Source organism: Castor canadensis, chromosome 4 (genome assembly GCF_047511655.1).
Source record: "Castor canadensis chromosome 4, mCasCan1.hap1v2, whole genome shotgun sequence".
Taxonomy (NCBI): Eukaryota; Metazoa; Chordata; class Mammalia; order Rodentia; family Castoridae; genus Castor; species Castor canadensis.
This window is the reverse complement of record NC_133389.1, coordinates 30,716,481-31,293,196: the sequence shown is the minus strand read 5'-3', so window position 1 is coordinate 31,293,196 and position 576,716 is coordinate 30,716,481. Positions and strand designations below refer to the sequence as shown.

Genomic DNA, 576,716 nt, shown 5'->3' with positions numbered 1-576,716 from the left:
GAAATGAGAGTTATCAGTTAAAATAAAGTAAATGATGCCAGGAAAATACTATTCCAAGAAAAATTATGACTTTCAGTTGCTACAAAATTTCTGACACACAAGAGTTCCAAGTTTCATTTCTATCCAAGAGTTGGGGGCAAGTATTTTCATCTTTTGGCAATCATTAAACAGTTTCACTAGCATTCAAGCCCCATTTTTCCCCATTTGCTCTCTCAAACAAGGCAATCAGATAAGAGAGTAATTATCCCAGTTTTGTCTGGTAATTGTGTGTATGATAATCTGATGCATATTGTTCTTGAAAAGGTTTTAGTTTCTGGTTTTTTGTTTTATTTTTACAGGGGAGAAGGAAGAGGTAGTAGATTATTTTATTCCAAATAAAATCATATTTACAATTATATTGACCAAATGCCTAACAAAATGCTCCCCATCCACACATGGTCATAACAGACCCTTGAGCAGCAAGGTAAATCTAGGGCAGAAGTGCTTTGATCACCACAAGGAAACAATGGCTACGGAACGTACCAAAATGCAGAATTCCAAGGCATGATCTCATAGTTGAGTATGATGGACAGGCAACATAAAACTTTGTCAGAATTAAGAAAGGGCAAATATATATTTCTTTTTCTTTCAATGGCATTGATTTATCATACTTTGAGTTTGGATGTATTTAGGTTCAGGCATTTTCTTTATTGAGTCCAGTCTGGCCATGATCCAGACTGGCAAAAGCTGCAGAGCCAGGGGACTGTGGAAAGCCAGCCCAGAGATCAGAGCTGGAGAACAAAGAAGAATAAGGTCTTCTTTGAAGACCTTTAGAAGAGAAATAAACTTTTGTATTCCTCTCTAGTCCAACTCTTTCATTTAGGGTAATCCAGCCTCCAGAGTTCCTGGGAACTGGTCAAACCTCAAGTTCCTTCCCTTGCCACAAGTTGAGCTAGCTGTGGCTGAATTGCCCTGTTGCTTTGAGCCAAAGTTTTTTGGTTTTTTTATTCTTGTTTAGCATTTTACCTTTGAAATCAACCCTGTACAAAACAATGTACCCAATTACAGTCTATCCACAAAATGATCACTCTAAACTCTGCCAGGCAATAAAAGAGTTTTCCCTTACAGTTATCCCAGCATATTGTCCTTATAAACAAAAGATTGACTGTAGCCTAATTGATGTAGGAGATGCCTAAGTATGTCTATCAGTGAGTGTTGGGTGCATTATATATGTGTAGGCTGTATGTGTGTTTTCCTTCAGAAAAATTCACCAAATTCATTTAATACAATATTACTATAAGAAAGATGCCAATAAATATTTTCTTGTATGTACTATATGTTTATTTTATTTCATCTATATACACATAGTGTTATAAAGTTAGTTTCCATTTGTTAAAAATGTTATATCACTAGAAAATAATCACTGTGTCTTAGCATGTTGATGGAAAACAGCTTGGAGTATATATATATTTAATGATAAAACAATGAGTTGTGGTAACATGGGTTAAAATATTTGTTAGAAGAGTTATTTTTAGGGGGGAGAAATGACCCAAACATTGCATGCATATATGAATAAAAAAAAGTTATTTTTTAACATGCATCATGTTAGAACATTAAGGGTAATCTATGCCGCCATTTCCCCCAAATCTGTAACTGTACTTTCCAAGGCCCCTTTACCTCCTTGAGGTGAATTCTATGCTAACTCTGATTGGGTCTTAGGAGATCTTCAGTGGGAGCTCTGTCGAGTGCCTTCCAGAAGAGAAACAGGCATAGCATTTGCCACAGAATCTTTACAACAAGAGAGAAAAGACCTGTGATCTTGCATGTAATTTCCAGAGACACAGCGGACAAAAAGAACACAGGGAAAATACGGTAAATCAATGAGAGGCCAAAACTGCAAATAAAAACAAGAAATAGAGTAATAGAAAGGCAAACATGAAAGGACATGTGTGGGATAGAACTCTTATAGACCTTTGAAACAGGGGAGACAAGAGAAGTCAGAAACCTAAGGGAGAACTGTAGTAGCTTCTTTCTTAATCCTCTCTCCTCATCCTCCACCACACGGGGTAGCATGACTCTTGATCTCTCCCTACATATTATTAGAGTGCATTACCTTTTCTGAACTAGGTAGAGAAGTGGAGGAGGGATATTCAGCCAATGGAAAGGAAAGGGTTAAATAGATTTTGAACTACATTTAAGCCATGAGACAGAATTGATGCATCTCCTTTGATTGTTCAAAAGACAATACAACTCCCTGATCCATTCCATTCCATTTATTTCTGTCGGGCTGAGCTAAAGGATGGAGAGAAGACCTTTCTTACTCTAATAAGTGAATTGCCCTGCCTCCCTCATTGCCGCTGTATCTTTGCTGATCTATATTTCTTGCATATGGATGGATCACCACTAGTGCGTTTGACAGATGCTGTAATATCATTATGCAAATACAGGTTCACTGCCACTCGGGAATCCTATGGACTGATCACTTCATTATCAGCCTTATCAGAAAATACAAGAGAATTGTGTCCCATACTCGGTGAGATGGGAACATAATTTAAATGAAGTAGTTTACTGTCCGACTACTCTATTGACTAGGTTGGCAGATAAGGAGACCTGGTTACAAAGGCTGAATATCAACAGGCATTGCACTGTAAACTGACTGTCACAGGTGGCTTCCTGTGCTCTGCCTTCTTTCCTCCAAACAAGGACCTTTGCAAAAATACTGTGCAGATTTTAATTTATTCATCTTCTGTCATACGCCCTTCAAAAGTGTCTGCCTTAGAATAGACACAGTTTCGCCCTAGGCCTAGAAAGGCAGATTGTTTAGTAAAAATCTCTCAAACCTTAGGATCAAAAGATCTGGTTTCACACTTTGGGTTAACGGTGTGACCTTGAGCATTTTTGCATGTTTTTTTATTTTCGTTTTTAAGTCATTTGACCTGTTTAGAGATCTTATCAAGTCAGGGAATCAGTGAAGATTGTCTTTAAAGCTCTCTTTAAGCAATAATATTATTTTGTTATTTGAAACTTTAATCTGATACCATTTTCAGGCTTTACTCTATAAATACAAAATATGGCTATATTCCAATTTCAATCAGTAATTATCATAGGTTCCTATTAAAATGGTGCATGTAGAAACTGCAGTTCTTTTGTGTTGTATATTATGAAATATAATGTAGCAATATTACTGCTAAGAAGACTAAAGGACTGAGGACTATGAACCTGTGTTCAACTCACAACATTTGCCAATGTGTACTGGGGTCACCTAGCCCAGGTACTCAGTTCCTGCCTTTACATCTGATGCAGAATGAATCCTAGATCGCTTCTTGCCAGGAAGTTCCTACTTGTACAAGACTTAGCATTCAGCTGTCACCTTTTCTGTCAAATCTGCCTTTGTATCATTATAACCTTCTGTTCAGACTTTATTGCATCACCTCTTTTATTGTAGTATGAGAAATAATTGCATTTTTCTCTATTTCTGATGGTCAGCTTCTTGAAGAAATTACTTCTACCTTTTTTATCTTTACATCTACCATACTCAGGATGGAGTACCATATCTGGCACATAGGGCTCAGCAAATGTTGAGTCATCACAGATCACAATGGACCAGGCTCAGGAGTGGCTGAGGAAAAAGTGTTGTGTGAAAGTGGCATGAAGGAGAAGGCTCAGATCCAGAGGTTGAGACCCTAAAGTAGAAGCCCTGAAAGATAGAGTTTAGTGTCTATTGAAAAGAAATTGACTCCTTAATCTCAGGGAGATACAGAGAAACCTTCTTATATCACCCAGCTGCATTATCTCTGGAATGACTTCAAGCATGAGGGTCTTCCACCAGAAAGTAAAATAACTTTAGATAATGGCACAAAATCTAGGGTTTATACTTAGCTTTTCATCTTGTGAAAGTCTACCTATGGAACAATTTCAATGGCCAAATCCCTAGAAAAGATGAAGCGTGTACATTGCTTCAGACAACAGAAATTTCACCCACTTGAATGATAGATTAGTGCTAAATTTACAATTGAAATGCTTAAAACTCACCAGCCCCTCCCAGCTTTTTTCAAAAAAACCAGCGTTCTAAAATAAGACATTGTAGGTACAAAATATTGTTGTAAAATAAATGAGTAAACAAATGAATGAATAAGTAATACAATTTAACTCCCTCTTTACTTAGTTGAGTACCTTATAAAATGTTTGAAGTTGAAGGAACATCATCATTTGACAAAGAAAACTGAGAATGAGAAATGCCGTAAATCTTTTCCTGGATTCCCTAATTAATCAGTGACCACATTTCTTTCTGCTTCACATCTATCATTATTACTCCAAAACCACCAACTCTGGGATCTGCTATTTTGTATTAACCCCTGGCTTCAGCCATTGATGGCAAAGATCTTGGAGTTGGTTGAGATCCTTTTAAAGTCTGGTCGCACTCGTCTAGGAAATCACTTACAAGGGTTCAGGGAATTCCTTTAATCCATAAATATTTATTGGAATCCAATTACCTGCCAGAGATTGTGACCAAATTGTGGTGGCATTCAAAGATGGAGCATGTTATGTTTCCTATCTCATAGTTACTTAAAATTTTATATAACACTATGAAAAATTAACCAATATCCCTCTTTCCTCACCCTCTAACATTTTGTAATAGTTGGCTATATCCCGAAATAATCAGAAGGCACAGAGATCATTATTATAGGACATTATGATTAAAAGAGAGAGAGAGAGAGAGAGATTTAATTCTCAACAGTTAACTCACAGGGGAATATTTTTAGAGAGGCACTAATTCTTAATGTGCTTCAAAATTCCAAGGAAATATAAATTGGTTGGGTAGCATTTGAAACTTGAGGTGGTAAGTTTTGGAAAATATGAGGAACCAATTTCCTCTATTTCCATGGAAGTGGAAGCCTGCTGAGCACGTATCTTGAAGCCAGGTGTATAGGATATCATAGGAACCAGCACTCCTTGTCCTCAGGAGGTTTCTGTGAGTGTAAGGCTCGTAAGAGCACCTTGTGTCAGTGAAATATAAGGAACTGTGGTACAGTGTGCTAGGATGAAGGAGACAGAGAAAGTGGGATGTCCTCATAATATTCTTCTCCAGGTCTCAGAGAGTTTTGAAAAAGACCAACCTGGTTCTTATGTCTCCAGAGGAAATGGACATAGAAGTCGGCTCAAGCAGAGGAGATAAAGGAATCATTGATCTTATATAGACACAAAGAAGATGGACTGTTTTTACCTCCTTTGTAGGGAGTCGGAAAAAATTGAATAATGCCTAAATAAACAACAACAAATACAGGGTTTTTTTGCTACCAAAGACCACTTGTGGCTGAAAAAAAAAAAAAGGCCCTGTGATATGGGAATGAGAGGAGAGGAGAGACAAGGATAAAGGAAAGATGGATAGAGGAAGAATTGATTTTGAAATTATACATCTATTATTACTAAAGGAATTGGATTGCAAATCACTGAATTAATTGACTTCACAAGAACAGAATGAGCTATTTAATATAAATAAACTGAGACTTCAGAGCCAGAAGAAGAACTCCAGTTGTGATAATGAAACAAGAATCTTGTCTGCACCTGACTGACTGGTGACTGTTTATGCCTCTTACAAGGAAAATGGAGATTCTGCTTGAAATGTAAGCAGATCAAGAGTGGAAGGAAGTTTGAGAAAAGCTCCCTTGTTACAGAAGTCATGTTTGAACTAATCCTTGAAGACAGAATAGGCATTCACCTGCTATGACAGAGTTTCCATAAAAAGGACAGTATATTTTGGGACATATGTGCACTCTTTATGGCTACAGAAAATGAAGCCAGAAAGTCATGTAAGAATTTGAAGTGTACTATAGCAGGCTGAGGAGCTTAGATGCTCATCCTCAGGAATGGGGAGGCATTGAATGTCTGTTCCAACCATGTATCCAAAGGCTTATCACATGCATCCCAAACCCAGGCTCCTCCCACAGAAAACAGTGAATAGATGTTCCTGACATAGTAATAGCAGCATTTCCTAAGTGCTTGCCAAGAGTCCAATAATGCCAAGCAGTTTATATATAAAATTTCACCATCTACTGAGGAATCTAATGCTACTATCTCCATTTGCAGATGGAGAAAATGAAGTAAAGAAAGAACTAGAAAATTTAAATTCAGCATTTATAGGGAACAGAGTCTAGATTGGAACTTAGGCTAGATGACTTGAGAGACCACATTTTGAAATATTAGTAACACTCAAACAGCTAAATGGATGGATGAGTTTGTGACAGGATAGGTGGATGGGTGAGTGAACGGATGGATGGGTATATGAATGGACAGATAACTATGTAGGTGCTTTAGTATTCTTTCTTCTTTCTGTTCTTTGCTGTCTCTGTTTTTTACTTCTCATTCTGTTTCTGCATTTATTTAGTATCTGACCTTTGCTATTTAACCAGATCTTACACTAGATGTTGGGTGATTTTTCTCAAACTTTGACTCTTAACTCATATGATCTAAAGTCTGGTCAGTAGTTTTGGACCAGCAATATAGAAGTGAAGGAAGAAAAATTTTTAAGTTAAGAGAGAGCCTCTTGGTACTCCTCAAATTGCCCTTTCACACAGGTTTGGAAAGCTATTTCTAAGCTCATTTCCCTAGAAGTATTTAGTGAAATGTGATGCTTTTAGTAGTCAACAAGAAAATTCCTCAAACTGAAGGCTGGATGGGTATATTTCCAGTTATTTCCATTCTGGGTCAAAGTTGCAGTGAATTCTCTCCTACTGATTCCCCCCTCTAAGAATGGCCCAAGACCAACACTTCTCAAAGTGTGGCTCTTGAGGGACTTTTTGTTTTTATTTACTTACTTATTTTTAAGATTTCTTTCTCTTTTTTCTTTCTTTTTTTTTTTACTTTTTTTATTGTGCTAGGTGGGGGTACATTGTTGCATTTACAAATGTTCTTACAATATATCAAATTTATCATATTTGAATCCACCCCCTCCACCATTCTCTTTTATCCCCCCTCCCAGCATTCCTGAGATAGTTTCAACAGATATCATTTTCCATTTACACACATTTGTACACAGTATTTGCACTATATTCACCCTCCCATGCCCTTTCTGCACCTCTCCCCTCTCTCACTGGTACCAACTCCCCCAAACAGGACCCGTTCTGCCCTCCTATTTTGAGGAACTTTCTAAAAATGCAAATTCCTGGGACTCATCCTACAATTCATGAGTCATAAAGGTGGGGCTCACTCAAAAATTTTTAATAATCTCTTCCCCCACCAAAATCTTATGCACATACAAATCTAATTATGACATCTATGTAACATGTTCTTATATGTATGATCATAAAGTATCTTTAACTGAAACCAGAATTTCATAAAGTGGTATTTACCTCACTATATACAATGTACATGTGCTGTTTCTAGTCTACTACTTTTTTTTATATTTTAAGTCACAACTTTAAAAACACTGATCTAGAAGATAATACTATGCAAGTCACTTGGCAGTTCTGTCACTTGGCACTCACGGTTCTGTGCCATCCCTCTCATATGTCTCTGTGGGCTTATCTTCAGCCATGCTCTTTTTTCCAGATCATTCCATCTCCTCTTTTCAATTAAAGCTTACTTTCTCTTCTATTCCCCAGCTTCAGGCTCACAACGTGATCACAAGGTGATCCTAAAGCTATGCCAAATTTGCAGGATCAAATAATAGAAGCTAGTGTATGATCATGCTATGAATATTTGTATTTAATTCCAGAGGAATATTGACTTATTAATCTAGAAGTACTAATAACTCTACTCATTAGGAAGGACTTTATACTCCAATTCTTCTCCCCACCTCCCATAATACCTCTTGTGCCTTAGAGTAGATGCAGCTCTGTCTGACCTTCCACCATGCCCCACACTATAGCTTCAAGTACTCAGTCTCTCTCCCTGTCTCTCTCTGTCTGTCTGTCTCTCTCTCTCTGATTTTTTTGAGTTAGGCTTGCACTATTTAGCCCAGGCTGGCCTTGAATTCATGATCCTCCTGCCTCAGCCTCCTAAGGTCTGGAATTATAAGTATGCACCTTTACACTCAGTGATGGGAATTTTAATGAGCTGATCAAACCTCTCCAGCTGATGCATCACCTTGTGATCCTCATCACATAATAGGAAGATAATAAAACTCTGACAGTGCTGTTGTGAAGATTCAATGAAATAAAGTGCAGGTAAATGTGGCTGACACAGTGGTGAATATAGAGAATTTTCTGTGTAGTAAAGTGACTTTTCTTTTTTATTCCTCTCCCTTCTTTTCCAGTGTCTTCTCACCAACTCTTACTTTTCAGTCTATCTTCTCTACTCCTTCTCCCCTCCAGCACACACAGACCTCTTACCCGGCATGCCACTCTCAGTGTCCATCCTACTAGTGTCTTGTGATGTCCCCAGGATCTGGGCACTCCATTCATATTTTTCATAAATGGGAAAGACATTGCTCCATACTTTCATTTTCAAGGATTACTTATGTGATATCCAGATATTATGGAAAAAATATCTGGCAATACAATCAAGGGCAAATGTGAGTGACATGGCTTACTAAATCCCACTCCCCCACCCCCAAGGCAGTTGCTTTCACTTAAGGAACTACTTACCCAGGGAGATAACAGACTGCTCCTTTAGCAGCAGAATAGGCAGAAGCTTACTAGTGGGGGAACTTTAGAGGAAAAGAGAAGCAGAGGGCTATCAACGAGTTTCCCTCAGCCAGTCAGCTCAGGCCTGGACCTGTACTCAGCTCCTTTGTGGTTTCTTATATAATAAGCCAACCTCATGGGGGTCAGCTTAGAGGGAAGGATGACAAATTGCTGTCTTCTTCTGATTTCATTTGTTGTCAAGAGTCCTTTGATCCGTGACTGCTTAGCAGAAATTGCATTGCATCAAACACAATTAGAGCCAGACAGCTCTGGGAACATTGCTGAAGAGCATATCAGGCCAGGCAGCCACTTGCCTTTCAAGCTGTTGGGTATGGGTAGCAGCACCCCTTCCCCTAAAATATCTCCATCTTCCACACCCATAGACACAGATTCTGAATGCAGCCCACAATCTATGGGATAAAGGTGGCAGGAGCACACAGTAGGTGACAGAGTTAGGTTTTGAGACTCACTCATTTCATCCATTTTCAAATATTCACTCATCAGCTACTGTGTTGATGTCACCAGAAGAAAGGAAGAGAAAAGACAAAACACTAGCCAAAAAGGAAGTAAGACATTTTAGTATTAGAAATGTAAACAGGGAAACAAAATTCATTTGAGTGGACCAGCCTTATAATCCCAGAGCAAGAAGACTTACTGCAGATGCAATTTCTGCCAGCTTTACTACAAACATCTCTGTTCTGTGTATATTCAGAATGTGAAGTAAAGACTCTAGCTAAGAATAAATGAGTGCTAGCCACTGTTTTAGTCCAGGCAGACTTCTTTCCAAATAGGCAGTAAATTATCTGTTTTCCATGCTCAAGATTTGAGATTATTCATTGGCTCATAGTAGGCAGTTCTGAAATTTTCTATCAAGGTAATGGAAGTCACTGTTGTTGCCATTCCTCTCAATGGTGACTTCAGCCACTTGCTTCCCTAGAGACTCCCAGATAGATCCATCCAAATTGATACAGATGCATACTGTTTGATGACTAGATGAGGGAAAAGTGATAGAGCCATGTGCAGACAGAGAAAGAGATTGGACTAACACAACCATAAGCCAAGGAACTGGAGCCACCAGATGCTGGAAGAGGCAAGGACAGATTCTTTCTAGAGTCTACAGAAGGAAAACCACCCTATCAGCTTGATTTTGAACTTCTGTACTCTAGAACTATGTAAGGAAAAGTATATGAGAAACAGCTGGTATATTTTGTCAGAAACATCTTTGGAAAATTGGTTTCCACTATGGCTTAGCACGGTACTATTACTGGTCCCTCCAGTAAGAATCCCTCCAGTTATAGTAATGTTACTGGTCCCTCCAGTAGCAGTAATGTTTTTCTAGATGTGAAAAAATCAGTCATTTTATACTTGTAATATCTGGCCAATAGTTTTAATACTAGATTTCTGGATCATGGCTCATTTTATGGAGATAGAAACAATCAAACAACAACAAAAATAAACCCCAACATTGACAAAACTTGAGCTTCATTTAAAAAAAAAATTCTTGCAAAAGAGGACCTTTTTTAGACTCCAAAGCAGATAGTTAGTATCTAGCACCCTTGCCCCTGTTAGTGGGGCTTGGTAAAAATGCTGGCTCACTGGAGACAGGAAAGAAGGATGCCTCAGACAGAGTTGCTAGGAGACCAAAGCTGATCCAGTTTGTTCCAGGGGAATTTGTTGACTTTTTCTTTTTTTCCTGGGACAAATTCAGTGCAACAATTGACTCATTCTTTGCCAAGGTTTACTTTTTTGAGGATCCTGTCCTTCTTGGTGCAGGAATACAGTATATTTGTCAACAGTGTCTCTCTTAATCCTCCATCTTGGTAGGGTGCATTGGTCCTTCTGTGAGGCCTAAACCTTTGTATCTCTGTGTTCCTGCTGTCCCAGATTGCTCCTTCTGTCTTCCAGGTAGATGTAGTGTCCCTGGAAAATGGCCACCTCTCCTCTTCACACAGATTGGGCCTGGTGATCTAAGTCCTCAGAAGAAAGCTATCTGAGTCCAGGGCTCTTCAGCATTGCAAACAAGAGTCCATCCCACAGGGACAGTCTGGAGATAATCTCTCTGAGACAGTGTTCGATAGAAAAGGAAACTAGTCAGACAGAACCTGCACAAAGCAGGTACATGTAGCAATGAAAAGAATTTCCTAACCTTGACTCTGCTTTATCCTAAAAGAAATATAGTCTGAGACCCAGTTTTCACTCCCTCCATTGAGGCAAGCTGCAGAATGTCATTGTTCATGAATAATATGACTTTCTACCTTGATTTCATGGAACACTGTTTTCCATTCCTATTATCATTTTAAAGAAGACAAAAACATTTTCCATTTTTTCCTAAGAAAATAAAAAAAAGAAGGGCTTTCTGTTTGTAATCTTCCAAAGATCTTCCAGTCACTAATCCTCTGCTGAGAACAGGTACAGAATCTCTACCCTTAGCTGCCCATAAACTCCATTAAAGAGAATTCTACTCCCTAAGGCTATAGCTCAGTTTTCAGCACCTGATCAGAAGCTTTCAGACTGGCTCTAAGAATCATTTGTAGGACAAGATTGGCCCTGAGACAATGAACAGTAAAGACAAATGATGGCTATTCTTGAGTGACTTTGTTCCTTAAATATATCCTATACTTACATGATAATCCTGTCCAAGGACAGAGAATCAGTGTTTGGGACTTTAGCCTGGAGACCTCACCACACCCCCACCCTCACCAATGTGCATTTTGGATAGATGGCCTCTGTTCTGCTCTCTCTTCTCGCTGGAAGGAAAATGTTGTAGTCTTTCCCAGCAGGGCCCATCTCAGATGTCTGCTTGAGTAAATAAAATTGATTTAGGAGAGTGGGAAGAAGAATAGGGAAAACACAGGTCCATCTATATGGGGGGAGGGGCTGGATCTAGGGTTTCCTTTCTTTATTTCTGCACATTTCTTTCAACCAGTGGATTCATCTCAAGATGGTACAGTAAAATAAGAGCCCCAGAGGACACAAAAGAATGGAATAGACAAACTAGCCCAGGAAGGTGAGCTTGAGTTCATCCATGGGCCCTGTGACTGTTGAGGAAACAGAGCTGTTTTCATCTTCTGTAGAACATGGCTGCTGCAACAGCAATCATGAGCACTAGGCTCTGGCCTAGAGATTCCAGTATGCCACAAAGAGCCATGGAAGAGTCACAAATGGCTCTCAAGGGTAGGGGGACACAAAGTAGAATGTGAACCCCTCATCCCTCCTTCACCATACAGATTCCATAGCACACCCTGGGCTGCTAGATCCATCCACTCTTAGGGCCTTGCTATTTTCTAAGTTCAATATATAAGTAATATAATATTCTATATTATAAATATAAATTTTCTCCAACTCTATTCCTTGGCTTTTTTCAATATTAATGCCATCAATTCCCCAACCCTGAAAGTTTGAAGTTTTCTTAGGTACTTTGCTAATTCTCAGGACTTTACACTTTCAGGATTTCCTGTCTTTGGCACCAGCTTCCCCTCATAATCTGATCTCATATCAACCCAGAAATAGAACCCAGTGTCTCATTTCAAGCTTGTGCAATCTAATGCACTTTCAGAAAAAATAAAAGTCAATCATGCAGCCCTACTAAACCTACTGGAAAAGAGTGACAAAGTAGAAAAGAGGTGATAACACAATCTGCAGAAATTAATGCAATAATTTAACATCAATAGTTTAATATTTCAAATTTAGCAATTTTTGTCTACCAGGGTCTCTTTGGGGATACTCTATAGAAGAAATCATAAGCGAATTAATAGAATGTAACTAGGTATGGAAAGGAGAAGATGGATGTTTTAGATCCTATTTTTCTATTTTTATTCTCTTAAACTAGGTAAAACTAACTATATTAGTTTTAACTTTTACTGAAAACATAATAAGACAGGATTACTGGGCAATGCAATTATGCAGCTGTCACTTGTATTTTTAAATGCTTTAGAAGAAGATAGGTATTCTGCAGAAAAAAAAATTAAATGTCAGCATTCTATGTAATCAGTCATAGACCCTGAGACAAAGGTCAAGTGGTTTACTTGGAAGGTGATCCCAGCAGCACAGGAGATGACATGGCAAGTGAGAAAGAGAAGGAGAGACAGACTGTAAGGTACACATTACCATGCCAATTCACTGAATTTGTCACTGCTAAGACTAAACCAGGAGTCGATGTAGCACATATGTCTCTGAGTCATCCCACCAGAAGGATTATCAGTTGAGCGTTAATCCCAAGAAACATTAATTCTCTGGCACTTCAACCTTCCAGTGACCTGGCGAGAGCAGGCTCTAGATGCCAGGCAGAGCCTTCATACAGTTGAGATTCAGGCCACTTGAGCACTACAGTTGTAAATGCTTGAGGGAACCCAGCAAGGAAGTCTCAGATTTACTATAGTACCTTGACATTTACTCTACTAAAAGTGGGGATGAGCTTCCTCATCACTTTCTCTTGTTTTAAGATTCAAGGGACTCTTTCTTATCAATTTCCTTTATGCTGACTCTTCCAGTTCTAGAGCTCTGTACTGAAGTGGGTTTGGTTTTCCAGACAAGTTTGACTGGAAGTAGAATACACTAAGAATGGCTAGAAAGAAGATGGATTTCAGGTATGATTGGGTGGTTCCCTGTTTAATTTGCTTACATAGAAAATGTTACTCTTTAGGAAACTCCCTCAATTTGTATTTGGGAAGACTCTTTCCCTCAAGATACACTTCAATTCACATAAATCAGAATAGTCACTTGTAGTGCAAATCTAAGTACTGAAAAAACTCAACTGGAAGTCAGTCATGTGTCACAGGCCTGTAATCTCAGCTAATTGAGAGGTGGAGGCAATAGGATTGTGAGTTCAACATCATCCCAGGCAAAGTTAAGGAGATTCTATCTCAAAAACAAAAGGGCTGGATGTAGGTCAAGTGGTAGAGCACTTGACTTGCAAGCATAATGCCCTGAATTCAATTCCTAGTACTGCAGGAAAGAAAAAAATAAACAGGAGTAAAGATTAGCAAAATTAAATGAAAAAGGACAAGATAATAATTAGTTTAGGCTTTGTGGGCCAAGATGCATATAAGAATATTATGTAGGCAGTATATAATTAGAGAAAAACACAAATATCCACATATTTTTAAAAATTCAAATATAATGTCTTTTTTTTCATTTTTCTTTTATTATTCATATGTGCATACAAGGCTTGGTTTATTTCTCCCCCCTGCCCCCACCCCCTCCCTTACCACCCACTCCACCCCCTCCCGATCCCCCCCTCAATACCCAGCAGAAACTATTTTGCCCTTATCTCTAATTTTGTTGTAGAGAGAGTATAAGCAATAATAGGAAGGAACAAGGGGTTTTGCTGGTTGAGATAAGGATAGCTATACAGGGCATTGACTCACATTTATTTCCTGTGCGTGGGTGTTACCTTCTAGGTTAATTCTTTTTGATCTAACCTTTTCTCTAGTTCCTGGTCCCCTTTTCCTATTGGCCTCAGTTGCTTTAAGGTATCTGCTTTAGTTTCTCTGCATTAAGGGCAACAAATGCTAGCTAGTTTTTTAGGTGTCTTACCTATCCTCACCCCTCCCTTGTGTGCTCTCGCTTTTATCATGTGCTCATAGTCCAATCCCCTTGTTGTGTTTGCCCTTGATCTAATGTCCACATATGAGGGAGAACATACGATTTTTGGTGTTTTGAGCCAGGCTAACCTCACTCAGAATGATGTTCTCCAATTCCATCCATTTACCAGCGAATGATAACATTTCGTTCTTCTTCATGGCTGCATAAAATTCCATTGTGTATAGATACCACATTTTCTTAATCCATTCGTCAGTGCTGGGGCATCTTGGCTGTTTCCATAACTTGGCTATTGTGAATAGTGCTACAATAAACATGGGTGTGCAGGTGCCTCTGGAGTAACAGTCTTGTGGGTATATCCCCAAGAGTGGTATTGCTGGATCAAATGGTAGATCGATGTCCAGCTTTTTAAGTAGCCTCCAAATTTGTTTCCAGAGTGGTTGTACTAGTCTACATTCCCACCAACAGTGTAAGAGGGTTCCTTTTTCCCCGCATCCTCGCCAACACCTGTTGGTGGTGGTGTTGCTGATGATGGCTATTCTAACAGGGGTGAGGTGGAATCTTAGCGGGGTTTTAATTTGCATTTCCTTTATTGCTAGAGATGGTGAGCATTTTTTCATGTGTTTTCTGGCCATTTGAATTTCTTCTTTTGAGAAAGTTCTGTTTAGTTCACTTGCCCATTTCTTTATTGGTTCATTAGTTTTGGGAGAATTTAGTTTTTTAAGTTCCCTGTATATTCTGGTTATCAGTCCTTTGTCTGATGTATAATTGGCAAATATTTTCTCCCACTCTGTGGGTGTTCTCTTCAGTTTAGAGACCATTTCTTTTGATGAACAGAAGCTTTTTAGTTTTATGAGGTCCCATTTATCTATGCTATCTCTTAGTTGCTGTGCTGCTGGGGTTTCATTGAGAAAGTTCTTACCTATACCTACTAACTCCAGAGTATTTCCTACTCTTTCTTGTATCAACTTAAGAGTTTGGGGTCTGATATTAAGATCCTTGATCCATTTTGAGTTAATCTTGGTATAGGGTGATATACATGGATCTAGTTTCAGTTTTTTGCAGACTGCTAACCAGTTTTCCCAGCAGTTTTTGTTGAAGAGGCTGCTATTTCTCCATCGTATATTTTTAGCTCCTTTGTCAAAGATAAGTTGCTCATAGTTGTGTGGCTTCATATCTGGATCCTCTATTCTGTTCCACTGGTCTTCATGTCTGTTTTTGTGCCAGTACCATGCTGTTTTTATTGTTATTGCTTTGTAATATAGTTTGAAGTCAGGTATTGTGATACCTCCTGCATTGTTCTTTTGACTGAGTATTGCTTTTGTTAGGTTTACACCTAGGTATTTGATTTTTTTTGAGGCTATTGTAAATGGAATTGTTTTCATACATTCTTTTTCCGTTTGCTCATTGTTAGTGTATAGAAATGCTAATGATTTTTCTATGTTGATTTTATATCCTGCTACCTTGCTATAGCTATTGATCATGTCTAGAAGCTTCTGAGTAGAGTTTTTTGGGTCTTTAAGGTATAGGATCATGTCGCCTGCAAATAGGGATATTTTGACAGTTTCTTTACCTATTTGTATTCCTTTTATTCCTTCTTCTTGCCTAATTGCTCTGGCTAGGAATTCCAGTACTATGTTGAATAGGAGTGGAGATAGTGGGCATCCTTGTCTGGTTCCTGATTTTAGAGGGAATGGTTTTAATTTTTCCCCGTTAACTATAATGCTGGCTGTAGGTTTGTCATATATAGCTTTTATAATGTTGAGGAACTTTCCTTCTATTCCTAGTTTTCTTAGAGCTTTTATCATGAAATGATGTTGGATCTTATCAAAGGCTTTTTCTGCATCTATTGAGATGATCAAGTGGTTTTTGTCTTTGCTTCTGTTAATGTGGTTTATTACGTTTATTGATTTTCGTATGTTGAACCACCCCTGCATCCCTGGGATGAAGCCTACTTGGTCGTGGTGAATAATCTTTTTGATGTGTTGCTGAATTCGGTTTGCCATTATTTTGTTGAGGATTTTTGCATCAATGTTCATTAAGGAGATTGGCCTATAGTTCTCCTTTTTGGAGGTGTCTTTGCCTGGTTTTGGGATAAGTGTAATACTGGCTTCATAAAATGTGTTTGGCAGTTTTCCTTCCCTTTCTATTTCATGGAACAGTTTAAGGAGGGTTGGTATCAGTTCTTCTTTAAAGGTCTGATAGAATTCAGCAGAGAATCCATCAGGTCCTGGACTTTTCTTTTTGGGGAGACTCTTGATTGCTGCTTCAATTTCATTTTGTGTTATAGGTCTATTCAGGTGATTAATTTCCTCTTGGTTCAGTTTTGGATGATCATATGTATCTAGAAATCTGTCCATTTCTTTTAGATTTTCAAATTTATTTGAATACAGGTTCTCAAAGTAGTCTCTGATGATTTCCTGGACTTCCATGGTGTTTGTTGTTATCTCCCCTTTTGCATTCCTGATTCTTCTAATTTGGGTTTTTTCTCTCCTCATTTTAGTCAGGTTTGCCAGGGGTCTATCGATCTTGTTTATTTTTTCAAAGAACCAACTTTTTGTTTCATTAATTCTTTGTATGGTTTTTTTGGTTTCTATTTCGTTGATTTCAGCTCTTATTTTTATTATTTCTCTCCTTCTATTTGTTTTGGGATTTGCTTGTTCTTGTTTTTCTAGGAGTTTGAGATGTATCATTAGGTCATTGATTTGGGATCTTTCAATCTTTTTAATATATGCACTCATGGCTATAAACTTTCCTCTCAAGACTGCCTTAGCTGTGTCCCATAGGTTCCGGTAGGTTGTGTTTTCATTTTCATTGACTTCTAGGAACTTTTTAATTTCCTCTTTTATTGCATCGATGATCCATTCTTCATTAAGTAATGAGTTATTTAGTTTCCAGCTGTTTGCATGTTTTTTGTCTTTACTTTTGTTGTTGAGTTCTACTTTTACTGCATTGTGGTCAGATAGTATGCATGGTATTATTTCTATTTTCTTATATTTGCTGAGGCTTGCTTTGTGCCCTAGGATATGATCTATTTTGGAGAAGGTTCCATGGGCTGCTGAGAAGAATGTATATTGTGTAGAGGTTGGATGAAATGTTCTGTAGACATCTACTAGGTCCACTTGATCTATTGCATATTTTAGATCTTGGATTTCTTTATTGAGTTTTTGTTTGGATGACCTATCTATTGATGATAATGGAGTGTTAAAGTCTCCCACAACCACTGTGTTGGCGTTTATATATGCTTTTAGGTCTTTCAGGGTATGTTTGATGAAATTGGGTGCGTTGACATTGGGTGCGTACCGATTGATGATTATTATTTCCTTTTGGTCTATTTCCCCTTTTATTAGTATGGAATGTCCTTCTTTATCTCGTTTGATCAATGTAGGTTTGAAGTCTACTTTGTCAGAGATAAGTATTGCTACTCCTGCTTGTTTTCGGGGGCCATTGGCTTGGTAAATCTTCTTCCAGCCTTTCATCCTAAGCATATGCTTATTTCTGTCAGTGAGATGAGTCTCCTGTAAGCAACAAATTGCTGGATCTTCTTTTTTAATCCATTTTGTCAAACGGTGTCTTTTGATCGGTGAATTAAGTCCATTAACATTAAGTGTTAGTACTGATAGGTATGTGGTGATTCCTGCCATTTAGTTATCTTAGTTGTTTGAAGGTTTGATTGTGTGTACCTAACTTGATGTTACTCTCTACTGTCTTGCTTTTTCTTATCCTGTGGTTTGGTGCTGCCTGCCTTTTCATGGTTAAGTTGGGTGTCACTTTCTGTGTGCAGGATCCCTTGCAGAATCTTTTGTAATGGTGGCTTTGTGGTCACATATTGTTTTAGTTTCTGCTTATCATGGAAGACTTTTATTTCTCCATCTATTTTGAATGATAGCTTTGCTGGGTAGAGTATCCTTGGGTTGAAGTTATTTTCATTCAATGCCTGGAAGATCTCACCCCATGCTCTTCTTGCTTTTAATGTTTCTGTTGAGAAGTCTGCTGTGATTTTGATGGGTTTACCTTTGTATGTTACTTGTTTTTTCTCTCTTGCAGCCTTCAATATTCTTTCCTTAGTTTCTGAACTTGTTGTTTTAATGATGATATGTCGTGGAGTAGTTCTATTTTGATCTGGTCTGTTTGGTGTCCTGGAGGCCTCTTGCATTTGTATGGGAATATCTTTCTCTAGATTTGGGAAATTTTCCGTTATTATTTTGTTGAATATATTACGCATTCCCTTCGCTTGCACCTCTTCTCCTTCTTCGATGCCCATGATTCTCAAGTTTGGTCTTTTGATGGAGTCAGTGAGTTCTTGCATTTTCTTTTCACAGGTCTTGAGTTGTTTAATTAATAGTTCTTCAGTTTTTCCTTTAATTACCATTTCATCTTCAAGTTCTGAGATTCTGTCTTCTGTTTGTTCTATTCTGCTGGATTGGCCTTCCGTTTTGTTTTGCAGTTCTGTTTCGTTCTTTTTTCTGAGGTTTTCCATATCCTGGCTGTTTTCTTCTTTATTGTTGTCTATTTTTGTCCTGAGTTCATTTATCCATTTATTCATTGTGTTCTCTCTTTCACTTTGGTGTTTATACAGTGCTTCTATGGTTTCCTTTATTTCTTCTTTTGCTTTTTCAAATTCTCTATTTTTATTGTCTTGGAATTTCTTGAGTGTCTCCTGTACATTTTGGTTGACCCTATCCAGTATCATCTCTATAAAATTCTCATTGAGTACTTGTAGTATGTCTTCTTTTAAATTATTCTTGTAGGCTTCATTGGGTCCTTTGGCATAGTTTATCTTCATTTTGTTGGAGTCTGGATCTGAGTTTCTGTTCTCTTCATTCCCCTCTGGTTCCTGTACTAATTTTTTGCTGTGGGGAAACTGGTTTCCTTGTTTTTTCTGTCTTCCTGTCATTGTCCTTGGTGTTGTTACTGTCCCTGTACTGTGTGTAATTAAGTATTTTCTAGCTTGTAATAATAACAATGGTAATATTGAGAATGGAAGAGTGAGCTGAGATGGAAAGCAAGAAGTTAAAGAAAAGGGGAAAACAAATATACAGACAAGAGGGAGAAAGCAGAACAAGGTATCAGACAAGAGAGTTTCAAAGGTATAAACAGGGAGTGTTAGTGTACTAATCGACAGTAAGCTGAACAGACAATAGAGTGACAGAGAGAGGATTGAAAATCAAAGATAAAAAATAAAAAATAAGTATATGAAAGTAATATCTATTTATAAAAATTAATTAAAATAAAATGGAAAATAGAAAATTAAAAAAAAAAAAAAACCAAAAAACTTCCAAGTTTATATGCAATGCAATTTCAGTCTTAATAATTTGGATGTCCGTCTCAATCTCCAGTCCTGGAGTTGGTGCCTCAGATGTTGTTCTGTAGTTGTCTCATCAAAGGGGATGCATAAAGTAGAACAAAACTACACTCACACACACACAGAAGATAAAAAAAAAAAAAGTCCCACCAAGTGTCCCCTGTTCAAATGCAATACAGTTTCAGTAAGTTTTTCGGCTTGCAGGTGTAATTCAGTTGTTCTCTCATCAAAGGTAGGGAGAAAAAGAAAAAAAAGCGTCTGGAGGCAGTTCTGAGAGTGGTATCTGCAACTGTGGCCTGCCTGCCTGCTGCTCTCAGCCTGTAGCTGGCGGCGTTATTTATGCAGATCTCTGGGGTGAGCTAGCACTCACCTGGTCCCACAGGCTTTGTTTGCTCAGAGTTCTCCTGTGCGGGGGAGGGGGGCCTCTGCTACAGGCTTTCCCCTTTCCAAGCACTGGGAAAGGTGCCACTGCCCCACGTTGTCAGGCCTGCGTGTTTATTTACAGCTCACGTGGGAAGTGGGTCTTCCCTCCTCTCACAAGCGTCCCCGCTCCTGGTTGCTGGGCGCGCGCCCTGCTCCTGCCAGAGCCTCTCCAGCCCGCCCGGCTCGTTTATTTACAGTCCCGGGAAGGATTCCCTTCCCCCAATCTTCAGCGCTCAGGGCGCCCCACCCTCTTTCCAGCGTGTCTTAACTGTTCTTATTGCTTAGTACTCAGTTTCTCTTTTTTTCCCGGGTGGAGGTCAGTCTGTCCAGGGGGCTATGCTGCTCTGGCCCAGGCTTGTCTGTGGGGCTACCGCGGTACCGCGAAGCTCACCTGGTCCGCGTCTTCCCAAGCCGTATGGGCGCCAGCCACTGGCGGCCCCGGGGGCCTCCTCGGTTCTCCGTTTAACGTGAAGTGGAGATTCTCTGCACCGGCTGCAGATGTGGAGGAGTCAAAGTTATGCCTTTTCTCAGTGATTATGCCTGCAAAGTGTGTCTCCAGCGTCTCTCCAAGATTTCAGTATAGGAGGGTCACTTTCTGCTTCCTACCTCTAGCCGCCATCTTGGAATTCTCCGTCTTTTTTTTAAACAATACCAGTCTTCTAATAAGAACAGAATATTTGAAGGAGATGACACTGCATTTAAATGGATTTCAAAGTTACTACTCGCTATAATCAAAATCAATTCCTAACGTTCATATGTTAATGTGATCTGTAATAAGATTTTAAATATTTCAACTTTGAAATGTCTTTTCATACAGATAGGTACTGCCAAATACATTTATCAATCCATGATCATACAACTTTAATTAAGAATGTTCACCATTTAGAAGAAAGTTATGGAATTATATTAGGTTCTTTTCTTGATATTTGGTTTTTAGTATGTCATTACATTGCAAACTAATCACTTCCAATTGGTGGTTAGGTAGAAGCTTTTCAACTGTACATTAAATGGATTTTGAAATATGGGAATTTTATTTGTACTTACACTGAGATCTGATACAGGCAACTAGAACTGCGGTTTGAGTTTAAAAATATATCTTCTGCAAATTTGGGTGGAGTAGTCATTAACTTTTAACCAGAAAGGAAGTATATAAATCAGCTCAGCATTACTTGTGACTCAAACAGCAATATTTGTCAAAATTACCATAGAATATATTTCATATATATGTAATCTTTTGCATTGTGGTTTTAGAGTTCATTTTTTTTAAATTATGGAATCTTGTGAAGAACTAATCTCCAAAGTGACACAGAATCTGATAAAAATAATTAATGATGGTTCTCTTCACTCTGAAAAATTTAAATCTCAGCCCTGTACTCAAATAATTATAATAAAACGTTACCACTGATATGCCACAGAACTGTGTGATAGGGAAAGTAAATATATCCACTTTGTATGTCTAACAAAAATTCACAAAACTAAAGCCCATGTGAAGTCAATGAAGTTCATCATTGAGACTACCAAGAGCTTCAACACATATATGAGATTTAAATGCTTCCTGCAAATGTAAATCAAAACCACACTAAGATTCCACCTCACCCCTGTTAGAATACCCTTCATTAGCAACACCAGTAACAACAGGTGTTGGCGAGGAGGTGGGGAAAAAGGAATCCTAATCCACTGCTGGTGGGAACGCAAGCTAGTGCAACCACTCCGGAAAAACATTTGGAGGCTTCTTAAAAATCTAAACATAGACCTGCCATATGATCCAGCAATCCCACTCCTGGGGATATACCCAAAGGAATGCAACAACAGGTTACTCCAGAGGCACCTGCACACCCATGTTTATTGCAGCACTATTCACAATACCCAAGTTATGGAAACAGCCAAGATGCCCCACTACTGATGAATGGATTAAGAAAATGTGATATTTATACACAATGGAATTCTACTCAGCCATGAAGAAGAATGAAATCTTATCATTCACAAGTAAATGGATGGAACTGGAGAATATCATTCTTAGCGAGGTTAGCCAGGCTCAGAAGACCAAAAATTGTATGTTCTCCCTCATATGTGGACTTTAGAACTAAGGCAAATATAGCAATGTGATTGGACTTGGGTCACATGATAAGGTGAGAGCATATACCGGAGGTATGGGGATGGGTAAGAAACCCAAAAAACATGATAGTATTTGAGGTCCTCAAATACTAATACAGAAACTTTAAAGCGATAGAGGTCAATGTGAGAAGGGGATCAAGAACTAGAAAAAAGGTCAATTAGAGATGAATCAACTTAGAATGTAACACATTTATACATGGAAGCAATGTGAGGAATCTCCCTGTACAGCTATCCATACCTCAACTAACAAAAATCCTTTGTCTTTCTTATTATTGTTTATACTCTCTCTTCAACAAAATTAGAGATAAGGGCAGAACAGATTCTGCCTGAAAGCAAGGGGGGTGTAGGGGGGAGAGGGAGGGGTGGGGGGTAGGGTGAAATGGCCCAAACAATGTATGCACATATGAATAAATGAGAAAAAAATGGTTCCTGCAAAACACCTGTTGGTGAGTAATACACTAAATAGGCTTTAACACCTTATATTTTCATAAGTTTTGTATACTTTTCCAGCTATATACATTTTTTCTGCTATCAGATGTAACACATCTTGGCAGATTGCACTTCAGGTTTTATTGAATTGCTGTTTTCTCAAATTCTTTAGAAATAGTCTTGCTTGTAAATGTTCCATGTAGATGAGCCATAGAAGCCACTTCCAGTCACTTCAACCTTGTCATGGACTTCTTAAGAACCAACAAATACCACTCAAATATTTAATTGCTTTTTAATTATGTTGATTCAAATGCCTTCAATTCTTTGAGAAACTATTCTCACCAAAGTGCTAACATCTTAAACAAATTTATTTTCTCTAGATACATTTCTTTGTCTGTTGCAATCAAACTCAACTTAATGAACTCAGCAATAGTAAAGACTCTTTTTCTGTTAATCTAACAAGTGAAACACTTTAAAATTTACTTTGATTTAACTTTTTACTGTTTTGAAGAAACTGTTCAGGGGTGAGATATTTGTTTTAAGATTTTCTTGTTTTTCTAGCCATTGCTTACCTATAAGTGGTAAGTACTATGAAAAGTGCTTAGGCTGGCAATATCTATATATCATATTCTTTTACACTGCTATAGTGTTTTTGCATAGCAAATACAATATTACAGCATCTAATTTTCTTTAAAAGCTAGATAAGTTCAACTACATGTGTACATCCTTAGGACGATGGCCTATCCCATTTCTGATGCTGTTTTCTCATATTTGCAAGAACAAGGCCTAGGTGTAGACATATCTGTTCCCCTGCAGATAGTAAGTTGAAAATTTGACTCCATTCAAAGGTTGCTACAAATTCCAGTCACAGAATTGCCTTTCTGAATTAGTCAAGATCCATGTATAGACAACAGAGGCCAGTTTAACTCATTTAGGCATGAAGAAATTTACTACAGGGTACCACACAATACAAAATTGTGAGAAGGGTGGAAGAAATAGGTCACTAGCTGAGTATACAGAAAAAACTGAGAACTTCATTGCAGAACAAGCCTACCTTGTTTGTTCCTACCTCAGTTATAAAGCTAGGGGATTGGGAAACTGAGGGGACAGATAACAAATTATCAGAGAACCACCTAATAGGAAAGCCACTTACCAAATCATGAAGTAGTCTGCACTACCCACTGGCTCTGAGCCATGCTTCACACCATGTTTTTCTTCCCAAGTGGCTCAGTTCCAAAGTCTCAACTGACTGCATCTGACTGATAGAAACTAAATCACATCTAGAATTCTGACAGAGTTATCACAGAGTCTGGCAAATGTCGTGGTTTATCTTTCTTGCTCCAGCTTATTAGAAAAGGGTTAGATTGCATACTGAGAGCCATTCCACAATTTCCACATCACTTTCTCCTTCATGTCTTTCAAAACTTGTCTGTTCTCTCATAACTCATACAGTGAACTAAATCACACAACATTGTACATGAGTGAGAAGTACATATTGATCACTAACTTTGTCTTGCAAGTATACTTAAAAGGAATGTCTGCAAAAATGGCCTCTGGAAATAAAAAACAAGAATCAATCTTTCACTTTCATTTAGGGAGATACCTTAGTGGAGTAGTAAACTTTGGAAATCTGAAGAAAAGTTTTTTTTATCTCATCTAAATCAAATAATTTTAGACAAATTATTACTTTTCCCTTTAGGCTGTTACCAGTCATTTGAAATAATTTTCTTCTTCCTGAGAAAACATAGTGACTGTGAGGCAGAGAAAGGGAAAATGCTAGGAAAAATTTTCTTCCCAATGATTTTCGCTATCACTACTTTTTCACTTGATTCCCTAGAATTCTTCACATGGAAATTCAATACAAGGATTTATATATACGAAATGGTTAATATGTAAGCTATATACTAATGATATTTTATATGATAGCATGTATTATGTTTCAATAAATATTATAAATGTATATGATTAATATTATAATAAATACTGTTTTAAAATTATCATAAACTGTTATTTTTGGTAAGCATTGGTATTTAAGATGAGTAAAGTAAGGAAATTGGAATAATCATCTTCAATACACACAGTAAGGTACATGCAGTCACTATTTTTAAATTAATTTTAATTTTTATGAAAGCAATAAATACATTTTATATTAATAATGCTAAAAGATATAATGAAAGAATTCATGCCTGCCATACCCCATTTTCTAGTCTTACTCCACAGAGGCAGTTTTTTTTACTCTTTAAGCTCTTCCTTGGTATGTTTTTACCTTCATCTACTGAAATAATGTGCCTAAATTGCTATTTCCTGATTTATCAATGTTAAATCTTATTCCATAACCTCTTGTCTAGAAAGAAGCAATTTTAATGACTTGTCCTCATTCATCTTCACAATATACTCATATCACAATTTTTGAACTAATATTTATCATCACAATGGAGTCAAGTAATATACTATGATGGCATATCTGTTCTTGCCAACATTTTGTTTTATCTAGAGTGTTTGCCTAAATTTTTATGTGTTTTGTTTTCTATGTAACTATCACTGCTTTTCCTAAATATTAAGGTATCTTGAAAAAGTAAAAAAAAAAAAAAATGGTCTGCAATAAATTCCAAGTCTTCCAAGACAATAAAAATCTATCAGTTGTTTATTCCTTTGAAGGTCCTCTGTCAGCTCCCAATATACTTGTTCTGTTATCCTTGAGTATTTATGGCTGTCTTCTTGGAATTTCCCTATTCATTATGTGTTGAATCCTTAACTTACTGAATCAAATATATTTCTCACGTGGTTAAACCTTCATTGTGCTGAAAAGCAACCTCTATTAATTTCCCAAGAACACAAAAGGAGAAAAGGGAATAAAATAAAATGGAGAAAAATATGCTAAGTGTAAAGAAGCTACAAGGCAAGTTACAGAATTTAAGCAGATAAATAAAACTTTATTAAAACTATGATTCTAGACAAATAGGTAAAGAAACTGTCAAAATATCCCTATTTGCAGATGATATGATTATATACCTTAAAGACCCAAAAAACTCTACCCAAAAACTCCTAGACACCATCAGCATCTATAGCAAGGCAGCAGGATATACAATCAATGAGAAAAATAATTAGCTTTTCTATACACTAATAATGAAAAAAATGAGAAGAATATATGAAAACAATTCCATTTACAATAGCCTCAAAAAATCAAATATCTAGGAGTAAACTTAACAAAGGATGTGAATGACCTCTACAAAGAAAACTATAAACCCCTGAAGAAAGAGATTGAGGAAGACTACAGAAGGTGGAGAGATCTCCCATGTTCATGGATAGGTAGAATCAACATAGTAAAAATGGCTGTACTACCAAAAGCAATCTACATGTTTAATGCAATTCCAATCAAAATCCCAATGACATTCATCAAAGAGATTGAAAAATCTACCCTGAAATTCATTTGGAAACACAAGGGACCACGAATAGCCTACTCAGCAAAAAGAACAATGTTGGAGGTATCACAATACCTGACTTGAAACTATATTACAAAGCAATAGCAATAAAAACAGCATGGTACTGGCACAAAAACAGACATGAAGACCAGTGGAACAGAATAAAAGACCTGGATAAGAATCCACACAACTATACCCAACTTATATTTGACAAAGACGCTAAAAATATATGATGGAGAAAAGATAGCCTCTTCAACAAAAACTGTTGGGAAAACTGGTTAGCAGTCTGCAAAAAACTGAAACTAGATCTATGTTTATCATCCTGTAGTAGTATTAACTCAAAATGGATCAAGGATCTTAATATCAGGACCCCAAACTGTAAAGTTGGTACAGGAAAGAGTAGGAAATACTTTGGGAGTAATAGGTATAGGCAAAGACTTCCTCAATGGGACCCCACCAGCTCAGCAACTAAGAGAAAGAATAGACAAATGGGACCTCATAAAACTAAAAAGCTTCTGTTCAACAAAAGAAATGGTCTCTAAACAGAAGAGACCACCCACAGAGTGGGAGAAAATATTTGCCAGCTACACATCAGACAAAGGACTGATAACCAGAATATATAGGGAACTCAAAAAACTAAACTCTCCCAAAATTAATGAACAAATAAAGAAATGGGCAAGTGAACTAAACAGAACTTTCTCAAAAGAAGAAATTCAAATGGCCAAAAAACACATGAAAAAATGCTCACCATCTCTAGCCATAAAGGAAATGCAAATCAAAACCACACTAAGATTCCACCTCACCCCTGTTATAATAGCCATCATTAGAAACACCACCAACAACAGGTGTTGGAGAGGATGCAGAGAAAAAAGGAAACCTTATACACTGCTGGTGGGAATCCAAACTAGTACAACCACTCTACAAAAAGATTTGGAGGCTTCTTAAAAATCTAAACATAGACTTGCCATATATCCAGCAATACCACTCTTGGGGATATACCCAAAGGAATGTAACACAGGTTACTCCAGAGGCACCTGCACACCCATATGTATTGTGGCACTATTCACAATAGCCAAGTTATGGAAACAGCCAAGATGCCCCACTACTGACGAATGGATTAAGAAAATGTGGTATTTATACACAATGGAAATTTTACGCAGCCATGAAGGAGAATGAAATGTTATCATTCGCAAGTAAATGGATGGAACTGGAGAACATCATCTTGAGCAAGGTTAGCCAGGCCCAGAAGACCAAAAATTGTATGTTCTCCCTCATATGCGGACATTAGATCAAGGGCAAACACAGCAAGGGGATTGGACTTTGAGCACATGATAAGGCTAGTGCACACAAGGGAGGTATGAGGATAGGTAGGTAACCCAAAAAAACAAGATAGCATTTGATGTCCTCAATGCAAAGGACAAAGGACCTAATGCAGAAACTTTAAAGCAATAGAGGCCAATAGGAGAAGGAGACTAGGGACTAGAGAAAAGGTCAGTTCGAGAAGAATCTATTTAGAATGTAACACATATGTACATGGAAGCAATGTTAGGAATCTCCCTGTATAGCTATCCTTATCTCAACTAGCAAAACCCCGTGGTCCTCCTTATTAATGTTTATACTCTCTCTTCAATAAAATTAGAGATAAGGGCAAAACAGTTTCTACTCAGAAGTGAGGGGTGGGGGCGAGAGGGTGGAGGTGGGGGGAAATGGAGGGGGTAGGGGAAGGAAGGAGAAATGACCAAAACATTGTATGCGCATACGAATAAAATAAATAAATAAATAAAAATATGATTCTAGAACTTAAAGCACAGTAAGAGAAATGAAGAATTCAGTGGATGGGTTTTTGAAAACAATCCAGGCTCACAAGAAAATTAGCAATCTAGAAAGTGAACTAAATGAATACATGAAGAATGAAGTTTAAGAAACCATAAGGACAGAAAATTCAGAAAAGAACGGAAGAGACAAAATTGAGAATGGGAGGGTCTAATAAATGAGTGGTTTAAGATTCCAAAGAAAATGAGAAAAGGAATGGAGCATACACAATATGTGAAGTGCTATTCAGGAGGTACTATAAACTCCAAGAAGAATGAAGACCAAAGAATCCACATAGAATTCATTACAGAAAATTTGCTGAAACACAAAAGCCAAAGTAAAATTTGAAAACAGCCTGAGTACCTTGAAAGGATCAGCAATAAAAATTTACAAATCACTTTAAAACAAAAATAATGGAGTCAGAATGATAACTGAGTTACATTTTCCTTTTCTTTTTTTTTTTTTTTGTGGTACTGGGAATTGAACTCAGGATCTACACCTTGAGCCACTCTACCAGTCCTACTTTGTGATGGGTTTTTTAAAGATCGCCACCAGCATCCAGCTCTGGAGTTGCATTCTTAAATTTCAGAGGAAAATGACTATCAAACCAATTGTATTCAATAATTTTATTGAATAACTATATTCAATAAAAGTATTCTTAAACATGAAGAAGGACAAAGTCATTTTCAAACCAAAATACATGTCAGCAGTAGATGTGAAATAAAGAGAATGTGAACAGGTATCCACAGGTAAGATGATGATCTCATATGTAAACTCAAATTTCTTAATCCAAATGAAGTTTATATTAGTGTGCTTACTTTGTGATAATACATTGATAGGCAGTTTAAAAATGTATACCTCTCTATGTATAGTATACAAATACAAATTAAATAAGTAATTAAATAAATGGGTCTGTCTCTGCACTTTCTTTTCTGTTCCATTAGAATGTTCATATGTTCTTACATTTGCATTTTTTTTTAGTTCTGCCACATAAAATCTGAAAAAAATATATCAAATTCCTCAAAATATCAAATGTGTGATTCTGTTAGAATTGAATTGGATTTGTAGAATAATTGAAGGAATACTTAGACCTTCATAATATGTTATGGCTTTTTAAGAGTATGGATTGTTTTTCCATTTTCTTGATAAATATATGTTTTGGCACAGCTTTTAAGATTTTTACTGAAGTTTCAGATGACCTTGTCTTAAGTTTTTAAAACTTTTATTGCTTGGTGAATGGTTTTAAATTTTCATTATGTTTTTATTGACTATTGCTCTTGAATAAAAATGCTACTGATTTTATTGTGCCTCTTTCAGTATATTGATTTAATATGTGTCTACACATATGTGTGCACAATCATGTCATCTACAAATATTGAGAGAAGCCAAGAGAAAACAAAGGAAAAGACATGAAATCAACAAAATGAAAAAGTTTTCCTCCTCCTTCCAATCTGTGCACCTTCAATTTCTTTGTGTTCTTCTACATGTTATTTGAGATAGCTTCTTAATGTGAAATAATAAATTGATAGCAGGCATCTTATTATTTTTGATGTCTATAAACTTTAAATTTTCAACAATACAAATTTATCAAATTCAGAAAGCATTCAATCTCGGAAACTATTGGGATAAAGCTAAAGGCACAAAGAAAGAAAGAATGAAATCAACAGCCTAAGTCAACATAATAAAAACCAAAAATAAGTCTAATCAACAAAACCCAAAGTTGATTAGTAGAAAATATAAGATTTTTTTACTTAGTTATAAAGAAGCAAAAATCCTAAATAAAATGTAACCAATTTAAAACTGTCATATATAAAAGATAAACATGAAAAAGTAAGGCTTTTTTCAGTATTTAAGAAAATTATAATGCAGAAAATACATGAATACTATCCAGCATGTTAGCACATAAAAGCCTTGTGATCATCTAAACAGACTGAGAAAATGTCTTTTACTAAAATTTAATACCTGCTTTTTTTGTCAAAACTAAGGTTACAGTTATTTTTAAAATTGATTCTGATCCTTATTTTGCATTTTTGTTAATCATTCACATGTTTACTCAAACCCAGTCATTATCCATTATTTTTCTCTTCACTGTTACACTTCTGTCTCATTGCTTCACTCTTTCTTTCCTTCCTCTTTCTGTTGTAAGATGCATATGGAAATTTTCACTCTGTTTTCTTCCCTGCCTCTTAAAATTTTTAACAGTTTTTAGTCAGTTCTATATAACTTACCAATATTCCCTCCAGCTATGCCATTCTATTAGGTATTTCTTCAAATTTTTATTTTAATAAATGATATTAATTCTCAGTGGTTCTCATTATTTCATTTACATATATTCCTGTTTTCTTAGTAAATTCTTCCCTTGTTTGCAAAGTTAATGATCCTTTGTGCATGTTCAGACCTTCCTGTCCTTCATTTTTTATGTGTATATTTAAGTGGGGTTTCCCATAGTCACACATGTGTATGTCATACTGTAATCAGATTAACCCCCTCTATTACTTATTCTTTCTCTATCTCCTTGCACCTCTATTATTCAACAGCTTTCAGTGCATTTTATTATGCGATCTTCATACATTGATGCAATGTATTTTGTTATTTTTCATTCTCTTATCATTCTATTTTCTTCTCCTGCCACTTCCCTCTAGTCCTCTCCAACCCTTCAACAGACCCACTAATACAATCATGTTCTCTCTCTCTCTCTCTCTCTCTATATATATATATATATATATATATATATGAGATATACAAAGATATACATATAAATACAGATATGTTCCTTCTATTCCTAGTTTCTTTAGAACTCTTATGATGAACAGATGTTGAATTTTGTTCAACAAAAGGCTTTTTCTCCTTCTATTGAGATGATGATGTGTTTTTTTATCTTTGATTCTGTTCATGTGTTACATTACATTTATTGATTTGGATATGTTATACCATCTTTGCATCCCTAGAATAAAAGCCTATTTGATAATGGTTATGATCTTTAAAAGTGTTGATGGATCCAGTTTAAAAGCTATTTTGTTGGGGGACTAGGGTTTGATCTCAGGGTTTGTAATTATTTTATTGAGGACTTTTGTATTTATGTTCATCAGGGATATCTGTCTATAACTTTCTTTTTTGATGCATCTTTACCTGGTTTTGTTATTAGGGTAATATTGGCTTTGTAGAATCTGTTTGGTAGTATTACTTTCCCTTGTATTTTTAAAAATAGTTTGGGGGCATTAGTAGTAAATTTTCTTTAATGGTCTCATAGAATTCAGGAAATGAATCCATCCAGGGCTCAGCTTTTCTTCGTTGGGAGTTTTTTTTTTTTTTTAATAACTCTCAATCTCATTACTCATTATAGATCTATTTAAGTTGTTTATTTCCTCTTGGTTCAATTTTTGTAGGTCATATGTGTCAAGAAATTTATCTATTTCTTTTTGATTTTTCAGTTTACTGGAGTATAGGTTTTCAAAATATTCCTGTATGATCTTGTGAATTTCATTGGTGTGCATCGCAATATCTTTTCAATTTTATTAATTTAGGTCTTCTCTTTTTTTCTTTCTGTTAGCTAAAGGTTTGTCAATCTTGTTTATCTTTTCAAAGAATAAACTTTTTGTTTCATTGATTCATTGTATCCTTCTTTTGGTCTCTATTTCATTAATTTCTGCCTTTATTGTTATAATTTCTTTCTGTCCCCTACTTGGAGGATTGACTTGTTCTTGTTTTTCTAGGAGTTTGAGGTACATTTTAAGACTATTTATTTCAGATCTCCAATTCTCTTATGTGGTTACTCATGGCTATAAACTTCCCTCTTAAGACTGTCTTTGCTGTGTCCACTGGTTTGGGTAGGTTGTAGACTCATTTTCATTTGAATCCAGGAATTTCTTCATTTCTTTCCTAATTTCTCCAATGACCCATTGGTTTTCCAGTTGTGTGCTGCTCAGTCCCCATGAGTTTGAATGGTTTTTATAGTTTTCCTTGCCACCGATTTCTAGTTTTATTCCATTATGGTCTATTAGGATACAGGAGATTTTTTTTTCAAATTTTTGTATTTATCAAGATTTGTTTATGACCTAAGATATTATCTATTTTGAGGGAAGTTCTGTGGGCTGTATTTTTTTTTAATCCCCCAGGTTGCTCAGTCTACAATGCTCACCTGCTTGCAGGCTACAGGATGTCACTGTCCCATCAAATCTCTGATCCAGGGTTAAGTTTCACAAGTGGTGTGTTTTTTGTCCCACAGCTAGGTCCGTCAGTCTGTTGCAGAGGCTGCCTTGCTTACCTTGGGGTGAAGGCTTCAGGTTCCTCTCCACAGATGGAGCTGAGCTGGAGCTGCAAACTGTTTCTTAATTTGCTCTTTTGCCTTTCTATTTCACACTATTTTTCAGCTGTCCTGTCCCTGTTTTATGTCTCTCAGTGATTTTCTGTCTTTTACTTCTCTATATGTAGTCTCTTCTTTGTTATCTAAACTCTTACTTATGGAGTCCGATGGAGAAAGCTTCTACTCGTCTGCAATCAAGAAAACCTTCCCTTATCAACTGTTTTGCTATTAATATTTGGGTTCCCAAAGTTCCTACATTAACATCCTAATTCTGAATGCTTTAGTATTTGGAATTGGAGCCTTTGGAAAGTAGTGGTATATGAGATCATGAGAGTAATGGCTCCATGATGGAATTGTGCTTTCATTTTTTTAATTTAATTTTTATTGTTTTATTATTCATATGTGCATACAATGCTTAGGTCATTTCTCCCCCCTGTCCCCACCCCCTCCCTTACCACCCACTCCGCCCCTATTTTGCCCTTATCTCTAATTTTGTTGAAGAGAGAGTATACGCAATAATAGGAAGGAACAAGGGTTTTTGCTGGTTGAGATAAGGATAGCTATACAGGGAGTTGACTCACATTAATTTCTTGTGCATGTGTGTTACCTTCTAGGTTAATTCTTTTTGATCTCATCTTTTCTCTAGTTCCTGGTCCCCTTCTCCTATTGGCCTCAATTGCTTTTAAGGTATCTGCTTTAGTTTCTCTACGTTGAGGGCAACAAATGTTAGCTAATTTTTTAGGTGTCTTACCTATCCTCACCCCTTCCTTGTGTGCTCTCGCTTTTATCATGTGCTCAAAGTCCAATCCCCTTGTTGTGTTTGCCCTTGATCTAATGTCCACATATGAGAGAGAACATACGATTTTTGGTCTTCTGGGCCAAGCTAAGCTCACTCAGAATGATGTTCTCCAATTCCATCCATTTACCAGCCAATGATAACATTTCGTTCTTCTTCATGGCTGCAAAAAATTCCATTGTGTATAGATACCACATTTTCTTAATCCATTCGTCAGTAGTGGGGCATCTTGGCTGTTTCCATAACTTGGCTATTGTGAATAGTGCTGTAATAAACATGGGTGTGCAAGTGCCTCTGGAGTAACCTGTGTCACAGTCTTTTGGGTATATCCCCAAGAGTGGTATTGCTGGATCAAATGGTAGATCAATGTTTAGCTTTTTAAGTAGCCTCCAAATTTTTTTCCAGAGTGGTTGTACTAGTTTACATTCCCACCAACAGTGTAAGAGGGTTCCTTTTTCCCCGCATCCTCGCCAACACCTGTTGTTGGTGGTGTTACTAATCATAACATAAGAACAGATACAGACAATGGGCTCTCTCTCTCACTCTCTCTCTCTCTCTCTCTCTCTCTCTCTCTCTCTCTCACACACACACACACACACACATACACACAAAGAGGTTACGTGTACACAGAATCAGGTGGTCATTGGCAACCTTAGAGAAGAATCCTCACCAGAAACCAACCATACTGGCACCCTGATCTCAGACTTCCATCCTGTAGGCTAAGAAAATATATTTCTGTAGTTCATTCTATCTGATCTAGGTATTTTGATTTTGTTATAATGGCCTAACAAAACTAATGCATCAACTAAATATGAATAACTCTTTCTCTGAGTAGCATGGATAAATAACAAATTCTTTTAGTTGCTTTCTTATCCTCTCCCACCTTCTCCCTCCTCTTTTCTTTTTTTCTCCTTTGAAAAGCATTACAGTAAAAATCACTACCAGTAGTGATAATGTATGCTTTTTTCATTCGAAATCTCTCTCTGATACCTATCTCACACTTATCACTAAATTTAATCAATTATAGGTAGTTTTTGCATGTACCTCTATATGCTCGTATCTGTCCATGGCACATGATGAAAGTTTTTGCATCCTAACTTCTTATTCCTATTGACGTGCTCACCCTAAACTCTGGGTGCATTTTCGCTTTGGGTGCAAAAAGATATTCCAGACTTAATTTATACTTTCCCAATTTTGGATCTAGTAACAGATATTTTCCCAAAGATCCATGACCTTTTCTTTTTAATGAAGAAACCAAGATCTGATTCTTATGTGTTTAAATTGCTAATTCTTTGTTGGAGTATGTTATCTGAGCACCCTTGGCTCTGCTTTCTCAGCCATGACAAAAGGAAATGTCTCCAGACACTGACAAATATTCCCCAGGTGTCATTTTTAATTCTATTAAAAAATCCCCAGTTGAGAACCTGTTGCGTCATGAGTGAAGGCATTGCATAAATACTCTCCTGAGCCTTGATTTGTTCTCTTAATAATATGTACTATAGATGACTTCAAAGAAGAGCACAAAGATTGTCCTCATTATGTTCTAAGTCTCACTGATACCTTACTGTCCAGCAGAATCTGAAAGTTCACTTAAACACCTCTTACTTTTGGACAGAATAAATTTGTGCCTATGTTCTTTTAGGTGCATTGAGGTATATATTCAGGATAGATTCCTAAAACTGGGATTTCTGGTTAGATGGAAAAGTATTTGTGTAATTTTGTTTTATATTGTAAGATTCTTCTCCACATGTTGGCACCATTTTTCATTTCCTCCAGCAATGCGTGAGAGTGCCTGCTTCATAACAGTTTTGCCAATACAGTTGATCTTATTGCAGGGGCAGAGGATAGGGAAGAGGGCTTGTAACAGTAGTTATACTCATTTAATTTGTGAGAAGTGGTATTTCAAGTAGCTTTTTTGCATTTCCCCTCTTATTTAGGTGAAATAAAGGCAATATATTTTTATATGTTTCAGGCCACTCTTTTTTTCCTGTGAACTCCATGTTCAAATTTTTTGCACGTTTCTTTTATTCTCCTAAAAAATTTTGAGTTTTTTCAGAGTATGTTAAAACATTTTATATTTTAGGGATATTTATTTATTTAACATTACTTGAAATTATACTCTGATTTATAATTTGTTTTGACTTTGTCCACGCTACTATTTTCCAAATATGTTCTTATTACCTTTTTGCATTAAAAATTATTCTCTTATTGTTTTTGAGTTTTGAGTCAAGGTAAGAAAAGGTTTTCTACACTTATAAGTTATGAAAGAATTCACTTTCTATATTGCATTTTATTAGATTTCTGAATTTTATCTGGAACCTATTGGAATTTATTGGGGGATGAGTAGAAACTATTAAAGTTTTAGAGCTGACCATTATTTAAAAAGTCTAGTCTTTCCCTAGTGATACCAAATCACTAAAAAGTAGCATTTTAATTCCAAATTAAAAATTAAATAAAAAAATTAATTGTACATGAATTCATGTTCTTAAATCATTTTTCATGAGACCAACCAATGGATTTAGCCTTTTCTGTCCTGCAGTTACTTAAATTGAAATAACTATTTATTATATATTTGAATGTATAAGGAATCTTAACATCATCATTGTACCTATTCAAGATATTATTTGTTGAAGCCTGATTTTTCCATTTTCAAAATATTTATATAAACATTTCTTCATACATAGAGCATATATTTCTTATTAAATATGACTGGATATTTTATATTTTCATTCTATTAGAAACAGGATGTTGAGTGACTTGATAAATTAGACTTCATTCAAATTACTAATTTTGATGTGCATTTATGATCACTTCAGAAAGATCAATATTTAGATTTTAACAAAAACCTCATGGTTTTTGTGATATGTAAATGTCCAGCCAAATTAAGATCATGACTAAACTTCTGGCTGAAAGTTAGGTTAGATGAAGAGAACTGATATGTTTATTATACCAATATAACACTATAATACACATTGATAATATTTTTACTTCTATGAGACCAGATGGATCTGAGTATTGATAAACCAACAAATTCTCACAATGATAATACTATTCTGTTGGACTTATGTAGTATAATAATTTGAAATTATAGATTTTTCAAATAGATAGTGACCTTGTTTCTTAAAATGCATAGACATTGAAAAATTTACATTAAATGAGCAGGCTTAACAATAAGAAACTAATAGCTCTGGATTTTTAAAAGGCATTCTTTAGAAAATGAAAAGACATGCCACAGATTATGAAAGAATATTTACAAAATACACATTAAAGGACTGATATCCAGAATATATAAAAAATTTTCAAAATTTAATTTTAAGACAACAAAGAACCCAATTTAGAAAGCAAAAAAATAAAATGAAAAAGAACAGACAAAATATTTGAGCAGACACTTTACCAAAGAAGATATAAGATATATGGATAAGAAACAAAAAATTCTTTTTTTAAAATTTCCTTTATTCATATGTGCATTCAATGATTGGGTCATAACTCCCCCCTTCCCCCTGCCCCCTCTCTTTCCCCTACCCCCTCACTTCCAGGCAGATACTTTTTTGCCCTTATCTCTAATTTTGTTGAAGAGAGAGTATAAACATTAATAAGGAGGACCAGGGGATTTTGCTAGTTGAGGTAAGGATAGCTATCTAGGGAGATTCCTAATTTTGCTTCCATGTACATATGTGTTACTTTCTAAATTGGTTCTTCTCGAACTAACCAACAAAAAATTCTTGATGTGATTGTTCTGTAGGGAAACACAAATTAAAATAATAGTGTTATATACCTGACAAAAAGTCCAAACTCAAAGAAAGTCAAAGGGCCTTACTTATACCCAAAAGAGCAGCAAATTACCACCCTACTAAGTGCTCAGAAGGACTACTAGAATTATTTGACAATGACTATTACAGATGCCCTTCAGAACTCCGTGTGGTCACCCCTGAAACTAGCATTCAAACCTAATTGTAGAACTGATCTCCAGTCTTCTTTGCTTTTATTCTGCTCTTCATACTTTCCATATTACCTTCCACTACTGGACTTTTATACATGCAGGCTTCCTTGCTTTGAATCTTCTCTCTCTTTGCCTAGTCTAGTTCCTCCCATCTGAAGACATACTTGACTTAATGCTCAGATTGACTTCTCTACTCCTATAAATGCCTTTCACAACTGGAATTTAATTTCACAAATGGAACTGATTAAAAATTTTTTGTGATTAATATCTCTTTATTCAGATCTTCCCATGAAGATCTGAAGAAGTGGAGACCACACCTGACTTTACTCTCCCTTGTATCTTTAACACCTAGCACAGTTCTGGCCCAATTTAGGCACTCATTCAACATCTAAATCAATCTATGAATGAATGAATTAATGAATAAATTAAAATACATGGTATAGAAGTTAATAATATACAAGTGAATACAGGGTGGGAAAAAAACATGAAATCCAGAACATTGAAGACAAACTATTTAAGGACGTTTAGCTGGAAAGCCTGGGATGCACAGTGAAAATAACCGCAACTTTTACAACTAAAGCAAGACAATGTCAAATTATTGATAAAATCTAAGAATTAATTAAAAGATATTTAAAATATACTGAGACATCATATAATTCATCATTAACCACGTGTTGTCTCTAAATACAATTGTCTCTAGAGGTATGGAATTGGGGAATATTAGAATGTACAGAGGCTTAGAGATTTTATTTTAAGCCCAAGTGACTTATTTTATAGAAAAGGAAGCTGAGCTGGTTTTCCATTTTCAGATGACATTGATAAACGGTGATTCTGATTTCTAGTCTAGTTATGCTGTTCTTCTCTCCTTTTCATATTAACTTACCAGTTCTATTTTTATCCTCTTAAAATAATTTTATCTTTTTTTTAGTAGGCACTACTTAGAAGCCTATGCTAACCAAAAATGACCTGATGATACTTTATATACTTTACAGTAAAAACCAAGATAATTATTCTCTTGCTGGGTCACTTTTTAAATCCTTAAAAATTGATGTGATAAATATTTTTATATACTCTTTAGATTGTTGGCAAATTTGTGAACTGGTAGATTAATTTCCTCACATTCCTGAAGAATTATGATTCCAACATGGCTGGTTTTCTTATCAGTTTCTCAGATATATCACCTTCAATACTCTGAATTATAAATGGAGCAGAATTTAGGTAGTCCCCAGGGATTCATTTTTTTAAAAGAAAATCCTAAGAAATTAAAAAAAAAACCAGCTAGGTTAGGAAAACACTGTTTTAGAGGATTATCAAATTTTGATAGATTTTGAAATTAATTTTAAGGAATATACACAGCCTAATCTAAAATAATGCTGCTGATATTGATAGTAGTGATAATAATACTTGATGGTGATATAGTATAATAAAATAAGTGGATTACCTACATCTGTAAGGCCTTTCTATTGAAGTGCCCAATTATTTTCATGTGCAAAATTTAGTACAAACTGGATTGGTTGAACCAATAAAATAATCTAGATTGTGAAGTGCTTAAGTCCTATATTATTCAGATTTAGAGTGCACCCTTCCTGACATTTCTTTCTGCTGCTTCACAAATGCCATCATCTTTACGACTGTAGCCTTTTTACTCTTCCTTACTGCTACTGCCTTCCTGCAGACTTTACAGCAGCTTTGACAGTCCCCCTCTTGATTCATTTAATCCCCCCCCCTTCTTTTCTCTGCTGTCTCTTTCCTCCATCTATTTTAAGTTACAGGGAAAGACAAGAAAATCACAGCCTAAAGGCTTTTAGAATTTAACATTTTCACTCTATGGAATATATGAATCACTCACTTGTGCATTCTGGGACTCAGTTATTTGTTTCTTTTTCCAAAAGAAATTGTTTTTACACATTGCAAAAACATGGATTTTGATATTGATTCTTTTTTGACACTCTCTCCCCATCTGAAATTTCCCTGGCATTTGTTCACACTAAAACATGTTCACAATTAGCAAACTATAACACAACATGACTAATATGGTACAAATTCTTCAGTAGACAGCATTTTTAAACTACTGCAGTTTTATGAATCTGGTCTTAGTTAATAGCACTAGTACAATCCACCCACTAGCAGAAGCTCCAGACCTTACCCTAGGCTCAGTTCTAGGAAAGAGAAATGTTGGCAACAACACTTTTCCTTATAAATGCCAGGCAGGCCCTGGAGCTTATGACATCAGGAAGGTTAAACACTCTTGCCTTGTCAGGTCTTGTGTCCTCTACAGAAGCAGCCTTCTTGTCATTTTGGGGAAAACTTTTTCTCAAAAAGATATTGTGAGTTGACATGAAATTGGCCTTGGATGCCTTCCTATAGAGAGGGGTCCTGGCATTCTCAGTTCTTAAACTTACCAGGAAGTGGCCTGAGGAAGAAAGGGTAGACAATGCATATCTAACACAGCTGTATCTACTTCAAGAAGAAACATTTTCATGCCTACAAGGTTTCTTCTGGATTGTGTTTGCTTCTTCTGTGTTAGAATGTTAAATCATCAAGGTCAAGAGGAGGGGACTAGAGTGGCTTGCTGCTGAGACCTTGCCACTAAGGCTTTGTTGCTGAGGCCTTGTTGTTGAGGCCTCTGACACAGACCAGCCCAGATCATAAGGTCAGGGACCAAAGCTGCATATTAATAAGCCAGGAGTTTATTCCTAAATTCCCTTCAATAGCATCTCCCTTAAACTTGAAAGATCATGGTGGGTGACTAGACAATGTTTGGTGCTAGAAAACTGGGATCTTGGGTCATGGCTTTCATTCTATGTTTTCTCTCCTTGAAAATGAAGTGAAGAATAATCTGCATGAGAGAGAAAAGAATGAGTGCCAATGGCCAGTGACATATATATCATAAATCTAAGGAAGAACAAGGTTCAGAATTGGAAATCAACAGAGTCAATGATTAAAGGAAAAAAACATGTATATCAAACAATGCATACAGTTTTGAGATAGTGGGAAATCCAGATATACAATAGATAGCATGAAGCAAGGATTCAGGAGCTAGCAAGGTAATTTGAGAGCGAAGGAGAGAGAGAGAGAGAAAGACAAAGAGATAGAGAGACAGAGAGAGAGAGAATGATAGACATGCCAGGTCCAAGGAGAAATTCTGAAATAGTTCTTTGCATGAAAGTCTCAGATTTCGGAAGCTCTAGACATTTCAAAGTCACAGGTAGTATTAAATTCCAGATCAGTGTAGTCTACATTTAGAAAGACTTTAGTGCATTTCAATTTGTTATGACTTTCATAGATATAGTAACACATAGATAAATTATTAGTTTTTTGGCAAAGGAAAGAATCTGACAATATGGAAAACATTCCAGATCTTTTTCAGTAGGTAGGATCACATACCTAAATGGAATTTGAAGCATAAATATCCATCTTCAGAAAATAAGCTAGACTTAAAGCAGAGATAGAGATAGAATACAGGCTATGCATAGGTCATCCACTTCTTTGCATTGTTCTGTCCTGTCTCCTGTTACTATTACTGGTTGCACCACTATTGCTACTATGAGTTTCACTAAAATAAGCCAGATGCTGCAAATAGGAGCCATCTTCACCACCGATATTCTCTGGCGCTTCAGCTAGAGTCTTCATTGACCCGCCCAAACTCCATTTTGTTGTATGTTGATATAGGGCATCATTGTGTTTGTTATTTTTCTCACATCACCCATAAAATGGTCTTCTCCAAGGACCAGAATTTTGATTGATCATAATTTAAATCAGTCTGAGAACAAGCTTTTCAATTAAAGTCCTCTAAAAAGATATCTTAGCTGCAAAAAACTTAATAGAAAGCAGCTAAGGTCTATCCTTCTGTTTTATGAATCTTGAAGACTTGGTGTGTGGATCAAATTTTATAGTGTATATAAAAGTACTTTTGGGTCTCCACTATGTAGATGTAAAGTAAAATGTGAAACTCAGAATATCTAAATTATAAACTCAAATTATCTAAATTATCTTTATTAACTTAATTTCTCCTTATTCTTTTCTCCCTGTTCTTATGCTAAGGAATCCATCAGAGTTTGATCTACAATCCAAAGCAAAGGAGATATGATTTAGCTTTGTGCTAGCCAAAAGCATATCTAAAGAATTGAGTCAAGGTCTTAGTGTGTTATTTCAAAGTGAATTGCTACTGCTAGCACCCAGAAGGTGGAAAAACATAATTGTTCAGTCCAAATAAGAAAAAGGTTTTTTGATTACTTAAGTGATTTACATGAGAAATCATTCCATGCGGGAGAAGGTAATGGTTAACAAGAACCGGACAGTGTATAGTGTCTGACTGGATTATCTTGGTCCCTTTTCTCTTTCCTTTGCACTCTAATTCAATGTATATGTGTGTATGGACTTGTGTATGAAGGACAGTAGATAAATCTCCCACTTCAGTATCCAGGATTGTGGTTTCAAGACTAAGAGACCTGAGGAGTGTGTATCTGTGCCTTTGAAGCAGTATCTATCAGTTCACATTAAGCATCATGACCTAGTTATATGTGGACCCCACCAGGTGTATTCTCAGACTTCTTTGGTGTTCTACTTCCCTTCTATCTCCCCAATATGCCAGATGTTTCTTAAATTGCTCTCTTGCTTAGTAGATTTGAAATCAGTGGGGCTTGGTGGTTAAAGGAGGGCTGTTGTTTCTTAATTTTGTTTCCTTCTTTGAAGCCTCCTGTCACATCTGTACCCTGACAAAATTATCTCAGTCTCTCCCTCTGTGACAAATTTTGAGTTTAATTTCTAAGGTTTCATTAGCCCAAGAAGTGTCTCCTGGAAGCTATTTCATCCTTCACAACACATAACCCCAGGCAGAAACTAGCATTCTCAAAAAAGGGAAATGAGAGAGACTTATTGTTGTTTCATAAGTGTCTCTTTGATGTCCCAATGCAGGTGCATTCACAAAGCTGGTAAGTGTCAAGAAATCTCTATGCTCAATTCCTGTCAGTGGTTCTCTATAAGCTGCCCCTTCCTTTTTCTGGAAGCTTAGGAACTTCAAGGGTGACTAGCACTGAGCAGACTTGGCAGTTCACAGAAGCCTTCAGAGTGAGGAAAATACCATGGGTTATTTGGTGAAGTATCATTTTGGCCAGTTCTACGTAGAAAGTATATAACATAGTAGAAACAGCATTTCAGGAAAACTGGCTCTGATTGTAAGCCCTTCTCTAATCAGCTAGATGACACTGTGAACCAGTTTCTTCATTTTTTAAAAAAAAAATTGAGTGATGCTCTCTATGTTTTCTTCCAAGTATTTTACTGTATATTTCTACTTCTTTTATGAATCTAGTGAACATTTATTGCCTGTTCCTTTATAGCAGACTTCATGCTGAACTCAAGATGTAGAGACACACAAAGTACAGTATTCACTTTCAAAGCACATAGTCCAATTGGTGTAAAAACCACATGACCAATAAGTAATTATAAAACATGATGATAATTGTTAAAATCAAGATTCTTGGTAAGCAATGGTACCAAGAATAATTCTTAATGTAATTTTTGGAAGAAAGGAAGAAGTGAATATTGGATCTTACTTTCCCATGTCTCAGTTGTTCAAGGAAGAATAAATGTCAAATAAATGGCAGTTATAGCTATATCTATATCATCTGTACCTATCTATGCATATACACACAAACTTGTATAGTTGTTTTTCTTAGTGTTGTTAGATAGGAAATGAGAACTTAATGTGTGCTCATGGTAAATTTTATACTTAGCAGTTATCATGTGTTATCACTTTTAAACTTAAAGTAACTACTTGTGTTTGGTGTATAACTAACTGCTGAAACAAACCAACCCCAGAGTCCAGTGTCATACTGTAATAAGTGCTTACAGCACTCTTCAGGCTTAGTGGCTTTCTGTTATAGATTTCTGCCAACTGATGACTCAAGATTCAGGCTTTTTTATCTTGTAATGCTGCATCTTAAATACATCACCACTAATATTTTTCAGAGAAGAGAGATATAATCAAGTCTCGTCTCTCACAATTCTTAGTCCCCACTTTCTATTCCAAAAATATTGAAGTACTTTGTGAATAGTCATACTAGTTCATTTATCTTTCTCTTTATATGTGCTATAACTTTAATATGAAACCAATTTTCCAATTAGAAAATTCCCATTCTATATTCATAGGCAATATTCTTGCAATTTTTTTAATGTCACATACATTCTCCAAGACTGGGAGGGAATTTTGCCTTCCTTGTGTGAAGATAAATGATAAGAGCTACAGTTACACTCAGGCAGACAAACACATAACATCCTCTACCTAAATGTACTTTGTTCTCATTCAATTAAATATGTCAGCAAGCAAACTCATTTTTCACTTCACTTTTCATTTTGTGACCCTTACTGTTTGTTGATAGCATGATTCTTCTTTTCACTGATCCATGGATTGACTCCCTCTGCCTTGAAACTGACTTCCTAATGGTCCTGACAGTGTTCTATATGCAACAAGGTTCATGTACACACTCCCCTCAGTCACATAGCCACAGTCATAGGCACAATTCAGGTAACTATCACTTCTTTCCTGGATCACTGCAATAGCTTCATAAGCTCTAGCCACTTTCTTTTTTCCATATATTTTACTTCTTCCCTGAGTACTTGTGTTTGGCAGTACTAGGATTTGAACTCTGAACTGTGAGTTTGATAGGCAGGTGCTCTACTGCTTGAGCCATACCTCTAGCCCTTTTGCACTTTTTATTTTTGAGATAGGGTCTTGCATTTTGATCAGGCTGGCCTGGACTTCAATCCTGCTATTTTATGCTTCCCACTATAGCTAGGATGATGGACAAGTGCAACTGCACTGAGATATTCATTGAGATGGGGTCTGGTGAACTATTTGCCTGGTCAGGCCTCAAACCATAATCCTCCCAATCTCAGCCTTCCAAGTAGCTAGGATAATAAGCATAAACCAGCAGTACCTGGTTCTCAGTTGTGCTTCTATCATTTTATCTCCATGATACCTTGCATAGTGACTTAAAAGAAAGGGAGGCTGCTTAATAAATTACTTTGCTCTTGACAAACATAGTGATAAAGATTTATTAAATCATCCAAATACGTGTAGTTATAAAGCCTGTACATTATAGGGGAATCAATGAATGCATTAGCACTCATTATATATATATATTATTTTTTAACGTCTAATGATTTTAGAAGTAACATTGAGAAAACATATGTAATTTTGAGTGTGTGTATATACATTATGTATATATGTGCCTATACCAGCACCCACACATAAACACATACACATACATAGATCAACAATTCATCCTGTAATAATAAAATTATCTGTGTCTTGCCCTTTTCTTATAAAATTTCTTAGGGAACTTATTTTCATAAGTCTCCTACAAACATGTCTTAGTATGATAAATGCAAAGGAAATATATAATAAGAAGGGTCCATATCAGAAGGTAGAAAAGAAAAGGCTCTATTCATCTGCCTAAACCATATGTGTAATTTTACTGATGATGCTGTTCTTAATTATAAACATAAGTCCAGAACTGTACAGGACATTTTAGGGTATGCAAGAAAGTAGATTATACAGCACTTGTCTTCAAAAATTAATATTCACAAAACATGAGCACGGTGACATACATCTGTCATCCCAGCTACAATGGGAAGTATAATATAGGAGGATTGTGGTCCAGATTAGCCTGGGCAAAAAAGACTCTCTCCAAAATGACCACAGCAAAAAGGACTGGAGGTGTGGCTCGAGAGGTAGAGTATCTACTAAGCAAGCTCAAAGCCCCAAGCTCAAATCCCAGTACCACCAAAATAATAATAATAATTATCACCATCAGGTGAAAAGAACTTTCAAATCATTATGTAAAAGTCGGAAATTCAACCAAATAAAATTAAAACTTCACTATATACAAAAAAACAATATAAGTACTGAACAAATAACAAAAAGGAAAGTAATACTAATGACATAAATAAAAAGGGCTAATGTCATTAACATACAAACAGTTGTCATAAATCAGTAAGAATACTCCAGTAGAAAAATGAACCAAGGATATAAATGGACAAGTCATAGAAAAGTAATTTCAAATGACTTGCAAATGCATGAAAAAATGTTCAACCTCTCTTGGAATGAAAGGAAAACAAATTAAAGCAAGATACTATTTTTCACCTGTCACCTTGGCAAAGATCTAAAAGACTAGTGCTCAGTTCTGGCAAGGATTGGAGTAAACAGTTTCTCTCATACACAGCTGATAGAATTTGTTTTACTTTTCCATATGCAACATCTCATTACATCTTAAAAGTATTAAGAATGTGAGAAGTTAGTTTTCTAACTAACTACTAAATTATATTCTAGAGAAATAATTTTATAAATTTGAAAATATATATGTATAAAGATTTCCATTGTGCCATTATTGACAATAGTGAAAGCATGAAAATAACCTTAATGTCTAAGAGTGGGAACTTGATTAATCTATTATATGACTTTTAAAATGACTTTGAGCTACAGCTTTTGACATAGGAAGACAGTCATGATGTACTGATGAGATGGAAGAGCAGACTGGAGAATAATATGTGGAGAATTAACCCATTCTGTAAGATATTTCTTTATAAATAAAATTCTTGAAGATTCACATAAAGTATAAGTCATTAAATAAATCATTAAATTTAAGCCTTAATGATTTATTTATGAGTGATTATTTTCTTTCTTCTTATTAGTATTTTAACATTACCATAAGTGTTATGTATTATTTTATGTATATGTAATTTATGCTATAGTCTTAACACAATAGAATTTTAAATTTAGAAGGAATTATTAAAATCTAGTCCAACCTGAAGACTAGTTTAAGAATTCCCTATACATGTGTACCTAATAGATAACAACTGTGCTTGTCCTATATATTGTAAATGAGGAGGAAGATACTATTCTTTGTTTTCCTTTGGAATCTTTATCTCCAATATTTTCTATTATCTTTACATCTGTGTTTTAGGGCAATAGATTGGGAAACCTAATTCTTTATTTACATGACCACTCATGGATTCTTAGTATGAAATGTTTGTGCTCTCTCTTGCTCTTTTCTTTACAAAGATATCACCCTCCAAGGCTTAGTCTGGGCTACCATGGCTTCAAGATCCTCTCATCGTAAACACTCCTCCGGGTTCCTCTAATTTGTGGCTTGACACACACCATTAGAAACTAGGGATCAAGTCAGACTAGGGAACATAATAAATGAGAAATGACTTCAGAAAAGCAATAATGACAAACCTGGGTTTTGTGGAAAATATAAGCCTTGCTGGAGATCTCATAGAACAAGTGAATTTTTGATGACTGAAGAAGAGGAATGGAAACTTAGGCTCCATCAAGTTAGAGAAAGTTCCTTTTAATAATCAAATTTTCAATTCAAGAGAGGAGTAGAGAGAAATTAAAATTTGTCTTTCTTCTCATTCTTTCCTACATATTCTCCATCTATTTTTCCCTTCCTGCATTCTCTGATGTTTCAGGAATTGCTAAAAAATAATAAAGCATTATTTTGTTGACATTATTCAAAGTTTTTACAATGCCTCTTTTTTCAAAGTCTACTTATTATTATTCCAATAACTTCCTACTGTATATACTTTTCAAATTTTCAGACTGGAAGCAGAATAAAACCAAGAATCATCTTAAATTTCTTTATCATCTCTCCTCATGCTCTTTACAACATAAGAACACATTCATATAGAATATTGCTTTGTCTTACTAAATAAATGGTTTTTTTAGATGAATTGGTGACAAGTCTCTTTCTGAGAGAGCATGACAGTTCACACACACACACACACACACACACACACACACCACCCCAATACATGAAAGTTCGACATCCTGTCCTGTGGTCATACAAGCAGGAAGAATAAAATCACAAATGTTGCCTTTGTCAAAGCTTCTTCATAATACCAACAGTGGCTTTTGTGAAATCTCAATGAGATTATCAGTCTCTTCCAGTGTATATTTGAAGTCTTAAGGCAAAAGCTAGGGAAGCTACTGAGCATCCACACTAAGAGTTACTACCAGTCTGACACACACATCTTCTATCTCTTGTTGTCCTGTAGATCTTTTCCTTTTTCTTAACACCATTTGAGATTCTACGAAAATGACTCATTTCAAATTGTGAACTTTTGATTTTTCAAACTTTGAGATTTACTCTCATCCAAGGACTCAACTGTGCTTGTCCTAAACATTGTAAATGAAGAGGAGGATACTACCTTATTATTTTATTTGGAATCTTTAATTTCCCTACTCCTTATTTTCTTTTTCTTTTTTCACAATCATTCTAGCTGAACAGAATGGCAGGGCAACCATTGTCAACTAATGTAACTCCTTTACATAAGGCATGACAAAAAGGGCAAAGCTGTTGGTGTCTCTGTAGGCAAGGGGAATTGGTTTTCCTTTGCTCACTGTAGTCAGGAGTGATTGAGAACTGACTTGATGTACACAATCAGTTAGTTCACTCACAGAACCTCAGAATCCAGCATGTGATTTGACTATCACATACTATCACAGACCTTGCTATGATATGTCAAAGGGAAAGAATTTGGGGGGAATATGTAGAAAGCAAAAATTATACACTATATACACCTCATTTTTATAGTCAGTTTCTTCTAGTCATTTCCCTTACTACCCAACTATGTATCTAGTCCTGTTCCTATCTGTGGCCCAAAAGAGATGCCAATTTATTTTTTAAAATTAGCATATTCAATAATAAATTGTTTTCATCATAAATCATGGCTATGATTGCAAAATAGGTAGGCTGTCATGTGACAAAATAAGTAGGAAACCTTCTAAGCTCCCCCACATAAAGTTTTCTTATTCAAGAAAACAGTGAATGATATCACAAAGTAAAAATATCTATGGCCTAAGTCCATTACTGGTTCATACCTCCCTTCTAATTCATTTAGCACACACTAAAGTTAGGTTGAAATTCTCTTTGATAAAATATTTAAGAGGAAATTTGTCACAATGAATACAGTGCTAAGGAAAAATTCATGACCATTGTTGCTACTCAGACAACAACTTCCACTCAATGCTACTGACCATGGGACAAGTGGCCAACACCACTTTCCTCCTCTGCAACCATCAGATAGTAGCAGATCCTAGAGGCATAAATTTGATAATAAAAGGATAATGCTGAATTTAGAAAGAAGCTGGCCAGATCCCAAGTCTTCAGCAAAGATGACGGCAGTCATATGGAGAGCTTTTTTTTAAAGGTAGGATGTGAGGTCAGAAATAGTGAATGGTCAGAGTGCCCAAAAACTCTAGACTATAAACACATGATTATCTGTATATTCTCCTAGAGCCAATTTAAACCCTCGATTAGTGTATTCTCAAGCATATCACATCACAATTCATCAGTGGATTACCATGGAGGTTGCATAATAAGATATTTCAGGAAATGGTGATATAATATTGGGTTTTTCTTGCTCCCCTTTTACTAATGATTACCTTCCTATTGTATCACTTGGATATATAACATCTTGGGTATAGAAACTGTCAATGAACCTGATTCTCAAACAGAACTACAATGTATGCTCTATGTGAGATATAATGCACACAAATTCACTTCAACCTCCTTCTCATGAATGCCACATCCTCCCCAAAACCAAGCCCATGACTGACAAGCCAATGGAGAAGGAGTAGAAAACAGGAAAACATGCATTACACATTGCCCTGCATTCGTCAGACCGCCCTTCAGAAAGGGGAAATAACAAAGAGTGAATGGTGGGAAGTCATTTTATCTGCTAGAAAAATATGCCTTGTTCCCTACTCAAAAAACAAGTGGTTGTGAAACAACCACATTATTTAAAGCTGCAAGGCAAACAGGAAGACGCAAACCAAACACACAGGCCCTGAGAACTTCCCAGAAGCACTCCCCTCAGCTGAACTGGTTTGCAGGCATGATGGGCATGCTGACAGGCTCTAATAGATGCTGTGGACTCCGAACACTCTTGATGAGAAAGGAAAGAGGAAAGAAAAGTGCCATTTCCTCTTTAGCAAGTAATTTGGGAGTCAGTTGCTAACTCAAAGGAATAGTAATGATTTCTAGAACCAACCACCACAGTTTAAGCGTGACAATCTGAGAAAGAAGCCCAATGCAAAAATATAAACTTGAAGCTGTAAAAAATTGCTCAAGAAAGAAAATAGATGAAGGCTGTCCACAAAAAATTGGAAAGTAGTGGTACTTGAAATTAGTTGTTAGTACTAGTGACTATAGTAGTATTAGAACTATCATCATTGGAACTTTACAGGTTGGGCCAAGAGATTCCCCAGTTTTAAAATATGTGATATGAGTGGGAAAACATTCCAGGCAATATGGGATGACACTTGACCTCAAGTTTCATTTTAGCCATACTTTGTAACAGATAGAACCATATCTATGATCAGCTCTGAGCTGTCATTATTTTGTTGCTTCACAAATAGCATCAGGTCTCTGACAAGAAGGAGATGACTATGATGACCACAAAGTCATTTAAGCATTGTTCTTAGTCATTATTACAGTCTAATGAGGTAAATGTCAATGTCATCATTTTACAAGAAAGGGTTCTGAGGTTGGAGTAACTGGCCCATCATCAGAGAGTCACTTGGGGTCAGGTTTATTTGATGTCCTATCCCTTCCTTTTTCCTCTCCCACAGGATAAGATATATTTAGGGGATGGTGTACAGATGATATTCCATGGCAAGGTGATTTCTTATTACAGAGAAAGAGAATTTATTTGAAGCCAGAGTAAGCAGTCACATGGGGAAGTCTTTTCCCTTGGATACAACAGGACGTTTGAGTCCACAGCTCTCTTTAAACTGAGATATCCTCCTGCAGGTGGACAGCCAAAGGCCCTCACCATCCAGACATGGATTACATAGAAAAATGCACCAGTTGTCTGACAGTGATATTAATGTATGTTTTCCCATTCCTCTCACTCCTCTGACAAGATGTAGTGTCACAGAGAACCAAATTAACACACCGGGAGGCTTTGTCATTAAAGAAATACAAGTGCGCTTTGATTATTGCTGGCAAGAGAACAGAGTGTGTGGTGCAAACAGCAATTCTATTCTCAGAACTAATATTCTTGCAGACAGCACAGTTCTGTCTCAGTGTATCTTGAATTGGGAGATGGGGTGTAATTTTTCAAATCTAGAGGGACAAAATGATTTCCAAGCTAGGTACTTAAAGGTATAGCCAGTCATAGATTGCAATGAACACAGCTGTCAATGTTGCCATAATCATAAAAAAAAGTGAGAAAGAGACAGAGAAAGAGACTGAAACATGAGACGAGGAAGAAAAATCACAAGAAATGTTTCTAGGCTCTATTTATATGAACAGAATATGCTATTTGTGAGACTAAGCCAGAAAGGCACTTAAGTAGAAGGGTAAAAATAAGATTTATTTATCTGAAAGAAGTTATCAAACACAATCAGACCATTTACTGAAAGAGTTTCAAGAATCTTCATTTTATTGTTGTAGTTATTGTTGTTTGCTTTTACATTCAAATTAAGATGTTATCATCTCAGGGCTTAAACATTTCTTACATTTGTTGTTTTGCTCTTTGACTGAAATTTGTTGATAAAAGAAAAACAGGTCCAAACCAGAAATCAGAGATCTAAACTCCAATGAGTTCCCTCACTCATTTGTTTCCATTTGATAAATTATTTCATTTCTTGGAGCCTCAATTTTCTTAATTGATAATAAAAGGAATAATAATATCTATAATGACAACCCCTCCTAAGACTGTGCGTGCTGAATGGGAAAATTAATTGGGAAGCACAGTAAGAAATGTCAGGTCAGGTTCTTAATAGCTTGGTAAACATCAAGTCACATTGATACCTGGCAGGGAAGTAATGTATAGGAGAATTGAGGGGGGTGTAAAGAAAGCTATACACTCTAGAAATGGATGGTAAGTTTGTTCTGCCCCTGAAATAGCTGTCATTGAATTAATCTGAAATGTGATTTACTGCTTACATCCCAACCTGAGGACACCTGAGCTGCATGTATTTACATAAAACACAAAACAAAGATACATAATTCACATGATTATCTCAATTAATTGTCCCACAAACCAATGTGGCATTTAGTCCTTAAGGGAAAAGGTAATTATACTCATCACAAAATAGTTTGGATCTGAAAAATAATACAATCAAAAACATATAACCAAAAAATATAGCCATAAGCTGTGATTTAGAGGACTTCATATGTTTCCAAAGTAAAAGTTTCGTTCCTGTGAGGGAAAAATGACCAAAAAGTGTATGGAACAAGTACTAGATAAAATTCTGGAGATAATAATGGTGATAAAAGTTAAAAACTGTTGAATCTTTGTCAACCAGCACAAGGAGGTTTGTAGGGGTAGAACTCAATCCTAAAAGACTCAAATGTTGAAACCAGAATCAGGCAAGCAGAATATATAGGGAAATACCAACCACAATGAAAATACAATAAACAACTTATATCTATGAAGTAACTGAAATTTTACAAATGAACTTGACAGTGATATTATATCTTTCCGTCTCATAACCCTGTGAATATATGGACATGGGGGGAAAATAATCTTGTTCTACAAATAAAGGAAGTTTTGAAAGTTTAAGAAGGTAACAGGGATAGGACAGAGAAAATTTTCTTTAAAATTGTTATGACTATAGTCTTCAGTTGAGCTCCATGGGGAAAGTTTAAATTTGGATTATTACATTGCTGCAAAAATGAATACTTAAAAAGAATCTGTGAAACTGATGCTATAGCAATGGATTGGTTATGGATTGTCACATGGAAGTGTTAGCCAGCAAAAGGATTTCCAGGGTCATTTTAACACATACCCATTACAGGTAAATGATAGAATTAGGACTCATCTCCTACCTATCAAGAAGGAACAAGTATTTAGGAAACTGACCACATACATTCAGAATATTGAAAAAGGAAACAGAGTAGTAAATGTTTATTCTCCAGAAGTGTAGTACATCTCCTGAGTCCCAAAGCAGTATTCCTTGAACAATAATTCCTTAAATATGTGTATTTCTCAGATTCTCTCAACTCATTTTATGAGTAATTAAAAAGTCAAGTGTGTAAAACTACATGTTATTTTCCATCATAACAAATTAAGCTAAATCTCAATTCTTATTTCCAATAATGATAAAAAGCTGAGTAGTGGGTCAAACCAATCTTAGTTTATTCATAATCTCAGAGGAATCAACTTTCTCCCTTTATATTCTCTCTGAAATGAAGCAAAATTCCTTGTGAGTGATGTTTCTAATTTTTATCAAGTACAATTTATCAAATTTTCCTTTTATGTTTTGTGTTGTTGGTGTCATTGCTAAAATGTCTGTCTACCTCAAGATCATGAAGATACCATCCTATCTGTTATTTTTAATAGTATAGTTTTCATGTCTGGATCTAGGATTCATCTTGAATTCATTTTTGCTGTGGTGTGAGATAGGAATCAGTGCTCATCTTTTTGCTGTAAGTTTATTCAATTGTCCTGACACCATTTGTTGTAAGGACTTCTTAAAGTCCCTATGAAATTGTATGGGCACCCTTATCAAAATTCAATTGACTGTGTACATGTGGGTCTATATCTAGATCCTCTATGCTGTTTTTGTTCTATATGTCTGTTCTGATACAAATGCAACATTTTTAATTATAGTAGTTTTAGTAAAATATGTAACCAAGTACTTTAAATCGTCCAACTATGAGAATTTTGCTGAATCCATATGCAACTAGAGGAAATTTCTACAATATTGACTCTTCCGATCCATGAACATAGCATGTCTCACCACTAACTTAATTTTTAATGCATCTAAGGCATGTCCTATAAGATTCAATATAGATCTCTTGCATTTCTTTTATCAGATGTAATTGTGATCATGCATTTATTTATTTATAAATATTTAATGAGTGTTTATATATCTATGTGATAGTTGCCTAATTTTTTTAGAGTAATTTACTGATGTAATGCCTGTTTACTAAGAATTATTTTATTCAGGGCACATTTTGTAAAGTACAAATATTTGTTGCACTATTATCAAATCATGAAATTTAAAAATAATGTTATTCAGAATTTACCAATTTTTTAAATTGTGTCCTTATGGTAAAATAAAGTTTTAGATCAAGTGTTCTCTACAGTTATTATTTCCCATTAGTCTCTTTTAATCTATAACAAGACTATCTAATAAAATTAACCATGATGCTGAAAATGTTGCATATCTGCATTGTGCAATACGATAGTTTCTATAGATACATGGCTGTTGAACAATTATGTGGATAAGGTCTGAGAAATTGATTTCTATTTCATTTAATTTTATTTAACTTAATTTAAAATTTTGATAGTCACATGTGACTGGTGGCTACTGTATGTAACACAATATTTCTAAAACAATTCTTCAGTCTTTCCTGTTAACATGTCCATGACATTTTGATAAGTAAAACTAGAAACTTAATAGAATAGAAAAACCCTAGTTTGTCAGATGGTTTTGCATGATTAGGATCAGATTATGAATTTGGGACAGTAAAATTTCAGCAGTGATATTGTGTTCTTCACAGTACAGCATATCAGAAAAACATTTAGCAGCTCAAAATGTTGATTTGTTTCATTACTTGTGATATGCGTTGGGATTCTTAGTTAATAAAGCTTCTGGTGGGTTTCTCCACTGTTAAATAAACAGATTTCCCTTTGTAATTAAAAAATATATTGGGAGATACTTTGAAATTATGTAAATATCATTTGACTCACCAAATTTTCATACCCTTTTTTCTTTTTTAATCATATTATTTTTGTACTGGGGATACATTGTGACATTTACAAAAGTTCTTACACTATGTCAGAGATGAATTCACTCCCTCCATCATTCTCCTTTATCCCTCTTCCCCCCGTTCCTGGAATAGTTTCAGCAGGTCTCATTTTTCCATTTTCATGTATGATTACAAAATATTTCCACTATATTCACCCTCCTTCACTCTTTCCTTTTATCCTCCCCTTTCTCATTGGTACCAATCCCTAAACAGGACCTGTTATACCTTCCTGTTCTCTGCTTTTGGCAAAAGGCATTTTTGTTTGTCTAAGATGGTTCTACAGGGAGTTTCCTTGTGACATTTCCATGTATGTATGTATTATAACTCAAATTGGTTCATGTCCTCTATTTTTCTCCTTTCTATCTTAGTCCCTTTCTTATGGTGATTTCACCAGTTTTAAAATCCTATATTCATTCTTGTATAGGAAGTACTTCAACCATATTCACCTTCTTAACTTCTTTTTTTGACCCTCCTTCTCTAGTTAGTGATCTCTCCTTTGTGTAACCTGTTTTTCTTAAAATTGCTTATATTTGTATTTTGTCCACCTCCCACATATAAGAGATGCAGCCTTTTTCTTTCTGAGCATGGCTTACTTCATTTAACATGATGTCCTCTGATTGCATCTATTTACCTTCAAACCACATGGTTTCATTCTTCCTTATGGCTGAGTAAAACTCCATTGTATTTGTGTATATATATTTTCTTAATCTATTCATCAGTTGTAGGGCTATGGGTTGTTTCTATAGCTTGGCTATTGTGAACAGTGCTTCATTAAACATCAGTATGCAAGTATCCTTACTGTATCTTGACTTATATTCTTTTCTGGTATATCACTAGGAGTAGTATTGCTGGATCATATGGCAGTTCTATTGTTAGTTTTTTGAGGAACCTCCATACTGCTTTCCATAGCGGTTATACTAATTTTCATTTTTGCCAGCAGTGTAGGAGGGTTCCTTTTTACCCACATCCTCACCAACATTTGTAGTTGTTTGTGTTCTTGATGGTAGCCATTCTAACAGGGGTGAGGTGGAATCTTAACGTCGTTTTGATTTGCATTTTCTGTATAGCCAAAGAAGTTGAACGTTTGATTTTTTGAGAGTTCAGTTTTTTGAGCTCCCTGTATATTCTGGTTATTAATCCCTCCTCAGATGTATAGCTGGCAAAGATTTTCTCCCATTTTGTGGGCTGCTTCTTCAATATGGTGATCATTTCTTTTGTTGTACAAAGGGTTTTTAGTTGCCTGTAATCCTGTTTGTCAATCCTTTCTCTTAGTTGCTGAGCCATTTGTGGTCTATTTAGGAACTCATTGCCTACCTTTTAGTTCCATTGTATTCCCTACTCTTTGGTGCACTAGCTTAAAAGTTTCAGGTCTTTTATTAAGGTCTTTAATCCACTTTGAGTTGGTACTGGTACAGAGTGACAAACATGGATCTAGTTTCAGTTTTCTGCATGAGATATCCAGTTTTCCTAGCAACATTTGTAAAAGAGGTTGTTCATTCTCCATTGTATGTTTTGGGCACCTTTGTAAAAAACCAGGTGGGCGTAGCTGTGTGGATTCATATTTGGATCTTCTATTCTGTTCCACTGGTTTTCAGATCTGTTTTTGTGACAGTACCATGCTGTTTTTATTGCTATGGCTCTGTAGTATAATTTGAAGTCAGGTATCATGGTACCTCCTGCATTGCTCTTTTTTACTCATTATTCCCTTTGCTGTTCACAGTCTTTTGTGCTTCCAAATGAACTTAGGGTTGATTTTTCAATCTTTGTGATGAATATCATTGGAATTTTGATAGGGATTGCATTGAATTTGTATATTACTTTTGGTAGTATAGTCATTTTCACAATATTGATTCTGCCAATACATGAGAATAGAAGATCTTTCTGTCTGTAGTCTTCTTTGATTTCTTCCTTCAGTGGTTTATAGTTTTCATTGTAGAGGTCTTTCACTTCCTTTGTTAAATTTATTTCCAGGTATTTTAGTTTTTGAGGCTATTGCAAATGGAATTCTTTTCCTATATTTTCCTCGGTCTGTTCATTGTTGTTATGTAGAAAGACTACTGATCTTTGTAAGTTGATTGGGTATCCTGCTACCTTGCTGAAGCTGTTTATGATGTCTAGGAGTTTTTTGGTAGCGTTCTCTGGGTCTTTTAGGTATAAGATCATGTCATCTGCAAATAAGGATAGCTCATACATTATTTTAATCTTCTTTTGATGATTCTTGTCATTTCTGATGACAAAGATTTTGATTTATTGATGATTCTTGTCAAAGTTATTACCATGATCTTTACAATTACTTGTCCCAAGTTTACCAGTTATTATCTAGTAAAGAATTACTCCAATATAAGCTATTCCACCACTAGCAGAAACAAAACTCTTGATTACCATCTTAAACAGAATTTCTATAGTCAAAAATAATTCATGGAGAAGAACATCAACTAGAACCACTTAAGTGTGAATATATACATTGAAATATATGGATGAAATACATAACAGAAATCAAGTAAAGTAGTGTCATTAAAATGCAAAGAATTATCTTCTTTTACTAAATGTGCTTTTATCATTATTATTTGTACGTACTTGCCATTTTGGCATATGGTTCTAATATTCATGATTATGTTATTGAATTCTTACAATAACACAATAAAATAAATGTTAGAACAATGTGACAAATGAGGCATCCAAAGATTAGAAAATAATCAATGCCTTGGGTAGTATGAGTAGTGGTAGCATCAGTATGTGGAATCAAATCCTCTATGACTGAGTATAAGATTGTGAATGCAACTCATAAGTGATTTTATTTGCACTTTTCCACTTTCTTCTGAAGCTTAAGACTAGGAGAACTCATGTTTTATTATTGAGGCATCCAGTTATTTGGTTTCCAGGTCACCAACTAATTATCTTCATTAGTAATCCATCTATGTAGACGGTATGTTCAAACATAAGAATTGAGTAAAAAAATGGTCAAAGCCACTGACCAGAAAAGTGAAGCATTTAATTTACATGTATAAATCAAAATTTTTCAGACTCCTTTCTTGAAGAATGAATTTATCAGAGTAAAATGAAATCTCTTGCTTCTGTATTGAACCAGGTCATGCATACCAAAAAATAAAAGACTACTTTCTGCCCCTGTCATTCCTTAGTTATTTATTTCTATAATGATTTCAAAACATGGATACTGACTTGAATTATTAATATAATTGAAGAGGGGAAATACATTTGTCCTATATTTCTTTAGGACTTAGCCTACCCTTAACTTTACTGAAGGACCAATTATCTAATTATAAGGCTAGAAATATGATATGTTATAGACATTATCACTAATAGGCTAATGATTACTAAAGGTCCAATGATGATGATACAGAAATGTGAAATGCTCCTTGAAATTAAATAGTCTAGGTTGATAAGATAACTTACTGCCAGCTGGCAGTATACAGTAAGTTAAAGGTACTACACAAGAAAAGAGAGTTAGAAAAGAGAATGAGAAAGATACAATGTCTCCTGTGTAAAAATTCACAATAGAAATGCCACTGCAGAATTAAACAGTTTGTTGTTATCAGGCATCATTATGTATAAATCAAGTATAAGGTGTAACCCACAAGTAATCCAGAAAGGTGGCTATCATTCATCCCTTTCATTTCAAGTAAAGATAATAGAAATGAATCAAAAGAAAATATGACAGTTTTTTATAGACGTAACCTTGAAATGCTTTACCATATTAAAAAAGGAGAATCATACATATATTAATATTTTAACTTTTTTAGTGACAATTGACTTGTGATACACCTCCTATTTCCTCCATGTTTCTCAACATTATGATTGAGAACAACTGTCCTCATGATCTCTAACAATTCTTCCACATTGAATATTATCTGAATTCTTATCAGATGCTGATTAGTAAAGGAGTGTATGAATGTGCCAGGTGAAGTAGTTATATAGATAGTAATTATGACCATATTATTGCCTTTTCGGAAATGAGCATTGATTACCTCACAAATCCATTTGGAAATAGAATATTTCTTAGTAGGTAAATGAAAGCTAGAAATCAGTATCAAGAAAGGAAATAAGAAGATATCATTAGAAACCTTTCCATTGGTGGAAAGACCCTCTTAAGGCAGAGTTATGGAACGACATAACTTGGGCAGATACTAGGCCAAGAATCATCCTGTATCAGACATAGTAATTCTAAAAAGAGGATTATAATATGCTCTTAGATAAAGGAGTTATCTGTGGTGTTAACCATAAACATGATAGTGACAGTAAGAGCTACGTGGGCGATAGTTAGTGAGGGGATTCCTCACAATGTATAAAATCTCAAAAACGTTATTATCTGCTCAAACTTCAACTGCAGAGTTCTGAAACCATAACTATTGTTAAATTCTTCACAACAAAACTAACCAATATATCAAGGAAACAAGATTTAAGGAGTGTAACCAGAAATCAACTTATTTTTTCTCTTGTATCCTCACACCCTTAACACTGCTACTCTCTCTAAATATCTAAAAGTTTACCCTCAAGTTATCTACTCCCAAAGTTTTTGTAATCTTTGTATGTGTGGGAGAATTAGGAGTTATGTATAGAATTGGTTTTTATTTGCTGATTTATTTTAAAACCACAAATCTATGTCACCTACTTAATATCTATTGAACATTATTTGTGCTGTACGTGCACTATATTTGTTAGCCCAAAGAATATAACAGACATGAGGCAGAGTTCTTATCTCCTTTGGGATGAGTGTCAGAAAAGTGAAACAAAAAATTCACAGGAGAAGAAAAAAAGGGAAGTTTTCAAAGAGCACATGCTATACTTAGAGGATGAATTTTCAAGTAGAAAAAAGGGATAAAATGCCTTAAAACTACTGAACAGAATATAAGTATTATCAGCTGATTAAATTATAAAAGAGCCATATGTTTTAGATAAAAAAAATTAATATGTGCTTGAGCTGTACTATCTGGAATGCATTTAATTTAGCACATTTTACTATATGCTTGTGACATTCAAATGATCCATAAATTGTAAGAAAATAGCAAAAGAAGTGGGGATTGGTCCTTTTGAGCTACCCAGTATTGGAACTCTCTCCCTTGGAGAAGGACAGATATGTTTTTCCTAGCTCCTGGCAGGTGGACCACAGGCACTTCATTGAAACTCAATCAGTTGCATATTTTCCCTGGGACTTTAATTAGGAGCCAATAAAGCAAAGACACAGGGAACAAATTGGAATGCCTCTAGCAATGGTGATGGCATGCATCTCCTGGCAACCATGGCAGTGGCGACTTAGAACAATCAGGCCTCGTATTGTGGGTCAGATTCTTCCTGTGACATCTTCTTGGATATAATTCTGGCACATTTCACTTGCCTGCTCCAGCTTCTGCTCATTTTCTGAGATTGGTTCTTGAAACTTTCCAATTAATCTCGGAGCTATTCAGTATCCTTCCAATAAATTCCTTTTCTGATTAATTTACTCAAGCTTTGTCTCTGTTGTTTGCAATCAAGGACCCTGACTAATGAATGTGTCTTTAGTTCTTGTTCTCTCTTGTTGACATAATAAGCACTCAGTTGTTGAACAGGATTGAATTGAAAGGTCTGTTGCCAAATTCTGAAAGGCTTTAAGTTTTAAGTGGACTATTTTATATATATTTTTTTCATGCAAAGGGCCATTGTGAAAAACATTTTTTGTTGTTGTTGATGTTGTTCTCAATCTTCAATCTTTGTTAAAATCTCACCTATTTCTTTGACTTTAGAAAACATCTCCACACAAATAATGCTATGTTCTTTATCTTTACTTTAGTTTTCCCTCATATGTTTTCAGTTCATGTTTTCAACTGCTTCATGGGTATTTTCATCTGAGTATGCTAACAGCACTCCAGGTATATCATTTAAAAATTAAAGATTTCAATTCAAATCTCAACTAAGCATTTTTCTTGACTTTCATATTTTTCTTAACTTTATAACAAAGTCTAAAGCTTTAGAGTCACCTTTGTCCCATTTTTCTCTTCCTGACCCTTCACCAACTCCAGCTACATTATAGTTCAGGAACTTGTTTCTAAGCTCCTGGGTCACACCACTAGTCTCTTTACAGTTCTTATTATAAGATACTGGCACTTTATCTGGAATACCCTGGGAGATTCCCAGAAGTGAATAATTAGAAGGAGAAATATGTAGAATGAAGGACAAAGCTACTATTGCAGATCTAAAAAGGACTTGATCTAAACATGAGAATGGATGGCTTAAATTTCACACGTGCTAATCAGACTTTTTATCAATGCGACAAATTACCTGACATAAACAATATAAGGAAATAAGAATTCACTTGGGTTCATGGTTTCAGAGGTTTCAGTCCATCAAGGCAGAGAGAATATGACAGAGAAGAGCAGTTCACATTATGGCAGCCAGGAAACAGAGAGCAGAGCAAGATAGAGAGACCTGGGACAAGATACAGTCCCCAAGGACACACCCCCAGGGACCTCTCCCTCCAGCTATGCTCCACCTCTTAAAGTTTCCAGAACCTCTCAAAACAGTATCACCAGCTAGGGACCAACCATTCAACACATGAGCCTGTGGAGGAAATTTCATATTCAACCCATAATAGCAGATGACCTTGAGAAAGAGATTTCAGTGTATTAGTAGTATATTACTGCTAAGGGGTGTAAGAATGTGAAATGAAAGTTGGAGCTGGAAATGCAGTCAGTTTCTCAAAAATATAAAAAGAAGGCCAATGACAGGAAAGGGCAATAAGAATGAAGAAAAGTTGTACATTTGTAGTGATGTTAAAAATATGAAAATGGGAGCTAGACTGCCTAGATTTATATCCCAGCACAATTATTTCCCAGAATTTCCCTGACCATATGCACAACTTACCTCTCTGTACTGGAATTTATTCACCTCCAAAATGGAACTAGTAAAATCTATCTCAATCAAGGTTAATGAGTTTGTACATATAAGGTACTTTTGAGTGGTTCAATAAGATAGGAAGACATTAGGAAATTGTTCTAAAAGTAAATTTCTTTCTTCTTTTCCCAATTATGGAAGACAAAAGCATATTTTAAAAAGACATAAATAAAAAGAAAAGTTTAAAAATAATAAAAGAGAAAAAGTTAGCAGAACCAGATCTGTAAGGCAAGGAAAGGATGATGATACAACTCAGGCTTATAAGATTGGCCTCCCATATAGAATTTCTATGTAAAACTTGGAGGAATAGAAAAGCAGCTCAGCGAATATATTCCTAATTCTAGGGTGAAGAGGATGATGTGAGAAACAGGTAGCATGGTACAATCCATATGCTGTTCTACACTGGCAGGGAGGGGATATTTAGGAGCTGAACTTTAACTAAAAGGATCTTTGCAAATTTCACTGGAGTAGTCAATAATCTCTTTGGCCTTAGTCAAGTAAGAGAGACTTTAGCTATTCATCTCACTCTTAGATTGCCCACCTTTTCAACATTTAGGTCCTCCACCATCCATAAAGCAATAGGCATGCCAATTCACCAGGATCAAAGAGTTTGCTGCTATGATTTGATACTTACCCTTTTTGTCAAATGTTAGCTAGACAGTGTGTTAACAGAGAAAAAAAGAGTAAGGAATAAGGCCTAGACATATATTTACAGGGCTTTATTTTCTAGAAGTTTCATATTTTTTTTGTTTTGTTTTAAACCCATGGCCTTTTCCTCAGAGTGGTTTGGAAACATTTATGCATCTCAGATAGGTATGTAAATTGGAGAATTACATCACATTACACACAGATGTACACTTTGTCTGCTCTGGGGCTGTCTGATTTTACCCTTCCCACCAGGGAACTGAGCCAAGGAACTTCTGAGAAGCAGACAGGCTCTGGGCCTTAAAAGGGGGAGTATTTTCCCTCTCTTTCATTCCTATCCCACAAATTAGACTCAAGCCAGATGTAGGTCCTGGGATCAATTCAGTACCAAATGTCAGTGCTTCACAAGCCAACAGCCACCACCCAGTCCTCTGTAGAAACTGGCTACTGAAATAGTGGTTACACTGGGTGGAAATCAGAAAATACTAAAAACAATGCTTTGTGGGTGAGAAAACTGATAACCTCTCAGAGAGCTCTGGCATCTATCTATCTCATTTCCTTCTAATAATAATCCAGCTGGTCTAGAGAGATAGGGTTCATAAACCCTATTTTATAAATAACTGAGACTCAGAAACACTTAACAATGTCTTCCCATGATTTCCATTATGCTTTAGGTCTGCTTTCATGAACTGAGCTTAGGTTCTACTCCTACAAAGAAAAACAAAGCAGGAAAATTCACGGCCTACTAACAGATCTTCATAACTATGCAGGCAGGGATTGAAATCTAATAATCTTTGTATTCTTGGCATTTACCCCAATAGCTGACATGGGATACTCAACTGGATAGCAAATAGAATGTCAAATATCTAAATATATCAAAACTAAAGTGAATGGTGTACTTTATTATCTGCTTCTTTGTGGTATTCATATTATTCTCACCTTCACCGAAATGAACAGACTCAATTTCACTGTTCACTCAAGGGCTACCAAGAGAAATATTCACCTAACAATAATAATGGGCAACTTTATTTCAAAAATGTATTCATTCCTTGACTAAGTCTATAACTACTATTTCTCTAAGCATGGGTAAGGTATAGCAAATAGCTTCCCCTTTACGAATTTCCCCAAGAACTGGAATCATGTCATCCATTTCCTTCTGCATCTCAACATATTGCAGAAATTTCTGCAAATAAATGCAGAAATGCAAATAAATAGCAAAAAAAAAAAAGAAGAAGTTCTGGGTGACTGGATTTGGAATCCTGAACGTCACTTGTTTAATGGCTTAAAACGCAACCAAATCATAAAGCATAAATAATTTCTGGACAAAGACAATATATATGATTTTGTGCTAGAAGCTGCAGAAGATACAAGAGTTTTAGACAAAATATTTTCTCTCTGCATGCTTACTTGTCAAATAAATAATGTTAACAAATATACAATATGAAAAGAGTAAGCCCAGTATGGCTTATAAAGATTATAGGAGTTCAGGAAAGAAGCACACATGGTAGAGTGGGCAGATCTTTATGGGAATGGTGGTGTTCACTAAAGAGGATGCCATGTCACATAATCTGACCTCTAGCTATATTCTTTATCAATCATCTTCACACACTTGATAATATGTAATCTTACTGAGACAATAAGCCTGGCCTTTTTTTTATTACAAGTGGAATACTTTTGCAGACATAGCTCCATAGCCAGGTTTCTTCTTTGGCGATACATATTTGATTCTGTTACAATTTTGATTTTGTAGAAGTCTTTCAAAAACACCGCCTGAGTCTAATTATCAAGATATGAAAGATAGGAAATAGTTGTGCACACCTATAATCCCAGTTATTCAAGGGGCAGAGATCAAGAGGACCATAGCTTGAGACCAGCTCAGGAAAACATTAATGACATGAATCTCAAATAATAAACTGGATATGGTGACATGTGCCTATGATCCCAGCTCCACAGGAGACATATATAGGAGGATTGTGGTCCAGGGCAAAAATATGAGACATCATTTGAAATATAGGACTGGAGTTATGGTTCAAGTGCAGAGCACTTGCCTTGCAAATCCTGAGGTCAAGCCCCAGTACAAAAGATATGAAAGGAAAGAGGAAAAAAATTAGGTAAGTTTAAGTCTTAACACCACAAAAGCCGGTAACAGTGGTCACAGAAAGTGATTAGACAGCCCATAGGGACACAATATCCAAGCAAACCTTTCACACCACTCACACAGAAATCCTGCCCACCCACACAATCAAATGTCCATCCTCAGACCAATACATGCATAGAAATAATAGGCCAAAGTCAACTGAGTCTTCCCTTATGGAGGATGGAAAACAATAACCTCTCGAAAAAGCTAATGCTTCTTTTTAGAAATTCTCTTCTCACTTCAGCATCATTTTGGTAACCTTTCTTCAAAGTCACTGCAGTTTCAGTTCAGTCATTTCCCAGATCGCTCTTGGCATCAATGATTTTTCTTATTCTTCCTCCATCTTCCTATTGGCAGTACATTAAGTTAAAAAAGGAATATTAGGTACCACATTTCAATTATTTGTGAAAAATCCAGTGACACTATAGATATTGACAATTCACCCATAACTATCACATTAGTTAGTTGCAAATTCCATACCAACAAAAGTAACAATTAGGGGCACTTGATTGTTCTGTGACCTAAAGTACTTACGGGAAACGGACACACATGCATGCTATTGGTGCCCTATTCTTTCTCAGTTCTCTCTGTCCTTAAAGGTTAAAATGTTTTTCTAAGTCCTCCACCCGACCCTGGAGCTGAGAAACAGAGGGGAATCCACTATTTGGAGCATCCTTCACTTCCACCCTCCCCCACCCGGGTTCAGTTTCCAAAGGCCAATACAAAAGGCATATTATATGTCGTCAACTCCATGGCCTGAAGGTACCTGACTGGAACTGGGAGCTTGTCCAGTTCAGACAGAAGGAAAATATTACCCTTCCATTTAACGAGGCAGTGCAGAAGGATTAATCATTAAGTAAATAGCATCAAGCCAGGAGGTTTGCAGGAGAGACAGAGCCCCACCCCATGTTCTCAGTTTTTCTGGGATTCAGGACGGAAATTATTACAGGAATAGTTTGGAAGGGGCTTCACCAACAACCACCTTTCAGGGCAAGATGGAACAATGTATGAAACCTCAAAAATGACCCAGCCAAGAGGAAAGTTCATTCTCAAAGCCCTCCAGAGAACATTGGTTCCTTTTGTCTCATAGCAAATATCCATGCATAGTATTGATAAAACCTGGAGAATGTTCACAGCCTGGTCATGTATTGCTGTGAGACAATAAGCAAGTCACTTAGACTTTCTGAGCCTTGACTTTCTCATTTAAAAATGAATATGTTATCCTTAATGTGAGGTGTGTGGTAACCAGTCACACATAGAAAATAAAAATCCTACCACTCAGAATATTTGTCTCTTCATGTCTCCCTACACTGAGAATAGATCCAAATAAGCACTGCTTCTTTTAAGAAAAAAAAACTTTTATAATCTAAGCCAGGAGACCTGAGGCATTTGTCTGAACAAAATAGAACATATGCCTTCTCTTAGAAACTAGATCAGGCATTGCTTCATGAATGGCATCACCTTGGGATTGCAACATGCATGGTCTAGTCCATACGACTAGCTGGTATTGAAAAGATCTATATCTTTTCAATACATTTCAGGAAATATGTTACCTCAAAAGTGATTTCTTATTTAAAAGAGAAAAACAACTTGAAGAAGAGTCTTAATCTGCAATTGGATTTAATCTGTCTCCTGTTTCAATTTTACCTATCATTTGTTCTGACAAAAAATATTTTTCAGAAATCTAAAGTATGTTGGGCTCAGTCCTCCATGCTATGTAGAATATAAGAGAAATATGAGATGTAGTCTCTAAATTCATCTCAATTTACAATACACTCATGGTACAGTTAAGGAGAGAAAAGATAGCACAAATTAAATATGTGTACCAAAATATAAGAGAGAGTTTGAAAAGGACTTTAAAGCTACATATCCACAGCACCTGGGGCAGAATTGTGATGCTGCTTTCCTGAGTCCAGGGTAACCTGGGAGACATAATGATACCCTCTACAGTGCTCATTTATGATACCATCCTGGGGTCAAGATGCCAGACAGCACCACTCAGAATGCTGATGTAGGTGGTGAGGTGTTTTGGACATGCACAGGATCTATTTCCTCAAGAACCCATTGTAAGGTCAAGTGGGCCCAGCCTGAGACTATAACCTAATCTACAGTCCTAGGCCTTAATCCTGTATGCCACATCAGAGGGAGCAGATATTAAGAGAGGTATCTCAAGGTGTCTTTGCTATGAAGGTATCCACAAAGAATGAGGGTACTCTTCAGTTTGGAAATTTGCACAATGCCACTTATTCAATGTGTGATTGAATTATCATGCCAGGGAGAAGGACTTTGACAGTGTTTGGTACCGCACAGTTGATGATGACCCTATCCCTAAAAGTATCAGAAAAGGGAGGGAGAAAAAATTCAGGCACCAGGAAATTCTATCTCAGATTTATCAAAAGGATACTACAACATTCCCAAGGTCTGTGTACTCTACATGGCTGCAGGAATAGTGAATAACAACTCTCCAGAAGTGAAGAAAAAAGAAAAGATTGTGAGGAAAGGTCTAATTTCAAAAGATAGACTAATAAGAATCTAGTTTCATTGCCTCCTCCCCACTTTCCTTACCTCTATGCTTTGTAGTAGAGAAAACTAATTTTTCCCATTCTGGTGGCCTTTGGGGGGTCTCCATCCAATCCCTGTTTTAACTATGCCAGTTGTGAGAGCGAAGTACCATGTTGAATAGGAAAGAATCCAAAATATTATTGGTTTGGGATCTTCTCAATGATTAACATAAAACAAACAAATAAAACTGAAAAAAATTAAAGGAAATACACACACAAAGAGAAAGAAAAATCACCTCAACTATATTATATATGCACATGCACATATATATATGCACATGCATATATATATATATATATATACCTATATTTGAATGAAAGAATATAATTAAATGTTAAATGAGTAGATTAAATAATGCATGCCCCAAGGTATACCCAAAATGCAATGTTGGCATGGTCTGGAATCAATAGATTCCATAGAAGAAAAGAGAAACTAAAATGCAATTTTGAAGAATGGAAAAATAGTAGAATAAGCCAAGAGAATATATGAGGTCATTCCCAGTAAAGAGAACAGTTTCCTAATTTGAGAAAAATTGTAAAGATGGAATGAATTTCATATTTGTGAGAGGTGAGTAGTAGCCCAAATGAAAGTCTAGGCCTTCAAGTACAATCTGTGATTTTTGCAAGGCAGCCTTCCAAATTCCTCCCTTCTTATCTTGCTCCTTTTCATTCCCATATCCATGTCACTTTGTCATACATTTAAGTCAGGATGGCCCTTTTATAATTCTGACATGAGTCATCATATATCCTTCCAGCACTTGCTTATCATCTGTACTAAATCTGCGATGTCCACAAATACATACCATAAGCAATGTCTACCACAAATTAGGTTCTAAACTAATTAAGTGGGTGAGGAGATGATTATCAGATTCTTAAGACTGAGATCCAGCTACCAGGAGCAACATCACTAATATAAAGATGAAAAAAACATATTTTAAGTCTTCAAGAACTCAGAATTAAGTAGTGGCAGTAGAAGACATGCCTAAGATGAATTACAAGGTAATGTTATGCAGCATTTAATAGACACGCATAGTGCTATTAGAAGTGTGAAAGGAGGCATCGGCACTGCTGGGAGGGTCGTGGTAGTCTGCACAAAGGAGGTGAGCTCTTCACTGGAACTTAAAGGAGAGGGGGAACACTCACTCTTTAGGTAGCAGAGAGTAAAGCAGAGAATTTGAAGTATGAGTAGTGTAGTGAGCAGTAGATTAAATTGGAACTCAGAGACTCTTTGAATTTCAGCCTTTGTTTTACCTACAGAGGCACAGTCAGAGCATATTGTCACAAGTTGAAGTCTAAATTGCTTCAGATCACAAGTTCCCAAAGGGTAAGAACCACGTCTTTGGTGTGTTCTCTCAGAACTTCATGCCTCCTACACTGTGTGTTCAATAAATACTTAATAATAATGAGTTGATTAATTGAGAGCATTCATGTTTCATATGCATGGATAGCGCTCTCTTTTCACTTTAATTATTATTGCTTTAATCATCATTAAATAGCGTTTCTTAGATAGCAATTGGGTTCCTTTGAAATGTTCTGGCTGCCTGAGTTTTTAGCCCTAAGGTAAATAGCAGTATCAGAGAATAACACCGTTCTTACTTTGACTGAATGATTTTGTGTTCCTGCCTATATATAGCTGAAGCAGTAGAATGCTGGAAGAACACTTTTTGAGAGATAGTACCTGAATGCACATTGGAGAGGACTCTTGATACTAAGAAATGTAGGGAATACCCTGGCAAGAATCAAGAAACCAGGGAGCAGTTATCACATGGCTGAAAAAAAACCAGAAAGAGCTCTTACAAACAATGTGGCAAGGAATGGATTGGTTCTTGCCTTGATGAGAACATCCAGGGAAAGAACAATGACTAGCCATAGCAACAGGTGTGTTTATTCCAGGCCAGATGAACCCAACACTGCAGAATTGAAAAATGGAAACACACCTGTATGCCTGATCATCTTTACCCACTAGATCATCAATCACCAGATTATTCCAGGTGGTAAAAAGCCAATATCACCTCATCTGAACAAAGCCATAACTCTTGGACAGGATAATCATGGAGAGCAAGGAGCTTCAATGTAGAAGAGGTAGCATCATACTTTGTTGCAAATTTCAGGGAGATAATGGAGCAAAAGTAAAGAGAAGGTAAAAAAGTTAGGAAGGAAAAGGAAGCAGAAATGAGAACATATACAGGTTTTTCATGACGCAAAGTGGAGAAAATATTTATGAAAGCAAGAAGACCAATTTACTGCTTCTGATACCACCCACAACCCAGAATGGAATAGGCAACCACTACAGATCAAGTATAAGACTTTTAGATAGTCATCCTAGATGATCTTAATGCATACGAATAGGTATTAAATATTGTTTTCTCTTCTTCTTTCTTGACACAACAGAGTCTGTTATACATAAAACATCCAGAGTGATATTTTAAAAATACAATTCAAATTGTGTCACCCTCATATGTAAATCTCCCCAGTGGCTTCCCACAGTATAGTTCAGTAATTATTACAGTGCAGAGGTCTCAAACTCAAGAGCCTAAAGGAACCAAATCATGAGCATTAAGCATGTGTTATGAGATTGTAGGAACCTCTCAGATCAAGACTGTGTGTAATCCATTTAAAGAGCACTGATGCTACTTGTCTCCAACCATGTATTGCCATGTGAAAATATGAACCCAAAGTTACTCCTGTTTCTACACAAACTGGATATCTAAATTTTTATGTGGACTCTAATTTGGGAATATCAGGTCAGATTTATAAACTCCAGCTCATGCCAAGCAAACTGTATCTGCTTGACTATTCTCTTAGGATAAGGTTTAGGTTGTTCTTCAATTAGTATCAGCCAAGGTTATCTCATGGTTGCTGATATAGGAGTTAAAATTGTAGGAAATGTAATCAGTATTTCAAAAAGCAAATGGCCAGGTCAAAGGGCTTAGCTTATATTTATTAATCTAGAGAGTGGCTTCTAGAGTTGAGAATAAGAATCTGAGGCGAGAGCTCACTTGAACAAGCAATATGTCACAGTAGCAAAGATGATCCATGGAATTATAAATATTTTAGTAACTTTTCTTTCCTTGGTGTGCTAAGGTTTGAACTCAGGGCTTTACACTTGCTAAGTAGGCACTCTACCACTTGAGCCACTCTGCCAGCCCTTCAGTAATTTTTTGAAGCAATAAGCCAATGAGATAGCTTTGCCTGGCCCTCACTGCAGAACTTAATATTTCAAGTCTCTGACTAAACAGTTCTATCTTTTTTTTATTAATTTATTCATATGTGCATACATTGTTTGGGCCATTTCTCCCCACTGTCCCCCCACCCCCCGCCGCCTTTTGCCCCTTCCCCCCTCCCTCACTTCCAGGCAGAACCTGTTCTGTCCTTTTCTCCAATTTTGTTGAACAGAGGACATAAGCAATAATAAGAAAGACAAAGCATTTTTGCTAGTTGACATAAGGATAACTACACAGAGAGATTCCTAGCATTGCTTCCATGTACAAATGTGTTACAACCCAAATTGATTCATTTCTACCTGACCTTTTCACTAGTTCCTAATCACCTTCCCATATTGACCTCTGTCACTTTAAGGTTTCTGTTATTAGCTCCTCTGCAGTGGGGATCTTCTACATTCATATATGAGGAACAATAGACTTCAAAGGCATAAGACAATACTATAACCAAATGCTTAGAACCATACCCGTCTCTACAGAGGGTTAAATAAATTTATGGGTCTTAGACATGCCCTTACTGAGTGTGGTGCGAAAGTACACTTCTTGATAACAGTTCCCAAAATCAACCTTTAGAATTGGGGAGAGAAGACATGAGAACTTAACACATTTAGAGACAATATCAAAAAGTAATTGAAGTGAATCCCAAATGAGAGACACATTCAATCAGCAATGGAAAAGTTGAGGAGCTCAGGGGAGGGAAGCAAGTGGCTATGATCAGGAAAGCTTTCGGAAAGGAGGTAGGACGTGGGATAAAGAATAGATTGATGTAATCTTCATTCATTTATTAATTCAACACAGGTTGGTGGAATGCTCGGCTTGGGTCTAAACAATGGGGATACAACAGAGAAAAAAGCAGTGCTTTTGTAGAGTTTATATTCCAGTGTAAAAAACAAATAAACTGATAAGTAAACAATTTCAAGTAGTTACTAGTACTTCAAAGCACTAATAAAAGGACTGGTATGGTTGGAAGTTGGGCAGCTCTTACCAGGGGCCTCCTGATCTAAGACCTCAGAGATGGAAAGGAACCAGACAAGTAAAGGTCTCAGGGCAAAGCATCTCAGAAAGAAAGAACAAGAAATACAAATTCGTGAGTAGCCTGTTGTGCTCAAGGAAGGAAGTTAGAGGTAGCAGTGATCTGAGATGACATCACATGGTAGTTGGGAAAAGTCTTAAAGACCCTAGAGGCAAGATTTGGTTTTGTTTATTTTTAATGGGCAGTCATTTGAGTGTTTGTAGAGAAGAGTGCTATGATATGAAAAATGTCTTTCCAAGATCACATTGAACATTATGTTTAAAATTGACTTTCAGGAAAAAGAATAAAAAGTGTAGACCTCCTGGAAGATGAATGCTTTGACCAGGCAAAAGATTGCAATGTCTGTGTTTAGCAGTGATGAGTTGCTGTACAAACACTGAAGCAGATAAATAAGACAATGATCATGAAATAAAGATTTTTGAAAGTCAGGGTCAAGTTTTGTGAATGAATGCAACTTGTGAGGAGAGCACTGAGGGTCACGACCATAGGATTAACATGACAATAGAGAAATAATTTCTTTGCTTAATTGTTTATTGTCTATTTTCCTCCAGGGAACATCACAAAGAGCTTGGTCTTTTTCCCAGGATCCCATTACCACCACCACCATCACAAAATGAATAAGCATCCTGAGGTAGGCACCATGTTAATTTGGCTGAACACACAGTTATTAGTATATAGTAAGCTCTCAATAAGTGATTAACAAATTAAATGAATAAATAAATGGAAGAACAATGTATTAGATAAAAGAAACTGGATTCAATGGAAAGATATTAGATGAGTAACAGGCAACGAGGTTGCTACAATAATAGAGATTCGAAGAGTTAAAGGACAAATCTAGAAAGAAGAAAAGGAGAGGAGAAGAATCCAACCTATGTTTTGAAGTTGACCAACAGAATGTGTTGATAGAGTTGGCCCACTGATCATAAAAGCTAAAATTGAGAAAGAAATAAAAGACCCTGATAGATGTGGTAGATTGAGAAATCACACTCATTCTACTCCCCACCTACATGCCCTGTCCGTTGTGCTGCCCAGAGTTCAGAAAACTGAAAATCACATTTTCTAGGGACCTTTGCACTGGGATTCTGAAGGGATAGAGATTTGGCCAAGTGGATGCACTTGCATGATATTTGAAAGCAGAGTTGAAGTAGAGGTTGCATTGCCTGCCTTGGTTATCTTGCTGGTGAGCACAGCCCTGGAGACACTGGGTTTATAATAGCAGCATTTAGCAGAGGTCTCAGGGTTTAGTCAAGAGTTTCATGTATGTCAAGAGACAGGGATCGGGTTTCCATTTTGCTGAAGCAGATTATAGTAGGTTCAGTTGTGGTCCTATGTCTGACAACAGTAATGGCTCCTTAATTATAGCAGTTTGCCATGGTGACCACTGCCAGGTCATGTCAACTTCAGGACTATGGCAGCACTGGTTACCATGGAAAATCAGCAGTTTTTTGGTGGACAAAAATATAGTATGGTGGCTAAGGGAGCTGATGCTGAAAACTTAATATATATTTTGTTTCTTTAGCCCTGTGGGTAATTCTGTGGCTCATTTAATACTCTCATACGAAGCCCCTTATTGCTTAAATTATGTAGACTGTCTACTGTTCTTTATGACTGAACCATGAGAGGTATGATAACTCTATCTGGATCTGAATCTAAGGGACTGGGAGAGCACAGAAAACACAACAAGAAAGGTAAAACTGGAAAGATGAGAAGGGAATAAAGATCTAAAGATAAAATGAAGACATTTTCTTGCCCTACGGGAATTAAAATAAGCAGTTTGGTGAGGGAAGCAAAGCCAATACAGGGTAGAAAATTGGTAAGCAAGTATAAATAAATCATCCTCCTGGAAGTTGAATACAGAGCCTTGAGTAGCTTACATGAGTAAGAGGAGCTCTGGAAACAAGCAGCACACTACTATGAGATGTTTACTCCCAATAGCACCCCAAAAGTAGAAAGATTCATTGGAAAGAATTCCCATAGCGGTTTAGATTAATTCAAATAACCTGTGCACAATTCTTTGAACATTGTAACCAAGAGGAAACATGAGATTGAGTCAGGGGATACAGTGGCTTCCTTGATTGTGAGCCAGGTCATAGGAACTGGAGCCTGTGTAATACACCAGAAATACACAGAAACACTTAGGCACCAACAAGACACAAGGCATTCTGGGGGGTGCTTTTAGACCATAGTGGGGCAAAAATGCCTTCCCAACAGAATTTGAATGGAATAAGAAAATCTCAAAAAGTAAGGTATTGAAAATTGTTTTCCAAATGGAATATCAATGATTTACAAATCTATGGAACTATCTTGGATTTAGCAATGTCCTGGGTTTCCCAACTGTTCTTGCCAACTTCACATCAAGGATTGCACAAGAAGAGTATGATGGATGTGGAACAGAAGGAAGGAGAAAAGAACATGACTATGAGTCTGTGGGTGGGTTTTTCAAGTGTTTATAATTTTTCATTTATTTCTTTGCTCATGGATTTGTTTGCTTTTCTGCTTTATTTTTACATTAACCCATTTCATAAAACACTTAAGAAAAAATTATGTATAATGTATTCAACACTTTTTGTCATTTTTTTTTGAAACAACAAAAAAAAATACTATATACTGTATAGTATCTCCCTATACAGTCCTTGCTGACCTCAAACTCAAGTTCCTCTTGCTTTTGCCTCCTGGGTGCTGAGATTGCAGGCATGCACCACCATTATCTTCATAATGTACATAATCTGTTTCCCTGCATTCCTATCTATGCTCTGTTTCTCTTGAATTTGTAAACAATTTTTGATAAAATAAACTATGCTACCATCAACATACTTAACACTCACAGGCATTATTCTCAAATGGAATATTGTGTAAATTACCCATTCAAACTTGCTCCTTTTGGCAATCACACCAGTTCCATAACCATTTTGGAAAACAGAACACATGCCTCCTCAGTTGATATTCCTGCCTGCAATGACTCATAGGCAACAGCTACAGGCTGCAATTTGCTGTCAGGCTGTCAGGTCCTGAAGTGATTAGATGGGTTGATTTCACTTGTCCTTTCCAAAGTTGCAATCCCTGACATCTTGGTGTTACCAAGACTGCTAAATAGAGACTTCTATGATGCTCTGAAAAGGAAGGGGGAGGAGAGATAACACAACTTTCCAATGCATATTAGCATAAAAACACAACCGTTCTCTTTGGGGAATTAGAAAAGTCAGCCTAATCATGACCCATAATCTTCACCTGAATGCTTTCACAGTGTGTAGCACAGGTTCTTCAACATGTGGGAGCTCTTTCCCTAATTATCATAGAAGTTTGGAGCTTAAAGTGACAAAAAAAGTTTGATAAGGTTCTAATTATCAAGGCCTTCATAACTTCTACTCATGTAGCTCGCCTCAGCAATTTTATGAAGCTTTCACCTTTCAAAATAATTCAGTGATGACAAAGGAGAGCACACTGTGATGTCATAATGTAGAAGTTTGTGAATGCAGAGGCAATGTCAAAGCCCGAGAGTGGGGATCGAAGATCTCTATAAATGTACTTCATGCAAAGATTATGATAATGATAGTGGCAGTATTATGGACTGAAAGGTGTTGCCCCCCCAAGCTTATATTTTGAAATTTTAACCACCAATACCTCAAGCTGTGATATTATTTGAAAATAGGATCATTGCAGGTATAATTACTTAAGATGAGGGTTTAATGGAGTAGGGTGGACCTCTAATAAAATATGATGCCATGTCAGAAGGGAAATGTGGACATAGACATGCATACAGTGAGAGTGCCAGAGAAGATGACTACAAAGATCTATAAGCCAAGGATTCCCAACAAAACAGCAAAAGCTCAGAGACAGGGATGGAACTAATACTCCCTCACAGCCTTCAGAAGAAACCCACTCTACTGGCACCTTGACCTGGGATTTCTACATTGCAGAACTGTGAGACAAGTTCGTGTTGTTTAAGTCATTCAGTTGGCAGTACTTTGCTATGTCAGGCCTGGGAAACTAATTCAGGCAAAGATACTAATCATAAACAGAAACTGCTGATACATTAACATACCTTATATAACTCTTTTAAGGTTCTTTCCCCAAGTTAAGAAAAAGAAGGAAAGCAAAGAGTTTTGTTTCAAATAAGCTGATGGAAGTGACAGGACTTACTTCCAGTGTACATCAAAAAGCGATGAAAATGCTAAGACTAGAGTTTCAGGATTGAATGCCTGGAGATTCCATGACCATTGATCCCTGGCCTGTGTCAGGAAGGGAGGGAAGGAATACCACTCCAGTGTGCTGTTCCCCCCGGTCTGTGTTTCAGGACCAGCGTGACAGTGAAGGAGATGGACGCTATCAATTCAGAGCAGAGTGTGAATGTGGGGAGTAGAAATACTAATGACAGTACAACAGCATCTTGGACTCTGGAAAGTTTTCTACTTCTCTATCTCACGGAATGTTATCCTGCAAATATATGAGATAGTAACAATGCTTATTATTATCCCTTTTTGTTGATAAGGAAGCTGAGACATAAAGAAGTGAAGTGACTCCAATCAGCTCAGGCTAGAGCTAAGTCAACGTGTATTCTAGGAAACTGCGGCTGAAGAAAATACTTTCCGTGAAGAATCTTATGTAAGAATATAACCACAAAAATAAACAAGGAGACATTAGAGTCATTGGATTGCTGAGAATTCTGAATCCCTTTAGCATAACCAACAGAAGCACATATATGAATGTGGCCAAGGAGGGGACTGTGGAGTGAGCAACCTGAGACCACAAAACAATCCAGGGACTTGCTGCATAGTTTGAGAAGCTCTGGAATAAAGGTTTCCCAGTGACTCCCCTGGTTCTAGCATCATATAAATAACCGGGGGACAAGGGGCATCAGGCCCTCTGGCATTAGTCTCCCCAGGGATCCTAGGGTTCTATTGCCATGGCCTCTGCACACTGGGCTCTGTCCTAGCTTCTGATAGCAGCAGCCCAGGATAAAGGTTATTGCAACCTTAAAAGCTCACAACACTACAGCTGCTCCAGGTTTCCTTAGAAATCCTTTGTTTTTTCACCTGGACATTTATCTTACCTTTCAAAAGCAAACATTTTAAGTTTTCCTTGCATATCCACTCTGGGAATAATGAGATGAGTTTACTTCCACTTCTGATTTAGTCTACACTTGCATCACTCTGTGCCAACATCTCAAAGCCATTCCCCTTCTTCACAATTTCCACGTTTGATGAACAAGTCCACTTCTCTGTCCCCTGTGTGTTTGTGACTTATGTCCACTTTCTACTCAGCTTTCTTCTGCTCACCCAACCATTCAAAGTGGGGGATGGTGTGGAGCAGTTATAATCCCAGCATTTAGGAGGCTGTGGCAGGAGGATGACAAGTTTGAGACCAACCTGGGCTATATAGCAAGAAACTATGTCTCAAAAAAAAAAAAAAAGGCCACCATATAATCCCATAATTACATAGTTTCTTTTTATTATGGGTTCATTAATTTACCAATCAAGCTTTAATCACTCTTCTTATGCAAGTCACTGGTCAAGCACTGGTGATACAATGATAACACACTGTCTATGTCCTTAAGTAGTTCAATCTCCAGGGACAGAATTACAGTCCAGTGGGAGGGTAAGGATACACAACCTGGCTCATCAGATTGTAATGTGTGTACAAGTAGAACATATGAATTTTGCTCCAAGGAGGACTCTGTGTCAACCAGAGTTCTTTGCAAACAGCAGAAGTGATTTCTGGCTTAGGTAAGCACAAAGAAGGAGGAGGTGAACTATTTGAATGGCTTTAAAGAAGCCTCATGATACCAAAACTGGCCTTGAAAAACTAAGAGTAAAGCCTTTTCCTGGGATTTGGGGTATAGAAATGGTTATCAGAATAACCTACACCAGTCACTCCTGATTCCATGTATTGCTCTATTTTAAGCAATACACTAAACAAAGTGTAGTTTGCTTAACCTCAGTCCTACACCTACTTCTTTCCCAGGGAGACCAGCTTACCTTATAGATCTTTTGTTCAGGCTGCTTCACTGGGGAGTAGGGAATTCTTCAAAAGTAAAAAATGGAGGTGATGACACTAACCAAAAAGCAGCTGCCAGGTGGAGAATATAACAGATGTCCCTAAGAGGAACTAGAATTGGCTAGGAGGATGAGAAAGACTCCTGGGAGGAAATGAGCATGAGCAAAAATGCTAAAGAAATGAAAGCTTTGGTGTGGTGGGTGCATGAAAAGGAGGGAAAAGGAGGTTCTCTGGGCTTTTGGTGAGGAACAAGTGCAGGAAGCAAGTACTAAAGACAATAAGTAGGGATTCTTACGGAAATGGCAACAAAGCGGGGAGGGGCAGTCAGGCTAGATTGAGGAAGGATCCCTTTGCCTTCCACGAATGCCAAGACCAGACCAAGGGAAAAATGATGAATGGAAACTACAGGACAATTGGATACAACATTCTGGCGGCAGGGTAAGCAAGGCAGGGTGGAGAAGAGTAAAATACTACCATGATTAGCATTCACTCTGTTATCATTACAGTAATAGAATAGAGCTAATAGCACCTTTTTCCTGGGCTTGTCTGAAAACTCAGTAAAATGAGGAATGTGAATTGAAGGCCATATGTTGCACATGTTTCCTGTTTGTTCCCTACCACTATCCCTGTTCTTGCAGTAATCTAAATAAAAATGATTGCAAATAGCACTGACCTGAGCACCTACCTGTGATGCGCTGACCACAGAAAGAAGAGAAAAGAAAAGAGATACTAAGAATACATACCAGATATGAAGGGAGAAAGGAGTCAAGACCTGCCACAGGTTTTTGATGCAGGAGACTGGGTAAATATTAATAATATTTACCAAGGGCGCAAAGGGGGCTTGAGGGAAAGTCTGTGTGCTTGTTTTCTGAATTTCTAAAATAAATTTTGTATTAGGGTGTATTCATTATATGGGGGGATTCGAAGTGACAATTCCAATCAGACTTATATTGTACATTATTTACATTTCCCCCAGTCTCTCCCCCTCAGCCCCCTCCCCACCCTACCCAAAGCAATTTCAAGAGGTTTTTTAGTTCTGTTTCATAAGGTATATGAAGTCCATCACTTTAATCTCCTTCCTTCAAAACCCTCTCCCCCTCCCACAAGTACCCCTGAATGTTGAAGGTAAACATCTCAAGGATGGCTTCATGTTGGCTTTGTATGGCAGAGGACATCCACATATGGTGGAGCTGCATGATGCTGGCCTTTCCATACCTTGCCAGTGTCTGTGTGACCTGAACAACCAGAGCAGGGACTGTAATACAGAGGCCCTGAGCTTTGGTATGACAAAAGGAGTACTAAGTCATCCTACCTGCTCAGAAATCTATCATGCTTACCTTATCCTCACACCTTTATGTCTCCTCTTCAGTTAAACCCCCATTTGCTACTTAATGATGTCCCTACCAAACAACCTTTCCAAAAGGAAAAAGAGAAGAAAAAATTTTAAGAAAAACAAAAACCTTGGGGAACTTTTGATGCCTGAAAAGCATTTCCTCCTGAACACCTGGGCTTTCTGGAATATAAATAGTTTCTAAGTCCCTTAAAACAAGTCAAGGGGAGCTTTGAAAAAAAAAAAAAAACTAGTCAGGGGGACCTGAATCCTTTTATAGCCTACAGAGTCAAGCCTAATCTCTGTACTATACCACACAGTGATGAATCATAAAGAATGGAGGAAGCCTAAGATTGGAACTGTGTCTAAGCTTAAGGAGTAAATTTTTTTCTTAGTCATGATGTGTGTCAGATCTCACAACATCTGCATTTTAAATTTCAGCTGAGACCTTTTTTTGATTAAATATTTCCTGATTTCCTATACTAGTAACTAATGTTTCCCTATACAATCTAAATTTTTTCATGACTGAATTTTTATCTCCTTAACTTCTTGATAACCTTGTTGCACATACATTACCTTCTTCATTTGAAACCAAGCACCACATAGGCTGGATGATTTCCCCAAGATTACCCCATGGTTGCACAGGTCCAAAGAAACCAAGTCCTAGGGCCCTTGACTTCTACTGCAATGCTCTGTCCAGTGTGCCTTTTCCGTGTTTCCTTGGACCTCTCCCTTCTCTAAAAGCAGACACTTAACAGAGCATAGACCATGCTAACAGATGGTGCAATTGGTGAGGAGGCTCTTAACATCCACCTGCTCACTCATCCAGAGAATATACAAGCAGCTCAAGCAGCACTGATTACAAAGGTCAGTAGCCAATATGAGGCAGAAAGCTTCACTGAGCAATGGTCGGGTGCAGGCTCTTTTCTTCCTCTTTGAGCTTTTCTATTTGACAGAGTAACATGCTTAACTGTGTGAGTTGTCCTCTTGGAGTACTGTGGCTTTGTATTCATGATACTCATCTTTTTAAAATTTCCTTGCCAAGATATATCAAGTGATAAAATTAGAGAGATTTTGCATTATTCTATAGGCAACAACATGAGGAAATCTGGAGGACATCATGCTAAGCGAAATCAGCCAGTCACATGTGTTAGTTACATTCTGTCATTGTGTTAAAAATACCTGATAGAAACAGTTTAAATGAGAAAAGACATATTTTGGCTCATGACTTCAGCGGTTTCAATCCACAGTCAGCTAGCTCTATTATTATGGACTTGAGGTAATGAGGCAGAACATCATGGCAGCAAGGAGAGAGACAGGATGGGACCAGGCACAAGATACACCCTTCAAAGTCTCACCCCAACTTCCTCCAAACAGGCCCCACCTCCTAGCTTCCATCACCTCCCAATAATGCCATCAAATTTTAATTCCATCAGTGGATTATCAATTGATTAGATCAAAACTCTCATGATCTAGTCTTCTTTAACAATGCCACTAGCTGGGGACCAAGCCTTCAACAGGTACCTTTGGGAGACATCAAAGACAAGTATGGCATGATTCCAATTCCAAGCAATATCTAAAATAGTCAAACTCGTAGAATCATAGAAGAGAATGATGATTGCCAGAGACAGATTGTAGGAGAAATTAGGAGCTGCTGTCCAATAGGTATAGTGTTTCTGTTACACAGAATGAATAAGTTCTACTGTATCACATTATCCGTATAGTTACCAATACTGTGCATGTACTTAAAATTTTGTTGAAAAAGTAGAGCTCTTGTTAACAGTTCTTATTGCAATAAAAAAGGAGGTACCACAGAGAGGAAGAGTAGTGCCAATCAATTCTATTTGTAAACAGACAGGCCTAGGAAAATGAAGTCACACAAGCCACAGAATTAACTGGTGACAGGTTAGGCGGTGGAACATAAGCCACTGGAGTCACAAGCCCTTGGTCTTTCCGGGCACCGTATAGCACATGGCTGCAAAAGACACACTAACGTAACTGCATTCATTTCCTATTAATCAAGTCAGAAAGAAAATTTAGGCTTAACAAAAACAAATTGGAAACAGCCCTCAAGGCACCACTCCAAAGTTGGCCTGAGAGTTTAGGAGCTCATGATCCCGAATTCTGAGTCAGAGCAGTTCAATGACTCATACTTCAATACTGGCTTTGTTGGGCTTCTCACCATTCTAACTGGAGCATTTCCAAATAAACAGGCGGACAGGTTCAGTAAAGACCACAAACCAGAAAGCCTGCTCCTGACTCTTTGCCTGGGGTGGCTGGATATAATTTCTTGACATGATTAACTAATGTGTATAAATACATCCCTTCTACTCACTATACCTGAGTAGGCAATTGCCTATCAGGGAGTGATTCAAGGAGCAACTATCTTGCTCCAAAACATCCACACTAGTGTTAAAAATGTCTGGAATTTCAATTGAAAATTATTCCTTTGATTTTTAAAAGCTTTTTATATTTAAGAGCTACCTGATAATATAGCCAGAAAAGCAGCAACTACTGGAAAAGGATGGATAGCCATGTAAAGAGACGTACAGAAGTAGCAGAAACCAAATTCGTATGCTTTATCTGTTATTAACTTTTATTGAACAATTAATATATACTAGGCACTAAGCTAAGTGCTGGGGGAACAAAAATGAAGAAGGAGCAGTGTCTGCTGTCAAGTTCAAGAGTATCATAGCCAAACAAGGAAAGGAGATGTGGACAATGAAAATACTATGAATAAAGTAACTTCATGGTGCTATGTTCCTATTGCTACTCTGAGAAAGAAGATAGAGGCCATCTAAAAATGCCCAAAGAATAGATAGGACTTGCTAAGGAAGTGATACTCAGGCTGCGTTTTTACAAATTAGGAGAAGCTCACCACAAAACAAAGAGGACATTTGAAGCTGAGGGGGAAACACACACGAAGGCACAGAGGCAAAATAGACACTTTTTCTTTAGGAATTGTAAGCAATTCAGAATCAACGTAAAGGTGACATCACAGATAGCCATCTTTAGGGACTCCCTGAGACCTGGGGCTAGTTCTGAGACTGAGAAAGTCCCAGGTAAGCCAAAATGGAAAGTAATCAAATGGGCTCAATAATTGATTGGTTGACTAGTGTTCCAGGACCTTATCCAGGCAAACTTTTTTATAAGAATATTAGGAATCCAGAGCAAAATGTGAGCATCTAAACTCAATTTTATGTTCTCATCTACATCCACAGTGAGGAAATCAGCCTTGTAATCCTTGGAAAAGTTCTAGAAAATAATCAGTTCCATTCCCAACCCCAGTGATTACACTCAGCTTCACAACTTGTAGCCTCTGCCAGGAAACGATGCAAGCGTTCCTTCTCAAAGCAGGTGCAGCAGCCTAACAATAATCCAATAAAAAACCTATTAGCTGGGTCTCCATGACACTCCTGGTATCCATGGGACTCACAATATCTTTAATGTAGATAATAAATCCAGACCATTTCCTTCCACAATTGCTCCCTATATGGCTCCACTCCTAGGACTATTCTACTAACCTTTTGTTGCTACATTTTCTCATGAATGCTGAATCACTCTCTAATCTTTGCCATGAAACATGTTCAGTCCCACTCAGTGAAACAGATCAATCTGCTTGTGCTAGCCAATTGCAATTGCCTACTGAGCCATATCTGTAGATTGCAAACAGAAGGCCCAAAACTGACCAAGTTGTAAATTATCAGTCATGGGTGGTGGTTAAGTAATGATGGGTAAAGAGGGAACACAAGAGGAGGTTGGTGACCACTGGAGTCATTCTGAACATCTCTGAGTAATTTTGCTCATGTAAGCTACAGAACAGGTCAGTATGCTAAATAAAACCTCAAAGAAAAAATGTTCTAGTTTATCCTACATGTCGCTTTTCCTTCAATATTCCTGTCATCCTATCTCACCTAAATTCATAAATCTTTTATACCAGGCTATTGTAAAACAACAAACCTCACTTTCACTTGGGGTTCAAGACTTTCATTAGGCACCCTGATATACATCCATACCCAACCTTATTGTTCCCATGTGAATACTCTACTTAATAAAGCAGAACAGTTCATGGTTAAGGGTACATGATGCTTGCTGTCTCATCACTTCATTTGCTAGACTATATTCTTCATAAAGGCAGGAGCTAAAGTTTGTCTTGCTCAGTCTCATATCTCTATACCTAGTAAAATTCCAGGCATCTGATACATTCATAGTAAATATTTATTGAAACAATAAATTAATTCATTTGTGTTCTTTGCTCTAAAATTAGTGTTGCTTTCCTTTCCTATGTTCCCTAATCCCTAAGGCTATGCTAAAACCTTAACTCTTCTTGACAGATTTTCTTAGGCTATACTTGACTATATTGACCTCTGTCCATCAAAGCCCAATCACATTATAAGAGTTGCAGAAAGAGTATTTAAAGTTCCTATTGACCAACATTCAATTTTTTTATTAGTGAGAAATTTGAAGCTAAAGAAAACACAGTTGGCTTTTGGTTTCTATGTGGAATTGGCCCAATAATCTTCACCCCCAGGATACCAAAATCCACAACCCCAGAGTCTCGCTATAAATGGCATAGTATTTGCACATATCCTATGGACACCCTCCCGTATACCTTAAATCATCTCTGCATTGCTTCTAGTACCTAATACAATGTAAATGCTATGTAAATAGTTGTTATACTGAATTGTTTAGGGAATAATTACATGGAAAAATGTCTGTACATGTTCAGTCAGACACATTTGTTTTCCAAATATTTTCCATCTGTGGTTGGTTGAATCAGAGTGGAGCCTGATTCAGATGTAGAGCCTCCAGATACAAAGGCCCAACTACACATTGCTTGTCTGTGTTTACAGAGTCCGTCATAACCAAGACTAGAACCAAGAATGGGTATTTGCACACTGTCTCTAACATAACTTGCTAGGTACCATATTCTCCATAAGAACAGTGCAGATTCCATCCTAATGTTTCATAAATATTGTTCACTGGCATATTTGCTCTCTGACTTAAAAGTTTGAGCTCTAAACAACAAAACTGTAAAATCAATGCTGGATAATTTTTAAAGTTGTTATATTTTCTCTTTGTTTCATGTTTAGTGAAAAAATAAAGTCACTTCAGATCTGTGGTAATTTGTCTTAAACTAACAAAAACATCTGGGTAGCTATTAAATGTCTTGCAAGCTGTAACAAATCAACAGCCACTCAGAATCAATAGTCCTCCTGGGAGCCTGCTTCCATTCACCAGTTCCTCTGAAAAATGTGACTAAAGATTATAATAAGGACCTGAAAACACAGAAACACATGGGAAAAGAAAAAGGGGTGCCATTTAACCAAAAGAGAAGAAAGCCTCCCAAAACTCCTACTGACAATTTCATGAAATGACCTGCTCCCTGACAGAAGGTGTCATAAGAAAGCAGGCCTTGTCCTTATCAGCACATATTGTCTTGGGGAAAAAAGTGTTAAACAATAAAGAGTTGCCAAGACTACATGACAAACTGGTTAGTCTGAGCATTAGTGTATATTATGTTTCTGATGACTACAGAAAATTTGGTAGCTGTGCTTATTGTCAATTCACCAGTATCCATTTCCTCTCCTTCCTTGAGTAGCAGTTGTCATTGGCTGAGATCTAACCTAATGAGATGGAAATAATCTGTGCCACCCTGGCACCTTGTCACTAACACTGCCTACATGGTCTTTTTCTGAGCTCTTCCACCTTCCACACAATGGAACTGTCTGAGTAGCCAGTTGAAGATGGCAGAGTTGTCACAAACCTGTGTCCCTGAACAACTGTGTAGAAAAGACTCATCCTGTCAACCTCAACAAAGCTCTAAAGAGTTGTTATTATTTAATTCAATAAAATTTAGGGGACTAAATGTTTCCATAGCTTAATATACTCTAGTCATATTATAGAAATGTGACATAAAGGGGGAGAAAATTCATCAAAATTGCTCATAAATAGTTACATTTTTTAAGAGATACAAAAAGTGAGAACCAAATGTTTTATATTTACATAACTATGAAACAACTCTTTGCCCTTGTAAATAGGAATAATTTTTTTTAATCTAAAAGTTTTTAGGTAATACATATAAAATCCCCTCAGTCTCTTTATTTTGTTTTGCTGACTACGACACTTTAGAAATAAGTCAGATGTGAAACAAGACTTATGTAAACACTATCTCCAGGTTTGATTTTGTTTGGCCAGTGTAAATCCTTCCAAAAGAAGCAGAACTCAAAAGTCTATGAAGCAATAGGTACACACAGAAGTTTCCTGGAATTTTAAGCATTCTTTGTGCCTCTAGACTTTAACAATGGAGGAAGAATTTCTTCTCAGTTCCTCAGCACAGAATAATACAGAAACAAGTTTCCAACAATACATTTTTAGTGTATCCCTTATTTGGAACTGGATGCTACATGCCAAATTCAGGTCCTTCCTGACGTTATCTGTAGATAATCATAATTTAGTAGGCAACATAATGATAACTAACACCTTAATGGTAATTCATAGTCTAAAGAACTCTAAAATTTTTCCATTTTTATTCAGTGGCATTACAATCAGGTTTTCATGATTTAATTTTAATTTTGACATAGTAACCAGTTGTTTCTGGCTTCATGCTTCTCTGAGTTTCATAATTTTTATCTTCTATCTTCAAAATCCAACACTCTAGATAAACTCTTTAAAGCCCATGTCTAGATTTCTGAAGAATATTCCCAGATAATCCTAGCTTTTTCTTGAATTCACCTACCAAAGAGGGTGCCCTATTATATTGGCAGATCATATAAAACAATAAAAATACTTATGTTTTATTAAACACTAAGTGCTCTACTCCATGCTAAATACTCTACATTTACTTTCTTATTTTATTCCTGTAGTCACTCCATGAGTAGATGTTATTTTCTTCCCCATAAAATGTATAAAGAAAGTAAGATGACTTAGAGAGGTTGAGTAATTTGTGTTTAACTGCAGTCTTTAGTGGTAGGAACAATACTGGCACTCTTATCTATGTGAATTCAAAGTTTAAATTTTTGGTCATTATGTTATAGTGCCTTTAGAACAACAATAAAAATAAAATGTCCCTTAAGTAATTTGTTAGTATTTAAATAAAAACTCCTCTCTCAATTCTACCCTTTTCTAACTCCAAAAAATTCAACTTAATTATATGTTGAAACAGACTCACAAATGCCAATGAAATTCAAACCTGCCCTCAATATTCCTCATAGCTATATTTGATCATCACATAAACTATGGAAAGAGCCATTTCAACCCAACTGTTCTTCATGTGTGTTTGTTTGTGTATGGTATATACATGTATATATATACATACAAACATAGATATGTGTATGTGTATATATGTATTTTTTCTTAAATCCTTTCAACAAGTTTGATCACCTTATGATTGTCTTGATCAACCTCCCTTCCTCCTCTATCCTCACAAATTTTTTCCTTTAGCTATGGGCAAATCAACAGAGTTCCTATCCTTAAAGACTCCTATCCTTAAAGATTCTAGCTGAGACTGTCAACTAAGTACAAACCAGTAAATAAGAGAAATTTGAAAAATGAAAAAGTGGTATGAATATGATAAAGAGAATAAGCTGATAGAGACTGACCAGATTATTCTAGTCTTAGCAGGAAAGGGCTGTGTAAAGCTGTAGCCTTTGGGGTAAGACCTTAATAATGATAGAGCCAGTCATGTGCAGTTGCAGGAAATGGATTTCAGGGAAGATCTGTGCCCTAGGCCAAGAATGAGTTCCTTATGGTCACCCTAGAGAATGCAGGTGAGTGTGGCTGTTATCCAGGAGGCTGGATAACAGGAAGGGGATAAGTTTGGAGGGGTGGGTTGGAGCTACATGACTTGGAGAATGTAGTCAAGGCAAGGAGCTGGTGCACTGTAGGTGTCTTGGAAAATAGCAGGAAGTGCTGAGCTAGGTTTTCTGTTTTTGAAGAAGCTACTCTGGCTATTATGTGGAAAATGGACTATAGATTCAACAAGCATGAAAGAGACAAGTTAGGTCCATGCAGTGGTCCAGGAGAGAGATTTCTGTTATGTGGAGCAGAATTTTTTTTATGAAAATGGTTAAGAACTGGGTGAACTAGACCATGTATTTTTCACTCTGCTTTCTTTACATCTAAGTTAGCTTTCCTTTTCCACTTTGAATTTGTACATATTACAAACTCTGTAAGTCTGGATCTTTCTTCAAGTCTCCATCCTCTTTTCTCATACTCTAAGATCACTTTACTATATGAATGTCCAATGAAGTAAATGTTCATGTACATAAGTTAATATAGTAAGCACTCAACATCTGATTTATAAGTGACAGCATGAATTCTGCTAAATTATATAGTTCTTTTATTTCCCGCTGAATTTATCTTAGGCTTGCAATCCTAGAATTGTAATCCTCTCAAAGGATAGAACTCTCTCTCTCTCTCTCTCTTTCTTTCTCTCTCTCTCCCTCTCTCTCTCTCTGTCTCTCTCTCTCTCTCTGGTGCCTAATACATGTATTTCATTTTTATTTGAAAATTTTCAAATGAATTAAGAGGGAAAAATGACACTAAAATGTCAAAAAAACTGCTTCAACAAATAGTCATTGAATGTCTATTATAGATTCTTCCCCAGGCAAAAAGCCAAGTGTGGTACGTTGAATTTTTTTTAACATACCAGAATAGCAGTATATTTAATGCAAAATAAGAAGATTCAGGCTTGTTAAAGGTGAAGTTTTGGGCCAAGCGTGGTGTTCATGCCTGTAATCCCAGCTATAAGGGAGGCAAAGATAAGGAAAATTATTGTTCAAGACCAGCCAGGGCAAAAAGTTAGCCAGACCCTGTCACAACAACAGCCAAGCAGTGGCTCAAGTCCCTTGTTTCAACTATGAAGGAGGTGAACGTAGAAGGATCATGGTCCAAGGCTGGCCCCGGGCAAAAAGCACAACACCCGACCTGAAAAATAAACTAAAGCAAAAGGGGTGGGAGCATGTCTCAAGTGATAGCAAGCCTTCAGTTCAAACCCCAGCCCAGCCTCAGTCCCAGTACTACAAAAAAGGGGGTCTTAAATGCTAATTATGAAAGACAAGACTGTAAAATAGGTACAGTATGTATACACAGGTACTTACGGGAGGGGGAAGGTGAATGAAGGAGACTAAGGTGAGGGAATATGGTTGATGGACTTCATAGACTTATATGAAATAGAACCAAAAAAACCTGTTGTAATTGCTTTAAGTGGGGTGGGGAGGGGGTTGAGGGGGAGAGTCAGTGGGAATAACCTAACTAATGTACAATATAAGCCTAACTGGAATTGCCACAATGAATCCCCCCTGTACAATGAATATACTAATAAAAAAGGGGGCAGGAGTTTTTATAAAGTATTAATAAAACAAAGCTAGCTAAATATGTGAAGGCTACCTTATTAAGAACTGCAAAACATATTGGCTTTTATTCTGCAGACAATGCTGAGAACTTATAGTTAAGTCATAAGAGCAAAGTGCCAAGTTAGAAACATTCATCTAATGGGAGGGTCCAGGACTGACTGACAATAAAAGATCCTAACACTGGACAGGGCAGTAAGAAGCCATTTTAATCTACTTATGTATAAAGAAAAAATAAAAGACAACTGATGTATTTTAATGCCTACATATGCTTAGTAGTAGTCACTAGTGTCAGTAGTAGCTGAAACTACAGTAGTGTCAGTAGTAGTAGAGTCAGTAGTAGCTGAAACTTCATATATTTAATATCATGTAAACTCTTGCAAAAACAGCAAACTAATCATTATCTCCATGTTATTTGTGGGGAACTTGAACCTCAGAGGTTTCTGTGGCATCTAAAGGAACAAAAGTAGAAACAGACAGTTAGGAATTAATGTAAGTGGCAATTTAAAGATATGTATAGGGATTAGTGCTTGGGTGTAAGGGTTCAAGAAAGAAAGTTGAATGTCTTTGTAAACTTTTAATTCTGTAACACAGAAAATGGGGAGTTGGCATTTATTGGTAAGAGATGTTTTAAGCTAATAAAACAGAATATACTCTTCATTTCTTTACTATATGTCCTAGGTTAATCTCCTGGATAACTACCAATACAATGAGATTACTTTCCTTCTCAATGAACTTTATTTTACCATATTTGTCGGCAAATGATCTTTGTTTATAAATATCCAAGGTATCCTCCAATAACAATAATCTTCTACCACTGAGAGTAAAATAGTCTTTTTCTTTTTCTTTTCTAGTTGAATATTTGTGGAAAGTTTGCCCAACAAACTGGTTAGAAAATTTTAGTATTTATAATTCAGCATCAGGAATAAAAAAGAATTACAGGCATTGTTTAGAGTTTATAAAATTATTGTTGCTGTTTCTATTGTTTTGCAAACAGTGATTGCAAGTTTAGAATCCAAATCTTAATTCATTATTTTTCTTTTACATGCTTTTAAACATTTCTATATACATTTTATTTTGTAGTTAAATCTGGGCATCTAGTAAGTGCTTAATGAATACTCATGATATGGCTTTTGTAGAATTTTTACATCAATTGATAAATACAGTAGCCTTTCTCCTCAGTAAGAGTGAGTTACCATTCTTACTTTGAAATTGGAAATGCCAAAATATATATTGCAGAGTTGGAAATGGAAGTACTTCTTATAGTATCTCAGATTTGTAGTTAAGAATGAAAGAAAAAATTTTGATGTTTTATTCCAATCCACCTTCGACCTACCCTTCTTCCTTAAATACTGAGCCACAGAAGAAAATGAGTGTTTCCTGATTTTCTGTACTTTTCCCAATTGAGGTTAAACTTCCCTAAAGCATTTATTATGCTTTGTATATGCCTCTATGTGCTTTCTTGTCTATGATCACATTTTGCACCTGTACTATCTCCTAAAGATAGACAACTATTGCCATTCTCCTTGCCATTCCAATTCAAGGACCAATCATGCTTAAAATCATACAAATGGGTACTAGCAAATCAGGTCTCTGGATATTCTGTTCATCCATCTTCTCCCTCCTAAACCAGGTATGCTCTGAGGCTGGACTAACACTTTTCACAATTAAAGTTATTCACATTAATTACAGCTCTTTTTCCAACTATGTGGACAGGGTAACAAACAGCTGTCTTAACCTTAAAGAGGAACAAGGGCACACCCTCACAGAATGACAATAAGAAGCATCTCTCAGGCAATTTACAACTTGAGGCCAGGCCTCCATCTGCTGTGACAAATGGAAGAGGGACAGGGTAATTACCTCTGATGTTGATTCCTGTAGATAGCTATACTCCCTGAACCCCTCAAACCACTTTGTCCTAAGAAGCATTTCCTTCCTTCTCTTACCCTTCCATTTACTGACTAATTATACAGTAAATACTTTGAGGGCAGGGACAAGGTCTTCTGCATCCTATATAAACTGAACTGATTGGCTCACTTGCTGCTAATGAGCACAAGGCCATCATTTAGGGTCACAAGGGTGAGAAAAACATCTCTATGCTCTATTGGAACCTCTTAAGGGTTTTTATTCATAAGCCCTACTGGGAATGTGTAGATACACTGCAACATCTTTCCTTGATTTCTTAAAGTTCAAATTCTATCTGTTCTTAGATATTCAATTAGTTCCACTTTCTCCATGAAGCTTTCTCTGAATATGACAAATGGATTTTCCACTTTAATAGACACCCCCAAGCTATAGATAACTCCTTTATGGCTTCAAGCCATACCTTGCCTTTCACTATTATTTAATTATATTCCACCAATTAAATGAAAGTCCCCAGGCTATACTTTCCTTTTTATTTGTACCCCACCCACTCTTGTCTCCCCATCAGCACCTTCAGGAGGTCCCATAAAAAGTGACACTGTGAACAATTTTTATAAATATGTCGAGATTTATCCGTCTATCTTAGACTTTTCATTGCTGTGACAAATACCTGTGATAAACAATTTAAAGGAAGGAAGATTTATTTGGATTTATTGTTTCAGAGGTTTCAGTCAATAGTCAGTAAGCTCCATTTTTTTTTTGAGCATGCAGCAGAGTCTGTGGTGGCCAGGAAACAAAAAAAAAAGGGATAGGCTATGGCCAAGATGTACTCTTCAAAGGCATGCCCCCAGCAACCAACTTCTCCCAACAAGGCCCTAACTTCCACAGTTCTACCATGTCCCAATAACCTATTAAATTTTGAGTCCATCAATGGATTAAACCACTGATTAAGTTAGAGCACTTATGATCTATTAGTCTATGGAAATGTCCTCACAGTCACACCCAGAAGTGTACTTTACTAATCTTCCAGGCATCTCTAAAACCAATCAAGCTCACAATCAAAAAAAATTAATCACCAAACCACTCTATGTTCCTTTCAAAGCAGTTTTATTGGAAAGATCAGCTGTCTTTCATGATGGTTTCCTCTCCCAGGTAGATCCATCTTTTAGAGAGTAGGTAGTTGATATTCACCTTATTTTATACTGAATGGCTTAACATCTTCTGTGCTGTGCTCTAGCAAGGGAAAAGACACATTTCCTCAATTCAAAAATATTTTTTAGAGCTTTAAATATTCTAGTTGGGATTATAAAGGTGAGGCAAATGAAATATTAGAAGTCAATCTAAATAAATACATAACCAAATTAAATGCCCTTGCATTCTTCATTCCCTGTGCAGAAAAGGCCTTTGCTCTTTAGAACCTCCATAGCTATGGGAATTCCATCGGAGCACACCTCAGTCATTATGGGATACCCTGACTTTCCCTGACCTATCCTACCATGAGCTCTGGGTAAGCACTAAATAGCCATCACTCTTTTTTTTTAATGCCTTAAGACTTAGCATAGTGTCTTAATTAATGAATCAAAAATCAATCCATTAACTATTCAGAAACTTTGCACTACTAAAGGAGGTTAGAAAAGGACTGAGCAACATGAATTTGAGAAGCCAGGAAAAGTTTCATTGTTCACCAAAGACCTGACAGAGACCTTCATAGATGAGTAAAAGATCAATGTAGGAGGAAGGAGGGTATCACAGAGGATCAAGTCCTCTAAATATTAATGCATTGTCTATCAAACATCAACAAGGAGATTTGAGGCATATTCTTTCATCACTACTGTAAATAAATCAAGATAATTCTATGAAAATTGTTCAAGCAGGAAATTGTCTCCATTTGGCAAAAGTTTTCAATGTGAAAATTGCTATGCTTTGAAAGAGGCAATGTGGTATACCGAAAAAGGCACTGAGTTATGCGGCCTTGGGACATAAGGTAAACTTCCTAGACCTGTTCAAAGTGGAATTAATGATGTTTGTCATGTCTGTCTTAGGGTGAAGATTAAAGTCACATGAGCTAATATGTATGAAGATGTGAAAAGCACTAGTGTGAATGTAAGGAAATATTATCTAAATTGTCTGTTGACATTGGAATAGAAGGCATCTATCTGAAGATGTGTGTGGCACTCATGTGAGCCACCTGCTCTCAACTCTCTTTCTCCCAGAACCAAAGCTTTTGTATGAGGAAGCACAGGAAGGTATAATAAAGTGTGACAAAAATATTTTTCTTCCCTTTTCTTTCCCTTATCCCTGCCAGAATTTTGGATCCAGGGAATTTTCAGAAAATATATCTTAAAATTATATATTTAGAGCAAATCTGTCTCCCTTAAATGTCATGAGAAAAACATTTTTATCACTATTATTTCTCAAAGACTAATGCAAAAAGAGGGGTTGTTTCATAAAATTTGATGAATGAGAGAAGTTGCAAACCAAAAAAGACTTGGAATTTATTTATTAATTAATTTGGTAATTTATACTGAGAATGTATCCAGGTCGTTTAGGAAATGGCTTCTCTTTCTTGTGATTTAGATCCACTAGTTAATTGGTTTCTCTGCCTGGCTGATTGTCAGTCGAGATGCCGACATCACTTACAACCAGCATGTCTATAAACAGAGTAAGGTTATTAATTTAATCTGCTTCTGTTGGTGAGAAATGTGAGGGAACCAGCCTGTGTGTTCTCTTGGGCTTGTTTGTTCACTGGATTACCACTTCAGAGAGAGCCAAATTGTGGCTGTCTACACAACACCTACATCACTGAGCTATTTAGGCTGTGTACCCAGACAATTCATTGATACAGTGGCAAGTATCAATGGTTTGACTGAATTTCTGGTTGCCTAATGGAATTGAATGGTTGATAAACTTTGATTGGTCAGTCCAACAATGCTTTAGAGACAGATTCTTCTATACTCTTTTCTGAAAAATATGTATTTCTTTCCTTAATAAGATTAAAGATTAGTTTTAATCACCTTCACACAAATAATCACCCTAGGATGATATAAAAATGATTACTTAAGGAACCAAGAGATCAGCACTCTTACCTAGCTTCCATCACTACCATTACTTAATTATTTGACTACAGGAAATGCATTTAAATCCCATACCCTACATTCTTTCCCTCATCATAGCACTCTACTTCTCACTTCCAGTATCAATGTTATCACTTGTAAATGAAATTTTAAACCAGAAAAACTCAAATTTGTGTTTATGGACTTTCAGTGATATACTTAATTTGACCTGTCTCACTGTGGAATCCTTGCTTATGTAGACCTCAACTATCTAAGTACCTGTGACTCATTCTGTTTTACATAGATTCTATCTCAGAGGAATGAAGCATACAAGCAAGAGTTACCATAGGAGTTTGCATTTATCATCATATTAGATGATGAATAGAAGTTACATTGTTGAAGAAGTAGAGGATAAAGGGGAAGGTTACATATACAGACAGAATCACAAGGAAACATATAGAGAGAAGAGAAATTGTAATGCTTCCATAGAAGTGGATATCACTTGATGTATCTGGAGCGCAAAATGGGAGCTGAATTGTGGCAATAGAGTTGGATAACTAGACAGTATCTAAGGCATGGCAGCTCTTGTATTTATTTAAAAATGATAAGTCCCCCTATTTTCTCAAGATTTATTTGAAGTGATAACAAAGACCCTTAAAATGGAGCATTTTAAGTCAGACAATGTGGTTAGAAGGGGAAAGAGTTTTGTGTCATAGCAGGAATACCAGCTGGAAAGTTGTCACAATGATCTACTAGGGAAGTGCTGAGCACCTAAATGAAGGCAGTAAGGTGAGTATGGAAGAGGAATTATTTATCTTGGCCTGGTCATTACCTGAGAAACCAAGGACACAAGCCTCCACCCATGTTTCCATAGGGCAGTGCTGTTCTCCTGGGCTAATGTGGGATTGTGGTAAAGCAGGGTATGTTTTACTTTATTTATTTTTTAAACTAACAGTTATAAAACATTTCACAGCTGCACAGCAGTTAATGAACCCCTGAAGGCTAACCTGAAGTTGTGTTAGATGCTACAAGAGGTCCAACAGTGTAACAGCAAGAGGAAGGTGCTAGGATCCACAGTGGATCCCTCGGTGGCTTCTCTATTACCTTGCTCCATAGCCACCCATCTCATAGTTATGTGTCCTGAAAACTGGATTGTTCCACTGGCTTTTACCACCATCCAAGAGAAAATACACAATGTACAACAACATGATATAAGGCAAAGCATAGGATATCCTGAGGAAAGCACCTTCCTGTGGCGCTCCTGCCTACTTACTTACCTGCTCTGTGGTTATGAGTAAGTCCTGAAAGCTTTCTATGACTCAGCTTCTTTATTCATAATGATGGGGGGGTGTATAGCTCAGTGGTAGAGTGATTGCCTGGCAGGCCCTGGGTTCAATTACTAGCAACACACACATACAGAGAGAGAGAGAGGGAGAGACTAAAAATCAAAACAAAACAGAAAAGTCCCACAGCTACTCTAAAGGTTTGGAAAACAAGGTTATCCTATGGATCCAGGGAATAAGATTTCATGTGAAAAATCTGAATGAATTACACACCACTCCACCACTTGTTTATTTTGTGTTATTGTTATGTAAGTACTACATAATGTTTTAATTATCTATTGCTGTGCAACAAACCACCCCCAATGTTTAGAGGCTTAAACTAACATTTAGCATTTCTCTCACTTCTATGGGTTGGCAGTCTGCACAGTTTTATTTTTGTTTGTCACAATCAGTCATATGGCTAGAGATGTCTGATGGCTTGTTGAAAATTGGTGCCATCTTTCATTTGTTGTGCCTCTTTCATGAGACTTTTCATCCTTCAGTAGACTACACTAGATTTCTTCAGAATGTGGCACTCTCAGAATTCCAACAGTGAGTGAAAAAGACCTAAGACCTCACTGGGAACTAGTGGCTTACACCTGTGATCCTAGCTTCTTGGGAGATTGAGACAGGAGGATCATAGTTCAAGGCCAACCCAGACAAAAAGTTGGTGAGGTTCCCTGTCAACCAATAGCCGGGCACAGTGTTATACACCTATCATCCTAAGATACACAGGAGCCAGAGATCAGGAGGGTCACAGCTTCAGCCCAGCCCAGACAAAATAGTTTGCAATACCCCATCTCAATGGAAAAATGCCAAGCATGGTGGTACACACTTGGCATGCCAGCAAAAAGCAGAAAGCCTAAAATAGGAGGACTGTGGTCCAAGCCAGCCCAATCAAAAAGCAAGACCCTGTCTCTGAAATAACCAGAGCAAAAATGGCTGGTTATTGTGGCTCAAGCAGTACAGTGCTTGCCTAGCAAGTGTGAAGCCTTGTTCAAATCTTAGTAAAAAAAGAAGACATAAGATCTCTTAAGGTTTACTCACAGAAGTCATAAAGAATCACTCTGCTACATTCTATTGGTCACAGCAAATCACAAGGTAAGTCCAGGTTCAAAACTGGAAAGGAAAAACACACTCTAATTCTGATGGAAGATTTGAAAATAATCTACAACACATGAAAAATAATAAAAAATTAATGACAACATGATACAATAATGGTCTTGCTTCCAAGACCAAACAGGCATCTCAGAATGAATCGAGATCTAGGTCCGGCATCTTCAGTCTTCATTTTCTGACTCTTCAGATCTACAAATGCCGATCCTGTACTGCAAGCCTTCTCCACCATTCCTTTCAGAAATTCCAGAGTCCTAGATTAGCATTATTTTCCCATCTTTTGTATAGGAATGTTTTTTTATGTAACTTACATTAAGAAGAACATATTGCACAATGGTCTAAACCCTTAACGCATTTCCATTGGTGACACTACCAAAAGAACTGGTCAAAAGCATCAAACTTCCCCAAGCCTGAAGTTGTACCATAAAAATTAACATAATAATATCTGAGAAGAAATTTTCAAATAAAATGTTGAAAATTATCCCCAAAGGGATCCTTGACATGCTCATAAATTTACAATTGCTTGAGGGGGTTGCTATTGCTACCAGTGCAAGTGAGGAGAAATTGGGGAAAGGGCACAGGAGGGTGAATATAATGCAAATACCATGTACACATGTATGTAAATGAAAAAATGATACCTGTCAAAACCATTCCAGGAATGGATGAATGGAGGGATAAAAGAAGAATGACAGAGTGGGTGAATTCAATTATGATATAGTTGATATATGGTAAGAACGCTCATAAATGCCACAATGTACCCCCATTGAGCACAACAATAAAAAAGAAACAAAAGATAAATAAATAAATAATACAATAACAATTGCTAAGCTGTGGTATCTGCCCCTAAGTCCTATTCTCTACATCCACTGGAAACATCCCTTCTTCTTATACCTTCACCACCTTTCCATGTGCACACATGGAAGATGATGTTCTAGACTAAATTTAGATTTCCTTGCAAGCCCTTTCAACACTAACCTTCCACATTTCAAAGCCTCAGAAACATCACATGGTGCGGGAAGATTCTGTCCATTTGCTTCTGGCCTCCTAGCTTTCTTGCTTATGTCATCTATCCCTGGCTGTAGCTGATCTAATAAAGTCCCTGTGTGATAAGGGCTTCAGAAAGTTAACCTTTTCCAGTGCCATTTGTATGTTCATTTGCAATCTTCAAAACTGCAAATTAGGTTAGTTATGGTGGTAAACGCCTGCAATTCCAGCAACTCAGCAGGCAGAGAGAAGAAGATTGCAGTCTGAAGCAGATGGGGCAAAAGTGTGAGACCTCTTTAAAAAAAAAAAAACTAAAAGAAAAAAAAAAAACTGGGGCATGGCTCAAATGGTTGAGCATTTACCTGGTAACTTGAGTTCGATTCCTGACAACCACCAAAAACAAAAAAAAAGAAGAAGCAAATCAAGGAATGACAGATACCAAAATAGAGATGCCATTCCAAGTGGGATGGGAGATACTTTGGAGGGTGACACTTATACTCTTTGAGAAAAACAAGAAAAGTATGATTTTCTTTTGTTTTTTGTAAATGGAGTGTGATCTCTAGGCAACAAAAGCATCTAGCATAAGCAGAAAAAAAAACCACTTTTTTATAAAAGCTAATAAATTTATATTTTATATTAATACTGATGTCAGTCAACCCCCATTATAATGAAAACTCAGCTAACATAAGACTTCTGTGCTCCAGATAAAGGGCCATACATTTCAAGCTCAATGCCACACAACTTGACTCAAGATGTCACCATGCACTAGGGCACATGTGAGCTCCCCAGGCATGATTCAAAGAGCCAGTCAACCTTATTTGCAGACTTTTAGGCTGGGAGTTAGAGGGCCCTCTACCTAAGACTTCTCCAAGTGCATTTATAAAAGCCTGTAACCCCTACTGCTCAAGACTCATTCCCTTGAGCTTTGAGAGCTATGATTTTTCAATTGAAATGCTAAGACTTGAAGGACACAGGTGAAACCTAAAGCCATTTCCAGTACACACCATCAATAGGCACTATGGCAGAAATATGTAACTCTGGAAACTCAGACTTTTAATACACTGATAATGAACTCCCAGGGACCTGTGATTCATGCAAAGCTTCAGTTTCCATCACAGACTCCTCCTTCCTGTCTCTGTGGGGTGTGATGGAAATTTAAACTCATGCAGATGCATTTTTTTTTTCTAGAGAAAAGGGCAGAGCTCTCATTCTGACCAGCAAAAAGATCTACAATGATAAAAAGACACGGATAGTATGGATTGTGGCAAGCACTTCCAGGTTGGCTGGTGGAAGAGGATGAAACCTGCAAAGAGAGGCAAAACGCTGTTGAGACCAACTTTCTTGTGCTCACAACTTGGCAGCAGACTAGTTTGTATAATTCCAACTGTTGCTCTGCAGTAGTCCATATCCTGTTCTAACCATTATGGAAGCACTAATATACACCCTAAACCTGCAGAGTAGGGATATACCTACTCTGGGGATACCTTGCAACAGGACTTTGTAGTAACCAGTTTCCCCACAGTGTATAATCCCTCAGAAAGTGCTGGACTATGCACATAGGTAGGAAAACAATGACCTTTTTTTACCTCTGCCAGCAGAGTGAGGATCCAGATTCTGGTTGAGAACCAGAGGAACCCATAAACAGATGGGTTTGACAAGTCAGCTCTCGCAGGAAGGGGACAAACCAGGGTTGTGGCTTGAGACAGATGAGGCAGTCTCAAGGTCTCATAGGAAAGACCAGTCTCTCCTATGGAAATGGCAGCAGAAGTAAAGCCAGCCATTCCCAGTGACTATTCCCTTGTTGTTAATGATTTACTGGGTCCTCCAGAAAAGTGCAATTTCTCTAGGAGAAATTAAAACTCACCCAGCACAGGTCACAGGGCACCACCCATGTAGACTGAAATGGTTCATCTGCCTGACAATCTTGGTCTTACGCTTCACTCCAGTGCCTCTAACCAGCACTCCTTGTTCCCTTACACACAAACACACATAAATTCACAGGTCCAAGGAGGACTAAAGTAAAATGAGGAGAAAAAATTCTACTAAGTCAATTGTACAAAATTTACATATCTGAAACCAAAAATATGCCCATTATGGAAGACACTGAAAGGTAGAAAGAAGGGAATAAAAAATATCTATATACATAGCATAAGAGATCTGATACTCCACAGGGTTAAATGTGCTCACAGCACATGGCATCAAGTGATGACTATCTCCTTAGTATATATCTCTGAGGCTTATTTTGGTGCTTTTTCCACTATAGCAAGTGCTACCATGTGTATATCTGAAAAATGGGATAATCACTGGGCTGCCTGCCTGCCTCCCTCAAGACATCTGAAAGAAACGAACCAACCAAAGAAGTGAAAATGTCTCAGAAAGCATAAAATGATGACTATTACAGGTATAATACCAAGGCAAAAATCACATTGAACAACCAACAGGCACCTAAACAATGAAGGACAAGAATCAAAAACAATTCACACTAAAGAGAGGGCAGTAAGGGGAGGGTAAAAGAAGGTGAACATGGTTGAGGTACTTTCTATATAAGAATGAATATAGAATATTTAAATCTGTTGAAATCACCATAAGAAGAGGACTATGGTAAAAAGGAGAAAAATGGAGAGGATGAACCAATTTGGGATATGATGCATATACAAACATTGAAATGTCATAATGAAACTCCCTATATTGCTGTCTTAAAGAAACTAAAATGTCTTTTTTTTAAAAATGAAGGACCGGAAAGTAGAACAGTTCCTGTCTGAGGGTTGGTACCAATGGTGGAGGGGGCGGGGAAGACATAAGAAAAAGATGGAGGGCAAGTACGGTGGAAATACGATGTACTCACATATGTAAATGGAAAAAAGAGACCTGTTGAAACTATTCTAAGAAGGGGGAAGAAGGCAAATGATGGAGAGGGTGAATTTAACTAAGGTACATCGTAAGCACTTTTGTAAATGTCACAATATATCCTCAGCACAACAATAATATGTTAATAAAAATTTTAAAAGAAATTACCCATAAAAAATAAAGCTACATTCTTATCCCTATTATTCTTACGGATAATACTCAGGCTTAAGACCAATCAAATTTGTGAGACAAGGTTTTTTTTTAACTCCTCTTTTTCCTTTCTCTGTGGTGCCCCTATGAGCTTTTGGGACATGTGTTAAGGTTACCTACAGATCTAGACATGATGTCTTTTCCCCACTCATTTGCTTCCAGTGCTGTTTAGTAAGTGTAAGCCTTTCTGTTCCTAATGCACTGCATCAACCTTAATAATTATGAGGTCCACCCCGTGAAGTTCTTCTCTCTCATTAGTGACAATACCTGTTCAACATAAAAGAATGATGCTTCTTTTCCAAGCAGCCCCCAGGTAAAAAAGAATTGATCTGAGATACTGCACAAATCCAAACACTGCCATCTCATGTAGCCAAATCCTCCCTATCACATGAGATGGCAAGCATTCCACCAACTCTGTGACATCCTCCATGATCCACACCACTGGAGTGTTTTCCATGTACCTGGAACCTTATTCTTCTTCTTTACATGGTGGGACTGAGGCTTGAACCCAAAACAGGCACTCTATTGTGTTAAGCCATGCCTCCAGTCCTACCATTTGCTATTAATTCACTGTGTGCTGGCCATTTTTTCAAGCATTTTACATAGATTATCTTTGATTTCAAACCATACAATCAAGTGTATTGGTGAGATAAATGAGTCTAGAGTAGTTTAAGTCTCTCAATTAACATCATAATCAATAGCAGATCAATGAAACAGTGCACTATGTGGCTAACTCCAAAGACCAACCATGCGTTCTTCCCATATCACCATTAATTTCCAGATTCTTGACCATATTCTCTAGCAGAGCCAAAGAAATTAGAGAAGAAAAGTTTGCCTTATTTGTAAGTTCAGTACTTGGCACAGTGTAGGAATTAGTATCAATAACTAGCATGCATTATTCTTTTCAGGTATATTCATCATTTTACTATCCCTTCAAGATTCTTTCTTTCTTTGTTTTTGTTTTTGCTTTTTTTTGGTGGTACTGGGGTTTGAACTCAGGGCCTCACTTTTCCTCAGCAGGCACTCTACCACTTGAGCCACCCAGCCAGGCTCATGGTTTCAGAGGTTTCAGGCAATTATGGCAGAAAAGGGTGAAGTAGAGTAGGAAAAACTCACATCATTGCAGCCAGGAAGCAGAGAAGAGAATGGCTGAGCTAGCTGACTTTTTCTTTTCTCCCCCTTTATTCTGTCTAGGCTCCCAGTTTATAGATGGTGGTATTCATATTCAGGACAGGTCTTCCCCCCCTTAGTTAATCCACTCTGGAAATGCCTCAAATACACCCAAGGGTATGCTTTACTAATCTCCTAGGCATTTCTCAATTCAATTAACCATCAAGATTAACCATCACAAACAACTTGCCTCATATTTCTCTCAGGATCTAGGCCCAAGTAGTCCCATATATTACAGACACACTGTTTATTTCTGTTTATCCTCTTTGTCATCACATGAGTGGCTGGCAGTGATCTCAGGAAGCAAAATCACCAGTTCAATGATTGGATGTAGAAAAGATTATTCTGCCAGAGATTAAACACCTAATTCCATCTATTCCACAAATGCCTTTCAGGGGATGGTTCTATGTCAGACTATTCCTGAAGGAAAATATGAAGTGGGCATACCAGCATTGTTCTTTGCATGCAGAGGATGGTACCTCACACCATTTTTCCTTTAGTTTGTCCTAATTCTTCTCCCTCACACTTCAAGGAAGGTAAACCTGTTCTTTGTATTTTTCATTGCAGCCAGATTATTCACGCTTGTGAAAACCAAAGAGGAAGTCAGCGACTTCTGGATGGTCTTTACATTTTCTCCTGAGGCAGACTGTCCTTCCAAGAGACAGACTTAGTATCTTTATAGTCTCCTAAGGCTGCCCAGATTTTAACCTTCTCTCATCCTTAAACCTTAGCCTGGCTCAATCATATATACAATTAAAGTGTTTGTTTATGGAGCTTTCTACACAATTCACAAAATAATCAGGTGTTATTCTTTCAGTTCACATTGCCAGCAAAAGTCTTCTTGATGTTTTCCCAAATTTCTCTCACATTCATCTACCTTGTCTCTAACTTCTTGGCTGCTCACACTTGTTCTCTTCCTTCCTGAGGTAATTGAGAACAGGAATCTCCCTGTCAAGTTAGTTCCTCACTCTTTTTGCCAAATGTTCTTTATTTCACTTGTTTATTGGACTCATGCATGTCCCCAGGGTTTACAATAATCCTGAGAGTCACTGAATTCCAATTTAGTATTTCCTTTACCACTAAATTCATCTGTTGAAGTCATGCTTCTCAGTGCCAGAAAATAAAATATTTATCTCACAGCAGAGGTGCAAATAGGATATGCCTCAAATATCTTGCCTTTATTCAGGAACTATAAAAGATAAAAAATAATAATATTCTGGTTAACTTAAAGTTAGCCCCCTGGATAAAGCTGTGCTGTCTACATTTATGATAACAACTACCATCTGTAGTTAAAACCCAGTCAAAAATTTACTGAATACAAGATAAGGCTGTGATAACACTTTAATTCTCTTTGTGTAAATTTAAGGGTATTCAGTTATTTGAGGTAAGATATGAAAAGGAGTTTTACATTACTCAACACTGACATCAAAAACTCTCACTCACTGAAAGCTACCCAACTAAATTGGCAATAGAAATCAAATCGTGCAAACTCCAAGACTAGAGATAGTCAGAAGTGAGCTCCACAATCTAATGCAGCACAAGTGGTTGTCACTGGGTCCCTCCTGATGCTTTGCCTATTTGCTTTGAGGCAGCCTCTGTTTCCCCTCTCATTCCATAGGGAAGGCCCTCACTGTACCTCCACATCTATATCCAACAGCAGTGTACTCTGGGGAGATCTGAGGCTTAGCTCAAGGTTGAACCACTGTATTCTCGTATCATGTATCATGCTTCTCCCCTGGTCCAGATCCTATCAGATCCTACTAGACCTACCACAGTCTTTTGATCAAAGACTATGCTCAAGTCATTGCTGAGCATCTTATATACAAAGCATGCATAAATATTCAAAATTTTGAAAACAGCAAAATATGGAGGAAAAAGTTTTAAAAATTTAAAAGCTGTGAAAAACAAGCAAGTGAAAAATAAGCAATTGTTGTTATTTTTATATGCCTTCTAGATTTAAAACCCACTTGACTTGTTTAGGAATGTAAAATGGATAACTTAACACTTAAAACACTTATAAAATTCTCAATTTGGTATATTGAATGACAAAAAGCCTCCCCAGATAGCTTTAGGAAAATTATTTTCAAAGCAGAATGGAGAATACTGAGTCTTAAAAATAAAGAATAGATGACTAAATATTCTTTGGGTGACTTTTATAATTTCATGTTTTACTTCCAGGCCTTTCTGTCTCCATAAACAATATTCTATTAGGTTCTGAAAAAGGCAATTTAACTAGACATAAAACAATTTCACCAAAACATTTTCCTTTGTACTCAGTATGCTGTTAAGTTTCATATTTGGGGAGGTAAGCAGGAACTTGTACTGATTCATACAGCAAATAAGGAAAGATTTGAAAAAAAACATTTGATTCATGAAACTGACATCTGACCTCAGTTTTGCCATTTATTTACTGGTTAAAGAAAATCTATCAAATTCTCTAAGTGACAGTTTCTCATCTAAAAGGGAAGGCTATAATATGTTTCATATTTGATTTACAACATTTTTATGAGATTCTAATAATTTGATGTAGAAGAACTTCCTTTGTGAATAGTAGAATCTACTTTTGATAATTCATCTTTAGGTACCTTCTCTAAATTATGGTTCATTCTTCACATTGTCCATAGTAATCAGTAACAATCAACTCTGTTAAATTCAACAAGTTTTGAGCATCCTATGTGACAATCCAATACTGGCTTACATGATTTCACTTTAAGCTTAACTTGGGAAGGGGGTTTTAATCACAGTCCTCCAAAACCAATAGGGTACAACACTAGCAGAATTCATCAGAGCTGATGATAAATGTTATTTTAATATACAACATCATGGTGTCTGCCCCCAAAAGGACAGTTCTATACGTTCATTACAGGCTTTACGCCTTTCCTGTCAGCAAAGTGTTGTATCAAAACATCAATGGGACAATCAAGGTACCCAATAGCCAATAAATGGATAAAGAAAATATATATATACATACATATAGATATTGTGCAATATTACTAACCTTAAAGAAAAATGCAATTATGTCACTTGCAAGAATATAGATGAAACTGGAAATCATCATGCTGAGTGAGATAAGCCAATCTCAAAAAGCCAAATATTGCATATTCTTGCTCATTTGTGAAACCTAGACCTAAAACAATGATGACAATACTAATAATAATAGGACATGAATGTAAATGTGGGAGTGTGGACAGGGAAAGAAGAGGATAATGAGGAGTGAAAAGGATGGAAGTTTGCTACATATATCCATATATGGGCAGCATAATGAAATATACCAAACACTGTTTGAAAAAGGGTAAGGTGGAAAGGAGAATGAATTTGTTCAAAGTACACTGTATGCATGTATAGAATTATCACAATGAAAGCCCCTCCTGTTATTAATGGATGTTGACTCAAAAATAAAATTAAATTTAAAACATATAAATACAAAATATCATTATCCTTCCCATGATATTTTTGAAGGTTACAGAACAAAGCATTCCTCAAGTGACGTTGTCTGAGGTTTCTTCTTGATTAAATTCAGATTATGTTTTTATGGCAAGAATGCATGAAATGATACTGTGTTTTTTTCAGTATACCGTATTAGGAGAAACAAAATGCTATCAGTAATAACAATTTCAATCTTTTGGTTAAGGTGTGTCTGACAGGTTTTACCACCATGAAGTTCTAGTATTTCTGTTTGCAATTAATAAATTTTAAGGGACTTTGAGAGTATGCAAAAAGCCTGGGAGTCCTTAAAAGTTTAACCAAGTAGCTTTATTTATTGATTATTTAGGCCTTAATCAATTATTATAATGATGGTTGCCAGATATTAATTTCCAAACTCCATCTTTTTCCTCTAATTATTGGCTTTCTTTTATAAGGATGGCATCTAGTATTTTATTTATTATTTATTTATATAACAGTGTAACACATAGATTCTTATTTTCTGTTGTAATTATTTACTATCATGATTAATTTTGAACTTAAGCATTCTCAGATTTGGCCAGGGGAAACCTCTTCAAGTACGCACTTATGTCTTTTTGAAGTATCACTATTGTATTTTGAGCACAAGATACAATACTTCCTTGCACAAGTTATTCACACTTCATACATTCCTTCTGCATTCCTGGAATCAGTCATTCTTTCAAGGAGTCCTGGATCCTTGGTGGAGAATGGTACTGAATGTAAAATCTGGGGCCCATATTGTTACTTACAGCTTATGATAATGTTTTCATTTTTTTATGTCTTCTGAAAATCTTATTCTTTTGTTGAACTATGTCTTCCACTTGTATTAAATATTATCATTGGTATGTGAATTTGTTCCATTAACAAAAAAAAAAGAAAATCCTTTTTATGCCCTTATCTTGCCTTCTTTTGACTTAATTATATTTTTGTTATTCCACTTAGTTTTTTCTTACCTTGTTAATAATTTATTCTTTTATGATTATCATTTTAGTGGTTATCCTAGAGATTATAATATGCACTATCTCCTGATGAGCAAAGAGACCTTGCAAGAGTTAATATATTCCTCACCCATTACTGTTTGTGAGTTTTCAGGACACATAAATTTCAAAACTCACAAGATAGGCATTGTTTTACACAGTACATATTCAGTTACATTGACCTACGTATTACCCTTCTAGGGTATTTTATTTCCCTTTACAAGTAGTATTTCTTTTAGTATAGGTCTGCTGGCAATAAATTACCACAGACTTTGTTTCACTAAAATAATTCTTATTTAGCATTCATTTTTTTGAAGTATTTTTGATGGGACTGGAATACTAAGTTGAGAATTTTTTTTTTTCAGATATTGTCCCACTTGGTTTCTGAAGTCTATCCACTTTGTGATAGTACTTTGAAGGTAATCTGTGTTCAATCCCTGCCTGCTTTGGAATTTTTCATAGATCTTCAGCTTTCTGAAATTTTACTGTGATAAACCAAGAGTTATGGGGTGAATTGCATTCCCTCAAAAAAGATATGTTGAAGCTCTAACCCTCAGTATCTCAGAATGTGTTTTTCTGTAAGGAATTACAGTCCTTACCAAAGTAATCAAGCCAGCAACTGAGTCATTAGGATAATCCCTAGTCCAATATGACTAGTGTCCTTATAAAACAGGGAAATTTAGACATAGAGACAGACACTCATGCTGCCCATGTTATGATGCCAACTACAAGGCAGAGCATGTATGCAGGAGACAACTGGTTTTCACAACAAAGCAACTCCTTGATAACCCATTGATCCATGAATGGAACTACTTGCAAATATCAGTAACATATCAACTGGAGGATTAAGTTTCTAACACATGCATTCTGAGAAACAAACTTTCAAATCATATCAGTATAGCTCTCCTTACCTGTTCTTGCCTATTGTACCATTAGTGCCAGGTAAATTATCTTACTGAGTACTGTAGTGCTTTGGTATATAGAACTTAATGTCTTTGGCAAACTCAGGGAAATATTCAGGCATTATCTTTTCCCATAATTCTTGTGTCCTATTCTCTCTCTCGCTCTCATCTTTCTCACTCTCATTCTAAGAAGTCAGTATGTTAGACCACTGTGATCCATATATCTCTTATGATTTTTCATCTTCCTTTTTATTTTTGCTCTCTGTGTTTCAACTCAAGTATTTTCTAATTTGCCAATTCTCTAGTTATATCTTCTATTAAGATAAATGAATCCATTAAATTCTTAATTTTAGTTACTATAGTTTTCAGTTCTAGAATTTGCTTTCATTGTGCTTTATAGATTCCAGCTGTCTAGCTAAATTATATTTTACCTGAGACATATTAATTATAATTATATTTTAGGTCCATATCCTATATTCCAACCTGTAGTCCTCTATCATCTATTTTTCTTTTGGTTTTTAGTGATTTAATCTTATTTTCTGTCTCTCCTGGTAACTTTTGATTAAATGTTGGATATGTTTTATAAGAGATTATAGTGACATGATGTGATGTTTCTTTCTTTGGATAGTATATTGGCAAATAAACTTGATCCATTTCAAGCTATCTTTTTCCTCTTTGATAAAGTCCTTTTAAGTATCTCATTATAAAACTTGAGTTGTTTGTGCACCAAGACTCCTCTTCCTTGATATATTCCAAATGCCAAATCTTGACTCTCTAGCACTACAAGACTGCCAAAAATCTGTTAAATTTTTGGTTTCTGAGCAGCAGCTTTTTGCATTATTTCTGAAAGTATTGCCTGCCACATGCACTGCTTTGGAGTAAACAAATGTCTCAAGGGGAAATTGTGCAAAAAATATTCAAGTTCACCTCCCTGTGGTTTCCTTTTCTGTGGGATCTTTCCCCCTTAAATCATGGCTGTCTTGACAGCTCTGAACTCCAAATTTTTTCCCCTAGCCCTGACAGTCTGCCAAATGCTCTAGGCTGCCACTTTCTGTTTGGCCTTGGTGCCATAATATGTGAATCAGTAAAGGCTCTGAAGAGGGAAAGCAACCATAAATGCCAAGTTCAGTTCAATGCAATTCACGTCTCCTGAGGGTCCTGGACCTTAATGCCTGGTAGCTCTATTTACTTTCTAATGCTTTGAAAGAACTATTTTGCCTCTTTCTTCCTACCTCTCAACCTAACTCAGAGATTTCTTTGCAAAAGAGTTTTTTATACAAGAAATACCATCATAGCCAAAAGCAGAAGTTTCTCCTATTTTTATTGACTCTTATAACAATGAAGATGATAATTTCTGCTTTTCTCACTCCATAGGAATATCTGAAGTTAATATAAATTTAATATCAAGAAAGGGAAAATGGTAAGAGAGGAAAATTATTATTTATTATTTTAGCAATTTATTTGCCAAATCTTCATTATATACCCAATTTCTAGCAGACATAGTTCAGTAAAAAAGAAAAGAATAAAAGCAGAGAGAAAGAAAGAGAGAGAGAGAGAGAGACCTTCCTACTCTCATGGAGCTTTCATTCTAGTAAATTTAAATAGATTGGGAGATAAGCAAAAAATTAACAGATAACTCCTACTCACAGAATTAAAATAAACTGGAAAATGACTACTTTAGAGTAAGGAGACAGATATAGGGAAAGGCTTACTGAGAGGACAATATTAAAACTGAGATCTAAGATAGCAGTACCTGAAGGCCAAATGAAATCACTTTGCAAATAAAGGGAATAGCTAATGCAAAGAGAAACTTAAAAACAGCATAAGTGAGGTAAATTCAATTACTACTTCCAACAATTCTTTCCTTTCTCCACTTTCTGATGCCCCAATCCAGTCCCTCCTATTAGAAAGCCTAACAGAGAGTTAGCTGGCAAAGAAGACTGGGAAATGTAACCCCAACAAAGACAGTATAGACTAACAAAGAGAGTATAAACTAATGAGTATAGACTAATGAGTGCAGACTGAGAAGCAACAGTTAAAAACTACTCTTTCCTTGGCTACTCTTACCTTTCTATACATATTTAAACTTCTAAACACTGGTAACAGCATCGTGTTTTTTACACCTTATAAGATGCAACAATTTTTATGCAAATGAAAGTACTCTCAGCTCTTTTCACGAAAAGGTTGACACAAAGTCCCTGAAGTTATTATTTCTATCTTCAGTTGATACTAATTTTATTTATAGTTAAATCACAAAAAATATGTAATTAAATCACAATCCCAACATATTAGAGTAAGTTATCTGAACTTAAAATTAACTGTAATTGATATTTCTTACATAAAACCGTGAGACAGAAAAGAGACAAATATTTAGTATACAAATGATAGACAGTAAAGAGATTATAATTAACTATATCTCACCAGGTAGCCATACTTATTGATATTACAACTTCCACAGTTTTCTTACTCTCAGATATTAAAGTTGGTTGGGATCCTCTGTTTTGGTGTCAATCTGAAGGGTATAAATCCCATCTATATGTTGTTGTTGTTGAGATTTGCATTAATATGGAAGCACTAAGATATACTCTCAGGAGCCCCTGAGTTTCAAATATAGTCCCCTTTTGCCCTACTGTAGGGAAACAATTATTTTTATTCTTAGTATATAATTAACCAATGTATTAAGTAAAATATACTTCTTTCATTGCCTGTTGATTCTGTGGCATAAATGTCAGGTGTCAACCTCATTTCCAGTTTAATAAAATTACTATTGATTCCCTAGTAAAGGTATCCTTTCATTGAAAGCCAAAGACCTCCAAATCAGGAGAACCTAAAGTTATAGGGACAGGAAGGAAAAGTTATTCATTACCTGCTACCTGATGCTAATTCACCAGTTGTGTGCTAAGCAGGGTCCAGAGCAGACATGGAGGAATGTTTATGAGAAAGACACTGAGACAATTTACAAGGTCTGTGACGTTTGTCGTCTGTAGGCCAGAGATGATGATAGACGATGATACTTTCGTTGACATGGCACCCTAATTTCAGTTGGAATGATGAGGTCTCAGGGAAACAGACTCCACATAGAATCTATAACCTCCACAGACAACGTGGACATAATTATCATAGTGGGCAGCAGAATTAGAGCGGTACCCAGAATGTGGCACCAAGAGTTCTGCATGTTGATTAAATGATCAGGATTTCCTTAGGCATAGATAGCTTACTCTAGCAGTGCTTTATCTATAGTTTGCAGTACTTATAATCACTTCCTGAGTCTCAAATTGGAAGTCATTATTTAAAGGAAATTGTAAGAAAACATAAGTGGAAAGAACATAGGAGGACAACTGAGTTTTAGCTGGGATTATAGTATTGAATTTGGCATGACCATAGGTAAGAGACTTAATAATGAGGTCCCATCTTTTGTAATTTTGAAATGAGAACAATAAGGTAATAATAATCGCCAGTATCTATCAAGCACCCACAATGCACCAAATATTATTTTAAATACTTAACATGAATTACCTCATCTTATGAGACATATACTACTATTAAACACATTTGCTAATGAAGCAATTGAAACCCAGGAAAGGTTAATAAGCCATCAGAGTTGAATAGGTGATAGGTGTCAGTCAACGGTCTTAAACCCTTAACTTAGTATCACTAGTGACACTAGTGACAGAAAGTGACCCTTAGTGACACTAAATCATGGTTGAAATCTCTCTAATCTCAGTTTTGATGTCTGTAGCTTTCTTTTCCATCTCTGTACTGTGATCTGACAATGGCCCAACCTGATCCCTAGGAATGACCAATTTTAAGGAAACAAACCAACTTTTTGAAATTGGGCTGATTGTGTAACTTAACTCAGGTGGACTAAATTGGATATAGATTCTTTCACCAGCCATCCATGCCCCACAGGCTTCTGGGCACTAGAACAAAAATAACCAACTGCATAATGATCACAACTGGGACAACTTGCCCAAACAAAGCTCTGTGCCAAAACACATGGGAGAGGAAAGGAAATCATTTGCTATCAACACCCCTAATCATTCCTGGAGACTACTTCATAAATAATTGCCAAAGCAAAAATGGGGCAAAGGGTAGTGGGGGGAAAGGCTGGTGGTCACTGGGTGTCTCAAGGGACTATACTGGCTTGCACATGGAACATTTATGCTCTAGCCCTGCCTCTTATCCTAAACTACTACACAATGTTGAACTTGTTACAATCATCAAGGAAAATCAATACTATAGGAATTATCAGGTTCAAACTCCAGATTTACAGATATGAAGGTCCAAATAAATACAGTCAAACAAGGGCTTAACCACCTTCTCTCCAAAATTTCTTTTTAACCATACTGTACCCCATTATCAGCCCAAGTCTTTCATCATCTGAGCATCAGTTTTCTCACTGGGAATAACGTTGCATGTAATAACCACTTAGGACAGATAATTACATAAAACTAAATGAGATAATATATGAGAAAGTGTTTTTGAAAGTACATACCATACCAATGCCACTGGTTGGAGGGTTTGGTATATAAAATTTTTCTTCTTAATGGACTTCAGCGGAAGTGTCCTAGGGTCTCTAGAAACAGACCTGGAGTTCTCAAAAGACACATCATTTGAGGTTAAACAACAGGTAAGATCTAAGATGGATACAATGGGAGTATGAGGATTTTTAAGTAGATGATGAAAAACTATTCATAAAAGTGCTATTTGGTATTTTATGGCATTTACATTCCCACAAAATATTCTCTAGGGGAAAAATAACTACTTCATTACTTGTGTTATTGGAGCCCATATTAGTCATAGAACATCAGGCTATACCAGACGTGGAGGGAAGAGAATCTGCCTTTGTCACATAAGCATGCAAAAGTGTCCTAGATGAGTTTTGTATGGTTTTAAACCCACAGCCTTGTGCTTGTGTTATGCTCCTATCTCCTCCTCAGCTCTGTTCCTTCAGGGCCTGGTAATCCTTGATGATTTCAGCAAAGTTTTAAATAATTGTGTGTCTTGACCAAGTGTTCCTATTGATTGTACAGCTACTTTTCTCTTGGCTTTCATTCAATAATTATAAGCCAGATATTATACCCAGTAACCCTCCCAACTGTAGGAAACAGGTTGTTATAGGCTATTAAGATACTAATTGCCAGTAATCCAAGAACTACAGAGACTGACATAGGAGTCCCAACTTATGCTAGACTTCTCCCAAGTAGAGCACTTGCCTGGCACACTTAAGACCTTGGGTTTGACCCCCAGTAATGGTAAAAATACTTAGACCCAAGAAAAACCCAGTAAGTGGAAAAGCCAGCATTGAAACCAACCTAGTCTGACTAGGGGCTGCACTTTCAACACCTTGCCATTCTTCCTTCCTGGATTCTACCTGGTTTCATTGTCCTGAGCTACAGTTTCAGCCCACAGGTGCAGGGGATAAATGTCTCAAGTTACTTTTCAATGTTTTAAAATTATTTTTACAAATATTAACAAAGCTCTCATGTTGGTGAGAAACTAAAGTCATTCTGTATGACTTTAGATGGGTAAATTCATCTCAAGAGCTATCAGAAGTTACTGTTCAGTAGACGATGTCAAGGACCATTTCTTAGGTATTACTGCCACGGGAAAGTGGACTTCTGTTCTGAAACCCCAAGGTTATAGATACTCTGAAATTTCACAATTTTATGAATATCAGATCTAAGTAAAGGATAAGTGAGAACATACTTTCTTAAGAAAAGCTTTCCATGCTGATTCTGCACTAAGAATGACCTGGGACAATCTCCTAAAACAACAACTGAGGGACAACTAATAATTTTGAATTGTGAAAAGGAGTTCCAGTCTTAGATTTGTTCTCTTTTCTATTATGCTACCCCTATCTGAAAACTTTTCTCTATCTCACTTACCCATTTTAACACTTGATTCTCCATGGACATTTCAAGTCTTACCTCTCAAAGAGTTTTTCTGGGCTGGACCTGGCCTGGAGACTACTTCCCAGCCTCACATCCAACTCCAGCATCACTTTCTTTTCTCTGAGAGTCAATACATTCCTTGTTGGAAGAAGCTCCACTATAGGAGATTTCAGATTGTAAAAGAGTCAGTGACCACTAAGATCACAGATATTCAAGAAAAGACTTCAAAAAGGAAAATGTGACCTGGAGCCAAATCCTAAAATATTGACTACAGCCCAAGAGAGCAGGAAATATGATACCTGATCTTCTGATGGAACCCAGGCAGACAACACAGTGGCTAGAACACTGAAATACTCAAAAACATTTATCAAAATAAAGAGGGAGGGATAAAGGAAGGAAGGAAGCAGAAGTAGGACGGGCATAGTGTGTAACAGTAAAGAGACTAGACTAATAAGAACAATGTGCTTTTAGGTTAATTAGTGGATATTAGGACAAATGAACAGTGTAACCTCAGATAATTAAGAGCCCTGAAAACTTCAATGAGACCTTAAGGGTGGCTGTAGAAATGTTTATAATAATCCGAACACTCTTAATACTTTTTGCATCTCTATTTATTAGACTGCAAGTGATGTGAGTATAAGGTTCTCAGTGTATTAGTCTTCGCATCCCCAGTCTATTTAGTTTAGTGTGTAGAATAACTGCTTGAAGAATAAATAAACAAATGAATAAACTAATCTCTTCTTGAATCACTCCAGAGGTTTGTTTTTCTGCAACAGAATGTTGGCTCCTCTCTCACACGGAAGATCCAAAGTAATGTGACTATTTCTCCAAGTTGAACACCACAAAGTTAAATTTAATGAACTTTCCACTCCGGAGGGTGTTTATCATTAGATCAATCTCACCTCTCCAGTGCTATTCCAAAGCCTCTAGTCCTAGACTACACTGGTAGCCAATTTGCAAGACTGAGTCATTCATTCTCTTGGAAAAGAAGTAAATGGAAAGCTTAATAGCCAGGGAATTTAAAAATGAACCCAACCCCTGACACAACACTTTATTAACAGTGTTTCTATCCCCCTTTTCTGACTAGACTATCCTTAAATCAATTATAACTTCCCTAAGATGTGTGTATTGAACTTGAATTTTGTAGGTGTAAGGTAAAAGAGGACTTAGACAGACCTGACTGACACTGCTACTCACTGACACTGCAATTCTGGACCTCTTGCCCTCTTCAGGTCTCTGTTTCTTCATCTATAAAATAACAACAAAGCCAACTGCATTTTTGTACATTATAGAAGTAGTATTTAAACACATCAGTTTTGGCTAAGCATGCAGATTTTTTAAAATGTAATTAATAGGATTTAATCTATTAGCACATGATTCTCCCCAGGGAAATGCACCTGCCTTTCCTAAACAAAGCCTCTTTCTAAAATTTCTTACTCCATTCCCTCATTAGAATATGCCTTTCTCCTTTGTCTTCTTCTTAGGATGAAGCATTTAGCTGATATGATACTTTTTCAGTCTAATACATTAATAGAACACTCCTTATGATGAAGTATTTTCATATTTAAGCAGAAAATTCTGGGTATCTTATCTTTAATAGTACATTTTACTCGATATTAGCAAGCATTATTAAATTGGCAAATGAAGGCTGGCAGAAAGTCAGTAAGAAAGAAAGTTTTGCCCAGGCACCAGTGGCTCACCCCTATAATTCTACCTACTCAGGAGGCAGAGTTCAGGAGGATCGGGGTTGAAGCCAGCCCAGGCAAATAGATTATGAAACCCTATCTTGAAAATACCTAACACAAAAAGGGCTGGTGGAGTGGCTTAAGGTATAGGCCTTGAATTCAAGCCCCAGTACCACAAAAAAGAAAGAAAGTTTTTGGTTTAAGATTGTTGGTAGCTTTAATGCTTAAATTCCTCATAATTTCCTTTGTGTAGGTGACTATGTTGGGTTACTCAGGATCTTATCACTGGGGTCAAATCTGATAAACATAAAGCCCTATGTTTAGATTCAAACAACTTTATAAAGAAAGGAGGGTGTTTATTTTGGGAATACTCACACGTAAAAGATGTGACCGTGTTATTTGACCACAAGCTAGAGCGCTTAAAAAGCTAACATAAAATTAGGTCAGATATACCCACCCATCAATGAAGTTGATCGCATTTGGTCATTTGACTCTACTGAGAATACTGAAACATATCTAGAGGAAGGATAGAACTCAGATATCCTGTCTGAATTACCAAAACAAGACAATGAAAGATCTAAATATGTCAAATGAGAGCAAACAGATGCAAACAGGTATCACCAGCCTGAAGACTAAAAGGTGAAAAGAAGATTCAAATGATCAAAGAGCCCCCATAAGGAAAAGAAATAAGAGATATTCTCTGTGACTCCAAAGGGCAGAACTATGCCTGCTTACAAGACATAGTTACAAGAAACTGAAGACGCACCCATTTTGTTGCATATAACAAAGAACTTTCAAATAAGTAGAAATATACAAAACTGAAGGCTGTGTTCACAAATAAATGTTTTATTCATTTCTGCAATTTCAAAGTTTAATGTAGCTTTTGGCACATGGTAAACGAAGAAGAGAAGGAAGGGGGAGGGAAGGAGGGAAGAGGGAAGGAAGGAAAGAAGGAGGGAAGGAGGGAAGGAAGGAAGAGAGGAAAGTTGGAGAGAAGGAGTTCAGGGGGGCAGAAAAAGAGGTAGGGAGGGAGGAAGGAGGAAGGGAGTGAAGTTGCTCTCCTAGCTAGCAGTGGAAACCAGCCCTTTGTGACTTAAATTGGTCTGGATTTCTTGTCAAAACCACACTTTCCCGGAAAGTTTTCTCAGTTACCACCTGGTCCACATCTGCTTTTAAACAGACTCTCGCAATGAGATCTAGCTTAGAACTCAGTACATCTCTGAAACACAGGCTGTGACAAAAGTGTTTATTCTCCAAACTGGAAAAAAAAGCTTATTTCTCCTATGTATTTTATTTCACATTTCCATTAGAAATGTTAGACATAGCACAGTTTTAGGCTCTACTAGCTTATAAACCATTATCCTGTAAAATTTGATCAAATTTTTAAAAAGGCATGAAACATAATGATTTTTAATAGAACTATCTTTTCTTAAACTTTAAGTTAAATTGTACTTCTTTTCCAATATTCACTATGCCTTTGAAAAGATGCTATGTTTGTTTGGGCTTTGAGGTGTCACATAGCATAGATCTGAATCTAACCAGAAGTTTTTATTAAATTTAAGCATGCTGTGATGTTCATTTGTGTTCTAAATTTCAGGTCCCAAAACATAAAATGATCAGCGCAACAGTCTTTGAATTCAACTTGGTAAAACGCCTTGACTATGCATCAGTTTTTTCTTTTCTTTTTTGTGGTACTGGGAATTGAACTCAGGGCTTCCTATATGTGCTATACTGCTTGAGCCACACCCCAGTCTTTTTGCTTTTGGCTTGTTTTTCAGGTAGTCTCTCGCTTTTGCCTAGAGCTAGCCTTGGACTGTGGTCCTCCTTCCCTCTTTCTCCCAGCCTACTGCCACTCCTTTTAAAGGACTTGATTTACTGGTAATTTGGTCAGTTGCTTCCTGATTGTCATATAACCTGATGTTCTACAGAACTACCTGAGAACTGGAATCAGAAAATCTGGGTTTGAGTCCCAGATTTGTAACATTGTGGCCTCAAGCAATTCAGATAGCACTTCTGATTCTGAGTTTCCTCAGATCTAATTTGGGATAAATTGCTACCCCATTTAACTCTGTCTTATTGCAACATTACCTGAGATATCCTATATGGTCATGCTTAGTGACTTGTAGAGAGTTCTAAATAAGCATAGGTATTACTGTCCTAACACAAGCTGGTGAGGAAACAAAAATATCTCTATTTCATTTTCAAGAAACAACCTGGAGAGGGCATGGTGGTACATACCTATAAACTTACCACTTGGGAGACTGAGGCAGGAGAATCAAAATTCCAGGGACAGTCTGGGTTATATAGTGAGTTCAAAGCCAATCTGAGCTACCCTTATCTCAAAAAACCCAGGGCTCAACTTGTAACTCAGTGATAGAGCATTTACCTAGTGTACTCAAGGCCTTGAGTTTTGTGCACTAGAAAGAAGAAAGGAAGGAAGGAGGGAAGGAGGGAAGGAGGAAGGGAGGGAGTTAGGAGGAAAGGAGATAAAAAAGGAAAGGGAGGGAGGGAGGGTGAGGAGGGAGGAAGGAAGGGGAGGGAGGAAGGAAGGAAGGGAGGAAGGGAAAAAATGGAGGGATGAAGAAAGTGGAAGGAGGGAGGAAAGAAGTGGAGGAGGGAGGAAAGAAGCAGAGATGAAGCTCACCTACATTAGAAAGGTGAATCTGCTTCACTCAGTCTGTCAGTTTCAGTGTTAAACACTTCTAAAAACACTTTGACAGAAATATCAGAATAACAGTTGACCAACTATTTGGGTGCCCTGGCAGCCCAGACAAGTTGACACATAAATTAGTCACCACAATTTCTTCTTAACTAATTACAGATGCAATGGCTTTATTTACAAATGAGCTTCCAGATAGACGTGAACTATTCAGCCCTTTCTATTTACCTTTTTGGGAAATGGGGTCTGGACACTGAGTAATGCCTCCCAGACAACAGTGCTGCTGGAAAATTCCCTGCATAAGAGAGGCTGGTCCTCTGTGGCAAGGGGTTCCAGGCTCTGATAAGGTTGAAAAATGCTGCTCTGAATAAAATGGACAGGCCTCTTTACCCCTGGCCCTTGCTGAGGCTTTATTCCACAGATAACTCTTGTGATTCTTTAGAAGAGATATTGCTCTGCTTTTCCAGAGCTTTTTGTTTGTTTGTTTATGGAAGCTGCTCCATCTTCCCCAGCTTACCTCTGAACACCTCACCACCTGGAGTTCCCCAAAACCCAATTTCAGAAATATCAAACTAGCTCAATAGTCTCCAAGGAGACCTCAATTTCCAATAATCTGTGGTTCAATAGATCATTAGTTCTCCAAATTCCTTTTAAAGAATAAAGTATTCTTGGACTCCCAGTGTTGGTTTAAATTATATTTATTATGATGTTACTTAACTATGAATAAACATAAAACTACCTATAAATCCCTTATGCTCTGAATCTTACAGAATTATAAAACCTAAACAAATGTGCAAATTAATTTCAATGAAAACCAATAAAATTAAAATTAACCACTTTAATTTTATGTGATATTATTTTGCAGGAATTACAGCAGTGCTCACAAGCACATATGGTATGCTCTGCTCTGGTACAGTTCAACAAATCTATTACAGTGTGTCACAGGTGACTGGCTACTGCAGCCTTTTCTTCTTTTTTTTTTTTTTTTTCCTATTCAAATTCCAGGAAAGCTTTATTTGCAAACCTCTCAGGGATTCCATCTGCTTTCTTATGGTGGAAGCACACCATTTATATTTCTTATACCTTTGTTCTTTTCTTATTACTAGTAAGCATTAGCTGGCTCTCCTTTGTACCCATAAAATAATATGCACAAATGGAAACAAAGCTATTGAAGCTGTGGTTAGGTTTATAAAGTGGTCATCCAGAGGGTCTTCATTTTATATGGTTACCAATTAAAATTGAAATTTTAAAATAAATATAAAAAATAAGAGATGGTTTGCAAATCCCTTTAATCTTTAATTTTTTGGAGTATATTTTTAAAGTGTCAACTATGGATGCTTCTTGTTCTTACACGAGTCTAAAACACCCTCAGCAGATTAGCCTGGCTTTTTTACCTTTGTTCTCTTCTTTGTAGGACCCAAAGACTCAATAATATGTATAAAAAGGATGCTCAATCAAAGATCTTACTACTGTCTTTGGCCCTTAACTTTGCCTTTCCTGATTTTGTGTAGAAATTTGTGAACAGTACTGTGCGACTTCTGCAGACTCACAATTTAACCTTCAAGAAGAAAAGGATTAAATCTAACAACCTCTCCAAAATAACTCTGTGAGAACTGCCCATAGACAAATTTCACTGTTCCAAACTACACTGGTTTATGAGGAGGTCAGTGGGAATTAGGGAAGTCCAATTCTATTTTTCTCTTTACTAGTAAACATAATGATTCAAACTAGCATAAAAAAGTGTTAAGAGCCAGACATCGTTAGTGGGCTGTTTTAATGAACAGGTAAGAAGAGTTTACAATGAGCACAATGATTGTTTTCTTGCAAATTGATTCTCGGCTATTCTAATTAAGCACTTTAATTCTCTGCAATCTTGTTTATCCCAGTAATTTACTAAGAAAACCTTTCTTTCATAGGTAGAGTAGAAGCAACATTTAGCTCAGTCCGGTCCAAATAAGCAAGATTTTCAAATTAGTAGCATCTGATTTAATTAGGTTTTACTAATAGCAAGTCAGGAAAATGCATTAACTCACTTAGCCCACTAGGGGTTCCCTTTGTGTTCTGACTTTAATTGCTGCCACTTACTTCACTGCCTGTTGCTTCCTTCCTTCCTGGCTGCCTTCTCATTTACAGTAGTGTGTGAACTTTCTGACAAACCTCACTCAACCTCACCAGCATTTCCAGCTCAGCAGATGGTGGATGAAAGGTGATTTAGCTGTCATTCTGCATGATGAGATTAGAGGGTCACCAGAAGGCCTCTCCACCAAAATCATCACTACCTTTTTATCTCTGCAGCAAGTCCTGAAGAAGCAATCAAACAGACATAATCACCATTAACATTACTGCTTGAGGACTTTTAGAGATTTTGCTCAGCTTTTATAGCATCACAATATTTCAGTGTAATGTGTAGTACCAGTTTCTGTTACATTCCATGAAGGAGTAAGTGTCTTTGCAACTTGGAAGACGGAAGTTACTTTTTTTCTCATGTTTTTGCTCAATCCTTACCTCCATTCTAAGCCTCTAGCACAATTCTGATGAACCTGGGATCATGATAGTTACTACCTGAGGATAAAGTAACTGGGACATAATGATTTTAAAGTGCTTTGGACAATGTCTAACTCAGTCAAGGGCTTAAAGGATGTTAGGGAAAAAACAAGTGTGAGTATTTCCACTATTAACTTTTATTATCAGAACATACATTTTCTGATTATGCAATCACTTTACAAGCATATTTTGTGCTACTACCTGGTGATAGCATGGTACTACAAAGGAGGTTATATAATGAAGAAGAAAAATGCACTACTTCCAAGCAGTGTCCATCTGGCAAAGCTCAGTCCTATAGCTCTAAGAAAGTGAGTCATCACATTCCCTATTTCAATCTCTAAGACATCTGTTTTTAAATGAGGGGAGACCATAAAGAAAAACGATGTGTAATATTATCTTGGAGAAAATCAGCACTGTTGGGAAAATTTATATCCAGGACAAATTATTCCAACCAATCACCAGAATGGTATTTTTCTCCTGAACATAGTATTAATAATCTTTACTAGACCTAAAATAATGTTTACTTTATTCTCCTCTAGTTCTAAAAATATACAGTGGCCTGAATGCCAAAATTGAATTTGTAATTTTCACAGCTGAATCACATCCATTTCCTTCCAAATTGGATACTCGTAGGCACTGCCACCAATGCCCAACAGCAGCCCAACCCAATGCCAACAGCTCCCCTGGGGAGAGTCTGGCATGAATAGCAAGACTGAAAAAGACCATGTTTGAAGTATAGGATATCCAATCAACAGACAGAAAATTGAAGTAGAAAATTTTTAAAGCTCTTTCCCATGCCAGATTCTACTGTGCTGGGAATCTTTTGACTCCTGAAAGGTGACAGGCATCCCAGGTAGGCTGTGAATGGAAGTCAGACATTCTAATCTCCAGCTTCTAATTTTGTATAAAGTATCAATGATGGGTGTGGTATACAGCTCAAAGAGGAAAACAGGGTGTCATTTCATTAAGAAAAATAATTTATAGGTCAAACAAGCAGCCTTTACCTTTGGGTAAAGTTATTTACCCAAAACCACAAAGTCCCCTCTAAGCCCTAGCAAATAGATGTATTTAAAAGTCACAGAGGCAGTCACAGCTGGAAAGCTAATAACAAGTCCTCCAGAGAAGATTGGGCCTTAGATGACATCACTCCCCTGTGATCAGGAGCACCTGTGAGAAAGAGCCTGCAATAGCCTCCCAGGAACTTCCCTATAGGTGCTGGGTAGAAACTGAGTGAAGACAGAGCAATTTTATTGCTGAGGAGATATGGTCTTTGTGTGATTTTTTTTTTTTTTCGCTTTATGAGGAAGATTTTTACAAAAAAAGGCAAAATGACATGGTAATATAAGGATATATTTGTCTATAGTACTTCTATATTTTAATGATCCAAAGAGTAAACATAGGTTCAAAATACATACTTGCCACCATTAAGAACAGTCTTGTTCAAAAAGACAAAAGATGTTTATCCAGGCTGTGACTGGGATAGGAGCCAAAGATTATACTGCATAGAGCATTGGTTTTTAAGGGAATCTATATTAGAAGTTAAAAACATGGGACTTGGAGCCCAAACTGAGTTTAAATCCCAGCTTTATTCTGTGTTAGCTATGCAATTAATCACTTAAGTTCTCTGAGGCCTGGTTTTCTCATTTTTTGAAATATTAATACATTCTTCAGCATGATGTTTTAAGATTAAATGAGATAGTATTTTCAGAAATCTTAGTAGAGATTTAGGTACATAGTATAAATTAATTTGAATTTTATATTATATTAAATGATATAGAAATTGCACTAATTTGAAATAATAACATTAATCTAAAAAGTAATTAATTGCTTTCAATTCAAAATGTGTGCTTTATATGAATAAGTTACAATTCAAAGAGAGGACAAGATGACACAAGTAATCTGAGAGGCAAGACAGTAATTTTTCTGACTTCAGGCCAGTGTTGCTTCTTCAGAACTATGTTCACATACATTGGGGCTACATATACACATTCTAAACACCCTCAACTTCCCTGTGAGTCTACTCTCATAGCTTGTTCCTTACTAAAGGAGTAGTTTCCAAATTGTGTTATCTACTGTATAAAGTAAGACTTCATAAAAGTAAATTTTCCCTGATTGTCCATGACCTTATGATCTGACACATACCTGTTTCATCATTTGACTCTTAAGGTCAAATGTATGTACTCTACATGAAACTTTCTTCTACATCTCATAAACAGTCACTGGCCACTCGTAATGTACTCTACATGAAACTTTCTTCTACATCTCATAAACAGTCACTGGCCACTCGTACTACTTTAGATGACTTTTTTGATACTTATTCCTACATATCATCTTTATATGTTAATGAGACCTTCAAATCTCTAGCTCCATGGCTCATCTTTGAGAAATGAAGAGCCCCCAAAATGAATCTTAGAAGCAGCAATGGACAGAATTGAATTCAAACTCACCAAGAAGTACACAGCTCCTAAAAGTGTAATCTGTTCCAGTGTTTTGAGATATTGGCTACCACCTTAGATACAAATAAGATTGAACATAACAGTGGACTCTAAGACAGGGTGGTTATGGTGAAGTGTCCTCTGACCACACCAATTAGAACCAACTAGATTCAAGATGGCCACCTAAACAACCTCTAGTAGACACCCAAACACCATTTTCATCCCATCTGTACACTAAATGACACTGCCCCCTAGTGCCATGACAGTTGACAATTGCCTTGACAAAGGCTGGAAAGAAACAAAAAAAAGAGGTGGCTCCTGAATTCCTAGAAAATCTCTGCCCAGTCCCAGAATAAAACATGAATATTCCTTTCTTTTATTAATCTATCCCACCCCTCATTTCTTTTACCTTATACCTATGACTTCTCTACAATTAATGGGTTGAGAAGTTGATTTGCAAGCTAGACTCCCACTTCTCCATTCTTTAGTCACTGATTAAATTTGTGCTGTTGGACAGAGAGAGAGAGAGAGAAAGAGATGAAAGAAATGAAGAACACATAGATCATAGATCCATCTATGACCCTGAATAAATCAATAGAAGTTCTTGGTTTCAAATCCAAAACATCAGAAATTTTAAGTGGGAGGTGACCCCTGTGGAAGTTGGGTTCTGCCTTTCTATTCCCCATCTTAAAGGGCTCAGAAGACTAAGATGTTGAGAACTCTAAGCCATCAACCCATCTGAGAAGCTAAGCAAAAAGAGGAGAAAAGTCCTGTTCTCAGAGGAAGAAAAGACTCAACTTACTGAGGATTTTTGATCATTTAATCATTGGGAATATATGAATGGGTTCTCTATCCTAGTGTTTGCTAACTTATTACTCCTTGGGAGTCCTAGTATTTTATTGATGATATATGAGGACTATTTCTTCTGCTTCAAGCTTTATGTTAGAACCCATTTCTCCAAAGTGAGCAACTATTTTGGGCATCAAATAGGAAGGAAAATTAAGTCATCTAAATTACTTTTTGAGGACTATAAGGATGAACTTGCCATCCAAGCCACCAGCAGAAAAATTAAGTTTTTCAGTACCCCTTAGTTTGTGAGTTCTTAAGTCTGAGAAGTTCTTCTCAATGCCTTCATTAATATTAAACTTTATAGTAGTTAGCATCTGCCTTAGTGACACTAAAGATGACATTCACTGCATTTGCTGAGTCTCTTTTTGAATCAGATGTATGTGGGCCTATGTTTATAATTATCCACCCCAATTAGCAGCACTTCATTTGTCTGTGAATGTCTCCCAAGCCACAGCTTCAGCCTTGGCTTCTCCTTAGTACCAGAGTCATATTTACAAATATGCACTAGACATTTGAAGCTAAATGCATGACGATAACCCGCTGTCACTTAAAACTAATATATTTAATAGTAATTTACATTTGCTGCAAAGTATTTCATACCATAAAGTGCATACTAATGAATGTTTGTTGGATAAATTCACAGAATTCTTCTTGTTGATCTTTATATTGGCCTTGCTCCATCAACCCCTCCAGGTCCCAAGCCTTGTACATGTTGCCTTCTTTGACCATGCCCTTTCTATAAACCCCAAAGCCAATCAATCACTAGCTTGTCAAAACTTTCTTGGCAATACATGCACTCTTTTCAACACTAGATTCAGGGATCTTGTTATTTTATGTTCTTTTTCTCTTTTTGTAAAAGATATTTAAGACAGGGTCTCATTATGTAGCCTAGTCTGGCCTAGAACTCAACCTCATGATCCTGCTGCTTCAGTCTCCTGTGTGCTGGGATTGCACTCAGATACCACCACTCCTGGCTTCTTTATGCCTCTTTATTGATCTCTCTGCTCATAGTTTCTGCCTCATTTTAATTTTTTTTTTTTGCAGTACCGAGTCTTGAACCCCTGCTTGCAAGGCAAGCGCTATACCACTTGAGCCATTCTGCCAGCCTAATTATAGATATTTTTCATTCAGAATTGTCCTCCTTTCTCTTCCCTATCTATGACCTGCCGGACTCAAGAAAGAACCAAAGAGGTTTTGAAGGTTTACTAAAATGAGGAGTTAAAAGATGGTGACCTCACTTTGACCTATCTCACAGTTCTGTCCTCTGTGAAGTCCAAGACTGCGCCAACTTCAGCTTCTTACTGTTACATAACTGCCAAACCTCCACACCAAGATGCTTAATAAGCACTGGTTCATGGATTAATGGGATTTTTTTTCATTTCCCCTCAAAGAATAGAATCTCTTCCCTGAGTATATCAGTTGAAGCATAAAACTGGAGACTGCTCCGAATTCCTAAAAAGAGCTGACAGTAACTAATAATTATTTTATATTTACAGAGTGCCAGGTACTGCTCTTAGAATTTTGCATGTGCTAATTTAGTATAGCATGGTGGTTAGTATATGTCCCTGGGTCAGTTTGTCACAACTTTAATTCTTCTTCTCTACTTTTTACCTCTGTGACCTTGTTTAATTACCCTACTCGCACCTCAGTGTTTTCATCTAAAAAATGAAGTGATGGTCATGATAGTGTCTTCCTCACAGGATTGCTGTGACACTCAAAGGAAGTAACCAATACCTAGGTCTTAAAACACAGTTTGGCATACAGTATGAAATCTGCATGTGCTGCCTGATTTCATTACAGAGGGCCAAGCAAAATACATACTTGGGAGCTAAAGAATATTGTAGATGGGAACACAAAAGCAAATAGCTCAGCTCTTAATGTCACGTGGAGAGAGGCCTTTTGAGAGTCAGTCAATGTCTTCCACTGAGATGAAGAAATTGTTTCCTAACAGAGGTTCCTGTGTCTGGCCGTTGTTGCTGCTGCTGTTTTGCATTAGGGAGTTCTTTCTCACTCAAGGGAAGACCATAATATACTTTGCACTTCGGGGCCTTTCCCCCAGACATTTATGAGATGTGATAACAACTCTTGTAGCATTTGTTTCCCACCAACGTAGGCAAGGCCATCACTGACTTAAGCTTTATAGGAATGCCCCAGTGCAATTAAGCAGGACAAGAACCAGGTCTAATACAATTCTCCAGAGAGGAAGAGGAGAGGATACATATCTGACCTGCAATAATTGCTTTCAGAGGATAAGCAATTTGCCAAGATGGAAAAAGACAGACTGTGTGGCAAGTCTGGTCTCTGGAATCCTGTTAAGAGATTCTCTCAGGCTGCTGTGTCATCCTGAGCCATAGCCACAGCCTGTCAGTGTTTCATCTCTCAGAGTATCTGTGGGAGGTAAATCAGAAGTGAGCAGACCAGTGCTTGGACAGGTGGTTTGCAGGTTTGGCTCTTAGAAATGTGAGGGTGGAAATCTTCCAAAGGCTGGCCTGGATAGAGAGAAGAAGAGAAAGCTATCTTCCTGCCTTCCAAAAGGCCCAGCCTGGAAGCTTTCTTCTCTGTATCATCTGCCAAGAAGGTGTGTGAGAAGTTCTGAATGGTGAATGGTAGTCCTACTCTCCAACTTGGGTTATTTGCAGTAGGAAAGAACAGAAAATAGTTGTGCTTTGAAATAACATTTAAACTGATGTTTCAACTATGTTACCACTGTGGAAAAATCACTATAAAAAAATTCCATATTACTGAGTTATAACTTAAGTTTTTAAATTGCCATTGTAGGTTAATTTTTCCTCTAAATCATATTTCTACATGATACTTACATATGAATATAACATCTAATTTAGTCTCTAAGTCTCCATGTTTGAATAATAATTAATTACCTCTAATTTCTTAAGGCTACACAAGGCAATATTAAACATAGCTGACCACACATTTTTTTTTATCATTTCTGTTTGTTTGGCATAGATTCCTGGTAGAAAATTTTCTGAGTTAAATAGTGCAAATACTTTAAAGCTCTATATATGCATTTATGATATATAATATACATGTATATTATTCATATTTCTTTTTCAGAAAGGAATTGCATGCTTTCTAGAAAAGAGGTTGATTTGTCCAAATCTACTCTCCTTAAAGATAGATAGATAGATAGGTAGATAGGATATTTGTTGAATAATATATTAAAAATGTTACCAGTGGAAGGGAGGAAGACATAAGGAAAGGGTATATGAAGGTGAATATGATGGAAATATTACATACTCATGTATGAAAATGGAAAAATGAGACCTGTTGAAACTATTCTAAGAATGGGGGAGGGGAGATAAAGAAGAATGATGGAGGGGGGATGAATTTAACTAAGATATATTGCAAGCACTTTTTTAAATGCCATAATGTATCCCCAATAAATAATATGATAATTTTAAAAAACAAGCTAAATTGAGAAGTAGCTGAAGATTCATACACATAAAACAAAAATCATTATGTAATACCATAAATTTTTAAACAGACTGTAAGTCCTATTGTAAATGAGGGGTTAAGAAATTAATGAAATGGGGCACAGTTAAGGAAAACTTTAAGAAGCAGCTAGTCTTAAGCTGAACCTAAAAACATGGTTTTAGTATTTATTCAAAAGAATGAAGAAACATGCATACTGGAGGTAAAGGAAAAGCTTGAACAGACATAAGAAATCGAAAACAGCAAGAAATATTTGGTAGGTGTATTTTTTCTCAATAAACATCTATTTCCACATCAATTCAAACAGTATTTACTCAATACGTACTAGATACCTAGTAGTGTGCTAGGTGCTGAAATGACAAGAATGAAAAATGCAACTTCAGTAAACAAACGAAATGGCCTCCCTGCCAGTTCATCCCAATCCATCACTAACACTGCCATCAAAGTGTCCTCCAAACTGTAAAGCTGTTTATATTACACCTTGGTTTTAATCCTCAGATCATTTTTATAAGATTGGGAAACTTCAGTGGCTTAGCAATGCTTTAGGATAAAATCCAAAGACCTTAATGGGTTTTTATGGCTTTTCTCCATCTCCAGCCCTCCTACTTCTCACATCTAGCTTCCCTACATCTCTTTCCAGAAATAATAAGCCTTTTTCAGTTTTTTGAACTGGTCAAATGCAAACTTCACACACAATGTCTAGACTCCCGAAATTCACCAACCCCGTTTCCTCTTTTGAAACATCCCCCCAACTCAGCTCCCTTGCTCTTGCTCCACCATCTTTCATGTAGCTGACTCCTGTCCATCTTCTAGATGTCACCTATGGGGAGGCTTCAGTTGGCCCTGAATATGGGTTAAGTTTCCTGCTAAGTATTCTCAAAGCACCTTCTGCTTCCCTTGGCATAGCTCTCACCACATTTCATTTGCTATTTTCTTTCTCATAGTCCCCTGGAGACTGTAGTCTCTGTAAGTACCAAACCTCTGCCCTTCCTACTTTTAAATTCTGCAGTGTTTTCTCAAAAACTATTTGTTGAAACATTTTGAAGCAATTATTTTCAGACAGCTGGGGTAGTTCTGTCAACTTAAAGACTTAAGATTCAGAATATTAGATGTAGAACTTAGCCCATCTCCACCTTTCTAGCTGTGTGAGCTTGTTCAAATTAGTTGGCCTCTCTGAGCCTGAATTTCCTCTTCTGTAAATAGAAAGGCTAATGCTTCTCTCTTAAGGTCATGGTAAAGAGAAATTAAATGTTTTGAGCACAGAATACAGCATCCATCAAATTTTCACATTCACTAATTGTTCATTCCTCCCTCTCCTTCTCACTTCTTCCTCTTATCCTCAAAGAAACTTAGACAAATCACTTCTTGAGCTTTCACATTCTCCACTGAAAAGTAAGATAGTGGGAAAAGCAGTGTTTGCCTGAAATGATCAAGCCCACCCATCATCAAGGGATTTTGACCAAAAAAACTCCAAGGGTGGACCTAGAAGCCAGTTTCTTTATGAAGTTCCCCAGGTGAGCCTGCTGCAGCCAGCCCAAGCCAGAACTGAAGTTCAATATCTTGGAAATACTAACTTTTCCAGGTCTAACAGACAATAATTTCATTTTTTTTCTCTGCTTCTCACATGGAAAATGTTTATTTAATAAATCAAAATGTGACTCACCTGGCTGGCACTTTTTGTTCCACCAGATGAAAACTGTGCCATAATTAGCAATGAAGTTCTACTCTGTGTGTGTGTGCATGGATGCATGTGTGTTGGGGAAGGCGGAGACAGAAGCATGGAAAATATCTTGCCCCTCTCAAACACTTCCATTCCAGTTCCAGGAATGAACTGGATCTCCCAACAATAAAGCCACAGCACTATCCAGCAGTGAGGCTTCGCCAGAGGCTGCTCTTAAAATGTAGACAAAGTAAAGCTGTCCTTTATTTTTCTGATGTTATTATATCAACATAAGTCACACTGGCAGGTTGGCCAGTGACCATTGCTCTACTAAATCAACACCAGAATATGTGGTCATCGTAGACACTCAAAACCAGAAAAGGGTAGTAAAGACAAATTCAAGACCAGTGCAGAGTTTGTTTGTTAGTTTAACAGAGAAAAAAAAGTATTGGATGGCTGCCTGATATAACAACAGAAAACACAAAAACTGAACTCAAAGACCATGAAAAAAAAAAAAAGACTGAACTCAAAGCCTACAGAATTATATAGCAAATACTTTCAGTAATTCCATAAACATTTCTTGAGCCTCTTCTAAGGACCAGATGTTGTATTATAAATTGAGAGTTAAAAAAAATGTATTAAAGCACGGTCAATCCTTTTAAGAAACTTTCAGTTGATGAATAAAGAGACTTGAAAGGGTAGTAATTAAGGACCCACTCTGTGCTAACTGTATTACACATAATATCTTCTTTAATCTGTTTGACAAGTCTGCATCATGGATATCATTATTCCACTGAGGTTCAGACAGTTTTAACAGCTTATCCAGTATTCAGAGCTAATATTTGGAAAGCTGGACTAACTCTTTATTAATAATAGATGGTCTAGTCAAAAACATCCTATATTTTACAGAAAATATTTGTGAACATTATTGTCTAGTGAATAATTATAGTTCAATCATTTGTTAAGGAATACCTTCATTAAGAATCATCATGCCCACTAAATTTCTTTGTGACAGCTCAGAACTTTAATATTTACTAGAGTTTTAAGGTCAAAAATTCTGATTCTTGAAATGTCATTGTCATTTGGATGTTAATCCTCCAATGAGCCCTTACCAGTCACACAAACCTGTTCTTCCCTCATTGAAAGCCAAAATAAGCAAAGAAATTTCCCCTTTCACACCCATGTGTTGGGTAAATTGACAGTCCAGACTCCTAAGAGTCATATGGAATGCCAGCTGGGCACTACTAGGCAAAAGGTTATGCCAAAAAGGAAAAAAAGCCAGGAGCACTGGAGACAAAATTCACTCAGTGCCTCCAAGAACAAAAATCCACATATTTTCTTTCTTCTTTTACCAAAAGAAGAAAAAAATCCCCAAACTAACAATCTATCTAGGCTAATAATTGAACAACCAAGTACTCACTACTCTTCCAAATTCCTTTAAAAAGTCTCATTACAAGAACTGGAAAGAAGTAGAAATAATCTTTGTGTCTGATTGAAAACAGGTTTCCTGATTCTCTTGGGCTTCCACATTTAACAGCTCATTCCACAAAAACAATCTCTTTTCCCTCTGTTTGACTGAGAAAGTATCTGACTTTTTTGGCTCATTTTAACACATAGACTGTCCCCCTTGAAGTGACCTGTCATCATTGAACTTTCAATATACAAATTTCATCCACTCCCCAGACCCAAATTAACTGAACACATCTCTCTGTTTTGACTCATACTGGATGGTTGGTACTAAACTTGAAAAGGTTGTGCCTTACTTCCTAACATCATTGGACAGGTTGCAAATCATACCCACACTAATTAGCATGTGAAATTTTGGATTTTAAGTATGCAAGGCAAAAAAAGTCATAAAGCAAGAGTGGGAGATAGGACAGGGTCACTAGAAGGGAGAAAAAGAGAATGTAGAGCACATAGGCAAAACGAATTTGAGTGACCCTATTTTATTCTCTAAAGCAGATACCTCTGGAGGATTAACTTCTGGAAAAATCCTTCATTGTTAGCCTTACTTATTTTTTTACATGGGAATAAATATTCCTGTTCTTTCTTATTAGATCCTCTTTTACTCTTCTTTTGAATCCTGGAAGACAATGGATTTAGGGAGTTGGGGAGGTTCTGAATTGTCTTTGGCATTACCAGCAATGCATTGCAGTTCCATACATTATATAGACTAGAGAACATAATCTTTGCTTGGAAAGTTACCGAGCTAAGTTTTGCTCTCAGCAAGAAATTGGAAATCATCTTTTAAAAGTATCTATGTGGTGTGTGTGTGCTTGTTTGTATGTACATACACACAAATACAAATATATATGTATGAACTGCTTCTAGTCCTCCAATAAATAAGGGATGATTTTCTCTCAGAACTCCCCATCTCAATGGTAGATCTTGAAGATGGAGACTTACTTTTTGTGTTACTTGTCTTCCTCTTCCTTCCCTAAAGGCTCCAGCTATTGCAGAGCAGTTCCCTAACTGAAAATCTACTTGAGACATACCAGAAGAAGCAAATGCTATGTCTTGGTTTAAAGCTCTGTCTCTGCTTTATCGGTCCTCCCCAAATCTCCCCTTCTTCAGCTCTTCAAATAACCTTGTCCTAAATGAACCTTCCAGGCCAGTCTGATGTTAAAGGAGAAATGTTTATCTTGGAGTGTGGAGATAATTGACAATTGAAAAGAGGATGCTTTTAGCTCTTGGTCAGGGCACTGCGCTCCTGGACAAAGTGCTCTTCTCTTTGAAGCAGGGTGGATTGCCAAGTGACTCAGGCAGGGATAAGTGTATGTTTATACTTAGGGCCTCCCAGCAGAAAGCATTGGAGCATTCTGGGATAAATTTCCTACCAGTTGGTCCCAAAAAATATCAGTAACTCATAGGAATTGCAATCAAATGATTCCAGCCTTCCTGGTGAGGATTTTTAACTTGACATCCTTGCTATGTCAGTTTTTGGGCACTGATTCACAAAATGGAACCTAGAACTATTCCTAGTTTTGTCTCCACTGAGAAAAATAATACTATGGAAAGAACTGGCATCCTCCTGACTCCAATCTGAAAAGTAAGAGAAGTTTTGGCAAGTTAAGTCTCATTTCATTTTCAAAATAATCATTGAACTTTTTCTCAAATGCAGTTTGGTCCATTAAAAATCCATTTTTTATTTTATGCTTTCCTTTAAAAAAGAAAAAAACTATTTTTCCCTCCTATCCTTATAACCTACAACCATTACTATTTCCAAAAGAATAAATACATAGTATGTTTAATGAGTTTCTTTTTGTTTTTATGTGATTTTGGAATTAGGTATATTTTTGATAAATACATGTATTTTTAAATTTTATGAAAGCTATTACATTGTGCATCCCATTGTGTTTCTTCCTTTTTTTTTCTCACTATATTTTTAAGATTCGCTCAGGACACTTTGTGTTGATCTAATCTATTGCTTCTAACTTCCTCCCACAGTCTCCACCTACCACGTCATACATCTCCAGTGTTCTGTGTTGCCACCTGCTATGATTTGAATGTGTCCACCCTAAAACATGTGTTGGAATGGGAGGAGGGGATAAAGGAGAAGGATGAAGTGGGCGACTTCAACTACAATACATTGTAAGAACTTTTGTAAATGTCACAATGCACCTTCAGTGTAACAATGTTTTTTAAATAAGTGGGAAAAAAATATTGGAGAAAGCACTAAAAAAATAAATAAATAAAAATAAAAGCATGTGTTGGAAACTGAGTTCTCAGTGCAAAAGTGTTGGAAGGTGAGCCTAATGGGACATCATAGAGGTCACTAGACCACAAGGGCCAAGTGGATTAGTGTCATTATCACCACAGAGAGTTCATTAGGAAGGAATTTGGCCCCATTTTACTTTCTCCCTCTCTCTCTCTTTCTCTCTTACTCTCTCTCTCTCTCTTCCTTTTTCTCACCCTTTTACCTTCAACATGTTATGACACAGCAAAAGTCCCTCACCAAGTACTAGCCCTTCAATCTTGGACTTATCAGCCTTCTTAATCATGAGCCAAGAAATTTCTGGTCATTGTTCATAACCCAGCCTCATATATTCTTTTTTGTGGTTTGGTTTGTATTTTGGTGATACTGGGGATTAAACCCAATGCCTTACACATGCTGTGCAAGCGTTCTACCACTTAAGCCACAACACTAGCCCTTTGTGTTGTTAATGGTTTTTGTCTTCTTGTGTTTGACACAAGATCTAACTATCTTTGCCCCAGTTGGCCTCAAACTTGTGATCCTCCTGCTTCTGCCTTCAGAGGAGCTGGGATTACAGGTGTGTACCACCATACCTGACATGTATTCTCTTTCAGTAGCACAAAAAAAAATTAAGACCTCTAAGTCCAGGAATTGGTGAGTCAAACTTTCAAAACAATACTGGGGATTTGCCTTATCATACACTGATACATACTACAAAGCCATACTAATACAAACAGTGCAGGGGTCAAGAATAGACAAATAAGGCAGGCATGGTGACACAAACCTGTAGTCCCAGCTACTCAAATTACTGAGGCAGAAGGATCTCTTGAGTCCAGGAGCTCAAGGCCTTATAGAGAGAAAGACAGAGAGACAGTCACAGAGAGAGAAAACTTCATAAATGAAAATATAATACAAAAAAAGTGATGATTTATAGGAATTGAGATTTCTGCTCAATAAAAAAAATAGTGAAAAATAATTTTGTGTATTTTGCACTTGGATAGGGACTAGGAAATTGTTAGATATGGCTCCTGTTTACTTAATTTGCTCCAAATTCCAAAGAATTCTCATTCAGCCTTTCTGGTCAAAATTAATGAACAAATCTGCCTTCTTCTATCAAAGCTCTTCACAATTCTAGAGTTATTGACTGAAAAGACTTGATCTTTTCAATCTAGCCCAAAGTAGTAGCCCTATCAATCAGCACTGTGTAGATGGAAATATCTCACTTGTTTCAAAGAATCAGATCATGCAAACTCCTTTCTTTCCTCTCTGTTCCAGGCCTGATACTAAGCATGCATGGAATTCCTTTCATAGTTTATCTGAAAGAATTCTGAGCATGCAGGACTGACAGAAGAGGTTGGGAGTGTGGTGGCAAGGAAGGGTGAAGTGGCTAAATTCAAGATCACTTTTATCCTCATTCTCAAAACGAGGACTCAGAAAAATTACTATTTGCTATTTAAGGTAGCGAATTCTTTCAGTCATCTTTAGCAGCCTTGATAGAATAAGAACTCTTTCAATCCTAGGCAATGAGACCTGGTAGGAATAATGGGGGATTAACAAAGCCAAATACCTTCCATTGCAATATGAAAACTGTGATAGATGGATTGTGATAAATGATTTGCCCCCTGTCACTGATCTAGGGCTATGACTTAGACAGTTGACTCTGCCCTACTTCCATTAGCTGAGATGCCTCAAAGTGCTACAATGATTATTACATGGCTTTTGTCAGATATTTTTAATTTTTAAGGGAAATAGTAATAGTTGACATATGTCCGATATCACACAACTAACTCAAGGGAGTTCACAGTTTCACAACTTGATTGTATTACATTCCTTTTGATGACTGTGTGTCTTTGTGATACAGGTTTTCATCTGTTATGGTGACTAAAAGCAAGTACAGGATAAAAATCAATGTGAAACAAGAAATGCCAATGATAATGTCCAAAGTTTGAGAATTTTCACAATGCTCAAAATGTATACACACACACAGCACACACATACACATATTTCATTAACAAATAATTGTGCTAATTCAATAATCAAAGTGAAATATTTTTCTTCATATAGATAAGTTTCTTAAATGGATCCTAAGTTGTTAGGATGAATACTTTGGTTGTTTGGATTTTACTAAGTTGCTTAATACTTAATACTTCTTTGTTTACTAAATAAGCAGAATGTTTAGGTATGTCTTTAAGCCCAAGCACTCCATGAAAAAGAAAAAAAAAATTCTGAACCATAAAGGGCATGAAGAGTCAGAAACAAAAAGCAAAAAGAGAAAAAAAGAAAACTTTTGCCCTATTCTTTATAGGTTCACAGGAGTAACTTACTCCATAGTTGCGAAGATGTCTCTTCAGGGTGTTTAAGATTTGGGATGGGGAATTTGCAGACCCTTCTCTTACCTTCAACAAAGCACCTTCTTATTCACCTATTTCACATTTTGCACATTTCTATTACCTTTCATTTGGAGAATGGGTTGAGGAGCTGGAGACAGATAGATTGAACCCAGTGGTATGGTAGAGTATAACAGGATTGGGATCAGGAGATGAAGAAATCCCTGTTGTTATTTTTAACTTCTCTCAAACAATCTGAACGTTTTTCTGCTGTGGACCAGTATTTCAGAGTGGCAGCCATCAACCACATTGTTTCCTTGAAGAAAGTCCAATCTAGCCTGATTCCCCCTTGACACCCCAGGACTGTCTCTTATGTGTGTTCTGGTTGCAAGTCTGCAGCATAGCAATTTGCACATTTTACAAATGAGAACCATCTTGGAAACTACCTTGTCAAGAGACGAAACTATAGCTTACTAGAAGCAGAAATGTCCCCAACCTATCATCTTTCAATACAGATCTAGTTTGGGACTTATAGAACTAAGACACTGTACATTGTGACATGCTATTAAAAGTCCTAAGAACACAATATTTCTATTCTCTGGCCTATTGCTTGTCATTGGGTGACATTCAACAAGTCCGCCCAATTTACCTCATCAATGCAGTTATGCAGTAATGCCATTTTCCCTACTTACTTCATAAGGGTCCAGCTACAAAACTGAAATACATTATTTGTTAAAATGTTCTCTAAAAATAAAGCAAACATATTAATTTGTAGAACACTTTAATTAGTCAAAACTCAGCTAATTCCAGGTTCTAGTCCTAGTTCTACCACAAGCTCGTCTTATGACCTTTCACAAGTTTCTTAAACTCTGGGTTTCAAATGCAAATATTGTTTTTCATGATCCTTGCAAGATTAATTCCATTCATCATCTTTTAAAATGTTTTTCTTGAAGTAAAACCTTTATGACTTGGGCCAAACCCAAATGTGAATTAAACTAATAGAGAATGAAAATGGACTATCAGGCCAGGTCTACTTTATGAGCCTGTCAAAAGCACACCAAGACGTTGATAACATACAGTCATTTGAAACCTCAGTGCCTCCCAGCTTGGCACAAAGCAGACCTCATCAAGAGTAGAGATGCAGAGCAGAACTGGGAGAGGAAAAGTAGAGATATAAATGGCTAGAGAAGTGCTTCCAGGGCGCTGAGTCAGCCGAAACAGAGCCTCCTGCCGAGCTCAATGGATCTTTTCTCAGTTGCTGGGAGTGTTGGCTGGAGGCTGCTTGGCAGTGCCTGCTGGGAATTTTTAGTCCATCAATTCTTCTAAGCTGGGCAGTGTGCCGTGGTACTTAGGCCCTCAGACAAACACGCCTTTAATCACTGGCATACCCAGCAATGTGGGGAGGGCCAGTGGCTCAATCAGCACCTCAGATCTGACCAAAGGAGAAGGATGGTCTAAAAAGCTGATGGCATCTGTCTCTAAGAATTCTCAAGATCTATGGCTTGATTTTGCAAGCCCAAATCATAAATAATTCCTGATTTGAGACATTCCAACTCAAAAGCATTATGTTCTTCCCTTTGCCCTTGGTCAAACCAAGAACAGGTGAGGAAGAGGTTTAGGGAGCTTTACTCACGTTTTCCCTTCTGGACATTCTCCTGGTCTCCTTATCCCAGTGACCACCCTCTTCTGTTTGGATTAGGCCCCTACCTCAGCCTTTCCCCAGATCTTGTTCACTTACCACTACTATATCACCATCACACATAATGTAAATGTCCCTTTTCTTATTTATCTTTTTTGAGACTGAAGATTCCTGTTAATTATTAATCATTACCTAGCTTAGTGTCTGGCATAAGAAATACCATTGAATGCTTAAATGCTTATAGGGGAAGGAAAGGAGGGAGGAAGGGAGAAGGGAAAGGAGAGAAGGAGGAAGGGAGAGAAGGAAGCTGAAGTGGCTATTCACAGAAGTGAAAGCTGAGGGAGTAAAAGGAAACACCCAAGATGGCGACTAAAATCCCCCCAAAGCTGTACTAACAGCAGAATTAAGTATCTGAATAAATAGAGTTGGTTGCATCTGGTTGAATTCAATATAGTTGGCTGAGAACCAAAAGTAGGATCAGAGAAGATCACTAATGTACAAGTATTTTGAAAATTTAAAGTAGCATAGAAATGCAAAGGATTATCAAAGTCTCTATGGACACTGTGAATGAAACAGAATTACTTCCTCTCATCAACTCCTGGTTCCTTTTCTTATCCCAAACCTAAGGCTATATGACTCAAATAGGAAAACAAAGAAGGTATTATCTGCTGCCTCTTTATGAACATACATTTATGCTACAAGTAAAATTTTTTCCTGAGCCAAAAATTTCTAAAACACAGAAACTATACCACATTTTAATGATGATTTTAAGGATGCCTCAGTAGATATACAATCATTGTGAGTCCCCAAAACATTCTTATGTGAACTTCTTCTAAAAGACCAATTGGATAAGAAGGTCAAGTTGAAAATCATTTAAGTTAAGCTTCTTCATCAAGATTATATACTTACTAAGCATTTAAACGAATGCTAAGCACAAATTAAATGTTCCAAAAATATTTACAGAAATATAGTGTGGGAAGTATCTAAGAAGTAAACAGTCCAACTTCCTACAAAGTACAAAAAAGTCTTCTGACAAAAGAATACAACAAACAACTGACAAGTCACTTAAACATCCTTTATTTTCCCAAAACAAAACTCTTTTCCATGAGTCTTTCATCTCAGGGGCCAATGTACTCATTGTGTAGAGGGGATGATAATTAGCTCACATTTCCTGGAGTTTTATAAGGATAAAAAGAGAATGTGTATAAAATACTTAAGTAAGGACAATTTCTGGCACTAAGTTTGTATACAGCAACTGGCAGCTCTTATTATTCTTATCATTATAATTTTCATCAGTGCATTTTTTAATTTCTTTTCTCTGTAGCTTTCCCAACCTTTTATATCTGTTAGCTTCAAAATCTATCACTGTTCCAAGAGCAAATCTGTTTTCAGGATTCTCTTCCTTCATAAAGTAGAATTTGTTGACTTTACTCTTCATCATCTTACTCTGCAATCAGAGAGACAGAGATGAGATGGATTGACAGCAGCTGAATCAAAGACAATGTCGCTCAAGAAAGCTAAATGTTTTCTTCCAGGACCTGAAAAGAACCTATTTGGCAACTTGCCATTTCAACTGCATGACTGTGTGGTATTCTGCATCCTAAAAATGAAAATGGAATTCTTATAAGACACTTTTGCAGGGACAACTAGCTCAGTGCTTAGGAAACTGATTCACAGAACACTACATAAAGTGTCTTGCATATGTTAAAAACTTTCTAAGTGAGAAAGGTCCAGAATATGGGCAAGATCATTCATGGGAATGTAGAAGCTACCAGAATTTCAGCTTACATATCAATATAATCTCTCCTATTCTAATTTTTATCTTTATGTAAGTATTCAGTACCCTAGACTATTATTTCAATTGCACATAAATATTGTTTGTGAATAAAAGTACATGTACTTTGGGTTCACAACCACAATTTTCATAACCAAGATATATAATCAAGAGGATTATAAGAGCAGTAGTGTATATTAGTCCTAAGACCAGAAAATGTTTATAGAAAAGACTATGTAACCTTCATCATTACCCATATAAATAATAATATTATGTCCATCAACAATATAATATTGCCATTTCATTCTTTTTACAACATGAATTTGAAATTTGATAAAATCGGTTCAGTTCCCTAAATCTCTATTCTCTACCTCTCTTTATATAAGTGAATTCATATTTGCTATGATCACTGTGAAGAGAATGGGTGGAATATGCAACCAACATTCAAAAGAAGCATTCTTAATGGCTAATGGAAAAATGAATGACAAATCCAACTAAAGATCCTGACATTCATTAGCAGCAGACCAGAACATGGCCAACACTTTCATAGGTTCTCATGGAACAAACAGAGGTAGATAACAAGTGCCAAGTAACCAAGTTACAACACCTCACTTCCTTTAGGCAGTGCTGTCACAAATATGGTTCAAGTCTCACTTGCAAGTCTGAGACTATTCCAGACACAGGCCTTCCCGACCAAAAACATAGAAACAAATGTGTGAGAGATGTCTTCTCCATGCTTCTCAGGATAGTTAATCTCACCCAGAGATTAGGAGGTTCTTGGGAATTTTCTGAGACTTTTCCCTCCCATTTATAGCACTTTTCTCCCCCTCCAGAACTTATTGATAAAAAGGTAATGTTAAGAAATTGTAGGAAGTTAGGCCCCCTTTATTTCTCCTGAGACCCCACAGAGATCAGAAACTTTCAAGATTGGTCTGCTACCACCCTGATTTCATTCTAATAATGCCCCTGTGTCCCAACAGTTCTGGCAACCTAAAACATGGTACCCTGCAAAACATATCCTTTCATAAATGAGTGACCACAGCAATGTTTCCTAAACATTTGTTAATCATAAACCTTATGGCAGAAATCATTCTGAGTAGTCACCAAAGCATTTCATTTTCCTTCTAGGTCCTGAGAACTCTGTACCTCTCAACTTTATTTGAATCTAAATGGGACTATGTGATGAATTCTGACTAATTTGATGTTGACAATAGTAACGTAAGCATTTATAGGGCTTAAAGTGTTCTATGGAATCATCCATACTCTCTGTTCCATCAACAGCTGACCGGATGCAGAGTATTGAATACAGGACTCCAAAGAGGCATGGAGAACAGAAAAGAAACTGAGTCATTATTTACTCATGTGGGGCTGAACATGCTCTCCTAACCTCAACAACTGAACTGACTTGGTCATGAGTGTAAAAGAAATCTAAAAGTCTTGGAGTTGCTTGTTACAGGAGCTAGGAATGCTAATACAAACTCCTTTGAAAATATGATTAAAACAAGTTCTTTCAGAACAGAACAATGCAAATATGTGCATACATACAAAAGCTGGAGTACAGAAGCCTATCCATGGACCCCATGAAATTTTTTGCTGGAATAAATCCTGAAATCAGTATCAACATAAGATCCTGCCTATCCCTGGTGATATTTTGAAATTTTTCCACCATCACATCCTTCATTTTGAATAATTATCCTAAGCATAATTGATTTGGCAGTTTCTCTCACATCATACCCTGAATAATTTGAAATCCATGTTATCTCATGGGCTATGATTCTCAGAAGGAAATTGGACAGATGAGTGAAGCAGGACAGAGAGTGATCCTAGATGTCCCTGGAGCCAATAAAGCACAAACTCTGTCCTTCCCACTGGGAGAAACTGAGCTGTCTGTGTCGCATTTACCAGGACTAAGAATGAGTATGAGCCAAGGAGTTCAATTGATCAGATTTTCTGACTTCAAGTCTATCAATAAAACAGCATTTCAATATAGTTCTAATATTTGTCCTCTTATACTTCTAAGCCAGGGTAGGTGTTACAAAACTATACCTAATATCAAGAAGCAACTAAACAGTAACCACACTCCAACACTAGTATGGAAACCATATTCTAATGCTAACACTGGTGCCAGCTATAGCCATACTCACTCTCCCTTTCATTCACCTTATTATGGTCAATGTTTGTTTTGCAACTTCTCTTGTTTCTCTACCTCCCCAGGTTAACAGTGATACCAATTCAAGTTATAATACATATATACATGAAAATGTCACAATGAAACTCCCTGGATAGCTAACAAACAAAAATGCCTCTTTTCAAAAATGGAGAACACAAAGGTAAAATAGGTCTTATCTGGGCGTTTGGTACCAGCGGGAGTAGGGAGGATATGAGAAAATGGTATAGAAGGGTGAATACAGTGGAAATATTATGTACTCATGTATAAAAATGGAAAAATGGGACATGTTGAAACTATTCCAGGAATGGGGAGGGGATAAAGGAGAATGATGGAGGGGGTGAACTCAGCTTTGATATATTGTAAGAACTTTTGTAAATGTCATAATGTACCCCCACTACAATAATATCATAATAACAATAAAATAAAATAAAATGGTATTAAAAACAGCATTAGGGACAGGTATGGTGGTACATTCCTATAATCTCAGTTATACAGAAGATATAAGTAGGAAGTTGGACTCTGAACCTGGCTCCAGGCAAAGAGGGAGACGTTATTAAAAAATAACTAAAGCAAAAAAGGTCTGACTGCATGGCTCAAGTGGTAGAGCATAAAGCCCTGAGTTGAAACCCTAGTACCATAAATAAATAAATAAATAAATAAATGCAGTATTATTATCACTGTATATATTTGGCTACATTTTTTAAAAAGAGATTTATAGGAAATGGTTTTGAAATTTCCCAAAAATTTCTTTATTTAAATGATTTTGTAGAAATAAGTATGTGTTTACCATATATCTGTTTGTTTATGAATTATTTAATTATTTATTGGCAATCTGAGCAGCTTTCTTAAGCGAATGCCATGTGGCACTACTGACAGTTGTAGCTAAATTGAGATGGCTAGAAGCCCAGGCTTTCCCAGTGTTTCTTTCCCTCAAGTAGTTCTTAGAATCACTGAGAAAGATTATATGTCAAGAATCGGCCAGCCCATCAGGAGCATCCACAGCTTTGAGGCATTGTTAAATACCCAGAGCAGCTGCTCTTAGCTGGATTAAGCTTCAGAGCCTGATAACTGCTATGAGACATGGGGCTGTGTCCAATCTTAGCACTTCTGGACCCAGAGAGGACCTATTGCACCTTTGAGCCAAAGACATGTGGAGGTCCTCTCACAGAAAGAGCCTTTTCTACTTCATAATGCTTCTGGGAATGAAGATTGGGAAGGAATAGATCCAAAAGCAAGAGTCATGAACCCCAAATTGTAGTGGAGTTTGGTGATACAATGCTTAACTCATACACATGAGCTGTATTAGTATTTCCATCACTACAACAAATACTGGGGATAATTAACTTATAACAAGAAAAGGGTTGTCTGGCTCAAACTTTAGAAGTCCAGTTCATGATTGATTAGCCCTGCTGCTTTTGGCCTGTGGCAAAGCAGCCCAGCATGGCAGGAGAACATGGCACAGTAAATCCACTTACCTCATGGCCAAAAACCAAAGAGAGGATGTTATGGATTGGGGGAGGGGTTCCACAATCCTTCTCTATGACACACCATCAATGACCTAAAGACCTTTTCATAGGCCTCAGCTCTTAAAAGTTTGAGCACTTGCCAATAGCACCAAACTGGGAACCAAACATTTAATACATAGGTCTTTGAAGGTTATTTAAGAGGCACCTGCACACCCATGTTTATTGCGGCACTATTCACAATAGCCAAGTTATGGAAACAGCCAAGATGCCCCAGCACTGACGAATGGATTAAGAAAATGTGGTATCTATACACAATGGAATTCTATGCAGCCATGAAGAAGAACTAAATGTTATCATTCGCTGGTAAATGGATGGAATTGGAGAACATCATTCTGACTGAGGTTAGCCTGGCCCAAAAGACCAAAAATCATATGTTCTCCCTCATATGTGGACATTAGATCAAGGGCAAACACAACAAGGGGATTGGACTATGAGCACATGATAAAAGTGAGAGCACACAAGTAAGGGGTGAGGATAGGTAAGACACCTAAAAAACTAGCTAGCATTTGTTGCCCTTAACGCAGAGAAACTAAAGCAGATACCTTAAAAGCAACTGAGGCCAACAGGAAAAGGGGACCAGGAACTTGAGAAAAGGTTAGATCAAAAAGAATTAACCTAGAAGGTAACACCCACGCACAGGAAATCAATGTGAGTCAATGTCCTGTATAGCTATCTTTATCTCAACCAGCAAAAACTCCTATTATTGCTTATACTCTCTCTACAACAAAATTAGAAATAAGGGCAAAATAGTTTCTGCTGGGTATTGAGGGGGGGGAGAGGGAGGGGGCGGAGTGGGTGGTAAGGGAGGGGGTGGGGGCAGGGGGGAGAAATGAACCAAGCCTTGTATGCACATATGAATAATAAAAGAAAAATGAAAAAAAAAAGAAAATAAGATCCAAACTAAAGCATATACCCACTCAACTCCCAGCTTCAGTTGCCATGGTATATTCAGAATTTCTTTTCCTTAAGACATTTTCAACCCTATGTCCACTTGTCCATGCAAATGAAAGCATAAGGCAGAGGTGACACTTCACTCTTTTCCCATTGCATTGACTGCACGTAAGCCCCAGCATAGACACAGTCAAGACAACTTGCTAAATGCCCAATTGTACACTTGCATAGTATCAAACAAAACACACAAATTGGCAGTATAATAATGAGATTTTCTTTAAGCTTCCTATGAAAATTAGTTTTATTTTTAATCCACTTTCATATTTTTATTCTTAGGAAAAATAATGCATGGTCATTCGCATATGTGCACATGCTTAAGAAGATCACTTTGTCCTATATACGAAAAAAGAAATCACTATTCAAGTGGAAAAAAGAAGTCAGAAAGGGAAGCTATTCTTCCAGATTTATTCATTATTAAAAATGTATTGTTCTTCTGTTTTAATAAGTAGAAAATTAACTTTATCCCCATAATTATGGTATCCTAACCACCAACTTTTTACCTTATCTATATAAATGACCAATGAATGAATCAATACTACTAATACTAATAATTTTATTTTTCATTATATAAAGGAAAGATTTGACCATGGTATGAAATGTCAATGATGATGTAAATTAGGTTTGAATTTTATTCACCTCCCAGAAACCATTAAGCATAGAATATCAATGGGCCAGGTTATTTTGAATACGAAGATATATAACTTTGGGATTTAGTAATCTCATTTTCATTCATAGCCGAAGAACAATTAATAGTGTTAGATTATTTAATAACCCACCAGTGGAGTAGAATACATTTGTAGGGACTTTATGAATTTTGGTTAGCATCCAAAAGAATTTGAATAACAATGTAGACATTTGTATGTTCCTTAGGTTTTCCTCATCTATTCAATATTTATATTGTAATGAAACAACAGCAGTAACTTGTATTTGTTTAGCACTTCATTTCAAAGCACTGTCAAACCCATGGTCTAGCCTGATTTCCCAACATCCCCTATGAAAGTAAAACAAAATTGATACCGAGTTTTAAGATGAGAAAAGACAATTATAGGCAAGAGTCATGAGTCTTGTGGAAGTCAACACAATCAGAAAATCTGGGTTCTAGAAATCCACTTTATATTATAAAGTCTCAGTCAAGCTCTTTTATACCTCTCACCTCCTCTAAATCAGACAAGTTTAAAGTTTGAATCTAGCTCTAGATTCCTGAGTAACCTTTGCCAAGATAGTTATCATTCCCAAACCTCATTCTCCTCATGTATAAAATAAGAAAATTTCTCACAACCTCATTAAGGCTTTTGTGAAGATTTACATAAGAACATATATGTAAATTACCAGATCCTGGGTAAGTGCTCAATAAATATTCATTTTTTTCCTCTCCTCTTTGTTGTTTCAAGAAAGTCCCAGCCCTAATGTCATAATCCTCTTGAATATGAATCCCTGAAAAACCACAGCCAGTGTCCATCTGGAACTAGGAAGGGGTTAGTCATGTTGGATAGGAAATTCAGTGTAGTAGGTACTTACAATACTGTTTTAAAGTACCCTGCCCAATTGTATAGAACAGATCGCTTCTTCTAAGGATTTCTCCAGGAGTGGTCTGTCTAAAATGTTCACCTGCTTCAAGTCACATGCTTATGGGTTCCCTTTGCAGGCATCATCTTACTTGGTTTGATTCAAAATACTAGTGTAGAAAAGAAATCCTTTGGTTTAGACTTTTTAGCTCCACAGTATTATTCTGGACCTCTAATTCCCAACATTTGGAGTTTTCTGGAGATTTCAAGATGTCGTATTGTCCAAGGAGTAAGAGAGGTCAGTGCAGACTTAGACAAGTACTGGCTAGACATGGGAGGCATAGGTCAGAGCCTTTCATCAACTTCCAAGTGTTGACTCAATAAAGCTTTTTTTACCTCTGTGAGCCTCCTAATCATCAAATATAAAAAAATATATATTAGATCTATCTTTCCAATATGATGAGTCTATGATAAAAGCAACCCTGCAATTTTTGGACCAAGGGTGTTGAGAAAGAAAATCATACAGAACATAATAAAAGAGCATAAATGATGTAGAAAATTTAATATGGATTAGTTTAACTGTCAAGGAATGAACCAGGTGCTGGAAGACTTTTCGAGCAGCCAGCAAGAACATTGGAAAAGAGCCCTGGATGAGATGGTGGGGGGTGAGGTTGGGAGGCAGAGTAGAACAGAGATTATGGGAAAGGGAGGTGGAGGTAAGCAAACCTTCAAAGAAAGCTGAGAGCTGCCAAAAAGCTGAGAAGAAGCCAAAAAGGCCCCTTTTGCAGAAAAATTTGCTTTGGCCATAAGAAAAATATAATTTTGGCTTGGCTGCTTATTATAGTTCTCTCATTCCTCCCAACCGTTTTGCCATTCATTGCCAAATTATTCATCTTAATTCATCTTAATGTGCCTGGGGGATCTTATCAAAGGCTCCACAAATAAGGTGTAACTTGATAGCATCTTAGTAGCTCAATAGAAACTCAAAGAGGGGAGGCTATTTCTTCACACAGAAGGAAGGAGACAGCATCTGTTTTATGAAGTACCTGTTTCATTGCAAATGATGTGTGAGATTCATTGCATATATCTCAAATAATCCCCATACCACCATCAGGAAGTAATTGTCATCTCCATGTTATAGATGAGAAAAATGAGGCTCAGAGAAACTAAGTAATTTGTTCATGGTCACTACTCAGCTGATAATTGAAGCTCCTAACTTAAAACCTACACTAAGTGCCTTACATAATCATTCTTTTCCCACTGCACCTCTCAAGGCATGCAAAGCCACAGAGTTGCAAATGAATAAAATGTAGATTGGGACCACCTCCACCCTTCCTGTCTTGCTCTTTCCTTCCCAGCCACCCTTAGATGAACATGCCTCCTCTTCCACATGCCAACACCACAATGCACTGCACTGCCATGCCCAAAGCAAGAGGGCCTAGAGCCCTTGAAGTTGCAGTCTTTTACCCCTTATTTCTCTCTTACCACCAGAGAAGTAAACCTGTCTGCCAAGATATACAGCTTCAGAGATGCAGTTTCAGGTCACCTGGAGAATCAAGTTCCATACCCATTCTAAGACATGTATTTTCATCATGTAATCAAGTTGAGCCCCTGAATTCCCCTTTAAAAAGCAAATGTTTTCTTTCAGAAGTGGGTCAACAGTACTTTGAGAGGTTGACTCTCCCCATCCTCTTCATCTTATGAATAACAGACCTTATTTCCTTTTCCTCAAAAACCCTACTCCCATTATTTGTAAATTGATATTGAGGCCATGAGACCAACTTTCCAATAACAACCCTGGACTGAAACCTTCAAAATTCAACCTTGCAATCAAATAAGGACAAGAATGATCAATAACCTCTTTATAACAAGGGACTGAAACTTCCTCTAAGCAGCAGCAAAGGCTTGCAGGATAGACCAACCCTCCAAATGATGCAAGTACCTATAAAGATGAGGCTGTACACTGGAGCAGAAGTAAACATGTCTTAGGAAAACACTGCTCCTATTAAGTGATGTCAGCAATAAAAACTTCAGAATCCTTGAAGAACAGGGACTTAGATAATGGTCTACTCAAACACACCTGTGACTGGGACTGTTTATGCATAACTTTTGTCCCCTGCCTTAATTCTTTGTTTCCTTAAATTTATATGTCTCTATACTGACAGATGGTTGAAAATGAGGTGAGTGCTTACCTTGCCTTTTCCACAGCATATCCCTGGACATGCACTTCAGAAAAAGAAAAAAGAATAAAGTTTATTTGGAAAGTGTTGTCTGGGCTTTCTCTTCATAGACAGTGGAAATGCTGTGGTTGGATGGGATGTGACAGTTGGAGATGTGGGTCAAAAGTCAGGTGAGGGCAGAACAGAAGCGGTTTGGGGATTTTAAAGTAATCTTAGAGATGACAGGAGACCAACCAAGTTTGCAAGAGATGGAATATAGACAAATTGATACCAAACATGTCTGGTGGTTTTTATCACAGTAGTGTTTAAGTGTGGTGCCTCTTATTTTTAAATATATTTTTATTTTTAATTGGCACTTAGTACTTACACATATTTGTGAATTATAGTATGACATTTCAGTACATGGATATAATGTGTAAAGATCAATCACTTTAGACATATATTATTCCCTTATGTTAAAAACATTCAAAATCCTTCTCATTAGCTATTTTGAAATATTCAATTAATCTTTGCCAATCAAGCTATTGTAAATGGAATTGTTTCCATATATTCTTCTCAATTTGTTCATTGTTGGCGTATAAAAAGGCTACTGATTTTTGTAAGTTGATTTTGTATCCTGCTACATTGCTGAAGCTGTTTATGGTGTCTAGAAGCTTTTGGATGGAGTTTTTTGGGTCTTTGAGGTATAGGATCATGTCATCTGCAAATAGGGATATTTTGACTGTTTCTCTACCTATTTGTATTCCTTTTATTTCTACTTCTTACCTTATTGCTCTGGCTAGGACTTCCAGGACTATGTTGAATAAGAGTGGAGAGTGGGCATCCTTGTCTTGCTCCTGAGTTAGGGGCAATGGTTTCAGTTTTTACCTATTAAGTATTATGTTGGCTATAGGTTTGTCATATATAGCCTTATAGTGTTGAGATACATTCCTTCTATTCCTAGTTTTCTTAGATCTTTAATCATGAAGTGGTGTTGAATCTTATTAAAGGCTTTTTCTGCATCTATTGAGATGATTATGTGGTTTTTGTCTTTACTTCTATTAATGTGCTGTATTACATTTATTGATTTGCATATGTTAAACCATCCCTGCAACCCTGGAATGGAGCTGACTTGGTTGTGGTGAATGATCTTTCTGATGTGTTGTTGGATTCAGTTTGCCATTGTTTTACTGAGGATTTTTGCACTGATGTTCATTAAGGAGATTGACTTGTAGTTCTCCTTTTTCGTTTTTGGGTGAGTGTAATACTGGCTTCATAGAATGAGTTGGGCAATGTTCCTTCCCTGTCTACTTTGCGGAAAAGTTTAAGGAGAGTTGGTATTCTTATTTGAAGGTCTGGTAGAATTCAGCTGAGAATCCTTCAAGTCCCGGACTTTTCTTTTTTGGGAGACTTTTTATTGCTGCTTCAATTTCATTATGTGTTATAGATAGAAGATGGTTAATATCTTCTTGATTTAGTTTTGGAAGGTCAAAAATACCTAGAAATTTGTCCATTTTTTCAAGATTTTCCAATTTATTAGAATATATGTTCTCAAAGTGGTCTCTGATGAGTCCCTAGATTTCCTTGGTGTTTGTTGTTATCTCCCCTTTTTCATTTCTGATTTTATTAATTTGAGTATTTTCCCTCCTATTAGTCAGATTTGCTGGGGGCTTGTCAATATTGTTTATTTTTTCAAAGAACCAGCTTTTTGTTTTGTTGATTCTTTGTATAGTTTTTTGTTCTCTATTTCATTAATTTCAGTCCTTATTTTTATTATTTCTCTCCTTCTGCTTGTTTTGGGTTTTGCTTGTTCTTGTTTTTCTAGGCGTTTGAGATGTAGCATTAGCTCATTGATTTGAGATCTTTCTGTCCTTTTAATATATGCACCCATGGCTATAAACTAGGAATAAACTTAATGAAGGATTTATTACCTGGAAATATCTCCCATGCTCATGGATTGGCAAAATCAACATAGTAAAAGTGACTATACTACCAAAAGCAGTCTATATGTTCAATGCGATCCCCAATCAAAATTCCAATGACATTCATCACAGAGATTGAAAAATCTACCCTAAAGTTCATTTGGAAACACAAGAGACCGTGAATAGCCAAGACAATACTCAGCAAAAAGAGCAATGCTGGAGGTATCACAATACCTGACTTCAAACTATATTACAGAGCCATAGCAATAAAATCAGCATGGTACTGGCACAAAATCATATACGAAGACCAGTGGAAAAAAATAGAGGACCTGGATATGAATCCACACAGTTTTGCCCACCTTATTTTTGACAAAGGTGCCAAAAACATACAATGGAGAAAAGACAGCCACTTCAACAAATGTTGCTGGGAAAAGTGGCTATCTGCCTGCAGAAAACTGAAACTAGATCCATGCCTTCCACCCTATACTAATATCAACTCAAAATGGATTAAGGACATTAATATCATACTTGAAACATTGCAGTTAGTACACAAGAGCCGGGAACACCCTGGAAACAATAGGTATAGGCAAGGACTTTCTCAGTAGAACTCTAGCAGTCCAGCAACTAAGAGAAAGGATGGACAAATGGGATTATATGAAATTAAAAAACTTTTGCACAACAAAAGAAATGGTCTCTTAATTGAAGATACCACCCACAGAGTGGGAGTAAATATTTGCTAATTATCCATCAGACAAAGGACTGGTAACCAGAATATATAGAGAGCTCAAAAAAACCAAACTCCCCCAAAAGCAATGAACCAATAAAGAAGTGGGCAACTGAACTAAATGATCTTTTTCTAAGGAAGAAATCCAAACGGCCAAAAAACTCATGAAAAAAGCTCACCACCCCTGGCCATAAAGGAAATGCAAATCAAAACCATGCTAAGATTCCACCTCACCTCTGTTAGAATTACTATCATCATAAACACCACCAACAACAAATACTGGTGAGTATGCAGGGAAAAGGAAACCCTTATACACTGCTGGTGAGAATGTAAGCTAGTACAACCACTTTGGAAAACAAAATGGAGACTGCTTTAAAAACTAAACATAGATCTGCCATATAATCCAGCAATACCACTCCTAGGGATATACCTAAAGGAATGTGACTCAAGTCATTACAAAAGTACCTGCACACCCATATTTATTGCAGCATTATTTACAATAGCCAAGCTATGGAAACAGCCAAGATGCCCCACAATCCATGAATGGATCAAGAAAACATGGTATTTATACACAATGGCATTTTACTCAGCCAAAAAGAAGAATGAAAATTTGTCAAATGGATGGAACTAGAGAACATCATCTTAAGTGAAGTTAGCCAGGCTCAGAAGGCCAAGAATTGCATGTTCTCACTCATATGTGGATTATAGACCTAAAACAATTAGTATGTGGACATTAGTCACACACTAAGGGGAGGACACGCACAGGAGAAATAGGGAAAGGAAAGAAAACCTAAAACTTGAATGTGGCTGATGTGCTCCCTGTTGAAGAGCAAATAAAGTAATCTTAAACTGGCAGAGGCCACTATGGGAAGGAGACCAGGAAGTAGTGAAGAGATCTGGTAAGATGAGCCAGTGTGGGTTGTAATACATATGTGCATGGAAACAACACTAGGAATTTCTCAATGTAACTATCTTTATATCAAACTAGTAAAAACAATATGTCCTTCTTATTTTCTCCTATGTTTTCTCTTCAACAAAATTGGGGAACAAGAGGTCAGAACAAGCTCTGCCTTGAAGGGGGGTGATGAGGTGGCAGGTGGCACAAACAATGCATACACATGTAAGTAAATGTAAAAATGATAAAATAAAAGGAGAAAAAAAATCTTTGCCAATCATAGCTATCCTACTGAGCTACAAAACATTAGAAGTTATTTCTAATATCCAATATCTACACCCATTAACCATCCTTTCCCCATTCCTTCCTTTCCCACACCCTTCCCAGGTTCTGGTAGTCTCTACTCTATTCTCTACATCTTTGAGCTCTACATTTTTATCTCCCATCTATAAACTGGCAATTCCTCTTATCTCTTAGATGTTCATATAATATTATCAGAATCATTTTCTTCATGAGTAAAATCATCTAAAACAGATCAGATCTTCCCAGGCTATCTGTTATCCTTTGGCACCTGCCATCAGGATGTTAAGTCCAGAGGTCTGTAAGTGTCAGGCTTATTGCCCCATGAGTCTGAACTCATGTTCTTCCATGTTTTACAAATCATACCTCCTCCACTCTAATCCAAGACAAGCCTAGTGTATATTCCATTTTTTCCATTGTGCACTGTACAAGAAAATCAGAAGCTCATGTATAAAAAATAAAATAAAATAACAATAATAATAATTATGGGACCAGCTTCACATGACAGCAGCAATAACAGCTTTCAAACTCCTTTGAGTGTAAAAGTCTTATTTGTTTTATGAGCTGACACATGGAGCTAGTCTTAAAAATAAAAAAACATGAAAGGTTTCTTGCAGCTCAGATTTCATAAGAAAAAAATTGCATCTTTAATTAAGATTTATGGGCCTCAGTAGGGCCCAGCAAAAGGAGAGAAATGGCTCAGAAGTATAAAAACTAACAGTTAAAAATGGGGAAATATGATTAAGGGCCTTTAATTCCTTCTGTCTTTTTTGCAGGGTTTCCAGTGGCTCCAGGCAAAAACAGGCACTTACTGTCCTTAAAACAGCATTATGTCTTGACATAAAATGTTTATGAATCAAGATAAAACTTGTAAGGAATAATATCAACCTTACTTGAAAGGCTTCTCTTACTAGGAACAATATTTAATTTAATGGGAAAAATCCTTAAGAGAAAAAATTATGCATGTGAATTTATATATAAGGGAAGATGCGTATAAATTGACATCTTGCCTAGTGTTGTTTTAGCACTTTCCAGTTCTCATAGCATAATATGCTTGATCTCACTGGATCTTCTTAAGAATTTTGAGAGGTAATTAGCGCAGATGTTAGAAGCTCTACTTTGAAAATGAAGATGCTTTTTCAAGAAATTAGGTTCAATATCTGATAATGAACATAAATAGACTTTTGATTCTAAATCCAGTGCTCGCTGCATGATACTGTCATGAGGTTCCTGAAAGAGACTGTTTGTGTAATTTCTACATCATTTATATGTTTTTAAATTTTCTTTAGGCACATTTTTCAAAAGCACAGTGCAGGCATGCTAACAATATGTATTTTCACCTATAAATATTCAGACTGAACAATAAAGATACCTTGGGCATTGATATTGAAAAGTCATCATGAATAAAACACTTTAATTTGATACAAAAAATATAAGGCATCAAGATTCAGCCTAATTATTTGTAAATCACAATTGAGAGCAAACTATTCCCCAATACCTGTAGCCACTATTGCCCCTGTCTTTACAATTCATTATCCCATAGTATGTTTGTTATTTTAGTATATACATTTATATATATATACATACATATTGTATATGTATTTCCCCTTTTCCTACAGATAGGATAAAGTACTTCAGGGAAAGTGTCTATAGCACTCTAGCTAACACTGGCAATGATATTAGTATTTGGTTTGTCAGGTAAGAACTTGCTTTAATTTTTTTAATTACTTCCTTAATGCTTCAAAGCATGCCCTCTTGATCTCAGACTTCAATATTAATGCATAAACTGTTCCTTTCATGATTGCATCATTTAATTATTCATCACTGTTAAGAGATCCTAATCCATGTTCTCAAATTCAAGTTCCAATCTGGTTCTATCTCTTCCACTCACATAACCAGACTATTTCTTCCAGAGAGAAGGCAGAATTGTTATGGGTGTCCGCATCTAGCAATAGAATTTGACAATTTTCATTTTTGGTTCTAATACTTTTTAAAATTTTTATTTTATTACTTTTACATTTACTTACATGTGTATACACTATTTGGGCCACACCCCCCCACCCCCACAACTTTCATTATGATCCAAAGACTCACAAATCTGTTAATTATTCTTCCAACAACCTCAACCTTCTAGAAAGAGAAGGGAACCAAAACAAGTAAGTAACAAAGGCTTTCCAATGAGCATTCAATATAATCATTCTGCATAAAGGCAGTCTCTATGCAGACCCTAGAAAGGTATTAGGAAGGATATTAGGAAAATAATTTCCTTAGGAAGATAATTCCTAAATCAGTGTCACTATTCCTGAGATTGTTCCAAAACACCAACCCTAAAGATCCACCTGCATAAGTGACATTGCTACCTGTATATCTATCCAGTGCTGCATACCTATTATATCTGTAATTAAATTCATGATTGTGTTTTCTAAACCTGACTTCTTTATGTTCTCTCCAATACTGGCATGTTATATTCTTTCTTTGCCAGAAATACCTCTGCCTATATTTCTATTAATACTCATTTCACTTATAAATGATCTGCTTGAATCCCATCTCCTTGATGCATACTCATGGATCCTTTCAGCTAAAAGCAAAATCGTCTCAGTCTCTTTTGAATTTCTAAAACCTTTTGTAATTTTAATTGTCAACAAAGTACTCCTAAATGGTGATCTGTGGGATGTCAAAAGAAATTCCTTTTGGAAATATCTAAATGAAAAAGGAACTTTAAGGGAGTAGACAACAGAGTTGTACAAGGTAACCTAGCTCAAACATTAGAATTTCTATTTAAAATTTAAATTCAAATCAGAAAACTAACTTTATTAACATTTAATATATAAATTTCCTGTATTGAACATTGTGTGTAAAGTTCTCATGCTCCTCAAGAAAGAGTAGAAAAATTTCAAAGGAAAAGAATAGAAAGTGGGAGCTTCATTCTTCCTTTACTTTCCAAGTAAGGCTATGTATTTTAGTTCATTTGTGCCTTGTAAGTGTATTTGTGGGTAATGTTGTCTAGTGCTGACTACATTATCCATACAATAAGGTAAAATAACTTAACCTATTCCTGCCAAATAACCATGAGTTGAAGTTAATAGTAATAATGAAAATGAGGCAGATGAGGACATTTAAAAGTTGCCATGGAACTCCTCAGACATCATTTAACTTATTCTCTTCACATTTCATGCTAAATTCCTTATCTCATCCAATGCTGTCCTTTGCTATTGTAAATTGTAAGACAAAGCCTTGGGGTGATTCTGTCCTCTATTATCCCTCAGACAGAAGCATGAATATTGATCACACCCTAGCCCAAGCCACTGTCCTACCAAGACAACCCAAATCCCTCCCGAATCGCCAATTATTGGTGATCAAAAACACTCAGGTTTTTCCCCTCCCATAGGTTAGTGCAGACTTTAAAAACACCTTCAAACACAAAGAATGCTCTCTTTGCTTCCATTTTCCACCTAGACCACCATGGCATTTTGTAACTTCTTTCCTTAGCCTTTAATAAACTTTTATCACCCGCACTATGTCTACTTATCCTGCCTGGATGCACCCACACACAATATAAGAATCTGGGATTTTCTGTTTACCAACAACTACAACAAAACACAGATGAATAACAAGAAAATAGAACTGAAATTGCTATGTGGAGTATAAATTCTTCATCAGGAACATGAAGCAAAAACAGTAGATTATATTATTAGATCTATTTGCAGAATAGATTTTCAACCTACCTTAATATACAGAGAACCTTAGGATAGAGCTACTGAGAATCGTGATGTTTAGGAGATATTTTATGATATTCTACATTATATTTGAAAATTATATTTTAGATGTGTTTCTATTGATAAGTTTAACTTCTCAGTACTATAGTATCTTTACAATTTATAAATAAATTTATTTGTATAATACAGGTGTTTTTTGTATTGTTTGTTTCATTTTTTTAATAGAGAAAAACAATTACATATTTTGGAAACCACTGCTCTAGAGCCCTGATTCCCTCACTAAGGTCGTCTGTACAGCTCATTGGTGAAAAGATGCTGGTGTTGATGGCAGTGTTAAGTCCCTGGCCGGCCATAGATCTTGGCCACAAGTATCCAGCAGAAAATGTGTCATGACTCAAATGCAACAGAATTTTAACAGTACAGTGCATGATCACAGAGCATCAAGATCTGAAAGCATGAAGAAACCATAGCACTGGAACTTCTCTCCAATGATTAGTTTTTGTCTTTCAATACTTCAGAAATCCAGGATCTCCCCAGCATCACTGCTGCCTTAGCTCTGACGAATTGACAAAAGTCAATGAGGTAATTCTTATACTTCAACCAGAGTTATCCTTCTGTAAAAGCATTTAATCATTACTAGTACTAGGAATTATTGTTATTATTATTTTCTTTTTTCATTATTTTTATCAAACACCATGTGTTGTTCTCCACATTTATTTGCTTAGTGCATAAATTAAGAAGTACAAGAATGAATGAATGAATCCCCAATATTAAAATGGCTTCTAATTCATTTGTGTTTTCTATCACATTTCACTATGTTGCACTTGTTTTTGCTTTTTAATAAATATGAAACAAACACAAATACACAAAAGAATATCTGACAATCAGCTAAAGAAGTCTTCTTTTGTTGTTGTTTATTTCTTTTTTTGGTCGACCTTGTGTTTCCATCACTTTAGCCAAGAAAAATGACAATAGATAACAAGAATTTGGACTCTTTTTTTTTTTTATGGTACTGGGGTTTGAACTCAGGGCCTTACCCTTGCTAGGCAGCACTCTACCACTTGAGTCACTCCTGCAGCCCAGGAATTTAAAAATAATGTGTTCCCTTCTCTCTTGTGCAATTTTTATTATTTTTTTCTGAAAAATTTTTTATTGTTGGGTTGGGTTGGGGTACATTGTAGGACTTACAATATATCAATATATCAAATATATCATACTTGAATTCACCCCCTCCATTGCTCTCCTTCACACCTCCCCCTCCCCCTTGATTCCTGGAACAGTTTCAATGGGTATCATTTCTGCATTTACATACATGTTTATACATTATTTGCTCCTACATCTTGTGCAATTTTTAGATGTTCAAGTCTGTCCTCCCTCTGGAATTGCCTATATTCTTCCAACGTATTATTCCTCAGGGAACTCCAGGAGTGACGCCAGAGAGACTTTTCAGACCTACACAGGCATCTCTACTTCAAGAACCTGCTACAATGCCTTCAACTTACATGTTCTAAATCTAAAAGGACACAACAACCGGGACATCTCTGGGCTCAAATAGGCCCTAGAAGCACCCTAAGAGTACCAAACGGAGAGTAACTGAAAAGATGAAGTCATTGTGAAGGATAAGATTGTGAAACACACCAGAAGAAATGACTAAGAGAAGATGAGACAATAATATCAGTGTCATAATATGCTGCTTCAAAACTGGTCATTTCGTTCTCTGAAAGTGTTTTCTTCCACAAGACACAAAAGCACAGAGTGAAGGTAGGAAAGGTATGGTTTGAATGCACAAAGAGGAAGTACTATGTACCTAAATGGAGTCTGGAAAGAATTCTGGAGCCTACAGAGTACATTAAAATAGATGCGTGTATGAAATCCTTAATTAGTACTGTATCACTAAGAATAAATCTGTGTTCAAGGTACTCAGGTATCATGAGATTCACAGTTGTAGAAGCACTAATGACAGATTCTGATTTTCCATATATTCATGGTCCTCCACCCTTCTAGATGTATGTCTTCCTGGTAGGAACACCTCTATCTCTGGGCAGGAGAAGAGGCCAACAAATGTTCCTGTCACTTAATTAGTCAGAAAAATAAATGAATCAGTGGTTTGATTGTCCCCACATGCCTGGTCTTAACATAGAACAGCTGGGTCACTGAAATCTCAGAAGTAGTCAATGAGCGTATCATCCAGAATAGACGAATAGTGCTATGACAACAAACGCCTCAAAAGTCTCAGTGTCTGAGAGCAACAAAGGTTCATTTCTTGCCTGTATCACATGTTCATCTTGGGTGGGCAGAGGGCTTATCTTCACTACATGTCCACAAAAGACCCCAGGCAGAAAACCACTATGTGGATGTTGACAGTTACCTCAGTACTGGGAAAGAGAATGCTGGTGAGACTCATTGAAAACTAAATGCTTCGACCTGGAAGTGACATACAACAATTCTCTCTCAACTCATTAACCAAAAGTGGTCACATTTCCCTTATCCAGCCATGAGCGGACAGTAAATTTAATCTTGCTCTGTGCCTCAAAGGCAGAAAGACAAAAATATTTGTGAACATCAAAGGACTTTCTATCTAGAATAGCTGAATAGATCTCCTGCTATGAACTTGAAGTTAGCACAAGAGTGGGGGTAGAACACAATCTGATCTTTGCATTAAGAAGCTAGCAAACTGTTGGGAGAAACAGATTATCCAGAAAAACGACAAAAGTTAACTTCTAGTGTAGACCATTTACAATCAGAAGGAATATGAATCTTCAAATTCTAGAATATCAGAACAACACATACTTTCCTCATTAATAGGATACAAACTATAACTGCAAATTTCAAATTATACCCTTCAGATCATTAAATGGACTCATAATTCTATGACATTCCACTCTGAAATATGTTCAAATGACTTATCTAAAAATTATTATGTTATTAGATCTTTCTCTTCACATCTAATACAATTAGCAAAATTATTTTCATACAGAGATTATCTTATACACACAAGACACAATAATTTATGCACCTAATAAGAACTAATGAATAAGCAAAGACAAATGAAAAACAAAGAACTTTCTGAGACACAATGCTTGAAAATAAGAGAATCTCACTCTCAGCACAGGTATACTTGCAAGATTCAAGTTCACGCATCTGCTTCAATGTTGTCTTGTCTGTCAGACTATTAGGATCACTTCAAATAAAACCAAGAATACTCAGTTTGAAAATGCTAAAATATAAGAGAAATGGCATTTTATCTCAACTACCAGCAACATCCTCTGTTCCTTGGGACAGTAAGTTTAGCATCTATAAATTGAGTCCTAAAACTACATTAGATCAAGTATAGGATTCCGACATAGGCCTGTGCTTCACTTTATAGAAAAACTGCTTTAGCAGCAGAAAAAAAGTCATTAGTAGGCAAATAAAAAATAACTAATAAGTAAAGTCATAGCATTTATAAATAATAAACAATCTTTTCCTTTTTATTTCTAAAACACACTTTTTATATTTCCTTCATCCCATTTTATTTTTCTCTGTAAGGGAGAAAATTTACTTTTTTTTTTTTTTAATTCATATGTGCATACAAGGCTTGGGTCATTTCTCCCCCCCTGCCCCCACCCCCTCCATTACCACCCACTCCGCCCCCTCCCTCTCCCCCCCACCCACTCAATACCCAGCAGAAACTATTTTGTCCTTATTTCTAATTTTGTTGTAGAGAGAGTATAAGCAATAATAGGAAGGAACAAGGGTTTTTGCTGGTTGAGATAAGGATAGCTATACAGGGCATTCACTCACATTGATTTCCTGTGCGTGTGTTACCTTCTAAGTTAATTCTTTTTGATCTAACCTTTTCTCAAGTTCCTGGTCCCCTTTTCTTATTGGCCTCAGTTGCTTTTAAGGTATCTGCTTTAGTTTCTCTGCGTTAAGGGCAACAAATGCTAGCTAATTTTTTTTCTTACCTATCCTCACCCCTCCCTTGTGTGCTCTTGCTTTTATCATGTGCTCAAAGTCCAATCCCCTTGTTGTGTTTGCCCTTGATCTAATGTCCACATATGAGGGAGAACATACGGTTTTTGGTCTTTTGGGCCAGGCTAACCTCAGTCAGAATGATGTTCTCCAATTCCATCCATTTACCAGTGAATGATAACATTTCATTCTTCTTCATGGCTGCATAAAATTCCATTGTGTATAGATACCAAATTTTCTTGATCCATTCATCAGTAGTGGGGCATCTTGGCTGTTTCCATAACTTGGCTATTGTGAATAGTGCCGCAATAAACATGGATGTGCAGGTGCCTCTGGAGTAACCTGTGTCACAGTCTTTTGGGTATATCCCCAAGAGTGGTATTGCTGGATCAAATGGTAGATCAATGTTTAGCTTTTTAGCCTCCAAATTTTTTTCCAGAGTGGTTATACTAGTTTACATTCCCACCAGCAGTGTAAGAGGGTTTCTTTTTCCCTGCATCCGCACCAACCCCTGTTGTTGGTGGTGTTGCTAATGATGGCTATTTTAACAGGGGTGAGGTGGAATCTTAGTGTAATTTTAATTTGCATTTCCTTTATTGCTAGAGATGGTGAGCATTTTTTCATGTGGTTTTCGGCCATTTAAATTTCTTCTTTTGAGAAAGTTCTGTTTAGTTCATTTGCCCATTTCTTTATTGGTTCATTAGTTTTGGGAGAATTTAGTTTTTTAAGTTCCCTATATATTCTGGTTATCAGTCCTTTGTCTGATGTGTAGCTGGCAAATATTTTCTCCCACTCTGTGGGTGTTTTCTTCAGTTTAGAGACCATTTTTTTTGATGAACAGAAGCTTTTTAGTTTTATGAGGTCCCATTTATCTATGCTGTCTCTTAGTTGCTGTGCTGCTGGGGTTTCGTTGAGAAAGTTCTTACCTATACCCACTAACTCCAGAGTAGTTCCTACTCTTTCCTGTATCAACTTTAGAGTTTGTGGTCTGATATTAAGGTCCTTGATCCATTTTGAGTTAATATTGGTATAGGGTGATATACATGGATCTAGTTTCAGTTTTTTGCAGACTGCTAACCGGTTTTCCCAGCAGTTTTTGTTGAAGAGGCTGCTATTTCTTCATCGTATATTTTTAGCTCCTTTGTCAAAGACAGGTTGGTTATAGTTGTCTGGCTTCATATCTGGGTCCTCTATTCTGTTCCATTGCTCTTCATGTCTGTTTTTGCACCAGTACCATGCTGTTTTTATTGTTATTGCTTTGTAATATAGTTTGAAGTCAGCTATTGTGATACCTCCTGCATTGTTCTTTTGACTGAGTATTGCCTTGGCTATTCGTGGCCTCTTCTGTTTCCATATAAATTTAACGGTAGATTTTTCGATCTCTTTAATGAATGTCATTGGAATTTTGATGGGAATTGCATTAAACATGTAGATTACTTTTGAGAGTATAGACATTTTTACTATGTTGATTCTACCAATCCATGAGCATGGGAGATCTCTCCACTTTCTATAGTCTTCCTCAATCTCTTTCTTCAGAAGTGTATAGTTTTCCTTGTAGAGGTCTTTCACATCTTTTGTTAGGTTTACACCTAGGTATTTGATTTTTTTTGAGGCTATTGTAAATGGAATTATTTTCATGTATTCTTTTTCAGTTTGCTCATTGTTAGTGTATAGAAATGCTAATGATTTTTCTATGTTGATTTTATATCCTGCTACCATGCTATAGCTATTGATGATGTCTAGAAGCTTCTGAGTAGAGTTTCTTGGGTCTTTAAGGTATAGGATCACGTCGTCTGCAAATAGGGATATTTTGACAGTTTCTTTACCTATTTGTATTCCTTTTTTTCCTTCTTCTTGCCTAATTGCTAGGAATTCCAGTACTATGTTGAATAGGAGTGGAGATATTGGGCATCCTTGTCTGGTTCCTGATTTTAGAGGGAATGGTTTCAGTTTTTCTCCATTAAGTATAATGCTGGCTGTAGGTTTGTTATATATAGCTTTTATAATGAAAATTTTACTTTAAAAGTTTATAATAATTAACTCTCTTTTCCACTTTCAAATGAAAGGAAGTGTCAGGTAGATTACATAACTCAAAAATGTTTTCGTTTTACCTATGAATAAAGAATGCACAGGGGGCATTTGCTGATAAATGGATGGAATTGGAGAACATCATTCTGACTGAGGTTAGCCTGGCCCAAAAGACCAAAAACCATATGTTCTCCCTCATATGTGGACATTAGATCAAGGGCAAACACAACAATGGGATTGGACTTTGAGCACATGATAAAAGCGAGAGCACACAAGGGAGAGGTGAGGATAGGTAAGACACCTAAAAAATTAGCTAGCATTTGTTGCCCTTAACGCAGAGAAACTAAAGCAGATACTTTAAAAGCAACTGAGGCCAATAAGAAAAGGGGACCAGGAACTTGAGAAAAGGTTAGATCAAAAAGAATTAACCTAGAAGGTAACACACACGCACAGGAAATCAATGTGAGTGAATGCCCTGTATAGCTATCCTTATCTCAACCAGCAAAAACCCTTGTTCCTTCCTATTATTGCTTATACTCTCTCTACAACAAAATTAGAAATAAGGGCAAAATAGTTTCTGCTGGGTATTGAGTGGGTGGGGGGGAGAGGAAGGGAGCAGAGTGGGAGGTAAGGGAGGGGGTGGGGGCAGGGGGGAGAAATGACCCAAGCCTTGTATGCACATATGAATAATAAAAGAAAAAAAAAAGAATGCACAGGGGAAAGTTGGAGGGGAAGAGGAGAGAAATGACCCAAACATTGTATGCACATATGAATAAAAGAAATTAAAAAAAAGAATGCACTGCTTATCATAGCCATGCTGCATGTTATGAAATATAGAAAAAATATCTCAAATGTGTCCTGCATACTCTAATGAACAGAAAGCTTACACACATTAAATTAACTCATAATTTAAAGAACATATTAAGAAAATCAGGAGGGAAGTTTTGTAGTATAAACAAAACAACAGTAACAAAAAGAAGTTTAAAAAAGATTTAGGAGACAATTACCCAAACTGACAGCTGAGGTACCCAAGGGAAAATCAAGAAATAGACGGATCATGAGCTGAAAATCTTGAAGCATTAGTTAAATGCCAGTGGAAGAAGCAGTCAAGGAATGACCAAAGGTGAGGTGATAATGCTTATTGAATGAGCAACAAATGTAAACATGTCCAGTTAAGCCTAGCAGGATGGAGTAGCTTGTAGAATTTTCCAGAGAATAACGAGAAAATCTTATAAAATAGTAAAAGCATGTATTTATTCATTTTTCCTTTTAATTTAAATTAATATTTGTATTAGCATTGTGATGATTCCATGCACACATACAGTGTACATATGTATGTACTTTGAACAAGTTCACCCCCTCCATAATATTTCCATGCCTCCCCTCTATCCTTTCCCTTTTTTTCAAACATATGTATATTAAAAGCACATATTTAAAGCCATCAGAAAGATTCTGAGTCCATGATGATTAAGTGAAGCAAGATTACTGTGAGGGAGAATGAGACATGAGCTAATGATTTGCAGTCACTCTCTAAGAGCACTGGCTGATTTTGGAAATAGAATCAAAGCAGGTTTTATCTGATCAGAAGAGCACTATGGGAAACTGGGCAGTCAGTAGGCTTGGTGGACTCATAGGACTAAAGACATCATATTGGACATGTGAAAAAAATCCATTCAAATGTCTGATTTCTCCCTCAACATATTTTTCAAAATCTGAAACTAAAAGAATCACTAGCCTCTCAAAAGCAGAGAACAGTTTTTGATAGTATGACAGTCCTGAGAACAGAAAGATTAGAGTTCAAGAACCACCTTTTGGCTGAAAATTCTCCAAAGATACACCCTAGAAGAGATATGATACAAGGCTGATTGAATCTCCCAAAATTGTAACTCAGACTCAATTCAATGATCAATTAGCACTGAATTGATTAGCACTGAATCTCCATGACAGAGTAAAAGGTGAATCTCAGAAGGAAGATATCATCATTTGGAGTTACTAACAAATTTTATACACAATATTAAGTGCAATAAAAATTATTGGATGTGTTAAAAGGAATAGATCAGTATAAGTGGAATCACAGAAGAAAAAAAAGGCAAGGAATAAACTTATAGATAATCTATATAATGCTTTTAGAAAGATTAAAATTGTGATAGTAAATGATAAACATATTTTTAAATAGTCAAAGATATGGATAAAATAGATTAAAAATGGAAAATGTTACCATAACTCATTTAAAAAAACAACAAAAGATGGAAACTCCAGAACTTAAACTAAATTCCCTAAAAGTACAAATATGACAACACTGAATTAGATAGTATAAATATATGTATATAAACATATACATATCTTCCAAATGAAGCACAAAAAGTATGAAGAATGGAAAATACAGAAAATTGCATAAGAAATATATGAGCACATTAAACACAAACACAATTGGAGACTTAAAAGAGAAAAATGAGAAGACTGAGCAAAACAATATTTGAAGAAATCATCAACTATATCTCTACAGGTTAGCAGCAACCAAATAAAAATATTTTAAGTAGATAATTTAAAATTCATGACTGCATCAAAAACATCAAATACCTAGGAAAAAATAAAACAAAACATGTGTAAACAAACACTGAAAACTATATTATTGAAAGAAGTAAAAGAAAAATTAAAGAAATCAAATAATATAAACATGACTATAAAGTGGAATAGTCAACATTATAAACACACCTATCTCAAAATTGTCTAGAGATTCTAGTCCATCCCAATAAAATTCCCATACCTGTTGGTGTGGGTGTGTGTAAGTCAACAAGCTTGTTCTAACACTTACATGGTCATACAAAGGATTACGAATGGCTCAGGTAACCTTAAATTGTAAGACTTCTTGAAAACTTATTCTAAGATTATAGTAGACAAGAACAAGAGCTATTGGCAAAAGGGTAGCAAAACAAACAGAAAGGAATAGAAAAGAAAGGAGAATCCAGAAACTGACCTACACCTATAAGGTCATCTAATCAATCATAAAAAGAACATTATAATAGTACCTTAGAAAAGAGATGGACTTTTCAATAAATGATGCTTATAAACAAAAAGTATATCATACATTTTTTTAAAAAAATAGGCTGTGTACCTAAAATAGTAAATGAAAAACAATAATTATTTTACAGGAATTCATAGGGAAGTATCTTTATGAACTTTGAAGTGAATGAAGATACGAAAAGTGCAGAAATAAGCCTAAGAAATTTGGTTTAGTTAAATTAAAGAACTTTATTTATGAATTAAAAGAAGGGGCAGACATGGTGGCCCACACAGACCTGCTAGGTAGAAGGTGGAGGTGGGAACCGGTTGCAGAAGGATTATGGTCCCAGGTGGCCAAGGCATGAAGCCAGACCCTATTTGAAAAACAAACTAAAGCAAAAGTTCTGGAGTCATGGTTCAAGTTGCAAAACCCTTGCCTAGCAAGTGCAACAAGGCCTGAGTTCAAACCCCAGTAACACCAAAGAAGAGAAAGAAGACAAAAAAAAAAAAAAAAAAGGAGGAGCAATTGATAGTGCATGCCTATAATTCCAGCACTTTGGAGGCTGAAGCAAGAAGATTGTAAGTTCAAGGCCAGCTTGAGCTACATGAGACACTGTCTAAAAAAAAAAAATACCCTAAAATGAAGGCCAAGTGAGAATGAAAGTATATTTGCAATATTAGAACCACCAAAAAAGACTCATCTCCAGCATACTTAAAAACCTTTGCATCAACAAGAAAGACAGCAGGAAAATTAGGAAAAAATCTGTAGAGGAACTTCAGGAGATGTCCAAATGTCAAGTTACATACAAAAAGTGCTCAATCATTATATTTGAGGGGAAAGTAAGTTAAAACTAATCCACATGGCTGCAGTGATAAATACAAATGGCTGATTAATGATGCCAGGAGATCTTATTATCCTCTCATGGAGTTGTGACTTATCAAATACCACTGAGAAAACTGTTTCTGCTAAAATGAAATCAACCTTCTAACCCAGAATTTTTCACTCCAGAGCATAACAATAACTGAAATGGGACTATTACATTTACAAAATTATATATACAATAATTTTCATAGCAGTGCTATTCATAATAGTACAAAATTATGAATAATAAAAATATCTATCAGTAGACTGAGAATACACAAGATATACTCATTCAATGATAAACTATATAGCCATGAAAATGATTGAATGAAAACTACAGAAAACTATATGGATGAATCTTCTAAAACTGAGCAAAATAAGAGTCGGTACCATTGTATAAATGCAAACTTGCAAATACAAAAAGAAACATGGTGATTCTATTTGTATAACATTCAAAACAAGGCAAAAATCAATCGAAGATGTTTAAAGTCAAGATTATGGTCCTCTTTGGATTGCACTAGAGCCTCATGAAAGAATCTTCTTTGATGTTACTTGTCCTAGATGCTGGAGACAAGTGCATGTTCACTTTGTGATTTGCACCCTTTTCTATTTGTAAGATGTACACCAATAAAACTTTATTTACAAGTAACTGTGGGGTGTGGTAAGCAAATTCACTAAGGGTACACTTGGAAATCAGCTCAGAGAAAGAATATTGGTGGTTAAATTTTAAAAATTACATCTTTTTAAATGACTCATTTTATTTTAATACAACTTTACTGCTTGGAGCACATGATCACATTAAAAAATCTAAATATTTGCAGATGTACAGAACAATTTTTCACTGCCAATTAAGGGGAAAAAAAGCAATATTCTTAGTATTCATGTGTTTATCTCCTATGTCACACACATACCCCAGGGTTCTATCTTCCTGCTCAAACGTTGATCACCACTGTGATATATATTATTGACAGATTCTCTCAACAAACCTCTGTGCCAGGAATAACTGCATTAGAAACATTTTTGCTTTTTAATGTTGAATAGTGTGTATTTCAGTTGAGGGTCCATGTGTCCCAATAATGTTCTATATCACACAGCTAATACTACTCTCTATTATGCTATTGACAATGCTCATACTAATATTGACCCTCCAAGAAAATAGGTATATAAGTATACTTTGCAGGTTAATTACCATGGTAGTTATCTTTTTTGTTTTTTGTTTTTTTGCTTTCAAAAGATTACTTCCATAGATTGGCACTCACTAACATTTGTTTAAAAGTCTTTCCCAGAGACATCTGAATTGGAGTCAGTTACCAATATAATATTTTCAAATTGGTTTAATGATATTATCCTAATTATCTCCAGAGAAAAGTTGTAGAATTCCAGAAAGACAAGTTATAGGACTGAACTCTTAGGAGAGGAAGGCGGAAGAGTGAAGCTGTGCATGTTAAGGCAACAAGAATGAATTAATCATAGTTTCCATGTTTTATATGGTGGCCAGAATTCTACTGTGATCCTCAGATATCACTTTGAAGGTAGGCTTCATTACTTAGGTCCAGTTGAGCAACAGAAAGTACTTGAAGTATTTTCAGCAGAGGAAAATACTTTGGGGTGCGTTTCTAGTGAGGTCTCTCTTACAATGCTAGTTATTTTTGAAAGCTTACCTTTTAAACAGCACATATGTTTTAAAAGAATTAAAGACTTCAAAGTGTTAGTGGAGGTCTGAGCTGACCATACCTTGAACTTGCCTGTCCACCTTCAGGGTTTCCCGACATTCTGCTTTATAGCCCTTCAAACCCTCTGTTTCCTATGCCAACATCTCATCATAGCTCTATCATCTTCCATATTATCAAGAAAAGAGAAAATCCATAAAAGCCATTGCTTCAGCAATGAAAAATGAATTGAAGCTATAATGAACTAATGCTTCCATCAAGAAAGGGGGTAAATTTTAATAGAAGTCTAAGTTTTCTTGACTTGTGAGAACTGACCTATATATTATGGGTCAAAGAAATTTCTTTCATGGCAGATGAGTGTGGTTTAAGTATCAGCCTCTTTCTATAAACCTCTTTTAAAACCTAAATATCCCTTAAAGGAATAATTTACTCAGTTCTGAACACTTAATGTAGGTTTGATTATCAGATTACATTGTTTTTAAAAGAAGACCACAAGACTATGAAAATGATATATGGGGTACTTATAAGGGGAAAAGAAAATGAAAAGTGGAGGGGTAAGTTGGAAATAAAAATATTGTCTCCTTCAAAATTATCCCCTGGACCAAACAGAAAAAAAAAAAAAAGGAAAGGAAAGAGAAAAAGAAAAACATAGAGATTGCTGTTTTCTGCTCATGGCTGCCCCTTGAACACAAGATCCCTTCCCACGTGGCACTGAGGTTGACTTCAAAACTATAATAAGATACTGAATCCCTTCTAAGCCCAACACTGACTGTTAGGCCTCAGGAGTTCAGAAAAGATGAGAGAAAGAAAAGTTTCTTCTGTCTCCATTGAAGCCGGAGTTTACAGCAGCAAGTCATTTTGCCCCATATTTGGCAAAGCAATGCAAAGGCTGTATCCAATCCTGCAGACTAATCTCAACTTTCAGCACTGTCTGAAAACAGATTTGGGAGTTGCCAAATGCCTTCATTCCATTGGCCTCACAAAAGTTCTTCAAGCTGGGTATGCTGTACTGTCCTTTGCTTCAGTTTTGTCCTCAGAGTAGGAAGTAGAATAGAATATGCCATAGGACACTAATTGACTGGTGGCCAAATGGGTAGGTTCTTCCCTCCTTCATGAGGGGAAATTTGTAGGAGAGTAAATTTTCTATTAAAATACAACTAGAAGGAGGAGTAGTGACTCTCGTTACCTGCCACTAACACCTTTTAGTTAGTCAACTCTGAACCTTCGGCTAATTGATACACTCAGCACTAAATGACATACTCAAATTAACTGGTGAGAGGGGGAAAACAAAGTATGAAAATTATCTTCAAAAAAAGAAAAAAAAAAAAACCAGGACTGTGTGAAGCCAAGCTAAATCAGTCTGAGTATTCTTGTATTTGGGAGAAAAAACAATATGAGGTAAGGATAACAACCCCCTAAAAACTCTGAGTGGAAATTATGAAGAATTCTGATAACTGGCCCTTTAAAACTGGTAGACAATGCATTCCTCAACCTCTTAGGGCATACCCTGCCCTTTGGGAAAACTATCAAAAGAACTGTTTTAGAAGATCACCGGACCTAATTCTCCGACTTTCTCCTTATAAACTTGAATCCTACCCAGAGCCCCTAAAGAACAGTGGAGTAATAGAAGCTTGTGAGGTTCCCACAAGGTGGGAAGGAGCAGGATCCCTCAGCTTTGCTTTGCTGAGTCTGAACATCCTCCCTCTTTGTGCAGATCCCTGCTGCTGTGCCACACCCATGCCACTTAGGAGGAAGAGCTGGTGCTACAGCCCAGAAGTCCAAGGAGAAATCAGCTCCCCTTGTACCCATTGATCTTGAGACTCTACAGTTGGCCCAGAGGCAAGATAAACAGGGTGTGGAGAACCTTGAATCTGCTCTAGGCACCTTGAAACTGCTGTAGTCTGCAGACCGTCTCATGATTGAACCCCAGGACCAATCAGAGATGGAAAGAAAAGCTTATATGGTGAGCAATTCAAATGAGCCAACGGTATTGGGATACAGTGGGCTTCCCTTCATCTGGGAAAGAAGAATCTTTATAAAATCCCCAAAGAGCCATGAGCAAAGGAGCCATGAGCAGCTCAGCCTTTCTAAGATTCCCCCTTCCCCCACCCCACACACCTCCATACGGAGGCTTCTCTTTTACTTTCTGCTTAATAAACCTCTGCTATTTTGCTCACCCCATTGTCTGTGGCTCTCATTCTTCAATTTCATAAGACAAAGCTCCCACCAACTATTACAGCATACTTGAGACCACTGCATCAATCTGAAGTTGGCAAAATAAATTTCTTCATTGGTCCAAACTAAGTAATGTTAGAAATCCTCACATAGAATATTTTCATGAAGTAGATGGAAAAAGAAAAGTACAGAGACACAGTTGTTAACGAAGTAAAAATGTATTTTCCCAGTTAATCTGAAGACCACTTGCTATGTTCTAAATGTGTCCTGCCATAATTCCTACGTTCAAACTTCTCCTCAAAGTGATGATATTAAGAGGTGGGGTCTTTGGGAGGTGAACAGATCTTGAGGTCTGTGGCCTCATGAATGGGATTAGTGCCCTTATAAAAAGAAATCTGAGACAGCAAGTCCACCACTTTAGTCTGAGAGGACAAAACTGAGAAGGTGAGATATAGAAGGAGTCCTTAACAGACACAAAATCTCCAAGTACCTTCATCTTGGACTTCACAGCCTCCATCACTATAAATTCTGTTTATAAATTAGTCAGGCTAAAGTATTTTGTTATAGCAGCCTGAACAGAGTAAAACACTACTCACAGGTCTGAGTGTTTCTACATCTAACCCCCAAGCTCTGTAGACCACTGATCCAAAGCAGCTTTTGGTTGGCACTGCCACCCGCTGGATGGGATCCTTCCAGAACCTTATCAACTGGTATCATGGATTCACAATGTAAATATTCCATAATCTCCTCTGGCTGTGAGCAGGCTGTACCTGAGATCTGTAGTCTTCTGGAAAAGAAAGTGATGTGTTTGTTATCTCTTCAGTGAGGGTCTCTGACTTTGGAGCATCTTCAATTATCTTTTAAGTTTCCACTTTTGACACTTCCAGTCTCTTTGACTTCTGCATTTGAAGTTACTCCTCTAAACAATTTTCTCTGCCTGGTGGCTTTGGGGGAACTCATTCATCTAGTATTCCAAGCATATATCCATACTTAGGGTAACTGACATTCATCCCTGAAGCCTCAGTGTCTTAATATAAGACCTCTATAGATGGAGGAATTCCTCCAATTTCTTTATTATTTTAAAGAAATGCCTCTACTCACCCTTTGCTGGCAACTCACTGAGAGACAGTCCTCAGGTATGGACACAAATAATCACTGGACATGCTCTCTAAAGGATTTATGGATAATTGTTGCCACCTCAATGAACACTTTGCTTTTGAGGATCTGTGGGGTTGGGACACATTGCGTGCTCTTATTGAGGGAAGGGCTGTATTAATGATAGGGCTGTATTACTGGAACAATCATGAGTATCACAGAATAATGTTAGTCCTCATTTGATTGAAGGAATCACTGGGGAAGTAAAGATACAAAAGGATAAGAGAAAAGTCTTACCTAGCCAGAGTATAAATGGATGAATTAGAGTTATAGGAAAGACCTCCTAGAAAAGATAGGAATTATGCTGAGTTTCAGGAAACTATTAGGATGGGGATAAAAAGAGTGCTTTGAGCTTATATTGGCTGTCAACCCTAGCTATATTAAAATCAACTGGGGAACTTTTCCACTCCCCTCTCCCTTCTCCAGTTTCACCCCAAATCAATGAAATCCAATCTCAGGAGATGAGGCCTGGGCATGGTCATGCTTTTCAGAGCTTCCAGGTGAATCTAATCTTCAGGCAGCAGTGAGAATCACCACTAAGCTAGGTGGAGTAAGACTGAGCAAGGCTCTCATTAGTTTAATATGTTGTTATAACACTTAGCACCTGCGAGGTCTTTTCATGATGTTAGCATTTAACTCGAAACATGTATTAATTACTTGCCGAAAGAAAATCCCCAAAGGCCTTTCCTTGCCCCCCCCCCCCCCACCATCTTAGGCAGGAACATGAACACCTGGGGGCTCTGTCAGTGTCTCTGCAGGCAAAGAATCACACCTGTGCCTCCTGCCCGCCCACACAGCAGGGGCACAGCAGTGTGCTGTAGTCAGCTCCCACACCACCTTGCTCATCCACTGCTGTGGGTGCTCTCGGAGGGGCAAAGCGATGTGCCTGCTCCTCTTTAGTTTCCCAACAGGTGGAGCAGCAGGCACTGTGACTTACTCAGTGTTATTCACAATGGTACGTAGAGTCCCGCACATTCTGAGTCACTATAAGAATGAATGAACAAAGGAAAAAATGAATTGCCAACTCAGTTCCAACATCTGCTGGAGATGTTCTCACATATTCTGTGACCTCCTGGTTCTAGATCATTCCTGGGTAGTCAGATGGCACTACTTGGTCTCATATCTTTACACATCTCACTGAGTTTAATCTTTCTCCCATATTTACCTAAAAATGTACCTTTAAAGTGAAGTTCCTCTGGGAGCACCCTTTAACCTGACAGACCTTGACTAGGTCACCAAGTTAAACTCTAGACATGTGCTTCTGATCTGGCAGAGTTTCAAAATTTCCACTTAATCTTTAACATCTATATAGAATTAATCTTCAACATTTATATAGAATTTATTGACAGTATATTTCATTTACTACATTATTACTTACTTATTATTATTATTATATTTTCCCAAATATATAGAGTATATGTATCAGTTTAGAAATGCCTCCCATAGCTCATTAATGGTTTTTCTTATAAAATATTGCAAAGCCTTCTACCTGCGAAAATAAGCTTTGTCTTTATCATGTCCTCTTAATCATTCAACTTAGTAACTGGTCTTGTCTCTCCCCCAAAGTATAAGCTCATTGAAGGCAATGACAATGTCTTTGACTTCTCATACATTATTTATCACAGCAACTAGAAACACCATGAAAGCAAGGGCTTTACTTTGTTCACTACCAGGTCTTCTCAAATTTCTTTCGGCACTTGGAACACTTCTTGAGATGTGACAAGTACTAGCAAGTACTAGACAAACTTTTCTATAAAGGTAGTAGCATAAGGACATAGATTTTCACTATTATATATAGTTGTCTTTACTTGCTAATTCATATCAATTTACATCTTCTTTCAAAACTAAGCATGAACAAATCTCCAGTTTAGTCCAAGTACACTTTGGAAATGTGCTCCAGTTTTCTTCACTGTACTTTTTGTAACAACCCAGTACCTGATATTTTGAGAATTAAATACCATTTTTTAAATTGTGCTGGGTGGGGGGGGATACATTGTAGCATTTACAAAAGTCCTCACAATGTATCAAATATATCATACTTGAATTCACCCCCTCCACTGCTCTCCTTTACTCCCCCTCTCCCCATTCCTAGAATGGTTTTAACAGGTAACATTTTTTGCATTTACATACATATGTACACATTTTTTGTACTGTATTCATCCTCCTACCCCCTTTCCCTGCCACCTCCCCACTCTCACTGAGCAGGATCTGTCCTGCCTTTCTATTCTCCAATTTTGTAGAAAAAGAAAGAGAAAAGAAGAAAAAAATGGCATTGTTTGCTTGTTTGAGATAAAGGTAGCTACACAGGAAGTTTCCTTGTGATATTTCCATGTGTGTGTGTGTGTGTGTGTGTGTGTGTGTATAAAATAACCTCAATTAGTTCATCTCCTCTATTTTTCTTCATTCCACCTTAAGTGGTTTCAGTCACTTAAGAATTCTATATTCATTTTTGTATGCAGAGAATATCAACCATATTCACCTTCTTAGTTTCCTTCTTTTATCCTACCCCTCTCGTATGTGATCTCCCCTTAATGTGACCAGTTTTTCATAATATTGCTGTATTCGTGTAGGTCTATATTCTACATATAAGAGAGAACATGAGACTTTTGGCCTTCCAACCCTGGCTAACTTCATTTAAGAAGATGTTCTCCAGTTCCATCCATTTACCTGCAAATGACAAAATTTCATTCTTCTTTGTGGCTGAGTAAAATTCCGTTGTATGTAAATACCACATTTTCTTAATCCATTCATCAGTGTCTTGGCTGTTTCCATAGCTTAACTATTGTGAATAGTGCTACAATAAACATGGGCATACAGATGCCTTTGTTGTAACTTGATTCACATTTTTTAGGTATATCCAAGGAGGGATATTGCTGGATCATATGGCAGCTCTCCTTTTTGTTTTTTGAGGAGTCTCTATACTGTATTCCGTAGTAATTGTACTAGCTTACATTCCCATCAGCAGTGTACAATAGTTCCTTCTTCCTGTACCCTTACAAACATTTGTTGTTGTTTGTGTTCTTAATGGTAGCTATTCTGACAGGTGTAAGGTAGAAACTTATCATAGTTTTGATTGGCATTTCCTGGCATTAATTACCTTTAATCTGGTATTTCTGATTAAATAAATAAATCCTCTCTATTAGGTTGCCCTTACACTATAAAGTATCAGTGTTCTAATACAGATAGTTTGTTCTTGTAGCCCAGTAGGGGCTGCTACATTCTTTTATTGGCTTATCTCCATTAAATATTAGGAAGAAAATAAATTACACAGAAGTGTATATAACTAACAGGCCTTTACGTGATTTCACAAAGTGTCTAAATTTCTAAAGAACATTTCTTAGCCCAAGATAAATTTTGAAATGAGACAAGTAGTAGTAAAGAATTGTAGACCAGTGACATTTTTGGCTAGAGATGCTTTTTATTGGAGAGTGCCTTCTATTGTGAATAAGAAAGTCCTTGTTTTAGTTCCAGCTGGGTAATCAAAGACAATTCTTTAGCTAAATCTCAAACTTCTTATTGGAAAGTGATAGTATTAAGTCACAACAGCAGTTTTCAAATTTAAAATCTTCCATTTTGCCTTGTGGGAGAAACAAGGGCTAACTGCAAGGAGTCATTGATTCTGTATATAATCTGCTAATAAACTGACTGAGTAACATCTCACACAAGATGTTTCAATGTTTACCTGTTCTATATGATTAAATATTAATTAGTTTCATGAAAGCCTTGTTAAATTTAAAGTATCTGCCTTTATGCATTTTTCTCCCTCACAGTGTGGTAACCATATAGACTTCTATATACCTCAATATTTGGAATTCACGATCTAAAGAATCATTACAGATTTTTCCAGTTATGTTAGATCAGAAAAAAAGAAGTGATTCTGGGTATATAAAGTTTAAGTAAGAATTAAGAGTTTATCCAACTTTTAGAAGAGCTTAGAGAAAAAATTCATGGAAGTCAATGAGTCCACCTAAAGCCCAAGGCCAATAGCTCATTGGAGTTTTCCAGAAATTCCCTTCAGCTAGGATGCCTATCAATCCCCCACTAGTAATCTCAGTCTGCCACAATAAAGGGTACTTCTCAAGAGCATAAAACTTCTATGAATTTCACACTTACAAGCCACAAATGCTGCCAGAGAATAGTGACTTTCCCTTCTCTTTTGTCTTCCCAATCTTATGCAAATGGTAAATACTACATTAAAAGTATGTAGGACCAATGATACTACAGAAAGTAAACTTTAACTTCTCTGCAATGCAAAAGACTTCTTGGAAGGGTGGGGCATTCATGCCAAGTTCACAATAAACAGTCTGGCACAGACTAACTTATTTGTCAACTCAGCATCTCTACACACCCATTTTACCCATTTTAACCTTCAAATGGGATATTGACATCATGTTGACCTAACCAGGTAGAACTTTACGTTACATAACCAAAGATCTGTTCACTCTCTGCTCTAAAAAGTAGACATAAAGTCCTATAAATCACTTTAGCTTTCAACAATACCATTTATTTCTAAATTCCAACCAAATTTCCTTTGATATACCATAACCCAAACACTGAATAAAGGATCATTTACAATTACAACACCTTTTATTAGAAATAGGATATGGGAAAGGGGAAGGAAGAAATGGTTATCATACAAAGTATATTAAAACACGGAAGAAAGTATGCAAAACTATAAAGTTCCCATTTTTGCCACAGATTACATAGCCAAAGTTAGTTTAGTAATTTCCTTCCTATTCCCCACATTGCATGTCTCCTTTGCCCTCAACTAGCAACTCAGTTGGCCATGAATCCTTCCCTGGAGGGGTAGTCCATGACTGGGAGCGTGGGAGATACTACTGATGATATAGAAAGCAAATACAAATCTAGGTTGTATCTATTCTAGTGAAAATAAATAACTTTTCTTTCTGTGACAGAAGAGATTCAATCTAACCACCTGACACTAAGTGACTGTCTCTTCTCCTGGGTTGTGGTACCATATAAGGGTGCCATCGCAGGTCTTTTCCATAGATAGGTTTATCATTCAGCTGTACAGTAGCCAGATCAGACTTAATGAGTAAAAGCTTGTGGTGTGTGTGTGCATAGCCCAAGTCTTCCTACATGAGCCCACTAGAATCATGAGATCATTGAGCAATTACTAGTGTCCCTGGGGAAGAAGGCTGCCTGACAAGCATCACAGTTTTTCCTATCCACTGACCTTTAGGAACTACTTCAGTTATCTGATGAACATTTAAATGGGACATAAATATCATTATGTTCTCTGCCCATGAAGTAATACCATTCCACAAATGTCTCCACAGACTTTGATATAACCAATGTTCTAATCTTTCTACTAAGTTCATGATCTCCAAGCTTATCTCTGAATAATTGTGTACTCGTGGCCATATTTCTGTTGGGAAAGACAAACAAACAAGAGCAATGGCCAATATTCTCCTGTTTGGAGAATTTCTCTTCATTGCTCTCCTTCATGCTATCTGAAGTGAGGACATTTTTCTCAGTTACTCGCTGTCTTGATGGTGTTACCTTCTTGTGAAAAATTCTCAGTAAAACAGATCCATCTTTTTCCTTAGCCAGCTGGTAATAAAGACCTTCTCATATAGGAAACCTAAAACTTGAATGTGGTTGAAGTGCTCACTGTAGAGGAGTGAATATAGTAATCATAAACTGGCAGAGGCCATTATGGGAAGGGGACTAGGAAGTAATAAAGAGGTCTGGTAGAGATGAATCAGTTCAGGTTGTAATACACATGTGCATGGAAGCAACACTAGGAATCTCTCTGTATAGCTATCCTTATCTCAAGCTAGCATAAATGTTGCTTTCTTATTATCTTTTATGTTTTCTCTTCAACAAAATCGGAGAACAAGAGGGTAGAACAGGTTCTGCCTGGAAGTGGGAGGTGGGGGAGTGAGGAGGTGGCCCAAACAATGTACATACTTGTGAGTAAATGTAAAAAGATTAAAAAAAAATGACCTTCCCATAGAACCATGAGAAAGAGATGTGTTTGTTGAGTAAGATGTATAACTGAAACAATAATAAGTGCTATAGAACTCTGCATACATTGTTTAAATTGGCAATGACACATTGAAGTTCTTGCCATCAAGAAGTAGAAAGTAGAATCTGTTTTCCCATCTCTTGAATCTGCAACTACTTTCACTATCCTTGCTATCAAATAGAATTTGGTAGAAGTAACTTTGAGCTATAAACACAGACCTCAAGGATCCTTAAAGCTTCTACTTTTTCATTTCTTGGAACTCTGAGCCATTCTGTGAAAACATCTATGCTAGTCTTCTAAATGATGAGGGACATATAGTCCAGTCACCTCCAGTAGCCCAACCTGTCAACAGCACATGTGAATGAGACCATCCTAAATAATGCAGCTGTAAACTGACCTTCCAGGTGGTACTAGATGCATAAGCCAACTTTGCAGAAATCAGTGAAGCTAGTCCAGACCAGAAGAATGACCTGACTAATCCATAAATTGTAAAAATTATAAGACAGATTAGTGGTTTCATTTTAAGCCATTAATTGTGGGGTGACTGACTAAGCAGTAAAGGTAACTGTGGAGTCAGCCATGTACCTCAGAAACTTCTCATGTCTGAACATGTGCACACCACTTCCAAGGAATAATTGAATGTCCCTGAGTATGTCCAGATTACCTGTAGTAACCAGGTAAAGGTGGATAGTTCATATCACATAACAATCAGATTTTTCATGACAAAATTTTGCCTCTAATGAGCCCTATGAAAAGCAGAAGGTGGTTTCCAAAATAGCCATAGCTTTGTGCAAAAACAGCATTGCTTTGCTCCAAACTGTAAGGATTTGGGTGAAGAGTTTCTTGTAACTACAAGCATTCCCTATCTTTCAAATGCACTTGAAGCACCATTAGATTTGCTAGGTTCTATAACTCAAGAAGCCAAAATTGTTTTTTATCTTTTCCTCTTGGATTTGATCAGGATTTGAACACAATTGTGGGTCAAAGAAAAGTGGTGGACGGGTCTTAAAAAGAATTGTTACTCCTTTGCAAAGTGAACATCTGAAAAGACCAATACAGGGTGATTAGTCAGGAAAAGAAGCAGTATTCCTCCTGCTGGCAAGAAATGACTGGCATGTTTGGGGTACTCAGAGTTATTAAATATCTTCCGTCTGTGAGCAAGGGACATTAGCCCACACCTGTAATCCCAGCTACTCAGGAGGCTGAGATTAAGAGGATCTCCATTCTAGGCCAGCCTGGGCAAAAAAAGTTCATGAGGCCCCCATCTCAGTGGAGTAAGCCTGTCATCCCAGCTACCCTCTTGTGTAATTGGGAGGATCAAAGGCCAAGCCAAGTATAGGAAAAACAGTGGGACCCTATCTCAAAATAATCTGAGCAGAAAGGCCTGGAGGAGTGACTCAAGTGATAGAGTACCTGCCTAGCAAGTGCAAAGTCCTGAGTTCAAGCCCCAGTACCATCCCTCCTAAAAAATTCTCATTATTTTCAAGATGCCACTTTTTCTTAGTTAATGCTCTAACTTGAATATAGAAAACATGGTAAATATGTATGTTTAATTGAAGGTAAATTCATTTACCCTAAGGATTAGAGTTTTGGTTAGATTTTAGAAATTTATCTCAGTGGCTACAAGAAACAACAGATTCCTTTAAGATGGTAATTGAAGTCATACATTTCAGTGTTATGACATTCCTTAACTAAGTAATTTAAAACTGTTATTTTCTTTCTTTTTCCAAATTCTACATTGTATTCAGAAATAGCCAGCCTCTCTCCACATCCCTTATATACTTTATTTCCACCAAAAATTCTATTATTATGACTACTATTGCTACCCTGCCTCCCAAAGTCTTGCCTTCTATGGGTCTATAATTCCAGGAAATTAGAGGTGATAATGTAAATAATTGTTTTGCTACTACATAGAGTGGGCTACCCATGACCATTTTCCACTGTTAATGAAATTGTTACTGCCTTCTATTATAATCACACCAGAGAATCAATTTACAGTTTCATCCTTAAAGTTCTATTACCTTAAAACCACACAGTTGAAAAAAAAAATACCCTGTATTTGTTTGTGTTCAGTTAAGAAATATAAGGCACTCAGCCAGGTTCGGTGGCTCATGCTTGTAACCCAAGCTGCTTAAGAGGTGGAGATCAGTAGGATCTTGGTTCAAGGCCAGTCCTGGCCAAAAGAAAATGAAACCTCATCTCAATGAACAGCTGGGTATGGTGGTACCTACCTATCATCCCAGCTATGAGGAAAGTGAAAATAGGATGATTGCTATCAAGGCTAGCCCAGACATAAACATGAGACCCTACCCCAAAAACAACTAAAGCGAAAGGGATGAGGGCATGGCTCAAGTTATAGAGTCCCTGGCTGGCAAGTGCAAGGCTCTGAATTCAACCAATGAAAGAAAAAGAAGAGATGAGGAAACAAGAGGAGGAGAGGAGAAGAGAAGAGGGGAGAGGAGAGGAGAGAAAAAAGAAAAGAAAAGTAGAAAGCACTCTATTCCAAGTTTAAAGAGCTTGAGTTGGGAGTAGGAACTTGACCACTGAAAGAACTTGAAAGCACAGGATAGAGGTGACAGTAAAGATCTTTTCTGAACTACCAAAGCTGAAAGTTTCAAGAGCTTTCTGGAAAACTGTTTCAGTTCTCAAAATTCCCTGTGAATATTGTACCAAATATCTTTGTTTACAGTGGTGAGCCAAGTAGTTTTCTAGACCTTGCCAAGAAATGACTATGAATCATTCATCTGTTCAAGAATCTGGCTGAAACTACTTACAAAAAATAGTCTGTTTCTAAATGATATGCAAATGACTCTCATTGACAAACTTATATCTGAAACCATATAGGTTTCAGAAAAAAGGAGTAGATTACTCCCTTTCTACAATGTAGAAACACAACAGATAGGACTAGAAGTGCTATCCAGTTTGCTATATATGGTCATCCAGCACAGTTGTCTATCACTTTCATATGATAAAAACTCTTCAATCATGAGTCTAGAAAATGGATCTGATATCTCACAGCTTCCACTGACTTTGCTTCATCTACCTAAATCTTACCAAGGCATCCTTGTTGAAAATGCAAAAGTTTCCTAGCTACTCACCCTGGCTACTTTCCTTGCTAGTCTAGAATTTCAAAAGAGAGATGCTATAAAAAATAAAATTAAAAAAAAAATAACACCCAATCATCCCACATGTTAGTGATGATAACAATATTTCAATGAATGTTCATTGTTCAAATAAAACTAGAAAAGCATTTATAGGCTGAAAACAGAAGCTAATATTTGGAACATGATTAAGTTACATGAGCATCTATGTCAAGTTTAACTACACTCAAGTGTGTACCTTACCTAGAGTTCACCTGGCATGGGATATAAGCTAAAAAATTAGATTTTCAGCCAAGGCCATGCCAAGAATTAAGATGAAATGAATTTTCTTGATTCATAATTTTACATCTCTTAATCTGTCAGACATTATTTTGAGACATTTATTATTTCTTTTTCCTGAAAGACTATTTACTACAGCATGTAAGTAAACCAGATAAGATTTTCACTTTAGAAACAGTAGAAGACAAGAGGACTAGGGCAACAGTATTCACTTTCTTAAAATGACTTTTGTCGTGTTTAAAAATTACTTAATCATTATAGCATAAAATAAATAGAATGGCAGAATAAATTTAGATTTTGGCTCAGTAAATATTTTTCTTAACTGTACCAACTCTTAGTGGTAGCTAAGAGGGCTTTATTGAGAAAGATACTGACGCTAAGGCATAACTCAGAAGAAAAAAAGGGAGATCAATTAATAATGTCAACCATAGATAGAAGAGTTGTAGCTAACATCTTTTGATTAATGTCATGCAAAACTTGATAACTGGTAAGACTAACTTATCATATGGGATTCAGTCATACATTCTTCCTTAAATTATGAATTATGATTTTTGTGTCATCCCCAAACATCACCAGGGAGGAAGAAAGCAAACTAGGAATTATTATTCACATTTTACAAGGTAAATGCCGAAGCTGAAGATCTTAAGTGGCTTTTGAAATCAGCACCAGAACACACTTACCTGAGACATGCACCCTACGGCTTTTCTAGTAGTCCAGGTAGCATGAGACTAACTGTTGTACTAAAGCAAAGGGAAGGTACAAAAGTGACTCTTTCTAAGTATTATAACTCGTTCTTCCACCAGCTAAGATCTGATAAATAAGACCACTCAGGACTAAAAAAGGAGAAAATGATGGAGTATCATTTGCCCGTTCCCGTGTCTGCCCTTTAAGGTCAATGCATTGTTTCATGAGGACACACCCAACTGTTGGCTAAATGTTTGACTTGATGACTAAGGACCTCAGCTAGCTGAGGAGGAGAGGGGATTAATAGGGTGAAAGAGAAATAACAATGCTGACCTAATTCACAGATATAATTAACAAATTAACTATTGTAAAGCCTTTTGAAAACAAAGTGTGGTATAAATGCTAACTAATACTACTTCCAGAACTAATTTTGCATTGCCATCCCATCTCCAGGTTCCCAGAGTATTCTTCAGACATGCCTTGCCCTGCCTGCCCACTCCAGTGAGGCAGCATGATAAAAACTCTACCCAGACATTTTGCCCATTTTTTCCCACACCTACTCCTGCTCTCCTTGAATTCACTTTTTTATATTTTTCATGACCTTAACTTCACACCAACCATGAAAGATGTTGGGTTCAGTTAACTGGCATTCCACAAAATGTCATTAAACCATAACCAATTTCCCTTCCTTTATGATCAGCTTTCTTTTGCGGATGTCATAGGAAGCTGAGCACAGTAGCCATGCCATATGCCAATGGCTATTCAAAAAATGCTAATAATACACTAGCATCTCATAATTTCCCAGCCCTTTTATTTATGCAAAGTATTCTCTAAGCTATTCTCTCATAAAAACTGTATGCGGAAGACAGGGCAGGGCTGGTCGCTATGGGTGGTTGAGTCAACTGGTGTAGTAAAAGGTGAAGTGACTCTCTCAAGTTTCTGTTAATATGAGAGAAGAGATTAAAATATCCAATTTCACAGTTACCACAGGTTAGTTCAGTGCCTGATAATGTCATTGGCCTTCCATAATATTTGCTTAGCTAACAAATGTGTGAACAAAAAAATGAAGGCATAAAAGCATGTGTTAAATCTCTCACCCAGTGTTCTTTGCACTTAGTCACACTGATGACATCTTCTGTAACAGAACAAATTTCTATCCTGGCAAAATGCTGCCTACAGAAACACTACCAGAATGAGGCAAGTCCGATATCCATTTTGCCAACAATCTCCTAAAATAGATAGGAGAAGATGCCAACAGAAAGCCCTCTTCTGGTGGAATTGATGCCCCATATCTACATCCTTCAGGGAAAGAGAATGGAATTAGACACTTACTATTATTATCAAAGAGCATTTATTAAGGGCCAATTATAATAACAACTTATATTTGAAACTGCTTAGCCATTTGAAATGCACTTTTCCATTTATTAGTTCATTTGATCTTTCTAATAATGCTACAAAGCATGTGTCATCATTATCCTACATTTTACAATGAGAAAAAATGAGCTAAAAGGAGGTTAGGTAACTTGTTCATAATTATATAGATCATAAAAGGCAGATCTCATCAGCAAATAAAATCTAACGACATCAAAATTTGTGCTGTAGATGACCTTTGTTGTAGCTGACCCAGCTCTAGAAACATTCAAAGAAAAATGTCAGATCCTCTATTGCATCAGTCACCTCTGCCCACACTTTTTTTCAGCCCATGTATAACCCACAAGCTTCCCCAGCATTCTGATCAGGGGCTCAACCAAGTTGACCACTGATACTATGCCGCCTATGAACTTGATCTCATTCATTTCTAAACCAAATATGTGATTTGGAGCTCATTTGGTAAGATCCTTTCCCTTTCATAATGCACTTTTAGATTGTATGCTCAAGTTTTACTTGCCAAAAGCCTATTGTCTGCCAAAATGCAAACAAATGATCAATGGATACACTTAAGAAATCTAGTGGGGGTGGCAAGGAACATTTTGAATGCATGGATACAAGAATGAGGAAAGATAAGCTTAGACTCATATTTGTGAATTACTAATACAAAGGTTTGAACCTTCCAGATGTTTTCAATTTCATTTCAATAAATGCATCTTTTCTCAAGAGTGGTCACTTCCTTTGCTAGAGAGCCCCCTAGATTTAATCTTTGCCAGTTCTTTCTTTTTTTTTTTTTTCATTTGTTGGTTTGCATCCTTATTGGGACAGTACAATTAATCTTTCATTTGTAATCCAGGCAGAGCAGGTTCATTGTGTTAGATCCATCCACTGCACTCACAAGCTGCCCATTTAGTCTAGAAAGTTATATACAAGAAGTAACTAGGGTTTGAGAATCATTACTAGAAAAGAGATTGCAGACTGGCTTCTAGAACACAGAAAATCAGTTGAAGCAAAGTGTGTCACATTTTTGAGGAAAATGTATTGTGAAAGAAAACGATGACTACATAAGATTTATAACAACCTTGAGCCACCAACATTGCACAAGCAGAAAACAGGCAACAAATCCTCAGCAGCCCTGAAGGAGGACAAATGCCCCCACAGCAACTTCAGATGTGGCCATGGAGAAAAAGTTCAAAGAGGAGTGACCAAAACTGAACAAAGAATTTCTTCCAGAGACATAACCAGAGTCATGTCCACACTTCTATACCCTGGTGTAAGGGTCCTTCATACGGATGCCCAGCAGGATTTCAGAGGGGAGCTTTTACAATTGTGACCATATCCCTGCTTTACACAATACATTGGGATGTGGAAGGTATGTGTGGTGGATGAATTTCTGGTTATCACACCATAGGGAGACACATAAGGACTTCAAGGAGAGAACTTGTATCACCTAGATATCCTGACCATTGACCTGGTCATAGTGACTATGAATCCTAGGTGCTATCTCACATGGGCAGGGACAAGTGTCCTAACTGATGCTATGGGATGCCCAAAGAGTGGCCCCATTTAGAGAAGACTGCATGCTCACTATTACTTATTTCTGTTTTGTACCCAGTGACACTTCACTGTCCAGCTGCCTTTGGAATTATCCAGGGATATGCTCTAGACTCACTGGCCAGGGAGTTCTGACCGATAGAATAAGATGGTGTATACCTGGCCTAGCTTGTGGCTCTTTTCTCCACTGACCACCTACAAGAGAAGAGCTCTATAACAAAAAGGGTAGAAAAACCACAAGATTAAAGAGGTCTAGATCCCAAAATTTCCAGGTGGAAGAGAGCCAACCAAACACTGTGATAAGAACAAATTGGCTTTTGTTGTATTAAACCATAAGATTTTAGAATGCAACTACTTTGAGTTTGTGTTACCTAGTGATACATACAACTATGTTTTGAATCTCAGGAGAAGGGTTTGAATCTTATTCCTTTCTGAGATTCCTGTAGTTTCGAGCACAGCTCCTAATTCACCTCCTTGTCTAGAATAGGAGATCAAAATTGCTCTTTTAATAAATATGCAAACAAATGTGTGCAGACCAAGATGACACAGAATGTAGAAGGCTAGAATTCATATTTCACCAATCAAGCCAAATAGGGAGGATCCCTTAGTTGTTTGATCTGCTAAAAGAGGATAGTATCTGCTTCCCAGGGATGTTGTGACAATGAAATTATAAAATATACATGCAAAATGTGTAGTAACATGCTCAGCAGAAAATAAGCATAAAATGATTGGTAAGTCATTATATTATTAGTTATAAACTCGACACAAATTAGCTTTTCTGAATGCAATAAACCAGATCTCTAAGGAGAAGAATTAGCTTTCCTAAAAACCAAACCTGCATATTATTCATACTATATATTCCAAATGCTCAAGCTCAAACTTCACACATAGCTGTAGGTAGGAATAAATTGCATTCTGTGGACAGGGTAGGGAAGAAGGAAAAATATTTGAATGACATTAAGGAACAACACAAAAATAAGAATGCTAATAAATAATTATACTGATGATATGATGTTATATTATTTTATGAGATATAGTATTTGTGGTTTTGAATCTACATTGAGAAAATTTTTATTTTCAAACATGCAAATTCATATTTTATTAATTGTCATAAACTTAGCAGTAGAATCCCAAAATGGTAGAATATTGCCTAAATGTGTCTCTTTAGTGGCTAGCATTTAATAAAATTCATGAAATAGCTTTTGTACAAACCCCAAACTATTTGAGGATAACCCTGTGTAGACTATTTCTTACTTGAACATACTAGGAAAACACTTGAACATTTATCATTAAACACATAGTAAGCATCCTTATGTCATTTAGGTATAGTCAAGTAACAAGTATAGAAACATTTTTTTCTAATGTTTTCAGATGGCTGACATTAAAAATAGAATTCAGTATGGTGGATAGAAAAAGAAACATACTAGCAATCTCTTGAAAATTCAGTTTTAAAAATTCAGACTAAATTGTAATACTGTATATTGGAAAATGAATTTTGACACCAATGCTATGTGTTCTCAAGTGTGCCGTTACCTATGGAATGGGATTTGATGTAGTGAATTTGCATGACTTTGTATAGAGCCAAGTAGAAGTATATGTCATCAAATGGGACTAAAGTGTGATCATTTAAACAGAAGTTTCTGTTCTGTAGTTCCCTTCAATAAGGTACACTAGAAACTTCCAATCCAACTTCATTTTCCTTTCCTACATAAATGAGTGACCTTTGGTGTTTCTGGGTGCTGAGGATAGATTGCCCAGACGCATTTCCAAACACTCCACATTCCTTGCAAGAAAGATATTATCACTTCTCAGTGTGTAGCCTTGTTATTAATTCAGGTGAATCATGGAAGAAGACGTGGGTTGACTTCATGTTTCATAAGCAGCCACAGCAGTGAGGAAGGGTGGAGACTGGGCAAGGATCCAGGACTAGCAAAGGTGCTGGGAAAGGTGCTGATGGAAGGATGATTTTTGTCTTGGCTTCTGGAAGGGTGTGTTGTTGAGATGTCTGGAGTACAAGGCTAAGTGCCAGCATACCAGGTTCTTTCCCTAGGCCTGAGCAGGAGACAAGCACAGAGTCAATCGGAACTTATTGCAAGAATGTACTGAGAACCCTGGGCCTGCCCTTAAGGAGCTGATTGCCTAAGACAGGACATCCAGATGGAACTCCAGCCCACCTGTACTGCCGGGGTACAGGTAGCCATGGGAGCAGATAACCTAGAGAACTTGGTACCTGACTTCCAGGAGAACACTGGTTATTACTACACACACAGGCAGCCCAAAGGCTGCATTCTAGAATGTCAGCTGCATAGCAATCAGTAGGACTAAGCAAACTGTCAAGGTCACGAAGAGTTTGTAAGGGTGGCCTTTCTGAGCAGAAAACACCAAAGAAGGAGTCTGACTTTTGCATGTGCTTTCCACCTTATTCTATACTTCCCTTGGAAGTACAGGAGCCCTTTGTTCATTCAGTCATTCATTTATCATTTGACAGTAATTAAGCACTTAATAGGTGCCTGCAATAGTGTAGGCACTGGAGAAATGATAATAAAAACAAACAAAATAAAAAGGTACAGCTCTATCCTAAAACAGCATATTGTCTACTGTTGGTAAGAGAGCAGACAGAAATCAATTTTTAAAAAGTGAAAAAAAGTATATGGTTTGTCAGATGATGACTATCTCAAAAAAGAAAAATAAAATATAGAAGACAATAGAGTCAGAGCCTTCCTATTCAGTGAAAGATATTCACAAAAAGCTGCTCTGAGAAAAGACCATCTAGGCAAAGTGTGAAGGAACTGAGAGAGAGGTAAGTGCAAAGGTGGAGAGAGGAATTTTCAGGCAGTGGAAAACAATGCCAAGGCCTGGAGGAATAGTGGGGTCAGTGAGAAGACTCATGACAGACGCAGTCATGAGTCCACTGCCTTGTGGACTCTTTAAGTTTTTTTAGTTTTTGTTTGTTTGCTTGCTTGTTTTTGTGATCGACATGAAAAGGACTGGAGCAAAGGTGTGCCATCACTGTGACCAGTTTTAAAATTAACACTCAGGCAACCTTTCTGAGATTATGCTCTATAAGGATAAGAGAGAAGCTGGTGAGCATTTTGAGATGCTGTGACAAAAATCCAGAAATACCAGGCATTCCAGGCAGTTGATGCCCTGTGCCACATCTGTCTCCAAGTTCTACACAGTAGTTCAGCTGCAGCTTCCATCACTTCCCCTTTCAAGCATGCACAGCTCCCTGCTTCATTGCCTGAGGCCTTGTCTCTGGATTTAGGGCAGTCTGCTCGGCCCCCACACAGGGCAGCTTAAAAGAATCATCACCTTGGGGTAGCCCTCTACCAGTGAGAGATGAGGTTTGGTGCATAAAGCCCTCTGTACTCCCACACCTCACTGGGACAAGGCTGGGGCTCATTCACAAAGACCACAGTAAGGTGGCACCCAGCTGCGCACAGAATTAGTCTGCTTATTAAAACATGTTTTATAGGCTTCCTCCTTCCTGGAATTTCTACTTCCTGGGATTACCTCCCAAACCAATTACAGACCCTCCACTTCTTATCTCTGGGTCTTTTTTCAGCGAGTTAAGAGTGATGATATACAGTGAAACATGACAGTGAGTAATGTGATACCTGAGAGAAGATTCAGATTATTTTGAAGTTGAATAAATAACACATCTGTAATTTTAACATTTGGGGTAGTCACGATTAATGTATTGATATATATTTTTCCTGGCAGTTGATTATACTTGGGCTTATGTGTGCATGAATATACTTTTCATGTTAAAAGAACCACATTAAGTATACTTTATTGTAGCTGATTTTTCACTGAATACAGTCTGAGTACTTTATTTTTCAGTTAACTCAGTAAATAAGCATTTAAATTCATATAGCATATTCTATACCATTCAATTGTGGAATATTTAGTTCATTTCAAATTTCTCAGTACTATTAATAGCACTTCAATGAATGTGTCCTTATAAAATCAACTTTGAACACTGCTGTAATTATGATCTAGGATGAATTCCTAAAAGTGAGGTTTCTCTGTCAAAGCATGTTTACAATGTTAAGTATTTTATATATTGTCAAACATTCTGACACAAGCTTTTACTAATTTACATTTATATAAGAGTTTGTGCTTCCTCTAATCATGAGCAATACTATAATATTCTTTGGAAGAGAGAGAGAGAGGAGAAAGAGAGAGAAACGAGAATTTTGGAGCATACTACACATAGCACAATCATTCTATGTTTCCATTAGACTTAATCATTTTATTTCAATTTAATTTGATACTTAATTTTAAGATAGATGTTTTATTAGCACTTAATTAATTAAAATATTCTATATGCATTTGTGAAGATTCTACTGTATCAACTATTTAATATCTTTTTTCTTATAAAATACAACAGAAAAATATTACCCGCTAAAAATTCTGCACCATGTTCTCATTGGAATCCAAATCCCTGGTTCTGTATCCTATTATAAAATAATATGTATTTCTCATAAGCGTAAGGTAAACCAAAATGATTTTCATGATTTTATAGCAACAACAATTTTCCAGGAGACTCTTCTATTAAATTCCACAAAAACAACACAAACTCAATCTCAAACAAAGATGTTTGTTTTCATCTTTGCCAATCTATTTGAGAAAAAAAATCTAGTAATTCATGTTTTTTATGTTATTTTAACTCCACTTCCATGATTACTAATATAGATAACTATATATAAATTATATGGACATACTCTATTTCAATCTTTTGCTCCATTTTTATTGGAGTACCTATTTCTTTTTAAAATGAGTTTGAAGAAGTTTTTTTCATAATAAGCTTACTGTTTTGTAATGAGGAAAAAAGAAGGAAAATAAGAATGGTATCCTAAAAATTGTAAAACTGAATAATATGACCATTTGTAAGGGTTTACCCCAGATTGACATTTCTCTTAACTTCCATTGCAACAGAAAATTTTAATTGTTTATACTGAAAATGATTGTCCTAGTGCCTAAAGGACTCCACTTTAATATTGTGCTAGCAAAGGACTTCTCTTCCCTGCATTTTCCTCCAGTTAGATGTAGATTCATTTTTGTGGCATTTGGACTTCAAATCTATTTGGGATTTGTTTTCACTCGAGACATAATAGTTAGAATTTTATCATTATGTATATTTCTGAGTTGAGAGCCACCTGTCAATATCAGCTACTAATGACAGCAATTACTGATATGTGCCAGATATTGTTCTAAATACATGTAATGCACATTGACATATCCCTCAATTCCATCTGACTTGAAAGTCTACTTTTTCCATGGGGTAAATTATTTTCTGTCTTAGGTCTATTCAACTCTTGAATTTGATCTCTAAAGCAATGTACAAAAACTTCCCTCCTCTGTTCTCAACAAGGTGAAAGATCTGTGCATGGAAGGAAGAAGTTTATAGCTCTTTGAGGTTGCTTTTTCCACTCTTTACTGTTTATCTTTTATTTGTGTTCATAACTGACAAGGTGTCATGTTTGATTTGTGTTTTCTACCTGTAAAAATGATACAGATTCCTAAGAAAGACCTGGTGAAAATGAGAAAACAGCAATAATTCCACCACTTTAAAACTTATAGAGGATAACTACCAATGTTATTTTCAATCATGGATAATGAGAGAAGTGGGATGTTTGCATATAAATTACTATATATTTTCATCTAACATTATAATACCACAATGCCAATTTTTTTCAGAGTTAGCATGAAAACTTTAAAATTAAGACTGTTCTTCTAAAAGAAGTAACATAATTTATTATCCAAATAAACATTTGTATTGTCATATTCTTATAACAATATAAAGCTGCAATGAGCATCTTTGTCCACTATTATTTAAAATAATCTCTTTAGCACAAGTGGCTACATAGTGTCAAAACCCACAAATGTTTTAAGAATAGATACTATGAAATTGGTCTCTAAAGCATTATGCAACTGTGTACTTTTTCCAGCAATGGAGGACTCTGCATCATAAATAAGGTCAATGCTACATATGAGCATTTTCCTCAGATTATATCACCTGAGGTTATGTCCCATAGGGACCAGTTAATTACAGGCTTTCTAGTCTTTGGTCACAAACCCTAACCCCAATTGCAGCCATTTATCTCACAAATTTGGAGACTCTATCCTACCTATATAGGAGACATGTTCCTGATGTGCAGTTTAAAGGAAGCACCTTGGTTTCCATGAACCCAATGGTATCTTGCATAAGTCCAAGAAAGACCTGAATCTGACCAAGACAGTGGGGGTCCAGAGTAGAAGATGCAGATACTATCAAGTCTTGGCAATCAGCTGAGGAAAGATAGTCTCCTGTTCTTCAAGGGCCAAGACCAAGAAAATCAAGGCAAGGCCACAAATGAACCTGAATTTCATGACAATTGAAGGACGAAAACCAGAATTCTGGACAGGAAGGAACTACAGCTCTCAGAGAAAGAATCATGACCATGGAGTTGAGCCAATATGGGGTTGTAGAGAGCTGACAATACTAGTGTTGTCCCTACGGGGCAGGGCACTAACTCCTGAGCCTATTTGGCAATAAAGGCTCTTGCACTGAAACTTTAGGGAATTTCATTTTAAAATCACACTAGCTGGGGTCATTAATATATTCTTCCTCTGCCATCTTTGCTTTGAAAACTTAAATGGAACTTGGCTTACAGACGAGATTGCAAAAGTAAACCCAGCTCTGAAAAGTTAGAAGAGGCTGCCTCAGAGGAAAAGCATAAGAGATGGCAGAACACACTTAGTTTTTTACTGAATATGGAGCATTATACTCAATGTCCCCTAACTCCTCAGTAGAGAATCTGAACCATGATCCCCAGTTCAATAGCTTTGGGTAAATTTCCTAAGGACACTGGCAAATGTCCTCAGCTCTTGAGTGAGGACCATCCTAGAACACTGTCTGAAGACAAAGTGAAAATAAATTTCAATGTAACTGCAAAAGGAAATACAACTACACAACTGTGAAAGTATGGAAAATGACCATATATCAAAATAACCCATCAAAATACTTGATACATTGAAAGAACTTTTGTAAATGCCACAATGTACCCCCACCCAGCACAACAATAAAAAAAAAATACTAATGTCAAAATAATATTGATGACTCTAAAAATGTAAAATTAAGTGAAAAAAAGTTCTAGGAGATTACATGCAGGATAATGTTCATTTGAAATGGCATTCAAAATCAAATGAAATGAAAAAATGTATTCTAAACAATTTACACTTTTGTATGTACACATATATACAGGGAATTATAACACAAAATTCAGAATAAGCATCATATTAAATGGGTGGGTACCCAACATGTATGCTGGAAGAATGAACCAATGTAGGCTAGTGAAAGACTCTACAAGTATTCCTGTCCTCAGCTTGTGTAGTAGATTTATGAAAGTAATTATAAATTAATTAACAAGTAAATAAACAAATAAATAATCCAAGAAATACTATTCTACTGGTTTTATTTATTCAACAAATATTCAATCAGTATCTCTAGAGATATAGCTAAAAACAAAATATAATGAATCCCTTTTGAGGAACTTATACCACCATTTGGGAGACAAATAAGCTAAATAAATATCAAATATATGTATAGTATTATAAAGTACTATTTTTACTATGTACAATTTATAGATGTATATATAGAGCTATAGATATAACAAGTATTATTGTAAATTAAGCATGTCATGTTAATTCATATACAGCAAGATAATGGGCCAGAGACAAAGGGACAACTTTGAAAGGGGTGACCAGAGAGGGGATCTCTGAGGACATGGCCTTTGAGCAGAAACTTTAATGGAGTTAGACAGACAGTCATGCGTTAACTAAAAGAAATGTGGACTACACAGAGAGAGCATCAAGGGAAAAGGCTGAGGCAGAAATGTGCTATGTATTTTTGAAGGACAGAAAGAAAGCCAGTGTGGGTGAAGTAGACTGGGAAGTAGTTAAGAGTTAACTAGGGCAAGACCTAGAAGGATCTTCTAGTTTGTGATGAAGACTTGAGATTTTATTCTAACAGTAGTGGGAAGCCTTTGGAAGACTTTGAGCAGGAAACTAACAAGAACTGCTTTAACTTTTACCTCTACAAATGATCTTCTCAGCTACTGTGTGGTGCACCAAATGTCCTCTCACCTCTCCCTCTCCCTCTCCCTCCTTCCCTCTCTTTCTCTGCATATGTGTATGAATTTTATGTGCGTGTCATAGCATCAGGATAGACAATACACTAAAGATCTGGAATCTGATGCAAGTGTATAAAATACTTAGCTAACATATAAGTGTATCATGTACTTCTAGTGTCAAAAAATTTAAGAACAGCTTATTCTAAAAATAGCTATTTCCACGTGACAATATTTAACCAATTAAAGGTACGAAAATACTCTTTTATGGACAAGGAACTTCTTCACGAGTCATGTTCTCTTTGCTAGTCAAATACATTAACTTTGCGAGTTAGGCAGGTAGACAAAGAGCTAGCTCATAGATGAGCTAATGTCATTTTCTCTGTGGTGAACAGATCTGCCACGAGCCACAAAATGATACTAAATCTCATGACTTTCCTGTTTTGTTTTGTTTTTTATTCTCTTTCTGGGTGAGAAATACTTTTAAGGATTCAGAACACAGCATTTGTAAACAAGAGAAGTTTCTGAATTTGTAGATCATCTGTATCATCTTTAGGAATCACTGCTGCTACTTAATACTATACAAATCTACAAATTATTTCCCAGACTCAATTTTCCCAGCAATTGCTCCTTCAATGTGGGAAGTCTGATAAAAAAAATTCAGGTCTTATGTTCTTCCAGAAAATATTTCCATATATATCAAGAATATTCTTGCCTTCTTATCTGATATTCACTCCCTAGGTGATCCCACAATTTAAGAGCACAGATATAAAGGTCCTTTGCAGACTTTCCTCTTGTGGAACTGAGGTAAGTTTTACCAATCCTAACTGTTGATCACCTTTATCTACAAATACCTATAGAATTAATCACATGGCTGTGCAATCTCTCACTTAATTATAGCAGTGTTCTCTTACTCTTGCGAAAGGGTGAAAGTAATGACTCTAGCTTGTGGCTAAATTGGGATATATTGTCCCTATTTTTCCATATTTCACTAGATTCCTAGGAAAGTGCTTAATAAAGTATTGGGTTGGAATAAACAAAGTTATTTAGATTAAATGATTGTAATTCCTGCTTATTTAGTCCTTTGGAAATTGTGGCAAAGTTTTGTTATTGTATTGTTAACAATATTAATATTAATTAAAATTAAGTTCTGGGCAAGCTACCACTAACAATTCATTCTAATTATCAAATGGAAGCAAATTGGCTTGGCCATCTAGTGGGCAGTAAGGAACATTGTTAGAATTTAGGAGGCATGAGTTCTGCATTAATAGGCTACTGGAGTCACATTGACGAGGGATTCCCTGGTATCCCCAGGGAGATGTGGCCTCTGGGCTCTGGTAAGCTGTTCTAGGGAAGGACTGCTGTCTTGCCCTTCAGCAGGATTTGGCTGTGCATGTCTTTTTTAACTGTGAATGTTCATTATTTCTGTTTGTACCTGAGCCTATATTTATGGATAATCTATTGAACGAGGAAATATGACTCAGGTGAGTGGGAGTGACAGGGCTGTATTTAATGGCTACAGCAAATAACCTTCTAACGGCCAAAAGAGTGTCATATCTCACGGTTATGATGTCTTCAAAAGGTGATATTTCTGGATGTGTCATCATAGCTGTGAAAAGCATTTTCTCAGCATCTAAGAAAAATCGGAAGACCGTGGAGTTATGGAGGTATGCTTCAGACAGGTTGGTATTAATCATACCAGCCCAGCCTCAACTTCTATCTACATTTAAGGAAAGGCATTTATGGTAGGGGGAGGGATGAATAGGAAAGACGCAGACTTCCCAGCTTTCCAGGTGGGCAGTTTGAGGCTATGCATGCATAAGGGACTTTGCTTGAGGGAAATCATTTAGGAGTGCTGATTCTGTGGTGGTCCCCACTCCCTCTTATACATAGCCTTAGTCCCCCAGCCATTGTGCCAGGCCTATTACCTTATCCCACCTGCCACCCCATTAGAGTGTCTTATGTTTCCAATCTAGCTGTAAATGGGACCTAAGTTTTTCCTAATGTAATTATGCTAGATGTTATAAGGGCACAGAAATTATAACACAGGATCCTCAACCCTTACCTCAGGCGATACTTTCTCCAGAGACGCAAATCACACAGAAGCACATACTTTACTTAAACCATAACCCTAGCATACAGATAAGCTCTGCATAATGTGAGTGTGAATTTATTTTCTCTATTTTTATGGAAAGGGTTAGCTCCTAATTTTGGCACAATGTGATGCTTACTTAGGACTCTCAACTTGCCCTCCTCACTTCCACTAATACAGTTCCTGAAGACCTGTTCCCTTTCTCTCCACCTTGCTGCTTTCAAGATATAACTCAAATCATACCTCAGTCATGACTCTAGTCCATGTTGCCTTACACCTTTTCTTAAAACTTTTTGCTCATAGCATCCTACCATAATCTATTCCTTCATTTTTCACCAGATTTTTAGTCCCAAATTGGCAACACAAAAATGTCTTGTTTACTGTGTATTTCACATAGTTTAACCCTGAAAGTATGTAAGAGCAAGGAAATTTCTGTGCACTTCTTTGTCCCTCATGGTATTTAGCACAGATTAGATTCAGCTAAACTCTCTTGGTTTGCAAAAATTGACTTGTGATTGGAGCCCTAAGTTTCCTGCTTTCTTAATCACATTCTGAAGCTAATTAACCATATCACGATAATAAACATAAATCAATAAGAATGAAGAAGTTGTTATTCTCCCCATTTATCATAAATAAGGAAACTGAGACTCAAGATGTTTTCTTGTCCAATGTTATGTATTTCACAAAAGACAGTGTTCTTTTGTGTACTACTTTTTTTCTCATGATGTTCTGTGACAATATCATAAGGGAATAAGAGAGAGGACATGGATGCCACTATGCAGTTCATTTCCAAAGTGCAATATAAATTTGAATATATACCACAGAGAAAAAAATCTCAACTATAAGGAAGAGTAAGGATATGTGTGTGACACATGGAAAACATTCAATAAAAGTTGTCTATTTTACAATCTTATTATTATATTATATATTTATTACTATGTCAGAAACATCTGGGAAGCATTTTTTTCAAGCTACAAAAAACTTCCCTAGTGAACATATTTGAATAAATTGGAGCTGAGAGGGAAGACACACACATGTGCAAGAATACCTCAAACAATTCCCCATGTGATCCTGGAACCACTTCCCTACCCTGCTCACTATCAAACCCTTCCATTTCACATGCATTCTCAACACTTCTACCATTTATTCAAGAAATCCATACTCTATTCTAGAAGTATAATTTAATCAACATGCATGATTTGATTCTTTATTAATTATTTTGTTAATATGATTAGAATGAATGATTGGTCACTTCCAATTATAAACAAACTTCCTGGATGTGGCCTGCAATGTCTCTAGTTAGTAGCTATAGTTGTGGCATGACTGTGTGTAGAGGTACTAAGTGCTCTACATAACAAAGGAGGAATGTTGACCCGAAAGAACATAAACTACACATGTCATCCACAAAATATGCAATGCCAAAGTGCATGTACAGTTTGCTGCTTTTCAAAACTGTGGCAGAATATCTTGTGGTTTTATTGCTGGGGAGTGTTGTGCTAATCCTAAGTCAGTGACAGCAAAGTTTGGGGGGAACAAGCCTCCTCTCTATGCCTGTGTCTCTATAAACAAAAGCTTAGCAGGAATTAAAGTCTGTGTTCCATGGCTCCAAAAGTGGGTATCACTTACCAAGATACACAAGCAACTACTGAAGTGTTTCCCCTTAAAGCAATTTACAACTTGCAAAAAACAATGTTCAGCTCTTGGATTTCCCAAAATCTAAACAAGACTGAATAACTCCAGTAGAGAGCCTGGTGGAAAATATTACAGACTAGACTCCATGCATGCCTGAATGTTAAATCAAAGATAGATATGTAACTTGGTTTTGTTTGTTTGCATAAGAAAAATATCCCATTTATTGTGAAGCATTCTTCTTTCAAGAGAAGCTTATTTAAGTGCTTTTATTTACCTCAGTACAGATTTTTCTGTTAAATTTTCTTCTTCTAATGAACCTTTAGGCAATGAACATAGTGAACTTTTAATGATTTATGAAAAAATTAGGAGAATAAATAATTCAAGGGATAAGCTCTCTGCACAACAAGGCATTTAAATATCAATGTTTATTTTTATTTTAGTCAATTTTTGTGAAAATCTTTATTCTTCTAAACCTTTTCAAACCTATTATAGCAGTATTTTTATGCACATGATCTGACACAGCTAAGTCTTTGCAATTAAATGTGTGTTTCTAAAGTAAAGATCTCAACTGCTACACCCAACATTCTTATGTTTGCTTTCTGTGCTCTTCTCTCAGGCCATGGTCTATCACTTTCACTGGGCAGCATGTCTGACTATGTCATTTCCCTTCCCTAATTCTACCCTTACCGCCTCCATGGAATCAAAATGAAATTGGCTTTATGTGAGCTTTCAAGTGACTCCTCTAAGATTCAAGTGCTCAATTCTTCATATAAATATTTGTGGACTCCATTTTGCTACCAAGAGTTATTGTTTGCTTCTTCCTGTTTCTGTAGTCTATGTTCTGACAGCAAGTGAGATGAAAGGCAATGAAATTCCAAATAGGTGACACGTTACTGGCCTTTACAGACTGTCTTAATTTTGTGAGCTCCTACTGGCTTTACAGAATTTTTGCAATGGCAATGTATATAGAAGCCATCCATGACAAGTCTACCAATGCTAGCTCTTCAATTTTAAAGGTCCCAATGATGGATATTCATTTCAACTACTGTTGACACTATTTCTATTACCATTTTTTAATAAAAGTGGGAGAAGTGAAGGTATTCATCCAAAAATCACAAAGCTTGTTGGTGGCAGAAATGAGATTTGAACCCACATGTGGCTTATGTCTAAAGCCATATTATTTCTATTACACTATACCAGAGTCATTCAAAACATTTTCAGCCATGCAAGATTATCTTGGAATTGTATTTTCCAGTATCTTGGGCAAATCTATTAAAAATATTATACTTTTAGAATATGTATCAATTATTTTATAAGTATTTTTTAAATTGCCAAGTAAGGTCATTACTCTGAAGCTACTGAAAATAAGCTAAAATGAAGATATTTTCTCATCAGAAAATGAAACAAAGGGGCACAGGTTACTGAGTAAATTCTGGATTCTTCTCTCTCTCTCTCTCTCTCTGCCCCTCTCTCTCTATCTTTCTGTCTCTCTCTCTCTTTCACACACACACATCTCCCTCTCCTCTCCCCCTCTAATATTTTATTGAATTATGAATAGATAGTAAATTTGCATAGCTCAAAATGAAAATTATTTAAATTATTTGAGAAAATGTAGAATCAATCTCTTTCCCTTGGGCTGGAGGAGTGGCTCAAGAGGAAGAGCACCTGCCTGATAAGCACAAGGTCCTGGAGTTTGAACTCAAGTTCCACTCCACCCAAAAGAAGTGTCCTTCCTTTCCTTTGTCCCATACCCACTCACCTCCATAGGCCATGACAAGCAAGTATATCCTTCCAGTATGTATTTAGGTTTGTATAAGAATTCTGTTTTGGAAAGGTACCAAAATATTTATTCTTTGCTTATTTCACTAACAATATATATTGGGTATCTTTCCATATCATTTGTGTTCGGTCAGTTTTTTGAATCATTGTGACAAATACCTAAAGAAAACAATTTAAAGAAAAAGTTATATTGGCTCATAGATTCAGAAATTTCATTCCATGCTCAGCAGGCTCCATTGCTTGGGCCCTAAGATGAAGTAGAATACCATGGTAGTAGTATGGGTTAAAGGAGTTTGCTAACCTCATGTTGTCTGGGAAAGAGAGAGAAAGAGAGAGAGAGACCAGGAACAAGATATGTCTTTCAAAGTTCATGCCCAAGTGAACTTTAAGAAGCCTCACCTCTTAAAATTTCCCCCTCTTCCTAATAATGCCATCAAATTATAAATCCATCAATGGATTAATCCTTTCATTAGGTCAGAGCACGCATGATCCAGTTACTTCCCAAAAGCCTATCAGTTGGCAACCAAGCCTTTAACAAGTAAGATTTGAGGAAGATGCTTCATATGTAAATCATAACACCACTACATTGGGAGGGTTCTCATTTTCTCCTTAAAGTTTCAGTATGTTTTATGTTATGTAGATTCCACAAATTATTTGAGCTCTACCCATTGATGGAATTTTGGGTTGGTCTTACTTTTTTCTCTTATAAACAATGCTACATGAATAATTTTGAGCAGTTATTTTTGTACTTATGTGAGCAATATAGGATTGATTCCCATAAATAATAATCTGAGTCCAAGCAGATGCTTGTTTGTAATTTTGGACATTTTCCTATTTCCCTCCAAATTTTCCCTTCTACCATGGATGAGTGCCTGTTGCTCCACAGCTTTACAATAGAATATATTATCAAATTTTGGCATTTAAAAAACCTAGGTAAAATTTAAAATTTCATTTCCTTTATTTTAGACTAATAATAATATTTAATAATAATAGTAATTTACATTTCCTTTATTATAAAAGATAGTCTTTTCATATATTTAAAGACATTTTACATTTCTTTAACTGTGAACTTCCTATTCAATTGCTTTGCCATTTCCTATTGGATTGTCACTCTAAGTGACTTAAGACTTATTTCTAATTTGTCATTTGCCTTTTGACTTTGCTATAGTAGAGTTTTGTTTTTGCCATGCAGAATTCCTTTTTCTTTAACATATTTATCAATCCTCTCTTTTGGTTTCTGGATTATGAACCATGATTATATAGGTTACTTTTAACACATTGGACAATGTTCCAGATTAGGTAGTGTTTAAGTTTGCCCCATAGTGCAGAGCCTACAGGATTGGGACTCATAACTGGGGTATTAGGCTTAGCTTGATACTCATTGCTGGGCAAACTTTGTCAAATTATGTGACCCCTGTGGATACCAAGCTATAGAATCAACATTACCCACTCTCTTGTTTTCTGAGTAGTATAAGCAATTAACTTGTTTGGAAATCAGAAAAGGCTTCCTTCCTGAATTGCCAAATTAATCCCTAATTAAGAATAAATGAACCAAAACAGCTTAACTATGTATTAGTTGGTTTAGGATGCTGCAACAAAATATCATACACTACATGGTTTAAGTAACAGAGATTTCTTAACCTACAGTTCTAGATGCTGGAGAATTTAAGATCAAAGTGCTGGACAGTTTTGTGTGTGGTGAGGTTTTTCTTTCTGATTTGCAGAGGATCCCCTCTCACTGTGTATTCAAATGGTCTCTTCTTATAAGACCATCAATGGTATCAGATTAGGGGTTCAGTCTTCATGCAACCCTTATTACACCCTAAACACTCTATATCCAAATATAGTCACACTTAGGAATTAGGACTTCAATGAGTTTGGAAGCACAAAATTCCATCTATAGCAACTGGATAAACCAATTAGTCAACCTTGCAATGCAGAATCAAAATTCTTTCAGATACAAATAAAGCATTAAGAAAATAATCACCCCTTTGAACATCAACTCAAATATTAATCATGAAAGACAGAATTATAAAATAGGTACAGTGTGTGAGAGTGGGGTACTAATGGGAGGGGGAGGGTGAATAAAGGAGATTAAGGTGAGGGTATATGGCTGATGGATTTCATATACTTATATGAAATAGAACAAAGAAACCTCTTGCAATTGCTTTAAGTGGGGCAGGGAGGAGGTTGAGGGTAAGAGACGATGGGGGTAATATAACTAATATACAATATAAGCCTAACCAGAATTGTCACTATGAATCCCCCCCTGTAATGAATACATCCTAATAAAAATTGTATTAAAAAAGAAAATAATCACTCAAAAGCATTACAATGGCCACATCAGAGTAATACCAAATAGGTACAGAGATTAGACTCCTGAGTTTTTATTATAATTGACATTTGTTTTTGCTTTGGTTTGTCTTTCTTTGTAAGTGGAAAAAAAGACACTGGAAAATGTTGTCCCAAGGAAAACGTATCAAGAGAGTCTGATTGAACCATATATATGAAAAAAATAATCAGACCTTTTGCCCTGCACCTGCTCAACTCTCCACCAGGTAAGGGTAGTGAAGAAGACTGGCTCATTCCTACTCCAGACTCTCTCTCACATCCCACACCTCCCAGCAGCCCCCAGTTCTGGAGCTTGTTTTCAATCCACATGACAGGCAGAAGTGCCAACTGTACAAGTACAGTAAAAATATTATGAGGCTTTCCATTGGCAAAATGCAAATATAAAAAAGTAACAACATGCCCTTCATCCACTAATTTTATAATTCTTTTGAGATAAGCTATAAAGTTTTCCTGTCTGGTTTTATTTCTCTTTCTTTATAGACACACATAGTACTTCCCTTTGTATTCTTTATGTTTGCAGATAGTCTCTCTGCTCCATTACTTTTCTAAATCAGATGAAAATCACTTTCAATGTTTCCAGGGTTAAACAGGAGTAAAAAGAGGAAAAGTGGCAAATTGGACATCAGGGAAGACTCTGAACAGGTTGTTGTCACATGGCTACAAGTTCTCTCCTTCAGAGGCTTGGTTAGACATTGATGAAGCTGATTAGACTATGCAATAAGATTAGACTGTGGATAAAGGCATTGTCTACATATACAGCACTTTGATTTGCAGAGGATTACAATATTCACAACTTAATTTGATCATGACTGTGAATTAAGTAATTAAGTAGATTGGAACTTATATCCTTATTTTCTAGATAACTATAGACATGAAAGGTCTAGATATTTGGTATCCAAGTTAAAGCTCTAGCTCATATCTTTGGCATCCTGCCTTAACTGATCATTTTTGTTTATACCACATGAATTCAGCCTGAAGCTGGCTGGTATAGCAAAGTTGATGAAACTGCTGCCTGCCAGAAACTCACAGCCTCAGACCACTGCTGCATAAAGAAAAGGAGCTTTGAAACCATACACACAACTACACTAGTCATGCCTCATCAAATATATGTATCCTCATAATGGTCTCATCAGAATGGTTCATACAACCCTTATCTATACAAAGCAAAAAGATACTGAGAAAACAAATACAAAAACAGGATTTCTGGCCAAGGATCAAATTTGGTCAAAACTTGACTTCAATCTATACCTATAGGCATATTCTCCTTAGAAAAAGAAATGTTCAATGAATAATTCTTAAATTAAATAACCACAATTATATTGTGGATGCTGCTAGAGAGGGCAGAGTGGAAGAGTCATGCTAATGGGAAATATTTAAAGGGGTAAACAGTGAAATAACAAAGATCTATAACATGTCACAGAAGCATTCAAAAAAAGTGACTACAGTATACAGAAACCATGTGAAAGGCACCAAAGCCCACATTTGCTTTAATCACACTGTGACAGTCACTTAGTTGTTTCTTTCAACCGTAAAAGTTCAGGCAATTGGAATTATAGAATTCCAAGCTTTCAAATTCCTTATTGTTAATAACTTTCTATGATCCTTGTCTCATTATATATTTTTAAACAATTTGAGAGTACAGGAGGGTAAATATGGTGGGAAGATTATGTATTCTTGTATGAAAATGATAAATGAGACTTGTTGAAGCTATTCTAAGAATGGAGGTGGGGAGACAAAGGAGAATGATGGAGGAGGCAAAGGTAGCTAAGATATATTATAAGCACTTTTGTAAATGTCACAATATTCCCCAGCACAACAATAATATGATAAAAATAATTTAAAAAAATAAAAGATGGCCAACCAAGGAGGAAAATGGTCAACAGAAAAAGGAATACAACTGACAAGAAAACAAATAACAAGATATACAGACTCACTCATAATTAAGTAAGTGCAAATAATCAAAACAGCAATGAGTAAAAATAAAAGTTTTTTCTCACCTTTAAAAAAACAAAAGAAAAGGCAGAGAAGAAAGGAGCATTTGTCCATATTCTCACCACCCACAATTAATCACCTTGGTATTATTGCGGTTATTTCCTCTAGAACCCAGTTGTCTTATGCAGATATTGGCTTCTCTATGTGTCCTACTACAGAGGCTTATCCAAAACTGAGCTCCAAAACCCAACAGTCTTCTGTCCTGCTTTCTCTCATCTAACCATGCCAGCCTTATACTCTGTTCCTTCCCCTCCAGGCTTGGCTTTCAGACTTCCACAGATGTAGCTGACCAATCTGATAGCCATTCTGTGCCAATTTGCTGACTGCAAATAGGCAACTGGCCCCACCCTTTCTTCTCTCCTGGGTGATCTGTTATTTTAGCTGTGAGATGCTTTATGAGATTTCAAAGTTTGACCCAAATGGAAATGTAAGCCCTTGTGGAAGTCAATAGGGAACTCTTGGGGGCACCCACATATTATACTAAAGAGACAACCACTTGTTGCAACTAACACTAAGACACTAAGACAGCTCTGTTGGCCAAAAAGTGATAGCCAGAGGAAAAAAAGCATGGAGTTCAACCCAAAGTTGTTACTGAAAAGGCCTGGACAAAGCTTGTCTCAACACGTGCTCATGAGCTAAGATGGAACAGACGAATATGAGGTGAGCTGTGGAAGTTTCATAACAGCCCTGGCCTTCTCTGAGCTTCCTTTTTGCAAGGAGGAAATGGTAAGAGATAAATTAGGTCAGATCTGCTGCAGTGGTTTGAACAACATAACAAAGGCAAAGATTTGCTGTGCAAAGAATTACAGGGCACATAAAACCCCTCCAAGATAATCTATGACATCCCTTGCCAAAGTGAGCCTTGATGTCCCCAGACAGGCATCTGTCTTCACCACAATTCTGGTTTTTAAGATCACAGCCTTGGATGTTCCAGCTTCAGGAGGGTGGTCAAAATCTCCTGACAGCATCATCAATCTCTACATATTCCTGGCTTGGTGGTTTGGTGGGAAAATAAAAGACAAGCCTATACCTGTTCCAAATGGTTTCTGATTGAGAGTTGGACATTATAATGTGATTAAAGGCAAATACTTATTTACAGAACAGTAAGCCTCGAAAATATTAAGTAATGGACTTATGTTCATGCACATCCCAAACAACTTTCTGTGCCAAGTTATTTCTGAGATGCAAATGAACCTGTAAAAAATCACAGGTGTTTTTATTTAGGTCGGTCTCTATAAATACCATATTATATGATCCTCATTAAGAGACTAAAGAGACTATGTAGATGAAAAGGTAATTCATTTTTACCTTCCACTCTTCAATTAATTCTCAGAATATCTCACCTTATCCTAATTTACTCATTCCCTAATATCCCTGTGATCTTAAAGAATAAAATACAAACATTACAGGGGTTCAACACAGAGTCCATGTTCTCCATCACTTTTAATGATTACTGAGCTCCAACCCAAGCTTCTGAGTTGTTTTGTTAAATGACAAACCCAAGTAAGCCAGGGAACTCCCAAAGGTCTTTTTTTGCCCTACTTAGGACTATGGCGGGAGCACATGTAATTATTGCTTCTTTTCCTATAGATCCATGCAAATTATTTGTCACCTAAAGATCAGATGTTCTGAATTCAGTTTTAGCGTCTCTGTTTCACTCCTGCCCTTTCCCTCTCAATGTTGGTTTTTCCCATGGAGTTTCCCTAAGGAAAAAGCTGTTATGGCAGGAAGAAAGGGACTGCTAAGTTGAGACCCCAGATACTGTTCTTAAGGTTTACCTTTCCAAAAACCAGAGCAGGGCAGGGTAGGTACTGTGCCACTTCACCATGAGGCCCATGCAATGAGAGGCAGAAATTAGCACTCTTACATGTGCACAGGGCAGTCATTAACAGCATAAGTTGGATTAATTAATATTATTTCTACTTTTCCCTTGTAAAATCAGAGTACTCTGGACTCAGGGAACAAAAAAACAAAGTAGGAAAATATTAACTGAGAAAGAGGTTGGTGTGGAGCATAGAATGATGCTATGGGAACAACTACACTTCTTGGAGGTCTCAGGAGTGGTCTCATGTTGCCTGAAATTCATTTTTTTTCTTAGTTTTACCAAGATCCCTAAAGATTAATTAACGATTTGCACTATAGAACCATTTTCATAAGGGAAAGTCTTTAGCTAAATATTGATTATAATTAAAACGTTAGCACTAAAACTAAAATTAATGTTCCCTGTTTGCCAGTTTCAGATCTTTTGAGACACTAGTCTTAAGTGTATAAGTTTCACATTTTCATTTCCATTACAAATTAATATTTTAACAGGAAACCTGGGGGCAATATCTTGACACCATGAAATCAGCCTATGCATAGTCATGTCGCTCACCGAAGCAGACAATTCAGGCTACAAAGGGCCCAATAACATGTAAGGTCTTCCCAAAGAACCAGCCAAAAGTCTGTAATGTGTAGTGCCTTTGGAATTCAAGCATAGTGAAATCTTACCTATTGCTATTATTTGGATAAGAAGTGCAACCTAGGCATTCCATATGTTGAAATCTTGGTCCCTGGCAACAGGGAGGTAGTGGACCTTTAAGAAGTGGGACCTAGTGGAAGAAAGTTAGGAGACAGGGTGGGGCTATTGGGATCTGGACCCTTCTCTGTCTTTGCCTCCTGGTTGCCATAGTGCGAGAAATTTTAATACATATTCCCATCTCAATGTACTGTTTCCCAAAGGTCCAAAATCAGTAGCGCTAACAAACCATGGATTGAAACCTCTGAAACTGTGAACCAAAATTAACATCTCCTTCTTACAAGTTGTTGATTTTTCACAGTAAAGGAAAGCTGACTAACTTGCCTATTCTACCTAATGTCATTAAAATGCTGAGAACTAGTTGTGACTACATAATGAGTTTATTGAGGTATAAGAATGTTGACATGACATCCTGATGAAGAACTCTGGTAAGTTAGAAGTTGTTTAGGCAGTAAGTAAAAGTGAATGAAGGAAACTCTAACAATAAGAGAGTCATTTCTCATATAAAGTCTGGGCGGAGGATCCTGAGTTCCTGAAGCATTCCAAGATGCGAGGCTCCTTTGTAGTCTGTCATCTCAACCTCGTGGTCCAATGCATCAGCCACTGCATTGTAAGTACCAGCATGGAGAAAAGGAAAGACATTTTCTGAAATTTCATGTACTACCTCTGCTACCACCATATTAGCCAGAATTATCTGACTGCACTTTCCTGCAAAAATGTTAGATGTTTAATCTTTATTCCTAATATTCATCAAAAATATAAGAGACTCCAGTATTTTTGGGAAGCATGAATGAATTGATGTGAGAGTATCTACCACAAGTCCTATGAAGAATTAGGTAACAAGGGGAACAGAGGCTATCAAAGCTTAATGTGTCATATGGGTAGACAGGAGGTTAAGCATTTAGTAGCAATATCCTAGTAGAAGGTATTTCCAATTAGAGATAAGACATGCAAGTGAGGAAAGAGATCTAGAGATCGTAGGAAGAAAGGACCACTAAGTGATAAAGATAGAAGGTATAACAGTCCTTCAGAGGATCAAGACTTCCCTGAGGCCCTCAATGGTAGAATTCCTGGAGGATATGAGGTTTGACCAAGGCCCCCCCAAAAATGCTGATTTTCACAGATAGGCAGAAAAGAGGAGGAATACATGGGAAGTAAATCAAGCAAAGGCACAGAAGAGGATAGGTGTGATTGGGCTGCAATTTCCCTGATGCACTATGTAGGAAAGACAAGTATTTTCCATTTTCAGTTTGTCATTCCGAATATTTATTTGATACAAATATTTCTTTGATATTTGTTCTGCACCTAATCCCATATTAAGAGCCATGACTCCATTAAGACCCTTCTCCTGAGAATCATGCAGATTATTCAAATGAAGATTTTAGAAATTATAAAAAGTTTATTTTACAAAATCAAGTGAAATCGAGGCCAGAAAGAGCTGAGACATGTAGACCAAACAAAATCAAAATTGATAATTATTCTTTCTGTGCAAAAGCATTTGCTGAATTGTAATCTTATTTTGCAAATATGTGTATTTATGCATTTAAGAATGTTATTTATATAATACACATATATACATATAAACTCAAACATTTAACTAAAAATAAGCTCATCAATAAGTTTTGTTGCAGAAACTAGAGATTGTAAAATATTTTTCATCTAAACAATGACCTGAGCTCAGAAATGAAATGCCTATATGTGGATCAATGGTAAGAAAACTCAAGGTGTATTTTATCTAGTAAAATCATCTCATTTACGAATCAAGTGCCTACACATGAATGTGTAAGAGTCTACTTGACTTTTCGTAAATTCTGTCCTTGAGCTTTTTAATTTACTATTTTTTTCTTTCTTATCCATTTCTATCATTTTTTCTTCATTATTTTCTTTCTTCTACTTTTATAGGTTTGTTTTGCTGTTCTTTTTCCTAATTTCTGTAGATTGATACTGAGAACATTGATTTATTGATTTTCTATTGTATACATTAGGGATACAAATTGCAATCAAAACATGACTTCCCCTGCATTCCAAGAGTTTCAATATTTTGTATCTTAGTTACCATTTAGTTCTAATCCATCATTGAGATTACTTCTTTAATTCATGAACTACTTAGAATTACCTTGTTTAATTCCAAACATAGAGATTTTATGTCATGTATTAGTTAGAGCTTGTTGTTAATTTCTAGCTAATTCCATTTTGATCAGAAACCATTCTCTGATCTTTAAAATATCTTAACTCTTTTAAGTAGTTCAAAAGTTGTACATATCATTTCTATATTTCTCGTTAGTTTATACATTGCTATTGATAACTTTTATTTCCCTAATTTCCTGTCTACAATTCTTTCTTGAATTGTACCTAATGTGCCATTAAATCTATTTATAGAAACCTTACTTTCTGAGACCTGAGTTTCTTCTAGAATTTCCATTGTCAAAACAAAAAGTACACATCTGGTGAATTTCTCCAGCTTCTCTTTTATTAAAGGTGTTAATTGCAGTTGTTTTATAATCCACATCTGATGACTCGTAAATCTGGACCACTTTTTACTGTTTTTATTATCTCTTTTTTTTCTCTAGTCTCTTTGAATGCCTACTAACTTTGGATTGAATGATAGACATTGTGTATGAAAATGGTAGATTGTTCTTACCTTCCTCCAGAGAGAATATATTTTTAATACTTATAGACAGTATGCCTTAATTTAATCCTATATTGAGTTAATTTGGAGCTGGCCTCTATTATCTTAAACTCTAGCCTGGTTGTAGTTCAATTTATTCTTACAACTAAGGCCATTAAGGATTCCAAATGAAAGCTTGGGAATATTTACCAGAACTCCCTTTTGTAGGTGGAGACTGATTTTTTTTTTTCTTGCCATAGTTTTGGCTACAGGAAGTTCTGTTTAGATTTAGCCTTTCAGTGTGCTTTCTCCTTGACCTCTTCCTACATCCCGCTTAGGAATCATCACATTCCTCAAGAGGAAATCGGCACAAGGGTTTTAATTCTTTGTGTTTGCCTTCTCTCTGTGGCTGTGGCCCTTCAAGTCTTGGCTGCTTTGGAAGCCCTGAACTGGTCTTCTCAGCTTCAGATGTTGTGTGGTGGTAGCTTTTCTTCCATTTAGCTATTACTTTATATTTGGTTTCTCAGACTCTTGTTCCATGTGAGTTTTCTGAATTAGCAAATGCCTCAAGAAAAGAAATAGTATAGAATACAGATTTTCCTCAATACATTTTCCTTTTTTTGGGGGGGGGTGTCCTGGAACTCAATGTGTTGGTTTCTTTGGTTGCTCTTAAATGCCTTTAAACAGATGTACTTTGTTCTGAGCAGGTGGGTAGGAGCTATACAAGCATTCCATTATAACCAAAAATGGAGATCTATTTGTCCTTCAACATAACAGAAAGCCTACTGTAAGTCATACTAAATCTTAGCCTCATGCTCTGAGTAACAACAGAGACATGCAGAGGATGGAGATCAGGGGAAATATTAATAACAGAGTACAGGGAAGTAAAGTTGGAAGGGGTCTGGTTGGAGTCTGCAAAGAATCTAGCACCTCCCCCTAAGAAGGTGATTAGATAAGCTGTTACCTCACTCACTGGCCAAGATTTTTCTGTGTGTTGAGATGCTTGCTCCTTTCTCTGAGCCTCTCCTTCTTACCAAGGCCAGCATCTCCACATTGCTGCTATATACCATCAGGTGAGATCCCACATGTCTTCATAGTGGCAAGAATGAGGCAGATAAGTACCAGATCTAACACTGTAGAAACAGAATAGTGCTAAATACAGAAAACATTTTATGCAGATAGTTTGTTGGAAGGAAGAGTCAATTGTTAGGAAATAGTTGTGACAAGGAGAAATCTATGGCAAAAAAAAATCTCCAATGATACTTAGTATTCAATAAATATATGTTGATATCACTGAAGCAAAGTGCTTACTTCTCTCCCTGATTCACTTAAACTCCCTTAAGCAAGACAGAATACTTGTATTTATACAAGCAACAAATAATTCTGATTTTCCCCCTAGCTAACAGATTTAGCCAACCAACCAAAAGCTGGACCTTGAATAGAAGCTGTTTACTAATGTAAGTGAAATGATCTTTTCCATGTAGAAGAATATGTTCACCAACATCTGTCATCCTGCTACATAAATTTCCGTTCTACTCTAGACATCAAACCAATCTGAGAACAGGTCTCAGATTCTGGCTGCAGTTCTCCACCTGGCTTCGCTATCACCAAACCTTGCCTACTTATTGTCACACCCACAACTTTATCTTTGATGCTTATGTGAGTAGTGACTCAGCATTGGAGGCTTGTTCTCCCTATCTGGCTGATCCACTGCTTTCAGAGAGCCCTTCTCCCAGAGTCTGCCACACCTTCTTAATAAATACAGCACTAAGCTCTGACCCTTTTCACACCTGTCCTGGCACAGCTAATGAATAAATCAGTCCTAAGGTAGAAACTATACCTGCCTTTTACCAGTCTTGTGTTTCAGACTAGAAAAAAGGCTTGGTCATCACTTTCATCAAAAAGCATCTTTATTTGAAGCATATTATGTATAAGCAAGCTAACACTTTATCGTATGCACTAAAGTTAAATAAAAATAAATTCATTCATTTGATCACTTTATTTTTCCTTCGTTCTCTCAAGCATGGGTTAGTTAGAGATGATCATATTATGGACGACAGCTCGACAACCACATTCACCTTGTTCCAGTGCTCAAAACACTAGACATAGAAGTACTCTCCAAAGGATGAAGGATCACCATAAACAGAATTTTGAGAGACATGAGCAAATGACAGATTTTACAAGAGGGAAAGATAACCTAGGTGATGTGGAAGACACTCCCATATGCCTATTCTCCATCCGTACATCAGGTGCTGTGTTCAGTGGTTTATACATGCTATCTCATTTTGAGAGAAGGAATTGACTGCTAATAAATTGAAGATGAAGATGGAAATACCTACGCACATATGCAATTTAGTTGATTGGAGAAAGTTTCAGACAGGTTTTGACAGCCATTCTTTTTGCACATTAAGTTTTTTCCCCAAATTTTAACAATGGATGCATTAGATTGATTATGAACAATATTATAGGTATCTACAATATTTTCTATGAGATAACTTGCTTACTTATAATACTGTAGGAGATTCTGGAAGTCAATGACTGATAAACTCAACTGAGGTTCTGTATAAGTAAAGTTGCATGTTATCATACTCTGTCATTATTTCTGACTGAACTCAGAATCATCTTCCACCAACTTTTCTCTAGACCTCAAACTAAAGGTTATATATAAGTTTCTAAGTGGATAAAAGGTATCTCTCAGGGTAGGATGGCATCTTGTCCTTCTTTGTACATTTCACAGTGCTTATCATTGTGTCCAATGCGTTTCAATATTAATAAATGAATAGATGAATGGATTCTACATGCATATATGACATTACAATAATTAATTTTGCTTTAGAAAAATCTACCAACTATTTTCAGGAAGGTCTCATATGTAATTTCATACTTGTGACTTTTCCTTAACCTCACAAAATATTATTTCTTTTAGTTTTTCCTGTAAGACATTTTATTACTATCAATTATTACAAGATAAAATTTAGTAATTCCTGAGGTGATATTGGACTCAATGTGAAAGATTCAATCTTATTTTCCTTGGTTTGGGGCCACAGTTCAGATTGAGAATGGGCAATTGTAAAAGTGTATGCAAAATTATTTTCTTAAAGAGAACATGCCCATATATCCCTGTATTGAGGGCTCACTGTAGAACCCATCTGCTAAATTTACTAGTTCATAGTTTACATTTCCTAGTCTGAATTGGTCTACAGGGGGTATAACCAAGCTCTGGCATCTGAGTGTAATGGGAAGAGATCTGTAACTGCATTCCAGCTTGCTACTTCCTAAACTTGGCCTTGTTATCTGTATGCTCATGATGTTTGTGACTTGCATGTTTATCTTTCTGGTTTTCAGTTTTCTCTCATCTTTACAATGAATTGTTTGGTTCAAATGATCTCTAACGAACCTGCCAGCTCTGTAATTTGAAGTTTCAATGTTACTGAAATTCATTTACTTTAAAAGGCTGAAATCAACAAGCTCATTGAATACATTCTAAAGAGGTGATACAAGGAGCATCCAGGTGTCTCTCTGCTGTTTCCTGGCTATGCAGTCATGAATAGAATGGCTGTATGGAGTAACTGATAAGAAAGTTGGCTCTGAAGTCAGATCACAGTCAAATTCTAGTTCTGATAACTACTAGCTGTGCAACTTTGAGCAATTTGTCTCAGCTTCCCCAGCTGGTTCAGTTCCATAGATCTTGTGCTAAATCATTTGGAACTAGGGTTGAACCACATGGCATTTTCAAGGATCTACCTAGTTTTAGGATGTAGAGTGTTAAAGTACTACATCTAATATATGCACTGACTTGAGTATCTTAATGCCCAAGGGAAAAAAGTACTCATTGTCCAGGAAACAGAATTCAGATTAGTGTTTGCTTATGGCCATCCTCCTACCATTCTGAAAGCTGTTCTTATCTAATTTTTTCTAATGCTCATATGACATTCATAAAGCCAAGAGCCAACTCCAGTTAGCAATAATAGACTGACAATTCCACATGCTTATAAAATACTCCATGGCAAAACTGAGTTCTTCAGATTGGACTAGCCAACCTCCTCTCTATGTCTTACGGTTTTCTTTTTAGGAAATTCAAGTTGCCCATAAAAACTTGTCTTCACTAGAGCTTATTAGATTCTCTTTCTTTTTATAACTCTGCATCATATGACAACACCTTAAAGATCATCTCACTAGTTCTTTTCCAAAAAGGCATCTCTCTTACATGTTAATATTTGTCAGTAGCAGGCAAAGTTTTATACTTTCTCCTGTTTTTTTCTCCTTACTGGTTCATATGTAGTCTTGTCTGATAAAAGGGATTGCAAGCTGCACAAGGGCAAGGAAAAGCTGCATGTAGAGGACTCTCCTGCTATTTGTAACTAAGTCTGGCTTTGGAGAAGAGGTTAAGAATAAGCCATAATCCATATGTTGTTCAAGGTCAACTACTAAGAAATGGAGGGGATAGAATGATAGTGTCGTTCTAACATTGAGTGAGCCTCTTTTACTGGACTGAATGTTCTCAAGGAGAATATTCTTTCAAGCTTTTCTTATCCCTAGTACCATGTTCAGGGAAACACAATAGTTTCTCAATAACATTTTATTGACCAAAAGTATTTTATTTATCTTCTGAGTTCTCACAGCACCTGGAATAATCTTGACTATATAAATACTCTTCAAACATTATCTCAAAAGACATTATCTCATGTAACTGTATTTAATAATCATAGATCCTGGTGTTACTATCAGCCCCATTTTTCAGATAAAGAAACTAAAACTCAGTTGTTTGATTAGTTTACTTCAGAGTAAATCAAACCTAAGCTTGTCTGCTTCAAATCCAATTTCTTCTCATTTTACAAAATGACTTTTGCTCTTCATTATAAACATGTCTACAGTGCCAGTCCTGACCATGCCCCATTGTAGGCATATTCCCTGTGGTCCTGCTGGAGAAGGACTTGAGGCTAGTGAGTCAGTCCTGGCCTCAGTGTACACCTTTGGGGACTGGGAGATGGTTACATACTTGTCTATGAGAAAGATGGATCATAGGAAAGATTTCAAGAATTAGTGAGACCTTAGAGAGAGAGAGAGAATAGGAGGCTGCATGGCAACTTCCCATTTTCCATAAAGCCTGATTATTCATTCTATATCTGCCTTCCATTAGGTTCCCCTACATTCTTTTAATGAATTTCCCTCTACTGAAACCAACCATCCATACAACAACTTTCTGTGCATTATTTTCTCTACATTGGCCCATATGTAGGGGACTTTTAGGGAGGAAGAAGAGCCTCCACTTTCCTGTGGTTATCATCTCAGTTTTCCTTTAGGCTCCTGTGTCATACAGTGATTTAAACATATACTTCTTAATAGCTGTGCTTCTAAGTTTCAACTAGGAATTGGGACTACTTCAAATCTTGCTGTGGATTTTGGGACACTCTGAAGTCACCATGACAATAAATCTGTCAAGGAACCAGCAAATGAAAACCCAAAAGAATGCTCCTCTCTGACCTTGCTGCCTTTCACATAGCAAAAGCCACTCTCTTAGAGGATCCTCTCAAGGAACCACATGCCAAGAAAGCTCTTTAAAATGAATTTCTAGAGCTAGGAAGGCATGGATTCTGAAGCTATAATCCAGTCATTATTTGACCTGGAACTCCCTTTCTAAGACAATTACATTCTGCTCCTTGAGGCTCAGCAACCACAGTAGCATCAGAAAAAGGAATTGGAGAAAGAAGGCCCTTCCAAAGTGGGGCCAGGTGGGAGACAGCAGAAATAGGAATTACTTGCTCACTTCCTAGAAAGAGAAGGTAGTGGTAGAATTAGGCTGCATCTGGAAGATACATTTAAATAATCCACATCATATTTTAATAATTAAAGCCAGTATTTGAACAGACTTATTTGACTTCATATTGTTACTTTATATCTGATATTTCCTGTGTGTCTCATGATGATTGAAGCCTTAGGGCAAAACTATGGTTCTCAGTTTATAGATGACAAAATTGAAGTAAAGAGAATTGAACTTCACTTAGTTATCATCAGAGCAGGAGAAGAGTTCAATTCTATCATTTTTGATCTCTTCATTGGAATCCTTGATTGACTGATCAACTCATTCATTCTCATTCATTCACTCTTTCATGGTGCAGGACATATGTTCATCCAATATGCACAGGTAGGCATGCTGCTCCTAAAATACTGGAATTTTTAAATAACTGCTGTTACAAACTCACCCCCATGCTTCTCTGTCACTCTGTCCCTAATGAACCTCCATTGGATCCAACAACTAACTGGGTATCACCTGGGTAGGCAGAGCCATGTGTCAATGGCCCTTCTGATGAATTGGGTCCATGTCATATTGGTTGTTAAATACCTTGGACATTTAACAAATATTTATTGGCTATATTTTCAGCTCCAGGTACAGTTTTATCCTTACTGAAGCAGATTATTACTATGTAAGGTGATATGATCTCATTTTAAGTAGGACAGTTTTTTCCATTATAGTGATCTGAGATCTGTTCCTCCATAACTCAACTGATTCGGGGTTGTTATGATCCCCAGGGCAGAGCCAACAAACAAACTAACAGATCTTTATTTTCCCCAATGCTTTTCTTACATTTAAGGACAACTTTCATATGTTCTTCTGATTGTTCTCAATGTGATCTCTCTTTTTGGGACTCATTTGTGACCCTGAATCAAAGATAAAGGGACTTCTTTAGCTGGCCTGGTTCTCAGAAGACTTTAGAATCTGTCCTTCTATCTGTCTGTCTATCTATCTATCTATCTATCTATCTATCTATATCATCTATCTATCTTTTGGGGCTGGGGATCAAGTCAAGGCCTTTGCATACTAGGCAAGCAAGATACTTCCCAGCCCTTTTCTCTTTTTTGCAGAGGTAGAATCTGAGTAGAGAGATGAAGGGACTTGCCAAATAAGCTTAAAACTAAGTCTCCTTAATGATCTGTCATGTGGTCTTTTCATTGAAGCATGGAACATGATTCTAGTTTCTACACTTCCAGAATTGTTCCTGAGCTCTAAAATATGGCACAGTCATTCCACAGTTCATTGCACCTATCACCTCCGTTAATGCTACCAACTTCACATTAGGAGGCTCATAAGCAGTCACTTTGTGTGGGAATCTCCTCTAACTGAATTAGTGATTCTCAATGCTGATTACATACCTGGGACATTTATTAAAAATACTAATTCTAAATCTAACCAAGATTGATAAAATCAAGATGGATCAGTAATCACTCCAGCTAATTCTGATTTATAATAACTGCTTAGAAGCACACTAGAGAATACTACCTCATTTTCTTCAAAGGTGAGAATCAATATAATATTTGAACCCGGGAAGAGGAGGTGACTTCTTCTGAACATTTGATCACATGACTTGGTCTCAACTTTTTATAAAGGAAGAAGTTCTTTTCAATCTTTAGCTTTGGAAAGTAACAAATGACATGACCTACTCTTATACCTTAATGTTTACACTAATTTGAATATATACCTCAAGTCCTCATGTCTATTGTAGATCCTTGCATTGTCTCTGGCATAGAGTTTGGAGCAAGGTGGATATTATGGCCACTTTACAGGTAAACCACATAGATGCTCAGGGCACAGAGAAATAGCCCCGCTGGCAGCAAGTCAGCTATTTGGTGATGTCAGAGAAACATTCCTTCTTACCCACATTTATCGACAACGTCCATGCAGATCTCAGCTCCTTCCTCAAAGAATTTATATTTGGTTGAAAAAAAACTGATTATAAGAAAAAGAGATACATACATGCAAAAGGAGAAAGGAAAGGTGAATGTTCAACATACATAAGCAATAAATGTGCAGCACTTCTTGGTCATATTTGCATCTCTAATTGCTGCTCCAGTACCCTGTGCACCATCTATGCTACAAAATAATTTACTGAGTGACTACATGATCCTGACATAGGGGTGTATGTCATGTATATTCTAGCAAGGATTCAAATCCCCCTTTATTTACTCAATGTCCTGGGACCCAGTAAATAGAAACCTTTAAAAGGAACAGCACTGGGAAGAGGCATAGCTCAAGTGGTATAGACCCTGCTTAGCACGCAGGAAGTCCTGCGTTCAACTCCTAGTATATCAGAAAAAAAAAAAAAAGCATAGCACTCTTGTCAGCCCAACTTCTTCTGTGTTTTAGGGTTTGGTTCTCAGACAACCAAAAAGTAGTCTATTAGAGAAAGAAGAGAAGAAGTCCCATGACATTCAGTTAGTGTTTTTTTGTTTGTTTGTTTGTTTTTTAATTTAGAGAGGGTCTTGCTCTGTAGCCCAAGCTGGTCTTGAACTCACTATGTAACCCAGATCCTCTTGCCTCCATCTCCTGAATGCTGGGATTACAGGCCTGTGCCACCAAATCTGGTTTATTTTATTAACAGACATACAATTCAGGAGTAGGGTATTAGCTTTTAGGAATCTTTGATTTATTGTATAGCAAAAGGTTATTACATTTTTACTATGTTGTTATACATTAAAATATGTACAAAGAGAATATGTGGTTTTCTATATGCATGTGTATACAGGTATATACAAAACAAAGAGTGAAAAGATCCCTCCTTTCTTACTCTTTCTCTCATCTCTCATGACTGAAAGATAAGCCATGGGTAAGGAAGATTCAAGGGACATGGAATCCATTCACAATTTTGATTGGGGACAGTCCATTGTGTTCTCAACTTTAAGGTGATGAGCTTCCACCAAGTAACCTCCCTACAATTCTAGAGACTTACCATCTATCATAGTGCATTTTAAAATATGGCATGCACTTCTTTTATTTTCTTTCAAAGCAATGCAGCACAAGGAGGAGGACTCTGCAAAATACCTAGATAAAAGACTTGAGAAACAAGCTTTAGTTCTGGTTCCGATGCCATCCCCCAACCCCCATGCTTATAAGCAAACTTTTCTGATTTCTGAGACTCATTTTCTCCATTAAGAAAGTGTAGGAAATGGCCTACATGCTATCATAGTCCTGTGTACACTGGTCTACGATTCAGAAATCTGGATGCACAAGCAAATGGGCAAATGCAATCTGATTATAGGGAATGATTTGACTTTGTATTTTGTGCCTTGATTTCTACTTCTATCATCAGCTCATGTTCTGAGGATCTTTTTTTTCTAAATAAGCATTACTTTTCCATCAATATTGGTGCTCCAATATGAAGCATAGCAGAAGACCTGTTGAACCTCTGCTACAAAAGATGTCTTACAGTGATGAGTAACAGAGAAAGAGTTGATAGTCAATCAGAGATGTGTTCTGAAAAAAAAAAAAAAAAGCAGTGAAAGCACTTGGGTCTGAAGGAGAGTGACCTTTCTGTTCAAAGTCAGACTGAATCCTGACCCAGAGTGGGAGTTGGGGGTCCAACTACCCAACCTTCTTTAGTCCACCTCATAGCAACACTTTTGTGAAAGGAGTGGCAAAAGTGCAGTTCTGTGACAAAATTCAAACCAGCAACCAGCTCAGGTAAGCAGCAGTGCTGTGGCTGCTGAGTGGACACTTTCTCACCTCTAAGTCCTTCCTCAGCCCAGTTGTCCCCAAACTCACTGTAGAATGTGACAGCCAGGAGTTCTCTCAAAATCCCAGATCTCAAGGTCTTTAAGGTCTATTTGCAGACCTTTCCTAAATCCGTATCTGACTATATTATAACGTACTCATGTCTCTGAGGGGTTGCATTCCTCACTTACCCCCAAAAGGTCCCTTTTGCAGCCCGAACACAACGCTGAGAGAGATTAAAAATATCACATTTTGTTCGAACCGATGACATTCCACCTTGTTCATTTCCACCGCCTTGTGTAGGTAACTGCATATATGTCAATGTGCTTTTGTCATCGCTCTGTGTCCTTCTCCTCAAGTGTCCAGTTCTCATAAATTAGAATAAAATGCACATGAGCACCCGAATGCAGACAAGTGGCATAACAACGACAACAACAACAAAAATAGAATAAAAAAATAAACCCCTGAAAGTGAAATGTAATTACCAGGTTAAAAAAAAATGCACCCAGTTTGCAGAGCCTATCACATCTCGCGTCTCGGCGCGGAACTCCCTCCCAACACTGCTCCTGTTGTGTCAGATAGTGGCAGTGTTGAGCCCGGGAACCGGCGCCCAGCCCGCGGCGGTCCCCGCGGCCGCTCAGTCTCCGCGGCTGACTCTGACTCTCAGGAGCCACTGGGCCGCAAGGGCGCTGGGGAGCGGGAGGGGCACGAGGCGCGGATGGTAGCGAGGGGTCCCCGATCGGTCCCCAAGAACTGTTTTCTCCCTCCCTTGGCAAGAGCCCCGCTCTGTCCAATTGACCGAAATTCACCAAGAGCGAGGAGGTGGAGGGAGAGGTCACTCATTGCATGTTACTGGCTGTGCCTCTCTTGACTCCAGCCTGGGGAGCGGCCCGGGCCGGCTGGACAAGCAGTGTGAGCTCCCGCGCCCCCTCCGAGGCAGATCGCAGGGTGGCGGTCCCCACTCCGCTCGGCCGCGCTGCCGCTCCAATCCTCCCCCTCCCCCGCCCGCGTCCTCCTCCTTCCTTTCACTAGGACTCCGGGACTCGGGAGAGGGCGCGGGAGGCAGGCACACGGGCCCGACCCCACTCCAGCGCTCACCGGGGACGCGGGCGGGCAGCAAGGGGACGCGGTGGGGGCGCGGGGCGGGCGCGGCCATGGAGCGGCGGCGGCGGCGGCGGCAGCAGTAGCGACCGCGGGCGGACGAGCGGCGGGCAGGGCCGCCCGGCGCCGCGGACTGAACTGCACAGCTCAGCAAAAGCGCCCTCGCCCTCCGCGCGCCGCCTCCTGCGAGCCCAAGCCCGGCAACATTTTTTAAAGCTCCAATCCATCCTTTGAAGAAAAAGAAAAAAAATAGCATTGAACAGAGAGACGGGGATATATATATACATATATATGTATATATATATGTGTGTGTGTGTGTGTGTATACATATACATACATACATAGATATCATTTTTTTGGGCTCCTGCTAAAATTAGCTGGGCTCGCCGCGCGCCTGTGTGCGAGTGTGTGCGAGTGTGTGTGCGTGCGGGCGTGTGTGTGTGAATGTGATTACTCCAGGACTCCTCGGGCTCCGGAGACGCCATTTTCCCCCTTGATATCTCTCTCCATAAATCGGTGGCGCGGCGGAGGCGGCCGCGTCGGGCGGGAAGCGCGGGGCCGGCCGGGGCGCCCGCCGCTCGCCGCCGCCTCCGCGCGCCTGGGGGCCCCGGCGCCCCCCGAGCGAGGGCGGCCCGCCCCGCGGCTCGCCGTTTGACAGATGCTCATCGCCATGGAGTTGCCGCAGCAGCACCTTTGGGGGTTCGGGGGAGCGACCGGAACCAGGATCTGAGCGAGCGCTGGGGCCAGCGGAGTCGGAGTCGCCGGGACATGGGTGAGCACGCGCGGCGACCTTGGCCCGGGAGCCCCGGCGCCCAGCCTCCCGTCGCACCGCGGGCCCCCGCACGCCCGGGGCCCGGGGCGGTGTGTGTGCCCTGCATGCAAAAGTTCACGTCGCCTCGCTGGGGCTTTGACTTTGCACCGGGCTGGAAGGGGAGACGGGGCCGAGGGAGCAGGATGCCGGTCCCCCTGAGGCAGCTCGGGGATGGGCGCGATTCTGGCAGACCCAAGGGTTAGCAGCGATGCTGGCTTAATTGGAGTGGCCCGTTGGTGGCCGCGATGGTGAAAGCTTCGGGCTGGAGGGTTGGGAGCTTATTGAGTTTCGCCTAATCTGATCCCCCCCCCCTCCGCCAACCCCCGCCTTTTGCACCCTCCCTCGGTCCTGCCGCCGGCTGCTGGGGCCGGAGGGTTTGGTGTTGGTGGAGTGGACTCGGAGGGGGAGGGGGTAGAGAGAGGGGTGGGAAGGCGGCAGGATATATTTTTTTTTCGTCTCTCTCTCTCTCTTTGTAACTTGCAGGTTAAGTGGAGCTAGAGAGCTACATTGTAACCTAGTTGGATTTTTTTTTGGGGGGGGGCATGTATCAGAATCTAACATGTCGTTAATAGAGAAGAACAGTCAAGAAGTGGTCCAGCCGGCGAAGGTTGGTGTATGCTTGTATTCTGGCTGTGTGTTAGTCTTTCTCTTAAAAATCTTAATCAATGGATTTGAGTCTCTTTCTTGTGCTCTCCGGTTTGGGGATTTTGAAAAGACAGGAATTCCCTTAAAAGCAGACGAATGCCCTTTTGAAAGCACGCATTGTGTGCGTTTCTAGAGGAGCCCTGGGCTTGGGAATTAACGGCAGACAGGCTTCCCCATTCGGTGGTTTCCAGTGGGAAATCACTCCGGAAAGGAAGCCCTTCAGTATCGATTTATTGTTTTTGTCTTTCGAACCATATCTCTTTGACCAAAATACTGCCTAAGAAGTTCCTCAGAATCAAAGTCAGGTAAACTGGACTGGGCAGATCTTTAGCAAGATGGTGATAACGGTGATGCTGTTTTTGGTGTCTGTTTGTGATGGAAGCATTGTTGGGTAATTGCAATTTCTGATCGGTAGAGCATGCTGGTTCTAAAAAAATAAGTTACTGCCGAAATGCTGTCTTCCAGCTTCCCTCCCCTACACACTACCACTACCCCTCCTCCCCTGACCCACACCGCTTACTACAATTCTGAAATTGGATCCAACTGGAAATATTTTCATTGGCGATTGGCAAGTTGTGCAGTTGGAAGTAGGAGATGAGGCTAGAGGTACTGGGAGTGTGGAGGGGAAATTCTTGTTGCCCCCTGCCCATACTGAATTTGTTCTTTATGTGTCTGTGCGGAATTCTCAGGTTGTGTATCTATCTAAAAGGACTGTTGACGGAAGGATTTCCGATTTGTTTCCGTTTCAAATAAACTGCCCTGATAATCTCATGGTTGACATCTAATATGAAAGGGGTAATTTGTGTGTCTCTTTATCCCAGCAGAATCTGTTCTCCAAAAGGGAGTTTATTTTACAAATCTACAGAAGCTCCTTTTACTTCCCAGCCCCTCTGCCCCCTATCCCACAACTATCCACACCTTTCCCCCTAAAGTTTGGCTGTTATTACTTGTTTTTCTCTTACATTCCTTTCCCTTCTTTCCCTTTTCAGTCCTTCACCATTATATCCTGTTTTTCTTCATTTCTTATATATTTGCACTGAAAACTAAACTAAAGTAGCTGTCATCAAAACTCTCTGGCAGTTTTGGTCTTACCCTCCTGTAGTTCACACAGGTAAATCTCCTGTGTCCTATTCAAACTCAGCTCCTTTGCAAAGGGTGTTTGTGTATGCCTTGTGGGAAGGAAGGTGAAGAAGAGGGGGTTGGAGAGGGAGAATGTTGTTTTGTGATGGCCACATCTGCACCACACTGGACCAGACCTGGGCTGGGAAAATTTCCTTGCTCACCCCAGTTAGATGTTGTCTGGCTGGGATAGGAAGGCGGGGCCAACTGGCCTGAGGCCTGTGAGGAAGGAGAAAGTTTGTAGCACTTTAAGATGTAGCCAGTTTACAATCTCAAATCCCTCCCCCACCCCTTTCTCTTGATATCTGCAGACTTCCACTGCCTGTAAACTCCTGGAGGGAGGTGTGATTCTTTTTCCTCTGACATGGAATTTCCAGGTTTTAGAGTGAAGGTACAGTTGTTGTGTTTTTAGCCTGTGCTTAATCTCATTACCTGTTACCAGGAAAGAGTGTTAGGACAGAGTGTGTGATGCAAATCAGAAGAGCAAGAAAGCAAGTATGGGGCTGAATGTGGAGAGCTTTTGCAAAATGCAGCGAATGTAGTCCCAGAAGATATGGAGACCAGGTACCCAGAGTGCTGTTTGGTAAATGATCCTCCTGTCCCATTAAGAAAAAAAGTCCTGTGTTTTGGGGAAGTTGAATTCATGGGTGAGCTGGGCTGTGGGAGCTGCAGCCACTATAGTAACCTGAGCTGAGCTGGGGGAGGAGGTGGTGAGCACAGGCAGTCTTTAGCCAGAGGAGGGAAACCAACTTGTCTCTCTTAGCAGGGAAAATAGATGTGTCACTGGAATAAACAAACTCAAGGTGGGGGTGGGGATAGCATGGGGTGAACATAAGGAGGAATGTCTGAGAGGCAGCTTATGTCCCATAGGAAGGGGGCCACTTCTAGCGCAGGAAAAAACATCAACTGCCTTATATGTTCATGAATGGGCTAGACCAGTGAAAGGTTGTAATCCGATCTTTCCCACGTTAACATCTGAATGTTACATAGAAAGGGCTCCACTCAGAGGCCCAGGACTGAACTTTACACAGGGGAATCCCTGAAGGAGCCAAAGAGCCCTGGTGCTATGAAGGCTTCTGGTCATATACCTGCATTACTCATAAGGAGTTACTTTGCAAATCACCTGACCTAGGGGAAGGCTGGGTAGAAGAGCAAGCAGTCTTGGAATCTCTGTAGAGTTTAGTTGAAAGTGGTCAGTGGGGAGAGGCAGGAAGGAGGATTTAGCTGAAGAAGACATAAATAGATAGGACCCTTGCCCTGGATTCCCTATTCTTTTTTGCTGTTATTTTAACTTTGAATTCCATTAGGGGTAGAATCAATACTTCTCTGGCACTAAAGTACATCTAGGAGAAGAGAGTTCTTGCAACATGGTCATTATTTTTAGTTGTACTTCAGTATCTGCTCTGAATTGTCTATATAATCTGCAAAATGAAGAAAATGAGAATTAGCTAGATGGATGGACATCCTTTCTAAGTTCCTGTAGAGACAGTGGAACTTGACTGGCCCTTGGCCTCCCAGAATACCAGTTTTTTCCTTGGAGATTTGAAGTTTTAATTGAAACCAGAAAGCTATTGAAGGTAGTAGACCCAGCCAATGAGACGCTGTTTTCTCTGCTGCTCAGGGATGGCAAATAAATAATTTTTTGCTGATGGCATTTCAAGTTGCTTCAGTTTTACTCCTGCCAGAAGAATGGAGTAAATCGTTAACATGTTAGCATTGTGTAAGGAGTTGCAGAGTCTTAAAACAGGGATGGTGTGATGGAGTTTGTTCTGAGATCCAGGGTATGGGGAGAGTACTAACAGGGCTGGAGGTGTGAGTATAGAAGAATGTTCTTGTCTTGGAGAGTTAGCAGCATGGGGCTGAAGAAAGAAAGCCTCACAGAGTTCTCATTGAACATCATATTTTCTGTCCCTCAGGTTTCTGTGAGGAAAGGAACAAAACAATCCCAATTCCATTTCTGCTTGATGGCATCTAATATTATTTCAAATACTTGAGAACATCAACTTATAAAGGGAAAAGGTTTATTTTGGCTTTCTATTTTGGAAGTTCCAACCCATAATTTGGTAGCCTTGAATGCTTCGGACCTGTGGCAAGGCAACACATTGTGGTGGTAGAACAAAACCTCACACCTTGTAGCTAGGAAGCAAAAGAAAGAAAAAGAGGGAGGGGCCATGATCCCAAAATCCCTTTCAAAGGCACACCCCTAGTGACTTACCGACCTCCCATTATACCCTGCTTCTTAAAAGTTCCACCAGCTCCCCATAGTGCAGTTCTGGGGACCAAGCCTTTAACATATGGACCTTTGAGGGATATTCAGCATCTGTTCTGTAGTACGGGTAACTTACTCTAAATGTTTGGGACAGAATTGAGTAAGGAATACTACAATCATACGTATTGCTGTAGTTTTGGCCTTCTTTGTGAAAGTATCTCTGGTGTTCCATAATTTAATTGTTTATGAACTTATACATACTTTGGCCCAGCCAAACTCTTGATAAGTGCAAAAAAGAAAACACCAAGATGCCCATGAGAAGCACTTCATGACTGCCAAGGGTTGATGCCAACCTACATTGTTGCTTGGCTTTGAGTTTTCATTTCCATTTTCACTTGGCCTTCTACTAGATATCCATGCCCCCTTAGACACACCAGGTTGAGGCTAAATACGGATTGAGTGGATGATAACCCTAGATGATTTAGTCTTAGAGCTTATGCCTAGAAAAGCAGCTTTCCTTTTAGAATTGGAGTTTTACCCCATTAGAATGTATCCTCTAGGGTTGATGAACTTTTCTTTATTGTCTTTAGCTTAGAAACCAACAGTTGACTTCCCATCTTGTTCAGAGCAAATGATGCCAAGTGAAGAGTGTGAGCAACCCTGAAGTTCAGAGGACCCCTGGGGAGGAAGCTGACACACCCTCTACAGGAACTGATGATGTATTGTGATACATAGACCCATGGAAAGCAATTGTAGGCAAATCCAGCTGAGCTGACTCTCAGATGGGCAGAAGCTCTGCCTTTCCAAGTGCTAGGAGGGGTCAGGGGATAAATGGTGAGCAGAACTTTGTCCTCTTGGAAAAAATGTTTTGTGATCTAACTTATCTTTTCCCACCAAAATACTTCCTTTCATATACATGGAACTTTGTTCTTTTCAAAAATATCTTCATATCACACCCACTCCCTTGGTTCTACTGAGGAAGAAAGCCAAAGAAATATTTTTATCCCCATTCAGAAGATGAGGCAATGGATACACAGGTTTGCCTGAAATGACTTTCATTGGTGACTGACCTGGGGCCAGTGTGAACAGCCTCACACCTGAAGTTAAATGACCTCAGTAAGTTATTTAACCTTTTTGAACCTCAGTAACCTAGTCAGTAAACCAGGGATAAAAGTGCCTAATTCTTAAGGGCTATAAGGATTAAATAATACCAGCTGATTTCTGTAATTGAACTCTGGGAAGATTTTCATGCTGCCTCCCTGGACACTGGTGCCTGGGATTATTGTTGCCACAGCTCAGAGATTAGTAACCCCTTGCAATGATCAGAAATGCCCACAGGAACACAAACATGTTCTAATAATTCAATTGATTTAATAGCATGTATGTATATACTGGTCAATCAGTTGAATTATTCAACTCAGATATGAGTTGCATTATTGGATACCTAATATGCCATGTCTGAGACCCAAAGTCTTGTATGATGACCCATTGGACTCAAGGAAGTACTGGTGACCAGGAGTTCTCTTTGAGTAAAAAATCAGGAGAAGAAAAGGAAACAAAATGTGCATCTACATACAGAAGGGAGGTATTGGGGAGAGACTCAGCAAGGGGGTGGTTCTCCAACAGGGGACCACAGTGGCTAACAGTGACATTGAGGACCGAGTTTCTAGCCTTTTTAAAGAGAAGAACTGATAGCAGGATTGTATCTGTCTGAGCGAATTCAGGAAGTTCTCCAGAATCAGGAAAGTTCTTCACAGCTTATTGGCTCCTGAACTCTTCTGTGTCCCTCCTCTTCCTCTTTCCCTTGATACCTGATCCTCCTTGTCCAGCAGCCTGCACCAGTCACCTGGAAGTATTCTCAAATGAACCCTACTTGGTGCAACATACACCAGACTCTGCTCCAGTCAGACTGGTTTCCTCACTAACCCTGGGTACTCTTTCACCTGCCCACCTCCACACGTCAGCAAATCAGGGTTGCCACCTCCTATATGGAAAGTGCCCTGACTGGTCCCTTTTAATGAGAGCATCTACTTCTTAGGACAGTTGGCACCACCTGCTGCCTCTCAGCTCCTTATGCCTTTCCCAGATCACTAAGATCTAAACCATGTGCCTGGCACCTAGTCATGCTACTTTGCTGTTTGTTTCCTCTACCTCCCCAAATGGTGAGTCCTTAAAGGGACAAGCTTGCTCCACAAAGCCTGGCACCTATTTATGAATAGGTATTTATTGTATAAATGAGCCACACAGGATTTACGTAGCGATACAATGTGAAAAGTAAATGTTGTTTAAGGTGTACTGAAACTCTAAAAAATTAAGCAACACAATGAGGACCTTAGAGTGAGTAATAACTACTTACATTAATGGCTTTTTATATTTTGGGGTATCTTTCTGGGAAAATCACCCAATCTCAGCTTTTCCCTCAATGCCTGAGGTAATGATATTTCACCACATAGGCATCTTTTTCAGTCACTGGTTCATCATTCATTCAGTCATCAAATATTTATTAAGTGCCTTCTAGAGTCTCATTGCCACTCTAACACACAGAGCTCTTGACTTTCTCTGAAAATTCCACTTGCATTTTCTGTCCACCACACTCATTCTGGCACTTAACCATGCAGTCTTTTTGTTGCTTAAGTCCAAGTGCTTCTCACTCCTCAGTGTCTGAGTGATCCTGACCACAATGGAAAAGAGAAAAGGCTGAAAAAAGAAAGGCATCCAAAAGGGAAAGTTCCAGGGGGAGGCAGGCTGCAGGCTGGGCTGGCCACCTATTAGCATATGATATGGGACAAGTTCCATTGCTTTTCTACCCCTCAGTTTAACCCATTGTAAGTGGAAAAGTCAGAATTGATATGGACAGTTCCTTCTGGGACTCTATAACTAAATGTTTCCCAGGGATTTTCAAGTTTTCTTAAAGCTCACAGCTCCTGAAACCCATTTAATGGCACCCCAACAACTGTCTAAACCAATCCCACTGAGAATTAACACACTTTGCTCAGTGTTTGATGTGGTTAAAAGAGTTACAGAAGGGGAAGTTGGTGCCCTGGGGTAAGTTGAATCAGAAGCTCCCCAATTAGAATAAAAAAACAGGCTTGCAGGAAAGAGGAGAGGAGGATATGGTGAGCTGTGTATGAAGGAATACCACAGAGTAATATGGAAGGAAGAAAAGGGTTAAATTATCTCCACCTCTTTGAAGACTGGCTCTCTTTAGTGAAATAATTGAGTTGAGACAAGGGAGATGGCAGAAAGACAGCTTGTAGAAAATCCAAAAGCATAGGGCTCTAGCTTTGCTACTGCTCCCCGTGCCCTTTAGGCATCTGGAGTATCTGCTATGGATATTTCGCTTACTTCATGGACCTAAGGTCTGGGCATCATTCTCCCATGTGGATTCTGAAAGGCTTGAAGGCTGGAATTGAACGCGTGCTACTGGTATATCCTCTCCATCCCCACAGTATTTGTCTGGTCTGCGGTGGGAAGTCACATTGCTAGCATGTTGCTTTGTGTGCATTTTGAGATCAGAAGGAATGACCCACAGTTTTTCTGAAGTCGGAGCCTTCTGTGATGTTGGGTTGGGGTGGCATCAAAGAAAATTAGTTCTTGACCAAAGTTCCATGGGATTTCTGAGTCACCTAAGAATACACTGGTTGGATTTTTAGGAAAAGGAAGTTTCTCCAAGTTGCTGAGATGCTGCTATCACTATTACCCATGATCTTGCAAAGGATTTGGGATAAAAATGAAAAGAAAAAAAAAATACCCAATACAAAAAACAGTTTCTTCATTATCCCTTTGATCTGCCAATATTCAGTCTGTTTGTGGAAAGGAACTGCTTGGAGTCTTGGACTTGGGACTTGGACAGATGTAGAGGTTGGAGTAACTGAACTTGATGGACTCAGCATAGTAGCCTGAGAATGCTCATTAGAGACATTGTGAGGCCCGTATGCTTGTAGCAGAATAATGAAATCTGGGTGGCAAGTCCTGTGCAGTTGTTGCTGGCTGTGTCTGTGATCTATTGTTATTTGAGCAATGAGGTCTTTGATTTTTTTTTAAAGTATTGATTAATAGTGGTGGCTAAAAAGGATGATTTGATATTAAAGCTCTGTGGGCCTTCTTTCTGCTCATTACTCTGTACTCAAGAGCTCTATTACAATTAGGTTTTTGATCCACAGATATTTATTAAAGTCATAGCTTGTGTGAGCCATTGTGCCTTGTACTCTTGGATGGGAAAGGTCTGCTATGAGATGTACCCTTGCCTTGGAGAATGGACAGTACATTTGGAGAGACATGCTTAGCTAAAGTGAAAATATTCATTTTGCAGCTAAAGTAGGAATATAATCCAAAGTAGAGTTTTGCAATGTGTTTGATCAGTGCTAAGGTGTAATCTGGGAAGCCTTCAAGGAGGATGTACTTGACGGAAGAAGTGGAACAAGGGGACATTCTAGGGGGTGGTGTGTAGAATACCTTTGACATAGGGGCAGAGGTGGGATGAAGTTCAAGTATGAATTTAGAATTGACTCAAAGAAGCAAATGCTAAGTGCAAGCATGTACTGTATATGGCAGACCAGGGCAGCCCTGAGATGAAGATCCAGATAGCTGATGTTGTACGCCAGGCCATGCACAACAGGCATCTTGCTGGTTTATGGTCTTCTGTGCACAGTGGGCCGTATAAGTCCCAGTGTCCTTTAAGTTGGACTCAGTTTATTTACCCAGCATTGTAATTCAAATTCACCAACTTTTCAACTCTCTGATTCAACAAAATCAATTTGTTCATTGCCAATATATGTAATGCAACCAGACTCTGATGAGTGCTGTGGGAACACCCAAATATAGAGTCTCTGGCCTCAATCTGAATGGAAGATTCCCTAAGATCTCATGAAAAGAAGTGGGGAAGCACATAAATCTCTGTGATACTGGAACTTATCTCTAGCAGTTTAATGTATAATTGGAGAAAGACATACAAGTTTCAGTGGCAATGCAGTGTTTAAATGACAGTTTAAGATAGCTACAGAAATATAAAGGAAGGGAAGTAGAGCTAATATTTGTTTAGCTCTCTGGTATGCCTACCATCTTCTTTGCAGCAGAAGCATAAATAAATATGTAAGTATCAGATTACACTTTATGTTCAAATGACAATGAACAAAGCAATTGCTGAATCAGATGGTTGAGAGGTTGAGGAATTTGAATTAAGACTGAACATACAGCAGGATCAACATTAGAGGACTTTCAAAAAAGGACTAAAGAATTTGTTATCTGTTCAGTCATTTGGTTTATCCCTGTCACCTCCATGTGAGTCTGTCATTTTCACCCACAATTTACAAATGACCACTAATTTATAAGTGACCACTAATGCTTGGCTATTTGGAGACAGGTGGTGTTAGAGTTCAAATGGTCTTTGCAATCAGACTGAACTGCCTCTGTGATTTCAAAAAAAGAAAAACCCCTCAACTTTAGTTTTCTTATGTGTAAAATGGGCACAGTTCTGGATTAAATCAGATTAAATTTATAGCTATATCATATAACACATTTTAAAAATTTAAAGTTTACAGATGCATGTTCAAAGTTAGGATCATCTTCTTTATAATCTGAATCTCTCTATCCCACTTGGATAGGAGATACTATGATCACAAGAACTTACAGGTCTTTCATGTTTCACCTATTTTGGCACTACTTTGTATGTGTTATTTGCTTTTTTCCTTGGAAGATTCTGTGTAAAGAATAGAAAGCAGAGGTGAGAAAATTGATGCCCAGAGAGTTTAAGTGATGTGGCAGATTGGCTGGCAGACTGGTTTTAGAGCTTTCATGTGTAAAAGCAACTTTGAGCTTTTGAAGAAAAGCTGGCATCCCTTTCCATTATATATATATATATATATATATATATATATTTTTTTTTTTTTTTTTTTTTTTGGTGGTACTGGGGTTTGAACTCAGGGCCTTGAGGTTGCAAGGCAGATGTTCTACCACTCGAGCCACACCCCCATTCCCTTTGTATTTTAGATACCAGTATCTTTGTGCTTTAGATACATGATGATACAAAAGCAGATTTGCAATCATGTACAATCATATATCACTTAACAATGAAGATACATCCTGAGAACTGCATTGTTGGGTAATATTGTATGTGCATCTTGAAGTGTCTCTATATATAGTTAGATGGTACAAGTCAAACACTCAAGGTGAATTCTGGATACTAATGAGATGTGGTAAACACAAAATGGCTGAGACTGCTGCCAGTGTAATATGGCATACTGTTTTATAGTAAACTTTTTTATACAAATAAAAAGAGATTACTCTAAAATAATGGCTAAAAGTATAGCAAAAACATAAACAAGTGCCATAGTCCTTTGCTATTGTTATCAATTATTGTATGCTATACATGATTGTACATGCTATAATTTCATGTGACTGGCATTGCAGTGGCTTTGTTCACATCATCTCACTCACCTCAGATATATGGGTAACACATTACACTATGATATTACAATGGCTGCAACATCACTGGATGATAGAAATTTTATAGCTCCATTATAGTCATGGGATTACGTTCATACATGTGGTGTGTCATTGACTAACATCTTGCTATTCAGTGCACCGCTGTATCTGGACTTACCTGTGATTCTGACACAGGCAGTGTGTACATTTGAGCAAATTATTTACCTCTCTGGACCTTCATTTCCACATCTTTACATTGATGGTAGGATCTTCTGCACCATAGGACTGTTATAAGGATTAAACTGGTAATGCCTATAAAGGGCTCAGGACAGGTCACTAGTAATATTTACTTTCTTTTCACTACAAGAGTACTCTTTTCTTGACTGCCTGGAGGAACACAGAGAACAAGTGGACTGTCAAAGCGAGAACTCAACTTGTAAACTTGAGGACTGGCCTGGTAGTACCATAGAGATCTTTTCCCAGGAGCCGAGACCCAAAGCTCATGCTGATGTGTTGTGTTATTGGTTCCCAGGGGAGGCAGTGTTTTGCAGCTGGAGCTAGAGCTGTTGGTTAGCAGACAATGTGCCCAGCCTCAGCAGGCCTTAGAAATTTGATTCTGCCTCTTTTCCTCTCATGGAGAGTTCCGCAAGCACAGGGGTTGATGCCCTATACTTAGGTTTGTGTTCAGGTCAGCCAACCCAGCCAGGTAAAGCTGTAAAGCCAGAAGGAACTGATAAGTCAGTGGAAGCAGCCAGCCTTGTCTTGGAAGGGCTTCTGGTTGTCAGATGGGGAAGATCGACCTAGAAATGCCTGACTGGAAGGAGCCACAGAACTTAACTCATGCCACCTCCTCATCTGATAAATAAAGATGGGGAGATTGAGGGAGTGAAAGGAGCATCCCAAGGCCATCCACCATCAAGTGGCAGGATATTGAATCTGGAATTCCTGACTGAACCCATGAGGCAAATTAGGAATAAGAAGATAGCAAATAACAGCAAACCAGCCAAGTTAGCAGGTACAAATTAAACTCTTGTGTGCTTCTCATTGTACGTGGAGATAGAGGAGGTTAGTCTCCAATTCTTTCCCTTAGGGCTTTACTTAAGATCTGAGAAAAGAAGATAGCACTTAGCTAAATGCGAGCTTGGGTGACACAGACTATGGGACTAAATCAAATTTAACAAAAAATGTGAGCACTTACTAAGGTGATCTCAGGTAATTACTATCTCATTTAATCTTCAATTACTTTTCCAAACAGCCCTTGAGGTAGGATTATTACCCAATTTCCAAATGAGACTTGAATGGATTAAAAATGTCTCCCAGAACACAGTTACTAAGTGGGAATGAGAGGCTAAGTAATCTAATCCTATGACATCCAGTCCATGCCACTGCACATGGAGAAATGGTTTGGACACTTACTGTTGAACTATTTCTCTGTGTGTTCACTGTACTCTGAACTATGTGGAGATCTGTTTTAAAATACAGCCTCTTCCTTCACAGAGCTCCTGGTTTGCTGGGCAAAGACAGACAATTAAATGAAATATCAAAACACAGTTTATCAAATGCTTTGATAACAGAATGCCCAAAGAACTGAAAGCAAGATCATTTGTGTGTGGGGGAGGTGAGAAGGGGATATAAATGTATGCAAGGTGAAGTGATGTTAAATGTAGGTGTTCAGCCAGTCTCCATGAAAGAGATGAAACTTGACTCAGTTCTTGAAAAGTACCTTAGAGACAACAAAGTGAAGAAAAGAAAAAGGGCCACCAGGAAAAGGAACTAACTACTGGGTAATCATATACAGCGGTACACATCAAGGCAGCTTGTGAGATGCTGCTGGAGGATGTGCTGGACGAAGGACTCGGGGACTGCTGCTTGGAGGAGAAAAAAATGTCATCCAGGATGTAGAGCATAGGTGTGTCATGTATTAAAAAGGCTGCTGAGCAGGAGCTTTGTCTGTTGCTGTGTAGTGTTAGAGAACTGTGGTACAAGGCTGTTTTTCACCCTTGCTGATTGAGAGCTGGGTACTGGTTGGGCCACTTGATCAATTTGCCAGTGTTTATGGAGCATTTATGCCAGGTATTTCTGCAGCAAGAAATGTTTCAAGAAGCATCATTCAGAGTCATAGACATCTGAGTCAAATGGTATCTGGCTGGATTTTGACACAATCTTTCATTCAACATTCACTGAATTAAGAATTTAGAATGTCTCTATGTACCATGTGCTGCATCACCATGGTGAGCCAAATAAACACAGGCCCTACCCTCAAGGGCTTATTGTCAAGTGGGAAGGAGAGTTAAAATCAAGAGTGGCACAAATATTCAGATAGGTAATAAGTGCTAGGAAGATATGTTCTATGCTATGAAGGCACGAAGCAGGGAGTTCTGACTTGATTTGTAAAGCTCAGAGAAGAAACATTTGCCATCACCCTGAGTAATGAAGTGGCAGTAACCCAAGGGGATAGGAAGAGGATTTCAGATGTGTGCAGAGTCACATGAAAAGTCATTTGTAACTCCCACCTAAATGCCTTAGCAGACATAAAGAAGGATGCATAGTCAACCACCCCCAATGCCAAAGTCAGAGTCTTGCCAGAAGTCAATGAAGAATTTTTTTAACTATAGGCTAATGAGCAGAGGTTGAAAAATACAGTTATTTCCCTTTATATGTAGTTGGGTTAGACCATACTCCATCCTTTTGTACCATTTGCTCACCCAGTATTAGAAATTAATGATTTCTAAGGCTGAGGATTTACTTCAGTGGTAGAGAACCTGCTTAACACACACAAGGCCCCAGGTCCAATCATCAGGGAAAGAAAAAAAAAAAGAAAGAAAGAAAAGAAGTACACAATTTCTGTAAACTTGAAAAAAATCTACAATCTTCAGGTTTACTGCATGGGAAGCTTTAACAAAAACAACTAATGGCTGTCCCCTGCCTAAATCATTACACATATTCTCAAAGTATAGCTCTTAGACAATAAATGGTCAGGACTGGAGAAGAGGGAGGCTGGGGAAAAATGGAAGCAGAACATTGATTTCTGGGTGGAGACACTTCTTCAAGTAAAGTTCTCAGGTAGATATGACTTGTCATTATAAGGTGTGCTGTGAACTTTAGTTGTTCAGAGCTTCAAAGAATCCAGCAGACAAATCAATTAGTCAAGCAAACAAAGAGATGCCTGTCTCCTGTAGTCATCCTTGTAATGCTTAGTGTACTATTCATTTTTCATTAAAGTTCTGATTTGTAAAGTTTCCTGTGGGATGAACACTCCTACCATGGCCGATTTTCAAGCCACTGACTGGACTTCACTGAATGTAGAGTGGGAAGAGATATACAGGGCGAGCTTTCTCGTGAGCTTCTTGTGAGCCCACAGGGGATGGTTTCAGCACACCATTGTTACTGTTCACTAGAGCTGAGATAACCCCTGATAGCAATAACCCTGAGACGAGGCTTCGGCTGATTTCATGATAGATAGAAAGGAGACCCAAAGGCAAACCAACACTTCCTCAGTAGGCTGTGCTTCCTCTGTATGACTGACTCTCTTCTCATCAGAGCATGAGTAAGCAGACAGAATCCAACAGGAGGCCTGAGGGGGGAAAACACTCAAAACAAGATAAAAGGAACAGTATCATGGAATTAGTTACGATGACAGCAAAATAAGAATTTTCAAAAGCTGTCTGGCATCTACTACAGGAAGAAGCATGACCCCAATAGAATAGGAGCCTGAAGTAACAAGGAGAAGCAGGCTGGAGTGAAAAGGCAGCAGAGGCAGCTGAAAGGAAGAACAACATCAAGAAACATGGCAGGCATACAACACGAGCAACTGCAAAATTAAAAATCCACCATGACCTCAGTAAAGGCAAAGGGGGCATGAAAGATAAAATTAATGGTGATACGGAGGACAGATTAGAATATGCTCTCCCATAATGTAAAAGAAAACCAGTGAGAGAAAAATGATAGAAACAGAGCAGAGACAATTCTAAACTGTGGATTAAAAGAAAAACAGAAGCCAGAATCATTGAGTGGAAGAAATAACCAAAGGAAGAATCGAATATTCTTGAGCTACAAAGAACCTACATCGTCTTACAGATCCAGAAGACTTCTGTTGTTCCAGGAAAATTAAGGGAAGACATATCCATACTACACTAATTTTCACAATTAATAAAATTCTAGCATACCAAGAAAGAAAGTTTGCAATTACAAAAGAAATAAAGCAAGATGCCTACAAGGAGAAACCCCAGCCAGACCTCATATTCTCTTAAGTGCTAGAAGACATTCCAGAAAGATTTGAGGCAAAAAGTCTGATCTGCGAATTACATAGTCAGCCCAGAGTCTTTTGCACATAAAGATGGAAAAAGTGTCTAGTCCTATGGGAATTTTCACAGTACAGAGTGAGTGGAGGAACAGCTAAGCATATAGAGCTGGGGGGGTGCAATGAGGAAGAGGACTCTTCATGGATTTGTGATTGTTGTCCTTTAAGATCTTCTGAGGTATGTATGTTGTTTTTTAAAATTTATTTTAAATAATCATATAGTTCATCTGCCAATGAAAGCTCTAACCTAATGAGGGAGGTCAAGGAAGGCATCACTTTTTCCATTTTGTTGATGAGACACTGAGGCTGACAGAGGTCTTACAAGGGCTTGGAAGAAGCAGCGTGAAGCCCAGAAGTCATCTGTCTGTTATGTGTTGGATGCTCTTCTAGGCATTGGGACAGTCTGAATAGCTCAAATACAACTGGTGCCTGTTCTCAAGAGACTCACAGTACCTCTGAAAGGGGAAAATACTTTCAAATACAGAATAACAGTGCTCCATTGCCAAGGCGCTGCGTTGGGGACTGCATGGACCAGAAAGTCTAGACACTAGTTCTCAGTCTCAAACTGATCAGAAGCACCTGGAGGACTTGGGGAAAGGCTGAGTGCTGGCCCCATCCCTGGAGCCCTGATTCAGTAAGTGGGGCTTGAGAGTTTGCATTTCCACCAGGCCTCAGGATAAGGAAGAACTCCCCAAGGAGGAGACGCAACATATATTTTAGACTAGGAAAAAAATCTTGCGTCTTGCAGATTTGGAGGGAAGAGAGATGTCCTCTTTGGGACTCCCTTGGGTATGAGGCACATCTAGCCATGCAGAGTTCCCCTGTCTACTTAGAGACATAATGCCATATTCAAACTACTCAATTTGGAGTGTCCCCATGGGTGTGTGGCTGAATGGGGTAGTGGTATAGCGTGTTGAGTATGGAAGACAGCTTTTTCCCACCTCATTTGTTTTGAGGAAAGTGTGAAGTAAGGAACTCAGAGTCTCTTGTTTAACTCTACTACCTGGGAAAGGCAGAGCCAGGAGTAGAGATCAAGTTTCTACACTCCTGTCCTAATGTTCTGCCCAAGAACTCAGCCTCTTCCTCACTCTACTGCTTTCTCGGGATCTGCTGAGCAGTTATTTCCTAAGCAGGCTTTTCAGGGGCCAGTCCTGTCACCCAAGCCCTGCAGGCAGCCACGGAAGGGTTAACTTTGGTTGGAGTGGAGGCCCGAGTGAAGCACAGAGTGTTCATTGTGCACTGCCCCCTCAAGAGAAGTCACTGACTGCTGGAATGTGACAAGGAAAAATGTTTCCACCTTGCCTCAGCTCCCCCAACTCTCTGAGTGCGTGAGCACTCTAATATGCTCACACATGTGTGCTGGCAGAAGTGCATCACAACAGAACTGGCAATTGTGTACCAGACTCACCAAAAAAGTTGAACTGTGAATTAGGCTGGCAGGTGCATGCTGGGCCGGGTGAAGGAGAACAGCAGCTTTGTGTGCTGGTAAAGTCAACAGACAGGTTAGGTTTCTTTGCCCTTTGCTTTTGAAAGCTTTTTTTATTTTATTTTTCTAAGGTGAGGGACTGTGGACACAGGGCCTGGATTATTATCCTCAGCACAGGCAGACAATTTGGCAGGGATGCAGGGGTGGGCGGAGCTATGGTTGGAGTACTTAGAACCATAGGACTTTGAATAGCTGTCAAGTAGTGAATTCACTTTCATTCAGAAAGAACTTGAAACCCTCTAAGTGCCCACCCCACACTACCCCTGAAGTGAATGTAAGTATTATTCAATCACAGTCCGTCTCAGCCTGAGAATGAAGCTGAGTTGCAAAAATAAGTTTTGTGTGCTCAAAACAACTAGAAGACAATGCAAGACTGGTATTTAGTGGCAAACTATACAGCTGGGTGCAATTTAAGTCTGGCAGGAAGTGAGTGCTATGGCCCAGAGTTTATAAAATGTTGCCATGGAGAAGGGAAGACTTGGGCATGACTGGGGAATATGGAAAGGCTTGAGGTCTGCTTGGCTCATTCATTTGTTCATTCATTCCTTGAGGCAATAAGTATTTAGAGAGCACTTGTCATATGCATAAGGGACATAAGAACCGAATCTATAAAAATAACAGTACAAAAAGAATTTTGTTCATGAAATGCTGTTGTGGAGACAGGTTTGACTTGAGTAGACAGTGCAGTTTGGTGGCTAATGAGGCCTAATACTGGACTCTTAAGGTGAGACCAGTACGAAAGATCTGGAATGGTTTTCTTTCTCAAGATTGAGGGTATTTGATTTTTTTTTTTTTGGTTTTTTGGCAGTACTGGGGTTTTGAACTCAGGGCCTCGCACTTACTAGGCAGGTGCTCTACCACTTGAGCCACTCCACCAGCCCCCAAGATTGAGGGTATTTGAAATGGTGTCACTGTTTAATCTAAAATATTTATGATGGAAAATTCCCATTGTTGTGGGTCAGGTCCTCAAGCAACCAGAATCAAATTTCAGCAGCAATCCATATTTTTTTGATTTCCCCTCTTTCTAATATCAGCTTCCCTTAATTCTGGCATGTGGTCTTTTGGTTTTTTTGGCAGTACTAGGATTGAATCCAGTTCCTCGCACTTATGAAGCAGGTGCTTTCTACTACTTTCGCCATATCCCCTACCCCTTTTTGTTTTATCATTTTTCAGATAGACTCTCATGGTTTTTGCCTGGGCTAGCCTTGGACCGCCATCCTCCCACCTCTGCCTTCTGAGTATCTGGAACATCCCTTAAATAACTTTCCGTTACCAATAAGATAAAATCCAAACTCACTAGCATGCCATTCAAGGATGTCTGTGATCTGAGTATAAACTTTTATTCCCATTTGGTACTACACCCTTTCACCTATCAGCTGACTCTTTCCTGAACCCAATCCTGCATGGTCCTGGCTCTTTCCTTGGCTGGTGCTATTCGCTCTGCTGCCACATGTTCCTGTTTTCCACTCTACCTACAAAAACCCTAAGATCCAAACCAGATTTTATGCTCTCCTTGCAGCATTCCTGAGTAGTTTCCTAATAGCCTATGCTTTGCCCAAATGGAAAACACATTCTATTCCTTTTACTTTACTATACTATTTGTAACATTCTGCTCTGCTTAGAGTTGTTGTTCAAATCTCTCCTTGAAGAAAGAGATGGTGTTTTCATTGGATCCTGTGATCTTTACTGGAAGAGAACCAAAAAAGGTTGTTGAATTGAATTTTCATTTCTCATGGACCTCTTACCACTTGTGTTTTAGATTTTGGAATTTTGTCATCTATATCAAATTAATTACTAAAAATGTGCTACTTCTGGAGGGAGATGATTTGTGCTCAGGCTTCAGGGTTCCAGTTCTTGGCTGCTCTAAATATGTCTTTGTAGGTATTGATGCTGGTGAGCATATTTGCTGGTCAGTTCTTTCAATTGATGGGCTTACAGGTAGAAACTGAAGTTGTACAGTAATGTCTTCTGTTGGAAACCTGGGATAGTGCTCAGGAGGCTAAGAAAGCTTAAGAGTGAGCTGGCCTGAAGGATGATGTCTTGAGGTTTTGTGCAGCCTAAGGACTCTTAAGTTTTCTTTGAAGAATAGGTATTTGGGCTTCCTGTGGCCTTTGTAATTATGAATTTGAAGTTGAGAATAATGGGACATGGGCTAAATAAGAGGGAAGGATAGTTTAGCTGAGCCTGTGATAGTCTGAAGAGAGCCTGATTTTTCTCTTGTCATCGTGGAAGACAACAGAGAAGATGATTGTGGCATGATTCCTGACACTTCCAAGAATTCATGAAATGCTGCTTCTCCCTTTTGCTGTTCTGTAGACATAGTATAAGGAATAAGAATAAGAATTAAAATTGCCTAGAGTGGCTATTTTTATCGAAATATTTGAAAATAATTGTGTAGATGGAAACATTTTCGAGTTTGCTCTGCATTAATCACAGTGTTCAAAGTGATTTCCCATTGAGATCTTTTTGTTTTCCTTTTTCAAGCCTCATACCTAAGTTGTGCATTTGTTTTAAGAAACAAAGAGAAGACTTTATGCAATTGAAATAGTGTGTAATGGAAAATGATAAAGAAGAGCTAAGGGTTGACTAAATGTACTTGTTCTTAGGGGGAGGAAGCTTGGCCCAGGCAGCTGAGGCTTGCGTTCAGCTTTGCAAACTGTTCTTCACATGGGAGAGGGAAATGGTGCAAAAAGCCGCCCAGATGCAGTTCCCACAGACCTGAACATCAACACTTCAGACTTCCCTTTCGTCATGGTTGGTTTTGCTGGTGACTCAGCCAGCTGTGGCTTCAGTGTAAGAAACCTCTAACTTGTTACTGACTGGAGAACTCACCCCTCTTATCTTTATTCTTGGGCCCGAAGCCATAAAATAAGAACCCATTATGACCATGTGTGTATGTTCCCCACTCTGTTTCAGTGTAATCTAATTTGGACGTGTACATTCTGTTGAATTTCTTTCCGTCATTTTTTTTCTGATGCCATAGATAAGTGGGAAGAGGTTTTTGGAACTTACGTTGAGTATCTTTTGGGGGTCATGTTCCTTCCTGCCGTAGCTAATTATCTCTGTGCTTCTCAGTTGCAGATCTGATCTCTTCTGAACACCTCGCCGTGTCTCCATCCATGGGACTCTGAGCCCAGCAGCCGGACTACTTTTTTCTTGGAATTTTGGGTGTTCTCTCCTGACCTTTCCCCTTTGCCCCTCCTGAGAACTCCTGAGGACTATAGGATTGTCATGGAGTCCAGGGAAATCTTAAGCAGCTCCCGGCAAAGAGGGGGCGAGTCGGAATTCCTGCCGGTCTCCTCAGCCAAGCCCCCAGCTGCCTCTGGCTGTGCAGGAGAAGCCTTGCTCTCTGCTTCAGGACCTGGGAAGGGCATCCCAGTGGGCGGAGAACGCATGGAGCCAGAGGAGGAGGATGAACTGGGCTCAGGGCGGGATGTGGATTCCAACTCCAATGCAGACAGTGAGAAATGGGTGGCAGGAGATGGTTTGGAAGAGCAGGAGTTTTCCATTAAGGAGGCGAACTTCACTGAGGGGAGTCTGAAGCTGAAGATTCAGACCACAAAGCGAGCTAAGAAACCCCCAAAGAATCTGGAGAACTACATATGCCCACCTGAGATCAAGATCACCATCAAGCAGTCTGGGGACCAAAAGGTGTCCCGTGCTGGGAAAAATAGCAAAGCTACAAAGGAGGAAGAAAGAAGTCACTCCAAAAAGAAGGTAGGAGGCCTGTCTTATAGTTCTTTAAAAAAAATTTGTTTCTCTGATTTTGGTGTCATACTCCCAAATTTTGACTCTACTTGCATCTTACTTATTTACTTCTGAATTGCCAAATCTCCTTGTAGGGTCACCAAAAGAAATGCCTCTGATACAATCTTACTATAATATCATACTTATTTTTATCTGGAAGAAAGCTACTAGAATTAATTCTGAAGCATTCCTATTCATTGTACAACAGTCAGTTTGCTGGGTCAGCTGAGCCCTAACAAAAATTTGAGAGTTTTTTTATTCCCTTGATTTAACATTTGCATCTGTTCTTGTAGTCAATAGCTGGTCAATCAGAGCAGTCAAGAACTGTTTATACTTTCTTTTGGTTTCAGTCATTGGTACTGTAAGTCTTTCTGAGATGAATCACTCACCTGACTGAGGAAGCCCAGTCTTTGTAGTAAAGGCTCTTGCAGGGCTGAGTGATCATCATCCTGAAAGCAGTGAAAGAGCACTAGAAGGACGTTGGAAGAGGGGACCTGGAGAAGGCAAAGAGGCTGGTGATTGACCTAAGTCTGTGTCTGATACATCATGGAATTTTAAAGCTGCACATTGCATGAACTTGGTTGTTTGCAATTTTCCTCCTAAAAGTCACACTGGTGTGCACAGCCACTGAAGGTGGTTGGTGGTGTCAGTTGGTTGGAAATAAATGGGACCATGTTTCATTAGATTTGTTTGGGGGAAATTACAGTGACCTTCCTTCTTGGGATGGGTGTGGAGCTCAGCTATTACTGCAGAAGACTGCTTTAATGTGGAAAGTTTTTGTTTTCAGGAATCTTTGGGGTCATAGGAGTGACTCTGAAATTTGCCTTTTTCTTGACCAGAGGTTTGGGGCAGGTGCTACTCTGGGTCTTTGTCTTTCTTCCTGTCATTTGGTTATTTATGTGGGCTCTAGCCTTGGTGGATTAGCTAAAAATGGCACAGATGAAGGAACCTCTCACCTTAAAGCCTAAAGGTAATCTGCACTGTTACTGGTGATCTTTTGGGGTAATCATTTTCAATTAAACCACTAAGAATTATGTTAATTCTTTAGTACAGGGTTGTTCTATGTGCCAAGTATTTTTGGTTTGTTACATTTAAAATCCATATATGTGAACTAGAAGAGACTTTCTAGAGTGACTAACTTCTCACAGTTGTCTGATAAGCCTGTCCTGGTTTAAAACTGAAAATCCTACATCCAGGAACTATCTCATTTCCTATAAAGTCAGGAGAGTTGGGCACCCTACTTTAGCATTTTGAAGTACAAAAGAATTTTTAGAAATTGGCTTGTTTTGCCGGAACATAGAAATGATGCTTTCCCTGCTCCCCCATTGTAACTTTGCCGTGATTTCTGAGTCATACAATTAGAGGCTATCTTGACACTTGCAGAAACTTTCGTGATTGTTGCAAGACAATGTGCCAGGTTCTACTGAGAAAGTGAGGTGTTGCTTTGGAGTTGGATCTCTTCAGCTTTGAAAATGAATATTTCTGTCTCTGGCTACTGAGATGGCCAGTTCTTTGTGTGTTGTTGGATTTTTTGTGTGGGTGGGCAATCATGAAAACTGTTACTGGTGGTAACTGTTTTCCTTTCATCCTGATCACTGCCAGGATTTGAGCAACAACCCATAGTTTAGGGTGTGCAAGCTCAAATTCACTACCCTTTAAAAACAATATGTTGTCCAGACCAGGTACCACTTTTCCTAAAGCCACAAATTGTTCCCAAATACAGCTTTCTGCCCATTGGAATGGCCCAGAATAATGCTCTGGAATTGTGACAAGGATGATTTCAAAACTGAAATGTACAGTGAACTTCTGTTCACATGTCCAACATTCTCAGACTGGTTATTCTCACCCAAAAAGCGAAGTGTCCTTTGAAGGCTTTATTGGAAAGAAGGGAAGAAATTGCTCATTTGAATATGTGATTTGCCAAACATTTTTATGCCTCAGCAATTGGAGAGAGTGGAAAAGAAGGAGAAGTGCTGGATTTTAATACCTAGTGCTGTTTTATGATGACACTGTAATGGGAATATCCTACAAACTTCTCGATTGTTAGGAGTTACTTCACAATGTGTGTCTCTTTCTTTCCTACACTTACTCATACCTAGCACTATTACTTTCCAGAAATAAATGAAAAAGGTTATCAGATTGGAGTTGTAATTTCTTGAGAGATGGCAAGAATATTCTCTGATCTGTATTAGATTAGAATGTTAACTTTATTACCCTTCAAATTTGTGTTGTTTTTGCAACCAAAGAGTAAGCAATAGCTGAAGCTGAATTCGTGAGGTGGAAACTTTACCTACCATTCTTGTGGAAAAGTGGCATGAATTTGCAGAATTTCCTTTGTGCGAATGGGAAGTACATGATCAGTAGTATAGCTAGGAAAAGGTATGAAAATGGCATTTTGTAAGTAACAGATTAGCATCTAACACTCAAATCAGGTCTTCTGGGTCTTTTTTTATGAAGTGAGCTCCCTTTAGAAGAAGTGCACAGAGTGGCTCCTGGGAAGCAAGTTCCCTGCAAGTTCCATAGTGAGCTGGCCCTTGAGTTGGTAGAGATTCCTGCTTGGAGAAGGTTTGTGCTGACTTTAAGCAGGGGTTGGCCAACCACAACCCATATACCAAATCCCACCCCCTTCCTGTTTTTGTACAGCCCACATTCAAAGAATAATTTTTACACTTTTACAAGATTAAAAAGAAAATCAGAAGAATATTTTGAAGTAGGTTATGCAAATATGAAATTCAGATTTCAGTGTCTATAAATAAACTTTTATTGGAACAAAGCCAAGTTGATCTGTTTACATTTTTGTCTATTACTACTTTTGTATACAATGACAGAGTTAAGTAGCTGTCACTGAGACACTGTGAGCTGAAGAGCTTAAACCATTTGCTATCTGGCTGTTATAAAAAATGTTCATCAACCTTTGACTTAGGGGAAGATATAGAGTTTCAGGATAACAAGGGTTTTATTTTATTTTGGTTTGTTTTTAATTATTCAACCTCCAAGTTTGAAGGCACAGGGAAATTGGTTGTTACATTAGGTACCTCCCCACCTTTTGTTAAAAAAAAAGTGAACCAAGTAATTTTGTTCAAATGATCGTTTGACAGCTTCAGGCAAAGATTGCTTATATTGGATCCCACATGAATTTCTTTTTTTCTTTTTTTTTCTGTACTGGGTCTTGAACGCAGGGCTTCACCTTGAGTCATGCCAGCAACCCTATTTTTGTGAAGGTTTTTTTGAGATAGGGTCTCTCGAACTATTTGCCCAGAACCGCGATCCTCCTGATCTCTGCTTCCTGAGTAGCTAGGATTACAGGCATGAGCCACTGGCGCTTGGCTCCCACATGGATTTCTTTTCCATTTATTTTTGTGAAAAGAAAGCTCCATAGGAAAATGTTAGTGTGACTTATACCTCACAAGCTGGTTCTTTGTAGGGTTAGCCACAGTTATAAATGGTCTTCAAGGGTGTATGTCTGGCATCTTCTCAGGCTTTGTTCTAAATTTCAAACCTAGGAATAACCTTCCAAACTGGAGAGACATTGTGGATGGTTAAGAAACATAGTCACTTAAACGGTAGGATATGAGAAGAGACCCATGGAAATACTGCCTCACTGACTCGAGGCTGCATGGACTTTTCTAACCAGGGTATAAGTCTTCCTTCAGTAGGAAATTAGGATGGAGATTGAGATACTCTTTGGGGGAAGGTTTGTGATAAATAGGTTTGCATAAGATGTGAAAGCAGCCTTTGGTGGGAAGTAGAGGCGGAGGGGAAAGCTAGGTCTTCAGGGACTGGCTTTGCATGTAGACTATGCTTGTGTCACAGCACCCTTACTGTTGCTCACTCTGGTTTTCTTCTAAGTCAGTCAATTAAAAACAACTAAGAACATGAAGGTGAGTCTCTAGGAGCAAGTTCAGGTATAAAACATAAACATAAAAAGTTCCAGTAGTGACAAGGTTGTGAAAATGCTCTCAGCTGGGCAGGGTTTAGCAGTTCTTGGAGTCAGAGACACCTGCCTAAGTTTGACAGCAAGAGAATAGGAGGAGAATCCTAGACAGACTCACTCTGACACCATTACTTTGTGAATTTGGATCTGCAGTATAACCTTGCTGAAAGCCCCGTGTCCTCATCTGCCAAATAGAGGTAATTTCCGTGTTATGTTACTCCGTGGAGGATTAGGAAATAATGGCTAATTTAATCTGACATGAGCATGTATTGTCATAATAGTTCTGATATATTGAGCTATATAGCAAGCCCTCTGTTAGCTGTTTGATACGCGTTCACCTTCTCTATCAACCCTTATAACGGTCCTGCTGGGCAGCTAGTATTTATTGGCAGATGGAGAAATTGAGGCCCAGGTTGCTTTGAAAGAGCAAACACTGGAGTGGGCAAGGTTTGCCTTTGAAGCCAATTCTGTTACACTCCAAAGCCAACACTGTATTGTGGTCCCTAAGTCACTATGTTCTATGAAGTCCTGGACTGCAGGAAGGGAAGGACCACTTTCCACATTAGCTAGAGTGGCAGGGTCATAATCCAATGCATTTTCTTTAATTCCGAATGTTTGAGGGGCTTTAAAGCCCTGTAAAGTTTGACTTTTTTTTCCCGTTTATTGTGTATATAAATTGTATTTGCTTTTGATGAAAATATAACTTCTATTTCACTTACTTGGACTTAATTTTCCTCTTTGCCAGCTCTATTAGGAGAGATTATTTCCTCCAGAAGTACGGTACCTGTCATCTCGAAGAATTAGGCTCAAGATTCACCCTTGGCCACCCCACTTGGCCATCATTGTGTGTCTGTTCTGAGTGCAGTCCTCTCTTGGGAAGCCTGAGAAGTCCTGCCTTTCATTACTCAGTCCTCACATAGCACCTTTGTTGTTTTAAACACATAAAGTCAGGATAGCAAAAAGGTTTATAGGTGCTGTAGGTGGGAGGTGAGGTTGGCATCAGATTCCAGAGAATAATGAATGGCAAGTGAATGGTTCAGTTTTAATTTGGTAAGTAATTAGACTGTCCAGTAGGCTTTGAACCAAGGAGAGGGGATGATTGGGGGCTTGGGGTCTCCTGGTGTGTGGTGCAGAAGTGAGAGGGACCTTTAGAAAATGCAGTCAGTCAGCGAGGACAGACTGTTCTAGGGGTATCCATTTTTCCTAAAAGGTGTCGAGTGGCACATTTCTTTCTTGACCCTTTACAGTTGTGGCAATTTAGTATACTAGATCGATGAAGAGGGGGATGGCAGAGGGGCTGTTGGGAAAGGGGTGGTGGGAGTTGCTTTGCCAAGGTCTCAGATTACCTGGCCTCTGTTCCTTACATCTAGCGTGTCCCTTCCCAACTCTGGTGGGTGACCCTGGGCATCCGTAAGAGAGCCTTCTCTCTTCTTGTGCTCAAGGCCTTTCCCTTCCCTTCCCTTCATTTTGGCCAGCACCTTCTTTGGTCCTTTCCTAGTGTATGCTTGGTCAAGTGTTTGGTCTCTGTTCTGAGAATGGGAACATTATATTTCCTACTCCTGGGAGTCTGAGCTTCTTCCTCCTTGATACCCACATCTGGACAGGAGGGCAGGTCTCACCAGCCTTTCTTCACAACAGGTTGAATTTTCCTTTCTATTTAAATGTTTTTCCTGCAGAGGTTTAAGTTTTCTTCTCTTTAAGCAGCACATTTTTATTTATTCTTAAGAGTGCCTGGAAATTTTGTTTCCTGAATGGTTTTTGTCTGGTTACAGCTAAAGCAGCATGGGGGAAGTGGTGTATGACCTTTTCCATGAAGTACTCATCTCCCAAGGGTAATGGGGTACATTTAATGGTCTTGCTGAAGGAATGAGAGGAAGACTGTTGGAGCTGGACTTGGCAGTCTTGGGCATCAGCTCTGCCTCTGTGGTTAACAATTCCAGGCCAGGCATGGTACTGTCTGCTAGTAATCACAGTTACAGGTTAGAGGTAGGAAGATGGTAGGCTGAGGCTGGTCTGGGAAAAAGCTGGACTCTGTCTGAAAAACAAACTAAAAGAAAAAGGATTGGGGGTGTAACTCAATCTTTGGTACTGAAAAACAAAAGAATCCATTAAGGATTCTTTACTACCATCCCTTAGTCTCTGTCTCCATTTCTACATATTTAAGACCAGAAAAGCCTTATCTCTGTTTTCAAAAACTGTAAACTTTAGTACTTACTCTCTTCAGCAGGGCAGGTTTTTCTCTTTAAGAACACCAGTTATTATAAACCTAGATGCTTGGCCTCTTTTTGGACCCATTGTTACCTCCTGACATTGTTTCCTTTCTACACCAAATATCAAAGAGCCTAAAACCAAAGAAGCAAATGTCAGAGCTGAGTTTTCAAAGTGGTGAGATTTATCAAACTTGTGTTCCATGAGGTGTTTTTTGGTTATCCTCTCCCCACACCCCTTTTACATTTTTCTTCTTGTCTTCCTGTATTTGGAATTCTCTGGAGGTTTAAAATATGGAGTTGGCTGTTTCCTCTTGGGCTTGGGATTCTCTTGTCTATCAGTTTCCCCTTGGAGGTTATTCTTTGGCAAAGTCTATGTCCTTGAGAGTCAATCCTACAGTGACCTGGAGAGAAACCACGTGCCATTCATTCTGTAGGTGTGGACAGCATACCTCCCTGCATGAAATTGCAGGAGAGAAACATGGGTTCTATTAGGAAATGTCTGCTCTGAGAGACATTTGGAACTCGGGACCCAGATTCCAGGATGGACTCTCTGCCCAGGTCTGTGAGAGTCTGCAATAGAGCCCTGGGCATACACTCAATCTTCACAGCTCTTTCTTGACTGCATGAAAATCAGGGATAAGAGCAGCACTTCCTTGTTGATGTCATTTGTGAAGATGAAAGTGCCTTTTGGGCATTTAGCGCAGTCCCTCAGTCAGATTCCTGTTTGCCATTTCTCTCTGACTGCACAGGGGAACTTTCTTGGTTGGGGACAAAGCGCAGTCACAGAGCTTGGGTTGTACTGCAAGCCTTAGCTGGGGAAGCTCTAACATCTTATTGCTGTCACATGCATCAGTATCTGTTGATAGAGTGCATTACTAATGCTTGTTTTTGTTGGTGATGGTGGTGGTGGGGGATTGCTATGGGGGTTTAGAGATGGCTCATAGGTTTTTTTTTTTTAATCTCTGTGTTCATTTGTCTCCCAAACTAGGATTACTGCTGAGCACAAAGGACGACTCAAAATGAAAGTTCTAAAGTGGTGTGAAAGGAACCACCAAGTAGGACTATGCTGGCAGCTGGCTGCCACACTGCTGGCCTTTGCAGAATAGGTCCTCCTTCTCCATCACTCAATTTCACATTCAGAAAGCCCTGCCATTGTTCCATTTCCAGTTGACTTTCAGTTGCATGTCCTTATTTTAAATTTTTAATAAAAGGCAAAAGAAACTATCCATTTTTGCCCTCCTTTCATCCTTTGGCTCTTCTAATTGTTGCAAATTTAAATAAAAAACACCCCACCTTTAAAGATTAACATGTAGCACATATCAGGGCATCCTACACCTGTCTTGCTTGCCAGGTGGGGAGAAAGTGATGTGGCACTCAGAGCCCCTGCTGGGAGGCATTGAAACCATGCATTTTAGGGGGGTTTGTTTACTCACAATAAACTAAAAATTTGTCTTATAATTTGCACAGGGCCAACTGCTTGGAGGATTGTTTTTAACTTGTATTGCCTTAGAGTGACTAGGAGGGTGGTAATAAGGCTCTGGGAACTTCCCCCAAGGAGGAATCAGTGGCCAGAGGAGAGGGCAACAGTTAACAGAGTCAGATCTCCAGGATGTGTATGGACAGACAGACACAGCATGCAGACACCTACACAGAATGGACTCTCAGCCACTCTGTTTGATACTGAGTGTTCATAAATGTTGGTTGGAGAAGCAGTGAACCCCTGTTGCTGAAGGTGTGTAGGAGAGGCCACCATCGCAGTGTGTCAGAACAGGGACATCCAGAGCCCTGAATGGCAGGAGGTGTGTGCAGCGTCATTTCTAGGACTCTTTCCCACGTTCTGTCACGTTCAGTGGACACGTTCATAAATGGCTTATGAAGACCATTTCTCTCTGAGTACAGGCTGTTGGTCACCCCCTCCCCCCGCCTGCCGCTCCCTTCTTCCCAGAGTCAACTTCCCTTACCTCCCCATTGGTCTGTGACCTCAACCAGGGAAACAATGCAGGCCTTTCTTCACTCTGAACAGTCCAAGCAGTTCCCACCTTGTGAGGCCATTTGATAATCATCATTAGTATCCATTGCAGGTTACTTCAGTGTGTTTTCTAGACCTTGTTTATTTTTTTCACAGATAGTCTTTGCCTCCTATACTTCTGGTCAGTTTCACTATGAGGGTTAGAAGATGAGGGTGGGTAGAACATTCTGGAAAGGAGGTAGATTGTGATTTGTCCTTTAAGGCAGGCATATATTTGTAAATGCTAATAAGGCATTTACAAATATAAATTCACCTAGGAGTGTGGCAGCCTTTTATGCCAGGCCAGTTGTTTCCTTTGTTTAGTGTTGTGAATGAAACCCAGCTAAGGAATTTCAGCACTTTTCACAACAAACTGATTTCCTGGGGACCCAACTGATCTCCTGTGAGATCAGGGGTGCAGATATTTGAAGGGAGCTATTTGAATGTACAATGGGACTCTCCAGGATTTCGCCACCCCTGCCCTCTTTGGAAGGTGGGGGCAAGATGGCTCACAGCTATAATCCTAGCTACTCAGAAGGCAGAGATCAGGAGAATTGCGGTTCAAAGCCAGCCTGGGCAAATAGTTGGAGAGCCCCTATCTCAAAAAACCCCTCACAAAAATAGGGCTGGTGGAGTGGCCTGGACAACATGGGTCCACATTTAGGTTGCACTTCTGGAATCATGGAAGTCTCTGAAATTGAGAAGAGCCTCTGAGTATTGCTACTGCAGTGTCCCCCCTAAAAGAACAAAACCCACCCTCTAAAACTCCTAATGCAGTTATTTCATGCTTATTGGAGGCCCTCAGAGGGGGCTTGCCATCTCTAGAGGCAGCTTTTGTTTTAGAAAGTTGTTTCTTAACATTGAACTGAAATTGTCTCCTTTAAAGCTTAATTTTTTTTCACTTCCTGAAAGTGTTCTTTGGATTCAGGATGCCAAATCACTGATTGGTGTATGAGGAATAATAGATAGGGAGAGCTCACAGAGCAGAGTACAATGCCAGGAAGTAATCTGGCCTACAGGGTGCCAGGGGATTATAACCTCTTCTTTTGGGGTAGTACCTTGGTTAACATGACCGTGAGCTATGCCAGCTTTCTGGTGACTTTATAATTGTTGATAGAAACTGAAATCAAGGTCAAGGAAACCCTCCAAATTAATATTGCCTTATGCTGCTTTTGATGGTCTTATTATCAACTCTTTCTGCAGAGTTCAAAGGAGAAATGTGAAACAAATGTTTGTTAGGTTGTATGGTTAGGGTCTGGGGCCTGCACGAAGGTACAGAAACTAGGCACGTGGACATGTAGATGCCCATTTGGGTCAGAAATTCCTTTTTCTTTGCTTTGTCTAGAGAGACTTCACTATAGACAAGACCCTGTCTGTTATCTCTGAACCTGATTTCTCATTCACATTGTGACCTCTGTTGTCTAAAGGAAAGGGCAATTAAACAAGTGTTGTGAAAGTATTTTCTTCTCACTAATGTTGTAAGCTCTCCAAGGACAGGAGTCAAAGCTTTGTTAATATACCAGTCATTTATTTGATTCCTCTGGCCTAGATGTTAGACAGGTTGTTGTGAGCGCTCTGCCCAAAGCAGGTAGATCCATGGAAAGTACCTTCTCTATCTGTCCAGTCGGTTTCTGCCTGGGCAGCCCTGTGCATTGAGCACTGGCTCCTTAGAAACATCTGAAATCTTTCCTCACTCTGCCTTTTGTCCTCCCATCTAAAGAGACTGTGGCAGAGCTGAGGAATCTGAGTTCTACCTGTATCTACAGCAGTGTGTGATGTGTGCAACATGAGTGCTGTATGGGTTCTAGAAAGATCATGTTAGGAAGAATCAGTCTTACAACATGGGAAAATTCCAGGGCAGTGAAAAAATTGACAAGATATGTGTTGTCGGTAATACATGGGATGAAAAATTGAAGGCAGCCATCACTTCTACCCAGCACCTTTATAAAGCCTCTTTCTGGTTTGTACTTTGGATGGTTCAAGGAAGTGACTGTTAATCCTCCCTGTTTTATAGACTGGGAGAATGGATTCTGAGAGTTTTTAAAATGGCTTGCCTGAGGCTACAGCTAATTATTGTTGGGGAGATGGGGGTATGTTGAGGGCTCAGACCCTTAGATCCCCTGGTTTCCAGCAGTAGGACATCATCACTGAAAGATTCCCCCTTGCTGCCTAGCTAGCATGCCTTTAAAGGGAGAAGAGTTGAGTGCTTTGCAGCTTGCCTGGTTGGTTCTTCCTGCCACTCACATCTAGGATACAGGGAAAGAAGAGCATTGCAGTTTCATCACAGAGACCCATAGCTCCTTTCCTGGCCTTCCCACAGCCATTTTCCTGCTGGAAGACACTCTTCAGTTTCCAGCAGTGGGTGAGTATAGGACAAAACGATGTGCTGGTAGTGTGGTCCTGTGCTGTGGGACAAGAGGCTCACTGTGACTCAGTTCAGATTTATTTGCAGGGTATTCTAATGTGTCCTGATTTGGAGTGAAAAGACAGGGTTCAGAGAAAGAGTCCCTCTAAGCAAGTCTCCATGCACTTCCCAGCCTAAGACTTTAGGGAAGATGGCTAGCCTAGTCCTGGGTTCTGAGTTCCAGTCTCCATTCTTCCTTTAACAAATGGATCTGTTTTTCTCATTTTAGTAAGGGATTACTAATGTCTCTCTTTCTTCCACATATTATCCTGAAGATCATCTAGTGAATGACTGTAAAGTGGTTGTGAAATGTTAATGGGGCCAGGGAACTTCTTTAGAATGATGCTACGATACATTTCTAACAAACTATAGTCTCTAATTAAACTTTTCCATTGCTTCCTCCAATATCCTCTCATCGCCTGGCGTCTCTCCTCTGCTGTTAACAAAGCCCTGACATGGCAGTGATGGACAACAGCTGCAGGTTGGAGGTGGTCAGCCGCTGGGCCCAGATACCCGCCACATGGTGTAATTGCCCTTTGTGAAATTCTGGGGTGAGAGGTCAGCCCCTCGTTGCCTATCTTTGTCACTTCTCAGTCATCTGTATCCTGGTGGCAGTTGTGTTATCCCAGCATCCTCCCCTTACCCCCACCTTTCCCCCCACCCTCCTGCAGCCCAGGAAAAAACCATCTGCTGAGTTGGCTTTCAGAAGATTTTTTTTTTTTTTTTTTTTGAAATACCAATTTCCCTTTGTTCCAAGGCAACCTCCAATCAGAGATGGTGTCTGCTGGGTTTGGTGAAAGGCTAGTATTGTGTTTCACACTCCCGGAGGAAAGGTTGTCCACTTGCCTTTCTTTTTGATTCGATTCCCTGCCACTCTGCAGGACAGTCAGAGGTTGCAGCTGCCACTGTCAGCTGTAAATGGGGACCCTCTTGTCTGAGAGCCTACACATTCATTGCTGGGTGGGGGAGAAAAACAAAAACACAAAAACCAAAACCAAAACAGAGAAAAAAAAATTGTAATCAGTCCTAACAAAGTCTTTCTTCTGGCTCCCATCCTGTCCTGGAAGCTGCACCAAGATCCCACTGGTAGTGAGGCCTTGCAGTCCTTGGAGATTTCTTTCATGAGCCTTTGGTGTCCAGCCTCTTAGATCTCTTGGCTTCTTTCTGAAGAACTTAACCTGTGCTCCAGAGGCACAGGAGAGGTACTCTTGGGGGACTAATGAGTCACTGAGAAAACCCAATGATGTACAGTTTGCTTTCCTGGGTGTAACAGTGGCCTCCATTTTTGTAGAATGGCCAGAAACTTTGCCAAACACCTGATATACCTGGTCTACCAAATCCTTCCCCATAACTACTGGGAGATGTTGTCATTCCCATTCAATAGATGAAGGCAATGAGGCCCAGAGATTTCCAGTAACTTCTGGAGTCTTAAAGTCCACCTGGAAGATGTGACTGACTGGTGACTGGACTGTGGCTACCCTCCAGGTTCCCAGGCACTCAGTTCAGGATCCTCAAGCTGCACACAGGTGGCAAAACCTGAGGAGGGAGCAGATTCCTCACCCCTCCCCATGCCTTCTGGAAGGCCTGAAGTGAGGAATTTTTTCAGTCCTTGCAGCTCACTGTCTGTAAAATGAGAACACAAAAGTGAGATGACAGGGAGCCAGAGAGATGGGTCACAACTTCAGAAAACTTTCTAAGATTTTCTACTCCTGGAGTTAGTGCTTTTCTCGTTTTTTTTTTTTTTTTTTTTGGCCATTTTGCCCCATATTAGTGCAGATTTAGGAAATGCCCAGACATCCTCTTGGGTTACTCTGCAACTCTGCAGCCATAGACCTCTAGCCTCATTGTTCACACTGCCATCTTTACTCATAGGCCTGTTTGATGGGGTGGCCTTTCCAGATGAGAGACGTGTTCTCGCCTGTGATGAGAGGAGAGTTAAATGCATGATGAATTCAACAAATTGTTGAAAATCCATAAAATTCACAAAACTGCTCTTCAACCACCATTCCCTCCCTCCTCTCACTGTTGCACTGGGACTATGACCCAGAGCACTGGGACTTGATGATTCCCTAAGGTGACTTACAGAAGCGAACAAACACAATAGACAGAGAGAGACAGACAGAGAAGGAAACAGAAAGAGGGACACAGAAAGAGAGGGGCAGAAAGGCCAGATGTTTCTCTTTTGCCTCCTTCCTCATAGGATGTAGCAGTTTCCTAGATGACTTAAAATATTTGTGTCTCTGTGTGTACGCATCTGCATGTGTGTGCTTTCATTTCTTAAAACATATCATAGGCTATATTAATGTGGATTATAAGAAATGTATAATCTTCCTGGGCAGCGTACTCACTCCTCACCATGTGAAATGAGAAGGGTCTTACTAAATGCTTTCTCTCTTCCTTTTCTATTGCAATCTACCTATGAAAACAAATCTTGTCTGAAGCAATCAGAGAGATTCAGAAGTTAGCATATGGCCACATTGGACTGGATGAGGGAGGTGGCCAGAGATGGCTGTCCACAGACTGGGAGGCAGTGAGTGCAGGCTCCTGAGCACAGAAACTGCCCCTGTGCCTGGTCCTGCCAACTAATAATGGCTTTGCTTTCATTAATCAGGGTTCTCTCTCCAGAGTTTACTGTCCCTGAGAGTGTAGGAACAGCAGGAAGTAGCAAGGGGAACATTTGACTTCCAGAAACTGAGCTCTGCTGAGTGTGAGGAGGATGCTCTAGTGGAAGAGAGTCACTGAGCTCAGCTGAGTGCTCCTTGGATACCCATGCTGATGCTGATTTCAAGTGCACATTTCCTCAACATCATTGAGCTATTTATTAATTTATTTATCCACTCAGTCAAAGGCATTCTCTTCAATAACTGTTTGTTGCATGCAAGGTAATATTATAGAGATGTAACTGGGTATTGTTCCTCAAACATCCTATTGGCGTGATGCTGTCTGTCTGACTTGTGAGCTACATCAAAGTAGGAATCGAGACAGAAAGGCTTCTCCATAGAAGCTCAGCTGGGAAGGAGGATATCAAAGATTCTCAAAAAATAGATCCTGACTGATTGGTCAATTTCAGTGAGTTATAGGGATAGTCTGTGCCTAATTGAAAAGAGAGACATGAAGCACTTTTAAACAGAGGAAGATGAAATATGAGGAAGGTATCCATTTTGGTGTCTCTGTAAGACGTGTGTGGCTTTATGGTACTGATGTATGCCCAGCATGGAGAGAGGGAGGCCTCAATTTGCAAGGAACTGTTTAAAAAAAAAAAATCACACAGCACACATTTTGGTAAAGGGAAGAGAATCCAGTAAAAGTAACCAAGGAGAGAGAAGTGGAAATCTGAGAAACAGGGGAAGGTTAAAACAAGGCAAAGGTTCAGTGTATTGGGGCAAACTAGGTATGAGTGTGGAGGCCATATGAAAGCTGACTGCTCCAAAGGGAGGAAGGGAAGCACAGCATCTGAAAGAACATGTGCATGGGTGGAGGGCAGGGAGTGGTATGTGCTTCTGCATAGCTCCAGCATTTCAAGATCTGGGGGGAAAGGGTCTGCTTTGCAAAGATTCCCTCAGTCTGGGTGACATTTGCAGGGGAGGGGGAGGAGTACCCTGGGGAAACCTGTCTTGCTATTCTGGGACCTTTGCAAAAATGCTTGTCATTCCACCCAAGGTCCTGGCAGCTTGCTACTAGTATTGAAGCCACTGCTGATGCCCTATAAGAGGCAGCTGTTCAGGTGGATCAGGACATGGGCTGCCCCAGGCTGCCCAGCTGTGCCTCTCTCCACCTCTAGGGAGGAGTAGGTGCTGAACTTCTGGATGGGAGCCTTTCCTTCTGACTTCATTCCTGAATGACAGCTGACCTTTGCTCCCAATTTTAGGCTTGCAACAGATTCCTCTCTGGCTAGGTTGTGAGTTGGGAACAGCAGCAGCTGGTTCTGCTCATCTTATTTAATGCAGGGAGATAATTGGTGATCCTTGGAGCTTGTCTTTTATAGGAGAAGACAGCCCAACTCTGGAGGCTCAGAGTCATAGCACCTGGCTTGCAGGCAGTGGAGGTAAAGGGCTGGATAGGAGGATAAATCCCATAGGAGATGGTCCAGGTCAAGTCTAGGAAGCACTGACAGGACTCCTCAGACATCCTTGCCCTCCTATCATTTTTCTCTGAGCTCAGCCAAAACAGGGTGGTGGGGCTCCGTGTGCATGTTAGGGACAATTCAGCATTGGATATGTATATACATATGTGTGTGTTTATATATAGCCCTCAGAAAGATGGATGTTAGTATACATAGTCTGATAGACTTCTCTTCTGTCCTTGACTACCTGTGTTCCCACACTGCCTCTTGATCTTGGAGGTCACATCTTGAAATGAAGTCACTGAAGCAGGAGATACTGAAGTCATTTCCAACTGTGATATTCCAGGAAATCACCATAGAAATACTTGTTCATATAAGCAGGTATTCATATGTAAGTGTGTGTGAAGACATACTCATCTGTACACATGAATTTTATCTAATCATCAGGGAAATAATATGCATAGTTTTCTCAATAGCTGGCTGCTGTAGGTATCAAATGCATATTTATTTGAGGAAATAGTAAACACAATCAGCCCAACCTACTATGAATGATAACTAGAGAGGAGAAAGGAGGGGAATCACATGGATACCTGGGTAAGTGAAAGAATGCAGAGCCTCACTCCTGGTTAATATAGATTTGCCTGGTCTTTAAAGAAACCTCCAGGCTTCCCATCTTGTTGGGGAGGTTGGGGCTCTAGGGTGATGCTTCTGCTGTACCAGATACTGGGGGATGAGAGTCCAGGGAGGCATGGAGAAAGTAGGGATTCAGCAAGGGACTGGAGTTGGGAAAGGTGTCCAGGGAGATCACTTGAATCGTTGTGCAAGGGCATGCTGATCTGCAGGGTTTACCTGGAAAATTTGAAGGTAGCCTTAATAGGCCAAATTAGGGAGACAGGACTTTATCTTAAGTGCAGCAATGAGGGTCCCTAGCCTGATAGGGAGAAGGGAATTAGGGAATAGGTATGGAGCTGCTTTAGCAAGTCATCACACAGCACCACTGGAAGGAAGCAAGCCCAGAGGCAGAATCTCAAGCCACATTGAAGGGTGTAAGTGCCTTTTGTTTCTGTGATCACAGTGAGGAGGCCAAGAGAGTTTTCTGGGAGGACCACCCTCAAACATCTTGATTCACACAACTTGTAGAAATTCAGTTATTTTTTGAAGAATTCATCAATTTTTTTTTTTTTTTAAGAATTCTTAAGTATCTCAGGGACATGAGGAAAAGCTGATTGGAAAGGGTCTTGAATAAAGAAATGTAAGTATGCCAAAGGGTCCCAGCTCAATCTTTTGCCTGGGAGTTTGGTTTCCACTGGTGATACCTAGTGTAAGGTGCACAGAGGAAGGGCTCCTCAAACAGACCTTCTTTTGCTACATAAGGCCAAGGTTTACTTCCTCTACTTCAGGTCAGTTGTCTCCAATAGTGTGGGAAGGCTAGGATTTCATCTGCTAGGCTCACTGTCTGTTTCTTGATCATTCTGTGTTGTGTATGCTTTGCCACTCATTCCTGTCCTACTGCTGAATTCTCCAGCTTGGCACAGGACCCAATAAATCTCTTCTTTTCCACCCATCCTCCAAACAAGGCTTTCAGGGAAGTAGCGGATGGGGAAAGCCAGCATATGTTTGCTTTCCACCACGATCTCCTCTCAAACTTATTTTAATCACTTTAAATGGGATCCATCCATACACAGTGTGGATGAACAAGTTGCACTTTTTTGTGTGTGTTTGAAAGGAACAAAAATGCAGATGGCCATGATAGGGAACTTTCCTCACCCTCACAAGGTGGGGGGACAGGGCAATGGTGTGAAAGAATGAATTAGTTATGGCAAATCTTGTTAGTGTCCATTGTAAGCAGAGAAGCTAAGCCATCTGTGGCCACTTGCAAAATTGTTCCTTGTTTGTTCAGGCTCCCCACCGAAGCAAATCTTTGTGGCTTCTGATGATTTGCATATTGTCACTTGTTTGCCAACTAGAGGGTGTCTGGATGTGTGTATGTGAGAGGGCATCTGTGAGGACATGTATCTATGTGCCCAAAAGAACCCAGTGGTGGTATGCCTTTAAAATGAATGCTTTGGTTGCTGGCTGTGGGCATAGGAGGAAAAGGAGGAATCCTGGAACATACTGTTTATATTAGTTTGGGACATTCTCAATTCCGATCTCCAGTTGCCTTCTCGAGCTCTCATCCATTACATCCTGATATCCTGACTTCTCTTTCATTTCTTCTTTGCCTTAACTTCTAAATTCTTAATGTTTTCTGTGGACAGGAGGCATAAGGTTGGTAGAACGGCTCACTACAGGCTCTGAGTGGTGTCTTAATGTAGAGTTTGACACCAGTGTGGCTGGATCATTCAGTATTAAAGTTATTGTTGTTTCCTCTTCATTTGTCTCCAAGTGCTTACAGTGGACCTTCTATAAATAAGTGGTGTCCAACTGCTGTAGGGTCTAAAGTGACCACTTTGAATCCCATCTTCTTCCTCTGAAGGACTTAGGACCAAAATGGAGGTTGTTATTTCTGGTGGCCACTAAAGCCCTTGCACTTGAGGCCCTGTGGAAGACAGATGGATGTTTAGGACATGCAGTCACAGGTCTCCATATTAGGAAGTTCATGCTAGTGGTAAAGAAAGTGATAACTCCAAATCTTCAAAAACTCAACAGCAAAAATCCTCTTTTTGCTTATTATACTACTCTATGGGAAAGGATGATGTAATAGGATCAGAATCTGGGATGAAATGTGGAGTCCTTCTTTGTTATATTTCTAACAGCATCAATAATTTCATCTCTCTATGACTCTGGCAATTTAGTTGACCAAAGTTATGCTGCAACTTAATTTCTTCTTTGTGTGGTGGGCATCATGCTTTTTTTCTTCTCTTCTGCTTCTCAGTCTCCTTTATTGGAAGCAGATTCTGACTATACAGAAGGTTGGTGCTTTCATCCCTTCTAAAGACCTCTTTTTACTGTCAGGCAGTGTTCCCCAAAGCTATGTGAGAGGGTCATGTTGGTTCTCATTGCTTCACAGATACACACAAAGAATGTGAAAGAAGGAGACCTTGCAAATCCTCAGAGTAGTGTCTTCCCTTCACAGAGGAGGACATAGAGCCCAGGTCAGCAGAGTCTCATGATTTGTTCAAGATCACATGGCCAATCAGTGCCTGCCTCAAAAAAACTCCGCTCTTTCTAGTCTTCACAATGCTGAGTGCAAAAAGGAGACAAGATGCTTGATTGCTGTGGCCAGTCATTGCTGCTGCTTGGGAGTCTGCCCTGCCTGTTTGCTTGGCCTATCTCATTACAGTTTGGCGCTTTTCTCTTGAACCCTCCTGAACCCACCATGCCTTTGCCCAGGAAAATCAGATAAAGGAGCCTTTTATTTCCCAGCTGCCCTGTGCATGCAGCATTCAGAGAAGAGGGGCTGGCAAAGGGGGTGGGGAGAGGAGAAAACATTTGTCTTTCAATACTTGCCTGACATGAAAGCTTCACTGCCAGGCATTTTGAGGACCAGCTAAATAATGGTCGCAGCCATGACAAAAGATAAAACTGACCCACTAGTTCTCAGTTACTTAAACATGATTTACCCTGCATAATGCTGCCTGGGACCTGAGTGTCTCATTTCTAACGAGCCAAGAGACAGCACCATTAATTACATGTGAAGGAGTGCTACCAGACAGGAAGCTAGTCGTTGCAAAACAAAAAGTCCTTAAATATTCCCCACTTTCCTCAAGTACTCACAGAAGTGTACAGAAATGGTTCAGCTCACTTGTTGGTTGACGTGTACAAGAATGGTAGAAGAGTCCCAGTGGTCGAAATGCAGGGGAAAGGAGATACGGGCTTAGGCAGAAGTTGCAATGATTGGGAAGAGGGGATTGGTAGGAAACTATGTGGTTTTAGTGAAACATTAGAAAAAGCCGACCAACATTTCTGACAGCCTGAGCCTTGAATGTCAGTGCCAGGCCCACTGGAGGTAGCTAGGATAATGATGACAGGGTGGAGACCAGGCCCAGACTAGAGACAAGGCTCTGAAGGTAGAGACTGGGAATGGTAAGAAACATTTTGGCTAGTGAGAGTTGGAGCCCATTTTTGGATGTCTCCGGTCTACTGTGACGTGCTAATTCTTCTGATCATCTTTTGATCACGCAAGCAAGTTCCAGCAGTACTTTTGTGACTCTAATTGCTTTAGGGCTGTCACCAGGCCTTCCTTTGGTTACACCTAGTAGCTGGGAAGTCAGTGTGATATGGAGCATCTGGGCTGAGAAGATGAGAAGGTAAAGGCTGGAGGATTTGAAGAAGGCAAGGTCAAAGGTTAGAGGACAAGGGGTAGCAGCAAAGACCCAAGATTGAAATATATGCTGAAGGCTGACAGGCAACAGAATGGAGGCAGACAAGTGGCAAATTCCTGTTTTCTCTTGTAATTGAGAAAATATTTTGAGTGGTATTCAGTCAGACTGCATAATGAGTGGGGGTGGGGGCTGGAGGGGAGGGAAAGAATATGAATAAGAGAGAATATTATTAAAGTACTGCCCAAAGTCAGTTCACGAGGCTTGTGTATGTGTGTCTTCCTCTCTAGCTTCTCATCTAGGTGGTACAGCATTCATTTCTTCACTTACCATTCAGCACAGGGTTACAGAGAACCTGCTTTCCTCAGAGGGCTTGGTAACTGCCCACATGTGGTAGCATCAGACAAATGAAAACGAGCCTAGTCCTCCCTGGCAGGGGTGGGGAGGATGAGAAGCAGGTGACTCAAACACAATATGAAACACTTGATTTGATGCTTGTATTCTTGTTTTCTTTCAACACTTAAATCATGTAATCATCACTGTCTGCTTAGGGTATAGAGAGTAATTTTATATACTTTATCGTCTAAGAGAGAATATAAAGTGATTATAGCATTAGGTCTGGCTGTGCCGGGGCATTTGTTCTTAATAGTCTTGGGCTGCACTGCCAATGGTGTCACAGTGCACAGGGGCGGCGTGTATGCAGAGCGGGGGAGACAGGTTTTGGGGAAGTGGTTAGGAAATAAGGCAGTTGTGTCTTGACTCAACCATGGTCCACTTCTCCTCATCTCCGTTCAACCCTGCCTGCTCTTGCTTGCAAGAAATGGCTCTGTATTTCAGAAGCATAAGTTCATTAGGTTTCAGGCTGGTGGTGAGGAGCAGTGATGGTGACTCACCAGGACCTCTGTGAACTAAAGGGGCAAAGAACTGGAAGGGCCCTTGGGGTCATTTGCAGAGGGCACTCCCCAGAAGTTAAGAGGCATCTTTTATGGTGCCATGTGAATTTGTGACTAGGCTGGGACCCTCCCTCCCTCCCCCACTCCGACACACACCCCAGCCCCCTGACTTCCCAGCGGGCTTTGGGTACACAGCCACCTCTTCCAGGAATTGATGACTATTTTGATCAACATAGCACACCCCCTCCCCTCCTCCATTTTCTTCCCACAGCCATGAAACCAATAATAGACTCAAGCAGTTTCAATTTTAGACAATTTCCTTTTGTGCTTAGAAACCTGTGGTTAGTAAAGGGTGTTGGATGGTACTGGTGGCAAGTGGTGGGAAAGGAGGCCTGAAAAGCTTCAAAGGGAATGGGCTTCTCCTGGTTCTCAGGTAGCCTGGAGGAAATCAGAACCCAGAACCTTCTTAGGACCTTGAGAAGATCTGTAAAGGATTCCTTCCACTCTGAAGCTCTCTGACTTTTAAGTTCAGAAAGGATTTTTCTACCATCTAATTCAGGAACGATTTCTCAAGCTTTATGAAGTTCTTATGTGATCTTTAAATTTGAACAACTAACTTATGTGAGTTGTAATAATCAATTGTAAGTGGCGTTTCTATGTTTTTGTATTTTAGTTATAATGGTCCTAGATACATTTATTTTCTTTCTAAGGAAAGTAGGAACTTTGCTTTGTTGCAAAGCCTGGTGTTGGAAGAGGAGAGGATGAATGATTGAAAAATGATAGCCATTTCTGGAATTTTGTATGGTAGGCACCAAGCTGTCCCCTTTACCTATAAATTTATATGTAAACTTCCCAACAATTCTGGTAGGTAAATCTTTCCTATGATTTCTATTTTCTTGATGAGGAAATTGACATGGGGGGTTGGTGGGTCAAATAGCTGGCCAGGTGGCACGCAGTGAGTGTGTAAAAGACTTAACAATTGAAGTCAGTTCAGTCTGATTTTAAAGTTCATGTTCGTTCTCATGAAGCTGTGTAGGACCTCATTTTCCCACGTTAGAGGTCATAAACTGTAATTATATTGCTTTTCAATTCCATCAGATGTTTGATGCCAAATAACCTGAACTTGAAGTTCATTAAATTTTTAAGATAAAGAAAAACTTCATAAAGGCCCTTCTTTAACAAATGCCTCAAGCCACAAAACCAAGCGCTCCTTTACATAATTTGGTTTTAGAATAATATGTGGAGAAGAGCCCAAGATGAAAGGGCTTGGCCCTCTGTTTTCTGCCTTTCCATCCTAGGGTCAGCTGAGAGCTAAATCCCTTTACCATTGACCTTACTGTGTAGGGGGTGATGATGACTGTCAAAGTACCTAGGGAAAATTTAAAGCATTATCCAAATGCAAAATGAATGTTAACAGCTTTCTTGTTTTCCAACTCCCCCTTTTTTTAAAAAAAAGAAAAAACAGTCTAAACTTGCTTTAGTCTCCTGTTTTTTTTTTTTTTTAAACACTTCTCTTTGAATTCCTTTTCTAGAATGTTCATTTAGTAACTGGAATAAACCCTATTTAGTTAAACATTCGGTTACCTCAGTGTTTTAGCTTTCTTGAAGAGTTTTATGTATTTGACATAAATGTTTGGTGACGATGATGAGTGTGAATGTGTGTGGGGGGGGTGTGTGTGTGTTGATATTTAAACAAAAACAATATGTTAAGGTTTTCCTGTCAGTGTAGTACACTGTTACTTATTTGGAGTAAAAGGATACAATAAATGATCTCTGTGGAAGTTCAGTCTTGAAGCAGGGCTTTCTCATCAGTTCCTTTTTATTGGAAAGTATCTTAAAGATTTGTTGAGTATTGGATGTGCAGTTCCTAAAGTTGCATGAAGGTGAAATCTAAACTGCTGTTCTCCAGGCAGCCTGTGCACTGAGTACCCAGCATCACTGTTCAGCCCATGGGGTGGGTAACAGGCACTTTTCTGTGTATTGAGGGAGGTTGCCAACTGAATGGATTGAGATGTCCAGAATATTCTCTTTGACCTTCACAAAACCAACAATCATGCAAGCAGCCCCTATGCATCTTCACCAACTTCTCAATACACCTTAAAAATGAAGTCTACCACCATTGTAAAATTAGTTGTTTTTTTTTTTTTTTTTTTTTCAGCATAAGGGGTTGAATTCAGGGCCTCATGATTGCTAGCTAAGTGCTCTACCACTTGAGCCATGCCACCAGCTCTTTTTGCTTTGGTTATTTTTGAGATAGCTTTTGCCTTTATTCTCAGGTGGGCCTGGATTGGTCCTCCTCTTTGTGCTTCCTTAAGTAGCTGGATATCAGATGCATGCCACTGTGCTCAGTCATCGGTTGAAATGAGGTCTTGCGAACACTTTGCCCGAACTGTCCTCAAACTGCAGTTCTCCCAATTTGATCTCTGGATTACAGGTAGTCAGGAACTTGATATGTAGCCCAGACTAGCCTGGACTCTCATTCTTCCTGCCTCAGCTTCCCGAGTGCTGGCATTACAGACAGGCACCATGAAGCTCAGCTTGAAGGTGAAAGGAACGCATCCTGGTGTCCCCTGACATATTTAGCCACCTTACCTCTGTGCTTTCTAAGTGACCTTTCTATTGTTGGACATTTCTGGGGTGATTTGCTGTTTCTGTTGTTGGGTCAGAGTATTCCATTTTGTAACACTTACGTCTTAGTCTTATCTAACCCCCAAACACAGAAAGTATGGTTGGTAGTTGTCAGTTTCCTCAAACTAAAACCAAAGTGAAACCATGAGCAATTGTATCCAACAAAAAAGACTTGATTTGAGGGGAGGTTCTTAGAAGTACCATTCATGCATTCCCTTGTTTGCTCTGCTGTCACTTATCAGATTCACTCTGAAGAATTAATGAAGGCTCTCTCAGGAGGAAAAGCAAAGTCTTCTCTCATTTAATACTCATTACTTAGAAATATGCTAATTCTGAGAGACAGAATAATGCACTTCTACTCCATTGTGATTACTTTTGCACAGCTTGGCTACTTTATTTAAATTCCTGTGTTGTGCTGATTTATTCTAGAGAGCAGGCTATTGGGGGAGAGGCAGAAGTAGAAAACTGGATGTTTAGTGGCTTTTCACTATTACAGACCAATAGTTCTCAGAACTGACCATTTCCCTAGATATAGATCACATTTCTCTGTGTTAAATCTATTTGCAATCATTTACTAAAAATTACAGAAGACATGCAGGTTTAGGGAAAATGCCACTGTTTTGTGCCAAGTGATAAGTTTAAGTGCATCTGGGTACTTGTTGTTAATGTTCCACAGTGATCATTTATTTGTTCAGGTAACATTTTTGAGCATGAATTCGAAGGTGATCATTGCACACAACGTTAAAGACATTAAAGAATCAGACAAACTTTAAGAATCAGACAAACTTTAAGAATCAGACAAACTTGAGTCAGATAGACAAATAAAACGGTTATTATAAAACATGTACTAAACACAGTAAACAGAACTGATAACCCTCCAAAATTAGACTGAAGACAGGTAGAAAAAGCTTTTGGGAGACTGGGAACCTTACTTTTGGAAGCTAAGTTTTAAGGGACAAAACAGTTCAGCTAGACTAAGAGGAGACAATTCAGGAAGAAAAAAAATCATGTGCAAAGGCATGTGTGATGAAACAACAGATTAGACTAAAGGAAAATAAGTAGTTCTGTCTGAATGAGTGATACCAAGGGTCGGTTGGGAACAGAGTTGAGGACTGGGTAGTGGGTAAAATGCAGATAGGACCTAAGTGGTAGTTATTGAGTCTTTACTAAGTGCCAAAAAGAGTTCTGATCCCTTTATGTGTGTATTCCATGTACCTTCCTAAAACCCTAGGGAAACAGTGACTATTCCCCCTACCTTACTAACAAGGGCACAGGCATAGGTGCCACTAATTTACCTGTTACAGACTTAGTAAGACCTGGAGTTCAGATTTGAACACATGAAATCTGGCTCCAGAGTTCACTGCTTTTTTTTTTTTTCAGAGTTCACTTTTGAATTGTTTCTTTTTGGGTCTTATATAGTAGGAGGTTGGGCATCATCCCCAAAACTCAGATTTGTTTTAGACACAAGAATGATAAGAGCAGAGTTATGTTCTAGAAAGGTCATGTGGGGAACCATGTGGTGATCAGATCATAGGAGAGAGAGACCGAAGCAAAAGAGGCCAGCTGGAGGCTTTTGACATAATCTGGGTAAGACGTGATAAAAACCTGAAACATACTGGTGACAGGAGACATTGTCAGAAGTGAGTTGATTCAAAAGGCATTAAGCAGGTGGAATCTGTAGGACTTGGTGGCTAATGGGATTCAGTTGTTGAATGAGAAAGTGGAATTTAAGATAGCTCCTAGGTGACAGCACCATTTGTAAAGAGGGGCAAGCTAAGGACAAGGATGTTGAAACAATTGAGTATGGTTCCTACTGAGTTTCAAGGGCCTGTGGAACACCCCTGTGGTAATGCATGGAATATTTGAGTTGCATGGAAAACTCAGTGAGCTCTGGGAGGTATTAGTAGTGAACATCTGGGGTGTGGCATATTTTGCCTGGGGCAATATATATTGTTAGGACTGTAGAGAGGTTTTTGGAAATTATAAACATTTAAATGAAAAGCAAAGGAAAAAAATCTTTTCAAAGAGTGGTCTGGTAAAGAAGAAAATACCCATGTATTTCCCAGGAGGTTGTGGTATATGTCACACAAACTTTGGCAGAACAGGATCACTGTTACTTTTCAGAGAATATTTTCAGTGGAGTTGGGGGTTCAGAAGGCTGTGAAGGGGATGCAGAATCTGTCGTGTAGACTGATCTTTCCAGAAGCCTGCATGAGAAGTGAAGTGTAACTGCGTCAGTGTGGGTCACCTTCTTGATAACACATCATGGATCATTTGTAGAAGTCTGAGTAGTGAGGCTGGGACATAACCTGACCTTGGTGTATGGGTGGCACTAAATTTCCTTAGACACATATTAAATAAGGCTTGCCTTATTATGTTCAGGTCTGTGCCTGGTACTATGGAGTATGAAGGAAAATTATTTACAGTAGTGTAGGTTCTGCCCTCAAACAATTTTTTATTCTACATGCTGGGAAAAGACAAACATTTAGTAAAAATGAGCCAACTTACCAACCAACAGGCTATCAGAGAAAAGAGAGGTTAGAGTTTTCTGGGGTCCTTGGAGATGCACTGATGAACTCTGTCCTTAAGGATGGAGCCATGAAGGATCTGGAGACTTGGTGTGAGCTGCTATATGGATATGTAGACAAGATGGTGTTGCAGGGTTGGAGAAAGGAGGCTTGAGGAACCTAATTCTCTCTTTGACTATATGCCTTTTTCCAGATTCCTTTTTCAGGAACTTTCCTCATGCTCATAAATTATGTGGCTTGGTCTCTCCATTTAAGAGGCTGACAGGCACCTCCATCTGCCTGCCAAGGAGAAAGCATTTGACACCTGCTACCTGCTATGCCTGTACTCTTTTTGTACTGGGAGTTGAACTCAGAGTCTCTTGCTTGCTAGGCAGGCAATTTACCACTTGAGCCATGCCACCATCCCTTTTTGCTTTGGTTACTTTTGCATCAGGGTCTTACTTTTGCCTCATTCCTCCTCTTTGTGCTTCTCTGTGTAGCTGGGATGACAGGTGCCTGTCACTGCACCCAGGCATTGGTTGAGATGGTGTCTTGTGAACTTTTTGCCCAGGCTGGTCTTGAACCATCATCTCTTCATCCTCTCAAGTACCTAAGATTATAGGTGTGAGCCACTGAGGCCTGTGCCTGCACTCTTTTTAAAGATCTCAGCAGATACTCTTTCTTTCACCGTTCTCCTGATCCAAGAGATACATGGAGCAGTAAGGGAAGATATGCCTGGGGGTGGAGAGAAGAGGAGTTTTGGATGGTCTCTGGCAATTTAGATGATATCATCATACTGGGAATCCTTTAAAAAGAAGATATGAGTTGTTCTGTTATCTCCGGCTGTGTAACAAGACACCTCCAAACTTAATGACACTACTACTGCAGCCATTGTTTTTTTGTTACATGTTCTCAGTGTTATGCATCAGCACAGAGGCATGGCTTCCCTCTACCCTCAGATAGTCAGGAGCTCATCTGGGATGGCTGGGATAGGATGGCTTGCTAGGCCTCTGATTGAGCCTTGTAGTTGAGTAGTTCTCTTAACACTTCACGTCCTGTCTGCTGTGGAATGGCTAGAGCAGCTGGGGCTGCCAGAGCACCTCTCTTTCACTATATGACCTTGCAACATGGCTGACTTGAGGGTATTCACCAAGCAAGTCATTAATGCCAAATTACTATATTCTACAGAATGTTTTTGCCACATGAACATGGGGTGAAATTGTTTAATGGATGTGCTCCTGACAGAAGATAAGGTCTACAGAGCTGTCTCTAAAACTGTTGATGTCCATGTTGGGAAGGTGTTTTCCAGTGGACAGAAGAGCCTTGAATTAAGAGCCAAGGTCCTGGCTCTGGTTTCATCTCTATTTAACCAATCCTAGAACAGCTTTGCCATTTTTTACTCTACTCGACCAAGACACTGGGTTGAATGTAGTTAAACTGATTTTAGAAGTTGGGGGTCCATGAATGTGATAGTGTACATCTGTAATACCAGCACTCAGGAAGTTAAGCCTGGAGGACCGTGAGTTTGAGAGAAGCCCTGGGCTGCATAGTGAGATTCTATCTAAAAGAGAAAGAAGATTGGGAAATAATTCTTCAGATATGCATACACATTCATACATTTATATACCACTTACTACACATCCTTGTGTTCTTCATAAACTGGAGAATGTGAAAGACTGACTAGTCAGGCACGCCTTTGTCCACTTCCTATCTCTGCTGCTCAAAAACCACATGCTCTCCCACCTTCCTTTTTCTCATCCATCACTTGGGAATAATTCTCCTTACCTGGTTTAAGTGAAGACAATGTGGAATAACATGTTTCTTGTCTGTTCAGAGTAGACTCTCCATAAGAATCAGCCATGTGATACTGATTGTTTGCCTTGGTAAGAGTCAGAATTCTCATAACATACAAATGAACCCACTTCTCTTTTCCTTATGCCATGTTCCTTTCCATTTTTACATATCATCAGTGGCTGGGTGAGCATGAATGTGTGTGTGTGCCCTGAATGTTCTTATCTTTTATTTTGATCTTGGGTAGTGCTACTTGGTGAATGATGCTCTTGTATGAGTATGTGACTCTCTGCACAAAGGGTTTAGAATAAAAGCTGGCCTAAAAAACTTGATTACCACTCAAAACATGAACATGTGTCTTCATTATGGGTCTTAAATTTGCTGATCTCTGTGCCTAAGTTGATATTCTTAAAATTCACCTTAAGATGAGCAGGCCTATGGAATCCTATTTTCTTTAACATTCTGCGGTTCAACTGCTTGGGGGTGCTGCCTCAAAGCCTCTGATACTGACTGCATGCATGGCCACCAACTCTTAGCCCCAGGAGCTTGTATGCTGAGCAGGCATCCAGCAAAGGAGGAAACCCAAAGCCTCTATCCCAATGGATAAATAAGTAAAGACTTTTTGTCAAAATGCATCGAGTGCTATTTCTCACCCATGTCTTTATTTAGACCCTCATGGCCCAGGATAAGTGCTCTGTAAACATGCCCTATTTAGCAAAAACTGCATATACTGCTGTCTTTCTGAGGTCTTTAACTCAATGAAATAAATTACTTTAAAAAGAAGTGCTGTGCAGCCTCTTAGAACAGTAAACAAGAGCAGTTCAGGTCTTTTCAGGAACCTGAAGCCAAGGGATGGTTTGTTTTTTTGGTCTCCAGGAAGAGGCGGTACAGAAGGAGGCATTGACCTAGCTACTTTGGCTGGCACTCACCAGGTCCCTTCCTGGCGCTTGCATTCCCCAAGTGTGTAACTCTACACCTGTCCTTCTGCAGGCAAACAGAGCTCACAGTGATGACCAGGCCCCTTCCTGTCCCAACCCTACCAGCAGCTCAACACCTTTCACCTATTATTTTAAACCCGGAAAAACTAGAACCATAGAATAAATTTTCCCCCAGGATTCTGATTTGAAGCCAAGAAAAAAATTAAATCAGAAAAACAACTCCCACAGGAGGTCTTGTGATGAACACATCTCTCCATTTCTAGCTCTAAACCTGGATGAGAAAGGTGTAGGGATCTTAAAGAATTTTGATATGTCCCAGTGGCTCTTCCTGTGCCCAAGAGGGTCTGTGGTCTGAATGGTGTCCTCACTTACCACTTAAACGCCAGTCCATCTGAGCTACACAACACCCCCTGCTATTTCCATATGACATGAGCAAGCTGAATCTCTGGTAAGTAAATAATTAATTTGGAAGTTGGGTGTGTCAGTGGAAAAGTCATCTATGATGGCTCAAATAACAAGCCCAAAATGTGATAGCCACTGTCTGGTCCTCTGAGAGAAGACCTGTCTGTTCTATTAGACCTTTACAGTCCTGTCTTCCAACCTGTCTCTCCATATTAAAGTGAAGGAACTGCATCTCTCCATCTTTGGATCACATCACTGTCCCCGGATGCTTCTGCACACTGGGCAGGCTGGTGCTTTCTTTCCTAAAGCCACAAGGCCCAGTAAGTCCAGATGATTCATGAGAGAAGATGAGTCTCTCCTCCAGTATCACTGTGGGTTTGGGGAGGGGTCAGGCCGTGAATAAACCATTACATGGCTGATTCTACATCCTTCTCTTTCACCACAAAAACCTCAATTTCCCTTTTTGTGGAAAACAAAAACCCTCTTTCAGTGCCCCATCAACGGGACTGTGGCCTTTGAATTACATGGTGTCCAGGGGAAATTCTAACAGTTAATTGGCTTTTGGGACATGTGGCTGGGTGAGCCTCTGTCCCCCTCCATAGAAGAGCCGTGGGGCTCCACTTCCATCCCTTTGACCTCACTGCCAACTTCGTGTGTAGATGAGGAAATTGATCGCCCAGCAAATGATTTGCGAATCCACAGATGTGTGCTGAGTGGCCCTGTGGGCATCAACCACAGGATTGGCTGAGTTGAAGAGTCCCCTGACTCCCACCGCAATTCTCCCTCTACAGAGGAGGCAGGAGTGATGATGATAGGGTTGCAAATCACTGATTGAAGCCAATCGGGACAGGAGCAGGAACTACAAGTCAGAGAGCCCTTCAAGGCCAGGTCCAGGAGGCTTTTTGATATGCTAGGTTGACATCATTTCTGGAAGGAAATAACGGAACAAAATCAGACACAGACAATATAAGAATCTGTAAGCTGTAAGTGTAATATGAAGGTAATATGTGATACTTATTGCTTGAGAGATTTTCCTTGCCCTTCAGGGCTTCTAGATTTGTTGCTCGCCTTAATAAATGCATAGTTGGTGCTAGCCTTAGTCTCTTCCCTAGCCTTCCTGACACTGCATGTGTATCATCACTGTCCGCTATTGGAGCTCTCCTGTCTACTTTGGGACTGTGTATGGATCAACTTAGGCCCTTGTAAATGCTGTTGCTTTTGCAAGACATAAAAAGATTGTGGAAAAAAAAAAAACAATTTAGTTTGGCACTCAGGGATACTTCTAATTTCAACCAAACTGCTATTTGAAGACTTAGCTCATCACTTTCAGAATGCTCTGTTCATTCCCCAACCACACTTCTATTCCCACTTCCATACTTCTGTTGACATTTCTCTGACCTTAAATGCACTCCTCCTGCTCCCTGTCAAACCAGTACTCACCTCACCCTGGAAAATCCTGAAAATCCTTTCCCTTCCTGCTATCTACAGCTCACACCTCCCTTACCTCTCAACTTTTACAGCACTTATCACTAATACCAGTTTTTGTGGCAATATGTTACATTTTTTCTTTTGGACTATTTAAGTTTTAATTATTGGTTTTACTTTGTGTGTTTCTTCCCCCTATTTATGATAGTAATTCTCTTTGGAGAAATTAGCACTTGATAAATACTAATTGAACTCATATGATTCATATAGAATGTATAGAAATGTATTGTATTCTATTCCTACTCCCTAGGAGTTTTGTTATCCAATATGGAAGAAGTTTTTGGGGTTATCTGTAAGTCTATGTAGAAATCCACACAGGATGCTCATTAATTATAAAACACTGTGGAGCTAGAAAGCCAAAATTCAATACATTTCCTCAATATTTATTTTCCTGGACAAAGGACATTGGACATTGGTGTAGAAGATTTAATATGTGTTAAGTCCTATTGAAAATATGCTTCAAGATTCGCCAGTGTTGTGCATGCCCAAATCATGTCAGATTACAGTTCCAATCTGATCATCAAGGTAATTTGTTCTATCCCCCACCACCTCCCAAGTAATCTGTAGTTTCCCTTGGAGAATATGCTCCTCTTGTAGAAAATGAAAAGTTTAGTTAATTGGAATGATGAGATTCTGAATATGACCCAATAGTGACGACTCTCAGATCAACCAGAGAAAAAACTGATTGTAACAATTACATGGAAGGGGATAGAACAGGCTGCCAGAAGCCAGGAGGGGTCAGTGGGACCTTTTGGTTATGTCATAATGCCAATCAATGTGCAGGAGTGCTCCCTGGTAGGACATCAACTGCATGTTGGTATCTGTTTTCATGTAGCCATTTCAGGCTACAAGTGAAGGTGGCATGACTACCTTTTATTACAAGTTCAAGGAGATGGTTTCTGAGTATCAGAGGATAGACTGGCAAATCTTTTAAGAGTCCCCTACTATATCCACATGAGTTTAATAGCATCAAGTTCTTTACCAAGCCATGAAATGGAGGACTTGAGGGACACTTGTTTTAGGTGTACAATCTGGAGTTTGCTGGATGTATGTTTTCATTGGAGATAGTTTATGGTTTAATTTATCAATTTCTGTAGTATGAAATTGTGGAACAATTCAGATGAGCCTGAATGGTGCATTGGTACAATGAAAGGATGTGGAGAAACAACTATGTTTCACTTTCAGTAGGAAGCAGAAGACCTGAGTTCCAGCCTTGGGCAAATTGCAGAATTTCCTGGGGTTAGTTGTTTCTTCATTATAACTAACATTGTATCAACTGCCTGACTTTAGATTTGTTAAATTTCCTTTATATGTCTGAGGGTTTTGATTCTACTATTTGATGAGATTTAATTCTTCTTGCCATTGCACAATGCATTTTACCAAGTGAAAATTCACCTGAACAAGCATAGCAGTAACACCTGAAGACTAAAGAATTAGAAGGGAGACAGTGGCAGAGATAGAGGAACTCTGATATGTGGTACTTGGAACAGTGAGAGTCAAGTACTGGAGTGGCTAAGTCTTCCTAACATAAGAATGAGGAGGATCAGATACACCTTTAGAGAAGACTGTATCAAACCTGTAAGGGGATATGGGCCCTCCTTTCTCAGCTAAGCCTCACTGATATATGAGACATCATTCAACTCCACAAAGGGTAGAATGGTATAAGGTATTTCTTACCTGCCATTCCTGGGTTAAGGGAAGTTCATGAGAAAGGTGTTACGTGTTGACTTCCAGTGTGTTCCTTTCCCATGAAACACCTAGACATTTTAGCCCAAGGAACATACACCACTGTCTTCAGATACTGTGGCAGGATGGAAAGGCCATATTTTATGGATCTCAGTTCAGTAACTCTCAGCTGGTGCTATGTTGAAATGAAAAAGAATATTTTTACTTCCAAATGATGATGGCTCTACTGGTCTTTTGGGATAGCCAAAAACAGAAATGCCATCTATCTTCATTAAGAGAGTATCAGCTGTTTCTTGGACATAAACTGTCCTCCTTGTATTTGCTTAGGCATTTTAGAGCATGCATAAAAAAAGTAAGACATGATACGTCACAACACAAAACTGACACCATTATTGAAAATATTAGGTTTGTAGACATAAGAATATTGTTGCCCTAAGTTGGGGGTTAGGGGGTATTTTTCTCTCTCTTCAAGGAAACCTTTCCAGATGATATCAGCCCACTGTGATATTTCCCTGTCCAGACCATATAGTTGATAGTGTAGATCCTACATGTTTCACTCCTTTAACTTTTCATGCTCCTTCAGACGAGATCAGGGGCATTCAGGGTAGTATGGCTGTAGACATTTTCATGCTCCTTCAAATGAGCATACATTTCAATTATATTTAATATTATTGTTATATATTTATTATTATTTTAGTGACTGAAAATTTTGTCACATCAGAGGTTTTGACTTACAATACTCTTCATAACCCATGGTGCATTTAGAATATTCAGTTCATTGTTTGTTGATTGGTCCGCTGACATCATGATTTTATTTCTAAGGGGATTTGCATAGCTTTTCAGTTCTTTAAAGAGGCAATATTGCTGGGAAGGAAGAGGCATTTCTTATCTGCACTGTCTTATGAAGTCTCCCTGATCTTCCTCCTGCTCCAGTCAACTTTGTCACCTACTCTGCCCTCCATATCTGTCCCTCAGATGCTTTCCCCTTTAATTCTTTATTTCTTCAATGTGTCTCCAGTGTCGAACACAGGACTTGACACACAGTAGACACTTAGTAAATCTTTGCTATAGAATGAATGATGAATGAATGGATGGATGGGTATTGAGCTCTAGGAACTCAGGGTGAGGAGGAGTGGCAAATTAGTTGCAAGTCTGGCAATTGCTTGGAGGATACCGGTCAGCAGACCTGGCTCGCTAGAGGTCTGATCTAAGTGTGTCTGGGTCAGGCCTTCTCAGAAAGTGCACTTTTGTGACCTAGCAGAAATAGCTTTCTCTTTGCTTTATGACCTAAATTTCTTAGCTAACGTCTAGCAAGGGACTATGTTAGAATTTAGAAATGGATTAGTGACTAAGTGTAGCCTACTTGGACACAGATGGTCAGTACTTGGTTACCTGCTCTGGAAAGGGGACACTGGCAGCCTGTTTTCTCCTTTGTATGTACAGTCACAGGCTGACCTCACACACACACACACACAGAACTCTACTGATTTGACTCAGAATTACATTGTGCTTATTTTTTACAAGCCAGTAACCAGGTTACCTTAGGAGAGGAAACTGGTGTACAAAGCTCACCAGATTCAAAGTTAGAAGACATAGATGCTAAAAAAATAAAATAAAAAATAAGAAGACATAGATGCTGCTTCCACTTCTAGTTTGCCCTCAGTGTTAGCTTACACAAGTTACTTCACTATTCCCTACATTGTAGAATGAGAACATTTGACAGCATGATCTCAGAGTTCAAAGCTAGGGATTAGCAAAGATAGAATGTGTTGACTTTGAAGTCAGTGAGCTTCTAATTGCTAGAAGTTCCATAGCAGTGATTCTGTGCTTAGGAAGTGAGGTTGTATTGTTCCTTTTTAACCTGATCTACAAACTTTCAGCTGATGTAGAATCCCATTGCTATGAAATAGAATTCTATGCAAAACTGAGACCAGGGGAGAGAGAGTTACTGTGTTTTGCTGTGCACGAACACAATAAACCTTCCATGGCTATTTTGAGAGTGACAATATCCTCACTGTCCATTATTTTTGAATGATCTGTCTTTGGCTTTTTCATTTGCTTGGCCATCCACACATCCAAAAGTAACAACAGGTTCACACGCTCACAGCCATGCTCTTTCTCCTCCTCTTTCGAGACCTGGTCACCTGGTGTCCTTTGTGACTTGCCCATGTAACTGCTGTTGAAACTGGATGCTGGCTGCATCCCTCTGCAGGAGACTGACTCTGGGGTCTCCAGTGGCACTTAATGGTCCAATTGCCATTATTTAGAGAATAACATTTATCCCATAGTCATATGTATCCTCTGTTGACATCTCTTTCCACTCTATCCTTGCAATCCTGACCTGGTTCCTATGCTGCCAGAGATTTTTATTGACACTAATTCTCCCGAAGTTCTGTTGTCCTCAGGAAAATGATGATGCCATCTCCGTTTTATTTCATTTTCATGAAACAGTGAAAGGACAAGAGTTCACGTTTTTAATTATTTGTTTTGAATGAGGGCATACATGGACACAGCACATCTACACACAGTCACAACTTTTTTTTCTTCAATGTTTAAAGGGTGAATTTTTTTTATTCATTTATTCATATGAGCATACATTGTTTGGGCCATTTCTCCCCTGTACCCCCCCCCCCCGCCTACTCCCTCTCCCCCTCACCGTCCCTCACTTCCAGGAAGATTCTCTTCTACCCTTATCTCTAATTTTGTTGAAGAGAAAGTATAAGCAATAATAAGAAAGACAAAGCGTTTTTGCTAGCTGAGATAAGGATAGCTATATAGAGAGATTCCTAGTATTGCTTCCATGTACAATTGTGTTACATCCCAAGTTGATTCCTCTCTAACTGACCTTTTCACTATTTCCTGATCCCCTTCTCATATTGCCCTCTGTCACTTTAAGGTTTCTGTATTAGTTCCTCTGCAGTGGGGACATCAAATACTATCATGTTTTGGGTTTCTTACCTATCCCCATACCTCCCGTGTATGCTCTCACCTTATCATGTGACCCAAGACCAACAACATTGCTGCATTTGCCCTAGATCTAAAGTCCACATATGAGGGAGAACATATGATTTTTGGTCTTCTGAGCCTGGCTAACCTTGCTCAGAATGATGTTCTCCAGTTCCATTCATTTACTTGTGAATGATAAGATTTCATTCTTCTTCATGGCTGAGTAAAATTCCATTGTGTACAAGTACCACATTTTCTTGATCCATTCATCAGTAGTAGGGCATCTTGGCTGTTTCCATAACTTAGCTATTATGAATAGCGCTGCAATAAACATGGGTGTGCAGGTGCCTCTGGAGTAACCTGTGTTGCATTCCTTTGTGTACATCCCCAGGAGTGGGATTGCTGGATCATATGGCAGATCTATGTTTAGATTTTTAAGAAGCCTCCAAATTTTTTTCCAGAGTGGTTGCACTAGCTTGCATTCCCACCAGCAGTGTACAATGGTTCCTTTTCCCCCACATCCTCGCCAACACCTGTTGTTAGTGGTGTTTTTAATGATGGCTATTGTAACAAGGGTGAGGTGGAATCTTAGTGTGATTTTGATTTGCATTTCCTTTATTGCTAGAGATGGTGAGCATTTTTTTCATGTGCCTTTTGGCATTTGAATTTCTTCTTTTGAGAAAGTTCTGTTTCGTTCAGTTGCCATTTCTTTATTGGTTCATTGATTTTGGTAGAGTTTAGTTTTTTGAGTTCCCTGTATATTCTGGTTATCAATCCTTTTTCTGATGTATAGCTGGCAAATATTTTCTCCCACTCTGTGGGTGGTCTCTTCCATTTAGACACCACTTCTTTTGTTGTGCAGAAGCTTTTTAGTTTTATGAAGTCCCATTTGTATATACTTTCTCTTAGTTGTTGAGCTCCTGGGGTTCTATCGAGGAAGTCCTTGCCTATACCTATTACTTCCAGAGTGTTTCCTGCTCTTTCCTGTACCAACTGTAGAGTTTCAGGTCTGATATTAAGGTTCTTGATCCATTTTGAGTTGATACTAGTACAGGGTGATAAACATGGATCTAGTTTCAGTTTTTTATAGATGGATAACCACTTTTCCCAACCACATTTGTTGAAAAGACTGTCTTTTCTCCATTATATATTTTTAGACCTTTGTCAAAGACAAGTTGGTTATAGTTGTGTGGGTTCATATCCGGGTCCTCTATTCTGTTCCACTGGTCTTCATATCTGTTTTTGTGCCAGTACCATGCTGTTTTTATTGCTATTGCTTTGTAACATAATTTGAAGTCGGGTATTGTGATATCTCCAGCATTGCTTTTTTTGCTGAGTATTGCCTTGGCTATTCATGGTCTCTTGTGTTTCCAAATGAACTTTAGAGTGTATTTTTTAGTTTCTGTGATGAATGTTATTGGGATTTTGATGGGAATTGCATTAAACACGTAGACTGCTTTTGTTAGTATAGCCATTTTTACTATGTTGATTCTACCAATCCATGAGCACGTGAGATCTCTCCACCTTCTATAGTCTTCCTCGATCTCTTTCTTCAGGGGTTTGTAGTTCTCCTTGTAGAGGTCATTCACATCCTTTGTTAAGGTTACGCCTAGGCATTTGATTTTTTTTTTTTGAGGCTATTGTAAATGGAACTGTTTCCTTATATTCTTTCTCAGTTTGTTCATTATTGGTATATAGAAAAGCTAATGATTTTTGTAAGCTGATTTCGTATCTTGCCACCTTGCTGTAGCTGTTTATGGTGCCTAGTTCCCTCTTGCTGCTATAGCAAATTGCCACAAACTAGTAACTTAAAGCAATGAAAACTTACTGTTTTACTGTTTTGGTAGACAGATGTCTGAAATGGACCTTACTGGGCTGAAACCAAGGTTCTGGCAGAACTGTACCTTCTAAAAGCTCTAGGAGCAAATCTGTTTCCTTTTCTTTTTTCACTTTCTAGAAGCCACTGGCATTCCTTGGCTCATGGCTCATGGCTTATGGCTGCTTTTCTCCACCTTTAAACTAACCACACAAACTGAGTCATTTTCACAGTGCTGTTTCTTTGTTTTTACCTTTCTGCTGGCTTTTCCTTTTTTTTTGCAGTTGTGACATTTGGAGTCAGGTCTTTAAGTGTGCTAGGTAGGTGCTCTTTCACTTGAGCCATGACCCTTGTCCTTTTTGCTTTAGTTATTTTTTGAATAAGGTCTCATGCTTTTTCCTGGGGCTAGCCTTGGACTATGATCCTCCTACCTATGTTTCCCATGTAGCTGGGATTGCAGGTATGTGCAAGTACACTTTGTGCTTCATATTCCACTTTTAATACACCGGGCCCACCTGGTTGATCAAAGATAGTCTCCTTATTTTAAGGTCAGGTTATCAGCAGTTTTAAGTTTGCCTGAAACATTAATTGCCTTTTGCCCTGAAATACAACATATACATAGGGTATTAGGATGTGAGATATCATTGGGGAACATTATTCTACCTATTACACCTTGTTTTAATAGTGCTGATAACTTGGATAAACAAAACATTAGAAGAGAATCTTACCTCGTCTTTACCTCCTTGATCTGTGACTACTTCCTCAAGCACAATATTTTATACTTGAAATGCAAACAATTGCTTTTGGTTTAATCCATTTTGCCATAATTTGTAGAACTCTTGGCGTCATGATACTTTCAAGACATGGTTTAGTAAAAGAGACCCTGGTGTATTTGTGAAAGTATGACTAAATATTTTCATCCATCAGAAGTTCTAGAATTTCTTTGTCAGTGGTAACTGAATATAGTTAAGGCCCTTCATGTTTGAAGTACACTGAAAAGATAATTTGGTTATTTTACTATTATCAAATGGATAAAGGATTCAAAGAGGTTGGCAATATGTTTATTAAATTCATAAAACTAGTACACTGGGTTATCATCCAGGAAGTGCAAATCATGGCTTGGCAAATGTTTGAAGCCCATGTAGGGTTGATTATGCTTATGGGGCAAAGATGAGAGTCTCATGGAATTACAGGTGTATATTCGGAAGTGGAGGAGTTGCTGTGTGTCTTTCCATGATGATAAGAATAGACTTTGGCCAAAGGGCAGAAAGTCTGCCTAGAGTTGTCTTGGAATGTCAGAGGAAGAAGGTCTCTTGTTTATTGAAAGTTCTCACAATTCCTTGAACCTTGTTTCCCCAGTCCATGGCAGGGAACCGTCCCAGAGACTTGGTAAGGTTAAGCATTTACAAATTTAGCTGACCTTGAGTCTGGAGGTGATAAGGTTTAGTTATTTTTCTAGAATGGGGATTGTGGCCAATAGGGCTCCAAGTATTCAATGATGGACTTGTATCTATTCCATTTGTGAGACTAGGCATATGCCTAATATCCTGCTGACAGAGAAAGATTATCCAGTACAACCTTTTCACTATTGGCCATATTGCACATTACATGACATAGTCATTATATTGGAAAGGAAACAGAGGAAAGCTGGTATCAGGTACTCCTTTGCCACTGCTTAATACTTGTAACCAATGACTTCACTTCCTCCTGTTTAGAATGAGAATAAGGATTCCTGCCTGACTTACTTCAAGAATTAGTATAATAAAGGCTATATATAGGATGTGAATGTACACTGAAAGTGTCAGGTATCTGTTATGTTGTCAATACTTGAAAAGAAGGTGAAACAGAAAGAAGGGGACAGAAAGATTTTCTGTGCTAAATTGATATGATCCAATTCAAATATTCAAATATCTGATACTGTTTTCTTTTTTTTTTTAAAGTACATCCTTCATGTACTTATTTTTTGTTTTGAGTCACAAATCCTGCAATTTACTTGGTGTTTCCTGGAGGAACATCATTCATGGGATGTACTTTGTAGCATGTAGAACAAGATTATGTGTTTGGGCTAGTGTGAGTACAATTGTATGATATATTATTGGTCACATCCTCATTTGTAATTGTTTTTAATTTAATGTTTTGTTTCAAATGATGCTCGACATTCACAAATTTTTATGGGATGGCTCTTTAGTAGAAAAGAAACCTGCTCTGGGATAAATTTGAATTTACATCTTGATTTCTCTGCCTTCTTATAAATGTGACGTCCTACTATATCTTGGACTGTACACTAGTAGATTTTTAAGATCAGAATGTTAGATCTAGAAGTGCCTGGCCAGAGGGGTTAAAAAACTATTAAGATAAAAGTCAGATATTCATTCAGTTTAGTATGATATTCACTAAATATTTTTGAGTACCTCTTCTATACAGACCTAGAGTGCAGTGCTAAGGACACTAAGATGACAGGCCCAGGACCTGCCTGTAAGAAGCTCATTGTCTGAGGATATGGACATTAAACAATTAGTGTTCATTGTGGTATGAATGTGTTGGATCTGGCTAATAGAAGAATGGGAACAGCAAACAGGAACTGCTTCGAAGATTGCCTATGGTTTGGGGGTGAGGTAGTGAGAGAAGGCTAAGCATTTCCTGTCTTTTTCTCCAGATAAAATAAGACTAGGTCCTGTAAGGGACCATCTTTCATTGCCTGCCCCATCAGCACCCCTTTTCCTTTTCAGTGTCATGCCAACCTATGACCCTGAGATCTATTTTTTACCATCATCTTTCTTATTGTTATTATTTATGACGGTCATTGTTTTAACTGCTCCAAGGAGATAATTGCCTTAGTTGCTAAGGCAACCCAACATATTGGGCATAAGAGCAGCCAGCAGTAAGGGTTTGCCAAATTGCAGGGCAGGGTGGGAGGTGTGGGGTGGGAGAGCAGGGAGCTCAGCTGTGGAGCTTGAAAATAGCCATGTTCACATTATCTTTGCATTTCTTCCACTGAGGAGCGTGAAGCCACTTGGAATCCTGTGCCTGCCAACTCCTCACCCACCCCTGATGCTTCCTATTTTCAACCAAGACAGTGCACTCCTTCGCTAACCCCTCAGTGCTCTGCCAAGAATTTTCCTGGGTTCCAATTTCTAGACTCACAACTCCTATTCTGCCTGCTGCCACTTGGCCCTTTATTTCTGGGCCTGCTAGAGCTGTAGGTAGTGCAGCACATACAAACCTGGTGTGGACTGCCTCTTGTGGGTGGTGCTCATTGCCCGTTTCACACAGATCAGAGTCCTTGGTGGTCTTGCTTAAGGCCTGCTATTCTCTTTCCTAACTTGAAGAATCATGAACAGATGACAATGACCTTTCACGTGTTAATTTTTGAAGACTGAAACATCTTGGGAGGTCAGCCTTGCTGTTTCCATTAAACAGACTAACTGAAGCCCAGGGATAAGTTATGGGGATTGAGCAATGCAGCAAAAAGGGGTTATCGAAGCCTTAGACCTCAGGCTCCTGACTCTCACCTGATGCCATCATTGCTACTGGCTCTGGTCCTTGGCTACTGACCATCTCAATCTGAGGTTTGGGTGACTTTACACCAGTCTTTATGTTCTCTAGGTAGACTGGTTTTTGTCTCCTGACCCCACTCCTTATGCCTAGATCAGTAGTATAGACAGTGCTGGCAGGAAGATGTGGAAGACAAGTGCAGCTCATTGGCTAGCTTTGCTTTGCCTCATTTGGCCACCCAGGAGCAGCTATTGCTATGAAATAGGATAATGGGCAGGGGAAAGGGCACAATGACAAAAGAATCCTTTTTCAGAAGATCTGAGCAGCAGTTACTGACTTCTTGTACAAAGTCCTCTTTTTCCTCTTCTTTCCTGCTCAACAAGCACACAGTTAGCCCCTAAGATGTGTGCAGGGAGGGCCAGCCTGCCTGTGTGTCCTTAGCAGCCTCCAGGGTGCCTCCCTAAGTGTGTCCCAGGGCCCACTGCAAGAGTGCTGCCTTGGAGTGATCTATCTGAACAGGTTAAATAAACAGGTCTGTGTTTGGGTTAATTATCACTGGTTCTGTTGCTCTCCATTATTGCTCCATCCGGGACTCTGGCCAAGGAGCAGATGGGAGAGGCTGCATCACCACCCCTGCCTCCTCATTGTGTCTGGCTCTCCCTCCTTCTTGGTGTTTTCTCTTTTTCTCCTCCTCCCCCCTTCTTTCCCTGCTTGTTTTCCTCTTTCCCTTATTTTGCTCCTTCTCCCTCTCTCTCCCCTCCTTCCTTTTCTATCCCTGCTTTCCTGCCCTCCCCCTTTTTGTTCTCTCTCTCTCTCTCTCTCTCTCTCTCTCTCTCTCTCTCTCTCTTTCTCTCTCTCTTTCTCTTTTTGGCTGAGCAAATAGGCCAGATGGTGGTGAGGGGAACAGACAACAAGTGAGGCATGGCATATGGGGAGCTTGTTTAATTTCAGCTCCTGTAGGGAAGTAGATTGGAGGAGGTGAGCTACAAAAGCAGAAAATGGAAAGGGGAAGGGTAAAAAAAAAAAAAAAAGAAAGAAATATGAAAAACAACAACAACAACTGACCCTTCCCTTCCCAGGAGGAAGTCGAATTCGCTATGCTGGCCACGGGAAGCAGTAGAGAAGGAGGTGCCTGTTTTGAATATTGAAGGCTCAGTCCCCCACCTCCAGTTAACCTCCCTGTCACCCACTCTCCACAATGCTGTGGAGTCTGGCTCTGGCAAGATGGACTGTGAGAGCAGTGGTGGTCGGCAGGATTTCCTATATGACATAGTGAATGGCTGTCTGTTTGTAGATCAATTCCTGTTTGCAGGAAGAAGTTTGGTCAGTACTTTAGGGAGAGGAAAAGAATTAGTCTGTGGCTAAAATAAGGGGTTGGGAAAGACTAGTCCCCAGGTAACCTTCTTTGTCCTACTAGTCTTCTCTTTTGGTTTAATGCACTTTTTCATGTGCTACCTAAGGGCAGCTGCCTGCAAAGCCAGGTCCTGCTGACCTGGGCTACTCCCTTTGCTTACTTGAGAAGTCCATCAGTATCTTGGGGAAGAAAATGGAAAGACTTCAATGAATGGCCGTCTATTGGAAGCCCTTTGTTTTCAGTTGAAATATAACCCTCATGGTGGCTGGTAAGAATGTCAAATTTAAGGATGCAGTAGCTAGAATTTCTGGAAAGATTCTGGCCACATCTAATGGCACATGTCTTGGTTTCTCCACTTCTGGCATTCCCAGAGATTGATTAAACCTATTTGGCCACCCCTAGCACATTTTTTTACTCTATCGTTACTAAAGAACCAGACTTTCTGAGCGCAGGTGGGTTCCTGACACCCAGGGCAGACTGTGACCCAGTGCAGTGTCTGGTCTCAGGCGCCTGGGTCTCTGGGGACTTGGAGAGACCAGAAGCCCTAACAATGACCTGAGGAAAAGCGAAGAATACAATCGAGGCTCATCTGCCGGAGCTGCTCCCCCCCACACCTCCCCAGCTCCACCAGGCAGCCCGGTCTGCAGCTGATGTTCTGTAGCTGATAACCGGATTAGGCACAGAATGGGCCAGATGAGTACCCCTAGGGGCCCTGCCTGGGAATAGGGGCTCCCTAGCCTGGAGTGGGGGCTGTCACTGTCAACACCCCAAGCCACTGCCTCTGGCAGGGGCATTTGCATGTATGTATTTCCAGGAGACAGTGAGAAATGTCCTTGGTGGTAGTTCACTTGGGGCACTGCGGCAAAGGCCCCGAAGCCAAGTGGCACAAGTGTCAAGCACACAAGATCCCTCGCAGCAACACTGGCAAAATGACTGCTCAAAGCCAGGCCAGAGGCAGCCTGGGCATGATTGTAGCCCTGGCTGCATGAGCCAAGCTCAACCACTGCATGTCTGATCCGAGGGAGAGTTGCAAGCGTAGCCCAACCCTCCTCTTTTAAAAAATGTTTTTGCTTTTTTTTTTTTTTTTTTTTTTTTTTAATTCTGTGCTCGCTTTCAGTGGCAGGCTGGCGATTTGATCTCCCCTGAATGCTGTTCCCTCGTTTGAGGCTTCGATTCTGAGAAGATTCGAGGCATTGTCCAGGGTGGCAGGGTGTCGGATTGATTTCGAAGCCTTTGTGTGGACGTGGGGCTACTGAATGAAGCTGTTATGCACGTCTGGGGCTGGCGGGCAAGCTGTCCGGCTGCAAGCTGGGCCTCCCTTTGTTGTGGGGGCCTCATTGAGCCCACGGAAGAAGCTCATTTCAGGGTGATTTACTACCACCCAAACACCAGCTGTCTGTTGTGGGGCCGCCTCGTGCAACGCCCTGACAAGCGCCCTCTTGGGTAGAATCTTTTCTCCTTGTGAAACTCTCAGAGCCTCACCCCTCACTTTAAGCACTTATGACAGATTCATGTTCATATATATTCATATTATATAAGGATAGATTCATATTCATATATATTCATGTTATACATTTGTGTATGCATATATATACATTTACATATGTATATACACACATGTGTAAATGCACATTTATATACTTTTGCTTGTTTCTTTTTTAACAGAGTATCCTGAGCTGAGGGAGCAGGTGAGAAAGCTGCTCTGCTGAGTTGTATGTGACCAAGATTTCAGTCTTGACTCTGTCCCTTATTTGTTGTGACCTTGTGCAAGTCACTTAATCTCAAAAGACTTGGTTTATTCATCAGAAAAAATGAGAACATTCATTTTGATAGGAATAAGGTACTTCTGTATTTCTTGAAACATTAGCATATTTCAAAGTTGTGACACAAAAGAAGAGAGAGTGTCCTGTTACTCTAACAATTTTGAAAACCATTATTCAGTGACAAGTAAAGACAAAAAGCAATGGGAAGCAGAGGGTTATGCTAAAACCAGGAGACTTTTCAACCCTGCCCATGATGGATGGACCAAGTACTGAAGAGGAAGCAGCTTCCAGAATTGGTTCAGTCCTGAGGAGTTCAGAGTCAGGGGTCAGTATACAGTCTAGGGCCATGTGGTGTTGGAAGTGCCAGTTGAGTATCAAAGGGAGGGCACAGGAAGAAACCTTGGTTGGGAGGAGGTCCCAGCAAAACTCCTAGAGGAGGAAATATAAGATTATGTTGAAGTTGAGAGTAGTCTTTAAGAAGAAGGGCTGGCAAAGTTATTCTGTGGATTTTGAGATGTGTCTTAATTCATTTGCTATTGCTATAACAAACTACCTGAGACCAGATAGTTTATAAAGAGTACAAGTTCATTTAGCTCATGTTTCTGGGGGTGGGAAGTCCAAGAGCATAGAGCCAGTACCAGCTCAGCTGGTGAGGGCTTTCTTGCTGCATCACAATATGACAGGGGGTATCACATGGTGAGACACGGCAGGTATGCCAGCTGTGGTCTCTCTTCCTCTCAGGTAGGCTACTAATTCTATCATGGGGCCCTCTCTGATGACCTCATCTAGTTCTAATGACCTCTCTAACCACTGTTAACACATGAATTCAGATTTTCAACATATGAACTTGTGTGGGACGTATTCACACCACAGCAGGTGGTCAGCACAGTGGTGGTCATTCCTTCTCTGGCAGCCTTCCTTGACCTGAAAGTCTCACAGGCATCCAGGAGTGGAGAGAGAGTTTGAATGGGGGTTGGAGATACGATCAGACATGCAGAGCAGACAGGCTCACTCTGCCTTATCTGTTTAGGGTGATTTGAAGGCAGATATGTTGTCAGTCAACCAAAAGATGATATAGACGGGGTAGGAATAATTTCAGTAGGAATAGTGGTAAAGGTATGGAGAGTCATGGGAGAGATGACAAAAGTGTAAAGGGAAGACATTTATGATGTGCAACTGAGCTCATTGTGGGTAGGGAGTTGGAGAGAAAGGCATGGGTGCACAAGAATGCTCACATTTCTATAAAATAACACACAAAATAGTATACAGTTCATAGCAGGCACATAATAAGCACTCAATAAATGCCATCTCTAATAATGACTGCCATTATTGCTTTTTTAAGGTAATTGAGTAAGTGGTTGCCTTCAGGCTGTGTCTCAAACTGGAAACACAGGAAAAAAGAAAGAAAGATATTTATTTATTTATGTGTTTATTTATTTTACTGGGGTTGGTGTGAAGACTAAGATGATATACTTTTGACATAACCAAGGCTACACGGGTATAATTGAATATAATACTTTTGGGACAGGTCTGAGTTTGAATTACCATTTTGTTCCTCCATAGTATTGAGTTTAGTGCTCAGTGCAGGCTGTTTGATAGATATTCAATGCACTTATAGATTAATGTATATTCTGACTCTTAACAATCAGGAGCTCTCTGTTTAGAAATAATCATTTATTCCTCAGATATTAAGAGAGTAGCAACTTATGTTGTACACTGAGGAACATGCAGGTGAAGTATGTACCAATGGATATGGTGATCTGGTTTATTGATAAAGATCACAGGCAAGCCACATGCACATGATTGGAGAGGATTCTAAATATTGTTGCTGATGTGCATTTATCACCTTGGGGTAAAGGTGAAGGACAGGTAGAGCGTGCTAAGTATGCACACGACATCTAAGCAGTATTGAAATAGCCTCCTGTTGGTGACAGGTAGACCTTGGCACAGCAGTGAGCCATGAGCTAGCCCACCGTTGTTGTCCAATGTAGTGCTTAGGAAGCAACGTGTAGGTGGCCTTCCCAAGGCCTCTTGAGGAAATGACCAGGTCTCCAAGGTCCTACTTCTTCCCCATGTTTGCTTTCAGGGATACTCTCAAGGCTCACTGGGCTTTTGCTGTTGGTTTCTCCTTCAGGCATGTTGACAATCTCATGAGCCTTTAAAATTTAAATTTAGAACAACTGTAGGCTCACACTTTGAGAACCTGCTCCAGGAGGTGTTATAGCAAGTGCCAGAGCCTTCCAGCATCCCAGAAAGAGGGAGCTGAGAAATCCTTGGGAGAAAATATCCTGCTTTTACCAAAGATGAAAATATCTCTAGAAAGGAGATGCATAGCCACACAGTAAGAAGTGGCAAAGAAGGACTTCCACTCAGACATGCTGACCTCCAAGACCAGAGCTTACTCTGCTGTGTCATATTGCTATTTATGTGTGAGAGTAAGCACATTTTTCTTACTTTTCCCATAAGAAAAATGAAGGTCAGTATTTTTCAATATGCGATCTGTGGAAATCAGTTACTCAGAATGTTAAGAGGTGTTAGAGGCTAAAAAGGATTTCATGAGCAAAAAAGATTGGGAAACACCTGGTTTAAGAAAACTAAACAGATGTCTCTGCAGTGGGATGTTACAAAGCCTTTAATATGCTAATGAACATCAAGGATTCCCAAAAGTGATTGAGTTCATGGTGTTTCACAAATTCATTAGGTCACCTACCAGACCAGTTCTCCTTGGACCACACTCCCAACTCTGATTCTTTTGCAGAGACAGCCTCTCTGGCTGAGAGACATAGATCTCTGGGTGAATAGGTTTTTGAAAAGATGCTGCCTGAATCCCTTTGCCTTGGGAGACTAGGTAGGGTGAGAAAAAGATCAGAGAAGGAAGCTTTGTGAAACATCAGCTCCCATTGAGTGCACTTATCTTGTACCCTTCCCAAGAAGGAAGGGAGGGAGGTAAGGGAGGAAAGAAGGAAAGAAGGAAGAAAAAAAGGAAGGAGGGAAGGAGGGCAGGAGGAAGGAAGGAAGGAAGGAGGGAAGGAAGGACATTTCATTGCTTTTAGAGATTCTCCTGCCCTAATAAGAGGCAGAACAAATATCTTTCTCACTTGAGTTGGTAAAAAAGATGATCTCTTTGTTTCTTAATTAATCAAGAAGAAACAAATTTAGAAATGTAGGTTTAAAAGGGAAGAAAGGGAACATAGCTGAGCATCCATTTACTTTTCCAGAGTGGAGAGGGAGTTGGAGGGCAAGCAAGGTGGCGAGCAGAGCATTATAGTATCAGCTTTGACCTTATTGCTTTTTTTAAGAAAACGTCAGAATGGTTTTTGATTGTAGTTAAAGCTCTGGTAGCTTAAGAGGCCATGATTTTGCAAAGGGTCACTTGATAGCATGAGCTCCATTTAAGACTGCTCAGGAGGCCCCTGGGCAAGAGGCTTGCATGTGCTCAGACCCCTCTTGCCTGTTCATGCGTGCATGTTCAAGCGTGTACATCCCAGGAGCAGTGCAGATACAGGGCACTGTGTTCAGGGCTCACTTTGCTTCCACCTCACTGGCTTGGTATTCCTGGACCTTGTATCTAGACATAAAGATCGGCCTTTGATAAGCTGCTTTTGGCAACTTAGATTGTGTCTGTTATTTATCAGGCAATGCAGGATGGATCATGTAATGAGGCATATTTTTACTTGCTGCCTGGGCATGTGGGAGGACACACAAGTAGACACACAGACCGATGGAGAAAGAGGGTGAGCAAGTGTCTCTCAAATTCTGCTGCCAAATTTTTTGCTGGCTCTCCTCACCATCCATGTGCCCTCATTTTCTCCATGACTGCAGAGACTGCCTATGTGTCAGCAGAGAGCTTTGTGGGGTAGTTACTATACAGAGGCTTCATGGCACTGCACAGTACTGACAGAGAGCAGCACATAGGGCCTCTAAGCTTCCTTCCATCTTTCCATAGTCAAAGCAACACATCCCCAAGGCAGGTGCATCATCATACTCATGAATGAAGTTATCATTCTTCATTGCTGTTCCATTCATTGCCTCTGCCTGTGGAATTAAATGTAATTAGACCCATTTTTATGAGATAGAAAGTAAGGCACAGAGAAGCAAGTGATACACTGGCCTTCAGAGAGAGAGAGAAAAATTGCAGTAGAGCTGGTGTGCTGGTGTGTGGCTCCCATCCTAAAATTATAGGATGTTCTGGGAGGGAAGGAATCAAAAAACCCCTTCAATACCCAGTACACTCAAGTCTTGGACTGCTCTCTTGTCTGTCTCCTGGGAAATCCAGGCCTTGGGCAGTGAAGCATTTTGTTGGATTCCAGGGAAATAGCTGCTTCTTCTTCTTCTTCTTCTTCTTCCTCCTCCTCCTCCTCCTCCTTCTTCTGCTTCTTCTTCTTCTTCTTCTTTTTCTTCTTCTTCTTCTTTTTTTAACAAGAAAGTATGGAGAACCCATACAGTGCACAGGATCTTTGCTAGGCAAATGAAGAGAAACTGTCATATTATGAGTGGACTCTTTTCTAAAAGAGCTTGCAGTTTGTTGTATAAAGACAAACATGAAAATTGAAGACTGATATACCATCAAATCTATCATGCCGTGAACTATTAAGATAATTTCAGAGATGTTGGAAGGGAAAAATTGTGCATCCTACAATCAGTAGGCTATGGCAGTAAATACGAAAGATAAATAAAATGAAAGTTAAATTTTCTGAGTTGTTAAGACCATATGAGTTCAATTCACTAGCTGTTTTCTGCCTTCCAAGATATGCGAGTTTATGATGAAGTATCTAACAAGTACTGCAAAGAGGTATGGCTTTGAGTTCACAGTGAGGAAGGATGACTGAGTGAGGTGGGTAGGGCATTGAGTGTAAGATCCATGGATAATGTGAGACTGAGTTAGGACTTGAAGAACAGAGATTTCAAGTTGGGAGACAAGAAGCTGTGTGGTAACATCTAGCTTGGGAGATAAACTGCCAGAGGGGATCACAGGGACATTAATTTATTCATAGAAGAATTTAAATATTGGTGTATTAGTCAGCCTGGATGCTATAAGAGAAAACAATAGATTGAATACTGTAAACAACAGACATACATCTGGCATAGTTTTAGAAGCTGAGAAGTCCAAAATCAAGGTGCCACCAAATTCAGTTCCTGGTGAGGACCCTTTTCCTGGCTTATAGATGGCTGTATTCTATCTGTATCCTTATATGGCAGAAAGAAGAAGTTCTGGTACCTCTTTGTCTTTCTGTATGGCCCATTACAAGGGCCCTACTCTCATGATCTTATCTAAACCAGTTATCTCTCAAAGATCTAAAATCATCACATTGGGGGTTAAGATATCGACATAGAAATTTGAGAGAGGAACAAACACTCAGTTCCTAACAACTGGGAACTAATTTAAATTTAGTTTGGATCCTTAAACTTAAATCAGTGAATAGACTTGAGGGATGTTCTGGGGTCCAGATAATGTTGAGTCATCAGGTGAATGCTTTTAGGGATTTGGGCGTCTGAGTTGGTTCTAAACCCATGTCAAACACTGTATGCAATTTTTCTGGGTTTCACATCAGTTTTTTTCAACTTTCATAGAGTTCTGTCGTGTTGGTTAGAAAGGAAAAGAAGACATGATTCCTGCCCTCAGGAGTGTTAGCTAATGTTTTGAAATGTAAAGTTATGAAAGGTTTTAAAAGTGATGCTAAGTAAGACTGGCAGTCAGTGTTTTAAACATAAAAAGAAGATCAGTGTAGGCTAGTCAAGTAACCAGTCCTCCTGAGACGAGTGAGATTTGTGCTAGACCTTGAAGATGATGGGGCCTGTGGTTATGGTGGAGCTGACAGAGCTGGAATAGGCATGAGCAAACACATGCTCCTGTGGGAGCTGGGAGGAAGGAAAGTCAATGAGGGAAGCTGTTGTCAGGGTAAAGACAAAGAGTTCATATTTGGATTGGTGTTTGTCCTTTGCTTCCTATGCACCTTTGTCTAATCCCTACCACTATTTTGTAATTAATCATATAGGACTTGTGTTTCTACATTTATTACTATTTATAGTTATGTGTAGGTTATATTGCTATTTAATTTCTCCCCAATTTCTTATTTTATGTGTTGTAGTTTGATTCATTTCTTCTCTTTTCAGTTACAGTGTCAGGTATTGAAAGTAGGGGCTGTGTTGCTTAGAATCTCAGAATGTTGGGATAACAGTTTTCTGTACCTTAGTAAATACCTACTAATGTTGACTTCAATGCATTTGGAAAAATAGGCAGATATATTAGTCTATTTAGCTTGCTATCACAAAATACAAAGATTAGGTGACTTAAGCATATATGAATTTCTCACAGTTGTGGAGCTGAGAGTCAAAGACCAAGCTGCTGGCAGATTTGCTTCCAACAGGCAGTTGGCTAGCAGACAGCCATCTTCTTACTGGCCTCACATGGTGGGGATAGAGTCTATCTTTTTCTTCCTCTCTCTAGAAAGCCATTAATTCCATCATGATAGTTCCACACCCATGACTTCATCTGACCCTAATTTCTTCCCAAATACCCATCTCCAAATACTGTTACACTGGGGTTAGGATTTCAATATATTTATTTGGGAAGTAGCACAATTTATTCCATAGCAACAGGGTACAACCTTTAAATAAAGGAAAAGAGAAAAAAAATTAAAGAGTAGAAGAACAATCTATGTTTGTCTATTTGATTTTTACTTATTTGATGAATTACCCTCCAATTCAGCTTATCTGTCAATTGCAGTATGAGACACTATTGAACCCTACTGATTCTTGAGGCTTGATCACTGGAATGTTGACTTGAGTAGGCTAAGAGCTACCTTCTTCATATTGGAAAAGCTAGGACAGCTTTCTCTAAATTATGAGATATAAAGTATACATGTTATGATTAAACACATAGGCCAGCAACAGGAACACTTCTGAGGAATGTGACAGTTCTTGTGGGATGAACCATAAGAAATGCTGGCGGGTACTTCCATCTTCGGTTGAGTAGGAAGAGGTGCAGCATGTTTCTGTACTTAGTGGTAGTGACTGTGAACTTGATTGATTATCAGTTGCTGTCTCTGTGTTATCTGACACAGTGTACATATTTTATACATTGCTTTAGGGCTATGTGGGTGTCATGAGAACTCTAGGGAGCTAAAAAATGCTAAACAGAATTTCAACATTCACAAAAAACTTTTAATAGAAAACAAGAGAGACAGCGAGGTAGAGGCATGAATTATAATTGAGGGATCTATAGGATAGTTAATCCAGGGTTCAAGATCACTATAAATATCCATAAGTAGTCTTTAGGTTTTCCCTTAACCTGGAACAGCATGCATAATTTTGAATCTGGGTATTTAAGCATTTTTTAGGAATATCCTGTATTGTTTATCAGCTTTCCAAGATGGTCTGGAACCCAAGAAAAATGGGAATTACTACTGATTTCAACCCCTTAAATTTGTGGATGAGGAAACCAAGTCTTACAGAGTGACTTTTTCAAGACCTCCCAGAGCTGGAACAACTATGCAGGTTTTTAATCTTTTACCACAACATTCTCTTTACTATTACTTTGTGGCAGATCAAGAAGTCACCTTTGGTTGTAGATTATTATTTTCGAAATCCTACTAAGAAGGATGAGCCCCTAAAAGAGGTTGGAGATTGATTTCCTGCCAAAGCTTCTAATCCGCCAAGTCTGCTTTTATGTTAGCACCAATTTGAACCTACCACAGACTCACCACAGAAAAATAGGGATTTTGTGCAATGAAATTTAGAACCAAGAAGGATAATCTGGATAGATCCTATAAGGAAAGAATGAGTATGGGCAATAAAGCCATCTGCCCTCATGAACATCCTTACATGGTGCCTCACCTCCAAGATGGGGACCTACGTATGGAGAATAGAATCATAGTTTGGTTTGCCTAATGTTGTACAAAATGCTTTTGCCTAGCCTTTGACAGATTTGTGTATTAGAACCAGTGCTACCTCCTGGCCAATGCTTAAGTCTCCCAAATCTGAGAAAATTGGTTTCTCAGATTCCTGACAGATAGGCATTGTCCCTGCTCCATGCTAGTGTTCATGATCCTGAATGAGCCAGATAGAAATGTTTTAGGTGAGTATGACAGGAGCTTTGTGTTGAAGGTGAGGGAATGTCTTCAATGAAAGTCAAGTTCAAGTGTGTAGGAAATGAATGATAGAACATGTGTTTGACCAGGAAGAGCTGGGCAAGGGGGGAAGTGAAGAGAACCAAATCATATATATGAATGGGAAGAAAATCAGGAATCTGGGAAGGATAGGCTAAAGGAGCATGGCAAAACTTTTTGAGCAAATTTGAGGCCACTCCACTTAATAACAGCAGGCAAGTCTTTTTGGAGGGTTTTGCCTGACAGCTAACTACTCACTGCTCTTGGACAGCTCAGCTCTTAAGCAGTTGTTTCTTATATTGCACGTTATTGGATTTACCATAGATTACTTCTGTGAAGTTTCTTAAAACTCTCCAAACCAGATCTGTTCTCTCTTCCATGGACAGCTTTCTAGTATTTGAAGATGGACTTGGTGCTGAGTCTTTATTTTCTGTATAGTTTCTAGCCACTGTACATGTCATTCCTGCAACCCTTCTTGAATGAGAAACACTCCTTATAGGAATGTCCTACTTAATATATCTTAAAGATGAATAAAGTGGGATTCATTTCTCCAGATGTGGCCTGATTATCACAGAACACAGTAGTACTTGTGTAGTATGCCTCATGTAGGATACTAGACTAAACCTAACCTTATTAATAGAAGGTTGATTTAGGACCAGTGTCCAAGCCTGTGGAGATACTTGTCCATTATTTTGGTTATTCCTTTCTATGTTGTATCATAAGTGGAGTTGATTATGAAACAAAACAAAGCAAACCCTATGACCTTACCTAAGTTGTTGGAGATATTAGATAGACCAGGGTTGAGTTAAGAAATCTGGATTATTCTTATAGAGAAGTACCTTTATGTCTGTGGTCCTGGTCTCTCAAAATAAGTAGTACACACTCATAGTAACCTATGTAGGAACATGTAAATTCTCAGGACAGGAAATTATTTCATCTCAAAAATTAGTCTGGACTCTGCAAACATTTATGTAGGCCCAGCCATGGAAACCAATGCAAATTTCAAGGCTCTAGTTCTTCTTGGCTCTCTCAGCCTTTGTTAGACATTGCCTCTCAACTTTCATACATCTCTCTCTGGTTTTGATGACAAATTCCTGTTTCAAGTTAAAATCCTCCCTCAGATGTGATTCTGGAGTTTACTACCTCAATTTACTTATCTAACATAGCAGATAAAAGATACCCCTTCAGGCTGTCATTGATGAAAGAGCATGATCAATAGATTAATACTGACTGACTGATTAATATTCTATCCTGACATTTTTGCCGAATTTCTTGAGGCCATTCCTCAAATGTTATATGCCTTTAACTTATGAAAAATAAGAACTTCTAATTTGTGTGTGTCACACAGGTTCCTAAGACTTCAGTGTACCTGTTTTATATTTTGTAAAATGAAGAATCTTGTACCAGAACAGCTTTTATGAAAATGTTCCCCAAAATGAAATGTTGCTACATGTTATATTTAAACTTGAGGAGAGGACAAATTTAATGATTAAACAAGTTATAGAACTGCTTGGTAAGAAAAGTTTAACAAGTTTCTCCATAAAGCATTTCTCAGAGTTTTCCACATGCTAATCTGTCTCATGAATCTTCAAGCAGTGAAAAATAGTGTGCAGTTCCCCCAAACTTTATTTGATCAGAAAGACTTTCAGTTCTTTCAGTTGGGAGAAATAGCCTGTGGAACTCTGTGCTAGGCAGCTTTCCATTGCTGTGATAAAATATCTGAGTAAAACAACTTAAAAGAGGAAAGGTTTATTTTGGCTCTCAGTTTCAGTCCATAATCACTTGGTTCCCTTGTTTCTGGGCCCTTAGTGACAGAGGAAATCATGTCAGGGAGCAGGTAGTGGACTGAAGTGGCTCACTTTGTGGCAGACAAGCAAGCGAGAAAAGAGAGAAAAAGAGAGAGGGAGGGAGTTAGGAACAAGATATAGTCCCTGGAGATTACTCTCTGTTCTGTTCAGGTAGGTCCCACCTCACCTCCTGAGATTCCATCACCCCTCAATTTAGGAGGTCAGAGTCCCCATGGTCTAATCGCTTCCCCAAAGCTTCACCTTTGAACATTGCTGCATTGAGAACCAAACCTTCAGCAAATGAGTCTTAGAGGGCATTCCAGATTCAAAGTATAACACACCAGTTTTGTGAAATGTTGAACCAGCTGGTTTCTGGCAGAACCTTTGGCAATCTCTGCACTGACAAGTACATCCTTCACTCAGAGAGTACAGAACTGGATATGAATGGCACGGGTCACTGCTCAGCTATCAGCTGGGCTGCAGTGCCCACTGTGGTTGTCACCAGGAGAAGGACACCTCCTGGCCGCACCTGACATTGAAGAATGGGAGCAATTCTCTGCACATGTCTCTTCTACCACCATACTCTTTTTCTGCTCTCCCCTCCCCAACAGCATTGGGGCATCTGCCTAGCAAAGCTCATTAACCTCCTTAATAATGCAGTGTCCTTTCTCCATGTAAACTTCTGTTGTGCAAATGTGCCATTCTGAGTGCTTCCCACAAGGAGGGCTTTCCCTCATGTGCTGCTCTGTGAATTGGAACCTGCCCGTTCCATGTGGAGAGGATGATTGGCACTTTGTCTCTAGGGTGAGGATGAGTTCAGGAGGATACCAGAGACAGTTTTTGTGGACTTCTTGAATTTTCAGAATGACTTCACTGATTCACAGATGTGGCAGTTTGATACCCTCAGATTGCTCCAGTGTTCCAAATTCACTTGCCAACAGGCAAATTTGGCATTTTCAATTCTTTTTTGGGGGAATTCTCCCCCAAATACATAATTTAGAATACACATCTAACTTCTGAGCCATCCAAGATATGATCCTGTTCTTAGGATGAACCTCTTTGAGTATCAATTAGGGAAGAAAGTTTGGGCTTATTTCTGAAATCTCTTTTAGGTCTTCCTCCCCTCTGCCCTGAGTTTGGCTTTAGGGTTAGGGTTGGGTTGGCACATCAGTTCTGCCACTTACTAACACAGTAGACATTCCTGGACATATCACTTGGTCTGTGATCATTGCTATCAATGACATACACTCTGAATGAAGCAGTCTGAGGCTCTGTCGGTAGTTTCCCATCTTGCTGTGTTCTACAGTATAACTGCATCCCTGCTGGGACACATTAAGCTTGGTATTACATGGAGTCTGCCTCACTGCTAATACAGGTTAGCAGACAGGATCCATCTACACTGCCCACCAACTAGCCAAGGGTGTGCACACATACACGCACATATGCAAGTATTCATGAATTTGTATAATCCATACCCACTATGGTTAACCTGAGTGATTTTTATGAGTTTTAAATAATATTGTGTTCATAGTTAACATTTAATTGGCACTTAGTGTATGCCTCTCTACTATGTGCCTCATCTTTACTACCTTATTTAATCTTCCCAAGAAATCTCAGGGAAGTATTTAACAGATGATGAGATGGAGACTTGCAAAGGTTAAACAACTTGTCGGAGGTCAGAACATTGGGATTTAAATGCTGACTTGAGAGGCCAAGCTCACAGCTACTCTTTTAGAAAGTATAGGAAACCAATTTCTAAATCATGCAGTGCTCTATAGATCAGGTACCATTGCTGGTGCTGCTAAACCTCTCGTAATTCAAAAGGTGCTGAAATGTAAGAAGGAAAATCAAGATCTTAAGGAATCCTAGGAACGTTGTTGTTCCTATTTGTTAGGGAAATGTGTTTCTAATCACTCTGTTTTTGATTGAAGATATGTCTAAGAGTCTTAAAGGGTCCTAAATTTGATGAGCCTGAGTGGATCGGGGAATTCTATTAGAAGAGAGAGCTGGGAAATTCCAAGTTCCTTCATCTCTCATTATTACCCACTCAAAGTCCTGTTGACCTAGAGCCAGGGAAAGAGTACTGAGGCAGAGAGTTATGTCAGGACACCACAAAACTCGGACACTGAGATGATGTACTCTGAGCTTACTATCTCTAAGATATAATGATCAAATAAACCAGTTCTGAGATAATTTGCTTTCCTAACTGGCACTTTTCTTTGACCAAATAAACCAATAGTAGCTGAGAACAGATCTCAGAACCTAAACCTTTGGACTCTTAAAAATAGAGCAGATTTTTTTTAAAGATCTTTCTGCTTATTTAATACATCCTATCAATGAACTGTTGCCTGTTCTTGACAATCTAGCCTTTCTGATTGCCCGAGGCTCCTTTTTCATTTGCCCACTAGGATGGTTGTAGAGAGAAGTATGGATTTAGACTTTCACCTATGCTTTCCACATAAAAAAATATAGACAATAATTAAGGGGTGTTTGTTCCATTGTCCACTAATGAAAAGGTACCCCATGGCTCCCTGGGATGCCTGCAGAGACTACCACAAGTGCCATGTGTGTGTGATGCTGGCTCAAAATCACCACTTTCTCTGTCAGAAAAATATAAACATATTGAAGAATATCATTTTTCTTCCAACAATTCATAATTGGTGTGTTAGGTCCTCCTGTGATGTGGGAATGGGATTGTATTTACTTCATTTACCAAAATGAGCTCATGCCAGGCGTGGGCATGGCGGTGCTGTTTATAGAGCATGGGAGGTGGCAGCCTGGCGACTTCATCTCTGGGCGAAGTGAGCACTGTCCCCCTGTCTTATTTCAGGTGGTGTATTTTCAATCAGCAGACCATTAAGACTCTGCAGTTGCCCTCAGGAAATGTTGTCTGCGTGGGGGATACACTCAACATGTAAAACATAATCCCTCACTGAAACCTTAAATTATCCAAACTGAAAGAACTCTTTGGGTCTTACTGAGATGGTTTGTTTTCATTTACTTCATTTTCCCTCTTTTGGTCTTTGAGCTGACTCTTGTCAGTTTCGCTCCTATTTAAAGTTTGTTTCATCTTTCAGTTCCCTCCATCCACCTTAGCCTCAGAGAGTTTCAGTTCCTGTACAGTGTGTGGGGTGAGATGCTGAAGGGGACTTTGTAATTAAGTCTAAAATAAGGTTTCCCTGAAATATCTCAGAAATATTGGACAATGATAGGAAGGCAATTTGATTAAAGAAGGAATCTTCTCTTTTATGGTGCTAATTAAATCCCTCATTGGAAATCTTTGAGCCTTGTTTTTCTTCTCCAAGATATTGAACTAGATAGATCATGGTTCTGTTCAGTTTTTCTGGTGATTTGTATGTGCAGCCTGGGTACTTGCTGAAGACCTGATCTCCTTTTTAGCTGAACACTGTCAGGAATTATTATGGTTGTGGTGGTCCTGCATATAACAGCATAACAATATTAGGGTAATACATTTTGTGGACTCCTGGACAGTGGTTTCATTTTCTGTTAACCACTGTCCTCTTGCTTGGTAAACACTTGGTGATTCTATTTTAAAAGTGACCATCTAGAATAGTTTCACTTTGAACTTCTCACTACTTCCTTACTGAGATGCAAGAAGGTGCCTTGCTCTTTAGGCCTCAGATAGTTCTTCTTGGATGGTGCACAGAAGTTAATATCTGTGGTTACACTGCAGAGACCTGAAATGTCTGTAAAGTATCACCTGGGGCCCAGCTCTGCCTCTGTTACCCCAGATCTCAATGTAACAGTTCCAGCAGAAGACAAACTTAAAACAATTAAAAATCCCAATGAACTGATCTAATTTCTAACATCTAAGAAAGAATCGAGGCCTTAGCTGAAGCCTAGTGGGTTTCATAAAGTTTAAATGCTTATTCAGAGCCATTCTGGTTTGCACATCTCCTCCCTCCGCTCAACCCCTGCTATAGCAAATTGGACCAAATTTCAAATGTGCTTTGGGACAACATATTTTTCAATTATTCCATAATCAGTAGACATGTACTTTTTTTTTTTAAGGCGGGTGTGGGGATAGGGGAAGTGAATAGAACATTTTCTAATGCATAATGTATTTAAATAACACTGGTTATTTAAATGTGCTGGTTTCTATCATGCCAGTAAGAAGTCTCAAATAAGATTTACATTATGTTTATGATATCGGCAACATTTCCATCCTTTACAAATGGCTAATGAAGTTGATGTACTAGAAGCTATAATGCATGAGGTCTTTCATATTGAAGCTAATTATGACCACAATATTTGTGAATATCTATTTTGTGCCAGGAACTGATGTAGACATTTTACATGGACTCATCTCCAATCCTCAACACAAAATCAGCAGTGTCATTTTAATTTTACTGACAAACAAATAAAACTAAACAAAAAATGAAGTTTGGCAAGCTTACGTAAGATAGTAAACAGCAGAGCTAAGAACCAATCCATGTCAGTCTGATCCTAGTATTCTTTACAGCACCCAACTAACTCTAAAAAATTATCCCTTATCAAGGGAACATACTTTTGAACTGTGGACAGCAATGGGTTACAATGCTCCCATTAGACCTGTGTTAGGGTCTCTTAATGTATTTCCTAAGGCAACCTGCCACATTTTTGCTAGAGACTTATGCCATACACCTATGGATAGAGCATTGCTAATCATTATTGCATATTTGTCTCATGATAACCATATGAGGTAGACAGAGCCATTGCTTTTTTCCTCCTTTTTCACCCCTAAGATGGAAAAAAAGAAGCAAAGAGAAATCTATCAGCTTGTTTATAAGTTTTCTGAGTGTCCGAGCCAGGTCTTGGACTCAGGCCTTCTGACTCCTGGCTCAGTTCTGTTTACATCACTGTGACTAAATGGCAGATCTTTGTGTCTGCCTGGGCCTCATTATTGTACCCTGGCTGACCTAGGCCACTAGAGGCATAGAGGTAGCTAAATTAGGACCATTAGGTAATGAACTGGACCAGCTGGCTAGACTGGTCTTTCCAGCTTTACCTCTGTCCTTGGCCAATTCACAATTCTACCAAGCTTCTAAATCTTTTTTTTTTTTTTTTGGGTGGGGGGGTGGTCCTTGCTTCAGGCTCTGTGTATTTCTTTTCCTATCCTAGTAGGCTGTCCTTTCCTGTTACCACTTCAGCAAATCTTTCTAGATATATGGACAGCCAGGAACCCACCCCTCAGAAAGCCTCTCTTGATAATGGTCAGTTCTTGGTATCTTCCTAGGGCCTGAATTCCTAATTCATTAGTATTCTGACAGTACAACTCCTTGAGCACTTAGCATATAAGGTTTGCATTTTCTTCAGTGTATAGAAAGCAAGAGATGTATGTCTGTTCTTTTCTGTGTGGCAGGGGTGGGGTTGGAGGTGGGGTTGGGTACTCAGCCTGGTTCCAAGCATGTGGTAGCCCTAGCAGATCCACACTGATCATGTGCTCTTCTCTGGCTTATGTATACAGTAGTATCTTAGCGGTCATCAGGATGTGCTGTGAAGTAGAAAGGAAAGAAGTGCAAGATGGGTCAAGAGTTTCCCACTGAGATTGGGAATGTGGGAATAGTGCCCAGAGAAGGAAAGTAATACAAGCCTGTTTCTAGGGTGACTGGGCCAAGTCCTTCAAAGTATATTTAACAACTCTGTCACCATCAATGGTTAGCACTGGCAGAAAAATGAACAACTATTTCTAGAGTGGATCTGGGTGTCGGAATTTAGAGGTCCTGAACTGAAATCAAATATTGACTTTCTTTTAGCTCTTAAGCCCCACATCATTCTTTGTTAAGAGCCTTTCATTCATCCTTTAACTAATCACTGAGTACTTATTTGGAGCAAGGCGCAGTGTCCAAGTAATACATAGCATAAAGAGATAGTGAAGCTCTAATGCTGGCCACTAAAAAATATCCATTTAGCAGGATGCACAAGATTGTGTAATAAGTGCTTTATGAGCAGCAAAAAGAGAGGGAGACATTATTCTAGATTATGGAGGAAATTCATGCATAGAAATCTTCACTGATAAATTTAGCATGGCTTCAAAAGTATCTTAAATAGTCAGAGGTAGGGAGGAAGCATGACAATCCATAAGTAAGGAATTATTGCAGGTTCTGAAGCAATAATAAATAGAGTAATGAACTGGAGTTATGAAATAGTTGGCTATAGAGAAAATTGAATGCCAGGTCATGGAAGTCAGACTTTAATGACCAGAAGGGATATTGGTACGGATCAATGTGGCGTAGTACCTAAAGAAAGTACCCGAACTAATATACGAATAGTATCTTCACATCCTAAGTGAGAAAAAGTAAACCAATTGCTCCCTGTAAACCCCCTGGCATATGGGGAGAAACAGAACAAATGACATTAAGGTGTCTTCATACCTTGGGTGGAAGGAAGCACCACCAGGTACAGCATAGAACTCAGTTGAGATTAGTGGTTACTATAATATCTCTCTAAACTCCCTCTGTGAACAATTTGGAAATTCAAGAGGGATGGAAAATGGCAGCGGTCATTCAGAGTTGTGAAGCCCTTTTTTTAATACTCTTCTGATACCTTCTGGAAGCTGGAATTTAAATAATCTCTGGAGAGATAGTCTAAGCTTCTGATAACATTAAATACCATGTCAGCTGCATTTGACACATTGGTCCTTCCCTCCTGCTTGAAACATGCTTTCCTCACACTCCCAATCTTTTCATAGCTCACTGGCTGCCGCTATCATGAATCCTTGATTGGTTTGCCCTGATCTACCTAAACTCTAATCCTCAGAGTGTTCCAGGACTCAATTCTCTCACCTCTTCTCTTCCCTGTGTATCCTCTTTCATGTCATTAAACATCATCCACACACACACAACTCCCAATTGTTTGTCTCTGCCCTGGACCTGCCAGTTAATTCCATTCTGTTTTCTACCCAGATGCTAGAGTGGTCTTTTGAAACATCAAAAAGTGAAATTAACAAACGCCACTGATTCATGCCAGCTCCCCATGACATTCTGTACAATATTCAGTCCTTTGCAGTGGCCTGTGAGTTGTAAGTGAGCTGGCTCATGTTACTTTTCTGTCCTTCTTTCACTGTGCTCCTCCATTTTACAGAATATTTTAAGCAACAATTGACTTCATTCTCTTGGCATTTGATATTTCTTCTGCCTCAGAGGTTCTCCCCCGGACACCTGAAATGCTTTCAACCTCTCTGCTCACGGCCATGATGAACTATCCATGGTGTCTTTCCTGACTACATTATATAAATAGCAAATTCCATCCCTTCTATTGATCCCTGTTCTTCTGCAGTTGCTTCATTTTTATACCTAGCAGTTATCTCCACACGTTGCTCTATGTAGTTCACTTGCCTATTTGTTTGTTATCTGCCTCTCTGTGCTGGAGTGAAAGCACTTTGAGGGCAAGGACTTTTTTTTCTTATGTTGTGTCTTATATCAAGAACATAGTGCTTGGCGCATAGTGGAAGCTGAATAAATATTTGTACAATAATTCCTGCAATAATCTCGAAACCTAGAACTCAGAAGAGGTACTCTGGGTTAGGAATTGGCTGAGCTTCACTAAAGGTCACAGCAGAGGGAAGTCCTTAAGGTGGAAACCTTGGTTTGAGACCATATTTTGCCACAAACACGTGATTTTAGGAAACTTAACTAAATGCCACAGACCACAGTTTCTTCATGTGTCAAATAGATTCTCATATTTTACCAAAAATGTAAGAGTGAAGATTAATTGAGTAAGTAGGTGTATAGATGTATTTTCCCTCTTTGGAAAGGAAACCAGTCTTGGCCCCTCTTCCTTTGGAGAAGGGCATGTGTCCATCAGTTCTATTTCTCTCGAGTTGGCATAGGATCAAAGGGGTTATGATGGAGGCAAAGGAGTTATGTTTTTATTACTATTGTTTCTAGCATGAAGCAGGCATCTTGTGGGAGGATCTGAAAGCACTCAGATTTATTTTGGTGATGGTTTTTTATTTCATCCTCTCTTGTTTATGTAGGTTTTTTGTTTTGTTTTAATGTGATGAATGGCCAGTAACTTCTCTGGACCCTGTGGAACTGGTATCCAGGCTACAGAATAATTATTTAGTGAATGGCAGATCCAGTTTATGTTGGCACAGATCAAATTAACCAGTATTAATCATGCCTACTCTGACAATAACCTCATCCCATGCAAAACTGCTGTTTACTAAGAAGTAATAGCTGTGAGGAATGACTGAGCCCTACTCCAGCTGCACGGTACTATAGCTTTCCCATTTCTCAGTAGGACAGACCATGGCACATAGGAGATTTAAAAGAGAAGCAAAAACAAATAAACACTCACAAGCATCTCCCTCTTCTCATTTCTACTGACTACCATGGAACTCAAATTCTAGTATTGAGAAGAAAAGGTAGGGAAAGGGAAGGGAAGGAAGAAAAGGGAAGGGAAGAGAAAACATGAAGACAGTTTGCTGCCCCCCCCCCAGTGAGAACAAAATAGTATCTTAATAGTAATTACAAAAATACTCAGGCATGTGCTGTCTATTAGCCTGCACATGATATTGAACTGGATTGATAGGCTCCCCCTCTGCCAACACTCAGATCTTAGGGGAAGCAATCTCTTCTAGACTCTTTCTATCTGCAAGGCACTTTCCCTGCTGGGTGTGTATAGCTGTTTTCAAGAACAAGGTAAGCTCTTTGGGCAAAGTTGATAAGGGGACCTTCTGGTCAGATTCAGTCCAAGCTGATATATAGGACATTTGGAAAACAGAGAAGAATGAGATACCCAGACAGTGGACATGGGCTCAGGGGACCTGGCTTCAGTTCTGGTTTTGTGGCCTTGGGGAAGCTCTTAACATCTTGGAGCCTTGACTTTCACACTTGTAAAGTGGAATATTATTTAGCCTAAAAAGGAAAAGAAGTTCTGATGCATGTGATATCATGGAAGAACTTTGAGAACTTTATGCTAAGTGAAAGAAGACAGTTACAAAACAACAAATATTGTATGATTATACTTACATTCAGGACCTACAGAACCTAGTGACAGAAAGTAGAATGGTGGTTGCCAGGGACTGGAAGAAGAAGAAAGTGGGTGTTGTTCAGTTTTGCAAGAGGAAAAAGATTCTGAGTGGACAGTTACATTACATTACAACAGTGTGAATGTGCTTACATTACAACAGTGTGAATGTGCTTAATGCTACTTTATTGTACACTTAAAAATGCCTAGAAATATTTTTAAAATTAAAAATGGAGAGACAGTCATCTCTAAGCATTATATCTTTGAGTATTAGCCTATTCTGTCCCCTCAAAGTTGTAGGAAACCCTAACAAAGGAGAGAGTGTTGTAGGCCGGTGTGTCAGATAGCATTAAGGCCTATCCCAGGAAAGAAGGAGAAGTTTGCTCTGTCTGGTTTCACAGAGCAGAGTGATGAGGAGGTAGAATGGGCTTCTCCAGGGAGTGGTCAACTCTCTCTCACAGTTTCCTGCTCACAAGAAAGATAATGGTTATGATGGGGTGCTGGGTAGTGTAACTCTTGCTCACCTTCCTTCCCAAGGCTCTGTAGTCCTCTGTTCTTTCCCTTCTCACTGGCATGTGCTTTCTTTCATTCTTCAAAATAGCAACATCTATTACCACAGAGATAAAAAACAAGCAAACAAACAACTCTAGAGTGACTAAGGACCCACAGGTTGCGTGGGGGGTAAATGAGATTAACAAATCAAATCTTGTTAGGATCTATGGTGTTCTCAAAGGGATCACCAATTGTGACTTGGAACTTAAGGGTTTCTAGTTCATTCAGCACAGGATAGGAAATCAGCAAACTCAGCTTACCAAATCAGCATTCAGCTTAGGAACTCTTTTACTGTTTTCAAATGATTCTGTGAAATGCATGTGAGAAAGAGATGTAGTGGATTACTAACTTGCATTAAATGTTATATGTACTTACGATCTTACTCTCTGTGATTAGTGTCAGACTAGGCCACCATGCCATCCCCAGCATAAATAATTCTGACCTGGGTGCACTGTTTGAAACCATGTCAAAACTCTGTTTTTCTTATGTCTGTAAAATCTTGCCATCATCACTTATTTACAGCATGTATAGGAAGTGGGAGTAAAATACATTAACAGAAATTTACAAAGCCTGTCTCAAATAAGGCTTTAACGCACTCATTTCTTCAGCTGGCCAATCTTCTGCTCTGAAGTTAACAATCGGATGTACTGAAGGATAGAGAATCTATTCTCAAACAAGTGTGATGTCCTGAAAACTTTTGGTTGGATGAAAATTGGAACCCTGGAGCATTCTGCTTTTATCACATTACTTATTCTATTGCCTTGGAATGTTCTCATGACTTGTCTTTTCCATAAGAGACTGTGAGTTCCTTGGGATCAAGATTCTTATCTCTTCTGCCTTGGTATCTCTGTATGTAAGCACAGTAGGGTCACAGTAAATGAACCCTAGAATGAATGATGAAGTTCAGTAGATCTCTCCCTATGAACAAGACAGCATCTATTGTCAAATCCTGTAGTGTAGACTGGCAGTCTTCAGGGTGTGATTTGAAGAACCCTTGATGCCTCCAGATCCAATGTTGATCGCCAAGAGGTTGCAAAATGGTAGGGATCCATTCTTCTGATCCCACTCAAACCATGGAAGCTTTGCTCTTTTTTTTCATCTGTTTTTCATATTAAGTTCTCAAGTAAATTTTTCTTTAAAATATTTTAAAGGCACACAAATATTTCAAATGTTAGGAAATGCTTTCATGGTGTTGCATGTGTGTGGCTGTGTGTGTGTGTGTGTGTGTGTGTGTGTGTGTGTAGTACATAACTTGTGTGATGCAGGGATTGGGTTAAGGTGTAATGTTTTCAGGTTTCTTTATTCAGTTTAATTCTCTATTAAATCTTTCTCTAGTTTGAAGGAATTGAACTAGTTATAATACAAAAATTGCTCCATTCAGGATCTGTCAAGACTAGCTAAGGATTTTGATAATATTCAGCAAGTTTTCTGGTGATTACCAGGTGTTTTGTTCTTTTCCTTCTAAGGAGATTTGAGCTTCCCATTAGTGGATTTAATGTGATTATTGCTTAATTATATCAGACAATGAATTATACTTGAAATCTACAGTTTCTGAATTGTTGCAAACACATAAAGTATATAGAGAGGTGCATTTCACCAAAAACTTATTTCATCAGTTGTCCCTGGTTGCTGGACAAAATCCCATAGCAACCCTCAGCAATAAGACAAAGACTTCTTGTTTGTAGTCATTTTTCTTACTCATAGAGACATGGTGGAATGAAGGATAGGCTGATAGACTCTCCTTTCTGCAACATGTCTGTGAAGACAGGTGGGGCTGGGACCTGTTAGGTACGACACACCTGCTCGTGACTCTTTTGGTGAAAGAGGAGCGAGGTGCACTAGGAGAGGAAAAGGAGAAAATCTGAACTGGAGGGTCAGCTGAATGTTCACAGGTGAACCATGGATTCAAAAAGATTGTGAGGGCTGGTATATGGTGATCTAGCTGGTCCTAAAAGAAACTATCAGTTATGATGAGTTCAAGGTACCCAGCAGTTGAACACATACCATGGGAATTTGGAAAGAACTTTTCTACTTAACACATCTCTCTTTTTGGTCTCTACATTGTTTTTATTCCTTCACACTTCCAGAAACTTTGTACTTAATCTTTGCTATTGATTCTAACAGCTGCAAGTTCCATGGGAACAAAAGGGAAGTCCTGATGTTTTCTTCTAAGAAGATCCTTTCAAAGTGAGGTCTTTATCTTTGCTATTATTGGATGGTGATTTCTTACCAATGTGTCCATTAGAAGAGATCCCATCCAGATTGTCTTGACTCAAGGCAAGGTCTCCTACAGATACTGATCTTCTAAATTTGTTCTCCTCTTCTCCCACCTTACATGTAATTCAGTGTCTCGAACTATAAACTGGGGAGATACCCAGTATCTACTTGGTAAGAGTAGGAAGTAGAGAATTAAAAGATTAACTCTTTCTCTTAACTATCTTATAGGGAAATGTAGTAAATATAAGTAAAAAGAAACACATACACAAACCCATTCCTTATCATCATTGTGCTACATAGGTTTTCACAAAGTGCCGCTTTTTTCTGTCATGGCATGGGAAAGGCTGAGGACTGACTGGCAGCCTTTCAGGCCTTCACCTACTTATGCAACTATGGTTGGGATTCTCCTTTAGCATGCAGATTTGACACTACCTGTGTGCTCATTTCTTATCCAGACTATAAGCAAAGGCCCACATCAGTCTTTGTGCAGACTCACAAAGACATTTAATTGCAGAAATCTCAACATCCTCACCCCCATCTCTACCATCCAAAGAGAGCTATCCCTGACTCCTACTGGGTCCTGAAATCCTTTCAAAAAGAAGAGAAAAATGTTCTTCCTTATTTCCTCCTTCCCTTCCTGTCAGATCCATTGAGAAATAAAGCATAGAATGTAATTCTATGGGAAGATATTACTGACTTGTATTCAAATTGAAGTGTCAGTGACTGATAATGTCAGTGTGAAAAGTTGCTACAGAAATAGTTGAGATAGAAAAGAATGAGGACCTTGTGTCTAACATCGTCAGTTGTGGAACTGCGGTCATGGAATTCATACAGTTGGGTGGTGACAGGAAAGGGTACACTGGAGAAGGCATTCTGGCATCCTGAGATGGTCTGGAGATAGAGGTGTACCTCCCCACCCAGGACTGTCACTTGAACATAGAGCAGAGAACTGCATGGAAATTGGAATGAGGGTCTTGAGTCACTTGTGGCTCTTAGTGATTAAGGCAGTGTTCTACTACATTCTGAGTCACCTGTCCTCTCCACTGGCTTCAATACTGTTAGTTCTAATTTCCTGCAAAACCCATTTGCAGACAGTGGTTGGTGTTACTGATTATATCAAAATTGCCTGGGAACTTTTAGAAAACACAGATTCTTAGGATCCATTCCAGACTGACTGAATCAGAACTTCTGAGGGTGAAGCTGAGGAACTCATACACATGCACGCACACGCACACACACCCTTTATGTTCCCCATGTGCCCCAGACTGTTTTCTATTGTTATAAATAAATACTTGAGGTTGGGTACTTTATAAAGAAAGAGGTTTATTTAAATCACAGTTTGGGAGGATAAAGGTCTCTGGTGAGGCCCTCATGGCTGATGGCATAACAACTGTGGGAGTGTATGTAGAGAAGATCGGGTGGTGACACAGGAAGACAGAAAGACTTGGGAACGAGGCGCACTCTCTAATAACAACCCTGAAGCTGGTCTCATAAAAACTACATTAGTTCCTTCTGAGAGCGGCACTCCCAATGATCTAAACACCTTCTACTGGGCCTGCACTTAGGACCAAGAAACCAGCACATTAAGTTTTAGGAGAAAAACTCAAACTATATCCAGACCATAGCAATCAACGTGGGAAGCACAGTGAGAACAGGCAAAGAGCTTGTCTGTGAGACTCTGGAAGTGGGCCAGCCCCAGACCAGCCCTCTACTGGGTTCTCTTTAACTGCCTTGGGCCCCAGGTCAGGTCCCCAAAGAGAGATGGGATCCATATAGTAGTGGGTCCAGGGCTAGAGACCCCCACAGTGAGCAGGGTGCAGGATACCATTCATCTTAGGTTTCCCTTGGGCTCAGTGAAACCATATCATGCCTGGGAAAGAGCCAGCAAAAGGCAGAGGCAATGTTGTGCCTGTGTCCTCATCAGCATGTGGCTCCTTCCACTCTTATCAAAGTCTACATGGCTATTTCCTGCGACAGGCCCCTGGAGGTACAGTGAGAACAGAGGCTGACTGGGAGGGAATGGAGGAGAAGCTCTGTATTATATATTCAATATCAGCACTGTGATTTCCAACTCCCCCCCATCGCAGGGATAAATACTGTGCCTTACAGCTTATATGATGGAACAGACTTACTATGTATACGATTCTAGGAAGAGAGTTAATAAAACCTCTTGATACCTTGCCTCCCCGGCAGCATTTATTTGTCTAGCGGTGAAGCTGGGTGCTGTTCATACAATGCTGGTGTTAGGTTGACATTTGTTTTGACCTTTAAACTCTGTGCTTCCTCCTTCCTCCTCCTCTCCCTCGCCCAGGCCTCCCCACCTCCTGTTGTTCCTCAGCAGTGTGAGTTTGATCTTGCACGACCTGGGCTTTTCCAAAGGTTGACTCTCCAGGGTTGGGATTGGGCGGAGTGCCGGCTTTTCCTCTTTTTCTTTGCTCAAGGGTCATTGTGTGACTGTAAAATTATTGTCCGGCGGCAGTGCAAGTGCATTTCACATGTGGGGAGTGTGGAGAGTTTTGTTTTTTCTTTAAATAAGAGAAGGAAAAGAAAACACCTCCAGAACCCACATCTGCCTGAGGAGTGCAGGGCTGGACCTCCTGCATTGGCTGAAGAGCACGTCCTCCTCCTCTGGAGCCCTGCCCTGGCCCAGTGGGGACTGGGAACCTCATCCCTGGGAATGCTGGTGCTTGTCAGGGAGAGGAACATTCTTGGCTCTGAGCTCTGTCAGGTCCTGGGGTTATTTTCACAAGAGTATAACCCTAGGACTAAAGGAAAATTCCACTCTTGGGCAGTGTGATATTTCTGTTCTGTGTCATCCTTCCAAGATGTGCTGTGCTTTGCTCAAGTACACAGTCTATGGATTAATTAATTACACTTGGATTAATTAGGTTTGAATTCAGCTCTACTAAATACTTCTGAATGACCTTAGACAGGTTGTTTGATGTTCTTCCACCAAAGTTTTCTCATCTGTTTAGTGGGATTCATGTGGGTGTCTGGAGAATTAAATATGGTGATAAACACAGAAATGCCTGGGATCATACCTAGTGTAGAGAAGACCCTCAAAGTGTATTAAAACTTAATAGGATGATTCCTCCTCAAGTAACTTTTACCAGAAAGAATCTTAGACTTCTTGGTATTTTCAGAATTCAGTTGGACTCTTAAGCATATGAACTATGCACGCTTATGTAGAAATGTTTTGGAGAGGTTAATTTTTTCTTTTGTTTCCTTTGATTTTCTTGATTATTTGTGGAAGACCAAAGACACTTCCTTCATATCAATTCATAGAATTGATTGTTCCTCCTACTCATATTCCTTGTATTGAATATGGGTTCATAATTATCCTCAGGACCTTTAGTGACTTAATAAACAAATGTAGCATGTCTGTAGAGGAATCATGCTTGCTAGGGTGCATCTAGACCTCCCCACTACCTGTGGAATGGATCTGCATGACTTTTCTCTGTTAGTGTTATCTGCACTGTAAGTAATTTCCCATTAACATGGATGTCCACAGAAGGTACCCTTGATGACTCAGACTCTGACCAATTGTTTTTATTTATTTATTTATTTATTTAATTATTTTGGCTAATTTTTTTTCAATTTTTTTTTTTTATTATTCATATGTGCATACAATGCTTGTGACCAATGGTTTTTAAATGCAGATAGGCTCCAAAGGCCTTAAGACAAAGTTAACTTACAGCCAGGAATAAGAAAAGAGGCAAGGGGAAACCCTGGTGCACATTGCTGGAGAACTGTGGGATCTGCTAGGTACCAACCCCCTTCTTTACAACAGACACCCCACTGTTTCAATACACCTTTTCAACATTAACAGAAACAAACTTTCTTCGTGCTGCCAGTATGTAGAAAAGTGGTAGTGGTAGTTGAGATATTTGAATTCTTACCATTTAAGTGATTATTTCTAATGGATTAAAACCTACACCTGAACAAACAAGTAAACTCTCAGTCCATTCACTAGCACCCTGTAGAATATCTTAAGCTAGCTGATGAGAATGTGACCTTAAGCTTTGTCATACTTCAAGTTCTAAGTATGTATTAGTCAATCTCTCCCTCTTTTCTGAGTATGTGTATATTTATTTCTTTCTTGGCATAGTCTGGTGAGATAAAGAGGCATAGCTCCTAGCTGACATGTTAACATACCTCTGTTCTGTGGCCACAACCACTTATAGGTGACTGGGATTAACATGGTCATTGAATGTGATTGAAACAAAAGTTTGAGCCAGTGGCAAATCATTAAAGGGTAATGTGAGAAGGAGGAAGGGAGATCGAAAATTTATACACCAGTTTCTGCTAGAAATGTGAGATTTTTTTTTTTTGCTCTGGGCTATGACTACGATTTTGAAGATTTTATTCTTTTTAAAAATATATTTGTTTAGACAGAGTCTTCCTATATAGCCCATGGTGGCCACAAATACTATGCACCACCATGCATGGCTTGAAGATGTTATTAGAATGATGATAGTTTTTACCACCTCTTTACATGAGACATGAATCTCAGCATAGTCAGAGATGAGGCCATGGAAAATTGTTCTATTTGGAAAACTTTACTGAAACATACACTCCTGATCTCTACCTTCAGGAGCATACTCCAGAAGGAGTGTGTGTGTGTGTGTGTGTGTGTGTGTGTGTGTGTGTGTGCGCATGCGTGTGTGTGTGCGCATGCGTGTGTGTAGGGGACCTAGATATGTACATTTTGCTAAAGATCTGCAGACAAATACAAATTTTGATGGCCCTTCTTGGACTGAACATTAGAACACTGCAAATGTGAATGATGGTCACCAACTAGTACATGGAGAGGAAATTGACAAGATTTGCCATGCAGGATGTGACTTGGCAGTAGACAATTTGGAGTTAGGGTAGGGACATGTAGGATTACAGGAATTTGAAATTAGAGATAACCTGAGGGTCATCTAATCTAATTCCTTTGTTGATACTCTGGAAGACACTTCAACTTCAGCTGGAAAATAACTATGCAATCTAGAAGTCTCCAAGCCAGAATGTGAACTTAGGTTGTCTGATCCCAGAGATCACACTCTTGATTGACACTCCAGTATCCAAAAATGATTGCATCCTCTCAATGGAGTCTTTAGTAGTTAACAATGTATTCATGGGGTTCTATATTTTTACATGAGTTTTATTCTAAGTCAAATCACTTCAAAGTTGGTATAATATTTTACAGAAAGAATAATGGTACAATCTATGAAGATTAATTTAGTTTTTTTTTTTAACTTTCCCAGAAATGCTAATGAAATCTCTGACAATCTTGATATGTTCAGGTCAGTTTACCTTGCCTTACTACTGAAGGTCTTGCCAGAAATTAAAACCTTTAGACAGTGGCCTCTTCATTTTTTCCTTCAAATTTCTTTTGAAGAAGTAATTTCAATGTTTTTTGATTCCAAATATTTTTGGCCAATTCATACAGGCTCTGTGCTAGGTTTCACACCTACAAGTTGAATAAGATGATCTCCTTGCCTTCAAAGAGCTCACTATCTTCTGGGAGACAGAAACAGCTCAAATGACATGAATATTTCTGTGTGATACATGCAGTCACAGATTGTAGGATGTTCTGTGGTCAGAGTCAGGGAAGCCAGCCAGGAAGATTTCTCAAGTTAACATAAGGTATGACATCTAGAAGAAGGCAACAATTCATTATTTAAGACTGAGTGTGGTGGCACACATCTATAATCCCAGTTACATGAAAGGTGGAGATCAGGAGAATCATGGTTCGAGGCAGAGGTGGGGGGACGGTGGTGGTGGTGGTAAGCTAGCAAGATCCTCATCTCAACCACCAAGCTGGGAGTGATGGCGTGTGCCTCTGTAATACCAGATATGGGGAAGGCATAAATAGGAGGATAATGGTCACAGGCTGCCATGGGAGAGATTGGGAGGCCTTATCCAAAATATAACTAAAGCATAAAAGAGCTGGGGCATAGCTCAAGTGGTAGAGCACCTGCCTAGCAAGCCCAAACTCCAAACCCCAGTCTGCAGTACCACCAAAAAAAAAAGCAAAGAATTCATTACTTGAATTTGGGTTACATGCTTTTCTGCCATCACTTCTGTAATAGCCTTGTTTCCAACAGATGAATGAAATATAATTTTTGCTCATCTTATTTTCTGCAGCATTTTAATTTTACCTCTTAGTTCCTTCACCCAATCCAAGTAATTAAGATAAAGTGTGATTTCCAAATTAGGTCTGTTTAGGAATTTGAAAAGTACCTTGAGAAGTACCACTTTTGATCTTTTTTTTCATTGTATTAATCTGAAAAACTGTGAGTCTGAGGGATTGGATGTAGTCTAATGAGATCAAGACTAAAGGAGTCGGAAGGGTTGTCATCGCTGTCTCACCCACCCATCACCTGTGTGCTGCTTATGATGGATCAGTGTCTTGTCTCAGTCACCCAACCCCTTACATTTGGGCAGATCTCTTCACAGGCATCTTCTTTTTTCACTTTGATCTCTATCTAAAGTGTTCAAATTGTGATCACCTCTTCTTTCCTGACTGATTCTATCTTGCTGCTATCCCCGAACTGCCCTCTCACATTGGATGAACCTGGCTATTTTAACTTAATTGCTATTGATTTGGATCTCTTATCTCATACAAAGTCAGGAGGCATAGCCATTCATGTGTTGCTGCCTTGGCAGGTAAAGGGAGGGGATTCTGAACAGTTACTGTTTTGAGTTACTGCTGTGGGCAGGCATAAGCAGGAAGCACTTTAAAGTACTTTCACCCCTGGTATTTTCTTCCCTTCATCTCCATCCATGGCTCCACTGGACTCCCAACCTCTAGGGCTTCTATTTAACTGCTGCAGATTAACATCAGGACTGAAGAGGCCTCTGCCTGCTCCATAGCACAGCCTATGTTTTCTATATGGGTGGTCACTCGGACCCAGCCCAGATTGATTTTACCTAAAAGGCCAAAGAACATGACTTCAAAACCAGACAGAAGCTACTCTCATTTCATTTAGTGATTCTGTGAGGCGGAACTGTCAGGATTAGACTCTATCTAGCAAGTTAGACCCTCCCCAAAGCCAGAGGAAATATCACAGTAAAGATTGCAGCTCCTGGGCTGCAGGGCAACTGGAAAGTGCATGTTCGGCAGCTTTCCTGTTTCTCTCCAATTCCCCATAGTCATCACTTGAGCTGTGCAATTTGGTTTTTCCTTTATGCCTAAAGAAGGTGCACATAAAAAATGAGCACATAAAATATAAAGCACCTTAAGTAATATCCCAGGGATATATTATCCTGACAAATGTAGGGTTTAAGTGTTCTTTCCTGGGACACCTGGGCCACAGTTGCCTATCTCTGATGTTGACCAGTTTTATCGAAGGACCTTGATGTAGTGTCAGGAGGACTTGGGGTCCAGTCCTAGGTATTCTGTTTGTACTGATTTCAGTTTCTGAACTGAGGAGAAGAAATCTTTATAAACTCATCTTGTAGGAAGCCAAGGGAATAACCTAAAAAAGAAGATGGAAGTGCTTTAGAGGACAGTATGTGGGATGTGTCACTCTTTCAACATGGAGCACTATGTTCTTTTCCCCCACCCATACATGCAAATAAGGGAGAAGAAACCTAGGTCAAAATGTTAAATAACTTGCCAAATATTCCTTTAGGTGTAAGTGCTACAAACTCAGCTCAGTCTCTCTAGGAAAGTAAAACTCACTGCCTGACACTTACTTATCCTTCTATTGGCATTGATGTCATGGCTGTGTTGCGATCATCACAGATATGTGCTCTTTCCTTGAGGGCTTGATCTTGCCTCCTGGCTCTGTACCACCAGTGAGTCTGTGGTTGCATATTCTGTCCTGGTGGAGATTGCTGCATCTGCCTCCCTCCTGTTCTTCTAGTCTGTTCTCTTCTGCAGAGCAGGCACCACTACGCCTTCCCTAGGCTTCTGTGCAGGCATAGAGAGGCTTCTGACCCTGGAAAAAGCAAGGAGACAGGTTAGACTATGTCACATATCAGCTCATATTTGGTACTGTCACTGTAGTTTGATGACACAGGCTAAAGAAGAAATCCAAATTTAAAATCAGGCTTTCATACAACTTATAAGAAGCTGAAATAGACACACCTTGAAGCCTAATGATCAAAGTCTGATGTCAAAGCACTTTGTCGGGATCGGATGACAACTGATTATGCTTTCTGTGGAAAAGCAGAGCTGGAGAGCCGCCTTTCTGTTTCTGAACTCAACTGTTATATTTACAATCTCTAAGCAAATTTCTGAAATTTCACTGACAAATTCCCTCAGGCATGGAAATCAGGCTCCCCGTGTGTGGGGATGGGCTGAGGGACTGGATGGTGTGTTTTCTAAAGTATCTTTATCTGCCAGGGCCCCTCCCTTGCTTCTCCCTGGAAGAGTTAGAGCCAAGAGTTGAGTTGTTTAGTTTGGCCAGTTTGGGGGCATCGATTCTGAGCTGACCTTGTCTGAGTCCCACTTGCTGGTCCCCTTCATCAGAGAGTTGAAAGTACAGTACACTCTAGAACAGACAGCAAGCCTCCTCTATCCCTCTCACTTTCTCAACCTGGATGGGGCTGGTGCCTGAAGACTTGGGCTCCTGCTTTGTGTCCTGTTAGAGATACGGGTGAGGCAGGAAACATACTAACCAGTCATCATTTCCCCTTAGTTTTATTCTTTGTGCTGAGAAGTCATCAGAAGCTCATCTGCACGAATTTGGAATTTGGTGTCACTTGCTTGGCATATTTATAAGGAACTCTCAAGCACTGAATCCTAAGTATTCTTTATTTTTATCACTTCATTTTGATTTTTACTAAGAATACAAACAAACAAACCAACAGAAAACTTGTTCCCTCCCGTCTATCCCACCCCCTCACACTGGGATCAAAACATAATTTTCTTAAAGTTGGCCAATCTGATAGCAAGATACTATACTTTTCCTTGAAGTGACTCATTTTCTTGGACTGTCCAAAGTTCTAGTTCAGTTTTCAGCCCTTCTTTTTTGCCCTTGGTCTGTTCCCCTTTCAGGCTAGCTCAGAGAAAGAACGGGTTGTGGGAGAGGAGCTGTGGAGGGCTCCCATGGAAGCTGGAATTAGTTTAATTACAGCTGGAGGGCCTGCATAGATGTGGGATCTCTCCACCAGCAGGCCCTGTAGGAAATGCCTGCCGAGGTCTATTTACTTAGCCCCAGAACATTTGATCCTGATCAGTATGGGCTGATGTCACTGGGTCAGTGCCTTCAAGCTGAGCATTTGAGTGGAAGGAGAAGGATGAATGACTGGTTGAGACCTGAGGTGTTGGGTGGCCACTGAGCAATGGATGGAGCAGTCTCCTGGCCACTGCCTTATGTTGATTTTGTAGTGAGATCATTACCTTGCCTGGGCTGTTAAATGCAGTTTAATCTTCCTTTAAGACAGGGCTAGACAATGTTGCTTTTGTGACTTCAGAGAGTCACTAGACAGGTTAGAAGAGACTAGGTTTCCACATTTCCCCCAGCAGAAAATCACAGCCTTGTCAGGCAATGTGTAATGTTCTGTTTTCTTCTAATATGCACCACACCATCATCATCAGAGCCCCGTGATTGGTGAGGATATTAGAAGGTTGGGGCCACAGGGACCCCAAGTGCCTACATCTGGGGAATAGTCACCTTTTATGTAATATCACATGCTTCCAGAAGTGCAAGAAGCCCCCCTGATGTGCTGTAGATGTGAAAATATTTAGCAAACTGCTCCAGTATGTATTAGGTTCCTTCTAATTGGCTAACGAGTCTCACTTGCTCTTTCTTTTTCTTTTATAATAGTGGCCCAAAGGTGGCTACTTTTGGGACAAGTGGTTGTTAGGAGAGAATGAGGAGTAGAGAAAGGGATGGAGAGAGGGAAAGAAGGAGCATGAGAGAAAGATGACTTATCTCAGCTGTCTACTGCTAACTGTGGAAAGGCTGTGAACAGAGAGGCTTTGAGAAAAGTTTAAAAACATATTGGAGTCTGTGTGAGCTTACCTGACGCTCTGGAAGGTCAGCTACTTTAATCGCCTTTCCTTACATACTCCTTACTCCCTCTGCTTTTCCACATCAAGCCTGTAAGTCACATTGTCCTCCACTTGCTGCCTACCATTTTTCTCTTTGGTTATATTTTCTCTTCTCACCTTGTCTTAATAGTTAAATAGAGTAAGATTTAAATTATAACCCTAACACACAAACACAGACACTGAACTTTCTTGCCAACACTTTGGGACTACAGAAAAGTTCCCGCCTTGCTCAGGAGTGGAGATCTTACACTTCCTCTGTTCCCAATTGTACAACCACCTCATTATTGAGAACAAGAAACCTTTAGGCAAATCCTCACTCCTCCCACTCTCTTGAAATCAGCATCTATTCCTTTGCTTGATGTTTACTACCCTAATATTTTACAAATAAAGGATGTACAGTGAGCCCCTAACTGTTCTTTCTATGCTTGTCCCACGACTTATGCATTTCTCATGTTTGAACTGTCACTTCTGTATTCCTTTTGTACCTTGGGTACCTAACAATTAATTAATTTTCATCACTTTTTGGGATAATGTGTCTTAAATGTTTTTTTTGTTTTCCAAAAGTCAAATATTGTCATACTTTACAACATGCCCACTTCTTCTTGGGTTCCAGAATTTATTGCTCAATTCTGCTCAGATACCTTGGAACTTGTCCATTCCATTTGTGGATTTGTGGCATTCCTGATTTGTTATGTCCATATGCACATTTTATGTGCATTCATTTATCCAGTCAATCAATGAGTGTTTATGGAAAACTGGCCATGAGCCAAGCACTGCACTTGACCCCAGCCTTACCGTTAACAAGACAAACCCAGTAGTCATCCTCACTGGTTGTATTCTGTAGGGAGAAGAGACATTATGAGAACATTTATAAAGCTGTCCAATATAAAGCAGAGGAGGGAGGGTACTGTTTTAGGATGTGGAGAAACTCTCACCCTTTATGGGGGTCATGAAGATTTCACTAAAGAAGTGGTATCCAAGTTGGGAGCTGAAGAAGGAAGAGTCAAATGAATGGTGTTTGACCATAGTGGTGAGAAATCTGGCTGGGTGGGGAAACAGTTATAGAGATTGAGAGTTGTTTGTTCAAATGACCCTAAGGCAAGAATAACTCTAGAGCTTTGGAAGAATTGACCAGTGCCAATAACGGAAAGCTAAGGGAGAGTACAACCTAATGACTGCTGAGGCAGGTGAGAAGGCACTAGGAAGAAAATACTTGGTAGGTGTCTTCCAGCCCTCTGATCAACTCTGTACCTCATCCCATGGACAAAGGAAACTCATTGAAGAAGGTAAGCAGGGGGATAACATGACCATGGATGCTGGTTGCTGCAGGGAGAAAAGAATGTAGGGTCATAAAGGTAGATATGCAGGGACGTGCTCCTAATGGAGATTCTTCAAGACAGAAAAAACTATTCTGATTGGCTTCATTCCTGCCATGATATTTTTAAATGTAGCCTTTTCTTAGAACTAAACCAATAGTGTTATGTTTCTTCAGACACACATGCACACACACGCATGCACACACTGAGGGAAGGGTCCACATCATTTTCATTCGTGTATCCCTACTGCCTAGCTCAGTTTCTGGCAGAAAAGTTGTCAAATTGATGTTTGCTGAATGAGTGAATAAATGAATGAATGAATGAGTGAAGAAATGTGTGATCCCTGAGCAGATTCCCTTCATGAATAAATTTTCCCATTACAGATTTCACTGGATGTCTAAAGTATGTGTGAGAAAGCACAGTACCATACTGCAAAGACATGAGCTAGGAGCCTGGGTTCTCATCCCACCTCTGCCCCTGAGGAACTTAGCAAATGGGACCAAGCTGCAGCTCCTTGATACCCTGTTTCTTCAAGTGTAAAATGAAGGAGTTGGACTGCAGAAAGCTAATAATCACATGTTTTTTTGTGATTCTGTAATTTATTGCATTGTAATACTGTTTAAATCAAATACAACCCCTACTCTTGGAAACCCTCAGCATTTTGAGTTTGTTATAAAATGTCCTTTGCTAAAGAGATGTCAGAAATCCAGGCCTACTTTACCATTGTTGCCTGATTCCCCTCTGTCCATTGGATTAGGGAAAATGAAGTAGCTATTAGGAACGCAGAGGGACCTCTACCAGAATGTGAGAAGCCACGAAGAGGCATGTTGCATCCAGCCAGGCATGGGTAGAAAGAAGGGAGCCAATTATAAAGAGAGAGATTTGTTTTCTTCTTTTTCTCCCTTAAGCAGAGAAAAAAGGGAATTAAAGAGAAACAAGACCTGAGCTTTCTCATCCTGATAAGAAGTTCCTGGTATTTAAAACACACGAAATAAACTTTTCATTTTAAATACGTGCATTTTTGTTAGTTGAACACAATGACTGGCTTTGGGGTGGGGAGGGGAATGTATTCTTTTAGTTGTAACATGTTGATCAGACAGAACAAAAGAGCTCACAACTTTCTTTCTTTTTAAAATATTTATTTACCTCACTGGGGAAGGGAAGAAAAATCTGGAGGAAGCAGAAAGAAAGCCCTGTCAAGAGTGCTTACTCTAACAGTTTCATGGCCCTAGGAAAATGGTATAGATTAGGTGTGTTGTTTTTTCCCACTGCTGGGACCCCAGTGCAGGATCTCCTTTCTTGAACGATTGAAGTGGTTCCAATGGAGAGAACTGGGTAGTATTTCAGGCTAAACTATGACAGTCAACCAACAAGGATTGACAGAGGGCTACTGTGTGTTCTTCTAAGTATCCTGGGGGAGGGAGACATGTCCCAGGCCAACCCACCTTCCACTAGCTGACATTCTAGCCACGGACCTGACTATTGGTCAGGGTAGAAGAACAAACAAAGTGGGGCAGCCTGCCAAGGCTACCTTGTCCTTGTGATAATCATATCTTACAGCTGAAAAACCTGACCTTATTTGATTTTCACTAAATCATCACCTAGAAGAGACTTTATACACTTTAAAGAGTCAGGGTTCCTAGACTTCTGGGATTTGGATTAATCACACAACCACAAAATGCCTCTTTTTTCTTCTATGTAAATTTGCTTACCTTATCACTGTTCTCACTCTTCCCAGAATCAAATTCAAAAGAATGGATTTGAAGTTACTCCATAAATTCAGGACTATTTGGCACGTCGGACGTCTTGCATGTTGAGGGGATCAGATATTAAATGCTCTGAGCATTTTGGGAATGAAAACACACCATGGTAGCTGAATGTACAGGGATATGGTCAAGGTGCCATTGCATATCTTTAGCAGAATCTTTCTGCTGAGTATCCAGCGTAAGATAGTTCTAGTGTAATCCAGGGTTGGTTCTCTCTCTGTGGGAAATCAGAAAGAAAGGAAGGAAATCAGTGAGAAGTATGTATATGAGACAAATTCGTAAATCATCAAGCCTTCTTGGGGCTCCTCAGATGCAATTTCTTTAACTCACAAAATAGAAAGATCCCCAGACCTATTGGAGGTAATGATAATTGTGTAGTGTGGTAGAGTTTGGGAGTGCAAAACAAATGACAAGAGTAGTAATATTTGTTTTGTGCTTTATAGTTTCCCAAACTTTTATGTATAATATTTAATCCTTTCTACAATCCTATAATATAAGGATCAAAAGCATTTTTATTATCTTCCAATGTTAGAGAACATTAGGCCTATTGAGTTTAATTGATTTACCCAAGGTTTCAAAACCTGTAAGAGGTGAATCTAGATCTAGGCCTGAATAACAAGACTTCAAATTCTTATCTCCATGGTGCTAATGCCACCAATTCTTTACATTAATCCTTGGAGAAATGGTTTGTTTCCCCTACTTCTTATAGTAAATGTGTCATACCCAGAAAAGAAGTGGCAAGCTTTGTTGACAGGCAGCTTAATGTAAGGACCTAGAAGGCCACTGTCACTGACTTAGGTAAGTTCATGCCTTTGTTCTCTGATCTGGAAGATAAAAGAGCTAAACTATTATCTCCAGCTCTAAAAATGATGTTTGAGATGCATGGATGAATAACCTCAGAATTGAGAACAATACTAAAGATACAGTGTGGAAGACAGGAGGTTTTTGTTTTTTTTAATATATATATTCAGTATGCTGGTTCTTAGTAATTCTCTACTTTGTAGAGCATTTTTTTTTTTAAGGATTTACTCCTTTTTTTCCCCCCCATTCATCCTTACCAGATTCTTTAGAGAGATTGGCCAATAGGTGGTTTTGACAGAGGCTTAGTCTGGTTTTTGAATACCATTTCATACCTTCATATTACCTGCCTCTTCTTGTCACCTGTGTTTGGCAAACATGTCACTTCCTCACAGAAAACTTAACAGATTTCTCTCAGTTAAAGTCCTCATGGCCCAGTCCTACTCTGTATTTATTATTACCTGAATTGTGAGAATTATTTATGATTTATATTATTGTTTTCTGTCAACCTGTGCTGGAATTTAAGCGTCAATAGTGCTGTTTTTCTTATTTTACATTGTATTCCGAACACCCAAAGCAGTGCTTTTGCACATGGTAGTTGTCTGAAATAAACATCTTATGAGAAACTTACAACTTGTTCAAGATTACATAGTCAACAAGGAACTGAGCTAGGGCTATAATTCAGTCACTCCCCTTCTGGCTTATTGTTCTTTCTACTTGATATTATGCTGCCAGAATTTATGCATATTATACCTGGGAGTTCCTGATGACTACTGATAAAATTTGGAATGATTATGAAGCATTTATGTGAAACAGAATGCATTTCTAAAGGGAAATGAGGAAATCCTCGAGGCTTACACTGCTCAACTTGTGATAACAGAACTTTATAATCTATGTACTTTGTATATTCGACATCAATCACCCCATATTTGTTTAACTTGTTTTTAAAGAAAGCTTATTTTAGGAGCACTTTCTCTATTTTTTATTGATGACGTTTGGATTTTAACATATAAACACATCATCATGCACATGTAGTCACAGGGAACATAAACAATGACATGTGTGGTAGATTTCTGGTCAAACTGAAGATATATTCTCTCTGACAGAAGCTGAAAAGGTTTATATGTGAGGTTACTAAACTTATGAAGTTGCCAGGGGACATGACAACTCCCTCTAAAATTAGCCTCGGATATCACTTTGCAGGAATTTTCTAGAAGGCCTTCTTCCCTTCATTCACCCATTGTGAATCTGTTAAGTTTATTGGAACTTTTGGCTAGAGGATCAGACTTCACAGATGTACCTAGATCACCTTTTAATTGTATAATTTATTTATTGCTGTGTGAAACAAATTGCCTTTCATTTGTTCTGTATTTTCTGAGCATTAAGCAGATTCTCTCTGGATCAAAATTTTTGAGTGCTAGTAAACAAGGGTATGTTTAGTGACATCCTAGTCTCTGGACTTTCTTATGTACCTACTCAGCCTTCACTTCCCTTATAGAAACCAAATATTATTCAGCAGTCATATTAAAATCTTTGTCCCATCTCCTTGTTGATTTTGATTTTGGCTCTTCTCTATTATTGAGGTTAACATCTTCAACAGCTCATGGCATTTCAGGTTAGGACTAAGGGTGAATTCATAGAAGGCAGGTCATTGGTTTTTCTCTTACATCTTTAGTGACATGGTAGAGTTTTGTTCACTTAGATTTTGTCATTGTGACCTGCTCCTTGTGGAAAGGCTAGTGCCATTGTCCTATAAGCATACTTTACTAACCCTCTACCCTAAATCAAAGTATTACCTATATTGGTGCAATGAAAGTCTTTTTTTGGTTTTTGTTTTCCTCAAGCAGTCTCCTAAGTGCCATATATAACCTTCTGTTGCTGTTTGTCTCATGAGGAGCTTCCTCCTCTAGACCATTTCTGACTATTAGTCCTAATATTGATTTTCTAGAGAGGGCACTGATGGTACTGACCCAGATGTGCCCATTTGTCCCAATCTTTATTTCCTGTCCCTAAGCAAACTTCCTGTTTGTTTCAGACTATCTGAAAGACCATCTTCTTACTCTTTGGAAATGCAATATTTTAGTTGTTTTTGGGTGAAATCTTTTTCAAAGTATTTGAAAGCTACAGCCATCTTGGATCTTCTCTGTGTAGATGCTTATCAACCCACATGAAGGACACCATTCATGCCACATTTGGGGGGTAGTATTGACATCGGCTTAGCTTTAGCTGTAAGCTCTAGCACATGTAGGAATGTAAACACATAATGTGTTTACACATTTTTCTGCTAATCACATTTCTTTTTTTCTGATAATCACATTTTTTTTTCTCATGTCACTTGATGAAGGTACCACTGTACACTGTGATTCAGTCATAAGCAGGAGTCTCTGGCCAAAGCAAAGGGGCATATATACTATATGGAATTTAGAGAATTTACTTTGGGACAGATATGCCTTTATGGTAAAGACAAAGGAAGGGGTAAGGTAAAAATCCCTGTAGGACCTATGAGGAGGAGAGAATGTGTTTCAAGCTCCCTCTGAGACAGCATTAGCTTTATTGGCAAAGAGCAGCTACTCCTAGCAAAAATAAAACATTTTTGGTATTAGTTAAACATTCCCCAAAGACGGGGGTCTTGCTTCTCTCCTCTCTCATCCAAGAGCAAGTACAGTGGCCCAGGGTCAAGAACCACATAGGACCTGTGTATTTGGGGCGGGGGATGCAGGTTGTATTGAGTTTCCCTTGATTTACTCAAGCAATTGAGTTTGTCCAAGGAAATGTGATCTTCTCCATTTGCTGTCAAGCTGAGATGCCCATCATGCTGTCAATAGTTTTCAGTTTCTGATCCTTCTCTCAAATTTGCTGTCTACTCAGAGAGCAGATGGATGAGGCATTGGGTACCAAGAAGGCAGGGCATTTTGAGCTGTTACCTGGGTTTCAGTTTATAGACTTTGAAGCCCTGTCAGTTTAATTTTTGATGGTGTGTTGTCATGTCCAAGGGAAAATAACACCTTTTGAAGGTAATTTAGATTTCTTTCTTTAGGAATGATTGTATTTATGAGGAGATGAGCATGAATTGTACAGGATAAAGAAAGGTGCTGCTGTGTAGGCAGACTTGTTTCCTTAGTTATGGTGATATAGCTTAATTCAATATAGTACAAGAGCAGTAATTGGAAGGATATTTTATTTATATAGCACCTGTCAGTCTCCTGTACTCTCAGGCTGCACAAACAGGCATTGCTTTCCTTCTTGGAAAGGTGCTGCTGAATCAAAGATGGAACCAGAAGCCCTGTAAGTATACATATAAGTGGACTATTGTGGTGGGAAAACTGGGGACCAGCACTCCTAACTATTTAAGACAAGTGAATTACACACACACACACACACACACACACACACACACACACACACACACAAACAGGTAGAAATTGAATGAGTTTTTTTTTTTTAAATCTTCTTTTTTTAAAGAAAATATTACACTGTGAATATAGACCATCTCATTTGTCTGCTTTGTTCATTTCAATGTTGTAAACATTAGCTTTTCTCCCTCAAGCCAGGAACAGAGATCAAAAGTAAAATGTATTCCCAGAGGGTAATTTCCCAGACAATGTCGGGTGGAAAAACCCTCAGGGTATTGAAAAATGGTCTTGTCAGGGTTATAGGATCTTAGTTTCCGGCTGGCTCCTGGGACATCCAGAGTTGATGGTGGAGCAGAATGGAGGTACTTCTCCTGAGCAGATGACAGGGGAAACTGCTGCCTTCCTTTGTCTTTGGGGACTTGTCCAATGACTGCAGGTGACAGCATATAATTTCTGCAAATTTTGTCACCATACAGCATCTGGCTCACTCCCTATTGATACTTTAGTAGAAGCATAACTCCCCAACTACCTTTCTGCATTTCCTCTGATGGGGATCCTGTGGGAGGTGTCCTGGTGTTAACTATAGAAAGCTGAGGGTATTAGTAAAGTATAAGGAATAAGGCCTTGGAAGCCTGTCTCTTGGCATATGAAATATTCTGTGAAGCCTTATGATCTTGTCTTTGTAGTATTTCAATTCCCTTATGACATTGTTCTGCAACAAATACTCCTAGGAAGGGAGCAGAATTGTATCTGGAGAAAAGCAAGCATTCAACACTAATTTAATTAGTGAAATTATCAGTCATTAAAGTGATCATTTAAATGTAAGAATGACTCCCCACTCAAAGCAACTTATTTTCTGTTATGTTTTAAAACAAATTGCTGATTAAGAAAAGTCTGATTTCCCCTGGAGCCTATGTACTCAGTGGCAAACGTTGTTAAGTGACAGTGGATAAGAGGAGAAAAGGCTCATGCTGAAGAATACTTGGGACTGGACAGCCTTACCAAAATAGGTTTGAGACATTAGGTTGTTTAACTCCTCCAGTCCTCAACTTTTCCCTCTGTACAGTGAAGGATGAAATTGTTGCTGATGTACCTACCTTCCAGGTCAATGTCTCTAACATTCTAAACTTTAAAGCTGCCTAGTATTGATTTATCAAGATGTTTCCTTGTGATATGCTTCAGGAAGTATGAGCATGCTCCCTTGAATCTGACTTCATTCAGTTTATTGGAGAGTATAGGAAAAAATAGGACAGGGTCTAACTGATTGTCCAGAAAGTGAATAAGTGGAGAATCACTTGGTACAGTTTAATTTCAAATCCATGTCCATTCCACTTTAATACTGTCAATACTCATTTTCCTACTTTGGGCAAGCATCCATCACTTCCCTGCCCTCTTGCTCTTTTTTACTCTGCTTATCTTCTTAAAAAATAAACAGATTGTATTTTCTGGTGATTCTATGTCCTTATCTATTCACAGAAAAGAAGGAAGTGGATGGACATCACACTTTCCACAAACCTGAGTCTAAACCAACCTGTGTGTACTCTAAACTTACTCCTCCCACATTCCTGAAATTTACCCAGACCCACTGTGACAAGCCTGGTTTATGTTAGTTTTGTTTCAGAAAGTATTTTTCCACATTGATTCCTCCTGACAAGGGCTCCCGGGAGAGTCAGAAGTCTTTGTGTGACCAGCTGTGTGATCCAATTGACTGGACAACCTAGGAATGATGTCATTTACCCAAGCCTATTCTTTAAACTCAGTCTCCACCCATTTGAAGACTTTTCTCACTTCTCCCTTGAATCCCAGTAGCTGCTGCACAGATTCCAGTTCAATGCTCCTTGAAGGAAGAACAGGTTGTGTTTTCTGTGAGAAAAATAGCCACATGCCTGCCCCACTGTCAATTTTTCTCTGGTTACTCTTGCTCCAGAAAAAAGAAATTTGAATATTTTTGGCTCAGTTTAAAACAAAACAAAAACACAATGGCAATTAAAAAAGGAATTCTTTTAAAAAAAATCTGTTCATCAACAAGTGCTCCACAGAGCATTTTTAAATGAAAACTATTATTAAAAAGTACTTATTCAACAGGAATGATTCAACACCTACTATGTACCAAGACCTGTTGTCAGCCCTGAGACTTCAAAGGCAGCAGAGATGGTGAAGGGAGCTCATGGGAGCTCACGGTCTGCTCAGTTAGTTGTCAATGACTGGAAAGACTTTAGAACAGGTTGTCCTGGAGACAGGCTTGGAATATAGGTGGAGAAAAATGGGACTGGGAGGGGATCTTTCCCGGGACCAGACAAATGATAGATAATAGACCGCCACATAGTTTTTGATTATCTGGAGGGCCCAGTGCACGGTTGTACTCTTATAAGTTTCACATCAATACATGTGTCTTCATGAAAATATGCAGATTATGGATCTTCCCTGCTTCAAAGAGAATCTCTGGTGCATAACTTTGAGTGAACTTGTTTTGCTATTAGTGCATGGTGGCAGGATAAGACATTCTACAGCAACATTTCTCAATGAGAACAATTTTGTTCTGGCATACCCTCTCAACCCCCAGGATATTTGGTAATGTCTGCAGACATTTTTTTGATAGACATGATTGGGTGAGAAATGGTTGTGGCATCTAGTGGATAGAGGCCAGGGATGCTGCTACATATCCTAAAAGCACATATCCTCACTACAAAGGAATATTCAGTTGCAACATTAAAAGTGCAGTGTTTGAAAAACCCTGTTCTAGAGATAAAGAGAAAGTTAGGTGGGAGAAGGGTTTCCTGAGGAATATTCCTTTTACCTCAATACCTCTTACTCCAACACAACACAACGCAACACAACACACACAACACAACACACACATGCACACCTACACAGAGAAAATGCAAATCAGAGCTTTCCTTTGTAGTTCTTACGTGAGCCTCTGGGAGACTTGCATCTGCCTGTGATGGGGGACATAGTCAGGGTACATAGGATCTTTTGCAAACTGCACAATTTCCCTGAGCTTTCAGCACTTAGGAGAAATTCCTGTGGAAAAGAAGAATTGCTCATTGATTTTTCCATGCAATTTCCTGCCCAGTTTTAATAGCAGCTGGGCTTCTCCCTGTCTAAGGCTGAAACTGAAAGCCTGTTTTTTCCCTCTGGGGACAAGAAAGAGCTAGCAAACTCCTCCCTGGTCATTGGGAACCTCTAAACAAAGTTTTGGCTCAAGTCTTGAAAAGCACAGAATGCTATCAGCTGAGATGGCTGGTCAGTCGCCCTAATGACTAGGATGGGATGAGGCAGGACATAGCTCACTTTTGCTTCTTCCTCCCCTGCCCTATTGTGGGCTGGTTGCCCTACTGGTTTGGAACCAGTAAGCAGCAATTCTTACAACTCTTCACCATGAAATTTTACACACATCATTTCATCTCTCTCTGTCTCTACTCCATCTTCTGTGATGTGTGAATGCCACTGCCTTTATGGTTTGAGTGGGGGAGAGATTTAACTTCACAGAAAGGGACAGGTACCTACACAGTACATGCTGAATAAAGCACAGCACTTAGAATGTAATTGTCTGCAAAGGCAGAGGACAGGAGTAGGTGATCCCCAACATCCCGCCAACTCCAGTCCTCAAATATAGCTCATGTTGGAAAACATAGTGTTGACCTGCACTAAATTGAGGGGGAATAGTTTTGTATTATGTGTGAGAGAGAATACTGATGTCTGCATATGTTACTGACAGTTTTTCAGTCACATCAAATTCTCCCCCTACTGGAAGCAGCATCAAGAGCCAGAGGGCAAAAGTGTCTGCAGTTTAACTGAGAAATTCAGACAGAACTGTACCTGAGCCCACCTCCCAGGGAGCAAGCTACGCACCCTGATACCCCGATGGAGCCAGCACAAGGCAGCTGCCAGTACCTGCTGGCACATGTAGTTTTCATGTTGCCCCCTGCCACTGGAGTAGCCAAACCTGTTGCCCACATTCCTCCCACTGCCAGCCAAGATGTGTTAATTGTCTTTCTCCTGACCACTTCCCCCTCTCTCTGCCATCCCTCCATGTACACCACAGGAACAAAGTATGAATATCCTGTTTGATGTTGGCTGATGTTAGAAGTTTGCCTCCCACCTTTTTTTCTCCTTCCAAAGGAGAACAACCTGAATACCACACACAGTGTTATCTAGCTCTGACTTTGAAGAGGAATTTCTCCCCTTAGGGCTCTATTCCTGGTGCAGCATAATCTAAGAGAAAGAAAAGTTTATCCCAGGGAAGCCAAAGCAGCCAAGAGTTATTCAGAGTGTCTGACTGCTTGTTATATTTAGAAACTACACGGAGGAGAGTTTTAAGGAAGCCAGAGTCTTCCAACAGCAAATAGCCCTGTTGGGTTCTCCTTCTTGTAAATTGGGGTAGCCAGATGAAGAAAGCCTGCTAACTATTATTATCTGGAGTTGATGCTATGAGAGAATGCATCTAGAGTATTTTACAGCCTTAGAGTTAAAGTCTGGGTCTAAAAATTATTTAGTGTTCAAACATGACCCCTTTGCAGATGAATGTATTGAACGGTGTCATTCGATACTCTGCATGTCCATTTGTTATCTGTAAAATAAGATGACTGCTTAAGATCAATGCTCTTTCACTGAACATTGACATATGGGGAGTTTGTTAAAAATACAGACGCTGAGGCTTCATGGCCAGAGATTCTGATTTAAAAGTTCTGGTAACATGAACCCTGGCCATATTGTCAGTGGTCCTTTTCCAGTGATTTTAACTTCCAATAGACTAGAACTGGACTATATCAGTACTTTTCAAAGTGTGGTCTCAGGACCAGTAGCAGCAACATTACCTGGACACATGTTAGAAATACCTATTCTAACTATGAATGAATAAAGAAAGGGTTGTACATATACACAGTGGAAAACTATTCGACTTGAAAGGATGAAATCCTGTCATTTACAATGACATGGATGGAACTAGAGATCTTTATGTTAATTGAAATAAGCCAGGCACAGAAAGTCACTCAGCATAGAATCTAAAAATGTTGATAATAGAAGTTATGAGGGGATTGGTGAATGTCAAGGGCTGAGAGAATAGGGCAGTGGGAACGTTGGGGAAAGGCTGACCAGTGGATGCTAAGTTTAAGTGAGATAGGAGCAAGGACTTCTGATTAGCTATTGCACAGTAAGGTGACTGTAAATAACAGTTATATACTGTATATTTTGAAATGCAAGAAAGAGTTTTCAATGTTTTTATCATTAAGAAATGATAAATGTGTGAAGAAATAGATACATTTACTATGATTTAAACATTATGCAGTATATCAAAGCATCAAATAGTATAGCCATAAATGTGTACAATTTTAATGTTTTATGCATCAGCTAAAATAAATTTAAATTAAAACAATAAAATAAATGAAAAAAATTAAAAACACACTAAATAGGGACTCTGGTGTATGTCAAACACTCTAGGTGGTTTTGTGAATGAAAAAACAATACAGTAGATTACTTTTTGAGGGGTACCTACTAGCTTTCAAAATCTGTATTTCTAAAACAACCTGCAGGGTGTATAGGATCAAACCAAAGACACACAGATGGCTAAATAGTTGGCAGAGCCCTTAACAGAATCCAGGATTTTTGAACTGCTGTCTAGAGCTTTCAAAATTATCTAATTAAGGAGATGTTTAGCATTCAAGGGCTGTTATTCCACCCCTCCTTTCTTTGGTTTAGCTTCTGTGGACTACAGGATAATGGAGACCATGTTATTTTTAGCTTATTATGTACCTACAGGGTATGTTAATGGTAAAAAAGAAATTCTTTAATTCCTAGCCTATAGCTAGGAGTAAGTAAGAGCTGGGAAATTGTCCCTTTCTGGGCCAAAGTGCAGATTCTAGGATTTCTGAGTTGTTTATTGGTCACCTCTAGGGGTCAATATTATCTGATGTAAACCAAGAGTGTATGGAAAAGGTTGTAGATGTTAGTGAATTTTTAAAAACCCAACAAGAATACAGCAATGCTTTATGATGATCCCCGAATTTTGAAAAATTGAAATCATTTCTTAGGTTATTGGCTGTGTCCCTTGTTTCTGTATCAGCTAATGTTAACCAGTGTTGGGGAAGCTGGTTGGCAGGTAAATATGGAGACATTAATATGGAGCAGTGGTAACAAGAGGTGGAGGGACCAATAGTCCCCCCTGGGGACACTGTAAGTCTGTTAGCTCTTCTTCGAAAATATCTAGGATCATAACCATTGTACTGCATTTGGTAATATCCACCATCTACAGTAGTTACATTGTGGTTTTAAAAAGGTGTTCTTAAACAGAATCTGGAGCGAACTCCAGGGATAAGGTTTAGATGTGTTAAGAGATAATTTCATCCAGCTGTCCCTGAGATGAATGAGGGGCTTACATGCTGTACTCAATAACTAAGAGACAGAACTGGGGCTAGAACTTTGGTCTCCTAATGCCCAGGCCAAAGTCTCTGGACTTAGGAAGAGCTGTGGAAATGTCTAAGAAGATTTGAACCTGCACACAACATGAGAGGCTACTGGAGGTAATGGGGTCATAGAGCACAGGCTAACAGGGCTAATGCAAGGAGCTTTTGAGCTCTTCCAGGACTGTACATCCTTCTTTTTATAGAAAGGGATATTGATGTTTGGATTGAGAGAATAACCTGCTGGAGGTCACGGGGTGCTGAGAAGTTTCCCTGTCCTTTTGTGATGTCAGTCTTATCCAGTGCTGTGTCTAATGCACTATATCATTTTCTAAAGTCACCAAACTCTTTCACAGCCCATCTCAGGCACTGTTTGTAAGTAAACGGTATGTGGCAGAGCTGTGACTAGGCATCCTGATGTACTTCCTCTGGGGATGACTACTGAAGACAAAATGTGTCTGAGGATCTGATTTTTGTGTTATAATTCTTCCTTGGTCTATGAAAAAAGGAAACACTCATGGACACAAGGTCTTCTACCTGATATCCCAGGCAGGACTTAGACTCAGTGGAGGGGTACAGCTTTCCCAGATTTGGCAAATTTGACAGAGGTCCTACCCTCTGGTTTCAGGAACAATCTGATTCCTGTGCTAAAGAACAGCAAGTTGACAAAGTTCTGCTTCTACTTATGTGCAGTGGAGCTGGGATCCAAAGTAGTGGGGTCTTATCCCGAGATGCTACAAATAAATGAATACCTTCACTGCCTGCAGTGATATTTTAGTGATGCTCATTGAATTGTCTAACAGTTTCATTACTGTTTTCCCACTCAGATCTTTCCCTCTTCTTGGGAGTACCATGACTTATTTAATTGCTGCAACTAATGGTGATGTTCACAAAAATATCATATGTGGTCTCTTAGTTGTGCAGTCTCATATTCCTCTTAGGTCTCACAGTATCAGCGACCCTACAAGTTTATTCCCCATTTATTGTTCTTTGATGCATTTAAAACTAAGTAATACACTTGTGCATGGAAACAATGCTAGGAATCTCTCTGGATAGCTATCCTTACCTCAACTAGCAAAAACTCTATGTATTTCTTATTATTGCTTATGTTTACTCTTCACCAATATTGGAGAAAAGGACAGAACAGGTGTTGTCTGGAAGTGAGGGGGGTGGGGGGGAAGAGGGAAGGGGTAGGGGGGCAGGGAGGAGAAATGGCCCAAACAATGTATGCACATATGAATAGATGAATAAAAACAAAACAAAACAAAAAAACTAAGTCTTCGTCCTCCTGGCCTGAGCTCCTTTCATTCACTATAGATGTTATTGGAAGTAGATGGAGGTAGTTAAATAGTGTTAGATCAGGTTTACTGACTTAGGGTGGCAGAGGAAATTGTCCTCTTCTGGGTAGCAGTCTGCCCACTATGGATTCTGGTCTCTCTGAAGTTGTGTATTGGTTACCTCCAGGGGTGAATATTACCTGGTGAAAACCTAAACAGTGATTTTGTGCGAAAAAGCCTATAAATATCAGGTGAATTTTTAAAAGTCTAACAAGAATACAAATACAACAGTGCTTTATGATGATCCTTGAAATTTTAAACATTAAAATCATTTGGTGATTTCTTAAATCACCAAATTTAAAAACATCTGCACATACACATGCCCTTATTTTGTTAAATAGAACTCACAAAATATAAATTTTTTCTCCCTAATTGTTATAGAATAATACAGAGATATCTTCAGACTCTTTAAAGGTGGATAGAGTTGTTTACTCCTGCATCCAGTATCCCCACACTATGATTTTTCAGTGGATTCTCTGTTGTGTTTTTATATCATTTTGATGTTCTTTATCTCTGTATTGATGCTAGTTTTTGTTCATTGCTGCTATTAATAAATATAACCAGTTATTTCTCCAAACTAACCTTCCAATTTGTGTTTTATAAAGTCTGCTGTGGACAGAAAATGACATAATCAAGATGCTGAAAGTCAGAGCAAACTAATCCTGAATTAAGACGCAATGAACGGCTATGGATATAGCTCAGTGGTACAATACTTGCCTAGCATGTGGGAGGCCATGGGTTAGATTTCCTAGCATGGCAGAAACAAAACAAATCCCTCAGGACTACTCTTTTTCCCAGTGCCATACAGGAAATGGGAAGAGAATTATATATGACTAAGATAAGTTTTAGAGCTAGAAGAGTTCATGAATGTCTGGAATTAGCTAGAATAATCTAGGATAATTCTAGATCAGTGGTTGTCTACTTCCAGTGAATGCATGTGAGAATGACCAGGGAGTCATTAAAATATCAAGGCCTGTTTCTCACATGAGGAGGTTCTTTTCTAAAATGGTGCACCAGGGTGTGTACTTGTTTAAAGCCCTTCATATGATTCTAATTGAAGCAGGCATTGAGAACCAGGCAACTATACGAGCCTTTCACGTCATGTATGAAAAATATGAGGCCCAGGAAGTGAAGGTGACAGGCAATGCAGTCCTGAGAGTGCCCAGTCAATGGGAGTCCCTGGATGGCAGAAGACTGTTAAGAGAGCTTCCTATAAATGTAATGCTTCTTTGTCTAAACATCTCCTAGTCCTTCAACTTTGTCTCAAGTGATAATGACTTATCAAGCACAAACTCACCCATGATACAGGTACACACAAACACACTCATAAGTACCACTTTTATAAACTGCTGTCAGGGGCAAAATGATAATCCTTCCATTCTTCCATTTTTCCCTCTCTTGCTTCTCCTGCCCTTTTCCTCTATACTTCCTCCTACCTAAAAAAAGGTAAATGAGGCCTCAGGAACGCAGTTGCTCAGTATTGCTCCCTGAACTTGATCTGCTAGTGATGTATTAATTAGCTGGGGCACTGCACCTTAACGAACAGGTTCCAGGTAGATCCTGGTATGTGTTAATGCTTAACCAGAGATGCTCAGCAGTGGTCTTATTTGTGGCCTAAATGTAAAGACAGAATTGTGGTTGCTTGAATTTTTATAGATGTTTTCTTTCTTATAAGTGTTGACATATTGGTTTCAATGCCATATGTCAGTGTATTTTCCATGAGTTGTCTCACATGTGTTTAAACTTGAATAATAGCATTTATTATAAGTTTTAACTTCTCGGGTTTATATTTATGCTGTTTTTTTCATGGGCATGTATAACTGTACATGGCATAACTTCCGCTCTGTTATTATATGTTTCGAATTTAACATTTTGCAGTAATCTCAGTATTGTGATGTTGTCAGCTGTCATGTATGACTTACTCCCTGCTCACCATGAGGAAGAGGCCATTCACTTTATACCGGAGAAAACTGAACCCTATAAATGGAAAGTGTCTCCCTGAGGCTACACTGAGGTTAATTATAGAGATGGTTTGAACTGGGGTCCTGGTTCCTTTATTTTCTTTTTCTTTCTGGTACAATGAAATGCCTTCCAACTAAAGTGAAGACTGGCTTTTCTGGCTCCTTCTGGGATTCTTTATCTCTCCCTGAGATTAAGGAAGATAGCCAGGAATCTGGCTAAGATGAAAAGAAAAAAAAAAAGGCTGAATCTAAAGTATCACTTCCAATTTAGGAGGAAAGACATAATTTTTCAGGCATCATGGAGTTCCAGCAAGATGCTTCTGGATTAAGGGGAGCCTCCAGCCTTTGATGCCACATATTTGTGGGGAAAGAGCAGAAGGAAGTGAGGCTAAATTTGACATTTTACCCTGAGAATGGACAGAGCTCACCACTTGTGTCCCACCCAGCTCTTGTCCTAAGCATTCAGGCGACCAAAATAACTCTTGCTTATCTGCTATTCTTGGACCTGAGACCTGAGCAAACATTATCTGGAGATAAGTGTCATTTGCCCAAGGTCAACTCAGACTAGCTGGAAGTCAACTCATCCACATTTCATGTACCTACCTCCACCGAGAGGCAGTGCTATATCTCTGCTAGATTTTCCCCATCTTTTATTCAGTCAGTCAACCAAGCAGCTGCATATATAATGTACTATAGCCATATGTTTGCCATTGTGTTGGGCACCATGGATAAAGTCTGGGCTGCAAGAACCTTTTATGTCTTAGAAAAGTTTTAGTAAATCCAAAACTTGAGGATTTTGTTAACATATTATTATCACTAACATATTATGTTTGTGTACCTAAAATGACAAAATATGTTCCTCATAACAGTTAAAAGACCAAATAGTAAATGAAGAGCTAAGACTCTTTACATGAGTCAAAAAGCCTAAGGGAAAGAAAGTACCACAGGCTGTCACTCAGGCTATTTTCTTTCTGAGTTGCTTCTGCTCCGTCCTTAACTTCCTTCCCACATCCCATCTAAACCTGGCCTGGTCCTGATACCAGCTCAAGCATTGGTGTCACAGGGAAGCTGTTCCAGACTATCAGGTCCTGCAGCCATCTCAGATACCAGCTGTGCATCCTTCCTGGAAGCATGTCTGCCTCCAGATGTGAGTTGGCTGCCTGGAAACCACACAGGTTGCTGCCTTATCTCAAGGATAGTAATAGCCCAAGAGAGTGGTGATCACCAGGCTTGGTGTTATGGGAAGATAGATCAGTTCCAGAAGGTGCAGGTTTGTTGGGGATGGAGAGCAAGTAAGGAGGCACAAGCAGGTTGTGTTGTAGGAACACCTGTTAAGCTCTCTGGCCTTTGGTTCAGGGCACAGTCAACAGTAAGGAAGCTTCCCTATAAGGGAACAGTAAGGAAGCTTCCTTCACCTCTCCTTCCTTGCCATCTGTTGCTGGTGCCTCTTCTTGGCTGAGGCCAGAAGATAAAGGAACAAGAATGTGCAGACATGGAGATCACCAGGCATAGGTTGGGAGATGGGGGAGGTGATAAGGAGTGAAGTTGGAGAAGCAAGTGCAAGATGTCTAGTCCAGTGGGGAGTTACCTCAACCATCTTTCTTTTGATGTCTTTTTCAGGTCAGTACCTTGGAAATTGTGGACAGCTGCCCACAGCTGACTAATCATTCCTTACCACAGTTAATATTTACTCCTGTTTGACGGATGGGACCTTAGGAACCAGGTGTGTGAGGTCCAGGGAGATTGTCAAGACTCAGCTGGTGTTTGTCAGTGGCTTCCCTAGCCCCAGGGAAGTGGACTTTTATTTGATGCCCAGAGATCCCAAGGCTAATCTTTCACCAAGTTGTGGCCACTACTGTCTTAGTCCATTGTTTGGAAGTTATTCCTTTTTAATGCTTGCAAAAAGAGATGCTACTGCTGTCTCACTTACATTTTGTTTCAGGAGCTTCTAGACTTTTTAGAAGTAGCAATGGAAAAGCAATGATTTACAGTAGGATCCTGCTTTTGGCTCCTTAGGAATTTCCATGCACATTCTCTTACTTGATCCTCACACAGACACTGGTGGCATGGGTCAAACTACCAAAACGTAAATAGTTTCAAACATGATGAAGAGAAGGTAGAGCTATGAAGGGCAGAAAGCACTCCCAACTCATTTGTGCAGGGTGAACAGGAGTGAGCCCATGAGAGGACAAGGAAAGTGCAGTCTGGCAGAGAGGCAGCTGCACAGAGGCACCAGTAGGGGCATGGCAAAATTAGGTTCACTTCTGGAAGCTCTATGGAGAGAGGGTAGAAGGGAGCTAGAAATAATGCAGAATCAGACAGGTGGGGATTTGTTTAGAGGCAGAGGGAAAGGACTTTTCTTGCCAGGTATATGACTGCATTTAAGAAGTCACTAGTTGAATTGTATGACATGAATGCTGTCACTGCACATCCATTCTCAGCAGTGAAAGTCATGACCTTGTTAACAGCGAGGAGTATAGGGGTGTGTGTGTGTGTGTGTGTACATGTGTGTATATGTGTTTCTGAATACTCAGACCATGGACCATCTATGTCCAAATGATCTTTGAAGGTTTGGATGCATTCAGTTTTTTCTTTTTAGCCAAATATTGTGTATTGACATTGCCATTTAAAAAGAATTAGGTGTGGGGAAGGAGGTAATTTAACACACACATATATATGTATATATAAAATTCCTGGGTCTTTCATTTAGTTTACACAGAATCCAAAAGGCACATTTCCCACACTGTGGTAGTTAAGCTGTTACTTTTCCAGGCAGACATGCCTATAAAGTCATTAATGTATTTATGGGGAACCATCTGGCCATTGGAAATGATCCATTACATACCCTAATGAGAACGTTCTTCTTTCAGCCCTTCATCCAGTCCCGGTTAAAGGGATTGGACAACCAGTAGGTGAACTCTGCTACTGTAGCTCCTCACCCGACCTGGCTCCTGCCTCTTCACTGGCTCTCATTTGCCAGGCAGGAATGATTGGCATCTACCCTCCTTTGGGGACTGTCTTTTTCAAGCCCCAGACTGACCAATACATCCATCATAACCCCATCAAGTCACTGCCCTGCATTCTTTTCTGAAGCAGAGACAGCCTTTCTTCTGAGGACCCACACACTCCTACTTTCTTTTTATCTTTTCTCATCTTCTTCCACAGAAGAGGAACATTTAGATTCTGGTTCTCAGGTGAGAAATTTGCCTCTTGGCAAGAACTTTATGCAGACTAGGGATGGTGATGCATGCCTGTAACTGCAGCTACACAGGAGATAAGAGATGTCTTCAGGTCAGCCTGAGAAAAGTGTTAAAGCGACCCTACATGAAAAATATAATAAAAGGGACTGGAAGAAAGGCTCAAGTGTTAGAGCACTTGCCTAGCCAGGCCCTGAGTTCAATCCTCAGTACTGCCAAAAGAATTTTATGCAGATGTTCTCAGTTCCAAGATTCACTTGGAACTGATATTTGAACTGATCCTGAGAAGTACTGGTATTTGTCACAGTATAGGATTGGGAACTTTAGTTTGGCAAAAATGTCTGATGACACAGAACCAACAAATAAGGGGCATTTTTACTTATTTTCTCTCTTCAACTCTCTGCTCTGCTTATCTACACTCTATTTATTCTTCCAGAAAGATCTCTTCTCTGAATAATCTTTCCAGGCTTCTTAGATTCCACTTGCCTCTTCCTCCCTCAGTGTTTATCTTGACCCCATTCATTGATTCCCTCTTCCATGTTACATGATTGTTGTTACACACAATGTAACTGGATTTCCTTGAGAGAGAATGGAATGTCTATATGTAGCTTTCTCCCACAGAATCGAAGAGAATCCCTTGTCACAACAGTGGTTCATAATTATTTAATGAATTATTCAGGCAAAGCCCACTTGCTGAACAATTCCCAGACTTTCCACTTCTCCTTGTGGTGGCAGATCTTCATTTCTGGTCATAGAGTACTCATGTTGGTCACTTGCTAGCCCTCCAGTGACCTTTTTTTTTTTTTTTTTTTCCTATTGGAGTCAGCCATATTCCCCTGACATCAGAGGAAACCTATAGGTCTATCTGTGGGTCAGTTAGGCCTGAGGGTATTTGAATGGATACTGGAAAGTACTCTCTCAAAGCACAAAGCCCTGTGTGGAGTGCAAGTGAAGAGCAGAGGAATCAGGGACGTTCTCAGTAGAGAACACACCATATATGGTAACTGCTAATATTTGCTTTCAGGGATTGGAGGGACATTGTAAGAATAATGACTTGGGTCTTCTCAAATGCTGCCCTGTTATACAGCAGAGCATTAAAGTATGTTAACAGTCATATCAGTTATGTTCAAAATGCTGCTTCTTTGTATATAAACAGTGGAGCTCTGTAGCTGTGAAGGCCCTGGCCCTTGCTACGGATATTCCAGGGTAGGTAGTAAAACGGCTCCAGGACTCTGCAGCAGCTGCCCCCATGGAGCACTCTTGACTTGAGTTACAGCTCAGCTAAATATAGCTGGAGCTGCCCAGTCTGCAGCACTTCGTCTGATCACCAGGACGGAATGTGCTCACAGGGGCGTGAACAACTTAGACTACGTCTCTTGCAGATGCTTGGGATCTCCACGTCCATTCTCCTTTCTTCTCTTCTCTTCTTTCCTTGATTTCTTTTTCCTCTTTGCACGTATTCTTCTCTTCCCCATGCTTTAGGTCTCATTTTGCTCAATAGTGCACAAATTTTAACTAACATTAATGGACTCTTTCACATTTCCTTCTCTCTGCCTTATGCTTTCCTCTTCACCTCATTTTGCCTTACCTTTTCTCTGATTCTTTGCAGTCCTTAATTCTTTTTCTGTAACTCCTTCATTTGATCTACTTCTAAACAACATATATTTTGTAAAAGAAGTCTCGTCATATCTAGCTACAGTTTCCTATTTGCAGGGAGAAAGCTCTTCTCAGACAATTATACATCTTTTTTTATGGAGTGCTTCTTATGGTTTGTTGAAAAATAGCAAAGCATTTGCCTTGTGGCACCATAGTGTTGGAATAATTTTTTTCCCCTTTTCCATTCATCTCTATTTTAGCTAATCAGTTATTGTAAAAAGGAAAGTGATTTAATCTGGACTGAATAGATTGTCTGCAACTATCCATACCTATTGGCAACCTTGTTACTAATATATGTACCATTTGGAAGAAAGAGGGGCACTGAAAACAAAATGTAAGTGTTATGGTATCAAAAAGAAAAACCACATATTTACAAAAGAGAAGAGCATAGTGTGTATGTGTTCATGTGGGTCTGTCTGTGAGGCAGTGTTTGACCTTTATTATCATTCAGATTATGATAAGTACATTAGCTTGGACTGGAGGATGTCAGCCAACATGTAATAAATTCCTCATCATAAACTGTTATACTCTGCTTCAAATCAGGTATACCTCATTTTAAGCAGCAGATAATTTCCTGAAGAGGTATATAGAATGAATTTTTGCAAATTGACCTGTAGATTTTGTGGGGAGCCTGCTAAAGAACATTCTAGCAGAATTTTCATGTGCAATGTGGTAAAGGAGCTATTTGAAAGCAATCTCATAGCTGACTCATTTTGTAAAGATTGCTTTCTGTGTTTGGGTCCCCATCCCACCTTTAATGAGTACCTTAAAAATAATGCTTTTTTTAAATTTATCTATCTATTTATTTGTTTGTTTGCTTGCTTATTTATTTATTTTAACACAGTGTCTTCCTATGTAGCCTGGACCGGCCTCAAACGTGCCATTTTCCTGCCTCAGCCTCCGAGGGCTGGGATTATAGTGTGTGGCATATTGTCCAGCCAAAACACAACAACAAATTATTTTACTGAATAATTCCAAACTATTTTCAAAACTCTTATGATCCATTAAGAGAATCTGCAGTTAGGAGAAGTCCATAAATAGGATTAAGCTTTCCTATACACAGAAACGCATAGCTATTATATTAGAAGGTACCTTGGGGACTATTATATACAACTCTTTGCTTTCTATGTTGAAAACCTGAGCTTGGCCAGGGTTGGTGATTTCTGACAAGATTGTGTATCACCTCCTCTCTTTTCTGGGTTTACTGTAGGATGTTCTCATGTGACCCAAGCCGACCCTAAGCTTCCCCTGGCCATGCCATGCAAGTCTGTATGACTTGGTTTTTTTTGGGAAGACACAATGAAACATAAATAATGATTGGGAGTCACTTTGAAGGTCTAAGACACAAGGCTGCTCTAGAGTCTTGGCCTCCGATGGAGGAAACAATATGTGCACTTCACCTTCTCCCAGGTCTTATCTTAAGACTTTAGTTGTTTGCAGTCCCTACGCATTACCAATATAATAAAAGTTCGAGGAGAACTAATACAAGGAATTTATTCTCCTGGGGGATCCTAATATATTGGAAGACTTTGAGGAAGAAAAGCCCTGAAACTCCAATCAGTTCAATCATTAAGTAGTAGATGTGCTTCCAGCACACTGAAAGTTGACATTGTAAATGTAGACAAGAGAATCTGCTGGATGCCAATGCTGCTCAGCCTGAAGGGCTTAATTTTTAATGTGTGTCACACAACTTCTGGCCCTCATAGAGATGACTGTGGGCCTGTATGTGGGTCTGTGTGTACACATGCATGTCTCCTTTTCCTTCACTATCTCACTACCTACCAGTTCTTTAATTTCTTGCTCAAATCCTACTCACTTCACAAAGTCATTTTGGACTTCTCTGGTAATATGTTAACCCTAAATATCTCCATTCTGTTGAATTGTTCATTCTTCATTTCAGGCATTTACTTTGCTTTCTGAGTGAAGGCAAAGTATTTTTTTTTTTTTGCAAGAGCTGTCATATTTTTTTATTTCTCCATATCCTGAACAAGACCCTCAGATCAGCTCTGAGCTTGTGAGCTAGAGTACTTTGGGTTTAGGTGTCAACAAAGGCAAGAAAGAGAAGAGAGGTCTGCTAGCCCAACTCATTTATTCAAGGGATGAGATAGCGCTTCACTCACCCAAGGTCAACTGTATAAGGTAGAGGTATGGCTAAAAGGAAATAAGCTCATCCAGCCTAATTAAGTTCTAAGTGTCTGACCACGATGACAAGGATGAAGGCTATAGATACGCCATGCTTGCAAGAAAGTATGCAGGGGAGTTCAGAAGTCGTTCCTCAGACCTGCCTTTCCTCTTTGCCCCTGTGATACACTTTTTGATGTTTCCATTATTTTAAAGCATGATGGATATGCACATACACTTGCACATACATTCTGTTAAATGAAGGAAATGCCACATTAGGAAACTGGGAAGAAAAATACAAACATGGAAGAAATATTGATCTACCTGCTAGAAAGGCAAGAGAGCTTCATTTATTTTTTGAAATTGTTTTTCCTTATGGATAACTTTGAAAAATACACAGTTTTTGTTTTTTCTTAAAGCCTACTAATCTGTCTCCTGCCACTGTCATATTTTAGCAGGAATGATAACAAAGTATTGCTAATGCATCATATCTGAATCTCTCATGGAACATTGTCTCATTTTCTTCTTTTGAGGAAAGGTTAATTCTATGTTCTCTCTCTCTCTCTCCCCCCGCAATACCCCCCTCCACCTGCCCCTTCTATGTGTGTGAGCCATTCTTCTGCTATCACAAGACACAGGGATCTCTCTCTATATATATTTATATCCCAGTTTGTTTGCATTGTGCCACCTATGTAGCTACTAGTGACCCTTAAACTCTCAATGTGCTGAAAACAAGCCAATATCTACAAACATGGAGGTTTATTTTTTCACAGTAGACCTGTGCTCACAGTGAGCACCTTCTCTTTCTGGTAGTGATGTTTAAATGCCATGCCTGTGTATTTAGAGGACTTGGTTTCCCTCTTCCTTGCCACTTAGTGATGTCTTTTCACCTGTTTATGTCTAACTCCTACATGTGACTTTACCCAGCCCAAACTTAAACTGCTCTATTCCAGAATTCCACTATCACTCACACTGAGTCCTAGACAGCCAGCAGGAACTGGGTGCAAAACTGTACTGAGCATGTTGGTCTTCACTCCCTACCTACACTCTGGGCGGTGTAAGATTAGGGTAGAAGTGTTATGGTGTTTTTTCAGTGGCAACCATTTTGCATAACACAATCTTGGCAATATAACATGAGATCAGACTGAGATGGAGGGCACAGAGGATATTATAATTGCATTTCATAGTTTCTATATATGGTTACTTTCAGGATTGTATATGTACATTTTAGATCTAAAGTTCATAGCCACTGATATCATTTTCCCATGTTAACAGTTAATTTTGTGTGTATGTTTTCTGTAAAGATGTTAGTGACTGTTCTATCAATGAGCATTTTAAGTTTGTTTTACTCCATTTAGAATCATGGAACCTGTCTTTAATTATCCATACCCCATGGTAAAGACATTTCCATTCATAATTGGTGACTTTTTTTTTTTCTTTTTTGCATTGAGATATTTCAGGCCAAGAGTACTTGGCAGTTTTACTTTAACTTTGAGAGCCAAAAAAGCCCCCAAATGGTAATAACAGAATCCCTTGGGCTAGTCAGCATATTATCATTTTGGATTTATTTGCTGAAGGCCCTTTATGTCTCTTCACTTAATTTTTCAATTATTCCTGTTACTAAGGACCTAGTAGGATCACTCACTTCTAAAAGATTGCTATTGCTAATTTGGGGTGTACCTCACAGTGCTACTGCTAAAAACCACAACTCCCTGGGGCCACAGGGAGTTGTACTGAAGGGCATGAGGCCAGGGTACACCTCAGAAGGGGACTTAAAATAATCATCATTGTTATCATCATTATCATTTCTCATTGAGTTATCCTCACAATGTTAAGTTGTTTCCCACATCTTTTTTCGTACGTGAATATAACTGATTTTGGCAGCTACAAACATTACTTCTACATCTTCCCTGAATTATCTTGACCTTTTGATTACCAAAAGAAGAAATGGATCCTTTGGGATGTGACCACATGGTACTGTGTGAGGAGTCCAAGATTAAGACACAATGCATCTAGTTGGTCACTGTTTTTCTGTCCTGCTTAAACTCAGAACTGTCACCACTCGCTTTTTCGAGACACATAAAAGACATGACACATACGTGCTTTAGCAGACTGAAGTAATAGGGGGTTTGGGCAAGGCCAAAGGAAATGAAACATTTAGTTGAATCTCAAAGGACAAGTAGGACTTGGCTAAAGAAGGCATTCTAATTAAGTGGGGAAGATGGAATTCACAAGACATCATGGCATAGATGATGACAGTTTTAGAGGGGGAAGGGCCAAGCTAAGTATGAGATGATGACTGCGTCTTAATATTGAACATCTAGAGGAGTAAGCAATGGAGTTTGGACTTTATCCTCTGGAACAACAGAAGCCATCAGAACTTGGAAATAAGCAGAACCATCTTCAGATCTGCAGCCTTAGGAAGGTGTTGCTATTTACCTAATGGAGACTAGATCAGAGGTAAATGTTGAAAACCCTCCTGCTCTCAGGAGGCTCTGTGGCTCTGGTAACTGCTCCCTTTCTCTCTCGAAAGGTGGTAATGGCGTCTCTGTTAATAGCTCTTTGTCTTTCCCTTATATATCCCCTCCATTGGAAATGAGTTCTCCTTAACAATCCTGGTTTGGACATGTTTACTTCCTGTTAAGACCCTGGCTAACACCGCCTGCTTCATATTTCCTTATAAAATGTGTTTCTTTTTCATCTCCCTACTATCCCCATTTGCTGTCTGTGTGTGATTTATTCTCAAGTCTTCACTCATTCAGGCCACATTTATCATTTGGCAACTGTGTGTCATTAAAACCAATGACTTCAGAGTTGGGAAGGCTCAGAGTCATGCAAGTTGCTCAGGAAGACTTCAGAGGGGATCCCTGAAGTGAGCTGACAGGGACCAGCTTGTCAGATTCTGTGGTGAAAAACAGAAGATCATTCTTAGAAGAACACAGAGCTTGTGTTGATAGGAAAGCAGGGAAGATCTTTTCAAGGGTCCCTCAAAAGGCTGGCTTTCCTGGAACCCATGGTGGGCTATAGAGAAAGGGAGCAGGAAGTACATGTGTGAATCTCTATTTCTCTTTCAGATCATATTTCTCTTTATAATTACATGTAACCTAGCTAATCTTTTTTTTTAATTGCCAAAGTAATTTCTTTATTATTATTGTTGCTGTGGATGGTGTCCATTGGAGTATTTACAAAGGTTCTTACAATGTATCAAATATATCATACTTGAATTTACCCCCTCCACTGCTCTCCTTCACCCCCCCTCTCCTGATTCTTGGAACAGTTTCAGCATAACCTGGGCTAGTCTTAACATGATTTTGCTGACCCTAATATTCTGTGGTAAGGCTGGAAAAGAGAATTTTTAAAACTGGCTAAGGAAAAGTCTTTTTCAGAAACAACTGCCATTAATCAGCCCCTTATAAGTGACTGAGAGTTGCTATAAATCCTCTTTCCCTATCCTGACCACAAGTAAATCCTATGCAAAGTAGGATTAAGTTCCTTACACTGATATGTAACAACTTGATATGTTCAAGTTGCTTCTGGATTTTAATTGTGGGCAGCAGACTTCATGAGAGGAAATTCTTGTCAATGCTTCCACTTGCTACATCTAGAATATTGCCCTTTTCTGTTGACTGCTGGAAAGTTGAAGGGGCAATAAGAATAATTGAGCAGGAGTTTAGGGAGCCAGATTTTCTGAAATCAGAATAGGCAAAAAATAGGTAGATGAAACTGGGTAATGTGATTTTCAAAACAGCAATTAGATATCATAGAAACATGAGATTTCTCTTCATTCTTATGCAAAGAAAAGAGGAAAAAGCTGAAGTTCAAAAAAAAATCAGTTCCATCAATAAGCAATGCCCTCATTCTCCTGGATGTACATGTCCTAAGAAATACTGATCTGCTTGTTTGATTCTTGACCTTAGTATTTAAAAGGAAAATCATCTAGAATCTTGACAGACTTCTTGGAACTGTGAAAGGAATGGATGTATGGAGAACCAGCCCATAAAAACTGGAGGCAGGAGTGTGGCTTTTAGCATTTTTCTGGACCTAGGAAAGAGACTCTGTCGAGTGATTTGTTCATAATGAAGTCTTCCAATACACATAACATGGTTCTTTTGAATAGGAGCTCTGACTCTTATTGGCCTTTAAATAAGAGCTTTGGCTCATTACCTAGGTATGGGAGAAAGAGCTGAGGGAGGATAAAACAGAGAAAATTTAAACTCAGTTAAGAGGCATAATTCGTTGGAATTCAGTCTAAAGTGGACCTCAGAAGCTCCAGAGTCTATGGGTCAGAGGATAAGAGGTTATGAAGGTTATTTTTAAGAGGGAATCCAAATAGAAACAAGAGTCCCTCTATTCTATTAGAATGGCTGATGTTGGAACTTGCACATCCTCCAGACTCACTAGGATTTGCCCTGCAAAAGGCAAATTGCCTTATAGTCTCCCTGCAAAGAGTATTTTCTCCCCCATTTGTGCAGGTCCCTATGGATTTAATGGATTTTATCACTGCATCTATCGGAGAGGAAAGCAGTAGGGAGCTCTTAAACTAGTTACCCTTTTCTTTCTTTCACAAAATACCCTCACCTTGTCTTTCCTCCCTATACGTATTCAATCTGCTTTATTTTTTTTTGCTGTCTCTGAAATAGACAGCAAAAGGTCAGGAATAAACAATCAAGATTTGGCAGCCAATAGAGATAGTGGATCCCCTATCCCAAATGAAGAAGTGTAGGTATGGGAGATGTCCAGTCTCCAAAATTTGCAGATAATTACTGCTATGGCTGAGTGCCATACTTAGCTCTCCATCAGTATAGCAAATGTAATTGCCTTATGAAAAGGTTCGTTTTGGCTCACAGCTTTGGTGGTTTCAGTCCAAGATCAGTGGATTCATTACCTTGGACCTTTGTTAAGTCTGCTGGATGTCAATGAGGTGTGGGGGGTGGGCGGAGGGGTTGGCAAACTGCTCACCTTATGGCTGGGAAGTATTGACCTATGGACCTCCCACTGAGCCGCATCTCCTAAAATTTCCACCACTTTCCAATAATGCCACCCTAGGGACCGAGCCTTTAACACATGGGACTCTGGGGACATTTGAGATCCAAACTATAGCACTGTATGAATGATGTTTAATTTAGGAAGTGAAAAGTCTTAATTGTAGTATCTTTTTTTTCTTAGCATGTCATGTTCAATTTAGGGCTTGGGAAGCAGTTTTAGAAAACTTCAGAGCTTCATGTAACTCTGAGTGTAGACCACTGTGTTAAGGGAATGAAGAAAAGAGAAAGTGAAATTGAAGCCCAGAAACACTGATTTTTCTTCCTCAAAAATGTAAAAGAAAACAAAAGGAAAATTTTACAGCCTGATGGGACACTGAACATCATCCAATCCCATGAGAAGTTTTAGGTGACACATTTCTTCAAAGGTCATGCATAGTTGTATTCAAACATAATTATGTGCATTTTTTAAGGGAGAAGCTATGCAAATTTCAAAGATTCTGGAAGCACTCCATGACTCAGCAAAGGTCTATCTTTCTCATTTGCCAGATTAGGAAGCTGTGACTCCAGTAGAGAAAAGTGTCCAAGAACTCAGTTCATCCCAGAGTCAGGACTTTAGCACAGATTTCCTGAGAGCCATTCTGTTGCTTATTCTACTTGGGGTTTTTGCAGGTAACTTGCCATAAGGTATTAGAGCAGAACTTAAATTTTAAAAGTTTTTTAAAAAATAGAACATATGTCATCTACTTATGAAGTGTTAAAATGAGCCTTGAAAGACATTTTCCAGGCTGTGTCCATGACCAATCTGCCTGTCACTCTCCGAACATTCATTTAGGTGGAGATGTTTAAATTAATATAGATGCATGCACACACACACGCTCACATACATATGCACACTCATACACGTGTGCTTAGGCACACCCATTGTCACACGTGCATGTGCTCCCTCATGCCTGTGTGGACTCAAATCATTCTTCACATATATCGCTGCCACATTGTCTGTTCCTCATGCTTTCCAAAAGAAGGGAGACATTGATGAAAAAAAATATGGGTTGGTGAATTGTTTGTGCTGTCTGAAAAACAAGTTATGGCTTTTCTGTAAGGTTGATCATTATTGACCCTCTGACTGAAATGCAGTCATGTGACTAGGACTGTAACCTGTACCTGCCTGGATATAGGGCACACGTTAGCAAGTAAAACTTGAAGCCTTGGAATGCAGCATTCAACAGGATTGCTGAGGATACCAACAAACCTAAGGAATTAAGGGGGTAGGAAGCAGCTTTATTTAAAGTTGCAATTAAACCTTTGAATTGAACCGAATGTCAGTGTCTTCGCTCCCCACCCCACCCCCACATCCCACATTAAGGAGAAGCAAAGCAACACCGCACCATCTCATGCATCCATATGGGGTACAAGCCTGTAGAGTCTGAAAAGGCCTCAGGTTAAAGCCTGTTGCTGGGGACCCTCAAAAGAGACTAGCAATATTGGGGTGGCTGGCCTGGGCCATGAAGCTGTCAGCTTCTCATGCCTTGAGTTCTGTTGAAGTGTCTTTTCTAAGCAGGACAGCTGGCCAGTTCACCAGAGAGTGACAGCTTGATCTTGTTCCTTGTCGAAATGGGCTTCTATGGGGGTGCCCAGGAACATCTGGCTGGCGGCCTGAGTAGCAAACCCATCCATACACCTGAGGTTCTTAGAGACGTGGACGCAGTGTTATGTGTCTCATTCATACAAGGTCCCTTTGTGTAAGGGTTCCTGTGGACATCTATGATTTGGCCAAAATTCTGATTTTCAGTGCTCTTAGATTCCTATAGAAAACAGTTTGGTAGCTATAAAGTTATCTTAAGTGAGCAAGAAGAAGCAAGTATGGGCTGACCAATTTATTAAATGGACACTAACTTTTTATACTCTCCATCAATGTGTTAAACATATCCTGAACACCAGCTTGGCATCATGTTCTTCTACTGTGAATGGCTGAGAGGAAGGTACCCTGGCTGAGTATCTTGTCTGTCCTATAGACTGCATAGTAGTTGCTTATTCTGCAGCAACACTGGTATCTGTGCCCAGTTGCACATCAATTTGCCTCCTGCCAACACCTTGGAAATCAAGTTTCTAGATGTGAGCTGGGCCAAATCCAACACTTGAGCTAGAAAATGTTAACTCAGGGCCCAACATTTTCTCAGCAGCTATGATGTGAGGGGAGGTTTAGAGCATAGAGAATGTCTGATGCCAGCAGGCTAGGCTATCTCTACTCTCAAGATTGTTTTCCAAAATGTGAAAACTCCATGGACCAAAGGTGGTGCCAAAATCACCCCTTCTGAGACGTTAACAACGAATGATGGTAGAGATCCCTCTATGTCAGTAACCTAAGCATTTTGAGCATCTCTGTAGGACATGAAGACACAGGCTGTCCTCATGGAATGAGGTACTGGTCTCTCTTTTTTTTTTTAAATAAAGAAACTGAATGTAGTGTCTTTGCAGTATGACCACAACCATTTCTCAGAGTGTATTATCCCTGGTGTTCTATAGTCAAATGAAACTCTCATTGAATAGTCCATTCCGTGGCTATGTCCTTTCCAGTTGTTAGAAATGGAAGCATCACCTTTGGAAGATACCCTGAGAAAATGTCTCCTCCCTTTGAATGCCACAGGGTGAAAATGCTTCCGGCCATTGCCTGGGATGGGAAGGGCTTTTTTTTTTTCTTTTCTAGGGGAAACTCTTCTCCATGATGGAAGGACAAGTGCTGGACAGAGATGGAAAGAAAGAAGCCAAGAGCCTTGGGCTCAGCCATAGGCCTTGGCAGGCTGGCAAAGCTTGGATTTCCTGCAAAGTGTGACAGTGTGACAGTGTTGAACGTGTGCTAGACAGGGAGCACGATGCCTTCTGTGAGATCTTGGACCTCAGTGATCCCATCTGTAAATGAGAAATTGGAACCAGCTTCCCAACTTCATCCAGGCTCTAAATTTCTATGACTTTTTATCTCATTATAAAAGGAAACTTAAGAGCTTTGCCTTCTGAAGAAATAGAGTGATGAGGATTGGTCCAGCTTGTACTGACTAGCTGAGTGATGCAATAAACTGCAGAATGTGCCAGACACTGTGCTGGGTGCTGCAGATGCAAGACTTGAGTTATGAATTCAGCGTCCTCTGAGGCTTACACACTAATGAACCACATCTGTTCCTGAACATGAGAATACTGGTAGGTTTTTTTGTATACAAGTAATCCTAGGACTTCCAAATCGGTGGTAAGACTGTGCTGGTGGACTCAGATCCTGTGCTCCTGATTTCTTATGTCATCTAAAAACCACATAGATAAGTTGATCAAGCACTGATGCCTAGCAAATCTTTTATTTATTTATTTTTTTGTGGTACTGGGGCTTAAACCGAGGGCCTACACCTTGAGCCACTCCACCAGCCCTTTTTTTTATGATGGGTGTTTTTGAGATAGGTCTTGCAAACTGTTGGCTCAGACTGGCTTTGAACCATGATCCTCCTGATCTCTGCCTCCCAAGTAGCTAGGATTACAGGAATAAGCCACTGACACCTGGTGCTTAGCAAATCTTATAAGCTGGAACTATAATGATGAGTTAAGGAACAGGAACTTGCTCTATAAGAACCTTCAATCTTATGAAAGAATCATGCAAAAAGTACTGTGAGGAAATGGTCTACAGTTGAAGCAAGGGCTGAAGTTACAGAGGCACCTTAGCTGGTAAAAGTGTGAGGTAAGGGGGCAAGTTGGCACAGAGAACTACACTCGTGAACAGAGAGTAGAATCTTCTAGAAGCTACCTCGAGCTTATTTGATAGGGACAAAATTCTATAAAAATATATCAAGAACATACCTTATACAAAATCTGCATCAGTTGCAAAACAGTTGTGATGAGATCGTGGTTGTGTGGAGATGGGAGTTTAGGCTCCCCAAATCAGCAAGTTAAACAGGAGGCATGACCTAAGGGCCAATTGACTACCATTGATTCTTTAAAATTCAACTTATTACAATAAATTGGGCAACAGTTATATGACTTCCTGCATGTCCAAAATCAGCAAAGTGAAAATATTGTCTGTTATGCTAAAGGATGGCAAATTTTAGACAGCCAGGAAATAGGAACTTCCCTCTCTACTTAATTGAATTTTTGATTAGTGGACTCACATGGTGAGTCCTTTAAAGGCAGAGTTCCATGTGAGCAAGACATCCTTAAGGCTTTAGGGAGGAGGCAGAGGTAGGCATGCTGTACTGTGAGCTGTGGCCTCTGGTGATGCATGGTATACAACTGGAACAGCTGTTCATGATATTCCAGAAAATCAGAATCCAAACAGGTTTGTAAACACTGGCTTGCATTTGATAGTGAGATTTGGTGATGAGGCTTTTCTGGTAGGTGAAATTGCAGGAATATAGGTGTGCAGAGTTGGCTAAGAAGATGAAATATGTGGATTTCAGGGCCCTTGAATCCTGTTTAGCTGTACTTAGTGTCAATTGAAATCTCATAAATTTGGCTTTGTACTCTGTCTCTGGTATCATAAACATACATTTGGGCAAGTAGGACTGTCTCTTACTACAGGCTCTTTTGCTTAGGCAGAAAGATGTGAAGCTCTTGATTTGGCTCACGCTTGCTAGGAGCTAAGTGTAAACTTGGATCCCCACTCTCTCCTTGGTTCAGATATCAAACAGCTGCTACTTCCTAAGCTCTTACTATGTGCCCAGTCTGGGTCGGGCACTGTGGGAAATAGAAGATAATGTTCCTACACTAGAGGGTTCTGTCCTGATGAGGAAATAAAATTAGACCGAACACAATCTACCACTAAATTGTGTAGTAAAAACCTTCAGTATTTTGGCGCTTAGACAAGGGACCCTCCAGAAGGAGTTTGAATTGAACCTTCAACTGTGCATTGGGCTTGAGGTAGAGTAGCTATAAGGGTCTACCTGTTTCTACTTCCTAGGGGCAGAGACATGGGTAATAGGATTGGATTATCAAATAAGATGTATTCTTTCATCCCCTATCACTGCTACTTTCTCTGGTCATTTTCAGAAATCAAGGGTTTTTGGGACATTGCTTTTTGGATAGTGCTAATACCTGTGGTCAATGTACTTGTAATCTCTGTGAACAAAATGCCATCCAGGTTATGTGGTCCCCCTTCCCCACCAGTTTTATAGTCTGGGCTGTTCCATTGAGTGTATGAAGTGTGTACAGTGAGTAACAGATCCTGTGTGAAGGCTGAGGATGCAGCCGGGTTCTCTCTCCTCTCTCCCTGTCTCCCTTCCCTGGTCCCTCAACACAATCACAGTCTTCAGAATTTTCTCTGAAGTTGCAACACATTGTTTCTCTTACTAGGTAGAAGAGGAAACTGGGATTCAGGCAAAATGACAGCTTAAGAACACAGAGATAGATGCCCAGTAACAGGGATACTGGCAGCCTCTCTGGATCTCTGTTTTATCTGTGAAGCGGCAGGCTTGAAAGAGATGATGCCAGAGGACCATCCCAGCCCCTGCCTCTAATATAGCATCCTGATGCCAAACGAATGCTGCCTACACAACACCGGACTGTTTCTTTTGCTGAACAAAAGTGATTTGATTCTCCCAATCAATAAACAAATTAGAGAAACAGCAGAGAAACCCTGGGAGCCTGGGACAACAGATGAGGGAAGGAGGCCTAGGGGAAAGGCGGGGGGCGGGGGGCAGGGGGGGGTGGTAGGGCTCCCAGGGAGCATCCTATAAAAGCCAAAGCCAGACAGGTCGGGCAGGGGAACTCAGCTTCCACTTCTTTTTTTCATTCTGAGGAGGCCCAATCTGCCTGGGAATCTGCTAATGGGTGGGAGGGGGTGAGAGCAGAGCCTGAAGGAGAGAGAAGGGGAGGGGCAGTATAGCAGGTGCAAGCAAGGGCTACAATGAAAATATTCAGGGAGGATCAGGGGCCAGGCAGGAGGAGCAATTGCAAAGCACATCTTGGGAAAATACAGATAGGGGTAGGCAGCTGGCTGAGGGGAGAAGGTGCAAGGGAGAGGAATAGAGGGAGGCAGCCCCCCAGGGAGTGACTGGCCAGGCTCTGGGAAAGGCAAGTGGTGAGTTTTGTCCCTCTGCCATCCGTCCAGGTCTGCCTTTACTAGAAGGGACATTTCCCACAGATGTCCAATTACCAAGCAAGGACAGAGCCTGTTCTCTGCACACCAGAGAATCAGGAAAAGAAGGGGTGCAGCCTCTCCATGAATGAGTCCTTGGCTGCCCCTGAAATCAATGCTGCTTTTATAGACAGCCTTGCCAGGGGACTGTGTTCAGGGAATAGGGCACTTCAACCCATCAACTTCCACGTCAGTTCCTCTACATTTTTATTCTGCCTGATCTAGTTTTTAAAAAGAGTACTTAGGATTCTTTTTCAGTATCTTTCAAATTTGGCACTTTCTGCACCTATTTCTTTCTCCCTTGGTCCTTTTGTTTTTTTCTGACATAGAGCATCATATGTCTTACTCTGGGTTGACAAAAATGCATTAAACATATATCCAGCCATCAACAGGGAAATGGACAATCTTCTGGGGCTTGTTCTATTCAGGGTCAGTTGGTAATGTTGCTTTCTTGATAAATCCAGACAGCCCACAGGGATCTCCATGTTTGTCCTGTGCATCCCCTCCATGAATGGGAGGCAGATCTGTACAACAACAGCCCAGCTGCTCCACTGAGAATCAACCTAGAGGCCATGTTTCAGAGACTGCATCTAGGGTTTAGAGGAGAACCACAAACATTTAAGAAGAGACTTTTCTGAGAGTGCAGGTTGCTTACCAAAAAGCATTGAATTTCAAAGCTTCAGCCTTCCTTAAATTCCAACCCAGTTCCTTATCAGGCAACCAAAGTCCAAAGTGAGTAAGTGAGTTTCCAAGGGTCACACAATTGAATGCTGGGGTCTCAGAATGAGAACATCTAGTCTCTGATTTGTCCAATAGACCATTTGAATGCAGAACTCAGGTAGGGTTGGAGTCAAATAAAGACTGCTGACCTTGAGTCTTGTACTTATGGGGAGAGAGAAGTGACTGTGCATGCTACAAAATCAGAAAGTCTTTTTTGGTGTGGGAAGAATGTGGGTCTCTGCTCCTGCACTGTGGCCACATTTTCTCAATAGAAATCAGGACATGTGTCCTTATGGGAACAATGGGCAATCAGATTATGTGAGCTGAGAAATCAGAATTGTCTTGCAAAATCTGTCACTCAGGATTCTTGGAAATATATAACCTTTCAGAATGTCTTTAGATTTTTTTTTAAATAGCCAAATTATTGTATATGATTTTTCTATTTTGTTATATATTTTCCATATGGCTTCAGTGTAGGTTTGACCACGTTTTTGGTCACTCAGCATCAGTTTGAGTGTCATAAATTAATGCATTTAATCTTCTGATACAACAAGATTAGATAATCTCCTAAAAGGCCCAACATCTAAGAAGCAGCAAGACTGGATTTGAATCTCTGTCTTCCTAGATGCACATTTCCTGCTATTCTGTTAATCTATGACGCTTTTTGATATGCAAAATTATTTTTATTGTAGGGATGTTTCATTTTAAAGTTTTTCACATTACAAAAGGAATTTATTCTGGTGGAGTTTCAGAGGGTCATAAAATCACTGAACCTGAAAGGAAGAAGTACTTTGGAGCTCATTGAGCTCAACCACCTTGTTCTGCAGAAGAGGAAGTGAGTTCTGGCTAGGCAGTGACTTTGGCCAAGGTCAGGTGTCATTGAACCTGACTCTGAGCTGAGTGTGTGTTCCATTCTGATATGTATACTTCTTGAGTTTAAACCTAGTGATCATGGCTATTGGGATAATATCCGAAGACTAGCAAAGTCACAAATGTCCTTTCTGGGTTTTGTTTAATGTCTGAAATCCCAATCCCATCTCCCAATGGTATCAACTACTTTTAAGAAAATTGGTATCATACCTACCTAACTTGTGCAAAATTATTGGTGGTTTGCAGAGAGCTCGGGGCATGAAATATTATTTATTTTCACAAAGATTTGTAAAAACAATTTGAGACTTGTATGAAAAGAGATACATACATGCACCACACTCTCACCAGCTTAGCAGGATCATGTTTAGTGACTGGAGTATGTCCTCCTGCGTAGATCTACTTGGATATATGCTACAGTAGTCTAGTCACCTTGCATGTCCTTCTATATTTATTTTCACTTAACACTGTCACAAATATTTTCCTTTGTTTTCTCAGGGACTTTAATTGCCAAATAATATTTCATTGAGTGTCTGTATACAGCCAGACATCTGTATCCTTGGGTTTCACATCTGTTGATAAAAAATATTTGAAAAAAATTCTGAACATGTACAGACTTTTTAAAAAATTTGTCAATATTCCCTATACAATAGAGTAAAACAATTATTTATATAAACTTTATACATTTTAAGGTTTCATACATACTCTTGAAATGATTTAAAGCATGTGAAAGGATATGTGTATAGGTTATATGCTAATGTGATACAATTTTATATGTTTCCTTGGATTTTGGTCTCTACAGAGGTGTTGGCTTGGCACAGTTCCCCTCAGAATTGGTATAGGACAGCACCAGATACACACAAAGCTCATTTCCTGTCAAATCAGAACTTCTGAACATTTATCTGCCACTGTCAGCTGAGAGCGTGGGTATAATTTTAAATCTTCTTATTCCTCCTCTATCTATCATTGGATCTTTCCTTTTTATAGTAAGTCTTATTGTGTATTTCCTGCAGACTGTTACAAAAACATTTATGGAAGTAGGTGGAGGTGCAAACAGAAAGGGAAGCCTTTTCTCTCAGTTAATTTTTATAGACTCCTGAGTGCTGTTAGGAGGGTCCTTGGTATTGCACTGTAAGAGAATCGCTCTGGAAGTCAACAACCTGCTCAAATTCCCATGAAGCTCAGCAGTGGGGAGACTCACATCCAGGTCCTTTGTCTCAAATCCCAGTGATTTTCCACAGCATCACAGTGAAAGAATGATAGTTTTGTGTACATACTGAGGTCATACTTGGAATGACTATCTTGATCTGTGTTGGCTTAGATGATAACACTGTCCTCATGTTAGACTACAGCCAGCAACACATTCTTAGTGCAATAAACAGGCGCTAAGAACTTCCACTGAGATTGATTCTTCCAGAATGAAGATCATGAAACTCAAATGTATATTCCCAAGGACAAGACAAATTGTAATATCCCCAAGCAAAAAGTAAAGACCCATAGCCAGTTTAGAGCATAGAAGGACCAATTTTTTTTACCAAAAAACAAGTAGCACCCTCCACTACATGTCACTCACTGCTGGTGAAGGAGGAATAGGCAATTGGAGGCAGTATCAGGCCTGTCTTTCTTGGTGGCTTAGGGAGGCTGGCTGGTTCATGGGGGAGTGGCAGCTCTTGCTGGCTGCTCTTTTTGGCCTGCTCAGCAGGAGGACATTCCTCACCCAGGGCAGCCCAGCCTGGGCTTGGAGTCACTCAGCTGAGTGCCACGTGGCAGGCTGGCAGTGATGTGGTGGCTGCAGCTTGAGTTCAGGAGACCTGTGCTGAACCTGTATCGTGGTGGTTTCTCCATTTCAGGGCTTTCGTGTATTCTTCAGTCACACAAGGTTGTTGAGAATTTGAGTGTTCCAAAGGAAGATTCTAGAAAGCAGTGAAGGCATCTTCCTCTCAGTTTCCTTCATTGCACCTTCTGACTCTATGCTTTCCTGGCTATCAAACGCTGAGAGCTTTGGCACCTTCTGGTCATCTGCCTGGCTGGAAAGTATGAAGTCCAGCCTGCTACATTCCCACCTATACTTGGTGAGGCACAGAGATTCAGACTTAGACTCCTTTCCCTTTACAAGCAATGCATGCACATGCTTTAACTTCCATGGAGGAAGTTAACAGTGCACAGGGCAGTGGCACATTGCCAACTGTACTCACTCCTCATCATATACCTTTTTAATTGTCTACCCTGTGCCTACGTTCTGGATCTGCAGAGGTGGGGTGACTCCAACTTCAAAATGGGCAGAGTCCACTTAGAATGGAAGGCCCATGTTTAGCTAAGCGCCTGCACATGGTATTTCCTCAGCTAACCCTCATCTGACCAACTGCCTGAAGATAGAGTCTCTGCTTTCAAGAAGTTCACAATTTAGTGGGGGAAAGGCAGATGGATAAATAATCACGATGTTGTTGTGGTAAGTTGACTTGATGGAACTGTACACTTGGGAACTTGGGAGCCATCAATGTAACATTTCCTTTCATTGAACTAAGAGAATGACAGCTCCTTATTGGCAGAAAAGATTCTGCTTCCCACAGGATGTCTAAAGAGATGTATTGCTTCCCACAAAGATGTATTAACTGTGTGGGAACAGCATGGCTTGATTAGGGGTAGAGAGACCTGTGTTCTAGACCTCTTTTTCTGAGTGTCCATGGACACAATCTCCTTATCTCACAATTGTTTTCATTTTTAAATCAGGTCATTAAGTCCTTCTCTGCCTACTTTTCAGCAAGACATTATTTAAAAGCCTCAACTAGCTCCCTATCATCATCCACAGAATAAAATACAAACTATGACAGGAGGTATCCAGGTTTTTTCCAGTGTTGACCTCTGTTTCCTTCCTTTGTACATGCCATCACAGTCACATCACCATGATGCTGAATTTCCTCAAGCATTTTTTTGTCTTTCTATCTCTCCACCCCCCTCCCCACCATGCATCTGTGTGAGGTGCTCCCCACACAATGCTTTTTCTAAGTTGTCCAGAGACTTTCCAAGCTCAAGTGATACTTGATTCTTTGGCAAGAAAAGTTGCCCCCTTATGTGTGGCTGGTCCCATGCCCCTTGAGACATCCTTCTAATGGGACACTAATTCCATTTTACTTTGCTTGCTTATGCACCTATCCTTGTTTTCCTTCAGGCTTCTCAAAGGCTTTGGATTGCTCCACCTCCTCCAGCCTGTCTTCCTGTTTCTGGCACATAACTAGGTGTTAACTAAATGCTTGAATGCATCAGAATAGACTGATTCCTCAATATCTGTCATGACAATGGGCAGAAAAGAACTAGGGGTGGAAATGAAAAGGAAACAAGAGTCTTCCCAGAATCAGGGCTGCTCAGCAAGGACCTGGGTGCTCTTGACATATCTGGGAATGTGTGTGTGTGCTTTCCATAGCTCAGGGTGCTTGCTTTGGGAAGTAGCACCCTACATATGTGACAATGCAGCTCATTCTTCTGTGGCTTGGTGGGAGCAGGAAGGCAGAGGGGATTGTGGTTCTATGAAGCCATTACCCAAAAGATCCCCCTCTCTACTGATTGCATCCCACATAACTCTCCCTTTATTTGTTTGATTTCCCTATAGATATTTAATCATTATGTGTTGATTTATTAGGAAAAGAGTCACTTCTGCTGTGCAGAATGGAATAATCCTATCTGGAACATGAATTCCAGGACCAATTTGTGGAGAAAGTTTAGTCTTCGTTTTCGACCCAGCAACCTCACTGTGGAATGGCAATTCCCTTAGCTCATTGCTATTTATTCCTTTCTCCATCATCATCAAGCTGTCCAGTATCACCTGGGAAGATACAGCTTTCTGAGAGTTACCGTGTCTTACGCCCTTCTCCATCTTCCATAGAATATGGTAGTGCCTTGCGTACAGTTGCTCAAAAATTTAACTGTGCCTTCGAAAATTACCAATAGGTAACATTTAACACCTGACTAACAATGATGTTTCAGTGAATGTCATAGAGCAAAGAATGTTTAAATTATTTTAATACTCACTTCAAAATTCCCTTTAGAATTTATCACCTGTCTTTGGCAAGGTGTATAGATGATTGGATCAGAAAGCTAGAGGGCAGTTCTTGGCAACTCATTCTACAAACCTCACTCTTCAAACAGCTTCACTCTCCAAAGGCTTGATTTATGATAAAAAATAAACTGAACTTGAACTTGCTCCTTATCACAGCTATATGGAGATGCTAACATAAGTCACTGCTAGAAACCTAGCTCTTTGATTCAGATTCCCTGAATCCCCCTCACAACAGGTGCACATATGCTTATTGTCAAACGTTGTCTACTACAGTTGTTTCCAGTTTGGCTATAAAAATAAAAGAACATTTACCTTTGCCTAGTTCTTCATGAGTTATTCATTAGAATAGCTAATTTACTGCCAAAACAAAATATCAAGTAGGGTCTAATCTTAGAGTGAACATTGGTTACTTGGAAGCTGTTAGCATTTAGCAGGCTAAAAAGAAATAGATATCCCTGGGTTTGTCTTCTTACAGGTGATATTAATTTTAAAAAAAAAGATACATGCTTCCATCCATCTGAAGCAAAATAACCAACAAAACAAAAACCAATTATAGCTTCTTTCTCCCTGTTCTGGCAATATACAGTCATATTTTAAGAAGATAAATAAGTGAGGAACACACATTTTATTCAGCAGGACATAGATGGCATTTACTTTTCATGCCTAGCTTTATCATTTCCTGCTGAAAAAATTTGCTTTGTTATGAGGGCACACATCCATTAAGGCACATGAGTTGCGGCTTAGGTTTCATGTACTTAGAAGAAAACACTCTAGAACATGCAGCAGCCATGCAGCTCAGGAGTCCTGCTCGGATCAAGAAAGTGCAAACATTGCTGTACAACAAATAATTTGCTTTTGAAACCAGGAAATTTTGTGTAAAAGGGAAATGAGGATAATCTTGATTGGCTAAAATGATAAAATACCAAAATGTTAGAAGGGAAGATGACATAAATATGAGAGACGAAAAGGTTTTTGAGACCAGTCACTTTGATTCACAACTAATGAGAAAAGATTTAATTCCTCTCCCTACCTCCATACTAAGCTTTGTGGTAAGTTCTTGAAGTGAGTAATGAGGTTAAAACCATGTAGGTATAGGATAAATTGAAGTTAAGAGGAAACAATTGTTGATGAATCCTCAGGTATAAGCACCTTGGTTTAATGGTACATGGCAGTAATCCCATGTGACTAAGAGGATGACTCTCCAGTGTTCTGACAGGTGTCATTACTCACTCTTACCTCAAACTACACTAAATTCCACCTCTGCACTCCTGCCTAAATCTTAAGACTAGTTAAAGTGACTCGAAAGATAAATTTGTTGGAGGACAGAGCATGGACCTTAAGACTGTAGCTCTCTTCTGCTTCCTGGCTAAGCTTACTTGTGCTAAGTTTACCCATCCTTCAAGACCTGTCTGGAACCTCATCTCCCTTGCCATGTCTCAGGTTACATCTTGTCTCTACAGCACATGTTTCTGCTTGGCATCTGTTATTTACTGCATACAACACTGCATATAGGGTCTTGTGTGATTCACTTGTATGGCTATTTAATGTTGCTCATATGTGTATGTCTCTCGATTTTACCCTCTCTAAGTGCTTCTATTACAATACATTTCTAATTTTAACATTATCACCAATAACCCAGTACCTGCATAAAGCTGATGTTCCTTTGGTATTGCTTGATGGATTTCTTGATTGCTCTTCTATATCTGAGTATGTCCTTACTTTTTATTCTAATGAACATACTAGATATATAACACTACCAAAACAGTTTTCTAAATGACAAATTATAACTTTTAGGCTGTCTTTTTTTCCTTTCTCCCCCTCCTTACCCTGACCCCAGGGCATTGCCCTTTTGAGACAACTGGGAAAAAAGCGAAGGGGGTGGGAAGAGAAACCAGAGGAAGAAGGAAGAAAGAGCAATGCAAAGGGAAAAGAGTGGCTAGTGAAGCAGATGAAGAAAGGGGTGGACACTACAGAAGGCAGGTAAGGGAGGGAGATTCCAAGGCAAGAAGAGAAAGGGGCAAAGAAAAGTCTTGGTCCTTATGTAACCGGAGAGACTACACTTACTTGTAGGTATTGCTTTCTGGCACTTACCCTGGGATAGGAGCACAGATTCTCTAACCATTTATTCACTTTATCCATAGAGTTTATTTTTTCAACTTCCACTTAGGAACTTTTTCTGCTCTTTTCCCAAGTGTAGACATTCAGATAAGGTGTTTAATTTATGGTGCCAGCCTAGGGCAGACACATGTACTGGTTTTTCAATTGTCAAGGAGGTATGTCCTACTTATAACAAAAAGCACAGATTTGTCCAAATTTAGATAAATTATCAGAAATTTTGAGACTTTCCAGAATTTTGTTTCACCTAATAAAAGGCACAGTTTTTTTTCCTGAAAGTATCTTCCAAAAAGAATTTTCTCTTATACTGGACAGTAGTTGCAAGTACAGTTTTAGAAAAGACAGAAACACTGATCAGATAACTTTCATACTGACCCTTTTAAAATATAGAGGGCATAGGATGAAATTGGAAATCCAAAAAAAATTTCTAAAGTGGAATGAGATAATATGGTTTATCCACATTGGGAAAATCCTCATCCAACCGATTTACCTCAAAATACTCATGAAGAGAAAAGAGAAAAATAATTTCCTGAATGATGCAGATTTCTTGATATGGACTTAGTGGATGGCACAAATAATAATAGAAATAATAGTAACATTCTTTTATTTGTCATAGTTTACTGAAGTAGTCTATTAGAGCAGAAAAAGTTACAAAGACATGAGTTCAGCTCACAGCACTGCAATCACTGGGTCTATGATCCAGGATAAATTGGTTAATCTTTCTGCACCTTGATTTCCTCATCTGCTGATAAGGAGAAAGTACTTTAGAAATCTTTCATGTTCAAACAACCTGAAACTTAGTGTAGGTGCTCAATATCTGTGAGTCAAATCTTTCTGTAACTAAGTGTGATTGACAGGGTGCCATTTCTCAAGGCAAGTCAAGGGAAGCCAATGAGTTAAAAGCAAAGTCCTGAGGTAATGGTTTTCATTGGTTCAAAATAAGCTTGGTCCTCTGGAGTTGCACTGTGGCTGCTTTTCTCACTGGGGCAAAGGGTGGCCAAGAGGTACGGAAAGACCCTTTGGACCCCTCCCCTGCCTGGCCTCCCCTGCCTCTCTTCAGTGCTGGTCCTGCACAAAGGCTCATTGCATTCAACTTTCTGGTTGCTTTGTACCTGTTGGGCCTGCCCCCATCACAGGCCCCTTTTTGGTCTTTCTTTTTTCCTGTCTCAAAAGACCCCAAGGGAGTCCCAGGGCCCAGTGGCTGGGCTCCCAGGTTGCCTCACAGAGGAGGTGTTGTTCAATAGAAAGGCATGTGGAGCCCCAGGGTGGGAGAGAGGAGGACATTATCAATCATGAGCTGTTAAAAGCCAGGAGAGAGAAGGGAGAGCTAGCAAGAGCAGGGAGGACTGAATTGAAGTGGAGGATTTTTTTTTTTTTTTTTCCTGTTCCTGTTGTTGTCCTTGTTGAAGGGAGAGTTCTTGGACATCTGCCCAGACACATGCTGAGTTAAAGAAGCAGCAGGATACATTCTTAAAGAATGAATTGGGAGCGGGGAAGGAGCTGGGGGTGGGGAGGAGGAGTGAAAAGGAACCAAGGAATGAGTCCAACCCCCAAACAAAGGAGGCCCCTGCACACCAGCCCAGCCCCAGCCTGGCCCTTCTGTGGCTCAAATGTTGGTTTGTTTAGCACATAATCCAGGAACACCAAGACTCCCAAATAGCTTCTTTTGGCCCACAAAGGGGCCACCGAAAATAGCTGAGATTTGGTGAACTTTCTTTTCAATGTCCAGTGCAGGCTAAGCATGCTAGATGGGGGAAGCTTCTCGCCCTCATTCTGCTGCCTCCAGAGTGGCTCACGGAAGAGCCACAGTTCATGATGCAGGAACAGTGATAACGTGAGCCTGAGTTTAGTGACATTGGTGTCATGTTTACCTGCTGACAAACACCTGCTTCTTTTTAAAGAGAAGAAATTTGTGTGTATGCACACGTGCATGTGTATGTGTGTGTGTGTGTGTGTGTGTGTGCGTGAAGAAGAAAGCTCAACCTGTCTATGATATCGAATCAGGAGCTTCTACTTAATAAGCCTCCTAATACACTTCCTAAAATGATAAAAACAAAACGAAGCCTTGTAATGGTGACGTGACAGCTGGATCCTAACTGCATTTGCCTCCTTACTGGACTGTGTCACTAGAGATCCACTTGTGTGTACTGATTAGACGTAACTTTGGAGCAAATTAGTCAGAGATCATCCATAATATCGGATTCAGTCCCTCTTTTTATTTGCAACATATGTATCTCAACTACCAAATCCAAAATTCATTGAGCATCCCTCATGGCTCAGTATTAAGCTAGATGTTGGGAAAAATGCAAGTTTATTGGGCCTTAACATGGTGAGTCAAACCATAGATTCACAGTATTTTCACCAGAGTTAACAAACTTTTCCCTTCCTTGATAAGTTCATGCCATAAAGAGTAACTATAATTCCTAAAGCCCATTGGAGAACAATTAGTCAAGTTAGTCTTTGAGAATGGCACCCCCTTGAGTTGAACATTGTATTTTCTCATGTCCCATACTTGTTCATTCTGCTAAGCTTCCAACTGACTCCTCTGTGAATGCACACATGTTCTCTGTTCTGTATGTGGTAAATGGGGGAAAGGAAAAAAAAAAAAAAACTATGAAGTGACAAAGCAGTGCAGTTCGACCCTTGCCAATGTCAGAAATTTTTATCAATGGTCTGACATGGAGAAGGACTGGCATGCTACTGTCTGAAGCATGAGCAATTGAGGTTAACTTTTCAAAACACAAGACTTTATTATATACTTCCAAGTAACATTGTGTATTAACTTCTCAACATTTTTGTCTCCTGAGCCTATACACCTAATATGTCCATTGTTCAAAATATGATTGAAATATCCTTTTGTTGTCTCCAAGGCACTGGTTTAAAAAAACAACAACAAAAGAGACTAACACAGCAGTATCTAATTTATGTAGCTGATTCCTCCTGCAGAGCCCTGAGGAGTCTCCAGTTAGGAATTTTGTAAGCTGAAAAGTGGTGGAGCAGGTTACCCATGGCCTTGTCACATGGCAAGAACAATGGGGTTCAGGATCTGTGAACTGCAGCACGTCCTGACTTGTCAAATCCAGCAATGGTTCTTGAGTCATTAGTCATCACTCAATGTAATAGATGAAAATTCATATACCACAGAACTGGGTGTTGCCTTGAATATAATGATTTCAGGAACAACTGGGGAAACTGAGACAGTTTTGATCCATTCTAATTGATTTTACATCATTTTGAAGACTATTTCCTCAACATTGACTGTTTTTCCCATGCTGTATAATGCAAAAGACTGGACAAAAAGTGAGTAGATGGTGAGAGTAGAGTAGAAAATAAGATAAGGAGAGAAAGCCTCCACTGACTTACAGTGCTTTGCCTCTTCAGACATGCTCTGAACTGAATTGTATCCACCTTAAATTCTTATCTAGAAGCTCTAACCCCAAAAGTGATTGTATTTGAAGTAAAGAAGTAATTATGGCTAAATGAGATCATAAGGGTGCATCCCTGAACCTAGGTCAGTGCCCTCATAAGAAGAGACACACTGGAGCTCATTTGCACTCTCTCTGCCATGTGAATACAGAGAGCTGGCAGCAGGAAGAAAACCCTCACCAGAAACTGAATCCTGCTACTGATTGACTCCCCTTATCTCAGGTGAATGGGATCAGAGATGTCTCACATTTAAATTTTTTTTTCTGATTTTGGAATATTTGCGTGTACATAATGAGATATATCAAGGATGAGACCCAAGTCTAAACACAGGTTTCATTTATGTATTATATATACCTGATATACATAGCTCAAAGGTAGTTTTATACAATATTTATAGTGTACCTGCACTTTGGCTACAACTGGTCACATGAGCTCAGGGGAGGAATTTTTCGCTTGTGACATTATTGGTGCTCCAAAAGATTCTGATTTTGGAGCATTTTAGATATGAGATTTCCAAATTAGGGCTACTCAACCCATAATGTCTTAATCTTAGACTTTCCATTCTTTACAATTATGAATAATAAATTTCTGTTGTTTAAGACACTCAGTATATAATGTTTTATTATGATAGCCTGAGCTGGCTAAGACAAGGCCAGAGCTACATCTACCAGATAGTGGAGAAGAGTGAAAAGCAGTCGAAGTTCCTCTCCTAACTACTCTAAGAACACTGATCTTCATTTAAAGGTGGGATAGAAACGTAGAGACGCTTAAGCTTTATATTTCCCAGTATAATGCCTGTTCAGATCCTTTTGGAGTTTTGAAGCTGTGGATAACACTTTAAGATGTTATCAGCTTGGATTCCCAGTGTGCTTCTTTGATTTAGGATTGCAAGCTCAGCGCATCTTGTGCATGTTACTGATTTGCTCTATTGCATTGGTGCTTGTTAATGATTTTTTCTGTCTAGTCAGTTATAATTCTATTGATCAGACTGAATTTTATGAAGGAATGAGTTTACAATGAATTTATTAAAACTTGTTAAGTCAACTGAACAACTGAAAATAGTCAAGTATCTAAAATAAATAACATTTAGAAGAAATAAGAATAAATCAAGTGAAATCCTGGGACCAAACACATCCCAGTTCCCATTCTATTGAAAGAAGAAGAATAACCATATAACATTTCTCTTTTGGCACCATGCCATATTTAAACTCAAGTCATTAGATACCTACCATGTATCTGTTATCCTGTTTATACTTATAGAGCACCAAGAAAATGTGGGAAAATAGCTTTATAAGTAGAGAATAGTACTCTTGGGGCAAGTGGAGTTCAAACAAACCAGGAGAATTTCAACAACAGAGAAACAAAGTAGACCATTGGTTGAGTTCTCATTGTTAATCCTTTTGACCTGGCACAGTCCCATCTTGGCCATATTCAAGGCCAAATTATTGTCCAAGTTTGTTTTGCATGTCTCAAAGCCTTCTCCATAACCAGCTTCTTTACCACTGCTTAACCCTTCTTGACAACGGGAAAAATGACACTTGATAAATCCTAAATGACTTAATGTGAACTAGCATAAAATATTACTCTTGAATTATTCTCCTTCTAAAGGAGAGACATACTCTGATATTATGCAGTATTTTCCAAATGGTTTACACAAGTACACTCATTCCTTTGCATGTTAGTAGGAATGATATTGTGAAAAAAAAATAAAGTATCTAAATACATTTGGAGAAACAAAAACACAAAACAGTTCATCTTTATGGTAGAATTTCCTAGACTCTTTAATACAATACTGAATCTACCTTGTAAATCTAAAAAACGTAGATGAGGAGAGATGATATAGTCTACACACTATTTTTAAAACTAATTTGGACCATGGGACACTTCTGATCCAAGGTCAGAAACAATCAGCATTACACAGACTTTGTAAAGTGCTGCTGCTGTTTCAAAACTAAATTCTTATATAATGGAATGACTTACATAGGCAGTGTTTTACCCAATTATAAAATTTGTGGTCTATTGAAGATAATCAGATAGGGTCTTTCCAATTGTAATTGTGTATCTTTCACTATAAAATAAAAAAAATTTTTAAAAAGCAACTCTAATGAGAGAACTTCAGAGAAAGAGATATGCAAGAGGTGTTCAGAACTTCTCCAGTCACACTGAAGAGTTTCCCACTAATTTTTCACCTATGCAAAAGATATTTCTGCTAATTATCTTGTGCAGTGAAAACTTTGGGATCTTGATCAGCTGCAAGCAGAATGATGCAGCCTTCAGAAAGCAAAATTATGGGGAACATTCTTCTGCTTCCTTGCCCAGAATACACTTTTATTCTCATCTTCTGCAAACAGTAAATGTAGGAAAACCACACACAAGTTTTAAAACATGACTTGCAAGAAGATTGAAGGTTGCTGTGTACTATTGAGGGGAGGGAGAGAAACCCTATATATTGGAAACTTGAATTGATTCCAAAAGTCTGTATTCACAAAACAGTACATTGTGTTTTCTGCAGCTTGAGGTGTTTCCTTGGTTTCATGACTTCCTTACAGAGGGAGTGGATGCTTCCACAAAACATTGGGAGGATGGGGAATATGTATCATTTGGAGAAACTTAAATTCAATTTTCTGCTCAGTGACTTTCCAGAGTGCTCATTTGGTAAGTCCTGGAAAAGAGCTGTCTTTTCATTCTTGTTTTTATTCCCAACCCTCCTTTAAAAAAAACGAAGAACAAGCATGGTTGAACGTTTTGTGAATCCAGTAGAGGCTTGTTTGTGATCACTGCCAATGATGAACTGTTCTCAGTCCGGCCTTAGCCCATGAGGAGAAGTGGAGAGCGAAGCTCAGCCCTAATTTGATTTGTTTTTATGGACCATTTTAGACACAATCTTCTCCCCAGGGATTCCTAGAACTTTTTCTACTTCTACTCTGTTTGAACAAAGCCATGTGATCAAGAGATACCTTATGAGAACATGTTTCAGAATTTCTTTTCTCAAGTCCTCCTCTTCTGTGATGTTTATTCCTAACACTTCCAAATGTCTCTGACCATTTCTTCCTTTGGCTTACCAACATTATTATGTTGCCCTAGTCTGACATTTGATTATATTATCCCTAGTTTATTGTCAAACACAAGACCAACTCTGAAAATACCTGGGTTATTGAAATCATGTGAAAGTAACTCTGTGTTCTAACCCTATCTCTTCCAAGCTGTGATTGAGCAAGTAGTTAATAGCTGAAATTCTCAGAATTCTCATTTATAATTTAAAAATAATTGCATGTACCTCATCAGGTTATAGAAAGGATTAAATGAGGTATATAATTTGTAGCATGTTAAGTCCATGTAAAAGTATTCCATAAATGAAGGCTATTGTTATCGTTGGTTTGGGCTTATACACAGCATATAGATCTAAACTAAAATCAGTAATATTCAGGTGGGATTGTGACATTGCTTGTACCAGAACAAGCCACACACGTACCACACATAGTTCCATTCATTAGCCCTGACCTGTGCCTCAGTGTGCCCGTGCCTTTACGGTGATCTGACCTATGTTTATCCCTGTGTTTTCATCTTTGCTATCTGAGACATTGGCTTCTACTTTTTTGTATTTCTCAAGTAGAGTAGTAAGCACAAAACTGTGATTTATTAGGTATTGATTGATTATTCAGTAGATTGATTTAGAAAATACTAAGAATGAGAAGCAAAGTGCTTCCCTTGGCTGGGAAGATCATGTGGTCTTTAGTGTACAGATTGCAGGAATGAGCCTTTCTGTATGCTCACAGGTTTTCTACCAGCCAGGTCAGTCTAGGCATCATTACGATTGAAGGCAATGAATTGAAAATGGCCTGGCTTCTAGCACAAGAGAAACTCTGGCCACTCTTGCTCTAGTAAAACATCAGTGAGTCTGACAACCCAATAGGAGCATTTTTTTAGCCCAGACCAGGCCTGGGCTACCTATAGAGATAGGAGTCTGTAGCCCTGACAGCCCTGGGAATCCTAATTCCCCCTGGTTCTCTGAGCAATCTGAGGAACACCTCATCAGAGAAACAACCATTCCAGCAGCCCTTTCCAACCCTTTCTTTGGTAAGGCTGTTTCCTCATAATCTCGGGATGCAAACTAGTCTTCTTGGAGCTGGAGATCAATAGCTATTTGCTAAGTCCAGCCTATATCCCCAAACTCGATCCCCCTCCCCAGCCTTAATCCCCATTGCCCTGCCCTGTGAGAAACAGTTGATGTGCCCTCTGGGTTCTGATTCTTGGGGGCTGGCCAGCAGCACTAGGCTTAGCTTTCCATTCCCTGAGCCCCCTTGGCCGCACAATAAGAAACAGGTGCCTGCCTCCCTTCCCCTGCTCCTTTTAGGCGATTTTCTGCAACCCAGGTGCCAGCTCTCCCAGTGCCCTGGCCCCTGAAGCATTTCATATTTGGCTTTTAATCACATGGAATAAATGTCTGCAGCAGGCCAGGGCTGCCCCTTATAACAGTCTCATCCCAGGTCCAGTCCCCAGGCCCAAGACTGCCACAGCGCTACAAGTGGTGTGTTACCAGGTAGCAGAGTAGGAAGTACCTGCCCTGATTAGAGTATAGGACAATGAACAGTGTGTCTGAGAGCCCACAGCTGGGCACGATGGAGGCCAGTGACTAGGTGAGGATTTAAACATCTCCATAACCTATGAGTCTGTGAGAAATGTACTATCACCTCAGCTGAATGTTCTGATTCATGCTGGAGATGGGGCTCAGCCTTCCAGTGTTTCTGATACATGCTTAAGTTTGAAGGTCTTTGCTTGTAATGTGTTTAATATTAAGTAGCACTTGAGTTTAAGTTAGAAGCATCTTTCTGGAGAAGGGAAAGCTGTGAAGACCTCACAGAATTTTTTGTTTCCCCAGTGTTCTAAGAAGTGTGGCACTTTGCTGGGGCCAGAGCACTAGGAGAATAAGGTGAATCCCTGGGAGAGTGACAGGGTGTTAGTCTGGAGGTATGGGATGTGCAGGCATGGGTACCAAAGCCCTTGACCTTCTTAGGTGACATGGGTCTGGGAACTGGCAGAAAAATAGGGTTGAGATTTACAGTCCAGGAAACAATGGCCAAGTTAGATAGCAGTGCCTGAATAGAAGGGCTAGATGTGGTTCCTGTTTATAATATTCATATGTAAAGGTAGGTTAGTTGTGTTAAATTTGGAGAACATGGTCTACAAACATACATTAGGTCAGAAATTGTTGTGTTGTAATACAGAACCCCCTGGCTCATACTCATACTCCCTGTAATAATTATTTTAGTTAGAGAAGGGAGAAGATAAAGGGTCTTTCAAATTACCATATTTGCCTCTGATTCTGCCTCTAGAAGAATGTGTAGTCTTTTGTTAAACAAATACCTCATTTTAGGTATGAAAGGTGGGGCCTGCAAGGCAACACATGAAAGAAAAAGAAATTGCTCTGCGCGAGAAATTATTGAAAATTTTGATTCAGGTGAGGGCAGAGAAGAAAGCTGAAACAGGGATTATGGAAGGGGAAAGAAAGATCTTAACTTCTATTAGAATAGAAAATCAAACATAAAGAATACAAAGTTGAACTCCAGGAATTAACAAAAACCTGAGACAGGCATATGGATGTGAATCCATTGTATAGACAGTCCCTGACTTATGATGGTTCAATTTAGGATTTTTCTACATTGCTATGATGCAAAAGCTATACACATTCTGCAGAAACCATACTTTTTTTTTTCTATTTGCTAGGGACAGGCTTTGAACTGCCTGATCTCTGCCCAATTTTGAATTTTTATTTTATGCCATGGTAGCATAGTGCTATGCATTAGGATACTCTACTGATGCTGGACAGTGGCAGCAAGCCACCGCTCTGTCAGCCATGCCCTTACACAGGGACTCAACTGATATTTCACAGTGTACTGTACTTCAAAGTTATAAAGTTTCACAAGTTAGGTGTAGAAAGTACATTTTTCCACTTATGATACTTTTAACCTATAATGGGTTTACCTAACTTCTTCATACATTGAGGGGTCCCTTGGGCCATCCAAGGATGGTTTGCAGTTTTACCTTATACATACAAGAGCACTGGGGTCCCATGCCTGGGTTCTATCCTTCAGCAAGAATGCGGTACTAGTCCTTAATAGAAAAAACTCTAATGAGATACTCATTGATGGTAATGACAATACAATAAATAAGTCAAACTATGGCACATGGGAATATTTTGAATTGCTAAATAAATATGAATTAAATTGATAGTCTATATTAGAAAATGATAAGTGCTGACTCAGAGCTGTGAGTTCGAAGAAGAGCTTGCTCAGTGTCTGCCAGAGCAGGAAGGGTATATGGGTATATGAAGGTGGCTACTCCCAGAGATTACTGGTGACCCCCAGAAGTCATAGAAGAGACACAGAAATAGAGAGGAAAGAACCATTAATCCCTCTGCAAATGAACTCAGCCAATAGTGACCAGTGAACTAATAATTAATCAATTATATAATTATTGTATGCTCATCAAGTGCCAGGAGATGTAACAGGGACTAGAAATTCAGAGATGAATTAAGGCACAATTATTTCCCTCAAGTTGTTGAATAGAAAGTGACCAACAGGAAGAATATACAAACTAGACAATAGCCTGCTATCTTGCCTAACAGAAGTCCACATGGAGCTAGTAGAGACCAGAAAGTGTGAGGAGTGAAATCAAAAGAAGCAGGGAAGATTCCACGGCAGCTCTTTGGAGGAGAGTCTGCTTGGAAAAGGATCAGTTCTCTGAACATGTGATGAACACAATCGTATGGTTGGATTATGAAGTGGGAGGTGGGAGGGCAAAGAACCAAGCTAGGAAGGGGAAACTGTATCAGATCAGATCAGCCTTATAGGAGTTTCTAAGATGCTTGAATTCCACAGAGCAGTTTACATGAGTAATGAAAGAGCAAAGATTGGGATAATCAGACATCTCAACCAATAAAGTTGGATGTGGTGGTTGGTACATGCCTGTCATCCCATCTGTGTATCTGTATGGAAGACATAAATAGGAGGATAACAGTTCTTGACAGCCCAGGCAGAAACCCTATTTGAGAAATAATGAAAGCAATAAGGATTGGGGACATGGTTCAAGTGGTAGAGTACTTGTCTATCTGGCTTCAAACTCCAGTACCTCCTCTGAAAGAAAAGATTTAAACAAACATTTGCTAAGTGAAAATATTGGACTACCCATAAATATGTTGGTCTGTGTATCTTAAATTCATATTTAACTGACCATGATTTAAATTGATTGCCCCACATCCAGTATATCAAGGAATCTCATTTTAGAGTTTAGAGGTCCACCTTGTCTTACTGTGTAATGTCCCTTTCTCTTGTGAAGGTGCCGTGGCCACTAAAGGTCAAGTGGGTTATTTGCCAAGTTCAAACAGCCAAGATGGAACAAGCTGTGACTTCCAGACCACCTTGGTGTCCACTTGGCCACCCATTCTCTGTAATTTGGTATGAATTAGTGAAATGTGAAGACCTTCCTAGAAATATTTGCATTTTAAAAGAAAACCTGAGGGCAAAAACTCCTAGCATAAGAATGAAAATTCAAATCCTGTTCCAGTGGGAAGAAATCCTGGTTCTGGAGCCTTCCTGGAATTGGGACGCCCAGGAGGCCTTCTTACTCCCAAGTAATCATGTGAAAAATTGGTTTTTAACAACAGTCCTTTCCATTGGAACAATAACTTTGCACTTTTCAGAACATATTCCAACACATCATTTCCATCACATGCTTTTTTGTTTGTTTTTCGTGGTATTGGGTTAAGAATGAAACCCAGGGCCTTGCACATGTTAAGCAAGCATTCTGTCACTTAACTACACACTCAGCTCCCTTAAACTTTTAAGCTTTTGCTTTTAATGGTAAATGACATTTGCATGGTTTACATGTTTCTAATTCAGTTTCTGCCACCAAACAAACCAGGAAAGTTTCCACAAACACTAAATTACATATCAGCTCTTTATAAACACACTGCAGTCTTTTCATTCTTGTCTTTTTTTCCCCTCTGTTCTTCATTGTTTTAGAATGCCATGCCTTTTCTTCAGTTAGGTTCTTTCTAGCACACATCTGTCTGAGCATTGCTGCTGTTTAAGAAAGGGCATCTGATTGTTAAAACCATAGAAAAGAAAAGCTAGAAGTGCCCTCCAGTTTGTGTTAGTGCTGGAGCTCTGGGCTGTGGAGCCCAGGAGCTTCTCCATTCCTTCACTTTTTCCTTAGAATTATTCGTTCCTCCTCTTCACTGTCTAGAACAGTGCCTGAAGATTGTCGACAACCATGGCTTGCCACTATTTGAAACTATTTTTTTTGTCATAGTATTTGTTGCTTCTCAGTATTAGTCTGGGAAAGTCAGACGGAAAAAAAAAGAAAATCAGCACAATGAATTTACCAAACACTGGGACAGGGTGTGACAGGTGTCTGTCCTCAGTCCCTCTAGCTCCAGCCCCACTTTGGTTTTGTTGTGATCTGTTCTTAGCAACTTCTATTAGTCATGTCTAGCTCCTGAGAGCCAAGGAGCCCTATTGTCTTCCTCTTTAAGCCACTGCAATTGTTGGGCTCTATTACTTACATCCCTATTTTTTTTTTTTGCAACTGTATGTGGTCATAATTTTATCAGCATCCAATTTTATTTCTTCTTTAAAAATTCTTTCACATCAATTTTGTTAGATGCCCATACTTTCCAGTCCACATGAAGGATCGCTGGAGGACAGGATAGGCAAAACTCTAAAAGTTAAGACTTTTAGAGTCTAAAAGTCTAAAAAAGTCTAAAAGTTATGACTTGGAAACTAGCAGGGCTGCGGTTCACACACAACAGTCAAGGATATAGGGCCCTGTTCAACCCAGGTAGTTTTTGATTTGCACTCTTTCTTCAGCAACTATGAATATATAAGAAAAGCCTTAAGTGTGATCTGAGTATAGAGCATGAGTGTCTCATTCTGGCTGAAGAAGTTCCAATGAAGTTTCCTGAAGGAGACCGGCCCTTTTCCCTCCATCAGAACCCACTGATTTGCTGGTAAATTAGCAGCAGGTGGATTTCATCCTTTGTAAACCTTTTTTTTAAAAATCATTTGTTAAAATGCATATATTGTACTTGATGATGAATATGAGTTTATTGTATATTTTCGTTCTGTAGAAACTAAGAGAATGTGCCTTTTGTACATAGTGCTCACTTAAATGCCTTCCTTGCATTGGGTGATAGGGAAGTCTGGTCTCACACATTGGAAAGTGCAAGTGTTTTGCCGCAGCCTGCAGGTGATGCTGTCCATTCCTTCAGGCAGAAACTGAGAGGAAAAATGCATTCTTAGGATCAGTGTGACAGCTGCTCAACTCTTCTGACTCAGGTCTTTAGAGGCACTGTGTTATTTCTTAGAAAGTGTTGCAAGCCCTACCTCTTTTTGACCCATCCATATCAACTCTCAGACAGATAAATGCTAACTGATATTTTGGTTATCTGTCATTTCAGATTACCTGTAATAGAGTCATCTGTATATACAGTGCAAACACACTTTTTTTATCTAGGCACACCTAGAGAAATTCAGCTAAATTGCCTGCCATTCTCTTATACAGGCTGTGTGCACCATGTTTACATAATTCTCAAGTCTCATTCCCACTGCTGCTTGTTTTCTCTTGCTGGCCCATGTCTGGCAGACGCATGTTCCTCCTTTCAGTAATGAAGATTAACCCAATCTAAGGATTCTTCCAGGTTCCATCTGCGAGGAGTATCCTATGCCGATATCTATCCCCTTAGCTGCTTCAGTCATCCCTAAAATTTATTTGGTGAGCTATACTTGGTACCTAGCTTCATTCAGTTTTGCATTGTATCACTTACTCCATATTTTCCATTGCCTAACTCAATGCAAGAGTCTCTTACTGTTTATCTACTCTTTTTCTGCTGAACTTCACTGTTACAGTTGCTTTAGACACTGTGGAATGTCTTCCCATTGATATGAATGGTAGGCTTCAATGTCAGGTAAAAACCTGTCTTTCACCTAATACTTCCTCTCTGCCTTTATATTTGTGCCTAACAGAATGGACAGCGAGTCTTGGAGCCATGAAGAAGCTCTTTATCCAGGTACTGAGACCATCTAGAATCCAGGCTGCAGTTGTGCAGGGATCACTTGGCTAAAGCTAAGCAGCCCTCAGGGTGTGAGAGGAGCAAATGCTTATGATAGCTACACTTCCTTCACTGCATCTCTCAATAAGGTGATTTATTCTAAGGCTCTGCTTATTGCTCTTTAGAAAATAGATTCTAGCCATGGTTCTTCCCTCTTCTAGTCAATGAAGTATGGGGTGGGCTGGAAGGAAACTATCTTCTCTGCCCTTCCTGAATGCAAATGAGCAAATCAACCCCATTAATTACCCATGTTCTAAATCCAATTGTTTGCTCTCGTGGAAAACCTGCACATACAGGTTTCCCCCTCCCCCCCACATGCATACTCTACACCTTAATAACAGAATGCCTGGAGCTGACGGTTGTTATGGCATACAGGAGCTACGCAGAGACAGATGTGACGAAGATGAACTGATCCCATTTTTAAGAGAATGGAATAAGCTCTTTAAAACTAATAATCAGGCTCTCTCTCAGGCTGATACATACTCCACTGTCGGTTTGAAGGATGAGACCCTGATGTGACTTCTCAGCAATGAATGATTCTCTTAATATCTTAAAAAAACCAAGCCTTCTCATTGTTACTTTCCAGAGAATTAAGTGTTACAGAATAGACAGATGAAAGTCCCTGGAAAGGCTGATCCTGGAGAGCCTGAATTCTCATGTGGCACCAAGTGTCTTAAACAGATCAGGCTTGTGAATGAGCCACAGAAACTGGGCTCCCTGGAGTGGGGATCCAGGGTGAGAATGTAGCATTCATTCTGTTGAAATCAACCGCCACTTCCATCACCCCCAGGGAATAGAAAGACTGACGTACAGATGTGGAAGAAAGAAGCTGGGTTCAGTATGTAGGGCAAGCTCTCATGCTGACGTTAGGTGGCTACCCATTAGTACACACTAGCTTTTTGAGCCTCTCCTGAACTCTCAGCTATTGTTATAGTGGCTGTGGAGAAGCCTTGGGCATTGCCCTGATATTATGGATCTTTTATTCTGTTGGGAGTTCAGTCTTGTACTACGTAGAACAAACTGCCAACACTGTAGATATCCTCAAGGTTAAGGCAAATGTGTAGTACTATAGGTTGTCCAGAAAACCCGAGAGTATAACAAGGATAGAGGCCCATAGAGGATTGTGCAGACGAGTGTAGATCCAGATTAAAGGATGCAAGAAGCATTCCTTCACAGTATGGCTTTTAAGGGTGTTTGGGTGTAGTAAGCACATGATAAACACTTGTTGAATGAAGGGATTGAAGAATTCAGACTTGCCACTCACTACATACCCAGGAATGGCACAATGGGATATATTCAGACCTCTTCAGGAAGAACAGGTGGAGAATTATCATATTTACGTGTGGCTTTTCATAGTAGCCAGGCAGAAAAACCTGAGGCCACTCTGTTTGGGGGCAACTTGCCTTTTTGATCCTTACTGATTTTTATTTTATTTTACTTATGTGCTTAGTGTTTATTTTTCTTTTGAGAACTGTGCTGTTAGTGGAATTGTCTCCATAGGTATCTGTGACTCAAGGATGCAGCATCCCGACATGTGTACACTACTTTTTATAAAGCTTTCAAACTCTACTGTCTCTATTGTCTCAATATTCCACAGGACATGGTCAATATGGATGATAGATAATATACATTTTTACAGATGTGGACCTTGAGTCAGAAACATGAATTGTCTTGTCTAACTTCTCACAACCAATAAGCAACCAGTCTTTTTGCTTGATTTCCATTGCATTACCTAGCATAACTACCACTTGGCTGGACCACAGCATTGACTTGATGCTATTTCCATAGGACAGCACACCTCTTTTGCAAAAAGACACTTCAAAGTCAAGCATGGCCTACTTTTAACTCTTCTCACAGTTGGTGAAGAGTTGATCACTGCCACTTCTCAGGTCTGGGTTGTTTTCCTGTTACCCAGGATTCATCCTTATTATAATGGTGTCTTACATCTTCAGATGGATTCCTTGTTTTGAACTAGGATTCATGAGCTATAATAAAGGAATTGTCTTTGGTTCTCCTGGATAGTGTCCAGGCATATGGAGCAATGAGAGAAATTAAGTGAAAAAATATCCCAAATCTTATGTTCCCAAACTTGACATGGGCTTTGTAAAATGATAAAAAGTGTTTTTAAAATGTAAAATGCATCACATTGGGTGGTACTCAGTCCTGGCAGTGCATTTCGAGTCACCTAGAGAGCTTTTAAAGCATGCCAATACTGGAGCCTTACTCTGCTTAGGAACTTAGTTTCAATTGGTCTGAAATAGGTCCTGAGCTTTAAATGCTTTTAAACATCATTCAGGAGATTCTAATATGCAGCCAAAGTTTAGAACCTATGATTAGTTCATCATTAATGTTAAAATAAAAGAATACCTGGAGAGTTTAAGTTAATTGCCCTGTATTAGCTATCATTAGCTTCATTAACATTACCCTAAAACTTTGTAGCTTAAAATGTAAACACTTATTACCTCTAAGGTATTCTGTAGGTCAGGGAACTAGGGACAGCCTAGCTGCATTGTTTTTCCTCATGGTCTTATGAGTTTGCAGTCAAGGAAGAAGTTGGCGATGGCTATAGACTTGTGATGGCTTGATGGCTCTGTTGGATCTCCTCCAGTGCAATTCATTCACACACTGGAAAGTTGAATTTGGCTGGTAGTCTCAGCTCTTTACCACATGAGCCTCTCCGTAGAGTTTCTTGAGTTCTAACAACATGGCAGCTAGATTGTCTTAGAGTACCACAATGCCTTTATGACCTCATCTTTGAAATCATACCTCCTTCTGCCTCATTCTTTCCACTAGAAAAGTCACTAAAACTAGCACTCTCCCAGGAAGACAGATTTGGCTCGACCTTCTAAGAGAAGCAGTACCAAAGAATTTGAAGACATATTTTAAAGCCACTCATAGCCAAAGTCATATTACTGCATATAGTGTGATAGCTACAAGTCTCCTGACTGATAGTGCAGTGCCTATCAACTTGTTTCATCATTAATTGATTGATTCTAAATAAGGAAATCCCCATAAAATATTTAAGATCCCATCAATTACTTTCTTTCTCTGAACAAGCTGTTCATTAGCATACTGAGAAGGGTCCCTTGTTCCTTAGGAGTAGGACCATCTCACTGGGATTCACTTGGACTTAACCACCTCTTTTCATTGAAGGATTGGATTACTTTGCCAGTGGAAATATATGAGCTTCCTGTGTGATATACCATAACTGCAACAGCACATCATATAATTTTCCCCGAAGGCTTGTTGCAGCCTATGTCGAGTCATTTGTATTTATGACAGCTCAGGCATGATTTAGTGTGACCTCACTTTGATAAAAGTCATTTAAAGCTCATAAATATGGGTGACACACTGCCTCCCTGGCTGGGGTTTTTAAGGAGAGACTGAGATTTGCATTGCCATTTAACTTTTCATTGCTCAGAAAAGGGGAAAGCAAAGAAAAGATCAAAAGAGGTAGGAAAGGGAAAGGAAAGAGAAGCCAAGAGAGACAGAGGTAGGCAGGGAAAGATGGAGAACCTTGCAGGTCGCAACTAGGACTGTGAGAATCAGGCTCCTCACCTTGCAGAGGGCTCATCCCTGGCCTGTTCCTTGAATGACTGGGATATGTGAAGGGCACCAGCTCAGAATGAGGGCCTGGGGAAGCACACAGGAGTGAAGAGGTCACCAGACTTTATGGGCCATTTTTTTCCTCTTTTAAAAGCATTATTAAATCACAACCAAATTACAGTAAATTGTCAATTTTTATTGAACAGGAAAGCCCTGTAGCTTCACTTCTCTCAATACAGCTCTCTGGGGACAGTTTTACTGCAAGGTGGAGCAGGCGACTATCCTGGTTGTGGGATTTGAGGGCACCAACCTGAGGCTTCTCCAACCAATATTTTAAAATGTCTCCCAGGATACCTGACATTCCACTCTGTGAGCCAACTTTTTCTGGTTGAAAGGCCTGCAGAGACTAGAGATTCTAGAAGGGGAATTGTCTTCTCCTTAAACATTAACATATGGATCATGGGTGTTAGAAGGCAGAAGATGCAGGAGTGCGGACACTTCTTCAATTCTGTGAATGGGCCACTTATGTGTTTTCCTCAGGTCCTATCTGAATACAGATACTATTTACCATGTAGCTCCTGATCTTTCTTATGGATTCCCATTGGCAATATAATCAAAGCCTCTTGGAGATGCTGAGGTGATCAGACATGACCCCTGAGTTGACAGAGACCTTGGAGACCTTTAGCCAGGGTCAGCCAGCTGGTCAGCCAAAGAGACTGGCTTTGGCTGGGGGGCTTGGCCTAAAGTCATCCCACTTGCAAGGAGGTGCTGTTGAGCAAGATCTTCTTTAGCTGTTTACTTGATTCAGAAGTGGGGAGTGCATGTGAGGAACTTGGGTAAGAGGCAGAGAAGAGGACAAGTTATTAGGTAGTCTCTACAAAATGAGAGATAGAAGGCCCATTTGACAATATCTTGTCCAGACACCTCACTGGGAGCCTGGGGGCCGCTTTCATCTCGTAGACACCTCTTTTTTGTTAACCAGAGCATCATTTTACCAAAATTTACCAACATTTGAAAGCAAGTAAGTTTCTTAAACATACACTCACACACACACACACACACACACACACACACACACACACACACACACCACATTCACATCAAAGGTAGTTTTTGGTCTCCTAACAAGCTGGAGTGGTTCCTTCAGCTCCTCAGCTGATCTACTGCACTCACTGGATCTCCATTTACAAATAGGGAAGCTGAGTCTCAGAGGAATTAAAGTAGCTCTTCTGAGGAAGCAAAGCTGATGTTCGTGAGTGATCAGGCACCAGAGCAGTGGTCCCCTGGTACCCATTTTTCAAGGTCCTGCTAGGCTAGCCACAGCCATAGTCCTAAGTGTCTACCTCTTGGAGGCCATGTGCCTCTCCCAGGGGTTCTCTGTGGGCCAGAGGGAACAGCTCCCAAGGATAGACAGGTGGAGGCAGTAGACAGTGCAGGTTCATAGAAGCAGGGAGAGGAATTCACTGTTCTTCCACCACAGAGCCTCACATGAGAGTGGGCACACAGGTAGACCTACAAGGATCTCAGCACATCTGCACTGACTGTTATCTAGGAGCCCCAAATGAAACTCCTGCAGCCATCCTCACGAATAACCTTATTACAGTGTCCCTGCAACAGACAGAGAGGAAGCAATCTTCCGCAAAAGTCTCCATTTAGGTCCTGTTGACCTTTCAAGTTCACACACTGTTTTAATCTTTGATCCAGATTCTAATTTTTCCTTTTTGCAAAGGCTCAATTTTCACTCTTGTCATCTTTTTTTGTGCATGAGTTTATGGGGGGAGGTGCTCTATGCTTTGCTTATAACACACTTATTTGGGATAAGGAAACTTATTTTCTTCCTCAAATAAATTGGTTGTTAATTTAATCTTTTTGATGTAGTACATAACAAGGGTATGTTTGATATCAGCAGCTTTGTGCTATTTGATTTATAGTCCAAGTGCTGCCAGAAATATTAGCCCCTGCCACCCCAAAAACTACTAAGCCACTGCCACAGTGCTCTCACTTAAATGGAGAGGGGCACTTTCTACTTCATTTCCATGCAATGGTCTATGCTTCTGGAAGCTGCTCTGTGGGTGAACATTTGTGTTATCTAGGCAGGAGGAGTGTGATAAGACAGAATCTAGAAGAACTTTTGCAGGCCCCTCAAAGATGTTCAGTTACCAAGCCCAGAGGTAGGATTTGAAGGCAGTTCAGTTTGGAGTGCTCTGAAGCCCTCCAATCAGCCGGCTACATGAGCTTGGTCCTGTAGGCTCTTGTAATCCAGCAGGAGGTCAGGTTAAAAACACAGATCTGTTGGACAACCAGAAAGGTCGCACAGGCTAAGTGTCTGTGTAAGGGCTCTCAGGAGGTAAAGGTTTCAGGTTCAGCAGGGGAGCTGGCTGAAAGGGGTTCCTCTTCAGGCAGGCTGTGCAATGCTCACACAAACTCCCTGCCCTATACCAGAAGATAGAGGTTGGCAGAGCACTGAGACACACAACCTAGCAAAAACTTGCTGTCAAACATGATGTAATACTCATGTCCATACTTGGGGCCAAGGAAAAGAATGACTTGTAGAAAGGAAGATCTTGCAGGGAACCGGTGGCAGGTCAGGTTTGATCATTTGAGGGAGAGCCTTTATTTTCTTAATGGCATAGAAGAGTTACACCTGGCTGTTCTCTTTTTCAATAAGGCTATGTCTAGAAAATTCACTTGTAGTGAATAGAGAAGAGGCAAATATACCATTTTCTTTAAAATTTAGAACAGAGGAGTGTGGTCAAGCATGGTTATTAGAGTAGGTGGTGCTGCTTCTCACTAAGTTGGTTTCCATACCCACAGGTCAAGGCAGAAACATCTCTAGAAGTTCCCAGGCAGCTATCCAGCCTTTTTATGCTCTCCTCATTACTACAGGCCCCTTCAGAACTGCCTGATTGCAGTCATTTACACACAGAACTTTCCACGAAGTCTGAGGCATCACACTTCAGCTCATTACCCTACATGGTGCCAGTGAGCTGAATTCCCATTCAGGGCACCAAGATGTTCTGCTTGATGCCCTTCAGCAGTCAGTCTCTGGTCTCTGGGCAATTAATTTCCCTATTGGTTTGCACCATGCATTGAATTTGCTAGGTGTCTCCAGGGCTCTAGGCCCCACAGGGACAGCCCATTCCCATACATCCAGCACTGTCAGGAGCCTGGGGCTCTCTATTCCACAGCTCTGGGGACCTTCCCCATGTGTAGCTGGCTCATTGCTTTCTTTAGACTTGTTCCAGTCAAAACCAGCTCCCTCCCCCCACTGCTGCTTCCTTATATCTAAATTCTCCAGTGAGCCCAGTTCTAATTAATTGCTATCTATTCCACACTCAAGAGGGAAATGTGCTTAGGGAAGGATGGGAAGGAAGAGATGGAGAAAATCTTCAGGGTACAAGGGCTGTTCTTGCCAGCAGTGCTTCTTCCTTGGTTAAAGGAGAAGCTTTGTGCAAAGCTGTGTCTGAATTTGGCTTTCCTTGTGTTGCCATTGCCTAGTGGAGGGAAAGCCTGGTGGTGTTGGAGATCATGAGACTCCATGAACCTCTGCCTGGAAACTCAGGGCTCTTCGTGTTCAAAGTTTACAGTGATCATTCTCAGGTGCTGCCCGGGGCTTAACCCATAATCAGCTGCAGACTCTCCTCTCAGAGAGGCCAAGAGATGACTCAGGGGGAGCACAGTCATTCTCAACCTAGCTATACACCTCAACTACCTGTGGAACTCTGCATTTAATGCAGAGTTCATTTTTTTTAAAGATTTACTGCTCCCATAATTTTTCGAGATACAACTCACATACTGAAACCTTTTTAAAGTGTAAAATTCAGTGAGTTTTTAGCATATTGTAAGTTGTGTAACTATCACTGTTACCTAATTCCAGAAAAATTTTCACCCCCCCACAAAGATACTCATATCGGTGACTAGTGTTTCCTTTTATCCCCTCTCCTTAACCCTAGGATACCACTATCTACTTTCTATCTGTATGGATTTGCCTTTTCTTGACTTCCTATGGATGGAATCATACATTATGTGCCCAGCTCCATTCTGAACCTGTGAATTGAAATGTCAGAGCATTGTATTTAAAAAAAAAAAAAAAGACACTCAGGTGAGACTCAGGCTTTTGTAATCTGGGTTAGAGATGGGTATGTGCTCTGCTTATGGGCTCCCTATTTGCTCAGGCAAACAGTGAGTGCTCAAGAATTGTTTGTCGAAAGACCAAGTCCTCATTCTAGAAGAATCTCTCAAAGCACAGTGTAATTAGGATGCCAGCCTCCAAGGATACTGATTAGCCTTAACTTCTCCAATTAAGAGAAGTTGTTGCACCAATACTTTATGGAAATCCTGGTCAAAATCCGTCCTGATCTCTGTTAAATAAATTCAATGAGTGACAAGGACATTATCATTTCCCTAACTGGCACTGAACTTTTCCCTCATGGTGCTATGGCTGGGAGTTCGTGAAAGGTGCTTTCCTTTCTAGATAGCTTTGTCATGACATGGATAGTCCTAACCACTCACAGTAACTTAACTGAAATGGCCAGCCTGGGGTCTAATGTATGTACCAGGACCAAGATCAAACAGATACTAGATAAAGGAGCTGGAGCTTCTGTATTGGGGTCCTAAACTAGGGAAGGAAATTAAAAATGAACATAACATCTCAGTGACTAGAAAGACACAATTTATGGCTAAACCACATGCTGTCTGTAGGGTCTGTTTGGCAGTTCAAGCCTACTTTTCCACTTCCCAGGCCTCTTGTTTATAAAAGAGTCACTTCCATCCAGAGGCCACTCAGGCCATGCCTTACTCCCTCATGCTTTACAAAGTTGTGTGTGGTGTTTGAACGGCCATTTATCACATTAGCATCTTGATCCTCTACTCTGTACCTGCTGGAATGGGTTAAGGAGTCCAGGGTCTGCAAGAAAGAACACTCAAAAAGTATATGAGGCCATTAGATGAAAGTCTAACTTTGCCTGCCATTGTGTGAGGAAGAGGGACTGGCTCTACACAAACCCAGTTCCACGGCCAGGAACATGAAGCAGATCTCTCTCGATAGTGGAGAATACAAATATTCATGCATTGCTTTGTTCAATGGTTCCTTTTTGAGCCCATAAAATGTATCAGATGCTGTTGGGAGAGAGTAGTGCATAATACATGAAAAGTCCCTGTACCTCTGGGGTTTACACTGAAATGGGGTGGGGTATGGTAGGAGAAGTTAAGTGGCCAATAAATGAATTAACAAATGTATAAGAAAATGCCAGTAGAGATGATGGTACAGTAGAAAGATAAACCAGGTCCAGAGATAGAATGTGATAGAAGAGAGGAGCATATGCCCATGTGGAGAGTCCATGAGCCAGGTGAGGCCTTTCTAACACATGTCATGACTCACATGGAGTTAGGGAGGGAAGAGAAAGGCATCCTAGGAAACAGCATTAAGGCTTTGGCTCAACATAATAATCATCCTTGTGGTGCTTAAACTTTGTGGGGTTAAACCCCACCCTAGCTATTTAAATTAAAATCTTGGCATCATTGTGTGTGTGTGTGTGTGTGTGTGTGTGTGTGTGTAACTCACTGGATGATTCCATAGTATAAATAAGTAGGGTGATAAAGTGCCACATCAAGGAGGCCACTGTGGCTGGAGCCCAGTGAGCTGGTGACTCAGGATTGTGGAGTATTAGTGTGGGGAGGTGGCCATTACTCAGCCAGTGTGTGGGGGCCTTGAAACCCATTGTTAAGATTTGCAGATATTGTTTTACATGATGGACAACCACTACACAGTTTTGGAGAAGACGATTAATTGAGCCAATCAGCACGCGAAGTGTGTGAGCTTTCTGTAGAGGTGTCCAGAAGGACTGGGAGGCAGCCTCCGGGGAAGCTTATATAAAAGTACACAGAGTTAATCCCTGTTTTGGTATATGTGTCTAGGAGAGACATGTATACACACATCATGGGCTAGAAGGCCTCTACAGTCATCACATTCTAAATTTCCCCTTGGCCTTTTAGATGAAGAAGATAAATGTGTTTTAAGGTGCAAGGACAGAGAGGGCCTCCAACAGTCTCATATCCTCCTGAGGAGGTGGCTTTAAAAATGCAAACACAATGAAACAGATGAGAAGAGTTGCAGATTACGTTTCTGACAATGCGTAATCTCTGCTTGTTTGAGCGTTGTCATTAGGAAGCCTTCTGATTATTCTGGCAGCTCTTGTTTCTAACTCCCTGCGGACAGAAAGAGGCATGAAGAGAATTACATTTCTCCAAGGATGGGGCCAAAGGTCATTTTGTGCGTTGGACAGCTGGCTCTAGTCATATTGAAGTGCTGTGGCCTCAAGTGTTACTAACAGAATAGCTGATGGCCCTGTTGTCAGTTTCTGTATGCTCACTATCTATTACAAATTAAGCTGAAATTGTGGATTCTCTAAAGTCAAGGAAGAAAATCTCCACCTGCTCTTCCCAGCCTCTTTCATTCATTGTAAGTCCCTGACACTGTAGCTCTTAAAACAGGATTACGAATCATGCTATGTCCTGAATGGGCGCCTGAGCCAGAGCCACCTAACGTGCTGCTAGAAGAAGGAAGTTGGCACAGAGCCCTTGTACCCATGTTGTAACACATTAGTAAAATACCTGTGGGCATTTTAGGTAGAGTTTGTCCACATAATGACAGTGCCCAAAAGACAGACACCTCCATAGCTCTACTTCACAGCCTCTGTTCTCTTCATAGATCCCATAGTTCAGTAAAAATGGCACTGAATTGTGTCTCAAAGACTTAAGTTTTAAGACTGGTCCTACCCCTAATGAGTGCTGTGGACTGGAGTAGGTAATTACTTTTAGAGTTTTAATTCACTAATCTGTGAAATTCGAAGATTCAATCAGAAGATGCTCTGTTTCCTCTGGCAGTAGGAGTCAGGGCTGGCTTGCCTATTTGGCAAGATGCTAAAGTGTGAGTGACCAAGAGGTGAGGTGAGTACCTTTGTTTTGGCTACATGGAGGCATGGCCTCCCTTAGCTAAACCCTTTTTGATATGAGGCTGAGCCAGAAAAGGTGAAGGTCATGAGGAAGAGCACACAGCCTCCAGGATCAGAAAAGAAGGGTTCAGTTTTCCTCTCTATCATGTTCTGTGTGGTCTCTGACAAACTACTTAATCTTACTGAGCTTCAGATCCTTTATCTCCTGGATGACATCACTGTGCCAGCTGAGAAAGATTGTTGTGAGACATAAACAAGATTTGTATAAAGTACTCGTACTTGTGAGGGTTTATTAAAAGGTCGTTATTACCATCACCCACTCAATATCTGGTAATTATTTATTATTTATAACTTTAGGGTTCTTAGTTACCTTCCAACATCAAATAGAACTCAGCAAGAGAAAGATTAGTTCTCTTCACGTCAGGTCTATTGCAAATGTTTCTAAAGAGTGCCCCCGCAAATCCTCCCACTTGGTTCTCACTTCCAAAACTGTATCATTATTCACACCCAATATTGTCTTCAGATTGGATCTGGGATATTCCTTTATTACTAGATAAAACTGCATCATAAACCTATAACGCCAAGGAATTTGCATCTGATGGACACCAAAGAGATCTACAAATTCATGAAACTCAAAAATGACTCTGTCATGTGTGGGGATTAGAATTTGCTGTCCCTACAGGGGGCCGGACTCACCCAGCATTGCCAGGTGCCCGGGCCATGTGCACAATCATTAATTAGGGGGCTTCTAATTAATGGGGTGGGGTGAAAAACTCCAAGTTCTTTTCTCTGAAGGAAACTTTTTGAAAAGAAACAGCTTTTTTGACTCATTGGTTTTCCCCACTTGCCCTACTCTGCAATAACCTCAGTTCTACTCTGCTTCCCCTTGAGAATGGGTCAGTTTTGGTAAAAATGTAACACATGTAGGCAGTCTCACTGACCACATCAAAATTAAATCACAGTATATGTTCATTCCCAAACTTTTGAGATTTTCATTCACCAATCTGCAGATACTTGTTACTGATCTACTGTATTTGAGGATTGTGTGTAGTCCCCAAAACAGATATAAACTCATTAAAGTCTAGCACCTGCCCTCAAAGAGCTCCCCATCTTCTGTCAAGGACACAGGGCCTGTTTAACCCTGGGCAAGTGTGGAAGGTTACCAGAATTGCACCTTGCAATAGCTGGGTGGTGAGTCAGGACTTGTACACTCATATCCTCATCATCAGACTAAAGGAATTAGTACTCTGGGATCCCAAGAGCAATCAAAAGGAGTGGTTCAAGCTAAGTGCCAAATGAGGGACAACGATCGGTAGAACAGTTCAGAGAAGGAGATCTGGGAAAGCGCCCTGAAAGAAGTGTCTTCATTTTGATCCTAATGATTTTCATAATCTGATTGAAAGAGAGAAGTGAGGTATCAGACTTTACTTAGGCCGACTATATAAATAGAGGTTGAGGTCTAGGCTGGAATCTTGCTGTTTGAGGGAGATGTAACTTAGAAAACCACTGGAACTGAAAGCCCTCTGAACCTCCTGACTCTAGCTCTTGCTTGTGCTTTTGCTTCTTTAACTTTCCTCAGTGTTGGTGTATAACCAACTATGCTTCACTTCTAGGCAACTACCTTTATCCCTTTCCCTCTCCTGCCCTCTTCCATTTTCTCCTCTCTTTTTTCTTCTCTCCTCATACACAAGCATCTAATAAATATAGGGTATGCTTCTTTCTTCTGAGTTCCAGTGTTCTGTTCGATAGACAAGGGCATTTAATAATCTCCCATGCATCTAACACTAAATGAGTCCTGCTTGCCCACAGTCTATCCCTATTCCCTGGACCAGTAATGTCAGTTGCTGACAGGAAACCCCGGACATATCCTCTCAGACACTTCATAAGGCTGCTGAACCTCACGCAACTGAAGCTACACTTGCTATTCTGGGGCTTTGAGCAGACTGCCAGAGGCTGCCTGCCCCATGCCCCAGGTTCACAGCTTTTCATGCCCTCCCAGGTGCAGGCTGCTTTGGGAAGCAGACAGAAGCCTTGGCTTTCATCGTGCCACACAATAACCTCAGCACTGAGGCATCCATGCTAATCACTTTTGATTACGAATGGATTAAACAGGACAGCAGCTGCACAGGGCTGCTTTGATTCAAACCCGCTCAATAATGAGATGCACAGGCACAAGCTAGGAGGCTGCAGCCATCAGTCCTGCCCAACCCCCATCCAGCCTCCTTCAGGGGCCCTTCTAGGTGGTGGGCACTTATCAGAGATACAGGAGAAACTGAGGCAATTTGCATGAGCATTGAACTCAGTAGCCTCAGCCTTGTTTGAGATACCTAACCCCACTCTCCAGGCCCAACTACATGCTGTATCCTTGTTCTCCACCATAGCTATAGGAAATACATCTTGCTCCCTTTATGTTGTGGCAAGGTGTAGCACTATGGATTTCACAGCAGCTCTGTGCAAATGAATCCCACACTCAGCTCAAGAGCAGCCAGATCCACAGAAATGTCAGTGGTTCCTCTCCTTACCTAACCATGGCCTTATGTGGTATTGGGTCCAATAAGGACAGAAGAAATAATAGTGTCATCAGTGAAAGTCTTCATTTGTGTAACAGGTATGAAGCACATTCATAGCCCCATCTTGTTTTATTTTTCCTAAAATCTTGTGAGCTAGCCAGAATTTGCGAACTTCTTTTACAAATACGGAAGCTAAAGTTCATATAGGTAAAAGCTTCTCTAGGTACCTTTACTGTCCATTCCAGTTCTTTGAGTCCAGCCTTTGTCATTTTTCCCTGAAATCTTCTACCACCTTCTCTTTCCCTCAATGATGAGCATTCTAAGTATATCTAGTTTCTGATGATGGGTCCATGGAAGCAGTGACTGCTCTGTGTATCTATTTCCATATAGACTGAACCTTTCAGGCTTTGATGGATACGAGCAGCTGTTTTGGCTAAATTATAAGACATAAGGGAGGGAACAGAGATAAGAGGGATTTAGCACAAAAGCCAAGAATTCTCTGGACTGTTGGATTCAGTAATAAATTTGACCTTGAAGTATTTAATGTTTGGCCAAAAGGGTTTGAAAGAGCAACAGGGAATCCCCCGTTCCTAATAACAGCTTCCACAGAAGAGCTAATATTTTTAGCTACTTTCTGCCCATTTTACCCTCAAGGAAGGCAAGTTGTCAGCCTTATACTGAGGTCACTTAAAACTTAGCCATTGCAGAGCCATGGTCAAAACCCCTCCATATTGTCCCCAACCTTCTGATGTCATATTTCAGAGGGTCATGGGCTTTGAGGACAGGTAAGGAAGAGGAAGGGTACAAAATTTAAGACCAACTACCCACTCTGTTGGTGCAGCATCCTCTTCCCTTTATTCCGTTTAAATGGCCTGCGTTGAGTTGATCATCTTAATCAGATAGGCTCATCGACACAGCAGTGGTGTATTGAAGCCAGCTCATGCAAGGTGCCAAGAGTCACTTGGGCACATTTCTTCCAAACTCTGCAATCAGTGACTCAGGGAAGTAGTTTAAAACTTTGAAAATGTTTGCTGTATGGAAATTGGTAAATGCCTCACAACAGGGCCCCTTTTTCCACTTGTCAATCATTTATTGAAGATTCACCAGGACATGAGTGATCAGTAACAGTTTCTCCTTCCACTGGCACTGTGTACTCAGTTCTGACAGCCACATATTGAAGGAGGCTTTTATAAGCTGGATGGTAGTAACACTGGGAACCATGTCCAGGGAGGAAGAGCTGAAGGCTCTTGTGCAATCCTGCCTTGCATACCTGGAGACAGTGCCTTCCTTAAATTATCAGACTGCCCAGTAGCAGGAGGGCTGTGTGCCCATGGTCAGGACCAGAAAACAAGTGCAAAGGATGAAGCTGTAATCCACTGAGCTTGGTGTCTGGAGCTAACATTGGACATGAGAGTCCAATTGGCCTAGAGTGGGTTGCTCAGTCCATCTGTTTCCTCTTCTGTAAAATGGGGCTTATTTCACAGGAAAATCATAAGTACAAAAAAAGCAGTTCCTCAGAACTAGGGCGAATGGTTTCAGTGAGAGGTATTTCGACCGAAAAAAAGTGGAACTTTCTAAACACTGTAGCTTGCCACTAAACTAGTTAGTGCCACTTCCCAGAAGTGCTCAAGCTGGGTGCCCATCTGTCAGAGAAGTTGAGAAGGGAATTCCCGTGTCAGAGGGAGGTTGGTCTGGATAATCCTAAGGACTTCTAAAGCCAAGAGCATGTCCCTGGGCAAGTCACTGACTGATTTTTTTGCCTCATTTCCTCCATCTGTTAAACAAACAGGAGAGTTTCTGCCCCTTCCTGGTTTTCACTAGTATTGAGATACCTAAATGAGATCATTGTTTAGATGTTTTTAGCCTATGAAGTTAAGATATTTTATCAACCCCTTACTTCAGCATTCTTGTTATAATAAAGACACTTCATTACCTTGAAATAGGGCAACATTCTCTGGGCCTTGATTATCAAGAACACCTGCCAGTTTGCATCCAGTAGAATACTACTTAATTAGAAGAGCCTATTGTCAAACTATTTTAAATAGTATGTCAAAATATACTTCTGTGTCTTGGGATTGATTTGCTCAATAACCCAGGAGGCTGAGGGAAGTCTGAAAATGAATGGAAAGAAGGCCCTTGCTATTGACACTTGCATGTCTTCTATTTATGTATGGCACAGGTTAATGGGTGGACACATTTAGATGCAATTTCTCTATGCTGCTGCCCCTCTTCTATCTCAGAGCCACCCTTGCTTACTGAAAGTCCAGCGGGTCCTCTACCTTCCAAACTATGAGCTTCTTTTCCCCATTCCTTGTGTGTATCTGGAATTTCTTTTTATCAATAAGGACTCCAGTTAGGAGTGAAACATAGCAAGCAGTTATCTTGGGAATAGTTGCACAGTGATTAAGGTATAAGTGATTGATGGTGGATAGTTCCCTAAAGCCAGGATTAAGGAGGAAGTAAGGTAGGCTTCTTAGTCGCAGAAAGATCAGTGAGAGATGGGGGCACAGCTCTTCCTAAAGACACAAACTTGTCAACTCCTCAGACACATCATCATCAAGTGCCAGCTGGGCTCCAGGTAGTCCCTACCTTTAGTAACAGTTGGTATGAAGCCTGACAATGTCTTGGGTAAGTGGCAGGGTTTCTTATCAGTTTTCCCAGACTTAGAGGCTGTCAGAGCACGAGGGGACCTTGCAGAGTTCCTCAGAGTAGAGATGAGGAGTATAAGGATCAGTCAGGGATGTGACTTACCCAAGGTCATAAGTGAATTGTCAACTGTGTGCCAAAAGGGCACACTGTCAGTCCCTGTGGTGGGCTCTTTGAGTGGGCTATAAATAAAGGGCTTAGGCGTGTGATGACTATAGGGTTTCAGACTGAGTTAGAAGCTACTTCCAGTCCTACTGATCTAATGTCTATGTGCTCCATTCATTGTTCTCCACCTCAGTGGGCAATGCACAGACAGACATCCCCCAGCTGAGTCAGCCAGAAACTCTGAGTAGGCTTGTTCAGAAATGGGTGGACTATGAATTAGGCACACATGTGATTTTAGGGAGAAAAATTAAAGAATATGTTATTTGGGGAAGAGTTCTGGAGAGATATAACCCACATTTGACTGAGATATTTCGATGAGAAGAGAACCTCCATTTCTAGATATTTGTATGAGATAATCACAGAGAGAGTGAAATCACAAAGCATTTTTAGAAAACTGTGGTTGGTTTAAGGCAGAATTGTGCCAGACACAAATGCACACATACACACCCCAGCCAAGAGGAGTTATTGATGAACCAGCTGTCTCCAGAAGTCCTGTATGAAATATGAGAGGGACAGATTTTTAACGAAGTCTCAGGGTGTGTGTATGTCCCAAGGAACCAAGTGTGCTTCAAAGTTGTCATGCTGGGAATCTAGTACTGTTTTCCTGGGATGTTTTGTTTGCTTAATCTACTGGGAGAATCTTCAGAAGCTGCAGCAGATGCAGTAGAATGTCTTCAGTGAGGAAAATACAGTTTGGAAACAGCCAGGTGTCTCAATCCTCAAAAGAGTTCCCGGACCTAGAGAAGGCCAGGATCTGATCCCCAGCATTCACAATGTCTGCATCATGAATTCAAAAGCAGGGCCTTCTGTAGAAGGGATTGCGATTGGATGTGCAAATACATCTTAAAGATTTTCAAAGATTCAGACCTTTTCACTTCAATCAACAGCAAAGCATACAAGCAAGCAAGTTCCAACTGATTAATTAAAATAAGCAAGCAAAGAGCCCATTCTGACTTCTTCAAAAATAGCTAGTAATCTTTCTGATGAAAACCCTAAGCAGAGGTATTTAATACACATAGACTATCTTTTAAAGTTCTCTTTGTGGTACTGGAATTTAAACTTAGGACCTTGTGCTTTGTAGACAAGTGCTTTACCACTTGAGTCATGCCCCCAGCTCTTTTTTGCTTTGGTTATTTTTCAGATACAATCTTGCATTTTGCTCAGGCTGGCCTCAGACCTCTATCCTTTTACCGTTTTACCATTATCCTTTATCCATTTCCTGAGTAGCTGGGAATACAAAGCACATCACCACTCTTGGCTTGTGTTTTGAGATAGGGCCATACTAACATTTGCATGGGCTGGCCTTAAACTGCAGTTCTCCTGTCTCTGCCTCCCACATAGCTGGGATTATAGGTGTGAGCCACCACCACCTGTCTTTCTTTTAAACTTGTTGTATTGTGAAGGCTGTTTCTTGCAAAGACAGGAAGATCCTGCTTTGGATTCTCTTTGATGAAAATGGTCATGTTTTCCCCGAGGTCCTGCCTCCTGCTTTGAAATGCCTTCATTCTGTCACAGTCAAGTTGTCCTTGGCTCCTATGGTCCTTATGTTGTGTAGGATTTGAAGATAACATAATAGCATGCTTCTCACCTGTAGTAATAGAAATGGTTTATTTGGTACCCATTTCTGTGTACTGTTAAAAGTGCCCACTTATGTGATTATAATAATATTCCTCTTAGGATGCAATTATCCTCCTCCCATTATAGGTTACTTAGCGCATGTGTCTAAAAGATGAAGACCTTTAGTGCTGGAAATGGCACATGCTTGTGGTGTTTATAGATGATCATAGGCGTCAGTTTCAAACAGAACTGAGTGTGTTCTGTAGAGCTGTCAACTACAACTGACTTTAAATAAGTGATTAAATGTTGCTAAGTTTCTATTTTCTCATTTGTAAAATGTTATAACTATAATACTATTTTATTAGGTTTATGACAATTTAATGCCATGAACTGATCCCTGAGAACATCTGATAGTTTATAGGAATTTCCAGCATCAGTAATGGTGCCTGGAAATTGGCCTAACCTTATTTTCTGGGAGGGAGGGAGGGAATAAGGGAGGGAAAGAAAGAAGGAAGAAGGAGTGCGGAAAGGAGAGTGACCTTGGTAGGGAGAGAAGACACATGACAATTACCCATGTTCATAGCAGTGATTCTTTGATCAACCAGATTCCGGAATGCATTTCCTTTGGACAAAGTCAGCTTGAGTTCAGAAAAATTTGAGAGCAAGAGGGCAGCAATATTATCTTCGATGCCTATTCTGTGAGGATAGACAGCTGATGGGGTGGTCAGCTGATAGAAGGCCTGATACCTACCTGAGTGGTGGTCACCTGGAGCATGACTAGCAAGATTAACAATGTCCCTGGGGCCATAGCTGCCTCCCAGGCAGAAGAGGGAGAGTGCTAATAACATTCCGTGAAGGGATTCCTGAGGGGTCCTGGATGGCTTGGGCAAAGGGCTGGATTGCTATGATTCAGAGCAGTGTTCTAATATTATTTCTTCCCCCTTTTGCCTGTGTAACTTTGGTATTTTATTTAACCAGTTTGAGCCCCAGTTTGCTTAGCCATGCACTTGATGAAATAATAGGCTGTTGCACTGATTATGTGAATGTAAGAGAAATGATGAAGGAAAGCATGTAGCTGGGACAACAATAGGCAAAAGTAGGTCCTAAAACATCATATTTTCATATTATAATTCCTTTCTGATCCTCCAGAATCTCCTATCCTTCCATTTTACCTGAGGCTTATAAAAGTGTGACTACCTGCAGCTACAGGGTTCAGCTATCCCCGGGCAGAGCTTGGCTTTATCCTTTTCAGATACCCACCTGTAATTGTGATTAATTGCTACAGATTTGGCCCAAGGGACCCAGATTCTCTGCCAAATTGCTATAGTGAGCAGAGCTTTGGACTCCAGTGTTCAGATACTCCCTGAAGTCAGTACTTTCTGACTTCTCTATTCTCTGCTGCTGAGTGGGCCTAGGGGTATAAATCAGTTTCCTGGAATTTAACAAGGGGGTGAACTAGAAAGCTTTGATACTGGTCTTGGAGCCAAATATCATTTGGTCAGTTCTAAGCAGAAATTCAGTAACTGATGAAAAGAGGGAGACAGACTGGATATCCCCAGCATCTAGCTTTGCTTAGCATGTGTTCAGTGAGGAGAACCTTCTTTATTGGCTGCTTACAGACTTCATAAACAGTCCACAAATGCTTGCAGTGTGATTTCTTAATTTTATTCAAAGGAAAGTTCTGCATCCTACATTGTGCTCCTGAGATGCAGTATATCTTTAGCTCTTTCTTTTCCTGGTCTAGAGGTTGTGCTTTCTTAAATGTATAGCTTGCTGAACTTCAGGTGAGGAGAATAGGCATTACTACAGAAGGGTGAGGAAGTATTTTCTCGACAAGTAACTCATGGCAAGAATTAAAGGCTGTGTTCTTAAAATGAGGTCTAGATATATGCTCAGTTTGCCCTCAAAAGAGACAGCTAACTACAGGAACATGTTTAAAGTCATGAGCTGGCTAACTCTCTTTCCCCAGGTAAATTCTGTTAGGACTGGAAATGTCTTAGACCTATTTAGGGGGCCTTTTCTCTTAAGATGTGAGTTTTCAAGGTTTTATTTTTATAAAGCTTTAAATCAAATGGATCTTAACCTGGAAATCCAATACAAAATACCAATACAAGTTATATTGCTTGGATGGAGTACATTGGGGCCTGGAACTCCAATCTCACAATCTTGAGACCCTGCCATGGCATACGAGACTCTGTGGGACACAGTTGGAAAATCATTGCTCTGTAGGTTTCTTCTGCATGGTTTATTTCAAAATGTTGGAAAGCATCATGGAGAACTTGATAAGGCCTCCAATTATACACATTCTATAAGAAGCTCAGTATTATTAGTATTATGATATTGTCAAAAAGGATGAGTTTTTCATGCCAGACTGAAATGCCATTCTACTATCTATGAGTGATGAACCTCAGAGACTACTTAATCTTCATCAGCCAGCTTTTACTGAAGTGCCTAATAAATGATATTAATATCCACATCACCAATTTATACTAGGTTTGTCTGTGTAAACTTCCCTCTCAATACAACCCATGATGCCCTCCCTAAAGTCCAGTTTTCTTGGTTCCAGGAATTCATTTAAAAAGAATTCTACTGAGAACTTCAAAAAGGGCATGATAAGGTTCTGTGTGTTCACCAGGTTCAGGTAACATAAAACAAGACCCTTTACGTCAGTGGGTTCTAGATTAGGGCATTCAGTACTCTCTTCTTTCATTAGCTCTCAGGAGTTTCAGCTGTAATCAGCAAGGTGAGAGGCTTAAAGACATTCCCACCTAGAAGACAAAATAGCTGTGACTTGAACAGCAATCAAATATATACACTCCTTACTCTAAGAGTATGGGTTACATATGCAAGGTTGCACATGGAATCTTTAAAAAGTATAAAAGCTCTTGGCTGTATCTCTAGGGAAATTTGTTACAGAGCTCACCTATAAATATTAGAACCCCTTCATTTAAAAAAATAATAAAAGATAAATATAAGCAATATAAGTAATCAAGACTAGGCCTGCTTGGAGTTATATACAAAGTTGTTATGAGTCATCCTTACTGTTCTTTTGGAAGGGAGCCTGAAATTAAGACTTGAGGTGTCAGTGGTTTCAGGTTTAACCTTTGAAATTCCATGAGGCCAAGGGGATTTAGCAAAACAACATAGCCAAGCTAGAATGGTAGCTTTAAGTGCGTAACTGGCTTCTTAGGTTGGTGGTAAGTCAGCCCCTTGGCCTCTGCATGTACTCCAAATGTCTTGGCAGTTAAAACTAATACCTTTTGAATTGGAAAGTTGTTTACCTTTAGTTCAGATGTGGATTTGATTCAGCTTCACTGGGATGGTGAACTCATGTAGCAGTCTGAGTCACCATCTGTACAAATTCCTATTTGTAAACCAGTAATGAAACAATAGTACAAAACTATCTCCCAGCCCTCCCCTCTAATTTCAGAGGTGTAGACAAGCTCTGTTTTCAGAAAAAATTTTTGGAAGGAAGAGGAGAGAGGAGACTCGATAGTGTTCCTTTCATCTCTTCCATCCCTAACATGAAAGGGACAGTTTGGGGTGCTAGAAGGATGGAGTCAGATGGAACACAGAATTCATTCAATAGACAGTAAAATGAGACCTGGATGTATTAAAGGACCCTTTAACAGATACCATAGTGAATTGTGGCAGAACCAGGGCAAGGACACAGTTTTTTCCCTACATGTCTGATGCTTTTTTGCGTGGCAGTGTTACATTTATCATCTCTGTGAAGAGTAGCAATTTGCTGGTTCCATTTCATCTCCCTTATTTCAATGTCTATTTCCTCCTGAGGTCCCTGTGAAGCTGTACACTCCAACATGGTTGGTTACTCCAGAGGCTATTGCTTGGACTTCTTTCCTTCTCTGTTGATCTCAGAAGTACTTGCAATTCTTCCTGTCCCTTTCAGAGTCCCCAAATCTCCAGCTGTGTGGGCAGCTAAAATTTTATTTTGGTTATGTACATGTGGTTGTCTCTCCTGATTTTCCATTGGGCGTATCATTTAATCTTTCTGGGGCTCAGTTTCCCTTCTCGAGGGAAAGATTGGGACTGGTTCATTTATAGCACCCTCATACACACATTCAATTGGATGTTTGTCTCAGCTTGTTGGGACATCACCTTCCACGTAGGCTGCTTGCCCTTTTTTTGTGGGTTGAAGGATTGGAGTAGGATGTGATTTGACTTCCGTCTTATAGCCAAAGTGACAAGCAAGTGACACATCAGAAAATGGTGAGAAAACTATCTACCAATTCCCATAAAATGGGAAAGAGAAAGGATGAGATTGAAAAGTAAAGTGGTGAAATAGAAGGCTTATTAAATGAAAGGATGGTGTCTTTCAATACAAATTTGTACACGGATCACTTGTTTTCCCTAGAGTCATCTTTGCTATGTTCCTTTACTATCTACCTACCCATCTCCTTATCTACATACCTATTCATCCATCCATCTGTCCATTCATCCATCCACCCACCTATCCATCCATCCATTTCACATGCCAACATCTTTAGCCATAATGATAGAAATATTTGGGGAAAGCAAATGATCTGGAGGGTCCCAGGGTCACCAGGCCTTAGTTTGTCCAACTGCATGTCTGTGAGGCAGATGTCCAGCATGACTAACATCTTTCCCCCCTTTTTGTGACTGTAACCCACTCCCTCCTAGACACAAGAGTTGTGCATCAGCTAGAGGGTGGTTGAGGATATATTAGACCCTATTGTAAGCTAGTATTTTGTGTACTTTTAATAATGGGCCAGCAGAGAGGAATGATGCCCTTAGGGCAGGAGGATGGAGGAAGAAAGTGGTTTAACACCCTTCCTCTGGGGAAAGCTTTAGAAACTATGGAGTGCTCATGTAGAAAGGCAGCAGTTTGTAGAAACAGTCCAAGTCCCAAAATGGCCACAAGGGGTTACTGCCTAAAGTACTGAGGGTGATTTTTGGTGAGGGAAGCAAAGCGAGAATCCCATTCAGAGAGAAGAGTGGTTGAGCAAGAAAATAGAAGATCTCTGCTTGGGAAGCTGAAGGGATTTCTCTTCTCACCCTGTTAATGCCTGGCAGACAGCTCCCTTCGTCTTCCTCCAACCCTTCTTTCAGCATGGAGAGACCAGAAAGAAGAAGAAGAAAAAGAAAAGAACCTGAATTTGTGCTGAGAGAAATCATAGTTCTTCAAAAATGGAAGGCAGGGCCATCATCCTAATATTTGAATGTGGACTGTTCCAGAGAGCAGCAAGACGTGTCATGAATGAGATTGGTCTGAGCAGGGCCCCAGGAACATTGCCCTGCTTCACCAGGAAGATGAAAGTATTTTCTCCTTCTTTTGCCTTTTAAATGTAATTCTGTCTGCCCTTCTCTCCCACACCTGCTCAGCCCTCTAACTGGGGGTGGTGCAGACATTTAGTTATCCTGAGAAAAGGCAGGGTCCTTTTCATTACCTTCAGCCTGATTGAAGTCCCTAGAGCCAGGGGGATTTCATTTTCCTCCCTGTCTTTACCTGCTGGTCTTAGATTCCTCCCCACACAGCGAGGCTGCCATGGGCAGTGAACTGTTTCCCAGTGGACTAAATGAGAATAGGATGCCAGAGGGAGCAAACAGTGGGGAAGGTTCTGGATCTTTTCTTTTTAAGATAATGGCTTTGGGGAAAGACATACTTATCTTTTTCTTGTCCATGCCTCAGTTTCCCCTAAATTCCTGAGCATTTTTATTCTACCTTTAGGATAGAAGTCAACACCCAGTTCTTGTCTAGTGGCAGGGTCCAATTGGACAAGAGATCATCACTAATAGACGCTTCTGAAGAGGGGCTGTGAACTAGCAATGTGATCTTGAAAATGTCACTTACCAGCTTCTTTTTCTGAAAAATAAGTTTAAAAGATTTGTTTTAGTGGTAGAATATTTACTCTCAAATTAAATTGCATTCAAGAAACAAGGAAAACCAGAACCAATCAGTTGAAGGGAGGGAGAGGGCCCTTTGGGTATACTGCATTTCCTTATTCCACTTCCCCACTGGGGCCAGGATGAAATCCTCATCTCATGTCTCAGGATCCTTTGTCAGTTGACTGTTTCAGGCCCTGACATTGTAAGACTGGCACCCTTTTGAGGGTCCAGATTTAGGTGATCTGTGATTGAAAAATACATGAGAGCTTTCTGGTCCTGTACTTTTAAGTGGAACCTAACCAGAACACTTGCATGCCCGAGGTCAGCCCTTTCTACTGTCCTGGATATAGACTGTGCGTCCACTTTAGGGAGTGTTCACAGTGGGGAAGCTGTGTTCTGCCCAAGAACTCCCGACTTTGGTTGCAGCATGATTGGGGGCCTGGCAGGCATGGAGCCAAGGTGTGATAGTGAGGAAAGACAGTTTTCTGCACATGTTTCTTTCAAGACCCAATTAGAGGGGAGGACACAAGACTTGCCTTTGGCTGTTTCCAGGTCAGATAATACCTTTAATGCACACTAGATTGTGAGTGAATTATTCTAAATCTCCAAGGAAAAGGAATTCCGAAATTTTAGAAGTTACTTGTTTATATCCCTATCATCACTTGTCTGCATCCTCCCACTCAGTAGCTGATACCCTAACACATCTGAATTGTGCTGGGCCCATTTTTACCTGTTACTGTTTCATCCACAAAAAGGAGAGACTCCTCTCTCTCTTACTGGTGGTGGATTCATTCACTGTTCAGGCTCTTTCATTTCATACCGCTCTTCCTTAAATTTAACCTCTGACTTCTACACTGAAGTACAAGCCAGTATTCTCTCATAAATCCAGTAGTAGTAGAGAAGAGCTTTCTGCCATCCTAGGATTTGATTGATTCATTCAAATATTTGAGTGGCTCCTTCACGCAGGAAATGCACTAGGTGCTGAGTGCCATTTCCTTTTGTCAGCTTGAAGGATGTCTTCAGCTGCCTCTCACACTTCTGTTCTCCACACTCAGCAGTTGAGTCATTCTCTTTCTCACCTCAGGGTTGACAATCTTCTCCACTTTCCTTTTAAGTCATTTGACCAACAGGTTATTTAGTGACTAATTGTATGTCCAGACACTTCTCAACATGTTGAGAAATGCAGAATTTACATAAGATAATGTATAAACCGTAGTCTCATTAGTCATGGTTCTTGTGAGGTAAAAGAACAAAATAAAAGAAATAACATGGCTTCTTAGGAGAAGGAAAAAGAGGATCTAAAGTTTGGGGAGGAGTAGAGCTATAGAGGCACAGCAAATCATAACAAAAGATGCTGTATCTCTCTATTTCCCACAAAATGAATGGATGTGGTCACAGTCTTCAAACCACTAACCTAAGGAAACAGCACACGTATTTTAAGATGCTTTCAGTACACTTGTGATTTATTTGCAATGGCAAGATCTCAGGACCAGAAGGAACTGGATGTTTTGGTCTCTTGCCTTCCATCCACCTGATGGAAGAAGGGTCTCTGCTAGGTGTACTTGCAAGGCCTAGAGTATGTGGGCTCTGATTCCTATCTGCTAGCACATGTTGTTGTCTGTGTCCTTGCAAAGGTCACTCCCATGCCCTTACCTCACACCAGCCATTCTGTCTATCCTCTTCCTGTCCCCAGCTCAAGTTAGAGGCTTAGGTTAAATTTCTAAATTCAGAAGAGTAGATGGCCATTACCAATTAAATAAGAGTGTCTGAGAGGAAGGGTTAGTGAAGGGTCATTCATCAGGACAAAAGCATCATGTTTCTGCCTGTGACTCATTTGACTAATATTCTGGCACTCAGCCTTTTTTACTGTGCCACAGCTTCTCAACAAATAGTCTCCAATGTGCTATAATTCAGAGGCATCTTATTATAGAAGAAAAAGCCTGAGCTTTGGGAAAGTGTAGTTCGGGATTTGAATCCAAAATACGCGTACTGCTAGTGGTGCCTGGAAAATGTTACTTCATTGTGTAAGTCTCTGTTTTCCCATCAATAAAATGGAGGTATTTTCTGTCTCAAGAGGCAGTTGTTTGTGTGGATTACAAATAAAAAATAACTTAGAGCAGTAACCAATGTGTGGTGACCCAGGCGATCTTCAGTGTTTCATAACTCCCTTCCATTGTCCTGAAGGAGGCTATGACTGGCATCAGATAGATTGAAACGGAGATTTGTTGGGATCACATCCCTCCCTGCCTTTGTTCTTTTAACTGCTCCCACATGAAGCTTCTCGCCCTGACATCCTTTTATTTTTAAGGCTCAGGTTCAAATTCAATCTCATTTCAGCAACCCTTCCCTGAGCTCCCTTGCCTTATCTTCAAAATTTGACACTTAGACTCCACTACACTGTTTCTGTGCATTGTCTGATCCCTTACCACACTGAAGGGTCCTTGAAGGCAGGGACTGAGTCTTACAGTTAGGTTTGGCCCTTAGTGCCTGGGCAGGATGCCTAATGGTTGTTTTATCACAGGCAGAGGTGCTGAACTGACTCTTTGCAAGAATGGGGAATCTACCGCAGAGAAAGACTGGGGAGGAGAGAAAGCTCTGCCCCAGCTCTAACACCACTTGGGTATCATTTTTAGCAGAGCCATTCAGGCAGACAGAAAAGTCTTGTTGAGCTTTTCCCCAGGCTGTAGGCACTGGAGCCCAGCAGGACTTCTCTTTCTTGAACCAAGCAAAATATTGTTAAAGAGATCTTTCCTTCTTTTTCACAAATGCTCTCCAGGCCTAACAAAGCTAGTTGTCACACTCCTTGAATCAAAATAAGTATCTTCCCTTTTCCTCTTCATCCCATCTTTTCCTAGCATTTTAAAAGCCAACAATAAAAATGTGATTATATCATTCATTAACTCTATGTTTCCATTGAGTGTTTTCTAGTGCCAAACCCTGAGACCTGGGAAAGATGCAAAAATAATTAATACCTTAATCTTCTTCTTACATTCTAATATATATGATTGTTTGGAGCTACAAATGCCTAAACAGTATACATGATAGAGAGAAACTGAGTCATATATAAGTGGGAAGAGAAAAGGATGTTTTTTTTTTACTGGTTTGACTTTAAAAAAAGAGAGAGAGAAAATAAGGAAGAACCCTCCTAGAGGAGCTGGGTCTTTAACTATCTATGAAATAGTAATTTTTTTCTTTTTTGTTTTTTGGTACTGGTGTTTGAACTCAGTGCTTTGAACTTGCAAAGCAAAGTTTACCACTTGAGCCATGCCTCCAGTCCCTGAAATAGTAATTCTTAACCTGTTGTATCACAGATGATTTGATAGGAGAAGAAAGCCAGGGACTCTCTCCCTAAGGATGTATACATCTGTAGACTCATATTTACAATCATACTGACAATTTCATGGATTCAGTGGATCTCCTGAAGTCCACCCATACTCTGATCCCTAATTTAAGACCCTTTAAAGATGTATTAAGAGTAGAGAAGAAAGGCAGGAGAGGGTAACGAGGCAGAGTATGAGGGCAGAGATGCAGTGGACATGCAGTGGGAAACCCAGAAATACCACACTTGCCTTTTGTGATTGTGCCTCTTGAACTCCTAACCCAGCTGTGATGAGTTCATGACAAGTTGGTTGTCTTTGGGATGCGTAAGCAAACTTTGAGAAAAATCACTAAGGAAAGCTCCTTTGTTCTTTTCCAGCTTCTTGCAGCCAGTGATCTTGCAACCAGTGACTTCAAAGGATTTCAGCCACAGGTGAGTTCCCCTCATGCTTTCATGAAGTTTGGAAGAGTGAAATGTTCTATAATTTAGTCATGAGCAAATGAACTTGGCATGAGGAAAAAACTCTTTTCACCTTGGATCTACAGGGTATCTGACACCAAAAGCCAAAACTGAGAGTGATCTGGTAACTTGCTCACTCCCTAGCCCCTCTTGGCCCCACTCTGGATGAAACAGCTGCTTTCTGTTCTTCCTCTCTTGATGTTTTAGAATAAACAGAATGCCTAGTTCAAGATGCTTGGGATACTGGGTGATAGGTTAGCCAGCTTAGAAAAGGGGTGAACTAAAGGAAGGTGGGATGGAGCTTGGGTTCTCCCCTGTTTATTTATTTATTTATTGGATCTGATATTCATGTTTCTGTAATCATCATGTGCAAATAAATACCTTGTAGTCATCGACTATAGGTGAATCTCAGACTCATAAAGGGACGGATAGTTTAGTTTTGCTCATCTTGCTTAAGAAATGGGCATCTCTGGTCATAGTGCTCTTTGAAGGTCCTTATGGGCAAACTATGATTGGGTACAGGCAAGGCCTTTAGGAGACCTTCTTGGCTGGTGACTCCCTCTGGAAGGAGAGTTACTACACATACATGTACATACACACATGTGTACAACACATATACATACCAGACTCAGAGGTACTTTGGTCTCCTCCCATAGACCCCAGTGTGGACAGAGCATGTGTTCAAGGAAAGGTCAGTCCAGGAGTGATGGCTGTGGTGCTCAGTGCCTGCTTTACAAGCTCATAGTGCTCTTCCTTTGTGGAAAAATGCATTGCAATCAATGGCAGTGAAGCGCTGGGGTAGATCAGGCAATTTTCTAATAGCAGGTGTTCTTTATATTTGGAATGTTTTCTTCTTTAAACATGTCTTGCATCCCAGAGCCCACTTTTGACTCCCTCCACTTACACTTTGGGCACTGGGGAAGCTGAGGTCCCAAGTCCTGATGTCAAGTAGTCCCTCACATCACACAGAAAGTGGGAACAAGGATAGAAGTTGTACAGTGAGAGTCTAAAGAAGAAGAATTGACAGAACCAAGGGCAATTAGTAAGAGTCAAAAGCAGCTCTGTCTACCAGTTCGGAGAGTTTCCATCACAGCTTATTGATCCTTTTGTTAGGATGCAATAAGGTTTTAGAAAAAGATAACCAGCAAACCTTTCTTGGCAATCACTGAAAACTGATAAGTAATTAAGTATCCATTCACACATTCACTCAAGCTATCAGTGGATCTGAGGGAATGAAAACCAAAAGAAAAAGAATATCAACAATTTTCAGCATTCTGCTCACCTCCACAGCTCACTTCCACACAGTGACAGTCACCTAAAGATATTTATTTATCTAAATATTTATTGTTAAAAGACTTTCTATGATGCCATTTTGCTGCTTGAAAATGAACAATGGAGGCCAAGTTTATGGAAAGGGTGTGTGTGGGAGTGTGTGTGTGAATGTGTATATGAGAGAATATGTGTGTGTGTTTTGTGTCAGTGTGCCTGAGTGTGAGAGTATGAATGTGTGGGTGTGTATGGGTATGGTTTGTGTGTAGCTTCTTTTTGAGGTGATAATAGTCTCTCCTTGTTTATATCAATACATTGTTAAGATTTTTTTCTCTTTTTATTAGCGCACATTAATTGCACAAGGGATTTCATTGTGATATTTCCATACATGTATATAATATTCTCTCATAATATTCACCCCAATTGCTTTCTTCTCATCCCCCCTTTTTTGAACAATTTTTTCTTTTACGGCACTGGGGGATTGAACCCAGGGTCTTGCACTTGATAAACAGGCACTCTAATATTTGAACTGGCCCTTTTTGTATTGGTTATTTTTGAGATAGTGTCTCACTTTTATGCCCAGGCCAGCCTGGGTCATGATCCTTCTGTTTGTGCTTTCCCATGTAGCTAGGATGACAGGCAGGTACCACCACACCTAGCCATTGGTTGAGATGGAGTCTCCTGAATTCTTTTCCCTGGTCTGACTTTGAACTGAAATTCTTCCAAGTAGCTAGGATTACAGGCTTGAGCTACCATACCCAGCACTTTTGAACAGTTTTGAATGGGTTTCATTATTCTATTTTCAGAAATGTGTATGAAGTACTTCCATCATGTTCATCCCATCTTCACTGCTTAAATGTTAGATTTAAAATGAGCTAGCACATGAAAGGAAAGTGGTACATTTGAGGCTTGTTCATCACTTTGTAGGCAGGATCCTGGAAAGACCATTTCCATACTCCCAATCCATCACCCAATGCAAATTGTTCACTCCCTGCTTCTGTTCACTCTTCCACATTGTTCTATTTGTGTGACATACCCCTGCTGCCCTCTCCTCCCCCAAAAATAAAAGGCTGGAAACATCAACCAACATACACTTTCATTCCTCAGGATGCCTGTTTCTGAGACCAGGAGGTCCTGGGAATCTTGTGGCCATCTTGCAATGCCCGGTCAAAGTTAAAACTCCACTGTCATTCCTCAGTCAGAAAGTCCAGGATGTGTTGCAGGTTACCAGCAGTCTTCAGGTGCTTTTTCCAATAGGGGCAGGAAGCTGCCCATGTGCTCGGGGCTGCCACCTCTTACCCCACTGCACCAAATTGTTGGCTTCTGTTGTTTTTCCCCTTCTTGTTTTGACTCAGATGAAACTGAGCCCCATGCATCATGAAGCCTGCAATAATTCATGAGTGCGTTCCCTTCCAGAAATTGTCACTGACTCAGGAGGGACCCAGGAGGGACCCTTCCTGGGATAACTGCATTCAGCCTCTCTGCTTTTCACATGGTTTACACTTACCATTTGAAGATGTAGGGGTTTTGTTTTTTCCTTAATGCCTGCTCCTGCTGCAACCTCTTGACAAGAATAGTCATGATTTCCTGACTGAACTTTGATGACTTTGACCATGTGGAGACTAGCAACTGTGTTAGGTTGGGCTGTTCTAAATGTCTATCTTTGTCCTTCCTGCATCCAGGTAGAGCAGAGAAAGCTAAAGAAGTTAACACTTGCCTTTTTCCCATTGTTACTCATTTCCAAGGACACTGATCTCAGTCCTGAAAATAAGCATGTGACTTTGTAGGCAGAAGCTGAGAGCTTTTGGTTTCCAAGCTACTATATACATTAGTGGTCGGTGGTCTTCCCAGAGGTGTTAAACTTAGACTCTGGGCCGCTAGGTAGAACTGTCTTCTAGAGTGAGGCCTGGGGCTGGTGGGTGGGTCATATTCTCAATGAGTTTTCAAAACACAGATGTAAAAGCTTCTGAAATTCACACCTAAACCACCCTAACTCTTCTCTCTGCTTTGGTTTCCCCCAAAACACATCTCCTTTTATCTCCTAACATCTTGTGCTTACTTTTTGAAGCAACAGACACACTTGAGGCCCCTCCTTCCTAGTCTTTGGATGACTGGAAGTGAGGTCTGGGACCATTGATCTCCAGCCTAAGAGAAATAAGATCTGGCACATAATCTCCTTAGCAAAAGTTCAATAATCGTTTGCTTTTCTCTCCACTTTTAAATTTTTTTCCTTTTCTCCTAATACAAAAGCTATACATTTTCACTATAGAAGTGTGACGTGGAATGCACAGAAAAAATATCAAAACAAATATCCTGTTATTCCACCCCAGAAACGTAGATGATGTCATTTTGGGATATAGTCTTCTCTGTTCTACTTAGATACGTATATCTGTTTAATTTTTTAAATTGGCATCATTTTTATATACTGTTATTTTTACTTTCTTTTTTTTTGTTTTCATGCTTTGTATGTTACTATAAATTCATCTAGCAATCAACTCTTCTTCACTAATTGCTAGCATTCCCATATTTACCAACCTCTTCTTATCAGACGTTCCATCCCTTTTGCAAGCTGAGATATCCAGGAGCAATCCAAGGCAGATGTTAACACCAGATCCCCTCATCTAGAACACAAACAGCAATCAAGGCTTCTTGGCATTTATTTCTCTTTATTTCCTAGTTACTACAGAGATGTAAAGGTTGCTTAAACTTTGTAGTAAGGTGCCCACAAGCTTGTACACACACTGATAAGGGCCCTGGTGAGGATGTGGTAAAGAAATAACTGTAGCTCGGGGACCAGATTAGATGTAAGTTCTCCAGACTCAGCCACAGTGCTGGAAAAGTGACCTCAGAGAGAAGCATCACCAACACAGAGGAAAGGATCTACTTACGCTCTTCAGAATCTCAGAGCAGAGGTCCTTCCTTTAGGAAAAATAGAATAGTTCTTCAAGGGTGGGGCAAATGTAAGAGCTGCCTATGAGGGGTAGCCATTTTCAAGAAGTTTCTAAAATGTTATTTGTTACTATCGTCAAGGGCACACTGTAGTGAAAGTTGAAAAGAGTGTGACTAGAACAGTCACACTGGCACAGTGTGAAAAGTTCACTTGGTTGGCATTTCCTTTGACAGGGATCCATGCAAGACCTTTGTGGGGGCTTCCTGCTGTGCAGAAACCCTTCTCTGGGTGTTGACAGTTCTGTAACGTTCTACCACCAATATCAAGTTTGTAGCCCTGGGAAAGTTAGCTGACCCTCGTTTTCCTTATTAAGCAAAGCAAAACGAAACAGAAAGTTGCGCAGCTCACTGATTGCTATGAGGATTAAGTGACACAATATAGGCAACGTTGTAGGATGCCTGACACACACAGTGAACTCAATTATTTCTCCCATTAGAGAAGTGCACAGGTTAAACTCATAAAAATTCATATGAAGTTGAAATTGTATGTATACGAAGCAAGCATGGAAATCTTCCAGGCAGAGTTGCCATGTGCCTAGGCCAAGGTAGGTGAGAAGGAAGTGAGGTGGTGAACTTATTGCAGGCAGAAGAAGCCTGGATGAAGGCCAAAACAAGGGTGGCAATGTTTGGGGTATATTATGGAGAGTTGGAGGTAGTTTGATTTCTCTGCCTGCCTCAAAGGGACTATGATAAGAACTTACTTGGAAATTAGGGTGGGGCCAAATTTTAGGTCTTAGAGGTCTGGAAAAATACTTGGAATTTTAAAAAAGTAATGATTGAAGTTTTTAAACTTACACAAAAGTAGGCGTAAATGTATAATAGATCTGTATATGTACTACCCAATGTCAATAGCATTCTGCGAAAAAAGCATTGCTTGATAGCATTTGTTGATTTCTGTGGCATACACATCCCCACCACAACACTGGCTTCACAAACTGTTTTCAAGTCATCAGCAGTTCTCCAGAACTGATATAAACCCACTCCAGCATACCACTGACCAGCTTCAATAATCAACACCCTTTTACCAATCTTATTTCAGCTATATTCCTGTTCGCTTTGATATTTAATTTTAATTTGGGGGATATTATCACACCAATCCCAGTCACCATGTTATTTTCCCTATAAATATTTCAAAAGCCTCTCAAACCAGTAAGGTTTTTAAAAGAAACAAAAACATTGCAAGCTATTATTACCACTATCAGAATTAACAGCAATTCCTTAGTATTTTCTAATGCCCAGTCCATGCATAGATTTTTCTGATCATCTCAACCCATGATATTTTAGTCAGTTTCTTTGAATCAGGACCCAGTATTTGGACTTCAACATTCATCTGAAGACAGTGAGAGTTGTCAGGGGTTGGAGGCAGACAAGAGCAAGAACTGTGCTGAAGAAAGACTACTCCATTGTAGAAAATGTGATGAAATCAAAGGTTGACCCAGCAAAAAACCTTTGCCATTGGTCCACAGGAGAAGTTGTAAAGAGTGGAACTGGATTTGGAACAAAAATCTAGATGTGCCTGAAGGGAGAAATTTGAAATTTTGGAGGCAGAACCAGCGGACCCAGCAATTGCTGAGCAGGCTGGGAAAATGGGAATGCTGTTAACCAAAACGAGGGACCAGAGGAGAGCAGTGTTCACTCCTGTGTTAGGAATGGTTAAGCTCACTGTGCAAAGGTAGAGGGCTCTGTCTTCCCCAAATTATCCATCCTACTCAGAGATCACTACGGAACACAGCCATCTGCAACAAGTCCTGGGCACCATGAGTCCTAACCCAGAAGTTTTTATTGCAAAACCCCAGACTTCTGTAAGAGAAGCTATTTTTTTGTAGAGAATTTCTGAGTAGAGAGAGACCTTAGCTGTGATCATCTTGAAATAGAGGAGTAGAGCAGAGCAGGGGCCATGGCAGTAGCCAACTTCCAATGGTAGTGTTTTGTGTGTTTGCCTGTTACACGTGGATATTATTACAACACAGGAATGGCAGATCAAGTTGAAGAGTTACAGTCTTCTGAAAGCTCTTCCTTTTAACACGAAATCCCTGAGTTCCCAGGTTGTTTGTTCTACTATGGTTGATCATGTTTTTCAGCACAGAATCACCATTATCTGATTTACCTCTGAATGCACACCAATTGTCTCCAAGTTTAGTAGCAACAGTTAGAAAGATTAAGATAGGGTTGCAGTGGTGGTGCATGCCTATAATCCCAGCTTCTTGTGAGGCAGAAATTAGGAGGATCATAGTCTGAGAGATTTGCCTGGCAAAAAAATTAGTGAGACCCCATCTGAGAAATAACTGAAGCAAACATGGCTGGAGGTATAACTCAAGTGGTAGAGCTCTTGAAGGAGCTACCTCACCTGCAAATGGGAATTTTCAGGGATGTTTGTGAAAAATACAGGAGTCCAGACCAAAACCCAGGAGTTTGGTTTGAATTGCTTTTGATGGGGTCTAACTGTTGTTTTTGTCAGAAGCTCCCCAGGGTCTAAGTCAGGTTCCTCATTTTCTGGATAAAGACTACAACAAAAAGAAAGTCTGGAAGAGGAGAGGGGGTGAAATGTCTCCCATTCAGATAGTGATTCCTGTGTCAGGAATATTCCTTGAGCTCCCTTTACCTCCTGAAATCCAAGGCTCACAGCAATCCTGTTATCTGATGTCTTACTCCTCCTCTTTCTAGGCAGAGGACTCCAGCAAAACCCATGCCTATGTGCAACCTCTGCTATTGTAAACTAGACAGTGATGTTGTTTGGGTTGATGGTCTTTTCTGCTTGCTGTTTCAACATCCTTCTGGGTCTAACAGTATCCAAAAAGATCCAGCTTGATGACACTCCCCACAGAAAGCATGCATGTAAGTGGCTAGTGTATCTCATCCCTGAAGACCTTCTAGCTCAGGCTGTTGCTTAGTAACCGCATGCCTTTATTCTTGAGGCCTTTTAGCTAGCTGGTCTTGTATCAGTGGTGCCATGTACTTTTGTTCTCTGGTTCACTACTATACACAGTATGGGCTGCAAACCAGGGTGCCCCATCGAGAGTATCTGCCATTGATCCAGTATGAGATACATCTAACAACAGAAAAGCTTACAAACTGATACAGCAACTTCCATGATATCCAAACATTGATGACAATTTTCCAACTAATTTATCTTTTTTAGCAATTAATCAAAGTATCCATACAAAAATAGGAGTTTGGGGGGAGAAATATGGTCCTCTATGAAAAATCATTTGAGAAACTCTGTTCTAATTATCCAGTGTTAAGGTTTTCTAGTTTTAATAAAAGGGGAGGATTTGGAATCTATCTTTCTGTTCTTTGAGTCTGTTTGTGAATATTCTTATTGTGAATAATGTTGTCATGCTAAAAAAAATAGCTCCACCTGTAAGGGTGTCTTTTTTGCTACCTTGAAGATACCTAGACAAAACATAGGTCTCTTTCTGTAATTCATAAGACAACAAAGTTAATAATTTTTCTTAGCAGACATGGGTGTCTGTAATGACAACAGTGTTTTCAAGAAAAAATATTTTCTTATACACATACACACACCTTGACCTAAAAACCCAACTAACACTACTCCTTTTCCTACATGAAATTAACAGTTTTGTACGATAGTCATATACTTTTTCCAGTGCCTGCGTTGACAGTGTTTTGGGCAGATTTTTAAAAAGCAGCATTGATACTTAGTCTTGAAGAGAGTTCTCCAGGTGTTCCCAGAGAGCCTGGCATTTCAGTGGAATATCTGGAAGCCTTAACAAGTTCTCTTGGGATGCTAAATCTCTTTAGACTTCAGTGAATATTTTGTTTCTGACTCCCAAGATACTGTGACCAACTGAGGGCCATGTGCAGGCAGACCCAACTTGAAACAAATGTAATGGGCTGAAGTTTAGACACAGAAAAATTGATAAATGGCAGGTGGATGTTGAGAAAGGAAGAGGTAATTCAGATGCAGAGATATTTTTGCACTTTACCAAAGGAATACATGTTATCTCCGGTAGTGCATTCAAATGTGATATAGACTTTCAAAGCCTGATTTATACTCAACTTTTCAGATTAGAAATAGAAACAAAGTAAGGCCAACCAGTGGGGATAAATTATGAATGGCCCCCTCTTTCAACTCTGGCTTTCTTCTCCTCAAAATAAAAATAAAAATGTAAAACCATATCAACAAGGATGTAGGATTAGATGATTTTCTGTGATCCCTTGAGATTCTAAAGATTTAATTGTTCTTTGACTCCTTCTACTGTCTTTTAGTTTCCAGTTTTTCTATTCTTGTTTTTCTCTTCAATCTTTTGATATGGGCCTAAATATAAACTTCTTAAAATTTCTCTAATTCTGCTTATTAGAGGCCCTGAGATTTGATTTTTTGTGACATATCTCATGACTTTTGCTCTGTATTTTGTCATGAAATAAATGCAAACTCACATTAGGGCTTCCTAATTCCTTCAACAGGGTAGTCCCAAACCTGCCTCATGAAGAAGAGTTACCTTTCCAGCTTGCTTATTTGCTGTAAAAAGTTTGCTTTTGAAGTTCTTTCAAAACTACTGTTTGGCTCCCTCATCACCCTCAGTCTTTCCACCTATTCACCACTCCTTCCCCCCCCCCCATCTTATACTAAACAAAAGGACCAGTTGAGAGGTGTCAAAATACCATCATAAGAGAGGGGCCTTGTTCAAAACAGTTTGCAGATCTCAAGTGGCTTCTTCTAGCCATCTGCTTCCTGGTTTTTGGAGGCTGTGTTCAGTCTGCAAACAGTTTCCACCAAAGTGTTCTGGTATTTTCCTGATATTAGACATCCTCTTCCTTACCCTGTGCAGTTCTGCACATGATTTCTCTTTTACATCTCCTACCTTCCTAAAAGTATCAGATCTTCTGACAGAACCCATGTTTCCAGCAGGAGACCCAAGCCAATGGTGTACAGGACAGAAGAACTTTGTGTGATGCTGTTGTGATCCTTACTAGTATTAACAATAAAAGTTGATGCTTGCTTAGTGAGAAAGCAAAGTTCTCCCATCTTGCTGTTCCAGTATAGAGTACAGGGAAGATGTCCTATCATTTTATAGTTTAGTGGTGAAGAATACTGATTCTGGGTCCAAACTCACAAGTTTGAATCACAGATTTGCTCTGTCCTACATGTGTGACCTCTGTAAGTTATTTAACTTTTACATGGCTCAGAGTCTGCTTTAATGGAAGGGGACTTCCTACTCCATGACGTTTTTAAGAAGTATTAGAGAGATAAACCCACAGAACAGTATTTGGCGTCTAGTAAGCACTCTATAAATGTACACTGTAATTCTTACTACTGTGATAAGTTACATAATTGAAATGGGTTTCTGACTACTGAAATGGGAGTTAGAGCATGAATTGCAGCTCCCCAAGACAATGACTAGAGTTTAGGATTAACAGATCAGGTAGGGGAATCCAACACAAACTGTAAACTAAAAATAAACAAAAATCCACATCACCAGCCTGTTAAGGTGGTACTTACCATTTGAAGTGAGCAGTGACCCCGGGAGAAGGACTCCAGAAGAGTATGGAGTAGGACAGAGACTGATAGGAACAGGCTTAAAGATTGGTAGAGCTAGTTAGTCTGGGTGAAGAGAACACCTACAAGTGCCTTCATTGATGGTTTCCTTTCTTCACATCTAGCACTTTCACAACTCAGTTTTTATCTTTTTCCTTACAGAGGGGAAATAGCTGGAAAGTATTAAAAGTGATTTTTCACAAGTATGTCGGGAGCCTTTTCAACCACCAGAATATCCTCAGCAGTAATCCTCCGCCTGTTTTTGGACATCCACTTGGGCTGGTACTCTGTGGAAGAATTATCAGAGTGATTTATTACCCATAAACATCAGTGAGGAACTGCACCAAAGGGCTTTGAGAGGGGCACTGTCCACTGTGTTAGGGTATGGGAAGTTTTTAGGGTTTTATGTGGTGACTTTTCGCATTTCCAAATTCAATTTTTTTTTTTTTAAAATAAGACAAGAATGCTTCAAGAAGCACATGGGTTCTGGGTGTAATGGCTCATCTGAGGGAGATGGCACCTGCAGAAGAGACTGTGCTGACCACAGGACTTGTTTCCAGCACACAGTACATCGCTGACGTGCTGACAGGGCATGTAGCTCACTGATCAGGAAAAGAGAGGTCTGTGCCCAGACGCCAGCTTTATCTGCAATGAGAGAAAACACAGCTGCCTAAATTTGGCTTTCCTGTCCTTGATCTGTATAGGAACAGAAATACCAAAATGGGGAATGGAGGATGAGCACTGTGTAAAAAAAAAAAAAAAAAAATCCATATGCATCCAGAAAAAAAGAGACAGAGAGACACTTAAGAATTATTTATACACCCCTTTCTAGGACTGTTTGTAAAGGATAGGTTGAAATAGATTCCACAAATAAAAATACATATGTACAAAAATCTGTATCTCTGTAATGCCCCCTAGCCATAGGATTTTATCAAAGATGTATCCTATTACATCTTGTATTTTTGGAGCTAATAAGTTTTGTGAGTCTTTTTTAGGTCAGCCAAATCTTGAAGGTTTATTTGCATTTCACCAAAGTATAACTTCGGTTACCTCTGGACATGAGACCCAAAGAAGACAGCTTCAAATTAAATCATTTGGAGTTTCCCAACTTGCACCTATTGCATTATTGGCATGTTAGCGTCTGTGAACAGTGGCCTATGGTAGGGGTGGGTAAGACAAGAGGAGGGGATGTTGCAACAAGAAAGTCCTGTGAAATCTCAGACTGCAGGCTTCTAGAGAGGCAACGTGCTTTATTCTCGATAAACACCAGCAGAAAAGAGCAATCAGCTAAACGAGAGCTGGACAAATTAAATGGCTGAGTATTATTTCAAAAGAGAGCTCGGGCAGCATCAGAAATTCCCCATCAGCTGTAATAACGCCAATTACTTTGCCAATTGCAGATTCCAACGTGATGTGTTTAGTGCAATCAGGCGTCAGGCTCTTGCAGGGGCCTGATGGGTTTTGTTTACTCTGAATGTGCATTTGTAGAGAATCTTTTGCACCCAAAGGCTTAGAGCTCTGAATGCCCTTCTCTAGGTCCAGATTCACACACAGCTGAGGGAGATTATTTTTGAGATATAGGCTGGGGCAGGCTGGAGCCAGTGCCCCCTCTCACTGGAGAATGCCTGGGATTTAAATATAAAGAGCACAGCTGGGTTTAGGAGTTCTTAGTGAATGTGGCAATCTCCAGAAAACCTCTCTGTAGATTAACCAGCCAGTTAATAAATATATATTTCCAATTACGAGCAAGGCTTCTTGGCATGTTGGAGCATTGGACAGATCACCATTAAGCAGCAATAACAAACACATAGCTCTGGGAGGAGAGAACTCGCCAAGTGTTCATTAAGCCTTAAATACTGACAAATGGGGGTGTGGGGGCTTTCTTTGTCTCCCTTCGAGAATCATTTGGTGGAATGTCAAACATACAGATCATTTCAAATATAGGAAGAGACCATAAGGGAAGAAGAGATCCACCCGTCCCCATACCCCAACATTTTAGCAGGGCAAATAAAATTTGGAGAGTACAGGAGCATTTATTGTCTGTTTACATTTGGTTCTGTAGAAATAACGGGTGTGTGGCTCCAGTCACTTTGAGGAGTGAGCTGTGATTCTCCATTTATACTTCCAATTGAGGAAGGGCATTTACTGAGAGCTTTGGCCTGACCGACAGCTCGAGTGGAAGCTGTATCTATGGCTGACAGGGTACAGATGAAGAGCTAAAGGCTGATTTGATTCTACTGTGCTCAGCACTCATCTCAGGCCAGAGCTTGGAGAAGAATGTAGGACTCTTCTCTTCCCTTTACCTAGTGACAGCAACCTTTGTGTCTTACTGCTTTTTTTTTCACCTGCCTTTTCCTCCTTCTGCCTAAGATAAAGGCCACTTTGCCTGCCTTATGAAAGAAAGGATTCTCCCAATTCACAAGCAGCTGCCAGTACTTCCAAGTGATTGGCCCATGGACCCTCCAAGCCCTATCTCAGCTATGATTGAGGGCTCTCTGCTCACAAGCTCAGGATGGGGGCCCATTTATGTAAATAGTAGACAGGAGATCACATGGGGCCAGGGAAGAGGTTACAAGCTATCAGGCAAATATGCAGGAGCTCATGCTATGGGCTTCAGCAGCCTTGCAGATCATTCGTTCCAAGTGTGTGTGTGTGTGTGGTGTGTAAGCGTGTGTGTTCCCCCTAAAAGAAGTACTTCAGCCAGTGTATTTGGTTTGACACCCACCTCTCTGCAACCGGAGCTGTTCAGATAACATTCCTGGCTCTCAGATAAGAGGCAGAGTTTGTCTGGTGCAAACCTCCAGGGACAGAAAAGGCCCTCAGTAACTGCAAGATAACATAGGAAGCATTAAATAGAGGTGAGGGCATCAAATCAGACCACATGTACACAGCATCCATGACTCCACGGCCAATGACAGAGAGGATCCTGCTACCTCCAGCCTTTTCATGGGCACAATTTGGGAAACATCCAGCAATCTCCTTTCCTATGAGGAAATTTGTTTGTCCACAGTGAACTCAGAGAATGGCTCTGACTTGGTGATACAGGCTCTGCCATAAGTGAGTTGTTCTGGATGCAGTCCATCAAGTGCAGCCTCAGTGAGGTGTGGTTGTCTGTCCACCCTCTTGAGACTTGGGCCAGTTTAAGAAACCCTGAATAGCTCAGCTGCCAGGAAAATAATATTCTCTTGCAGCAATACTCTTCTTCCATCTTCCTGCATTATCTTTAAATAAATCCCATGAGCAAACCATTCTGGGAAACACGGCCCTTGTGCCAATCTTAGTAAGTCATCAGGTTTTGTGTCAACATACTCAGGTATCTCTACCAGGTACAAGACCTCCTACCAAGAGTTACAGCCAGAGAGACTTTTCAAAAAGGCATTTCATTCCTTGTACCTGTGGAACAATTAGAGCCAGGTACTAGCCCCATAGAGAAGATCTAAAGCAATAAACACAGTATACATTTATGTAGAGATTTTATATTTGTTTTTATATTTGGTGAGCACAAGAAATGTGAAATAGGCAAGGATATTAAACTCCATTTTACAGAAGAGAAAGCAAAGACCAAGGCAGATTAGGGTATTTTTTTCCCAAACCCTCAGCTGTTCAATGGTGAAGTGACAGAATAGAGATTAAAACAAGGGCTTCACACTTTCAGAGCCCTTTTTCCTTTTGTTCTTTGTTCTTTCGGACTTAAGATGTTGCGCTGGTGATGTATCTATATATTTCTGTTCTATGTATACAAGAATTGCTGTGAAACTAATTGCTCCCCAAAGAAAACTAGGACCGATGGGAATTCATTGAAAGAGGTGGATTTCCCGTTTATTTAGGGAGAATTTCCTGGCAACACGATGAACTCACTCCCATGTGCCTAGTTAGCACCCAATGATTAGGATCTGTTGGAAATGGCATCTGTAGGAAAGGTTTTTAGCTAGGTGCAAGGTCAGCAAGAACTGAGACTGCATCTCAATTTCCAAATTGGCCCTGTGACTTTGTCAAGTTGGACAAGTCTGAGGCTTGATTTTCTCCTGCATATGATGGAGGTAACACTCATCTCAGTAGGTATCAGAGAGAGTAAATGCATGATAAGAGTGGTAGCTCTGTGCCTGGAACTGAGCACTCTCTCAATAAATTGAAATTTAAGACTTCTTCAGCTTGGCATTCCCTAGGTCATTGTACCCTGTGTGTCTCCTCTTTCTCTGCCACACTTTCCAAGTCAACACACTGCACAGGTGAGGAAAGTTGGCTCCCAGCAGGTCCTTTGAAAAGCAGCAGGGGCCACAGTCCCCATCCTAGTTCTAGGTCAGAACTTACAAAAGCTCATTTAGGATTTAGAAACCAGAAGAAGGTCATTAGGAAACTAAAACTGGACTCCCCAGCTACTATGAGTAATTCACAAGTATGCCATCAGGGAGAAAGTTTTCATGTTTATCAAATGATGATACATGGAAAAGGTGTCAGTGAATATACTCTTGTCCAAATGCAACTTCTTCCAGCCCACTACTATGGACCCTATGACATTTTGAAGATAGCTTTGCTAAGTACAAATGACATGGGCAATCTAGGTCTCTCAGTATGTCATAAGTTCAGTGCCTATGCATAACATTACAAACATAATTTGTATCTATTACCATAAATTACTGTGGAAATCCATGTTGGTTGGAGAAAATATGGAAAATTAAAAGAATAAAAATCATCTAAGATTCTCATTTGTCACGAGCTTTCTCGCAGTCCTGGTTCTACTGACCTAACTGAGTGGTGACGGGAGATGCAGAAAGGACAAATGATAGAAGACAGACATACAGAAAGTTGGTGCTAGGTGTGCTGGGTGCTCGGATGGAGATGCACAACTGCCTCATTGCTTCTTTTCTCTAATAACTCTTCTGTACTTCTTTTCTCTATCTTTAAATCCTTACTTCTAAAGTCTTTCTTCTTTACTATTCTTTAAAGTCTCTTGCCTTAGACTCACACTGTCCCATGTTCCCTTTAATCTTTCTTTTTTTTTTTTTTCATTTTTCTTTTATTATTCATATGTGCATACAAGGCTTGGTTTATTTCTCCCCCCTGCCCCCACCCCCTCCCTTACCACCCACTCCACCCCCTCCCGCTCCCCCCCCAATACCCAGCAGAAACTATTTTGCCCTTATCTCTAATTTTGTTGTAGAGAGAGTATAAGCAATAATAGGAAGGAACAAGGGGTTTTGCTGGTTGAGATAAGGATAGCTATACAGGGCATTGACTCACATTGATTTCCTGTGCGTGGGTGTTACCTTCTAGGTTAATTCTTTTTAATCTAACCTTTTCTCTAGTTCCTGGTCCCCTTTTCCTATTGGCCTCAGTTGCTTTAAGGTATCTGCTTTAGTTTCTCTGCATTAAGGGCAACAAATGCTAGCTAGTTTTTTAGGTGTCTTACCTATCCTCACCCCTCCCTTGTGTGCTCTCGCTTTTATCATGTGCTCAAGTCCAATCCCCTTGTTGTGTTTGCCCTTGATCTAATGTCCACATATGAGGGAGAATATACGATTTTTGGTCTTTTGAGCCAGGCTAACCTCACTCAGAATGATGTTCTCCAATTCCATCCATTTACCAGCGAATGATAACATTTCATTCTTCTTCATGGCTGCATAAAATTCCATTGTGTATAGATACCACATTTTCTTAATCCATTCGTCAGTGCTGGGGCATCTTGGCTGTTTCCATAACTTGGCTATTGTGAATAGTGCTGCAATAAACATGGATGTGCAGGTGCCTCTGGAGTAACAGTCTTTTGGGTATATCCCCAAGAGTGGTATTGCTGGATCAAATGGTAGATCGATGTCCAGCTTTTTAAGTAGCCTCCAAATTTTTTTCCAGAGTGGTTGTACTAGTCTACATTCCCACCAACAGTGTAAGAGGGTTCCTTTTTCCCCGCATCCTCGCCAACACCTGTTGTTGGTGGTGTTGCTGATGATGGCTATTCTAACAGGGGTGAGGTGGAATCTTAGTGTGGTTTTAATTTGCATTTCCTTTATTGCTAGAGATGGTGAGCATTTTTTCATGTGTTTTCTGGCCATTTGAATTTTTTTTTTGAGAAAGTTCTGTTTAGTTCACCTGCCCATTTCTTTATTGGTTCATTAGTTTTGGGAGAGTTTAGTTTTTTAAGTTCCCTGTATATTCTGGTTATCAGTCCTTTGTCTGATGTATAGTTGGCAAATATTTTCTCCCACTCTGTGGGTGTTCTCTTCAGTTTAGAGACCATTTCTTTTGATGAACAGAAGCTTTTTAGTTTTATGAGGTCCCATTTATCTATGCTATCTCTTAGTTGCTGTGCTGCTGGGGTTTCATTGAGAAAGTTCTTACCTATACCTACTAACTCCAGAGTATTTCCTACTCTTTCTTGTATCAACTTAAGAGTTTGGGGTCTGATATTAAGATCCTTGATCCATTTTGAGTTAATCTTGGTATAGGGTGATATACATGGATCTAGTTTCAGTTTTTTGCAGACTGCTAACCAGTTTTCCCAGCAGTTTTTGTTGAAGAGGCTGCTATTTCTCCATCGTATATTTTTAGCTCCTTTGTCAAAGATAAGTTGCTTATAGTTGTGTGGCTTCATATCTGGATCCTCTATTCTGTTCCACTGGTCTTCATGTCTGTTTTTGTGCCAGTACCATGCTGTTTTTATTATTATTGCTTTGTAATATAGTTTGAAGTCAGGTATTGTGATACCTCCTGCATTGTTCTTTTGACTGAGTATTGCCTTGGCTATTCGTGGACTCTTGTGTTTCCATATATATTTAACAGTAGATTTTTCAATCTCTTTGATGAATGTCATTGGAATTTTGATGGGAATTGCATTAAACATGTAGATTACTTTTGGGAGTATAGACATTTTTACTATGTTGATTCTACCAATCCATGAGCATGGGAGATCTCTCCACTTTCTATAGTCTTCCTCAATGTCTTTCTTCAGAAGTGTATAGTTTTCCTTGTAGAGGTCTTTCACATCTTTTGTTAGGTTTACACCTAGGTATTTGATTTTTTTTGAGGCTATTGTAAATGGAATTGTTTTCATACATTCTTTTTCCGTTTGCTCATTGTTAGTGTATAGAAATGCTAATGATTTTTCTATGTTGATTTTATATCCTGCTACCTTGCTATAGCTATTGATGATGTCTAGAAGCTTCTGAGTAGAGTTTTTTGGGTCTTTAAGGTATAGGATCATGTCGTCTGCAAATAGGGATATTTTGACAGTTTCTTTACCTATTTGTATTCCTTTTATTCCTTCTTCTTGCCTAATTGCTCTGGCTAGGAATTCCAGTACTATGTTGAATAGGAGTGGAGATAGTGGGCATCCTTGTCTGGTTCCTGATTTTAGAGGGAATGGTTTTAATTTTTCTCCGTTAAGTATAATGCTGGCTGTAGGTTTGTCATATATAGCTTTTATAATGTTGAGGAACTTTCCTTCTATTCCTAGTTTTCTTAGAGCTTTTATCATGAAATGATGTTGGATCTTATCAAAGGCTTTTTCTGCATCTATTGAGATGATCAAGTGGTTTTTGTCTTTGCTTCTGTTAATGTGGTTTATTACGTTTATTGATTTTCGTATGTTGAACCACCCCTGCATCCCTGGGATGAAGCCTACCTGGTCGTGGTGAATAATCTTTTTGATGTGTTGCTGAATTCGATTTGCCATTATTTTGTTGAGGATTTTTGCATCAATGTTCATTAAGGAGATTGGCCTATAGTTCTCCTTTTTGGAGGTGTCTTTGCCTGGTTTTGGGATAAGTGTAATAGTGGCTTCATAAAATGTGTTTGGCAGTTTTCCTTCCCTTTCTATTTCATGGAACAGTTTAAGGAGGGTTGGTATCAGTTCTTCTTTAAAGGTCTGATAGAATTCAGCAGAGAATCCATCAGGTCCTGGACTTTTCTTTTTGGGGAGACTCTTGATTGCTGCTTCAATTTCATTTTGTGTTATAGGTCTATTCAGGTGATTAATTTCCTCTTGGTTCAGTTTTGGATGATCATATGTATCTAGAAATCTGTCCATTTCTTTTAGATTTTCAAATTTATTTGAATATAGGTTCTCAAAGTAGTCTCTGATGATTTCCTGGACTTCCATGGTGTTTGTTGTTATCTCCCCTTTTGCATTCCTGATTCTACTAATTTGGGTTTTTTCTCTCCTCATTTTAGTCAGGTTTGCCAGGGGTCTATCGATCTTGTTTATTTTTTCAAAGAACCAACTTTTTGTTTCATTAATTCTTTGTATGGTTTTTTTGGTTTCTATTTCGTTGATTTCAGCTCTTATTTTTATTATTTCTCTCCTTCTATTTGTTTTGGGATTTGCTTGTTCTTGTTTTTCTAGGAGTTTGAGATGTATCATTAGGTCATTGATTTGGGATCTTTCAATCTTTTTAATATATGCACTCATGGCTATAAACTTTCCTCTCAAGACTGCCTTAGCTGTGTCCCATAGGTTCTGGTAGGTTGTGTTTTCATTTTCATTGACTTCTAGGAACTTTTTAATTTCCTCTTTTATTGCATCGATGATCCATTCTTCATTAAGTAATGAGTTATTTAGTTTCCAGCTGTTTGCATGTTTTTTGTCTTTACTTTTGTTGTTGAGTTCTACTTTTACTGCATTGTGGTCAGATAGTATGCATGGTATTATTTCTACTTTCTTATATTTGCTGAGGCTTGCTTTGTGCCCTAGGATATGATCTATTTTGGAGAAGGTTCCATGGGCTGCTGAGAAGAATGTATATTGTGTAGAGGTTGGATGAAATGTTCTGTAGACATCTACTAGGTCCACTTGATCTATTGCATATTTTAGATCTTGGATTTCTTTATTGAGTTTTTGTTTGGATGACCTATCTATTGATGATAATGGAGTGTTAAAGTCTCCCACAACCACTGTGTTGGCGTTTATATATGCTTTTAGGTCTTTCAGGGTATGTTTGATGAAATTGAGTGCGTTTACATTGGGTGCGTACAGATTGATGATTATTATTTCCTTTTGGTCTATTTCCCCTTTTATTAGTATGGAATGTCCTTCTTTATCTCGTTTGATCAATGTAGGTTTGAAGTCTACTTTGTCAGAGATAAGTATTGCTACTCCTGCTTGTTTTCGGGGGCCATTGGCTTGGTAAATCTTCTTCCAGCCTTTCATCCTAAGCATATGCTTATTTCTGTCGGTGAGATGAGTCTCCTGTAAGCAACAAATTGTTGGATCTTCTTTTTTAATCCATTTTGTCAAACGGTGTCTTTTGATGGGTGAATTAAGTCCATTAACATTAAGTGTTAGTACTGATAGGTATGTGGTGATTCCTGCCATTTAGTTATCTTAGTTGTTTGAAGGTTTGATTGTGTGTACCTAACTTGATGTTACTCTCTACTGTCTTGCTTTTTCTTATCCTGTGGTTTGGTGCTGCCTGCCTTTTCATGGATAAGTTGGGTGTCACTTTCTGTGTGCAGGATCCCTTGCAGAATCTTTTGTAATGGTGGCTTTGTGGTCACATATTGTTTTAGTTTCTGCTTATCATGGAAGACTTTTATTGCTCCATCTATTTTGAATGATAGCTTTGCTGGGTAGAGTATCCTGGGGTTGAAGTTATTTTCATTCAGTGCCCGGAAGATCTCACCCCACGCTCTTCTTGCTTTTAATGTTTCTGTTGAGAAGTCTGCTGTGATTTTGATGGGTTTACCTTTGTATGTTACTTGTTTTTTCTCTCTTGCAGCCTTCAATATTCTTTCCTTAGTTTCTGAACTTGTTGTTTTAATGATGATATGTCGTGGAGTAGTTCTATTTTGATCTGGTCTGTTTGGTGTCCTGGAGGCCTCTTGCATTTGTATGGGAATATCTTTCTCTAGATTTGGGAAATTTTCCGTTATTATTTTGTTGAATATATTACGCATTCCCTTCGCTTGCACCTCTTCTCCTTCTTCGATGCCCATGATTCTCAAGTTTGGTCTTTTGATGGAGTCAGTGAGTTCTTGCATTTTCTTTTCACAGGTCTTGAGTTGTTTAATTAGTAGTTCTTCAGTTTTTCCTTTAATTACCATTTCATCTTCAAGTTCTGAGATTCTGTCTTCTGTTTGTTCTATTCTGCTGGATTGGCCTTCCGTTTTGTTTTGCAGTTCTGTTTCGTTCTTTTTTCTGAGGTTTTCCATATCCTGGCTGTTTTCTTCTTTATTGTTGTCTATTTTTGTCCTGAGTTCATTTATCCATTTATTCATTGTGTTCTCTCTTTCACTTTGGTGTTTATACAGTGCTTCTATGGTTTCCTTTATTTCTTCTTTTGCTTTTTCAAATTCTCTATTTTTATTGTCTTGGAATTTCTTGAGTGTCTCCTGTACATTTTGGTTGACCCTATCCAGTATCATCTCTATAAAATTCTCATTGAGTACTTGTAGTATGTCTTCTTTTAAATTATTCTTGTAGGCTTCATTGGGTCCTTTGGCATAGTTTATCTTCATTTTGTTGGAGTCTGGCTCTGAGTTTTCTGTTCTCTTCATTCCCCTCTGGTTCCTGTACTAATTTTTTGCTGTGGGGAAACTGGTTTCCTTGTTTTTTCTGTCTTCCTGTCATTGTCCTTGGTGTTGTTACTGTCCCTGTACTGTGTGTAATTAAGTATTTTCTAGCTTGTAATAATAACAATGGTAATATTGAGAATGGAAGAGTGAGCTGAGATGGAAAGCAAGAAGTTAAAGAAAAGGGGAAAACAAATATACAGACAAGAGGGAGAAAGCAGAACAAGGTATCAGACAAGAGAGTTTCAAAGGTATAAACAGGGAGTGTTAGTGTACTAATCGACAGTAAGCTCTAGCCGCCATCTTGGAATTCCTCCCTTTTAATCTTTCTTAAAGTCTTGGGCCTCACACTTGTGCTGCCCCATGTTTTCTTTAGCTTTTCTTCAGCATAGCTTTCTTAAAACCTATATAGAAAGTTCTCAGTGCAGAAAGCTGCTCTGGTGGAGACACACAATGGCCAGCAGCAGCAGTGTCAGCTGGAGCCTCACAAGCAGCCTGCAGGCAACCAATCAAAATCCCCCCTGGAAAAACCTCCTGCCCTCCTTCAGTGAGTCTTTTATATCTAGTGGTAAACAAGGAGGTGGAGCAACAGTTCTCAGGGAGGGGCATAACACTGTAACAAGAGAAGCCTGCATTCCTACTTCTCTGAATGTAACCAACTTAGGAAAAGCAGCTGTGCTGCATTTTGCCTCTCCCCATGCCAAACTCAGCCTGTAGATTATTGAGCACAACTGTGCTTATATCAAGTTCTCGTAGGCTTCTCATAATCCACTCCCCACACTCATGAATCTTACTTTGTAATCTTAGATCTCAGTTTCCATAACTAGCATGAACAGCATTTTCCAAACTGTAGTCCCCAGAATTTTGTGTATGTTTCTTGAAAGAAACTGATATGTAATCATGTAGGTTTGGCAAATGCATAGTTAAATAAGAAACAATATTCTATGTTATCAGTATTCTCAGAACTCTATTGTCTACTGGGCCATAGAATCTTATTTTTACAACATATCTGTTTATATATTATAGAGTTAATATTCTTCAGAGTATTATGCACCACACTATACCACAATCACTAAGAATGTCCTATTTCAGTAGGTTCTGCTTCCTGCTTTTTGGCAGGACGTGGGTATTGAAACTGATCTCCTAGACTATGAGTCTTATAGGATTATAAAATAATGCATGTGTTACTGCTTTCCATGTATGTGTAGGAACCAAGGAGACAAAAATTACCAAATGACTACAATCTTAGACCTCAGAGAGGTCTAAGATTCCATTATTGACATCAAGGTCACTGACAAACTGAGTGCAGGGGGACCAGAGGTTTTGGCTGGGGAGGTTTCATGAGTACCAGCCCTGGATCTTGTTTGCCAAGGAGAAACATGCTCCCAGGCTGTGTCCATTTCATAACACAAATGAAATGACTTGCCCTCAATTCTGCTATTCCCTTACATCTTCCTCATTTGAATAGTTCGCTTCCATATGTTCTTAGTCACCTCCCCTAGTAGGCACCAAATTATCCCTTGTTCCTTCTTTGATGGATATTTTGGATCCAACATATAGATAGGTGGTTTGAGGACACTAGTCCAATGTGTGGAAAAATTTTAAAAAATCATAACTAGTCACTTAATATGTTATAAAATTAATAAAAGCTCAGGGAAACCAAAGAAAAGAGTGAATCTTTGGCTACTACATCCTTGTTAACTGTGCCTCAGTTTCTTTATATATCAAATGGTGGCATGTATGTGTTTGAATTATAACTTAAGCAGTCTTTCAGCCTCTAGTATTTTATCCTTTTCCATTCCTACAGAGATAAGGCTTCGACAGGCTATTCAGAGTGCAAAGGACAGTTTTTTAGACTAGTACAACACTTCCATAGTGACACATAGTCCCTGTGTGGGACATCGACTGCTGACATCTTTACTCTGTCCAAGAAACTTCTTAACACATTTGAATAGGCGGCTTCTTCTTTTTCTTGCTATTGTTATGCTAGCATATTTTCCCTCATTGGATGATGCACTTTTATATCTATATGTAAAAGTGGATTTAATTTAAAAGGAAAAGGAAGTATTTAGATCTGTAACCCTCAGGTCTATACAGGTGCCTGCAGTAGGAAAGACCCTGCTACTAGTTCCTCTTAAATGCTAGCACCTATTAGAAATATGGAGACAATCTCATCTTTAGAGTTTTATTAGCATGACAGTCACTTCCACTTATTAAAGATTAGTGTACTGTACATTTTATTATTGATTAGAAGGAAGCCAACTGTTCTACTTGATGTCACACATAGATGAGAACATTCTGAAGCCCTTGAAGAACTCCCCATTGATCTCCTCTTAAGTGATCTTCCAATTCCTAGTGAAGGTTTTCTCACTGAGTTTAGCCTCCAGTAGTCTCATAGGAACATTTATTGACTGAATTAATTAATTAATTGTTGCAAGAGTGAGTAATATTACCATGTGGTATTTGAGAATATCTTAAAATTTAGGGTTAGATAGACTTGGGCCTTTAATTTTGTTCTTGGCTGGTGTATGACCTTGAGGAAATTACTTCTGTTTTTCTATTTGCCATGCAAGAACATTAACTCATTTTGGGTGTTATTGGGAATATTCTACACAGTAAGTATAAAGTGCCTATACAGGTAGTGCTCGATAACAGAGGGGTTTTTTGTTTTGTTTTGTGTTTAACTTCTTTTCCTCTGTCAGTGCCTAGCACCACATGGGTCTTTAGAAAGTGATGACTAAAGAGAGATAAGCACCACTCAAAGGAGGTCATGAGTCATTCACACACACAGGAATTACCTCTCCTTCATCTACAGAACTGCTATTCTCAGCTGGGGAAGTTCCCCAGTCAACTGGTTGGCACATTGTTCCAGCCAACCAGGTGTCTGTAGTTCTTTCTAGCTACTGAGCATGAATAAGATTACCTGGGAATTCCCCTATTGATAGACTCCTATCCTTAGGGCAGAGAAAGCAGGTCTGATAGTGACAAGACAGAACAGAGGGCTTTTCCCCGTTCTCAACTTGGCCTCGCATAGAAAAACAAATGCTGAGGCCAAGGCCCGTGGCAGATATTCAGGATAAGAATATAGGATTGGCTGTTCTACATTGAGAGCTCAGAATGGATAAACTTCTCAGACCAGTAGTCACAGAGGAAGGCATCAGCAGAGAATACAGTGAGCAGGTGGCCAACCATGTTCCAGATACTCAGGACTTATCTGAGTGGGGAAACAACAGGAAGAAGTAAAGGACTTAAGTAGAGGTAGAGGTGATCAAACAAAGATCATGTAGAGGACTGGCAGCAAGATATCCAACTGAAAATGCCAGGAACCCAGATTCCAACATAAAAGGGCTTAGTAGAATGAAGATAGGTACTAGAGTATAAGATAGTAGAGCCAAGCCAGAAGAGATCTGGAAGAAAAAAGAAAAAAGTCATGTTCTGGGCTGAAGTAAGTACCTAACACATTACAGGACCAGCCAGTCTCCATCTCAAAGGGAAAACATTCCAAGTCCCTGCAGAGGTGCCAGGAAGGGGAATCAATTTCTACACCAGGTTCCTCGTTATTTTCATTAGTCAGGTTGTATGAGTTGAGCCTAAAGCCATAAGCCATACACTATAATTGGTGAGAAATTGAACTAATAAAACTCAAATTAAGGGCTTTGCCTCTTTGTGAGCTAGTTAGCTCTGCCTGTCTGAAGATGCCTTTGGAGCAGCTAGTCAAATGTCACATCTATGTCACTTTTGGAGCACACTCAGGAGTTTTGCTCAGGTCAGTGCTTGGAGGAGCCTTTCTGGGATCCTAAGAAGTAGTATGTCAAAGCTGATATTGTTTGCACTATTCTTTAGCTAAAGATTTATCTTCCTTTGAGCCTTATGAATTGAATTAGTACCAAAAGGAACTAGGAACTAGGCTTCTCATTTGGTGCAAAGTAAAAAGTCATAGAGCAGATAAGGGAGCTTTGTGCTTTTATTAAAACTGTAAGAATCACCCTGTTCGTTTCCCCAGACTTACCTTGTCTACCAAGTCCTAATGCCGCTCTATTATGTTTATTCCTTTGTGTGGGCTTGTATGAGCAGTGACTGTTGTTGACTTAGCTATTGAAGATTAATAACATTGATGCCACTGACAGTTCACCCAGGGGTTTGGAGCATGGAAACCAATTGATAGTAAATTGGAAATCCAAGAAAAAGGAACAAAAAAAGCGGTCTGGAAAAAGTTGACAACCAGTCCTTCATTAGAGTTTAGTTAGCCAACTGCATTAGTTTCAAGGTCTTCTCCTTGGTGAGTAGATAGATGGCTTGACCTATGTCTCAAATGGTTCTGCCTATCCTTTTCCAGATGTATAAGGTGCAGTGTTCAATAACAACTTGCCTAGCTACTCACCAGCAAGTGGAAACTTCTTTCTTACACCTTCTTATTCTAGCAAAATAATTCTAGCAAATCGACGTCATTTACCTATACAGGCCTTAGGTGACTTTAAAGTTGAATATCTTCCCTAAGAACATTTTTTCCCTGTAAAGCCACACCCCTCTCACCATTTTTCCCTTCAGACATTCAAAGCAGATAAATAATTTGGCTCATGCTTTTAGGGCTTCTCTGATTCTTTCATTAATCTCTAGGAACAATAATAGGCCTCCTTGATTTTAAAATTGTTCAACTTGTCTTGCCAAAGTAGGAGAAGAATCAAAAGAGGAAGTTAATTATCTTTCTGATAAGGTGCCCATTCTTTCTCTAAGAGTTTGAAAACTGTCATTAGAGCTTGATTAATCAATCTAATCAAGCCTATAAACAGCCAACAATGAAGGACTTAAATCTGTTAATTTTGACAGTTTGATCCCAGTTTAGTTCAGTTTGGCACCATTCATGTGGTAAGTGTACATTGGATTATAAGAAATACTGTCTCTGGATGTGAAGTCATCTTCCTCTCAGAACATTACTAGAAGATGATAATAGTGTCTTCCAGATGTGAGCTAGTCAATTGGTATTTGAAGAGTTTCTTTTTTGTTGTTTGTTTTATTTTGTTTTGGTGGTACTAGGGTTTGAAATTAGGGGTTTCATACTTGCTAGGCAGCCACTCTACCACTTGAGCCATTTCACCAGCCATCAGTTTAGTATTTAAAAGCACTGACACTGAGAAATACATTAGTGTGTACTGCCCCAGAATTGTTAGCATATTACTAGGTTAACCAATTGAAATAGGCAGATTGATGTACAGTTAACCCCAGGACAGATTTCATGTTTATATGTTCATATACACATAGAAGGGACAGAAAATTTCATGGTAAATTTGGATGTTGATAATTCATTGCCATCTACCAAGCACAATGTACAACTTTTAAAAATAATTGACCCATAAAAATGTCTGAAAATTCAGAGAATTTTTCATTTCTCTGAAAATTCTTTATTTTTTGTATTATTTACAATTTTTAATATAGAGTATAATTTTATAAACATTAATGGAATTTTTTAATTCAATTAGCTTCCTTCCTTCCTCCCTCCCTCCCACCCTCCTTCTCTTCTTTCCTTCCTTCTTCTCCCTCTTTCTAATTGCTTGTTTCTTTTTTTTTCTTTCTTTCTTTGACATATTAAAAGTTCATATTTACATATGTATATACGGTGGAAAGGAAGACCAAATCAAATTAACATATTCATTACCTGTCATCATTTCTTGATGATGAAAACATTTAAGATATAGTCTCAATTTTCAGGTCATAATACCTTGCAGTTTTCAATTATTAATTACATTTTATTATCAACAACAGTTGCCCTGTTTTACAATAGATTTCCTGAGCTTATTCCTCCTTACCAAAAGTTTGAACTTTGATCAATATCTCTTCACACCTCCATCCTCCCTGTCAAGGATTTCTTGTTTTATGTAGTCTTTCTCTAGTAGTGCTAAAAGCAGACCAAGAATGTCTGTGTAAAATATCACGGGGCTATTAGTTTCATATGAACCATATTAATTCTAGATTCTTTTGCACCCTGGGATTTTCTATCTATAAGAAGTTGTCTTGCTTTTCTCTGCTTATTGAGGAAATTTTAGTAGATGGGAATGCCTCTTCCATAGTAATCTTAGAAGTCAAGACAGAACAGTTTGAGATGTTTGGTTAGGTCCTGTTGAAATGATGTATCATCAAGATATATTTAGAACAAATATTCCCATTTTTCTCTAATTCTTTAATTTAGGGGATCTCTCTAAGTAGCCTAAACCAGCAGCTAGCAAAGAAAAATAAGGGGTGACCTACTGGAATAACTTATCTACCTAATCTTACATTTGGTAGTGCTTTGTTGCTTAAAAAATAGTTTCCTGATGATCATTGCTTTTTTGTTTTCACATCAAAGCTGTGCCTTAGTCTGGACAATTACTGTTACGCAAGCTTTAAATTTTACCAACTGAGAATCCAGAGATTAAACAAGGTGCCCAAATTCACAATGTTAGTAAGTGGCTTGGAATTTACATGGGTCTTCTGATTCCAAGTCTATGGTTCTTGGCAAACTCAAAGTGTTCAAGAAGGACAGGTACATCAACTCAAAGTGAAATGAAAGAAAAGCACTATAAAGCACTCAGATATTTGATCATCTCTGCTTGACCTACATTTTATCACCCATATTCAGCCAGAAAACTTTATTAAATGCTTATTGTTTATAAGGGTTTGTAGTGCTTACATTTTAGAATATTCAAAAAAATTGGTCTTACAAATAGACAGTTAGTTGAAAGGAGTCCTGATTTATTTGTTTTCCTTCCTTAGATTTATTTCTTGAGTACAATAATCAATGTATTTTCTTTATGGATATGAGCATGGTCCTACACTCTAGAGAATACTGAGATCCTAAGATGTGCTGAGACAGAAAACATTCAGTTGAAGGTAGAATAGGACTTGGTTGGTGATAGGAGACTGAGCTGCAGGGGAGAGAACTATAACTAATATGTCTTACATGTCCACCCTGGGCCAGATATCATGGTAGACGTTTTCTATTCCAATACTACCCTTAGTCACCTGGTTTATTCTAGATACAGAGATAGACAATACTAGGGTCAGGGAACGACATTAAACAAGTAGGCACACATCTAGTTTCCATTGTATTCCTTCTTGCTCTTATTATCCATTTCTTTTTCATCTTCCGTCCGTTCATCTTTCTCCTCTCCATCCAGATGCCTATGTACACAGTAGTGAGACAGACTGGGATCATCATTACCTGAACTTGTCCTGAGTATAAATCGTATAATGAGGTCTTTGCTGCAGTCACTGCTCTGAAATCATCACAGGAGAGTCTCTTCCACTAAAACCAAGGTCACTGCTACCATATAGTTAGGCAGGCTACAAATTTCCTATCCTGAAAAAACAACAACAAAAAACTGATGTATTTGAGGTTCGTGTTATCCCAATTGGCTGTGAATATTTATTAGATTTTCTGGTCTCTTGGTTAACTTAACTTGTTTATCTGATGGATTTAGAATTCTACTTCAGAAATACCAAGTTATCTTGGTTTCTGTATGAAGGAAGCATTTTTTTTTTCTTCTTTAGGTCACATGCCTTTTGGAAATTTTGTCATAGTTGTCTTGAGATAGGAACTGTAAAAGATGTTATTTTTGAACGTTTGAACATCACTTTTCATTTTCTCAAAGGAGTTTACACGTGATCGACACACATATTAATCAAACCCACCTACGAGATGGGAGATGAGAAACCCAGACTCAAAAGCTGAGGGGGTGCCCTAGTGTGAAAAAAAATGGCAGAAATTAAGCTCAAATATCTCGTAAAGTGAATCCTGAATCATCCTTTCACATTCAAACATTTTGACAGGTTTTAGGCATGAGAGGGAGAGAGAGGAGTTTACATAGAGTCCACATTATCTCCACATTGTTTGCTATTAAAGGGCTGAAAGGAAAGTAAACAAAACAAAAACAAAACTCCACTGGCTTTCCACTGAAGAGCAGAAGTTCCATTGCACAAATGCTTGGCTGCTTTGTGGGTGAACAGTAATATTGCTGCTCACGTTTTGCTTTTGATTGACTCAAAAGAATTTTGGGACTGGTACTGAATGGGAATTAAAGACAGGAAATAAAATATATTCTACAAGACTTGGACATTCCAGGGTGACCGGACAGGACAAGTACAACCAACATTAAAATAATGTCACCTTGGGGTCTAGGGGTGTCACTCAATGGTAAAGTACTTGCTTAGCATGTGTGAGGCCCTCTGTTTGATTCCTAGCACCACTTTCTTCCCCCAAAAGGAAATGATGTCACCTTGCATATGTACATGATTTTAGAGCTTTTTGAAGTTCGTAAGCATGTCATTGTGCTGAATTTTAGCTCTAATATAGGTTCTATGAGATTTGATCTTGCTACCAATTCAATTAGGCCTATCTAATAGGTCATCTCATCTCTACTTGAATGTTTCCAGTGATGGAGAGCTTCCTATTGGGCCAGGTAACTTATTTTGTGACTGATCAGCATTTATTGTTTGGAAATTATTCTCCATATACAGTTCAAATCTTTCTCATTGAATTTCTTTCTAGTGGTTCTATCATGATGCTTACACAATTTTTCTTCCTCACCCACATGATAATTTTTCAACACTTGAAATCAAGATCTGGTATCAGGGCTCCCTTAAAACTTCCCATCTCTAAATGGAACACCTCTTGACTTCTCAGCCAAGCTTTTGTTAATAATGGATTTTATTCCTTTCCAGTTCTGTTCACCTCCCGCTACATGAGACTCTTCTGCTGCCTCTATGAACCTAGGCAAGGTCCTCATAATTTGACGCAGTATGCTAAATGTACCTGGCCAGTGAAGTATGGTTATTAGTTATACCCCTGGAATTTTCTACTTTGATTTCTGCCATCTAGGATTATGATGGCTACTTTAGTCACCATTCCTAGCTCAAAAGGAGCTTATGAGCAAATTATATGACCAGTCCTTTTCCCAGAATAGCTGTGAATCATTTCTCCCCTGTCCAGTCTCTTCTAAAAACAAGCAAACAACCTAAGTAAAAGATTTAGATAGTTAAAACAAATGTTACTACCCCAATTTAAAAAAAAGAAAAAGGATTAAGTGACATTTACTAAACAGTTATTAAAGGCCAAGCATTAGCACTCTTAGCAGTTTTCCTATACAGGTTTAGTATCCCTAATCTGAAAATCCAAAATCCAAAATACTCTAAATTCCAAAACCTTTTAGCACCAACATGACACCACTAATTGAAAATTCAAAATTACTAAAAATATTGTATGGAATTATAAAACTGTAATCCTATGTGTGTTAGATACACATGACACATACGTGGATTTCATTTTTAGAATTGAGTCTTATCCCTAAGATGTCTCATTATGTAGATGCAAATATTACAATGTCTGAAAAAGTCCAAAATCTGCCACACTTTTGGTACCAAGCATTTTGGATAAGGGATATTAGCCTGTATTAACTCACCAAATGCTCATAGTAGCCATCAGGGTAGGTTGTGTGAGTGCTCCATTTAGAAGATGTGGAAACTGCAACATGCAGAAGTTTGGTAACTTGCCCAAGTTCACATGACTTGTAACTGGAGGAGGTTTATACACAGGCTATCTGGCCCAGTCTTCCTGCTGCTTTCTAATTGCTACACAGTTGGTGGTCTGCAGGAAGAGACCCTCAGACTCCTGGCTGCTTGATCCTTGCTCTTTTCTCACCCAGATGAGGGTGAGGGACAATAGCTTTTCACTTTTTTTTTGCTTTCTATGTTTTGTTTTGTTGTTTTATAGATTGAGACTCATGGACTATTAGCAGATTGTGAATTTAATTTAATGGGCTAAAACTACCCAAAGGAAAGGAAAAAAGGCAGAACAAAAGCTAGAGAAAAATAACAAATGTATCATTAAATAGGAATTGGAAAATTGTCTCCTAAACTATTTTAATGGATATGAAACACATACACACACTCACGTAGGTATGTACATATTATGATGAAAAATGTATTTTTTACTGTTGCATATGCTTAAATATAGTATATGCCAGACTCTGTCCATTTTCTTACTCTAAGGTTAAGCAGGAATGTAGGGTGCACCTTAGTTTTAGATCTGTACTCTTAATCTGAGCCAATGAGAACACAATTTGCAACTAAGTAGGAAGTTTAAGCAAAGAATCTTAGAGAAGATTGTTGAGGGCTGAAATAAGAAGTAAAATAAAAAGCTGTTCCAATTTCCCGTGAGTTTCCATTCTGCTGCTTCATAGGTTCCTAACTCATCACCTCAAACAAGTGACTTCCCCTCTCTCCAAGTTGTTTGCCAGAACAGTCAGAGAACTCAGGAAATGGTCCTTTTTCTTAGTGAAACTTGGCAAAATGACTTCAATTTAGCTAGGCGTGCAGGAAGCAATTGTAAATATAAATTTGTTTTATATATTTCTCCCCAAGGAGACTTGCAGTTTACCTCCCTAGTAAAGAGGAAGATTTTCCCCCCCTTCTTTTACATGTACCAGTGTCCTTAATTGAGGTGGTCTTTCTTGGATTGTCATGAAGTTTAACTTGCATGCTTAAGAGACCCCCATGTCCTCAGACAGAAGTCATCATCATATAAGGAAGAAAAGAAAATTTTCATGTTGATTAATTGTAGATAATAAATATATAGAGAATTCTGTCACTTATGACCATGATAATACATAAACTGTAGACTGAAATATAGTAACTCCCCATGGCTAGTTCCAGTCATTTTAGGCATTTGGAAATATGTATTCTCCTATTTCGTTTAATTAAATTTTGTGCAAGGATGGGGTAAGTACAGTATAAACATCCAGGAATCAGCAGAGGACAAAAAGAATCTAAATTGACTTCAGTCACTGAAGACAGAAGACCATTTAGGTCCAACTCCATATAAAAACACAACTGATTTCACATCAGCTCCTGTGGATCAAGGCTTTATTCCAGTTATTGAGAGTTTTGAAAACTAAGATCAGAAGAAAGCACCATGAATTTGAGTCTATTCTCCCTGAGTGTGGGTCTTCAACTGTAATTGGCTATGCAAATGGTATTCAGCCTCCAATGTTGGGAGATTATTGTTGTATTACAAAACCATAACTGTATGGTTCTGGCAGTAACCTTTGACAGTAGAAATGAAATGGCAGCTTAAGGTGCCACAGCAAGTTGTCAGAGCAAGTCCTTGGACTCACAGTCAAGTGCTCTTTCTATAACTTCACACTGCCTCCCTGTGGGAGGGTGGCACTGGTATTAAGATGGAATCTCTTCATAGATCTCTTTTCCTTCAACTGAACAAGTGGCTAAGAAATTTTAGGATGACCTATAAACTGTACAACCTTGTGTTTAGAAGACAATATAGTTACTAAATGACATATCTTATTAGAAACTAAAATATGTAGTTTTATTTACTTAATACAAAGACAAAATAAATGTGTGTATCATAAATGTTAAGATTATGAGACAATTTTAAGACTTTTTAAAGGGGATTGATAAAATACATAGCATAATAGCAGAGTAAAATTCTGTACCCTATTCCTTCCTGCTCACTCCACCATCCTTATAGATACCCCTAATATGATAGTATTCCTCCATCAGTGGAAGTATTGGAGAGGACACACTCACAGCAGAACCATGTGAGTTTTACATACCTATAACATTCAGTCCTCTTGAATTGGTGATTGTTACGTAACTCCTTGACTGCTCCCAGCAGGTGGGCTAAGGAGGGTGTTTATGGGGAGGTGAGAAGGATCCATTTCTCTGCACATAACTTTGAGCTGTGTTGGAAGATATCTCAAAAGCTCACTGTTGTAATGTTCAGTCTCACAGAGGACGCTAACAAAAAGACGCTTTATCTCTTTTAACATTTCCAGTAGCTCCTCCATTTCTGAGCCGTTCTGATTTTTCAGGAAACATTTTGTGTTTAGATGAACTCTGTCTCTTCATGCCCATTGGAACTCTCCATGTAGTATACGTCTAATTTTTCCATGCCTTCATCCTTGACATTTTTATTGAAAGCCCTCATATCTGACCCTCCCCACTCTACACCAAGTTTTAGTTCTTCAGCGAAATATCCTCTTCTTTCCTTCTGTCATAGCATCCTCTTTCATCACCATCCTTATTTGTCTTTCTCTTCATCTGCTCCAGTTTGTCAATTTCCATCTTACCCAATACTCTTTGCTTACTGATATTTAATCAGCTATCAGTCCACCCTACTGTACCATCACAGAGGAGGTTCTATCACAACTGTGAGGCTTTATCATAAATGTTTACCCAGCTGTCGCCCTGGGCATGTTGACTCACTCCTTTGGGGACTTTGTTTTGCTGTCAGTTGGGCAGCTGTGCACTCCTAAGTTTGGATTTTCTGCCTTTATTGCAAAAATCACTTTTGAGGTGAAGATTATATGTAAAGCACCAGTTACTGCATCTTTTCTGCTCTTAAACTTTACAAGATGTATTAGGGGTGATTTAAAATGCAAATTGTTGAAGTATGTTCCATCGTCTGTGGCCATGAAGCAATGTGGGCTGCCTCCCTGTCCCACCCACGATGTCAGCTGAGGCTTCAGGGCATCCCTGTGTTTGAGAAAAAAACAATCTGGGGCGTCTGTATGTAGAAAGGGTAAGGATCTAAAGCTTGGTGAAGACAATATGGTACTTCTATTGATCCTTGTGAGTGGAACATATGGAGGCGCTGAGAAAAAAAAAGTCTGCCCTATTTAGCGACCCAGGGCTGATGAGAAGGTGTGTTACAAATTCTTATTCCTCCCAGCATGTGGTCTGGGACACATCGCTGGCTCATTTTACTGATGAGTTTCTTGAATCAAGCAGGGGCCATCATCTCTTACCAGTTTACAGCATTAATTGAGTTGTGTGAGAAACACTGCAGGTGCACTTATGAGAGCAGAGAAAACCTGGAAACACTACTCCTCTCAGAGATGGGGTGAAGATGATAGGGCAAGCAGCCATGTGGTCGGCAGCACAGGAACAAGAGCAGCTGTGTGCATGGTAAAACAAGGTCGTCTTTGAAGATACTTCCAATCTGACTGTGGGGACACAATCTAGTCCCAAGCTTCAAGCTTTTTCTCTTAGTTGTGGTGACCACATTCAGTGAAGCAGAAATACAGGCTCATTCCCTGAGAAAGGCTTTTAGTGTACTCTGGGTGTGTTGAGTTGGTATAATTTGGATATTAAGACATTACAAAGTCCAGTATAGGACAGTGTTATATGGAGATAATGAGTCTATTGGGACTGTGGTTATTGTAGTCACAGTGTCTAAACCTCTGAGGTGTGTACCCTGACTAAAATCAGGTGAGAGACTCATTCAGGGCACCTTACTTAGCCTGGAACCCAGCTGGCTACAAGTGAGGAGAGGCCCATTTCTTTGTTTACCCACATTCTTCCTGGATCCCACAGTAATGAGCCATATTGATACAGAGCCTTTTTAGCCACGCTCCTTCCTGACTGTGTGTATTTCTGAATCATAATCTTTTATGGAGAGAGGTTAGTGGGGTTTGAAGTCAGGGCCTTGGATTTGCTAGGCAGGCACTCTACACTTAAGCCATGCCCCCAGCCCATTTTGCTTTACTTTATTTTTTAGAAAGAGTCCAAACCTGCCACCACCTCAGAGCTTGATCCTCCTACCTCCATCTCCCAGAGAGTATGAAAAGCATGAGTCATCGACTTGTTCTTTGAGATAGGGTCTCAATAACATTTTTGCCCTTGGTTGGCCTCAAATTACAGTCCTCCCACCTTCACCTCCCATACAGCTAGGCTTCTAGGCATGAACCACCAAACCTGACCCAAATCATAATTCTTAAACTAGGTTATAGTATCAACACTAGTGAGTTTTCCAGAGGGAATATAATAATACATTGATAGTGTGGATAGCTAACCCCTTGGCTCTCAATTTTTGGTATGCATGAGAATCACTTAGGGAAATTTAAAGCTAGATAAATTTCTCATCTCCAAATTTCAATTTAATATGGCTTTCTGGTCCTACCCAGAAAGTTAATTTTTTTTTTTTTTTTAACAATCCCTCTAGGCAAATCTGATGCAGAACTTCTAGGTCCATAGCTTCAGAATATTAGCTAAAAGAAGATTCTCTCCAGGGGGCCCAATTTCCTGAGTTTCCGAAAAGAAGCCAGGAAAGCTTGCCTCCAGGGTTTTCTATCCCTTCTCACACAGTCTTTGTGAAAGGGCTCCAGGTTCTACTGTGTAGATTCTTGCCAAGCAGAGTTTGGAGCAGAGTAAATTCCTTTTAGGATTATAGGATTAGGAAGCTGAAAGGTGATTCAAATTCTTGATTAAACAGAAAGAAGGAAACAGGAGGGGATGCTCCTGAGCACCCACATCACTCCAATGTGTTTTCTCTGTAATTAAAGGAAGTGATTGCAAAATATTTGAGAGGATTAAATGCTCAGAGAATATAATGATCAAATAACATGAGATGCTGCATTCTTTAACATGATCTCTGGCTTGGGCTTTGCACGTGTTTTAGAACTGCTGTCACTTATACCTCAATACTGAGGGAGTGCCCAAAGGGATACGCTTTCTGCTGAGAGATTGGAAAACAGCCCTGGTCTCATATTGGGAGATAATGGGCTCCAGTCTGTGGTCCTCCATGAATTTTTGAGTGACAGCAAAACAAGGTGTAATGACCTTATTGCTCTTTTTTTTCTTTTACGGAATTACAACAATAATCCATGTAATGTCTTTCTACGCTTTTGCCTTTATTGATGCCCACTAATCCAGCAATGATTCACTGAAAAGCTATTTTAAATCCTCTCTAGGGCAAAGGGAGCAAATTTTTATATAAATTATTACATATATCAAGTGCGTTCCAGATGCCAAGATTTTTGGTAGTACAGAGGTGCATGCCTTCCCCCAAGGAGATTCTAGGAAGGCTTGATGTGGGGCTCATGGAATAAAGATATGACGCACAGTTGGGATGGTTTCTCAGGAAAGGAAATTCTGTCTCCATAGGCCACCTGCACTAGGTCCCCACAGCAATGCATGTTTGCCCTGGTGTATGAGGCTTGTGGTCAGCCATGTAGGGGAGAGCTCCAAACCTCAGAGCCAAGCAAGTTAGGACTGGAACATCTGATAGGGTCAGGACTAGCTTTAGGGGCATTCTACTTGTATAATCCCAATAATGCCACACTTAGAAGGCCCCTCACTTGATTTAATACTCAGTTCTTGTTTTGGAAAGTCTTAATTTTTGAAAAAGGGGGTCTCACAATTTCATTATACATTATTCTCCATAAACTATGTAGCTGACACTGAATCAGATTCTATGTGCCCAGTGGCAAGTTACTCATCCCTCTGAACAAGAAGGGATCCAGAATCCATTTATATGACTGTGAAAGTAAAATATAAAAAAACATATTAAGGGCCTTGTTTATAGACGATATTAATAGTATATTAGATGTTATGTTTAAGGGGAGGAAAGAAAAGTAAACTGAGCTGACCATCTTTTTCTATAAAGAGCTAGATAATAAGCATTTCAGGTTTTGCAAGCTATACAGTTGCAATGACTCAACTCTGCCACAGTAATTTAAAACATCCATAGACAATATATAAGGGGATAGATATAACCATGTTTAAATAAAACTATTTAAAAAAACAGGTGGTCATAGTTTGCCAGCCCCCAGTCTAGAGGCTAGAGAAGCAAAAGACAAAGAAAGCAGACAAATAGGTCAGTGGTTTCAAAATGTGGTCCCAACACAAACAGAAGAAACATTGCCTGCTAGAAATGCAGGTTCTCAGGTTTTGCCCCAGACATGCTGCATCAGAGACTCTGAGGTGGGGCCCAGCAATTTATGTTCAATAAGCAATTTCTGTTTAATGAGTGCTGCAGATGATTCTGATATGTGGTTCAAGTTTGAGAACCACTTCCCCTAATGCAAAGAAATTCAGGAAGGTAAAATTTAAGAAGACTCTGTTACAGGCCACTGATAATCACAGAGGCTTACATCACATGCTGCTTTATAGTTGTGAATGCACCTCAATTGCTTCTTCCCCATTGAGCCTTATAACCAACCTGGGTTCTATAAGAGAGTAACTTCTTACAGAAAATGCTTGGAGTGATTGACTGGTTTTTCTTTATTCTCTCAAGAATCATATGTAGCTACTACCATTCTAGATGTGTGGGAGAAAAATTCAACCATTACCTATGATGAATTCCATAAAGCATTAGTTCTGAAGGGGTGGCCCCTACCAGCAGCATCAGCAGCACCTGGAAACTTATTCAAAATGCAAGTTCTCAGGCCCCAGCCAAGCCAGTTCTGGGGCTTGAGCTCAGTATTCTGCTTTAACCAGCCCTCCAGGTTCTTCTGAGCACTCTTAAGTTGGAGAGCTGCTGAATGAGGGCATTAAGGCTTCATCCTCAACCCTACTTAAGTAGGTCTGCCACTCTGCCAGTGAAGAAATGGGTGGTACTAAAGTCATTGCCTAAGGACCAGGAAGGGTGTGGATTTTGAGTCCAAGCCACCCCATTCTAAATCCAGAACCTTTTATACTCTGCCAAATAATACTAGAAACAGACAGAATCCTCCTCCTGACCCATCTTTTAAATATAACATGTGAATCTACTTAACTCCCCAAGAACAATAAACTACACATGGATTTTTAAAACATGAAACAGAACAAATATTGTTTAATTTGACACCCTGAGTAGAATCAGCTTCCTCTCTTGAGCTAATAATGTTATTTGAGTTTTGTTCTGTTTCTTTTGTAGAAATTAGCTGCCTTTCACTTTGATAGATCCCATCTTCTCTCTACCTTATGCTGTCCAGCTTGAGGATTAATCTCCAGCTCTGCAGTCATGTGTAGTGCTATTGTGTGTTCTTCTGTCTAGTCTGGGATGAGACTGGGCTTTCCTGTCCTTTTCTTAAGCAAGAGCAATGACACTGAAGTGTCAGAAGAAAGATAAAGTCAGAAAAACATACACTTTTGAGATTCTAGCTTTTGAAGCCAAACAGACCCATCTAATGAATTCAGTCTTCCTGGCTCTTTGTATTCTTACATCATCTTTGCCTGCCTGTGAGCGACTTTTGTCCACTGAGGGGGCAGCACTTTAGCCCATGGCATGTGGGAGCATCCTCTGTCCCTTGGCTGAAGCTTTAGGTAGAGATAGGAGATATGAGTGGTGGGACAGTAGGTGATACAGTCTCCTGGCTTGGCATTTAATTCATTCAATAGATCTAGAAATATCCTCCCACTTGATATATTCTACGCATAGACTTTGCCTTTTCTGTCATACTAGACAAACATTATATGCTTTGGGCTTAAATATGTTACAGATATAAACTGTATGGAAAGATTTTATACTGAGCAGACCAATCCTGAAATAATGCTGACTTGACCAATCAGAAATATCACCCAGGAACAAGCATTCCTAGTAGTGTGTACCATTAAGAGCCACCATCTTCCTTCTGGTAGTCCTTTCCTCTACCAGGTTTATATTTTAGCACATTAAAATTAAGTAAAATTTAAAATTAAATTCTTTAGTAACACTATCCCCATTCCAAATACCTAATGCTTAGATATGGCTGGTGCTATCATACTGGAGAGTGCTGCTCTAGAACTCTGCTCTCATCCACTACACCTCATCTCTCTCTCTCTCTCTCTCTTTCTCTCTCTCTTTGGCATGTTCCTACTCTCTCCGTGTCACAATCTATAGTGTCTTCCTATTTTCTATCCTCTTCTATTTTTTTGAATTTTTTTGTACTTTTCTGTATATAGTATGGTCTGATTATATATAAACTAATACTATGTAGTATATGTACATTTAATATGAGTAAAGCTCTTTAGCTAAATTGGGTTGAGCCAGTTGGTGAAATTTCAGCTATTAATTAGTGAAGTGGAAAGTAAAAGCCAAAGTGGGTAGACAGGGTATGGGGATAGTAGATGGGGAAGTATTCATCCAAACCTTTCCACTGCCCCAGATCACACACAGTAGATAGTATTTTTTAACCAACTTTTATTATAAAATTATTCAAAAATAGAGAAATTTCAATGAATATCTATATACTCTCTATTTAGATTAAAATATTGCTAACACTTGTCATATTTATCAAATTCACTGTCTTATTTGAAAAGTTGATTGCAGGCAGCATGACTATTTACCATTACCTACTTTAGTGTGTATTTCCTAATACCAAGAGTACTCCCTTACATGATAGCATTTCTGTTATAACACAAAAAATGATCACTAAAATTCCACATCAGTTAAGCACTTTTTTTACAATAGACAATTTGATGTGCATCTATTCTTTCTCATATACAAAGTGAGTTTGAGATTCATCAAGAAGACTCTTTGTTCCTTCTACTCAGAGCAGTGCCTGACTTATATATGTGTGCCTGATGACGCACCCAGGGATTCCAGAGCATTTTATCTTCCCTTGGTTGCCTTGAACTGTCAGGAGACAAGTGGTAGAAACAGATTATTGACAACTTGGATCCCTTTCACTTAGCAAGGGATAACCAAGAGAAAAGGTTTTCTTTTTGAGCAATGCCCAGACACCTTGTGAGAGTGCTTGTAAACCTAGCTACAAAGAGCAAGATGGGACTTAAGGGATAACTCAGAAGATGAAGGAAGGAAGGAAGAAGAGAGAGAAATGATGGAAAGGAGGAAAGAAAGAGAGAGAGAGAGAGAGAGAGAGAGAAAGATAGTATGAAGGGCAACCCTTGACCTCTAAGACTTAATGAAACAATCAGGGTTTTTGATCTGGGTAAACACTCTTGTCATTGTCATTGTAACACTTATCACATCGTGTCTTCTGTGTAATCAACTTCTTGTAGGCAAGTCTTCATCCCCAGTGACTAGCCCAGAGTAGGTACAAAATAAATGCTATTGAAATTAAAGTCTCAAAACAATCATCAGAAAAAATTCATCTATGTCACAAAAATAGGTTTTCAGTAAATATCACACTACTTAAATAGACTTCACTTGTCAGTCTCTTTTCTAGGAACTCTTACACTTAATATTTGTACTGTTCATTTGATAGTTTGGAGTTATTTATTTTTCCTTATATATAGCTTATTTCCATGGTAAATTATGCTGTCTATTGAGCCAGAAGCCATATTTTCTAATTCTTACCATCCTACAAAAAACATACTAGAGTAGAAAGTCTACAGCAGGCTATCCAGGCATACTTGCTGAATAGATACATAGGTAAATGAATGGATGAATAAAACAGTTGAATTTTACCAACAGGAAGTACAATTACTTTATATACTAAGTTAGGGTGCATCCATGCTGTAAGATCGTGACATTACCTTTCTCAGTGAAAAGGGTAAAATGAATGTTGCTCCCCCACTACCTTTTTTTGTTGTTTATGCATAAGATTTTTAGGCCTCTAAAAACACAATGCAAACACAAAGATATTTCCCTCGCTCCATGCCTTGCCTGAGAGTCAGTAGTTACTAGTTTTTCTTTTTAGGGCATATAGAGCCTCTGTCCATTTTACATTGCATATTCCTGCTCCTGTGATCAAAAGTGCCAAATTGATTACAAATGAGTTGCCATTATCAAAATGATAAAAGAAACCTCCCAAAATTTAAATCCATTTCCACAGACTTAGCAATGCAAAGTCCTGTGGTTTTATTCCAACTAGGTAATAGTAAATTCACAGTTTGTACCAGAATGAGCTGAGTGGATAACAGCTCATCTGATTAAGAAAAAAAAGACCTCATCATTTCTACAGTCAGGGTAGGCTAAGGTGACTTTAACATGTGACACTTTAGGTTTCTGGTCAATGAAGAGCAATTCTCTACTAGTAACTCAGGGGCCCATGCTCTTTCCGTCTTGTGGCTATACCATCTGCTAGGGTCCTGTCTTCTTACATCAAATTAGCAAAACAGGACAACAGGGGCAGGGTAGAGCACAACGTTCCTCCAAAGACTTGTAAAAAGGCTCAGCTCTCTTCTATTCACATACAACTGGCCAGAATTACAATGGTAGGCATATCTAGCTATAGGAAATCAGGGATATGTAATCTAGAAGAATGGTCTAGTAAGAATTGGACTTTTATGAAGAGTTGGCAATCCTTGACATAATGTTATTGGAGACTTCGAAATGAAAATGATAAAAGAAAAATGTAGGCCCCATGAGTAGAAGTATAAGTATGCATGGTAACAGACTGTAGTTTTAGGATAGTATACTGGTCCAGTCCATCTGGAGCAAATATTTGGGTACTACATTGTAAATGGAACATTGAAAAATCAGAGCATTGACTAAATTGGAGGTGTTTATCCTGGGCAAAAAAGGTTTGGGAACATGTCAGTGACCACTGGGCAGAAAAAGTTTGGGAACATGTCAGTGATCACAAAAGATCTTTTAGAAGAAGTTGTCTTGTTCTATTCAGTTCCAGAAGCCTGAGCTATGACTCCTATAGTAGAAGTTAGAAAGATAAGAAATCTATAACTCTTATTCATTATATTATCTGCTCCTGGCACTATGCTTAACATATCTTAGATAGTCAGTAACTATATCTGGATGGAATTAATTAGCTAACTAATTAATCATCAAGACTCAGACTTTAGTTCGTCATCTTCAGAGAGTTCTCTGAGAAGTAAAAGATCTGAAGGCACTAAAGAATTGGCTGACTGTGCCAGGGCTGCTATAGTCATGATGCAAGTGGGGATGTTCCAACAAACCATGGCCTTGACAGGTTTCAGCATCCTCTCAGCTAGTCACTTCTATCTGTGATCCAAGGATTCATCATCTCAGCTCAAACTTTTCAGAGATCATTGTGTCACAGCAGGTTTCATCATCCCAGCCAACAATAGGAGTCACACAAAAATTAGTTGACTTGGAGAGCTGTCAAAGGACTTGTTTACTCAGAATTAGAAGCTGCCATTGGAAAGCTCTTCCTAACCCCTTGCCTCTTCTCAGATGCTACCATGAGTTTTGGCCCAGGATGACCTCAACAATCTTTTAGCTACACAACCCTCACCATAGGTGCACAAACAGACAATGGTCAGATAACCTGTTGGACACCCTTGCCTTTTCCTTTGGCCCAACAACAGTCCTGCTTACCAGAAAGGTCAGTTTCTGGGTGATAAAATCCATGAATCCTACTAAATGAGAATCTTAGCTTTTTGTGTATGGGACCATTAACCCATAATGAGAGTCTAGGAAACACTGGAAATCTGCTTTTCCAGCTGGGTCTGAAACTGGTGTGATTCTTGGGACTTAAGTGATTAAGAAGATCCTGAAATACCATAATTGTAGCATTATAGACTGCTCCTAAGAAAACTCTGAGGGCAAGATTAGGGATTACCTTCTCTCTGTTGTGATAGAGGCTTAAGCAATCACTAAAGTGACTAATGTCTACTCTAACTTTTCTTAATGCGCTAGATAGTCTTAAGGTTTTTTTATGTATCTAGTTTATTAGCTGAGACTTGAGGGAAAGAATATCCAGGAAAGATACTATTAATGGGAAAAGCACTACCCAGGCCTCACTTTCATCAAGAAAGACACTGCCAGGGCACAGAAAGAGATACACTCCTCTCTTTTAAGAAAGGAACAAAAGTCAATGCAATAGAAGTAGATTAACTAGTCAGGACAAAAACTTGCCTAGATTAATTTTACATATTTGTATGTTTATAGCCTTCCTTGTTATAGATTGAATTTTACATGGCTTATAAGGCAGACAAAAATCAACAAGATAGGAAAAATGGAAAGAAAACAAAATCAAGGGTATAAATGAACTTAAGAAGTGACTAGTCCAGTCTGATGAATCCTATTTGGATTGTCATATCTATGACTATATCATTTGGCACCTGTCTTGGCTCTTTTTGTGAGAATTAATGAGGTATGACTACACACCATAAAATTCACTTTTAAAAGTATACAATTAATCATTTTTAGCAACTCATAGATTTATACAACCAATACCACTACGTAAGTATAGAACATTTTCATCACCCCCAAAATGCATCCTGTATCCATTAGCAGCCATTGTTCATCCCCATCTCTCTCCAGTTTCTGTCACCAACTACCCTGTTTCTGTTACTTCAGATTTGCTTATTCTGGACAGTTCTTAAAAATGGAATCATCAGTCTGTGGCCTTTTGTATCTGGCTTCTTTTGTTTACCATAATGACTTAAAAGTTTATCAAAAGTACAGTATGCATCAATACTTCTTTCTTTTCTATGGTTGAATAATAACCCAAAATACGCATATACCACATTGTTTATCTATTCATTAGTTAATGTACATTTAGGGCTTTCTAAACATTCCTATACATTCTATAAACATTCATATGCAAGTCTTTCTGGAAACATGTCTTCAGTTCTTTTGGGTATATATTTGGTGGTGAAATTACTAGGTCATGTAGTAACTCCATGTTTAATATTTTGAAGAACTTCTAAGCTGTTTCCAAGGCAGCTACACCATTATATATTCTCAGTATGGTTCCAGTTTCTCTCCATCCTCCTCATGTGCTATTGACTATCCTTTCTGATTATAGCGATGTTATTAGTTAGGAAATAGCATATCGTTGTGATTTTGATTTACATTTTCCTACTTGTTAATGATGTTGAGCATCTTCTCTTGTGCTTTGGCCATATGTACATTTGGGGGAATGTGAAGGATATCCAAATTTTTAACATTTTAAATTTGTCTCTTTACTGTGTATGAATACTTTTTATATTCTCTTTTTGTTTTGTTTTTTGCAGCACTGGGGTTTGAACTTAGGGTGTCATATTTGCTAGGCAGGTGCTCTTACCATTTGAGCCACTCTGCTAGCCCTTCTTTATATATTCTGGATGCAAGTTGCTTGTTAGATGTATGATTTGGAAATATTTTCTTCCATTCTGTGGTTACTCCTTTCTTATTCTTGATGGTGACATTTGAAGCAAAAGCATTTTTATTATAAAATATAACTTATATACTTTTTGTCTTGTCCCATGTGCCTTGCTATTATGTCTAAGAAGGCTTTAGTGAACCAATGTTCAGGAAAATTTACTAATTTTTTTATCTTATCTTTAGTTGTGTGATTAATTTTGCACTTTTTTATTTATTATAAAGAAAGAGTATTACTTCTATATTTACCACTATAATTACTCTTTTCCCACTCTTCTTCCTTTCCTTCTTCCTTCTCATCCTCTAATTCTTCATCTTTTTTTGCATATGTGTATCAAGTTATTCTAGCTACATTTATTGAAAAGTCTTTTATGCCACATTGTGTTATCTTACCACTCATGTCAATAGTTGATGAACAATAAACATAATGTGTATTACTGGACAATCAATTCTATTGACATCTGTGTCTCTACCTATGTGGTATCACACTTCTGATTTTTCTAGCTTTATAATAAATTTGAAATCAGGAACTGGAGTCCTTCAACTTGTTTTCTGTTTCAAGATTATTTTGGCTACACTGAGTCCCTGACACCTTCATATGAATTGTCAGTTTCTTCAAGAATTCTTTTCTAGGTTTGTCATGCCTCTAATCTTAAAAAGATTGATAGCTCATGCCCGATAAAGTACTTGTGAAGTCCTCCCACCAAATATGAACCTGCTTCAAATGTTAAAATACTAATTTCATTCCTCATATATGTTAACCTGCTTTATATAATTCAACCAGTTTTTATCATCATTTTCAAAAAAAGTCCTTTACTCTTTATATAGATGACATTATCATTTTCATGCTTCTGAACTCAGTGAAAATTGTGACTTCTTCCAGTTTCCACAAGGACCAGGATACTGCTGCTGCTGGTGCTTCTGAGTCCCTCTGTTTAAATCACAAAGTTCTAGAACTGTAAGGGAATATAGCCTCATCTCCTTAAGGTGGTATGAGGTTACTGTCAGGAAAGAGAGATGGAAGGAGCTATAGAAGGGTAGGAAAAATAAGTAGAAATGGAGAGAAATAGGGTGCTTTTTTTTTGGCTGTTGCAGTGCATAAAGAATTATACTGAAAGTAGGGTGGACCCTTGAGAGATTGGTACATGGGGGGCATCACTGAGTATAGAATACATTCGTGCTTACAGAACTCACTACATCTCTAGTTAGTGAAAACCTGTGATTTCACCAGACCAGACTCCAGTAGTCCAGGTTGTTGCTGTCTGTTTGGTTGCCTTTTATTTTGCTGGTCAACTTCAAGTGTAACCCAGAGTGGTAAGGAAAGCAGCCCAGTCAAGATCCAAAGATTGTGAGGTTTCCCTTTCAAGCCGCCCCTCTGAGGATAGGATGGAATATAGCAGTCTTTCTGCTTCTTTTGGGCTCAGAGTGGCTGAGGCTGAGTTCAACACAGCATCAGCTCTTTCTCTTCCTCTTCTGTTCATATTGGTAGTGACTAATTTTCTATCATGGCTATCTTATATAATATTTATAGAAGGTAAGGCATTATGCCATGGATTTTAAGTACATATTATTTAATTCCAACCATAGTCCTATTAGGAAAGGATAAATCCTTTGTCAAAGTCATAGAAATTTAAATGGAGCATGTTCAGCATTGATCTCAAAGATACCAAGTTATAGTAAGTCATCCCTTTTTCCTTTTTCTTTTCTTGTGTTTTTGGTTCAAATGAAAGTCTCTCACTTGTCTATACTTGGGGAAATCACAGATCATTTTACAGCCCTCAGAAATTAAGATTCTGAAGACAATGACTTCAGCTCTTTTTGTTTAAGGAAGCATCTTCCAAGATTTCTGCAGATCACAGTGCCGTTCTTTCTCTAAGTTCTCGTGCATTCCCAGAAATGCACAAATAATGCCTCTTCCCTTCCAAGAATGTTTATTAACATGAGCAATGGTAAAGCCATGCCAACTCATTTCTGTGTTCTTCATGATGTCACCTGTCACGAGCACTGCTCCTGTCCTATAACAGTGGAATGTCATTTGGTGACTGACAGCAGTGGAGGACTGATTCAAGGGAGGATGATGAAGTGAGGAGAGGGATGATCAGATAACACGAGATGTTCTTGGGTACTTTTTTCCTCTTTAGAGATTCATTTGGGTCAAGCCTGGATTGACCAGATTTTCCCAAACCTTGGTGTCTGTGATGGAGTCAAGTTAATCTTATCTCCACACAACTAGTTCTTCCTGTGTGAATGGAACCAAATCAAAACTGCCCCATGTTTGTTGAGAGCAGTCAGAATATGAGTCATGTCCTCACATGTTAATACAAGCAAGTAACCTGTCAGTGCTTAGCAACATGGTCTCTGATAGAGTAATGCTTCAGTGTCCTCACTGGCAACCTCTCTTCAACTAGAGGAAACTAAATCTCTTCCCATGTTGGACCTAATCCTGGTGGAGAGTTAGCTTTTTTTGTTTCATAAGCATATAGAAGAGCTTATGATTTTATTTTATGTCACTGTTACTTGGTAGGGGTTGTTTGTACTTTTAGATCTTATCTTGCACCTCCCCCACAGGAAATCAACCTCTGATTCCAGTGTGTTTTCAGTTTGCAGGTCTCTGGTTGCCTCTGGTTCCTCTCTCTCTTACATCTTATACCATTCTTAATGCTCTCTGAAGTTGTAGGGAAAGTGAAGACCAGGAAAATTATGTGTATCAATATAGTGCTTAGTTTTCCTCTATCCTTATATCCAATAAAAAGATGTTTTTTTGCTGCGTGACATAAGAGGTCTGTGACAAGAGGCATTTTAGTCTAATATGTTCTCCCCATTTTCTACAGTGTACTTTTAGCTCAATGAGGCCATTTCTAAAATACTCTAGCTTCTTAACTGGAACCTGCCTTTGAGTATCAGAGAATTTAGAGATAAGAGGGGCCTTGGAGATTCACTACTCAGGTCCTTCATCCTACAAATGATGGTCCCCAGTGAGGAGAATTAAAATGACTTTCAAAGGCTCTCAGCAGAGTCTAAGTTAGAACCCAGAAACCAGACTCCTGATGTCCTGCTTCTGCTGCCTACCAGCCACCAGTCTCCAGAGGAACAGGGTCCCATCAAAGTTGTAGACAAGATGCTACTCTCTAGGTCTATCACTATTAGATGTCAGTGTTCTCCTCATTTCAGCAGCTCAAATTCTACTAATATGCAAACTTTACCCATAGAACTCTGAGCTTTCCAAATGAAATTCTTCATCAGAAAGGACCTGCTCTGTGCTACTCAACATCCATGCATGTTCTATGATAGATATTCAGCCAATCTACATATTTATCAGTGCTTACTACATGTCAGGGACTAGGGAAGACCTCACAGAGGGGGTCACAGATATGTAGGACTTAGTGCTCATCATTAAGGAACTTAAATGGTATTAGAAAGAAAAGACCCATACCATGTATGCACATACACACTCACATATTCACAGTTATATAAACTTTAAGGGAATGGGTGACAGCTACTGTGTGATACATTTAAAGAGAATGTTAGGATTTTGGAGAAGTGAGCTCTTCCAACAGGGTGAGAAGTTGGGAACTACTTCTGAAGGAAGTGGCATTGAGCTGCTCTTTCAAGTACAGGACAAGTTGACTCATAAGAGCTTCTTCTAGATGATGTGTTTATGGTTTAATAAATGTTTGTGTTGACTCTCACCTCAACTTGAACTTTTCCAAGAACAAGGTCCACATTTCTAGGTGATAGTGATAACTCACTACGTGTGTCTGGAGGTACTGGGCTTTACCAGTGTTATCCAAATAATGATAAAGTCTGGTTAAGTTGAGTCTATATGGGTCATCTATGTTGTGAAATGAATGCTATTGATTGTCTTGCTTCTAGAAGCTCATTTTATTTCTTGATGCTCACTGGGTTCACCTGCGGACATATTTTAATGCAGCTTTTCTTTATAGAGTTCACTATGTTCAGAGGGATTTTACCCCTTCTTTTTCACAGCTCTCACCTACTCTTTCTATTTTATGCTTCCTTCCTTTCTCCTTCTGACCTGGTTACTAGTCTTTTGTCTCAAAGATAACCAAGAATGCAAGGGGATGTGTGGAGTCTGCCTTGTCCCAGTATTCTGGAGTTCAGGCCCTGGCACTTCATTTTACTGTCAGCAACCACAAAACAAGAAGCTCCCTCTCTCAGGCTTAGGCTGTTAGCTCAGGGAGACCAAGAGTTCTGAAGCTAGGGAGCTGAATGTTTCAAAAGAAGAAGAAATTATGTGAGTAAATTCACTGCTCTGAGGTATCTTTGACCCATCACTAAGACATGGCTTGCCTAAATCTAGCAGGTCACTAGGGAAATACTCTTCCACAAATACAGACTGATGGACCTGTGTATCAGTGAAGATTAAGTTCAGCTTCCTGCAATAGAAAATCCACAGGACAAATCTCAAACAAGGCCAGAGTTGAGTTTTCTCTTGATTAAGGAAGTCCAGGTGTAAGATCATGTGACTAGTGACACAACTTAATCATATGAGTCTTCTTAGTGCTGTCCTTCTCTGCCATCCTTAGATCAAGGCTTCTCCCTGTAAGTCTACCTCATAGTTATATTCAAATGTAAACTCTCCAATTCAAATTGTGAATGTTGTCGGAGTCCTCAGAAAGGAGAGACAAGTGCAGGGTCAACTTCACAAAAGCCTAAGATGAGAAGTATAGAAGGGAGGTTTGGGAAAAAAGAAGGGGATACTTGTGGAATGGAGTAGCGCACTAAGGAAGTGTCTTTCCCTGCATGCCAGCCAGGTCTGGTGTAACACCACAGGCTCATACTTGCTGTTCTTACCTGTACCAATCCAAGCCTCCTAGTTTTGTGAAAAAGTAAATAGAGTGCATCTCTGCTTTAGGACTTGGAGCTGTGTGTGTGCTGGCTTTTCGGTGTGCTTTCTCAGACATCTTCAAATGGCCCACAGTGACCACAGTTGGCTGTGTAAAGGTCACACTGACACCATACTATGGCTGGGCCCCTTCTATTTTTAGTTCTAGGGAGGCTTCACTTTGTTGGCTTATTTTCTGTTATTATTATTATCCTTTCTCAGCCTTTTGCAATAAAGGATGTGTGTGCCATTCTGGTGAGCTTTAAAAAAATAATACAGGGCTCAGGATGAGTGCTAAGAACTGGCCTTTCAGTATCTATAGCTTCTGTCCTTAAACAAGGAACAGATCCTAGACTCAGTGTAGAGTACGTGAAACCATCAGAAGTTTCATAATTCATACTCCTACCCTAGTCCAAGACATTTCTTTCTTTCATGTTCTTTGTGCATGGTTTCATTTTGCTACCAGTATGTGCTTTGCATAGACATTATCTCAAAGTAAATTTGAGTGTGGTGAGTTACCTGGGCTGGAAAAATTCATTCAAAGCTTAAGTGATGACTGTTAGCTGACAATGAACACACTGGCTAAGGTCAGAACTTGACTAATGAGGCCAGGCCCTTATCTCTAGGAAATAATCTACCCTTAAGAAACACAAGTACATTTGAGCAGTTGGGAAAATGATGCATCATCATTTGTTTTACCATTCAACATCAACGTTCAAAGTTTGATTTTTAGCTTAGCTTCTAGTTCTTTTTTTTTCCCTTCTAGGCAGAATCCAAGTCACAGTTTCTCTAAATGACAGGTGAGGATTGGCAGTCAATGAATGGATTTGATGTTCTCTTCACTTTTTGAGTGACTATCACCTTCCAGATTCAAATAGGAGAGACATTTCATCCAAACGTCTGTGTAATTAAATGATGGTGGGAAGTGATAGGCAGAGGTGAAGATGGATGCTATTGGCTGTCAGTGCTTAGTATAGGTTTGGGACTGACAGAGATTTTTAGAGGGTAAAGTAAGATCTGAAAGGAGTCTAAAGTTTTATAATGACCAAACTCCTCATGTTATAATCAGTAATTTAGCAATAGAAATAGACCTTTAATCCAGGACTGGATTTCCAAACCAATAATCTTGGCAGTAAGCTTTCACTAAACTGTCACACCAAGACTCTCACCAGATACACATTCTTTTTTAAAAAGTCTCAGCAACTAGTCCAGGGATGAACTTGGATATTGTGAACAAGGCCTATTTTAATTATTCATAGATCACAGACAAGCAAATTAGTCTGTTTAAAGAAATGCTAAAATTCACTCTGTAAAGTGGATCAGGTTATGATTGATGTCATGACTGCAGTGTGAATATATGCTTTCAATTGATTCAAATATTGTCAGGGAAATTCATGATGAAGAAATCTTGTCTATTGCTTCCCCAGCTTGGCAGTTGGAGATCCCTAATGTACTGGGGTGTCCTCAGGAGACCATGTGAGAAACATTTGCCTGGTCTACTTCCCCTCGCTCCAGAATGACAACTCTCTGAGCAGTTTTCCTGCTCATTTCTAAAAAAATGTAATCAAGGACCAGTCCCCAAAGAATGTATGGGGTTTCATTTGGTGGCACAAGGAAATATTATAAATCTTTTTCTTCCAGTTGAAAGAACATTAGTATAAAGTGGGAGAGTATAAGTCATTCAACTAACCAGTTGGTCAGTTAATCTGTATATACAGGACACTTAACAGTGCACCAAGCCTGATGCTAAACACTGAAAATGTACAAGTCAACATGATAGCAGCCTTTAAGAGGCTCAGAGCATTGCTTAGAAGGAAAAAGAAATAAACATATAAAAATAATAGCAAATAACTCAGGACTCAAGTGTATTGACTATTCCTAACAATCACATGTCAGTCATATGAGATGAGAAAAAGATGAATAAAGAATTCAGAGAAAGCTTCAGGCAGGCACTAGAGCTAGGCTTCATTTGAGTAAAAGGCGGTTAAAGCTGGGAATAAAGGATATTGGGAAGGAAGAATGGAGCACTGTCTTCTGCTGTGCCCTCCTGCGTGCCCTGTGCAAAGCACTTCATTCCTTTGATCTCATTCTGTCCTTGTGATAACCATGAGGTAGCTATTACAGTGCTTACTTTACAGAGAAATGTGTGTTCCATATCACATTGCAAGTAATTATCAATAAGATCCAAATCTAAGACTAGAGGATTCCAAGACATTTTCTCTTAACTCTTTTACAAGTCATCCTGTTTATTCATGCTAATCCTTATCCAAACAAACACCTGGTTCTTTTGTTTGTTGTTATTGTTTTCTGATCTTCAATTTCTAGACTAGCTAAAGTTTGTGGGAACAAGAATGGTTTGTGGGAGAGGTACAGTTGCTTCTCCTTGTAATCCCAGCTATTCAGGAGGCAGAGATAAGGAGGATCATAATTTGAGGCTAGCCTGAGGAAAAAGTTAGCAAGACCCCATTTTAACCAATAAAACTGAGCATGGTGTTGTGTGCCTATCATCCCAGCTATGTGGGAAACATAAATAGTAAGCTTGTGGTCCAGTACCACATGAGAGACCCTGAGCTCAAACCCCAGTATCTCACACACACACACACACACACACACACACACACACACACACACACACACACAAAGGTGATTCCACAATAAAATGTTCTTTGGTTTTCCCATAGAGACAAAAAGGATAATTTGTGTAAATATTGCTATTGTCCAAGTCATGACAGACCCTTATAGTGGGACAAAAACCCATAGGAAGCATGACTTGACCTTACTTTATTGAAGAATACAGAATAAAGTGTCAGAGAAACCACCCCAGACACAAAGAGCTTATTTTCTAGGTAGTCAGTATAATGAGGTTGAATGAGTCCTAAACTATGTCAGGAAATCTTTATGTTAACTGCCAACTTTGATACTAATTTCTACCACCTCAGGCAAGTTGTTTGAACTCTTGCATGCTCCAGTTTCTTCAAGTGTAAAATGAGACTTGTTAGTCCTCTCTCTTATTACCCTGACCTGGATGTTGGATGACAGATACTGAATGTGTAAACTGTTCCCAAAAGCCTTGGTGACACACACTTGCAAACAGAGCTGACTTTCTGGTTTCTCAGACCTTATCCATCCATGTCTACTTCCTGAACTTAGCCATCCTTTGACTCTACCATGCAATAGTAATTGACTCTGGGGAACTCAGAGAAACAAACTAATAGATCTAATGGTTTGAAGGTGGCCCCATTCTTTAGAGGTCATCCTGAATGTCTCCCTAAGCAGACATTGTTGGTTCTCAGGATGCTCTGTGGGGTAGAAAGAGCTTAGAACAAGAATCTTGTGAGATCATTGAGCTAGAAGTTCCTTCTCCCTGGGTCTCACTCACTGAGCCTCAGTTTCTTTATTTGTAAAACAAAAGGATAGACTTCTTTAGTGGTTTTTGCATAGGGCTTTCCAGGTACATTGTGGTGCCCACTCTGGGGTTACTTCCCGGAGAAAGGTAGTTTGGTACAGGATATTTGGGAGTATTTCCAGCTACCTGACCCCTGGGTGGCTCCCCTTATACCTTCTTTGTTTAGGCTCCAGCTGAGATTTCATTGCAACCAAAGGTCACAAAAACTTTAAACAATTGTATTTCTTTAATGCCCAGGCCAAGTGATATTTAAATGCCTGACTTTATGGTTCTCTGATCCAGTTAATGACTGGGTTGTCTTCCTTCTCCTTGCCTCTTCCATGTGTAGGTGCAAAGGAGGGGCTCACTGCCGAATTCCCTCCCCATCCCCCATCAAGGGCTGAGCCCTCTGCACTCTCCTTTGCCCTCTCCAACTTGCCCCATGCCTGCCAGTGTCTGCTTGGTACAGCAGAGGCTGCGAGGTGCTGTGGTGTCCATGCTCTCTGCAGCTGCACTCAAAGCCAGTACATGTGAGGACTCTGGGAACTGTAGCTCAAGGGGAGAACACCACCATTCTGCATAGTTTTTGGGACTTCCTGGAGTTAAGTTTGGAGAAGGAAGTAGCAGAAAAATGACACCCTGGAGTGTGTCAGCTCTCACTGCAGTGGGCTTGTGTCTTACCTAAAAAGCCTCTTGAGGCTTATGTGCCCTTACATGGATTTGTTTGCCATGGCCTGCCTAGAGCATTCTGCCCTCTGTTTGTAACATAGAGGGCTTAGTAAAGTAGATTAAATGTGCAAATGCCAAAATCCTTCCCAGTACTGCTGAGACATCCATACTTTCATCTTAATAAACAGTTGTCAGGGAATTTGATTAAATGAACCCAACACAATCTACTTCAAGCTAGTAATCCAAAGGACATGTTCTACCTCTGCATAATCTGTGTTTACATTTGAATCTGGCCATTTTCCTCTGGTTATGCTTCCTGGGGACATGCACTTGCAAAGCAGAGGGTCGCCCAGAGCCAGTACCTCATCCCAAGGAAGAGGGGTTCAGGCTCAGCTGAAATGACCTAAACTCTGCTTCCCCTGGCCATGCCTTTTCTGTAAAACGCTTCCCAGCAGGGCCCAAAGTGCATACTTCTAGGAGAGGATCCCAGTGAAAAGTACACTTGGACTAGGAGCTAGGGAACATGGCATCTGTATCACCTGGGCACTAATAAGCCAATTGGCTGCCAAGAATTGAAGACATTTCTTTGAGAGTTGTGGGTCCTTTGTCATTCTAGAGGTTGAAGAGGAATGATGGTCCCTTCCAGCAGTGCTGAAAAAAAGAACACAGCAGTAGGTGAAAGGTTGGATCACATTAACCACAAAGGTTTTTTTTTTTTTTCCAACTATGAATGTTTCCAACTGAAGCCATTTTGCTCAGTTCAACCTAATCTGCAGAATTGTTAGAATTTATGTATTTAGAGACATTTGACTAATAAAATATGGCTTAAGAAGACAAGGATTTATGTTGTAGTTATCACTCTAAACTGAGATGGTGTCTTACATGAAGAACTGCTACTAGCAGGACCCCAAAATGGCCACAGCAGAAGTTTAGTGCAAGCTTCACTTTTCCTACAGCAGTTCACTGAGATTATGTCAACTACTGGCAGACTATTCCCCAAGGGCCTAGTATCTGCCAGCACCACTCTGGATTCTGCTGCACATAAAGAAGTAGCACAGCCAGCCAATTGGCCTTGTGCCCTCTTCTGTGTCCATGCTCTAGTGCCTGTCATGCACTAGACCATGAGCTCCACGTGGGCAGAGCCATGCCCATTTCATCTTCTACCTTGTATCTGTCATCTGTCTACAGTGTCTGATGCATAGTTAATGCTCGATAAATACCAGTTGTACAAAAATATGATATACTAGGGGAATTAAGGAATTAACCATAGGGCTCTAAGTCTTCAGGTACTAGTTATTTTAGAGAAGTGGGAGTTCATTTCACTTAGGTCTGCTTGCATGTTACCAGAATATCTCTGACCATACTATCTAAATCTTACTCCCCACACTTCGTTTTGTCCCCATAGCCTCTTTTTTAGTAATTAATGTCATTTGATTCAGATGTACAAATATGCGTACGTGTACCTATATGCATGTATGTATATACATCTATGTACTTGCATGTAAATATCATTTGTGTTTGTACTATTGGATATGCATATATATGCATAAATACAGAGAGATGTAATATTTATGAACAAATATGCATACATGCATATTTTTGCCTGTTATCCAATCTTCATTCTCCCTACTAGGATTTAAGCTTCATGAGAGCAGATAAGCTGTTTTCTTCACTATTTTTCTTAGTGCATTTTGTGTTGCTATAACAGAATACCTGAGAATGAGTAATTTATAAAGAACAGAAATGTCTATCTCAGTTTTTTGAAGCCTGGGAACCCTAAGATCAAAGTACCTGAAGATTGGGGCTTGGTCTCTCTGGGTCCAACATGGTGCCTTGAGCACCATATCCTCCAGAGAGGAGGAACACCATGTCCTCACATGGCAGAAAAGCAAGAGGGAGCAAACTCACTCCCACAGCTCTTTATATGGTGGTGCTGTAAGTAGTGTTAATCCATTCATGATGGTGGAATGGATTAAACCCCACCTCTCAATACTGTTGCATTTAGGATTACATTTCCAACACGAGGATTTTGGTGGGGATAAGCATTCTAACCATAACTTTATCCCTGTACCCTAGAACAGTGCTTGATATCTAACTGTTGCTCAAAAAATAGTTGTTGAATGGATGAATGAATAGGAGAGTATTTATGAGAGAAGATGGAATTAGGTTGAATCTTACACACTGGCTATAATTTGGTTAAAACCCACAGGAAAACAATCATACAAGAAAGGGAAACAGGAAGGACAGGCATGTTAGGGAAACAGAGCAGAGCAATAGTCCAGTGGTCTAAAACTGTTATTTGTGCATGTTTATCATCATGTAGGTATCATGTAGGTACCTGTCAGACATCAGTGGTTGATCACCTTGGTTTACAAATTCTGCCATTATGGGCCGTGATGAACCCTCAAGGACAAAGCCACTTATTAGAAGTCTGTGAAGGACCTGGCTGTCAAAAATAAATAAATCAATAAGTAAAACAAAAAAGAAGTCTGTGAAGGAGCTTCTCCACTCAGGTGTCCCCAGAATGATTGTATATCTTAAAAATATAATGATAAATTTAAAAGTACTTCCCAGTATCAGCATAGTTACCTTAACTCTTTACAGATAACTTACTTGCCCAGTCATAGTTCTTCCATTTTCCCCATTTGTCCTCATATCTACTAGAATATTAGTAATAATTACAGGGACATGGTATAGTAGAAATAGAGCTGAACTGACAGATCTAAGGCCTGAGTTTCAGTTCTCATTCTATCATTAAGTAGCTGGGTGATCTCTCTAGTTTTCAGTTTCTTTTTTCATAAAAATAATTAATCAGGCCATATCCATTTTAACACACTTCAGTTCTCAAATTCTACAATTTTTCCTTTTACTAAAATCAACCCTTGATTTATAAATGAGGGACTTCCTAAAGTCTGCTGGGAATTCAGTTGTGGACAATCTTCCTACCATGTTAAACATGATGGAAAAACTCTGAGTTATCCCTCAACCCTAACAAATACTCTTTGAAGCATAAAGTAGTTGAATTCCCATAATGAGAGTCCAGCAGTCTCCAGAAATGCTCGCCAGTGGATGTTAAGGGCTGAATACCTCTGAGCCTAGATAGGCTTGCGAGCTTTGAGCATGGGACAGGACATTGCCTGCTGGGCCTAGATTGAGATCCTCATAGCATCAGGTCTTAGATCATCCCTGTTATGACCAGGTCTGAGAAACATGGAGCTCTCCAAAACTAACATTAATACACTGGGTGAGACCCACAACCAAAAGTACAAAAATGCTTTCACTGATGCTTTATCAACTCTGAAATATCTCTACATTTTGAAAATCATCATAGTGGTATAGGTGTCAATGCTAGAACTGTGGCAAAGGTTGTAAGGGATCTACTCAAAAGATTTACAGTCTAGGAGGGAGAACAGCAGCAAGCCACTATCCTATGAGGCTGACTGTGCTAAGCCCTACAGGATATACAGAATAAATATTATGGGAGTCTAGGGGATGGAGAGATAAATGGCAGTATGAGACTTGATGAAAGAGGTGGCATTAGAGCTAGCAAAAGCCCCGTGGAAATAAGAAAGCCAGAGAAATGTAGGAAATAGCTTTCTCTTATAGAAAGAACTATATGACCATGTCACTGACATCAAAATTCCTTTGAGATACTGGGCAGTCTACTATGACCCATGTATTTCGAGACATAAGGCTAGAAGATTTGATTGGCTAGGCTGATAAATTCAAACTCTATAGGTGAATCAAAGAGTGGTCACAAAAGACTTATAAATATGAGACAGACTCAAATATTCTATTGCATATATGATCCTAAGTAAAAATAAAATAAAGGGGCTCAAACTGTTGTCCTTATTCTCCGTGTACTTATATGTTAATATGGTAAGGTGTGCATACACATGAAGAGATTAACAATATATGTAAGCTAGCTCTCTCAGCTTCTCATTTCTTCCTCCCCATAACCCTGTGTAAGGCATTCTTAGGCTCATTTTATATGGGTAAATGGAGATTTTGGTAAATGACTTGCCCCAAATCCCACATGTAGTAATAACAGAGCCAGAACAAGTGAGTTGCAGAAATGCACCTGCAGAATTACAAACCTGATGGTCTTACTAATAAAATATATTCTAGCTGTGCCCATGAGCCTCAGTGAGGTCCTAGAAAGGGAGATGTTTTCTGTTCCATCAAATGCTGCCATGTGAGCTAGTCATTGTTGGAGTATAAGAGTGTTGAAATTGCGAATTACTTTTATAAAGAGCTAGAGAAATTATCTCCTCCCCACTCCTCCTCCAGGTCAGTAAGGTTAAAATCTTAGTTTTATATGGCCCAGTTAAAAATCTCTTTTCTCCAGTTCTTTGGAGCAGCTGTTGAAAGGACAACGGGTCCGTTTTAATGACAGTGTTTTCCTTGCCTAACTGAAGTGAACCCTAGTGAGCAAATACCCAGTATTGATAAGTTCTCATTTCTGGGTGAAGTATCTCTCTTCATTCAAGCTGAAGGGGCACAGCATCCGTAGCAAGGAATTCTAATTACATGGCATATGTTCTAACTTAGATGTTGTCAGGTGTAAAATGTTGGCGAAGCAGAAACATTACGATAGGCTCTTACAGATTCCACCGAATCTTCCCATTGATGAGAAGCAAAGCGTCAGGGACCTCTCTTGGAGATAATTAACTGAGAGATTCCACAGGCTGATCCTGAACCATAGATTAGCCTTACCTTGAAAAGAGGCACCTTTGGCCAGCTGCCTTGTAGGTGAGTGCACAGTAAGGTATGGTGGTGTCATGATACTGTAGATTTCTAAGCAAGTAGTGCTGGAAAGAACTTGAGAGCATCTCATCTGACCACCTGGTTTTACATTTGAGGGAACAGCAAAGTGAGGAGAGTCAGTGAAGATTAAAGAGGATGACTCTAGGTAGCTGAGAAAAAAAAAAAAACACATGTGATTTTTCCCTGCACAGAGTGTGTAGCATTGCCCCCTGACCTCCTGAGCACCATGGCTTACAACGCATTCTTATTTAACTGGTTAGCAAACTAAGGCCAGAGAATTTAGTAGGTGTACCGAAGGACACCATGAGATTTAGCATTGCACTCTGGACCAGCAGAAAGACCTCCTAAAGCTGTCAAGTCTTTCATGGCATGTGACCGTTCACTCAGGATGCATTTGTCCTGATTCCGTCTCGTTCTTTAAAATAATTATCTCCATTACTAAAAGTATGCTTTTGAGAGCCAGCTAACAAGTCAGGGTTACTGTGATTGGGGGAAGAATTGATTAAAATAATCCGGTTGACACACCATTGACCATGGAGTGCTCAACATTGAGCACTAAATAGCTATCTTGATACATTTTGTTTCTCTTCCGTCTGTGGACATGATTGAATCCTTCATCTCTGCTTATGACCAGCCAAAGCTCTGAGAATTTGTTATTACAGATGAGATATGCAGTTATCTAAAACCTATAACTTCTATAGCATCCTCTCCACAGTTCTCTAGGGCTACCTGGAAAAGGTTGTGCAATCTCCAAGATGCAAGGAGACTCATGCCTTCAAGGAAATAAGCCAGTCTGGTGGTGGTGTGACAGTGAAGAAGCTAAGCTATTGGAATGCATTTGTAGAAACTCCATGGCTACAAAGGAGATCCATTCTCCAGTCCTTTTTTCTTTTTTTTAACCTCTTCTCTTGCCAAGTTTTCTGCTTTTCAGGAAATCCCTGCAACCTGCTCTTTATTTGGTTGTAGATAGACACAAGCAGACAATATCATGATGGCCCAGTTGTGTATGCAAGGCCCCCAAGACTGTAGCCTCCTTTCAACTTGTACTAAGAGGGCAACTGCCACTGCTTAATAAATGGTGCCAAGTTGGGGGTTAGGCACCTCTGTGCTTCTGGTTCCCCAGCTTCTGTCACTCTGTCCATCCCATTGATGAACAGGCTCTGGGATCTATGAGTCAGATGTCATCCACAGCCTAGAGCTTGGTGCAGAATTGGCTCAGGTGAGCCCAATAAGAAATGGCTAGCGAGGGAAAATAACCCTAGCTATATTTAGGGTTTTTTAAGACAAAATTTCTCTCCCATCTTTAATCTAAATTGTTGCACTTTAGAGCTTACAATATAAGAAGAGCCTTGCACATCCTTTATTGCACTAGCCCTTTTGTTTATAGGGAAACCGAGGCCCAGAGGAATAGTATATCCCAGAAACCAAACTCCCTGATGCTCATCCTAGTGCTTTTCCTGCCATGCCCACTGTGCCTTGAGCTGCTTTTGCATCCCAAGAGCTGACTTTGCCTGTTTGGCAGGATGTGGACTCATTCAGAAGAAACCTGGATATACTCCACACACCCTAGGGATGTCTCAATGCCAACACCAATTATTTACTGAGAAACAGATTCTCAAAGCACATCGCTCACTCCACCTTGGAGAGAACTGATTTATCGACATTCCCATTCAGTCACTTACCTCTTCCATGGCATCAGATTGAGAAGCACACAGTTAGCTCTCAAGGCCATGGACAGAGGAGCAGGTCAGCAGTTTAGAGAGAGATGTGCCCAGGGTGAAGAACCCAACTGCATGTGCCCACCAGGCTCCTTTTCCTTCTTGAACCTGTGTGAGTTTGGGTTATTTTGTTTTTGTTTTTGTTTTTAATTCCAACAGAATGAGCTAAACTTCCCAGGGTCTGTTTAATGATTGGGAAAGTTGCTACAATCCTGCCTGGAGTTTTTTCTTTTGAAACCACAGGGCCCAAGCTGTTGGGTACGTATGCATAAGGCATAAACCATAATGCAGAGAGACAATTAAATCTTAGTTCCATCTCCAAAAACCTAGGCTTTTTTTCCTCTGCTAAATTTACACATAATAAATACTTAGGAATCACTTTCATTTCCCAATATAAATACAGAGCTGCAAGGGAAGGAGATGGGGGCTAAGGGGGAGAGGCCAGGCTATAGCCTGCACAGAGCAGGGACCACTCCACCCACAGACTCACCACAAGAAAAAAATGAGGTCGGGTAGGCAGGCTGCTTTTATGATGGAAGAAATGGCTGTTTTTATAGCACACTAAATAAAACCTGCTTTGGGAGCTGGAAGTTTATTGCCAGAATGGGGAGGAGTATTGTTTTTGTTTTCTCTTCCCTACCTTCCTCCTCCTCCCCTCCCTTTCAAATAAGACAGGGAAAGAGGGGCAGTTGAGGTTCAAGTTGTCCCTAGAAAATCCATAGAAATAATGATTTTTAAGATAATACTGAAACTTCTCCTAGTTTATCCCTCATCTCATGCTGATTTTACAAGGAGTACATTCAGCATACTTGGCTTTCCCAATCATTAGAAAAGTTCTCAACCAAGCAATAACAAACAACAACAGTAACCTGCATTTATATAGTGCTTTATGGTTTCCAAAATGTTTTCACATCCATTAGGTCTTCAGGGCAACCTGGAGAAGCAGGCAAGCCTACAGTGATCATTTTGATAAAATAGAGTAACACCTAGAGAGGTTAAGTAACCTGCCCAAGGTCAAACCACAGGTTAGTTAAGGGCCAAATGAAAACTAAAAGAAAATTAATTAAATAACGAGCAAATGAAATTAACATCTTTACCTGAGAAGTGGGGAGTTATTGGGGCAGTACAGTGAGGGTGAGGCAAGACTAAAACACTGGTCTGAATGCAGATGTTACAGAAGGCAGATGTCTATTGACCTGTAGCTACAATGGGCCTTTGCCTTTAAAAACTTTACGCTTTGGTGCACAATCAGCAAAGGCTGGGAGAAAATGATCTCATATACCTCAGTTCTCCATGAGGCCACACAAGAAAGCTTTTCACTGTCTAGCTTTAGCCTGATGTTTAGTGCTTCCTTATAAAATGTCAGGCACACAGTGTTTCCAGATCTGTGATGCAGTGTCCTTGTATCACTAAGGTGCTGGTCTGACACTCTCATCCTCCATCTTTTCTTGGAGGAAGGGAACTTCTGAAACCCAGCACTGGGGTACAGGTCTGAGGCAAGGTTAAGCCAGTAGGCCAGGGAAGGAGGCCCTTGGATTACCTGTACTTGAGCAGCTATTGGAAAGTCCAGTGTCTGAGAAGAAACCTGCTTCAGGAGCAAGCAGAGTATAAGGCCAAGTTCTGTTAATTACAAGTATTCAAAGAGTTGATGGAAAGGCAGACACAAATTCTGAAGAAGAGAGTCCACTTATCAGTCTAAGCAGATGTTTCAGGTTGGTTTTATCTTGAAAAGGGGTTGAAAAGCCAGAACTAGTCTGAGAGGTCTGGCAGGTGAAAAAGATTCAATAGAGTGGATGGACCTACAGAGAACCCATCAGGATACCTTCCTTTGTTCTCTTGTGGGAGGAGATACTGACTGGGAAGTGGAGGGAGCAGCTTGAAATAGAAGTCAGGTCACTGTGGACCGCGTTCTGACCCAGATTAGCTGTGTGAGTTTAAGCCATCCATGTGTCTTCAAGGACTCAATCTCATGTGTAAAAGAAAAGAGTCTCCCGCATGTTTCCCAACCCTAAGATTTCACGTCTTTATGAGAACACCATGCCTTACTGTAGTGTGACCAAATACTGAGTTGCTTAGTGCATCATTCTAAGATAAAGGGAGAAGGATGTATCAGGTGCTAATCTAATGCAGTTTTTCAGCCCACATCCAAACTTCCTGGTCACCATTCCATGACACCCACTGCCCACAGTGGGGCATGGTACTCACCATTGAAAATATGTAGTCCATATTGTCCCCATGACTCTATAGCATGTCAAAACCCTACAGTACCCTACAAGAACTCAGGGCAGTGTGTAGCTTTCCATGTTTTGATTCAGGAAAAGTCTAAAAATCTCTATTCAGCTAAATCATGTTGAAGACTTAAGTATCTTAAGGGAGGCACCATGTACAGCTGGAAAGGCCCAAGCTAAATCATTTGGCCATAAAATCACAACCAGTGAATTCTCCTGATCAAAATGTGGTGGCCATCAAAACCAGATATGGGCAAAACCCTCCTCCAAACCAGTTAGTGTCATCTAATTCTCAAAAACCTCTTCCCAGGCCTGGGATGACTTGTCAGAAATTTGAGCTGAGGATGTGGGGATGACAGGAAAATGGTGCAGTGTTCCCTTACGCTTGTACTAAGAAACTACCTTTATGATGTGTAGTTAGAACAGTAATCAATAATTTTTAAAAGGATAATAGTAGTAACTGATTTGTACACTTACGATGTGTTCTTTGATCACATTTTTACTACTTTGTCTTGTTTAATTTCCAACACAACCCTATCAAGTAGGCTCTGTTATTTCTCCCCTTTTTGAAGTAGAGAAGATATGGAATCCCAGATCACCCAGGTAGTTAGAGGCAAAACTGGGATCTGAACTTCAGAACCCTCTTATTCCTGAGGTTGGGGGCACTACCAGAATTTTCCACTGCATAGTGGGTGTGAGTATAGCCCTGACTGCACCTCACACTGGTAAAAACACTTTCTTAGACTGTGAAATTCACCTAATGACCTTGTAAGGTAAGTATATTATTATTTCCACTTTACGAGAGCACAGAGCAATTAACTTGTTCAAGGACATGTAGCTAGTAAGATCTGAACCCAGCATGCTGGCTCAAGAGTCTGGGCCCCTCACTGCTATACACTTCTCCCACTGCCTCTCAGAGAATGATAGAAGATGATCCATAAGTGACAGGTGCCAAACTGTTTTCAGCAGGAAGAAATCTAGAGAAAGTTCAGAAACACAGACTAAATAGGAAATTCCAAGGGCAGTCAACAATAGGTGACATGGGAACCATGTGATCACTGCAGCAGGGGCATCAATTCTAGGGTAATTGAACAAATCCAGGACATGAACTTGTTCCTGAGGTACTCCAGGAAGAGATAGGGACAAATCCAAGTTTCACCCCTAACCACAAAGTAGGCCCCTCCTCCTTCTCTGCCATAGGCCTGTGTGAGGTACTGTCTTCCTGCAAATGAGAGTTCATGCTAAATGAATGTTTCACCAAATACTCAGTAGTTTCCAGTACACCAAGGAAGCTTTAAATTCACCCAAGCTGGATTCTGTCATAAAAAAATATTTATCAAAAATAGGAAAAAGGAAACATGAGTTAAAGAAGAGAAATATATTTTCACTTATCTTCTCTTACTCCCAACTTTGGTCTTTTAACTTTAACATACAAGGATGACTTAAAATCTTTGGACTTTATCTTGAAGCCCTCTATGCTTTGCTTGGTTGCCTGCTATACAGCTGTCTCTACAGACCATCTACTCTGGAGCAAACTAAACAGTGCTTAACCCCCCTTTCACATTGACCAAACTTGACTGAAGTGGAGACTCCAGAACTACCTGTTAAAACATAAGAGTCCTTGGCACTAGCACAGAACCATGGTGCCCAACTTGTAGAAAAGGCCTGGCAAGCAGTGTGTTTAACAGAAGCTCCAGGGGATTCTCATCCACAGTCAAATTTGGGAAATGGCCCTGTCCTTCCCCCTTTCCAATCTCCAACTGCTGCTTGTCAGATGACTTGCCCACTTCCGTTATTCATTCAACTTTCATCAGGAAGCAGGCTTCCCAGATCCCTTGTCAAGCTGGTTCTGCCTCTGAGGGCACTAAAAGTTTTCATACATGTCTTATAGACATGACATTGACACTGAAGTGCCCCACCCCACCACCTCTGCAGCCTCATCATATATTACCAGTTCTCAAAGAGGCCAGAATGTGTTCAGGTCCCTCCTTTTTTGAGAGATGTAAAACGAAGAACAAAGCCACAGCTAATCCATATTTAAGCCCTAGACCTTGCTTCATAACTCTTCTCCATTAAGATCCACCTGTATCATTACTCAGTGCCTTCCCTACAGGATGTGACTGAGGCAAGGACTTTACCCCTAGTCTATATGGTTCCCTGAGAGCCCAGCCCAGGACCCTAGGACCCAGGTGGAGGTTAAGGGCACTTAAGCAGGAAGGGCAAAGCCTGCTTCTGGAACAGCAGTGCTGTTAGTGAATTCTGGGGCAGTGACTCCTGGGTACCTGAGTAGCACATTCAGGAGGCCTCTGTGCCCCTTCTGGAAGGATGCAGTAACATCACTCTGCACTCCAATGAGTCCCTCCACAGCTGCCACATTGCTGCCCAGAATGACTGCCCTGTAGTGCCACTAATTTCTCTCCTCCCCTCCTGCCCTTCTTCCCTCCTTCCCTTCTCCCCTCCTCCCATCCTCCTCTTCCTTCCACTCCTTTCCCCTCCTCTGCTCTCCCCTTCTCATTTCTGAACTCTGCTTCCAGGACTCTGCTGAGAGGCTGTTTTGGTTTTGTTTATTTTTTTATTTGTAGGTCATATAAATGAAAACCCAGTTTTTACTTTTTCCTAACACTATCACATTTCCAGATCCATGAGGTGAGTTTTTGAAGGCTGCTAAACAAGGCCTTGGAAGGGGGTGGTGCAGGGACCTCACTATGGGGTGCATTTGCTCTCAGATGCAGGTATTGCATCCCCAGTTCCTGGCCAGCAAAAGAATGGATGTTTGTCTCTTGTCTGTGGAACTTTCTGAGAGCAGAGAGACCTCAACTCAAGATAGGAAAGCACTATCTAGTGGATAAACCAACATACTTCATGCAGACATGTGCTCCCTTTGGCTGTGTATTGTCGGGTTGCTCCCAGAAAGGCTATGGAGGAAGATTTTGAGCTCTGAATGTTGTGTTAGGTTGAGGGTAGCAAGAGACTGTAGGCAAAAGGACCAACAGATGGGTGATGGCAAGAGGCCATCTTCTGAATTTAAATGTGGCACCCCCTGGTTAATGTCCCTACACTGTCCCCATTTCTGCTGGATATTGTGTTTTAGAAAAGCAGTTTATTGAAAAATACAAATATGTAATTGTATATAATGCTTACTGTGAACCAGATTCAGTATTAAATACTCAACACTCATCAACCTCTAGTTCTTCCAGATCCCCTTTTAAGAAAGGTACCAGTTACTTGCTGGATCAGGAAATTCAGATCCGAGAGGTCAAGTGCCTTGCCCAATTCATAATGAGCTGAGACTCAGAGAGTCTCCCTGTGTTGTAGCCTCTTGGTTATCAGAGCTCAGCAGTGGTGACTTTAGTCACAGACTCTGAAATGGTTGTCCTTGGGCACTATGTGGGAGCCCATTAGAAATGAAGATTCTCAGCCCCACCCAAGACTTCCAAAATCAGAATCTGTGTTTTTACATGTTCCCCAGGTAAGCCTTGTGCAATTTGAATTTCAGATGTGCTGGGATCCAGTCCTCACCATACTGTTTGGTCTGGTTCTCTCCTCTGCCCCAATTCCCCTCCCTTTCTTCCTGCTCCTGTAAGTTCAGGTAGGGGGGAGGAAGACACCCCCCAGATATTCTGGACAGTCCTCTGAAAAGTTCCAATTTATGCTGACAAGGAAAGGGACAACGGGTTTTGGCAGGGAGCAATGGGAAAGCAAGAGAAGGAGGCAAAGGACATTGGCAGGACCACACCATGTCTTGTGTCCTCTTGTTCCCTCTTACTGCCAGTCCTCACTGACCTGCCCCGCGTCCCTACTGACTCCCTTCTCTGCAGAGAATAACAAGGGTGGCTTTCTTACCAGAAGCATCCTGATATATCCCTGACTGTGACAGTCCCTCCAGCCTCCGCTGATGTTATTAATTTTTAAAACAAACTTCCTGATTGAGGTTCTGGCTGCCTCTAAATTGTCTCTACAAGGAGACTGTGTACTAATTAACCCATAGAAACAATCAATGATGTACCTTTTTCAAGTTTCAGGGTGATTAGAATATGAAAATGAAGAGCACAATGGTGCAGATGTTTTAAAATCACAGCAGACAGCAATTAGTGACACGGGAACCAGCTGCTTATCTCTACAGATAAAGCCTCTTAATAGGGAATTACACTGGAGGAGTCAGTACCCAGATGGATAGCACATGATTTACAGAGGAGGCGGGGCAGCACTAACTTTGATTTGTGAGCCAGGTTCTCACCAAGTTTCCTTTCTTACCTCCAGGAAGGTGAATTGGTGGCTGGGATGAAGGCAGGCTTTGGCTGGCTACTTGTTGCCCAGGTCAGGGATGCTATTTAGGATGAGGGAAAGAAAGAACAGGGCTTGCAGAAGCCACAAGCACCTGTCTCCTTGATTCGGGCTCTTTTGTTTGGGGATCAACCCAGTCAGCTGTCCCTGTGCCTTGGGAAGAATGAGGGCTAGGGGAAGGGGCACAATGAGTTTCCAGCCTCAGTAGGTGTCCACTACAAAGAAAAGGTCCCTGCTTCCTCCTGAGTGGCTTTGGGGTGTTTGTGTGTATGTATGAGTGTGTGTGTGGGTTTGGGGTGCGGATGCATGACTGTGTGTATTGGATACAGGGCGTTTTTAGTTATCACTTTTGTTGTATTTTCTCATCTTTGATTTTGTTACATTATTGAGGCAAAATTTACATGCACTGAGATAGATGGATGTTAGGTATGTGGTTTTAAAATTTTTAATAAATTTACAAAGCCGTGTACTTCATTCCTATTAATAGCAAAGTATGTCTACAATTCCCAGAAACTGCCCTAGTATCCTTCCCAGCCCCATTCCCATTTCTATTCCCGACCCTATTGACAACCACTGTTCTGATTTCTATCGTAACACTTCTGTCTGTTCTAGAACTTTATATAAAGGTAATTGCACACCGTGTACTCTTTTAAGTCTGGCTTCTTTTGCTGAACATAATTGTGTGTGTTTGCGTGACTTATCCTTGATGAGTTTGTCTGTTTTCCTGTTAATCAATACCTGCGCTGTTTTGGGTGCAAAGTGTAAATAACCTGCCATGAAGTTTTTCTAGAAGTCTTATTCGTTGATACATATTTTCACATCTCTTTGGTGAATGCTAGGAATAGAATCACTGGTTCACAGTGTATACTTAGCATTAAAAGACATGGCCATAACACTTTCCCAAGTGGTTTTTACCGCTCTACACTCATCCTTCTGCAGTTGGTGAGTTTCAGTTGCTCCACATCCTCGTCAGAACTTGCTTCCTCTTTTTCAATTCACCCACCCCAGTGTAGAGTGTTATCTCATTGTGGTTTTAATAGGCAGGTTCTCTGATGACAAATAATATTGAGGATATTAATATCAGTGTACTGGTTATTCCTCCATTTATAGCCCAGAATACTTTGTTTGATTATTTGGGTATTTTTTTGAGAGAGATTTCACTGTGTAACTTAGGCTGACCTTGAACTTGAGATCCTCCTGCCTCAACCTCCTGAGTGCTGGGATTACAGGCATGCACCACTCTACCTGCCTCCAGCCCAGAATAATTTAACAAAACTATTTTGCAGTTATTGGGTAAGATAAATTAAGTTGATATGTGATTAGACCTTCTGTATATTTTTTTCTTTTAGTCAATTTGTTCTAGCAATTCCTGAGAGAGGAATGTTAAAATCTCCTTAATTGTGGAATCATCTATTTCTTCTTTTAATTTTTGTTTCTTATATTTGGAGTTCTGTTATGAACTGTAAACAAATTTAGTATTTCCATCTCTCCTTGATGAATTGCCTTTTTTTTTTCATTTTGAACTATTCCTAATTGACTCTGGTAATACTTTTTTATTTGGAAACCTATATGCCTTTTATTGGCTTAATCTTTCCACCATTCTTGTCATTAGTGTTTGTGTGGCACATCTCACTCCATTATTTTTATGTTAGTGATATGGTACCTTTTCCTCAATCCTTTTACTTTTAAGATGTCTGTGTCTTTATATTTAAAGTGTATCTTTTATAAACAGCATATAATTGGTTTTACTCAGTCTCACAGTCTGCTTTTTTCAAAGGTCATTATACATAAAGTTAATATAATTACTGATATTGTTGAATTTAGGTATACGATGTTTTCTGCTTCTTCCATTTTTCTTCATTCTTTTTTCTCCTTTTTGTTCTTTTTAGATTAACAAACCTTTTTATAGGCATTCGATGGGTGCATTTTAGGTAAACTACTTAGACTTTTATGACTGCCCTGCAGATTACACTATGCACCCTCAAAGTCTCATAGCCTACTTTGAAGTATTACACCTCTTCACGTTCAAGAATATTATAAATGCGTTGTATCACATGTATCCTTGTCCTCCTTTTGTGGTTGTACATTTTATTTCCACAATTTTCATATGCTATAAGATACATTGTTATTATTTCTGCTCTAAAAAAGTCAGTTGCCTTTAAAAAGACCTCAAGAACGTGATTTAAATAGTGCCTATGTATTCAAGTGTCTATCATTTCCAGCACTTTTCATTCATTTCTGTAAATAAATGTTGTCTTGATTCCCATCTGTTACCATTTCTCTTTAGCCTAAATAACTCCCTTTTACATTTCCTATCATTCAGCTCTGCCAGTAATTAATTCCCTTAGTTTGGGGGATTGTTGTTGTTGTTATTTTTGCGTTTTTGTTTGTTTTGTGGAACTGGGGTTTGAGCTCCAGGCCTCATGCTTGCTAGGCAGAAGCTTTATTTCTTGAACCACACTCCCAAACCTTTTGTGGTTTAGTTATTTTTCAGTTAGGGTCTCACATTTTTTTCTCACAGCCAGCATCAGACCTATCCTTATACCTATGACTCCAGTGTTGCTGTGATCAGCAATGCCCACCACCTGGATTATTGATTAAGTTGGGGGTCTTGCTAATTTTTTCCCCCTGGCTGACCTGGAACCACAGTCCTCCTGATCTCCACCTCCTGCATAGTTGGAGTTACAAGGATGAGTCACTATGCCTGGCCCCTCAGTTTTTAGTTACTTGAAAATATCTTTGTTACCGTCACTTTTTAAGGATATTTTAACTGGATATAGAAATTTGTTTTTATTTCAACAATAGGGTTTCATTATCTTCTGGCTTGATAAGAAATCAGACGTCATTATTTTTGTCTTTGCTACAAATAATATATCTTATTTTCCTGGCTTCTTTTTAAATTTTCTGTTTATCTTTATTTTCTTCAATTTGCTTACAAGATACCTAGATGTGGCTTCTGTTTGTGTTTATTCTGCTTGGAATATATTTGAACTTCTTAGCTATGTTAATTTGCATGCACTGTCCATTTTCTGTCTCTTCTGATATTCTAATTGTATGTATATGGAACCTCTTCATATTGTTCCATATATAGTCATCAAAGTGTTGGATGTATATTTTCCCCCTCTGTCTTTTAGTTTCGAATTTCTACTGTTTTTTCTTTATGTTCATTGAAATTCTCTTTTGTGATATGCTGGAAGCTATTAAACTACTCTTGTGATTTTTCTCTATTATTTATTTCTTATTTATTTATTTGGCAGTCCTGGGGGTTGTACTCAGGATCTCACACTTGCTAGGCAGGTACCCTACCACTTGAGCCATGTCCCTATCCCATTTTTGCTTTAGTTATTTTGGGAATAAATTTTTCATTTTTTGCCTGGGCCACCCTAGATCACAATCCTCCTACTTGCACCTCCTGTGTAGTGGAATGACAAATGGTACATCTTTTTTATTGAGATGGGTCTAGCTAAATTTTTGCCTGGGCTGACCTGGAGCTGTCATGCTCCCAGCCTCTACCTACAGAGTAGCTAGGATAAAGCCATTGTGCCCTGCCCTTTTTAATTTTTAATACTGTATTTTTCCTATTTCAGTTTTCCATTTGTTTTAGTGTGGTTGCCATCTCTACGCTGAGACTCGATATCCATTCATCAATTTAAGTGCATCTTTTTCCTTTAAATACTTGAACATTTTCATAAAGGTTGTTTTGAGGGCCTTGGATCTGTTTCTGTTTTCCTAGTTGTGAGTCCCATTCACTTGCCTCTTTGCTTGTCTAGTAAAATTTTTATCATGTCCTGGATATTGTGGGATGTTATATAATATGGATTTTGTTATCTTCCTTTAAAGAGTTCTGACTTTTGTTCTGATGGACAGCTACTTTGTTGGCAGATTAGCTTTATCCTATTGAGGATTATGTTTAGAGTTTGTTAGGGAAGAACTGAAATAATCCTACTCATAAGGAGTACCATTTATGAGATTTCAATGTAATGTCTGAGATATTCATTAAAACCTTGTCACTAGCTGGCCAGAAATCCATGTGACTTCAGGACTCCACGTTGCTTATAGCTCCCTAGTAGCTAATCTCTGCTAAAATTTTTGGATTCTTGGCATCAAGTGCAGATCAGAATTTGTCAAAAGACTAAAGACAATTTCTGTGGAGGTCCCTACAGTTCCTACCTAAGTAGTTCCTTCCTGTTATGTAGCCCATTCCCCAAATTCCAGTCCCATTATAAGTCTCAAACTTTAATCTCTCTGTTTTGTCTGCCCGGTGAAATCACAACCCTGAACTACACTTTCCTGTGCCCCGGTTTAGAAAGTGCTCCTGGGAAGAAATCTAGGGATATTCTGAAGCCTTGTGTGGTTTTCCTTCTCTAGAATGACAACCATTGTTATCCGTTGTCCAGTGTCTGAAAAGCTGTTTCATGTATTTCGGTCAAGTTTGTATTTGTTTCCATGGAAAGGTTACTTCCAATACCTATTATTTCATCATGACAGAAATCAAGTCATTGATAATTTTTATTTATGCAGATTTACTACATACTCAAGAAGACATATGATAGGGATCTTTGCCTTTTGTTTGACCTCCAGTGAAAGGAGTGCTTTAATATTACTCTCAGCTCCTCCCCCCCAAACAAATCAGGATAGTTCCTGCCTGAATCCCAAGTGACTTCCCAGGGCAATCTATGCGACAGGACAGGTTCAGTTTATATATTTAATGGGAAGCTTCATACCCATTTAGGAGCTGGTAACTTTTCTGTGTCTCACGGAATCACAATATCATAAAACCATTGTTCAAACAGGGTTCTTAGTCACATTTTTCTATACTGGCCCCTAGCAAATACAAGAATGGACTGGACTGAGGATAAATACTTGGGGTCAAGTTTAATGGAAGGTGATACGTGCATCCCTCCTATACTCATGACGTTAAATGGTAATTTCTAGTCTTTTTTTTTTTAAGTGATAGAACCATCTTTCTCTCTCTTCCTGTCCTAAATGAAATCTTACTAGGCTACCTTATTCAACTGGGGGCTTGTTGAAAGGAAGGTCTGAAGTACCTCTCTTGCCACATCCACTGGCGACAGCCCAAAAATGCCTTTGTAAAACCTACTATTTTGTGTAACACATTTGGAAACCACTGGGCTGGAACTTCTCCTGATGGTATCAGAGTCTCTCTGCTTCCTAACCCAGACCCTCAATTCTATTCATTGAGATCACGGGAGAGCTTTTAAGGATGTATTATTATCTGGCTCCACCTTCAGAATGGTGGTTTAATCAGTCTGGGTAGAGCCCAGGTACTTTGTTTTTTAACAGAGTTTCCCGGGTGATTCTAGCATGCAATCAAGAGTTGGAAACTTTAAACAGTTTGTGGTTGTATTCCTTGTCTCAACTCTTGGTGAGGTTTAAGCACTTGTTTCTAGCCCCAGAGATGGAATGCTAGAATTTCCTAGAACTCTCAGGATTGGCCTGGACGAGTTTGAGAAATAGCAATTCAAGGTGGGAGGTCATGAACACCTGCATACTTGGTACTTTCTAGGAGGATAATACTCTCATCCACCCGTGTGACTGGCTCTTCTGTCTCCCTGACGTCACAATGTTCTTGTGATACCTACAGAAAAGACCATTTAGAGTTTCTTACTGTGCAAATTGCAAAGAGTTCATGGAGCAAAATAGGAATGTTCAGTGTTGCCAAATTGCATATTCTAACATGTCTGTGGTGGTTTACTCTGCATATTTACCACCAAAAAGTGCTGTGAATGTCACAGCAACCACGGAACAGCCCCAGCCCCCTAGAAATTACGGTGTTCAAACATTAGATCGGTGCTGTTTCAACTTGGTTATAACATCAGAATTACCTGGCCTGCATGTTAAAATATACACTCCTCTTCCTACCCTGAGACACCCAAGAGAGCTAGTAGGTCTGCAGAGGAGCCAAGGAATCTGTATTCGTAGCCAGCACCAGTAAGTGATTCTGATACAGTTTTCCAAGACCACATCTGGAGAAGCACCAAGTGCTAAATTAAGAGGTAAAGCTTCTCTTGTTGCTTCATACCCAGGCATATTTTCTTGTGCATGTAAACCAAAATATCTCACAGACAGTAAATTTAAATTATTGGTGTCAGCAAAAAGATGCATGGCCACAGCCAACCCCAAAGAGTAGTTTAGCTTCCACAAACTCATGCTTGATTTTTTTGATGACACATTTTTCTGGGATTCGAATCACCATCTTTTCCTCTGCTTATGACAAAGTTTGCTTTTGATAAACTTGAGATAAGGTTCAAGTATTTATCTTCTTTCCATTTTTACGGATTTTAAACATTTTACTCAGTAATCTAATGCTTGTTTTAACAATCAGATTACAAGTAAAGTGCTTTTTCAAAAGAAACCTTGTAAAAAACTAAATGTGTATGATTTATATAAGTGATATGAAAGAAGGAATTGTTATCTGTTTTAAAAGAATTCATCATATTACAAAAAGACTTAATTCCCTGAGGACCTCCTTTAAGAGCACATCTGTCCAGTGTTTTTAAAAGTTTCACTGACAAACATTTGGCCTAGGTTCAGTGTGCATGTAAAATACTTATAAAAGTATGAGTTCAATTCTTGGAGGTACAGGGGACAGGTAAGAATCAGCCAATGTACATGCAGAGCCTGGTTTGATGTTAAAATCTCCACACAAAACTTGTGTGTCATATCATTGACTGTTTCTTCATTTGCTAACTGTTTTTAGGAGACAGCTTACTGTTTGTGATGGGTTTTTTCAAGATAGGGTTTCACGAACTATTTGACTGAGAGTGGTGTAAAGGCCTTAAAAGATTTAGGTCTTGGAAAACCAAACCAAACAAACAAATAAACAGCAAAACAAAGGATTCAAACTAAAGAGGAAAAAATGACATGTGCTCGTTAGGTTAATAAAGACCCCAGCCAAAGACCCCAACAAGGAATTCATCTGCAAAGCCCTTGGAGAGGAATGGGAGGGAGAGCTGTGCTGGCCCTTCCTCCCAACTTGCTTTGTCTGTCTGTGTCTGGGTGGAGTAAGTGTTCAATTCCCAGTAAAGGACATATTGGAACTGACAGCCCCACTATTGTGTGTATAATATGTCAAGGCTGACACATAAAGGATTAGGATTTCATGAAATGTAATGGGATACGGCAGAGCTGGAGGAGGCCTTGTTCCCAGACCCCTTAGAAAGCAGTCCTTCTTGGTCCACTCTGCCCCTTCTCTGAAGCCCCTGGGAGTGAAAAGTTTAAAGCACCATTTCCCCCCATTACTCCTGATCCTTTGTTGTGCTTCCCTTTTGTCCACCCTGCCTTTTGATTGCTGAGCTTACCCAGCGGGGCAAATTGCCTCTGAAATGGTAGGAACAATGGAATCAGGCAGTGGTCCAGGGAAGCAGAAGCAAGCTTAACCACATCACCCTCAGCTGGTCTGTCCTGGGTGTAAATGAGCAGGCCCAACTTTTCCACTGCCAGGGTGAAATCTACCCTCCTGACGGTCACATGACCTTATCCCAAAGCAGAATTAACTGGAAAGTGAAACAATCAACAAGAAATCGGGGCTTAACAGTAAAAATCACACCTTCTGAGTGCCTTAAGTATTTGGGAAAGAATTATTTTGTTGTTCAACACCTAAGGCATTTCAACACTCCAAGTATTTTATGCATCATTGTCAAATGCAAGATGAGTAGTGTCTTTTTTTTTTTTTTTTCTGTACTGAGGTTTGAACTCAGGGTCTACACCTTGAGCCACTCCACCAGCCCTTTTTTTGTGATGGGTGTTTTCAAGATAGGGTATTGTCACTGGAGGTTGGTCCCAGTTTCCATGCAAAATCTCAAGTCCTTGAGATCCACAAACATTGAAAAGCATTGCAAGATGATTCACAACAAGAAGTCCCACAAAGTGAAAGTTTTAGCAAGGATTTATTTTAATATAACAGGATAAACCAAAGAAAAAGGGCGGGGGGGGGTGGAGAGAAACATTTCCTTTCCTGTTCCCCACATAGGAAATGGGAGCAAAGACTCAAAACGGTAGCCCCCAACTCTTAGTTTTATAGTGGAGAACTGGGGGGATACACGTGGTCAAAGATAGTGGGTCCAGGTGGCTGAGATGGCTAACAGAGAGGGGTCACCCTTCAAATCACACCCTAAATCAGAGACCATAGGAAGATAGTTCCTCTTTTGTTTCCCAGTTTCTGTAACTTAGCATCTAAAAGGAGATGGGAGGGAGCTAACTGCTCCGGCTCTCCAACCTTTACTTTGATTCAGTGTCAGAGTCTGACCCTTTAATTATTTATTAAAATATTATAACTTCTCCGTCTCCTCATCTATCTGTCCCACCTCAGTCTCAGGAACTATTTGCCTGGACTGGCTTCAAACTGTGATCCTCCTGATCTCTGCCTACTGAGTAGCTAAGATTTCAGGTGTGAGCCTCAGGTGCCCAGCTGTTTGTTTGTTTATTTAACAAACATTCATTGAGAACTCTCTGTTGTTCTTTCTAGTAGGCATTGGGAATAAGAAGATAAATAATAGGATACTCTCTGACCTCAAAGTACTTATAGTCTTGGGGAGAGAGATAGATAGAAACACAAAACAATGCCACAGTATTATAAGGACTGTGATAGGTGTCTTTAAGGGAGTTAATGGCACCTTGAAAAAGCATCACATAAGAAACTAAGTGAGAGGTGGTGATTGTATTTGCAGACAATATGTTGCAAGATATAGATTGTTAATCTCACTACTGATAAATGAAATACCCATATTAAAATGTGTATTCCTTCATTCAATAAATGTTTGTTGAGTGCCTGCTGGGTGCCAAGGCACTGTGCTTGGTACCTTGGTGACAGTGTATGTAAGCTAGAAAGGTAGGCAGATGTTAAATTTGCACACAAATCATATGTAAAATTAAAAGTATGTTAAGTATAACAAAGATGAAATGTATGATTTCCTGAAAACTTTTAACAAGGGTATTTCTGGAAGGTAGAGGGACTTCTCTGTTTTCACAGAAGCCATAGCAGGAAGAAAGCATTAATTAGGAATTTTAGCAGATGCCAAGAATCAGAAGATAGAGCAACAGAGAAAAAGTGTTGGAAGTTCAGAGACCAAGATTCCATTCCTTACATGATCATGGAGCACCTCTGTGAACTTCAGTGTCCAGAGCTGGACAAGTAGAGGGCCAGAATTAGGAAGAAAGAGGGTCATTCCAACTCTTGTTTGACCCAAGTCAAAAACAATAACATCCACCTTGTGAATTTCACTGTAATTTTTAATAAACACCCCCCACTAACTCTCAGAAATGCCCCTGTATGAGTAATATATCATCATCCTAAAGAGAGGGAAATGGAGTCTCGATGCCGTCTTCTAGACCTGTGAGCCTGTGGCAAACACATAATGCCAACTAGTGTGCATGGCTTAAGTGGAGAATTAGCAGAACCCTATTCCATGAAAGAGAAGTGAGTTTCACTTAATGTTTTCTCTGTAAATAATATTTTTCTATTTTTCACAGCAGTTGAAATAGCAGCCTACATTCTCAGCAGTACACCTACTAAACACACTCAGGTTGCAGGACTAATTCTTTATTTGTTGATAGTGGCAGTGTTTCTACTACAAATTGCAAGATGAAGAAAAACAATGAAATAATTTTCTTAATTTTTCTCCCGGGCATTAATAGGCTTTTCTTGGGGATACTGTCTCATTCCTAAAAAAAAAAATAGAGAGCAATGGTGTAAGTATAAATGGGATTTTCAAAATCAGGGAGGCAAAAATTACACTAAGGATTCCAGAAACTAGTGTGATGGAGACACTGGTTGTATTAAGACATTGAATTTTACTAGTAATGGTTTCTGCTACCAGCATTTTGACTCTTAAAGGGTGTTTTCTAACAAAGTATAAGTTCTATAGCATAAATGTCAGAGAGAGAGAACTCAGGCATAAACAGACGGAAGATATTATGGGCTAAAGTTTTATAAAGTTACTATGCCAGTCATCATATGCTTCTCAATTTCTAAAGCTTTCTTCAATTTACTAATATTTTCCCTTCTGTAATAAATTTTAGACAAATATATCCTGTAAGTTTACTATTATATGTACAAATCAGACTTACAGTAAACTTCAAGAAATGCTTCTTTGTACTACTAGCATGGCTTTAAAATCTGTCTGGAACAGTGACAGCACACCTCTATGTTAACGGTAGTTTTAATATGGCAAAGTTCCATGTTCACCTTCCATCCCTTTGTGATTTTACAAATACTGTGCTTTGTCTTGAGCACCAAATCCTGCCATTTCTAACAGAGGAGTCAGTCCTAGGAAGTATGCTAAAGACATTCATTCATTCATGTCAGGAAAACACAGCTGCCAACCTGCAGAGGAGTGATCTTGAATAACAATGATTTATTCCTAGTATATTTGTCCAGGAAACTTAAGATTCCTTTTGAGACTTTCTAAGAGTTTCCTCAAAGAATATTAAATGCTTTGTTTAGGTTTACCAATCCCTTAACATGTTAACTCCTAAACACAGCAACATGCCTGGGTTCCACAAAGATTTTAAAGTTCATAACAAGTCTTCCTTGTTTCTTTCTTTCTTTCATTTCTTCTCCATGATCTTAACCTTTAACTCCTTGACTTGTGTTGCTTTTACTTGCTGCAGTATTTCTTTATGAGCTCTTTGAGTACAGAGATGTTGGTCTCTAGGAAAAGCACAAACTAAAAAGAACTAGAATAGGAGGAAGTAAGGGGAAGGTGGGCATATGAGAAGCAAGGACAGAAATGTGTTAGGGAAAAAAACTCTTAGAATGAGGGAGTTTAGCCTGACTTCTTGGCTCTGCCAACTTGAGTGGGACTTTCTATTGTTCAACTTTCATCTTCCTCATTGTAAAATATAGTCCCTGAGTTTAGAGACCTTAAAGACCACTCCCTTCTCTCTCTAAACGGTTCATATTCTCAGATAGCATTGAACCAAGATAGGTCAAGCTTCTTGTTAATTAGAGGGTAAAGACAGCAATTAAAAAATTCTTATGAATGTTCAAAACCAATGCCATGTATCTTTTACTACCACAAGTGGGAAAACCTCTGTGAAGTATGCTGGAATTAAAGATAGCAATTAACATACTCATTTGTGTCCCACTTTCAAATAATTAAGCCATTTGTCATGAAATTTTAAGTGGGCCCAACATGCTCATCTTTGTTTCTCTCTCTCTCTCTCTCTTCCTCTGCACTTTACCTACCCTCAGGCTTATGAGAGGCCCCAGAAGCACTCAACTCTCCACTATGACCCAGGCCTCCCACAGGACTTCACCAGTGACACCTTAAAACCAAAGCACCAGCAAAAAAGCAGCAGCCAGAACCACATGGACTGGTCCACCAACTCTGACAGTGGGCCCACCACTCAGAATTGCTTCATCAGTCCAGAATCTGGCAGAGACAGTGCAAGCACCAGCAAGATCCCAGCTCTTGAACCTGTGACTTCTTTTGCAAAGGCCCAGGGTAAGAAAGGCAGTGCAGGGAGCACATGGAGTCAGTTGTCCAACAATAGCAAAGATCTGCTTTTGGGAGGTGTGGTTCCATCCCCCAGCAACCACAGTTCACCAGCCCCTCCTAGCAGCTCTGTAGAGTGCAATGGACTCCAGCCCTTGGGAGATCAAGATGGAGGAGGTACAAAGGAACCTGCAGAACCACCTACTACAGGCAGCAAGAAAAAGTCCAATAAAAAAGATGTGATAAGTCAAACTATACCAAACCCAGATTTGGATTGGGTCAAGAGTGCCCAGAAAGCATTTGACAATACAGAAGGGAAAAGGGAGGGCTACTCTGCAGATAATGCCCAAGAGGCATCACCAGCCAGGCAGAATATGAATTCTGTCAGTAATCCTGAAAGTGACTCCAGTCATGTCCGGATTACTATCCCCATCAAGGCACCCTCTCTAGACCCAAACAGTCACAAGAGGAAAAAGAGACAGTCCATAAAAGCAGTGGTGGAAAAGATCATCCCAGAGAAAGCACTGGCTTCTGGAATCACCATGAGCAGTGAAGTTGTTAACAGGATACTTTCCAACTCAGAGGGAAATAAGAAAGAGCCCCGTGTCCCTAAGTTGGGTAAAATGATAGAGAATGAGTCCTCCTCAGTTGGCCTTGAACCTGGTGTGAACACTGAGAAAATTGTCCCAGGAGGTATGTCTAAGCAGCGGAAGCCACCCATGGTCATGACGCCTCCAACATGCACAGATCACTCTCCATCAAGAAAGCTACCAGAAATCCAACATCCAAAATTTGCTGCAAAACGGAGATGGACATGCAGCAAACCAAAACCCACCAGTATGCTTAGAGAGGCAGTCATGGCCACCTCCGATAAACTAATGGTGGAACCACCATCTGCTTATCCCATCACCCCATCCAGCCCTCTGTACACCAACACAGATAGCCTCACTGTGATCACTCCAGTCAAAAAGAAGCGGGGACGACCAAAGAAGCAGCCTTTGCTCACAGTGGAGACAATTCACGAGGGAACTTCCACCAGCCCAGTGAGCCCCATTAGTCGAGAGTTTCCTGGCACCAAGAAAAGAAAGAGACGACGCAATTTAGCCAAGTTAGCCCAGCTAGTTCCAGGAGAGGACAAACCCATGAGTGAGATGAAATTTCACAAAAAAGTTGGAAAGCTTGGTGTGTTGGATAAGAAAACCATCAAAACGATCAATAAGATGAAAACACTCAAGAGGAAAAATATCTTGAACCAGATCTTGTCCTGTTCCAGCAGCATGGCTCTGAAGGCCAAAGCTCCCCCAGAAACCAGCCCTGGGGCAGCAGCAATTGAAAGCAAACTGGGCAAGCAGATTAATGTCAGCAAGAGAGGAACCATCTACATTGGCAAGAAGAGGGGCAGGAAGCCCAGAGCAGAGCTGCCACCCCCATCCGAAGAACCCAAAACAGCCATCAAGCACCCCAGGCCTGTTTCTAGCCAGCCGGATGTTCCAGCCGTGCCTTCCAACTTTCAGTCACTTGTGGCGTCTTCACCAGCAGCTATGCACCCCCTTTCAACACAGTTAGGTGGGTCCAATGGCAACCTGAGCCCCGCCAGCACTGAAACCAATTTTTCAGAGTTGAAAACTATGCCAAATCTCCAGCCCATCAGTGCTCTTCCAACCAAAACCCAAAAGGGAATACACAGTGGAACCTGGAAGTTGTCCCCACCCAGGCTGATGGCCAACTCCCCTTCACACCTTTGCGAGATTGGCTCACTAAAGGAAATAACATTGTCCCCTGTGAGTGAGTCCCACAGTGAGGAGACCATTCCAAGTGACAGTGGCATTGGGACAGACAACAACAGCACATCTGACCAAGCAGAGAAGAGTTCAGAGTCCCGACGAAGGTACTCTTTTGACTTCTGCTCCCTAGACAACCCAGAGGCCATTCCGTCTGACACCAGCACAAAGAACCGGCATGGCCACCGGCAGAAGCATCTCATTGTGGACACCTTTCTGGCCCATGAAAGCCTCAAGAAGCCAAAGCACAAGAGGAAACGGAAAAGCCTGCAAAATCGTGACGATCTCCAGTTTCTGGCTGAGCTGGAAGAGCTCATCAGCAAATTCCAAGTGTTCAGGATCTCCCACCGAAGCTACACCTTTTACCATGAGACTCCATATCCCAGCATTTTTCGGATTAATTTTGATCACTATTACCCGGTGCCATATATCCAGTATGACCCGTTGCTCTATCTTCGCAGGACTTCAGACTTGAAGTCAAAGAAGAAGCGTGGTAGGCCTGCAAAAACCAATGACACCATGACAAAGGTGCCTTTTTTACAAGGGTTCAGCTACCCTATTCCCAGTGGAAGTTACTATGCACCCTATGGAATGCCTTACACATCAATGCCTATGATGAACCTTGGTTACTACGGTCAGTACCCAGCGCCTCTGTACCTATCGCACACGCTAGGAGCAGCTTCCCCATTCATGAGGCCAACAGTGCCACCACCTCAGTTCCATACAAGCTCCCACGTAAAGATGTCTGGGGCAGCTAAGCATAAAGCAAAGCATGGAGTACACCTGCAGGGACCTGTTGGCATGGGCCTCAGTGACATACAGCCATCCCTGAACCCTCCCAAGGTGGGCGGGGCTACTCTGTCCAGTGGTCGGCTCCACAAGAGGAAACATAAACACAAGCATAAGCACAAGGAAGACCGGATTCTAGGGACCCACGACAACCTGAGTGGTCTCTTTGCAGGCAAAGCCACAGGCTTCTCCAGCCACCTCTTGGGAGAGCGGCTGAGCAGCACAGACAAAGAGCTCCCACTGTTGAGTGAAAAGAGCAAGCATAAGGAGAAACAGAAACACCAGCACAGTGAAGCCAGCCACAGAGCTTCCAAGAACAACTTTGAGGTGGACACCCTGTCTACGTTGTCACTTTCTGATGCCCAGCATTGGACTCAGGCCAAGGACAAAGGTGATTTGAGCAGTGAGCCTGTGGACTCATGTGCTAAAAGGTACTCTGGCAGTGGTGGGGACAATAGTAGCACAAGATCAGAAAGTCTGGATGTGTTCAGTGAAATGACCTCTTTGAGTGACAAGTGGGACAGTGACGTGAGTGGGAATAAAAGGAGGAGCTTTGAAGGATTTGGGACATACAGGGAAAAGGACATCCAAACCTTCAAGATGAACCGTAAGGAGAGAAGTTCTTATGACTCCTCCATGTCTCCAGGTAAGACCGAGTTCTTCTCCAGACTTGGGCCACATAGTTGTTTCACTGTTGGGCATTGCACTTTGGGTGCCAGCCATCTTGGGCACATTGTGTTCACAAAGAGGTGGGTTCTCCTTGCGCTTTGAGTTTGCTGCATATTTTGTACAGTTTGCTTGGTTTTTACATCTTTCCTCTCTGCTGGAGCTATTGCCTGGGGAACTGCTGAATCCAGAGGCAGTTCCCAGTAGTTGCCTGGGTTACAACCAGACCTACTGAATTTATGCTTTTTATTAAAGATGTTGTTCGTAGCTCCTGACCACATGGTGCAATTTGCTAGTTAGATAAAGTCTCTAAAACTAATTTAAAAACCAAGAAGTCCTCAAGAATTCCAACACTAGTTGGGAATGATACACAGTTTCTGCAGCATACTATCTCTAGAAATCACACATTGGTGAGAAGTCTTCTTCAAAGTAATTTAAAACCAATGATCAATGAATCCTGAGATCTAAACGGTCAGGGGCCACAGCCCCAAGCCATATTGTCCGTTCTTGGTCCATGTGCATTTGTCGAGCTGCCATAGGCAGACACCCAAAGTGAAGCTTGACAGCGTTCACACACTTGTCATTTCCATGCAGTAAGGAGAAGGGGTCTAGATGAAAGATGTTTCATGCCCCACCTCCACCCCCATAAAACCTTACCACCGTGTCTCTCCATGCCCACTGAATTAGGATTTTGTTCATTGATCTCTAAAGTGGTCATTGCTACCAGAAAGACCTCACTCCTTCTCAGTTATGGCACAATTTCTTTTCCAACCTCCCCACCCACACAGATTCTTTCCTGCCATGGGAGCCTTATACTTTGGCAGACATATCCCTGCATCTCTATCCATACATAGCATAGTTGTTAAGACTGTTACAGAAAGATGGAGCACATATTTACTGGCAAAATAGAAGTTCCTTTTATACTACTCTAGAAAAGAAGCTAAAAGAATGTCTTGTGTTTCCTTTATCTCCACACAGTGTATAACCCTCTAGCCAAAGCCTGGTTTTAAAGGACTAGCTATCATCCATGTTTAAGATTTGGGTCTAATGTTTCACCTGTGTTTATGATACATGCCCCTCACTTGTCCTCACTCTTTTGAGGAAGGCCATAATTAGTAAAGGTGAGAGCAGTCTATTCAGGAGGAATGAAGGATGTTTTCTAGGCCAGCAGATTGCAGTAAGAAATATGAGTATAGCTAGAAACCACCTAAATATTGCCCCACATTGCTACTTGCTTATGAGTTGTTCTAGTGGTGGATGTTCCCCTTGGTTAATGAAGAGACCAACTAGCAATCATGTCTTCTGCATTTTCTCAAGGTAATAAATGATCCATACGTTGTGTCTGCCCAAAGAGTGTGTAGTGTTGCCATTTCTCATCAACAGACTTTGTTGAAGGTGCTGATTTTGCATAAAGTTCAGATTAAGCCTACCGGGCAGGTGGCACTAAATTAAATTTGCACAAGAAATAACACTGTTGATCCCTGTCAGCATAATCTCTGTCAGGTCCTGATCCACAGGACCTAAACTAGCTACTTTGTGATTTCTGGGCATTATTTAGCTAGAAAATAATGATGGAGGGCTATTGCTACAAACGTACAAGCAAGAATCCTGACTTCAAAAAGAACCTGAGAATCAAATCTCAGAAATTAAAACCAGATACTTTCACGCGTTGCATTTCTCGGCACCCTCACTGGGATTTTTCTGTGCCCAGACAGTGTGCTTGTTATTGCTTCACTTCACAGGGTTTCTCAGCTTGGCTTCATCTCCTGTCACTGTGTCTCTAGCGACATGTGTGTATTTATATGGTGGGCATCACTTTATTCAAAATTCTCCCTATCCTCTCTCCTATCTTTTCATCCAATGTGGTTTCTTTTGGTGGTCCTAGAGTTTGAACACAGGGCCTTGCACTTGCTAGGCAGGCTGTCTGTCACCTAAACCATGTGCCCATCCCTTTTTGCTTTAGTTATTTTTCTAATATGGTATCACTTTTATGGCCTGGTTTGTGTGGGCCACAGTCCTACTATTTATCCTTCCAGCTCTAACTGGGATGACAGGCATGAGTCACCACATCCAGCTTTTTATTGGTTGAGATGGGGTCTTGCTGTTTCCTGATCTCCACCTCTTGAGTCACTGGAATTACAGGCATAAGCCACCATGCCCAACCTCATTCCATCTTCAGCCAGCCACATGAATGAAATAGGCATCATGACGATGTCAAGAAAGAAAACTAGATTCAGCCCAAAGAGCAGAGTCCTAGGCATGGTTCTGTTATGAACTCCCAGTGTGGCCTCAGGCATGGCTTTCCTCTTCTTTAGGAACTGTCTGCCCATATTTTCATCGAAGTATAGGGCCAGAACTCTCACACATCATTTAGTCCTTAAATCATTTCTCGTACATTGCTCCATATAACACACTTTCTGTATCGTTAACATACAGAAACATGTTGAATATCCTGTGTCTGAATTGGTTGGGTCCAGAATTGTTTCAGATTTCAGATTTTTTTTTTTGAATTTTGAAATATTTGATGTATATAATGAAATGTCTTGGGGATGAGACTGAAGCCCAAAAATAAACTTCATTTATATCTTATATACAGCTTATACACACTGCCTAATAGTGATTTTATATAGTATTTTTAATAGTTTATCATGAAACAAAGTTTATTCATTATATGGAATTTTCCAATTGTTATGTCATGTCAGTGCTCCAAAAGTCTCAAAGTTAGGAGTATTTCAGATTTTGGGTTTTCAGATTTGGGCTGCTCAACCTATGCTTTTATGATAGATCAGAACACTGAGGCTCAAAGAGTGCAAGTAACCCTCCCAGGTTCAGAAAACTGACTCTTTTGACTCTAAGCAAGCCAGGGCTTTATCCATTTCATGGAAACTCAACCACCCATCACCCAGCTAGTTAAGAAGTCTGGAACACAGATCCTGGTCCCCGGGTCATTCCTCTTCTATATCCCACTGCCCTTCCTCTCAACATCCCATCCCTCCTCTCATGATGCACATCCCCCAGGTGTCTGCACAGTGGTCATGTGATACTTGCAGAAAAGAGTAAGAAGAAAAGAAGGTTCAGTGCCCAGTGAAAGGAGAAGAAATGTTGTGGTCCTAAACACCAGCCTGGAAACAGCTTCACAGACTGGGTTTATACCTCTCTCCTCACTGAAATCTAGTATTCTGACTTATTTTTACCATTGCTTTGTCTCTGTGTCTGTGTTGCATGGCTTATTTTTCCCCAACAAATTAATGAATCATAGCTGTTGGTGGTTTCTATGTCTATATGAATTATATCTGATGTCATCTTGTTGAATATCTTACCAAGACAGAACAGATTCTCTGCCATTTCCCTCACTTCCAAAACCTGGCCTTTCTATGCCTATAGCCAAGGGTCCCCTCTACTTTTGAACTTCCAAAGCATCCAGGAAATATTTCTTTACCAGCACTTGAACACAGTGTCAGAGTTTGTCAAGATTATTTTTGTTTGTTTGGGTTTTTGTTATTTTTTTTTTTTTGGCAGTACTGTGGTTTGAACTCAGGGCCTAGCACTTAGCACTCTGCCATTTGAACCATTCCTCCAGCCCTCCCCTTCCACCTTTTTTTTTTTTTTTTGACTTAGGTTATTAAATAGGGTCTCATGGGTTTTGCTTGGATTATGATCCTCCTACCTAGGTTAAAGGGTCATGACACCACAGCTGGCTTATTGGTTAAGAAAGGGCCTTGCTACCTTTTTCCCAGACCTAACCTCAAACCATGTTGCTCCTAATCCCTGCCTCCCACATAGTGGTGTTACAGATGTGAGCCACTGTACCCAGCTGTCAAGGCTTTTTGAAGAGCATTCACCCTAATGCCAAACAGTGTGAAGTCCTGTGAAAAGAAAGGGCACAGATGAGATGAGGCTGTTACTGGAGGCATCAGTTGCTACCAGAGACTCCTTCTACTTGGAAGGTGTTAGCTCAGCTGGATGACGTAAGGGTCACGATTGGGATAAACACATGCACTTTCCACAGTGTGTCTCCCTCAGTCTTTCCCTTCTTCACTCTGGATTCATTTCCTTATAAATGTCCTATTTGCATAAGCTATTCTTCTCTAAAATAGATACAGTACAAATGTAAATGTCATTCTGTAGCCTATTGAGGACCAGATTTAGGAGCTGAGTTGAGGGAGGCCTTTGAACAGTCTCTGAGATCAGAGCTGATGAAAGGCACCATATACATATAAGTCATTATCATTATGGAGAGAAGAATTAGAGACCCATTAAGCAATGGCAGCAGTCACACACTCCATTTCCTCTTTCCTGCGTAGGAAATCCTTCATTCTCTACCCTTGGTCTAGCAGATGACTGCATTGTCTCATTAACTCACTTCAATACACACACCCAGAACTTAGAAGTTGTACAGATTCCTTCCCATTTTTCCATATTTTACTCTCTCTTCTTCTTCTTCCTCTGCGGTTTTGGAAGGCAGTGGCTCCTTTGTCCTGTTTTCTAAAAGCATAGCATCTGCTAAATCTCCATTTATAAAAATGCTTGCCTGGGGCCAAAAAAAATGGATAAATAGTGGGAAGGTTCAGTCTCAGAATTGGAAAAATGCTTTATCAGCTCTGTTTGAGCCTCTCTGTCAACAGGCGTTGCTATCTCTCACACATGCAGCAGATTCCCAGAAGAGTAAACCTGTCTAGAGTTGACATGACATAGTCAGAATAATGCCATATGCCTGCAAAGCCAAGTTCCCATAGACAGTAAAAGAAAAGGCTAGTTTTGAGTGATGTTCTTCCTGTTAAAACTACTTTGAAACAATCTTTGCATACTTTGACCTGTTGTTATTCCAGGTACTAAGAAATCACAGCCATTGCTGTCCAGGTTCAGATCAGAAAACTGAAAACAGTGAGAAGAGTTCATTTGCATGTGTTACTTTAGTTCCATGCCACTGTTAGGCAAAGAAGCCATGTCTAGTCCTCAAATATCAAGTATGGCTTCATGATGAATGGATGCTGAGGATTAATCCTGAGCTCATTTCCAAGATATCAGAATCCAGCCATGTAGGTAGCTGGACTCACTTGAGCCTAGCCTACTCCACCTCTCCTTGTGGCTTCTGTCTTGCCCTTTGCCAGCTCCTCTTATCAGCACTGCAGGCATTTTGGGAGGCAGTCTCTGCTGTCACTCAGTAGCAGGAAAAGGATGCCCAAGCCAAAAGCAATTCAAAAACCTCCTCCAAGCAGTCATGCAGAGGAGGGAATTAGCCACATGAATGAAATGCTATCAAAATGATACAAAAGAATGATGGGAGGAATGTTTCCTAAAAATGGAATAAAAGAAGAAGAGGACTTGTGGGAGGAGAAAGTGAAGACCAGAAGAAAAGAGAGTGATTAATGGAAAGTTGATGAAGTGTACTCTACATAAAATTAATCCAAGCTAAATTCTGGGTCCTTCTTCAGGAAGAGATGAAAGATTAATTAGGTAATGACTGCTGGGTAGCTCAGGTGGGTTTAAGACCTGTCCAAGTCTTGTCTCATATACTCCTATGCTAAACAACTAAAAGACACCACCCTCCTGTTTTTGGGGGATTTTTTTGATTCTCAGTTTCCCAAGTGGGACTTTGACAATAAAAGTTCTGACTGACCTGCTAGTCTATGTTTCTAAAAGTCTCAAATGAATTGTAATGGAATTTAAACGTAATGTAAGCACATATACACAGACAAAGAATAGGCAATATTAATCTATGGGGCTCATCCCAGTCATCTTTGGCTCCAGCTATTTCATTTAGGTTTTGAGCTCACCTATTAAAAAGGTGAAGCTCCTCATTCCTGACTACTACCAACAAATTAGCTTCTGAAACCACAGACATCATCTTATAAACAAATAGGTTAGAACACTACTATGACCAATTGTATATGCTCAGAGTAGTCTAGCATTAATATTTAGAGTCAAAGTTAAAAGAATCTAAGTAATCTAAGATAAACAACTCATTTTGCTGATAGTATACTAAGACTTAAGAAGGTCATGTGACTCATCCAATGATATATACCTAATTGGTTGAACAGTTTAGACTGGGATGCTTAACATCAGGGAGAGGAAAAGAGGAAATAAAAGAAAGAAACATCAGGGAGAGGAAAAGAGGAAATAAAAGAAAGAAACTGGAAGGTGAGTCGTGGGAGAGATGTTAAGCTCTATGTTTTCTTTTGCTGTGGCAGTTGTAAAAGGTAAGCATCTCCTTGACAATAATTTGGTCTCCAGGCCATCTCAGGGGACCAATGTTTGGGACTGGAAACGATCTTTGTGGGCTCTGATGGAAGTCATTTTTTTCCCTCTCCTGTCTTAACAATTGCACATACTTATTTTATTGAGCCTCCCAAGGTTCCTCCTAAGGTTTCCTTTTGGAAACCAAGAATTAATCAAATTAAATGTTGTAACCCATAACTTTCTGGCAACAAAGATTTAAAAAAAGCAACCTGAACTCATAGCATCTCTTTTGCAACAATGAGATCAGAATTCGAGCAGGTTCACCTTTGGAGCATGAAGTCCCTGGGCCATTTATCTTCCCGCTGTTGGCAGACATTCCCTCTGTTCTGTTAGAAGTTTTTATTTATACCTCTGTGGGAATAGGGAATTATGCAGATCCAGGTGTGGGTGCAGAGAAGTTATAATTTCTACAGACATGACTTTGATATAACATGGGCCTTTCTTGGCTGTAGATTCAGTACAGCATGTCTTCCAAAGGCTGGCCTGTTATTGGGCAGAGATAAGGAAAGCATTTTTGGAGGAAACACCAAAAAACCATCTTTTCACTCTATAAGCAAATAAGTAATACTGAATACTAGTCCTAAACCACTATAGCACATAATGCAAATTGACTAAAGACAAGAGAAAATTATTTAAATTACTTTTTCAATCCTAAGAGTGTGCTATAAGCCTTGGTATAGTCCTGGGAAGAATTTTAAAAATGAATATCTTAATGTTTTGTAGTCACAGAGAGATTGTTTTGTAGTCAGGAGATTCCCCTATAATCCTGGGATTATAACTACCTCCAACTCATCATATTTTAAAGCTGACTAGCAAGACCATAAGAAAGGCCAGAGAAAGAACCAGGGATGTATAGATAATGTTGGGCCAGCTTCATGCTCTCAGTGGGGAGTAGACAGGTGACTAGGATGTACTTCTTTATAGCAGTTACATTCAAAGTGGTTTTTAAAGGATACAAGAAGCATTTGGGGAGTGTAGATGGTGAGGGTGGTGAAGAGAGGTGGGTGGGAAGACAACATAGAAAGGGAGCTATGTAAAAAAAGGTATTTAGGTAGAAATGCCAAAGGAATATTTGGAAAACAATGTTTTGTACTATTTTATTGAGGTTTTGATCTGTAGTTAGAGATTCATGGCAAATAATGTAAGAAAAGAATGTTGTGGTCATGGGTTGTGATGTCTTTTTTCCACATTCAGAGTCTGTGCTTAATTAAGTAGACAGTGGAAAACCACTTTCTAAATAGGTAAAAGTCATGAACTGACAGCATTATACTTTGTCTGTCTTTCCCGACCACTCCCTCTCCCCTAATCTGAGTTGTGAAAATTCACCACATCCCTGCACTCTTCCTGTTGTGTTATAATTATCCATTTGTTTGGATGGTACCCGCCATGCTTCCCTTCCTTCCTCAGCACTTCACCCCCAGATTACCAGCATTACAAAGGCCTCATTATCTACCCAGGTATTCAAGCAAAGGCATAAGATATCATCATTGATTCAACTCTTTCTCTAACTAAAGCATATATGATTCCAATATGTGGACCCAGATAACTGAGAGAATCATAGCAAAAGTCAAATTACAGAAATCAGAAAAAAAAATAAAAGCCTTGTTGGTTTGTAAGGCAATGAGCTGCTAAGTCAGTAATTGGAAATGCTGCACAGAGCTAGAGATTTTTTTAAAGGAGTGAATCATGGAGGACAAAGAAAAGAGGATGGAAAAAGGATCCTGATGCCCACCCACTTTTTATTACAATGGAGTAAGAGGAAATCAGGAAATATGAGAGAACATTTGTAAGACAACTGAGGGGTCAAAGACAAATGAAAGTAAAAGGTGATCAGTAGAGCCAGAAGCTGCAGAGCCCATGAAGGGTGTGAACAGATGAGGATGTGTATGAACATACTGGTGGCCCTGAAGACATCAGAAAAATTTTAAATTGTGTGTTGAGTGCTTCATATGTTTAAGCCTTGGTGAACTGTGTACCAAACCCAGGTAGAAAGAGTTAATGAATAAGTGGGTGATGCAGGTGCAGAAAGCGAGGACTTTGCTATGGTTCTAGAATCTCCAGCTTCTATGGAGATTTTGTCTTTGAAGTCAGCCTTTAATGAAAAGTGACACTATCATTCTCAGTAAGTCTTAAGTCTGAGCTTCTCCAATTTTGGAGGCATAAAGACAACGTCAGAGTCCCTTTACTATTCTATTCCACTGAAGGCTGTGTATAAGAAATCAGTATTGGAAGAGAGGGAGGAGATTCCAGGCCAACTCTCCTTCCCTGCTCCACAGATAACATTAGCAATTTTTGACCATGGTAATGATTATTTGAAGACTTCTGAAAGCTCTTCTGTATGGTTCCATGTGTGTCAGATATACCACTGTGCATGTATAGAAGAAACTCCCAAGTTAGCAGAAGTGCTTCTAAATGTATATGTTTCTGAACATTTCTTATAAACAAAGTCTAATGGTTAGTCCTCCAGAACTCTTTACTATTTTGTAGAATAAGGTATGTGTGCTGGTTCACACTCACTTTAAAAATAATTGGAGCTCTTTCGTCACTCAGCACATAGCATAGTGGCAGGAATAATTAGGGACATCAGAAGAAAAGGAAGAGACTATGTTAGCATACATATAACAACCAGAGAAAAATCTACAGTGGCCAGCAGTGGGAGCTCTCAGGATCCAGAATCTGAAATATTAACAGTATTCAGTGAAAGACAAACTCCTGGGGTAGAATCTTGGAGAGTAGTGTATGATGAAAGAATGTTCCAGCAGCAGGGTAAAGATGGGCAGGATGAGTGCAAGTAGACAGCACAGTTAAGATAGAAAACAGGGTGAAGATATGGGATGAGGCAGGGGGCAGGAAGGCACCTGGCTAGACTGCAGTTGTCAGTTCAGTGAGGATGGATTTCTAAAAGGGATAGCATGAACAGAATGTGCAACTGTGCAGTGGATGAAGAACGAAGGATACATTGAAATTAAAGGATGCTCAACCTGAGGGTTGTGAGGATGGTAGTAGGTGTTGGGTGAAATGATGGAAGTAGCAGGAAATACACCTGTCTTCAAGTCCTTGTAAAGCTATCAGGAAACAAGAGTTGGATACATGCACATATACAACTAGAGAGAATAATGGGAGTCCACACATTTAATGGCTAGAAATAAAAACCCATTCTACAGGAAAGAAAAGATCCCATAAAATATCTTAGAATAATAAGTTGCATGTTGTAAAAGCAAGTTGATATTGATATTTGCACTATTATTTAATGACTCAGAACAAGTTAGATAAAAAGAAGGGAACATGGGAGGGTTCAGCAGTGTAGAGGAAGCAAGTCCCAAGAGGAGCCTCTGCTTTCCCCGGGGAGGACCCTCACTTTCCCCGGGGAGGACTAAAGACTGGAAAGATATGCTAGGAGTCAGCATAGAATTGGGGTTCATCTTGTTGATGGAGGATCTGGGAACCTACAGAGAGAAAAGGCTTTCTCTGAAGCTCCAATCACAAGCAGTCCATATCTTTGAACAGGGTATTGTGCTTTCCCAAGCACATTGCATTCATTTGATCTTCAAATGATCTTTATCCCAGAATAAGGCCTACAGATAGTCATGTTTTCCCATGACTGTCAAGAAAATTAAAACCCAAAGTCACAGGGCCGTAGATGTAGCTCATTGGCAGGGTACTTGTCTAATATGTGCAAGGCCCTGCATTTTTAGCTCCAGCACAGAAAACAAAACCAAACAAACAAAAGTCATATAGCCAGATTTTCACTGAAAAAGCACTGGATCTCAGGTTTCCTGAAAATTTCCAGCATTCATCCTGTTTTCTGTTTCTAGCATTCATCCTGTTTTCTCACTATATTTCTGAAGTCTTTGACAAGGTCCATAGTATGACCCAGTGCCTCTGTTATCCCTAAAGAACCTTTGCCCGTGAGTTTAATTTGTGAAGCCCAGAATAAGGCACTACATAATAGGTAATTTTGTTTTTGCTAAAAAGTGTTTTTGATATACAGGCAGTTCTTTGGAGCAGGGCTTAGCCAAGCCCAGTATGTGGAACTATTTCTATAATGCAGAACCTGTATCTCACCTGGGACAGAGATCTTGCATTGCCACATGGATGTCCTGAAAATCATGAAGTGAACACAGGGGAAAACAAGAATGTTCTTATTCACTAAATCAATAAACACTAAAACTAATATTTAAATCTTGTTGTTTTAAAGAAAAAGTTATGTATAATTTGATGGACTTTGCATCTGTTGATAACCCTACAAAAACTAGTTCCTTCAGAGAGCTATAAGCTAAGAATCAAAACAGTGGAGTTCCAACATGAGGTTGGAACTACATCTCAAAAGTATCAGAAATCATTACAGAGAAGAGACCTCATATCCTTTTAAATGGAATTGGAATGTGAGCTGGAAGACTAAGATTCTATTTATTTACCATGTTTTATATTCCAATAATACCAGTAAGTCAAAAGTGTTTCTCTTATAGGATATGCTCATTTATGCTGTTTTATTTTTTCTTGATTTAATTATTCTAATCACACAAAAAATATCAAGTGTCTAATATGTATAAGATCTAGTCCTGGATAATGTGGCAGCTATAAGTATGTAAAGGATGTCTTGTCATCTTTCAAGAGATGTGTCATAATCCTACAGTTCTCTGTCAGTCTGTCTTCTACTAAATACTGAGCCTGCTTATAATGCTAAATACTATTTTTTTCTTTGAGGTCCTGATAGCAACAATAAAAATGGGTGCCCTACCCATAAGCATATATCAAAGATTATTTGGAAAACATTTACTTTTTCATCTAAAAATTCCTATTAATGAAGAAAATTTTGAAGAGCCTGTACAGGAAAAATATAAAATGACCTACAATCCTGCTGCCCAGAAACAAACACTATGACAGAGTAATTGCACAGATTTTCAGCCCATGGTGACCACTCACCTTGTTCCCCTCTCCCATCAGCCTTTTGTTCCCCAGGGGAGCAAGGATCAATCAATCCATGTTCTCTCTCTAGCCCTTTTCCTTCCTCTTCCTCCTTTCTCCCCACTTCGGATGCCTGGTCTTTGCAGTTTTCTCTTAAGCATCTTCCCAGGTTTAACTATTCTGTATTCTGTCTCATTGCCCAAACAGGGGAATATTTAAAAAAAAAAAATTGCAGCAGCAATTGGGCATGAAAACATCCAGATTTCCAAACTGTCCTATGTAATTAAAATCATCACAAGATTGCAAGTGCCAGGACAGTAACTGGGAAGGGGACAACTTAGTCAGGACTGAAGACAGTTACCAATTTTTTTCCCAGGAGTCACTGATCTGATTGTGACAAGGGGAGATGCAATGAGTTTTCCAAAGCTTGAAGTCCCAAATCCATCTCTGCAATGCAACATGAAACCAGCCAGATTCTGTTACAAATGTTAGCTCCACTTCTCTCTCTCTCTCTCTCCATACACACACACACACACACACACACACACACACACACTCACACACTGCCCAGAGCAAGTTAAGTTATGACTAGACTAGCCATGAGTCATCATCACTCATACCAAGTGCACTTAAAGGGAAGACACCAGCTATTCTATTAGTTTTAAGCTATTTCACAAAGGGTCACCTAGTACTTGCTTACTTCCCTTGCTGATATATCTGTGGATATTTCTTAGATGAGGTTTTAAATCCGATAGTTTCCACTTCAGAAAGCAGCCCCTATGTTTTTCTGCCCTTCATACTCAACCAGTAAGTCCATGTCTACATGTTTCCAAGTTGAGCATTTTTGCAGGGCATCAAACAAAGAAGAGTAGATCTTCGAGGAGATTTCTTTAATGTCAGTGAACAATGTAAGCATCACAGAGAATTTGCCCAAATAGCAGAAGTAGTTCTTCTCCTTGACTTTTCCTCCATTATTTTTGTAACTGCAGTTAGTATTCATTATGATAAAGGAAAATCATTCCAAGTTATCGCTCTTAGGAGAATCCTAAGCGCCTTCCTCTGGCACCACCAAGAACTCTGAGTGTTGAACAGTCAAATGAGTCTCCATTGCAGTTCCACCTACAATATGGAAGCCAAAGAGACCCAAGAAATACTTCATTCATGTGAGCTGAGCTTCCCCAAGGGCTGCAAATTCTTGATCCTGAGCAATGCTTCTTTACTTAGTTTCATTGGTTCTTTCAGCAGTAATAACCCAGAGCCAAGCTCTGTTATATCCATCTCCCCATTACAGCACTAACTAAATAAACTCATTGTTGAAATAGAAAAAGAAAAATGTAGTACTTCTTTATAAAACACTTATAAGGCAAGCATAGGTAAGTGAATAATTGATGCCAGGTGTAGACGTATCAACTCCTATTGCATCAGTGCAAACTTACCTGGCTTCAAAGACCCTTTGTTATCTATCCTTATAGGTCTCATTTTGTTTCCTGATCATTTTCAGCTTATTTCCTTGCTGTGAGTCCTGCTAAATCTCCTCCTTATGCTGTAGAAAATACCATAATTATCCCTTCCTCTGAGTCTTCAATCACCACATTGCTTCCTTCATGTAGAACATTCTCTTCTTTTCCATCTGGTTTCCAAATCTTACCTACTAATTCCCTTAACTGTTTGAGCATCTTTTGCTTCTCTGATATAACTGATGCATTCACTTTTATTTCAGAGCTTATTTACATATGCTCTTTTACTATTTACCTTTATGGAGAGATGTTTGGACAAACCCAGATCAAATTTGAGCTGCAGAGACATGAGGATCATGCCATTCCTTTTGTAACTTTTAAAATCCTTGAGATGGTGCAGAGCACAGATACTACTGACCAGCTGACTAACTGAGTTGATCCTTGCAGACCACTCTGGGTTCCTGGCATACACTTTGAGAAGCACTAGCTTTAAGAATAAATTCTGCAACTTCTAAGGCAGCAGAGTAAAAAAAAAAAAAAAAAAACCAGGAGTTCAAGTCTCTTAGATGTAGATTTGGATGCTAAATCCCTTACTTACTAGTAACATCACCTTGAGCATCTTGGCCTCTTTGATCCTTCTTTTCCTCATCTGAAAAATAAGGCTATTAATACCTACCTCGCAGAGTCTTATGAGAGCCAGATAAAGGTAAGATACACACAAGAGCACCCAGCACATTGCTCACTGCACAGTTGTTAATAGCATTCATTTCTTTTCACTTTCACTTTGGATAATATATTCAAGCACAGAAAATACAAAACAGCAGATTGCTATAGAACTAAGTCTCCATCTTTAAGCAGCAGGCTTTCCTTCCCAATTACACTCTTACTGTGGTGAGGTTAAATCCTTCTCTGAACACACACACAGATGGAGGGGCAGAAATCAGCTGGACCACAGTTGTATTTGATGATGAAGATAAGGTAGCAGGATTATGCAGTTCTGGTGGATAAGCTGTAGGAATACACATTTCACCTAAAGAGAACTGAAAGTTCATTGTGTAAGCATCATCTCAGACTTAGAAGTTCTCTTAAAAAGGATGAAAATTTCAGTCCCCTGGCATGAGGTTTGCCACAGTGAGAGAATTTAACACAGTATCACCTGTTTTGTAAACCAATTTATCTGCTAACCCCAGCCATAAATAAGCAGTCATAAAAGAAGAAATAAAATGTGTATACACTTTCCATTGCTGCTGTAACAAAGTACCACAAACTTAGCAGCTAAAAGCAATACAAAGTTGTTATTTCACGGTTTCAGTCAGGCAGAAGTTCAATGGGCTCAGCTGGATCCTCTGCAGAAAACCTAAAGAGGCTGAGATCAAAGTGCAGCCGGGTCTGTGCTCCTTAGTGGAGACTCTAGGGAGGAGACCACTAGAGTCAAAAAAATGGTGTGGTGACCACTGTGTCTTACACAGATTCCTCAGGGCATGACTTTACTTGATACTTTTAGGAGTTCTAGACCATCCTGCAATTTTGTTATACATCTGCATGCCTGTGTGGGCAACAGTGCCTTTTCCTCAAACTCTCACTTCAGCAGTGGAGTTTTAATGATTTACTCTTTCAGGGTGTGCTGGTGGGGCAAAAACAAACCAAAACCTGTTCATAATCCAGGAATAGCTTGCACGGGAGGAGGAGGTAGCACAGAACATGTGTAAAATCAAAATACTTCTCACTCTCGATTTCTTTTCACAGTTCAGAATTTGTGTCTATTCCATGGTAAGAATGAAATAACTCCTTTGCTTAGATTTCTTGCTGACATTTCTTTTTGGTGGGAGTCAGGGCTGAGGGTTCACTATGAGTGCTTTCTCTACCTCATGGTACTGCTCTGTGGCATTTTCACAAAATACCAACCACCAGAATTCTCATAATCACAAAAACATGTGCTTTTCCCCTCAGATCCTCTAAGATTCTTTCTCTCATTAAAAAATAGAAAGTTCAAAAATTAAATTAGAAAGCTAGACTTGATATCTTTAAATTCTTCTGGTTTCAAGGAAAAAAAAAAAAGCTACAGTTTCCTAATTTCCTTTCAGTTAAATGCTCCTGAATGGAGAAAATTGTATAAAACGTCTGAAGAGTTGAGACTCTGACATGAGGGGAGGATTTATATTTCCTTACTATTAAAAGAGAAGAAGAAAAAACCTTCAGTTATGTCTAATCTTTCGGAACGCAGTGCCCTGTCCAACCCACAAACTGTTGGCAGTATCTGAACTCTACACAGAGTGTTCTTTTAAGCTTTCTCCTCCTCCCAAGCCTTTCCTGTGAAGTTATAAATCTCAGCATTTAGAGACATTTTTATTCAAATAAAGTATGGACTTTAGGTTGGGTCTTTTGGCATCAATGCTGCTGGAAGCTCACTAGAGGGATGGTCCCAAGAAAAGCAGGCATACTTAGCTGACTAGGGCCTGGGTTTGACGTTATGTGTGAAATCCCATTTGCTTTCCTCCACCAAGTACCTACTTTATGAAGCTGTGATTTAACAGCTCTATGCTCACAGGAAGTTTTACCCAACTCCTCCTAACATGTTTCTGATTATTTGGAAAAGTGAAATTTCTCTGAAGAGCAAACTCTACTACTGCTTGCACTACCTCATCTTCTGTTCATGGCTGGCCTGATTCCACCTAAACACTCCCTTCAGGCATTGGTGCAGCAGGCAGATTGGAGTGGCTTCAGGTGTAGCTCCACCTGGAGAAATCGCAAATAATGCCCTCTCAGGTCAAATCGGCATGTTCGCATGCCCTGAATCCACTACTGGCTTTGAGTTAAGGAAGCCTACTTATCCACATTTGATAATTTTACTTGTTTGGAGAGAGTGATATATTTTTTCAAGACACAATTTTTTTATGTTTGTTTTTTCCTTTGATTGTCACAGCCCCATAAGCTGAGAACCCATATAATTTAGAAAGGAGCAGCCCCAGCAGATTTGCTCAGGGACTCAAGCCAAACTGTGATGGGCACCTTCAGATTTAGACTAGTGAGCAATCAGTGGAAATTGCTGGGGAAAGAAAGTGTCTGACCAAAGAGATCAAACTGGAAGCACTGAGAAAAAAAACCTCTGCTTCTGTTTGCTCATGTCTGAAATGAGAACAATATTTACCCCCAGTAGGATGTATTTGCTTATGAGGATATTAGCATAATGCTTGACTCATAGGAAACATGCAAGAAAATGTTAGCAGTTATGATTTTTACTTAACATGTAATATTTCAAATGCACATGATTGTTTTTTAGCAAATATTGTCAACCTACTTTTGTTTTGGGGGCAGGGGGAGATGATTTTTTTAAATTATCATTTTATTATTGTACTGTGGGTACATTGTGACGTTTACAAAGTTTTTACAATATATCTTAGTTAAATTTACCCCTCCAACATTCTCCTTTATCGCCCATGCCCCCATTCCCAAAATAGCTTCAGTAGGTCTCATTTTTCTATTTTCATACACGAGTACATAATATTTCTACTGTATTCGCTTTTTTATGCCCTTTCCTTATAGCCTTATATCCTGGTACCATCCCATGGTACCAGCCTCCCAGACAGGACATTATTTATGTTTCTGTCCTCCATTTAAGCCATATGTCAGATATTTACTATGTAAATTATTATATAACATAACTCTACTTTCAGAATAAGTGATGTAGACCTGTAAAAATCATAGGAGAAATGTCCACAACAAAATTATTCTCTGAAATATGCAGCCACACTCAGAGTATAGAGTTTGGCCCTTTTAATGTATATCCATGGCAACCTTTTTGGGATTCTTTTTTTTTTTTTTTAATTATTGTACTGGGGGGTGTACTGTGACATTTACACAAGTTCTTACAGTATATCATGGTTGAATTCACCCCCTCCATCATTCCCTTTATCCTCTGCCTCCCCCCATTCCTGCAATAGTTTCAACAGGTCTCATTTTTCCATTTACATACATGTGTACACAATATTTGCACCATATTTACCCTCCTACACCCTCTCTCCTTATCCTTCCCTCTCCCACTGATACCAACCCTCCAGACAGGAACCTTTCTGCCTTCCTGTTCTCTGTTTTTATATATAAAAAAAGACATTTTTGTTAGTTTAAGTAACTACACAGGGAGTTTCCTTGTGACATACTATGTATATACATATGATAACCCAAATTGCTTCATCCCCTCTATTTTTCTCCTTCTACCTTAGTCCCCTTCTTACTGTCATTTCACCAGGTTTAAAAATTCTTTATTCATTCCTGTTTAGGAAGTATATTAACCATATTCACCTTCTTAACTTCCTTCTTTTACCCTCCCTCTCAGGGAATACACAAAGACCCATGTGACCTGGTTGCTGCCCTCCAGGAGTGCCGTTAAGGATATTGGGATCCCTTTGGTGCTGAGACAGTGGGGGGGGGGGGAAATGGGAATAGTAGTCAGTGCTCGCTTGAGGGCCAGAAAACATAGCATGTGGATGAAACTTTGAGGCCCTGGTGGCTGGATAGATGAAACTAGCCTATACGAGGCAAAGGTAACCATGAGAAGAAAGACTGGCACTGTGAAGCACCTTTGCTGAAAGGATGGGTTCAGCCTGGATGTGGCTGCTCCATGGGCTGTGATGTGAGGGGATAACCAGGGATGAGCTGGAAACTGAAGAGACCGATACGCCAGACAAATGGGGTTTCCTTGTGGACCCTGCTCTTTGGAATGACAGTCAATGGTTTTGAGCTGGCAGGGGCTAGAGGGTGGGTGATCTCAGAGCTATATCTTAGATCAAGACCTTTCAAACTATCTGTGGCCAAGAATTTGGGGTTTTTTTGTTTCATTTGCTTTCTTACCCTGTTCTGGACTTCTTGTGGTTTTATGCGTACTGACCCATAGGTCACGTGTAAGTAGCACTGCTTTAAAAAAAAAAAGTGACTGCCAGAAGAATAAAGAATACTCAGAGGGAAGAGGCAGGATGCAGGAAGACCATCTAGGAGATAACTACAATCATGCAGGTGCGAGATTCTGCATAGGACTCAGAAGAAGCAGAGGAGGGAGCAAAAAGAAGTATAGTATGAACATGTTCTCAGCTCATAAAGAGTCTTGAGAGTTTAAATTAAGACCCAAAGAGGTTCTCTACTTCAGATATGGAAGACCCCTGAGGTGACTGCTGTGGCCTTATGAGCACAAGATGGGTGAGGGGACTAGATGGTAAAACAAAAGCCAAACAATCAAGGACCATACACACACACACACACACACACACACACACACACACATTGAATAGGAGAGTACATGATCTTTTTAAAATAAAATAAAAATACCCCAAACTCTCAAATGATAAAAGCAAGATGAGTTAAGAGCTTGCAAACCATCACCATTTTATAAGTTTCACTTCCCATGCATATGGAAAAAAAAAATAGAGATACCTGAGTCAAAATAGTACACAAATTTACTAAACTGTGAGGAGTGACTATCTTTAAAAACTGGATTACTATCTTATTGCTGTTTTGAGCATGTATACCTCACAAAAGCATTTTTGAAATGTGCCTTAGCCCATACCTGATTATTAATATCTATGTACATGACCCTGTTGCTAATATTACAATTGTAACTACTCATTCAGTTACTGAAATTTGAATATTAAGACCTCGCTTGATATTCTAAGACAAATTCTTGGCACTGTTTAGTACCCCAAGAAGTCTAGATAGAAGTTCTGTTAAAGCAGAATTAATTAAATACATTTATTAAATCCTAGAATAACCAAAATTATATGATTACCACCACATGACATATCAGAGTAACTTAACACCCAGATGAACAATGTGAATCTGTCTACAGAGGAAGTCACTTTTTTCTCTACTTACCTAACTGCACAATGCTTTATTTTTTCCATGTTCACCCAGTAATATATCAAGTGATACTAACATTCTGTAGAAGATGGTCAGAAAAAAGCTAACCTAGTTTAATTTTGTAAAATTAACAATGGCAAAATTGATGCTTACAGGGTTAAATGTCCTGATTGAGATCAAGTAGTAGTGGCTAAGCTTGGGATGAAAAGCAGGTCTCTAATCATGGAACTCTTTTTCTCTACCTTAAGGGATTGTTTCCTAAAAAAACTTACTTCCACCTTCCATAGATTGTGTAGGTGTATTCATTAGGAATGAGATAGGCTATGGAGGATGAATGTTTGTACTTCCACACACTCATACATATGCAGATACCAGAGCTCCTGGGGTATATAGGCCCCTTCTGTACAACACCCAGGAAAGGTACTGAGGCAGGAAGCAGGTGCTGAGGACCAGTAGAGACTCCACAGTGGCTTTAGAGGCCCCTTGTTTACAGTCAGTATTAACCTTGGACTGCTGCAAAGGCCGACGCTTGGCTCACATTTGATATATGAAGCTCTGACATTCAAGAAGCTCCAAAACAAATGAACCTGAGCAAGTAAATAATTAAACCACAGAGAAAAAGCCACACTGAAAAAAAAAATGTTCCTAATCTGGTGTCAACTCAGGAACACCAGGCTGTGGGAAAGTGATGGAGCCTTTATCTACCCTGTTGTGCCTAGTCTGGACATAGAATTTATTCAGAAGCCTGTAAGTGGAGCTCTACCATGGTGATCCAAGTTCAAATCCAGAATTGAGATATGTCATGGTAAGTAGGTAAATAATTGGTCGTAGGTCAGTCAATTGTTCATAGGTATGATTAGTAATACATATTAAAAACACAGGCTTCAAAATGTTTAGATTAGAATGCAGCTCAGTCACACTCACTAACTGGATGAGCTGGGTGTATTGTTTACTTCTCTGAGTGTAGGATTTTTGGTAATATATACTGCATCATAGATGTTCTGTGAAGATTAAAGGAGTGCCTTCACAGAACTGAGGACAACATATGGAAAGTGAGTGCTTAAAAGTATGCATTTTTTTGTTGTTGTTAATCAGAGGCCCCTGGAACCTGGAATTGAAACAAGAGCAAAAAAAAAAAAAGATGGCGGAGAGTATAGGTGGTACCTTGGAGTCAGACATACCTACAGTAGATGGATTCTTAACTTACTAGCTCTGTGACCTTATATAACTTAACTTCTAGTTCCACATGTGTAAAATGGGAGGTAAATAGAGATCATTCTGGGACTTCCTATAAATATTAAAGAAGCTGATGTATACAAAGAATGAATGAGAGTTTCTAACCTATAGTGAGTCATCAATAAAGCACAACTCTTATCATCTCTTGTTTCTCCCATCTCAAGCCCTGAAAGGATTCCTTAACCTTTAGTAGGGTTCCAACCCTGAGGGCATGGAAGGGCTTTCTGTAATCACCAACTGATAAGAGTTCAATAACTGTCCCCTCAAGGATTGCTGAAAGAGAAGGTGTTCTGTTATGTGTTCTTTCTGATTCTGGGTAGAACCCAGGGAAGTGTTGTGGGGCATGCTTTCATCTGTTTTAGATAGCTATAGAGAAAGAAATAGAGGAAGTATGTGTGGACAACTTACATCTTCTTGGAAAAGGAAAAGAAAAAAGGAGAGAGGGATGGCAGATAAGCTGAATCTAACTATGGTCATAAACCCTGGCCAATGTACAATTAAGAATGAGCACAAGCCAGAAAAACTGGCTGCAGCTGGCAAATGTCCCAAATCATTCTGTAGAACGAGGGCCCAGGAGTGAGGAAACGCTTCTTGATGGGTGAATTGGATTGTGAATAAAATGCTGCCTTCCAGGCACTAGCCTTTGAATTACCCAGATATGTTGATTTAATTCAGAACCTTGATGTTTCCCGAACATTGACTTTTTAACCTTAATTGTCTTCTGATTTATTAGTAGATCTGCTGTGGTTTTTATGTTTCCTTGGTAGAAGTTAAAACCTCATTTCCCAGAATGATCCCATAACCTGGCTTGGATCTTAGGGCCACTCAGTTCACAGAGGCCAATGCAGCCTGTAAGTGCAGGCATGTATGACCCAGCTGGAAAGAGACTCTTTTAGAGAACCCCTCACTTTTTCTCTAGCCTTTTTGTCTCCTCTGTGTATTTATCCCAGAGTGACTGATGGTTGCTTGCTGTGGAAATGAAAAGTGCTGGTGAACTGGCAAAATCTCTCCCAGCTTCTAAAGGAACAGTCTTCATCTACCAAAAAGTTCAGTGGCACAATACTCTTTTCAGCTCAGGGGTCATCTGCTCTTTCTGTTCTTGAGCCTGACATGAACCATACAACATCGTACAACCTTCCATATTCTTACAACAGAGCCATCTTCCCACCACAGTTAGAGATGCACCCAGCTCACCAGCAAACAATAGCTTAGGGAGAGCAAGAAGAAAACATGGCTCCATTATTCCTCAACTTGCAAAGGAAACTGACAGTCACAATTGATAACATGAAGCTCTGAGACATGCTCTTATTTTAAGAGTATCAACACAGACTTTGCTCTCAGAAGGCCCAGTTTCCAAGAAGCATCCCACCACATTTATTGGAAGCCAGTTTCTTTCCTATTCCCACTATGGAGGGGCAAGAGAAACACTGGAAGCCAAATTCAGGGATAAGACACCTACCTATGCCAAGGAAACCATGACATTTTATATAGTCATATTGCCAAATAAATAGAAGAACAAAATGAGTGAGCATTAGGAATCCATTCCTGACACCATTGCACTCCCTAGGACTTAGGCTCCTCATAGCATCTGTCACCTCTTTTATCTGCCATGACCCTAACAATCTAAGAGCTAAATACTTAACAAATTTAACAGATGAGGAGACAACATTTCAAAGTAGACTATTACTTAATGTTAACATAGAAAGTTGTTATTCTTAAAGTGGATAATGGCAAATTTAGAGAATGGATAGGATAAGGAGACATATATTTACCAAGCAAAGTTCAGCCTCTTCCACTGCTGGGCAGGCGTGTGCCCCCATGATGGCATGAATGAGATAATGTGATCAGCCACTGTGTTTTCAAAGCTCCAGGATGTCTTGTCATTTGAAATTTTTCATAAAATATCTTTAATTATCCCAGACCTCTTAAATATTGTGTAGACACAATTATCCCACCTTTAAGATGTGAGTATTAGGTCTCAAGGAGAAAAGAATTTGTCTAAGATCTTGTGTTTAATAAGAAGCTAAATCAAAATTTATACCCAAATCAGCCTGACTTCAGAGTTGGTGCTTTTCTACTCCATTAAACTACTGATTTAAACAATGCATGCATTCCACAAATATTGGTTAGAGTGACTCTGAGGCCCCAGCGAGCTTTTCCTCTTACCTCTGGTGTACTGCTCTGGAAGTTGAGCACAGCCAGGACTGAATTTCCAAGGGGTGGACACTCACGGACACCCTGTCCCTTACAGACTCAAACCCCTGGATTTGCATTTACTTCTCATTGCAAAGTGAGAGGTCAATTCCAGTATTTTCAGTATTTTTGTGTTTGAAACTTATATTCCTGGAAACAGTCTGTTTTTAACTTTACCCCTAGGTCTTTCATATATGCCTAACTCTTTGTTCTAGGATAACTTCAAAAAGAGTTGTCTCACTTCAATAAAATTCAATGCACTACAAGCAGTTACCTGTGAATTTTGGCTCAGTTTAAGCCTCAGTCCATAATCTTGTAATAAAATGATAGTCAATGAGAATTTCTTTTTTAATTTTTTCATTTTACTTTTGAATTATCATTATTGGAGATTTTCTGAATAAGCTTATCTTCCATAATTTCAGCATAATTTAGAGAAGATCACAAATGTATATTATGCTTTGGATATCAGGGTGATGTATTTTATGTGTTGAATGGCTGAAATGTTGAGTCATTAATCAAGCTGGAATCAAGTTGGTGGTTTTGCTGTAAGAATTTGAGAAGGTGTTTCCAACTTAAATGCTAGCAAACTGGTCTACACTGATACAAATATCACAAGTTACTTACATATGGAAGCCCTGAGAGAAATCATATGTGGTAAAAAATTAAGAAAATTTGTTGTGAAAATTAAATTAAAATTAAATGTTTCTTATTTTTTGTTAACACCATTTACTACATGTAGATGGGCAATCCTCAGTATTATGTGGGATTGGTTCCAAGACCCTCTTTGAGTAACAAAATCCATGGCTGCTCAAGTATCTAATATATATCAGTTAGCATAGAACATATGTACATCCTCCCCTTCACTTTAATATATTACTTTTATCATCCAATACAATGCTGATGTTATATACATAGTTGTTAAACTGAAATGTTTAGAGAATAATGACATAGAAGTCTGCATATGTTTGGTGCAGATACAGTTTTTAAAAAATATTTTTAATCTGTAGTTAGTTGAGTCCACAGCCATGGAACCTACAGATAAGAAGGAGAGATTCTTACTGGCTAAAATGGCAGAAATGTATGATCATCTTGGTCCTCCATTCATGTTCCTCATACAATAGATTTATTTTTTATTGTTTATTCATTTATTCATATGTGCATACATTGTTTGGGCTGCCTCTTCTACCTGCCCCCTGTCCCCTCCCTCTCCCACTCACCCCCCTCTGTTTCCAGAGAAACCTGTTCTACCCACTTCTCCAATTTTGTTGAAGAGAAAACATAAGAGATAATAAGAAAGACATAGCATTTTTGCTACCTTAAGATAAAGATAGCTATACAGAGGGATTCCTAGCATTGCTTCCATGCACATGTGTATTACAACCTGAACTGGTTCATCTCTACCAGACCTCTTCACTACTTCCTGGTCACCTTCCCATAGTGACCTCTGCCAGTTTAAGATTACTTTATTCACTTCTCTACAGTGGGCACATCAAACACTTATAAGTTTTTGGTACCCTATCTTTCCCTATTCCTCCTGTATGCATTCTTCCCTTAGTGTGTGACCCATGTCCAATAAAATTACTGCATTTGTTTTAGGTCTAAAGTCCACATATGAAGGAGAACATATGATTTTTGGCCTTCTGAGCCTGGCTAACTTCACTTAAAATAAAATAAAAATAAATAAACAAACAAAAAAGATGATGTTCTCCAGTTCCATCCATTTACTTGGGAATGACAAAATTTCATTCTTCTTTGTGGCTAAGTAAAATTCCATTGTGTATAAATACCACATTTTCTTAATCCATTCATCAGTAGTGGGGCATCTTGGCTATTTCCATAACTTAGCTATTGTGAATAGCGCTGCAATAAACATGGGTATCCAGGTGCCTTTGGAATAACCTGAGTAGCTTTCCTTTGGGTATATCCCCAAGAGTGGGATTGCTGTATGATATGGCAGATCTATGTTTAGTTTTTTAAGAAACCTCCATATTGTTTTCCAGAGTGGTTTACTAGCTTACATTCCTACCAGCAGTGTATGAGAGTTCCTTTTTCCCTTCATCCTTGCCAACATTTGTTGGTGATGGTATTTTTGATGATAGCCATTCTAACAGGAGTGAAGTGGAATCTTAGTGTGGTTTTGATTTGCATTTCCTTTATGGCCAGGGATGGTGAGCATTTTTCCATGTGTTTTTTGGCTATTTGGATTTCTTCCTTTGAAAAAGTTCTGTTTAGTTCAGTTGCCCACTTCTTTATTGGTTTATTGATTTGGGGGGAGTTTAGTTTCTTGAGCACCCTGCACACAATAGATTTAGGAGTAGTTCCTTCCTAATAACAGACCTCATATTTCTGAAAACCTTGGATGTGAATTTGGGCTTTAAGAACCTTACCAGCACAGCTGAGTGTTGTGGTTACAACAGTACCCAAGACAGATGATGCTCTGTCTCCATTCTTGTTTGGGTGGACCCAGACAATAAGCAAGACCATAAATATATAACTTGATCTCAGATGTTGATGAATGATGAGAAGACAGTAAGAATATTCAGAGGATAGTGAGTACCTGACTGAAATGGGTGTCTTTTGATACTGGTGTCAGGACACATGTTTTATAAATTGATTGCTGAAATAAGACTCAGGAAATGTGTAGTTTGCACAATAAATTGTGCTCAGGGCTCAGCATTATGCAATTATAACTTCCATCTCTTAACATACTGTTGTGTAATAGGGTTTGTAATAGGGAAATTCTAGTACAATATGTATTGAGAGAGCCAATTTCATAAAAACATAGAATCTTGAAGTTGAGGAAACCCTAGAGTTATTTGTATTTGCAACTACAAATACCTTCTGCCACATTCCTTGGCTAAAAAAAAGAGAAGAAAATATAATGATCTCTAGAAATTCATTATAATATAAGAAAAACCATTTCTGAGCAGCCCCTGCCACTCACTTCTCTGACAAGCAAGGAGCATAGAAAGGAATCTCCAAAGGCCTTTTTCTTTTTCTCAAGCACAAATGCTGCTCACCTTGACTGAATGCTTGGAAGTTCCAGGCCATCAGCAGGAATGCAGGCACCACCAGCTCCTACTGCTAGCTTCTAAGCCAGCATCCTCATCTGTAGACTAAGCATGTGCTCTTGTGAAGCAAAGGGAAGACCTTAAAACAAGGTTCTAGGGCAAGAACCCAGAAAAGCAGGAAATATGGGATTTCTAGGCCTCACTCTATCCCCAGTGACTTTGTGGAAGTGGCCTCTTCAGACCAGTACTTCTCTCTTGGACTCAGTTTATGCATCTGTAAAATAAGAGAGTTGTGTGGGCCCACTGGATCTCAAAGCATGGTCCCCAAACCAACAACATCTGCCTCACTTGCGCACTTCTTTGAAAAATGTAGATTCACAGGTCCCATCCCAGACATACTGAATTGGAACCTCTGGAGCAGGAGACCAGCAATCTGTGTTTTAAAAAATAAAATAAGATAACTGGTGCACAGTCAAGTTTGAGAACCAAGGTCCTGGGGGATCTTCAAGGCTCTCTGTACCAGCTGTAACATCCTATGAGTTTCTGAGTCAGAGCCCTGAAAATGGCAGCTAGCTATATTGTCCCCAGTCTCACCATAATTTCTCAGGTTCCAGTGGCTTTCCTCTCTCTCACTCTCCTTGGATCTGTGAGCCCAGCTACAAAGCCAATAGGCTTCAGGAGGTGACTCTAACTCCCTGAGCATGTACCTTCCTTAAAAATCTATATCCGGTCTTACGTGGAATCAATGCTTACAGTCACCTTGTGTCTAAGCAAATTGAATGGAGCTGGGAGCTCAAGCAAACCTACTTACTTCCTCATGACAAGGGAAACGACTTGACACCTTTGTCAATAAAATCTGCAGATTGCACAATATAGAGTTGTTTTAGAATTCATCTTTCTGACAACAGAACTTTCCAAGAGAAGACCATTCAGGGGTTATTATGGTGGCCACATCTCTGCCCTGAAACTACTGGCTCCTTGCCTGCATTTACATTTTACATCAGAACCACTCTGTGCTCTGCATCGGCATGGAAAAGAATAAGGAAAGAACTGTAAAACACATGCTCCTTTTTTGGTTGCATTTTTCTTTTCTGTAGAAGGCAACCAGATTTGACTTTTTTTTGAGAAGCACTTCTTTTTAATAGCTGATTAGCCTGCAATAAGGTTGAACTTGGTGTTTTGTTTCTAATTAGCAATAAAAACAACAGGGTATTATGTGTGCAGTTGCTTCACTCCTGCATCTTTCCAAGATTTTCTATTCACGCTGTTCAAAAGTGCCACATACATTGGAAATGTGCATTTATATTCAGAGCGGGCTTATTGTAGGAAGCATTAAAAAGCTCCCCATAAGGCGGAACTTTGGGGAAGGTGGGGTGGAGTGGAAGGTAGTAAAAGCAATGGAGTCAATCACTATTTGTGGTTTCACAGCTCTGGAATAAATGACACTTCCAATAACATTTTCTTATACAGGTGTAAAATATACAAATTGGGTGAGGAAAATGGTAGCATCATTGAAACGCATGAAAGCAAAAGCCTAGGAAGCAAGCATATGGCGAGGAGCTGGACTGAAAAGGCAGGGGACACCAGCTAGAGCATCCGCACACCTTGGCTTTCTGAAGCAGTTGCTTCAGGGAGCTGTAGCCCAAATTCCATCCTTCCATATCTAATTTGGATGATTCCATGATTATTATATCATTTAGAGTACTTCCTGCCTAGATTACACACACACACACACACACACACACACACACACACACCATTCCCTCCCCCTTTCTCTCTCTTTCTCTCTGGCTGGACTTTTATCCCCCTCCGCTTCTGAGTTTGCCTTGAGTTGTTGAAAAGGAACAGCATAGCTTTTTTTTTTTAATTATACCATAGCAGTAAAACAGTAAATTTGGTGAGCAATAAGCTAAATAGTCATCCATGTATATCATTACAGAGGCTGAAAACCCCATGATTTATATATATTTAATACAGCAGAACATTTGAAACCTGCTTATATTTTATTCCTGTTTTCAGTAGATCATATAATCTCTGCTGGCTTATGAAGACTACTTTTGAAAACTATCTTTTACCCCTGCTTTTAAAGGCTTTGAAAGTGAGGATGGTATTCAAGCTTCAGTGAGGAGTCTTAGGTTGCAGGCTTAACTTCAGCCATGACTATAATTGTAACTTCACTGGGAAGACCCTCTAAGGAGTCACTGAAATCCTCTAACATTTCCTGAAGACTCAGCCTCCTGACCCCAGCCTTGTTAACTCATTGGGTAGGAGGGAACCAGATCTGTTGAGCAAATCATGATTAGGAACTCTGAAAAGGACATAAGGGGAGCTGTTTTAGTTTACAGAATCATAAGATTGTATTCATTTGTTCAAGCAAATGGCTTTTGTGCAATTCAAAACATGAAAAGGAAAAAAATATGTGCATAACCTCCCTCAGACACATTTTTCTATTACATTCAAGTTTTAACAGCAATTAATAATACTAATAATTAATTGTGAGGGCTGACAAAATGCCAGGTGTTATCCTAATTGTTATATATGTATAAGTTTAATTTTTCAGGATCAATTGTAGAATCTAACAGTACCAGTATCTCCATTATACAGACCAGTGAACTGAGGCATGAAGAGGTAAGATCATTTTCCAAAGTCATGTAAGTCTCTGGGAATAGAACCAAGATTTGACCTGAACCATCTGATCCCAGAGCCTGTACTTTTTGCCACTGTACCATCATCCTTCTTGCTGAGGCAAGTTCTCAAGTCTAATTTTTTTATCCTTCACAAGCAGCAGCAGGCCTTCTTGAGTAGTAACAGAAATGAGAAACAGTCCCTGCCAACTTCAGTGGCTTCATCTGGACTTGGGACAGCCATTAGCCATCTACCTGGATAAATAACATACTGCTTATCACCCTTTGCTATTGGTCTGTAATGATATGAAACTTCAGGAAAAACCTGGGTATGATCTGCCCTCTGTCTTTACACAAGTGACCCACCTTTTCTGAATTCAGTTTTGTCACTTGTCAAAAAATGATTGTTTATATAGTGTCTTGTAAAAGGTACAGAATCAAAACAAAACACATAGTCTAAATACAGAATAATGTAGAATGGTAAGGTGACTTTTATTATTATCATTATCATTATAACTAGTCTCCCCCTTATGTAAGGGGGATGTGTTCTGAGACACTCCCTCCTCTGTGTATACCTGAAATAGTCACAAACCCTGTATACTATGCTACTATGCTTTGTCTTATACACACATCCCTATGACAAAGTTTAATTCTTAAATTAGGCCTAGTAAGATTAACAATAACTAAAAATAAAGTAGAACAAGTATAACAATATATTATAATAAAAGTTATGTGACCTCTCTCTTTCTTTTTTCTTTTTTTCTTTCTCTCTCTCCTCCCTCCTCTCTGTTCTCTCTCTCTCTCTCTCTCTCTCTCTCTCTCTCTCTCTCTCCCTCTCTCTCAAAATAGCTTATTAGTACTGCATTCACCCCTCTTCTTCTTGTAATGATATAAGGTGATTTAGTGTCTCCAGGATCAGATGAAGTGAGGTAAAATACATGTACACTATAGCATAGTATTACAATACTAAATAAGGGTTATTTGAAGACAAGTACTGTAATCCCACTACAGTTCATCTGGTAACCAAGATAGCTACTAAGTGACTGATGAGTGCATTGCAAATCCAGTATGAATACACAGGACAAAGGGATGACTGACTTATGTCCCAGGTGGGACAGAGCAGAACAGCACAAGTTTCTATCACCTTACTCAAATGGTGTGCAATTTGAAGGTTATAAATTGTTTATTTCTGAAATGTTCCATTTAATATTTTCAGACCATGGTTGACCATGGATAAGTGAAACTGCAACCATGGATAAGAGGGGACTGTTGTATATCATAAGGTATAGTATGGATTAAATGAAGTAACAAATCAAAAGTAGTTCTCATAGTGCCTGACATACAGGAAGCATGCGTTAGTTATTACTAATTATTATCATGGCCATTACCAATGATGTTCACAGTAGTGATTAATAGTTTACATACACAATTTCAGAGAACTCTCATTGCTTCTCTGATAAGCAGCAGGTGCTATTATTTCCACTTCTGGATAGCTCAGAATATGTTTGGAATCCTGCTTCATCCAGATTTTCTGTCCATAGAAGTTTGATCATTCTTCTGAGTAGCCCAGACAACTTATGAGTGATGACATGAAAATAGTAATAACAATTCTGACTTCATACACTTATTAATGTGGAGCTATTTTAAACTATGGAATCAATCAAGAACCCAGTTGTATTTATTTTGTGTGAATCTCACACGAGCCAGTTACTCTGTGATGATTCCTTTTCTTCTAACTGGTCTTAACTAATTCTATAAGATAACTATTCAGTTTTTATGAAGTCTGAGTTTCCAGTCTATCAATGTGTCAGTCAGTAATCAGTCTGTAATCCACTATTTATTATCTGCAGAATTACTTTTAATCAGTTTTTAGGTCCATGAATGTTCATTTTTAGCATGCAACTTTTAACCAGCCATAATGTCTTTAGTTCTGTGATCTCCTCACAGATTTGCCATGAAGGCTAAAGAGGTCCTTCAGGAGAAGCTGACATGAGATTTTCTGTCTAAAAGCAGTATTTACAGCAGAGAACCAGAGTATACACTACTCCATTGGAATCTTGTTCTCAGAGAAAAACAGGGGCCAATTCATAGACTTTTTGTTTTAAAGCAATGAAGAAAAATATACCTTGTGCAGCCAAACAGTAAAAAACAACTATAAAATGATATTGCTTCTTCTACTGTGCATAACCAAGCCCATGTCCCAGTGGATGTTACTCCTTAAAATGCCACTGTACCTTCCTGCCTCCAAGACATCTCATACATTAACAGCCCTCAGAGTTACTTTGTTAGCCACTCTGTGGTCACATAGACTTGAGGCAAAAACTAGGCGGGAAAAACACAGAGATCAAGAAGTCACTGGCACCCAAGTCCTCCATGAGGACCATTGCCTGTCTAGCAATAATCACTGGATAGCAAAGACCTAGTGCAGCTGCTTCTGCTCAAAATGTTTTGGAGCTCTCTTGAACATTCTTTAAAGCTCTGCCACATTCTTCTGAATACTTGAAATGTCTTTGTCTTTGGAAGGAAGATGTGATTTATGGACAAGGCCAAATCACTTGGAGCCAAGTCTGGCAGAGAGGTCAAGATGGGTAATGTTAGTGTAGAATTATCCATTTAAGACAGAGTGCTGCCAGAGTTTTCTCAGGAATCAGTGGTTTGGTTTTCTCAGTGAAGATCAAGCAGTTTATTATCTTTAAGCTGGTAGTAGAAAAATACACATAATTAAAATTTATTGGTAATCTCGGTCCCTAGCCACATTTACTACTGCATTTTAGCAGAGTAACGTGCTCACATGAATGACAGTATAGGCCTGTGTGTTTGATTATCCCTAAATACGTAGATCAATTCACAGTGAGATAGACAGGCATAGATATAGATAGATAACAGCTGTATATACTGTTTCTCATGGGGTATTTTTCATTGCCTTTTCCCATGCAGTTTCCAGAGTTCTCCTACAAGTGTGAACCTTTTAAATTGTTGATATTCCTCTAAGACAAGCAATTCTTAGCCTTTTCTTTATTAAGGTTACATACTTCTTTCATAAATTGCTGAAAATTATGCACCCTTTGGTAGAAAAGAAATGAACCTGGTAGCGAAGGGGTGGAGGGAGAGGGAGGGGGCGGGGGAAAGGAAAGGAGCAGGGGGAAGGGGGGAGAAATGACCCAAACATATGAATAAAAGAAATAATTTAAAAAAAGAACTAAGCTTGTTTTACAGACCAAAAAAAAAAGAAAAAAATGAATATGATTTGGAAATGAGGAGAAATGGATATCATGTCCAAAAATTTTGACCTAGGATCTCGAAAGAAAACCGGCTTAAAATTTACATCATTTGATATATTTATGAAACTATATTAAGATGACTTTTTAGTGGAAGCTGTGCATTATTTATTGTGCAGCATCTTTGGTTAATTAACTGAATTTGATTGCCTAAATAAGACTAAGAGAAAGTAAGTTATGATAATAGAGAAAGAGAGGCATTTGTGGGTCACTTTGTATTAACATTTGGAACTTAAATCACATGAGTGGATTCTATTTTAAGAGATAGCAGCCAAGATGTGCTTTAAAACCTTTCTGATATAAAACATTTAGCAGCTGAATAAAGTGTAAGAGATCTGTTAAGATGCATATCCAAGTGAAGTTAGGGATGGGGATTCTTAGAAGCTAAAACTGATCAAAAAGCATTAATAAAAAGAAGTAAGCAGTCTGAAAGTTGATAGCTTTTCTGGGGGAATCTGCCTCCCTAGGATGCCCAGAGTTTTGGGGTTATTTGGATGCCCATAAGGAAGAAAAGATAAATGTAATATTTCTGATATTCAGGAAATATGACCTAAATTCCCTTTAGAAAGACTACACTTCATAAAAGTCTCACCAAAATTCTCACCTTAAGAGTAAACTAGAGTATAACTTGCCCCACAATGATATAAAGAAATCTTGCCGACTCTGCTCTGGTTATAGGACCTCAAAGAAATCTTAACCCAAAGACAGTTGTCCTATGAGTGGGGAGTCAAAATAGATATGTTCTTTGTGACCTAAAAATGACCAGGCCAAAATTGTCAGACCTTATGCATCTGGCAGACGTAAGTGCATATTGCCTCTGTAAAAATGCACTTAGTGACCATGACTCAAAGAATTCTCACAGATAACAAATGCCAAGAACATGGATGGTGATAAAATGTCATAATACAAAATGCATGAGGGAACAAGTTATTGTAAGAGTCAGCAGAAACACCAAAGTCTAGAGTTAGACCCACTATGTCTGCAAAAAATGAGTTACCCTCAACTATAAACTAAATAAGCTTTAAAAAATTAAAGGAAGGCATCAAAAGAAGTCTAAGTATAATAGACTATGAAATATGAAAGTCTCTATTTGAAAACAACCCAAATAGAAATTCTCAAGATGAATATGTAATAATTTACATTAGAAATGCTATGATGGATAATACTGAAAATTAAGCATAACTGAAGAAAGATGAGCTAGAAGATAAGTCCAAAGAAATTATACATAATATAGAAAGAAAAGCGTGGAAAACAAATATAAAGCAAAAGAATCATAGGAGAAGAAAGAACAGATTTTTAATACATTTTATTAAAGGTCCTAAAAAGAGATTCTAGAAGGAAGAAGAGAATATTTTAACATAACATTCTTAATATTGATTATTGAAAGATATAGATCCCCAGAATCAGAAACCCCAAGAAATTTCAAAACAAAATGTTTTTCTAAAAACTTTTACTGGCACTATACCATAATTAAGCAGTTGCCAGGAGAAAAAGATAGATAACCTTAAAAAAAAACAACAAAACCTGATTGTTAGGCTTTTTGCTAATTTCCTAGTAAATAGTTGAAAATTATTTTCAAAGGATAGAGAGAAAAATAACTTTCATTCTAGAAAAATATTCAGAGCAATACCATCTTTCAAAAATGAGAATGTAGATATTTCAAGCCTAACAAGACAGAGAATGTTTGCTACCAATAGACTTTCCCTAAAGATATTTCTAAAATATGTACTTTGGAAAGAAAAAATATTATCTTAGAAATCTGAGATGGTATAATGAGCAAAGAATGTGGGGAAAATGTAGATAATTTTAAATATTTGAACATCATTTTTACAAAAAAATAAAAATGCACAACTTGTAGTGTTAAGATAAAGTAGAAATGGTGAACAACTTAAAGAATGAGCAGGTTAAAATAGCAGAAGGCTGCTTAATTGATTCAGAAAAGGCTGAAGATACTAACTTTCTATAACATCATTTTAAGTTTGGGTTGCATGTCTAAGATAGCCACTAAACAGGTAGTGTTAAAGGTATCACATAAACCAGTAGAAAGAGGGAAAAGAAATCAAAACAGAGTTTTGAATCAAAACTAGTCATAAAACACACACATAAAATATATGGAAATGTATGACACAAAATAAAGTTATAAAAAATATATGCCAGACAAATAAGAGTAAGAAGTTATATATTTATATTACCATCAACCAAAAATTGTCTTTAATATACTTTTACCTTTAAAAAAGTTACTGGTGATCAAAAGAATCATAAAATGAGCTAATGATAGGACATTCTAATTAAACTAAGAAGATTTAAAAATTCCTATTGCATGTATGAAAAAAGACAAAGAATAAACTAATAAACTCTATCACAGAATGGAATATTGTAACCAGTCTTTCCCAGCAATCCAAACAAAAATCAGATTAAGAATATAGAAAATGGAAGAAAAGCAATTTGCAAATCTAATTTTAGTAAACGTATATAAAGGCCACAACCAGCTGATAGAAAATACAAGAAAGCACACATAGGACAGCACAAATATCGAGGCCATAGGACACATCTAACAAATTTCAAAAGAGTCAATGTCACAGAGATCATATTCCTTAACAAAAAGCAATTGTATTAAACTCAGTAACAAAATGATAACATTAAAAACTATAAATCATTCCAAATTAGAAAACATTCCCAATTTACTCATGGGTCAAAAAATTTAGAATTGAATAATAATGAGAATTCTGCTTATCAATACTCATAGGATGCATCTAGGTGAGTTCTTAAAGAGATATTTAAACATTTAAATTTTTTCTTTAGAAAATATAAAAGCCTAAAACAAGAAAGAGGTATTATACACCTTAAGAAATTGGTAACATTTTGAATGGATATACCCACAGAAAGTAGAAGTAAGGAAACCATAAATATAAAAAAGCAGAAATCAATAAAGTTTCAAAACACAGATGTAATACAGATTGACAGTGTCAAGCATTTTTTGAAAACACTGATAAAACTTAGCAACTTATGGCAAAATAAGTGGATCTAAAGGAAAGAATAGAAAACAAAGAAAATAATAGAGAAGCAAAGAAGAAAAATAATAGTGTGATAATAGTGTAATAAATGGCTTATAACCACAAATGCCATGCTGATTAAGAGATTAATACACTCCCCACAACTAGGAACCAGCACATTATACATTGTATGAACCAGAAGTTTAAAAAACATCAGAACTTACCTAAATTCTATTCAGAATGAAATAGAAAACCCACATTTTTCTTTAAGAATTAAATTTATTAAATCATTGTTTAAAATGTTCTCTATAACATCAAGCCCCAAAATTTTATAGTTCATTCTGCCAGGAATCCCATTCTTATACAAACTCATCCAAACCATGGAAGAAAGAACTCTTGCCAAAATGCAGGCTTGATTGCTATCAGAAAAGCACAAAATGGAAAAAAAAAAAAGAAGACAAGCCAATTTTATCCATTAACATAGATATAAAAATCCCAAACAAAATAATTAAAACCTAACCTAGGAATGTATTTAAAAGGTAATTCTGAGCATATTTGATTTAACACAGAAGTTCAATTTTTATTTAATATTAAAAATATATATTAATGCAATTTCCCATACTGATAGAAGAAAAGCAAGAAGTCAAATAATTTTCTCAATTCATGCAGAAATCATTTGATAAAAGACCACATTCATTTGTGGTAAAAGTGCTCAGTAAACTAAGAATAGAAAGAAACTTCCCTATTCTGGTAAAGGACATCAAGAAAAAAGCTCTACACTAGGCACTGTGCTTGGCAGTGAAACATTAAAAGCCTTCCCTTTAATATCAGAAGCAAGGCAAGGATACCCACTCTCTTCACATCTATTCAAAGTTGTATTAGAAGCTCTGCCAGCAAGATAAGGAACATAAAGTATAGGTTTGGGGAAGTAGAAGTAAAACTTCCATTGTTTGCCTATGAGATGATTATACTAAAATCCAGAAAGAATATACAAACAAGTTTTCAAAATTGATAAAATTATAGTAAGACTGAAAGTTATTAAATAAATGTAGAAAAGCCTCTTGATGTGCTCCTCTGTTTATTGTTGGTACATATAAATGCATATTTGTAATAACAAAAGACATGGTACCCAGAAGTGCATCCCACAAAAATCTCATGCAAAAATGCATAAGGTTTCATTTTAATAAATGAAGCTTATTAAAGTATATTAAAGGGTAAAGTTGAGAAAAATATGTGTTGATGAATAGAAAAAAATCATTATTATAATGTCATCAGTTTTTCTCCAAATTGATCTATAGATTTAACATATGGATAGACTATATGAAAGATATAGAACTAGCTAAGGTACTCTTGAGGAAGAAAAGATGGAGAACCTACCAGAAATTAAGATAATCAAAAACCAACTATCAGATGAATTATTTAATTGAATGTGATAGGTGAAACTTTGAATTTTTAGAAAATATAAAAAGGCACTTGGTGACCTCAGAATACAAAAGTAATTCTTAAGAAGAAAATGCAAATCATAATTAATAAGTCTATCTTAATGAAAAATTTTTATCATAAGACTTCAAAAGGTAACGATAACTTATCAACTGGGAAAATATTTGCATTTCATATAACCAACAAAGAAGAATTCAGAATAACTAAAGGACTACAATTTAATAAAGAAGAAGACAAGCAACTGATTTAAAAAAAATAAAGAACAATCTGGATAAAAGATATGAAGAGGTATTTCACATGAGGGACATAGAAAAACATTTAATCTCATTCATAATCAAGGAAATGCAAATGAAAGTCACATTCATCAGATTGCCCCAAATTAAAATCTGATAATGCTAATCATGGAAAAGGTGGAGAGCAATGAGAATTCTTTATATCCTGCCAGTATCAGTTTATACAACCATTTTGGAAAACAATTTGGCATTATATAGTAAAATTAAAGATGTAATTCAGCATCTCCACATCTTATCTGGCAGTTCTATTCCTAGATTTCTTTATGTCATTCAGAGAAAGAGAAACTCTTTCTGCTAATAGGATTGAATTCAGAACTTCATGCTTAGAAGGCAGGTACTCTACCACTTGAGTCAAGCCCTCAGTCCTTTTGCTTTTAGCTTGCTTTTCTGATAGGATCTCATGCTAACTTTGACTGGCTGACCTCTGTCCAGGATCCTCCTACCTCTGCCTCTTGGGTATCTGCGACCACAGGCATGCAGCAACACACCCAGCAAAAGAGATACTCTTGTATGCGTGCATTGAAAAGAAATGCCACAGTACTCACGTAGAATATACTTTTGTAATAATTATAAACACTATGTACAACTTTGAGTATTCATTGACAGGAAATAGATAAATAGTGGGATATTCATACAAAAGAGGAAAATTCACCAAGAAAATGAATGAGCCAGATACACACATATCAGCCTGAGTGAACCTTAGAAATAGGTTGAACAAGCAAAACATTCAGCTTTATTCCTACAAAGTTAAAAATATGAAATAAAACAAACATATTGTTCAGAAATACATGTATATAGTCAGGCACTAGATAATGATGTTTTTGGTCAAAGATAGATAACATATGCAATGATAGTACCATAAGATTTTATTTCCTAGTGATGCTATAGCCAGCTTAGTAGTGTAAGTACATTCTGTGATGATCACACAATGACAAAATCACCTAACAATGCATACCTCAGACAATACCCCATCTTTAAAAAAGAAAACCAGCAGAGGTTGGGCAGGGTTTGTGTGCATGGTTGTACATTGCACAGAGAGGTCCAGCCAAGTGGCCGTTGAAGCTAAATGCTATCCCTTAAAGCTACTCCCAAGACTTATAGTGGCATGAGAATGCATCTCCACTAAAGGAAACGGGGGACTTTTTTTTCAAGTTCACTTAATGCACCAAGTGAGGGATGGGGGTAACATATATCAGAGTACCAAAGGTATTGGCAGTATTTTGTGTCTTAAGCTGGGTGACAGTAGATAACTGGCCCTGTTGTTTATATTTTGTAAATTAACATATGACGAACGCGTTCTTTGAATGTACACACACATGTATATGTGCACACAACATTTATAGTAATCACGTATATAACGTAAGCGACTCTGGGCTTATAGACCTATGTGAGGTATACACAGCCACATATTATATCTTTATGTGCATAACGTGGTAGAGCTTATTATTACTTAAGTTTTCTGAATATGGCTATTTTATTAAGTAAAGAACATACTAAACCATGAATTTTCCTATGTATTTTTTCTCTTGGAAAATATTTATATACTGTATATAATACTTTAGATTTCTGTGTATATACATATATATATGTATGTGTGTGTATGTATATATATATCACATATAACCTTGCCAAATGATTCATACTGGTGTTTATCAGGAAAATGTCTTTTATCAGCTTTGAGTCCTATGTGACATTCAAATGAGGCCAAAAACCCAATGCAATATAAGGCTTTATATTATATTAAACATCAAGTGGTTACTTCTCTCTCTCTCTCTCTCTCTCTCTCTCTCTGTCTATACATATATATATGTATATATATATTTCACATATATATACTTTATATATATACTTAATATATGTATTTCATATATATATACTTTATATATATATATATCAAATGCTTATGAGGCTGCAGAGAATGGCAAATTTAAATAAGGCCTGATGATAGTAGCAATGTTTGCCTTTTGGGTGAATGTAAGTAAAATAGGCCCTAGTGCACAAAGTGCTCAGAACTCCAGGAGAAAAGGAATTTGTCCAGCTTCTCCCTCTGGTTTCATTGGTTTTGTAGAGTGGTCTCTAGGAAGAGTCCCTCTGTCTACATGTCAGCATGACAGTGAAAAGGGACACATCCACTGACTGCTAGACACTGAATAACTCTATCCATTGAAGATGAAATGGTTAAACTGACTTTAAAGAATCTTTCCTGTTCATATCCAACTTCATGATTTCCAAAGGGCCCATTTGAGTGCCAGCACTACTGGGAGAAAGGAACAGAGCAATAGATATTAGTATTTCTTCTTTGTAACATGGAGAGTATCAGATCTGGAGAGCTAAGATGACTCTTGCAGATCAAGTCAGGTAGATTGTCTGGCTCCTATTCTAGTACCCTTCCATTCCATTTCATACAGGATTTGGTTAAGACAGAAGCAAAGAAGACAGGGGGAAAGGGAGAAATGAGAAGGGACTAGTTGAGTAAAAAAAGGCAAAGTGAGAGAAATGCCTATGCAGCAGCAGTGAGAAGGAGCACAGGCAGGTCTCTCTGGGGAATATATGACCCAGTGTTTCCTATGAACCACATCATTTACTACTGGCAGCATTTGCCCAGGGAAAGTGGTAGGATCAGGGCTAAGCAGGACCTTCTAAGAGATGAAGTTTAAGCTTTTCCATTCCAGGACCATCTCTTTGTTCTCTGTATCACCACAGTGCCATCAGACTAGCAGCATCCATACCTGTGTTAGCAGCTGATCCTCCAACAATTCAGAATCAGCATCCTTAGATCTCTAGAGAGATCAGTCATGGACACCATGATGTTAGTATGGGTTTAGGATTTCCCAGAAACCTGTCATTTCAGGACCCCACTCTCCGGCAAGCACACACCTTCCAGCATTGGAACAAACCCGGACCTTATGCTTGGCCTATTTGCCAGTTGGCTCCCAGCTCTAATCCTTAAGTACTGCAGCCCATTGCCAGCATGATGCTGAGTATTCCTGTGTAACTTTTTTGCAAAGTTCTAGCCAAGCCCTGGCAAGATGCAGTTGAAGACAAGAGCAAACAGTTTCCCCTTTGGTGGAGGTCACTATATAATGGTGCAATTCTTGGAATCCTGAGATTGATTTTTTTTTAACTAACAATTTGATCTCTATTGCGTTAATGTAAATTGGAAATGGATACCATATCTTTAATGCTAATTAGGCATTACATTACTTAGTCTTCCAGGCCCCATGTAAATAACAATTAGAAATAATTTAGCAGTTGTACATGCTGGCATCTTCTAAGCCATACCATTGTATACCATTCCAAATTCCTTTGCATTAATTAGGATCATAAGCCAATCAGTACTAATTAGGAAGAAAATAAGTATAATAATAAATGAAACAACATTAGTGATTTGTATCTGGTCGGTAGTTCCTTCCCTCTGCACTTCATCAAATAGTCTTAATGCGTAGGAACTTCTTGTAATTGAAACTAATTATGAGGTTTCCCCTGCTACTTTGAGCCTCATGTTCAAATCCCACAAAGCTCATTAAATAAGTAACAAAACTGGAATCTTTAGCACATATTGTAACTTGGATCATGTTAATTAGCACCACAAGCAAAAGGCAGAGAGAGGCTGTTTAGCAGCCTCTGCACTAGTTAAAGGGAAGGGAGACTGGGATCATTACTGATGTTTGGGGCTTAGAAGAAGTCAGGCCAGTGGAGTGTGGGCAGTGTGGGGAGGAAGTCTGTGTGGTGACACAATGACAATTCACAGGCAGAGGGGACAGGGAATCCAAGGCTACCCCTGGACTGGAGCATTTCCAGAAGTTCCGGTTGTACATGAAAAACATATGAGTAGGGTGGTAGCCCAGTTATAAGGCATCTCTCTCTGTTCAAGGAATTTGTCTCACACTTGACTACTCTGTGCTACCTCTCTTCTATGTTGGGCCAGGAACAGAGCTTCTCCCTTCAAGGTGGTTGAGTGGTGAGCATTAAGGACCCCAAAGAATTTACTTGCCCTCCACAGAGTGAAATTGTATACACATAAATCCATGCGTCTGTTTCTAGTCAAACATATGTACCATTCAGTTGACATATTGACTGTATTCACAGCTTCCAGCGCTGATCTAAATGACTGCTGTTCCTTTCCACATACAGCTAGATCTGTAGATAGCTCTTGAGGCCTTGATGGGAAGGTGCTGGAGAAATACACTCACCCATCAATGTGTTTTCTGCTCTCCTCTCTGGGTTGTTTTGACTTGGGAAGATGCTAGGTAAAGTTGGAAACAAGGAAGTAAATCCACAGAAATATTGGTTTATGGTGTACCAAATCAGTGTGGGAACTCCATAAACAGGATAATTTACTGCTGGTTTATGAGAAGTAGTTCTAAAATAACTCAACAGAAAACACTTGTTACTTTGCCTTCTGACTTGTCAAATTTGATGGCTTGATAAGAAAAGAGACATGACAAGAGTATTCCAGACACTCAGCTAAATTGGAGCTAATGATGTCTTGGGCAGTTAATGTTAACCTTATATATATAGGGGCAGAATCCTCTGGTTTTTAGGTAATAAACAGTTACTAATCCTGAACATCCTTCTAACTTCAACTAAGTCCTCACTCCTCTGTAAAGCAGCTCCCACTGTTTGAGCTCACCAAAGTCATTGGTTTTTTTTTTTCCTTTTACTCTGATTATCACTTTGAGACTTACACATACATGGTTCCAAGTTGTCTGATAATAATCTTACAGGCAATTAGATGGGTCTCTCTAAGCAGATTATTAATTATTCAAAAGCGGAAATAAGCTGGATACAGTAGCTCTCAAGTCTGTAACATGAGCTACTCGTGAGGCAGAGATCAGGAAGATTGTGGTTCGAGGCCAGCTCGGCAAAAAAGTTCATGAGACCCTATCTCAGCCAATTTTGGGGCATAGTGGAGCATGCCTGCCATCACAGCTATACAAAGAAGCATAAATTGGAGCATCACAGTCCAGGCCAACCAAGACATAAAGTGAGACCCTATCTCAAAAATAACTGATGTGCCGGGGTGCCTGCGGCTCGCTCCTATCATCCTGGCTACCTCAATTTGGGAGGATTGTAGCTTGAGGCCAGTCCATGCCAAAAAAAAAAAAAAAAAAAGTTCATGAGGTCCCCATCTCAATGCAAAAACCCTGGGTTTAGTAGAACATGCCTGTCGTCCCAGCTATGGCAGGAAATAGAAAATAAGAGGATCATGGTCCAGACCAGTCTGAGTAGAAAGCTATACCATATTTCTAAAATAACACAGAGGCACAGCTCAAGCAGTAGAGTGACTACTTAACAAGTGTGAAGCCCTGAATTCAAAATCCCAGTACTAGAAATAATAATAATAACCAATGAAAAAAAAGTCTGACAAAGTGGCTCAAGTGGTAGAATATCTGCCTAGAAAGTATAAGGCCATGAGTTCAACCCCAGTATAGCCACTAGGGCTGACCCAGGCTGAAAACAAAAAAAGTGGCCATTAAGTCTTGATTTGTGAATAATTAAGCATTCAAAATAGCTTGCATAATTCAGCATAAAAGTGACACTTTGAAGGTACAAAAATATAATTTTAATTATTCTTATATGGCTCCCAGTGTTTTACATACTATGTGGTATGAGAGAATAGGAAAGTGAGAAGCCTGCAATCTTAACATTGTCTACTAATACCTGAACAGTATCTCAAGATGTGAGTATCACTGTCATTATTTTAGCCAATATGAATGGACCATGAACTTGGGGCTTTGTCTGCGTTGACATTCTGGGATAACAAGTTAGAACAACCTACAGATACCTCATATTGACTCTCTTACTAATGCTCCATCATAAAGGGAAAATAATAGTTTTCAGTTTGCCAGCATTACTAAAATTAGCTGACCTGGTTAATCCATTTTATACTGGTTGATTCCATTTGTCTTTGTATGCACAGCCTCATGTAGTATTTTAAGGACATAATTCTGCATTTTGTAATGCTGGATAATTGACAATGAAACTAATAAGATAATAGCTATGCCCTGCCACTAGTGGTTTACAGTCTAAGAGAGCTCATGACTGATCTAAGTGAAATTAAAGACAGCCAAATTAAGATGTTTAACCAAGAGAAGGAGAATAAGCAAAACACAAAAAGCTTGTTAGTCTTTCTTTTTTTAGCCAGAGATTAGAGTTGTCAATATTCTTGCAACCATAGTGCAATGCTACATTATACAACAGTGATCTGTTTACATGCCTGCCTCCCTTAGTAGCACTGCACTCTGAATTCCTCATTAGCATGGAGGCCAACAAAGGATCACAGATAGTGTTTAAGTAAGAGGTAAAGGGATCTGATTTGACATGCAGGTGCCCAGGCCAGGTTTCTGAGCCAAAACACACATCCCCAGCAGAAGATGAAACAGGAGACTGGTCTTAGTTATTAGAGAACTCGTGTAGACATTTGAACTTGCACAGATAAAACATACTCATATTACCTTCAAGTCACTAGGCAGAGGCATAGTCACAAGCAAAAAGCAAAAGCCAGAGATAAGAAATGGTCTTGGGCAGAGCAGGAATCCCACTGAGCCATCAGGATGCTGGGCAACCCGCATGTTGCTATGAAGTCTCTGAACACTCTCCTGCCTGGAAGCAGAGCATGGTGAAGTGGAGATTGGATTGGACACCCCAACTAGAGAGAGTCTTGTGGATCCTTAAAAACTTCCCTGCCCCCCACCAAATCAGATCAAAATATATCTGCCTAAATCTTGCTAAATATAATTTTAAATAAAAAATACTTATGTACATTTAGGCTTGATAAGGAAACTTCTCAGAGTTCAACAGCTTTTCAACTTACAATTTTCTCATTGAGAAAATAGGAAGAAAAAAGCAGAAAAGTTGTAAAAGACTATAACTAGAACTTTAAACAGTAACTAAGATGTTTCTAAAAATGTATATGACTAGATCATTGCTCCACTGGAAATGCATACAACACATCATATACACAAAACACACACACACACACACACACACATACACACACATCTAGGAGGAAAGCATGCTTTACATTTTGATCCACTTAAATGAAGTACTCAGTTACAAAGACAGGCTAAATAACAAAGATGAGGCCAGGAGGTATTGAAAGTAGGACCCCAACAAAATGAAGATTATAACAATCCACATCCTGATGGCTTTGCAGATAGGGTGCCTCCTTAGCATGTGTGCATGTGCTCATTTACCCATGCATTCTCCATTTGCTGAAACCTCCTGTGCTTACACACCACACCCAGTGTTTAAGCTACCAAGCACAGCAGTATAGCCTGGGATCACAGCATGAACTAGGAGTCAGACTGTCTTGGGTCCAAGTTCAGCTCCTTCACTTGTTAAACAAAACTTTTTTGATAAGTCACATAACCACCAAAAGCTTCTATTTCCCCATCTGTGAAACTAGGACAGTATTATTTCCTACCTTATTGTGTATTTTAAGAATTCAGTTCCCTAAAAACTGAAAAGTTCTTAGGCCAGTGTTTGTTATGAGATAAATGCACAATAAATATTAGTTGTTCTTGTTATTGAAGTTCAATGTCAGTGCTCTACAACAGTACAGGGAAGTACAGGGAGGCCAGGAATGGCTCAAAATAGGAGCTTTCTAGCAAGGACAGCTGTCCTCACAGGGTGAGCTGCCAGAGGAGATGGTAGCTGACCGTCTCTGCCTATGTTCCAGAAGAGTTTAGATCTCCGATGTCAGGGAGTTTATAGAAGGGACTCCTCTTCTAGGAGAAGGCTGAACAAATGTACTTCACAGGCTTATCCAACTATATATCTCTGTATCCTGTCATCCTTCCTTGCAGGAAGGAACTAACATCTCTCTTAGACCCTGTGCCCTGGGCATTACAGATGGGTTCTATTTTGAGTCTTGCAGAACTCTAGCAATGAAGATACTACTATTCTCCTTTTGCAGTTAGGGAAACTGAAGCTTAGCAAAGGCAGGTAACTTATCCAAGGTGGTACACTGGGAAGAGGTAGGGAAGACCTTACACTTGTAATCCCACACTCTGTCCACCTTGCTACCCGAACTCTCAGTCAACCTCTCAGAGGCTGAAAGATGCTCAGGAAACTTGGCTGAGATAGAATGAAGTCAGGGTATGTGAATGAAGTGCAGAGTTAGAAGGAGCTTCTCCTCTTTGTATTTCCAGATTGTGTGTATTATCTACAGCTCCCTCACCAATGAGGGAATATGAGTAACCCACCTAAAAATACCTCAGGTCCAACAAGTTCAAAAGCTCTCCCAGGTAAGGTCCACTTCTGCACATTGCTGTTTTGGGGGAAAAAAACTCTTCCCCACAATACTTCAGTTCCCTGGCTCCTTGCCTCTCTATCCGTCCCTCTCCACCATCTAGCCACACTGATGAAAGATGGGCTAAACTGAGCTTTACAAAAATTCTCTCGGGTCTGGGATCTGAACTGATGAAAAGTCAAAAGGTAGAAGGGAATCTTTCTTCTTTGTCTTTTCTCTTCCTTCCTTCCTTCCTTCCTTCCTTCCTTCCTTCCTTCCTTCCTTCCTTCCTTCCTTCCTTCCTTCCTTCCTCCCTCCCTTCCTTCCTTTCTTCCTTTCTTTCTCTGAAGAGGAATAGAGCACATTCTTGAATCCCTTGCATATTATAAACAAGGCTGAGCACACAACATTCCTCCTGAAGCATGCATGCGGCCCTGTTTTTAAAACACAGGCCTGGTCTCCTCTGGAATTCAATGTCTGCCTCAACACTATTTTTCATATTCATTTGGGATTGATTTTAATTTGATGGTATTAACGATGGCTACGAATAGAACAGTTCTTTCCTTCACCCTCTCTTTTATCTCTTCCTCCATACTCTGTATCTTTTAGAATTAGGTTTTTAAGTCTATAAGTGTTTTCAAGGGTAGTGTCAACTCTTAAGTGATGTTTATTACCATTAATATGTGGGTGACTTCTCCCTCATATCTGTAGCCTCTAGATTTTTCTGACCTATTGTGAATCCTTCTCCAAAGCCCTCAGACTTCAGCAATACCCTCATCTGACAAGGTACCATTGAGCTTCTTTTCTTTATATGGAAAAATGTTGGTTCTTTTCACCTTTTCAGGCCAATATTAAGAGGTTAGAGAAATTATGATCCTGGGGAATCCAGTGAAAAAATGGCAGAGAACTGGAAGAATGGGGTCCTTAACCTCAAGCTAGAACTTTAGGGATTGCTGAAGGCAGGAATTAATGGGGTTGGATGTGGGGGATGATAAATACCTTGGTATATATCAGATATAATATTGAGTGATTAGATTTGCCCATTTAAGAAATACACTGATAATGTGCTTATCCAAATGACTAGGCCCTTGTCCCAATATATCACACTCACAAGGCCTTTTTGACTCAAAATATTTTGGAATATTTCTCCATTTACCTCCAGAGATTCTTATATATTTTCTTATAAATATTCCCAGTATTTATAGGGAAACTATCCTCTAAGAATATAGAGAATACTCTTCCAAAATATATGTGATTTCAGACATCACCTTCATGGCTCCCAATTCATAATCACTCCAGTGTCCTGGGGCCAGCTTAGTTGGTTGGCCCAGCATCTGGTTCAAATAGTTCCAAACTTCAAGCAGCATTTGAACAATGGTAGTATCTTTGGAGTGAGTAATTTGCTTTCCATGATACCATATTTATGTATGTGGGCCAAGACCCACTTATGGGCCTTTGTCCTATTCAAGAAGTATGATTACACTCTAGTTTGTAGCTCTCAGCACCATCATGAGTTAGCTACATGACAATGTCTGTCTACTCTAGCACAGCTGCAGTGAGAGTCTCCTCACTGCAAACATGTGAAAAACAACTAGATCACCTACATTTTCACAGTCAAACTATCCTCACATGAGTCTAGTAAAAGACTCTACTTCCTTTGAAAAACAGTAGTAGTTTAATACAGTGACTATTTTAAAAATCAGGAGGAGTCACCTTGCTTAACATTGTGCTCTATGATTTGGGTGTGAATAGTTCTTTTATACAATACTATCTTGTTACCAATGATTCTCCTCTGGAGGTGATGTTGACCCCCTCAGACATTCAACAATGTCTGGAGACATTTTTATCACAGTTGATGGGCGTTTCTATGGACATCTAGAGATCAGATACCAGTGATGCTGCCAAGCAACCTATAAGGCACAGGTCAGCCCCACTCCCATATAACAAAGAACTATGCTATCTAAATGTCAAGAGTGCTGAAGTGGAGAAACATGCACCACAAGTCATCCCTGGTAGAAATCAAAGAAGCATATGGCATAAGTTTGGACATAACTCTGGAAAAATATGATGTACACTCTTGCTTTCTTTGAGCAAGATTTGGTATAGATTACTGTGGCTTTACTCAGTCCATACCATGAAAACAGAAGTGATCCAGGTAGATGTTGCCCTTGACATCCCAAATTCATCTTTTTGACACCGATGTTTAGTGTGAAGATTGACTTTGTTTTACGCCAGCAATAGTGCATCATGTCCAGAGAATATGCAGCATCTCTGCCATTCACACTTTTATAATCTTCAATTCTTGTTGTACAGTAAGCTCCCTATAATAAATCAGGGTGAATATGAAGGTAGAAAGGATCTTCTGGTTATTTTACCTGTGAGGAAACAGGACTCTCAAGAATTTGGGTAACACTCCAGGTAGATGGAAATGCAGCAGGATTAGAACTTGATCTCCTGAGATTTAAGTGCTTATCTCACCATTTGGTTTTTTACCACACTTCCGTCCTATAGACATGGACAGCTGATTGAACCCAACTTGTAATAGATTTCTTTGCATGCCCAGGCAGTAAAATCACAGGCTTCACTCATGGGTGAGAGCTCATTTCTCTCTTCCGCTGGACCCTGCAGTCTCTGAAGTGTAAAGCTCAATCCTCTGGCTTTTCTGCCAAGATTAGGGAATGGTTTTCTGCCTTCAATTCACTCCCAATGTCATTTTTGAAACATCATTAATTGACATTGGGAGTGAACCTGATAAGCTTCACCATCACCATGGGCAGGGAACACATCAGGAATATAGCTGGTGTGGGACAAAGGAATTTCATACATCATGATTGTTATTTTAAAAGTAAATAGGTAGAAGAGGTTCAGTGATCTGTAGAGCGCCATGAGGATTTTGCCACAGTAACTCAGTGAAGGAATGAAATCAGTATTGTGACAACACAGACTAGCTAACATCACTATCCAAGAAAAATGTTATAATGAGAATATATAATCTGAGTTTACTAATTAGTTACTTCTTGTTCCCTTGAAACTTACTAAAAAAAATTCTTGAAGGTTAACCCTTCAATGTCACCATGTTAAAGTGATTTTCAAATGATTTTTCTGGTGGGAAAGTAAAGCAGAAAAATATGCAGTCTGTCAAACCAGAAGGTGAGCCTGGCTGTAATAGTTCAGTAGGGTCAATAGACGCTTAAAATTGGTAAGGAATTTCTAGGTCACCCAGACCAGCTTCCAGAAAACACAAACTGGATCTGGTTTCAAGACTTTATGTAGAAAGGTAAGTGTGAAATAAGAATCAGAGAAAGAGATGTTCTTTTTACCCATGGTTGGATTAGACAGAGTGGAAAGCTACTGTCAGATTGACCAAATAAGAGAATGAGCTTTAAATGATGTTTAAATCCTAAGTCAAGTCTTCTCTCCTTCATAAAGTCTTAAAATCTTTCTTTACCAGAATATTTCCCCACTGACTCAACACCTCTTCTAAGCATATAATCTATTTCTACCAGCTTGCTCTTTAATTGTTCCTTGTAGCTTTTTTGGGAATCTGCAAATGTTGTTTGCTAGGGCTGCCATTGCAAAGCACTACCAGTTGGGGGCATTAAACCACAGACATTCATTGTCTCACAGGTACAGAGGCAGAAAGTCTAGGATCAAGTTGTCTTCAGGGTTGGTTCCTTTTAGGGCTTCATAGGAGATTCTGTCCCATACTTCTCTACTTGTGTTTAGCAATTTTCTGGCAGTCTCTAGCATTCCTTGACTTATAGAAGCATCACTCCAGCTTTATCTTCATTCCACATGGCATCCGTAGGTGTTTGTCTGTCTTCAAATGTCCCCATTCATTAAAACACTAGACATTAGATTAGGGTCCACTAAAATGATTTCATGTTTAATGTGAAGTGATAGATTTCCATCACTAAAATATAATACCTGAGATAATTAACCTGTAAGAGAAAAGATTTGCTTTGGCCCACAGTTCTAGAGGTTCCATTCCAAGATTGAGTGGCCTCGTTGCTTTGGGTCTCTTATGGGAATAGCATATCATGATGCAAGAGCATGGCCATGGCATATCAAACTACTCACCTCACAAGCCCAGGAGCAAGTGGGAGAAGGAAGAAACTAAGCTCCCACAATTCCCATCAAGGGCACAATCCCCATGATCAAAGGACCTTCCACTTGGTTCCATCTCCTACAACAAGTTAGACCACCTCCCAATAGTACCACACTGGGGACCAAGTCTATATGACATGGACTTTTGTGAGACATTTACCTAAATCAAAGCACTTGATTATCTCTATAATGACTCTGTCTATACATAAGACCATACTTTGATGTACTGGGGATTAGAAATCCACATATCCTATTTAGGGAGACACATTTTAACTCCCTTAAGAGGAGTTAAATTAAACCTTAAGATCTTGAGGGAAGGAATTGTCTTATATTCATGTGCCTTCCATTGCATCAGGTAAACTGTGCAGCATGAGAAGTTTGTTAGTTGATCAGAGGAGCAATGTTGGGCCATGATAACATAACTATCCATCTCAGAGTCTGACCTCTGATAGCGCTGCAGAGGGCTGATTTGCATGAAATTATTATTAAGAAGTTCTATAAAATATACCCCATGACTCTAGTTATCAATCTCGTACTGCAAAGTTGGGTAAGCTCTGTGAGTCACGGAAGACTTAGTATTCATTATGCCTCTGGTCAGCTCATTTCAGAGCCAACACTGGCCCCACTTGTGATGTCTCTTTCCAAACCAGTTTCCAGTTCCCACTGATCCAACTCAATGGATCATATTTATTTTAGGCAGTTGTTGTATTTTTACCTCTTTAGTTGTAATAATATGCTTTATTAGACAAGTGTTCTTTTTCATATGTCTTATTCTTGTCTTCTTCTAAATATGCTTGGTATAAAACTGCACATTTGGGGAACTTGTTGATGAGCAGAACATCTCTAGTAATGCTAAAAACCTCACTGTTATTATTGTTATCTTGTTCAGAAACTTACTTTGACTCCTGAGAGCCTGCCAGAGAAAACCTGTAGGCCTCCCTCTGGATGATATTTCTGCATCCTTGCCTCCCACATTCCATCATGGACCAACATTATTTCTTTGCAGCAAGACAGCCAGACCTTCCCATCTCAGGCTGTGAATTCTTTCCATTTCCCATTTTCCTACAATAATTAAGATTTGTTTGCATATTTAATATTAATAATTGGGAGCATTCACAAGTGAGGAATTTTTCCCTCCAAATTGAGGTAACTAGCCCTGTTTTTTATCTTTATTTGGGCTAAACTACGTCTTGAATCCCACATTATCCAGTGAACTTTGAGGTTATTTATTTTAGTGATGAAAAAGCATTCAGGTCAAACCATAACAAGTTCTGAACCTGAGGTAAAAGTGGATCCATCAATTTGGGACCCAAAAGACTCAAAAAGCAGGTATTTACTCAAAATCTCCAGGAATGATCCAGCAACACCTCCAGAGCTTCTTGGGCACGGCATGGGCTCCTTCAGAGCCCGTGAGTTACCACAGCCAGACTCCACGTTGTCCCATCTGGTCCCTGAAACTTCCCATGAATCTCTGTGAAATCCATACCCCTATAGTTTGTACAAACAAGAGAATGGTCCAGACAGAGATCAAGATCACCCTCTGCATATCATTAATTAATTATCCTTCACCCCATTTTCTTGTAGCTTAAGTAGCATAAACTTAACTCCATCTTGTCCGTTAGGGATAAGAGGTTTTCTTCTTCAACCTCCTGGGTTTTGAGTATGTATGTATAAAGTTTTAGCAAAAATTCGCAGAGGTCTTTCTGGCTCTTGGCACAAGCCTGGTACTAAAACAGTGTGTAGTCTTCATCACACACCAGAAATTTTACCCTAACTTGCTGCTTTCCCCCATCCGCATAGGAGAATTAAATCCAGATGTACTTCCAGGAAGGGCAGCCCAGTGTCTGCTTTCAGGGAAGTGATGATACGTAGGTCACATCCTGTTCCTCTCTCCCAAGAAAACAGCTTGCGGACATTGAAAGAACAAAGACTTTGGAGTTTGACATACCAAGCTTCTACTTACTTCAACTACTTACTTGAAAGAAGTGAGGTAGCCAAGCCTCAGTTTCTTCTTCAGGAATGGGAACACAAATATACACCTCAAGATGTGAAGGAAGGAGCCCAAGTCATCCCCAAATTCCCTGATTGTCTTTTTTCTAGCTAACGGGAAGGCTTTGACTACCTTATAAGCCAAACAAGAGTGGCCCAAACTCCTGGCAAAAGCTTGGGAGTCGGCACCACCCTGGCCTGGTGGGGAGGGAGGAAGCAACCAGGTCCGCATCTCATCTTTGCTGCCCAGGTGGGTTTGGAGCTGACATTTGTTTCCAGCATCTCTGACAGCAGAGGGGTGAAGGTGAGGCAGCAGAACAGCTAGTGCCCTGTTGGCTATGGAACAGGATGTAGCACCTCAGTCTGGTGCTGGCTTCTACAGATGAGAAAACAGACAGGACTGGAGACACAACTACCACCTTGCGCTGTGGCAGCAACATGCCTTTTAATGAGGGCTCCTCAGAAGTCGTTTCTCAGATGGGAGAACACAGGAAAAAGCATGTTCCCTCCCAGCCACCAGCCATACCCACAGGGCACCGGAAGGAGTATCACTCTCAATACTGGGCCCTGCAGCCAACCTCACAAAATGGTTTTTGGTGTTTGCCAACAGGGAAGCTGGTCTGCAGCTGCAGCCGCAGGTGCTGGCTGCCAGGTTCCCTGTGGCAACTCAGGTGTGTGCCAGGTTAGCAGCTCTGCCTTGGAGAAATGGCTTGTGACTCGGATGCATGTGGCCCAAAGCACGGAGTGGATCTGTGTCCCCCACAGTGGGAAGATAATGATTGTGTTGGTTTTTATGGGGCATAATATAACCTCAGCAGGGGGTTCGGTCATAGCAGTGGCTCTTTGAGGGTATGGAAGATTGTAACATGCTTGTTGTTTTTGTCTGAGGGGGTTTTTTTGTTTTCCCAGTCATCATTCCATCCGATTATCATTCATGAGTATGTTGAGGCCTTTGGCTAACATGTTTATGACTCCAAGAAGGAATCACTTCAAGCATTTATATATTTTACAGAAACATTCAGCTCTAGGATCCTATTTGTGCCTCTCTATAAAATGATGAGTGACAGACTAGGAGTTCCAACCTGGTCTATTTGCTCTGTAAACTAAGACCCAGAAAGTAATCTTCCTGACTATTTACCATGCAAGCTAGGACCCCAAATCAGGTCTTCTGAGTCTCAGTACTTTACTTTTTCCAGTCAACCAGACCGCTGACACCTCCTGCTAGCCCTGTGTTTTTGTTTCCAGTTGCCAGTGAACTGTTTAATCACATATATTTTCCTCTGATCGGTTGTGGTCTTGCTTTTGGTACACAGATCAATGCCTGCTAACCACAGTCTCCCGCCGGGAGGGTCTGTTACTGAGCTAGGCCAGAGGGAAAGGAAAGGAAAATCCCCAAGTTATAAAAGCATCTCTACCTCTCCTCCACATACTCTTCTGCCTGCATGCTGTGATACTCTCTGCTTTTAGCTTACCCCCAAAGGCTTGCTTTGGCACCAACCAATGTAGCTTCTAAAGATTCAGGCTTAGAGGAGCCTCAAGGATGGCTGAATTTCTGGTCCCAAAAGCACTTTGGCTAAAAATCATCTGATGCTTTTACCCTCATCATATTGGAAAATTCAAACTGTAGTAGACTAATAATTTCTCATTCTATAACTTTTTAGGAACTTGGCAGTGATGTGTGCCATGACAATTTTATGTCTTAGGCAGATGTTAAAATGTGTTTACATTCTTTGAACAAATATCTAAGCACATACAAAGGCCTAAAAGTTTCTTCAAACCTTGGGACGGTATGCATGGTTCTCATTAGTAGTATAAGAAAACAGTTTCTAAGGTTTCTCCCACCCCTCCTGAATTCACAAGTAACTGAAAGTAGTACTAACAAAACTAATAATAATAGCAAACATGAATTGAGCATTTCTCTGCCCAAAATTGTACTAAACACTGTGCATTTGTAAATAAGTGTGCATTACTTATTTATTTCTTAAAATAACTCTATTAAGTTGAGTGCTACTAATATTTACACATGAGAATATTCAAGCTTAAGGGCAGTAAGTAATTTCTCAAGATTGTGATTATAGCTGATGTGGACTTTTGCTGAGGTCTAAAGAAAAGCAAAGTTCTTATCTTAAAAGACAAGTGATAATTTTATACCTGGATGCTGATAGGATTACATATGCTGCTCAGTAAAATAACATAATTCATGTGATCAAGTATAAATCAAACAATTTACTGAAATGGATGTTCTGGGAATGACCGAGAAATATGCAGCCATTTTTGGATTACAGTCTGTTAAGACTAAATAAGATATAAACATGTGAAAACACAATCACAATTTAACTCTGATTTGACTCAAACTGGACTATGTTGCTAGGATCATTGATTTCTAAGGTAGAAGAGATTTGCACGTAAGAGGCTGGTGTTGTGACACTAGCATGCACCATGGTTTCAAAGCTAGGGACTGGTCAGTGATTAAACACATAAAATAGCAAAATTATCCAGACAAAAGCCCTGTCCAGTGTGGAAGTTCTCAATGCAGAAGCCAGGACCTCAGATACTGTAGAACAGCATGCACTGGTTTTTAATGGGCTCTGCATTCAACATGCTGATCCATGAGAACAAGATGAGGAAACGCTGCCTTCGTGGAAATCACCACACTGCTTTCTTCCTTCATCCACTTCATCTTTTTCACTAGGAAAAAGAAAAGCTAAATTAAACAGTGCCATGCTTCATTTGCATACTGGTGCAACCTTTCTTTCTCCCAGAGGCCAAGTAGCAAACAGTCTAACAAACAACAGCCAGTTTGCAAACCAGCCTTTGCCTAGCATGGTTCTCCAGAACTGCCCACGATAGTCTCGGTGGTTGTCCAAAACCTGCCGTCCAGGTGTGGCTGCCTCTCCCTGTGCATGGGTTCTGTGTGCTGCCTAAGCAGTCAGACTGCCTAGGTCTGAATGCCACCTTTGTCCAGCTGTGTGATCCTGGGCAATCAGTTATTCTTTGAAGATGACAGGTGGAAATTGTGTGAATGAAGGAAAATAATTCACTGAAAATGTCCACTTCCCCAACTCATAATAGCGCTTTGTACCTATTGGCTCTTACTGCTGTGGTTATCAGTAATTCAGTTGTCAGAAACACTTGAGATATTTTTAAAAAACCATAAAGACCCCAATAATATTTTTAAAATAAAATAAAGATCTCAGCTTACATGAAAGGCTCCAGAAATGGTAGGAGAAATGCTCTCTCCTTAATCTCCATCTTTGACCCCAGGAAGTTGAAGAAGAACAGACCTGAACCTTGGTGTGATGAAATAACAACCCAGTATTTGTTTTAATCACATCTGGTAAGACATGCAGACATGGAAATGATTGTCATGAAGGAAGAAGTTTTAGCTCATAGATCCCTATAAACAGGTGGTGTAACAATGGCACATCACACGGGACCACTTGAGGAAGTACCAGGGTTGTTCAAGAAGGCAAAAGGGTGAAGGGAAGCATGTGCCAAAACTTTTATTGTGGTTTTCTTCAAAAAGAATAGGCAAGACTGGCTAAGTTGCATAATTTCAGCAGGCTGCACAGTGTAGAAATTGCCATTAGTGACCTCGTACCTGGCTGGAGGGTGATATTAGGATAACACAGTAGGGGCTCAGCCAGTGAGAGGGCCACAAAGGAAGTGGTTGACAGGTATAGGCTCTGCATTGGTTGGATTTCCCAATTAGCAACCTTGTGAAGGGTAGTCTCCCCAGAGCTTGACAGGTCTTCTTCTGAAGCTCACATAGACACAGACTGCCTAAGACGGTGCCTGTCGACTGAGTTGCCTTTCCTCATATAAGTCATTAGACATCCTCAGTACATTGTGAAGTCTAAGGCGCTATCCATGTAGCTGACAGACAAGACTCAACCACCAGGTTTGTCGATTTTAAGTTTTCTTTCAGGGAAAAGCCCATAATGTCCAAAACACTTGGGAATACATGATATGTTTAAACAACTTGATTTTTTTCCTCAGGTTTTGCCTTAATTGAATAATGCCTTCATTCTTCATTCAACAAGCAAATGATGTTTGGCAGAAAAAAGTATTTTTTTCTGAATTCCAAGAAAGTAAAGCAAAATGAATCACTGAGTTTGGGGACTCAAATTCCCCAAAGCGGGAGGGGCAGAAAGAACCAGTGTGTGCTGCACAGTCACAGCCAGAATGTAGGGTAATGACACTAGTGAAGTCAGTCTGTGTTCATCTATTAAGAAACAACTGAACTTAGCCAGGCATAATAGGACACACCTGCAGTCCCAGCTTACTCGGGAGGTAGAGGCAGGAGGATATCAAGTTCAAGGCCAGCTCAGACAAACTTACCTAGATTCTATCTCAAAAACAAAATAAAAAAACAAAAGGAACAGGGGCATGGCTCAAGCGATAGAGTGCTTATTATGCACAGGTGCCCTGGGTTCAATCCCCAGTGTTGCAATAAATAAATAGATAAATAGATAAATAATAAGTAAAGAAATTAAGAAACAGCTGAACTTCATATAGTAAGCAGAAAGAAGGTGGCAAATTAAAGGCCTCAGTTCCCAAGTGACCCAGTCATCTCCATTCTCTTTCACTGGCCACTGAGTCTTCCAGTCACTGACCTTGCTCTGACCTCCTGGCAAGGGAAGAGGGTATATTAATGGATGAGGACACATCCATCCTCCCATCCCTGGAAAATAATTTAGATTCAATTTAAGCTCATGCAACCAGAGACTGGTTCGTATTGATCAGAATAAATTAATAAATACATTTTTGTTTAACTGGGAAGCTTGTTTTAGCTTCCTGTTACCATCTGGTTTAGCAGGTCTTTACTGAATTTCCTCCTGGCACACACTCAGCAATCAAGAGTGTAGAGGGAATTGTATCTAATTCTTCACAGGGACATGAAACTAAGACTGCATGTCATTGTTTAGTGAGGAAGACTTTGACACAGTTGCACGTTTTCAAATTCTGACTCTACCAAACAATAATTGTGATAAAAAGGGGTGAATTACTTACCCTCTGTGGGCCTCAGTTTCCTCCTCTGTAAAATAACAATGAATACCATGCTCCACAAACAGACTTGTGGTGAATATGAAATGCATTACTACATGAAAAGGGCTTGAAGTGTTCCCCAGCACAGAGTACCTGCAAGTTAGCAATTGCTTATTGCTATTTCCAGCTCAGCTGTGAGGCAAGGCAGCTCAGGAGCTGGAATGCATGTTTTGATCAGACAGTGGGAAACTTCTGGCCTCTCCTTGGGTATTAGGGTTTCCTGGACTAGGGCCAAACATTCTAGGGTTTGGAGAAGAAACTCCAAGGGGCCAGATTAAATTGCCACAGATTCTCCAGATTTCAGGGTACAGGAAGTAGAAAGGAATAGCTCATCCTGGCTAGAGCCAGAGATGGAGCTGGGTGAACCACAATGCTGAAGTGGAGCAGGCACCAAGGTGTAGGATGAGAGTGATGTCTTAAGAGTCATTTCCACCTTCCCCTCTTAGGGGTCTGAGCAAGATGTGTTGTTCCATGAGGTATGTCAGGTCATCTCACACTTTGACCCCAATTCAGAAATCCACCCCTCTGCTCTATCTATGGGTTGGCAACTGAGGCCTGGGTTGAATTTATCTTCACTGTCAGCACCATGAAATCTTCACCTAAGAACCTAACCTCAGTTAATGCATATAAAGTATTTCAATGCTCCCTTGCCTTCCCCAAGACCTTCATATATACCAGACATCCACCTGCTTTTCTTGGGCGAACATTGGTGTGCCTTTGAACATCCCACCCACACCTCAGGCGTATTATAACTATTGGAAGGCCAGAGAGCTTTTGAAGATGTATAAACAACCTTTTTAATGAAGTAAGAGAAGAGTGTTAGGCCACACTTCATTCTGCTAATCTGCCTGTATCAAGGTTTCGCACCAACAAGCTCATGTATAATGAAGAGAAATAGGGAAAGTATTCAGTGGCAAAAATTATGCTATAAAAACAATCTTGGGTTGAATTGAAAAAAACAAATCCTAAGTATTACAAAGTTATGCCCATAAATCATCTCTTTCACAAGGAGAAAGAGAAGGGATCTGATATTTGGGCATGAGGATGTTATGTTCATTCCTCTTAATTACCATATAAGAAGCATTACTAGCATTTTACATTTAGGGAAACTGAGGTCGAAAGTCCCCAGCCTCCACCCATTGGGAGTTCAGTCTCTAAAACTCACAGGCCCTTTGAGCCTTAATAAAAGAAATCAAGCAACAAAAAACTCTAGCCCAGTAAAGCTGACCAGCTATTTTATTTTGTTTTAAAGAGGCAAATAATTAGCTTGAGCTCTTGCCGAGTTTCATGTGAACTGGACTGGTAAGGGAGGGGGGAGATGTTCCCTTATATACTATTTTAGGAAAACCCATAATTGAATTTAATTTCTGCAGCTGCCATTGCAAAGCAGGATGGCAGGCCTAGTGTTGGGGAGACAACACACCCACAAAGCAGGGTGGGAGAAGCCACAGTGCAATTGAGAAACCCAGAGCAGAGGCCAGAGTCCCTTGCCTCACGTGACACCAAGGCCAGGACTGAGCCCACAGGGAAAGTGGTGGGAAAGCATGGCTCCCTCCGGCCCCCACCCAGCAAGGGCGAGAATCTCGCAGAGTTCTGTGGCGGGGGAACCTTCAGTATCTTTGTTCTCTCTCTCGCCACGGCTTGTAAGTATTAGCCTGATGTTGTTTACTTCTTCTCCCAATCTCTCCAAGGAATATGATTCACACGTTTTCAGATTTATTTGAACAAAATGCAATAAATATGCTGCTTCAATTTTAACTGCTGGCCTGTAGCCAGAGTTTTTAATGAATCTGGCCTGTGCTACTGAAGTGTTCCAGGATCTCCAGAGCTCTGGGCACTGGGAGATTATACACACTGGTGTGCACACGCACACGCACATGCACGCACATGCGCGCGCACACACACACACACACACACACAGCTCCCACCTCCCCCACCTCCAATTCCCTGAGGGCCCGTGACTCACAGTCAACTGCAGGTTTTTCAGAGCTGACTCTGGTTAAAATTAGCAGGAGCCTTTATTGTTCAAGGAGAGGAGGATTCCTCTTCTTTCACGGCTGCATGGAAATACCATCTTTTAATTCCCTCCTCTGTTGAATTGCTGTACCCACCTCCAAAAGCTGCCACCATCAGCCTTTTCTCTCCGCCTTTGTTTTCTTGCAAACGGTCACTAGACCAGGCGCAGCCTGTAGGGACATCTGTATAAAAACAGCTGGCTATGGGGATTTAATGTGGAGATAAAAAGACCCTGGATTGATTTTTGCCACAAACAGCTAGCCCTCCAGGCTTTAGGGAGGTGGGAAAACAGGAAGAGGGACAAGGCAGTCAGGGGCACTGCACACTTTCTCAGAAAGAGGCCAGGAGAATGAGCTCAGCTGAGTGTAGCCAACAGCAGGCTGAGACACATATCCCAAGCTCTCCAGGAAATATGGCCAGTGTAGGCTAAACCTGTGGAATCTACAAAATGTGTTCTCCAGGTGGTCCAGTAACTTCTTGCACAAAGATCATCAAAATGCCCTCCAGCTCTCAGAACCTGCAGCTCTAAAGTTTTGTGCTCATAATGATCACTTGTCCATTATGGGGTAGCATCAGGAATCCTGCTCAGAGAGAGGGCACCATTTCAGGGAGGGGCTATTTTAAGGCCTGGGACATTATTTTCCACTGGTGACAGAGACAAAGAGATGACTCCAAAGACCTCATTTATCAATATGGTGACTCAATGCTGCCTTGTCACTTATGAACACCACTGACTATTTTTCTTCTTTTAGAGAGCAAACTATTCCCTTCTGTTATCACCAGTGACTTTTATTGATGTGAACCCCTAGTGGGTCTTTCCTCTCTTGAGATTACTCTCAAAAGGGAGGCACAGATTGTTCTGTCGGGCTCTGCCCATCCCACTCTTTGCCCATCTCATTGCATCACATCCCCTGATAGGACCTTCACAATCATTAGGCAGAGTAAGGGAAGAAATGGCAGTATCAGGAATCTGGGCAGGAAAATCACATGAAAGTTTGGCTGTACTTAGTGAGTGAGGAGGACCAGGGTCGAGAGGCCCAGGTTGGGACCTCCTAAAAAGCCACATCATCAGTAGCTCAGTATGACTTCTGCAACCGCATCAGAGGAATGGTGGGGTCCACTCAGTGGCCCCTTCTAGCCCTATGTCCTATGACCCTGACATTTGATTTCTGGTGGTTCTTCCCACCATGTTTTACTCCCATGCTAATTCAGAATTAAGGCTCCCATGGATAAATCCATTCTCTCTTTTTCACTTTCTTGAAGGGAGATAATAGTTCTTATTTCTGCTGTGATTTCTCAAATCATAAAAAAACACATCCTCTCATTTATAATATTCTTATAGTTATAAAATATTTCTTACGAAGATTGGGGAAAAAAGCCATCTTATTTCCACTTTAAACTGTAGTGTTAGTGGTATGGTTTTGTGTCTGTTGAACTGTTTTCACTCATCTATACAAACATGGATGCACTTCAATTAAACATGTGTTTGTTGATCATGTGATTTCTTTGCCATCCCTTTGCTGGGTGGACACTGTCAGAAACGTGGAAAATGTCAGTACAGACTCTTCTCAACTTAATAATTATCCTATTGGGAAGTTAAGATTACTATGTACTGTAATGTTAATTACAGTTTGGCTACTAGGAACCAAGCAGTATGTTAGATACTTGATAAATATATCTTTCAATTAAGCCTCACAGCAAATTCCATAAGACATCTCCTTTTATTTCCATTTTACATCCAAGGAATCTAAAGATTAAGTTTAATCTATTGGATCCTGAGAGTGTGAAGTGTCATATAGCCAAGTAGTAAAGTAAGGAAAGTTTACAGAGCTGTGGTGTAGGTAGGTGATCCTGCAAAGTGAAGGATGTGGAAGAGCTGAGTAAGGACAGTTACCTGCTGCGTGAATTTGTACTGAGGGGAATGAGCAGTGACTAACCCAGGACAATAGAGGAGAGGCGTGGACCCAGAAGAAGAAGCTGTTATTACCAACAGGGACGACCACTGTTTGCTACTGCTGATCCTGTTTCCTATTTGGGAGAACTTTTGATGAGATCAGTGGAGAAAGTGAGCCTTCACCTGCCCAAACCCAGTACCCAGTAGCCTTCCTCATTTGAGGAAAGGCTGCCCTTAGATAACTTTGATTGTTCTAAAAATGGTGCTCAGAAAAACAAACATATTCCACTTATTACATAACCAAGGCAGGAAAAATAATGTTTTACTGTCAGTTTTATTACTTGAGAAATGTAATCATTTCCAGGTTTGAGAAATATAGCAGGGACTTTTTTTTTAACTTGAAAAATAACAATTGTATATATTTATCCTGTGCAGCATGCTGTTTTGAAATATGTATGCATTGTAGAATGCTAAATAATACCCATTAGTCCACGCACTTACCATGTTTGAAGACTTTTTTAAAAAAATCTTTTTAAAAGTCTCACTTTGACTTTGTTGGCATTTCTTGACCATTTGCTTGGTTTTCCAAATCCTGATTTCAACCTCCTTTCTTCTCTTAGGGAAGTATAATCCTCAGGTTCATGTCAAGCCAGTTATTTCTTAGCTCTGAGTTTGTGGACATTTCCATAGTTGTGGCCTGTTTGCACATTCAATCAGGATTTTGTTTCGTTTTCCAGCAGGTTCTGCAACTTCTTAATTTCACATTAGGGCATTAACTCCTTGAACCCATAGCTAACTAGGCAGAATTAAGAAACAAACTGACAAGAACACTTTTCCTATACCTTTGTTTGAAGGTAGAGGAAGGATCATTCAAACATGAGAACCACCCATTGTTCTTCCTATTACTTTCTGGGATCCAGACACTAACATTTCTATCTGTATACTTTTTTGAGGGGTATTACTGGGATTTGAACTCAGGGCCTTTTGCTTTGCTGTTTAGACACTCTACCAGTTGAGCCATGACTCCACCCTATTTTGCTTTAGTTATTTTTCAGGTAGGGTCTTGTGTTTTCTCTCTTATCTTCCTACCAGTCTCCTCCCACAGAGATGAGACCATAGGCTTGCCTGTAGCTTTCTTCATGCCCACAAACCATGCAGTGAACACAGAAAGTCACTCCTGCCCAGCACAGTCTCTGAAGGAATCCCTGCACTAGGATGCAAAGTGGTCCAGACAAAGCAGAGTGGCTCAGTCTCTGTCACATGTTCATCCATAACTGTGGGTGGTTCTGTGTTGCACTCATCTCAATCTTCAATATTCTTGTTTCTTCAGAAGTCAGAAATTCAATTTGTGTGGTTTATCTCTAGTTACAATGATAATCATTGTTTCCCTTTCTCAATTATTGTACTAGTTCTTCCTCATCTTTATGTTGTTCAGCAGTGATAATTTTATCAAGGTCTGCCAAAGTCCCTTTTTCAATGTAGATGCTCAATAAATGTTTGTGCAATGAATAAATGGGCAAATTGAATGATTGCATAAATATTCTCATCATGTGTCAATTGTGCTGGTATCCATACTTGCTGAACCAAATTCAGCTTACAAATTAAATAAGAAATAAAAATTGAATTAAGAGAAACAATTTAGTTGGGGGTCTGTAAGCCAAATAATACCATCTTGATTGTTTTTCAGTCAGTTATTAGGATGCCATAGGTTAAAGCTGCAGTGCACCTGCCCTTTTAGGAACTGACATCAGTCCCCCGCAGTGTGATCGGATGCCTGTTCCCCCCGACTTGTGCTCATCTGGTTAAACTCCCAGTTTGATTTCCATCTGCAAACCTGTTCTCTCACCAGTGAAACTTCTACTCCCCGTCATTCCCAGTTTTTCCTTCTTTTCTACCCAGGCCTCTCATTTTGTTTCATGGGCTCAAAGATTCTTTCATAACCTTAAAATTTTTGTACTGGGCATCAAGTCCTTCAAAAGCTGTGACAAATATTCATCACATGAAGACAGAAGTAAAAAATTTGAAATCACAGTGCAAATCTATAAAAATCCACACATATCTTCTAGAAAACGTGTTCTAATTTTCTGAAAGCCCTCACCTCCAGCTTTCTCTAAATACTCAGCTGTCTAAATGAACACAGTAAAACTTGGTTTACAAAAATATGATTGAAACATAGATTTAGGTATCTTCTGACAAAGAACCATAACTTACTCATCAGTGTTTCCATCATAGTGCTTAGAAAGGAACTTCTCCTGCAGACTTTGTCCTGTAAAAGTTGAGAAAGGGAAAAGGAGACAGACCAGGGAGAAGACAAGCAGAAATTCTAGACAGTAAGGGACACAGCTTAACCATTCTCCAGCAAAGGTTCTGTTTCTAGAGCTGGCCATGGTGGCACACGCCTGCAATCCCAGAGCTGGAAGTATGGCTAAATAGAGTGCTTGCCTAGTAAGTATAAGGCCCTAAGTTCAAACTCTAGTACCGTCAAAGAGGGGAGGGATTAAATTTCTATTCTTGACTTACAAACATCTCATCATCTGTTGGCCACTTTCTTGAAACCCACGGGGAGCAGCTTTTGTCCCTTCTAACCCAAGTTTACACATGGAAATCAAGACACCTCTTCTCCACCGGTGGTTGTTTATGTGTCTATGTAGCAATGCTTTCTGAGTCCTTACCCACAGGTGAAATCCAAGCTCCTAGTGTCCTTCCCAACTTGAAGCAGACTGCATCATCTGTAACACTCTGGGAAGTCTGCAACTATAGCCACCCAAGAATCTTTGCCTTTCCCTCAATATGTCACTCTGTGTTGTGCTTCATTCCCAAAATTTTCTTCATCCCCTTTCAGCCAAAATTTCCAAATTGTTTGAGACCCAAATAAAATGTATTATCTCCTCAGTGATGTCCTTCCTACCCCAGCAGAGAAGTCACTCATTCTCCTGGGTAGTCATATCTCTTATACCTGACCTTGTGGCACTTATCACAAAGTATTAATGTTAGTATTTCTGTGTTTGCCTCTGGCACATTGAGGACAGAAATTCATCTTCATATCTTCATTTTTAAGCATGAGGGAAAAGTACTATTGTTGATTGCATTATTGATGACAAAAAAGAAGCACAGAGAAGTTGAATTTGCCAGGTTCAGATGAACTAATAGCTTGTAGTGCTGTGATTTGAACACTTGGATACGTGGAGTTAGAGATCATTCTTTTAATCACTTTGAAATGCCACTCTTCATAAAAATTTTCATGCTGGTTACCTTTACGATGGTATCTATATTAACATAAATTCTGATTCATAGTCAGCCAGGTCCATTATTTATGTTCCTATCTCATTGATATAGTAAATAATTCCATTTTTAACAATTGTACTATAAAGTATGCTAGTTAAAATGGCCCAATAAGTCTCTAGCATGGTAGGTGCAATGCAAGGCAATATGGGTGTTCTCTTTTCCCCTCAGGGGAGATTGTTATTTTTATTTAAATTTCTTGTTCCTGCATCTTGTTTCTTCAACAAGCTGTTCGACCACTCAAATGATAGACTTTTCTTACACTGTAAGGGTTCCCCGAAGGACCTGGAGTTGTGTTCACAATAGGCAGAGAAACTTTTGCTGAAAATATTAACACATGACCAAAACTGTTTCCTTGTTATCATTCCCCAATAATTCACTGAGCATGCAGCAAGTTGAATAGTCTCTGACAAAACTTTTCTTACTGGGGTCCCAGCTTTCAGAAAGTTGAAGTTACTTAGGATGGCAGAAATGGAGGGATTCCTTAGCCAACACTCAAACTCCAAACTGTGAGCTCTTTGGTCAGGCATCAGGTAACCTCCATCTTAATTACATTTTAAATACCCCAAGTGCCATGAATCTGTTCCTGGCTGGCCCATTCTGGGCATGTTCTCTGCTGCTGCCACTGTGCTAAGCATTTTACAGGCATTATTTTATTTAATCCCTATCAAAGCCTTCTTTAGAAACTTTTTTTTTTTCACAAAATAAGGAAACTGAAGCTTTGAGAGGTTAAACCACTAGAACAAGGTCAACCATCTAGTTAACTGACAGAGCTAGAATCTAACCAAGGTCCATTTGGCTCCAGGGTCACAGCCTTATCCACCAGTTTAAAGCTCCTTTCCTTGTAAGTGGTTTATTTCCCAATTACTAGCTAACACATTTGGATTCTGCTACTTACTCACAGTGTTTCTGTCTCCACATCTTTGCTTTAGTTTCTTGCAATCACTCACAGTGTTTCTGTCTCCACATCTTTGCTTTAGTTTCTTGCAATCGATGCCTCCCTTTTTTTTAAATACTAAAATTTTTCTCAGATTTTTTTTTTATTAAGTAGCATCTCATGTTCATCTCTCCATCTCTGTGACCTTGAATAGTTTGAGACTGCTTCTCCTGAAATGCTTATTCACTTTCTAAATACTACCCAGTCTTTGGTCTTCCCATTTTTTGAACTTCCAAATGAAACAGAGAACAGAAGTCCTGCTCATCAACCCATCTCACAACTGAGCCCCGAGTAACTTGATTGGATTTGAATCAAATGCAATAATCTTTCAGTTGCAAACCTCTGTAATGGCAATTTCCTTTCTGATCTTAGGGTTCTTCTTCCCCATTGTCCAATTCGGGAAGTTTTCTGCTACTCTTCTCTGATGTCTCAGAGACCTCCTTACATGCATTGACTATTAAAATATGTCCCTTTTATCGTAACTCATGTTATCAGTCTTATTCCAATGTGAAGGTATGTTGTCCATTAGCTCTGTGCACCATACAGTGGTTGGAATCAACACAGGAATCATTCAAGTCAAATGTATTTTGGGACACTTTGGGTCAGGCAAGAGTGAAATTACCTTAGAGGATGGTTGGAAAAAAATGCATTGCATTCATTTCTTGAACAGAGGCTTGTAGAATCAACCAAGTAGAAGTAAATGTTGAGATGCATTTAACCTCATTAGTTTCAGTAGGACTGACTCTCTGCAATCTATCAGAGTTGAGCTACATTAGTGAAACTCAACTATTTCCAAATCTCATTTACATAATGGATGAGATGTGAAATGAGCCCAATGCAGAGAGGAGCACCCGGAGGCACTAAAGTTTATCACAATATGTAAGAGTTCTTTTAGATCATTGCATTAAATTTCCACTAACAAGATAACAAATTAATTGTCTGTATTACTGTACTAGCCCAAAGTCTATTGAGTGCAGATATCTGTTTGAGAAAGACAGCTGGAGTTCCAAGGAGTGGCCAGGGAGTGATGCTGAGGGGGGGTAATGAACACTACCGTGGCTTTCTCCTGCCCCTTTAAGAAATCCCAGGCACCTCTGTAATCTGATGGTGGACTTTGGCTTTATTAGTGAGGTAAGCGAGGATGAGTAAATCAACTGTATCAGACAAGCCTCAGGACATCTAGAAATTGATCATTCTGCCGAAATAAGCACTCTGTGTTTATTAGCTGGGAGTTCATCACTATGGCTTCTCCTCATCCAATTCCTAAGAGATTTCAAAGCCATCATCATGGTATTAGCTCGTCTGACTGAACTAGTAGAGATAAAGATTAGGAGATCTATCTAATGATGGGTCTGAGTTTCTGTGATTCTTTTTTTTCCTCTTCTATAGCAAAGAAGATAGCTTTTCTAGCACATACTGTGTGTCTTCGTGTGCATGCCTGCACACAACCACAGTGTGTTTGCATTCTATATAATGAATTCAAACAGTGGAATAAGTAGGAGGTTTGAAGAAAGGACACCCACTAAAGCTCTTAAAACAATGCAACTTTCCCATACATAAAGAGATGCCTACTTAAAAGGGGGAATATATGCTATATTGATTTATTTAGCCAGATACAGTGGTGGATATTGCATTGAGGACTACAGTTAGATTTTATAATCATATTTATAATTTCAACCTCCATACAAGGTCAGTCTTCTACAGATGTACCCCTGATAATAAATACATATGAGACTGGTCTTTCACAAACCAGTAAATATGCATTTATCTGTTTATACATATATTTATATACACACATGTACTAAGCTCCTAATATCAAGCTCTTTTCTTAGTGTGCCTTCTAAATAAGCAGTAATCAAAATGCAAATAAGGTGACCCAGTTAGCATGGCAGGGAAATCTGTATTACCATGCAGATGTGCTGTGCGACTGTGTACTTTAGAGGTAAAAAGGAAGACACTACAAAAGATACTTGTATTAACTGGCATTGATTGCTAAACCCTTCACATTAGAGAAAGAGAATCTAGGAGAGAATCTTCCAAAAACAATGGTCCTACAGCTTATATCACATCTGCTATTCTTGCTTTGGTCTATTTTTAAGCTGTCCTGTGACTGTAGAATCACAAGCATGCATCAGGATAATAAGAAGACTAGTTCTGTGAAGTCGGAGAGTATAACATTGCAATACAAAGCCAACATGATGGCCTTAGAGAATCCAAGGACATGGCTGAGGGCAGTCATTGCTCAGCCATCTACGTGTGACGCTAGGCAAACAAGTCACTTCCGCTTTCTGAGCTCAGTTGCAGGAAGGACTCTACTAGTTTCCATCCAAACCTAAATTACTTTGATTTACTCTGCTGAAGTTCCTATGTATTTGTAATGTGCTTTATACACAGGACAGTAGCAAATTTTTAACCCACCTGATCACCAAGGATGTAAGGAGCATACTATATGCATTAAATTGGTTTAAATTACATGTATGCATTAGTTTCTCCCCTGTTATTACAGTTTCTAAATCTCTTTGTAATATTTTCAAGAGAACAGGTACCCTTTAGTTTCTGATTTTTTTTTAGCAAGGGTGCAATTACATCAGTATTACATTTAGTTCTATCTGCCCTTTTTATCCTTCTGTGGTGTGTGTGGTATAGTGTGTGTTGTAGTGTGTGTGTGTGTGTGTGTGTGTGTGTGTGTGTGTGTGTGTGTGTCTGTGTGTGTACATGAATTGTTAAGCAAGAATTCTCACCTGAGCTTAAATGTATCTATGAACCTTGAGCTGGGTTCAAATTTGTTCTGTAACTATGTACATTTTCCTTCTTTGTCTTAGGAGGATATAGAAAAATTAGCCACTTCACCTCTTCTATTTGGAATGTCTCCTTTTTGCAATTTTAGTAGTTGATATATCTCCTTCTTGATGATATCATTGGGCCTTCTAGGAAATACCTTTATGCTGGCATAGAGGCACCATAGAATCAGGAGAGACTAACTTCTTCATTATTAGAATTTACTGCATAGAGTAAAACACTCTTAAAAGAAAATCTGTATAAGGTGCCAACAGATGTAAATGTTATCCTCTCAGCCCGTTTTTGCACTTCTAAAGCAAGAGAGGCAAGAAGTAATTAGACTATTTAGTGGTTTTTCGGACTCTAGAAAGCTTAGAATCAGAATAGTAGAGCTAGAAACATTGTGACCAGGAGGAAACAAATGAGGAAGCAAAATGAGATTCCAAGTCTTATCCAAGTTCATACAGCAAGTGTGAGAAGAGCTTCTAATAACCCAGTGACTCACAATTCCAATCTTCTTTCATTATCAGCAAATTATTTCTTTCTAATGCAATTTATTAACTATATGTGCTCATTGAATAATTTCTTTGTGTCAGTCTTATGCTAGGAAGACATAAGTAAAAAATATAAAGTCTGTGCTTCCTAGCAAATTTAAATCTTGTAAGGGTCACACGTAACTTGAACATATGAAATAAGTTTCAAATGAGAAATAAGTACTAAAGTAATATATGGCCATGAAACAATAAGGTTGACATAACTATCTCCTTGCTATATAAACTAAGCACCGTAAGTATTTTATGTGTGCATAAGTTTTCTCTTGCTGCTGTAGCAAATTTCCATAATGCATCATCTTATACTATCAGAGGTCAGAAGTCCAAGATAGGTTTTGTTTAGTTAAAATCAAGACATCAACAAAGCTAGGAGAAAATCTAACTCCTCATTTTCCAGCGTCCAGAGACCATCTGCATTCCTTCACTCAGGGGCTCCTGCAGCCAGCAGGTCTCTAACAGCAGTTCCATCATCATATCTCTTTTCTTACTCTTCTATTCTGTCTTCTTCTTTCATTTTAATGGGCCCTTGTGAGTACATTGTAGCCATCTATGTAAGTATCCTGTTCCTATGTTAATGATTAGCAACATTAATGCTATTGGCATCCTTAGTTCTCCTTTGCCACGTTATCGTATTCAAGATACTAGCTATGTGGACAGCATTGAGAGGGCATTATTTGTTGTCTACCACACAGTGAAACTCCTTTAATCCTTGCAATAACCTCATTTAACAGAGTTTCACATAATTTACCCCAAATCACACAGCTAGTAAAGCAGGTAGTCTAACTCCAGAAAAATATAATTTTTCTATTCTATACTATACTGAAAAAATAAGTTTCAGAATAAGGAAATGTGTGGACTAAGGTTGTGAAGTTAGTTTCCTAGAAGATTTGGGTCTAGAAGAATAGGTGTGTGTTTTCTTTGTCCATCCATTTTTGAGTATTTTGTGGCTACCAAACTAAGTGCTTAGGAGACAAAAAGACACCAAGGCATGACCCCTGACCTCTAGAATTTTTCAGTTGCCTGGAAGAATTGGTTGAGGAATTTAAAAAAAAATTATAAATCAAGACATAAGTCTTAGAGTAGAAGTATATCCAGGATAGTGAGACAATAGATTGTAAGGAGACACTAACTCTGCTTGACAAAGGACCTGGGTTTAATTCTTCTCAGATGCCCTTCCAAACCTGTTTCCCAGTATTTGTTTTTTACGACTCATCCAAAGCACTCTTCTGTCTGTTGAACAAAGAAGAGATATTGTTTCTGCTTTTTCTTTTTTTTTTTTGTCAGTACCCATTCTTCCACTTCTAGTTACTGAATTCTACCCAGCTTTCAAGACTTGGATTTTTGCTCCTGTCTCTGTCTTCCTTCATAGAGTTGGCCCTCATGGAGAGAAATGAAGTGCCTAGGACCGAAAGGTATCTGGCACTTACAGATTCTTAACAAATGTTGAATTAATGAATAGATGAGAAGGAGGCCACCTTAGAGCACACTGAAATCTCATTTGGCTCCTGATTCAGGAAGAACTCATTTTGCTTCTGATCTCATTGGGCTTATTCATTTTGTAGGTGTTTCTGTCTTATCCCACTCACTGCCTCTAAACCTCTGCGAAGACAGAGATCACAACTTCTATGTTTTAGAATTCGGCTCTCAATAATTGCTGATTTCAGAATAATTGGTTCAAGGCCTACTGGACAGTATTCTGCTTAACAGTGACCTTGCCCTAATTTTATCTCTTAAAGTCCTAAGAGGAAGTAAAACTCATTTGACACAAAATTAATGTTGACAGGGCCACTATCTCTGATTGAGCAGGTTGTTTGGTGTCCGTGAGCTTATTACTTGAAATCCAGCCATGCTCCTATCTCTAAGCCAAGAACCCTCAAGGCATTTGCAGTAGGAAGCTGTGCTTCTTTTTCATTTGTGCAAAGGTATGCTCTCTTTGCTAAGCCTGGAGACCTTGGAAGTATATCTATCTGGGTAGGATGACTTTTTTCTAATTTACATAAAGAAGTTATATGAGTAGTAGAGGCTCTGCTTTTCAATGATAAAAATCATGAAGAACTTTCGTCATTGCCCTTGTAAAAATTAATGGCTACCCTTATGCCATGTAGAAAGTTTTAGAATGCAATTCTTAGAAAGTAGGAACTTTGTTTTGACTGGTGCCATATGCCTTGTATGGTAGATAGTCAATAGATAGTTGTTGAATTAATAAATAAGATGATGCAAAAATAATTTTTTGGCCTGGACACAGAAGAATATATTTCTTACATCTTAAGGTTTTCTATTACTAGATTTGCTTTTCTCTGCAACATAGAGTCCCCTTTGTGGCCATGAGAAAAGTTCATTTGCACAAGAGAAAAGTAAGCCATGGCAGAATCTGAATAGACAACTGGTATATTAGAATGAAGCACAAAGCCCTGAGTTCAAACCTTAGTCCCACCGAGAAAAAAATGGACAACCGTATGAGAATGATCACGAAGTTTTCAGGACCAGTTTTCTCTTGTGGTAAATGTGTAACTCACTGGTTTACCCAAAAGTTGAAGTATTATGTAGAAGGAAAAGGACATTAAAAGGAGTCAAGAGATGTGGATTTCACCTTGCTTCATTCATCATATGGTCTGTGTGCTTGGGAAAAATCACCTGGTTGTCTGTGTCTGGTTTCCTCATTTATAGATTGGGGGTCTCACCATATACCTCTTGTCATCCGCAGGGAGGCTATAGGAGGAAAATAGAATAATGCATGTCAAGGCTCTTTGTGATATTAAAAACTACTAAACTGGTAAATATATCTCAACTGCCCATCCATGCCAAACCCTTCATTCTGCAGCATAGAGGTGATTAGGAACAAACCATTCCAGTGGCTTCAGCCTTTCCTACCATGCAGCCTAGGCTTTGTCACTGGGAAACACCTGCATTTACAAACTTTAGAATTAGAAAGTTAGCTAAGCTATTGAACAAGCCTATACCATCTGCCAGTACACTGCTCTCTGCAGTGGATCTTGCAAAATGAATTCCCTGTGATCTCTCAGTGATGATTCCATCAGCTCTTTTATTTGAAGGAAGCTGTATGGACCCAACAGACACTCTGAGGATATTGAGTATTTTGCCTCTTATCTGCTGTGTGACTTTAAATAAATCATATGACCTTTCTGAATATCCATTTTCTCATCTAGAACATGGGAGAAACAGTACCCAACCTACAAGGGATGTTTATTTGTTTTTCTCCTATAAAGAAATGAGGTAAAGTAGATAACTAGTTTTATAAACTTTAGAGCAACATACAAATTACTTAAGGAGGGGGACTGTTTTTTATTATCCAAGGTCACAAAGCTTATTAACAGGATCCTGGGAAAGTAAGCCACCATAGACCCTGCTTTTCTACCACGACCCTTGTGACCTTGAGCAACCTGGGGAAGAGGTAATTGAACAGCAAGTACTACTTCGGAAGAAACAGAATCAAAATATTGAAACTATTGACTCACCCTTAAGGCAGTAAACAGTGCTTTGGTCTCTGACCTTTTCACATCCTGGGGCATTCAATAACCTGGCCACTAGATGCAGTGCCTGCCACTGATTTTGATTTGGGAGTAGTTTAACCTTGAACTGAGCTCCAAGTAACCAAGGCAACAGGAAGCCAGCTTCTGCATTGCAGGACTAGGAATCCATAAATCAAGTCCCTAATGCAAACATGGTGTGCAGGTAGAGGTTTGAGGGGATAAGTGGAGTATGAGAAATTACCTTTAAAAATGACTGACTGTCCCTTGATAGGCTGCAGCACTGTTTCAAAGACTTTAAAAAAAAATTTATCAATAGAGGTCACCACGTTATAGCAGTATATTTTCATATTGATTTAACTTTTTTATTTCCACTTGGCTCTGTGTTTTAATTATGAACAGATGTTGGCTCCACAAAGTCATTACCATTGTTATTTCCTCCTTTAAAAACACACTGGTCTCCAAACATCTAAACCTCAGTGCAAAATGTTGGGGAATAGGAATACTTGGAGCTCATCTACCAAGAGTGTTCTCCATACAGTTTGCTTTCTGAATTTAAACAATTATCTCTTTCCAGATCCAAGTTCTCTTGCCTTTTACAGTGTCCCAGTATAAGCCAAGATGACACATCTCCATGATCCATTATATATGTGACTACCTGGATTTTTTTTTTTTTTAATGATTAACTTCCTGCCTCAGAAATCCCCCTTCTCTGAAAAGAGGGAGAAGCCACACTCCTGCTGGGACTCTCCAAATGTCCCTCTACTTTGACCTCACATACCATGGAGCTACCCGCTGCCACCTGGGATGAAGGGAAACAAAGTCTTACAAAAGCTACCGGCCAATGCCCTCTCCTAAGGAGTAGTCACTCTCCAGACCTCTGCTCTCAGATTATATCAGTCTTTCTTTGCTCTTAGATTACTCTTTGTTTTAAGTTTATCTAATATTTTTGTCCATATATATTATTTCTGGATTCTTTCCATTTTCTTTTCAAAATCCACAAATCACAGAAGAAAAGGAAGGGCTGTTTTGGTTTTGGTTTTCTTTTGTTTTCCTTTTTCTTCAGTTCTAGCATCTAAAAAATCCTAAATTGTCATAGGTTTTTTGAAAAAGCTAAATAGTGACGATCTTGATGACAGTGTGCTCTAAGTGCCATTTTAATACATTTAACATATTCAGTAACATAAACACTTGAGCAGCAAAGTATGCCCAACAGAGGTGTGATGACATCAACTTTAATGTGATGATGCGGACTGAGACTAATTTAGATTGTGATCATTTGCCGAAAATGGGTACAACTAAAATGACTAGAAATCAGTGTGTTCCCAAATGAGGGTTAAATATTCTTCTACTAACCCTGTTTATTGCCTTCATTCCCCAAGCATATCATAATTTAAACCAAGAAGTAGCTGCCTAACCTGTGCCCACAGGTACAAAGAAGATTTACCAGTGAGTCATTCCAAAGGAGCACTTGTGCAGTAGAACTCTGACAGCTTAGAGTTCCAGAACATACAGGGAGGGTTCTTTATTTTCTCAATGGAAAACGAAAGTTGTACATAGCCTATCATGAATACACCATACATATTTTACTAACAGAATTTACTAACATTGGTTTGTGTATCTTAATGGCTATGCTTTGCAATCTTTCTATGATAGAATTTATATTTATTTATCTCTCCCTTCAAAATGCTATGAAACATGAATTCTAAAACAGCATAAATGGTATTCATGATATATCAAACAGGAAGTTCAGAGACCAGGATGGAGAGTAAGAGGAAGGTAGTAGAAGGTAAAGAAAAATGTCAGCATGACTTTCTCCTTAGGTGATTACAAGTGTATTTTCCACATATGATAGTTGAACCTTTGTGTCCTTCACACGAAACATTCATTGACCTGCTGTGGGGGTGTGTTACAGGACGGCCAGGTGGATCAAGATGATCCTGGGTGTAACATCTGGCTGCCAGTATGAGTTTATTCAGATTAAGCTGTCATAAATGTGTTTTCCTCTTCTGTAAAATTGTGAAAATAGTAACATCCACATTGCATGCTTCACAGGGTTGTCACAAGGCCCAAGTGAAGTTGATCACACTGTGGTGGCAAGATAATGGTGCTCTGAGAAGGGACTGCATTACTCAAATTGTTTGAGATGAAAAGAAAAAATATTAAGAAGTACTGTGATAAAGCCCAAATTGTTGCTGCTGTTGTCAGTGGCATGTGACCTACAGATGAAGGAACTGAAAAATGGCCATTGGACATGGATCATGCTCTACTCTTACAAGTTTTGTGTAGCTGGGGGTATAGAATGTGCCCCCAAACTCTTTGTCATGTCAAGAAAAAGAACCTTTGCTTACTGGCTACAATTGGTTGTGAGGAAGCAGTGAATAATAATAATAATAATAAAATAGCAGACACTTACATGCATGGACCATGTGCTAAACATTTTTGTAAGCACTTCATATTAATTGACATGTTGGATGCTCACAATATCCCACCCTATCCCATTTCAAAGTTAAGAAAATGTATTTTAATAACTTAAAATTTAGAAAGAATAAGCTTAAAGCCTGAGAGGTTAAGTAACACACAGCTCTTGATCTCACAGCTGGAAAGTGACTGAGCCTAGATTTAACCTAAGGAAACAGGTCCCAGAATAGCTCACCAGACTTTTCAGCATCCTAATGACATGACTTATGGTACTTGTTAGGAACAGACACTCAAAGACCCCCAAATAAGCTCTTCCTTAGCCTTATTAGACTGTTATTGCACACCAGTCTCCACAATACATTTCCTGTTGCCAGTGGGCTGTCTTTTTATCACATTATTGTTATTATTAACATGTATTAATTATTCATTTTAATGGGGCCCAGTGTGATATTTCAATGCATGCATACAGCAGGCACTGTTCAAATCTAACCTCCCTTTATTTACCCTCACCTGCCCCTTCTCAGACTCTCGTAATCACTGTTTTACATTCAGGTCAGCATTTTTTCTAAACTTCCACATATGAGAGAGAACACATGGCACTTGTCTTTCTTGGTCTGGCTTACTTCCCTTAACATAATGTCCTTCATTTCCATCCATTTTGCTACTTTCATTATTCTTGATGGATGAATAATATTCCATTGTGTATAACTATACAACATTTTCTTTATCCATTTGTTCCTTTGATCAGAACTTAGGGTGATTGCCTATCTGGATCAGTCTCCTTCCCCACCCATGACTTTGCATGTGCTCTTCTCAGTGCAGAGGATGCCCTTCTGTCACCTCTTGCTACTCTAGAATAGCACTGCAAAGCCATCTTCACCTCTTCCCACACTGAGCTCTGCAGCCATAGAACTCTCCACAACCTTAGGATGAGTAGCACACAAGTCTGCCTGCACTTGTTTCCCAGCTTTCCCTTCTCACGTAATCTTGTCTTTCCAGCTGAGTGACATGTGAAGCATCTCTAGAGTGGGAGTCTCGTGGATTCCCCTTCTTGTTGTAAGCTCTGTGGAGATGGGCATGTTTATCTTCAGAAGGGGCCTGTATCCATCACTCCTAATTTCAGTCACAAAACCAGTCATGGCTTTTTTTTTTAATAATATTCTCAAATTTCATTCTTTTTGTACCAGAAAGAGGTCAAATCACTTGACTGTTTCCTCAGATCATATTCAAGTCTTATGTTCTTTGTCTACCTGCTCCTATAAATGAACTACAGATTCTGGGGCTTCTGTTTTTCAGGGATGCCAAGTCCTCACTTAAAAGTGGACCAGACGACAGCACATAATAAGAGCGAGGGCTCAGCATCCACCATGATGACCAGGAAGAAGCCAGCTGCAGTTGACAGTGTTGCAATTCCACCCACCCCAGTGTTATCTCTCCTTGCTGCATCTGCAGCAACATCAGACTCAGGTGAGCACTTTTCAAATTCTTTGGGGTATTCACCATGAAGATAGGCCAGAAGGCCCACTATGAGTGATCTATTGAGGACAGGTAAGAGTTCTCTGTTAAGCCAGCCTCCCATAGACACCGCATGGGAGCTGTTTCAGCTCTAGGATTTTCACATGGGAGGTGATCTAAGAAAGGAAGATAAACTTGGAACCCAAAGGCTAGGTTACTCTCAAAAGCTTTCCAGTTTATTCTAATACTCATCCAGTGAGGTGCAACTAAATGGTGAGAGTATTAATTGCTCTTTATCAAGCCTTGGTAATTAATAGACTTTGCATCAAGGGCCTTATATTTGTTATCTCAGCTCACTGACAAAGAATCCTGTGAAATAAATAATTGCATCCTCATTTTTCAGAAACAGAAGTTAAAGAAATTTGCCTCTGCAAACTGTGGACAGTCAGGATCCCAAAGCCCATGCTCTCCACCCCTGAACTATCTCCCTCACTCATTGGAGCTGGAACACAGTCATAATTTTTTTTCATTCTCTATGTTTTATTCTGTTTTCCTTTCTTTTATTCATATGTGCATACAATGTTTGGGTCATTTCTCCCCATTCTCCCACCCCCTTCCTCTCCCCCCCCCCAGTCCCTTGCTACCAGGCAGAAACTATTTTGCCCTTATCTCTAATTTTGTTGAAGAGAGAGTATAAGCACTAATAGGAAGGACCAAGGGTTTTTGCTAGTTGAGATAAGGGTAGCTATACAAGGAGTTGACTCACATTGCTTTCCTGTACATGTGTGTTCCTTCTAGGTTAATTCTTCTTGAACTAACCTTTTCTCTAGTTCCTAGTCCCTTTCTCCTATTGGTCTCTGTCACTTCAAAGTTTCTGCATTAGTTCCTTTGCATTGAGGACATCAAATGCTATCTTGTTTTTTTTGGGTTTCTTGCCTATCCTCATACCTCCCTTGTGTGCTCTCGCCTCATCATGTGATCAAAGTCCAATCCCCTTGTTGTGTTTGCCCTTGATCTAAAGTCATAATTTGAGCTTCCTTGAGGCATTGATACCTTCTGCCAGTTCCTCAGCAGTTCCCAGAGTCCTCTGCAGCAATCAAACTCCTTATTCAGAAATCCCAAGTTCTCAGTTTGGTCCCTCCCGCCTGAGCCCTCTTCTACTGCCCACATTATCTCCCATCAACCCCAAGCCAACTTCACTTGCCAAGATCATCCCTGCTGCCAAGAATATAAGCCCCAGATGTGACTTAGCAGCTGTGCTTGGGAACAGTCTTATTCACTTCATGTTCACAACCTGTGACTTTTCAAGGCCCAGCCAGCCACAGCTCCTACTATCCAGTATCTCTCCAGGGCATTTGCCGTTTTATAATAGACCACATTAAACAATGTAATCTACCTAACTTCTTCCCTGTAAGAGAACTGTGCACACCTAGAGGCAGGGTCCATGACTTAGATTCTTGCTATCTTCATGGCATGTGACTGATGGTACATTGCATTGATATTTGTTGAATAAATATAGGATAAAATGGTAAGCATACTGCAGTAGTTACAAATACCTATCATTATTAGAAGCCCATGAAGAGACTTTTTTTTTTTTTTTTGCAGTACCTGTGTTTGAACTCAGAGGCCTACACCTTGAGCCACTCCACCAGCCCTTTTTGTGTGATGGATTTTGTTTTTGAGATAGGGTCTCATGGAACTATTTTCCCAGGCTGGCTTCAAACTGCAATCCTCCTGATCTCTGCCTCCTGAGTAGCTAGGAATACAGGCGTGAACCACTGGCTCAATAATGAAGTGATTCTTTATTGATAGTCACTTCAAGCTCTTCTTCTCATTCAACAGGTTGCTTTGAGCAGGGAACTTACCTTGTCTACATACCTACCTCCTTCACAGAAACAACTGGTGATTAGCAAATGTGCCCAGTTGAAATAACAGAAATACTTGCAATGAAACTTCCCAAATTGAGTTCAGGAAAATATTGGCAGGTGTTTTGTGAGAAAAGATGTTTTAGTTGTCAAGTAAGTGTAGGGAATACTGCCTCCTTTCTTTCCTGTTTTTCAGAGATTTTAATTGGCTAACATACGTTGTTAGGAATTGGGAGGAAGAGGCACCAAATTCCACAATCTAACCTGACCACACAGCTTATTTCTCTGGGACTAACTCTTAACATGTCTTGGAAATGGTGCTTTCCTCAGTCCTTCGGGAAATCTTTCTTTGAAGGAATGAGGTCGTCTCTCAAATATCACAAACCTACATATCTTTCACACACTTGGCATGAAATGAAAAGATTTTAGTGGAAATGGCAGGTAAATGATACCAGTGAGAAGAAACTAAAGGAGGGAAAGTCTCAGAGAAATGGAGAGGAAACCACCCCTGAGGCTTGATGAATGTAGTACCTTTGTGGAAGTTATCCAGGCAGAGGAAAACAGGTGGGCAAAGACCCAGAAGTAGGAACCGGTGCCATGACTGGAACTCTAGGAGGATATCACAGTTGGCTAGAGAAAAAGATTTGGGCCATGGTCTGTACTACTCACCTTGGTAATTGCCTATTCAACCTTGTCGCTTAACCATTAAAGACATCCCTTTATGGATTCAGAAATTAGCCTGTGTTTCCACTTTTGCTTGCCAAGCACAGGTATTTCCCAGTGGCCAAAAGGCAGGTCTCTCCCACTTTCTTCCTTTGCACTCTTCCATTCAGTGTGAGAGATGCCAGTTTGGGGATTACACGCATACGTGGGCTTCCATCCTCTGCTTGCATCCAGTAGGTAATTTACAAATATATAAAGCAGGTAGAAGAAACAGGTGGGTATTAGACTTTTAAACCTGCTTCTCTAGTAATCAGATCTGGGCCAAAGCTCTCCTGTTTTAGGATGCAGGAATGCACTGGTTAGTTTTGGCAGTACTGAAATGAGACCCTCATGAGAATTGCACACATTTGGTCCATTTCCGGGTCTCAGGCTGCTGAGAAAAATTTTGGAGGGGAAACAAGCCAGGGATCTACCCCAGGTGCTGAAGCCAGACCTTCCTGAGGTTTCACTCCCCACAGATAAACAACTTCCCACAAACCTGGGAGAGCTGGGAACACACAGGCTGGGCCTACATCCAACACTCTGTTCCACACGTGGAGAAGCAGATGCCTCTGATTCAGAGATTTGCCTGAGGTCACACAACTGGATTAGAACCCAAATTTTCTGATTTATTGCCTGATTTGCAGTGGAACCCCACTTCCACCCTAGGCCCAACATGACCAAAGACAGATTTTTTTTTTCCTTCCTAACTATGGACCCCTACTTCTTTGGAAAATAGTTGAATGAAACTCATAATCTGATGGGTAGATAGCTCTAGCCAAACCCAAGCTTCTAACCAAACCAAAGTTTCTGAGTTTGAGTTCATTGTACACCTCCAGCCCTTTTTGCTCTGGTTATTTTGGAGATAGGGTCTGACGCTTGCCCATGTCGGCCTGGACACAATTCTTTTATTTGAGGATTCCAGCTACACCCAAGATGTCAGGCACATACAACCACGCCCAGCTGTTTTGCCTTCAGATGAGGGGGGTCTCATGAACTATTCTTGCCAAGGCTGACTTGGAACAGCACACCTTCACATCTCAGCCTCCCATGGGCTCTGGATGGCAGACATGCACTGCTGCACTCAGCTATTGGATGAGAGGGAATCTCATAAACTTTTTGCCCAGGCTGGCCTCGAACCACCATCCTCTCAATCTCAGGCTCCCAAGTAGCTAGGATTACAGGTGTGAACCACCAGTGCCTGGCTTAGTCATATATATTTCTAATAGGACAACTCACTTGATTTTTTGTTTTCTTTAGAGTGCCTTTATCTTTCACTATAAGCAAAGTAAATTTAGAAGTGATTCTGGCTTTATGCAGAAATAAGCTTAATGATAACTTATTTTCTAATAGGTTATGATTTCTACAGCATGGTTTTGGAGAACCAGACAACTTCAGAGGGAAAGGAGAGAAGAGTTGAGTGGCTTATAAAGGAAAATTAATTTTAAAAATCGCTTAGAGATAAGAAGATACTGTAACAATTCAACTAATTAGAAATTCACTTCACTTAAAATAATGATGCTAAACTACCCAGTGTACTTTCTGACATATAGTAGATATTCAGTAAGTAACTTCTGAGAGAAATGAATGGTTGAAAAGCAGGAGATGTGTGTTTAGCAGGAATGAACATGGTGGGAGATGACTAAGACATACTAGATCCTGGAACCACTTAAAAATCAAATGAAAAACAGTGCATTGCAGACCGTTGGTAAATACTTGCCAAATAGGGAATCTGCCTATAATCCTAATAGTGCTTTTCAAACAGGTGATCCTTGGTTAAAGTTTTTAAAAAGTACTTCCCACCTTACTTTATAAACATTACAACATGAAAGAAATGACTATGAGCCAAAGGTTCAGTCTTTTCTAGCTCAAGTGTAACATGCATATAAACAAGGGACCGCAACTGTTTTTGTTTAAAGCAATTTTTTTGGTTTCTCAGAGTCTGAGACATATGCTGATTGTGCAGTTATTGATTTGTAGGGGATAGCGGTGATGCAGGAGGGGTGGCCAGCATGAGCTCCTTTGAGAGAGGGAAGAAGGGAAGGATGAACAGCAGTGGCTGCCATCAGTGCTCCAGCAGGTCAGCCTGCATGATCAACTATTCAATAGCTATTGATCCACTGCAGTTCCCCTGGCTCAGCAAAGGGGGGCTGACTCAAGGGAGTGCTGCATCATTATTGTGAGTAATTAAGGCTAATGCAGTAAAAGCTTCAATAAAGTTTTTTGAAAGTGAGGCATAATTTGAAATAACTTCTATTATATTTGCCCAATAATGATTTAATAACCATATCAGATAATCCATACCTGAATAAGTCAGGCTAATTTGTCTTGCCTTCTACATATTGAACTAACTTCTCAGGAAGGTCACGTAATATGTAGATAATTCATGATTTCACTCTTAAAGCATGCTTTTTTATTCTTCCCTTATATTCAAGATGAGACTACATTTATCAGTAGGTACCAAATTGCAGTAATAACTCAATAAAACACCATGAAAACAAAACCACCAGGGTTTTGCAACTGCAGATCTAGACTAGGAGCGGTAGAAAATCAAGGATATCTACCCTGTCCTCTGTCCCACACCACACACATGCTCACACATAGTCTCTCATCTTAAGTGTAAGGAGAAAAAAAGACACCTATCAGTGACACCATCAGTAAATTCCAATGGCTGAAGGTATAGCTCTGTGAGATATAACAGCAAAGCAGACAGCACAATTTTGAGTTTCTACCTATCTGTTTTGTATCAAGACTAATCTATTACTCCCTCAAACTATATAATCTGCCTTGTTTAACAATACCAGAGCCCATGAGTAAGTGAAAACACTTAAATTTTATTAAATTTTAAGGCATTTTGCTTCTCATGGCAAGGACTAATATTCGGTAAACTAGTTATTAACCAAACTTTCAGTCCAATCAAAACTGACTGCATGTATTATTAAGAGTAAATGAGAAATTAATAACTTTTACAAATAATTGTTTGAATACCTGGTTCTAATGAAATTGAAATGAAATCCAGTATGCTAGTAACTATAATATAATAATAGTGAAGATTGCTTCTAGCTCTCAAATTCTATAATGGCTGATTTTGCTCTTCAACTGCCATTTATGGGGAAGGTCCCTAAATAGTAACATAATATCCTGTTACAAAAAACAATGAAAAGGACTTTAAGGACTGTACAATTATTTATTTATTTCACTTGCTTTTTGTCTTATGTAGAATTAAGGTCTGAAGCTTCTAACCAAAATAACAGCCAAAAGTCTTGTTTCTCAAAAGAACCAAAATAGAGCAAATAAATGTTCCAGTTAATGGATTTTGAACATCTAAGAATCATAAGTACATACACTGAAGAAGCCTTCAGATTATAAAGTAAATTCTTTCAAGCCCAGACTAACCACTTAAAATATGCAGTAGAAAATCTTCCAAAAAGATCTAGAGAGAATAAAGCTTAATTTAAAAACAATTGGTCAAATTGTCTGAAAAGTACTACTCGTGGGCTAGTGTTGAAACACCACAAAATGACTCCTTTCATCTAGAAAGTATTCCTGAATGTGACAGGCTTGTGAAAAGCTGTCCTCCCCTTGGCCACCAAGAGACTCAACATGGCTGGAAGCTGCTATGTTCTCTAGAGGGGCCCACTACACCCCTAATGCTTTCTGAAAATCCCATCCTAATTATTCTTCCCACACCAAAAGGAGGAAATAAAGTTTTTTCCAATTTAATCTGAACATCATAGAGCAGCTGAGCCATTTCATGGCCAAGGCTATAACACCCCAGGGAAGCATCCAGCTCCCCAGGATCTGTTCCCTGCCTTCTGCTCCAGCCCTATCTCCTTAGAAATTCCAACCACCACAACACTCCTTTGAGATCTCCACTGCCAGACCATGAATTTCAGAGGACGCATTCTTTCTCCTTAAGAAGGAAAGCAATGTGCTGATAAAGATGGTCCACGGGGGAAGTAGAGATTCCTCCACTTGTAGGAGTTGCAGGAGGATAGGCAGTAAGCAAACCTGTCAAGCAAAATTGCTCAGTTAATGTCCTAATAGGCGGCATAACTTCTCTGCTTATCTTTTCTACTGGACAAATCTGGAAATTAACATGTAGTATGGCAGATTCGGTGTTTTCTAATCAGTAAGAAATAGAAACTCCAACAGGGACAAATTTCTCTAGATAATTAATAATCCTTGGGCAGCTGAGGTGAAAAAGTGAAAGAACATGTATCCTTCCATTTGCTTTGTCTCCAGTGTTGGCTCAGTTTTCTTATATGGCCATGAAATGCGCCAGTCTTAATACTGGAGCCTTATATTGACTGTACTTTCCAACTGAGTGATCTCAGACCTCAGCATTCCTGTCTGTAAAATGAGGGGTGGGGTGTGAAGTACAGCCTATTGTAGAGGATCAAGGTTAGGAACACATGAGATAAAACTTGTGAAGCTCTTAGCAAAGTACCTTACAAAGCATAGTAAGAGTTCAGCCATTGGGTGACATCATCGCTGCTGGAATTAATAGTATTGCTGCTGCTGTTATCTGTTTTCACCCTGGAATGTTCTTCTCCTCTGCACCCCCATTCCTGTCATTAGGATGGTTAGTTCATGATTATTCTCAAAGACTCAGCATGCCTTTTCTGACACCCATTATGAGGACCACAAAGGTCCAAAGGGATACCACCGCATCTGTGCTTCCTCAGCTCTCTATGAGCTAATGGACCATTGACCCCTACATTTGGTACAGTGCTTGTGCCCACACCCGCGTGCTACACTGCACTGGACTGTCACCTATCTTCTCTGGTCAGACCTGCTTCGATTTTTAAATCCCCAGCCCTTAGCACCAATGTGTGTACACATTGGATAGTAATCATTACATCTTGGTTGAAATGTGTTGAATAACAACTGCTTCCTGCACAAAACGTGAAAACTGACACATGAAAATGTACACTCAAGTATTATATTCATTAGAGTTGAGAGGCATTGGTTTGCCTTTATTTCCCATATTAGCACCAGAAACAACAAACCATCCCAAGAATTCTTGGCAAGAAGAGCAACCTGGGAGGAGTTCAGAGGCCTCAATCTCCTTATTCAAAAACGGCTGCTTATCCAGGTGGCAGTGGCTCCTGCCTGTAATTCTAGCTACTTGGGAGGCTGAGATCAGGAGGCTCACGATTCAAGGCCAGCCTGGGCAAATAATTCGTGAGACTGCATCTCCAGAATAACCAGAGCAAAATAGACTGGTGATGTGGCTTAAGCAGTAGAGTGCCTGTTTTGCAAGCACAAAGTGCTGAGTTTAAACCCTAGTCCCTCCCCCCACACACACACAAAATGTCAAGGGTAAGATTATTTTCAAAAGTCAGCATGTACATGGAAAGCAGAGATGGGATCATGGTTCAAGGCCAGCCCAGGCAAAAAGTTGGTAGGACACTATGTCAAAAAAAGCAAGCCAGGTCATGGTGGCATGTTTCTGTAATCCCAGCTCTGTAGGAGCCTAAGGCAAAAATTCAAGCCCCTACCTGAAAAATAAAATTATAAGATGGAAAAAAGAGGGGTGGGGCTGGGACATGGCAAGTGATAGCACACTTGCCTAGTAAGTGTGAGGTCCTGAATTCAAACCCCAGATCTCCATAAAAAGATAAAAGTCAAACTATAAGGCATCAAATGTCCAATACAAGGGTGTTTTTTTTAGAGAAGAGGAGGACAAATAAGTACTCATAAATGACTTCCTTCATCTAGAAGAGCTGTAAGATTTTCAGCAGGAGCCACTCAGTGAAAAACTAGACATTCCAGTGACCTGTGCTGTACTTTCATTCTTTTAGTGTGATGGTCTTGCATCACGGCTAGAATATTGGTTTCCTGAGACAGTTGCTGTTCCTTATTTAGTTTAGGTCTCATGCACTAAGTATTCCTGTACCCTTAGGATATGAGGAATGAAAATAAGAGAGGTTAAAAAACAAGAGTGCTACTACTGAGCAATTTACAATTATATTTTGGTGCCAAGAACCTTGTGTAGTGCTGGGTGCGTGCTCTACATGTCTGGACTTAGTTTAACTAATTATTTTCTCTCCAGATCTGAGATTTTTAAAAGACAGAATGTTTAATGACAGGTTTGAAAGTGCTGTATCTGTAAGAAGTTTAACTCAATTTATCTTCTGTGAATGCTTCATGCAGATTACGCTCTCAACCACCTCTTGCTACAGTCAGACCCTCTTAAAAATAGAGTAATGATAATAATACATTTTATCTTCTTCCCAGTGATAGTATCATTCACACCTCCATTGAAGCCCAGTGGGAGGTTTGGCTGTGAGGCATCAGACGCAGGGGGAGTCAGGTGCGATTATTGTAATGAGGACTCCACACTGCAGAAATGCAGAAAAGAAAACCTTCCATATAAGAAGCGATTTCTATTAAGATACTCATTTTCTATCAAATATTCAAGCTCTTCTTTATAAATGGGATAGAATGAAGGAAGACTCTTCCAGGGCAGATTTTATGCAGCAAAGAACGAAAGGGCACAAATATTTTATGACCAGTTTTGAGATGAAAGTGCAGTGCCTGCCTTGTTCACTGGCTCTTTCCATTCCAGAAGTCTAATTAGATTGTTGGTTTAATGGTGGCAAGATAATTTAGTAGCAACTGAAAGCAACTATGTTAATGAGAAGGGAGCTAGTGCATTGGGTTTCCTGTAATTAATGGAGAGTTTTTGAAAAACTTCTTGGTTCTAGTGAAGTTGGCATAGTGAGCACAGCTGTTGAGACAGGGGTAAAGTCTTTCCTGCTCATTGCTGCAGAAATGGCCTCAGGGAATGTGGAAGAACTGTGTAATGACGGTCATTAAGAGTGATCTTGAGTGGTCCAGGCAGATTGTAGTCAGTCTAAGAGAACAGAGAAAGAAAGAGTCATAGAGAGAAAGGAGGGAGGGAGAAAGAACAGAGAGAGTAAGGATTTGAGACAGGTATGACTGAGAGAGAGAGAGAGAGAGAGAGAGAGAGAGAGAAAGAGACAGAGACAGAGAGAGAGAGACAGAGAGAAGGAGAGAGACAGAGAGAGAGCACTTCATTTTATAGGTGAGAAAATTGAGCCCAGAAAGATTACAAACATTGCCTGATTGGCTGATTGTGATTTAGGAAAGCTGGATTTTTTCCACACTGAGGTAGAATAGAAACTGGATTTGTAATTCATGAATGGGGTTATTCTAGAATCCTCATTACAATACAGCAGTTCTTTTTAATTCATGCCCTTATATAAGTCACAGACTGATTGAGACCTCTGAGTCTCAGTTTCCTCAGAAAAACTATTTTCTGCTTTTTAAGCAGTGGCAATAATGAAACAGCAGATGAAAATACACATCACCTATTCATAACTTAACATGTAAGTACTTATATGCCAAAAATGAAGTCACATCATGACATGATGTAATTATGCCAAGTCATAATTTAGTCACGTTATGACTCAGGTTGGACATCATTAACTAACCTTTAGAAAATAACCTTTATCTTCATTCCCCTTTTCCAAATACCCTTGTCTCACTCTAAGCTCCCTACCCTTGAGGGTGGTAGTTGCTACATCAAGCTCATCTTCTCAAGCATCGATAAGTGTACAAATTGTTAAATATTTGTTATAAATGGTCTATTTTTAAAGCAGAAAAAACTCAGAATACTTTACAATGAGATGAAGAATATCCAATGAATATTTCATGTATCACACAGAGTTCTGTTGCTTATTTCACAACAAATAGGTACAAGATTAGCTCTTCCCCTAGGGAAGTTTGTACACTATTTGAGAAGACCTGACTCTAAGAAATGAGATGACTGGGTAATATTTTTAAGTGAGTAGATTGTATAAAAATCTGACATCCTAACAACTATCACTCCGCTCTTAGACACTCATTATCAAGTTGTTGACACTAAAGGAATTCTGGGACAGAAGAATGACCTGAGAAGAGTTGAGACACTTGGATGGAATCTGCAGGGATAGGTTTATAACATTTCTGAAGTAGCTTCCTTTCTATCTGTATTGTTCAGTTTTTGGTTCTATCTATGGAGGTGGAAATAATGGTAAATGAGGCTTGAAGTTTGGGATCAGACTATGGAGTACCTGAAATTCTAGAATAAGGCCCAGATCATTCTGAAGGGCAATGATCGCACATGGCAGCCGTGGATCAATAGGTGTCTGCTGTTTTGGTTGGCCCACAAAGGGTTATAAACTTTAAAAAAAAAAACTTAATTAGCAGCTGTAAACATTACAAGATTTGCATAATTGCCAAGATTTCCAGCTTTTTTGAAACTCAAGACGGCACCTGTAGTCTCAGATTCCTATCTGGCAGCAAATGATTGGAACTCGTTTACATTTGTCCCATCAGATGAGATATATTCCCTCGATTTTAACATGTCCTCCCACCCCCACCATCATCTTCTGCCATATTCTTAGCTAACTTCTCTTAATATGTAAGTTGAGTGTTCTTCTTTTGAAATGCTTGGGACCAGAAGTACTGTGAATTTTGGATTTTTTTAAATAATTGCATATGTTATCTGTGTCGATTACCTGGGCCCCTGTAAAAAGCCATTGAAGGCAAGTGAACTCAATTAAAACAATGTGCAAGAACACTTAATCCAGCAGAATTAACATGTCATCTCTATTAACATTTCCCGTTATTTAATTATGGAATTTGGGGTTTGGAAAGGCATGGGAGATTATGAACTTGAGAGAACTTTGGTTCTTCGATGTAGTCAGTAGTAGAAAATTGATAGTGAAACTTGGGTTTTTCCTTTTTTATCGAGCTCCCTCTAGTCTTTGCTTTCCTAAGGAAATATAGAGTGGAACTGGCTTTGAAATAGGGCAGCCCTTGCTTGAATTATTGAGTGCATGACTTCTTAGATGTGTGCCCTTAGGAAAATCACTTAACCTCTGAGGTGTCTCAGTTTTCATCTCTGACAGAAGGGATGCTAAGGTCCTCCACTGGTTGCTGGCATGTATGAAATACTGCAGCCTGTACTGTAGGTTCTCAAAAAATATTACTTCTTTCTCCTTTCCCTTAGTTTTATTTGAAGGCATGAACAATATATTCCACTTACCGTGTATGGTCTAAGGTATGAGACAAAGAAAGATGTGACAGAAAAAAAAATAATTGAATAAATAAATGAAAACCACCCACACCTCCACTAGCAAAGAGAAGAGATCTTTTTTTATTCCCTCTTCCCTGGTACAGAGAACTGAAGTTTATCTGTTCTTATAATGTCCATTGGAGCTAAGCCCATTAGTCTCTTTTATAAAGTCTGCTTTTGAAGGGGACAGAAGGAAAGCGTTCAGCTTCTTCCCACCTCTCAGAGTTTCTCACCTGTTGAGGAGTCCTCTTACTCAGGGTTTATGTTGCCTTGATATGTCTTTAAACTAAGAACTTCACAAACCAGTCAGGAATTATGAATTGGTGCGGTGAATTGACATTTTCAAAGACAGAGAAGGGAATGCTAGAGGGAATTTAAACTGTGCAATGGCTCTAGCAAGGTTTGTGAATGTTGTGTGGCCTGGATCCAGGATTTGCCCCAGAAAGATGACAAAACTCAGAACAAAAGACAGGAAACCTACTAGTTCACAAAGTGATCCAGATGAGCCTCCCAAGTTGTATTCCTCGATACCTAGGTATAGTTTCATTGTTCAAAAACATTCTTCCATGGGATCTTCTTGTCCTCCAGTGCCTAAAGATACTTTACAAGGACTTTCCTTATTTTGAAATCCAGTTTTTTAAGTGCTTAAATGCCTATAATTCTGGTCTTTGTCTTGTACAAGTTGCTAGAGTTAAGTGATTTGGATTTTACATATGGCAAGTCCATTCGTTGTGTAATTAATGGGAAGCAGACTTTGGAAGCTGATGATCCAGGTCCTTATTTATATGAGAGCATATGTCTGTGTTTTGTTTATGACTCACTCTCTTACTCCATGCATTGTAACTTGGGTTTGTTTACATTAACATTTCCTAGAATTCAAGGCACATAGTATAGTAGCCAGTAATTTATGGTCTCTAAAAGGGAAAGTTGATGAATGAGCTTTTTCCTCTGAAATTGTCAAATCTTAAATTGAGGAAGAAGAATTTGCTGCATTGAGTCTGTCCAAGCTTAAATTTGAAAAAAAGAAAAAAAGTTAAAGCAAAACATTTTTTTAAAAAAGCTATTGGTATAGAGCTCAGAACATGAATGTATATGGACTTGCCAAGACAGCATATGACCCCTCCCCACAGTATACCATCACAATTTGGATCCAAATGTTTGGCAATGAAAAGACCATTCGCGGTGAAGGCTGTGCATGTGTGTGTTGAGGCAAGGAGAGGTCCAGGGAAATCTCTGTACCTTCTGCTCAATTTTATGAGAGCCTAAAACTGCTCTAAAAGTATATTTTTAAAGGCATTTTAGAAGGTGGGTTCCAGCTGAAGGCAGTGGGTGCATGGAGGCATGCCCTTGGGAGTTATGTCTTATTCCTGACCACCCTCCTCCTCCTCCTCCTCCTCCTCCTCCCTTTTCCTCCTCCTCCTCCTCCTCCTCCCTTTTCCTTCTCCTCCTCCTCCTCCTCCTCCCTTTTCCTTCTCCTCCTCCTCCTCCTCCCTTTTCCTTCTCCTCCTCCTCCTCCTCCTCCCTTTTCTTCCTCCTCCTCCTCCTTTTCCTCCTCCTCCTCCTTTTCCTTCTCCTCCTCCTCCTCCTCCTCCTCCCTTTTCCTTCTCCTTCTCCTCCTCCTCCTCCTCCTCCCTTTTCCTTCTCCTCCTCCTCCTCCTTTTCCTCCTCCTCCTCCTTTTCCTTCTCCTCCTCCTCCTCCTCCTCCTCCCTTTTCCTTCTCCTTCTCCTCCTCCTCCTCCTCCTCCCTTTTCCTTCTCCTCCTCCTCCTCCCTTTTCCTCCTCCTCCTCCTCCTCCTCCTCCCTTTTCCTTCTCCTCCTCCTCCCTTTTCCTTCTCCTCCTCCTTCTCCTCCTCCTCCTTTTCTCTCTCCCTCCCTCCCTCCCTCCACCTCTCTCTCTTCTCTCTCTCTCTCTCTCTCTCTCTCTCTCTCTCTCTCCTTCCCTCTTACTCTGTATGGGTGTGCATGTATATATACATGTTCTATGTATATGTAAATATATATTTTTTTGGTTTTGTGTATACATTTTTGATGTTAGACAATAATATGTACATGTGTTCCTTTTCTGAAGGACCCATAGTTTCCATCAATATACAGCTGTAAGTGTCTACGCTGGTATTCTCAGTGACTCCTAATAAGTTCTAAACTCTTTTTTGTCATTGAAACTCCACTTCTCCCACAGAACAGTTTGTATTTCTCAGTATTGTCTAAATTTCACAGTATTTTTTTGCCATAGCTTAGAGACTCTAAGCAGCTAGTGGTACTCTGAAGAAAGTAGCAAACAGCTGAACTATGTGAGGATCTAATTTAATTTACAATAACATGAATCTCCTTCCAAAAGTCCTTTTGTGTCCCACACACAGACTCTACAGAGTAGATGGTAAGTACTGGTTTAAATCAAGTCACATCCAGTGACTTGAATTCAGAAAAGTCAGCTGAACTCTGTGCTAGTCACAAGGAGAGAGAAATAGAATTTAGTGTCCAACACAAAGTGAGGCTCCATCAATATTTGTTCCAAGAATGAATAAGAAAAACTATGAATAAGCACTTAGCAAAACACAGTGTAAGAGAAGGGATAAATATAGATTAATCCCATAATCCAAGCACAGGACAGACTAAGTGAAGTGTTATCAGAAACATTACCAGCACTGTTTAGAAATTTTCCCAAAGAATGGAACAGAAAGATTAATATTGAAATGGGAGAGCAGGGCCAGCTTTCAGAAAAAGGACTTACTGGAAATTTTGAAGAATAGGCAGGATGTACTAGGATGTAAGGTATTAATATAAAAAGCTTTAGGACTAAATTATAAACTGAATTGCAGTGGAAATTTGGAAGCATTGGAGCCACACCAAGTATTATTTGGTTTTGTGTCTTTTTTTTTTCCTAGCTAGGGCAGGATAGTTGCATCTAGTAAAAAATATACAACACTTTCCTCCCTATCCAACATCAGACTTAATACCGTCTCTGACACAGATAGAAACAGTAGAATTGGACACACACTTGTACGTCATGCTAAGTTATTGTCTGGGGGGGGTTTCATCCATCATCTACTAAGCAGATAGACACACGAATATGGGAAAATCTAAAGCAGTGGGTATAATTCTTAATTGTTTTAATAAGGAATATAAGGACACTTTACTGTATAAGTTGACAGTGTTTCCTTTAAAAACTTCAATAAAAAGAAAAACAGTAAGACACATTGGAGTCACTTGAGTCAGGCCCAGGAAGAGTTAAAGGGACAGTCATTAACTTTGAAAGTATTCAAACCCTTTGAGCACCCCTAAAAATCTGAGAAAATAAAATGAAGTTTCAAATCTTTGACAACTGACTAGAACATTGGGCCAAAATCAGTAAAATTAAATCTTTCAGATTTAAATAAAGACTTGCACTTATGCTAAAAAAATTCTATGTAGCAATGGCCAAGTTTGGTGGCAGTTTATATGAAAGTATTTAAGGGAGCTAACTAAGTCTCCATGAAATAAGAGCCAATAGTTTAATGTTACTGAGAAATACATACCTTTTTTTTAATGTAGCCTTCATTAATTTAAGTGCTGTGCCTTCAGATCACAGAAATTAATTTTGTAGTAAACACTTCATACTTGGAAAACAAGTTCAATTGTGGACACTAAAATTCAAGATGTTAAAATCTCCAGAGAAGGGTGATTAGAATGGAATATAATGTTGAATTCATGTCATAGGAAACACAGATAAAGGATTTGAGGATGTCTTGACTAGAACAAAGACGACTTGGAAGTAGATGCCTCTTTACAGACTGTTTTTATTCAGAAGTGATGATCCTTTCAGGAAATTAAGAGGTTTGTCACACAAGGAGTAACAAGTTAAGACTAGAACCTCTGCCAAGCATGGTGGTGCACACATGTAATCCCAGCTATTCAGGAAGTGAAGACAGGAGGATAACAAGAGCTAGGCTAGCCAAGGCAAAGTTAGCAAGACCATATCCCAAACACAAAATAAAAACCAAAGGTCTGGGGGCATAGATCAAGCGGTAGAATGCTTACCTCACTAGAGCCTTATTCTTCTAATACCCTTTCAATTTATTCTCCATCAGGTTGCCAACAATAAGCCCAAGTATTACATAAGCAAATGAAGTATATTATTAAGAGTAAGAAGAAAGCAAAACATAGATATCTGCTATTTTATACAAGGATGCTCAACAAGGATTTATTTCACCTGAGCCTACACATTTAAAATGTAGAACTTTTCCTAAGATCACATTGTTTATGTGGTGTGTTTGTTCTTCCCTGTATTGTTCTTTTCAAAATTCAAAAGAGAAAAAGAAAATCTCTCACAGTCAGTTAAGAACATGTATGTGTAATAAAGAATTATACACAGGACAGTATTTGCGGTTAAGGAAAAGCTATACCAAATTTGAGGAAAGAAACATAAAGAGCCGTTTGAGAGGGTGTGCCCACCCCCACTCTGTGGCCAACCAGCATGCTGCAAGACTTCAGAGATGTAGCTCAAACTGTGACATTAGCTCCATTTCTGTTCATCCTCCCTTGTTGTCCAGTCAGTGTGCTGGGGCTTGAGCCACATTGCAATAAATGGAATCCAAAGTTGATTGAAACAAAATAGAGCTAAATGAAACCTTGTGTTCTTCAGTTTACCCGTGTCACCACTCCCAATTCACTCCTTAACAAAAGCCTAGGAAGCAACTCTGACCCTATCAAACATCACCCCCATAGAAGCTTCCAGACTTAAAGGACTTTTCTGCTGATCTGTGGTAGGCAATCCTAGGATGAATCACATTATGCTTGGATGAAAAATGCCTCGTGCACCTTTTGAGAGCTGTAATCTCCTTTCCTTATTCTCTGATCTCTGAGCTCTCTCCTTCACCCAACTTTCTCAAGCCTTCCAAAATCCTGTTATCTTCCTAGAGTTTCCTTGAGCAACCTAACAATATCCTTACTAGGTTCAGACTCACTCTCAAGTGAGCTGGTACCACCTTTATCTGTCCAAAGCAACAGGTGATTTGAGTGAAACCCCAAGTTCATAATTGATCAGAGTTATGCTGCATGCTCAAGGAAGTCAAGGATTCTGAAAATCTAAGGACCAGGACCTCAGAATTGCTGAACCAAATAAAAGATGTCAGCCTCCACTTTCATTCTAGAAACCTTCTGAGGGTACAGCACTCTTCTGACTGCCATGGGATTGACTGCTTTTCAATTAGTAATGCCTTGGGGGATGTAAAGATTAAAGCTAACAATGCTCAATCTGTAGAAGGTACAGTCTGAACAGTCCATCGGGAAATATTAACCAGGCATCTACTTTGGAACAGGAACCATCCTTTGAATTTTGAGGAGCATCAAAAGCGATACATGTCTATCTACCTTCAAGGAGCTTTCATGCATCTTAACCATGAGCTCAAAAGGAAAGTTCTTCTGGGATTAAATACTAAGTGAATAAGTCAATTCTTCAGCAGTTTAAAAAAAAAAAAAGAAAAATTTTAGAGTAGTGAACTCCAAATTTTTTTAATCGTGTAGTGATATCAATGACAGAATTTTAAATAATCATTCCATTTAAATACATACTTAGAATATATGCACTTTTTTAAGCATAAACTTTAAAGGATAAGATATTCCCCAAATAAATGATATTTTAATAATAATTTTAAATTTCATCTAACCAGTTACTATTAGTGAAACAAAATATTCTGTTGTCATCAAAATTTTTTACCAATTTTACGATATTTTTAAGGCCAGAAAATTGATTTTCCATATTTTTTAAATCTTGGATTTTTTTAAATACTTGTGATAAAGTAATCTGAAGGTCTAAATCTGAACTCTGTTTAAATATTTGTTGTTAGTCGATGTAGTTTAAAAGGACATTTCATATAGATACAGCTCCAAAGAAGAAACTGCATTACTGACTGTGCTTAAATCCTAACACAATTTTTCTCAGTCTCATCCATCAGTTAGGTTTGTAGTGGAATTTGGCTAACCATCTTCGATGTTGCACTGTTTTTTTGCAGTTCGGGTGTTTGAATACCAAGCTTTGCCCTTGCTAGGCAAGTGCTCTTTCATGTGAGCCATGACCCAAGCCCTTACTGATTTAGTTTGTTTTTAGGCAGAGTCCCATGCTTTTGCCCAGGCAAGACCTCAGACCTCAATCCACCTACCTGGGCTCCTGAGTAGCTGAGACTACAGACATGTGCCACCATGCTGAGCCAAGCATTGCACTTTCTTAATGCAATTTAGTCCAAATCTCTTCAATTCTTCAATTAGAAGTGATTTAAGGGATTTTACAGGGTAATATATTTTCAATAACAAATTTGCCAAGCAATGAAATATCTCCAATTACCTACCAAAAATGCTCTTTCCGTAAGATGAGTTTATTTCTTAAAGCAGTTACTTTCTGGCCCACTTTATCCTAAAGAGACAAATAAGTGTTTGTGTGTGTGTGTGTGTTTTAACAACTACTAAGTGACATTACTAACAGCCCAAGGACAACACAGAAAATATGAGAATATTTAGAACCCTTGTTTTCTTACCCAAGAAAATTACCAAATTCATGAAAAAGGCAATTCTTTTATACAGCTTGCTATGAGGTAACCAACATAAATCTGTGTGATATGTAACATATTCCGTGGACAGTCTTCATCTTGTTACAAAGTATTTTGAATTTTTTCTGTTTAAAAGCCTTGTTTTTCTAAAATTAGCCATGTAGACTGAGCTGCTCTAGCATTTAGAACACAAGATATTGACAACACTCTGAAAGCAACACACTGGTGAGATGTCCCATCAACAGGCACGTCGTCCCTAAGTGTATAGGCCAAGTGAGGGCATCACCCTGGTCCCATATTTAAAGCATTAGAATGCTAAAGTGCTAAATCTAGTTCTTATTTTAGGTAAAATATAAATAATAAAGTGTGAATTGTTAATATGTTCTTACTATAGCCAAGTAAATAACCTTAGTTCCTCTTGGGGTAAGTGTAGCCCAACTTAGGAAGCTAAAGAGTCAGAGGAAGTAGAGAGTATGCAAGATGGCGGAGTCAGGACAGCACAAGACAAGTTTCTAAATTCCTAACACCATTATTGCCCCCAAGAAAGTACAGTGAGACACTCAATGCTGATTGGTGTTCTTTCCCACTTCAGACACCACACACACACATTCTCACACCTACACACCCCACTGCCTCACCTCTCCAAGAGCCAAGCCACCTGCTTCACCTCCTATCCTTGTCCCAAGAAAAACATGATATAGGATCTGACCATAGGCCAGCAGCCGTTGCTGCTGAGGTAGGAGGCTCTTTCACAGTCGACAACCATGAGGAAGCTGTTGTTCAAGTAGTCACTGTGCTTTGAACATACAGGTCACAGTCTCAAAGAAACCTCAAAGTATATTAAGGCAACTTTAAGAAACAGAATGGAAACAGTGCCATATCGTGACGAATCCCTTACATCTGCTAACTCTTAACTCTAAATTACTGCTCTAAACATGAAGGGCTGTATTGTAGCACTTGTGTTTATACCCAGCAGCCACTCAGATGTCCCCTGCCTTATAGGGGCCCTACAGCAAAGGCAACTTGTCATCTTTTTCAAAAGAGTTTTGAAGGCCAGGACTGTAGAAGGTTCATTTAAATTCACAGGATGGAGGAAGAAAGTTTACATGCCAAGACAGGTTGCCTCATACTTCCCATTAAAAAATAAAAAAGCATCATTAGGAGAATAAAAGACCATTATTGAATCAAATCCAAGTACAGAGTACAAAAAAAAGAAAAAAAGCCCTGAACAATTTACATTGGAGAACATGAGACAATGGAATTCCCTTGAGCTTGTATTTGCTGACCATGTAGAATGTACCAGCTCCTGGCTGCTGTATGAATGGCCCTATGCTGGGAACTCTGAAAGTAGAAAGAAAAGATGTGCCCTCTGCCTACAAAGAACCTTCTAACACATATCAGCCCACAAGCAACACACACTGTAGCTCTCCATCTTAGTTGAGGCAGATGTTGTTCAGCTCTCTCCATTCTGGAAAGCAACTCACTTCCAGGCAGTTGGGTCTTCCTCAATATCTCCCTGCTTCCCCTCTAGAACATTCAAACAGGAAGAAAAACCTTAAAGAGTCTAGAAATAAATTTACCTCCCCTCCAAGATTCCCAAGTCTTTTTTTCTAAAACTGAGATGTGTCTTGCACATGGGCAAAGTACAGTCTACCAATTTCTTGAGAACCATCTATGTAACTAAGCCTGGTTAAACTTTGTCTTGGCTCACAGTGCCTTTACTGCATCCATAAGCCTGTGAACAAAAATCATGGCTAAGCCCATTCTTCAATTATCATTAGAGATGTGGCAAGAATAAAAGAATAATGATGAACCAGTCCTCTGATAATGGGTGAAAAGACATTCTAGATCTCAACCAAAACCAGTTCAGCCTTTTTTGTGGCAATTTTAAGGGTCTTTGAAGCTATATGTATTGCAGAGTTATGAAGAAATTAATTTGCATTTTGCCTGGGCCACTCATAATAAACTTAGCAGAGTAGGCAAAATATAGGACAATTATAGGAAGGAGAACAAATATGGAATCAATCTTGCAGCAGGAGCCTTGAAATTATGAACCAGCAATGAAACAATCTGAAGAGAGAAAAATCTGTAAAGATTTAGAGAAATCATAAGCAACAAGAAGAGATTTATGAATCTTAAGCCCTGCCAAGTCCAAAGTCCTCTTCCCACCACATTAGGATTTCAAAATTATTAGATGGAATAAATGTTATAGAAAGTTGCCCCACATTTTGGGAAAGCAATTCTTAATGAATGTAGGAAAGAATTTTAGTAATTTTGAAGTCCAGAAGGGAGCTTTGAGAGTATCTAGTTCATTTGTCTAATGTAACAGATAAAGAGAGGCCCAGGGAGAAGAAGGGCTTGTCCTAGTTCACCTCCCTTTCCATGCAAGGTCATTTCTACTATGAAGCACTCTGCTATTGTTCACACACAGGAATAACAACTCTGAACTGAAAGTTTGGATAATAAGCATAAGGAAAAAATAAACTTCAGATGTCTAGTAGATATAAAAATTCCAAAGATTACAATGTATAAAAGGGATACTAAGCTGAAATGCTATCTGTGGATGTGGGTTCATGACGTGTGAATTTGGTCACAGCGTGAAACACAGAGAACTCATTCAGTCTGGGGTACTGTTAAACCAGGAGGGACGTAACCAAGGTGAGCTTTCTAGGGAAATGATGCCTACATGGCCTTTATTGAGGACGTCTTTTATTCTTCCACAATTATGTAGGTAAAATAGAACCCCAAGAGGGTGAAAACCAGAGCTCCATCCAATCCTAAAATTCTGGGAAATATCTTTTTTGCCACTTAGTCATAATTTTTTTAACCTTGTGTTATGGAAAATAACAAGCATATACCAAAGCAGGCAGAATAGGATTAATAAGCCTCATGCATCCCTCACTCAGCAACAACAGTATCAATTCCTGACCAATCACCTTTCATCAATACCTCTACCTACTTCCTTCCTTACATTTTGAAGCTAGTCTCAGCTATCATATAAGTATCTCAATATGCATTTCTAAAGGATAGGTACTCAAAAATAAAATGACAATCAAAATGCAATAGCTATACCTAAGAAAATTGGCCATAATTATATTATAAAATGCCTAGGATTCAATTTTGAATTTATTTCATGATACCTTTTAAGAGTTTGCTTAAATTGCCATCCAAATAAAGGTCATCATATCTGTTTAGTCTCTTTCTAACTTAGTTTCTTCCTCCATTCACCCTGCAATTTGTTTTTTGGATACCTGGTTGTTTAACTAGAATTTCTAATAGTCTCTGTTTTACTGATTGTGTATCAGTGTGCCCTCTATTTGAAGGTGGTATCTAGCTTGATCTCTGTATTTCAGAGTGGTTCGGCCTAGAGCTGAGTTGCCCATAAAGTAGCCACGAGGCATATGTAGCTATTAAAATTAAATGGTTAATTGCTCATACTAGCCATCAAAAAGTCTCAGTAGCCACAGGTGGCTAGTGACTACAGTGTGGGAATAGTGCAAATAAAGAACATTTTCACCATTCCAGAAGTTTCTATTGGACAACTCTATGCTAGAGCTTTAGTAAAATTCTATTAGGTAGCTTTGAAGCGAAGTAGATGTTAAGATCTCTACCAAGTCCTTGGCAAACAGGTTTTTTCCTCAATATAGTCACTTTAAACCTCCACAGTTGGACATTGAAGATGAAATAAGAATTCAAGGGATTGGTCTGTGAGTTTTTAAATTCATGTTAATGATATACTTACAAAGACTTGGAATTTGCTTTTTCACTCAACTATTTTAGATTTAACCATGTTCCTGAATATCTTTGTAGTATATCTATTTAAAGAGATACATCAAATTGCATTGTTTGAATGAATCACAATTGATTCATTACCTTTTAATTAAACATTTGTATTGTACTCACTTTTCTGTATATGCACTGAGCTTCAAATGACGTCCTTTATGTCTTTTGCATCACGTTACAAATGAGCAAAGGAGGCAGTCTTGACATGGAATTGTTGGGCATTGAATCTGTACATCTTCAACTTTTACAGCTACAGCACCATGGCTATAAAAAGTAATTATGCTCTACCAACAATCCCAGTTCCTTACATCACTGCTAATGTTAGGTAGTTTTAGACTTAATTTTTACTAGTTATGTATTCACATATATGAAATAAATGAAATAAAATAAAATTGCCAGCGTGTGATAGAAAGGGAGCGGGAACACAGACTCAGCTCAATCTATAATGTTGTCTTTCTTTAAGAAAAAAAAAATAACCTAACACAGCACCAGGCTTAGTGGTGCACACCTGTACTCTCAACACACGGGGCTGAGTCAGGATTGTGAGTTCAAGGACAGTCTGGCTAAATAGTGAGTTCAAGGGCAACCTGGGTTACATAGAGAGATCCTCTCTCAAAAAATAAAATACAATAAAATAATAAATGAAGCAAATAGAATAAAACATTTATACTCATTAAATGTGAATGGAGGTGAAAAAAGTCACATAATTTTTAGTACTTACTGTTTGGTGAGTTTACATTGTCAGAATTAATTTTGATTTCATAAGCATTTTTAATGCAAGGACAAAAATTATGTGGCATATCAGAAATTTTTAAACATGAGGTTATCTATTAAGTTTTTAGGTTTAGTTTGGTTTTTTATTTTTTTAATTTTTGGCATTTCATTCTAAAAAGAAGAGGGACAATATAGTGTCCTCAAAATAATCTCCAGCTCATGGAGTATTTCAATCACACTTCACTCATGAACTATGTAGACAAAACAAATGACTTATGTTTGATAGGAAGCCTGCTCACTCCTACTGTCATTATATTTGCAGCAGTCACTTTAAAAATTCCAAACTAGAACTCCTTTTAAAGGATGTGCTATAAGGCAGCAATCATTAGTCTGATTTGTCAGCACAGAAACAACTTTTAAGTCCTGTCCATGAAGAAGGCACCATGCTAGGCCCTGTAAGTGACACAAAGCCAGACAAGAATGGGTCCCTGCATCTGAGAACTAATAATTGAGCAACCTTTTCTTTTTACCAGACTAACTACAAAAGTTTTATTTTTATAGTCAGAAGCTCGCTCTGGCTTTGTTCTATTTTGATCTTTATAACTTATTTTAAAGATCGCTCAGTAGTCATTCATTGCTCAGTCAGTCTGGCTGACCTTTGGCCAAAAGCGGTAGCAGTTTGACCTGGCCTATGGAACTCAGCGCTTCCCACTCCGTGAAGCTAGTGGCATAAATAACTTCAAATAAAACCCTCCTGGAGATCTGTGATGGCCACAGCATGGGGGAGAAGTGGGACGACGGGAAAGAATGAAGTGGGAGTACCCAAGAACAAGTGAGAGTGGTGTCCACGTTTTAAGTATTTTTTTTCCTTCTCTCCCTTAAGATATTTATTCTCGCTACTGGTAAGTTAAAAAAAAAGGGAGGATGCAACAAACCAAGATGTTAAAAATTAAATACTTCCCTTTTAGACCTAGGTCTCATAAGTGGCCTTTTTTGGCGATGCGCATTTAGGAAAAATCACAACAGCAAAGAATTCAGTGAGGACACACACTCCTTAAATTTACAGATTGCCGCAAGGGGTGGCCAGCGTGGAGGAGAGCACTGTGCCCGTGTGGGTCCACACGTACATGTGAATGCGTTTGCGCGCACACAGTTACACACGCATGTGCCTGTGCTCAAACAATAAAAGGAGAAAGAACGATCTAAAAGGGCGAAAGGCCGGTTACGTCTTGAAGCCATTCACACTTTATGATGTCTGAACTTCAAAACTAAGCAGTTCTGAAGGCCATTTAGTGGCACAGTACAGGACTTCCTGAGAAGTTGGGCTCATAAAATAGAGGCGCATCTGGCCACCAGCACATGAAAAGAGCTCTTTGCAAGCAGCGTTTCAGCACGGGGAGTGTAAATGATTCAGAAACACCTGGCCGATATTTCCCTTGAGGTTCCCAGAGGGTAAACTGGTTAAGAAGGATTCTGTTAATTGGACATCACCAGGCAACTTGACAACTCCAGAGCATTGGGGGGAAATGTTGAGAGACTGTGCCATCCCAACTAGAGTGTTCAGGAAATAACCCCCGTCATGAGAGGAGGAGGGTTAGGACAAAATAGTTCCCTTACATATTCCAGCATCAACAAAAAAAAGGCATAGTCTAATGCTAAGTCAAATTGGATCAAGTGTCAAAGGGATGAATTAAAAATGATAAGAAAAATAATGGGAAATTTGTACTTTGGCTCTGCAGTTGCCCCAGAACAAGTGTGAACCTCAGTTTCCACATATTTAAAGTGGGGATAATGGTATTTTACTTAACTTTGAGGATTGAGATAACATAAACAGAAATGCTTTGCACATATAAACGAATGTTCAACCAATGTTTATTTTTACTATTTTTGGTTTAATAAATAAAGAGAAAATAAAAAGTACTAGATACTGAGTCACATCTGTGGCTGTATTTTTTTTTCTTTTTTATCAGCATAAATTAACTGTACAAGGGATTTCATTATGTTTCCATACGTGCATATAATGGACTTTGATCAATTCCCTCTATTACTCTTTCTTATAATAAGATAACTGTTTTTGGCAATACTGAGGATTGAACCAGGGACCTTGAGTAATGGTAGGCAAGTAAGCGTTCTATAATTTAGCCCTCAATTCTTACAGCCAGATATAACGTCAGTTATGGGAGGGGTGGAAATCCCGAGGTTTAGACAGCTTGGATTTGGTGCTCACTTTCTCCTCTCTCCCCCTCCTACAGCCAGCTCCTCCCTGAAGAAGCGATTCAAGCGTCGGGAGATCGAAGCCATCCAGTGCGAGGTGCGGAAGATGTGCAACTACACGAAGATCTTGTCCACTAAGAAGAACCTGGACCACGTGAACAAGATCCTGAAGGCCAAGCGGCTGCAGAGACAATCAAAGACAGGCAACAACTTCGTCAAGAAGAGGCGTGGGCGTCCCCGAAAGCAGCCCACCCAGTTCGATGAGGACTCCAGAGACCAAATGCCAGTGCTGGAAAAATGCATCGACCTGCCCAGCAAACGGGGCCAGAAGCCCAGCCTGAGTCCCCTCGTGCTGGAGCCGGCCACCAGCCAGGACACCATCATGGCCACCATCGAGGCTGTCATCCACATGGCCCGGGAGGCGCCGCCCCTGCCCCCGCCGCCGCCCCCTCCTCTGCCGCCGCCGCCGCCCCCGCCCCCGCCGCCGCCCCCTCTTCTGCCCAAGACCCCCAGAGGCGGGAAGAGGAAACACAAACCTCAGCCTCCCGCGCAGCCCCCGCAGCAGCCGCCCCCGCAGGCGCAGCCCCTACCCCAGGAAGAGGAGGTGAAGGCTAAAAGGCCCAGGAAATCCCGAGGCAGCGAGAGTGATGCCCTTCCCTAGGGCGGGTCTGGGCGTCTGAACCTGGGGCGGGGGACTGAAATGTTGCAAGTGCAGTGAACGGGGTGGGGGCGGCTCCCCCACTGCAAGGGACACCGCTGCCCTTCTCTCCGGAGGCTGGGCAGGCAGGATCAGGCCAGATGACCGGGTTGAGCCATCTATCAGGAGCTCTTGGGATAGCAAAGCAAGGGGGACGCCTCCAAATGCAGCTTGTCTGTGCCATACAGCTGTTCCCAACCTAGCAGCACTTCAGTGTGGCTGGGTCCTTCCCAGGCAGCAGAAGATCCACCGAGGAGTGAGGGGCAAGAAGCTGGTGCTCTGACAGGCCACCTAACATCCCCTGCTCCCATCCAAGGTGCACCCTTGATTCTGATTTTATTTGCTGACCAGAAAAATCGAAAGGGAAACACCCCCTCCATTAGGAACCAATCCAAGGGGAGTAAAGCTGCGAATTTGTCAACTGGCTTTGTTATAACCCAATTTTACTTATTTGGTTCTTATTTCTTTTTGGTTTGCAAGCTCTGCTAGGCTTTGGGGCACCGACATCATCTTTCAGGTGACCTGAATCTTTCCGTTAACAATACAGTTTCTCAGATGGAATCCTAGGATCGGAAGGTGGAATGGTAGTGATAGGCGACCTTTGACCTGCATTCATATTCTTCTGTATGCCGCCTGTATCTCACACACACTGAGTTTTGCATCCTCTGTACCTGCTTTTCCTTTGTCCATTGTATGTCCATGTACACTTTCCTTACCTTGCTGCCTTCTTTTTCTTGGTACACATCTAAATAATGTAAATCTTTCCTGTGTTATAAAAGTTCACCCTTGGCACACTCTCCCGAGCAACGTGGCTTTGAATCCCAATCATTGTGAAAAAACTACTCAGTATTGATAGAGCCTTTTAAATAAGTGACTCAGCGCAGCCAAGGGATATGTTGACCCAAGTGTAACCAGGTTATTTTTATACTTAAAACATATCAATGGAGAATGGCAGGATAAAATGGTTTTAATACCCCACAGCAAATGGATTAACTAACAAGCCGCCCAAAATTAAAAAACCCAGATCCAACAGAAGAAAAATGTCTTAGCAATGTCTTGGTATGTGATTTTGTTTTCATACAAAGAGCTGTCATAGGTTGTTGAGAAAAGGAAACAAAAAGACAGTACAAAAAGTCCATTATCTCTTGATAATTATTTCTTAAAAGCAAATGGGAGCAAGTGTTCTTATCTAAAAAATAAAAATAAATGTTCAAAGGGTATCACCACTCCAATTGTATCAAGCCACCTTGGACAAAGTATCCAAATTGTGGTTGCCTTAATACACTAAAACATTTTTGTACATAATGTAATTATAAATCTATCAGTCTGCATGGATGCAAACTGTGTGTGACAAATCGTCTTTTAAATGGTCAATTTCAACTGTACATTTCTCATCCAAGTTGTACACTAGCCATTGGTTTAGCGTGGACAGATATTCCATCTCTATTACCCATTTCCACAGCCCAAGTAAAACATGTTAAGACTCAGAATGAATATAAAGTTATCCCATTGCAGTAGATGTTTCTTAAAAGTCAAATGTGGAAATTTCAAAAAGTATTTTTAATTTTCTCCCTTACTCCTCCCCTTACCTTCCCCAAGCCATCAAATACCTGGCATGGTAGATTATAGAAAGAGACACAGAGAGAATTAAATATTCTAATGGGAATTAGAATCCTGGTTTACCTCCAAATTAAGTTTTTTTACGGGAAGTTGAGACCAGCAGCAACTGTATTATCACGTGGGAGCACAATATTATTTCCTTAGAGAAAGATGGATCTTTGTTGGGAACATAAGAGAGTAAGTGATGAGTCGTCTATGAGAGCAAATGTTAAAATCTCAAGTTAATATGCTTGCAAACATTGCTGCTGTGTCGTGGCACCAACAGTTGGTTGAAATTACCTACAGAGCCATCTCCTTGTGTGCTGTCGCAATGGACTGCACACCATTTGCCGCCCACTAGGTCAGTTGCATTTAATCCTAGCAATATGTAAGTTTAAAGGATTATACTTTAAAGCTTATATCCTAGATACTCAGTCTGTGACCTGCGTTGACCTTTGGCATTTCACACAAGTTGAACAGCAAAATCAAACCAGCCATTTTCAATCTGTCATTCCTGAGCCATGTCTGAGTGGTTCCAAAGTCACCAGAGAGGAAGGTTTAAATTAGCCCCTCTCACCCTACCAGTGCTATGAAATAGTAGCCATTTTCATTCCAATTAAGCCATAAAGAGGTTTCTCTTCCTGTTGGATTTAAAAAATCATTTCCTTCATTCTTTCTTTTTCACCCTTTGTCCTTCCAGTTCTGTACAGCCTCCCAACCAAGTCTGTAAGCAGACTAAATCTTGCAGAAAAGAGCAAGCTGGTGCTTGGTAAACTTCTTAGAGGAAGTCCCAAAGTTTAATTGGCATTAACCTCTAATAGGTGAGAGATACCAAATAACTTTGGGATACATTAGCATTTCTGAACCAGTGAAAGATATTCCAGGACAGAGACAGCAGAGTTGAAGCTCACACATGAATTCGATTCTGTGGTTGGCCTGTATGTGAAGTGCAAATGCAAATCCTCCACATGAAATCCCTGAGGATACTTTGGCAAACTGCAAAAGAACCAAAGCTGAAGCATGCTAAACAGCAGCCTGGAGATGAGAGTAAGTTCAGTTAGCCATGCAATGATGCACCACCACCCAGTGACTTTCTCAATGTCACATTACTCTTTTTCTTCTGCCTTCGTAAACCTAACTCATCTCATCCATACAACCATTTCCTCCTTTTCTCACTGCCCCTCCTTCCTTAGTTTCTCCTCTCCTACCCAGGCTCCCCATCGGACCAACCAAGTTTCACATCTAGTTGGTTACAGAGCCAGGAAGAGAACCCCCAGCTTGTTTGACCTGGAATATGGAAGTCTTGAGCCACCCAACATGGCCTTCTGGGTCTGCATTTTTATTTTGAGATGGGGTTATTTGGGAGGTACAAGACTCCATTTATATCTTCTCAAAATATTTTATAGTAAGAAAAACCCTTAATTTTTTTTTTTCTGGAAAGCTCTCCATCAAGCAAGTATAAACCCACTTGTAGTACAAGGGATCCAATTAGAAATAAGAAGAGGATGAAACCTAGACAAAATCTCCTTGAAGGTGTTACTGGATCTTTAATCCACTGTATTAAGTGGCTAGGATGTCACTTGCTTTGCAACCCCTTCTCTCAAATGAGAGGAACAGAGTTTTACTTCCTGAAATAGACTAGCTCTGGGTACAACCCAAGGAAGAAAGGTCAAAGGGAAAGAGAGCATACAGGGTTGCTCTGTGACTTGGCAGGCCCAGAACTCAGCAGTCACTGACAGCCCAAAGAAGGTGACTAAGGGCTGGCAGAGATTATCATGTTAACTTGGCTGCTGTCTGGAGTGGAGGCCATGTTCAATGGCAGTCAGAATTTGTGTCTGCACATTGCTGAGTCTATAAATATGATAAGCAAGTGGTGACAGAATTATAGTATAAGATGATGCATTACATGCAGATCATAAAGGATTTGGTGTTAGGACTTAAGTAGAAAATCCCACTCCTAGCTTATTACTCAACAATATTCAGATAATGAGCTTTTGAAGAATTTTGTCCCCTATCACTAGGAAGATTTACCTGGGAACTGTCTAAAATCTATACATACATTTCCAAAGCCTTTAAATGCCAACTGTAGCAAGGAGGGGGTGGTGGCAGGAGCTAAAATGCCTCAAAAGCCATTTAAGTGTTCCATTGCAGGATTTTCGGTACTACTCATTATGTAAAAGTAGATAAATATAGACATTTTTCTTGACACTACCCTATCATATCATAATGGTCCAAATGCCAGAGCTTACAGGTAATGTCATCACAGTGCCTAGAAACTCAAACTGTAATATACCGTAGCATTTTCTTGGTGTTTCTTAAAGTTTCTTTCCACAATACAAGGCTCCCTCTGCCTCTTGTTTCTTGGAGCGTTCACCCCCAGAGGAGTCTGCATTCCCTGTTGGACTCAGTCACTTGGGGAACAGTCTTAGAAGCACATATTAACCAAGGAAGAAACTTCCTGGATACCTATTGCCCACTTGCCCAGGTATAATAAACACTAAAGGGGGGAAAATTGAGACGAGCTGCCAACTGGTCAACTTGAAAGGGCAGTTTCACCTTAGAGTGGTGTCTTTCTTTTTCTTCCTTTTCTAAAAAAAAAATCTATTTCTTAAATAATAATAAATGCACATGATGTGTTAAATATGTACATATATATTTCAAAAGGAAAAAATGGGGCACAAGATTGTCTTACAAGTCGTGCTGGCTAATTTTTAGTTTGTATTCATAAGTGGTTTTTAAAAGCCTTTTTAAAAGTGTAATTTGCATGTTCTACTTTGATTGTATGTAAACATATTTTAGAACAAAAAATGTATTTGTATTTTATTGAATATAGAGGCAAGAAAATTGTACATTGTTTGAAATGTTCTTTTTGTAACAGTTTTTATTCATAAAGCATTTTTGTACATTTAAAATGAACATGGACTTGCTGTCATTTGAGGCGTAGCTACATCTGGCATGCTTTACTGTCATGCTCCTCCATGGTCTTAGATGTTGGGTTTTAAACATTTTTTTCTAAAAGAAAGCTCAGTCTTTTTCGCTACCAGATCAGGTTAGCACAGTATAGAGCACTTAACTATTAAAAAAAAAAAGTTAATCCTATTCATATGTTATTCATTGTGTGAAATTAAAGACATTCAATTCAGTCTAACATGAGTTGTGAATTCTTTTGTTTTATTTTCCATCTGGTTCACATCACTATGCAGTTTAATAGCATTTGGGGGTCTTTGCTCACACCAACTGGATACAGAATCATTGACAAAATTCTAACCAAACTTCTGTCTTGTATGATGTGGGGAAGTACATTGTGGGCAAGATTTGAGTGATTTGCTGGGTCTGTGTTCAGAGAACAATGAACATGTACAGAGAGCATGTCCACTGAACTACTTGGACATCCAGCCATGACTGAATCATAGGACTATCATACCCTTGATGACGACAATGAAAAACCATTAATGAAAAAGCATTAATGAAAAGGTAAGATGTTAAAAACCCATCTTATCTTAAATTCTCAGAAGAATTTAAGATGGATGGAGATTTAAGTTTGCTTCCAAAATATCCCATGAAGTCATTTATCCAAAGGATGGATCCCTGGCTATGGCTGGACTTCAAGTTTTGCTGGAGCACTAGGAAGGAAGGGTTAGTTGATAAACCAGTTACTGACAACTCACCCAGTGTCTACACTGAGCATCCTTGCTCTGAAGGACCTTAAACATTTATATTCAATCAATGAACTAGCACTTTAAACAGAATATGCCAAAGGATAAAAGGGTGACACGGTCTCAGAGGAAGAGAGGAGCCCTCCACTTCTTTCTTCCTTCTCTTCCCACATTTCCTGTTCAGTTTTTAGTTTCTATTTAAAAGCCTGCTTTAAAATATAATTTGCACGTTATAATTTGTGTTAAACACATACATTTATGTGTCTTTTTTTTGCAGTCTTTCTCTTCTAAGGTGTCTCTTCCCAAAGCCAACAAGATAGGTAGGAAATGTTAGGAGGAACTCCTCAGCTTTAACCTTCAATGTAAAATTCATTATGACCTTCAGTGTCTGTGGCATGCACAGTAGAGTAACACGTCAAGTGGAATGGGTAGGTGTCTTCAGAAGTAGACTCGCAGGGCAGCCTCTAGATAATAGAGCCTTGCACCTTTGGTGGTCTCCTAAGAGTAGAGGATTTCCTCAGCAAACCCAAATGATTGATTATGCCCTCTTTCTTCTCTTATCTCCTATCTTGTGCTGAACCAGGAAAAATTTAAAGAACTATATAGTCCATTTTCTCACTCAGACTCATCAGACTGTTAATATTTCTGAAAGCAGCAGTGCCTTCTGAGTGTCCCTAATCTCTTCCTACCAGCTTTTTTGAGTGAGGACAAAGCTGTTGCCTTCAATTGGATTGGCTCAACTTCAGAGTTTTAAACCTGCCCATTGAGTAGCAATATGCTGACAAAGGGAGTGTCAGTATATAAATAGATGGGGGAAGAACTATACATTTTTCTAATTTTTGTGCAGTTCAATTGTATTAATTTTTAAGATCCCATTCCACCAGCCTAGCAAAATCTGAGTTCCAGTCCCATGGAACTATTTTTCCAAATTGGAGGGGAAGGAAGTAAAGGTCCAAGAAAGCTTTACTCCAACTTCCTTCTAAATTGTTTCTCTAGGCCAGGTTCTATTTCCTTAGTTTCTGAGCATTTCAAACTCAAAATTCAGAAAGAAAGATTTTTAATTTTTTTTTCTTTTGCTTGTGCTGTCAGATATGTGCCCAGAGGGGATGAGCACCAACCAGCCTAGCTGCCTATATTGAGAGAAGAATGGAGGCATCAGCAATCTGTTATGACTTCAAAAACCTGTCAGGCATAGGCAGGGAGTGGGAACAATGAGATGTACAGAACTAAAGGATTAATATGAGGTCATAAAAGGCTCTTATAGCTTAGTCAGGCTAATGAATGGGTATGGAAAGGATTGGTGAGGTGGGAAAGAAAGTATGCCAAAGTGTTGTACAGTTCTATTATTACTATTACTAACATTTTGACTTTCATGGGAAATGTCGATATTGCTTGTAATTATTATTGAAGTGGCAATACACTTTCCTGTCATGAAAGCTTTCAATTTCCAGGATGAATTAAAGGAAAAATTGGTTCCAAAGTGTTATTCACATTAACATATGGTAAAATTGGGAAGTCACAAATAAGAAATGTTAGAAACCACACATATTCTCTCAATATTAAGCTTGATATTTTAAAGCTTCATTCTCTTCTTTTCAGCACATATAGTAGTGAAATAAGAATCAAGAGACCTGGGATGTGTTCCTGTTTGGTTGCTAAAGAGCTCTGTCCCCAGGAGCAAAATACATTCCTACTTTATAAAGTAGGAAGCTTAACTCTGTGACGTCTGTAGCACTCTCCAAGTCTAACTCTCTCTGATTCTGTCATCTTTCCTTCTCAACAGGCCTACCTTTAATTTTCAACTTTATCTCCTACCCCAAGTGC

General features: G+C 39.2%; 1 protein-coding gene across 5 annotated transcripts; it reads left to right on the top strand.

Moving 5' to 3' along the window:
- The first annotated feature begins 213,095 nt into the window (after positions 1–213,095).
- Positions 213,096–574,384, top strand: Setbp1 (SET binding protein 1). 5 transcript variants are annotated; one of them, XM_074069901.1, is made up of 6 exons: positions 213,096–213,261; positions 232,558–233,199; positions 390,675–390,728; positions 466,848–470,307; positions 543,892–544,062; positions 568,979–574,384. In XM_074069901.1, the coding sequence occupies exons 2-6, from the start codon at positions 232,714–232,716 to the stop codon at positions 569,599–569,601; spliced, it is 4,794 nt and encodes a 1,597-aa protein (XP_073926002.1). In that variant the 5' UTR covers positions 213,096–213,261; positions 232,558–232,713; the 3' UTR covers positions 569,602–574,384. The 5 variants fall into 5 exon arrangements, with proteins under 5 accessions (XP_073926002.1, XP_073926004.1, XP_073926006.1 ...); XM_074069903.1 differs by lacking the exon at positions 213,096–213,261 and adding an exon at positions 213,740–213,907; XM_074069905.1 differs by lacking the exon at positions 213,096–213,261 and adding an exon at positions 213,954–218,107.
- The last annotated feature ends 2,332 nt before the right edge of the window (positions 574,385–576,716 follow it).

Bases quoted from the DNA above. Each gene is read 5' to 3' on its own strand.
- Setbp1 (XM_074069901.1), top strand. From the start codon at position 232,714: ATGGAGTCCAGGGAAATCTTAAGCAGCTCCCGGCAAAGAGGGGGCGAG. The intron at 390,729-466,847 runs GTGAGTTCCCCT...ACCTACCCTCAG, and splicing joins TCAAAGGATTTCAGCCACAG to GCTTATGAGAGGCCCCAGAA. The intron at 544,063-568,978 runs GTGAGCACTTTT...CCCCTCCTACAG, and splicing joins TGCAGCAACATCAGACTCAG to CCAGCTCCTCCCTGAAGAAG.